Source organism: Daphnia pulicaria, chromosome 8, assembly GCF_021234035.1.
Source record: "Daphnia pulicaria isolate SC F1-1A chromosome 8, SC_F0-13Bv2, whole genome shotgun sequence".
Taxonomy (NCBI): Eukaryota; Metazoa; Arthropoda; class Branchiopoda; order Diplostraca; family Daphniidae; genus Daphnia; species Daphnia pulicaria.
The window spans coordinates 2,093,944-2,664,496 of NC_060920.1; the positions used below are offsets into that span (position 1 = coordinate 2,093,944).

General features: G+C 41.3%; 32 protein-coding genes, 11 long non-coding RNA genes, 1 other non-coding gene and 1 pseudogene across 71 annotated transcripts in view; 24 read left to right on the forward strand and 21 right to left on the reverse strand.

Annotated features, from left to right (window-relative positions):
* Window positions 1-9,665: 9,665 nt before the first annotated feature.
* On the reverse strand, window positions 9,666-11,087 carry LOC124312572. Its single transcript, XR_006910565.1, has 4 exons — window positions 10,898-11,087; window positions 10,614-10,712; window positions 10,276-10,497; window positions 9,666-9,795 (listed from the first exon to the last, which is right to left on the reverse strand). It is a non-coding gene; the product is annotated as an uncharacterized LOC124312572 (long non-coding RNA).
* A 34,884-nt stretch (window positions 11,088-45,971) lies between these two features.
* LOC124310738 (cingulin-like protein 1) lies at window positions 45,972-47,678 on the reverse strand. The gene has a single exon (XM_046774694.1). The coding sequence runs from the start codon at window positions 47,676-47,678 to the stop codon at window positions 45,972-45,974; it is 1,707 nt and encodes a 568-aa protein (XP_046630650.1).
* On the forward strand, window positions 47,022-84,107 carry LOC124312403 (coiled-coil domain-containing protein 141-like). The gene is made up of 6 exons (XM_046776910.1): window positions 47,022-47,037; window positions 79,124-80,068; window positions 81,517-81,639; window positions 81,718-81,896; window positions 82,792-83,042; window positions 83,112-84,107. The coding sequence occupies exons 2-6, from the start codon at window positions 79,895-79,897 to the stop codon at window positions 83,510-83,512; spliced, it is 1,128 nt and encodes a 375-aa protein (XP_046632866.1). The 5' UTR covers window positions 47,022-47,037; window positions 79,124-79,894; the 3' UTR covers window positions 83,513-84,107.
* On the forward strand, window positions 48,198-48,874 carry LOC124310739. The gene is made up of 4 exons (XM_046774695.1): window positions 48,198-48,271; window positions 48,356-48,576; window positions 48,646-48,787; window positions 48,846-48,874. The coding sequence occupies exons 1-4, from the start codon at window positions 48,214-48,216 to the stop codon at window positions 48,872-48,874; spliced, it is 450 nt and encodes a 149-aa protein (XP_046630651.1). The 5' UTR covers window positions 48,198-48,213.
* Window positions 48,859-51,836, forward strand: LOC124312396 (glutamate receptor-like). The gene is made up of 10 exons (XM_046776902.1): window positions 48,859-48,994; window positions 49,078-49,727; window positions 49,812-49,976; window positions 50,048-50,135; window positions 50,235-50,396; window positions 50,481-50,652; window positions 50,721-50,938; window positions 51,021-51,152; window positions 51,223-51,374; window positions 51,533-51,836. Exons 3-10 carry the CDS (start codon window positions 49,942-49,944, stop codon window positions 51,780-51,782), a joined length of 1,209 nt encoding a protein of 402 aa, XP_046632858.1. The 5' UTR covers window positions 48,859-48,994; window positions 49,078-49,727; window positions 49,812-49,941; the 3' UTR covers window positions 51,783-51,836.
* Window positions 84,108-84,143: 36 nt separating the features above from the next.
* Window positions 84,144-88,530, forward strand: LOC124312310. Of its 2 annotated transcripts, XM_046776791.1 has the most exons (7): window positions 84,144-84,323; window positions 84,429-84,737; window positions 84,821-84,874; window positions 84,972-85,272; window positions 85,348-85,467; window positions 85,534-86,359; window positions 86,425-88,530. In XM_046776791.1, exons 6-7 carry the CDS (start codon window positions 86,047-86,049, stop codon window positions 88,152-88,154), a joined length of 2,043 nt encoding a protein of 680 aa, XP_046632747.1. In that variant the 5' UTR covers window positions 84,144-84,323; window positions 84,429-84,737; window positions 84,821-84,874; window positions 84,972-85,272; window positions 85,348-85,467; window positions 85,534-86,046; the 3' UTR covers window positions 88,155-88,530. The 2 variants fall into 2 exon arrangements, with proteins under 2 accessions (XP_046632747.1, XP_046632746.1); XM_046776790.1 differs by lacking the exons at window positions 84,144-84,323; window positions 84,429-84,737 and having other exon boundaries at window positions 84,821-85,272.
* Window positions 88,531-91,750: 3,220 nt separating this feature from the next.
* Window positions 91,751-92,646, forward strand: LOC124312483. Its single transcript, XM_046777010.1, has 4 exons — window positions 91,751-91,866; window positions 91,948-92,182; window positions 92,242-92,466; window positions 92,526-92,646. Exons 2-4 carry the CDS (start codon window positions 91,970-91,972, stop codon window positions 92,610-92,612), a joined length of 525 nt encoding a protein of 174 aa, XP_046632966.1. The 5' UTR covers window positions 91,751-91,866; window positions 91,948-91,969; the 3' UTR covers window positions 92,613-92,646.
* A 3,623-nt stretch (window positions 92,647-96,269) lies between these two features.
* Window positions 96,270-99,915, reverse strand: LOC124312314. Its single transcript, XM_046776794.1, has 4 exons — window positions 99,528-99,915; window positions 99,333-99,452; window positions 98,441-99,266; window positions 96,270-98,375 (listed from the first exon to the last, which is right to left on the reverse strand). Exons 3-4 carry the CDS (start codon window positions 98,751-98,753, stop codon window positions 96,646-96,648), a joined length of 2,043 nt encoding a protein of 680 aa, XP_046632750.1. The 5' UTR covers window positions 98,754-99,266; window positions 99,333-99,452; window positions 99,528-99,915; the 3' UTR covers window positions 96,270-96,645.
* Window positions 99,916-103,214: 3,299 nt separating this feature from the next.
* On the reverse strand, window positions 103,215-103,539 carry LOC124312567. Its single transcript, XR_006910560.1, has 2 exons — window positions 103,395-103,539; window positions 103,215-103,335 (listed from the first exon to the last, which is right to left on the reverse strand). It is a non-coding gene; the product is annotated as an uncharacterized LOC124312567 (long non-coding RNA).
* A 3,721-nt stretch (window positions 103,540-107,260) lies between these two features.
* Window positions 107,261-116,651, forward strand: LOC124312313 (coiled-coil domain-containing protein 141-like). Of its 2 annotated transcripts, none has more exons than XM_046776793.1 (7): window positions 107,261-108,189; window positions 109,638-109,760; window positions 109,839-110,017; window positions 110,913-111,163; window positions 111,233-111,685; window positions 112,275-112,444; window positions 112,550-112,826. In XM_046776793.1, exons 1-5 carry the CDS (start codon window positions 108,016-108,018, stop codon window positions 111,631-111,633), a joined length of 1,128 nt encoding a protein of 375 aa, XP_046632749.1. In that variant the 5' UTR covers window positions 107,261-108,015; the 3' UTR covers window positions 111,634-111,685; window positions 112,275-112,444; window positions 112,550-112,826. The 2 variants fall into 2 exon arrangements, with proteins under 2 accessions (XP_046632749.1, XP_046632748.1); XM_046776792.1 differs by lacking the exons at window positions 107,261-108,189; window positions 109,638-109,760; window positions 109,839-110,017; window positions 110,913-111,163; window positions 111,233-111,685 and adding exons at window positions 112,942-112,995; window positions 113,093-113,393; window positions 113,469-113,588; window positions 113,655-114,480; window positions 114,546-116,651 and having other exon boundaries at window positions 112,276-112,444; window positions 112,550-112,858.
* Window positions 116,652-120,273: 3,622 nt separating this feature from the next.
* Window positions 120,274-121,169, reverse strand: LOC124312482. The gene is made up of 4 exons (XM_046777009.1): window positions 121,054-121,169; window positions 120,738-120,972; window positions 120,454-120,678; window positions 120,274-120,394 (listed from the first exon to the last, which is right to left on the reverse strand). The coding sequence occupies exons 2-4, from the start codon at window positions 120,948-120,950 to the stop codon at window positions 120,308-120,310; spliced, it is 525 nt and encodes a 174-aa protein (XP_046632965.1). The 5' UTR covers window positions 120,951-120,972; window positions 121,054-121,169; the 3' UTR covers window positions 120,274-120,307.
* A 5,598-nt stretch (window positions 121,170-126,767) lies between these two features.
* LOC124312309 lies at window positions 126,768-131,388 on the reverse strand. 2 transcript variants are annotated; one of them, XM_046776789.1, is made up of 8 exons: window positions 131,239-131,388; window positions 130,975-131,144; window positions 130,561-130,869; window positions 130,424-130,477; window positions 130,026-130,326; window positions 129,831-129,950; window positions 128,939-129,764; window positions 126,768-128,873 (listed from the first exon to the last, which is right to left on the reverse strand). In XM_046776789.1, exons 7-8 carry the CDS (start codon window positions 129,249-129,251, stop codon window positions 127,144-127,146), a joined length of 2,043 nt encoding a protein of 680 aa, XP_046632745.1. In that variant the 5' UTR covers window positions 129,252-129,764; window positions 129,831-129,950; window positions 130,026-130,326; window positions 130,424-130,477; window positions 130,561-130,869; window positions 130,975-131,144; window positions 131,239-131,388; the 3' UTR covers window positions 126,768-127,143. The 2 variants fall into 2 exon arrangements, with proteins under 2 accessions (XP_046632745.1, XP_046632744.1); XM_046776788.1 differs by lacking the exons at window positions 130,561-130,869; window positions 130,975-131,144; window positions 131,239-131,388 and having other exon boundaries at window positions 130,026-130,477.
* Window positions 131,389-133,712: 2,324 nt separating this feature from the next.
* Window positions 133,713-134,036, reverse strand: LOC124312568. Its single transcript, XR_006910561.1, has 2 exons — window positions 133,893-134,036; window positions 133,713-133,833 (listed from the first exon to the last, which is right to left on the reverse strand). It is a non-coding gene; the product is annotated as an uncharacterized LOC124312568 (long non-coding RNA).
* A 4,159-nt stretch (window positions 134,037-138,195) lies between these two features.
* LOC124312266 (titin-like) lies at window positions 138,196-154,526 on the forward strand. Of its 3 annotated transcripts, none has more exons than XM_046776730.1 (29): window positions 138,196-138,684; window positions 140,133-140,255; window positions 140,334-140,512; window positions 141,410-141,660; window positions 141,731-142,371; window positions 142,435-142,563; window positions 142,632-142,754; window positions 142,820-143,179; window positions 143,249-143,425; window positions 143,502-143,700; window positions 143,773-144,071; window positions 144,131-144,403; window positions 144,472-144,853; window positions 144,915-145,057; window positions 145,124-145,455; window positions 145,530-145,741; window positions 145,814-146,113; window positions 146,178-146,347; window positions 146,434-146,562; window positions 146,653-146,808; window positions 146,909-147,089; window positions 147,174-147,355; window positions 147,443-148,245; window positions 148,319-149,957; window positions 151,870-152,395; window positions 152,478-153,119; window positions 153,199-153,441; window positions 153,524-154,003; window positions 154,099-154,526. In XM_046776730.1, the coding sequence occupies exons 1-29, from the start codon at window positions 138,511-138,513 to the stop codon at window positions 154,101-154,103; spliced, it is 9,453 nt and encodes a 3,150-aa protein (XP_046632686.1). In that variant the 5' UTR covers window positions 138,196-138,510; the 3' UTR covers window positions 154,104-154,526. The 3 variants fall into 3 exon arrangements, with proteins under 3 accessions (XP_046632686.1, XP_046632685.1, XP_046632687.1); XM_046776729.1 differs by having other exon boundaries at window positions 154,104-154,526; XM_046776731.1 differs by lacking the exons at window positions 138,196-138,684; window positions 140,133-140,255; window positions 140,334-140,512 and adding an exon at window positions 141,043-141,303 and having other exon boundaries at window positions 154,104-154,526.
* Window positions 149,996-151,450, reverse strand: LOC124312445. The gene is made up of 2 exons (XM_046776959.1): window positions 151,297-151,450; window positions 149,996-151,218 (listed from the first exon to the last, which is right to left on the reverse strand). Exons 1-2 carry the CDS (start codon window positions 151,306-151,308, stop codon window positions 150,406-150,408), a joined length of 825 nt encoding a protein of 274 aa, XP_046632915.1. The 5' UTR covers window positions 151,309-151,450; the 3' UTR covers window positions 149,996-150,405.
* Window positions 154,527-158,937: 4,411 nt separating the features above from the next.
* LOC124312263 (titin-like) lies at window positions 158,938-225,475 on the forward strand. 3 transcript variants are annotated; one of them, XM_046776719.1, is made up of 33 exons: window positions 158,938-159,634; window positions 162,814-162,880; window positions 163,011-163,183; window positions 163,266-164,915; window positions 165,012-165,558; window positions 165,628-165,992; window positions 166,150-166,571; window positions 166,639-166,863; window positions 166,928-168,169; window positions 168,392-168,790; window positions 168,858-173,107; window positions 173,177-173,351; window positions 173,439-174,239; window positions 174,317-175,721; window positions 175,835-176,354; window positions 176,434-176,605; window positions 176,677-176,863; window positions 192,092-192,166; window positions 193,131-193,235; window positions 193,329-193,511; window positions 193,597-193,756; window positions 193,823-193,880; window positions 193,949-194,335; window positions 194,416-195,105; window positions 195,167-195,599; window positions 207,469-221,091; window positions 221,159-221,569; window positions 221,650-222,531; window positions 222,597-222,803; window positions 222,870-223,271; window positions 223,345-223,850; window positions 223,930-224,029; window positions 224,394-225,475. In XM_046776719.1, exons 1-33 carry the CDS (start codon window positions 159,445-159,447, stop codon window positions 224,591-224,593), a joined length of 31,212 nt encoding a protein of 10,403 aa, XP_046632675.1. In that variant the 5' UTR covers window positions 158,938-159,444; the 3' UTR covers window positions 224,594-225,475. The 3 variants fall into 3 exon arrangements, with proteins under 3 accessions (XP_046632675.1, XP_046632677.1, XP_046632676.1); XM_046776721.1 differs by having other exon boundaries at window positions 158,947-159,634; window positions 213,133-221,091; XM_046776720.1 differs by lacking the exon at window positions 158,938-159,634 and adding an exon at window positions 162,244-162,573.
* LOC124312555 lies at window positions 198,693-216,322 on the reverse strand. Its single transcript, XR_006910549.1, has 4 exons — window positions 216,235-216,322; window positions 216,028-216,114; window positions 198,907-199,059; window positions 198,693-198,818 (listed from the first exon to the last, which is right to left on the reverse strand). It is a non-coding gene; the product is annotated as an uncharacterized LOC124312555 (long non-coding RNA).
* A 488-nt stretch (window positions 225,476-225,963) lies between the features above and the next one.
* LOC124312265 (titin homolog) lies at window positions 225,964-286,247 on the forward strand. Of its 7 annotated transcripts, none has more exons than XM_046776724.1 (42): window positions 225,964-226,172; window positions 229,647-229,801; window positions 231,129-231,275; window positions 231,408-231,893; window positions 231,977-232,264; window positions 232,337-232,464; window positions 232,549-232,715; window positions 232,800-233,005; window positions 233,425-234,483; window positions 235,470-239,635; window positions 239,666-244,381; window positions 244,445-245,060; window positions 245,125-245,394; window positions 246,374-246,546; window positions 246,638-246,740; window positions 247,653-247,810; window positions 247,893-248,377; window positions 248,510-248,694; window positions 248,796-248,899; window positions 249,620-249,780; window positions 250,170-250,421; window positions 252,293-252,413; window positions 252,521-252,547; window positions 273,343-273,511; window positions 277,570-277,636; window positions 278,367-278,511; window positions 278,592-278,754; window positions 278,902-279,030; window positions 279,123-279,406; window positions 279,795-280,051; window positions 280,786-280,934; window positions 281,034-281,256; window positions 281,379-281,694; window positions 282,165-282,327; window positions 282,570-282,729; window positions 283,134-283,476; window positions 283,572-283,807; window positions 283,910-284,051; window positions 284,119-284,318; window positions 284,385-284,537; window positions 284,615-284,738; window positions 284,854-286,247. In XM_046776724.1, the coding sequence occupies exons 1-42, from the start codon at window positions 225,979-225,981 to the stop codon at window positions 285,523-285,525; spliced, it is 18,462 nt and encodes a 6,153-aa protein (XP_046632680.1). In that variant the 5' UTR covers window positions 225,964-225,978; the 3' UTR covers window positions 285,526-286,247. The 7 variants fall into 7 exon arrangements, with proteins under 7 accessions (XP_046632680.1, XP_046632681.1, XP_046632679.1 ...); XM_046776725.1 differs by having other exon boundaries at window positions 235,470-239,590; window positions 239,741-244,381; XM_046776723.1 differs by having other exon boundaries at window positions 235,470-239,278; window positions 239,309-244,381.
* A 33,565-nt stretch (window positions 286,248-319,812) lies between these two features.
* Window positions 319,813-345,321, forward strand: LOC124312587. The gene is made up of 3 exons (XR_006910581.1): window positions 319,813-319,824; window positions 328,871-328,875; window positions 344,860-345,321. It is a non-coding gene; the product is annotated as an uncharacterized LOC124312587 (long non-coding RNA).
* Window positions 345,322-345,345: 24 nt separating this feature from the next.
* Window positions 345,346-348,592, forward strand: LOC124312317 (annotated as a pseudogene).
* Window positions 346,267-346,739, reverse strand: LOC124312580. Its single transcript, XR_006910574.1, has 2 exons — window positions 346,512-346,739; window positions 346,267-346,436 (listed from the first exon to the last, which is right to left on the reverse strand). It is a non-coding gene; the product is annotated as an uncharacterized LOC124312580 (long non-coding RNA).
* Window positions 348,593-348,956: 364 nt separating the features above from the next.
* Window positions 348,957-350,225, forward strand: LOC124310740 (sericin-2-like). Its single transcript, XM_046774697.1, has 4 exons — window positions 348,957-349,009; window positions 349,081-349,233; window positions 349,311-349,434; window positions 349,554-350,225. The coding sequence occupies exons 1-4, from the start codon at window positions 348,957-348,959 to the stop codon at window positions 350,223-350,225; spliced, it is 1,002 nt and encodes a 333-aa protein (XP_046630653.1).
* A 26,970-nt stretch (window positions 350,226-377,195) lies between these two features.
* On the forward strand, window positions 377,196-379,848 carry LOC124312365 (cytochrome P450 4c3-like). Of its 2 annotated transcripts, none has more exons than XM_046776864.1 (12): window positions 377,196-377,500; window positions 377,594-377,703; window positions 377,770-377,860; window positions 377,931-378,125; window positions 378,192-378,258; window positions 378,344-378,470; window positions 378,533-378,620; window positions 378,683-378,786; window positions 378,887-378,955; window positions 379,044-379,212; window positions 379,281-379,460; window positions 379,540-379,848. In XM_046776864.1, exons 1-12 carry the CDS (start codon window positions 377,332-377,334, stop codon window positions 379,707-379,709), a joined length of 1,539 nt encoding a protein of 512 aa, XP_046632820.1. In that variant the 5' UTR covers window positions 377,196-377,331; the 3' UTR covers window positions 379,710-379,848. The 2 variants fall into 2 exon arrangements, with proteins under 2 accessions (XP_046632820.1, XP_046632821.1); XM_046776865.1 differs by having other exon boundaries at window positions 377,418-377,500; window positions 377,583-377,703.
* Window positions 379,849-383,556: 3,708 nt separating this feature from the next.
* On the reverse strand, window positions 383,557-386,490 carry LOC124312358 (cytochrome P450 4c3-like). The gene is made up of 12 exons (XM_046776856.1): window positions 386,244-386,490; window positions 385,998-386,107; window positions 385,805-385,895; window positions 385,529-385,723; window positions 385,393-385,459; window positions 385,175-385,301; window positions 384,972-385,077; window positions 384,778-384,881; window positions 384,637-384,705; window positions 384,403-384,571; window positions 384,150-384,329; window positions 383,557-384,071 (listed from the first exon to the last, which is right to left on the reverse strand). Exons 1-12 carry the CDS (start codon window positions 386,422-386,424, stop codon window positions 383,896-383,898), a joined length of 1,575 nt encoding a protein of 524 aa, XP_046632812.1. The 5' UTR covers window positions 386,425-386,490; the 3' UTR covers window positions 383,557-383,895.
* A 616-nt stretch (window positions 386,491-387,106) lies between these two features.
* Window positions 387,107-389,773, reverse strand: LOC124312364 (cytochrome P450 4c3-like). 2 transcript variants are annotated; one of them, XM_046776862.1, is made up of 12 exons: window positions 389,501-389,773; window positions 389,301-389,410; window positions 389,144-389,231; window positions 388,889-389,083; window positions 388,742-388,808; window positions 388,539-388,665; window positions 388,298-388,439; window positions 388,122-388,222; window positions 387,975-388,040; window positions 387,712-387,880; window positions 387,454-387,633; window positions 387,107-387,390 (listed from the first exon to the last, which is right to left on the reverse strand). In XM_046776862.1, exons 1-12 carry the CDS (start codon window positions 389,688-389,690, stop codon window positions 387,275-387,277), a joined length of 1,551 nt encoding a protein of 516 aa, XP_046632818.1. In that variant the 5' UTR covers window positions 389,691-389,773; the 3' UTR covers window positions 387,107-387,274. The 2 variants fall into 2 exon arrangements, with proteins under 2 accessions (XP_046632818.1, XP_046632819.1); XM_046776863.1 differs by lacking the exon at window positions 387,107-387,390 and having other exon boundaries at window positions 387,487-387,633; window positions 387,707-387,880.
* Window positions 389,774-399,689: 9,916 nt separating this feature from the next.
* LOC124310741 (secreted RxLR effector protein 161-like) lies at window positions 399,690-400,370 on the reverse strand. The gene has a single exon (XM_046774698.1). The coding sequence runs from the start codon at window positions 400,368-400,370 to the stop codon at window positions 399,690-399,692; it is 681 nt and encodes a 226-aa protein (XP_046630654.1).
* A 2,794-nt stretch (window positions 400,371-403,164) lies between these two features.
* Window positions 403,165-404,544, reverse strand: LOC124312506. The gene is made up of 2 exons (XM_046777038.1): window positions 404,354-404,544; window positions 403,165-403,960 (listed from the first exon to the last, which is right to left on the reverse strand). Exons 1-2 carry the CDS (start codon window positions 404,498-404,500, stop codon window positions 403,700-403,702), a joined length of 408 nt encoding a protein of 135 aa, XP_046632994.1. The 5' UTR covers window positions 404,501-404,544; the 3' UTR covers window positions 403,165-403,699.
* A 3,579-nt stretch (window positions 404,545-408,123) lies between these two features.
* LOC124312321 (ATP-binding cassette sub-family G member 1-like) lies at window positions 408,124-411,280 on the forward strand. The gene is made up of 10 exons (XM_046776800.1): window positions 408,124-408,335; window positions 408,526-408,649; window positions 408,714-408,903; window positions 408,971-409,116; window positions 409,455-409,524; window positions 409,606-409,774; window positions 409,851-409,970; window positions 410,036-410,199; window positions 410,274-410,442; window positions 410,515-411,280. Exons 1-10 carry the CDS (start codon window positions 408,224-408,226, stop codon window positions 411,114-411,116), a joined length of 1,866 nt encoding a protein of 621 aa, XP_046632756.1. The 5' UTR covers window positions 408,124-408,223; the 3' UTR covers window positions 411,117-411,280.
* On the reverse strand, window positions 408,986-409,429 carry LOC124312584. The gene is made up of 2 exons (XR_006910578.1): window positions 409,231-409,429; window positions 408,986-409,155 (listed from the first exon to the last, which is right to left on the reverse strand). It is a non-coding gene; the product is annotated as an uncharacterized LOC124312584 (long non-coding RNA).
* On the reverse strand, window positions 411,261-414,739 carry LOC124312318 (ATP-binding cassette sub-family G member 1-like). Its single transcript, XM_046776797.1, has 11 exons — window positions 414,274-414,739; window positions 414,061-414,209; window positions 413,756-413,879; window positions 413,508-413,697; window positions 413,299-413,444; window positions 413,161-413,230; window positions 412,921-413,089; window positions 412,714-412,848; window positions 412,463-412,620; window positions 412,214-412,382; window positions 411,261-412,136 (listed from the first exon to the last, which is right to left on the reverse strand). Exons 2-11 carry the CDS (start codon window positions 414,179-414,181, stop codon window positions 411,535-411,537), a joined length of 1,884 nt encoding a protein of 627 aa, XP_046632753.1. The 5' UTR covers window positions 414,182-414,209; window positions 414,274-414,739; the 3' UTR covers window positions 411,261-411,534.
* Window positions 414,740-417,388, reverse strand: LOC124312366 (cytochrome P450 3A2-like). The gene is made up of 13 exons (XM_046776866.1): window positions 417,141-417,388; window positions 416,971-417,067; window positions 416,757-416,906; window positions 416,546-416,662; window positions 416,395-416,483; window positions 416,146-416,297; window positions 415,965-416,080; window positions 415,760-415,879; window positions 415,562-415,693; window positions 415,403-415,491; window positions 415,168-415,317; window positions 414,925-415,087; window positions 414,740-414,854 (listed from the first exon to the last, which is right to left on the reverse strand). The coding sequence occupies exons 1-13, from the start codon at window positions 417,212-417,214 to the stop codon at window positions 414,768-414,770; spliced, it is 1,536 nt and encodes a 511-aa protein (XP_046632822.1). The 5' UTR covers window positions 417,215-417,388; the 3' UTR covers window positions 414,740-414,767.
* Window positions 417,389-418,133: 745 nt separating this feature from the next.
* Window positions 418,134-418,206, reverse strand: Trnar-acg. The gene has a single exon. It is a non-coding gene; the product is annotated as a tRNA-Arg (tRNA).
* A 462-nt stretch (window positions 418,207-418,668) lies between these two features.
* Window positions 418,669-420,668, forward strand: LOC124312379 (uridine 5'-monophosphate synthase-like). Its single transcript, XM_046776882.1, has 6 exons — window positions 418,669-418,826; window positions 418,885-419,015; window positions 419,085-419,465; window positions 419,529-419,905; window positions 419,967-420,190; window positions 420,258-420,668. The coding sequence occupies exons 2-6, from the start codon at window positions 418,887-418,889 to the stop codon at window positions 420,554-420,556; spliced, it is 1,410 nt and encodes a 469-aa protein (XP_046632838.1). The 5' UTR covers window positions 418,669-418,826; window positions 418,885-418,886; the 3' UTR covers window positions 420,557-420,668.
* A 5,685-nt stretch (window positions 420,669-426,353) lies between these two features.
* On the forward strand, window positions 426,354-427,526 carry LOC124310742 (cell wall protein DAN4-like). Its single transcript, XM_046774699.1, has 4 exons — window positions 426,354-426,498; window positions 426,609-426,941; window positions 427,116-427,279; window positions 427,380-427,526. The coding sequence occupies exons 1-4, from the start codon at window positions 426,354-426,356 to the stop codon at window positions 427,524-427,526; spliced, it is 789 nt and encodes a 262-aa protein (XP_046630655.1).
* Window positions 427,527-428,799: 1,273 nt separating this feature from the next.
* On the forward strand, window positions 428,800-430,575 carry LOC124310743 (cell wall integrity and stress response component 3-like). The gene is made up of 5 exons (XM_046774700.1): window positions 428,800-429,292; window positions 429,408-429,756; window positions 429,854-430,102; window positions 430,176-430,336; window positions 430,429-430,575. The coding sequence occupies exons 1-5, from the start codon at window positions 429,242-429,244 to the stop codon at window positions 430,573-430,575; spliced, it is 957 nt and encodes a 318-aa protein (XP_046630656.1). The 5' UTR covers window positions 428,800-429,241.
* A 7,087-nt stretch (window positions 430,576-437,662) lies between these two features.
* LOC124312429 (hatching enzyme 1.2-like) lies at window positions 437,663-440,134 on the reverse strand. 3 transcript variants are annotated; one of them, XM_046776935.1, is made up of 9 exons: window positions 440,093-440,134; window positions 439,865-440,000; window positions 439,726-439,798; window positions 439,465-439,614; window positions 439,268-439,388; window positions 439,013-439,200; window positions 438,878-438,946; window positions 437,851-437,963; window positions 437,663-437,790 (listed from the first exon to the last, which is right to left on the reverse strand). In XM_046776935.1, exons 1-9 carry the CDS (start codon window positions 440,101-440,103, stop codon window positions 437,743-437,745), a joined length of 909 nt encoding a protein of 302 aa, XP_046632891.1. In that variant the 5' UTR covers window positions 440,104-440,134; the 3' UTR covers window positions 437,663-437,742. The 3 variants fall into 3 exon arrangements, 2 of the variants coding, with proteins under 2 accessions (XP_046632891.1, XP_046632892.1); XR_006910497.1 differs by lacking the exon at window positions 437,663-437,790 and adding an exon at window positions 438,088-438,240 and having other exon boundaries at window positions 437,872-437,963; XM_046776936.1 differs by lacking the exons at window positions 437,663-437,790; window positions 437,851-437,963 and adding an exon at window positions 438,271-438,394.
* A 1,018-nt stretch (window positions 440,135-441,152) lies between these two features.
* Window positions 441,153-447,089, forward strand: LOC124312331 (mucin-2-like). Of its 4 annotated transcripts, none has more exons than XR_006910472.1 (8): window positions 441,153-441,252; window positions 441,330-441,381; window positions 441,456-441,529; window positions 443,151-443,236; window positions 443,694-443,826; window positions 444,804-445,872; window positions 445,942-446,074; window positions 446,155-446,246. XR_006910472.1 is itself a non-coding variant. In XM_046776815.1 (8 exons), exons 1-8 carry the CDS (start codon window positions 441,154-441,156, stop codon window positions 446,305-446,307), a joined length of 1,803 nt encoding a protein of 600 aa, XP_046632771.1. In that variant the 5' UTR covers window position 441,153; the 3' UTR covers window positions 446,308-447,089. The 4 variants fall into 4 exon arrangements, 3 of the variants coding, with proteins under 3 accessions (XP_046632771.1, XP_046632772.1, XP_046632773.1); XM_046776815.1 differs by having other exon boundaries at window positions 445,938-446,074; window positions 446,155-447,089; XM_046776816.1 differs by having other exon boundaries at window positions 441,330-441,375; window positions 445,938-446,074; window positions 446,155-447,089.
* Window positions 447,090-447,543: 454 nt separating this feature from the next.
* On the reverse strand, window positions 447,544-451,307 carry LOC124312438 (low choriolytic enzyme-like). Of its 4 annotated transcripts, none has more exons than XM_046776952.1 (9): window positions 450,800-451,307; window positions 450,586-450,714; window positions 449,937-450,009; window positions 449,701-449,850; window positions 449,445-449,565; window positions 449,183-449,370; window positions 449,046-449,126; window positions 448,716-448,828; window positions 447,544-448,655 (listed from the first exon to the last, which is right to left on the reverse strand). In XM_046776952.1, exons 2-9 carry the CDS (start codon window positions 450,676-450,678, stop codon window positions 448,590-448,592), a joined length of 885 nt encoding a protein of 294 aa, XP_046632908.1. In that variant the 5' UTR covers window positions 450,679-450,714; window positions 450,800-451,307; the 3' UTR covers window positions 447,544-448,589. The 4 variants fall into 4 exon arrangements, with proteins under 4 accessions (XP_046632908.1, XP_046632907.1, XP_046632906.1 ...); XM_046776951.1 differs by having other exon boundaries at window positions 450,792-451,307; XM_046776950.1 differs by having other exon boundaries at window positions 450,586-451,306.
* Window positions 451,308-451,513: 206 nt separating this feature from the next.
* On the forward strand, window positions 451,514-452,357 carry LOC124312539. The gene is made up of 2 exons (XR_006910530.1): window positions 451,514-451,950; window positions 452,024-452,357. It is a non-coding gene; the product is annotated as an uncharacterized LOC124312539 (long non-coding RNA).
* A 29,991-nt stretch (window positions 452,358-482,348) lies between these two features.
* On the forward strand, window positions 482,349-511,301 carry LOC124312548. Of its 2 annotated transcripts, XR_006910541.1 has the most exons (5): window positions 482,349-482,435; window positions 482,544-482,768; window positions 500,423-500,519; window positions 500,628-500,852; window positions 510,677-511,301. It is a non-coding gene; the product is annotated as an uncharacterized LOC124312548 (long non-coding RNA). The 2 variants fall into 2 exon arrangements; XR_006910542.1 differs by lacking the exons at window positions 500,423-500,519; window positions 500,628-500,852; window positions 510,677-511,301 and adding an exon at window positions 485,900-486,049.
* A 7,143-nt stretch (window positions 511,302-518,444) lies between these two features.
* Window positions 518,445-541,832, forward strand: LOC124312274 (protein sax-3-like). The gene is made up of 9 exons (XM_046776739.1): window positions 518,445-519,266; window positions 525,429-525,770; window positions 535,565-535,742; window positions 537,026-537,156; window positions 537,855-538,141; window positions 538,291-539,782; window positions 539,857-539,972; window positions 540,038-541,201; window positions 541,275-541,832. Exons 1-9 carry the CDS (start codon window positions 519,095-519,097, stop codon window positions 541,689-541,691), a joined length of 4,299 nt encoding a protein of 1,432 aa, XP_046632695.1. The 5' UTR covers window positions 518,445-519,094; the 3' UTR covers window positions 541,692-541,832.
* A 197-nt stretch (window positions 541,833-542,029) lies between these two features.
* Window positions 542,030-542,881, forward strand: LOC124312509 (NADH dehydrogenase [ubiquinone] iron-sulfur protein 2, mitochondrial-like). The gene is made up of 4 exons (XM_046777041.1): window positions 542,030-542,126; window positions 542,183-542,412; window positions 542,487-542,627; window positions 542,699-542,881. The coding sequence occupies exons 2-4, from the start codon at window positions 542,208-542,210 to the stop codon at window positions 542,734-542,736; spliced, it is 384 nt and encodes a 127-aa protein (XP_046632997.1). The 5' UTR covers window positions 542,030-542,126; window positions 542,183-542,207; the 3' UTR covers window positions 542,737-542,881.
* A 9,031-nt stretch (window positions 542,882-551,912) lies between these two features.
* On the forward strand, window positions 551,913-557,435 carry LOC124312301 (DNA (cytosine-5)-methyltransferase 3A-like). 3 transcript variants are annotated; one of them, XM_046776775.1, is made up of 16 exons: window positions 551,913-552,206; window positions 552,271-553,593; window positions 553,733-553,830; window positions 553,902-554,006; window positions 554,081-554,192; window positions 554,261-554,461; window positions 554,539-554,669; window positions 554,749-554,796; window positions 554,868-554,932; window positions 555,006-555,156; window positions 555,215-555,575; window positions 555,647-555,767; window positions 555,835-555,903; window positions 555,975-556,113; window positions 556,191-556,671; window positions 556,798-557,435. In XM_046776775.1, the coding sequence occupies exons 2-15, from the start codon at window positions 553,431-553,433 to the stop codon at window positions 556,635-556,637; spliced, it is 2,211 nt and encodes a 736-aa protein (XP_046632731.1). In that variant the 5' UTR covers window positions 551,913-552,206; window positions 552,271-553,430; the 3' UTR covers window positions 556,638-556,671; window positions 556,798-557,435. The 3 variants fall into 3 exon arrangements, with proteins under 3 accessions (XP_046632731.1, XP_046632732.1, XP_046632733.1); XM_046776776.1 differs by having other exon boundaries at window positions 556,801-557,435; XM_046776777.1 differs by lacking the exons at window positions 551,913-552,206; window positions 553,733-553,830; window positions 553,902-554,006; window positions 556,798-557,435 and having other exon boundaries at window positions 553,484-553,593; window positions 556,191-556,779.
* A 104-nt stretch (window positions 557,436-557,539) lies between these two features.
* LOC124312537 lies at window positions 557,540-561,919 on the forward strand. 2 transcript variants are annotated; one of them, XR_006910527.1, is made up of 7 exons: window positions 557,540-559,154; window positions 559,289-559,585; window positions 559,667-560,416; window positions 560,481-560,927; window positions 561,006-561,146; window positions 561,218-561,479; window positions 561,581-561,919. It is a non-coding gene; the product is annotated as an uncharacterized LOC124312537 (long non-coding RNA). The 2 variants fall into 2 exon arrangements; XR_006910528.1 differs by having other exon boundaries at window positions 561,602-561,919.
* LOC124312588 overlaps window positions 558,995-570,553 on the reverse strand; it is an 11,992-nt gene continuing 433 nt past the window's right edge. The window contains exons 1-3 of the long non-coding RNA XR_006910582.1: window positions 568,566-570,553; window positions 568,231-568,232; window positions 558,995-559,006 (exon numbers count right to left, since the gene is read on the reverse strand). The exon at window positions 568,566-570,553 is cut by the window's right edge and continues 433 nt beyond it. This is a non-coding gene — a long non-coding RNA (uncharacterized LOC124312588). The remainder of the gene's footprint in view (window positions 559,007-568,230; window positions 568,233-568,565) is intronic.

Below are 570,553 nucleotides of genomic sequence, written 5' to 3' on the forward strand. Positions count from 1 at the left end.
TAGAGAGAGACAAGAGTCTGTGTGCTACTACATTAGCATTCGATCCGGCCAACATCACGGGGGAAATAGACGCTGGCCAGCAGCAGCAGCAGCAGCTCTTCACAATCTCAAATGCGGATGAGGTAGGGGGTTGAGCGCGGGGATAATTGGATGTGATGGCCGCCCATTAATCGCGTCATGGATCCATCATCTGATCCCGTGTGCATATATCCTATCCTACCCCCCGACTGCTGTACCGAAACGAAATGCAATCCATTTCCTTATAAGCTCCTTTTGGGTCGATTCTTTGTTCCTTCTCGGAAATGATTTCGGAGCTGGACAATTCTCGTTTGTATAGATTTGGGCCAGCGGAGCTGCTGGCCAAAAAGAAACACACAAGGACATGACGAAGATATTTTGACAAATGACAGTTTTATCCATTCGCCATGAGGCCATAACGGTCAGCAGTCCCCGTCAGAAAAGTTCATCAGGGGGGCCGGGTGGGGGGACAAGAAAGGGTTGAAGAGGGTCAACTCCGCCAAACTGCTGGGATGACCCTATAGCACAGCACGTCTATTTGTTCTTGCCATCGATTTTCTGGCTCGAATTCACTTATTTTGACTGGGCAAACATCTTCTGGTCTTCTTGTGTATCTGCACAACAGGAGATGATAAGAGTCAAGTGTGACTAAACAACCAAAAATTAAAGGAGGAATTTTGTTTCTGTCCAGCAACATTTTAAATGGGGGAATTGGCGCACAAGTTCCAGCAGGAGCCGGGGCTCAAAAAGTTCCAGGGCGCCCTTTCGTATGTACCTGTCAAAAGGTCAGCTGATGAATGAACGGTCAGCTGCTAGTTTGTGCTGTGCTGTGTGTCTCTTTTTGCGCTTAGACTCTTTTGGTCGTCGGCGTTCTAGTGTCAAGTACTTTGCTCGCTTATAACTTTTCTTTTGGAGGGGCTGTGTGACTTTTTTGGAACTGAAATCGATTTAGAAGCCCCCATTTCCTCTTTCTCTCCCCAGCACTTTCACCCTCCCCACCAAGCCAAACAGCCACACCAAACGGCCGTTCCTCTACACAGGCTACATGGACTTGGGCTCAAAAGACCATTAACAAGCAATCCACCACTCAAGCGCACCAAATCCATGGACCCCCCTTTTTTTCCAAATCCGCTATGGGACCTAGAAATCTGAAATAATTCAGGCATATCCAGTTTTTTACTCCGGATTCACCTGTTTTTGCAGAATTTAAATATTCCCTGCCGTTCGGGAGATATTTAATGTTAAAGTTTGAGTTTTTTCAAATTTTAACAATTTTGGTGGGTCTTTGGCATCGCTTTTTGGGTAAATGCTAACCTTTAAAAAAAAACTAATTCAACCAAAAGTTTGCTCGGCCATCCCTTAATACCAATCCAAAAGGAATTTACATTCCGAATTAGATTGGCCGAGTTATTCCCAATCTAGTAAAGTGTATTTTTGACAAGTTTCCCACCCAGCCTAGTCGCCATTTTTTATCACTCTTCCTCGCGTTCCTGGCGGATGACAGCTGAAGCTATGCTTTCCTGGCCTTCGCTTTAGACCGGGAGACATACTGTAGGCCCTTTCATATAGTCTAGTGGCCGGCAATATGAAGCCCGAGGTGCAGAGAACTCGTATGCTTCGGCTGTCATCCGCCAGGAACGCGAGGGAGAGTGATAATAAATGGCGGCTAGGCTGGGTGGGAAACTTGTCAAAATTACACTTTACTAGATTGGGAATAACTCGGCCAATCTAATTCGGAATGTAAATTCCTTTTGGATTGGTATTAAGGGATGGCCGAGCAAACTTTTGGTTGAATTAGTTTTTTTTTAAAGGTTAGCATTTACCCAAAAAGCGATGCCAAAGACCCACCAAAATTGTTAAAATTTGAAAAAACTCAAACTTTAACATTAAATATCTCCCGAACGGCAGGGAATATTTAAATTCTGCAAAAACAGGTGAATCCGGAGTAAAAAACTGGATATGCCTGAATTATTTCAGATTTCTAGGTCCCATAGCGGATTTGGAAAAAAAAGGGGGGTCCATGGATTTGGTGCGCTTGAGTGGTGGATTGCTTGTTAAAAAACTAAAGTCCGGTGTTGCTGTAGTGTCTATGGTTTTTCCGCGTTTTCTTTTCTTTTTAGATGAAAATAGCCGGAAAAAGAAATAAAAGGAAAATAAAAAGGAAAATGCAACTGATACACGCGACTCGTTGGAGCGTGCGGAGGAAGAACCTCTTTCGCCCTTGGTCGCGCGAGAATATCAACGTGAATGTTGGACTGTCGGGGTTCTAGCGCACTTGTTTCTCGACATTGCCGTTTTAGGTGATGGCAGCGCCAGCCAAAATTTAAAAATAAAAACTATACAGAAAATGTAATGCAGCACAATTTATAGGAATATTTTCTGGTTGTAGTGCGACACTCGAGAAAAATTTAAAAAAAAAAACAGAGTCACTTTAAATTTCCAAGTGGAGCCATATACAATCCCGCAATAGGATGGCGAGACTCTTTTATCAAACATATTGCAACATTTTTGTACATTTCAACTCGCATTTCAAAAAGGATATAACGTGCTCTATTGGCGTAGTATAGTCTCCTTCTTCTCCTCGTCCACATAGACTGTTGTATTTATTTCTTTTTTGGCACAGTCAGTCTGGCTAGCCGTCTGGCTATTCCGTGACACTTGCGAATGCTTTTCATATATAACATCCAGCAAACGCCATAAAAAAGAATATGGCGACTTGTCAGCTCTATCCCTAAATAAGGCATTTCACATCTCGTCCGTCTTGTTCCCTTTTTTCTTTTCTCATCTCGATTAGGTCATGGCGCATAAATCGTACACACAGCACTGTCCAGCAATAATAACAACCGCAGTTTATAGTGTACACCACACTTCCCTGAGATGATGTCATCCATTCAATGGGAATGAACGGAGCCACCGTATATATATTCAATTGCGCTCGTTTCGCCAAAAATAAAAAGAAAGAAAATAATTTGAAACGCTGTTAATCGACGCTGTTTGCGCCGCTGTCTATTCTTTTTTCTTTGTCTTGATTGAAGGAAAAATCGCAAAGATTGCGGGTTTTCTCTTTTCTTTTTAGCGCTAGCTGGACAGGGTCACTTCCTTCCGGTTGTCGTTTGATGGCCGACGCACAGCCGCCTCTCAATTCGTCTGCTGGCCCTTTTTTTGGTTTGTCACTCGTTCCAGTACCTCGGCCTCCCATATCTCCCCAGTCAAAACAAGGAAAGGACTTACTTAAGAGAGAAAACTCTTGTGGATGATCAACTTTTTTATTTTTGAGAGGGTGGCTAAAAAGACCTCGGCTCTTCTTATTCTCCCCCCGTCTCAGGAGATTTGGCCTTTTTTCATGCTCATCTTCTCGACTGTGAGCTCTGCTGCTGCTGCTGTTGTCTGTATGTCATTTGTCTCACTCGGATGAATAAACAAGGAGGGGACGGACAAACCCGCGCACAGACCATCTCTAGTCCGCCAACGCCGCCAACGACAATAAGGACACAGCAACAACAAGTCCGTCCTTCCTACATCCACACACGACAGCTTGTTATTTTGTTTGCTTTTCTCTCTATTTCGCAGAGAGGGTAAGAAGAATAACAAGAGGAAGCCCACCGATAAGAATGTTGAGCCTGTAGTTAAAACAAAAAGGAGCTCCATCCAGCAGGAGCAGAGAAAAAGGCATTAATTTTATTTCCCGTTTTTAATGTTGCGCCCAGTTGTCGTGCCTGTAACATTTTCGACTCTTTTTTCTCTTTTGATCGGCATTCAGACGTGCTCGGGGTAGATCCACAACGAAATGCCCATAATACAGCAGATATACTCGGAAATACTTTCCTTTTGTTTTAGGAGCCTGTTTTTCTTCCTATTTATATACGATGTGTATTTAAATACCCGGACGGCGGTGGCTTATTCTACTTCTCCGGGAATGTGCATAGAAAAAGAAAGAAATAGAAAGAAAGAAAGGAAGATTTACGTATTGTTTGTCCATGGAGACGAGAGAGATTCCCATTTGGAAATTGTCTAAACTGTTATGTTTCGTGTTGTTACCTATTTGGTTTCAATTCGGGTTTGTCCATGTGCGTGTGCCTATCGAGTTAGTTGCATGGCATCTCTGGATATGGAAGAGATCTACAGACAACTCGTTACGCACAGGCAATCGTGATGGTGCGTGTCGATGACGTCACTGAATCTCTTAATCAAATTGTCCAAATTCGGTGCCAATCGTCTCCAAGCGCAAAGTCATTGTTATACAACCGGGTCCGAGAGGAGAGTCTCGTATCGAATCTGCATCATCTTCATGTGTGTCACTCTAATTAGACTATTGGGAGTTGAACGCATTGACTCGTGCGCAGTTGTCGGATGTGACGCAATGGACGCACATATTTGTGTGTGCCGTATCGGACTCGTGGATCTCAACTTCAATGGCGCAAGAAAAGAGAGAGAGAGAGAAGAGAGAGAAAAGAGAGAGAGTGAGTGTAAGGGGATATAGAAAATATACGTATAATAATAATGGATGGATCGCCCGTCGGTCAATCAGATTGCACCTGGCACACACCTGGAAAAAAGCAATGGAAAAATAGAAAAAAAGTGTGCCATTGTCGCCTATCCACCACATAGTGCTGCTGGCCGCCCTATACCCAAAAAATTACAACAGAAAGCCCATAGCCAAAAGTCCAGCGGTTTCCCATTTGGAATTTGACTCCAGCCGCTATACGGTTGCAATTGATTATATATGAAACTGTCAATGGCTAAATAGATATACCGTAGGCAGTGTCGATTCAACGAAATAATGGGGCAATCAAGTGTGGAAATTAACGCACCAATTTGGACTTGGACCATAAAAATAAAAACGACGACGGGCGCATTTGTTGGTTATTTCAGTCGTGAATGTCCGTCAAGTCCGTCCCATTTGTTTGTCTTCTTCTCCTGAAATGTTTGCGTCTCGGTTCTTATAATAATAAAAAAAGGAACGACCAAATTGACTCAAGGTGTTGCCCAGCCAAACACTCGACAGCTATTTGTTTTTTCCCCTCTCTTTGGCTGGCCATTCGTGATGTTTGATTCCATTTCATTCCGTGTTGATTGTTGGGAAATTAAAGCCCATAGCACAACAAGAGGGGAGTATACACCGCACATTCATATTTTGTAGAGCTAACTAAACAAAAGAACGGCGCTCCCCCCCCCCCTCGGAAAAACATCAGAGGCTCCCACACACACACACACAGCCAAAAACGCCAGCCAAAAGAATATTATAAGTGATAGACGCCACAGCAGAGTCAAAATCACTGGGCAAAGTGTGGCCAGAACGGGCCAGACAAAGACGTTTTGCTGCATCATCCATGGGCTGCTCCATACACAACAGCCGAGACTCTCTTGATCAATGTCTCCATTCAGCACAGCCCCGGGACTTGAAAAGCTTATTTTTTGGGTGTTGGTGCTGTGAGGTCCGACCTCTTGAACCCCGGCGAGTTCGACTGCTGGTAAGCCGATGCTGTGTGGCCTGACTGGCCTGTCATTAATCTAAACATGAGGCAGTGTAGAAGCGGGCAGCCGTAGCGGACGGACCGCAGCCACAACAGCCAGAATAAAAGAAAAGTAAAAGAAAGAAAGAAAAGAGAAAAAAGGGCTAGTTGTTTGTATGCTAACACGGTTCAACCCGATCGCATTATTCACAGCAGAAAGAGACAGCAGCAGCAGAGAAACAAAAGGGCCCAACCAACCGACCGACCAACAACGGCACACCAGAAAAACCCGCAACTTCGGTGCACGTAAAAGGAATCAAAAGAACAAAACGGAAAAAAACACACACAGACACGCCAACCAGCCGCGGCCAGCCAACGAATAATAATAACAAGTCTCTCTCTCTCTCTAATGCAATCGGAATTTCTCCCGAATCCCCTCGTCGTTGTTGCCTATTGGGCCGATTGGTGACACGCACATGCACCCGTTGCATGCGCGCCAGGAGCTGCTGCTGCCGTTGGATTTTTCTTTTAAAAAATAAATCTGGGGACCCCAAAAACCACTTGTCCAAATCTCTCGATCTATAAGACGACGGTAGCCAAGCAACAGGCATGGCATTTTCTCTCCATCGCATTCATTTTACAGGGGGTGGGCATTCACGTTTCGCTTCAATCTATGTACAAAACGTTGGCGGAGATTTCGGAAGGCCGAAATCCGGTCGTTCTATCCTTCCCTATTATATTATACCTGCGCCATATATTATCGTCTCCATCAAGTTATTAGAAGAATTTGGGGAAATATTCACTGATGCTTTTTGGGTGATGTGTACCTTCTTTATTACCCGTTGGGCATGAATCGCTTAGAGCGTGAAATTTCAAGAGACGGGTGAACTGTAAAATTTGGCGATAACCACCACCCACTCACTCGCCCGCCGGCCAGCCACTCCCGCGCGGTTATATAAATCGAAGTGCAAGTCCACTTTATATGGGATAGATCGGATATCAAAAGTCAACAAGTCATTCAGTCGTCAGATATAATAAACAAGTTGTTTATATAAAAGCAGCAGACAGGATATACGAAGGGCGACTTGCATATTGGCAAATTTCCCAATGCATTCATCATCCCATTACTTTAACATGTGTATAGCACTTTGTGAAAACACGCGTTGCCATCCATTCATCATGGTCGTCTGGTCTGGAATAGCTACAAAAAAGAGTATAGGCGCCAGACCTCTCTCTACTCAATTGCCAATTGTATTGATTCATCCTTATTTCTCACTTGCGCTAATTGATTGGCCTGAGTCGATTTCCCTGTGTCAACAATTTCTGTACAACATGCATCCCAAGGGCCAGTAGAAATCGATAGAAAAAAATTCTATAGAAAACAATCGGGTTGTTTGTCGTATCGCGTCCCCCATCAATAGAATAACCCGAGAGAGAACATTTCAAATATCCCCCCCATCTGATAGCGTCTTCAATCAGATTAAAATTTATTGATGAACGTCTTCGATCTCCTCACCCACCAACCCAAAAAAGGGGAGGGAAAAAATTGTCCCTGACCCGACAGATTAGATCGAGAACAATACGTGCCGGTTTGAGGGCGTGATGGAAACAAAAGATTGGCTGAACTGACAAAAGTCGGATGAGCGCAAGAGAGAGAGGCCACAAAAAGAAAAAGTTTGACACGCCGAAACTATTTGGGTTTTTTCCCCCTTGATAAAGAGACAGGGGATGAGAGACGTGAACATTTCGGTCCAACTTATACAAAGTTATGAGGAAAGACCACCGTAGACAGAAAATAAAAGTCAAAAGAACAATCCAGCAGGGCCATCCAGTCAAAGGAAACAATCCGCCAAATCGATCCATTATCGCTCGGTTGAGCTGCGCTTAATTGATTGAAAAACATACACAGCACACTCGGAAGTGTATAGTACTATACTAGACGGCGCGGATTATAAGCAAGACAGATTGACGGACGTGAGCGTGTCGTGTACAAACACACCAGACAACTTTCGAATGAAACGGAAAGACGATGAGAAATTCATTCGAAAAAGAGATTCCTGTTTTCTTTTTTACTTGCGGTGTACAACAACAACAGCGTATAGGAGATTAAATTATTTTCTTATTCCTCATCCCTCCTGGAATTATTCACACCTGGTTGCTTCACATTTTTCCGCCAGTAGATTTGATTACGCCTTCGTTTTTTTTTTCTTTTCCCGGGGCTCCGGGCCTATCAGCTTACCACCGGCGTCGTACAACCGGGGGACTCTCAAATGACCCACATTAGGGAAAAATACATCCCTACACACGCGGGGGATTAGACCTGAACTCTTTCAAGTATTACAGAAAGGTGTGAACATGTCAAAGATTCGAGTGTTTGTATATGTTCCTGGTCTAATCTGATGCAATTTGAAAAAGCTTTTTGTAAGATGTGGTAATACATTTCAATTGGGTTTTTCTTTTTGAACGGAAGTACTACATGGGAATTTACGACAAGAAGATTGAATTACTTGAAACATTGTCTCCTTTCACCTGTGTCTTTTTGCCTTTACATTTACACGCAGTAACAAATAGAAATGTGGAAATGGCGTCAGACGATTTACCATTTTCCATCGCGGTTTTCCTTTTTCTTTTTGTTATTTTTTATGTATTGGGTTGTTTCCGGTGGAAAAAAGAAAAACACAAAAGTGAAGAGAGATGCGGAGGGGGGAGAAAAGAAAAAGGTTCACACCGCGGTCTGACACTCTAGACGGGTCGTGAAACACCACTAAAAGAGAATCAAATGAGACTAGAGAAATAACCGAAAAAAGTAGAGAAAAAGGACCGCGGCCAACAGGTAAACTGTCAACGGTCAACCATAAAAAAACGTATACGACTAGAAATGTCAATAAATATTTTTGATATGTACAGTTTTTAACCCTCTACTCTGTTTCACGATCGTCCCTTTTAAAATAAAAACCTTTTGAATTTTATTTCGGGGTTAAAAAAATATTTAAAAAACACCCCCAAAAAATGTGGCGTGTCAATGGTCTCCTCACATCGGCATGTGATTATTTCCACAAGCTCCGGGAGATTTTTCTTTTCCCTGGCGTCATCGGAAACTGTTGAAAGACAAAGCGGAGGGTTTTTGACTTTGTATTTTTTCCAAACGAAACATTTATTTATTTGAAAGCGTTGCCCGTCGTCTTAAAGTTATTCAGATGCCCTTACAAGGCACCTACCTACAGGCCAAAAGTCATAGACCTTTGTGTGTGATTACCATCATCTTTTCTGACATGGATGTTAGACAGGAAGAATCGTACGGCGACTTGGAGATGCGGAAATTGTTCAACTTGAACGGAATCCCCCCCACGAATTTCTCGGGAAAATTCCTCAATCAATTCACTTGGGCTGCTGATTATCGTTGCACACAAGTTTGCTGGCCGATGTTATTCGCTTGCCCATCAACTTATGAGTGAATGCTCGCCCCAAATCTACAACATGCCCGGCCAAGACGACGACGATAGAGATCTATACTAGGGTGGGGTTGTGTAGATGAGTTGGGAGTTGGGGGTTATTGCAACCGGGAGGCTGGCTGGTCGGCTGCTTTAATGAGAACGGCATTTTCATATCACGCCATGGCCTTTCATGATTGCCGTTTCGTGGCAGACTGCTAGCTGCTGGTCAGCTCTATAGTAGGTACCGTATTCGTTGGGTGGTAAAAGGCAATCTATTCTCATTAAGTTATAAAAGGCAAAAGTGAAATATACAGGCCCCCCCCCCCACCCCGCCTAATACGTAATCCAATCAGAGCAACTGGCAGCAGCTAAAACAACAGATGCTATACCGTCAACATTTTATAAAAGCATATACTCTCCGTGCATATTGGTATATACACCGCCAGCGGGGTTTAAAAAAAATATAAGAAAAACAGCTGTTATTTCTCATATTTTTTGGGTCGGCCATCAAAAGTTCCGAGTTCCAGAAGCCGAACCGATGAGCTCGTGACCCTGTAATGCTTAGCCACTCGATCATCATTCATCAGTCGACAAGTCATCATCATCACATCCTTTGATGGAACAGCGAGAATGGAGGAGAGAAATGAAAGAAACGCAGGGAAAAACAGAACGCCACAAAAGCAACAGAACGCCGCCAAACTTAAAAACCGGTATTTCAGTACACACACACACACAGAGAGGGAAAAAAAAGAATCAAAAATTCACGAGGGACCCTTTTATTCTCTCCCGAAAGAAAAAGAAAGAAAAATTCTAGTGTAGATGATCCGTACCGTACCACAATGGCACCAAAAGTCCCATTGTGCTGTAGATATTTGTGTCTCATCTCTTTCCTGTTCAAACGAAAAAACTAACGACCGATCGATTGCGGATCATCAGTGCAGCGCAAACAATCAACGTGTGCGCAGTGCATTGTTCATTTGTTCTATTCTCCTTTCCCGGGAAGAAGAACCGAAAAAAAAAGTAACTGCAATCAAAACCGGTAAACCGACAATGACCGACCAGCATCTGTATACAAGGAGTTGCACGCAGTGTGGCGGAAGGTCCCCCTCAAGGTCGATAAAATCTCCTTGTTGCACTTTGATTGAATTCAAGTTTGAAATATTTTTGGGAAAAAACAAGCCTGATGGCCCTGATCTTAGTCATAATACGTATTCTGAGCTATTAAATGTCAACGAAAACGGCAAGAGAAAACAGTTCCAGTCAATAACCGCATATAGTTCAGGAGTAGGCCTAATCGCACTCGGTAACGATTTATAATCAACGCCCACTCAATAGTAAAAAAGGAAAGATAGAGTATAGATTTTTCCTACCTTTGAGCCTGGGAAATTCAGCCAGGCATCCATCCACAAGTGATCCATCCATCCGCTGAAAAGTTGAATCCAGCAGTCGGGATAGGGAGAAAAGGAGGTCCTCGTGAATACACCCACACTCACATGAAGTGTACACGAGGACATTAAAAAAAAGGGAGAGGAAGGAAGAGATACGTAGCTCGGCCATCAGTAGAATCTCCAATCAACAGGGATGCTGTTTATCTAAATCAAAAATAAAAATTGAGTCACGAAAAATATTTAGACAACAAGTAAGGCAAAGTTGAAAATGAAACATTAACTGGCAAGTCACAGGAATAAAAGTATTGAAAATTATTTACCCAAGCGGTGATGCTGAGATTGTTGCTATGATGACAGATGCAGCAGAAGCAAAACTGGAATATCTTGTTGTCACGATGGTTGTGGTTCAGGACTCAAATCTGCACAAAGAAAAAGGTTAGACAGTGCGAACAAACTGCCATGCATTGACAGAAGGCTTTCATTATTGCTGGTTAAATGCAGTAAAAGCTAGTAAGAAACTATTCATAACTTTGGAACAGGCTTAACTCTTTCACTTAAGCTCCCACCATAATCATTCTTTTTGTACACTTTATATCTTGTTTACCCGCCAAAATGCATGGAGTGTGATTTAGGCGATTCTTTTAGACAGCCACGACACCAGAGTTTACACGACGATCAAATTTCTGTAATTTGATTTGTACTGTTATTTTTCGTGCAACCACGTAACGTTTCACTTGCTTTGAAATCTTAAACTTTGTCTCTTAGTCTTTATTAGCCAAAACTGAAACCATGCTGAAACCACAGAAACCATAGCACGCCATGAATGAAACTTTTAACACAATGGAAGCAGACGACACTAATATTCTAATTAGCTTAAGATATCGATAGCAATTTAAAAAATCGACCCTTTTCCCAATTAAACAAACCAATAAAAAAAGATCAAACCTTTTTTCTCAGTTTAGCTCTCGACATCTTCGACAGCTGAATGGATTGGGATTATTTTAGTATTTAATAGTTTGAACAAGTTACACTGAGCCCCCCTACCATAGTCGAGATAAAAAATACAAATTTGCACGAAACCCGTGCAGAGATAATTACTTTAAGACCGGCTCAATATAATAAGACCCTTCATACGACTCTCAGGGCTTCCAAGAGGGAATAACCAGTATACCGGTTGAAATACGACAATATGATATGTTATAGGTACAGCAGCAGGAGATTTAAAATTTTAATTCTGCCTGTCGAAATGAAATTGTATAATTATTGACTGTGCTGTCGGATTTGTGTGTACTCACATACTATCTATAGAAGGAACGAACGTAAAATAGCACTATCAGTTGCCGCACTGTGTAATCAAATCCGTTGGTTCGGGAGCAATACAAAATGAGATGGGCGCCGCCGAGGAGGAGAGAACGAGAGGCTCAAGAATTGCGTATTTCTAGATGTATATGTAGCATTCTACAATATCCATCTTGTCGTCTAAAGTCTATATACGGGAGGGGGGGGGGGGGTCCCGCAACATACGCGATGCATGTATAAAGCACCGTGCGGTAATATATCTCTCATGGATGGAATATAAGGCAGCAGAAGCGGAGAAGGAAGATGGTATACACTTTATAGGGCGAAAGCTCGTTTCATTATTGCTTTTATTACTGGTTGCGACGGAATATTCGGCGGATGGAGGGGGGCGAATATAGACTCTCTGATGCGCTTTCCTGGCGGGCTCCGCATCTTCTTCTTCTTCTACTGCCTCACGTCGTCCTCACCGGCTTTTGTCATTCATTATTCAGTGGCCACTCAAGTTCCTTTTTTTTTCTCCCCTTTTCTCGACGTTCTCAGCGCACCTCCCGGCCGGCCTGCCCGTCCCGGCAACTTGGAGCTTTTTTTCTGTCTCTCATACACAGCGTATCATTAGATATGTGTAGTCCCCTTGAATGTCTATTGCGTGCTGCACATCGACAAAGGCGCCTTTAATATTGATCAGTTATATATCCACCTCTCTCTCTCGCTCTTCTTCTTTTTTCCTACTTTCTGCCGCACGCGCGTGTTGCCCGTGATGATGCTCATCCACCTGAATAGCTTCACGTCTAGATGTATAAACAACAGGCGCACTATGCTGCTGCTGGTGAAAAAAAAGGAAATGTACAGCGTCTATACTCCCCTCTTGCGGGATTTCACTGACGTCCCAACACGTAAAGACCATCGGCTGTATAGTATAGAGCTATGCTAGTAGTAGTAGACACTCTCACAAATGGGAATTCGTATAGATTCGTATAGCTTCTCCTTTTTTTTTCCCTGTGTGTTTGTTTATAATAGCTCATAGAGAGAGAGGCTATAGAGGCGGAGACAAGCTCTATTACGAAATGTCGGGCCGACTAATGCAATGCACTTCATGATTAGGCAGCAGGGCACACAGCAGCAGTTCGTTTTTTCCATTAGATAATCAAGGTAGACGCCAGCCATGCGCCGTGACGTTCAATGACATTTTACTTTTTTCGCTTCTATTATGGCGCGTAGGATAAACCGGTGAGAATTTGACCCGATTACCCAGCAGTCTATTTCTTATATGAGAGTGACATCTTGGCATTTATCAGCTGATGGCAATCTCATTTCCCTCCACGTCAGTCTCAGTTTTCCAACTTAGAGCCGACTGCCAGCAACTGCCAGCGTCTTCGTTACCTATTCAATTAAGCTTTCACGATTCTCTCGACTTTTTGATTTGAGAAAGAAAAATAAGAAAAAAATGATTGTCTAGGAAAGTCAAAAAAAGATGGTCCATGGCTCGCTCAGCACTCTAAAAACAAAAGCCATGAAAAGCTATAGTCATTAGCTATGCTAAAAGAGCTGGCCCGGCTGTATGTGTATAGTCGAGACTCGTTAGCGATCGCTGCTGGGCCATCAATATGCTGTTATTGTGCAATCTATAAGCCGTACCTGAATGTGTGTGTGTTTCTTTGTGATGTTGCGCCGGTGCAGCAGCACGCTTGTCTCTATAGTTATATGCTAAATCTTTTAACAGACACAGACACACAATGTTACATGGGTTTTTAGGCCGTTCAAGGCACAGACGTCGTGTAATAATCTGCAGCCGCTTGGGTCTTGTCTAGTCATAAAAATTGCCTTTTCTCGTTTCTCTCTCTAGTCTCGAGTCTCTGTGCTGTGGCTTCGGCGGCGTGTTCATTGAAGAGTGGCCGGAATATCAGATCGTCTCATCGTGTATTTCCTCGTCTTGTTAAAATAAGAAAAACCGCACACACAGGGAAAAGCGGCCCTTTTGCTACATTAGGGCTTCATTAAACTTACGGTCCCATACTTTGGACGGACCCAGTATATGTAGGCACAGGGGTAATCTGTTAAATCAGTATCCATTTCAAATAGCTGAGAAAACATGTGACTTATTGTGAGAGTGTAAAAATAATTCAGTCCAAGGGTAAGGAAGGTCTCAGCTTAAACTGAACGCCAATCTTACGTCTAGTTTAAGAAGAATTAAAAAAGGTCGAGCCGACCTCAACCTTCCTGTAATTCAAACGTTGGTATGATGTTGCTGTCAAAACGAAAAAAGAAGAGAGCCCTTTTTCAGTCAGTTGTTTTTGGACTCTTCAAGAAACTTGTCCGGAGAACTATCTTGGCTGATTTGGAGCGCGTCTTTGTGTGATCCTTTTCTATTGTTAAATCTAACCGTTGGTGTTGTGTAAACCTTTTGACTAGTTCGTTCCCTTTGGGGCCCGTGGGTGACAAGGTGCGACGTGTGAGCGTTCACCCGCGGGACTGGTACTGGGAGTTTGGCTGACTTAATTAATTAAGCAACCTTCAAGCCTCAGTTCTGTTGGTGACCAAATCATCTTGTAAGAGCAAGAAGACCGCCCAGCAGGGCCATCGTTCCGGTGATCTCTGTATTCCCGTCTTCCTCTTCTGCCAAGTTTTTATATGGTCCGTCGAACCGGAATATCGGTCAGTATACGGTATTGGCAGGAAGAGCACGGGGGGAGGTAAGAGAGGCAGAGCAGTTGGTTCAATTGGTCGGTCCATAGAGTGGCGCGATGCCCAGAGAAAAGCTCTATTGGAAATCTGGTCGGTCCATAGAGTGGCGCGATGCCCAGAGAAAAGCTCTATTGGAAATCTAGTCGGTCCTAGAGCGGCGCGATGCCCATAGACAAGCTCTACGGAATAGTCGGTCCTAGAGCGGCGCGATGCCCATAGACAAGCTCTACGGAATAGTCGGTCCTAGAGCGGCGCGATGCCCATAGACAAGCTCTACGGAATAGTCGGTCCATAGAGTGGCGCGATGCCCCAAGACAAGCTCTATTGGAAGTTCTGTTTGCTCCTTGTATGAAGCGAGACTGGGAAAAATTTCACGGAAAGGATTGGCTACGTTTATCCTTGTTGTGTCAATCTTGCATAGCAAGAATAATAGAAAGTTGTGTTGATATTGGATCTACTGATTTCATTTTAATTTTTTCCTTTAGACCACAAAATGGAAAGAGAGCTACGTCTTATTGAACTTTATAGAAAATTTCGGATATCTTCACAATTGGCCGATGGTCTCGCCAGGGAATCATTCCGCTCTGAAGCAGTTCCTGTTTAATATGGATCGGCTACCGAAAAATGTTCGAACTGCATGGTACAGGTCCATCGCGGAGAAGGAGGAAGCTTCTGAAGTGGGGAATGTTCTAGCCTTCCTCCGAAAAGAAGTAATCAGCCAGGAAAGAAGCCAAACTTCCGAAGGTACGAGCCGAAAGAGGGGAGCTAATGAGGAGTCGCTTGATCATCCGGCATCCAAAAGAGCAAGACTGTTTCCGTCCGCCTCGGGCCTTACAACCTTAACGAAGTCGGAGAATAAGAGGAATTATAAAAATGAATGCTGCTTTTGCCGAGCAGCTCATTCGGCCATCAAATGTGAACTTCCTCTACAAAGCAAATTCGATGTGGTCCGAAGGGAAAGACTTTGTTTTATCTGCCTACGGAGAGGCCATCGGGCAGCCAATTGCGACAATTCAAATCCACATTGCCGAAAATGTAATCGTCGCCATCACACCGCTCTGTGCAGCAAGACTAACCATACCGAGAATCAAACACAGGAAGGTACTTCATCTGAGTGACGATGGGAGTCGCAGTCGCCGCTCAGTCATAATGGTTGTAAGTGGTAAAGTAATCCTGAATTGTCAGAAAAATGTTTCGTGTAAAATCAAATCAAGGAGTATTGTTGTAAACAAAGAAAATGTTTCGAATTACTCTCGTTTGTAATTCGAGAGGGGAGTGTAAAAATAATTCAGTCCAAGGGTAAGGAAGGTCTCAGCTTAAACTGAACGCCAATCTTACGTCTAGTTTAAGAAGAATTAAAAAAGGTCGAGCCGACCTCAACCTTCCTGTAATTCAAACGTTGGTATGATGTTGCTGTCAAAACGAAAAAAGAAGAGAGCCCTTTTTCAGTCAGTTGTTTTTGGACTCTTCAAGAAACTTGTCCGGAGAACTATCTTGGCTGATTTGGAGCGCGTCTTTGTGTGATCCTTTTCTATTGTTAAATCTAACCGTTGGTGTTGTGTAAACCTTTTGACTAGTTCGTTCCCTTTGGGGCCCGTGGGTGACAAGGTGCGACGTGTGAGCGTTCACCCGCGGGACTGGTACTGGGAGTTTGGCTGACTTAATTAATTAAGCAACCTTCAAGCCTCAGTTCTGTTGGTGACCAAATCATCTTGTAAGAGCAAGAAGACCGCCCAGCAGGGCCATCGTTCCGGTGATCTCTGTATTCCCGTCTTCCTCTTCTGCCAAGTTTTTATAGAGAGGGTATTAGACTCGGATGAAATCTACTGAACTGGCAACAAACACAATAATAATAACCCAAACAGCCCCGCTATACACAACAGGAAATGCAATCGGTTGGGAGAGGCAATTGAATTCGTCGATATTACATCCAGCAGCAACAGCACAGTCGAAAAAAAAGTACGACTGTTGGATGAATCCCGCGTGCACTTTTGATTTCATTTCGTGATAGTGTATACAATCATCTATATACCCGTCCTATACCGTATATACCCGTCCCGTTTCTTTCTTTTGATTTCTCCCACGCGACGACGACGACCGTGACGCCATGGCTACAGATGGCTGTACATACAATCATCTCAGCATCAGAATCCGCTGCCGTAGACGAAACGATGTTATTCCCTGTTGATTTGAACAAAAGAACCCCAAGAAAACTCCCGCAGTCGGCAGAAAAAAACAGCGTCGACTCTTTTTATTTTATTTTATTTTATTTCTCATTTTACCGAAATGTTTCTTTCATTCTTTTCGTTGCGCCTTTTCCCAGCACATTCTCAAACTCGCAATAAAGCCACAACGTGTTGTGTGCTGTAGTTCTTATGATTTCTTATTCCTATCGTCGGCTCTGATATGCTGAATGCAGCCGAGCGTTTTAACATAAACACGCCGTTTCTATGGGGCCATTGGGGCCCTGTTGCTGCGGAGAGATCTTCCACCTTTTTTCCTAATCGAACATTTTCCTCCATCGTGCTGGCACAAAAGAGCCATCCAACTATTTAAATAGGTTAAAATTTTGGGGGCGCAGACAACAGCACAAATAACCACAACAACCACAGCCCCAAAAAAGATATGAATATAATAACAACAGCACTGGTCGTAAATTTCTTCTCTCGTGCACGTATGAGGCGGAAAAAGGGCTCGGCAGGAACAACATATCGCTAAACTGTTTGCATATCAAAAGGAGGGGATATGCCTAAACCTCGTCGTATAATAAACATGAAAAACACGAAATGTTGGACGGCAATTTCTTTTTCGATACTTGAGTCTTTCTTCGCAACTATCAACTTTTTTTTAAGTTTTGGGTGGGAGAATATTTTGAATTTTATTTCTACATGTTTTGGAAGAGAAACATGTTCCCCCCTCCGTTTGTATTAGGCCTATTATACAACCCCGGCCCAAAGATTTTTCTGCAGCACACGCGTAAAACAGGTGAAATACGTTGAGCGTCCCTGAGTCAATATGCCCATAAATGAACGTTTAGAATGACTGCGGCGGCGGCGGGAATAACGCAATAATAACCGCCGCAGTAGTCGGGAGTTTTTACCGAATGAAGTGTATGCACTCAATTTTGTCGAAGAAAGAAAGAAAAGGGGAAAAAAAGGGCCCATCAATGGTAATGGCGTCAGCACAAACATCGCTAAAGATGAGGAGGAGCTGACTCGATCATAGTCGAAAAAGAAAATATTATTTACGATCGAATAAAAATAATTTTGCCGCTCGTTTTGTGGCCAGCGGTAAATTGCGCTTGACAAGAGAGAAGCGGAAATGCGCTGTGTTATCAGTGACGCAATAACCCAATCTGGACAGGCGAGTCTAAATGTGTTGATCGATCATTTTTTATTTCAAATCAAAACGTCAAACGCTGTCCCATCATCATTTCATCGTGTCTATCGATCAATAACAGTGTACAGAGTGTGTGTAACGAAGTGTGTAGTTTCATTGATTAGTCTCTCACAGAAATAAAATAAATCCCGGCGCACACTCTGTCGGAGGTCCGTAACTTTTTCCCCAACAGCAGCCACAGGCCGGCGGGGTCTGGAAATCAGATCGTGATATCGGGGTTCTCTCTCGGTCGCATATTTATCCATACATTTCCATATCCTCTTTTTATCTAGTTCTTCTTATTTTTCCTTCCTTTTGGACTCGAGCGCGTTCCTCCATTTGTATAAAGCAAGAGCCTCAATATTGATCTTTTACCCTCCTGCACATCCTTGTTATTTTGTTTTATTTTATTTTTCGTCGGTTTTTCGTCAGCTCATTCTCTATCTTGGAATATAAATATATCAAGTCTTTTTTTATTTTTTGTATGCGCTAGAGTTCCGCACCTCTACTTTCTTTCTTTCTACTTTTTCTTTTGTTTTCTTCTTCTTTTTCTGTTGGATAGACTTGCTCCTTACTGCCTTGCCGCTTCGTGTTCCGCCGAGGAAACTTGACATTCTCCGAGCCCATAATTGTACGAGTGGATGTTGGTCGTTTCGGCAGACAGTCACGTTCTCACCAATCACATGAAGAAAAAGAAGACAAAAGTTGGTTTCTCCCGCGCCCTTAAGGAATAAAGAGCCATGCAAGTATATAGAAGAGAGAGAGAGTTCCCGGTAGATAGAATGTAGACGAAATCGGTCGTCGGAATAATTTGGAGCGTTTTCTATAACTGCGGAGCAGCAGCTAGCTAGCAGCAACTACTTGCAATATACCACGAGACATGAGTGGCTTTTCCAGGTAGCTTTTCCTGATTCAAAGAGACAAACTGATGGGAACAGTTTGCCAGCGCTCCTCCTTTACATGGTCTCTAAAAACCCTTCAAATGTAGACGTGGGGGGGGGCGGGGGGCCTTGCGAAGAATTATGATTGAAGGAGATGGCGGGGAACTATACTGATTGTATTAACGAACTCACCAAACTACTAAATATAATGCGCGTCAAATATCTCAGCCGCAATATAACCGCCATCATCGCAGCGAAAGAATCAGCAAACGATCATTATTTGTTGATCATTCACGGCCAACGGTTTTTCATTTCTTCTTTTCTTTTCAAATAAACTCTGGTTGGAGATTTTTTTTTCGTTTTCAATCGATTGGGATGTGGTGGTGGATCTGCACAGCCCCGCCCTTCTTGTAAATGTTTGTAGGCATAACAGCAGCTGCCGATTGTATTTGGCTGTCGCTTCACCTCACAGGGGAATTTTCTGTCAATAATTCAGTTCCGTCAATCACGTCATCTTCCCCCCCCCCCCCCAACTATTGAATATTGCAATCTCATTCAATTGATTCGAAAAATAAACTATAGGAAAAGAAAAGTTGCATCGCCCTTAATTGGCGATGTAATGTTTTCATTTAAAAATAAAAAGAAAATAAAAAGAAGTCAAACAAGTTGAAATGATGTCGAGAGTCAAAGCGAATGGCTGACAAACAGACTGACGTTGTTTATGCACTAAGCTCGTGTTGATTCTACGCTTCCTTTTTTTAAATAGAGACACGCACCGCACATTTACGCACGCACTCCCCTCCATTCTCTCTCTCTGCTGAGACTCTCGTCGTGTCTACTTGTTGATTCAAACAGCTCGAATTTTTCCCCCGATTAGATATTGATGTGGCTGCAACACAATGCTGTTCAATATCTATCCTCCGCTTTTCTTTTTTTTTAAATATAAAAATATCCAACTCTCATTTTCCACATGTAATAATGACACACAAAAAGGCTTTGGCATTTAACTTGGCAATTAGCAACGCATCGGCATCGACTTTACAACTATGCAGAAATAGTTGGTAAGGATCTAAAATAGGAGAACTGCTGTAGCTGTCATTCATTCTTTTGCCAGATAACTAACCAGATTGGTTTCCTCAAACTGGATGAATGTCAATTTGTCAATGAGTCGTGTGGCTCCCCCCTATTTGACATTTCGGTTTCCAATTTCATGTGCTGGAAGATTGCAGAGTGCACAGAGCATTTAAGCCAGAAACAAGAGAGAGAAGGTGGGGTCATATAAGAGGAAGAAAAAAGGCCCATGTAGAATAAATGTCAGCTCTATACCGTAAGTCAAGCCAAGAGGGTTCTAACCTCTCCATCTCTCTCTTAAAAAGAGCTCGGCTGCTGTGAGAGAGAGAGTCTTGCTGGGTCCTGATGGTTTGGACAGCAACGTCAGACACGCCAACAAGAAGGGGCCTCGACACTCTCAACCCAAAACCATCTCCTTCGGCCGCCACCGCCGTCGTTGAGTTCTGCTCAACTCGTTTTCTTCTTTCTCGGTAAAGGGACGACCCAACAATTTATGACACACAATCAAGTTGCAACAAGCGCAGCAGCAGCAGAAGCTAACTCTTTTTTGGGTCCCCTTGGCTTTTGTTGACGCTGTTGGTGGAAAAACCGGGAGAGATGCGCTCGTCGGCGCACAAGTTGAACGGCAGCGGCGGCGGCTTCATTTGCGCTCGCGGATCCAGCAGCAGCAACAATGGCCGTGGATATAAAAACCCATGGCGCAGCTGTTGCGAGGCCTTTTTTGCGGCCCAGCCACAGCAGAGAATATTGCACCGCATCTCTTCTATACGTACGTATGGAGGGGGGAGGAAAAAGCAAATGCCAATGTCATTTTTCGACGGTAAATAACGCAGCTGTTTTTGAACGGTCCCCCCTTCCTATTTTCATCTCTTCTTCCCATTCGAGTTTCTTTCCCTTAACTCTTGAAATTCTGACGTCAACGACATTTTTCATCATTATAATGGGCTTTTGGCACATTCGAGTTGATTGAATAGTGATTTATTCCACCACTTTTCCATCACGTCGGCGTTAAGTTATTTGCTTCGTCGCCCGCGCATCATAGAGAGAAATATAGAAGAAATATACGACAACAGGAAATGGAAAATGATGTTACAGTAGTAAACAGTTCCATATTCACGCTGACCGCAGAAATTTTTTTAAAAAAGAGTCGAGGATGTTTTGAGGGGCTTCAGGCGATCAGCAGGCGGCGAAATGTTGCGACTCTCCAAGGATTTATTTTGTTTTCCCCTATAGCTCCGTCTAAAATCGACAACGCCTTTATCTGCTGCCTATATATACACCTTTCAATCAATTGCCCAATACGGGAGGAGGCCACACGGAACATTTTCGTGGGAGAAAATATCTAACGTCGAGAGAGAGAGAGTTCACCACATCACAAGGTTTATATAGATTGGCGCCAGCAACCGCTTCTTTTTTTATTTTCTAAATAAAGTTGCGTGAATGACGAGAAAAGCCGATCTTATAATGCACACACGCGGTGCGCCAGCTCTAGCGCATTAACAAACCGGTGGCCCTTGGGTTATTTTCTTGTTGGGCTTCTTGTTTTGGTTATTCGCTTCCGAAATGGTGGGCGTGTGATTTGTCCTGATGGAAAGACTCAGATAATACGACCGCGTCATCAACAGGTCCATAGAGTCTTCACCCGGTTGAAAGGCGTTGACGCATACATTTTTATAGAGAAATTCCCATAGAGCCGGACGATCGCGAGCGTCTCCTTGCGCGATATCGCGACGACATGCAGTTGGGCGGGGTCGCCTTATTGCTGCGTATGAGAACATCTCAGCAGTTGACGTGAAACTGCTGAAAGACACTAAATCGAAAAGAATAGGGACGTATTTAAAAAACCCCAATCTAAAAAAAGAATTATTATTTTTTTGAAAAAGAAGGAAGGTGACTATAGTTCTTATTTCTGTTCTTGTCAAAAGCGTCGAGAATTATAGAGAGAGTCAACACGGGGGCGAAAAGGAGAAAGCGAACGCGTTCATCATTTGTCTTGCGACTTGTTAATTAGATACCAGCCAGAGGCCGTGTGTGTGTGTCCTCAACGCTCTCCTCCAGTTCATTATATCGATGCGACACAAAAGACCAGTAGCATAAATCTCGTCGAAAATGCATTTCTATTTGCTGTCCAATTTTTCTGCCAGGGTTAAAATGTACATTTTAAAGTTATTTTCTTTGACTCGTCAACTATAGCACAGGGCCGCACAGGGCGAAAGATGGATCGGTGTGGAGGTAAAAATACGTCGTCGATTTGATATATAATACGACTGGGGCTTATTTAAAAGAAAGTTGGAGAGAGTAGACCTATACAACTTTCAGCGACGGCCAGAGCACTTGGGAGGACCTTTGATTTCTCAAGTCTTGGCCGAGCCAATATCGTTGGGTTGTTTGTTTCTCCGTAATGTTTTTCTTCTTCTTTTTCTTTTCTTCTCCGACGACGACGACGACGACCGTTTTCGTTTTGATGAACTCGTGAAAAAGTCAACAAGACAAAACCAGATCGGATTGCACCAACCCTGACCGCCTTCAACTGTGGCATCACTTTTTAGTTTTTTCTGGTGGCTCTGATGCTGTGGACGCGGGGGAGTGAGCACAGGCTCACGGACCGGCCTATAGCTCATCATTTGGGTCGGGCGCGTCCGGCTTTTACCAAATATTGAAGAGGGGAAAAAGAAAGAAAGAAAAGAGTCAACAGAAGAGGCGAGCGACAGCTCCAGTCGCACCTTTTCCTATATGCCAAGTCGACGCAGCAGAAAATGGGAGCAGAAATGCTCTGTGCATAGTTCACGTCACACACAGAGGAAAGAAAACAAAAAAGAAAGAAGAAGAAGAGATTGAAAAAGAGACTTCTGCACACACACAGCACAGAGTCCAGCTCACTGTGTCATCAATGACCAAGCAAAAAGGGAAAATGAGAAAACCCTCTAGCAGCAGCCGCAGCCCTGGCCACACAGCTCGTCTCACAAGAACAGCACCTGGAAGTTCCATTTTTCCCCCTTCAGTCGAACCCACAGTCGAACCAGGCCTTTATTTGTCCCCCTTGATCTCTTATTCCCCTCCATCCTCCTGCGCAATTCTCTCCGTTGTGTGTACATAATAGCCGACAGCATCTCTTTCAATAGGCCTAGGATATAATAATCAACCGCGATGTTGTACACAAGGTTTTCTATTGTCTGCTATATTATTGCCATCATCGAACTGATCTCTGCCCAGCAGAGTACAACTGCGCGCTGCCTATCGCTATACACGTCCAATAATAAATATAATAACCCCTCGACCTTGTTTTATGGAATCTCCCTTCAACCCCCACAGCGAAAGTCAGGCGTTCCAAATTTCTTACTTTAAAATCTATGGCCATCAGAGACATAGATGTTAAAGCTTATTCTCTCCACGGTTATGATTTCGACCCTCTTCAACTTTTATTTGTTGGGTCTATGAAGTATACCCTCCCTTCGTTATATTATAGACGAGACCCTTTGAGGCGCTGGCATGAACCAATTTGTATATGGCAGGCGGGTAGAAAAAGAATTGTAAAAGAGCCTAAAATATAACACAGATATAGTATAACTTCAAGGGGTGTTATTATATTATATGATATGTACGGTAGCCGGCATCATGACAAGATTCGGCAGCTAATCTCGTCAAAACATCACACAGGGAAATTCGGTGTTTTTTCGAAAGAGAGAAATAGATCGCCGAGGAATAAAATGTATCAAATCGGACCCTTGAGGGTGAATGAGGGGAAGAACAATTATACATTTCATATAATATAAGAAACAAGCCGCCGAATCACAAAAGAATATATAAACAAGTCAAGCATCCTACTGGAAGTCGTATCACAGGCAAACTCGGTAAGCTCCGACATCCTCTGAATTTCATTGAAAATGCATTGATGTTTTGTGTCTCAAGATTCACTCTGCCATATCAAATCAAACAGAGATTGGCTGTATAACAAATGTAATCGCTTATATTGGTTGTTCCGACTGATGCTGCTGGATGACGACATCCATCTCATTGGGGAATCAAAAGAAATATTTGAAAAACAACCAAAGAGAGAACAGCGTCGTTTTCTTTTGTTTTTTTTTACTCTCACGAAATATTAAAATGAATACTTTAGGGGGAAGATGATGATCGTCAAAAGATTAAGGATCACTATATATAACCGGTTATTACGAGTCGTTCATTTTTCTTTTTCAATTTCGTCCACGAATACTTAAAATACACCAACTTTATTTTCATGTTGTTGAATAATCGTCTCTCTATGCGATATGACACAACCATCAAATAAAATACCCTATAACGCTATTATATCCTGGGCGATCCATACCTATATCCGATCGATAGACACAGCGCAGTTTTGGATGTTTTTGCTACGGTGATGATGAAGGTATCGTCTCTCTCTTTTTAATTAAAAACGAGCGGCGCTATCATATAGACGAGAAGGGGGGATATAACATTCTCCGAAAGACTCTTGTCTCCATCACGATGGGAAATATAAACACAAACACACGTAAGAAGTGGACGTCAAAGTAGATGTTTGACCCATACATCAACTGATTGCCATCTGATCTCTCTCGCACCGTCACAGCGTGCGCAGCAGTTGTTAGCCTATTGTCAAGCTCATCTTGTTATTACGCGCAAGTTCTTCACCAGCCATCAATTCGAAGGCATACAAGAAGAACCCAGAATAAAAATAACACGAAATGAGAGGAGAGAGAGGAAAAAAGTGAGAGGGGAATGAAAAGAAATCGACAAACCCAATTAGGAATTGAAATGGTGTTTGATGCTGTCGTCGTTTGGGGTGGGCTATAGTCACTCGATTCCATCCGGAGTAGCAATCATAATTTTTTTCTTACCTAACAGATCTCTCCCCCCAGCAGCAATGGGGAAAAGAGTGAGGGGGGTGAGTCAATCTAATTTTTTGAAAAATCAAGAGACTGGAAGCGAAACGGAGCGGGGGAGAGAGAGAGAAACTGGGAGGGATCTCAGAGAACTAGTTGGGAGTATAGAGAGGGGAATCGGAGAATTAACATAATTGATAGCAACGGACGGCACACATATACTGGAGCCGTCGCCACTGGTAGTGTATATAAAACTCTCAAATTCTGAAGAGGAAAAATCAAGCAAATAGAAAAGAAAAAAAAATCAGAAAACTAGAAAATGAAAGAAGAAACTATAAAAGTTATAGACCAGATCAAACAGTGAACTCACGTTCATCTAGTACTTGTGTCTCCACAGCAATTGGTTCAAGGAAAGGAAAAAGAAGAAAAATCCCGAGTTCGAGATGTTCGTGAGCGTCTTATACGATCAGAGAGTACTAACAAGGTTGGGGGGGGGGGAAATAAAAGTGACAATCTCTCCTAACAAGAGGGACTGGTTTAGATCGACCATTATTTTATCAGAGTCGTCACATCACGATTTTTCACTTTCTTTTTCTCAACCGAAAAGTTCCTTTTGTTTTGTTTCTTCACTGCTGCTGTCTGTATATAACAAGTTTTGTCTACAATCAGCAACCACCATCTATTTTTCGCCTTTTTCTCTTTCGTGTTCGATAATGGACCAAGTGATGGCTACTTGGCGCTGACGGGAAAAAAATGAGTTGCCTTGATTTTGATTTTGTTTTATTTTCCCAGACTTTTTGGGTGATCGATCAAACTGGCTGGTCTACCACATGTCAGCAGTGTCCAGCGCAACTCGGTCAGTCGTCCCTAAATTCTAGACTAATCAAACCACTGTCTATAGAAATCTATTCGTTATATATTTCATCTTATATAATAATCAGACAAATTTCCTTTTCCAGCAGACAGGAGACCCAATCTATAGACACACACACACGGGGGATGATTATATTTATAGACTTGTGAACTAAACGTTAACAAAAATTCGACGACTCCCAACTCTAATCACGTCATTTCAAATCAATGTTTCGGGAAAGCTGAAGCGCAGGAATCTTGGCTCGGGAAATAGGCAGCAACAGTAGTGAATGTATTATAGTCGAGACTTCTCGTTAGCCACAGCGCAGTAACAAGTAGGCTTGCGACTCATTCAATTAGGCTAGCAACTCGTCTAAGCTTCTAGTTCTCATCCCGTGCGGTTGTTTCCTTCTATATACCGACGAGAATATAAGAGGCGACGATAGTTCTTCATCCATCTTTTTGTTTTCTTGTTTAACCCCCTTATACGTAATAGAAATTGGTATATAAGAGATGAACTCTTGAGAGAGAAACCGGATCAAAAGAGAGTTGCCATTATTTTTGACGCCTTGATTGAATCCTCTTAGCCTTGTCCCATTATATTTCTTCCTTTAACAACATTACTTTTTCCCGTAGCGACGAGGGGTATATAGTACGTCTTGAACGTCGGAAGATGTATTTAAAGAATCTCTAGAATTTGTTTCACGACGACGACGACAAGAAATATACTCGCGCGCGTCAGTGAATTTCCCTTCGCTTAGATTTTCGATCCCTTAGCTGCAACCTAAAATATATAAGAGATAACGAGCTCTTCTTTTTTCCCCCTTCCACCTCCATTCCTTCCGCCATCGCCCAGTTCCTTTTTCTTTTACTTTTTCGTCTTCTTGGTGTTCTCTCATCCATCGAGCTGTACACACACACCCGTCGTCCCCTTTTCTACATGGTAGTAGTACCGGCAAACTTGGAAATTAGCCAGGAACGCGCACTCCCATCGTCTAGTACACACTCAAGATTGCCGTTTTCATTAGAGAGAAAAATATCCTGGGCTCCATTATCAACTTTAGCTTCCATTGAATCACTGTCTATCTATCTCTCTCTCCAAGGCAACTTAATTGACATTCTTCTTATTTTTCCAAAAATGTATCTATAGATACAAGCTTCCCAAAAATATTAAATCACCATCACAATGTCTAAGCTGGATGTTATAGCGCATTGATCTATTTAGGACGACGCCGAAAATATGAAAAATTGACGTTGACCAATTTTTGAAAATTTCAAGCGAAAAAAGGGAAATGATTCGCATCGAGCATCTTATATTCCAGACTGAATAAACCTCAATTCTCCTAGCTGAGTAACGATTCCAGTCACATCTATTTGGTGATTCGTTGGCGTATGCGCTGCGCTGTGTGTGCCGAGTGCTGCATGAATGTTTCATGCCGTCCAAATCAGAATGTATGTGTAGATATATTATGCCAGCGCTGGCGCGCTGTATTATATTCTCGGCTGCTGCGACGACGACGACGACGACGACGTATCCTGTCGATCCCTTTGAAGAAGAAAAGAGCAGAGGGAGAAAGAAAAAAGAAAGGGATATCCGAAAAGCTTTGTAGACTCTTTTTCTTTCTCTATAGAAACAAGCTGGCGCACAGGCGAGATTCGGATAAATGTAAGGCGGAGAATCTAAGGCGTGAGGTGCGGCCAAGAGCATCAAGGTATAGAGAGAAATGTAGTGCATGATAGTACACATACAGACGCCGAAGAGCATATACATAGAGAGATAGAGGGGGGTCATGTAATCCAGTTCATTGTCTATTCCGGCCCAGTCCTCCTACGCTCAAATTGGAAGGACAGTAAGAATCAGGGGAGAGAGATAGACACACACACGTATGGCTAAACAAGGAAAGAGAGAGGCTTTTCAAATGGAAGCTATATAGGGAAATCCCTAACGCTGTTGCAGTCAGCAGCAGCCTTAGCTTTGCACATCAAGCGCTCCAGAACCAGCACCAGAGAGTTTCCCTCTGCTTTCACGCATCTCTCTCGTCGCCCGGAATCAAATGCTCATCCAATCCTCGTTGTCTTACCTTGTCTGTTTTTTTTTCTATCGAGAATCTCCGCGCGCACAATCTAACTGGAATATTAGAGTGCTCAGAGAGGTTTGATGGAACCCAATTCAACAGGGAATAAATAGAGATCGCACACCCTTATATTCTTAAATGGAATCAAGCGTCGAGTGGTTAGACTTTCGGTGTAAAATATAAGCTTTGATGAATCATTCTGTGAGCGCTATCGACTTTTTGGACCGAAAACATACGTGGATATTATATAGCGTAACATTTTTAGACTTTACCCCCGGCAAGTGTGCTGCTGTTGTATATCTATATCCTTTCATACTCCCCGCGTTGTATATATAATAGCTCTCCTCACCCTCTATAATACTACTACACCAGACTCTTATATTTTTATGATTTTTCTCTCCTCTTTCGTTTCTTTTTATCTTTCCTGATGGTTTGGCCAACTGGAAGCTCTTTCACATACGAGAAAAAAGCTATATTGGTTTTTCCCCTCTCCACCCTCACTGGTTGTGTCCCCTCATCAACGACAGGGTCCCCCCCCCCCTACCCTCTTATCACGCACCGAATCGCCATACGAAAAAGAGAGGAGCGGATTATTCGGTGACTGCAGAGAGCCCAGAGTCGAAACAAACGGCTCTTCTTCTTCTTCTTCCTTCCTTCTCTGTATTAGATCCCCGCCCGTCTAGAAATCACCTCATCATGAATAATGGTCCCATTTATACTGAGCGTACAGCATTTCCTCTCCTCCTCCCCCCAAAAGCTTTTTTCGATTATATAAGACTTAGATATATACAGCGCTAGAGAAACGCAGGTATCAAGAGACCCAACGCAGTGTCGTTCAATGCCAAAAGACATGTGCGGATGTGTATGGATCGATCGCGGCTGACAGATGCTTGTCGATCTCCTTCCAGATTATCGAGATCAGCATGTTGAAACCTGTTTTGGCTATAAATCAGGATTTGGCTTTGATACTTTCACGTTTAAAAACAAAAACCCCGTCATGGTTTATGATACACTGAAATCGCGTATCTTTAAGAGCGTTTGGGGGGCGATATTATAAACGAAAGAGCTCAGGAATTTAGCAATTCGTGTTTAGTGTGAAATCAAAGTATAGACAGTTTTATACCGCTTTTAGACAAAACATGTTACGAGGGTGGACATGGATTACCGGTGATAGTGATTCCTCTGCGTCATTATTGACAACTCTATCATTTTTATGTTTGCCAAAAAAGAACGAAAAGGGGAATAAAACATTCTTCTCTCTATAGAAAAAGGGGATTTTGTTTTATTTCTAGCTGGAGAGTTTGATAAATCTCCTATACAAGTCCCGTGTCATTCTTTCCTCCTCCTTTTTGTTTTGTTTTGTGGCTATTCATATTTTTCTCTCCCCATCATAAAATGTTCAAAGTCAACTCTCTACCCATCTGTAATGCATATCCCGCAGTCAAAAAGGTTGTTTTCAAAAAGGTTAAAGGTGTTTTTTCTATATGGCTGATTGTTGTGGGTGAAGGGGCCAAGGGGGGAGGGGGGATGACGTCAAATGTTCATATCGGAAATGATGTGGAAATATGATTCGCCATAGGGCGGGTGATTCATAATGATACACACAGCACAAGGACTCGGCGACGTGATTTGTGACTGGGCGCAATCTCTCGGTGGCTGAGACTTTCTCCAAGAAAAGAAGAAATAGAAAATCAGTCCTCCTCCTCCCACATCACGCACGTCTATACATAATAGACGATATAGCTGATGTCTTCCCAAAAGTTCGTAAGTGCGTAGGTATATCTAATACCAGGGCATAGTACATATGTATATTAATACATACGTGTGGGGGTGTCTGTATAGCAAGCAAATATCTACACGTTTTTCTTTGTCTTTTTGGCTTTGTATCATTCATCGTCGACAACTGCCAAGATCGAAAAAAGGCAGAGAGGACCGAGTGAGAGAGAGAGAGGAGAAAGCGCGTTTTGTTTTGGTCACGGATATAACGTTCCAGGCATTCCCAGTAATCCCCAGGCCCCAGCGTTTGTCCCCTTGTCAACGAATTGAAGGCACAAAATTGTAAGATATGTCACAGTGGATCGATGAATCTTTGAGAGAGGACCCCAAAAAAGAAGAAAAAGAAGAAAACCTGTTTTCTCTACCCACACACACACATAGCAGCCTATTGTTTCTTACGTAAATACACGGGACTGAAACATGCGTGATGGACGACGATGAGTCTCGCGAGAGAGCTGGAAAACTGATGCTGTGGCCAACAGGGGAAATACTTGGCGTGCTATCTCCATCATTGACGAATGTCTAATGTCTATTCCAATGCAACTGTGACATTTTCTTCGCTTTTGAGTTGGGGACCATCTTTTAAAAGGAATTAAAGTATTGGACGAGGAGGTGCGCCCGTGTGGCGGCAGGATACTATTGGCCATCAAATTTCCACTCTGCTCAAAGTGTTCAAGTTCAAATAATTTGAAATTTGATTTTTTACAAGCAGACAAAGTTGTAAGGTAAAAAACAAAACAAGCCTGATCTGCAGTCGTCCTATGAGCTATTTAATGAACCCTGACCGAGTCAACGGCAAGAGAAAAAAGTTCCAATCAATAACTACCTATAGTTCAGGAATAATCGTACTCCGTAACAATTTGCAATCAACGCCCACTCAATAGTAAAAAAGGAAAAATAGAGATAAATGTTTTTCCTACCTTTGAGCCTGGGAAATTCAGCCAGGCATCCATCCACAATAAGTGATCCATCCATCCATCCGCTGAAAAGTTGAGTCCACCAGGCGGGATAGGGAGAAAAGGAGGTCCTCGTGAATACACCCACACTCACATGAAGTGTACACGAGGACATTTAAAGAAAGGGGAAGGAAGGAAGAGATACGTAGCTCGGCCATGGGTAGAATCTCCAATCAACAGGGATGCTGTTTATCTACATGAAAAATATAAATTAAGTCACGAAAAATAATGAGACAACAACAAGTTAGGCAAAGTTGAAAATCTATCAGGTCACAGGAATGAAAGTATTGAAAATTATTACCCAAGTGATGATGATGACATTGTTGCTGTGATGACAGGTCCAGCAGAAGCAAAACTGGAATATCTTGTTGTTACGTTGGCTGGTTCAAAGACTCAAATCTGCACAAAGAAAAAGGTTAGACAATGCGAAAAAACTGCCACATGCATTGACAGAAGGCTTACATCATGAATGCTAGTTAAATGTAGTAAAAGTTAAAAGCTAGTCAGAAACTTAACTATTCAAAAATTTGGAACAGGCTTAACTCTTTTACTTAAGCTCCCATCCCATCAGCATCATTCTTTTTGTAAACTTAATTTTATTTACCCGCCCAAAAGCATGGAGTGTGCTTTAGGCGATTCTTTTACAGAGCCACGACACCAAAGTTTACACGACGATCAAATTTTTGTAATTTGATTTGTACGGCTTTTTTCGTGCAGCCACGTTTCATTTGTTTTGAAATCTTAAACTTCGTCTCTTTTAGTCTTTTTCGAAACTGGTAAACTTGCAACTTGGAACTTTTAACAAAATGGTAGCAGACGACACTAATATACGAATTAGCTTAAGATATCGATAGCAATTAATTATTAGAAATCGACCCTCTCCTAATCAAACCAACCAATCAAAAACGATCACAGCTTTTTTCTCACCCGCTCTCGACATCCGCTGAACGGATTGGGATTATTTTAGTTTTTAATAGTTTTTCTTAACAAGTTGCTGCACTGAGCTAAAAGTAAAAATGTCCACGAAATCCGTAGATAACTACTTTTTAGAAAACCGGCCCAAAAATAAGACCCCCCAGGACCCTCTTGTGAATCCAAGAGGGAACAAATAATATTTGTGGCTGTGCAAGCAGGTGATATTGGGTTACATCAATAAACAAAAATATACGAGCGGTGTATAACACGAATAACAGATAATAACTTCATATGCATACTATAATTAATCCCGCATTCACCGTACGTGTAATTGAAAATGTCAAATAAATAGGCAATTAACCGAATACAAGAGAAGGAGGATTTCCCGGCTAAATTTTCAAGCTGATTTACAATTTCCAGGAACAAATATAACGAATGCGCTTGCCTTTATTATAATTTCCGGATTCTGGGTTCAATAGGCTTTCCTATACACAGCAGCGACGACGACAACTGCCAACTTTATTTGAACAGTTCTCTTTCCAATTAAGAAAGTGATGGAGCCCCAATCTGCTGGCAAACGGTTAACTTATTGGAATTACACGGCGCAGCAACAGCATCCATAGTGACGGAGTTCCAAGTCGAGGCCATTCGCTGATCTCATTCGTAACAGATTCTTCATCATTGAACAAATCAAATAGACGTGCCGTGCAGTCCAAGTTCATTAAAATACATCAGCAAGAGTCGGATCAATACTTGTGTATACCTACTCACCTTATTTACATAAAAATGGAATATGTTCTTCATACCCTTTTGATTTCATTTCTTTCAGCTAAATCATTACGCAAGTTCTAGACTATAAATACACATAGAAATTTCTTATATATATTTCCGCCATTATAATTTCGAGTTCAACCACCCGATATGCCGAGCAACTATCAACCAATCAAACGAGAGTCACTGGGGTTTCTCCACTCGAGTACTTGTAAAACTGGTTGGTGTTGGGCGCGCAATTTAATCAGATTTTTCAAATGACGGAAATAGCTTTGTATTGGTATAAGGTTTATTTATATAGGGTTCAAAGGAGGGGGAGGATATAATATGCTCGCACTCAAAGAGTCGTGTATATTACGAATGGTTGCATAGAAAAGAGGGTCATTAAAAAATGTCCTTTTGATATTGCAACGAGACAAAATAAAAGTCTAAAAATAAATTTGAATTTGAACAAATGAAAGGGCTTGTTAAGGGTATCTTGATTTCTACATATAGCGCATTCTATCAAAGTTATATTTTTCGAGTTGAATAATGCGCCACTAGGTCTAGTCGAGGAGATGCTTGGTATAATAGACGCCGCATTCTGGAACGCTCACGTCTGCCCATCACGCAATGGCAGAAAGCCCGTCTCATTCTTTATATACAAAAGAGTCTGATGGAGTCGAAGAATGTGTAGGTGTACACTCACAAGAGTCTGTGACTGTCGAACAAGACAACATGTCTATTTAAAAACGGTGACAAAGATCCTACAAAGATTCAAAAACTGGCGAGGCATTTACGCGCTCAGCAACAGGAAAATAGAAGAAATAGTCAAATAACGCATGCAGAGAGAGAGAAAAGAAAAGGGAAAATAGACGAGGGCCTTCGACGTATATCGCCTAGTCAGCATCGACGTGGATGTAGGAAATATGCATGAGCTGTGCATGGCTCTATCGTGAAAGAGCAGCGGGAGTATCTTTGGGGGATATCGAAGAAAACGCCTCGTCACAACAGCATCCAACAGCACATAGGGAGACGATCTATCGCGAGTCATGGAGCCAGCACGTCGATTTCTCTTACACACCCCTGCTAATTCTATATACCGGTGACCTGGCCCTCTCTATATCTCTTAATATTACACAAGAGAGAAAATTGAACGACTCTTGTATACACATCGCCCGATAATGTTATCTATTTGCTCCCAACTAGTAACTCTATATCGCACAAAAGTACATAGTACAAATATCAGCCTCTATAATAAATGTGCTATACTTGCTTGTGCTATTTGAGCACACAGTCTATATAGCTATAGAGACGAAAGAGAAACATATATCAGCAGTTGAACACACACACACACAACGACCCGGGGCATTCAAACATGCTGTGCCGGGGCAAACAAAAACATTGTTTCCGTGACTTATGGACAATGAACATCGTAGGTTATATTGTATAGCTAATATACAGCAGGATTGGATCCTGAAATTCCTCTTGTTGACGAAACTGTTCATTACGAAAACGCCTTTATAGATGTCCTGACATCCAATTAGCATACGCGGATTGCGCGTACAATATATCTATAGTCTATATACATATTCGAGTTGGGGAAGGAGTCGCCGATGTTATTATTATATACATCGACCCCTGCGCTCCGAGGCCTGTTCATCTTCAAGCAACTAATACTACTAAATACTATTCAAAGCAGCAAGTCATCCAAGTCTGTGCTGTGCTGTGTGTTTGCGTCACTTGACTGGGCGACACATCGCCCCCCTTGTATTATAGTCCTCCCAGCAGCACGGCACGGCACGGGCGCCCTTGTATGTGTAGTTTATAGACGCAGCACAGCACAGCAGTTTGATGGCAACTCATTAAAGGAGCGTCGTCGTTGGATTGTAAACCCACAAGTTTATACAATGCTATTCCCCCCCTCCGGCTCGTGTCTGTGGACAAATGAGTTACGCATATATAGGCAACTACTATATTTACGTCCTAAATCTGTGCAGTGAACTCTATACATCTAGTTATGGAGCGGGAACACATTTTTATATGTATGCCAAGTGTATATCGATTAAGCCGATAGTATTAGTGTATTGTAGTTGGCGACATTTTCAAAAGGTCGACACAGTCGATGCTTTTCTTCTTTTTATATTAGGTACGTGTTGTATAATCTATATCAGATATATATATCCCGGTAGAGATGTTGTTGTGCGTGTATTAGAGTGCCTGGAGCTGCTGTAGGTGGAGCTCAATTTATATATATTTACCGAAAGCATCAGCTATAGCGCCAGGGATTGTGGGGGGAATGTCGGGAGAAACTCGTCGTTCTCTTCTCGTACATATTTCATTTGCCGGGGCGAATGAAGAACTTGTCGGCGAGAAACTTTCCAATCAAGCATCTGTTTCCCAAAAAGTTAGATATCTGTGCTATAGTAAAAGTAGACTATATATACTCTGCTCGACTTGCAGCTATAGTACACTTGCTACTCTTTCTTGCGCTGATGAATGAGTCTATACAAGACGAATCACTTGCAGTTTTATATTCGAGAGAGCCTGTTGCTTTCGTTTGTGTGTCTATTCCCTCTGCGTTGGCAACGAGCCAGGCCAACTGACGGCAGCGATTCGGGATACAAATTTTTAAAACTCATCTATTTCTATACAGTTGCGATTTGTTGGCGAAAAATGGGACAACTCGCTGATATGTATTAGTTTTTCCCGGTCAGCCGTCGCGACAAATAACCTTCAAAGCCAAGCAGCAGCGTGATGATGGCTGTAATATAAAATAGGAATTCATATGAAACATAGCTATATAGTCAAATAGATATTATTAGAGGGTGTGTTACTCGTCTTAAGGCGAGTGTTACCCGTATATTACAGTCAAAAGTATAAAAAATAACGAATACAACACTGGACTGGAGATGGGAAAGGGAATATGAAATAAACGCACGAAATGGACGGGTGGTAATGTATGGCGATTTATGAAGATAAAGGAAGAGAGAGAAGATAGAATGCTATGAAAGGGGGTAAAAAGATGTAGAAAGGCCTCGAGCGACTAAAAAACATCTGACTGGTACCTCTCGTCCTGAGGCTGAGTACTGTAACGTACGTCTAGCCCCGGTCGAGGTACCAGAGATTATGTGGAGTAGACACGGCCGAAAAAAAGAAAACGAATTAGCAAAAAGTGGAGAAAAAAAAAAGGCCTCAAACGACTAAGAAACTGTAACATCTTACTGGTACCTCTCGTCCTGAGGCTGGGTACTGCAAAGTAGCAAGCCCCGGTCGAGGTACCAGAGATTGTGACGAGTAGACACGGCCGAAAAGAATTTGCAAATGGGATAAAAAGAACTGAGTTTTTTTTTTTTTTTTTTTTATCTGGATGGCTTGACCAATCTTTTAGTTTGGGTGATAAAGGTCACGAAGGCCTTCCAAAGTATGGTGTTGCATACAAATTCATTTAGATTGGGTGGCCAGTGTAAGGAAGTTATGTTGACGGCCTTGATCAGAGCAGCGCGCTGCTGTGAAAATTTAATGCATGAGAAAAGGAAATGTTGAGTTGTTTCATCGTCCTGGTTACAAGAGCAGAGTGGAGAAGATTGAACTTTGATCTGGTGTAGAAATTTATAAAGAAAGGAGTGTCCAGATAGCACTTGCATAACTTCAAAAGAGGGGTTGAGTTTGTTCAACGTAAGAGCGGATTGGATAGAGGGGAAGAATTCTCTAGTGAGACAGCCGGAAGTACATATGGACCATTCGTCGTTCCATTGATTTAAGATTAATCTTCTTGTGGTGGCTTTTATTGTTGAAAGGGAGGGAGGATCTGGACGACTAGCGATGACCATTGCCGATCTCGCTTTTTCCACTAGGATTGCGATCACCGACGATGAAGAGACTGGAATTGGAGCACTCGCCAAGAACCTATTACAAGTGATTTCAATAAGTTTAAGCTCTAATGGAGTTGTCGAAGCCAGAACGAAGCCCGCCTGACCAGACGTGCTTTTGAAGGCTCGACAGATGCTCGTAGCAATTGGTCGCTGAAAACTGCGCAACTTCTTCCTGCACCAGGAGAATTTGGTTGCGGAAACCCAACACGGACAGCAATACGAGATTTTTGGAATGATTACCGCATTGTAGAGGAGGAGAAGTTTGGAGCGTGAGAGGCCCCAGGATAGCCGGAAGCATCTTTTGATAGTATTGAAGGTTTTGGTAGCCTCCGTACAAATTTTAGCAATGTGTCAAATACACAGCGGCGGTAGAGTACTTAATTCGGGTGTTTTAAGTACTCTTTTTGCACTGAACATTTTTAGTACGTGTTTTAGGGTACTGAAAAGGAGAATTTTTGCACTTAATGTAAACATTTTACACTTAATATGGAGAACATACTTAAATAATCTTAAAATAAGTGTCTTTTAAAACAATTAAGTACGTTAAAAAATTTAAGTACTCTTTGGCAATGTACTTAATTTAATTTGTATACTTAATAAGTTTTTAAAATAAGTGCCCAATGGATTTAAGTACCTTTTCCTCCTTAACGTACTAGGTAAAGTACTTAAATCCATTGGGCACTTATTTAAAAAACTTATTAAGTATGTAAATTAAATTAAGTATGCTGCCAAAGAGTACTTAAATTTGTGTAAGTACTTAATTGTTTTAAAGGACACTTATTTTCGCTTATTTTAAGATTGTTTAAGTATGTTCTCCATATAAGGTGTAAAATTTTCACATTAGGCTAAGTGCAAAAATTCTCCTTTTCAGTACCCTAAAACACGTACTAAAAATGTTCAGTTTAAAAAGAGGGTGGTAGGAAGCGAATTGGAATAGAACTTTGGACATTCGGAAAAATTTCTAAGTCCCAAGGCCCGTCGTGTAAACCCATAGAATCGTGAAGTGATATTTATAGCTGTTATTTTGAAAATAAGTATTTTAAGTAGGAAAAAATGTAAGTATAAACATTAGTTTAAGTACGTTGATACTATTCAGTAGGCAAATATTACTCACAAAACAACGTACTTAAATTTCTGAAATTTCAAAATTTAAGTACCCAAAAAATTAAGTACTTCCTGGCCCCCGTTTTAGTACCCCAATTAAGTACTTTACCGCCGCTGTGTAGATATGATCCTGCAACCCTGTATAGCCAGTTCTAGCTTTATTCTTTTGATGATGAAAAGAAAAGAAAAATAAGCGAAGCAAAAAGAAGAAGAAGAAGAAAGAAGAACATCACCACCACCACCACCCAAAGAGATTTTTTTCCGGTGCATATACTTTGTGATTCTTATTATAGAAGCGCAGCTATAGCGCCGACTATACACAGACACGTCTCTCATCTCTTGTATATTACAACAACAAACTGGAATGAGACGAATGGGTTATGCCGGTTATGTGTATAGTCGTTCTCGATTCCCTTATTTAGATGAGCGCACGCGGCCGTTTAGATTCTTTTTCTTTTATTTTCCTTTGGCTGGTGGCGCCAAGCTCTCGCAGGTATCCAGCTGGCGCGGACGTGATCCGCGATACGGAAACTTATTCTTATTCGAAAACCCAATGCGCTGCTGCTGTGTATAGCGACGGTGCTGGGATGGTTAGGCTATTTGTTGGCCGTCGCAGCAGTGATTGATTCAATGTGTCTATGCTTGTGCGATTCGAGCCATACACGGCGTGACCCCGACGAATATATATCTCGTTTCATCTTTTTCTTTCTTGATTTTCTTCTTCTTTTGGGTTATATTCACGATGAAATAGCCAAATGACGAGGCGGCGGCTGGACCCGTGCCAAGTCATACTCCGCTGCTGTGATTGCCGCCGCCGTGTATCATTGTATAGTAGATTATTGCCTGGCTAGCTTCATTCCCTTCTCGTTAGTCTTCAACCTTCGACGAAAAAAGAATAACCAAAACTCTTTAAAAAAAAAAAATCTTTGGTTATTCTAGCGAAAGAAATAACGAAGAGAAAAGGGGGGGAAACATGGGAAAATGATGAAACAACAACAACAACACAAACTACAGACAGCACAAACACAGACGAACCCAAATTGAAAAATAATATACATAGTGAAAGGGAAAGGGATTTTTCTTTTTCGACGTGTGCGGTCCGAGAACCACACACATGGCGCAGCCCAGCAGCCCAGCCCCAGCCCTAAAAAAGTAAAAAAACAAAAGAAGAAAAACAGGAAAAACAAAATGTCTAAAAAGGGTCGAAAAAAGGTGGAGCGATTGACACCCAGAAACAAAACGCACATCGGCGGCATCGCTCCCACTGTGCCGAGAGCCCACCAACCTGTTTTCCCCCCCGCCATTGTAGCTATATAGAAGCAAACAAGTACTTGTAAGCCTTTCTTTTACTGTCAAATATTTGTACACAACACAACAAAACAACCGAATAAGGAATATACACAAGAAAAAACCAAGCAATTTCGGAATGAGAATATAAAAAGCATCACGACTGCGCTGCGCCGTGAGTATTCGGTCCGATATGATTGATACCGTAGAAAGAAAAATAAATGCTAGACGAGCCATTTGTTTCACATCGTGTAATCACATAGCCAAAGCCATTTATTTCCCGCTGCTGTGCTCTTTTTGAATGATTTCTTTCACGAATATAAACAACTCGAGCTGTGTTGTTGTTGTTGTGATACCGCCCATGTCTATGGAATACAAGTCTATATAGAGCGACCCACAGCGGAGCTATATTAATGATTGGCTGATGCCTTTATATAATATTCCTCATCCAGCATCCGCAGCCTCACATATAGAGAGCAGAGAAAAGAGTAGGTGCAATGAAGACGTCCTATACGCCCATGTTGGTATATCTCCGTCAATCCTATCGCGTTTGCTTGTTTGGAAAGTCATGAATATCCCCAGCCATGATGAAATCATGACGTGAATAGCTGAAAAGCTCCTCGCTCGTCGGAAATCTAACCTTTCACTTTGAGCTTAGTAGGTACACAGTTTGGCTGAGAGCTCGTCGTCTATATAAAGTTTTGCCAGCGTCGATGCATTTTTGAAGTATAAAGTTTATACATCAACTCGCTTCGGCTATACACAGCATAGCAGGAACTGAACTATATTTATACGCAATAGAAGCCAGTAGCTAGTTCTCTAGCATTTCTCATTATGGTTTGTTATTTAGTAGACTTTGAAATCATTGCTCATTTATATAGCGCTCCAACAGGCACACATTTATATTTTGGTTAAAAGTGAATATAAGTTCGACGAGTTGCAAGTTTCAAAATGAAAAGTGCTGCGCTGCGCTGTTGGAGAGAGATTGACTAATAATATATTCCATCCAGCAATCGACTTGTTTTTACTCTTTTTATAGGTCTATTTATTTCACGTAAGTTCTATACAGTCACATCAAGTTTATACCTATATAGTATAGGCCTACCCAAATAACTGTTCAACTTTTATACTACAGAAATCTTGATATGGACATATGTAACTCTTCACTTAACGGTCGAGTTTCATTTTTCATAAGGTAATATACTAGCGTATCCTCTTTGGTATTGTCTATTGCGAGTTGTGCTCAGTTCCGTCCATCGTCGGAGGGGGGGGAGAGGAACGCCTACGAGCAGCAGCACAACATATCCGATCGGCGGAGAGCTGCAACGCTCTCGACAGTTCCTCTCGAGGGAGTTGATATCCCCAGCACATCGCTGGGCTTTTTTTTGCGTTCGAACAGCAACACGACGACGTCCGTGTGATGCACAGCCTCCCCAGGTCTCTCAACGTCTTACGATTGTCGACAGCAGCAGGGCGTATCAGATATGGAACTTGTCCGGTGACTGTTGGACTTTTGCAGGCGCGGGATGTTGATTTTTACGCGCATCTCCAGCAAACGCGCGATGTGATGAGCGCCTAATAATATCAGACAACTTTTTCTTTTAAATATTTTCTCTGATATATTTCTGCCTATACTGTCATCAGCCAACTCGTTTAGCAGATCTCAAAACCCGAAAAAGAAATATTATAACTTGGCACCTTCACAGCATACAGGAGCGGTGGGAGCATATAGCAGTGTCGTCGGCGGCGGCCCCTTGAGCTCGTTTGCCAACCTCGTTTTCTAGCTCCCAGCCATCAGCAGCAAACGACGTCAAAGCCCCTGCTATATAGACTCTCCGACATATACCAACAGCCATCGAGGCGAATAGCTTTCAACGTTTCTTTTAATTAGCTGATTGGCACAGTCGTCGGTCGACGAGAGGTGCGGCTGTGAGCGCAGCACTATACAGCGCGCTCAAATTCAATTCCAGCGCAGCAGCAACTTTCTCCGATAAAGTTTCTGGGAACAAGTGGCGAGGACTGAATGAGAAGACGCCGCTGGCACCAGTCCGGCCACATCAAAATCTCAATCGAGCTGTTGATATCTACTCCTCTCGGAAATAGATATGAAATAAATCGATGAAATTCGTGGTGGAAATGCATTGGTTTTCCTTTTTTCTTTCGCCGGGAGTTTTGCTGCTGTGCTGGAATTGAATTCCAAACAACCCACACGTCCGTCAACGATGAACATCTGCTGGCCGCGCTAAAAACGTGTACGCACGTCTCCACTGCGCTCCAATGAATAAGTCTTTTATAGCAAATCGGCTTTGACGTCCAGCACATACACACTAGTTCTGTGAGAGAAGGTCCAGCGCATCCAGCAGGGAAAGGAATAAGTAAAAAAGGACTGTGCTGCACATTCGTCTCTGCGTTTGATGGAGTCTCTTCCGCCCCTCATAATATTATAGAGGAGTGTACGAGAGTGCATGTTGTATATAGACGGGGTGATGAGAGAGAAAAAAGAGACACACAGCAGTGCGGCCGGCCGGGGCTAAAGAAGAGTCTATTGATGGTCACTCTCGGCGGCCCTTGATGGCCGTCCATTCAGTCTAGAGAGAGAGAGAGAGGTCCGTCGTCTATTTTCTATCTATATATATAAGCATTCGCCCTTCTTATTCAATATAGATCCATAAAAAAGAAGAAAAAAACAAACTTGTAGGCCTATGTCCGGCTGGCCGTCTCCTAATACATGTTGTTGGTCTCCCTCCTGGCCAGCAGTTTCTGAGAGATGCATTTTTTCAATTCGCTCCAGCGTTATTTTCTAGATCCCTTTTTCTTGCTTTATAGTATATAGTATAGATCTGCTTCTATATATATATCGGACGCGCTTTGTGCATTTATTTCCCACATGCGCTCCCACCCAAGACGATGCGACGACCCCCATTCCAATCTGCTCTCAGCGGGAGTAATTCTACCAGGAAATATGATCGCATCGCTGCTGTCCGCGCCTTATACATTTATAATAAACTCTCTGCTGCTCTGCTCTTGTGCACAGTCTACATAAGAAAAGAAGCAAGAGAGGGGGAGACATATACCGGTTGTACCCAGCAGCAGCATTGCTGCTGGGCCGCGCGGATCAGAGTGACAAAAACATGATCCACCACGAACAGAGAATGTTGGATGATTATTATTCCGGGTATTATTCCTCGTAAATATATAAACCCCTTGTTGCTGTAGTGGAAGATGTTTTTGATGTAATAGATTTGATATTAAAGAAACCAAAGCGTTCGGTCAGCCGCAAACAATTCATCCGCGTCCGCGTAGTTGGTAGCCTCTATTACTGCTGGCCAGCCAAATGAGAGAAGCCCGCCATGTTGCTACTGCTACTGGTCCGTCTGTAATTTCACCTCTCCTGGATGTTCTCGTCGTCTCAGTTGCGCCACAACACAACCAACAACGAAAAAGAGAGAAAGAAGAAAAATCGAATGCTTTTGGTTGGATTTATTATTCATTTTATTATTATGTCTCATCATTTTGAATTTATACATAGGAGGTCTGTTTTTTGTTGTGTTTGTGCAGGATTTTGGCTGAGCGAGTCCAAATCCAATTAAACACGCAGCAAGGAGACGAGATGAAACATTTCAGAGCGCGGGCCCGCGCGCTCATTTCAAAAGTGGAATAAGAACCGTGCGCATCCGATTATTATTCGGCCCCGGCTCGTTGCATCTACATTCGGTAAAGACGCAGTTCAACATCAGCCGGGACGAGTGTAGAGAAAATAGCGCAAACAGAGTAGACTCTGTCCAATAATTACAGACATTTCAAATGTTGGCTGAGGCTGTTGTAATTGAAATTCACGTGTTATTGCTCTTGTCCAGAATTAATATAATAGTACTAGTCAACTATAAATACAAATTCGACGTAAATAGAAAATGATATGGAGAGCAGCACCAGTCGAAACCGATGACGTCAATGTATTTCCGGAAGGGCGTCTCCTTACATGCTGCATAGCTAGTTATTAGCACTTTGTTGACGGTCACGTGCCCATCATGTTCAGTGTCAATTCCTCCGTTCTTTTTCTTCATCTGGTTTTTCTTATCTTTCTCGTTTTGTTATCCATCAATGGGCCCATTACCGACAATGAGACGTCTCTTGCATCAGCACGCGGTCCCCAGACCCGCGGCTCCATGACTGTTCTACTCTTGTGAAACTTCTAAGTTCTATCCAATACTACACATATTGTAGGCCTCGTAGAGTATATCGTCCCTGTTCATGCACTAGCTGCTGGAAATAGAGAGAGACGCGTCCTTGTACATGCTATGGCCCATTAAAACCCACACGCCATATACAACATGGCCGGAACTGGGCTAAAAGAGAAGAAGAGGGTCTAACTTCCTCATTCCTGCACGTCAACCCAAAGACCGCGTCGTGCGCGCAAGTTGATGAATCTATCAACCTCCCATCCATCACAGATTTTTCTTTTTCTCTCTCGCTCATCCAGCAGCAGCTCAAAAGCCCCTTCTTATAGTCCTATACCAGCAACCCCCACCCCCCCCCCCCCCCCAAACCCCCAAAATTTATCTATATAACACAATGGGGAATATATAGAGCACAGCTAGAAAGAAATAATAAAAGAAAAAACAGAGATATAAATCAAAATTAAATTGATCTAGATCCGCTCGACAAAAAATCAAGGAGCCAGAGAGATGAAATCCAAACCTGCTGAAGGAAATAAGTGATGACGACGATGGTGCGGGAGGGTCGTATTTCGTTTCATTAATTGGACGGCGGCGCTATAGGTCCTCCCTCCCTCCCTTGGCTGATCTCTCGACAGCTGTGCTGTGCTGGGTCATACATGTAGGATCGCGCGCCGGATATATACGTTTCACGTATATATAAAAGAAAAATATAGGAGCTGGACTATATAGACTTGATATATAAGTTGATAGTACAGTTCACTTTTTTTCCTGTTCTCTCTGCTGGCCGTGTTCTTCTACCGCAGTGTGTATAGGCGGAGGGTGACCTCCGTTATAGTCGATTCAATTACGCAGCCCATTCTGGCCAGCTACCATCTCTTCTGCTGGCCGTTGCTGTACAAATCCATATGGTGAGAAGAAGGAATATATAGCCCCTTTATCTTTTATAGAGCTAGAAAAGCTGGTGCCATTCATTCTGCGACTTTTGGAGCGTTCAGAGTCTTTGTTGGGAAATTGTAATCAAAGTATAACGTCGCTGCTGCTGCCACCCTCCTCTTCCATCCACACCCCACTGAATTCTTGTTCTTGTTGGTGGTGCGATTGTCATCATCCAGCAGCTCCTCCTTTCACGCGTTTCTAATCAAAGAATCTTTTAGATTTTTGGTCTCCTGCTTTTCACACTTCCCCCTTTCTCATTCCTATGTACAACCCCTTTCTCTCACCCGCGATATATCCCTTCAATCTATACACACGTTCACTATTGCTGTGTGTGAATCAATGAATGATATTCTTCCCTCCCTACAATCTTTATTCCTCCACCTCATCCGACACATCCGGCGGCCGATTGTCTCCCGACACCCAGCACGCTCCATTGTGTCAACCCCCCGACATTCATCACCAATCGTCGCATCTATACACAACGCCAGTGTACTATAGCACCCGACGAATTTCTCATCACACCATATCAAAGGCCTACATCAGTAAACTATTTCCGTTTTTTCCACCGTTGATTTCAAATCTACAAGAATTAAAAAAAATTTTCCATCGTTTACAACTCTCCATATAATCCATAAAAATTCCAACCTCTTACTTTTCTCTCCGCAGCATGTGGTCTGTGTGTGTTTGCTATGCCATTTAGCGTGTCGTCTAAACAAAAAAATCTTTTTTGTTTAGACAAGAACAGGAGCGCCACCAGCACTTTGAATGGATGGTGCAGACGCTGATGTGGGCCCTGGCGTTTTTTTAATAAACTTTGACAATTCCCATATTCTCTGCTCCCAATAACAAGCATCTGATAATGCTTTCAGAGGCGACCGCACGTCAGCAGTTGGAAAAGAAAATAGACTTTTGAGGACGCTGATGGCATAACGCCTTAAAACAGCAAAAGGGAAAACAGCTCTTTTGCTTTTCCTAGCTGCTGGCCGGCTCCTCATTCCATAGGCCTATACAGTGGCAGCAGCACATATACTATACTCGTCCGGCATGAGCCCCTCTGTCGTGCTGTGGTTTTTGACATACAATTTGTCTTATTCAAAACTATGGAGGGTTTCGTTTTCATGGGATAGGGAGGAAAAAATCCCCACCGAGAGTGGCTTAGACGGTCAAAACAGGAAGTCAACAATATTGACATTGAGGTATACCTTGTCAGCGGTTCAAATCCTCATACACACTCCATTCTATTTTAAACGTAGATTTCATTTTATAACCAATTTTATTTCAATTTCTGACACGTTTATAGTCGGAAAATGACACATTGAAATTTTTCTTTAAAAAAAAATTAAATAAGCTGAATCAGACTATTGCAACAGTGATTATTCATTCCCCATTGATGATACGAATAATACGACCAATAAATATTTTTTTAAATTTCAGACTATGTTATTATTTTAAATTTATTTGTCTTTAAAAAAATTTGTAATTCAATCAATCTCTTAGCTCTTACGATAGTTGATGTGCATTTTTTAGTTTTAATTTGAAAAATCCGACTCACAAAATTGGGGTGCTATAAAACGCTCGTTTGTCGGTATTTATAGGTAAAGAAAAAAGAGTGTGGAGAGTGTGGAGCATTTGGAGCAATCTAGTTCGGTTCTTCTATACGAAACGGTGTGAGTGTGTGTGTGTGAGCGACAATATTTAGGCCTACTGACTGAGAAATCGAACCGGAGCTGAGAGTATCCATAACTTCCTCGTTTTTATTTTTGTAAAACAATTCGCAGACAATTCGTAAAATAGATAAAAGATTTGATACTTTGGACATATTGCTATTTCCCGAAAGGGATTTTCCTCATTAATATGAACAAAGTTCACGTCAAACATCATTCATTTCTTCGCCCAATTAGATTGAGATTGACTTAGTAACCCCGTTTTCTTTTTTTTTCTTACAACTAGTCAATGTTATTTTTTATGTCTATCTTCAAACGCCATCTAGCGATAGTCTTACAAAGCCTTTAACAAAAATGCGTAAACAAGGAGAAAATGGTGAAGTGACTGCGTGACCACGGCGTATGACTAATAAAATAACTGACTACTGAAGTGGACTGCCCGAGTCAGTTATTCAGTCAGTTAAAATATTGTCTGAGTCGGGAATCGAACATCGTACATCCTATCATATGGTAAGCCAGTCGCTTAACCAAGCTATACCACATCACACATATTTAATCTAGTTATAAATTAATGATAAATTAAACTAACCGCTAGATTTCCCGACCAATTTTTTCACAAGTCTGGACAAGCCCAGACGAGCCCAGACAAGCTTAATTCAGTCAAGGGCAACCCTCGGCCTCAACCGTCATCCACTAATAGAGGCCTACTACCGTGATAATATTACGTCACGATTGCGTACTATTACGGAATACCCTTCGTACGCGTACCTTCGTATCGCTTCGTATGGAAATGGAGGGGTACGAAATTTCTTTTGGGACACCCCTACGAAGAAGGTACTAGGCCTACTTACTACGAAGCACTCATGTCAACACCCAGAACAACGAGTCATTCAAATGACATTTTTTAGATGCCATTGAGAACTCGAATCGCCTAGATGTGTTCCATTACCTTCGATACTATAGCCAACACTTTCCTTATTCTCGAAAAACATGGCAGAGCACTAACTGGGATGCCTGACTCTCTCTCGGCAACAGCAGCTAACGTAACGGGTGGAAAATGGTCATTTCCGGATTCCGGCTAGAAGGTAATAATAAGCAGATAGCAAAAAAAAAAAAAATTATAATAACAATAAAATAACAAATAAGAAAAGTTAAAATTTATTTCTGAATGGTTTTAGCTTTCTTTTTCAGGGCTTTGCCTTCTGCTTTTAAATTAATTGCATGAACTTGCAGATTTTTGGCTCTTTCCACCATATTGAGCCCTGTTGTTAACAGCAAATTTACGTATCCAGTATCATCTTTGTTCTGATTTGCCTTTTGGGTCTTTCGCTTGCCCAGCAGTTTTTTAATCCAGGTAACTTTTTTCCGGTCCGGTGCTTCGGTCGCGCCATCAGAGTTCATCGATTGGCGTTCGGTTTCCGTCGCTTTAGCTGAGTCTTGGGTAACTTTAACTGCTTCTTGCAGTGCAGCCAGAGCTTCCGATAGCGCCTTCACTTGCGCTTCAGCCAATTTTTCCGATCTCGTCGCTGATTCCAAAACTGCATCATGATTTTCCCATACATCTTGAATCTCTTTTTCTAGTCGCTGGAGTTTTTCTTGGAAATCTTTAGCCTCCTTCATCAGGGTCTCATTTTTCTCTTCTAGCAAAGAGTTTTTGCCTACCAGTTCCAAATTACGAGAACTTAATTGGTTGTTCTTAGTCGTCTTCTCTGCCAGACTCTCTCTGACCGATTCCAAACTGGCGTTTAGGAGTTTCAGCTCCTCCGATAGAGTATCATTTTCAGTTTGCGTTGGATTAGCTTTCAAATTTATGATTTCATTCCGCAGCTGTGATTCGGTGTCTGCCCACGTCGAGGCATTGCTAAGCTGAACACCTTTCTCCTTCTTGAGCTCGTCGATTTGAGAATCGGATGCAGTTAACTCTGTTTTTAATTGAGTTATATTCGACTGAAGGAGATCGATTGCAACTTGTCGTTCTTCGGCTAATATTCTGGATTCTTCCGCGGACAGGATAGCAGCATCGCGTGCCTCGGAAATGCGTTGATTTTCCGCCTTCATTTCCGTCAACTCAGTTAAAAAAAAGTTAAGTTCCTGTTTGTGGTTCTCCTCGAGCATGTGATCAGTAATTTTTTTTTCCTGTAACATTAACTCCAGAGTCACTTCCTTTTCTTCCAGCAGTTTCTGCTGGATAATCAACTGAACTTTCAACTCTGTCAACTCTTTGGTTAGTTTTGATTCTGTCTCGTTGAAGTCGGATTGACTGGTCGAAGCCATATTTCTCGTAGTAGCCAACTTCAGAATCAGCTCGTCGTTTTTCAACGAGGTTTTCTGTAATTTCTGGTTCAGTTCGTTTGTCACAGCCGTCAGTCGCTGTATTTCCACACATTTTAAACTCAACTCAGTAGCTGACGTCTCCAAATCGATTTTCAGTTTCGAATTGTCATCTTTGATTTTCTTAATTGTTTCATCTGATGAATCCGGTTTCTCTTCATTTTGTGGCTGGAATTTCCGGCCATCTGATTCGCACTCGGGTAAGGCAGTTAGGCCTTCTTCAGAAAAAGACTCAGGTATTAAGACAGTGTCAGGTAAGGTAGTGTCAGGTAAAACAGTGTCGGGTAAGGCAGAGACTTGGTCAGGTTTCCACATAATATTAGGTAGGGGTAATATTATGCGGGTCTGGCCAGTTTGCTCTTGCATCAGGTTTGTTGCCGGAACCCGATTTTGGGAAGGTTCCTCATTAGATTCTGGTTCAATTTCTGTTTCGGTAACAGATTCAAAATATTCGACCATTTCAAACCAGATCCAATCAAGAATGGCGTGAATGCATGCGATGAATGCAAGAACGACATTTAAGACTTGAACCATTTTTGTAGATATTTCAACAGCACGAATATAGTCAGTAGTAATAGTCAGTGGTCAGACTTTACTTATTATAGACTCAATAACCATGTAGCCTTTGTCCCTTCCTTATATAGACTCCGACTAATAAAAAAACTTATGCAACAGGACAATCGTCGTATTTTTTGCGAATATTTCTATTTTCAATGTAATTATCTCAAACTTTTTAATCGTTAATGAAATCAGCGGAATTAATCAAATAATATTCAAGAGAATTTATGACGATAAAGTTAATTTTGAAGTTTATATCGACGATTTGAAATCATGGATTTAGGTATTCGAAGAGCGACTAGTGCGCACCCTAGTGGTTGTCAAGCAAAACTTGCAGCAGCAGTCCCACCAACGACCACTACTGTGCGCACTAGTCGACAAAAAGTTGCACAATTTACATTTCGCCATCTGCTAAAGTGGGGGCAGATAAGTCGTAACGATGGCAACCAAACGCCACGATTTTTAAAAAAATTCGTGTCGCGATCAAGCTTATAAGCTTGATAATGGATACATGCAAATGTCTTTATCGGATCATATTTTCGCTGTGTTTTCTATTATCTGCCTCCAACGTAAGAAATTTAAATTTTATCTTTTTATGATGTCAGAGGATTTGATTCTCCAATCCCACGTAAACCCATGTTTTACCATCGCAGCCAAAGAAAGTTCTACACGATCGCCAAATTCAAGTCCGCTCGTTGGCTTGGTGTGGTGTTTGTCTACTGTCGTTCTGGATTATTTATATACAGGTGTCCTCATCTCTTATTTGACCATTCCAAAGATGCAACCCATCGTTGAGACGACTGAAGAATTAGCCGCATCCACCAGACTTCATGTGGTTGCCATTAAAAATTCTATTTTTGAATCTACTCTTCTGGTACCGTAATAACATTCCACCTGGAAACGATGAATATTCTTTTACAGAACATTTTCAATTTATATTTAGCAAAGCACTTCGGGGCCATTGCATTCTTTGGGAAATCAGCTTCGTCAGCACCCCGAAAACAGTTTGCCCGGTGACTATTATAACCTAAACAAACTTTTGGAAACAGCCTTGCTAGGAAAATTCGGGATCATTCTGCATGCTGGTAAGCGTAATAACATTTTCTATTAGCGTGCTTTAAAATCTCGTTTGTTGGGTTTCAGAGCAAATCTCAGGCGGAGTCGTTGATTAACATGAGTTGGAAAAAAGAGAATCGATGTCGTCTAAGCATCATGCGAGAAAAAATCCAATCAACTAGATTTTGTTTTGCGCTGCCCAAAAAATCTCCTTATTCGAAACTAATCAGTGAAGGGTATGCGTGCTTAAGCACTAATCAGGTAGTCATGACCAAAGTTTGAATTTTCCATTCTATTTCTTTTCCGCTATCCCCGAAAGCCTCTACGCAATGTACGATATGGGGCTGATTGATTATTGGAAGAATCGTTCTCCTAGAACAGTAACTCATAACTGCGAACCAACCAACATAAAAATGGGCATGTCAAATCAGAAGAAAAAACCAATCTCATTGGACAATCTGTCCGGAGCATTCGTTGTTCTTGCCGTTGGAATTGCAGCTGCCTCTTTCGCATTTGTCATCGAAATTTGGATCGCTATCGTTCAGCGGATGAAGTCTCGTCATTGAATTTGTCAAATACGATATATCTAATTATCTAGTATATGTTTTTTTTGCGCTTAGTGAATTGTAGTTATTAAGAAGTAGTCACTGAATGTCCGCTTAATTATTCCATTATCCTCGATTTTTTAAAAATCGAAATTATCTATTTATTCATTTTTATTCCCCTTTCATTAATCTCATTAAATCATAAAATTCAAATTTAAAGCATATCCCCTTAAGTTATATATAGGCCCTTAGATCTACTAAAATGCAATTATTTAAATCCATTTCGGCCACTTTTATCCTGATTAGTACCTGCCCGCTATTGCTTTTGAAAACACCCATTGTTGAGTGTACAAGCACCCCTTTTACAGGAAAGCCTGGAGTTAGTATTTTAAACGGGCAGCACTTAACCATCGCTTCATTGGATGTAAGATTTTATTAAAGTTTGTTTTTATATTGCGGCTTTCGTATGACTTAATAACGATTAACGGTGCACTGAACTGTTCTTTAGATAAGGCCTTATATGCACATTGAGCACGATCACAAAGGACAGATATATAAGGTAAGATTATTCATTTTGAATCCTAAAATATTTCATTAATTGACAAACGAATTTATAGCTGCATGGCTTCGTCTATCAGATGGTTCTGTGGCTATCAGTTCGGTTTAATTTTACGTAAGTAAAACTTTTGAAAAGATTTGATAATTAACACGACGGGGTCGACGGCACACTCTTTTTTTGCTTAGATTTACTGTGGTTGAACCCAAGGATGGTGCTGTCGGAGCTTTAGTTAATAACACATGGAATGGTATGATTCACATGGCCATAATCCGAGTACGTATCCATTTTTATTTTATTTTTACTTTTTTCTTACCTTTATTTATTTACTTACTTATTGAATCATGCGGTGTTTCCTGACGGTTACACTTGAAGGAAGTAGATCTCGTTGCAGCACCAGTCGTGCCGTCTTCAGACCGAATTCGAGTGGTAGACTTTAGCATTAGATATTTAGACGAGCAAGCGGCCTGTCTTATCCCAGCTCCCACCTTTGATAGAAATAAATGGACTGCAGTTTTCAGGCCTTTTGATTATACGGTATTTCATCATCATTATTTTATAAATAACCTTTCTGTCGGAATTAAGTATCGATAAACTAATCCGAATTTATGAATCCATTAGGTTTGGTTGATGATAATCTTTTCTCTAGTTAGCATTGCTACAATCACTTGGACGACTACGAATGCTTATTGGAAATGGTGTTTGGACAGATCTCACATTCACGCTACTCTTCGCTTTCAATTGCCGTTTTCTCAAAATTTTCTTTTCGCATTTGGAGCCCTTTGTAGTCAGTGTAATTATACCACCCTCTTCCTCCAAATTTATAACTGTTTCATTTTGCCATTGTGACATGGTGCACAGCCAAATGGATTCCGAGTAGTTCTTATTCCACTCGAATCGCAACATCATCATGGTGTCTGATGTCGGCCGTCCTAGTCTACGCTTTTTCCAGCTGCATAATCGCATACTTGACGATCCCTAAATCGTATCTTCTTGTGAACTCTATCGAGGAATTGGCCAATAGCGAAATCCTTCAAGTGGCCACTCTCAAGAACTCCATCTTTGAAACAACCTTATTGGTAACAGAGTTCTCTGGTGGTCACATATTTTTTTTTTAACTGTGAATATTTGCCTTATGAAATTTGTCATTCTCTATTACAGCAATCTAATTTTGGTCCGTTGAAGAATCTAGGAGACAGCTTGCGAAAAAATCCTGAGAATAGATTAACCGGTCAGTATTACAACCAAGAAAAATTGTTAGATAAAGTTTTCGGTCGGCTTGCCCTTATAACGGTAAGTACAAAATAAATTTTTTTTTTTTTACCATTAAATAATTTTGAGCATCGAATCTAAATATGTGCAGGGAAAATTAAAACTGGATATGCTAATGGAGTTGGACTACAGAAAAAGTAGGCGATGCGATTTGACTCTTTTGCCCCAACAGTTCATGCCAATTTTGAAAACGTGCTTAGCTCTACCAAAGGGATCGACCTACACTCATCTAATCAATCTGGGGTGAATTTCCTGTTTACGGAGTTTTAGTGATTGGCAATTTGTTTGCATGGAGTGCGAATCTGTATTCTTTCGCCGTAGCCTTCCAACTTTCGAATCAGTTGCCAACCCCTCTTAAAATGCTTTCTAAATTATTCCATTTTTACATTTTTCTAATGTAGGATCATAGAGATGAACGAATTGGGACTGGTGGATCAATGGATCAAACGCTATGTCAATCAAACAAATCAATGTAGCAATGGAATACGAAACTTTCATCGTTCGGAAACTCAAACGAAACACCCACTTACACTTTCTGTATTGGCAAGCGCTTTCGCTCTCCTTCTGCTGGGCATTATTGTATCGTTTTTTACATTCTTCTTGGAGCTGTATTTCTCTAAAAAATCGAAGAATAGTCTATTTATAATCTAATGACATCACGCAAGCATGGCAAATACAACTGCCTTATTCGGCAATTGGCATTCACGTAGAATTCTTCTATTATTGATTTCGAATGAAATTGGTTTAGAAGATCAATGGAAAAGTATACATTTTTTACAGCACCTATTCTCTTTGGTGGTACTGGTCTAAATATTAGTTGGGATGAATTTTCCAAATGGTTTTAAAACCATATCCATTCATTCAATTAGCCTACACGTTATTGTAACCCTTATAGAAAAATGGTTTTAAAGTAATAAGAGAAAGATTTATGAAAGTATTCTTTTTTAAAAAATAAGATTGTTTAACAATTTTTTAAAGACAATCATTTATTCTGTCTGATCAAGAGACATGTCGCGAAGTTGATTCAAACAAAGAATATTGAAGCGAGTTTAATTTCAGTGGATAGATCGCGCTTTGGGAAGAGAAAATCATCTGTCGATTTTAGCGGGAAAGGATAGTAGGTTCCCTCTTTTCCGGTGGAATGGAAGTCGTTTGAAGATATATGTCGGAAGTTTCTGTGCGAGTTTCTGGTTGCGATGGAGATTTACCTTCAGGTGCGGCACTGATCAAGGATTCATCTGCTTTCATTTGAGCAGACTGGGGATTCAGGGACGACGAACAGTCGATGCGTTTGTTGCATTCTTCTATCGAGGCTCGATTAACTTGATCAACGCATATCATGCCAATTGCAGAGGCCACAATTAAAACAACAACTGTTATGATTATCCAACCCTCGAATGAAATTCTCGTTTTAGTCGAAGACATGTTGAAGGAATCGAATCGTGGTGTAGGATGCATTCGAACAGTCGCTCTTATATAACTTACTTTGAGCACGACTCTATTGGCAGGTGCATTTTGGCACTTTAAATCTTGATTTTCTTGGGAACTAATTAATTTGATGTAATTTTAGTTATAAATTTAGTTAAAGCGGAATTTTAAAATTATTATTCAAATATTAACTGGATTTACTAAATAGTATTGAAAATATATTTTGCAAAATTGTAAAGTCGCCGGTGACGAAGAGTAATCATTTCTGTAATTTTGCTAATTGCCGCTAGGCTCTGGATGTCAATATTATTATTTTTTTGTTCTATTTTGGCCGTTACGAATAACGATAGGATTTGCAAAAAAGATAAGTTCTAAAATAAATCACATGTTTTGTTTCATAAAAATTTTTGGCAATGCAGCATCTCAAGTAAGAGGAATGGAAATTGGAAATCCTTATCTCATTCGACACTCGGCAGTCTTTCCAGTTTGAGCGCCGAATGTGCACGTTGTCCATAATATTCAAATTTTTCAGATAAGCGACCGTCAGAATTCGGTTAACGAAAGTGTTAAATTCATCATGAACTTGAAAGAAAAACTTTTGTGATATTTCCGTTAAATTGCTAGTGATCAAGAGTCAATCCACGTGGTTGGTGCAGGTAATTTTCTTTTTGTTTGATGACCCTTCCCCTTTTTTAAAACTGACTATACAAAAGTAACTGAAAGGGTGAGTCAGAAAAAATGATTCAGTTTGTGAATACTGAACAATTATGAACCTTAAATCACCTAGAAAAATCTCGAGGGGTAGTCAACTCATGATTTGGGTGTACGAATATTTAAATAAAAATATATTTTTCCGTATTTTTTATATTTTTCCGTATTTTTTATATTTTTTCGTATTTTTTATATTTTTTGTATTTCTTATATTTTTTTATATGTATGTTGTTTTCTGAGTAATATTTGTCTACTGAATAGTATCAACGTACTTAAACTATTTTATACACTAAAAATATTGAAATACTACCGTGCCACTTATTTTTCTATAGTACTTAAATTTATTTCCTACTTCACATACTTATTTTAAAATAATAGATATGGCTGTGGCCGGAATTGAACACGAGGCTACCGGGTTACAGTCGGTTGCTCATCCACTGTGCCAATGTAAACATTAAAATTAATCACAATCCTATGGTATGATACGACGGGAGTTGGGACTTAGAAACTTTTCCGAATGTTCAAACTTCACTTCCAATTTACTAAGGAGGAAAAGGTACTTAAATCCATTGGGCACTTATTTAAAAAACTTATTAAGAATGCAAATTAAAATTAAGTATGTTGCCCCAGAATAAGAATAAGAATGCTGAAAAAGTGCAAAGTTATATTAAGGAGGAAAAGGTACCATTGGGCACTTATTTAAAAAATTTATTAAGTATGCAAATTAAATTAAGTACATTGCCAAAGAGTACTTAATTTTTTAAAGTACTTAATTGTTTTTAAAAAGACACTTATTTTAAGATTATTTAAGTATGTTCTCCATATTAAGTGTAAAATTTTTACATTAAGTGCAAAAATTCTCCTTTTCAGTACCCTAAAACACACTAAACATGTTCAGTGCAACCTTTTAGTGTAAGGCAAAAAAAAATTTTCGTGTTAAAACTTTTTATATTTTTTATATTTTTTATATTTTTTCATATTTTTTCATATTTTTTCATTAAAAATACGGGGGTGTACGGATATTTTTTCGAGTTGACTACCCCTCGAACTACCCCTCGAAAAATCTTGCACGTGTATGATGGTGTTGAAATTTAGAAATTTGTTTTAGAAATTTAATTTGCGTATTAGTTACCTAGCTGGTTGCCGAATCCTAGTTAGTGAATTCGCTTTTTTTGCGTAACCTTCCAACTGTCAGTGCATGCTCAGAAGTGTAAACAAAAAGAAAAAAAAAGTTTGAATCTTCCCTAGCAAGACAAGTTTTCTGCTATGGGAGTGGAGAATATTAATTATTTGATTTGGTTTTTATGTTCGATTTCGTCTTTATTCTTCTTTTTACTTTGTATTTTCCCACTCTTATTTTTTTAACCCTTTTTGTTTTATTATTTGTTTACTATTTTTTATCTTGATTTTAATAAATTTGGTTGTCCAAGTAAAATTTCTATGCCTCCTTTTTTAACAGTTTGTCATCAACCAAGAAGTTGAGGAACATTTTAAAAATGTTAGATTATATTCATTTTGAAGCTCTGGGTCATCTCTCCATTCTTCCTCTGTCCTCTCCTAGGTCATCAAGATCTTCTTGCGGTCGTGAAGAGTTACCAGAAGAGTTCCACTTCCATTTACCTCCGAAAGCTTATGAAGAGGAATTTTTCAAAAATTTCAAACCTAGTTTTCCTTTCCGACATGTTCGAGATTCGAACCGCGAACCATGCGAATGTCAGCCTGGGTTGATGACCATTAGACCATCATTGTTATATCAATGGAAGGGAAAAAATGGGTATGATGGTAGCTCGCTATCTATTAGCCAAGACTCATGTAATGCAACATGTGACCGCATGATATAATTGTATTGTTACTATAGTAATAAGTGTTACTTAAACTTAATCTAAACATGAAGTGCGACGTGGGGTGGCGGGGCGAAGCCTCCGCCACAGCTAAGTCGCACCACTCATAATATTGACAGATTATTAGTCAATTAGTTAACAAGAATCAAATCATTTAAGATAAATAAGGGAAACAGAATTTTCCAAACGTAATAGTATGTATACTATTTACTTTCTACTATTTAACCTTGATTTTCTGTCTCTTTAACGTTTAAAAAAAATCCCGAAGGACATTACCGAAGGAATCTTGTTTAGTGACACATGGTTTTAATTGTAACGAAGCTTAAAGAGATACGCAGCGTGTTCATCTTTTTAAAAGGAAAGAACAAGCTTTTGGGGGAGGAGCTTATTCATGTCACGCACAATGTCACGGATAATATCACGAACATTTTGGGGGAGGAGCTTATCCATTCTCAAGGGGGAGGAGCTTATCCTGCCCAAACATGCCCAAACAAATCACCACCAGATGTCGTCGCCGTGATGACGCAATCTTTGATGACGCAACAACCAGCATCACCACCAGATGTCTATAGCATCGCAGTGATAACGAAATCTTCAAGTAAGATAGTCACTAACTGGGCAGATTTTCCACGAAAAAAATCTTTAACGGGCAGATGATTATGCTACAGGAAAGCGAATAGCAAAACAGTCCGACTTTACGCTAGACCAAAGTTCCCCGGATTTGAACGGGGCTCAGATTACTCCTCTATATAATAAAAGAACAAGCTTTTGGGGGAGGAGTTTATTCATGTCAGCAATATGTGTCAACACAGGCTCCTTCCCCAAAATGGAACATGCACAAACATGGCCAAAAAAATCACCACCAGATGTCGTCGCCGTGATGACGCAATCTTTTATGACGCAACAACCAGCATCACCACTAAATGTCTATAGCATCGCCGTGATGACGAAATCTTCAAGTAAGGTACTGGGCAGATTTCCCACGATAAAATCTATTACGGAAGATGATTAAGCTACAGAAAAGCGAATAGCAAAGCAGTCCGACTTTACGCTAGACAACAGTTCCCCGGATTTGACCGGGGCTCAGGTTACTCGTACTTATTATGAAATTATGAATGTTGAGCTTATTTTAAATGGAATAAAATGTTGGTAAAATGAAATATAATAGCAACGTTTGGGTGTAATGGTTAGCGATTCGGATAGACATAGATAGGCGTGGCTTGTACTGCGCTCCTGGCTTAGGCTGGAGATCACCAATGTGCTAAATTGCATTACTGAGGGTTGTTTTTTGTTGTTTTTACTTAGATATAATTAAAAAAAGTGTATTTAAAAAGTAATATGAAACAATTTTGTTCAAAATCACACGAAAACTTAAGCAGATCCCATCACATCTATGCTAGTGGTTCAAATCTTTGCCACATGATCACCAATGTGCTAAATTGCATTACTGAGGGTTGTTTTTTGTTGTTTTTACTTAGATATAATTAAAAAAAGTGTATTTAAAAAGTAATATGAAACAATTTTGTTCAAAATCACACGAAAACTTAAGCAGATCCCATCACATCTATGCTAGTGGTTCAAATCTTTGCGAAGGCAAATCTTTTTTATTTCTTTTTTTAAAACCTATGTACTTTTATTTTATTTTGGATATTTATTGCTATTCTAGCAGATAGTTTGAACAATTGTGTAATTAAGAGAAGAACTTTTATCGAAGAGAAAAAAGAATAAAGTTTATAAAATATGGTTCAACTAGTAACTTCAGCCCGGTCGAAACCGGGGAATTTGGGTGTAGCAAAGTTTGAATCATTGTTTTCACTTTTTTTAAAGGAAATGAACGTAAGTGAATGTCAGTTTCAAATGTAAAGAACAAAAATGATAGATGATAATATATTGAATATATTCCCATACTAAGATAGGAAAATGCGCGCTAATTACTGCATGGTAACCTATCCTATCCTAACCTAACCTATTTTTTTAGCAACATTTGTTGTACGAAACTAATTATTTCACAGTTTAGCGCACTTGGGAACTGCCCCCAAGGCCATGCCCGTGCTCCTTTTTGGTCCGTAGACCGAGGCGGAAGTTAGTTCCTCTTTTTTCTCCGTTTTTCCTATCACTTGGGCAGTGATTTATTTAATTTGATGAAAGAACTTCTTTATACACAATATTATGTGTGAAAACCTTTTCCCGGTCTTGTACTGTTGTAGATTTGTTGAGCATTTTGCCTTGTTTTGCACCTTCTATGCAAACGACTTTGACTCCTTCTCTTGAAGTCACTCTGGAAAACGCGACGTACAATTGTCCATGGCTGAAAACAGGTTCTTGAAGAAGAATGCCAACCCGATCGAACGTCTGACCTTGTGATTTGTTTATGGTTTAGGCAAAGGCGAGAAGCACTGGGAATTGCAGTCTATTTAAGGTGAACGGCAGATTTGAATCTGTTGGAGACATGTTCATTCTTGGAATGAACACACAAAGTCCTTTATTTTTTCCAGAAGAAATTGCTGCAACGATAACGTTTTGACGGAGCTGTTTGATGACTAATCTTGTTCCGTTGCATAGTCCTCGTCTTGAGTCTATACTTTTCAGAAGCATTATTATGGCACAAACTTTGAGTTTTAACGTATGAGGTGGAATTCCAGATATTTTCAGCGTGTTGAGGAATTCTGTTGGGAAATTAGCAACTTCTTCCTCATCACCTGTGATTGTGTCTATGCTCTTATAAACACACTGCTCACCAGGCATGTTTTTGATTATTGCATTGTTTATCTTCAAACATTCATCATTCTTGGGGCATAAAATCGCACGTGAATTAATTTCTTCAGAGATATCTTGATCCAATAGACGCTTCGGATCACCGAACACGTGATGAATTGAAGCATTGATTCTTGGATCTTGGTCATCTCCGGTGATATTCAAAGACTTAGCATTTTCTTCGGTAATCAGGAAGTCAGGAGGGATTTCAACGACATCTGAACTCAAATTTGCTGTTGTTGGTAACGTCCCATTTCCCAGTTCAATCAGCCAATTTGCGTACTCTTGACTTCCCGCCGTGGTGCGCAGGTTTTCTGTTAACCGAAGGTGACGAAAGGTGGACCAACTCTCACAGTTTTTAATGGTAGCTTCGACTACCTTAACTCGATTTCCATGTTTGAGTACTGGCAAACATTGTCTAAAGTCTCCCCCGAGGAGAAGGACTTTATTTCCATAAGGCTTGTTATTCTTAGTCACTTTTTCAGTGACGTGCTTAATCGCATTGAGAGCGTGGTTGGTCATCACAGTAGCTTCGTCCTCGATGATTAGTGTGGCATCCCTTATCAATTTCGCCGAGAAGTGGTGTTCTTCTATTTTCGATCTGGTTGTTTCTGTGATGGGCGGATAAATTTTAAACTGAGAGTGATAATCGGCTCCATCAATCAACAGTGTTGAAGCGATTCCAGTTGAAGCGACAGCAATGATCTTTTTTCCTTCACCCTGAAGAACGTTGATTAGAGTATTGTAGAGAAATGTTTTCCCTGTTCCACCAGGACCATCTAAGAAGAATTGAAGTGATTAAGGAGAGTTTTCATCATTGATTGCGGCCATTATTTGATCCAATGCCGCTCGTTGACCAACATTTAATTTAGCCATCATCATTTCCCCTCTCAATTTATTTTGTCTTTGGACATTCTCATCATTTTCTTCAATTTCAGCGGAAATAAGTCTATCAATCAGTTGGAAATCAGGTATGGGTAGTTCAAAATCTTCATATTTTTCACCATTCTGCACTATCTTATCTGAATCCATTTTAACGCTAGATTTTTGGCCACTTCTTCTCCATGCCCGTTTCTTTGGTAGTCTTCAGTGAGATGCTGTAGGTTGTTATTAAAAAGAAGTTGTGCGTTCGTCGGACGACAGTGGCAACATATGTCGACAAAAAGTTGTCTAAACTGGACTGGCATTTCAAATGCAGCGGCTTCTTCCATAACTTTTTCCCATGCACTGTCATCAGCGAGAAGATTTCTTGCTATGGCCGCTTGCTTGAATCTGGGATACAAAATGTAGTCGACTGTTCGAAGATATTCAAAACTTGTTGCTCCTTTTACCTCAAGCAAAAGCAAGCGAAAACTGTGTCTTTCTACTTGTTTCACCCCAACAGAATAAATTCTGCCGATAACATTTATTCTCTTCTTTCTTGGCTTCCATTTACGTTGGTTGTTATGGAAGTAGAAATGATTCAGAATTTCTCGATAGTAGTACTGTCTTGCCGATTCGTGATCCTGGTTTAATTTAAACCAAGCTGTCAAAGTAGTTAATTTTGAAGCTGCATTTAACACTGCTCGATCTTCAAATCCTGCTTGGAAGTAAACAGGTTGTTCTTGAGGGAGATGAACAGCCAATCGACTTATGGCGTGAGATCGGTAACAAAGTGGGTACTTAAAAAATCGCCAGCATGCTTCTGGAGCGCTCACGTATCTTGTGTCCAAAAACTGCTTGGTTTCATCCCACACTATTTCCTGTTGACCTTGTTGATTTTCAGCTCTGCTAATTTGAATATTTGCGCAATCATGTCCTTTGTATGTATATTTAAATATATACTTGACACTTGTAATAGACGCGCAAAACTCTAAATTGATGTGAGAATTGTATTTCAGAAAGAGATAAGCATTAAAAGGAACAACCCAGCTGTTATCAACTCGAGGATAGTTATGGGCTTGTCGTTTAGAGGATGACTGTAGATGGTGAAAAAGGTTTTGGAAACGATTGCGTGCATTTACTACCGTCCATGCAGGGTGAGTTTGGATTAATGGTACCACACGGACCATGAATCATGTTGCTCATGATTATTTTGTGAAGTTCTGGGTGTGTTTCTGGATCCAGAATTTCAGCTGAAATTGTCTTGTCGATTTCAGATTCAGTTGTAGGAACGTCATGTTGATCAATCCGTATCAACATATGGCAATGGGGTAGGCCTCGCTTTTGAAATTCAATTACGTGAATTCTTGCAACAACAACCCCTAAAATTTGTTTTTCTTGAATATCTGGGATGAGTTCTTTTAATTTCAGTTGATAGACTCTTGCGACAACGTCAGGTCTGTTGGCTGCTACTTGATAGCTCTCGATGCTCTCCGTAATCTCTTGTCACTTTGGATTATAGGTAAATGTGAGGAAATAAGTCGGCTTTCAAAATCTACTGCAAATAGCCATTGCATCTTGATATCCTTGTTTCATCGCTCTTGGACTACCTATGAAAGACGAAGGTAAAATCACAGGTGTCCCTACAATAATGTTGTCTTTTTCAGCCCGCGTCGTAATATAGTCCATAAGACCATTACACTGTGTGACGTGCAGATCCTTTTGATGCGTTTGAATATAATGGATCCTGTTCGCCTCCTGTTCGCCGCACTTTCACGTACGCATCAACAACATATTGTTGAAACAGCGATCCTCCGTATAAAACCGCATTAAAAATCCCTTTACGTATCGAAATTTGACTACTATAAAACTCACACTGAGTTATTCTGGAACGCGGTCCTCTTTGGTTGACGTCATAGATTGGTACTGGAACATCAGGATCAATGTCGACTTCTGGGTCAAATTCTGGTTCCGGTACAATTTCAGTTCGCATCTGGTCTTCTTCATCGTTTAAGTCTGCGATTCTAGATTCTTCAGCCAATAATTCTTGCTCTTCATCATGATCATGGGAAACATTATCTTGGTCTTCATTTAGATTTCTTCGTTTTAAATTTTGATTCCATCCATTGTCACCATTCGGAAAAAGCAATGGGTACGTCATGGGATCGCACATGGGTTTTTGAGTATCAATCCTAATGAAAACTTTTCCTCTCCGTGGAATCAATGGATGCCGTCGGATATCCCTGTTTTCAGGGGGTGCTCCATCAATGCTTTTAAACACAACCGCAATTTCTTCTCCTGCAGGGCTATTGTATCTTCTTTCATCCTGTGTTCTTCGGTCGTTATTGTAACAGAACGCTCGGCCGACTCCCGTTTTTCTGTTACTTTCCCTTTCTACATGACAATCTCTAACGTCGACTACTAGATGTCGCTTCCCCTATACTCCATCTCATACCAGAGGAGGCTGCTACCATTTGAATCTGCCGCCAACTCGCCCCATCTCTGCCGCCAACTTGCCCCACCCCTTTCCCTTGTTACTTTCCCTTTCTACAAGACAATCTCTAACGTCGACTACTAGATGTCGCTTCCGCTATTCTCCATATCATACCAGAGGAGGCTGCTACCATTTGAATCTGCCGCCAACTCGCCCCATCTCTACCGCCAACCTGCCCCATCTGCCGCCAACTCGCCCCATCTCTGCCGCCAACTCGCCCCATCCCTTTCCCTTTTTACTATTCCCTTTCCCTTTTTGCTATATTAACTTTAGGCGTACTTTTATCTTTCATGACACTATATAAATATATTTTCCTTTTTCCTTCAACGCTTTTCAATAACAAACCCCCTTTTCGTCCGTCTCCGCTCTGACCATGTTTTAAGGTGTCTGCTCACGTTTCCCTATACTATCCTCTCTAGGCCTAAACATGTCTGCTCCCTATACTTCCTCTCTAGGCCTATGCTAATCGTGCAGCCCGAATTAGTATAAAACCTGTATGTAAATGTTATTCTGGACTGCATTCTCCCACGGCATTCACACTACCATTGTGTTCCAGTCGCACTCTCCTTTTGGTATTGTATTAGTTATATTTTTCCCTTGTGCTCAGTGCCTGTTATTTAAGCTAAGTGCCATTTCCAACTGTACCTCGAAACTTGCCGTTTCTCGACAAGCCTAACCGCTCAGCCCGCTACCACATTTTCTCCATACAAGTAGTATTCTCTCACTTATTTATCGTCCCCCTATTTAATATTATTAGTTCACCTTATTGTATGATCTGTCCGTTATCAATACATTGTTTAGCCTTAATTATTCCCGTTGGTCTTGGACACTTCACTTTGACATTGTGATTAAAGTCGCCTCATAGTATTTAAGTTCTTCGTATTGGTGACCTTCGTATTCCGTTGTGTCGACCTTTACATTATGAATAACCATCGAAATCACTAACGGAGCCCTACCTTCAACTGCTGCTTGACGGTCCTCTTCCATAGCCACTTGACGCATGTTTTTGTACATGACAGCATATGGATTAACACGGCAAATAACGGATGTTTCTTCATCATACTATTGAACAGCAGTTGTATTGTGGTACAGTTGCCCATGAATCTTGTAACAATATGGTCCTCTTCCACGTGGAACGTCAATGGATGCTCCCAGTGTACTTTCGGGCATCTTTGATGAAACTTGCAGATTTAGGGTGGCAGTTGGTAAATAACATTTGAAGCAATTCTGTGCATTCCTTAGGAGGAGGGAGAATCACCTTTTCTTTAGAACAACAAAGATTAAATTTCTTGCCACTTGCCATTTCGCCTTTGAAATGAATTGCTCCGCAGAATTCACAACTCACGTCCATTTTCCCACATGAATAAATCTTAATTTTACTTTCATCTAAGATTGGCTTCTGAGCTAGTTGATGAGTCTTCTTCACCTTTGTTAGCCGATTTTTCTCCAAAAATGCTTGTCGGTGACGTTGCTCTTCTTCTGTTTCGACTGGAACAATATCTGCGTGATCTTGAGCATACTTTGCTCTTCGTAAATCTTCAGTTTCTTGGTCAAATTGTGTCCAATCAACGCTTTCCAAACCATCCAAGAAAATTTCTGCTCCATCAATTTCAGGTCCTGTGGTTTGCTCTGCAATTGCTTCACTCGTTAATTCCGTCACCTCTTGTGTTTCTTCAATAAGACAAATTCCGTCTTGCATTTCTTCTAGGCTTCTTCTTGCGTGATCAGCTTCAACTTCATTTGCACGTCGAATCTGATAGAAGTCTCCAATATTTCTGCGTCTTTCTTCTCTCTTTTCGGGCAATTCCTAACGGTTAAACAAAGTGTCCTTACATGACCTTTGCTGAGCTGCTTCATTTATTGTTCGCAGTCAAAATTACCAAAATTGGAAGTGAACTTCATCTTCGCAGTACTTTGAAAAAAAATTGTAAGTGAAGGACTGCGAAGAGGAAGTAGCTTCATCTTCGCAGTCCTTCCACTTACAATTTTGGTAAGTTGGATTGCGTACAAAAAATGAAACAGCTTATCAAAGGTCATGTAAGGACACTTTGTTTAACCGTTCTCTACTATCCTAAGAAAGAAATGAAGAAACAAACAAAAATTTAGACTAATCATTATTTATTTTTTTTTAGCATTACCCAGCATGAAAAAAAATTATCTTCAGTTGCTTCTGAGCTGAAAAAGGAGTGGAGTCTTCGCAAATCAGAGTGGGTGAGAAAGGAGAATGCAAAAAAGAATCTGGCCTCAAAACTCGCAAATGAAGAAAAAAATCTGGCCTCAAAAATCGGAAATGAAGAAAAGAAATAATTTCTTTGAATAATGTATGGCACTTAGTTGTCTGCTGGCTAAATAAATTATTTTCTTCAGTATTTGGAGACAGAATTTGAAATTTGAACTTCGTGCAATTTTAATTGGTATATTTAACTGATTTTTCTTCAGTAATTATTACAGACAGAATTCGAAATTTGAACTTGATGCAATTATAATTAGTATATTTGACTGATAGATGGCATAACTTTTGTTGATAATTTGGTTGGTAGATGGCATTCAGAATAATGTGCGTTGAAAAATTCCCCCTTTTTTTGGTGATGAAAATGTAGCCGCTGGAGGTTTTCACCCCTTTCCAGAGCGACGACTAGACTGACCAATCACAGCGTGCTCTCGATGTGACATGAATAAGCTCCTCCCAAAAAAGCTTTTTCTTTTATTATAGATGGATTAATTTTGCAATTGTTTAAATATGCGTTCAACCAGAAAAAGGTATTTTTGACATTTATTAATGTATACTTATTATGAATGTTGAGCTTATTTTAAAGGGAATAAAATGTTGGTAAAATGAAATATAATAACAACGTTTGGGTGTAATGGTTAGCGATTCGGATATACATAGATAGGCATGACTTGTACTGCGCTCCTGGCTTAGGCTGGAGATCACCAATGTGCTAAATTCATTGCATTACTGAGGGTTGTTTTTTGTTGTTTTTACTTAGATGTAATTAAAAAAAGTATATTTAAAAAGTAATATGAAACAATTTTGTTAAAAATCACACGAAAACTTAAGCAGCACCCATCACATCTATGCTAGTGGTTCAAATCTTTGCAAAGGCAAATCTTTTTTATTTCTTTTTTTAAATCTATGTACTTTTATTTTATTTTGGATATTTATTGCTATTCTAGCAGATAGTTTTGTTCAATTGTGTAATTCAGAGAAGAACTTTTATCGAAAAGAAAAAAGAATAAAGTTTATAAAATATGGTTTAATTAATTTAGCAATTGTTTAAATATGCGTTCAACCAGAAAAAGGTATTTTGACATTTATTAATGTATACTTATTATGAATGTTGATCTTATTTTAAAAGGAATAAAATGATGGTAAAATGAAATATAATAACAACGTTTGGGTGTAATGGTTAGCGATTCGGATAGACATAGATAGGCGTGGCTTGTACTGCGCTCCTGGCTTAGGCTGGAGATCACCAATGTGCTAAATTGCATTACTGAGGGTTGTTTTTTTGTTGTTTTTACTTAGATATAATTAAAAAAAGTATATTTAAAAAGTAATATGAAACAATTTTGTTAAAAATCACACGAAAACTTAAGCAGCACCCATCTCATTTATGCTAGTGGTTCAAATCTTTGCAAAGGCAAATCTTTTTTATTTCTTTTTTTTAAACATATGTTCTTTATTTTATTTTGGATATTTATTGCTATTCTAGCAGATAGTTTTGTTCAATTGTGTAATTCAGAGAAGAACTTTTATCGAAGAGAAAAAAGAATAAAGTTTATAAAATATGGTTTAATTAATTTTGCAATTGTTTAAATATGCGTTCAACCAGAAAAAGGTATTTTTGACATTTATTAATGTATACTTACAGTACCCACCAAACTATTAGGTACACCCCCCTATTTTCAATGCATTCTTATGGCACTACGTGTCCTAGAAAAAATGCAATAACTCTTGAACCGCTTGGGCCAGATTTTTTTCCTTTTGGCCCTGAGTAGATCTAATGATGATCTACATTTTTTCTACACATGAAGTTGTCGTAGGATTAACCCCCACGGCGCTACGGTATCGTTCAGTTTATTAGGTACACCCGTTTTCCCCCCATATGCGCCGTGTTAAATACGGCGTTTTCCAAAATTTACAAAAAATACTAAAAATCAAGCTAAAATCTTTTTCTTTGTGCCAAAAGATGCAGAATTCTTCACTCTATACGAATTTAAAGAATAATTTACAATCAAATCAACTCAGAGAACCCTTCCCTATACCTCAAAGTTTTCCACTTCAAAATTTGTACTTTTTTCAACAAACTTGCACTTTCGCCAGCAGAGGGCGCCTAATTTCGCCAAATTTTGAAGTGGAAAACTTTGAGGTATAGGGAAGGGTTCTCTGAGTTGGTTTGATTGTAAATTATTCTTTATATTCGCATAGAGTGAAGAATTCTGCATCTTTTGGCACAAAGAAAAAGATTTTAGCTTGATTTTTAGTATTTTTTGGAAATTTTGGAAAATGCCGTATTTAACACGGCGCATATGGGGGGAAAACGGGTGTACCTAATAAACTGAACGATACCGTAGCGCCGTGGGGGTTAATCCTACGACAACTTCATGTGTAGAAAAAATGTAGATCATCATTAGATCTACTCAGGGCCAAAAGGAAAAAAATCTAGCCCAAGCGGTTCAAGAGTTATTGCATTTTTCTAGGACACGTAGTGCCATAAGAATGCATTGAAAATAGGGGGGTGTACCTAATAGTTTGGTGGGTACTGTATTATGAATGTTGAGCTTATTTTAAATGGAATAAAATGTTGGTAAAATGAAATATAATAACAACGTTTGGGTGTACCCTTACGGAAAAATCTCATTAAAACTCATAAAGAAATACATGAGAATAACCTTAATTCTCATTCATTTTGTCGTGATATTTTGGTGAGATTAACAGCAAAATATCATTTATTTGATGACTTTTGATGAGAATTTGGGACATTTTCAAGTTTAAAATCAGCCGTTAATCATTAATTTCATGTGAACAAAGTGAGAATTATGTTATTTCTCATCTAAATATAAATGATTAGTCGCGTAAATATAATGATATCTGACTGAGGGTTCACTGTAATCTCGCTTAATTTCTCTTTTCACCACTGAAATGTTAATGATTTTCTCACTAAAATTTGAATGAGAATTTGAGCGCTTTTAAATGAGATTGTAATTATATAAATTGAAAAAAGAATTGCCCTGACCAGGAATCGAACCTCGACTTCCAGGGTGGCTTGCCAATCTGCTAACCACTACACCACCTATTGATGTTAAATTTAAAGCTTTTTAACGTAGAAGTTAATAAATTCGTCAGTTTAGTTAGATAACAACAGGGTTGTGGGACTTAGAATAATTTACACAAAAAACACATACCAGAGTCAAATAGAAATTTCACTCAAATTTACTTAGCGCGTGAAAAAAACTTAGTAAAAATTTCTATGATGCGTTTTGACATACCATATAATCAATTGGTTTGTTTAGTTAGATAAAAGCCAGATTTCGGGACTTAGAATAATTCACACACAAAAAAACACACCAGAGTAAAATAGAACTTTCACTCAAATTTACTTAGCGCGTTAAAAAAAATAGTTATCCCAGCCTATCTTGTGATTATAAAAACATCGTGTAATTTTTGTGAGAATTAGATAGCTACCATATATTTACGAAAGGTATAAAATAAAAAATGTTAAAGTTCAAAAAGAATTTAAAGTCAGAATATTTCATTCCAGGTAGGCCTATATACTTATTTGCTGATTTTAACTGATATTTTTAGGATTGTATTAAAAGAATACAAGAAAATATTTATGTCATATATGTAGAAATAACTTTCCCTTGATTTTTCACACAAACATCATTACAAAACATAAGAAAATATTGACGATTAAATAGTTATAATTTCACATCTGATCTGTTGAATTGTAGCTGATTATTACTGACTTTTTGTTATGAATTTGAAGATTTTAAAGCCCAAAATTGGGTAAAAATAATACCAAAAAATCTTTTGATTCCTTAGTGGGAACTGATTTTCACATGATTTTAATGAAAAATCGCGCTATAAAGCATTAGAGAAATGATTCATAAAAAGCTCTTAATAAATGATAATATACAAAATAATTATAATTAAATATCATGATCTCACACCTAAATCTACCTGATTTCTGATAGACATTTAATAATAAATTTCATGATTTTAAAGCCAAAAAACTGTATAAAAGAAAACCAAAAAAATCTTATAATGTCATAGGTAAAATTGATTTTCACATGATTTTATACAAGTATCTCAATACAAAACATCAATAGAAATTAATGATTGATAACTCAGAATATATGATAAAATATTTATTTATTATAAGAATATATCATGATATTCCCGCTTATTAATCACTGTTTTTTTGCAGATTTTTCATGCGAAAAAACTGCGGAAAAATCATGAGATTTTATTGATTTTCACATGAATTTATACAAGAATCTCTTGACAAAACATCAATAGAAATTAATGATTAATAACTCAGAATTTATGACAAATTACTTATTGATTATAAGAATATATCATGATATTCCCGCTTAATAATCGCTGTTTTTTTGCAGATTTTTCATGCGAAAAAACTTTATTTTTCTAGATAAAGTTAAAAAAAGTGTATTTAAAAAGTAATAAGAAACAATTTTGTTAAAAATCACACGAAAACTTAAGCAGCACCCATCTCATCTATGCTAGTGGTTCAAATCTTTGCAAAGGCAAATCTTTTTTATTTCTTTTTTTTTAAACCATATGTACTTTTATTTTATTTTGGATATTTATTGCTATTCTAGCAGATAGTTTTGTTCAATTGTGTAATTCAGAGAAGAACTTTTATCGAAGAGAAAAAAGAATAAAGTTTATAAAATATGGTTTAATTAATTTTGCAATTGTTTAAATATGCGTTCAACCAGAAAAAAGTATTTTTGACATTTATTAATGTATACTTATTATGAATGTTGAGCTTATTTTAAATGGAATAAAATGTTGGTAAAATGAAATATAATAACAACGTTTGGGTGTAATGGTTAGCGATTCGGATAGACATAGATAGGCGTGGCTTGTACTGCGCTCCTGGCTTTGGCTGGAGATCACCAATGTGCTAAATTGCATTACTGGGGGTTGTTTTTTTGTTGTTTTTACTTAGATATAATTAAAAAAAGTATATTTAACAAGTAATATGAAACAATTTTGTTAAAAATCACACGAAAACTTAAGCAGCACCCATCTCATCTATGCTAGTGGTTCGAATCTTTGCAAAAGCAAATCTTTTTTATTTCTTTTTTTTAAACATATGTTCTTTTATTTTATTTTGGATATTTATTGCTATTCTAGCAGATAGTTTTGTTCAATTGTGTAATTCAGAGAAGAACTTTTATCGAAGAGAAAAAAGAATAAAGTTTATAAAATATGGTTTAATTAATTTTGCAATTGTTTAAATATGCGTTCAACCAGAAAAAGGTATTTTTGACATTTATTAATGTATACTTATTATGAATGTTGAGCTTATTTTAAATGGAATAAAATGTTGGTAAAATGAAATATAATAACAACGTTTGGGTGTAATGGTTAGCGATTCGGATAGACATAGATAGGCGTGGCTTGTACTGCGCTCCTAGCTTAGGCTGGAGATCACCAATGTGCTAAATTGCATTACTGAGGGTTGTTTTTTGTTGTTTTTACTTAGATATAATTTTAAAAAGTATATTTAAAAAGTAATATGAAACAATTTTGTTAAAAATCACACGAAAACTTAAGCAGCACCCATCACATCTATACTAGTGGTTCAAATCTTTGCAAAGGCAAATCTTTTTTATTTCTTTTTATTAAACCTATGTACTTTTATTTCATTTTGGATATTTATTGCTATTCTAGCAGATAGTTGGGTTCAATTGTGTAATTCAGAGAAGAACTTTTATCGAAGAGAAAAAAGAATAAAGTTTATAAAATATGGTTTAATTAATTTAGCAATTGTTTAAATATGCGTTCAACCAGAATAAGTTATTTTTGACATTTATTAATGTACTAGAGACTGAGCCCCGTTCAAATCCGGGGAACTCACGGTTAGACCATTCCAGGTGACTAGCGACACAATTGCTTAAGCTTAGGACGGCTACTGGTAATCGGTCGGTGGTAATCGGTCGGCCCTACAAGGTAATCGAAATGAGTCCTTCAGTTGTTATTTAAAAAAAAGGACATTATAGAGACGTTGGATGAGTATAGTTTCGGTGGTTAATGAGTTTCCGTGTGTTGACAGGCGACATGCAGGGTAGGATCGCGCGGATGTAGAATAGGGAGGATGAATCTTTAGCGGTTAACGGGTTAAGGTCAAAATGTCAAGATTCATTGAGAATATTCTATTCCGTCACAGCTGGATTTGATTCGACAATATTTACCGAGAAATTGAACCGGAGAGCATCCATAACTTCCTCGTTTTTATTTTTGTCAAACAATTCGTAAAATAGTTAAAAGATTTGATACTTTTGAAATATTGCTATTTCCCGAATGTTATTTTCCTCATTAATATGAACAAAGTTCACGCCAAACATCATTGCTTCGCCCAATTAGATTGAAATTGACTTGGCTACTCTATTTTAATGTCTATTTTGGATGTCTTATCTTCAAACGCCATCTAGCGATAGCCTTACAAAGCCTTTAAAATGCGTAAACAAGGAGAAAACGTTGAACTGATTAACAAAGTTCAAACTCACTTCAACGGTTGAAGTGACTGCGTGACTGATAAAATAACCGACAACTGGACTCTTGGACTGCCTCCCAAGATAAGAAAACACAGCAGAACTCAGAAACGTTTCGCCAATGCAACTCGTGCGTATAACTTTAAAGAACGAAGGCGGGAAAAGTCTTGGAAATTTCGGATAAACTATACTTTTACCCCTTTTCTAGTAGTGGTTTGCCGAATGCCCCTAAGAGGGTACTACTGCATGTATATAGGCCTACGAGGTACGAAGGGCCTAGTACAGTACCCTACCTACGAATCCATTTTTGCTATTTTTAAAAAAGATTGTCTGAGTTTGGTCTCGATCTTTCATCCCATCGCACGTTTAGTCAGTCGCTCAACTATACTACATCACACATACTTAATCTAGTTATTGCGAGCCCGAAGGGCGAAGCTAATAATCGCATACGCAGAAAAAAAAAACCATGTCACTTTGTCTGTATGTATGTATGTAACGCTCCATAGCTCGGGCTTTTTACGACACATTTCAGACTTTTTGGTCTTAAAAATTAGAGAAAAATTATGCGGTGCGACCAGAACAAAAATAATTTCATTTACTTGATTAGTTCTCCCGTAATTAATGAAAAACTGTTAAAATAATTTATTACCGACTAGTGACATCTTGCGGTGGCGACTACAACTTTTTCACTTTCACATCAAATCACCACCTGATGTTATTTATGTTTTGTAGTTATTTGACTAAATTATGGTTATTTTTAAATTCAATTATTGAACTTTATGTGTAAAAATTGGAAAATATGAGTTGATCAAACCAAACGTAAATAACTTGCAACGATATTGAACTGCGTCAGAAAAATCCCGTTATAAGACCTAAAACTCTGTGAAAAAAAGCGTGAATTGTGAACAAGTCCGACTTAACAATAGGCCCTGAATTTGTCATTTAAGACAGTTTTCAACTGGCTTACGACTATCCCTTCGCGGCGAGCTGATAAGCTTGCTTTTCTATCTACAAGTTGACAAGGTCTTTGCTCCATCACCAACCTTAAAGCTAGACCCAAGGTCCCTGGTCTTGACCGGGCTTAAGTTAGAAGTTAAAAGTTAAGTTATAGTTAAATCTATTCCCCGATTATCGAACGTTAAAATGTCTTCTAAAAGAAAACGAAAGGATGAACTTGCAGCTAGGCAAGCCAAACGTAGAGCAACGGAATCTGAAGTACAGCGGTTTGCTCGACTTGAAGAAAATGCTGTCAGGAATGCTGCAGCACGATCAGCCGAGTCTGAAGTACAGCGGTGTGCTCGACTTGAAGCAAAAGCTGTCAGGACAGCTGCAGCACGATCAGCCGAGTCTGAACAACAGACCGTCAATCGCCGTGCTATAGATGCTCTGAAACATGTATCCGCCAGAGAAGCCGAGTCTGAAGAACAGCGGTGTGCTCGACTTGAAACAAATGCTGTAAGGAATGCAATCGCCAGAGAAGCCGAGTGTCCTCAACAAACTGCTGCTAGACTTGCTGCTTCCGCTGCTCGATTTGCCGCCAGTATATCCAACGAAACCCAAGATGAAGCTAACGATAGGCGACAAAATAATGCAAGTGTTCAGCGACGATCTAGGGAAACCCGTCAAACCTCCAAAGCAGAATATTTAGATGCTTTTGATGCTTCCGTCAATGGACCTCTTCATTCCCAACCTTTCGTCAACAAGCAAATGAAGAAATTCCACTCTGAATTGCATCAATTAAATCAGCAGCATTGCCTCCACTGTCGAGAATTGTGGCCTACAAGAGATGCAATTGTCGATCCCTACATTTGCTGCCGTTGCAAGAAACTTACGGAATTCAACCCTTTTGGCATTCAAAATGATATGGTGCGTGATTTGTCATCTATTCCAATAGCAATTCAGAAGCACATTCGGGAACTTACTCCTACTGAAGAAATGCTTCTCTCGCCAGTAACTTCCATCATGTCTGTCTTCCGGCTACCTTCTGGTGGACATGTTTCTCGTGGCTTCGTGGCAAATTTCAAACAAGACGTAGCCGGATTCATCAGAGAGATTCCTCTCACAGCAGAGCAACTTCCGTGCCTTGTCATAAGAAGGAGAGGTGTGGACAACACCTGTGCCGAATTCAAAGTTTGCCGTAAACGTGTTGAAGCAGTTGGCCGATTTCTCATTCAGAACCATCCCGGCTTTGTTTCACATCGCATCACTTTTAGCCAGACCAACTGTGATTTGCTGCCCGAAGATGGAGTTTTGTTAAATATACCGACGATGGACAGCGACAACGATGAATTGAATGTCACTGACGAAGGAGCCATGACAAGGGATGTTCCACCAGAAGACATTCTTGATCAGCCACAACCTCCTGATGTCGCTTTCGTCATTTCAAACAACATCAGGCCTCCTCAACAAAATGAAATATTAAATGCGCTCGATCCGATTAATTGGCCAACAATTTCAACTGAGCCTATCAACGAATTTGAGGTCATGTCTGGTCTTGCATCTCTGGCTTTCATCAAGTTGTTTCCTCTTGGGCAAGCTGACCCAACAAAGAAAGGTCGCAGACAAGACCTATCCGAACTCGTTGCTTCTAACCACTTGATGAAATATGCCGAGATTGATTGTACAAAGGAACCTGACGAATCTCATCCAAACGGGTATTTGTATTATCCATTTGCTGAACATGAGCGCTTTTGTTTTTGGTCGGTTGATCGCATACGACGCCATCGAGCCCTTGGGCAGTGTTCCGTTTTTCTGAGACAAAATCCCGAAGAAGCTGCATTGTCTATGGAGGAACTTAAGGCCATGGCTGCCAACGGTCAACTTGACTCGGTCATCAGCAAAATGTACTCCTATACAGCCAATGTCACTGGCAGTGACGCCTACTGGAGCAAGCGGCGGAGAGAATTAGAGGCTATAATGCAACAGAAAGGTCTTGGCACGGCTTTTTTTACTGTTAGCTTTGCTGACAATCACTGGTACGACCTCCATCGTCTCATGCCCAACGGTGCAGCTGAACCAAAACTTCGCTACCAGAGTACAAATGCAAATTTACATCTAGCAGACTGGTACTTTTCCGAAAAATTACGTCTTTTTATGAAGCATTTTTTCGGTGGTGTCTTGGATCACGAATGGTTTTGGTATCGTTTCGAGTGGCAATCAAGAACAGCCATTCATGCCCACGGTGTTGTAAAGCTCAAAAACGACCCGGGGATTGCCGACCTAGTGATTAAAGTCTATGCTGGCCGACTTATGGCGCAAAAACTAGCTGATCCACAGTACACAGCAAACCTTAGCGAACAAGACGTCCTAGAAAAGCAAGATCTGGTTGAAGCCGGCATTCTTGCAGAACTCAAGGTTCTAAAGTATGCCGATACTCTGTTGTGTGCCTGTAATACTCGGTCTGATCCAGTCAACCCGTTCAATGCTGAAGTACCAGTTCCCCATCCGTGTTCAAGCAATGTCTCGTCAATTTTGAACGATGGAGCAGCCATGGACTACTTCTACGAAAGATTGGCAAACTGTGTTCAACGTCACGTCTGTCGACCAGACGGTTACTGCAAATCGAAGGATGGCAAATGTCGTTTTCACTTTCCTTTTGATCTAGTTAGTGAATCGAGAATAGTTTTTGAAAAAATCGGAAACACAGACTCTGTTCGTGCTAAAATTGTTCTCAAAAGAAACGACAAGTTCATGAATGTCCACAACAGATCAATGTTGGAACATTGGTGTGCCAATGTAGATCTTCAGCTCATTCTTGATCATCACGCTGCAATGAACTACATGGTCAAATATGCCAGCAAACAAGAGCGATCTGGCAACACTTTACAGCAAGTGATCAAAACGATTATCAACAAGGCTGATGTCACCGACAATGCTGGCTCCGCATTTCGCTCCTCAATAATTCGTTCCATTGGCCATCGTGACATCGGGAAAGGTGAAGCGTCGCGCATTTTGTTTTCCGGCCACCACTGTGAATCATCCTTCAATTACGTCAACGTTTCAATAATTGAATTTAAAAAATAACCATCGTTTAGTTAATAATTTTAGTTAATAATCGCATACGCAGAAAAAAAAAACCCATGTCACTTTGTATGTCTGTGTGTATGTAACGCTCCATAGCTCGGGTGTTTCACGACAGATTTCAGACTTTTTGGTCTTAAAAATTACACAAAAAATATGCGGTGCGACCAGAAAAAAAATTATTTCATCTACTTAATTAGTTTTCCCGTAAATAATGAAAAACTGATAAAATAATGGTTTTACGACTAGTGACATCTGGCGGTAGCGACTACAACTTTTTCAATTTAGGTCCAAATTAATCACCACCAGATGTCCATAGCATCGCCGTGATGACGCAATCTGTAATGTCCCAACCATGACGCAACAATCAGAATTGCATTTATGTTTTACAGTTATTAAACTAAAGGGTGGTTATTTTTAAATTTCAATCATTGAACTTTATGTGTAAAAATAGGAAAATTTGAGTTGAGCAAATTAAACGTAAATAACTTGCAAGGATATTGAACTGTGAATGAAAAATCTCACAGGATTTTAGTTGCGAAAGGGAAGTGTTTATACGAGGTTATATAAGGGCACTTAGACTCGATGTGATTTTAAAGGGTGCCAAACACACACCGTTTCTGTAGATTGACTTGGCTACTCTATTTTAATGTCTATTTTGGATGTCTTATCTTCAAACGCCATCTAGCGATAGCCTTACAAAGCCTTTAAAATGCGTAAACAAGGAGAAAACGTTGAACTGATTAACAAAGTTCAAACTCACTTCAACGGTTGAAGTGACTGCGTGACTGATAAAATAACCGACAACTGGACTCTTGGACTGCCTCCCAAGATAAGAAAACACAGCAGAACTCAGAAACGTTTCGCCAATGCAACTCGTGCGTATAACTTTAAAGAACGAAGGCGGGAAAAGTCTTGGAAATTTCGGATAAACTATACTTTTACCCCTTTTCTAGTAGTGGTTTGCCGAATGCCCCTAAGAGGGTACTACTGCATGTATATAGGCCTACGAGGTACGAAGGGCCTAGTACAGTACCCTACCTACGAATCCATTTTTGCTATTTTTAAAAAAGATTGTCTGAGTTTGGTCTCGATCTTTCATCCCATCGCACGTTTAGTCAGTCGCTCAACTATACTACATCACACATACTTAATCTAGTTATAAATAATGATTAATTAAAATAACCGCTAGATTTCCCGATCAATTTTTTCACAAGTCTGGCCAAGCCCAGACGAGCCCAGACAAGATTAATTCAGTCAAGGGCGTCAAGGGCAACCCTCGGCCTCAATCGTCATCCACTAATTGCGAGCCCGAAGGGCGAAGCTAATAACTGCATACGCAGAAAAAAAAAAGCCTTGTCACTTTGTATGTATGTGTGTATGTAACGCTCCATAACTCGTTTGTTTTACGACAGATTTCGGACTTTTTGGTCTTAAAAATTACACAAAAAATATGCGGTGCGACCAGAAAAAAAATAATTTCATTTACTTAATTAGTTTTCCCGTAATTAATGAAAAACTGTTAAAATAATTGCTTAATGACTGGTGACATCTTGCGGTGGCGACTACAACTTTTTCACTTAATGACTGGTGACATCTTGCGGTGGCGACTCCAACTTTTTCACCTTAGGTTTAAATTCCATTTTTCATTCTTAACGTGCTTGTCATTTACTTGACGTGTTAAGTTAAAAAAACGTGTTAAGTTTAAAATTAATTCTTTCTTGTCGAATATTTTTTATTGAAATATATACGTTATGGATGGTTAAACATGATTAAAAACCACCAGATGTTCATAGCATCGCCGTGTTGAAATATCTACAAAAATGGTTCAAGTCTTAAATGTCGTTCTTGCATTCATCGCATGCATTCACGCCATTCTTGATTGGATCTGGTTTGAAATGGTCGAATATTTTGAATCTGTTACCGAAACAGAAATTGAACCAGAATCTAATGAGGAACCTTCCCAAAATCGGGTTCCGGCAACAAACCTGATGCAAGAGCAAACTGGCCAGACCCGCATAATATTACCCCTACCTAATATTATGTGGAAACCTGACCAAGTCTCTGCCTTACCCGACACTGTTTTACCTGACACTACCTTACCTGACACTGTCTTAATACCTGAGTCTTTTTCTGAAGAAGGCCTAACTGCCTTACCCGAGTGCGAATCAGATGGCCGGAAATTCCAGCCACAAAATGAAGAGAAACCGGATTCATCAGATGAAACAATTAAGAAAATCAAAGATGACAATTCGAAACTGAAAATCGATTTGGAGACGTCAGCTACTGAGTTGAGTTTAAAATGTGTGGAAATACAGCGACTGACGGCTGTGACAAACGAACTGAACCAGAAATTACAGAAAACCTCGTTGAAAAACGACGAGCTAATTCTGAAGTTGGCTACTACGAGAAATATGGCTTCGACCAGTCAATCCGACTTCAACGAGACAGAATCAAAACTAACCAAAGAGTTAACAGAGTTGAAAGTTCAGTTGATTATCCAGCAGAAACTGCTGGAAGAAAAGGAAATGAATTTAGAGTCCATCACACAGGACAAAAAGATGGCAGATCAGAGAGTCGAGGATATCCACAAACAGGATTTTAACCTTTTTTTAACTGATTTGACTGAAATGAAGAGAACAACAGAACAGCTGAAGGGGGAAAATCAACGAATTTCCGAGGCACGCGATGCTGCTATCCTGTCCGCGGAAGAATCCAGAATATTAGCCGAAGAACGACAAGTTGCAATCGATCTCCTTCAGTCGAATATAACTCAATTAAAAACAGAGTTAACTGCATCCGATTCTCAAATCGACGAGCTCAAGAAGGAGAAAGCAGTTCAGCTTAGCAATGTCTCGACGTGGGCAGACACCGAATTACAGCTTCAAAATGAAGTGGCCAATTTGAAAGCTGATACAACGCAACCTCAGAATGAGACCCTATCGGAGGAGACTAAAGATTTTCTCTTTGACCCGATTTCAACGCTGATTCCAAAACTGCATAATGATTTTCCCATACATCTTGAATCACTTTTTCTAGTCGCTCGAGTTTTGCTCGGAAATCTTTAGCCACCTTCACCAGGGTCTCATTTTTATCTTCTAGCAAAGAGTTTTTGCCTACCAGTTCCAAATTACGGATACTTAATTGGCTGTTTAGGTCTTTGAAGCGTTTCAGCTCCTCCGATAGGGTCTCATTCTGAGGTTGCGTTGAATTAGCTTTCAAATTAGCCACTTCATTTCGATACCGAAGACTCGGCTAATAAAGCGACGGAAACCGAACGGGAATTGATGAACTCTGATGGCGCGACCGAAGCACCGGACCGGAAAAAACGTACATGGATGGCAAACTGCTTGCCAAGCGCAAGACTCAAAAGTCAGAGTACGAAGATGGGTTCGCCAATCTACTGAAAACTACAGGGCTCAAGATGGTGGCAAGGGCCAAAAATCTGCAAGATCATGCAATTAATTTAAACGAATTTAAAAGCAAAAGGCAAAGCCCTGAAAAAGAAAGCTAAAACCCTTCAGAAATAAACTAGTTAACTTTTCTTATTTGTTATTATTTTCTTTTTTTTTTTTTTTTTTTTTGCTATCTGCTTATTATAACCTTCCAGCCGGAATCCGGAAATGACCATTTTCCACCCGTTATACCTTAGCTGCTGTTGCCGAGAGAGAGTCAGGCATCCCAGTTAGTGCTCTGCCATGTTTTCCGAGCAGGAAAGTGTTGGCTATAGTATCGAGATGAGGAAGCTGGATCCCCATGATTGTCAGTTTCGACTCTTCTACTAGCGCGGCACTGGACTGTAAGGTAACGGAACACATCTAGGCGATTCGATTTCTCAATGGCACCTAAAAAATGTCATTTGAATTTGAACTCGTTGTTCTGGGTGTTGACATGAGTGCTGCGTAGTAAGTAGTACCGTCTTCGTAGGGGTGTCCACAAAGAAATTTCCTACCCCTCCATTTCCATACGAAGCGATACGAAGATACTCGTACGAAGGGAATTCGGTAATAGTACGCAATCGTGACGTACTATTACCACGGTAGTAGGCCTTATTTATTAGTGGATGACGATTGAGGCCGAGGGTTGCCCTTGACGCCCTTGACTGAATTAATCTTGTCTGGGCTCGTCTGGGCTTGGCCAGACTTGTGAAAAAATTGATCGGGAAATCTAGCGGTTATTTTAATTAATCATTATTTATAACTAGATTAAGTATGTGTGATGTAGTATAGTTGAGCGACTGACTAAACGTGCGATGGGATGAAAGATCGAGACCAAACTCAGACAATCTTTTTTAAAAATAGCAAAAATGGATTCGTAGGTAGGGTACTGTACTAGGCCCTTCGTACCTCGTAGGCCTATATACATGCAGTAGTACCCTCTTAGGGGCATTCGGCAAACCACTACTAGAAAAGGGGTAAAAGTATAGTTTATCCGAAATTTCCAAGACTTTTCCCGCCTTCGTTCTTTAAAGTTATACGCACGAGTTGCATTGGCGAAACGTTTCTGAGTTCTGCTGTGTTTTCTTATCTTGGGAGGCAGTCCAAGAGTCCAGTTGTCGGTTATTTTATCAGTCACGCAGTCACTTCAACCGTTGAAGTGAGTTTGAACTTTGTTAATCAGTTCAACGTTTTCTCCTTGTTTACGCATTTTAAAGGCTTTGTAAGGCTATCGCTAGATGGCGTTTGAAGATAAGACATCCAAAATAGACATTAAAATAGAGTAGCCAAGTCAATTTCAATCTAATTGGGCGAAGCAATGATGTTTGGCGTGAACTTTGTTCATATTAATGAGGAAAATAACATTCGGGAAATAGCAATATTTCAAAAGTATCAAATCTTTTAACTATTTTACGAATTGTTTGACAAAAATAAAAACGAGGAAGTTATGGATGCTCTCCGGTTCAATTTCTCGGTAAATATTGTCGAATCAAATCCAGCTGTGACGGAATAGAATATTCTCAATGAATCTTGACATTTTGACCTTAACCCGTTAACCGCTAAAGATTCATCCTCCCTATTCTACATCCGCGCGATCCTACCCTGCATGTCGCCTGTCAACACACGGAAACTCATTAACCACCGAAACTATACTCGTCCAACGTCTCTATAATGTCCTTTTTAAAACAACAACTGGAGGACTCATTTCGATTACCTTGTACAACCTTAAGCCGACCTAAGCTTAAGCAATTGGGTCGCCGATCACCTGGAATGGTCTAACCAAACTAAATCATCATTAGGTAGTAATACGTATTTGGGCCTGGTATGAGCGGCATTCATTAATCTCGTTTAAGAGTTCCAACAGTTGAGATTTCGACAAAGCCACCAGCCAGTGCTATTGTTTTCCCTCCGCGTGAAACCCCAACGGACGCATCGTGACAGCCCAACCCAATCAAAAGAGTCTGCCAACAACATGCGCACAGGCCGAGTCTGAAATCTATACAAAAGAAGATAGTCTAGTTGTTAATGTCTACGTGTTGTGTACAGTGCGTCTCTCTCGGCGCTTCGTCTATTAATAGAACGTGTCAAGCTTTTTATTTTTCCTTCTTCCTTTCCTTGTGGTCGCGCGCGCGGGCATCAGGGGCGGCCAGAAGCGGTGCCGGCCCGAGAGAGGCGGCCAGTTCCTCCCCGACTGGCACGGAGTCTGGACGCGGGGAGATTTTTATTGTTGGTTTTTTTTTTCTCTTTCCTCTCGCCTCCCCCTCAATCCACATTTCCCCCCTCCCGGCCTCCCCCGTGACTCTCTCGACTTTGGCCCAGCAGTTGCGTGAGTGCCGGGCCGTACGGAAATATCACGCTGGGTGTGGTTGGTTCCCAATTTTTTTCTTTTCAACTGGCGGATAAATTATCATCCGCAAAAAACCCACGACGAAGTGTTGAAGAAAATAAAAACGAAAATAAATTTGTGACATGGCGGAAGCCGGTGTTCCCCAAGCGTCGTCGGCGGCCCAGCATTCGCTCCAGCGGCAGCAGCAGCAGCGATCGTCCGGCTCGACCTTGTCGTCCCATCCGCCAGCGACGACGACCATTTCGACCATCGCCGTCCAAAGCGGCGCCACTCGCATTGTCGTCGCCCTCCTCCAGGTGACAAAATTCAAATCATTTTGCTATCCAGCAGGCATGTTGCCCAGCATCCAGCAGCAGCCTCGCTGCATACATGTGAACTCAGTTCAAATTTAGGACGTTTGTTGGATATTACATATCAAGTGGATGCTGGCGTCAAAGTCATCCGTCTTCGAGTGTATAGAGGCGCAGAGATTTTTCTTCTTCTTCTTCTTCTTGTGTTCCAGTGGCGCATAACTTTCTCCGGCTCTTGTGGGGGCTCTCCTCCTCCTAGGGGCGCCCCCAATCCCGAAATAGAAATCAAAATAAACTCCAACTAAAACACAAGAGGAGCGAGGGGGGAATGTTGAGTAGAACGGAAACGGGTGGGGTGGGAGAACACGTAATAACAAGGAAATATATCTAACATGTAAGCACAACACACGGACCCCGGTGTATATATGTAGTACCACGCGAAAATGCTTGTGATTCTTCCAGAATAGAAAATCATTCGAGGTCTCGTGTCTCTGATGTTGATGATGCCACTGTGTAACTATGCGAATTTTCTGATGTTTGGCCGTCGCTCCAGAATTTGTCGGAGGACATTCCAGACGTTTGCCGAGCGATGCGTTTGGGTTATCTGGTCGAGTGGACGTGGAATGATTACCCATTGGAGCAATTCAAAATGTCCTCCAACTACAGTTTCGCTTTATTTTAATTTTCAAAAATTGAAATTTAAGCGCATGAAAAAAAAAACCTTTTTTTTTCTTTTCTTAAAAAAAATAAAAATGTTTTGACTGTTCCAGTGCTGGGCATTTTAACACCGACCCCAAATAGTTAGACTGTAATAACTGTTGAAAAAAAAAAGAACTTAGCTCGGAGAGATTATATACCAGTTGCGCGTTCCAGAATTGCTTCTGCTGCTGGGGAGTGAGTGGGGGTGGGGGGGAATGTTGACGATAATGATGCTAAGCAGATGAAGCAGTCAAGCGCTTGCACAACAGTCCCCTGCTTTTCTGAACGTTTGTTATTCTCGTTACGCCGATGCGCACACAGTCGCACGCGCAAACGAGGATTTATTATCGTCTCTGCTGTGCTGCGATGTCACTTTAATGGAATAACTCTCGCGTGCAGCCAGCCCAGCCCCAGCAGCACCATCTCGCCTAGCTGTGTGTAATGGGCGTCAACATTCGTGTCTATTCTTCACGTTTCGGATGGATGGACGGAACCGTTTATCGCGTTCCGAGTCGATCCCCAAAACTGATGATCCCGATTCCGTCCTATATGGGTATGGCATTCCCATCTGTTGAAGAGATAGCGCCTGTTCGTCTTGTATTTTTCTTTCTTGAGGATAAGACCGTCGTGCTCATGTCGGTACCTCCTTCTGGTTTTTTCTGTATACATCGATCGTGTTTGTTGATTCACGCTTGGCTACATTCTGTCTCTCTTGAACTTATGTTCTACTTTCTGGGTTGTCTTTCCTTTTCCAGAGCAAAGAATGGCTGGAATTGCAGGTGCTGGAAATGAGCCCGGACATGACGAGGATGGGCGATTGCTTCGTGACGTCATCCGATCTTCTCATGGCCCACCAGGACGTTCTCAAGAAGCTTCAGGTACATCAAAAGTCGATAGTCGATAATAATTGAGACATCAAATTCAAATGGCGTTTTGATATATGGTGATGTTTAAAGAGCAAGCAGAGTCCGGTGGAAGAATTATTGAAACAGGCCGACCAGCTGATTGCCAGTCAACGACCCAGGGCCGAGGTCTACGCGGCCATGGCCGAATCTTTGGGCCAGGCCTGGAAGGATTTGAATTCTTTCCTGGAACAACGCAGGGTCATCCTCGAGTACAACGTCGCCTTTCACAGGTATATATAATTGAATCAAATTTATGGCCTCAATTACGTCATCAGTCAACTCTCTCTCAGCGCGTGAGACATCATAAAAGAGACTTATGACCCCTCCTCCCGTAAACAGTAAACGAGACGACTGATTTATTAGCTAACATAAAATTTTATTATTTTATTTGCATTTTTGCGGGTGATTCAAATCGATTGTAATTTTTTCAAATTCGTTGATTAAAAAAACAATTAACTCAAGTGGATAAATTAAATGTGGCCGAATTCTTGTGGGAGTTATACAGGTCCCCGAATGTTGTTTTCGTTATTCTCTTCCGGGCACCGGTCCAAGACTGTGCGGGTCCTTTTGAAAAAAATAAAATAAAATAAAATTTGCTTTCCGAGTTTTTAAGGATTTTCTATTTTTAAACCGGGACGAGTTATTTTTTCTTTCCCGTCTCAAAACGACCAGTTTGCTGTTCTATAGCGTCGCAAAAATTGAGAGCTGCTGCTGGAACTGCAGCAGTCGGGACCCATTGAAATGAGTCAGTCACCAGAAATCCTATGACCTAGGAGTAGGAGCATCACATTTTTTGAAGTGCGTGGGGGCTGTGCAAAATTGTCTTTCAACCAAATTATTTCCCCTCCAAACGTTTTCAAGTTGTAGCCTATAGACACCATCTAATTAACATATGGTCTATATATATACCGGGCTCATTTCAAGCTTGACGACGGGTTCAAGTGCAGCAGCAGGGTGGGGTACTGGTGCTGAACATGAGCGGCAACAAAAGCCTGTCCGTCCGAAATTCCGCTTGGTTCATGTACGGGAACTTTCCTCTTGAAACTCTCCAAAATCCCTCACGAATTTTTGTATATTTTACATAACGAGTGAGCCCCATTTTTTATTATTTCGTATTTCCCATAGTCACGCTGAGGATGTCATCGACAAGCTGGCCAGCTTGGACCGGGAGTCGGCCGCCACGTCCACCTTGCCGTCGGACGTCGACAGCATCAAGCGGCTACGCACTAGAATAGAAGAGAGTCGCAAATCGGCGCTCGAGAGCCTCCGGCTGGCCCTACAAGATGGCGAAGTCCTACTGGAGAAACTGACGGCCCTGAAAAATCTGGGCACCCTAGACTCACGGCCCGGCCACATTTTGACGGCCGTCAACGCAGGTAATAATCAAATTCCAGCTGTCGTTTAAAGGAATTGAAATTTTTTTGTATTCCGGCCGGAATAAATAGCTTTGAACCAAGTGCGGAGGTGGTTGGAAGCCCTTCATGATCGTCGGCGTCGATCAGAGACGGCCTTCCAGCAGAGACGGGCAGCTCTGGATCAATGGTCGGAGGTGTGTTCGCTGCGGCGCGATCTGGCGGCCACGGAGAAGCGGCTGGAAGCGCTGGGCCGGAACGGCAGCACGGCACTGGGCGACTCTTCGGCCACGGCCGAGCTTGTTTTTAATTGTTTGTCTTTTTTTTTTCTTTCCGACTTTGAGTCGCAAGAGCAGCAGCAGCAGCTCATTGGCTCTGCCATCAAAAGAAGAAGAAGATTCCAATCGTCGTCTTTTCTTTTGAAAGTTAAACCCGTCGCCTCGTTAAGAATAAGAGGGGAGAGAGAGAAAAAAGAGCCGAGTCTTGTGGCATGACAAGCACCTCGGAGAACGGGCGCGGATTCGAGGATCTGCGTGTCACGCCAAGGTTCTTCTTCTTCTTTTTTTTGTCTTGTAGATTTTTATTTTTATTTTTATGCTTTTTTAAAAACCCCGTCACGGAGAGAAGGAGAAAAAAAAGGAGCAATAGACAACGCCTCCTACCATCGGAACCGGCTTTTTAATTCCATTTAGTTATTTTTCTTTTTTTGATTTTTCCCGGGAAAGAGAGAAGCCGATGGCTCTCATTAGGATGGAACAGCAAAACGAGATGATTATCGCCAAAAAACTTGTATGGTCAACTCCTGGGTTGGCTATACTCCCCCCACCAAAGAAAAGATCTTAGAGAAAGAAAGAAAGAAAAAGAAAACGAACGAACCGAAAAGTTCAAAGTTTGGCATCCGCGTGTAACGGAACTATAGCGATGGCACAATAAGCGATGGCCCGTATCGCACCGGGCGGGCCCTTTTTTTCTTCTTCTTTCCTCTTGTCTGAAAGAGACAGATTTTTTTGTGGTCTCTCTCTCTTATTCTTATTTTAAAAATATTTTTTGACTGATGCATTTCCAACTCTGGAGAATCCCCCAGAAACTTTTTATTAACTATATTTTTTAACCTAGATTCAATTTTTTGTCGCAGTAATCAGTTGTAACATGGTCGACCGAAACCGTCTCATCACGGCATTGCAGCTGAAAAATCAAGATTCAGATTTTGGTAAATTCGCATGGGGACAGCAATTGAATGGAGAAGTTTTACATGCCCTCGAAACTCAAGGATTAGGAAATCTCCAAGTGCCTTTTTCTGTGGAGGTTAGTTATTGTATTTTGTATCATAATTATTACATCTCATGAATGTATGCAGTTGCACAGATAACGTACTAATCTATTTTTTATTTTTAATAATGTTATTCAAAGGATGTTGAAAAACTTAAGAGTATCTCTGAGCCTGCACCTCATGGCAAGGGACTGAATGTTGTTGTGGACTCGAATGTAAAAAATGCATGGCAAATTGATGGTTCTAAAATATCAGCAGTCCTACACCCGACAAACTTTATCCACACAACTCTTGCTGACATTTCTGTGCAAGCATTGTACCACCTGCAACTTGGCTGGCTTGTTGAGAATCTTGACAGTGACAATGTGGAAGTCTGCATTGACAAATTAATGCTGTATATGATTCAGGGGGGCACTACAAATGTCTTTGTGAATTAGGATTAGAGCAAGGTAATAAATAGACTCACACTAATTAAATATAGAATAACCAAATTTGATAAACAATTTCTGTAACTTTTTTTGTTTTTATTCAGGAATATGTGCTGCTGTAACGATTCTTCAACTTCCCGTTCAAAATGGATACCTTGGTGAGCGACTAAAGATCGATCATGGTTCAACTGCCAAATATTTTGAATTTGAAAAAGGTAGTAACCACTGTCACTTTTTGACGGCTTTCCGTTCCAGTTGTGAACACGAATTAGAACCCATCACATCTGGATGGAGAGCGACTTTGGTGATATCAACTTTGTCTGGAAAAATGCGTTTTATGTTACAAAAATACCGCAGACGTTATCAACGCTCGTCATCCCAGACGTTCTTCAATTGTTAACTGAAATTCGAGCTTCGATCAACCCCTGGTTCACACATTTTAGTCAAGTTACGCAAAGGCCAAACTCTGACTGTCCGGAAATACCTACCGTTTCAGAGACTGGAACTGAAGTTAACCAGCCAATCAGTTGTAACACGGATGCGCTCAACTTGCAAGGTAGGAGGTATCTGCGGGTATCTGTTACTGTACACTGGCGATTATATCATATTTAATACTAATTTATTATTCTAGTTGAAGCAGTTTTGCAACCTTCGCCTATGGTTTTGACCCACGATGTCTCCCGCCAGTTACATTTCGACTTGAAAGTAGCCAATATTGATCGTTATCAGACGTTCCTGGAATATTCATCAAGTACTATAACAAAATTTGGATTATAAGTAATGTGGCTTTAGACCAAAATTATTATTTTTCCCCCAGGCACTGATGTTCGTGACTGCGTAGAAAATCCAATAAATACCAACAAGTTGCACCAGAAAGTATCAGTGGATATGCTCGCATTTCTATTAGAGAACGAGTATCCATTGACGGACCTCAGCTTTTTTGGTTTGAGAGGGCACGATGCATGTTTTTCTTTCCCGGCTCTTGTTGAGCGGTAACTTGCTTGACGTTCACTTGGCCATCATGAGTCAGCCGGAGATGTCGACCGACTCATCAAGAGAAGAAACGTGTATCGGCGCAGTCCAGATGGAGCATTGGATCAGTTCTAGCAATACGTTATTGCCGTTTAAAAGAATTCTAGTCGACACTAACCAGATCGTAAGCGATTTCCAGCTGAAATCGAGATGTCACATCGCTAACCAAGAAGAAAGAAATGAAAATGGCGACCGTGATCCGCATTGTTATCAGAAGCAACCAGTTCTTGTGATATGGCCGAGACATTAGTCATTTCGCATCAAATGCCTCTATGCGTTTGACGACTTATTGGACCAAATGGAACGCCAGCTGCATACCGCGAGTCGCGAAAAGACGATAGAAACTCTACGTCGAATTATTTCCTTTTGCTGCGAGGATCCGCTGGCGGTATTTATGGATTCTACCTGCGCTCCAGGAGAGCGCACCTATCGTCTTTTGCATCTTTGCATCTTTCTTCGAGCCCGACAAGAAGGACTTCAGTTACTGGAACTTATGAGTACGGATTTCCGAAATGCAGAGCTATGCGGAGAATCCCAAAGCCTTTGTTACGAAGGGATTCGCAGCAATGGGGTGGCTCAATTAATAGCCGAATTTGAGTGTCGAGTCAGCGGTACGAGTAAACATTTTCATATTCTAATTCAAACAGCCTCTGATGATAATTTTCATGTTCTTTAGGATGGGCCGCTTGTTCACGTTTGGTGTTGAAAATGATATCTCCGATTCGACTGTCGAATCAGATGGAATTTATCGTTAACCTTGCTGGCTACCTCAGGGATCGCCGCTGTTCAGACGGTGCATTCCAAATTATGGACCGTGTTGCCTTCGTCCTTCCTAAACTCGAGGCGTCCTTTATTGCTAGCCTCGGACAAAAGGATATTGATTCGTACTCCAATTTTGTTGTCGACTGTGAAGCAGATCCGAAAACTGCCAGTGCTCAACGAATCGCTGGTTTCACCACACTTTTCCCTCATCTGGATCCTTACGAACAGTGCCGTTTGGTTGTCGACCTCCGGAGGCGGATCAGATTTGGAGGAATACCTTCTTGCATGCACCTCTACCAGGAATTGTTCCGTGCTTTACCTTCGTGCAATCTGCACGCACCTGGGCCCATCAAGCATGTCATCGTAGCGGTTGTGAGCAGCTTCTTTCAACTCGGCGATCCGGAATTGATCCAAATTCTCATGAACAAAATATGCAGCCTTGGTCCAAACACTTCAGAGCGACCAGCTCAAGAAAACAGATTGATTGATGTGCTCTTGTTGTCTGGCGATTTTTGGGATTTGGCCACTTCATCCGATTTAGGAAAGTCGATGCTCACCAGCCTGATTGAGGCTCAGATTTTATCAGTGATGTGTATGTTCGATCAACTCATTATTCCCAGTGAAGAAAGTCTTGCGATTCAGCAAATCCGACAAACAGGCGAACTCGAGAAATTGGATTTTACGAAGAGCATCGATTTTCTGGAAAATCTGTCACAGCTAGAGCTGCATAATCAACATTGCGAACTAATCCGTGAAGCACGCACTGCTTTTATCACCACCTGGATTAATGGATTCTGCCTACTACTGGATCGGGAGAGGTCTTTTGCTACGCCTAGTTCTAGTACTGACCCGCTTCAAGTTAACATCACTGTTTTCTTGAAAACATTTATCAAGATGGAAAAGAATCTTTACGATAACAACCGGCAAAATGTTTCCATTGGTTTTTCCCACTTGTTTTCAAAAATGTCTATAAAGAAATTATGTCAACTAATACTCGATCTTTACAAGATAGATTCAGTGACCCAGCCCTGTTTGAAAATTGTTTCTTCGTGCTTTACTGTGTACAGGGACCTAAACCGTCAATTTGTTGGAGAAGATGTAATTTCACTACTGGCGCCTACTATAAAACTTGTCGTGAAAATTGCCAAATGTCTTTTCTGGCTCGGGGACGACGTGTCGTTGGAAACATTTTGCCAGAAGATATGCACCAGCGTCCCATTGAACAAAGAAAATCTATTGGTGAAAAAAATCGTCTCCTGTAGCAGCGTTTGGCCGCTAGCCTGCACATCTCCTCCCAGTCTGGCCACCTTTTATGTTTTCTTGGATCGGCATATCGACTACTTGAAAACTATCGAAGAGCCCGTTTTCTCGTTTGGGCAACCTTGCGCCCAGTTGCCGCAGTATCCCGAGGTGGAAGTTTTTCTCCGCTCTTCGAAGGAGAGAATGACTTATCACAGTTTGGCCAGTATTTTTCACGCGCGTAGTTTTGCTGATGAATTAACTAAAGTGTGCTTGAAGAACGGGTGGTGTAGCTTAAAAGTCCAGGCGATGGGGTCAGCCAGGAGTGCCTTCTGCGAGATCGTGAAAACACAAGACATGTATCAGATGAAGATGAAGCGATTTCAAATTGTGCAACAAGAATGATCTGAAATGCTTTCTCTACGCCATAATTTTGAAAGTAAAGCCACAGAGAGCGATCTGTCAAAAAGGTTGTCGGACATGCATCATAAGGTGGAGAATGTTTTATGCTCGGCCATGAAGTGTGATGGAAACGAACCAGAAATCATCGTTATTTCTGATTAATCTGTAACAAAGAAACTGGAGCCGCCAATAAGATTTCTTCCCCCCTCTGTACTTAGCTGATTGTTCTTTGCTAATGTTTCGAATAATTTTTAGAACCTTTTCTGTTGCTGAGCAACAAATCCAAAAGTGCAATTGTCGAGAACTGGAAATCTAATTTGGCTGTGAACTGTGATCTCTTTAAATGTTTTAAATCTGAAATAAATCTATGATATATCTATCCATACCGATAAAAGCCATATACACATGCATGTTTCTCATATTCCTTGATTCCATCGAACCGTTTTAGGCCATTTGTGAATAGTAGTAGATATGACTATAGCTCCCAGTGCTCCCACTTTGGTAAGTTTTGAGGTTTGAGCCAATTGACACCATGACATAGACAAAAGAGACCAATACCATACATAATAAGGCGATGTCAGTAATGCTAGCGCTTTTATATATAGCCTCATTTAGAGAGCATTTATATTTTTCTATTATCAAAACGCCAGCAGTTGAGACTGGAGTAAACTATCACTATTTACTTGCGCTCTGTGTTGAAATAACACGTGTTAAAACTTCATTAGCAAATAAACCTCAAGTTATCTTTTCGATTCGGTGGATATTTCAACAGAGGTGTAAGAAGGGAGGAAGAAAATGTTGACAGCAACAAACGCAATCAAAGATCATTTGGATAAAAATGAATGAACTCTCATCGATTATTTCCCAACTGTATTTTATTAGCTAGATTATACTCAAGGATGCACGGCAAACAGTGAATTGTTACGAATCAGATTATGAACACCAGGTAGACACGTATATTATTGTCAGTGGAATTAGTAGCGCTCATTAATAAACGAAGCATTTCAAGTTCCAATTGTTTTTAACAATCAACTTAGACCATTTGCAATTGTTTGCGGACCCCAAATTTTTACAACCAAAAAAACTGATAATTTCTATTGGATTGCTATCCACCAGTAAAGCTTCAATACCACGTCCCGACACCGAATTGCAGTGAGATAGCTGCAGCTTCTGGAGGTTCTGAAACCCGTAATAATTGATGGCGGCCTTCTGTAAAACCTCATCACTGAGCGTATCACAATCAGAAATGGATATGTGTTGAAGTGAAGGCGAAGATAACAGTAGAAGAAGAATGTCGGGTTGGATATCGTCATGACAAAAGAGAAACTTAAGATCCTTAAACATAGGCACTTTCTCTTTGATACACCCAAGATCTCTTTCGTTGTCAAGCGAGCCCGTTACGTTGTTAATGTGCAGCCAAGTCAAATTAGGACAAAACTCGGCTATGGTTGAAATAGGGGCTGAATCGAAATACTCCAAGCTAAGAGTCTCCAACGATTTTCCAAATGCTTCAAGTAGTGGGGCCACGCCACCATCAAAAGTGATTTCAGTTTCATTTGGAAAAAATGGGAGGCACTTCAACATTTTTAATCCTTGTAGATTAATACACTCTTGGAAGCATAAGAGATCACTATCTTTCAATCCTTTGATCACGTGAATTCCGACACGGGTTACTGAATGGCACAAAGAGAGTGCAAGTCGAAGCCTATCACTTCTAAACAAGTTATAACGTGGGGTATACAGTACTGATGTACAGAACCTATCGTTGTAATAGCCGGGTCGCTTTGAATCTATGGCCCTTTGAGCCAATTCCACCAATGCTTCAATAGTAAAATAATTTGGAAGGACTCTCAAGGACAACAAATGTCTGAGAGCAATTTGAATTCCTCTTTGTGTAACACTAGTGTATAAAACACTTAATCTCTGTAGGGTCTTGCATAGTCTAGGGCTTTCTTTTCGCATCTCTGGATATTCGGTGCCACGACACAGCCATTGAATTCCAGTATCGGTCACGTCTATACAATTTTCTAAATTCAGCGACCTGCAATTGTCAAACATAAATGATAATCACTTCCTTTTCTAAAAAAAGAAATAATTAATAAAAATAATTAAGATAAGCTGCTGACGTACCTTAAATTGAAACAATAAGCCCCAATGTATTTTAACCAATTGTTTCCCACTCTAGAGTTTTGTAGGTCCAATATAAGCAGATTTCCAAGCTTAGGGAAAAAAACTAAGTAATCATCAGAGTAAACAGGAAAATATAACTTTTGGATGCGCGGAGAGATGAGATGTTCGAGGATTTTTGCATCGGTTAGTTTTCGGCTTCTGGTGAAAAGCGCAACGATTTCTTCCGAGAGCGTAACGGCTGAACACATTTTTTAAATATGAATAGAAAAACATCACAATTAGAGAAAATAAATGTTCTAAATAAAATTCTCTAAAATTGCGTGATTGACATACGTAGTAATTGATGAAGTGGGTTGCTCGTTTCTAAGCTGACAAAAATCTCCTTGTCATCCTTCTGAATTGTTGGTAAATTAACGGCCAACTTACTATTTTCAATAGTTTCTTTAATGCAGCCTAAACACAGTTTAACAAGGGATTCAATTTCACACTTTCTAGGCATTGTTTTAAACAGCACGGAAAAACAAGGGAAAAGTGAAGTTTACAGCAGCTGTATAGTCCGATAAATGCAGTTCGAAGGTTGCTAACATACTACGTTGAAAAGGGAAGAGTTGTCCACTTTAATAGGGACTAGGCTACTTATCAGAATAAGGAGAAAGGTGGAGAATTGTCGTCTCAATATCAGGTGTCGAAAGCCGAAGGGAATTCATCCCTCTCAGGACGGTACTTATATCCGTTAAAACTCAGTAGCATTATAATGCGACCTTGAATGGTAATAAACTAATAATATTCTCAAAGTGGCCACTTTCATGAATAATGTATAAATAGTACTACTCTTATCTTTTGTTTTATATAACGGACATTTTGGAATGGCAATCAGATAATGAGTCTATAGGTTAATCGTTGCATTTTTTAAAAGAGACTTAGACTATAATATTTGATCTTATAATATACTTGTTAAGCATCTATGCTGTGTAATATAATACATAGCACTTTAATTATATAACTTACAGATGCATTCAAACTGGGAATGCCAATGTTGATCCATATATTAGAAATTTTATCTGGTGGGAGAACAGACACAGTATCTATAGATACCCATTCCCGAAACAGATCCGAATATTAAGCCTCACAACAATTTAAACATACAATTAATAATGAATGGGGAGGGCTTGTGATTTGAATATAATATTCAAATATTCATTATTAATTGTATGATGGATATAAATAATATGGTGCGCAGTTTCCAGCACCGAAGAATAAAATATTAATTGAAAAATTGAAAAAAAAAAAAAACGTCACCGTCATTAGCGGTCAAATTGGGCAACTATGGCTGGTGTCAAATTTGACCGGGTGTGAAATGTGAATGAAAATGCCGAAAGGTACCGCTATTATCGCAAAATCAGGGGCAGGGTTAGAAAAAAAAATAAGCCAGATCTCGATTGAACTACACGAAGCCATTATTTCTCAGTCTCATTCTGATTTCTGACTGCTGTGTCACGTTTTCAGTCTCTCTCCGGCTTTATGTTCAAAATAAAGTGGTTGAAGGTTTTATATAACCTCTTTATAGCTGTTGGGTGCACTCAAGGTAAATTTTTCAAAGTTATTCGCGTTCACATTTTAACAACATAAACTGATAGTTACCATATTCAATTTTTGTGTCATTCAGATCTGTCTTAAAATTAACCAGAATGTCTGATTCGCCGAGACCAACATCAACCGAAGATTCAGCTCCTGGGTCATCATCGCTTCAGTCGTCCTCATCGTCATCATTATCATCGCTTGAGCAACAAGGTCCGCCAAGCACTCCCGAAACACCGATCACGGTTGGGCTTTCGGACATTTTGAAATGGAAGGAGGAGCTGTCTGCAGTAAGGGTTTCGTGGATTACATCGTCAGACAGGGTATAGAAACCATAAATTTATAAAAGAAATTTCTAATTGATTGTATTTTTAAATTGTAGATGAGGTGGCTAGAGGATCAATTTAATCATCTTATTCCAAATAACAATAGTAATGTAGTTTCATCATCGCTTCAGTCGTCCTCATCGTCATCATTATCATCGCTTGAGCAACAAGGTCCGCCAAGCACTCCCAAAACACCGATCACGGTTGGGCTTTCGGACATTTTGAAATGGAAGGAGGAGCTGTCTGCAGTAAGGGTTTCGTGGATTACATCGTCAGACAGGGTATAGAAACCATAAATTTATAAAAGAAATTTCTAATTGATTGTATTTTTAAATTGTAGATGAGGTGGCTAGAGGATCAATTTAATCATCTTATTCCAAATAACAATAGTAATGTAGTTGCTGAATTTGGGAAGGGAGGTCATTGAGATTGGTTGTTTGGATAATAAAATGTTAGGCTCATTTGCTTTCGTTATTATTTTATTATTTTATTCGTTAAATTCCTTGGGAACGTGTCTAAAGGGGTCTTGTCGAACAACTTCAGTCCAGGATTACTGTTAAATCTCTCCAACTAGTACCTTCTCACTGCTCAGTATTATATTATTGAAAAATCCTACAAATATCTCAACTAATCATTGTTGTTTGTTAAAAGATGATGATGATGAATTGCATAACAGGTCACATATGATGAGCCACATGACGATGATGTAGAACATGAAACAAATAAAAATGTTCTTTCCATTAATGATGTGAACACTGCCTAGATACATCATATTCAAATATTTAAGAAAAGGCCTTAGAATTATAAAATTTTCAGAACACGACTTGAAGACTAAAGAGTAAAGACAAGTGCATTTTCGTACATGCATAGGCCTATGTTTATTTTTAACATCTTCATTTTGTTTTAACCTAATTGTGTCCTCTTATGTAAACATTAGAAATAACCTCGTTTATTTGCTTTAATTTTTCAACGCAAATCATCAGGGAGTCCGGATTAATTAGTAAATGTCGTTAACTTCTTGGTATAATGTATAGTATATTGTATAATGAATGTATTTTGATTATAAGCCGAATATTTTTTTTTTTATATATATTTTCTCCGTGTTTGAGTGTTTTACAGCTTTTTACGAACCAAATTCCGCCAAATTCTATCATAAATTGATATGTAAGCAAGTCTGCCGTTGTAAACTGATCTCCATAGTTTATTACTAGACCCATCTCTATATATTCTTCTATTGTTAGATACTGTGTCATGTGTCTGTTCTCCCACCAGATAAAATTTCTAATTTATGGATCAACATTGGCATTCCCAGTTTGAATGCATCTGTAAGTTATATAATTAAAGTGCTATGTATTATATTACACAGCATAGATGCTTAACAAGTATATTATAAGATCAAATATTATAGTCTAAGTCTCTTTTAAAAAATGCAACGATTAACCTATAGACTCATTATCTGATTGCCATTCCAAAATGTCCGTTATATAAAACAAAAGATAAGAGTAGTACTATTTATACATTATTCATGAAAGTGGCCACTTTGAGAATATTATTAGTTTATTACCATTCAAGGTCGCATTATAATGCTACTGAGTTTTAACGGATATAAGTACCGTCCTGAGAGGGATGAATTCCCTTCGGCTTTCGACACCTGATATTGAGACGACAATTCTCCACCTTTCTCCTTATTCTGATAAGTAGCCTAGTCCCTATTAAAGTGGACAACTCTTCCCTTTTCAACGTAGTATGTTAGCAACCTTCGAACTGCATTTATCGGACTATACAGCTGCTGTAAACTTCACTTTTCCCTTGTTTTTCCGTGCTGTTTAAAACAATGCCTAGAAAGTGTGAAATTGAATCCCTTGTTAAACTGTGTTTAGGCTGCATTAAAGAAACTATTGAAAATAGTAAGTTGGCCGTTAATTTACCAACAATTCAGAAGGATGACAAGGAGATTTTTGTCAGCTTAGAAACGAGCAACCCACTTCATCAATTACTACGTATGTCAATCACGCAATTTTAGAGAATTTTATTTAGAACATTTATTTTCTCTAATTGTGATGTTTTTCTATTCATATTTAAAAAATGTGTTCAGCCGTTACGCTCTCGGAAGAAATCGTTGCGCTTTTCACCAGAAGCCGAAAACTAACCGATGCAAAAATCCTCGAACATCTCATCTCTCCGCGCATCCAAAAGTTATATTTTCCTGTTTACTCTGATGATTACTTAGTTTTTTTCCCTAAGCTTGGAAATCTGCTTATATTGGACCTACAAAACTCTAGAGTGGGAAACAATTGGTTAAAATACATTGGGGCTTATTGTTTCAATTTAAGGTACGTCAGCAGCTTATCTTAATTATTTTTATTAATTATTTCTTTTTTTAGAAAAGGAAGTGATTATCATTTATGTTTGACAATTGCAGGTCGCTGAATTTAGAAAATTGTATAGACGTGACCGATACTGGAATTCAATGGCTGTGTCGTGGCACCGAATATCCAGAGATGCGAAAAGAAAGCCCTAGACTATGCAAGACCCTACAGAGATTAAGTGTTTTATACACTAGTGTTACACAAAGAGGAATTCAAATTGCTCTCAGACATTTGTTGTCCTTGAGAGTCCTTCCAAATTATTTTACTATTGAAGCATTGGTGGAATTGGCTCAAAGGGCCATAGATTCAAAGCGACCCGGCTATTACAACGATAGGTTCTGTACATCAGTACTGTATACCCCACGTTATAACTTGTTTAGAAGTGATAGGCTTCGACTTGCACTCTCTTTGTGCCATTCAGTAACCCGTGTCGGAATTCACGTGATCAAAGGATTGAAAGATAGTGATCTCTTATGCTTCCAAGAGTGTATTAATCTACAAGGATTAAAAATGTTGAAGTGCCTCCCATTTTTTCCAAATGAAACTGAAATCACTTTTGATGGTGGCGTGGCCCCACTACTTGAAGCATTTGGAAAATCGTTGGAGACTCTTAGCTTGGAGTATTTCGATTCAGCCCCTATTTCAACCATAGCCGAGTTTTGTCCTAATTTGACTTGGCTGCACATTAACAACGTAACGGGCTCGCTTGACAACGAAAGAGATCTTGGGTGTATCAAAGAGAAAGTGCCTATGTTTAAGGATCTTAAGTTTCTCTTTTGTCATGACGATATCCAACCCGACATTCTTCTTCTACTGTTATCTTCGCCTTCACTTCAACACATATCCATTTCTGATTGTGATACGCTCAGTGATGAGGTTTTACAGAAGGCCGCCATCAATTATTACGGGTTTCAGAACCTCCAGAAGCTGCAGCTATCTCACTGCAATTCGGTGTCGGGACGTGGTATTGAAGCTTTACTGGTGGATAGCAATCCAATAGAAATTATCAGTTTTTTTGGTTGTAAAAATTTGGGGTCCGCAAACAATTGCAAATGGTCTAAGTTGATTGTTAAAAACAATTGGAACTTGAAATGCTTCGTTTATTAATGAGCGCTACTAATTCCACTGACAATAATATACGTGTCTACCTGGTGTTCATAATCTGATTCGTAACAATTCACTGTTTGCCGTGCATCCTTGAGTATAATCTAGCTAATAAAATACAGTTGGGAAATAATCGATGAGAGTTCATTCATTTTTATCCAAATGATCTTTGATTGCGTTTGTTGCTGTCAACATTTTCTTCCTCCCTTCTTACACCTCTGTTGAAATATCCACCGAATCGAAAAGATAACTTGAGGTTTATTTGCTAATGAAGTTTTAACACGTGTTATTTCAACACAGAGCGCAAGTAAATAGTGATAGTTTACTCCAGTCTCAACTGCTGGCGTTTTGATAATAGAAAAATATAAATGCTCTCTAAATGAGGCTATATATAAAAGCGCTAGCATTACTGACATCGCCTTATTATGTATGGTATTGGTCTCTTTTGTCTATGTCATGGTGTCAATTGGCTCAAACCTCAAAACTTACCAAAGTGGGAGCACTGGGAGCTATAGTCATATCTACTACTATTCACAAATGGCCTAAAACGGTTCGATGGAATCAAGGAATATGAGAAACATGCATGTGTATATGGCTTTTATCGGTATGGATAGATATATCATAGATTTATTTCAGATTTAAAACATTTAAAGAGATCACAGTTCACAGCCAAATTAGATTTCCAGTTCTCGACAATTGCACTTTTGGATTTGTTGCTCAGCAACAGAAAAGGTTCTAAAAATTATTCGAAACATTAGCAAAGAACAATCAGCTAAGTACAGAGGGGGGAAGAAATCTTATTGGCGGCTCCAGTTTCTTTGTTACAGATTAATCAGAAATAACGATGATTTCTGGTTCGTTTCCATCACACTTCATGGCCGAGCATAAAACATTCTCCACCTTATGATGCATGTCCGACAACCTTTTTGACAGATCGCTCTCTGTGGCTTTACTTTCAAAATTATGGCGTAGAGAAAGCATTTCAGATCATTCTTGTTGCACAATTTGAAATCGCTTCATCTTCATCTGATACATGTCTTGTGTTTTCACGATCTCGCAGAAGGCACTCCTGGCTGACCCCATCGCCTGGACTTTTAAGCTACACCACCCGTTCTTCAAGCACACTTTAGTTAATTCATCAGCAAAACTACGCGCGTGAAAAATACTGGCCAAACTGTGATAAGTCATTCTCTCCTTCGAAGAGCGGAGAAAAACTTCCACCTCGGGATACTGCGGCAACTGGGCGCAAGGTTGCCCAAACGAGAAAACGGGCTCTTCGATAGTTTTCAAGTAGTCGATATGCCGATCCAAGAAAACATAAAAGGTGGCCAGACTGGGAGGAGATGTGCAGGCTAGCGGCCAAACGCTGCTACAGGAGACGATTTTTTTCACCAATAGATTTTCTTTGTTCAATGGGACGCTGGTGCATATCTTCTGGCAAAATGTTTCCAACGACACGTCGTCCCCGAGCCAGAAAAGACATTTGGCAATTTTCACGACAAGTTTTATAGTAGGCGCCAGTAGTGAAATTACATCTTCTCCAACAAATTGACGGTTTAGGTCCCTGTACACAGTAAAGCACGAAGAAACAATTTTCAAACAGGGCTGGGTCACTGAATCTATCTTGTAAAGATCGAGTATTAGTTGACATAATTTCTTTATAGACATTTTTGAAAACAAGTGGGAAAAACCAATGGAAACATTTTGCCGGTTGTTATCGTAAAGATTCTTTTCCATCTTGATAAATGTTTTCAAGAAAACAGTGATGTTAACTTGAAGCGGGTCAGTACTAGAACTAGGCGTAGCAAAAGACCTCTCCCGATCCAGTAGTAGGCAGAATCCATTAATCCAGGTGGTGATAAAAGCAGTGCGTGCTTCACGGATTAGTTCGCAATGTTGATTATGCAGCTCTAGCTGTGACAGATTTTCCAGAAAATCGATGCTCTTCGTAAAATCCAATTTCTCGAGTTCGCCTGTTTGTCGGATTTGCTGAATCGCAAGACTTTCTTCACTGGGAATAATGAGTTGATCGAACATACACATCACTGATAAAATCTGAGCCTCAATCAGGCTGGTGAGCATCGACTTTCCTAAATCGGATGAAGTGGCCAAATCCCAAAAATCGCCAGACAACAAGAGCACATCAATCAATCTGTTTTCTTGAGCTGGTCGCTCTGAAGTGTTTGGACCAAGGCTGCATATTTTGTTCATGAGAATTTGGATCAATTCCGGATCGCCGAGTTGAAAGAAGCTGCTCACAACCGCTACGATGACATGCTTGATGGGCCTAGGTGCGTGCAGATTGCACGAAGGTAGAGCACGGAACAATTCCTGGTAGAGGTGCATGCAAGAAGGTATTCCTCCAAATCTGATCCGCCTCCGGAGGTCGACAACCAAACGGCACTGTTCGTAAGGATCCAGATGAGGGAAAAGTGTGGTGAAACCAGCGATTCGTTGAGCACTGGCAGTTTTCGGATCTGCTTCACAGTCGACAACAAAATTGGAGTACGAATCAATATCCTTTTGTCCGAGGCTAGCAATAAAGGACGCCTCGAGTTTAGGAAGGACGAAGGCAACACGGTCCATAATTTGGAATGCACCGTCTGAACAGCGGCGATCCCTGAGGTAGCCAGCAAGGTTAACGATAAATTCCATCTGATTCGACAGTCGAATCGGAGATATCATTTTCAACACCAAACGTGAACAAGCGGCCCATCCTAAAGAACATGAAAATTATCATCAGAGGCTGTTTGAATTAGAATATGAAAATGTTTACTCGTACCGCTGACTCGACACTCAAATTCGGCTATTAATTGAGCCACCCCATTGCTGCGAATCCCTTCGTAACAAAGGCTTTGGGATTCTCCGCATAGCTCTGCATTTCGGAAATCCGTACTCATAAGTTCCAGTAACTGAAGTCCTTCTTGTCGGGCTCGAAGAAAGATGCAAAGATGCAAAAGACGATAGGTGCGCTCTCCTGGAGCGCAGGTAGAATCCATAAATACCGCCAGCGGATCCTCGCAGCAAAAGGAAATAATTCGACGTAGAGTTTCTATCGTCTTTTCGCGACTCGCGGTATGCAGCTGGCGTTCCATTTGGTCCAATAAGTCGTCAAACGCATAGAGGCATTTGATGCGAAATGACTAATGTCTCGGCCATATCACAAGAACTGGTTGCTTCTGATAACAATGCGGATCACGGTCGCCATTTTCATTTCTTTCTTCTTGGTTAGCGATGTGACATCTCGATTTCAGCTGGAAATCGCTTACGATCTGGTTAGTGTCGACTAGAATTCTTTTAAACGGCAATAACGTATTGCTAGAACTGATCCAATGCTCCATCTGGACTGCGCCGATACACGTTTCTTCTCTTGATGAGTCGGTCGACATCTCCGGCTGACTCATGATGGCCAAGTGAACGTCAAGCAAGTTACCGCTCAACAAGAGCCGGGAAAGAAAAACATGCATCGTGCCCTCTCAAACCAAAAAAGCTGAGGTCCGTCAATGGATACTCGTTCTCTAATAGAAATGCGAGCATATCCACTGATACTTTCTGGTGCAACTTGTTGGTATTTATTGGATTTTCTACGCAGTCACGAACATCAGTGCCTGGGGGAAAAATAATAATTTTGGTCTAAAGCCACATTACTTATAATCCAAATTTTGTTATAGTACTTGATGAATATTCCAGGAACGTCTGATAACGATCAATATTGGCTACTTTCAAGTCGAAATGTAACTGGCGGGAGACATCGTGGGTCAAAACCATAGGCGAAGGTTGCAAAACTGCTTCAACTAGAATAATAAATTAGTATTAAATATGATATAATCGCCAGTGTACAGTAACAGATACCCGCAGATACCTCCTACCTTGCAAGTTGAGCGCATCCGTGTTACAACTGATTGGCTGGTTAACTTCAGTTCCAGTCTCTGAAACGGTAGGTATTTCCGGACAGTCAGAGTTTGGCCTTTGCGTAACTTGACTAAAATGTGTGAACCAGGGGTTGATCGAAGCTCGAATTTCAGTTAACAATTGAAGAACGTCTGGGATGACGAGCGTTGATAACGTCTGCGGTATTTTTGTAACATAAAACGCATTTTTCCAGACAAAGTTGATATCACCAAAGTCGCTCTCCATCCAGATGTGATGGGTTCTAATTCGTGTTCACAACTGGAACGGAAAGCCGTCAAAAAGTGACAGTGGTTACTACCTTTTTCAAATTCAAAATATTTGGCAGTTGAACCATGATCGATCTTTAGTCGCTCCCCAAGGTATCCATTTTGAACGGGAAGTTGAAGAATCGTTACAGCAGCACATATTCCTGAATAAAAACAAAAAAAGTTACAGAAATTGTTTATCAAATTTGGTTATTCTATATTTAATTAGTGTGAGTCTATTTATTACCTTGCTCTAATCCTAATTCACAAAGACATTTGTAGTGCCCCCCTGAATCATATACAGCATTAATTTGTCAATGCAGACTTCCACATTGTCACTGTCAAGATTCTCAACAAGCCAGCCAAGTTGCAGGTGGTACAATGCTTGCACAGAAATGTCAGCAAGAGTTGTGTGGATAAAGTTTGTCGGGTGTAGGACTGCTGATATTTTAGAACCATCAATTTGCCATGCATTTTTTACATTCGAGTCCACAACAACATTCAGTCCCTTGCCATGAGGTGCAGGCTCAGAGATACTCTTAAGTTTTTCAACATCCTTTGAATAACATTATTAAAAATTAAAAATAGATTAGTACGTTATCTGTGCAACTGCATACATTCATGAGATGTAATAATTATGATACAAAATACAATAACTAACCTCCACAGAAAAAGGCACTTGGAGATTTCCTAATCCTTGAGTTCCGAGGGCATGTAAAACTTCTCCATTCAATTGCTGTCCCCATGCGAATTTACCAAAATCTGAATCTTGATTTTTCAGCTGCAATGCCGTGATGAGACGGTTTCGGTCGACCATGTTACAACTGATTACTGCGACAAAAAATTGAATCTAGGTTAAAAAAAATAGTTAATAAAAATCATAGACAATTAGCTCATAAAACGAATAAATATAATATCACTATACCTACGTGTATATCCAAACGAAGTGGCAAGAATGTAGACTAAATTACTGGAAGATTTTTGTGCATTTGTTTCTTCGGTTTCTCATTAATTCGTGAAAATAATTTCCAATTACAGATAATTATTACTGAAAAAGAAACATAGACTACAGACCTACAGAGTACAGCTCCCACTGTGTTGTGTCTACTGTCTATTCAAATCAGACAGTTCAGACGGGGTATAACCGGGAGTCCCTAAATTGCGATTGTGCCAAAGCGCAAATGCGCGCGCACACTCTCAATAAATAGCGTGCGCGTCTTAATACACTCATTTGCGCGCACAATTCAAAAATGCGCGATACAGAAAGGCTCGCAGTTTTCTAAAATCGTAAATTTTAAAAGTAATTCTTCTCTAATAGCCCAGGCTTGCGCAGGTTATTTTATAGCGCATCGTTGGATTAAGAAATCTCTACCGGAGCATGATGTTTTGTTCGTGGACAGTTTCAGTGTGTCGTCCGTTTTTTATTGCAGTTAGTTGCTTTTCCGTTTCTAATGAGCTGATGAGACTGTTCTTATCTCATCTAGACACTCGCTCACTCTTTTCTCCATTAGCGTCTCCTTCTTTTGAACCAGAAAAGCATATCAATCTTTTCCAATGTTTCTCATCAGGGAAAGTATAGCATTGCTGTTACCTTCATGACAAGATTCACTGCAGACCTCAGGTTGTTCTAAGTGAATACAATATATATAATACGATAAGCGCGCGCTTTGAACATGTGACATTTGAGTTTAAGCTATTTAGTATCATAGAATATCTACAAAAAGAAATTGAATATTGATGGCACGAACTACGCTGGCGACTAATCAGATGAACAACACACACATCACAATTCTTTTGATTATTACCTTACGAGTAACCTGAGCCCCGGTCAAATCTGGGGAACTTTGGTCTAGCGTAAATTCGAACTCTTTTGCTATTCGCTTTTCTGTAGCTTAATCATCTACCCGTAATAGATTTTATCGTGGGAAATCTGCCCAGTGACTATCTTACTTGAAGATTTCGTTATCACTGCGATGCTATAGACATCTGGTGGTGATGCTGGTTGTTGCGTCATGGTTGGGACATCAAAGATTGCGTCATCACGGCGACGACATCTGGTGGTGATTTGTTTGGGCATGTTTGGGCAGGATAAGCTCCTCCCCCTTGTGACATGAATAAGCTCCTCCCCCAAAAGCTTGTTCTTTTATTATATATGGATTTTTTCTCATTTATTATTTCTCTCTTGGCGTTTCAATGTCGGGTAAAAAGTCCTTGGACGTCTTCCCCCATTCTTTTGTAAAACCAGCAGCTTATTATATCCGTTAAAACTCAGCAGCATTATAATGCGACCTTGAATGGTAATAAACTAATAATATTCTCAAAGTGGCCACTTTCATGAATAATGTATAAATAGTACTACTCTTATCTTTTGTATTATATAACGGACATTTTGGAATGGCAAGCAGATAATGAGTCTATAGGTTAATCGTTGCATTTTTTAAAAGAGACTTAGACTATAATATTTGATCTTATAATATACTTGTTAAGCATCTATGCTGTGTAATATAATACATAGCACTTTAATTATATAACTTACAGATGCATTCAAACTGGGAATGCCAATGTTGATCCATAAATTAGAAATTTTATCTGGTGGGAGAACAGACACATGACACAGTATCTAACAATAGAAGAATATATAGAGATGGGTCTAGTAATAAACTATGGAGATCAGTTTACAACGGCAGACTTGCTTACATATCAATTTATGATAGAATTTGGCGGAATTTGGTTCGTAAAAAGCTGTAAAACACTCAAACACGGAGAAAATATATATAAAAAAAAAATATTCGGCTTATAATCAAAATACATTCATTATACAATATACTATACATTATACCAAGAAGTTAACGACATTTACTAATTAATCCGGACTCCCTGATGATTTGCGTTGAAAAATTAAAGCAAATAAACGAGGTTATTTCTAATGTTTACATAAGAGGACACAATTAGGTTAAAACAAAATGAAGATGTTAAAAATAAACATAGGCCTATGCATGTACGAAAATGCACTTGTCTTTACTCTTTAGTCTTCAAGTCGTGTTCTGAAAATTTTATAATTCTAAGGCCTTTTCTTAAATATTTGAATATGAAGTATCTAGGCAGTGTTCACATCATTAATGGAAAGAACATTTTTATTTGTTTCATGTTCTACATCATCGTCATGTGGCTCATCATATGTGACCTGTTATGCAATTCATCATCATCATCTTTTAACAAACAACAATGATTAGTTGAGATATTTGTAGGATTTTTCAATAATATAATACTGAGCAGTGAGAAGGTACTAGTTGGAGAGATTTAACAGTAATCCTGGACTGAAGTTGTTCGACAAGACCCCTTTAGACACGTTCCCAAGGAATTTAACGAATAAAATAATAAAATAATAACGAAAGCAAATGAGCCTAACATTTTATTATCCAAACAACCAATCTCAATGACCTCCCTTCCCAAATTCAGCAACTACATTACTATTGTTATTTGGAATAAGATGATTAAATTGATCCTCTAGCCACCTCATCTACAATTTAAAAATACAATCAATTAGAAATTTCTTTTATAAATTTATGGTTTCTATACCCTGTCTGACGATGTAATCCACGAAACCCTTACTGCAGACAGCTCCTCCTTCCATTTCAAAATGTCCGAAAGCCCAACCGTGATCGGTGTTTCGGGAGTGCTTGGCGGACCTTGTTGCTCAAGCGATGATAATGATGACGATGAGGACGACTTCAGGACGACAACCACTAGGGTGCGCACTAGTCGCTCTTCGAATACCTAAATCCATGATTTCAAATCGTCGATATAAACTTCAAAATTAACTTTATCGTCATAAATTCTCTTGAATATTATTTGATTAATTCCGCTGATTTCATTAACGATTAAAAAGTTTGAGATAATTACATTGAAAATAGAAATATTCGCAAAAAAATAGGCCGATTGTGCTGTTGCGTAAGTTCTTTATTAGTCGGAGTCTATATAAGGAAGGGACAAAGGCTACATGGTTATTGAGTCTATAATAAGTAAAGTCTGACCACTGACTATTACTACTGACTATATTCGTGCTGTTGAAATATTTACAAAAATGGTTCAAGTCTTAAATGTCGTTCTTGCATTCATCGCATGCATTCACGCCATTCTTGATTGGATCTGGTTTGAAATGGTCGAATATTTTGAATCTGTTACCGAAACAGAAATTGAACCAGAATCTAATGAGGAACCTTCCCAAAATCGGGTTTCGGCAACAAACCTGATGCAAGAGCAAACTGGCCAGACCCGCATAATATTACCCCTACCTAATATTATGTGGAAACCTGACCAAGTCTCTGCCTTACCCGACACTGTTTTACCTGACACTACCTTACCTGACATTGTTTTACCTGACACTACCTTACCTGACACTGTCTTAATACCTGAGTCTTTTTCTGAAGAAGGCCTAACTGCCTTACCCGAGTGCGAATCAGATGGCCGGAAATTCCAGCCACAAAATGAAGAGAAACCGGATTCATCAGATGAAACAATTAAGAAAATCAAAGATGACAATTCGAAACTGAAAATCGATTTGGAGACGTCAGCTACTGAGTTGAGTTTAAAATGTGTGGAAATACAGCGACTGACGGCTGTGACAAACGAACTGAACCAGAAATTACAGAAAACCTCGTTGAAAAACGACGAGCTAATTCTGAAGTTGGCTACTACGAGAAATATGGCTTCGACCAGTCAATCCGACTTCAACGAGACAGAATCAAAACTAACCAAAGAGTTAACAGAGTTGAAAGTTCAGTTGATTATCCAGCAGAAACTGCTGGAAGAAAAGGAAATGAATTTAGAGTCCATCACACAGGACAAAAAGATGGCAGATCAGAGAGTCGAGGATATCCACAAACAGGATTTTAACCTTTTTTTAACTGATTTGACTGAAATGAAGAGAACAACAGAACAGCTGAAGGGGGAAAATCAACGAATTTCCGAGGCACGCGATGCTGCTATCCTGTCCGCGGAAGAATCCAGAATATTAGCCGAAGAACGACAAGTTGCAATCGATCTCCTTCAGTCGAATATAACTCAATTAAAAACAGAGTTAACTGCATCCGATTCTCAAATCGACGAGCTCAAGAAGGAGAAAGCAGTTCAGCTTAGCAATGTCTCGACGTGGGCAGACACCGAATTACAGCTTCAAAATGAAGTGGCCAATTTGAAAGCTGATACAACGCAACCTCAGAATGAGACCCTATCGGAGGAGACTAAAGATTTTCTCTTTGACCCGATTTCAACGCTGATTCCAAAACTGCATAATGATTTTCCCATACATCTTGAATCACTTTTTCTAGTCGCTCGAGTTTTGCTCGGAAATCTTTAGCCACCTTCACCAGGGTCTCATTTTTATCTTCTAGCAAAGAGTTTTTGCCTACCAGTTCCAAATTACGGATACTTAATTGGCTGTTTAGGTCTTTGAAGCGTTTCAGCTCCTCCGATAGGGTCTCATTCTGAGGTTGCGTTGAATTAGCTTTCAAATTAGCCACTTCATTTCGATACCGAAGACTCGGCTAATAAAGCGACGGAAACCGAACGGGAATTGATGAACTCTGATGGCGCGACCGAAGCACCGGACCGGAAAAAACGTACATGGATGGCAAACTGCTTGCCAAGCGCAAGACTCAAAAGTCAGAGTACGAAGATGGGTTCGCCAATCTACTGAAAACTACAGGGCTCAAGATGGTGGCAAGGGCCAAAAATCTGCAAGATCATGCAATTAATTTAAACGAATTTAAAAGCAAAAGGCAAAGCCCTGAAAAAGAAAGCTAAAACCCTTCAGAAATAAACTAGTTAACTTTTCTTATTTGTTATTATTTTCTTTTTTTTTTTTTTTTTTTTTGCTATCTGCTTATTATAACCTTCCAGCCGGAATCCGGAAATGACCATTTTCCACCCGTTATACCTTAGCTGCTGTTGCCGAGAGAGAGTCAGGCATCCCAGTTAGTGCTCTGCCATGTTTTCCGAGCAGGAAAGTGTTGGCTATAGTATCGAGATGAGGAAGCTGGATCCCCATGATTGTCAGTTTCGACTCTTCTACTAGCGCGGCACTGGACTGTAAGGTAACGGAACACATCTAGGCGATTCGATTTCTCAATGGCACCTAAAAAATGTCATTTGAATTTGAACTCGTTGTTCTGGGTGTTGACATGAGTGCTGCGTAGTAAGTAGTACCGTCTTCGTAGGGGTGTCCACAAAGAAATTTCCTACCCCTCCATTTCCATACGAAGCGATACGAAGATACTCGTACGAAGGGAATTCGGTAATAGTACGCAATCGTGACGTACTATTACCACGGTAGTAGGCCTTATTTATTAGTGGATGACGATTGAGGCCGAGGGTTGCCCTTGACGCCCTTGACTGAATTAATCTTGTCTGGGCTCGTCTGGGCTTGGCCAGACTTGTGAAAAAATTGATCGGGAAATCTAGCGGTTATTTTAATTAATCATTATTTATAACTAGATTAAGTATGTGTGATGTAGTATAGTTGAGCGACTGACTAAACGTGCGATGGGATGAAAGATCGAGACCAAACTCAGACAATCTTTTTTAAAAATAGCAAAAATGGATTCGTAGGTAGGGTACTGTACTAGGCCCTTCGTACCTCGTAGGCCTATATACATGCAGTAGTACCCTCTTAGGGGCATTCGGCAAACCACTACTAGAAAAGGGGTAAAAGTATAGTTTATCCGAAATTTCCAAGACTTTTCCCGCCTTCGTTCTTTAAAGTTATACGCACGAGTTGCATTGGCGAAACGTTTCTGAGTTCTGCTGTGTTTTCTTATCTTGGGAGGCAGTCCAAGAGTCCAGTTGTCGGTTATTTTATCAGTCACGCAGTCACTTCAACCGTTGAAGTGAGTTTGAACTTTGTTAATCAGTTCAACGTTTTCTCCTTGTTTACGCATTTTAAAGGCTTTGTAAGGCTATCGCTAGATGGCGTTTGAAGATAAGACATCCAAAATAGACATTAAAATAGAGTAGCCAAGTCAATTTCAATCTAATTGGGCGAAGCAATGATGTTTGGCGTGAACTTTGTTCATATTAATGAGGAAAATAACATTCGGGAAATAGCAATATTTCAAAAGTATCAAATCTTTTAACTATTTTACGAATTGTTTGACAAAAATAAAAACGAGGAAGTTATGGATGCTCTCCGGTTCAATTTCTCGGTAAATATTGTCGAATCAAATCCAGCTGTGACGGAATAGAATATTCTCAATGAATCTTGACATTTTGACCTTAACCCGTTAACCGCTAAAGATTCATCCTCCCTATTCTACATCCGCGCGATCCTACCCTGCATGTCGCCTGTCAACACACGGAAACTCATTAACCACCGAAACTATACTCGTCCAACGTCTCTATAATGTCCTTTTTTTTAAAACAACAACTGGAGGACTCATTTCGATTACCTTGTACAACCTTAAGCCGACCTAAGCTTAAGCAATTGGGTCGCCGATCACCTGGAATGGTCTAACCAAACTAAATCATCATTAGGTAGTAATACGTATTTGGGCCTGGTATGAGCGGCATTCATTAATCTCGTTTAAGAGTTCCAACAGTTGAGATTTCGACAAAGCCACCAGCCAGTGCTATTGTTTTCCCTCCGCGTGAAACCCCAACGGACGCATCGTGACAGCCCAACCCAATCAAAAGAGTCTGCCAACAACATGCGCACAGGCCGAGTCTGAAATCTATACAAAAGAAGATAGTCTAGTTGTTAATGTCTACGTGTTGTGTACAGTGCGTCTCTCTCGGCGCTTCGTCTATTAATAGAACGTGTCAAGCTTTTTATTTTTCCTTCTTCCTTTCCTTGTGGTCGCGCGCGCGGGCATCAGGGGCGGCCAGAAGCGGTGCCGGCCCGAGAGAGGCGGCCAGTTCCTCCCCGACTGGCACGGAGTCTGGACGCGGGGAGATTTTTATTGTTGGTTTTTTTTTTCTCTTTCCTCTCGCCTCCCCCTCAATCCACATTTCCCCCCTCCCGGCCTCCCCCGTGACTCTCTCGACTTTGGCCCAGCAGTTGCGTGAGTGCCGGGCCGTACGGAAATATCACGCTGGGTGTGGTTGGTTCCCAATTTTTTTCTTTTCAACTGGCGGATAAATTATCATCCGCAAAAAACCCACGACGAAGTGTTGAAGAAAATAAAAACGAAAATAAATTTGTGACATGGCGGAAGCCGGTGTTCCCCAAGCGTCGTCGGCGGCCCAGCATTCGCTCCAGCGGCAGCAGCAGCAGCGATCGTCCGGCTCGACCTTGTCGTCCCATCCGCCAGCGACGACGACCATTTCGACCATCGCCGTCCAAAGCGGCGCCACTCGCATTGTCGTCGCCCTCCTCCAGGTGACAAAATTCAAATCATTTTGCTATCCAGCAGGCATGTTGCCCAGCATCCAGCAGCAGCCTCGCTGCATACATGTGAACTCAGTTCAAATTTAGGACGTTTGTTGGATATTACATATCAAGTGGATGCTGGCGTCAAAGTCATCCGTCTTCGAGTGTATAGAGGCGCAGAGATTTTTCTTCTTCTTCTTCTTCTTGTGTTCCAGTGGCGCATAACTTTCTCCGGCTCTTGTGGGGGCTCTCCTCCTCCTAGGGGCGCCCCCAATCCCGAAATAGAAATCAAAATAAACTCCAACTAAAACACAAGAGGAGCGAGGGGGGAATGTTGAGTAGAACGGAAACGGGTGGGGTGGGAGAACACGTAATAACAAGGAAATATATCTAACATGTAAGCACAACACACGGACCCCGGTGTATATATGTAGTACCACGCGAAAATGCTTGTGATTCTTCCAGAATAGAAAATCATTCGAGGTCTCGTGTCTCTGATGTTGATGATGCCACTGTGTAACTATGCGAATTTTCTGATGTTTGGCCGTCGCTCCAGAATTTGTCGGAGGACATTCCAGACGTTTGCCGAGCGATGCGTTTGGGTTATCTGGTCGAGTGGACGTGGAATGATTACCCATTGGAGCAATTCAAAATGTCCTCCAACTACAGTTTCGCTTTATTTTAATTTTCAAAAATTGAAATTTAAGCGCATGAAAAAAAAAACCTTTTTTTTTCTTTTCTTAAAAAAAATAAAAATGTTTTGACTGTTCCAGTGCTGGGCATTTTAACACCGACCCCAAATAGTTAGACTGTAATAACTGTTGAAAAAAAAAAGAACTTAGCTCGGAGAGATTATATACCAGTTGCGCGTTCCAGAATTGCTTCTGCTGCTGGGGAGTGAGTGGGGGTGGGGGGGAATGTTGACGATAATGATGCTAAGCAGATGAAGCAGTCAAGCGCTTGCACAACAGTCCCCTGCTTTTCTGAACGTTTGTTATTCTCGTTACGCCGATGCGCACACAGTCGCACGCGCAAACGAGGATTTATTATCGTCTCTGCTGTGCTGCGATGTCACTTTAATGGAATAACTCTCGCGTGCAGCCAGCCCAGCCCCAGCAGCACCATCTCGCCTAGCTGTGTGTAATGGGCGTCAACATTCGTGTCTATTCTTCACGTTTCGGATGGATGGACGGAACCGTTTATCGCGTTCCGAGTCGATCCCCAAAACTGATGATCCCGATTCCGTCCTATATGGGTATGGCATTCCCATCTGTTGAAGAGATAGCGCCTGTTCGTCTTGTATTTTTCTTTCTTGAGGATAAGACCGTCGTGCTCATGTCGGTACCTCCTTCTGGTTTTTTCTGTATACATCGATCGTGTTTGTTGATTCACGCTTGGCTACATTCTGTCTCTCTTGAACTTATGTTCTACTTTCTGGGTTGTCTTTCCTTTTCCAGAGCAAAGAATGGCTGGAATTGCAGGTGCTGGAAATGAGCCCGGACATGACGAGGATGGGCGATTGCTTCGTGACGTCATCCGATCTTCTCATGGCCCACCAGGACGTTCTCAAGAAGCTTCAGGTACATCAAAAGTCGATAGTCGATAATAATTGAGACATCAAATTCAAATGGCGTTTTGATATATGGTGATGTTTAAAGAGCAAGCAGAGTCCGGTGGAAGAATTATTGAAACAGGCCGACCAGCTGATTGCCAGTCAACGACCCAGGGCCGAGGTCTACGCGGCCATGGCCGAATCTTTGGGCCAGGCCTGGAAGGATTTGAATTCTTTCCTGGAACAACGCAGGGTCATCCTCGAGTACAACGTCGCCTTTCACAGGTATATATAATTGAATCAAATTTATGGCCTCAATTACGTCATCAGTCAACTCTCTCTCAGCGCGTGAGACATCATAAAAGAGACTTATGACCCCTCCTCCCGTAAACAGTAAACGAGACGACTGATTTATTAGCTAACATAAAATTTTATTATTTTATTTGCATTTTTGCGGGTGATTCAAATCGATTGTAATTTTTTCAAATTCGTTGATTAAAAAAACAATTAACTCAAGTGGATAAATTAAATGTGGCCGAATTCTTGTGGGAGTTATACAGGTCCCCGAATGTTGTTTTCGTTATTCTCTTCCGGGCACCGGTCCAAGACTGTGCGGGTCCTTTTGAAAAAAATAAAATAAAATAAAATTTGCTTTCCGAGTTTTTAAGGATTTTCTATTTTTAAACCGGGACGAGTTATTTTTTCTTTCCCGTCTCAAAACGACCAGTTTGCTGTTCTATAGCGTCGCAAAAATTGAGAGCTGCTGCTGGAACTGCAGCAGTCGGGACCCATTGAAATGAGTCAGTCACCAGAAATCCTATGACCTAGGAGTAGGAGCATCACATTTTTTGAAGTGCGTGGGGGCTGTGCAAAATTGTCTTTCAACCAAATTATTTCCCCTCCAAACGTTTTCAAGTTGTAGCCTATAGACACCATCTAATTAACATATGGTCTATATATATACCGGGCTCATTTCAAGCTTGACGACGGGTTCAAGTGCAGCAGCAGGGTGGGGTACTGGTGCTGAACATGAGCGGCAACAAAAGCCTGTCCGTCCGAAATTCCGCTTGGTTCATGTACGGGAACTTTCCTCTTGAAACTCTCCAAAATCCCTCACGAATTTTTGTATATTTTACATAACGAGTGAGCCCCATTTTTTATTATTTCGTATTTCCCATAGTCACGCTGAGGATGTCATCGACAAGCTGGCCAGCTTGGACCGGGAGTCGGCCGCCACGTCCACCTTGCCGTCGGACGTCGACAGCATCAAGCGGCTACGCACTAGAATAGAAGAGAGTCGCAAATCGGCGCTCGAGAGCCTCCGGCTGGCCCTACAAGATGGCGAAGTCCTACTGGAGAAACTGACGGCCCTGAAAAATCTGGGCACCCTAGACTCACGGCCCGGCCACATTTTGACGGCCGTCAACGCAGGTAATAATCAAATTCCAGCTGTCGTTTAAAGGAATTGAAATTTTTTTGTATTCCGGCCGGAATAAATAGCTTTGAACCAAGTGCGGAGGTGGTTGGAAGCCCTTCATGATCGTCGGCGTCGATCAGAGACGGCCTTCCAGCAGAGACGGGCAGCTCTGGATCAATGGTCGGAGGTGTGTTCGCTGCGGCGCGATCTGGCGGCCACGGAGAAGCGGCTGGAAGCGCTGGGCCGGAACGGCAGCACGGCACTGGGCGACTCTTCGGCCACGGCCGAGCTTGTTTTTAATTGTTTGTCTTTTTTTTTTCTTTCCGACTTTGAGTCGCAAGAGCAGCAGCAGCAGCTCATTGGCTCTGCCATCAAAAGAAGAAGAAGATTCCAATCGTCGTCTTTTCTTTTGAAAGTTAAACCCGTCGCCTCGTTAAGAATAAGAGGGGAGAGAGAGAAAAAAGAGCCGAGTCTTGTGGCATGACAAGCACCTCGGAGAACGGGCGCGGATTCGAGGATCTGCGTGTCACGCCAAGGTTCTTCTTCTTCTTTTTTTTGTCTTGTAGATTTTTATTTTTATTTTTATGCTTTTTTAAAAACCCCGTCACGGAGAGAAGGAGAAAAAAAAGGAGCAATAGACAACGCCTCCTACCATCGGAACCGGCTTTTTAATTCCATTTAGTTATTTTTCTTTTTTTGATTTTTCCCGGGAAAGAGAGAAGCCGATGGCTCTCATTAGGATGGAACAGCAAAACGAGATGATTATCGCCAAAAAACTTGTATGGTCAACTCCTGGGTTGGCTATACTCCCCCCACCAAAGAAAAGATCTTAGAGAAAGAAAGAAAGAAAAAGAAAACGAACGAACCGAAAAGTTCAAAGTTTGGCATCCGCGTGTAACGGAACTATAGCGATGGCACAATAAGCGATGGCCCGTATCGCACCGGGCGGGCCCTTTTTTTCTTCTTCTTTCCTCTTGTCTGAAAGAGACAGATTTTTTTGTGGTCTCTCTCTCTTATTCTTATTTTAAAAATATTTTTTGACTGATGCATTTCCAACTCTGGAGAATCCCCCAGAAACTTTTTATTAACTATATTTTTTAACCTAGATTCAATTTTTTGTCGCAGTAATCAGTTGTAACATGGTCGACCGAAACCGTCTCATCACGGCATTGCAGCTGAAAAATCAAGATTCAGATTTTGGTAAATTCGCATGGGGACAGCAATTGAATGGAGAAGTTTTACATGCCCTCGAAACTCAAGGATTAGGAAATCTCCAAGTGCCTTTTTCTGTGGAGGTTAGTTATTGTATTTTGTATCATAATTATTACATCTCATGAATGTATGCAGTTGCACAGATAACGTACTAATCTATTTTTTATTTTTAATAATGTTATTCAAAGGATGTTGAAAAACTTAAGAGTATCTCTGAGCCTGCACCTCATGGCAAGGGACTGAATGTTGTTGTGGACTCGAATGTAAAAAATGCATGGCAAATTGATGGTTCTAAAATATCAGCAGTCCTACACCCGACAAACTTTATCCACACAACTCTTGCTGACATTTCTGTGCAAGCATTGTACCACCTGCAACTTGGCTGGCTTGTTGAGAATCTTGACAGTGACAATGTGGAAGTCTGCATTGACAAATTAATGCTGTATATGATTCAGGGGGGCACTACAAATGTCTTTGTGAATTAGGATTAGAGCAAGGTAATAAATAGACTCACACTAATTAAATATAGAATAACCAAATTTGATAAACAATTTCTGTAACTTTTTTTGTTTTTATTCAGGAATATGTGCTGCTGTAACGATTCTTCAACTTCCCGTTCAAAATGGATACCTTGGTGAGCGACTAAAGATCGATCATGGTTCAACTGCCAAATATTTTGAATTTGAAAAAGGTAGTAACCACTGTCACTTTTTGACGGCTTTCCGTTCCAGTTGTGAACACGAATTAGAACCCATCACATCTGGATGGAGAGCGACTTTGGTGATATCAACTTTGTCTGGAAAAATGCGTTTTATGTTACAAAAATACCGCAGACGTTATCAACGCTCGTCATCCCAGACGTTCTTCAATTGTTAACTGAAATTCGAGCTTCGATCAACCCCTGGTTCACACATTTTAGTCAAGTTACGCAAAGGCCAAACTCTGACTGTCCGGAAATACCTACCGTTTCAGAGACTGGAACTGAAGTTAACCAGCCAATCAGTTGTAACACGGATGCGCTCAACTTGCAAGGTAGGAGGTATCTGCGGGTATCTGTTACTGTACACTGGCGATTATATCATATTTAATACTAATTTATTATTCTAGTTGAAGCAGTTTTGCAACCTTCGCCTATGGTTTTGACCCACGATGTCTCCCGCCAGTTACATTTCGACTTGAAAGTAGCCAATATTGATCGTTATCAGACGTTCCTGGAATATTCATCAAGTACTATAACAAAATTTGGATTATAAGTAATGTGGCTTTAGACCAAAATTATTATTTTTCCCCCAGGCACTGATGTTCGTGACTGCGTAGAAAATCCAATAAATACCAACAAGTTGCACCAGAAAGTATCAGTGGATATGCTCGCATTTCTATTAGAGAACGAGTATCCATTGACGGACCTCAGCTTTTTTGGTTTGAGAGGGCACGATGCATGTTTTTCTTTCCCGGCTCTTGTTGAGCGGTAACTTGCTTGACGTTCACTTGGCCATCATGAGTCAGCCGGAGATGTCGACCGACTCATCAAGAGAAGAAACGTGTATCGGCGCAGTCCAGATGGAGCATTGGATCAGTTCTAGCAATACGTTATTGCCGTTTAAAAGAATTCTAGTCGACACTAACCAGATCGTAAGCGATTTCCAGCTGAAATCGAGATGTCACATCGCTAACCAAGAAGAAAGAAATGAAAATGGCGACCGTGATCCGCATTGTTATCAGAAGCAACCAGTTCTTGTGATATGGCCGAGACATTAGTCATTTCGCATCAAATGCCTCTATGCGTTTGACGACTTATTGGACCAAATGGAACGCCAGCTGCATACCGCGAGTCGCGAAAAGACGATAGAAACTCTACGTCGAATTATTTCCTTTTGCTGCGAGGATCCGCTGGCGGTATTTATGGATTCTACCTGCGCTCCAGGAGAGCGCACCTATCGTCTTTTGCATCTTTGCATCTTTCTTCGAGCCCGACAAGAAGGACTTCAGTTACTGGAACTTATGAGTACGGATTTCCGAAATGCAGAGCTATGCGGAGAATCCCAAAGCCTTTGTTACGAAGGGATTCGCAGCAATGGGGTGGCTCAATTAATAGCCGAATTTGAGTGTCGAGTCAGCGGTACGAGTAAACATTTTCATATTCTAATTCAAACAGCCTCTGATGATAATTTTCATGTTCTTTAGGATGGGCCGCTTGTTCACGTTTGGTGTTGAAAATGATATCTCCGATTCGACTGTCGAATCAGATGGAATTTATCGTTAACCTTGCTGGCTACCTCAGGGATCGCCGCTGTTCAGACGGTGCATTCCAAATTATGGACCGTGTTGCCTTCGTCCTTCCTAAACTCGAGGCGTCCTTTATTGCTAGCCTCGGACAAAAGGATATTGATTCGTACTCCAATTTTGTTGTCGACTGTGAAGCAGATCCGAAAACTGCCAGTGCTCAACGAATCGCTGGTTTCACCACACTTTTCCCTCATCTGGATCCTTACGAACAGTGCCGTTTGGTTGTCGACCTCCGGAGGCGGATCAGATTTGGAGGAATACCTTCTTGCATGCACCTCTACCAGGAATTGTTCCGTGCTTTACCTTCGTGCAATCTGCACGCACCTGGGCCCATCAAGCATGTCATCGTAGCGGTTGTGAGCAGCTTCTTTCAACTCGGCGATCCGGAATTGATCCAAATTCTCATGAACAAAATATGCAGCCTTGGTCCAAACACTTCAGAGCGACCAGCTCAAGAAAACAGATTGATTGATGTGCTCTTGTTGTCTGGCGATTTTTGGGATTTGGCCACTTCATCCGATTTAGGAAAGTCGATGCTCACCAGCCTGATTGAGGCTCAGATTTTATCAGTGATGTGTATGTTCGATCAACTCATTATTCCCAGTGAAGAAAGTCTTGCGATTCAGCAAATCCGACAAACAGGCGAACTCGAGAAATTGGATTTTACGAAGAGCATCGATTTTCTGGAAAATCTGTCACAGCTAGAGCTGCATAATCAACATTGCGAACTAATCCGTGAAGCACGCACTGCTTTTATCACCACCTGGATTAATGGATTCTGCCTACTACTGGATCGGGAGAGGTCTTTTGCTACGCCTAGTTCTAGTACTGACCCGCTTCAAGTTAACATCACTGTTTTCTTGAAAACATTTATCAAGATGGAAAAGAATCTTTACGATAACAACCGGCAAAATGTTTCCATTGGTTTTTCCCACTTGTTTTCAAAAATGTCTATAAAGAAATTATGTCAACTAATACTCGATCTTTACAAGATAGATTCAGTGACCCAGCCCTGTTTGAAAATTGTTTCTTCGTGCTTTACTGTGTACAGGGACCTAAACCGTCAATTTGTTGGAGAAGATGTAATTTCACTACTGGCGCCTACTATAAAACTTGTCGTGAAAATTGCCAAATGTCTTTTCTGGCTCGGGGACGACGTGTCGTTGGAAACATTTTGCCAGAAGATATGCACCAGCGTCCCATTGAACAAAGAAAATCTATTGGTGAAAAAAATCGTCTCCTGTAGCAGCGTTTGGCCGCTAGCCTGCACATCTCCTCCCAGTCTGGCCACCTTTTATGTTTTCTTGGATCGGCATATCGACTACTTGAAAACTATCGAAGAGCCCGTTTTCTCGTTTGGGCAACCTTGCGCCCAGTTGCCGCAGTATCCCGAGGTGGAAGTTTTTCTCCGCTCTTCGAAGGAGAGAATGACTTATCACAGTTTGGCCAGTATTTTTCACGCGCGTAGTTTTGCTGATGAATTAACTAAAGTGTGCTTGAAGAACGGGTGGTGTAGCTTAAAAGTCCAGGCGATGGGGTCAGCCAGGAGTGCCTTCTGCGAGATCGTGAAAACACAAGACATGTATCAGATGAAGATGAAGCGATTTCAAATTGTGCAACAAGAATGATCTGAAATGCTTTCTCTACGCCATAATTTTGAAAGTAAAGCCACAGAGAGCGATCTGTCAAAAAGGTTGTCGGACATGCATCATAAGGTGGAGAATGTTTTATGCTCGGCCATGAAGTGTGATGGAAACGAACCAGAAATCATCGTTATTTCTGATTAATCTGTAACAAAGAAACTGGAGCCGCCAATAAGATTTCTTCCCCCCTCTGTACTTAGCTGATTGTTCTTTGCTAATGTTTCGAATAATTTTTAGAACCTTTTCTGTTGCTGAGCAACAAATCCAAAAGTGCAATTGTCGAGAACTGGAAATCTAATTTGGCTGTGAACTGTGATCTCTTTAAATGTTTTAAATCTGAAATAAATCTATGATATATCTATCCATACCGATAAAAGCCATATACACATGCATGTTTCTCATATTCCTTGATTCCATCGAACCGTTTTAGGCCATTTGTGAATAGTAGTAGATATGACTATAGCTCCCAGTGCTCCCACTTTGGTAAGTTTTGAGGTTTGAGCCAATTGACACCATGACATAGACAAAAGAGACCAATACCATACATAATAAGGCGATGTCAGTAATGCTAGCGCTTTTATATATAGCCTCATTTAGAGAGCATTTATATTTTTCTATTATCAAAACGCCAGCAGTTGAGACTGGAGTAAACTATCACTATTTACTTGCGCTCTGTGTTGAAATAACACGTGTTAAAACTTCATTAGCAAATAAACCTCAAGTTATCTTTTCGATTCGGTGGATATTTCAACAGAGGTGTAAGAAGGGAGGAAGAAAATGTTGACAGCAACAAACGCAATCAAAGATCATTTGGATAAAAATGAATGAACTCTCATCGATTATTTCCCAACTGTATTTTATTAGCTAGATTATACTCAAGGATGCACGGCAAACAGTGAATTGTTACGAATCAGATTATGAACACCAGGTAGACACGTATATTATTGTCAGTGGAATTAGTAGCGCTCATTAATAAACGAAGCATTTCAAGTTCCAATTGTTTTTAACAATCAACTTAGACCATTTGCAATTGTTTGCGGACCCCAAATTTTTACAACCAAAAAAACTGATAATTTCTATTGGATTGCTATCCACCAGTAAAGCTTCAATACCACGTCCCGACACCGAATTGCAGTGAGATAGCTGCAGCTTCTGGAGGTTCTGAAACCCGTAATAATTGATGGCGGCCTTCTGTAAAACCTCATCACTGAGCGTATCACAATCAGAAATGGATATGTGTTGAAGTGAAGGCGAAGATAACAGTAGAAGAAGAATGTCGGGTTGGATATCGTCATGACAAAAGAGAAACTTAAGATCCTTAAACATAGGCACTTTCTCTTTGATACACCCAAGATCTCTTTCGTTGTCAAGCGAGCCCGTTACGTTGTTAATGTGCAGCCAAGTCAAATTAGGACAAAACTCGGCTATGGTTGAAATAGGGGCTGAATCGAAATACTCCAAGCTAAGAGTCTCCAACGATTTTCCAAATGCTTCAAGTAGTGGGGCCACGCCACCATCAAAAGTGATTTCAGTTTCATTTGGAAAAAATGGGAGGCACTTCAACATTTTTAATCCTTGTAGATTAATACACTCTTGGAAGCATAAGAGATCACTATCTTTCAATCCTTTGATCACGTGAATTCCGACACGGGTTACTGAATGGCACAAAGAGAGTGCAAGTCGAAGCCTATCACTTCTAAACAAGTTATAACGTGGGGTATACAGTACTGATGTACAGAACCTATCGTTGTAATAGCCGGGTCGCTTTGAATCTATGGCCCTTTGAGCCAATTCCACCAATGCTTCAATAGTAAAATAATTTGGAAGGACTCTCAAGGACAACAAATGTCTGAGAGCAATTTGAATTCCTCTTTGTGTAACACTAGTGTATAAAACACTTAATCTCTGTAGGGTCTTGCATAGTCTAGGGCTTTCTTTTCGCATCTCTGGATATTCGGTGCCACGACACAGCCATTGAATTCCAGTATCGGTCACGTCTATACAATTTTCTAAATTCAGCGACCTGCAATTGTCAAACATAAATGATAATCACTTCCTTTTCTAAAAAAATAAATAATTAATAAAAATAATTAAGATAAGCTGCTGACGTACCTTAAATTGAAACAATAAGCCCCAATGTATTTTAACCAATTGTTTCCCACTCTAGAGTTTTGTAGGTCCAATATAAGCAGATTTCCAAGCTTAGGGAAAAAAACTAAGTAATCATCAGAGTAAACAGGAAAATATAACTTTTGGATGCGCGGAGAGATGAGATGTTCGAGGATTTTTGCATCGGTTAGTTTTCGGCTTCTGGTGAAAAGCGCAACGATTTCTTCCGAGAGCGTAACGGCTGAACACATTTTTTAAATATGAATAGAAAAACATCACAATTAGAGAAAATAAATGTTCTAAATAAAATTCTCTAAAATTGCGTGATTGACATACGTAGTAATTGATGAAGTGGGTTGCTCGTTTCTAAGCTGACAAAAATCTCCTTGTCATCCTTCTGAATTGTTGGTAAATTAACGGCCAACTTACTATTTTCAATAGTTTCTTTAATGCAGCCTAAACACAGTTTAACAAGGGATTCAATTTCACACTTTCTAGGCATTGTTTTAAACAGCACGGAAAAACAAGGGAAAAGTGAAGTTTACAGCAGCTGTATAGTCCGATAAATGCAGTTCGAAGGTTGCTAACATACTACGTTGAAAAGGGAAGAGTTGTCCACTTTAATAGGGACTAGGCTACTTATCAGAATAAGGAGAAAGGTGGAGAATTGTCGTCTCAATATCAGGTGTCGAAAGCCGAAGGGAATTCATCCCTCTCAGGACGGTACTTATATCCGTTAAAACTCAGTAGCATTATAATGCGACCTTGAATGGTAATAAACTAATAATATTCTCAAAGTGGCCACTTTCATGAATAATGTATAAATAGTACTACTCTTATCTTTTGTATTATATAACGGACATTATGGAATGGCAAGCAGATAATGAGTCTATAGGTTAATCGTTGCATTTTTTAAAAGAGACTTAGACTATAATATTTGATCTTATAATATACTTGTTAAGCATCTATGCTGTGTAATATAATACATAGCACTTTAATTATATAACTTACAGATGCATTCAAACTGGGAATGCCAATGTTGATCCATAAATTAGAAATTTTATCTGGTGGGAGAACAGACACATGACACAGTATCTAACAATAGAAGAATATATAGAGATGGGTCTAGTAATAAACTATGGAGATCAGTTTACAACGGCAGACTTGCTTACATATCAATTTATGATAGAATTTGGCGGAATTTGGTTCGTAAAAAGCTGTAAAACACTCAAACACGGAGAAAATATATATAAAAAAAAAATATTCGGCTTATAATCAAAATACATTCATTATACAATATACTATACATTATACCAAGAAGTTAACGACATTTACTAATTAATCCGGACTCCCTGATGATTTGCGTTGAAAAATTAAAGCAAATAAACGAGGTTATTTCTAATGTTTACATAAGAGGACACAATTAGGTTAAAACAAAATGAAGATGTTAAAAATAAACATAGGCCTATGCATGTACGAAAATGCACTTGTCTTTACTCTTTAGTCTTCAAGTCGTGTTCTGAAAATTTTATAATTCTAAGGCCTTTTCTTAAATATTTGAATATGATGTATCTAGGCAGTGTTCACATCATTAATGGAAAGAACATTTTTATTTGTTTCATGTTCTACATCATCGTCATGTGGCTCATCATATGTGACCTGTTATGCAATTCATCATCATCATCTTTTAACAAACAACAATGATTAGTTGAGATATTTGTAGGATTTTTCAATAATATAATACTGAGCAGTGAGAAGGTACTAGTTGGAGAGATTTAACAGTAATCCTGGACTGAAGTTGTTCGACAAGACCCCTTTAGACACGTTCCCAAGGAATTTAACGAATAAAATAATAAAATAATAACGAAAGCAAATGAGCCTAACATTTTATTATCCAAACAACCAATCTCAATGACCTCCCTTCCCAAATTCAGCAACTACATTACTATTGTTATTTGGAATAAGATGATTAAATTGATCCTCTAGCCACCTCATCTACAATTTAAAAATACAATCAATTAGAAATTTCTTTTATAAATTTATGGTTTCTATACCCTGTCTGACGATGTAATCCACGAAACCCTTACTGCAGACAGCTCCTCCTTCCATTTCAAAATGTCCGAAAGCCCAACCGTGATCGGTGTTTTGGGAGTGCTTGGCGGACCTTGTTGCTCAAGCGATGATAATGATGACGATGAGGACGACTGAAGCGATGATGAAACTACATTACTATTGTTATTTGGAATAAGATGATTAAATTGATCCTCTAGCCACCTCATCTACAATTTAAAAATACAATCAATTAGAAATTTCTTTTATAAATTTATGGTTTCTATACCCTGTCTGACGATGTAATCCACGAAACCCTTACTGCAGACAGCTCCTCCTTCCATTTCAAAATGTCCGAAAGCCCAACCGTGATCGGTGTTTCGGGAGTGCTTGGCGGACCTTGTTGCTCAAGCGATGATAATGATGACGATGAGGACGACTGAAGCGATGATGACCCAGGAGCTGAATCTTCGGTTGATGTTGGTCTCGGCGAATCAGACATTCTGGTTAATTTTAAGACAGATCTGAATGACACAAAAATTGAATATGGTAACTATCAGTTTATGTTGTTAAAATGTGAACGCGAATAACTTTGAAAAATTTACCTTGAGTGCACCCAACAGCTATAAAGAGGTTATATAAAACCTTCAACCACTTTATTTTGAACATAAAGCCGGAGAGAGACTGAAAACGTGACACAGCAGTCAGAAATCAGAATGAGACTGAGAAATAATGGCTTCGTGTAGTTCAATCGAGATCTGGCTTATTTTTTTTTCTAACCCTGCCCCTGATTTTGCGATAATAGCGGTATACCTTTCGGCATTTTCATTCACATTTCACACCCGGTCAAATTTGACACCAGCCATAGTTGCCCAATTTGACCGCTAATGACGGTGACGTTTTTTTTTTTTTTCAATTTTTCAATTAATATTTTATTCTTCGGTGCTGGAAACTGCGCACCATATTATTTATATCCATCATACAATTAATAATGAATATTTGAATATTATATTCAAATCACAAGCCCTCCCCATTCATTATTAATTGTATGTTTAAATTGTTGTGAGGCTTAATATTCGGATCTGTTTCGGGAATGGGTATCTATAGATACTGTGTCTGTTCTCCCACCAGATAAAATTTCTAATATATGGATCAACATTGGCATTCCCAGTTTGAATGCATCTGTAAGTTATATAATTAAAGTGCTATGTATTATATTACACAGCATAGATGCTTAACAAGTATATTATAAGATCAAATATTATAGTCTAAGTCTCTTTTAAAAAATGCAACGATTAACCTATAGACTCATTATCTGCTTGCCATTCCATAATGTCCGTTATATAATACAAAAGATAAGAGTAGTACTATTTATACATTATTCATGAAAGTGGCCACTTTGAGAATATTATTAGTTTATTACCATTCAAGGTCGCATTATAATGCTACTGAGTTTTAACGGATATAAGTACCGTCCTGAGAGGGATGAATTCCCTTCGGCTTTCGACACCTGATATTGAGACGACAATTCTCCACCTTTCTCCTTATTCTGATAAGTAGCCTAGTCCCTATTAAAGTGGACAACTCTTCCCTTTTCAACGTAGTATGTTAGCAACCTTCGAACTGCATTTATCGGACTATACAGCTGCTGTAAACTTCACTTTTCCCTTGTTTTTCCGTGCTGTTTAAAACAATGCCTAGAAAGTGTGAAATTGAATCCCTTGTTAAACTGTGTTTAGGCTGCATTAAAGAAACTATTGAAAATAGTAAGTTGGCCGTTAATTTACCAACAATTCAGAAGGATGACAAGGAGATTTTTGTCAGCTTAGAAACGAGCAACCCACTTCATCAATTACTACGTATGTCAATCACGCAATTTTAGAGAATTTTATTTAGAACATTTATTTTCTCTAATTGTGATGTTTTTCTATTCATATTTAAAAAATGTGTTCAGCCGTTACGCTCTCGGAAGAAATCGTTGCGCTTTTCACCAGAAGCCGAAAACTAACCGATGCAAAAATCCTCGAACATCTCATCTCTCCGCGCATCCAAAAGTTATATTTTCCTGTTTACTCTGATGATTACTTAGTTTTTTTCCCTAAGCTTGGAAATCTGCTTATATTGGACCTACAAAACTCTAGAGTGGGAAACAATTGGTTAAAATACATTGGGGCTTATTGTTTCAATTTAAGGTACGTCAGCAGCTTATCTTAATTATTTTTATTAATTATTTCTTTTTTTAGAAAAGGAAGTGATTATCATTTATGTTTGACAATTGCAGGTCGCTGAATTTAGAAAATTGTATAGACGTGACCGATACTGGAATTCAATGGCTGTGTCGTGGCACCGAATATCCAGAGATGCGAAAAGAAAGCCCTAGACTATGCAAGACCCTACAGAGATTAAGTGTTTTATACACTAGTGTTACACAAAGAGGAATTCAAATTGCTCTCAGACATTTGTTGTCCTTGAGAGTCCTTCCAAATTATTTTACTATTGAAGCATTGGTGGAATTGGCTCAAAGGGCCATAGATTCAAAGCGACCCGGCTATTACAACGATAGGTTCTGTACATCAGTACTGTATACCCCACGTTATAACTTGTTTAGAAGTGATAGGCTTCGACTTGCACTCTCTTTGTGCCATTCAGTAACCCGTGTCGGAATTCACGTGATCAAAGGATTGAAAGATAGTGATCTCTTATGCTTCCAAGAGTGTATTAATCTACAAGGATTAAAAATGTTGAAGTGCCTCCCATTTTTTCCAAATGAAACTGAAATCACTTTTGATGGTGGCGTGGCCCCACTACTTGAAGCATTTGGAAAATCGTTGGAGACTCTTAGCTTGGAGTATTTCGATTCAGCCCCTATTTCAACCATAGCCGAGTTTTGTCCTAATTTGACTTGGCTGCACATTAACAACGTAACGGGCTCGCTTGACAACGAAAGAGATCTTGGGTGTATCAAAGAGAAAGTGCCTATGTTTAAGGATCTTAAGTTTCTCTTTTGTCATGACGATATCCAACCCGACATTCTTCTTCTACTGTTATCTTCGCCTTCACTTCAACACATATCCATTTCTGATTGTGATACGCTCAGTGATGAGGTTTTACAGAAGGCCGCTATAAAAACTTGGCAGAAGAGGAAGACGGGAATACAGAGATCACCGGAACGATGGCCCTGCTGGGCGGTCTTCTTGCTCTTACAAGATGATTTGGTCACCAACAGAACTGAGGCTTGAAGGTTGCTTAATTAATTAAGTCAGCCAAACTCCCAGTACCAGTCCCGCGGGTGAACGCTCACACGTCGCACCTTGTCACCCACGGGCCCCAAAGGGAACGAACTAGTCAAAAGGTTTACACAACACCAACGGTTAGATTTAACAATAGAAAAGGATCACACAAAGACGCGCTCCAAATCAGCCAAGATAGTTCTCCGGACAAGTTTCTTGAAGAGTCCAAAAACAACTGACTGAAAAAGGGCTCTCTTCTTTTTTCGTTTTGACAGCAACATCATACCAACGTTTGAATTACAGGAAGGTTGAGGTCGGCTCGACCTTTTTTAATTCTTCTTAAACTAGACGTAAGATTGGCGTTCAGTTTAAGCTGAGACCTTCCTTACCCTTGGACTGAATTATTTTTACACTCCCCTCTCGAATTACAAACGAGAGTAATTCGAAACATTTTCTTTGTTTACAACAATACTCCTTGATTTGATTTTACACGAAACATTTTTCTGACAATTCAGGATTACTTTACCACTTACAACCATTATGACTGAGCGGCGACTGCGACTCCCATCGTCACTCAGATGAAGTACCTTCCTGTGTTTGATTCTCGGTATGGTTAGTCTTGCTGCACAGAGCGGTGTGATGGCGACGATTACATTTTCGGCAATGTGGATTTGAATTGTCGCAATTGGCTGCCCGATGGCCTCTCCGTAGGCAGATAAAACAAAGTCTTTCCCTTCGGACCACATCGAATTTGCTTTGTAGAGGAAGTTCACATTTGATGGCCGAATGAGCTGCTCGGCAAAAGCAGCATTCATTTTTATAATTCCTCTTATTCTCCGACTTCGTTAAGGTTGTAAGGCCCGAGGCGGACGGAAACAGTCTTGCTCTTTTGGATGCCGGATGATCAAGCGACTCCTCATTAGCTCCCCTCTTTCGGCTCGTACCTTCGGAAGTTTGGCTTCTTTCCTGGCTGATTACTTCTTTTCGGAGGAAGGCTAGAACATTCCCCACTTCAGAAGCTTCCTCCTTCTCCGCGATGGACCTGTACCATGCAGTTCGAACATTTTTCGGTAGCCGATCCATATTAAACAGGAACTGCTTCAGAGCGGAATGATTCCCTGGCGAGACCATCGGCCAATTGTGAAGATATCCGAAATTTTCTATAAAGTTCAATAAGACGTAGCTCTCTTTCCATTTTGTGGTCTAAAGGAAAAAATTAAAATGAAATCAGTAGATCCAATATCAACACAACTTTCTATTATTCTTGCTATGCAAGATTGACACAACAAGGATAAACGTAGCCAATCCTTTCCGTGAAATTTTTCCCAGTCTCGCTTCATACAAGGAGCAAACAGAACTTCCAATAGAGCTTGTCTTGGGGCATCGCGCCACTCTATGGACCGACTATTCCGTAGAGCTTGTCTATGGGCATCGCGCCGCTCTAGGACCGACTATTCCGTAGAGCTTGTCTATGGGCATCGCGCCGCTCTAGGACCGACTATTCCGTAGAGCTTGTCTATGGGCATCGCGCCGCTCTAGGACCGACTAGATTTCCAATAGAGCTTTTCTCTGGGCATCGCGCCACTCTATGGACCGACCAGATTTCCAATAGAGCTTTTCTCTGGGCATCGCGCCACTCTATGGACCGACCAATTGAACCAACTGCTCTGCCTCTCTTACCTCCCCCCGTGCTCTTCCTGCCAATACCGTATACTGACCGATATTCCGGTTCGACGGACCATATAAAAACTTGGCAGAAGAGGAAGACGGGAATACAGAGATCACCGGAACGATGGCCCTGCTGGGCGGTCTTCTTGCTCTTACAAGATGATTTGGTCACCAACAGAACTGAGGCTTGAAGGTTGCTTAATTAATTAAGTCAGCCAAACTCCCAGTACCAGTCCCGCGGGTGAACGCTCACACGTCGCACCTTGTCACCCACGGGCCCCAAAGGGAACGAACTAGTCAAAAGGTTTACACAACACCAACGGTTAGATTTAACAATAGAAAAGGATCACACAAAGACGCGCTCCAAATCAGCCAAGATAGTTCTCCGGACAAGTTTCTTGAAGAGTCCAAAAACAACTGACTGAAAAAGGGCTCTCTTCTTTTTTCGTTTTGACAGCAACATCATACCAACGTTTGAATTACAGGAAGGTTGAGGTCGGCTCGACCTTTTTTAATTCTTCTTAAACTAGACGTAAGATTGGCGTTCAGTTTAAGCTGAGACCTTCCTTACCCTTGGACTGAATTATTTTTACAGCCGCCATCAATTATTACGGGTTTCAGAACCTCCAGAAGCTGCAGCTATCTCACTGCAATTCGGTGTCGGGACGTGGTATTGAAGCTTTACTGGTGGATAGCAATCCAATAGAAATTATCAGTTTTTTTGGTTGTAAAAATTTGGGGTCCGCAAACAATTGCAAATGGTCTAAGTTGATTGTTAAAAACAATTGGAACTTGAAATGCTTCGTTTATTAATGAGCGCTACTAATTCCACTGACAATAATATACGTGTCTACCTGGTGTTCATAATCTGATTCGTAACAATTCACTGTTTGCCGTGCATCCTTGAGTATAATCTAGCTAATAAAATACAGTTGGGAAATAATCGATGAGAGTTCATTCATTTTTATCCAAATGATCTTTGATTGCGTTTGTTGCTGTCAACATTTTCTTCCTCCCTTCTTACACCTCTGTTGAAATATCCACCGAATCGAAAAGATAACTTGAGGTTTATTTGCTAATGAAGTTTTAACACGTGTTATTTCAACACAGAGCGCAAGTAAATAGTGATAGTTTACTCCAGTCTCAACTGCTGGCGTTTTGATAATAGAAAAATATAAATGCTCTCTAAATGAGGCTATATATAAAAGCGCTAGCATTACTGACATCGCCTTATTATGTATGGTATTGGTCTCTTTTGTCTATGTCATGGTGTCAATTGGCTCAAACCTCAAAACTTACCAAAGTGGGAGCACTGGGAGCTATAGTCATATCTACTACTATTCACAAATGGCCTAAAACGGTTCGATGGAATCAAGGAATATGAGAAACATGCATGTGTATATGGCTTTTATCGGTATGGATAGATATATCATAGATTTATTTCAGATTTAAAACATTTAAAGAGATCACAGTTCACAGCCAAATTAGATTTCCAGTTCTCGACAATTGCACTTTTGGATTTGTTGCTCAGCAACAGAAAAGGTTCTAAAAATTATTCGAAACATTAGCAAAGAACAATCAGCTAAGTACAGAGGGGGGAAGAAATCTTATTGGCGGCTCCAGTTTCTTTGTTACAGATTAATCAGAAATAACGATGATTTCTGGTTCGTTTCCATCACACTTCATGGCCGAGCATAAAACATTCTCCACCTTATGATGCATGTCCGACAACCTTTTTGACAGATCGCTCTCTGTGGCTTTACTTTCAAAATTATGGCGTAGAGAAAGCATTTCAGATCATTCTTGTTGCACAATTTGAAATCGCTTCATCTTCATCTGATACATGTCTTGTGTTTTCACGATCTCGCAGAAGGCACTCCTGGCTGACCCCATCGCCTGGACTTTTAAGCTACACCACCCGTTCTTCAAGCACACTTTAGTTAATTCATCAGCAAAACTACGCGCGTGAAAAATACTGGCCAAACTGTGATAAGTCATTCTCTCCTTCGAAGAGCGGAGAAAAACTTCCACCTCGGGATACTGCGGCAACTGGGCGCAAGGTTGCCCAAACGAGAAAACGGGCTCTTCGATAGTTTTCAAGTAGTCGATATGCCGATCCAAGAAAACATAAAAGGTGGCCAGACTGGGAGGAGATGTGCAGGCTAGCGGCCAAACGCTGCTACAGGAGACGATTTTTTTCACCAATAGATTTTCTTTGTTCAATGGGACGCTGGTGCATATCTTCTGGCAAAATGTTTCCAACGACACGTCGTCCCCGAGCCAGAAAAGACATTTGGCAATTTTCACGACAAGTTTTATAGTAGGCGCCAGTAGTGAAATTACATCTTCTCCAACAAATTGACGGTTTAGGTCCCTGTACACAGTAAAGCACGAAGAAACAATTTTCAAACAGGGCTGGGTCACTGAATCTATCTTGTAAAGATCGAGTATTAGTTGACATAATTTCTTTATAGACATTTTTGAAAACAAGTGGGAAAAACCAATGGAAACATTTTGCCGGTTGTTATCGTAAAGATTCTTTTCCATCTTGATAAATGTTTTCAAGAAAACAGTGATGTTAACTTGAAGCGGGTCAGTACTAGAACTAGGCGTAGCAAAAGACCTCTCCCGATCCAGTAGTAGGCAGAATCCATTAATCCAGGTGGTGATAAAAGCAGTGCGTGCTTCACGGATTAGTTCGCAATGTTGATTATGCAGCTCTAGCTGTGACAGATTTTCCAGAAAATCGATGCTCTTCGTAAAATCCAATTTCTCGAGTTCGCCTGTTTGTCGGATTTGCTGAATCGCAAGACTTTCTTCACTGGGAATAATGAGTTGATCGAACATACACATCACTGATAAAATCTGAGCCTCAATCAGGCTGGTGAGCATCGACTTTCCTAAATCGGATGAAGTGGCCAAATCCCAAAAATCGCCAGACAACAAGAGCACATCAATCAATCTGTTTTCTTGAGCTGGTCGCTCTGAAGTGTTTGGACCAAGGCTGCATATTTTGTTCATGAGAATTTGGATCAATTCCGGATCGCCGAGTTGAAAGAAGCTGCTCACAACCGCTACGATGACATGCTTGATGGGCCTAGGTGCGTGCAGATTGCACGAAGGTAGAGCACGGAACAATTCCTGGTAGAGGTGCATGCAAGAAGGTATTCCTCCAAATCTGATCCGCCTCCGGAGGTCGACAACCAAACGGCACTGTTCGTAAGGATCCAGATGAGGGAAAAGTGTGGTGAAACCAGCGATTCGTTGAGCACTGGCAGTTTTCGGATCTGCTTCACAGTCGACAACAAAATTGGAGTACGAATCAATATCCTTTTGTCCGAGGCTAGCAATAAAGGACGCCTCGAGTTTAGGAAGGACGAAGGCAACACGGTCCATAATTTGGAATGCACCGTCTGAACAGCGGCGATCCCTGAGGTAGCCAGCAAGGTTAACGATAAATTCCATCTGATTCGACAGTCGAATCGGAGATATCATTTTCAACACCAAACGTGAACAAGCGGCCCATCCTAAAGAACATGAAAATTATCATCAGAGGCTGTTTGAATTAGAATATGAAAATGTTTACTCGTACCGCTGACTCGACACTCAAATTCGGCTATTAATTGAGCCACCCCATTGCTGCGAATCCCTTCGTAACAAAGGCTTTGGGATTCTCCGCATAGCTCTGCATTTCGGAAATCCGTACTCATAAGTTCCAGTAACTGAAGTCCTTCTTGTCGGGCTCGAAGAAAGATGCAAAGATGCAAAAGACGATAGGTGCGCTCTCCTGGAGCGCAGGTAGAATCCATAAATACCGCCAGCGGATCCTCGCAGCAAAAGGAAATAATTCGACGTAGAGTTTCTATCGTCTTTTCGCGACTCGCGGTATGCAGCTGGCGTTCCATTTGGTCCAATAAGTCGTCAAACGCATAGAGGCATTTGATGCGAAATGACTAATGTCTCGGCCATATCACAAGAACTGGTTGCTTCTGATAACAATGCGGATCACGGTCGCCATTTTCATTTCTTTCTTCTTGGTTAGCGATGTGACATCTCGATTTCAGCTGGAAATCGCTTACGATCTGGTTAGTGTCGACTAGAATTCTTTTAAACGGCAATAACGTATTGCTAGAACTGATCCAATGCTCCATCTGGACTGCGCCGATACACGTTTCTTCTCTTGATGAGTCGGTCGACATCTCCGGCTGACTCATGATGGCCAAGTGAACGTCAAGCAAGTTACCGCTCAACAAGAGCCGGGAAAGAAAAACATGCATCGTGCCCTCTCAAACCAAAAAAGCTGAGGTCCGTCAATGGATACTCGTTCTCTAATAGAAATGCGAGCATATCCACTGATACTTTCTGGTGCAACTTGTTGGTATTTATTGGATTTTCTACGCAGTCACGAACATCAGTGCCTGGGGGAAAAATAATAATTTTGGTCTAAAGCCACATTACTTATAATCCAAATTTTGTTATAGTACTTGATGAATATTCCAGGAACGTCTGATAACGATCAATATTGGCTACTTTCAAGTCGAAATGTAACTGGCGGGAGACATCGTGGGTCAAAACCATAGGCGAAGGTTGCAAAACTGCTTCAACTAGAATAATAAATTAGTATTAAATATGATATAATCGCCAGTGTACAGTAACAGATACCCGCAGATACCTCCTACCTTGCAAGTTGAGCGCATCCGTGTTACAACTGATTGGCTGGTTAACTTCAGTTCCAGTCTCTGAAACGGTAGGTATTTCCGGACAGTCAGAGTTTGGCCTTTGCGTAACTTGACTAAAATGTGTGAACCAGGGGTTGATCGAAGCTCGAATTTCAGTTAACAATTGAAGAACGTCTGGGATGACGAGCGTTGATAACGTCTGCGGTATTTTTGTAACATAAAACGCATTTTTCCAGACAAAGTTGATATCACCAAAGTCGCTCTCCATCCAGATGTGATGGGTTCTAATTCGTGTTCACAACTGGAACGGAAAGCCGTCAAAAAGTGACAGTGGTTACTACCTTTTTCAAATTCAAAATATTTGGCAGTTGAACCATGATCGATCTTTAGTCGCTCACCAAGGTATCCATTTTGAACGGGAAGTTGAAGAATCGTTACAGCAGCACATATTCCTGAATAAAAACAAAAAAAGTTACAGAAATTGTTTATCAAATTTGGTTATTCTATATTTAATTAGTGTGAGTCTATTTATTACCTTGCTCTAATCCTAATTCACAAAGACATTTGTAGTGCCCCCCTGAATCATATACAGCATTAATTTGTCAATGCAGACTTCCACATTGTCACTGTCAAGATTCTCAACAAGCCAGCCAAGTTGCAGGTGGTACAATGCTTGCACAGAAATGTCAGCAAGAGTTGTGTGGATAAAGTTTGTCGGGTGTAGGACTGCTGATATTTTAGAACCATCAATTTGCCATGCATTTTTTACATTCGAGTCCACAACAACATTCAGTCCCTTGCCATGAGGTGCAGGCTCAGAGATACTCTTAAGTTTTTCAACATCCTTTGAATAACATTATTAAAAATAAAAAATAGATTAGTACGTTATCTGTGCAACTGCATACATTCATGAGATGTAATAATTATGATACAAAATACAATAACTAACCTCCACAGAAAAAGGCACTTGGAGATTTCCTAATCCTTGAGTTTCGAGGGCATGTAAAACTTCTCCATTCAATTGCTGTCCCCATGCGAATTTACCAAAATCTGAATCTTGATTTTTCAGCTGCAATGCCGTGATGAGACGGTTTCGGTCGACCATGTTACAACTGATTACTGCGACAAAAAATTGAATCTAGGTTAAAAAAAATAGTTAATAAAAATCATAGACAATTAGCTCATAAAACGAATAAATATAATATCACTATACCTACGTGTATATCCAAACGAAGTGGCAAGAATGTAGACTAAATTACTGGAAGATTTTTGTGCATTTGTTTCTTCGGTTTCTCATTAATTCGTGAAAATAATTTCCAATTACAGATAATTATTACTGAAAAAGAAACATAGACTACAGACCTACAGAGTACAGCTCCCACTGTGTTGTGTCTACTGTCTATTCAAATCAGACAGTTCAGACGGGGTATAACCGGGAGTCCCTAAATTGCGATTGTGCCAAAGCGCAAATGCGCGCGCACACTCTCAATAAATAGCGTGCGCGTCTTAATACACTCATTTGCGCGCACAATTCAAAAATGCGCGATACAGAAAGGCTCGCAGTTTTCTAAAATCGTAAATTTTAAAAGTAATTCTTCTCTAATAGCCCAGGCTTGCGCAGGTTATTTTATAGCGCATCGTTGGATTAAGAAATCTCTACCGGAGCATGATGTTTTGTTCGTGGACAGTTTCAGTGTGTCGTCCGTTTTTTATTGCAGTTAGTTGCTTTTCCGTTTCTAATGAGCTGATGAGACTGTTCTTATCTCATCTAGACACTCGCTCACTCTTTTCTCCATTAGCGTCTCCTTCTTTTGAACCAGAAAAGCATATCAATCTTTTCCAATGTTTCTCATCAGGGAAAGTATAGCATTGCTGTTACCTTCATGACAAGATTCACTGCAGACCTCAGGTTGTTCTAAGTGAATACAATATATATAATACGATAAGCGCGCGCTTTGAACATGTGACATTTGAGTTTAAGCTATTTAGTATCATAGAATATCTACAAAAAGAAATTGAATATTGATGGCACGAACTACGCTGGCGACTAATCAGATGAACAACACACACATCACAATTCTTTTGATTATTACCTTACGAGTAACCTGAGCCCCGGTCAAATCTGGGGAACTTTGGTCTAGCGTAAATTCGAACTCTTTTGCTATTCGCTTTTCTGTAGCTTAATCATCTACCCGTAATAGATTTTATCGTGGGAAATCTGCCCAGTGACTATCTTACTTGAAGATTTCGTTATCACTGCGATGCTATAGACATCTGGTGGTGATGCTGGTTGTTGCGTCATGGTTGGGACATCAAAGATTGCGTCATCACGGCGACGACATCTGGTGGTGATTTGTTTGGGCATGTTTGGGCAGGATAAGCTCCTCCCCCTTGTGACATGAATAAGCTCCTCCCCCAAAAGCTTGTTCTTTTATTATATATGGATTTTTTCTCATTTATTATTTCTCTCTTGGCGTTTCAATGTCGGGTAAAAAGTCCTTGGACGTCTTCCCCCATTCTTTTGTAAAACCAGCAGCTTATTATATCCGTTAAAACTCAGCAGCATTATAATGCGACCTTGAATGGTAATAAACTAATAATATTCTCAAAGTGGCCACTTTCATGAATAATGTATAAATAGTACTACTCTTATCTTTTGTATTATATAACGGACATTTTGGAATGGCAAGCAGATAATGAGTCTATAGGTTAATCGTTGCATTTTTTAAAAGAGACTTAGACTATAATATTTGATCTTATAATATACTTGTTAAGCATCTATGCTGTGTAATATAATACATAGCACTTTAATTATATAACTTACAGATGCATTCAAACTGGGAATGCCAATGTTGATCCATAAATTAGAAATTTTATCTGGTGGGAGAACAGACACATGACACAGTATCTAACAATAGAAGAATATATAGAGATGGGTCTAGTAATAAACTATGGAGATCAGTTTACAACGGCAGACTTGCTTACATATCAATTTATGATAGAATTTGGCGGAATTTGGTTCGTAAAAAGCTGTAAAACACTCAAACACGGAGAAAATATATATAAAAAAAAAATATTCGGCTTATAATCAAAATACATTCATTATACAATATACTATACATTATACCAAGAAGTTAACGACATTTACTAATTAATCCGGACTCCCTGATGATTTGCGTTGAAAAATTAAAGCAAATAAACGAGGTTATTTCTAATGTTTACATAAGAGGACACAATTAGGTTAAAACAAAATGAAGATGTTAAAAATAAACATAGGCCTATGCATGTACGAAAATGCACTTGTCTTTACTCTTTAGTCTTCAAGTCGTGTTCTGAAAATTTTATAATTCTAAGGCCTTTTCTTAAATATTTGAATATGATGTATCTAGGCAGTGTTCACATCATTAATGGAAAGAACATTTTTATTTGTTTCATGTTCTACATCATCGTCATGTGGCTCATCATATGTGACCTGTTATGCAATTCATCATCATCATCTTTTAACAAACAACAATGATTAGTTGAGATATTTGTAGGATTTTTCAATAATATAATACTGAGCAGTGAGAAGGTACTAGTTGGAGAGATTTAACAGTAATCCTGGACTGAAGTTGTTCGACAAGACCCCTTTAGACACGTTCCCAAGGAATTTAACGAATAAAATAATAAAATAATAACGAAAGCAAATGAGCCTAACATTTTATTATCCAAACAACCAATCTCAATGACCTCCCTTCCCAAATTCAGCAACTACATTACTATTGTTATTTGGAATAAGATGATTAAATTGATCCTCTAGCCACCTCATCTACAATTTAAAAATACAATCAATTAGAAATTTCTTTTATAAATTTATGGTTTCTATACCCTGTCTGACGATGTAATCCACGAAACCCTTACTGCAGACAGCTCCTCCTTCCATTTCAAAATGTCCGAAAGCCCAACCGTGATCGGTGTTTCGGGAGTGCTTGGCGGACCTTGTTGCTCAAGCGATGATAATGATGACGATGAGGACGACTTCAGGACGACAACCACTAGGGTGCGCACTAGTCGCTCTTCGAATACCTAAATCCATGATTTCAAATCGTCGATATAAACTTCAAAATTAACTTTATCGTCATAAATTCTCTTGAATATTATTTGATTAATTCCGCTGATTTCATTAACGATTAAAAAGTTTGAGATAATTACATTGAAAATAGAAATATTCGCAAAAAAATAGGCCGATTGTGCTGTTGCGTAAGTTCTTTATTAGTCGGAGTCTATATAAGGAAGGGACAAAGGCTACATGGTTATTGAGTCTATAATAAGTAAAGTCTGACCACTGACTATTACTACTGACTATATTCGTGCTGTTGAAATATTTACAAAAATGGTTCAAGTCTTAAATGTCGTTCTTGCATTCATCGCATGCATTCACGCCATTCTTGATTGGATCTGGTTTGAAATGGTCGAATATTTTGAATCTGTTACCGAAACAGAAATTGAACCAGAATCTAATGAGGAACCTTCCCAAAATCGGGTTTCGGCAACAAACCTGATGCAAGAGCAAACTGGCCAGACCCGCATAATATTACCCCTACCTAATATTATGTGGAAACCTGACCAAGTCTCTGCCTTACCCGACACTGTTTTACCTGACACTACCTTACCTGACATTGTTTTACCTGACACTACCTTACCTGACACTGTCTTAATACCTGAGTCTTTTTCTGAAGAAGGCCTAACTGCCTTACCCGAGTGCGAATCAGATGGCCGGAAATTCCAGCCACAAAATGAAGAGAAACCGGATTCATCAGATGAAACAATTAAGAAAATCAAAGATGACAATTCGAAACTGAAAATCGATTTGGAGACGTCAGCTACTGAGTTGAGTTTAAAATGTGTGGAAATACAGCGACTGACGGCTGTGACAAACGAACTGAACCAGAAATTACAGAAAACCTCGTTGAAAAACGACGAGCTAATTCTGAAGTTGGCTACTACGAGAAATATGGCTTCGACCAGTCAATCCGACTTCAACGAGACAGAATCAAAACTAACCAAAGAGTTAACAGAGTTGAAAGTTCAGTTGATTATCCAGCAGAAACTGCTGGAAGAAAAGGAAATGAATTTAGAGTCCATCACACAGGACAAAAAGATGGCAGATCAGAGAGTCGAGGATATCCACAAACAGGATTTTAACCTTTTTTTAACTGATTTGACTGAAATGAAGAGAACAACAGAACAGCTGAAGGGGGAAAATCAACGAATTTCCGAGGCACGCGATGCTGCTATCCTGTCCGCGGAAGAATCCAGAATATTAGCCGAAGAACGACAAGTTGCAATCGATCTCCTTCAGTCGAATATAACTCAATTAAAAACAGAGTTAACTGCATCCGATTCTCAAATCGACGAGCTCAAGAAGGAGAAAGCAGTTCAGCTTAGCAATGTCTCGACGTGGGCAGACACCGAATTACAGCTTCAAAATGAAGTGGCCAATTTGAAAGCTGATACAACGCAACCTCAGAATGAGACCCTATCGGAGGAGACTAAAGATTTTCTCTTTGACCCGATTTCAACGCTGATTCCAAAACTGCATAATGATTTTCCCATACATCTTGAATCACTTTTTCTAGTCGCTCGAGTTTTGCTCGGAAATCTTTAGCCACCTTCACCAGGGTCTCATTTTTATCTTCTAGCAAAGAGTTTTTGCCTACCAGTTCCAAATTACGGATACTTAATTGGCTGTTTAGGTCTTTGAAGCGTTTCAGCTCCTCCGATAGGGTCTCATTCTGAGGTTGCGTTGAATTAGCTTTCAAATTAGCCACTTCATTTCGATACCGAAGACTCGGCTAATAAAGCGACGGAAACCGAACGGGAATTGATGAACTCTGATGGCGCGACCGAAGCACCGGACCGGAAAAAACGTACATGGATGGCAAACTGCTTGCCAAGCGCAAGACTCAAAAGTCAGAGTACGAAGATGGGTTCGCCAATCTACTGAAAACTACAGGGCTCAAGATGGTGGCAAGGGCCAAAAATCTGCAAGATCATGCAATTAATTTAAACGAATTTAAAAGCAAAAGGCAAAGCCCTGAAAAAGAAAGCTAAAACCCTTCAGAAATAAACTAGTTAACTTTTCTTATTTGTTATTATTTTCTTTTTTTTTTTTTTTTTTTTTGCTATCTGCTTATTATAACCTTCCAGCCGGAATCCGGAAATGACCATTTTCCACCCGTTATACCTTAGCTGCTGTTGCCGAGAGAGAGTCAGGCATCCCAGTTAGTGCTCTGCCATGTTTTCCGAGCAGGAAAGTGTTGGCTATAGTATCGAGATGAGGAAGCTGGATCCCCATGATTGTCAGTTTCGACTCTTCTACTAGCGCGGCACTGGACTGTAAGGTAACGGAACACATCTAGGCGATTCGATTTCTCAATGGCACCTAAAAAATGTCATTTGAATTTGAACTCGTTGTTCTGGGTGTTGACATGAGTGCTGCGTAGTAAGTAGTACCGTCTTCGTAGGGGTGTCCACAAAGAAATTTCCTACCCCTCCATTTCCATACGAAGCGATACGAAGATACTCGTACGAAGGGAATTCGGTAATAGTACGCAATCGTGACGTACTATTACCACGGTAGTAGGCCTTATTTATTAGTGGATGACGATTGAGGCCGAGGGTTGCCCTTGACGCCCTTGACTGAATTAATCTTGTCTGGGCTCGTCTGGGCTTGGCCAGACTTGTGAAAAAATTGATCGGGAAATCTAGCGGTTATTTTAATTAATCATTATTTATAACTAGATTAAGTATGTGTGATGTAGTATAGTTGAGCGACTGACTAAACGTGCGATGGGATGAAAGATCGAGACCAAACTCAGACAATCTTTTTTAAAAATAGCAAAAATGGATTCGTAGGTAGGGTACTGTACTAGGCCCTTCGTACCTCGTAGGCCTATATACATGCAGTAGTACCCTCTTAGGGGCATTCGGCAAACCACTACTAGAAAAGGGGTAAAAGTATAGTTTATCCGAAATTTCCAAGACTTTTCCCGCCTTCGTTCTTTAAAGTTATACGCACGAGTTGCATTGGCGAAACGTTTCTGAGTTCTGCTGTGTTTTCTTATCTTGGGAGGCAGTCCAAGAGTCCAGTTGTCGGTTATTTTATCAGTCACGCAGTCACTTCAACCGTTGAAGTGAGTTTGAACTTTGTTAATCAGTTCAACGTTTTCTCCTTGTTTACGCATTTTAAAGGCTTTGTAAGGCTATCGCTAGATGGCGTTTGAAGATAAGACATCCAAAATAGACATTAAAATAGAGTAGCCAAGTCAATTTCAATCTAATTGGGCGAAGCAATGATGTTTGGCGTGAACTTTGTTCATATTAATGAGGAAAATAACATTCGGGAAATAGCAATATTTCAAAAGTATCAAATCTTTTAACTATTTTACGAATTGTTTGACAAAAATAAAAACGAGGAAGTTATGGATGCTCTCCGGTTCAATTTCTCGGTAAATATTGTCGAATCAAATCCAGCTGTGACGGAATAGAATATTCTCAATGAATCTTGACATTTTGACCTTAACCCGTTAACCGCTAAAGATTCATCCTCCCTATTCTACATCCGCGCGATCCTACCCTGCATGTCGCCTGTCAACACACGGAAACTCATTAACCACCGAAACTATACTCGTCCAACGTCTCTATAATGTCCTTTTTAAAACAACAACTGGAGGACTCATTTCGATTACCTTGTACAACCTTAAGCCGACCTAAGCTTAAGCAATTGGGTCGCCGATCACCTGGAATGGTCTAACCAAACTAAATCATCATTAGGTAGTAATACGTATTTGGGCCTGGTATGAGCGGCATTCATTAATCTCGTTTAAGAGTTCCAACAGTTGAGATTTCGACAAAGCCACCAGCCAGTGCTATTGTTTTCCCTCCGCGTGAAACCCCAACGGACGCATCGTGACAGCCCAACCCAATCAAAAGAGTCTGCCAACAACATGCGCACAGGCCGAGTCTGAAATCTATACAAAAGAAGATAGTCTAGTTGTTAATGTCTACGTGTTGTGTACAGTGCGTCTCTCTCGGCGCTTCGTCTATTAATAGAACGTGTCAAGCTTTTTATTTTTCCTTCTTCCTTTCCTTGTGGTCGCGCGCGCGGGCATCAGGGGCGGCCAGAAGCGGTGCCGGCCCGAGAGAGGCGGCCAGTTCCTCCCCGACTGGCACGGAGTCTGGACGCGGGGAGATTTTTATTGTTGGTTTTTTTTTTCTCTTTCCTCTCGCCTCCCCCTCAATCCACATTTCCCCCCTCCCGGCCTCCCCCGTGACTCTCTCGACTTTGGCCCAGCAGTTGCGTGAGTGCCGGGCCGTACGGAAATATCACGCTGGGTGTGGTTGGTTCCCAATTTTTTTCTTTTCAACTGGCGGATAAATTATCATCCGCAAAAAACCCACGACGAAGTGTTGAAGAAAATAAAAACGAAAATAAATTTGTGACATGGCGGAAGCCGGTGTTCCCCAAGCGTCGTCGGCGGCCCAGCATTCGCTCCAGCGGCAGCAGCAGCAGCGATCGTCCGGCTCGACCTTGTCGTCCCATCCGCCAGCGACGACGACCATTTCGACCATCGCCGTCCAAAGCGGCGCCACTCGCATTGTCGTCGCCCTCCTCCAGGTGACAAAATTCAAATCATTTTGCTATCCAGCAGGCATGTTGCCCAGCATCCAGCAGCAGCCTCGCTGCATACATGTGAACTCAGTTCAAATTTAGGACGTTTGTTGGATATTACATATCAAGTGGATGCTGGCGTCAAAGTCATCCGTCTTCGAGTGTATAGAGGCGCAGAGATTTTTCTTCTTCTTCTTCTTCTTGTGTTCCAGTGGCGCATAACTTTCTCCGGCTCTTGTGGGGGCTCTCCTCCTCCTAGGGGCGCCCCCAATCCCGAAATAGAAATCAAAATAAACTCCAACTAAAACACAAGAGGAGCGAGGGGGGAATGTTGAGTAGAACGGAAACGGGTGGGGTGGGAGAACACGTAATAACAAGGAAATATATCTAACATGTAAGCACAACACACGGACCCCGGTGTATATATGTAGTACCACGCGAAAATGCTTGTGATTCTTCCAGAATAGAAAATCATTCGAGGTCTCGTGTCTCTGATGTTGATGATGCCACTGTGTAACTATGCGAATTTTCTGATGTTTGGCCGTCGCTCCAGAATTTGTCGGAGGACATTCCAGACGTTTGCCGAGCGATGCGTTTGGGTTATCTGGTCGAGTGGACGTGGAATGATTACCCATTGGAGCAATTCAAAATGTCCTCCAACTACAGTTTCGCTTTATTTTAATTTTCAAAAATTGAAATTTAAGCGCATGAAAAAAAAAACCTTTTTTTTTCTTTTCTTAAAAAAAATAAAAATGTTTTGACTGTTCCAGTGCTGGGCATTTTAACACCGACCCCAAATAGTTAGACTGTAATAACTGTTGAAAAAAAAAAGAACTTAGCTCGGAGAGATTATATACCAGTTGCGCGTTCCAGAATTGCTTCTGCTGCTGGGGAGTGAGTGGGGGTGGGGGGGAATGTTGACGATAATGATGCTAAGCAGATGAAGCAGTCAAGCGCTTGCACAACAGTCCCCTGCTTTTCTGAACGTTTGTTATTCTCGTTACGCCGATGCGCACACAGTCGCACGCGCAAACGAGGATTTATTATCGTCTCTGCTGTGCTGCGATGTCACTTTAATGGAATAACTCTCGCGTGCAGCCAGCCCAGCCCCAGCAGCACCATCTCGCCTAGCTGTGTGTAATGGGCGTCAACATTCGTGTCTATTCTTCACGTTTCGGATGGATGGACGGAACCGTTTATCGCGTTCCGAGTCGATCCCCAAAACTGATGATCCCGATTCCGTCCTATATGGGTATGGCATTCCCATCTGTTGAAGAGATAGCGCCTGTTCGTCTTGTATTTTTCTTTCTTGAGGATAAGACCGTCGTGCTCATGTCGGTACCTCCTTCTGGTTTTTTCTGTATACATCGATCGTGTTTGTTGATTCACGCTTGGCTACATTCTGTCTCTCTTGAACTTATGTTCTACTTTCTGGGTTGTCTTTCCTTTTCCAGAGCAAAGAATGGCTGGAATTGCAGGTGCTGGAAATGAGCCCGGACATGACGAGGATGGGCGATTGCTTCGTGACGTCATCCGATCTTCTCATGGCCCACCAGGACGTTCTCAAGAAGCTTCAGGTACATCAAAAGTCGATAGTCGATAATAATTGAGACATCAAATTCAAATGGCGTTTTGATATATGGTGATGTTTAAAGAGCAAGCAGAGTCCGGTGGAAGAATTATTGAAACAGGCCGACCAGCTGATTGCCAGTCAACGACCCAGGGCCGAGGTCTACGCGGCCATGGCCGAATCTTTGGGCCAGGCCTGGAAGGATTTGAATTCTTTCCTGGAACAACGCAGGGTCATCCTCGAGTACAACGTCGCCTTTCACAGGTATATATAATTGAATCAAATTTATGGCCTCAATTACGTCATCAGTCAACTCTCTCTCAGCGCGTGAGACCTCATAAAAGAGACTTATGATCCCCCCTCCCGTAAACAGTAAACGAGACGACTGATTTATTAGCCAACATAAAATTTTATTATTTTATTTGTATTTTGGCGGGTGATTCAAATCGATTGTAATTTTTTCAAACTCTTTCGTTGATTAAAAAAACAAATTAACTCAAGTGGATAAATTAAATGTGGCCGAATTCTTGTGGGAGTTATACAGGTCCCCGAATGTTGTTTTCGTTATTCTCTTCCGGGCACCGGTCCAAGACTGTGCGGGTCCGTTTGAAAAAAATAAAAAAAAATAAAATTTGCTTTCCGAGTTTTTAAGGATTTTCTATTTTTAAACCGGGGCGAGTTATTTTTTCTTTCCCGTCTCAAAACGACCAGTTTGCTGTTCTATAGCGTCGCAAAAATTGAGAGCTGCTGCTGGAACTGCTGCTGCTCTGCAGTCGGGACCCATTGAAATGAGTCAGTCACCAGAAATCCTATGACCTAGGAGCATCACATTTTTTGAAGTGCGTGGGGGCTGTGCAAAATTGTCTTTCAACCAAATTATTTCCCCTCCAAACGTTTTCAAGTTGTATAGACACCATCTAATTAACATATGGTCTATATATACCGGACCCATTTCCAGCTTGACGACGGGTTCAAGTGCAGCAGCAGGGTGGGGTACTGGTGCTGAACATGAGCGGCAACAAAAGCCTGTCCGTCCGCAATTCCGCTTGGTTCATGTACGGGAACTTTCCTCTTGAAACTCTCCAAAATCCCTCACGAATTTTTCTATATTTTACATTACGAGTGAGGCCCTTTTTATTATTATTTTGTGTTATCCCATAGTCACGCTGAGGATGTCATCGACAAGCTGGCCAGCTTGGATCGGGAGTCGGCCGCCACGTCCACCTTGCCGTCGGACGTCGACAGCATCAAGCGGCTACGCACCAGAATAGAAGAGAGTCGCAAATCGGCGCTTGAGAGCCTCCGGCTGGCCCTACAAGATGGCGAAGTCCTACTGGAGAAACTGACGGCCCTGAAAAATCTGGGCACCCTAGACTCACGGCCCGGCCACATTTTGACGGCCGTCAACGCAGGTAATAATCTAATTGCAGCTGTCGTTTAAAGGAATTGAAATTTTGTTTGTATTCCGGCCGGAATAAATAGCTTTGAACCAAGTGCGGAGGTGGTTGGAAGCCCTTCATGATCGTCGGCGTCGATCCGAGACGGCCTTCCAGCAGCGACGGGCAGCTCTGGATCAATGGTCGGAGGTGTGTTCGTTGCGGCGCGATCTGGCGGCCACGGAGAAGCGGCTGGAAGCGCTGGGCCGGAACGGCAGCACGGCGCTGGGCGACTCTTCGGCCACGGCCGAGCTGCTCCTGTTTGAGCACAACAAGATCACGCCCGAGTGCAAGGAGCTGCAGGAGCGGACGCTGAAGCTGACGCACCGGGCCGAGGAGCTGCAGGGTCGCTGGCGCAACGAGCTGGGCGGGGCTAACGGGGCGGAACAGGTGCGCAATGAAGCGTACGCTTTGCTGGACAAGACCAGCGAATTCCTGGAGACGGTCGAGCAGAGGGAGCAGCTCCTGGCCCAGTCGATCCACTTCTTCAGAGTCGCCGCTACGGCCCTGACCAAATTGGACCAGCTGGAAGTCCAGCTGACGGCCCATCAAGTCCCACCCGGTTCGGCCCAGTTGGCCCAGCTTCACGCCCAAGTCTCCCGGGCGCTGGAAGACGCCACTGCACCCGCCCTCCATCACGGATATTCCCTGCTGGACATTGTCGGCCGATCCCATCCAGGCGCTGAGGTGCGGAATTTAAATTTAAACAAATTAACCTGCCATTTTTTAATTCAATTGTAATTCAATTAGGGTATCCGGAAAACGGTGGAACTGATTGAAAATCGAGGCATCCAGCTGGGCAGTCTGTGCACAGCCCACAAGGAGGAGAGCCTCCGCATCTCGCAGGCCGTCCGCAACTTTATTGAACAATACGAAAGCGTAAATCTAAACAAAAATCTAATAAAATTATTTAATTGTAATGAAATTAAAATTAATTCTTTTAATAGTTGCAATCGTGGCTGCTGGACGTGATTGAAGGATTCCTGAGGACTCACACCGACATGCGGGGTACTCTGCCGGAAGCCAGGGATGTGCTGGACTTGCACATTCAACTCTACAACGACTTGAACGTAATCTAAATTAAATAATACTCAAAGCTAATGAAATTAATTTGATTTATTTATTTAAAAATTAGATGAGGGGAAGTGAAATTGAATCTTTGCTGAGGTCCGTCAATCCGCTGTGCGAAATGGCGGAAGAGGCCCAGGCTCACGAGGTCCAGATGAAGGGCGACGTCCTGCATGACACGTGGAAGCGGCTGGGCCGGGCCATGGCCGACCGGGTCGAATTGATGCAGGCCTACGTCCGGCTCCACGGACTGGCCATGGCTGTCCAGGAGGCCTGGGACGACGTCGAGACCAGGTGTCAGCAGCTGGACGTGGACGAAGAACCTTCGGCCGCCATCCGCCAAGTCGAAGAAATTTGGCTGGACGGCCAACAGAAATACTTGCAGCTCAGCCAACTGGGCCGCAATTTCATGGCCGATGCCCTCAAGGTATTTTACCCTCAAATCCATTTTCCGGCCATATTTCAATTACATGAGAGCGGACAAACATTTTTCCAGATTTCCGACCGATACCTGGACGTGAGGAAAGCCTGTCTCTGCGTCGAAAGTCTCCTGGAATACCTGGGCGGCCGGCAATTGACTGTCCACCGCATCCAGGAGACCTGGATCGAAACGGTGACGACCATCCAGCACACCCGTCACGAATGGAATCATTTTGTTAGCATCATCCAATCGGTAATTCATTAATTTGATTGATTTGATTTCCATTTTATAAAATTGAAAATTTGAAATTGCCGGGCAAATAAAAAAGGTGATGGAAATTCACGAAGAAAAGGAACAGAGTCTCTACCCGATGCTCCCAAGGCCAGCTGCCCATCAGCCGGCTTGTTCGGCCATGGTAGAATTGCTGGACGAGAGTTGCCAACGCGTCGTGGCCGAGTGGTCCGCCACTATCGACCAGCTGGAATCGAAAAAACTGGAAGCCGAACAAGTCCCTCTGCCTCCGGCCGGTTAATTCTTGACATTTTTCTTTAAATTGAATTTTGAAAATTTTAAAAAGCCCGCGTCTGCGTCTGATCTAGGTGGGAATCAGGAAGACCGGTCCAAGATGCTGGGCGACGTTTCGCTCCTCCAGCAGCGGATGCAGTTCCGGCTGAAAGAGTACAAGACTCTGGTACAGATGGGCCTGGCGCTGTTTAAGAATCTGGCCGAGGTGGAGTCCATGATCGAAATGATCGACCGGAAACAAATGGTTTACAAGACGACGGCCGAAGTGGACCAGGCCGTCAAGGACCATCAAGTCACCGTCAACACCGTCAACGAATTGATTAAAATCACCCGACAAGAGGCGGACCAGCTCATCCATCTACTTCAGGATCAGGTAATTTCTAAATTTGATCTGGTGGGAATTTAATTATAGTAAAATTTGATTGGCTAAAGGAACCGCCGGGAATCACTCAGTCGGACGTCCACCTGATCGAGTCCTATTTGAAAAGGACGGAAGAATATTGGGAGAAGAGCTGGAACGCCCAGGAGAATCGACTGGCCCGGCAGAGGCAGCGCTGTCAGTTCAACAGCGATTTGCATACCATCAACGCCCAGCTGGACGACCTCAGCCACCAGCTGGCCGCCATGAGAGGCCAGTACGGCTCTTCGCTGGCCGCCGCCAAAGTCACTTCCCAGGCCTTTTTCCAATTCGAAAAGACCATCGAGGTAAATAATAATTCATTCAACTTTAATTCGATTAAACCAAATTTGAATTATTTTATCATTTTCCCCAGTTGCTGGAAGTTCGAATCGGGACGTTTTCCAGCACGGCCAAGAAGATCATCGACGAAGAGGAGGAAAAAGAGGACCGGGCCAGTTTGGAGCTGGAAGTGTCTCAGATGAACCGGAAGTGGAGCAGCTTCCACCGGGAGGTGGGCGAGACCCGTCAGCTCATCGACCTCTCCATCGATTATTTCACGCTGGTCGAGGAGGTGGAGCAATCCTTCCGGACGGGCAGTCAGGTCCTGGTGACAGTCGCCAGGAAATCCACCCAGGTCAAAACGCCGGAAGAGGCCCACACCCTGTTGAGGGAAGTGGACGGTTTCATCAAGCCGCAAGAGGTCCAGCTGGAACACAAAATCACCAAAATATCCCAGCTGGCCATCCAACTTTACGGTTTCTCAAAATTGATTTTCAATTACAATTTCCAGTTTAATTTAATATTTGAATTGAGCAGGCCAAGAAAGTTCCAATCGCATCCAGCCGGTTTTAAAGGAGAACCGGAGCATGCTGGACTCGTTTTCCGTTATGAATTCAGAGCTGGCCACTTTGGCCATCAATTTGAAGGCGGCCGAAGACGATCGTTTCAAACAGGCAGAGGTTTGAATTAACTCAAATGATTTCGAATTTAAAAAAATGAAATTGAATTGACTTTGATTGAATTAGACGCAAGCAGCTGTGCAGGAATCGCTGGATGCAGCCAGGGCCGAAGCGGCCTCGGCTCGAGCGGCCGCCTCCGCTGCGGAAGAGGCCCGTAGGGCGGCCGAAGCGGCCGCTTTGGCCATGAAGGAAACGGCGGCCGTTCCGCCCCGACCTCCTCTACCGGCCAGCATACCCGAACTGCCCAGACCCTCGGCTGCGGCCCTGGCCGCCGGAAGAGCTCCGACTCCTCCGAAACGGTCCAAACAGACGGACTCGCCCGTCGAAGGGCCGGCCTTCACCACTTTGCTGGAAAACGCCACAGTCGAGGAGAGCAAATCGGTCCAGCTCAGTTGCAGGTCCGTCGATTTCATTTCAATTTTTTTGTGTTTTCTGCTGGCCCGTTAAATTTAATCATTTCTTGATTTTATAGGGTGACGGGCCAACCGACTCCATCCATTTCTTGGCTGAAAGACGGGATGGCCATCACGAACAATCCCGACTACCAGACGACGTTTGACGAACGAGATGGCACCTGTTGTCTGACGATCGAGGAAACCTTTGCCGATGACTCGGCCCGTTTTACCTGTCAGGCCAGCAATTTGGCCGGCTTTGCCCAGACAACGGCCGTTCTCCGCGTTCAAGGTGATTCATGTTTTCTCATTTTTTTCCCACTGATGATTTCATGATTTTTTTGTTTTTTGTTGGGCCGTTTAGAATGCCCGGAGGATGTTTTACTACCCCCGGAGTTCGTGGAGCCTTTGATGGATTCGACGGCCAGGGAAGGCCAGCCTCATCAACTGAGTTGCCGGGTGGTGGGCGTGCCGGCCCCGTTGATTTCGTGGTACAAGAACGGCGTCTGCGTCGATCACTCGCGCGATTACATCATCACCTACGACGACGGCCTGTGCCAGCTGGGCTTCTCTCAGGTCTTTGTCGAAGACGGCGCCATCTTTGAATGCCGGGCAGTCAACGAGGCCGGCGACGCCGACACGGCCGCCACTCTCATCGTCGAACGTATAAAAATTCATTTTAAGAAAATGAAATGAAAATGAAATTTGATTTGATTTAAAAAATTCAGCGCTGGAACCGACGGAAATTCCGGCTTTCAAACCCGGTTTGAGCAGCAACGTGATGGCCCGAACCGGACAGAAAGTCCGGCTAGAATGCGTCGTCTCGGCCGGCCTTCCCAGGCCGTCGATTCTCTGGTTGCACAACCACAAACCGGTCAAAGAAACCCGAGACATTAAAGTGAGAAAATTAAAAAAAATTCAAATTCAATCAAATTAAACGGACCAATTAAAATTTAATTTTACAATTTTTTTTTTCCAACCCAGACATTGGTGGAAGGTAATAAACATTTACTGACTATCACCGAGGCGTTTCCCAAAGATGCTGGAACGTACACGGTGGTGGCCAGAAACGTGGCGGGCGAAGCCACGACGACATGCAATTTGGCCGTCAAGGTACGTCTATATAATTAAATTCCAGTGAAATCGCGAGAAGGAGGAGGGGAACTCGTTTGACGTGTTTTTTTTTTCTGATATGCAAATCAGGGCCGGGTCCCGACAGAGACGTCTGACTCTGAGTTGGCGTCTGATATGGAACCGATCAAACCGGGCATCCAGCAAAGTCTGCCGGCCAGAATGACGGTGAACGAGGGCGACAAAGTGCGAATGGATTGCGTCATTGTGGCTCAACCCGAGCCCGAAGTAAGTCCAGGAGACGACGCCCAGTCATTAACATTCAACAGTTTTTAAATGATGGATTGATTTTGGCACATTTTTAATTCATTTTGAAATGATTATTTAGGTCATTTGGTATCACAAGGAGCGCCCAGTCAAAGAGTCGAGCGATTTCCAGCTCATCTTCCAGGGCGATCGCTGCTCTCTCATCATACGGGAAGCTTTCCAGGAAGATTCCGGTCTCTACAGAGTTGTGGCCGTCAATTCGGCCGGCGAAGCGTCCAGCCAGTGTCAACTCGTCGTCTCTCGTAATAATTCATTCAGCTCCGCCCATTTAACGCCATAAAAATTAGGACAGCATTTATTTCATTAATTTATTTTTGGCCCAGCAGCCATGGAAGAGAAACGGGCCGACGGGCGGGAATCAGCGGTGGCGCTGGTTTCGCTGACTGCCCAGCCGGACCCGACGACAACCGAGCCGCCCGTTTTCAAAAAGGTTTTCGGCAACGCTACCGTCGAAGAAGGCGGGCCGTTAGTCTTTGATTGCACCATCACTGGCCGTCCCACGCCTCAAGTCCGTTTTATTTTTTTTACCTGATTGCCTGAGAGTTTCGTGCGTAATTAAAAATCTTGGCCGTTTCTGGTTGTTGTTGCCCAACAGGTCCAGTGGCATTTTAATGACCAGCTAATCAGGCCGTCCAGTTTCGGACCCAAAATGACTCAAATCGGGGAGAACCAGTACCGGTTGTCCATCGGGATGGCCCGTCCTGAGCACGCCGGACGCTACAAATGCGTGGCGGAGAGCGAGTCCGGAGTGGCCACTTGCATGGCGGACGCCACGGTCCAGCCGAGGAAGCAGGACGACTCGTTTGTCAGTAGGAGGGCCGTCTTCAGTCAGTCCAGCACCGTCGTCAGCAGCAGCCAAGAGAGTAACTACCGTTCGGTGACGAGACAGGTCCAGCAATCCATCACTCAAGTGTCTGGGCAAATGGCCCAGCAGACGGCCACTGAGCGGACGGAGGTGGTCGAGAAAGCCGAAGGAGATGACGAGCCCGTTTTGTCCGTCAAACAGAGGGCCAGTCTCTTTGCTGGACAGGTCGATCCGGCAGCCGCTAAAGCCGGCCCTGTCCAGCAGCCGGCCAAGAAAACTCAACGAAAAGACGTCGGCCCGAGATTCGTGACGGCCTTGACGGGCGTCATGGTCGAGCCGGGCGCCAACATCCAACTGGAGGGCATACTGGACGGCCATCCGGTGCCGGACATCAAATGGTACAAGAACGGCGTGGAAATCATCCCGTCAGACGATCAAGATCGGCTGGACATTTCATCGGGCGGCCAAAAAGTCCGTCTGTCCATCCAACAGATGGAAGAATCCGATGCCGGAAGATACACCTGCACGGCTAGGAACTCGGCCGGAACGGCCAGCAGCACGGCCGATGTCGTCGTCCGTCGAACTCAATTCCCGTAATTTTCAAATTCTTTTCAAACTTTTAATTGAAATCCAATTTTAATCAAATGATTTGCGGATTGATTCCAGGCCGGTTTTCGGTAGGCGATTGCAAGCCCAGACGGTCCGTCCTGGATCGCGGATCACGATGGAAGTCGAAGTGACCGGAACTCCTCCGCCGGAAGTCTCTTGGTCTAGAGACGATCGTCAGTTGACATCCAGCGACGACGGCCGAGTGTCCACCAAAGTGGAAGGGACTCGCCACTGGATCGTTATCGCCAAAGTTACGGAACTGGACGCCGGAAGGTACACGGTCAGGGCCCTCAACCGAGCCGGAGAGGCCATCAGCACGGCGGAATTGTTCGTCTCGCCGCCGGCCGTCGTCCTTGTCGAAGAGCAGCTGGTCAGCCGGAAGCATCCGCCGCTCAAAGTGGACGTGAGCGTCAAACCGGCCGATTTGCTGCCGGAACCGCCGCCGGAGGTCCTTTACGCCCCCAAATCGGAAACGCCCAAAAGCGGAAGCTTTTCCGGCGCCCGGGTTGACTTTGCGGAGAAGACCCGCCTGCTGGAAGAGGCCAGCAAAATCGTCAGCCCCACCGAAGTGCCGGGCCGGATTCGACTTTTGCCCATGCCGTCGTCCGATTCGGAATCTCCTCCGCGAAACATCCGCCCAACTCCGCCGCCGGAATTGCCACCCCGTCAGCCCAGCCTGGAATTATCCAAGTTCGAGCCTTTCCCGGAATTGGAACCCTTCCCCTTCAAACCGGATCCTCCGCGTCCGGAAAAGAAGAAATCTTCCGGCGGTCCGGCCGTCCGGAAGCCGGGCAAATTCGTCCGCGGGGAATCGCGTGAGAGCGACTACGAAAGCGACTTGGAAGGTGCCCGCATCACGCCCAGGTGGGTCCCGCCGGGCAGCGACACCGACACGGACACGGCCAGCTACAAGAAAGTCAAACCGAAATTGGCGTCGGAGGGCGAGCGGACCAGCCGGGCCGTCTCCAAGGAACCGACTCCTCCCACCGAATTTGAAATCCCGCCCGAAATGGAAGGGCCTCCGCGGCCGAAAGTTCTGCCGCTGGATCCGGAATTCATCGCCTCCGTCGCCAAAGCGGAAGAGATCCAGCAAGTGGTCGTTCCTTTCCTGGCCGCCGCCCAGCAAACTTTGCCCAGAGTCAAGTCGCCCAAACCTCCGTCGGCCGAAGGACTGGCCATGGAGAAAGCCTGGGTGCCAAAACGGGTGGAGACGGACTCGCCCAGCAAGCAGATGTCTACCCCGAAATTGTCCAGCAGTCCGGTCGGTGCTGGCCATGTCAAACCTTCGCCGAAAGCGCTGGAAATGGAGAAACAGTGGAGCCACCGGTTTACCAGCCACAATTCCAAGATCTGGCCGCCGCCACCGCCGGACAACGAGCCGCCGTCCATCCCGATTTGGAATGCCGGCCAGCCATCTTCTTCTTCCTTATCGAGCAGCGTGACGATGGAAACCACATTGATGACTGCCCAGCATCTGGTGGAAACGGTGAGCAAGAAAAGCATTTTGAAATCGTCGACTGGTCCAGCAGCTGCTGCTGGACCGGAGCGACGCGTCAAAATCCAAGGCGACGGGAATGACGAAGTGGCCGTCGACGTGGCGAAGGCTGTCCCAGCCGTCATCTCTTCTTCGGAGCCGGCCTTGAAGTTGGAACCACCACAGGCCAGCAGCCGGAGCAATAGCAGCAGCGCTAAGGAGGTTGGTTCACACATGATAATAAGACGGGCAAGACAAGATTGAAAACTCCCATTTTTATTCTCCTTTTTGGTGTGTGGTGGGTGGGTGGGTGGATCTTGATTTATTTGCCAAGGACGGACGCGTCCTTCAAATGGAATGATTCCACGAATCCGCATCTCGTTAGTAACCGGGCGCCAAGCACCTGCTCTTATTGCTCTGCTACTTTTGATTGATTTTCTTTAATTCCCCATTTTCTTATATTGCGCATTGAAATAATCGGATGATGGAAACAAAAAGGGAAAGTGGAAAACTGGTTTTTTTTTATCTTTCCTTTTTTAGTGAAAAAGTTTTTTGTATTTTGGAATTTCGAAAAAAAATGCGGTGGTGCAATCATCATTGGAAGAAAAAGAAATAATGTCACAAAATAGAAAAGAGCACAACACCTGAGATGAGATTTGAAACCGAAAGTTTAGTCGACGCGGTAAGCGGTGGCGTGGCCGGGGTTCAGGATGGTCTTGGTCAAAGTGGCCTCACGGACGGGCACGGCCGGGGCGGCGTAGACGGCCGGAGCGGCAACCGAGTAGGCGTAAGGGGAAACGGCGTAGCCGGGGTAGGCGAATGGAGCAGCTCCGTAGTTCAAAATTTGGCGTTTAGCACGGACGGCCGGGGTAGCGGCGGCCTTGGCAGCGGCCACAGCAGCGGCGTGATCGGCTTTGGCAGCGACAACCTCGGGGGTGTCCTGGACTGGGGCCGGAAGGGCGACAACAGGGGCGACTCCGGACTTGGCAGCGGCGACAGCGGCGGCGTGATCGGCCTTGGCAGCGGCAACTTCGGGAGTGTCCTGGACCGGGACCGAATTGTCAACGGGACCGACGGGCAAGTTGTTGGACAGGACGCGGAAGCCACGGGAGTCGGCGGTGTAGGAGACACGGACTTCTTTGCCTTCCGGGTTGATGTAAGCATAGCTGCCGATCTGGTTGCCGAAACCGTCACGGAGGTTAGTGGCGGCCTGTCCGGGGTGAGCGTAGCCGAAGCTGGCCTGGCCGAGCTCGTCCTGGGCGTGGTACTGGGTGGCCGTGTATGAGGGGTAGCCGTAAGCGACGGGATAGGCGGCGGGGACGGCGGCAGTTGCGGGGATTCCAGTGTAGGCCGTGGTGGCACGAACTCCGGCGTAGGGATAGTATCCACCGTAGTTTCCGTAGAATCCAGCATATCCAGCATATCCGTATCCATTCCAGTATTGAGCTTGGGCGGCAACAGCCAACACCAACAGACAGGCAATCTGCGTATGCATAGGAAAACCATCAAAGTAAATTTTCAAATAATTGAGATGAAATAGAAATTTGAATTGAGTTATTACCGTGGACTTCATTGTGATTCTCGTGAAGATTGAAGAGCTCGAGGAGGATGCTGTTGATGGACTGTGACTTGACTCTTTTATAGTCGCCCACCTGACTGGTTCGTTTAGCAATCAAGCAATAGGGGCGGGGTAGTATAGTATTCCTTTGTCCCCCCCATGACCACACCCTGAATTAGGGAAGATGGGAAAGAAAAGGAGAGTGGCTGTGCATGTGCAGCTGAAGATTCGACATTCGGACGGCCTTGCTCCGGGCGAAGGCGTTGCACCGACTACGCGCTGACTTATTCCTCCGCTGTTGAATACGTCGTCCCCCCCGCCGCCGGCCAGAGACTTTGCCCAGTCGATTCACCTTGAAAATTCCCAAACAAGGGCCACCCCCATCACTCACGATCTTTTTATTGATCCATTTCCGGGTTGGCTCCGTGACCAATTTGCATGTCCGCGTCCATCGAATTAATTTTTTTTTTGGCCCGTCGCAGACAATTGAATTCAACTGATGATCCGTTTAACACACGCCATCGATCAAATATTTTGTAATTTTTTAACGTTTTTATCCGCTTGGAAAAAAAACAGTTTGAACCTTTCCGCCAATTGGAGCCGTTCCCGTTCGAGCCGGACGCCCCCCGCCCAGCCGAGGGCATCAAGACATCGTCGGGAGGGCCTCCGCCCGTCGTTCGCAGGCCGGCCAAGTTCGTTCAAGGGCAGTTTGTGGAGAGTGACTACGAGAGCGAACTGGAAGGCTCCCGCATTCCGTCCAGATGGCAACCGCCGGGCAGCGACACGGAGGAAACGTCCGGTGGCTACAAGAAAATCCAGTTGCCCATCAAATTACCCGCCGACGACGTCAAGCCGGGCGAGTCGAAACAGCAGCAGCCGGACAAATCGCCGTCACCTCCGTCCAAGTTCGACGCCAATCCGCCGCAATTCGATGGACCTCCTCGGCCGGAATTCAAGAAGCCGTCGCCGCCCATCCAGTCGGAACCTAAGATTCAACCTCAGCCGGAAGTGTTTCAAAGAAAACCGTCCATCACGGGCACGGAAACCGTCCAGCGGATGCAGATGGAAGAGTCGACCCGCTTCAGCAAACGATTCGTCACAGGTAAAATTTCATTTTTTCGTCTCATCCGGAATTTTGCGGATGTCTAAATTTCTATTGCCGGAATTTTGTTTTTGGTTTTCAGTTGAACAAACGACGAGAACTGTCCAGCTGCATCCTGCTGATCTGGTCCGTCCGCCCACCCAGCCGGTAGTTGCTATTCCGCCGGTGGTTATTCCACGACCCGTTGATCCAGCACAGCCGCTGGAACCGTTTCCGTTCGTACCGGATCCTCCGCAGCCGCGCAAAGTCCATTCGCCCATGTCGTTCGCCAGCAAGCCCAGCAAGTTCATTCCGGCCGGATACAGTCGGGAGAGCGACTACGAAAGCGATTACGACGGGGCCAAAATCCGGCCCAGGTGGACGCCGGCCGGCAGCGACGCCGAATACGAGCCGGCCTACCGTAAAGTCCGGCCGCCGTCATCGACGCCCGGCGGCAACGGGAGCAAAAGGGCCGCCAGTGGGGCAAGGTCTCCAACGCCGCCTTCCGTCTTCGATCAGCCGCCCAGTTTCCAAGGCCCACCTCGCCCAGTCATCAGTCCGACGGATGTGATTAAAATCAAATCCGCGCTTCAACAGTCAGAGGAGAGGCCCGTCTTACTAGTCAAACCCAAAGCCATACGGCCACCACCGCCGGCTCCGGCCGTCTCACAGCCGGCCTTGCAACCGGCCGAGGAGCCCATTTATTCTTACGCCGAACCGCCGCCACCCACGGCCGCCGCCGCCCGTAAATGATTTGACCTCCTGAAAAAAAAAAAAAAAATTTTATTCATTAAATTAATGGCGTTGATTTTTAATTGGAACAGAGGAGAAAGCGGCCTCCCATTTCAGTCAAATGTCGGACGCTTTCCGGACAAAGGCCCAGCATTTCGCCCAGCAAGTCATTTCGGATGTCAAAGCCAATTCGAGTCTCGTTACCAGCCCTACCGAGCCGACGGCGGCGGACCAGCCACCGACCGTTGAGGCCGTTCCTGCCGTTGTCGTCCAGCCGGAAGTGACGGGCAAAGAGCCTCAAGCCTATCACGAAGAAAGTCGCCAGTCCGAGTTTGGTAGGGAAAATGACTTGTATTATTTATTTAATTCAGACTACAAGATTGTGTTGGCTAAAAATATTTCTGGAACAATTTATAGGTACTAAACATATCGATCCAGATACCGGCCTGATTTACTTCAAGTACGATTTCGGCTACGAGTTTGGGCTGGTGCTGCCCGGCGAGCCCCAAAAAGTGGACAAGATTGAGACCAGCATTGGCAAGGAAGGTACCATTGAGCTGCCAGTCCTTCACGAACAATCGGTGACTCCAACTCCTCCAGCCAATCCTCCAGCAGCAGCAACGGTCCCAGCAGCAGCTGCTGCAGAAGCACAGAGTCCCACGAAAAAAGAGATACCCAATTTCAAGCCAAAGAAGTTCACTCAATTCAAAGCCGCCAAGTGGGAGCCTACAGACAGTGAGCTGTCTGACACAGAGGGCAGCAAGGGGCCTTCACGTTACTATGAAGAGAGGAAGCAGAGCTACAGCAAATTCCAGCCTCCAGAGCACAGCCCCAGCCCGCAGTCCCTGGCCTCCACATCACCCCGGAGCAGCATCACAGGACCTACAAAGCTGCCAGGTATATTATATCTCTCTCAAACCTCCACATGTATGAGTCATGGCTGTTGAAGTTACTCACCAGAGTTTGTTTACTTTCACCCATTTTTGAACCAGAATAGAACTGTGACCAATCACATCTTTAACGGTTGGAGGGGAGGTACACCCAAACTGCCAGTCCCAGGTGAGACATGAAGAATGGAGAATGTTCTAATGTGACGAAACAGCAGAGCAGAAATACCTTTTAATTTAAGAAAAAAAGAATAACAATTACGATTCTAGAATCAGCTTTTATACGTATAAACAATTGACTTGATTCATTTACTCTTCTTCTGTATTGGAATTCGGCCCTATTTCTCTTGACATTGTTTATCATCGACTCGCACAGAATTTGTTTGTGTTTCTCCCAATTTTGTTTCTTTCTTCTTTCTCCCGTTTGATCCGAAATTCTTGTTTATTTTGGCTTCGGGTCTACATCTAGTGGACATTGGTAGAACTAAACCCTTTCTCACCTGGAGACGATTAAATAAATACACGAAAAAAATGAAAAAAATTTACTCTAATGAATAAAAGACAAATTCTAAAATTAAAAAAATATTTAGTTCTTGATGTTGATAGATTAATTTTGCTCGAACGGAGAAAATGAAATACTGCAAAAAAAGAAAACAAAAACTGTCGTCTGCTAGTTTTAAGAATCGATTTTTAAAAAATGTTTTGTCGATCGAGGTTTCAAATATTTATTTTTTTTTTTTCTATGTAGAACTTAATTTAATTTGCTTTGGACTCTATTAATATCGCATTAGACTTTTGTTTTGAATTCCCAGACAAAAAATAAAGAGGCAAAAGACAAATACAAATAGATCTAAAACCCTATATCATGGTCTAGTGGTTAGGGCGTCGGCATAGTATGATACTAGTTCAATGATTCAATGAAATGATGGAATTGTGATACTAGTTCAATGATTCAATGAAATGATGGAATTGTGATACTAGTTCAATGATTCAATGAAATGATGGAATTGTGATAAAGTGATCATACCCTTCCATGACCAGGGGGCGTCGGTGGGTAAAATAATTGATGAGTTATATAACCCGCGGACGTCAGCTGTGATAAAGGGACCGTTGGGAGTGAAACGGTTGTAGAAGAGGCCTTCATTGAGTGGAAGACTCCGACGAATCGAAGGAGCGAAAGCTTGTCTTCGAATCTATCATTTTGGCATTATTTATTTAAAAACTGCTATTCTCATCTCAAAAGATTAGATTGTTTTTGTTATGTTAATTGAATATTTTCCTAAATTATTAAAATTTCATTTTCCCTAACAATACGTGGGGAATTAACGAACATGTTGACATCGAGGTATTGTCAGCGGGTTCAAAACCTCAAACATACTAAAAAATTTTATGGTAATAGATTTCATTCTAACTGATTTTATTTCGATTTCTGACACGTTTATAGTTTAAAAATGAAACATTTAAATTTTTCGTAAAAAAAATTAGATAAGCTTAATCAGATTATCGGATTGCAACACGATACACATTCCCTATTGTTGGTACGGGAAATACGGCCAATAAATTATTTTCAAATTTCAGATTATATTATTACTTTTAATTTAATTGTCTTAGAACTTAGATTAAATTCCCAAAGGTACAGCAAATAGAGAGGCAAAAGACAAATATAAATAGATCCGAAAACTATTAATAGTTGTGCGCCCGTGGTCTAGTGGTTAGGGCGTCGGCATAGTTATGATACTGGTTCAATGAAGTTCAATGATGGAATTGTGACAAAGTAATCATACCCTTCCATGATCTGTGAGCGCCTGGGTATATAATAGATAAGTTATAACCCGGACGTAAGCTGTTGATAAAGTGACCCGTTGGGAGTGAAACGGTTGTAGAAGAGGCCCATTGAGTGGAAGACTCCGGCGGAATCGAAGGAGCAAGAAGCTTGTCTTCGAATCTATCATTTTGGCATTATTTAAAAAAAAACTGCAATTCTCATCTCAAAAGATTAGATTGTTTTTATGTTAATTGTTCCTGTTATTTAATAAAATAAAATAATAAAATTTAATTAATTTCCTCCAACGATACGGACAACAATATTGACATCGAGGACATCCTGTCAGCAGTTCAAATCCTCGAACACGCTACATTCTATTTTAAACGTAGATTTCATTTTATAACCGATTTTATTTCTATTTCTGACACGTTTATAGTCGGAAAATAAAACATTTAAATTTTTCGTGAAAAAATAAATGTAGATGAGCTGAATCAGACTATTGCAACAGTGATTATTCATTCCCCATTGATGATACGAATAATACGGCCAATAACTATTTTTTTTTAAATTTCAGACTATGTTATTATTTGTAATTAATTTTTATTTAAAAAAATGTGTAATTCAATCAATCTCTTACGATAGTTGATGTGCATTTTTTAGTTTTACTTTGAAAAATCCGACTCACAAAATTGGGGTGCTATAAAACACTCGTTTGTCGGTATTTATAGGTAAAGAAAAAAAGTTCATTATTTCGAAATGGGGCAGGCAGCAGCTGGCGGGAGTTGCCAATGTTTTTGCGACATTTTCGCCCCCTCCTCCTCCTCATTTTCCTCCGGGGGGCTGCTGGGCTGCTGCTGAGAGCGGCGCTCGGTTGCGGCGGATGAATCACTGAGATCGCAATAATAGACGGCGGTCAGGGCGAAGGATCGAGAAGAAGTTAAGAAGATGAGAGTGTGGTGGCCTAGCTCTCTTTCGGTTCTTTCTTCATACGAAACGGTGTGAGTGTGTGTGTGTGTGAGTGTGTGTGTGTGTGTGTGTGTGTGAGCCACCGTTTTAAATTTAGAACTCTCACTCACGCCGGAGGAGCAAATGGCAAGCGGTCGTGACAGCCGCCTCTACCCACACGTGTGTGTCGTCGTCGACGAGAGAAGTTTAAGAGTTTGTTTAGTTTGGATGCAAGGGAGGAGGAGAAAACGACGACGACGTCGTCGGGAGAGTCGATGTGCGGAATTCCAAAACGGCGCGTCTCACTAACCTTTCTGGCCTTTTTTGTTTTATTTAAAAAAGAAAAAAAAAATGAAAAATTCCTTTTTTTTTTATTTTGTTCAAAAATGGCGCCCAATTAACACACAAACGGCCTTTTTTTGAAACATAAAAAACATATTATATTCCAGTTCAACTGGATTATATATACGTACGGCTAGACTGCTGCTGCTGGATGGATCGTGTTCGTTGGTCTGGGCGTTCAAATCCCGACGTTGTACTACACACGACCCAGTAAAAAAGTAACTCGTAGACGACCCCACCTTTTCTTTTAAAAAAAGATGGAAGAGATTTTCGAGAAATCTAATAAAAACTCTTTTTTTTTGTTTTTCTACCCGACTTGATTCATCCGAGTCACGTGATCTTGACGTCACTGGAGGAATTTTCTATCTTAGCTCTCACAACACACACACGGGTCAATTAAACATACTATGCACGATTAGGAGCTCTAAAGAATATACAGTATAAGGACCCCAAAACATTTTGACATATTTACCTGCCGGCCCGGAATATCAGATCAAAATTATTTAAAATCAAATCAAAAATTGTGGGGGAAAAACCAACAAATGAAAATCCCCAAAAAGAGATCCGATGGATGGATTATTGTGTATAGCTTTTATTTTATTTTTTCTCGGGGGGGTCTATCTGGTTACCTTTTATGGTCTTTTGAAAGGGGAGGTGTACACATGTCCTTCTTCTTCTCTTCTCAATTCCTCTCTCTTTTTTTCTTTCTTTTTCTTTCTTTCTCTATACCATCCGGCGTGGTTGTTTTATTTGCCCGCGTGCGTGTGCGTGTTCGCTTGGATATATCCTCCGTCTGGTTCACATGTTCAAATATGGTCACACATTTTCGGGGTTCGTTTTTTCTTCTTTCCTTTTGCATTTTTTTTTTTCACCTACAAAAGAAAAAGAAAAAAACGAATTTGGTTTTTCTGTAGAAGAAGAGGTTAGAACTGGTGGTGGTGGTGTGTAGTGGTGTATATAGTATATACACACAACTATAACCAGTTGTGTTGTTGTTGTGTTGTTCGCCCGGAGCCATTTTGATATGCCGGGACACACTATACATGTATATATAAAGTGACGTCATTCATTTCTTTTCTTCTCTCTCTCTCTCTCCTATTTTTCCTTTACCTTTTCAGAATATCAAAATGGGAAATATCTCGAATGAGAAGAAGAGAGTCTGGAGAGGTTCTCCATAATCCCACGCGCGTCTTCTATCTCTTCTTCTTCTTCTTCTCCCGCACCAAAACACAAATCGCCCAGCAGAGAAGAAACAACAACAACCAAATCTCTGTCCAGTCATTTGTTTTGTCTTTGATTTTTGATTTGTTTGGCTGGACAAACAAATCTAATTTTTTATTTTTAAAAAAAGAAAAATTGGAATGTCGTTCAAATTCAAAGTGAAGAATATAAAAGTCATTGTGTCGATTGTTTTTTAAATGTTTTCTTCTTCTTCTGCCTGACTCTGAGCCTGGGTAGAATGGGGAGGGGGGGTCATCACCGGCCGGCCCTGCACTTACTGGTCCAGTCTCCCTAGGCTTCTTCTTCTTCTTCTTAGATGCATTTAAGCGTCTACACGAAGGAAAACGTCGGAACGGGTTCGGGCGTGAGTCAGCTGTGAAGAGAAAAGAAAATGGCCCAAACGGCTGGAAAAGAAGAAAAAAGAAGTGGGGAGCTAAGAGAGAATAAGAGAAAAACGGACAAAATAAAAAGAAACCAAACGAAACGAATGCCAGGAGAATGAGAGAGAAGAGAGAAAAACGAATAAGAAGGTGGAGGGAACTATTTTTTTTTTTTTGGGTAAGAAAAAAAAAGAGGGAGGAACACAAAAACTGACGAGGAGGGAGAGAATGAGGAGGCCAGGCCAGCCACCACCACCACTACAGCCCTCCCATCTCTCCCGGTTGTATAAGTTTACCGTGTGGGAGCGGGACCGGCTCCAGTGGCCCCCCAGAGCTGGAACCGTGAGCAACACGTCGACAACAGACAAAACAGACACACACAAACGCTAAGAGAGGAGAACGTCCAACAAAGTCAAGAAAAAGAGAAGTCGAGATTTGGTCGATTTTGAAGGAGCTTCAAAATCTACTACCCCGACCACATCACCCCAATCAGAAAAGAGGAGAAAGCTCAACAACAACAACAACAACCGACATTTTTTTTTTTCGTCCAGTTTCTACGTCCGTTGTGGCCGGGAAAAATTGAGAGGTTCTCCCCAACCACCACTACTGGCAACTGGAAAAAAAAATTTGATTTTGCGGGTGAAACAGAAAGAAGAAAATCCAGCAGCTCCGAGTTTCATTGGAAAACAAAAAAAAAGAAGAAAATTTTTTTGTCATTTTTTGTGTGTTCCGGTTTGACGACAACAACAACAACAACAACAACATCAACAGCAGCAGCAAGCAAAAAAATTGGAGGAAATGTCTCAGCGGTCAATAGTGCCGGCCGAGAAGCAGCAGCAGGTCCTGCTGTCCCAGCAGCGGACGATGGAGCAGCGCTCGTCGGCCTCGACCACGACCGTCCGTGAATCGCACACCCGCGGCCAGGAGACCCGCGTCGCTCAACAGACGTTCACGTCCCAACAGCAAAGCTCCAACACGACTCACAGAGGTTAGCCAATTTTAATTTCAATTTCCATTTTTTCAATTTTAATTCCGGACGGATACGAAAAATTCCCAATTCAAAAAGACCGAGAGAGAGAAAAATAAAAAAGAGAGCCGTGAGCTGGAATATTTTTGGGTGTGTGTGTGTGTGCGTCTAGGGGGTGGGGAGAGACACCCAAAATAGATGCTGAGCTGGGCCAGTACAGGAAAGAAAAAAAGGAATTTTTTAAAATTTTTATTTTATTTTCCCATTGAAAGAAAAAGGCGCAAAGTTTAAAAAAAGGGTCTTCACTCCGGGAGAGAGAGAGAAAAAAAGAGATATGATTTCAGTATTTTTCGCCACTAATTGTTTCCCCAAAAGAAGAAAAGGGAAACAGGACAAAAAAGTAGCAGCAGCAAACAGCTCGTGGTGGGTCCGTCACCCGATACTCTGGCGGAGAGGTGGTGTAAAGTCAAAAAAGTTCTTCTTCTTCTTCGTTCTTCTTCTTCTTCTTCTGGGTTCCTCACTCCAACACAACCCGAAATGTGTGTGTGTGTGTGTCTATTGCTATGCTATAGACATGTTTGGGAAGGGGAAACGAGCCGAGCCAAAGACGGGCAGAAATCCCTGGAGCGGTTTGTTTCCTTCTCGACTTTCTCTCTACTCCCCGTGTGCGTTCGTTCGTCTTAGCTTTTTCTTCTTCTTTTTCTTCTACTTCGGAATAGTCGACAAAAGAAGAAGATGGCGGATAAAAAGACGGGTGGGATGGAAGACAATCCGCCCGTCGCTGCGTTCGTGCATGTTTTTTTCTTTCCCTCCACCGTACATGTCTAACCCTCAATGACTGACTGGGCTCAAGAAAGAAGAAGAGAGAAGAAGAGAATGGTGTCAAATCTGTGCATGGAAGAAAGAAAGAAAAAATACACCTGGGACGGGCCAGCAGAACGATCTATGCTAATGACACGCACACGCCGCTGTGTGTGTGTGTGTGTGTGGAGAGACTCTCTTCTCTTTTAAGGAGATTTTGTTTTTGTGTGTGGCTGCTGCTGTTGCATCCAGCCGAGAGAGAGAGAAGGGGGTATACACACACAGAGTCAGACGGACGGACGGACGGGAGAGAGAAAACCGGCGCAGCTCTCTCAGGTGAGTCATGGGCTTTGACTTTAAAAGGTCACAAAAACGTTTCGCCAGGCGAGGAGAGTAGGAGGAGGGCCAGCAGCAGCAGCAGCAGCAGTTACTAACTTGCAGCGAAAAAATATGTTTATGCTGTACACATAGACACACGGGGCCCGTCAGGTGCTATTGCGCTCGCCCGTCATACTTTGGAGGTCTATCCCTGCTGTCCATTCTGACGGATAACTTCCAACTGTGAAAAGACATTTGATCTTCATTTTGGGCCCTTCGTTTGGAAAGAAAAAAAAAAAACAAAAAAAGACGAGAAGCTGAAAAGGAACTTTCGGTCATTGTCATTCATTGAAATCTCAGCTGACGCCGGGCCGGGCCGGGCAGAGAGAAAGTTGGCCAGCCGAATCCGATCCAGGTCGCTTAAATGTATACAAAGGAGAGAGAGAATGAGAAGGCCATCATCTGCACAATCGAACTCGAAAAGTTGGATGACCGTTTCATTCCGATCGCGCGCTGATTTCTTTTAATAATCCTCATCAAAAAAGAACAAACGCAACTACTCAAATAAAAACCCCACTAAAAACCCTCGGAAGAAAGTTCTCAGCTACGAGCAAGGCTACGAGATGGCGAATTGGAAAATTGATGATTTGGCCGGGCAACGGGGCCCAGTTGCAGCAGCAATCAACAACAAACTCTATATAACAGTGTGTGCGAGTCTCAAATCCCCCTGCTGGGCTCTGTGTACTCCTACTACACGGAGTCTGAGGAGGAGAGTTGCGCTGGCTCAGAGCTAAATTTATATATCACATCTCTTTAGAGCAAAAGGAAACTTTTCAACTAACACAACCAACCAAGAGAGAGAGAGAACGGCCAGCCCAGCACACACACACACGGGAGAGTCTCCGACAAAAACCCCAGCGCGCCCGAGTGTGTTCCAAAAATGGACACGAGAAAGGCGAGATGGGGGGGGGGGGGTCTCGGTTCTTCTCTTTCTCTTCCCCAAATCACCAGCGGCTTTTGCACCAACTTCGACTCTCTCTCACTCTCTGGATTTATATTTTTAACTCCGTCGAGGACTCTTGCGCGTGTATTATACACATCCGGGCCGTCTTCGCCAAATAACCAACAACCTTTTTTACTTCGCTTTTATTTTTTTTTATTTTTCTTATTTTTTAACGCCGCGTCAGTACAACCCACAAGAACGACAACCAACTACATATTATTACCCAATTATTTACGTAATATGATGTGAGAGAGACCCCCAGCTCTATTCTTTTCGGATGGGAGGGTTGCCGGACGGATGAAAATGGAACGCGGATGTTGGAGGTTCGGATGCCCGATGATTATTGGAACTCGTCAGAAATATTAAAAAAGAAAAGAAAAAAAAAAGAAATAAAAGTTTTTTTTGGGGAAAAGAAATTTGTTGTTGAAGAATGTGACGTGTGTTGTGGAATGCAGACGGCGCGATGGCGCTGCGATCTAGCGGTCGAAAATAAAACTACCCAAAACTCTCATTTGGAGAGAATAATAAATGGTGGTGTAATATTATTTTGGGGAAAGAAAGAAAAGAAATGGAAAAGGATTTTTTCTATCTCTCTCCCCCCCACACACACATACACTCTGAGCAAGAACACACAAGTCGCCGTAGGCGCTTTCAGTTTGATCAGATGGCAGCTAAAACTAATAAACAGAGCAGGGTCGAAAAGGGGAGCCAGGCTAGTTGTGGTAGACAACCAAGATTCGATGGTCTGGCAGTGAATTATTATCGATGGCAGCTGACAGATGTTGTCGTGGGGACACCACTCTGCAGCGGCAAACTGTTGCACAGCCAATCGGGAGAGGTATATACATCTTCCATTTGTTTTTTTTGTTGTTGCAACTGAAGTCACATCAATCATTCTCGGTTACTTGAAAATTCCTCCCCCACAGAGCTAGCCTGCAATGTCTCAATCACTTTCACCTCTCGTTGCCAGCCAAAAGTGTCTCTGTGATTTGTGTGCGTCCCACTTTAGTTCCAACGTTACTTTGTTTCTCTTGGCTTTGATCACCTGATGCTCATCATTTCCTTTTTCGTTTCACAGTCCAAGGTGCCATGCTGCAGCAGGGCCATCAGATCCAGCAGCAGGGACATCAACAACAGCAGATGATGCAAGTCCAACTCCTTTTTTGTTGAATTCAATAGAAGATAGAGCATTCACAGTCTGTGTGTCACATGACGACTAATGGCTTTTCTCTTTTTCTTTTCTCTTCCACTTGCCAACAAAAAACACACAAACAGAATGAGCAGTGGCAGACCGTCGATGGTCATGGACGGCTCGCCACCAGTCTTTGAGCAAATCTTTCGTAATGCCCGTTTCGCTCAGGGGGGCGATGCCTTTTTCGAAGGCAAAGTGACCGGCAATCCCCGGCCAGAACTCTCGTGGACCCGCGAAGGCCAGCCACTCTCTTCGGGTAAAGATAAACATTTCGTTGTCACACACATCCGGACGCATCTTTTTAAAATTCCAAATTGGCTCTCCAAATATTCCAACAGGTGGCAAATATCAGATGCAATACGAGGCGACATCGGGCAAAGTCTCTCTACTCATCACTCACATCGGGCCGGGTGACGAAGGCGAGTACACTTGCACGGCCGTCAACAAATTCGGCGAGGCCATCTGCACCGTCTACATCCAGCCGGAAGGGCTCAACTTCCCGCAGCATTTGCCCGACATCCACGAGCGCAGCGCCCACACGGAGCTGCTCTCCTACCAGACGAATGGCAATCAAGTCCAGCAGCAGGAGCTCTACGACGTGGACTTTAAGGTGGACACGTTCGAGTACCGGTTACTGCGCGAGGTGGAATTCCGCGAGTCGCTCACCCGCCGCTCCCAGCTGGACCTGCAGACGGAGACGGAGACGGAAACGGAGACGGACTTTGAGCAGCTGACGACGCCGCTGGCCCCGCCCCAGCTGGTCCAGCAGCCGCGCAACACCAAGCTGCTTCAGGGCTCGGACGCCACGTTCCAGGCCAAGCTCCAGGGCAACCCCAAGCCCAAATTGACGTGGTTCATGAACGGCGCCCGGCTCAACCCGTCGCCCCGCCACCAGCTGACCCACAGCAACCACCTGGCCACGCTCAAGATCCGCTCGGTCCAGCCGCAAGATGCTGGCCACTACACGCTCTTCGCCGAGAACGCGGCCGGATGCATCGTCTCGACCGCCTTCTTGGCCGTCGAGCCGTCCGGCGCTAGCAACGGATTCTCGCCCGTCGCTGATAAGCGGGCACAGTCCCGTCCGGCCGCCGCCCCGGCCTTCAGCGAACCCACCGCCGCCAAAGTGGCCCGCACCGTTTCCCAGCAGCAGGAGCGCCCGGCCAACATCAACAACGACGCCGTCGTCATGGAAACGGGAGAGCCCAGCGGTAAGGCCCTGCCGCCCCAATTCGTCCGCGTACCGGCCGATCAAGAAGTGGGCGAGGGCAAGATGGTCCGCTTCGACTGCCGCATCACCGGCCGCCCTTACCCGGACGTTTTGTGGTACCTCAACGGCCGCCAGATCCTGGACGACGCCACCCACAAGATTTTGGTCAACGAGTCCGGCAACCACGCCCTGATGATCACCGGGGCCGGCCTCGGCGACTCTGGAGTCATCCAGTGCGTGGCCCGCAACAAGGGAGGCGAGGCCAGCTTCCAAGTCCGGCTGTCCGTCATCGAGCGGGAACAAGTGGTCGCCCCCAAATTCGTCGAGAGATTCACGACGATCCACGTCAAGGAGGGCGAGCCCGTCAGCCTCCACGCCCGGGCCATCGGCACGCCCATCCCCAAGCTCACCTGGCAAAAGGATAGCGTCCCAGTCAGCTCGGCCGGACCTGAATTGTCCATCACCAACGAGGGAGGATACAGCGCCCTGGAAATTCCCTGCGTCCGTCTCATGGACGCCGGATGGTACCAGTGCACGGCCCAGAATGCGGCCGGCTCGACGGCCACACGAGCCCGTCTCTTTGTCGACCAGCAGAAGCTCTCATCTGGCCAGCCCAAAGCCATGAGATTCCCCAAGCCGACTAAAGTCATCCAGCCGCAGGCTGAGCCGGAGCCCGAAGTCATTTATTTGCGCCATGTTGAGCGCGCCCGGCCTCAGGCACCCCGTCGTGAAGAAGAAGAACGCGTTTACGAGGCGCCCATTTTTATCCTGCCATTGAAAGGTAAAAAATTGAAATTTACGAGATAAAGAAAAAAATTCCGGAATTCCGGAATGCGGATTAAATTTTTTTTTCTTTTTTTTTCTTGTCTAAAAATAGATGTGAATTTAGCCGAAGGGCAACGAGCCTATTTCGAGGCCAAAGTGAACCCGGCCGGCGACCCCAACATGCGCGTTGATTGGTTCATTGATGGCAAGCCATTGGCGGCCAGCTCGCGCGTTACCGTCACTTACCGTTTCGGCTACATTTCTTTGCTGCTGATTGGAGTCATCCGCGAGGACAGCGGAGTCTACACTTGCCGCGTCAGCAACGAGGCCGGCTACGCCGACTCTAGCGCCACCATGATTGTCGGCCCGCGGGCCACCATCGAGTCGACTTCCCAGCATCCCGAATCGCTGGAGCAGATCCAAATGTTGGAGGATTATTCGCGCTACCAGCGCAACACCTCGGTCGAGGAGACCCTGTCCGGCTCCCGGCCCGTCTTTGTCAAGCCGCTGCACGATCTCGGCCTGATGAACGAGGGCGCCTATGCCCATTTCGAGGCCCAGATCCAGCCCGTCAGCGACCCCTACATGAGGATCGAGTGGTACAAGGACGGCCGATCCATTACAGCCAGCTCTCGCATCACCACCATCTACAACTTTGGGTATAAACTTCAAAGAGACGGGCAAATAATTTTCTTTCAAATTTAACTTGTGAATTATTTTCAATTTAGTTATGTGGCATTAAACATAATGCATCTGCGTTCCGAAGACGCTGGAATGTACACGGTGAAGGCCATCAATCGCCAGGGAGAGGCCGTCAGTCAGGCGGCCATCCAAGTGGCCAGCCGCGGCACTGTCACCGGTGACCTGGGCATCCCAGAACAGCAGCGCTACATCGAGCGCATTGAGGAATTGGAAGCCTATCAACTGTCGCTGGCCCAGCGCGGCCAGCCGGAGCCCATCGAGGCCACGTCGCCGCCCGAGTTCAAGTCGCCCATCAAAGATCAACTGGAAATTCGTGAGGGAGGCTTTGCTCACTTTGAAGCTCGTCTTGAACCCATCGGCGATCCAAAACTGACAGTTCACTGGTTTAAAGGTAAAAAAAACATAAAATTTGTTTTAATTTAATTAAAGTTAATTGTTTCATAATTAATTATGATTGCATTAAAAAAAATTTTTCATTCAATTTTATTTCTTTATTATTTTTCAATTGCGGTTTTTTAATTCGAATTTGACACAAATATTGAAATTAGATGGCAAACCGCTGGAGGCCAGTTCGCGCATCACCAACTTTTTTAATTTCGGCTACGTGGCGCTGACGATCAAATTCATCACGATCCACGACCGCGGTGTGTACACGTGCGTGGCCCGCAACGCCCTGGGCGAGGCCACCACGGCCGCCAAGCTGAGCGTCATCTCCAAGCAGGACATTCTGCTGGATTCGCAGCACCCCGAGGGCCTGGAGAAGATCCGCTACCTGGAGGATGACTCGCGCTACGCCCGCAAGGAGGAGACCACCACCTCGGTCACCATCAAGCCGCGCTTCCTCGGACCGCTCAAGGGCACCAACAAGATCGTCGAGGGCCAGAAGGCCCACTTTGAGATCCGCCTGGAACCGCAAAACGACTCGACCCTGCGCGTCGAGTGGTACTTTAACGGCAAAGTCCTCATGCAGGTAATCAAACAATTGATCTGAATTGACTTTTATAATTTTTGAATCTTGAATTTTTAAATTTGCCCAGGCGAGTCGCATCCATTTGTTCCACGACTTTGGATATGTGGCACTGGACATTTTGGACGTGCGCTCCGAGGACGCTGGAACCTACACGGTGGTTGCCCGCAACGCCCTGGGTGAGGCCCAGTCGGAAACTACCATGATTGTGGAGACCCGCAGCAGCATCGACACCACCTCGATGCATCGTGTTGCCTATGACAAGGCCCAGCGCCTGGAAGAATCCAAGTTCCAGGTTTGAAACATTCCAAAATTCAAATTTTGGCGCCAATTTCTCAAAATTCAAATTTTCTCATTAGGAGCCGCAATATGACATTGAAGAAATCTCTAAATCGCGTCCCATCTTCGTGATCCCGCTGAGCGATCCGCATCCAGTCAACGAAGGCAACAACGTCCACCTGGAGTGCCGACTGGAACCGATGGGCGACCCGACGATGCGTGTCGAGTGGCACTTTAACGGCAAGCCCATCACGGTGGGCTCCCGCTTCAAGTCGTACTTTGATTTCGGCTTCGTGGCCCTGGACGTGATTGGCGTGACGGCCCTGGACTCTGGCGAGTACACGGTCCGCGCCACCAACCACCTGGGCACGGCCCACACGTCGGCCTGCGTCCGCGTCATCAACCGCTCGGACATCCTGACGGAAACGCAGCACGAAGGCGCCTGGGAGCAGATCCAGATGCTGGAGGACTCCTCGCGCTACAGCCGGAAGCAGGTGGAGGAGATGTCGGTCGAGCAGATTCCGCTCTTCACCAAGCCGCTGCACAACATTGAGACGGTCGAGGGCACCAACATCCACCTGGAATGCCGTCTGATTCCGGTCGGAGACTCTTCCATGCGCATCGACTGGCTGGTCAACGGACAGCCCATCCGCACTGGGCACCGCTTCCGCCCGGCTTTCGATTTCGACTACGTGGCCCTGGACATCCTCAGCGTCTACCCGGAAGACTCCGGCGTCTACACCTGCCGCGCTTACAACAAGCTGGGAGAGGCCGTCACCTCGTCGAGCGTCCGCGTCGTCGCCAAGTCGCAGCTCATCCTCGAGTCTCAGCACCCCGGAGGGCTGGAAAAGATCCAGTACCTGGAAGACGCTTCGCGCTACAAGCGTCGCGAGGACATTGACGAGATCGTGGCCATCCGCCCACGCTTCCTGTCCAAGCCCAAACCGCTGGAGGGGCTCCGCGAGGGCCAGAACGCCCATTTCGAATGCAAACTGGAGCCCGTCCAGGATCCCAACCTGAAAGTCGAGTGGTTCAAGAACAACTGCCCCGTGACGATTGGCAGCCGCTTCCGGCCCATCCACGATTTTGGCTATGTCGCCCTGGACATCATCGGCCTCATCGCCGAGGACTCGGGCGTCTACACTTGCCGGGCTCAGAACGCCGTTGGTGTCGACGAGACGTCGGCCAACTTGTCGTGCAAGTCGTCGAAGCAGATCGTGACGGACGCCCAGCGCGACAACATGGGCATGGACAAGCTGCAGTACCTGGAGGACAAGTCGAAATACCACCGGGTCGAAGAATCTGAAGAAATCTGCACTCAGGTAACGATGAAAAGCTTGAAGAAGACGGTCCGCTTCCGGCTGCTCAATCCGTCCGTCTGGCCGGACTAGAATGATCTCATTAACAAAACAGAAAATTATTTAAAATTATCAAATAAAATCAAATAACAAAATTAACAATTTTTGTGAATTTTCTTTTTTTATTGGTCCGTCCGTCCATCACATCCGCACATCCCTGGAACACGACACGCTGATTCAATACAGGCGCCGGTCTTTACGACGTCGCTGAAAACGATCGAGATCAAGGAAGGCCAGCGGGCCCATTTCGAGTGCCGTTTGATTCCCGTCTCGGATCCCACCATGAGGATCGAGTGGTTCCAGAACAACATGCCGCTCAAGTCCGGCTCCCGCTTCATGGAGACCAACAGCTTCGGCTTTGTCGCCCTGGACATTATGTACTCGTACCCGGAAGACGCCGGCACTTACACCTGCCGGGCCTCCAACGCCCTGGGCCAGGCCGTCACTTCGTGCCAGTTGAGCGTCCACTCTAAGAAATCCATCGTCCGCGAGACCCAGAATCAGACGGCCTTGAGCCAGATTCAGTACCTGGAAGACGCTTCCCGCCAACAGCGCCCGTCCGACGTGGAGGATTCCACCACCCAGGTGAGAATTAAAAAAAAAAAAATCCTTCTGGGCGGATGGAATTCAAATTTTTCTTTGTTCAATTTAGGCCCCGATGTTCACCCAGCCGATGAAGAATTTGACTTTGAAGGAGAACCAATCGGCCCATTTCGAGGCCCGTCTCATCCCAGTCGGCGACTCTCGCCTCCGGGTGGAATGGTTCAAGAACGGCGTGCCGCTCCAGGACGCCAACCGGATTTCGACTTTGAACGATTTTGGATTCGTCGCCTTGGACTTGAAGTACGTCCGCCCGGATGATTCGGGTACCTACTCTTGCCGGGCCACCAACGAGCTGGGCCAGGCCGTCACTTCGGCCACCCTGATTGTCCAGTCGAGAGACACGATGGTCGTCACGGAAACCCAACACCAGACGGCCCTGGACAAGCTCCAGTACCTGGAAGATTCTTCGCGCTACCAGCGCCAGGTGGAAGAGGATTCGGTCGTGACGGACAAGCCCAGGTTTGTGGCTCCGCTCAACGGGCCGACCAAACTGGTCGAGGGCCAGAACACGCACTTCGAGTGCCGGATCGAACCTTACCCCGATCCCAGCATGAAGGTGGAATGGTTCCACAACGGCAAGGCCTTGTCGACTGGCCATCGCTTCCGCACCGTTCACGACTTTGGGTTCGCCGCCCTGGACATCCTCAGCGTCTACCCGGAAGATTCCGGCGAGTACACGATCAAGGCCACCAACAAGCTGGGCACGTGCACCTCGACGCTCAACATCGAAGTCTCGTCCAGGTCCGGCCTGGTGACGGAATCTCAGCACCAGGCGGCCCTGGAGAAGATCCTCTACCTGGAAGACGGTTCCCGCCACCGACGCGTCGACGAAGTCGATTCGGCCATGACGGACAAGCCGTCGTTCGGCCGTCCGCTGCGCAATTTGAACCTGGCCGAGGGCCAGTCTGCCCACCTGGAAGCCACTCTGGTGCCCGTCAACGACCCGACCATGCGAGTTGAGTGGTACCACAACGGCCGGCCCATCTCGCAGGGCCATCGCTTCCGCACCACCTACGATTTTGGCTTTGTCGCCCTGGACATCCTGTACGCCTACGCCGAGGATTCCGGCACTTACATGTGCAAGGCCATCAACGCCAATGGCGAAACGGTCACCACTTGCTCGGTGACGGTCGAAGGAAAGGCCGGCCTCGTCCTGGACACCCTGGACCAGCAGCGCTTGACCAAGATCAACGAGCTGGAGGCCTACACCCGCCCAGCCAAGGAGGACGTTGAGCAGGAGATGCAGCGGCCCATTTTCACGACTCCGCTCCAGAACCTGGAGAACATGAAGGAGGGAGACCACGCCCACCTCGAGTGCCGCCTGGAACCCATCAACGACCCCAAGATGCGGGTCGAGTGGTACGTCAACGGCATGGCCATCCGCACCGGCCATCGCTTCCGGGCCACTCACGACTTTGGCTACGTGGCCCTGGACGTCCTCTACACCTACCCGGAGGACACTGGAACTTACATGTGCAAGGCCATTAACGCCCTGGGCGAGGCCGTCAACACCTGCACCATCCAGGTGGCGTCGCGCAAGTCCATCTACCTGGACTCTCAACACCCCGAAGGCTGGGAGAAGATCCGAGCCCTGGAATCGCACACGACCAGCCGCCCGGAAGAGGTGGAAGAGCCGGCCGGCCCTCCCCGCTTCATCACGGAGCTCCAGGGCACCACCAAACTCCAGGAGGGTCAGACGGCCCATTTGGAGTGCCGAGTCGAGCCCGTCCGCGACCCCAAGCTCCGGGTGGAAGTGTTCCACAACGGCAAGCCGCTCCAGTCGGCCTCTCGCTACCACGTCACCTGCGACTTTGGCTACATCGCACTGGACATTAAGCACGTCCTGCCGGAAGACGGAGGCAAGTACACGGTCAAGGTGGTCAACGATTTCGGCGAGTGCAGCTCGTCGATCGACATCCAGGTGGAGGGCCGCAGCGGCCTCATCCTGGAATCTCAACACCCGCAGGGCCTGGACAAGATCCGCGAGCTGGAAGACGCCAACCGCTTCCGCAAGGAGATCAACCTGGAACCGGTGCCCTTCCAGCGCCCGGTCTTCACCGCCCCGCTCCAGAACCTGGAGGGACTCCTGGAAAGCGCCAACGCCCACCTGGAGTGCCGTCTGATCCCCGTCGGCGATCCGTCGCTCAAGGTGGAATGGTTCCGCAACAACCTGCCCCTGGAGGACTCGTCCAGGATCCAAAAGACCCACGACTTTGGCTACGTCGCCCTGGACATTTCCCACATCCGCGACGAGGACCAGGGCATTTACATGTGCCGGGCCACCAATTCGCTGGGCGAGGCCGTCACCACGGCTTCGGTCAAGATCCTCTCCAAGGCCAGCATCATGCTGGAGAGCCAACATCCGGAAGGCATGCGCAAGATCCGCGAGCTGGAGGAAGGCAAAGCCCCGCAGCGCGGGCCGGAGCTGGACAACGTTTTCGAGAAGCCCGTCTTCACCACCTGCCTGACTGGGCCGGCCGAGCTCCTGGAGGGTCAGAACGCCCATTTCGAGTGCCGAGTCGTGCCCGTCGGCGATCCTTCGCTCCACTTTGAGTGGTACGTCAACGGCGTCGAGCTCAAGATGGGCAGCCGCTTCCGGGTCACTCACGACTTTGGCTACGTCACCCTGGACGTCAGCTCGGTCATTCCGGAAGATTCCGGCGTCTACATGTGCAAGGCCATCAACAAGGCCGGCGAGGCCGTTTCCACCACGGCCATGAAAGTCCGACCCAGGGGCAGCATCCTGGGCGACGCCGTCCAGCCGCAAGCCTGGCAGAAGATCCAGCTGAAGGAGACGGAATTGAATCGGGCACCGACCACCTACGACGACGCCCCCATGTCGGAAGCTCCTCGTTTCATCAAGAACTTGGTCAACCAGGAGCTGCTGGCCGAGGGCCAGAACCTTCACCTGGAAGCCCAGGTGGAGCCCAGGAGCGATCCCAACTTGCGAGTGGAATGGTACCACAACGGAGTCCAGCTGATGACCGGCTCGCGCATCCGCAGCACTTTCGACTTTGGTCTTGTCTCCCTGGACATGCACGGACTCCGGGCCGACGATTCGGGCATTTACGTCTGCAAGGCCGTCAACAAACTTGGCGAGGCCGTTTCGACCTGCACCATCCGAGTGGAAGCCCACGGCTGGCTGCTGGGCCAGGCTTTGCGCCCAGAGGCCCTGGCCAAGATTGCCGCCCTGGAAGAGCAGCAGGTCCGCGAGATGGTGGAGCAGGAGGCGGACTTTGAGTCGCCCGTCTTCATCACCCATTTGAACAACGTCGAGTGCCGCGAAGGCGAGACGGCCCACTTTGAGTGCCGAGTGCAGCCCAGCAAGGACCCGACCATGAAGATCGAGTGGTTCGTCAACGGCAAACTCTTGCCCGTCGCTTCCCGCTTCAACGCCACCTACGACTTTGGCTACGTCTCCCTGGACATCACCCACGTCTACGCCGAAGATTCTGGCGTCTACACCTGCCGGGCCCAGAACGCCAAGGGCCAGGCCGTCTCGACCGGCACCCTGCGCTGCACTAGCAAGGAGAATATCTACCTGGACACTCAGCACCCGCAGGGCAAGGCCGGTCTGGAGGCCGTCCACGAAGCCGAGCAGGCCTACTACAACAAGTACCAGCGGCAGTCGTCCGCTCCGGAGGCCAGCTTCCCCAAGCCGCTGTTCATCATCCCGCTGCCTGAGAAGTTCTCGCCGGCCGAGGGCCAGCCGCTGCACATGGAGTGTCACGTTGAGCCGAAACAGGACCCCAAACTGCGCGTCGAGTGGTTCTTCAATGGCAAACTGCTGGACCACGGCTCCCGCTTCAAGATGACCAACGACTTTGGCTTCATCTCGCTGGACCTGTCGGACGTCTACTCGAGAGACCAGGGCGTCTACACTTGCCGGGCCACCAACGCGGCCGGCGAGGCCTTCACCACCACCACCGTCTACTGCCAGGGCAAGGAGGGCCTCATCGAGGACACCCAACATCCCAAAGGAGAGGCCGGCCTGGAGCAGATCCAGCGCTTGGAGGACTCCCTCCTGCCGTCCAGGGGACTCGGCGAGGCCGACGAGGACGGCAAGGCGCCCGTCTTCACTTCCCAGTTCCAGAACGTCACCAACTTGCTGGAGGGCGACATTGCCCACTTCGAGGCCACCCTGACGCCCATCGGCGACCAGACCATGACCGTCGAGTGGTTCTACAACGGACAATCGCTCAAGCTGGGCCACCGGGAACGCACCGTCCACGCCTTTGGCATGGTCGTCCTGGAAATCATCGGCACCAAGGTCGAAGATTCCGGCATCTACACCTGCAGGTACAAATTAATAATGTTTTTTATTCCGGATGGACCACATTTGATTGATTGATTTTTTTTGCTGGACAGAGCTACCAACAAATGGGGTGTGGCCGAGATCAGCGTGACTCTGGAATGCGTCGACATGTCCAGCGGCCAGAAACCGGAATTTACATCGCAAATCCAGAGCCTGGAAGGATTAAAGGACGGCCAATCTGCCCATTTCGAATGCACTTTGGTGCCCGTCGGAGATCCTAACCTCAAGGTATTCGCCCGTCACTAGATGGAAATGGACAATTTCCATTTAAAACATTTAAATTAACCGGCCCGTTTTCTTTTTAAATGTTTCCAGGTTGAATGGTTCGTTAACGGCCAGCCGCTGCGCCATTCTTCGCGCATCAAGACGGTGTCGGACTTTGGTTTCGTCGTGCTGGACATCGCCTACGTACAGTCCCACGATTCCGGCGAGTACATTTGCAAGGCCAGCAACAAGTTTGGCGAAGATTTCACCCGGGCCACTTTGCGCTGCGTCGGCAAGGGAGGCGTCTACTCGGACTCTCTCCAGCCGGACTCGCTGGCCAAGATCAGGGCCCTGGAAGACCAATCGATCCACGAACAAGCCCCGATGGCCGCCGCCTCTGAGGCCCCCAAATTCGTCACCCAACTGACGGACGTTGCCCGTCTGGTGGAGGGACAAAGCGCCCACTTCGAGGCCCGTCTGACGCCCGTCAACGACCCGCTCCTGATGGTCGAGTGGTACTGCAACGGCACCAAACTGCCGACGGGCCACCGATTCCGCACCTTCCACGACTTTGGCATCGTCATCCTGGACATCCTCTACTGTTACGAGGAGGATTGCGGCGTCTACGAGTGCCGGGCCGTCAACCAGATGGGCCAGGACAGCACCCGGGCTACCCTCAAGTGCCTGTCCAAGGCCAGCCTCATCCTCGACTCGCAGTTGCCCAAGGGAATGGACTCGCTGCAGAAGATCCAGTCGCTGGAGGACAAGGAGCGCTACGACGGGGCTGTCGAAGAGGTCCGCCGCCAGGCGCCCGTCTTCACCGTCCCACTCAACAACGTGGCCGGACTTCGGGAAGGAGAGAATTCCCACTTCGAGGGCCGTTTGACTCCCACGGACGATCCAAAACTCAAGGTGAGAAAAAACAAACAAAAAACCAAAATTGCTGGGCAACCAGAAATGATCATTTGCCCGTCTTGTCTTTATTTCAGGTCGAATGGTTCTTCAACGGCAAACCTCTGAAGACGGGCTCTCGCATCCGCACGTTCAGCGATTTCGGCTTCGTCATCTTGGAGATCTCGCCCGTCTACCCAGAGGATTCCGGCGAGTACTCTTGCCGGGCCACCAACGACTACGGCGAGGCCGTCACTTCGGCCTCGCTCAAATGCCAAGGCAAGCGTAACGTCATTTTCGAGTCCCAGCTGCCCAAGGGCATGGAACGGACCATCGAGCGCATCGCCGAATTGGAAGGACTGGGCGGACGTCCGGCCGACCAAGCGGCCGAAACTGACACCGGCAAACCGCCCGAGTTTTTGAGCCAGCCGGGCGATCTCCTCCTACCGGAGAACGGGCTGGCCCACTTTGAAACGAAATTGACTCCGGTGGGCGATCCCAGCCTGCGGGTCGAGTGGTTCCACAACGGCAAGGCACTGCTGGCCGGCTCCCGTGTCAAGACCATTTCCGACTTTGGCTTCGTCATCCTGGAGGTGACGGGCGTCTACTCCCGCGACGCCGGCCTCTACACGTGCAAGGCCAGCAACAAGCACGGCGAGGCCTCTGTCTCGTGCACTCTGCAGGTCAAGGGCCGTCAGGGCATCGTCCTGGAGCCGCAACTGCCGCAGAGCTTCAAGAGCGGCACCCAGGCCATCCAGAAGTTGGAGGAGAACCTCTACAAGAGGGACGAGCCAGCCGCGGCGGCCGACGAGCAGCCCAACCCGCCCAAGTTCGTCAGCGAGATCAAGGACCTGGACCTGGTCGAGGGCCAGGCGGCCCATTTCGACTGCCGGGTCGAGCCAGTCGGCGACGCTTCGATGCGGATCGAGTGGTTCCACAACGGGCGCCCGCTTGGCTCTGGCTCGCGCATCCGCATGCTGGACGATTTCGGCTTCGTGGTCCTGGACATTGACTGGACCTTCCCGCGCGACGCCGGCGAGTACGTCTGCCGGGCCACCAACCGCTGGGGCTCGGCCACCACCAAGGCCAAACTGGTCACCAAGGGCAAGCGAGGCGTCAACACGGACTCGCAGCTGCCGCAGGGCATGACGGGCGAGAAGCTCCGAGACTTGGAGCGCGGCCCGGTCGTCGAGCGCTTCCAGGAGGACACGCCAGAAGTGGCGCCTCATTTCACCCAGCAGGTGACGGAAGTGTCGATGGAAGAAGGTGACAATGCCCATTTCGAGTGCCGGGTGGAGCCCAAGACGGACGCCAACCTGCGGGTCGAGTGGTACCACAACGGTAAGCTCCTGCAGAGCGGCCATCGTTTCCGCACCGTTTTTGAGCTGGGCTTCGTCTCCCTGGACATTCTGTACGCCTATCCGGAAGACGCCGGCGAGTACATGTGCCGAGCCTTTAACCGCAAAGGCGAGGCCACCACCAAGGCCAGCCTCACCTGCAAAAGTAAGACATTTGATTTTCATCTTCAATAATTCGGCCGGAAGAAAAAAAAATTATGATCCGGCCGGAAGAAATATCGGAAGAAAAAAATTCATTTTCAAATTTTTAAATTCCAGGTGTTCCGGCCATCATCATGCAGAACCAGATGCCCCGCGGCATGAAGAAATCTGAGACGCTGCTCCAGATGGAAGCGGCCTTGAAGAAATACACGTCCGAGATCTTCCTGACGGAGGACGACATCTACGACGCCGACAAGCGCCAGCCGCCGCGCTTCGTGACTCAGATCAAGGACATGCTGGAGCTCAAGGAGATGGAGATGACCAAGTTCGAGTGCCAGCTGGCCCCGGTTGGCGACCCCAACATGCGGGTTGAATGGTTCTTCAACGGCAAGCCGCTGGCCTACAAGACCCGCTTCACGCCCATCTACGACTTTGGCTACGTGGCCATGAATTTCGGCTGGGTCTACCCGGAGGATTCCGGCGAGTACGTCTGCCGGGCCACCAACAAGTACGGCATGGACGAGACCAGGGCCTTCATCAAGACGACGGGCAGCAAGGGCATCATTTACGATTCTCAGTTGCCCAAGGGCATGCAGAGCGTGGAAATGATCCGCGAAATGGAGGCTTCCTGGCAGAGGTCCGTCTCCCATCAATTGAATTCATTTCTTTTCCCCCCTCTGCCTGGACTTAATTCCATTTTTGGTTGAATGATTTAGAATGCCGGACGAGAGGGCTGAAGCCGAGGTGCTAAAGGAGAAGCCCGTCTTCGTCCTCCAGCCCAAGAACGTCCAGGTGATGGAAGGCGAATGGGCCCGTTTCTGCTGCCGAGTCACCGGCTACCCTCGCCCCAGGGTGATGTGGATCCTGAACGGACACACTGTCATCAATGTAAGGACAACATTTAAAAATAGAAAGTAGACGGGCAAATCAATTTAATTTTTTTGTTTCTGTCTATCCAGGGCACTCGAAACAAGTTGACGTACGACGGCATGTGGCACCTGGACATCCCCAAGACGCGCCAATACGACGACGGCAAACTGGAAGTGGTGGCCCGCAACTCGCAGGGATCGGCCAGCTGCGTCGTGGAGCTCAAAGTCACGGCCCGCAACGACGACCACCGCGGCGTCCTCAAGAATTCACCCAAACGTGAGTCTTGCCCGCCTCCTCCCCACCGACTTGATCCGCTCTCTTGCCCCCTCTTCTAGGGCCGTCGTCCAACTCCGGATGATTTTGTGACTAATTCAAAATTGAGTTAAGAAATTTCCAGGTTTTCGCTCGTCCCAGGAGCTTTTTTTTCGATTTTTCTTTCTTCTTCTTAAAACACGACACACTTTTCACATGAACATGACACACTCAAAAAAACATTTCGCCCCTCCCCATTTTCCCTCCCCCTCTCTCTCCTCCATGGCCCGACATCCGCCGAAGGTCCCCGTTGGTTCGAATCCGGCAAGGGTAAGGTATTTGTGATGAGAGCTGCTTCCCCAGAAATTTTTTCTCTTTCCTTTCTTTATTTATTTTTATTTTAGTCCAGCTGTGTCTTTGTTGTCTGTTCCGTCTTCTAGATTACTTTTTCCCACCTTTTCTTTTTCTGTCCAGCTCCTTTTTTTTTTCAATCATCTCTGAGAGCTCAGGGATTTTTTGAATGGACTCTCTTCTCCAACCCCCGTCCGTCCGTGTCCAGTTTGTTGGTTTTATTTTTCTTCTGAATTAGTCGACGCAACCCCCGAACAAAAAAGAAATGAAAAATCTTTAGCGGCCCTTTGTCCTATTCTTTGTCTGTCCAGCATGGTATGATAGCGACCTGAAAACTTACCAGAAGGATCGACAGGACGGCGGCGAGCTCCAGCGCCGCTTCGAGGACCCGTCCCGCCAGGCCCAGAGCGATTCTGCGGCCGAGTTCTTCACCAAGAAGTCGGTCCAGGAGACGGAAACGGAGTGGCAGCGACAAGTCAAGAGCAAGAAGAACGACGACTATTACAAGAGCCTCAAACAGGTCCGTCCGATCGCCCCCGACATTTTCAGCGGGAAATTTAAAAAAAAACTTACAATTTTAATTTTTTAATTTGTTTGTCCAGCTGGAGGATAATGTCGTCCACAAGGAGGTGAAATTGCGAGAAGCTTCGCACCAGTTTGCCATACCGGGCGAGAAGATTGTCAAGAGTTCCATGGCCAAGGGCATGGCCCAGAGCTACGAAACCAAATTGTAAATTTGTTTTTTTCAAAATTTTCAAATTTTCCCACCAAATCATTTTGAGAATTTGAATTTTTCCAAATAGGGATCACTCGTCGGAGCAGACGGAACAGAGACACGACCAGATGACGACCGTCATCAGCCGCCAGTCGGTGGAGCGCCAAACGGCGACCAGCCGCAAGACGAGCGAGGCCCACCGATCGGAGGTGCACATCGACTCTGATCGCGGCGGAGTACCACCCGACCCGTTTGAGTCGTCGGTTCATGGCCGTGAGGTTCACGTGGCCAAGCAGAAGCAGGTCCAGAAGGAGACCAAGGGCCAGATGGAGATCACCCGCAAGATCACGGCCACCGAGACCACCGAAGTCGAGCACAAGGGCCGCACCCACGAACGCGTCGTTCAGGGCCAAGTGGTAATCAAATCAAACCAAAAATTATATTTTTCCGGAATTTTTTTTTCTTCCGGAATTCTGGAAGAAAAATTCCGGAATTAGAAAATAATATTTTTAACGAAATTAATTTTTAACCCGTTTTTTTCTGATGAAAATAGAAACCGGCCGTGCCGCCATTCTTCACCAAAAAGATCCAGCCGTGCCGAGTGTTTGAGCACGAGAGCGCCCGCTTCGAGGTGGAATTCGAGGGCGATCCGACGCCGACCGTCACCTGGTTCCGCGAGGATTTCCCCATCAAGAACTCGTCCGAGTTCCAGATCCACAACTTCGGATCCAAGTCGGTGCTGACGATCCGCCAGGTCTTTATGGAGGATTCCGGAATCTTCGCCGCCGTGGCCGAGAACCGCGGAGGCGGGGCCAAGTGCAGCGCCAACTTGGTGGTGGAGGAGCGGCCCGTCGGCCGCGGCGGACTCGTCCCGCCTTCCTTCCTTAGCACCATCCAGGACACGAGCGTCAAGGCCGGCCAGCTGATCCGCTTCGACGCCAAAGTGACGGGCACCAAGCCCATGGACATTTACTGGCTCAAGAACGGCCGGAAGATCGCCTCCGACATCCGCTACAAGATCCTGGAGGAGGACGACGTCTACACGCTCATCATCATCGAAACGCTGCCGGAAGACTCTGGCATCTACGAGTGCGTGGCCATCAACTCGGCCGGCGAGGGCCGCTGCGAGGCCCAGTGCTACGTCGAGATAGCCCAGGTGGTCAAGTCGGGTGGATCTTCGCCGGAAGCTAAAGGATCGTCGAAATCCTCGACCTCGTCGCCTCGCTTCTCGCTGGCTATGAAGGAGCAGAACGTTCCGGAAGGCCAAGCGGCCGTCTTCCGCTGCCGTGTGGCCGGCAATCCGGCCCCGCAGATCAACTGGGAGAAGGACGGCCAGCAGATCAAACCTTCGCGCTATTTCATCATGTCGCAGGAAGGTAGCGACACCCACGTCCTCCGCATCTCGGAAGCTTTCCCGGAAGACGAAGGCACTTATCGATGCGTGGCCAGCAACGCCACCGGCCAGGCCGAGTGCTCCGCCAGCCTCCACGTCATCGGTAAATCTCCTTACATTTCAATTTAAGGATTTCAATTTCAATTTTAACTTTTTTTTTTGCTTTAACAGCTCCCGATTCCGGCGACGTTCCGCCGTCGTTGACCAACCTGGAAGACGTCAACGTCGTTGAGGGCAGCCCCGTCCAGTTCCGCACTTTGGTCAGCGGCACTCCGCTGCCGACCATCCAGTGGATGAGGGAGGGCCAGATCATCCCGCCGTCCAGCGACTTTCAGGTATTAACTTGAATTTCAATTTTTTTCTCTTTGGGGGCTATTCTAATTTCTTCTATTCTTTCCATTTCTTTTCTTTTTCTGTGAATTTGTTGTTGTGCCCGTCTCTATTTTTCCGTTTTGTCCGTCTTGTCCGTCTTGAAGCAGATGATCCAGGAAGGTAACCACGCGGTCTTATTGATCAAAACCACCTACCCGGAGGATTCGGGCGTCTACACGTGTCGCGCCACCAACCCGGCCAGTCAAGTGGAGTCGTCTGCGTACCTGACCGTGCACAGTAAGCCCTAAAACAAAACAAAACAAACAAACAAATACCCCCAAAAATTTACGAAAGAAAATACTCCATGACACACACAAACGCACACACTCTCTCGTAGAGATCAAAATCATAATAATAATATGCCGGCCCGTCCGTCCCGTCGAGACGACGGGCGCTGAGCTATTTATATATATCAAGTGTGTCATTTTTACATAGATGGGGTGTTGAACGAAATTGTGCCACAAGATTTAGACTTTTTTTTTCTGAAAACAAAAAAAAAATTATTTTCCCGCTACTACGCTGAACCGGCCCCAAAGTTATTATGACAAAAAAAAAACATTTCAAAAATCAAAAAAAAAAAAAAAAATTGCAGCTTATTTTTATGATATATAAACCCAGAAGACAAAGAGTTTTGTGTCAAAATTTCTACCAAATTAACCCAAAATTTGCAAAAAATTTAGTTAGAAATTTTTTTATCATTTTAATTATTAACTCGTTATAATATTATTTTTTAATTTTCACCCCCCTGCCCCCTTTCGTTGAATTGATCCCCGCCTCATGATATACGACGTGTGTTATGACAAACTCTTTTTTACCTTCCTTTTTTTTCTTTTCTATCTCTCTCGTCGTGATTTTTTTATTATTTTTGCATTGTCGGCCCGAAAAAAGCTAACAAAAAAGTAAAAATAACTTCCTTTTTTTTTAATTCAATTTAAAAAAAAATTTAAGCCGGACGGAGAGTTTTGGAATGTTAACAAGAAAAAAAAAGGGAGGGCGGAGAGTTGAACAAAAAAAAATTTGCAAACAAAAAGTGAGCCTTGATCGCTGCATAATTTCTGTGTGTGTTTGTGTTGTTGTTGTTGTTGTTCCAGTCAAAAAAAAAAAGAAAAATAATTTTGGAGAGAAAAAGGCCACACTCTCTCGCCCATACTTCTTGTTTTCATTTGCTCCTCTCTCCTTTTGTCCAGTTGAATTTTTTGATTATTTTCTTCTCTCCTCTCTCTCTCGCCTCTCCCTTTCATTGTGTTTTTTCGATTTTATATTTCATTGGCCAAACCAAAACTTGTTAATTAACACTAACTTTCGGCTTTGATTTGATTCCACACAATTGGAAAAAATTAAAAATTGTAGCGAGAGATTCTCTATACTCCCTCCTCCTCTTTTCCTTTTTTTCCTGATTCATTCGAAAGTGCCTTTTGAATTATTTTTGAACGCCATTTTTTTCAAAGGTGATCGCCAAGCTTTTTTTGATATTTGGATCATTATTATTCGCGCCATACTATATTTGAATTGTAGAGCATTAAAACAAAAGACAAATGAGAAAAAGGGCTTTGATCATCTTTTTTCGAATGATTTTATTATTACTATTATTATATCACATGTCGGCCTTTTTTATTTTTGGAATTTAAATGGCTCTTCCGTACCCCCCCCTTGCCCTCCCCCTCCCCCCCAAAACCACGCCCTTTTTTTGCGCGCTGTCTCGCTCTTTCCTTGTCCGTTCTGCCTTCCTTCTATTTTTTTTCCCTCTCAAAAAAAAATACAAGCAAGTTTCAAAACGAAACGAACGAGAACAAAAAAAAATACCAAATCGAGTAGTTTTGACTTTTTTTTATTATTTAATTAATGGACAAAAATTCTGAAAAAAAATCACACACACACACACACACATGACATCATCGTCGAAATACACGAGCACAAAGCATGTTTTTCTGTTGGTTGGTCGGGTAAAAATTGACGACAAAAAAGAAATTAAAGTAAATAATAAAAAAGTAAATTGAAAATTCGAAATATTTGGATTTCAATTTTCGTGGCTGCAATTTTTTTTTCACAATGACCTTGATTTTGCATGGTAACTCAAATCGAAACGTTTCAAATCAAAAAGGAAAAAAGAGAGTGGAAAATTAAGACCACGCCTTTTTTTTTGTTTAAGACATCGATCACATTAACCAACGACAACATCGCCATCACCAAATCAAACAAAAACTTTTCGATGAGAAAACGACACAAAACTCTTCTTTCGATATTAGAAATTACAATATTTAGTCAATCGATAATTTTAAAATTAAAGTTTTCGATTAGATAATTTCACTGGGTGCAAACTAGGAGGCCGGTTCAGACGTGTTTCTCAAAAGAATGGGAGGAGTTGCCAGTGTCGATTGTCCCGTTTCAACGACCGACTCCGACCGAGTCGAGCCGGTAACTGCCTGGCCAGATTAGTTACACCTTCAATGTAACTACACAACTCTCTGCCCGTCTCTCTAGCTATCCTCCTCCTCCTTCTTTTCCGTTTGTTTGAAGTTTTTGGGCGGGTTTGTGTTCCGCAACTCTAGATACTATCTCCCCGTTCCCAATAGCGTGAGTCATTTGGACAAGAAAAAGATGACTCACGACCGATCTCTCCCGACTCGACTCGACTCGGTGCCCACCAGTCATTAGCCTCAAATAAGGGCCGTTCCGTCGTTCCGTGGCGACAGGGGCGTGTCGAAATGTGTGCTGGGAACCTTTCCAGCTGGCCATTTTCCCTATCAAAAAAACCTTTTCCCAATGATAACAAGTCGCAATAGAAAGAAACGGGTTGTTGTATATAAATTTGTAATCAACTCTCTCTCTCTCCAACCGGCCGGCCTCCTACGGTTTCTTTTTCATTCCTTCATATAAACACGAGCGAAAGTGGGCGGGCATGTAATCTTGAATCAACAATCAAACGCCTTGGCTTTGGATGGTGTGCCGAGATGGGCGCAGCTGGAATCCGTCCAGGGGAAGGAGATTGTTATTTGGTTTCTATTCGGGGAACTCTCTTTTTTGATTATAAATAATGGGCAAAGAGAAGAGAGAGAGAGATGAGACGGGCAAGACATTCCGGCCGTTTCGAGACGAGTCAGCGCGTAGGCCGGCGATGAAAGAGGCAACCAGTCTGACGGGCCAATGTTTCTGTAACAGGGAAACAGGCCAGGTTCCAGCGAGTCGGTCACCACAAAGGACCCAAGACGCCCAGCAATGACGCCCAGCAGACGGGCCAGCCTCAAGTCCAGCAAACGTCTACTACTACCACCAGCACCAACGTCGTATCGGTTCAGAAGGCGTCGGATGAGCAGAGACGGACCGGAGCAAGGGCGGACGGGGTTCATCAGAGCGCTCCCTGGAGGAGGCGAGAGTCCAGCTCTCCGCCGACGGAACGGATCCCGATGGTCGAGGAGGCTCCTTGGCGCAAAAGGAGCCGGTCGGAGGACAGACGGCCCGGTCAATTATCCATCGGCAAGAAAGAGGAGCCAGCCTGGAAGACGGGCCTCCAGCTCCTGAAGAAACCTCAGCCGAAATCCGGCGAGTCGGTCAAAGTGGCGCCGGCCTGGAAGAGCGGAGCCGAGATGCTCAGGAAATCGTCGCCAAACCGACGGACGTCACTGGTGGACACGGTACCGCCGCTGGCCTCCAAGGCGTCCTCGGCCGACGTTCCGTGGAAGACGGGAGCCCAGCTCTTGAAAAAAACGTCCAGGGAGAACTCGCCTTCCAAGACGGACCTACCGGAAACGTCCCAGGAGGCCAGCGTTCCGTGGAAGATTGGCGTTCAGATGCTGAAAAAGACGTCGAGGGACAGCTCGCCGGCCACGACGCCCAGTCATCCGGAAGCTCCGGCCCAGCAGCTGGGCGTTCCCTGGAAGTCGGTCAAACTGCGCAAGACGTCCGGTAGTCGAGAATCTTCGCCAGAAAAACGAGAGTCCAGCAGCTCCCAGTTGCTGGAGGTTGTCGAATGGAAGGCCGGCAAGGAGATGCTCCGCAAACGATCGCCGACGCCCAGCCGGCCGGACTCGATCGACTTGACCCAGGTCGAGAAAAAAGAAACGGCCAAAGCTTTTCTGACTCAGAAGCTGGCCGCTTTGGCCGGCGATGGAGCCACAACGACCCACAAGCCCAGAGATAAGATCAAAATCATTCCGGTCAGCCGGAAGGCCGTCAAAGACGAATCCATTCTCAAACCGACACCTCAGAAACCCAAGCCAATGGAAAAGGAATCCAGTCCGGCTCTTTTACGGAAAGTTCCGGTCCAACCGAAGGAGATTATTCCGGTTAGTCCTGGAACAATTGCCAAGCCGACAGTCGGCGACGGACAACCGGCCGAGAAGAAAGCGGACATAAAGCCCGCGGCGAAGAAAGCTGCTGGACAGGTGGAAACGTTCGGCGGAGTCGAGTTGAAGAAAACTCCGCAAAAGGAAGCGATGAAGGATGTGGTCAAACCGGATCACAAAGTCGAACTGAAACCGATTCCGGCCAAGCCTCAAAAAGCGGATGAGCAACCGGAGAAAGTGCTGGGTCCGAAAACCACAATGGGAATTCAATCTGTCCCAGCAGTCGAGTCGCCGGAAACGTCAGCGGTTGATGAATTGGTGAAGGAAAAAATCAAGCCGGAATTGCCACCGAAACCGAAAGAATCCGTTGGGGAAAGAGCCGTGCCAGTCAGGCCAGCCATTCCAGAGAAACCGAAGGCGGAATCTCTGGAACGCCAGAAAGTACAAGCCAAAACAACCGAGAACATTGACGGATCTCCGTTAGAGACGGAACAAGTTATTCCGGCCATCCAGCTGAAAGAAACACTGGAGATTGAGCTTGAAAATAGGAAGAAGCCGGAATTGCCGGCCAAACCCACCACCTTCAAGGAAGACGTTTCTGAACCGCATCCGCAAATGCAATTGAAACGGACGATCCAACAAAAACCGGACAAGACGGCCGAGACGGGCAAAGTGTCCGCCGAGTTGAAAAAAGATCTGAAACCGATTCCGGCGGTGAGAAAAGAGGAAGTACACGAGCAGAGATCCGAGGTGAAACTCAAACCTGTTCCAGTCAAGGTCTCTGGGCAGTTACTGTCATCCGGCGAGCCGTTAAAGCCTCAGCCGGACCAGTTAGTCGAAAGAGCAACGACTGCGGAAGTTGGCGAAGCTTTGGAACGGGCGCCAGTTGGGATCCAGCCAGAAATCAAGACGGCGACTCCGTGGAGGAAACCGGCGCTTCCAGCCAACGCGGAGCCCAGCACAACGTTCCAGCCGGAATCTTTTACGATCCAGCCAAGCAATTTGCCATCAGAGAAATCCGGAGACAAACTCATCAAACAGGAGACGGAAATAGTTCCAGAAGTCGTTTTGAAAAGGACGCCGCAGAAAAAGAAGCCGGAAGAAAGCGAGCCGGAAAGCGTCCAGCTGAAAAAGATTCCGCTGAAATCGCCGGTTGAAGGTCAAGACCAAACGGTTTACTTGAAACCGATCCCCCGGCCAAAAGAAGACGAGAAACCGGTGGAAGTCGTTCTGAAACGAACTCCGCAGAAAGCCAAGCCGGAAGAGGCGGAAGCGGCGGAAATTAAATTGAAAAAAGTGCCGGTGAAACCGACGGAATTGCCGGAGAAACCGGAAATTCGATTGAAACCCGTCGCGCTTCGTAAAGGCGACGGGGAAGCGCCGGTTGAGGCTAAACAACTGGATGCCGGAAGCATCCAGCGCGACATCATACCTCAACAAACCAAAGAGTCGATCACGCTTGCCAAAATGAGTCCGGACAGAACCGGTCCGGTTGCGCAACTTGCCACGCCGACACAAGTCGATCCAGTCAAGACTCTTCCGGAAAGTGTCCATCCGGAAATCTCTGTAAGTAACAAAGAAGTGCCCTGGAGGAAGAAAGTCATTCCTCAAGTTCCTGATGAAATGAAAGAAAAGATCGACGCCGTTCCAGTCATCGCTCCCTCCAAACCGGATGAAACTCCAGAAACAAGCATTCCGACTTCCGCTCCGGCTGACGTGAAAATTCCGCAGAAGGGGAAGGACGTTCCTCTAGTCGAAGCCAAAATCAATTTGAAACCTGTCATTCCGGCGCGGAAAATCGAGCCGGAATCGGTTCCAGAAGTTGCAGTCCCCATACCTCAAATTCTTCCGGTTCCGGAACCGGAAGAAACAAAATTAACTGGAATCGTTCTTGCCAAGCCTCAAGAGGTTCCAAAGATTCTCGACGGAGGCAAAACGGTGAAACGCTCTCCGAGAGAACCGGAATCCGCACCGATTCCGCAGCAAGTTGTAGTGCTGAAACGTACGCCGCAAAAGCCAAAAGCGGAAGAGCCGGAACCAGAAATCGTAAAATTGAAGAAAATACCTCAGCCGGAAGCTGCCAGCTCCCAGATCGCGACGCCACCGGAATCGCAATCAATCAACATTCCGACTTCCGTCCCAGTCAAAGTTCCTCCGGCGGGAAAAGATGTTCCGGTGGTCACCAAAATGATTTTAAAGCCGGTCGTTCCGGCGGCACGCGAGATGCCGGAGCCCGTAGTGGCCACACAAGTCTCACTAAAGCCAACACCTCAAATACGTAAGCCGGAAGAGGTCCAGTTGACGGAAACATTAACAGTTATTCCGGCAGAGATACCAAAGATTCCCGAGGGAAGCAAATCGGTTAGACGCTCTCCGAGAGAACCGGAAACCGTACCGATCCAGCAGCAAGTCGTCCTGAAGCGGACTCCCCAAAAGCCCAAAGCGGAAGAACCGGAGCCGGAAATGATTAAATTAAAGAAGATACCTCAGCCGGAAGTGCCGGAAGTTGCAGCAGTGGTCAGATCAGAAATTCCGATATCCTTTTCTTCCGACCGTACGGAAGTGTCGATCGAATCGATTCCGGAATCGAAAATCGACGTGTCGCCTTCGTGGAGGAAGCCTCGAACTCCTTCCGTCACACCTTCAGCGACGCCGATGGAAGAGAAGCCGCTCCAGCCGGAAGTAGTCCAGGATGTGTCACTGATTTCGGAGCAATTTCCGCCGGACGATCAAACGTCCATCACGTCCGTCACTCGGCTGAAACGCACGCAGCGGCAGTACATTCCGGACATTTCCGAGGCTACGACATCCGCACCAATCCAGCCGGTTGAACTGAAGCCAATTCCGGCCGTTCTTGACGAACCCGCCAGTCCCGTCACCTTGACGGCGTCCGTCAAAAGTGTCCAACTGAAGCGGCCAGACGTTCCAGCCGTTCAGGACGTCACTGCTGAGAGCCGAACGGAAATTTTGAAAGTCTTGCCGGACCAGCAGACGGTCAGCATCACGACGACTAAAATTTCCCAAACGTCGACGACTCACAGGACGGAAATGGTCCAGCCGCCGTCGCCGGAAGAGAAATCAACAACTCGACTGCCCAAAATGAAAGCGTCGATCGCGATGGCCCCGAAATTCCAGGCGCCCGTCTTCACCAAGAAACTGCAGCCGCTGAGCAGCCGGACGGGCAAGAAAGTCCGTCTGCACTGCCAGTTCCAGGGCGAGCCGCTGCCCACCATCACCTGGTACCGCAACGAGAGTGTCCTCTTACCGACGGCTGATCGATTGGACATCACCACCGAGCCGGCCAGTTCCGTCTTGGAAATCAGCCAAATCGTTCTCGAAGACACCGGCATCTACACCTGCCGGGCCGTCAACGAGGCCGGCAGCGCCATCACCTCGGCCAACTTTATCGTACAAGGTTAGTTTCATTTATTTAATTTAAAAAGATTATTAAAATTAGATTTAAAGCTGGCCCAACATTCTTCTCGAGTTTCTCTAATTTTCAACGGATCAACTCGCGGGCTGATGGCGGGCCGTTTGAAAATTTAGAAAAAAAGGCCCTTAAAAGCCGACTAGCTGGAATTCCAGCCGGCCAGGATATTTTAGAATGTTAATGATCTTTTTCTCTCAAATGGAGAAAAATTCATTTCCAATTGCGTTTAAGTGGGCCATTACGGCTCCCGATGGTTTCGGTTAACACAAAAAGAAAGAAAACAACAACAAAAATATCTGACGGAAGGATCGCAATTGGCAGCGACAATTCCTGTTGTTGGGCGACAGTGTAGTGACAGGAGAAACTAGTAAGGGGTGGGGGGGAGGACGGCCTATCCGCCGAGAGCTGGTGTCGTCCGGTCTAAATTTAAAAAACGGGATTTCGACGGTGGGTACGACGACGACGACGGGCGGTGCGTGTTGCATTCCGGATGCAAAGTCACATGACCCGACGCTGATGTGGTCCCGTGCCAACTTTTGCATCTGCGACCAGCGGAGGCATTTCGGGCCGTCCGAATGGAAATCGACTTCAGTCGAAGTCTGGGTTCCCTTTGCACTGGGTGGACACACGATAACCGACGACCCCCTTTTCTTTTTATTCTAATTTTTTTCCGTGTTTAATTATCAACTCAATCAAATCTCCAATTCAATTCAATTTTCGAATCGATCCCCCTTTGTGAGTTCCGGATAAAGGGAAATGTTTCCGCAGTAGAAATTCCGTGACGAAACATGTTCTCTTGGTTCTTTAACTCATGTAAGTTACATCATCACTTTTATACTGTTATTGTATATATTCATAGCGTAGTAGTAGGTGAATAGTTTAGACTGTATCGGGTCTTTAAATTCCCATTTCTCCGTGCGTGGGCTGTTGTGGAAAATGGGCCAGTCAAGAAGGCAAAGGGTGACATACAAAAATAGACGGATAATTCTGAAAAAGTAGCCGAGAGATTAGATGGAAGCGATGCTGCTGGGCTATGCTGCGCTTGCGCCTAGCCACAGCCGCCGCCATTTGGCAACGCGTCCAGCACTCTCTGCTCTACGCCGAATATATGCGACGGTATGCGGCCGATTCGGCCCGTCACACCGAATTAAAGGAATGTAGGTCTCAAGCCAACACTTTCGGATTGATCATTTCTGTTGACTTTGCGATATTTCGCTGTCGTCGTTTTATTTTATTATTTTTTATTTGTTTGGAAAATCTTTTTCTATTCGACTTTGGAAATGTTTCAACAATTTCTGCTCTCGTCGATAAGGTTCGATAGTTTATTGAAGCTTATTTTCTTTACAATGCCCTGTCCGGCAGCCGCTGGCATTTCATCCGCCGAAGCTTGGCCGAAAACATTCCAAAGAAACAAAAAAAAAAAATCTAAATTTAACTCTGAAGAAAATTGAAATTTAATGACTTGAAAATGACTAGCTATCAAAAAGTAGATCATAAAAATCTGGGAAACAATCGGTTGTAACAGCCTAATTTATTGAAGGCCTCGGGTCAAATAACTGTTATAAAGAACCTCCATCTTAAAAAAAAAAAAACTTTCCCTGGTAGGTGGCCTGATGCTGGCCAGCAGTCATTTGTTATAATTATATTCCAGTGAGTTAAAATGCGCTCTCTATTCCCAGCCGACTATATATATACTGTACATATATTTCAAAAGGCAATGAACACGTCCAACTACCTCTAACTAGCTGGCCATTTCTCCCGACTCCCGTATAAGTCCATCTCTCATTCCGGCTCTCAAATAATTACGCCACAAAGGTGCATAATTTACGACCGGACATTTTTTTCCCCCAAAAAGTTATTTACGGCCATCCATCCTTGTTAAACACAGACCGTTATTCATGTAGCTGCCAGTCGTTAAATCATTATGAATTGCTTTTCACGAAAATGCTGTCATTTATCAAAGTATAACCTAAATAACCTAAATAACCTAAATGTTATTTATTTCAAATCAATTTGAATGTCTATTTTCTTATTTTTCCAACAGCCAAAGGTGAGGGAGGCGAAGCGCCGCGCTTCGTTCTGCCGTTGAGTCCCATCCGGGCGTCGGATGGCGAGCCCACCAAGTTAATCTGCACGCTGACGGGCAAGCCCATCCCGCAAATCACGTGGTATTGCGGGCAGCGCGAGATCCGTCCGTCGAGAGATTTCCAGCCGGCCTTCGAACCGGCGACCGGAGCCGCCAGTTTGACCATCACCGAAGTCTTCCCCGACGACGAGGGCGTCTACCGATGCCGGGCCACCAACACCCACGGAACGGCCGAGTGCGAAGCCCCTCTCACCGTTGGTAAGTTAATCCGCCTCCGCCTGCCTAGCAGCTGGAAACCGGAAAGAAAGTAATTTGATGAATCTTATATCCAACAGGTGACATGATAGTGGTGAGCCATCAAGAACTGGTTCGAGCTCCGGTTATCGCCCAGCCGCTGGAACCCGATCGGGTCGAGACGGGCAGCCGTAAAGTCATGACGATCCGCTTCGACGGCTACCCGACGCCGGAAGTCAAATGGTACCACAACGGGCGTGAAATCCAGCAGACCGAGAACCGACTGGTCACAACCTTCAAAACCGAGTCGACGCTGGTCGTCGTCCGCTGCGACGCCGACAGCGCCGGCAAATACGAGGCCCGGGCCATGAACGAGGGCGGAGAGGCTCGGACGTCTGCGTCCATCCAGCTGGCCGACGGCAAAGCGACGGCCCAGCAGCCACCGAAATTCCGCAAAGCCCTCCGGCCTCAAATCGTTCCGGAGAGCGAAGCCATCGTCATGGAAGTCGAAGTGGACTCGGCGCCGGAATGCGTTTTCAGCTGGAAGCAGCACGGGCAAGTCGTCCGGAACACGGAGGCCATGCAGATCGTCACTCAGAACAACCGATCGACGCTGTTCATTCCGGAATCCTTCGTCGAGAACAGCGGCATCTACACGGTCAAGGCGGAGAACGCCGCCGGATCGGTGGCCTCCACCGCCACGTTGACGGTCGAGCGCCAGCTGCTGGCCGAGGAATTCACTCCGCCGTTCATTGTCAAAGAACTTCCGCAAACCAAAGTCATGGACGGAGAAGAAGTCCGACTCATTTGCCAAGTATAAAAATTTGATTTCTATTTTCATTTCCAGCCCAGGCTCATTCTTTTGTTGAATTGAATACAGGTGAATGGTACACCTATGCCGCGGATTAAATGGTACCACAACGGCCAGCCCGTCCGCGAGCACAATGGCGTGATGATGTCGCTATCGCCCCAAGGAGAAGCCGTTCTTCGATTGGCCGAAGCCTTCCCGGAAGATGCCGGAGTGTACGAATGCAAGGCCGTCAACCGTGCCGGCCAGATCACCACCTCGACAACTCTTCAAGTCGAAAGTATGTCACCTGGAACACAATTCATTTCATCAATTTGATTGACAATTATTTTTAAAAATAGGATACGAGTACATCCCGGATTCGGAGAGCGCTTCCATCACTGCCGGACCGTCGGTCGGCACTTGGGAGGACTTGACGGGCCCTAGCGGCTCCGAGGACGACTTGCTCAGCGACAAACCGGTGGTGAATAAAAAGTCGGTCAAAACCAAAACGGAGAAGAAATCGGCAAAGTTCCAGCCGCAAGAGTCCAAGGAAGAAGAGCTGGTCCAAGATTCCGGATCGGCTCCGCGCTTTGTGGTGGCCTTGCCTCGCCAAGTCGACGTCAAAGACGGCCAGCAAGCCAGGTAATACAACCCTATAAACTTATATACAAGGGGAAAATAGTACTTAACAATAATAATTCAATTTCGAAATTTCGAATTGGACAGATTCGAGGTGAAAGTGGAGAGTTATCCAAGGCCGTCGGTGTTCTGGTATTTGAACGGCAAAGAGATCCAGCCGTCCAAGGATTTCGGCATCGATCACCTGGAAGACGGGACTTCCATTTTGACGCTGGGCGAAGTCTTCCCGGACGACGCCGGCGAGCTCATGTGCGAAGCTCACAACGACAAGGGCGTCGTCACCTCCATCACTCACCTCAATGTCACTGGTCAGTTTTGCCTGTTTCTTCTCTTTACGCAATTTTTTCGCTGTAAAAAAAAAGAAAATAATTTTTATTTTAGTTCCGGCTGATTTGTATAATAAAAAAATTCAATTGCAAATAATTTAATTAAGACGCTAATCAACTTTGGTTTCTTTTTTGTTCCCAATTTGTTTCTTTTGCAGCTTCACGTAAATCTTCCCTTTTACATTCCTTTATCCACCTATTACACCCCGCAACACACAAACACACAAACATTCATCTTCTTTTTATATATATTTTTTTAAACACGCGCTTATTCTTCAAAAAACCAAACTCATGTTGTTTCATATTATCGCGCTTATTTTTCTGTTTGTCCGGGACTAATGCATAAAAGAGCCTTTCCGTTTCTTTTCTTTTTCCAAGTTTGCAGGTTGTTTCTTGTGTTTGTATCGCGGAGAAACACAGACACACAACGGCTTTATATATAATTTAATCATTTTTCTCTATTCATTGATTCCTCATGTGATATGAATGACTAACCCCATTATTTGCTTCTATCTCCAAATTGGCGCATATTCTAATCACACACGCCCACAACATTTTGACATGTTTTTTTTAAATCTATTCTAATCCGAATTTTTTAATTTCTTTTTTGTTGTTGAAATTACCGCCCGACAGAATACAAGGACACGCCCACGTACCGCAAGCCGGAATGGGTGACCAAGATGGAGATCGTCCGCGCCCAAATGCTAGGTAATATTAGTAATCCGTCGCTTCCGGTGATGGTGGTGCCGAGGATCCGGCTGAACCACATCGGCTCCGACTCGGAGCGCAGCATGTCCATAGATAGCGCCACCATGCATGAACTGATTAGCAAGTGCCACTCGATGGGCGACGTGTCGACGGGCAGCGACTCGGTCTTCATCTCCGACTGCGGCTCCAGTCGCCGGCCCAGCTTGAGCAATTTGAAAGCCTCCAGCACCGAGTACGACACCCTCATCCCGCATGTCCCTTCTCCCATGTACAAATCCGACCTGAGCGTCTCTTCGGCCTCCATCTTCGCCCAGTCCGTCCTGTCCGGTTACCTGCACTCTCACAGGCAATCGATCACGGCGGCCATCGAGGCCATCGGCGGCCCGACCGACGACGACGACGATAACAAAACGCCAACTCCTTCTTCCGGCGAGGAGGAGGAGGAGGAGGATGAATCCGACACCAGCACCTACCCCGACGAAAGCGAAGATGACGAGGATGAAGAAGAAGATGAACCGGAACAAACCATCCGGCCGGAAGAGGACATGCCTCGGTTGGAGGTGCCCCGCACGTTGAATTTCTCCACCATGTTGTCGCCGATCCAGGAGAACGGGGAAACGCCCACCTCCGAGTCGGCCCAAGCCCTCGACCCCGCCCACAAAACCCAAAGTCTGAAAACCTCCATGACCGACCTCATCTCCGCCTCCAGCATGGAAGATTTGAAGGAATTCCTCATGCTCGAAACCATGTACGACATATCCTAATATAAAATGCACGCCGCTAATCATTTTCCTATGTGTCTGATGTACATAGTGTGAATACAAAGAAAATTTTTTAACTTTTTATGTTTGGCATGATTGCACGTTCATTTTTTCTTTTCCTTTTTTCTTTTTTTTTGAAATTCCCGCCGCATGGAAAATGTTTTAATTTTGGTTTTTCGGGTGGTTTGAAACATCGTTTGCAGAGTCGATCCAGCCTCCGCAATTCACGACGGAGATTGTCGACGCTCGAGTTCAAGAAGGCGAAGAGGCCAAATTTGAGTGCCACTACGCCGGAAATCCTAAACCAGGTGAATAACCAAATAAGAAAAAAAACTTTTAATTTTAAACGATCGATTTTTCATCGAAATGGAAACGGGAATTTTGTTTTTTTCCCCACTCAGATATCTGTTGGTATTTCAACAACAAACTGCTCAACCCCAACCCGAACATCAAGATCCGCATCACGGACAGCACGACTTCGTGCACTTTCCTCGAAGTCGACCAAGACCTGGAGGGCGAGTACATGTGCAAAGCCACCAGCAATTCCGGAAGTCACGTGACTAAAGCTCGTCTTCACGTTCACGGTATAGCCGATTTTTGATCGCGGCAACATCCCGGCAGATTTGTTTTGTTTGTTTTTTTACTGGTAATATTTTGTTGATTGTAAAGAATTGACTGGCGAGGCCAAGAAGATTTGGATGGCCAAAAAGGCTAAAGTGGAGGAGGAAAAGGTTCGCGTCAAGAAAGAGAAGGAGGATAAAAAGCACAAGAAAGATAAGGGCGCTAAGCTCACCAAGGAGGAATACCTGAAACAGGCCATGCACGAAAAGTTAGTCGCCAATTCATTTCTTCCTTCCAGGCTCATCGCATTCTAATCTTTTTTACAAAATAACAGAGAATTGGCCAAGGCGGAAGAAGCTAAGAAGTTGGCAGCTGTCGAAGAGGCCAAATTGGTACATTACAAATCAAAAAAATCAAATCAACTCTAATTAATTAATTATTATCTTTAAAATATAAAAAGGCCAAAGAGGAAGCCGAGAAGCAACCGAAACCTGAAGTGAAAATCAACAAAGCCAAAGCTCAACGGGAAGCCATGATCGAGGAAGGACTCAGCAAATTCGTGGAGTCTCAAGCCCTGGGTCTCAAAGCCCTGCTGGAGATGACCGAAAGGAAATCGCTCAACGTCACCGAAGTGGTGGCCCAGGACAAGGCCAAAGAATTCGTTCCCGACGAGGCTCCATTCAAGGAATTCGTCCAGATTGAAACGATGCTCAAATCGGGCGTGACCGTCGATCAGATCGTCACGCTCGGCGCCCTGGGCAATCTACCCACTCTGACGGCCCCCGAAACCCAGAAGGCTCTTGTCCGTCTGGTGGAGGATCAAGGATTCCGGGCCGTTGTCCTTCAGGTCTGAATTTTTTAAATTGAATAATTATTTGATACGAAACGTGAATGATTCGAACGAATTTGGACGTTTTGGATGGATAGGGCATCGTTAAAGAGGTGGCCCGACTGGCTCCTGAGGAGCCCATCGGCATGAAGGCCGTCCTGAAAGCCATCGAGACCAAGAGCGCCAACATGGAGGACATTGTGGTGATGGCGACGCATCCGGAAGAGTTCAACTTGGAAGCCCATCCGGTGCCGGAGATGGCGACAGTCTCGACTTTGTTGAACGAGGGCATCTCCTGCGAGGAGATGTTGACCATCGTCAAAGCCGGAGAGCTGCCGGCCTTGAACCTACCGGAAAATCAATGGGCCTTGGTCCAGATTATGGACAAGCTCGGCCAGACGGCCATCATCTCACAAGTAATCGTCGAGGAGCCGGCCCTCAACCTGCCCGCCGAAATCAACGAAATCCCGCAGACGGTGGAGGAGAGGCTCGACAAATTCGTGACCAATCAATCCATCGGATTGAGGGCCCTGATCGACCTCTCCATTCAGGAGTCGATCAACGTCAGCGAAATGGCCACTCTCGACAGGGTCCAGGAGTTCCCGCCGGACCAAGCGCCTTTCCAGGAATTCGTCAACATCGACACCATGCTCAAATCTGGCGTCAAAGTCGACCAGATTGTGGCCCTGGGCTCAACCGGAAATCTCCCCGTTTTGACCGCGCCAGAGACCCAAAAGGCCCTGGTTCGAATCGTCGAAGATCACGGCTCTAGGGCCATCGTTCGCGAGGTAAAAATGATAATAAGTCGCATAGAATGTTCGATTGATAACAAATTTCGATATTGTTTAGATTACCGTGAAAGAAGCCGCTAAACTGTTGCCGGAAGAGGCGATCGGCCTAAAGGCAGTGCTCAAGGCGGTCAAGACCAAAAAGGCCGACATCAAAAACATCGTCGAAATGGCCATCCACCCGGAGGAATTCGGTTTGGAGGCCACTCCGGTGCCCGAAATGGCCAGCGTGTCGACTCTGCTTCACGAGGGCATCTCCTGCGAGGAGATGTTGACCATCGTCAAAGCGGGCGAACTGCCGGCCTTGAAACTGCCCGAGACCCAGTGGCCACTGATCCAAATCATGGACCGGCTAGGCCAGACGGCCATGGTCTCGCAAACCATCATCGAGGAGCCCATGCTGGGACTGAAGATCGAAATTCCCGAGCTGGCCACGTCCATCGAGTCGACCGTCGAGCCGCTCTCCACGGCCGTCGTCGAGGTTCTACCGGACGGTAAGTGCACCGATTCGCCTGTTTCTTAGAAGTTCATTTTCGGGTATTATCTATACTTTAAGTTGTGTAAATTATAAGGCGTTGCATGTCGGGTTTTTATGTATATTAATTCACTTTGAGCTGAGCCAATTATTGTTGTTTTTTTGTGTTGGATTGTTTTTTCTTCTTCTTTAAGTTCTTATATTTTACTCTTAAGTTTTTCACGTATAATTCGTTAACACGGCAATGAATGATCTTCGGCATCGACTTCTACAACAAATTGAAACATATATCTGCCTCAAAAGCTATTCAAATAACCAAGCAAGTGTGTGTGAAGTGATAACCACCAAAACAACAAATCTAGTTTTTCTTCTTCTCAAGGAGTCTTCTCTACTCTAAACAAAAACAAAAATCGCTTTCAGCTATAAAAACAAAAACAACAAACAAATTAAAGTCTTCTGCTTGGCATGACCTATAATTCTCCGAGGAGTTGGTCTTCAATTGATATTTTGATTGCTAAATTTTGCCTCTCACCTGTTTCATTTATTATGCAAAAAAAAAGTGCGGGTTGTTTAACCAACAAGACTGGACCCGTTCACTGGAAATGCTTTTTCACAACTATTCTCTCTCTCTCTTTTAACTTTGATAATATTCTCTGCTATAATTTCTAATGCTGCAACAACAAGCGCTCGAAAAAAACAAACAAAATAACGCTGATGCAGCAAACATCTTAACTTTCGACGCTTCCTCTTTATCTGCTTCTTCTTCTTCTGGGTTGTGTCGACAACATCAACATGGTATGTGTCAAGGAATCGATGTAATCACTCAATTTACCAGAGAAGTTCCACGATACTGTTTCCAAGCGCATAAAGCAAAAAAAAAATTCCATTTTATAAAAAAAGTTCCATTATTTTTCACGATTTGCTCAAATGATTTTAAAAAATTAACTGCAGTGTGCAAACAGATCAGGAATTTAACTTCTCTTGTAAAAAAAAATTCACGATTCCTATCTCATGTAAAAAAAAAAATTTAATGGTATGCGGTCTAACTATCACACAAATGTCTCGTAACGTTTTCGCTGGTGATCTCAATGATGAACACTGTGCTAATTAACTTCACTCTGCGACACTTTTTCTTCACACGAATCATAAAAATTATCATTTTTTAAACATGCCACTCTGTTCACTCACAAACACGCACAAAATATGGCTTTCACGGAAGTGTGACTTACAATTGTGTCGGCCTCTCTCTTTAAAAAAATCATCACGCGGCGCGTGCCAGCAACTTCACCGTTCATCGTGTGGTTCTTCGCATATAACAACCACCATTTTCGGTTATTTTCTTTTCTATCATTTGGTTCATTTTTGGTTATATTTTTATTATCACTCACTGGCTTCTTTTTTCACCTTTAACACTCGGGGGTAAGTTTAGATCTCAGTTACTGTAAGTTAATTAATTAGTTTATTTCTGTTTTATTATTTCTTAAACCAAAGCCAAGACATATCATCCTTTAAACAATTTTTAAGTTTCCCTAAAAATTGAATGACATTTCAAATTATTTTTTTTTCCAATTTTGTTCATCGTTCTTCCGCCTCAACCAAGAATCCAACATCTTTTTGTTTCTGCTTCATTTTGGCAAGAAACAACCAATTTTCTTAACCAAACGATTCGCCAAAACCAGCATTTAAAAATTACTCAAGGTCATACTACACCGAATTGCACATATTTATCACGTAACACAGGCATGACACGAACAAAAAAAAATCATCAAACATGTTACAATCTATTCAAACATATAACACGTTACACCAACAGCAAGGGTTATTATCAGCCTAAAAAAACAAATGCATTCCAATTGATCACGGGCTTGTTCGAATACTTTTGATTTATTTCTTGTACATTAGTATGCGCTTTTTATTTCTTTCAGTTTGAGCACACATTATTTTCGAACTTTTTATTTGAGCAAATCGAAAAATTGTTTTTTTTACACTTTTTGAAATAGCGACAATCCGATTTTTATAATCGGAGCGAATTAGAAGCGTTTTGATCGTTGATGTAGTATTCGACGTGTTAATTTCTCTAGAATCTGCAGCACCGGACACGTACAACACGACACTCCACATGACACCGTCACCAACACAACTCAGTGCGACCACAACACACGATATTCGACTTCATCCAGCGGATACAGACGATCAAACCTCACAGCCAACCTTTCATCCTACCCCTTGTCCCGAATTGGCAGTTGTTAATAGACCCGAATCACCACAACAATCAGACAAAATTGCTTCTCTAGTCTTAGGAAATTTGCGTTTAACATCTCAAGTCGATCAGACTAGCAGGCCTCTTGTCGATACCACCGTTCGAATAGAACAAACACCTGATATTGTAGTAGAGTTACCAACTCCGTCAGCGAGCGCAACTAAAGAAAAACCGATTTTGTTCGAAATTCGCAGCAGTCAGGTCAGCGTTAAATCGAAAGGGCATGTTTCATCCGTCGAGAAAACGATCACCATAGTAACAGAATCCGGGAATAAAAAACAGGTTGTCCAAGAAATTAAAACGGACGTCTCAAAGACGCCCCAACCGCTGATCAAACAGTTGTCTGATTTGAGAATCTGCGAAATGTTTGAGAGCGAATCTTCGTCACCGTCTGCGAGTGGAGTGGAAGAAAGTGTTCCCATCATTTCCCTTCCGGACGAGGAATCGGTAGCGGCTGAGGTGCCGAAAGAGCGATTCATTCCGATCCAGCTAGAGGATCAGCCGGGCGTGTTTGTGATCTCGCAGGAAGCGCCAAGTGAGACGAGCGTTAGCATAGAAGAAATGGAGACAACGTACCCGGACGACAGCCCGGTGATGGCCGTTTCTTCTAATAAGGTGAACGACGACCAGGTAGCCGATGATGGTCAATCCAGCACAGCTAAAGTGGAGCAGTTCAGCTGGATCGTTCAACCTCTGGCGGGGCAAGAAGCGCAGGATATTGTGGGCGAATACGACGTCAGTAGCGTGGAGGTCGTTCCTCCTGATGAAGCTCACCGACGTACCTCAATTATCGTTTGCACGGGCAGCAGTCCAGTCTTGGTGTCGGAAGAAACGTCGCCCATCCGGGAAGTTCAGACGTCACAGGCCACCATTCGCTTGACTCCCAAATTGAAAAGAGTTAGCGAATCATCAGAATCGATCAAATATCCAACCGATGCACCCCAACCGACTAGCTCAATATCAATTGAGTCAAGTGCGCTAGAAATTTCCCCACAGGAAACGGAAATAGGCAGAGAAGAAATAATTACTAAACCAGAGGAAGGTCGTGATATTGAATTAGTTTTACCTCAAGAAATCGAGAAATCCTTTTATGAAAGAGAGACCTTTAAAAAAGAACCTTCGCCTATGATTTCGGATTCTTTGACAAGTTCTCCGGTTCCCGAATGTAAAGAAACACTTGATGTTCCAAACCCTACTGAAGCAACAGTGGCTGAGATTCCTGTGCAAACCAGACCAACAGAAAAAGAAAAATCAAAAATCGATTTGAAACGGTCGCATCGGAAGAAAGGAACCGGAATCGTCAAAATCGATGTTGAAGTACCAAGAGACGAACTTTCACCAAACGAAATTCCTGACGAAGCAGAAAAATATAGGTATGAAATGAGTCAACTTCTTCCTGCCAAATCCACAGTACAAGAAGTCTCACCGGAAGAGGAAATTATTCGAAAAGAAATCGTGAAATTAAATTTAAAAAAACCTACACGGCCGAAACAACGTTCAAAGGACGCCAAGACTAAATGTGAAGAAGAAATAGATGGCCAATCTAGCTCTTCCTCGGAAAAAGAAAGCTCTTTCCATGAGGATGACACCACCGAAATGACTTTGACGACCGCTGTGGAACCAAGTCCAGTGCCAGATGACCTCAAACCATCTAATAAGCAAATTACAACAGAAAGGGAAAACACAGGTGTTCACTTGAAAAGGACAACACGTCGTAAAATACGGACTAGTTCCAGTAAGTTGGCAGATATCAAAATTAATTTGGATTCAGTCTCCTCATCGGATAGGGAAGGCTCCAACGACGCAAACATGTCAAGAGAGCATTCAGTGTTATTTATGAAAAAGGTTCCAGATTCTACTGTTCAACAAACATTTGTGACCGAATTTCATGGACCAGAACAAACAGAATTGACTTTGACAACCCGTTCAGAAAGAGTGGAAAAAAGTGTTTCAACGAAACGACCGAAGCATCGCAAATTACGTGTTGAGGCTGACAAGCGGACTACTGAAAAATCCTGCGATATTGAATCCGGTTCATCTCCGGAAACAGAAGAAGAGGCAACAGGGCCTCTATTAAAATCGGAAGAAAAGCTTGAGATTAAAAAGAGTAGCAAAAAAATAGTGTCAACCTTCGTTCAACAAGATTCTAAGCTTTCCATTCCGGTCAGTGAAAAGACTGCCCATGTAACTAGTGAAGGAGAATTGGAAAAGACTTCAAAAGATGATGATAACTTCAATTCATCAACTAATACGGCACTTGTAGATCAACATCTTGACTCGATGAAGCATAGAGCAGACACCAATATCAATTTGATAAATCCTCGCCCTATCGTGATTCAACCGCCAGAAAAGGAAGAACCACTCGATCTGGCGTTGCCCTCGGATATTTTCCAAGGGCCTAGTGAAGCGATAATAATATCACCGACTGAAAGCGTCGAAATCACATTTGCGTCAACTGCCGAGCCAACCGAATACAAACAGGAAATTAAGACTGAACAATCGCCTGCCACCACTACTGTTTTAATCCCAAATCCGATGCCACAAGAAACACCGTCAAGGAGTCAGGAAACCATTCAACTAGAACCGACTAAAAAAACGGAAGAGGAAATTACACCAGAAGCTGCCAAGCCACTGAAGAAAGCCAAGTCCGTTCCAAAACGTGAATTGGCCACATTTGAAGTGGAAAAAGTGACACTAAAGCCAGTCAAGAAGCAGCCTGTTACAACAGAAGAGAAAGATGAAAAAGACAGCCCGAAAGAGATAACAGCAGCCAAGGTAAAGGCGATAACACGAGAAGAGTTTCCTGAAGAGCAGATGGAAAGAGTTGATGCAGAAATCGAACTAAAGAAAAAAGCAATTGCTACCGAACCGTTCAGCAAGGAATTAATACAACAATGTCCGGAAGCAACTCATCCGCAGCAGCAGGAGCATCAAATCGAAAGCATTCGGAAAGTTAAACCAGAATCGCCAACACCAACTCAAAATGTTTTGCATAACATTGCAGCAGAAGTTACCGGACAGAAAGAGCCAAAAGCCACTGAATCAAAAATTAATTTTAAATCTGAAACAGCAAAAGATGAGCCGACTGAAATTGTTCAACCTCTGGATTTAAAATCGGAATTGACACTTCCCTTCAATTTCCAGTCAGAAAAACATACTTCAGCATCGAAAGATTCCCCTCAGGTAGTGGACGACGAAGTTAACAAGGTCGAAATAGATAGGAAACCAAAGCTTAGAAAAACCGAAATAAATTTAGTTCCTGGATCTGTAGTCGTTGAGAAACCTGAAGAGACTGCGCAATTGGAATTAAAGACTGAAATTACTTTGCCAGTCGATATGCGGCTAGAAGAACCTAAATCGGTGAAAATAGAACCACTTTCGGTTGAAGAAGATGTAATCCCAGCTAAAGACGTCGAAATAAAAAAGAAATCAAGAATTCGAAAGACCAAAATCGGTTTAATTTCAGATTCTACACTAGTTGAACAACTGAAAGTCGCTGGGCCGGCGTTTGAAATTAAATCTGAAGTTACGTTGCCGACAGATATCAAGTCGGAATCATCAACATCTACGCCAGTAACGACGGAACCACTTAATGTTCAAGAACCGTCTGTTAAACCCATGATTATAAAAAAGAAGCCCCAGATAAAATCAAAACCGCAATCGGCACCTGAATCTTTCACCGCACAGCAACCAGCAGAAACAGGGCAGTTGGAATTTGAAACAAAAACTTCCAGCGACGAGGAAACGGAAACTACTGAACCCCTGGATTTTAAATCTGTACAGTCAATAGAACCTTCTAAAAAAACAGAAGTGGAAATTACATACGAAGCTGCCAAACCACTAAAGAAAGGCAAGGCAGTTCCAAAACGAGAATTGGCAATATTTGAAGTGGAAAAAGTTACACTTAAGCCCATCAAGAGGCAAACTGTTGCAGCAGAGGAGAAAGATGAAAAAGAAACCACCAAAGATCTATCAGTAGTCAAGGTAAAGCCGGTACCACGAGAAGAATTTCCTGACGTGCAGATGGAACGAGTTGATTCAGGCATTGAACTCAAGAAGAAATCCGTTGCTACTAAACCATTTGACAAGGAATCGATACAACAATATCCGGAGGCAACTCCGTTCCCACAAGAGTATGAAATCGAAAGCATTCGAAAAGTTCTACCTGAAGCTCCAACACATACCTCAGAAATTTTTCTGAAGAATGTTGAAACTGCTGAACGAGAAAAAAAAGAAGCGCTTATAACGAAAATAAATGTTCAACCAGAAACTGCTAGAGAAGAGCAAACGGAAACTGTTGAATCTCTTGATTTAAAATCTCTGCTGTCGATAGAACCTATATTAGTAACGAAAGAGTCACCTCAGGTGGACGAAGATGTAGTTGAAGTATCCAAGATCGAAATCAAGAAGAAGCCAAGAAAGACCGTCATAAGTTTAGCTTCAGAATCTGTCGTCGTTGAGCAACCTGGTGCAAATGAGCAATTAGAATTTAAGGCTGAAATGACGTTGCCAGTCGATATCCAGCTTGAAGAACCTAAATCGAAAATGGAAACGCTTCTCTTGGTGGAAGATTTTGTTCCAGCCGAAGATGTTGAAATAAACAAAAAATCACGAATTCGAAAGACCGAAATCAGTTTAGCCTCAGACTCTGCGCCAACTGAACAAGTGGAAACCGTTGAGCCATTGGAAATTAAATCTGAAATTACGCTGCCTACAAATATCAAGCCGGAAGTATCTGCACCAGTAACAACAGAACCACTTTCTAGTCAAGAATCTCCTGTTAAACAAAGGATTGTGAAAAAGAAACCCCAGATAAAAGCAAAACAGCAATTGGCACCGGAATCTCTCACCGCACAGCAACCAGAAGAAACAGAGCAGTTGGAATTGAAAACAGAAATAATGGTATCGTCTCATGCAAAACCGGAAGAATTTAAACAAAAAATGGCAAAACCCCAACAAGAGGTTATCACGATCGTTGAGAAGAAGAAGATTCCAAGAGTTAAAAAATCGGAAATCAGTTTAGCGCCCGAATCAGTCTCTGTCGAGGAACCTGAAACCACGGAACTTTTAACTCTAAAATCTGAGCTCGCATTACCTTTAGATATCCAACCTGAAAAAACGGAGTTGCTTCAACCAATTACTGTTTCCACGGTGGTTGAAACCAAGAAAAAGCCAAGAACTAAAAAGTCTGAAATCTCTGTTATGCCCGAGTCTGTAGCTGTCCAGCCGCCGGAAACAGCACAACCTGAAACACTCATATCCGAGTTCACGTTACCTTCTGATATCCAACCAGAAATACATGTGACGACTGAATCTAATCAGGTTACTCAAGAAGTCGCAAAGGAAGTTGACGTGAAAAATAAACCACAAACTACAAAGACCGAAATTAGTTTAGCACCAGAATTCGTCCTTAGTGGGAAGTCTGAGAACGCTGAAACGTTGGAATTGAAATCGGAAATAACATTGCCGTTTACTACTATCACTGCTGAGCCATCTACAGTGGACATGGAATTAAATGAAACATGTGTCGTTCCTGGGGTTGATGTCAAGATAGATTCAAAGGGAAAAGGAGCGAAAACCGTTAAGGCTCATGTTCGTAAAGAAATTGTAAAGCTTACTGAAACACCTCAAGAGACTACGTCATTACATGTTGAATGCGTAGAATCATCTGATTTGCAAATTGAAGCCTCCGACGCTTCTCATCAAAAGACGGCTACTAAGACTTTGGATATCCAGCAAGATGAGACTCATCAGTCTGAAATGACAATGAAATTGCCGTCGAAATCAAAAGGCCCAAAGAAGTTTCCCGAGAAAGTCTCTACTACAGAATCCTTGGAGCTAAAACCGTTGGATACCGAAACTATTTCTGTTGAAATCAAGTCCGCAAAACGAGAAATTCCTGGAGAGGTTCAAGCAGTCGATCAAGTTCAAACGGAAGGTTCTTTTTCATTGCAACCCAAAAAAGAAAAAGAACATTCAGAAGCGTTTAATTTGACATTAGAACGACCACTGCAGCATTCGTATGATGGAACAAACACCAAATTAGAACCAAAGGAGTCAGATACAAGGGTTGAAGGGGATATTCAGCAAGGAATTTCTATTCAATCTACGATAAGGATTAAAAGGCCTGAAGTTTTCAGCACTGAAATGTCTAAATCAGTAGAACAGGAATTAAAATCTGAACTGACGTTGCCATTGGATAGCGACCTGGAGAAATTTAGGATAACAACGTTGATGCCTCAAGAAGTACCGGAAGTTGCCAGGAATATCGAAAGTAAGACCACAACCGTTGAAACGGCAAGCAGTTTGAAACCCCAAAACGTTGATCTGGCTTTGGAAAGGAAATCAAATTTTTCCCTTCAACTAGATCATCAGTCGGATGTATCTTTACCGGAAGTATCAACGACAGAATTTCCAACACGTATTCCTACTACAAAAGACATTATTAAAAAGAAACCCCAAACAAGCGACGCAACTAATTTAATAACCAAATTGGCTGTTGCTGTTGAAGAGCCTGATACAACAGATAAACTTAGATTTAAATCGGAAATTATTTTACCTTCAGATTCTCAGTCAGAAGTGCTTACACCAGATACCCAGCAAGGGTGCGTTGTTCAAGTGACTGACGTTAACGTAGACGTGAAAAAGAAAAAGGCAGGGTCCGTAAAATCTGTAGTTCAAATCGAAGACGATAAAACTGCAAAGGAAACGTTCACAGAAAATCAATTCATGCCGATGAAGCCAACGGAAACTTCCGGAAAAGAAGAAACGTCGGTCTTTGTTCAACCAAAGAAAAGGAATGACTTAGATGACCTTATGGTTCCACTTGTTCTCAGTTCTCCTAAGAGACCGAAGAAGAAGAAAAGCCTGACTAAAAATGAGTCAACTTTACTAGCTGAACTAGCGCGACAAAATAAAGAAACAGAAGAGAAGGGGGTCAAGCCTCATGAAGAAACAATCGTCAATCTGCAACCGAGTGAGTGCCCGTTAGAGCTGACAGATAAAGAAAAAACAACCGGACAGACAACGGCAGTAGAAATACTAATCACTAAACAAAAAACTCCACACGCTGAAAGTACCGCGAAATTTGAAAAAGGGGAATCACCGGATTCAGAAACCACTATTACTTTTTCGTTGCCACCCGCTGTAGAAACACATCAAAGTTCAATTGATTTGAAGCCGAATGAACCAGAAAATATTTCCAAATCAGAAATAACATTTTCAAGCGGAAGTAGTAAAGATAACTTGGATCTTGACGAGACAAAATTTAGTACCTTTACTATCAAATCAACTCCAAAGAAAAAACATAACGTAAATGAAAAAACTGAACTAAACAAAACAATTGAACCAAAAGACGACCATCCAACGGTGACGGAAGCTGCTATTGATGTTAAGCTTCGCCTTGCGCCAAAAATAATTGCTCAACGAAAGGTATCGATCGAGGAGAAGCCATCAGTCGAGGAGACAGTTTTCCTAAGAACCAGTTCAGCAAATTTACCCATAGAGTTATCTACAGAGTTACCTACAGAGTTACCTACAGAATTATCTAGAGAACTACCCAAAGAGTTAGCTACAGAGTTAGCTAGAAAATTACCAACAGAGTTACCACAGGAGATTGAAGAGCTACTCGATTCTATTGAAAAAGAGGTTATTGGGTTTGAAGAGTCAACAGCACCTACAGGGGAAAATATTTTCGAAGAGCAACCAAGTCAGGTATTTGTCAATATGTCATCAAAAACTGCGCCCAAGCGAAAGAAACCCATTAAAGGGAAATCAGTGGAGGATAAATCTCAAGTAAAAGCACCATCAACAGATTTAATCGGTCAAAAAGAAATCGCAAATCCGAATGAAGACGAAGGGTCACCAGTTCACGAAGATTTTTTCGAATCGACTAAAGCTTGGACTGTGGGCGAAGATGAAGACGAAGACAAGACTTCTGAATTGGATTGCTTATTAGTACTACCTGAACGGCATAACGTTTTGGAAAGCACCAATGTAGAGATCTTTGCAGAACCTCTTGCTAAAAAAACTCTGAAATTCAAAGAATGTGACCCGTTGGAAACAATTTTTGATGAGAAAGTGCAAGAACCAGCAATCTCTTCTGGTGAGAAAGAAGCGACAGCTAGTTTTTTCTTTAAACCGTTTGATGCATCTAGTAACTTGTTTCATTCACCTGAAGAGACGATTCCCGATTCAAAAGAAACAGAAGTGTCTCTTCAGTTTACTGTGCCAGATTCAAATAATGGAAATATCAGGATTAGCGAGCGTACATTACCCAGAGGAAGTACTGCAACTGAGAGTCCGCCATTATCCATTAAGCACGAAGATTTATCTGAAGTTCAAGCTGAATTTCAAATTAAATTACCTGATATGGAAACCTCACTTTATGCACCTCAAAATCCATCAGAAGTGACTGAAGTCATAGTTGACCTTATGTTTAAAGCAGTGAAACATGCCCCAATAAAATTGAACGAAGGACCAACTTTGGCTTCGTTAATCGAACCCGTAGTCACTGGTGACGAAATTTTAGTAGTTACCGAGAAAGTGAGTCCTTCTTTAACGACAGACAGCGATAAAATTGTACACCGTAAGAAAAAAGTTAAAGGTGAAATAGTAACTTCCAATCTAAATGTTGAACCCGTTACTTCTCCTGAAATAAAACCCGAACAAGAACAAAATCCTTCAGCTGAGCTAGAAGTTAACACTACTAATTTAGTGAAACGAAAGATATCCCCTCCACCAGAAAAGGAGTTCCAATCAAATGATACATTAATAAGCAAAGAACCGAAGGGTAGACAGGAAAATATTTATCCTCTAGATCTTCCATCCAGTTTGAAAACAGCTACAACATTCGAATCATCCAGCGTTATTCCACTTCAAGAAGAAGAAACAAAGGACTTCCTAAAACAACTTCAGACATGTCAGGATGTAGAAAAGGGATATCCTCTTCAGAAATCGGATATTTCCAAAGATAAAGACCAATCTCTATGCGTTACCTCGGTTCCTATTATTCCTATAGAGACTTTGTCTGTCAGCTCTGTCGATTCATGCGTAGTCCAACAGGTTCTTCCTGAACAAAGCACTGAAACAGTTGAGGTACCTAGCACTCCTATTATTTCGGATGTTCCCTGGAGACGTAAAGCAAAGCCTATCACGGAAAAGAAAACCCAAGTAGTCAGTCCTGAGAGACCAATTGTTGCGGTGGAATCAGTTGTTTCACCAAATGAAAAAATTATAAAGAAGCCAATTGATCGACTTCCTAGTTCAATCGAAATCTCTTCTATAGGTTCTTTAGAGGTGCTCTCTGATAAGATTGATTTAGTAGAAAACCCAGCTACTTACGAGTCAGCGACTTGTGTTGAGAGTGATGAGGGTCATGTTAAATCTACTGCCAATCCGCCCGTAAAACTCATTTACCCAAACACAAACGAAGACACAGCTACGGTAGAAAACAAAATCATCCGTCAAGATGAAGCAGACATTGGTAGTTGGATTCCAGTGGCGGAAGACACGATCGAGATGGAAGTCAAGGCTTTGGAAAGAGATGGTGTAGAAATTCCTGTCCTTCAACCTGTTGTACCTAAATATGTAGAAAAAACAATGCCTGAAGTAGATGTCCCTCATGTAGAACCGAGCGCAATTGCCACTCTGGAAACCAACGAGGAAACCGTCCCTGAATGGAGAAAAGCCAAGAAGAAGAAGAATCTCCAATTTATCGAAACCCCCCTGACCCAAGAATCCCAACCTTTGAACCGTGAGCCATCAAAAGGTCTTGTCGCGAGCGTCAAACAATTGGCAGAAGAAGAAAAAGTAACGACTAAAACATCGACCGAGGCTGTATCACTGAAAATGAGTAAAGTGAAAAAATCAGTTAAAGTCGATGCTGAAATCCATTCTAGCAAAAAAGAAATGATTCCGAAAGATGAAGTACCAGTGGTTATCCAATCAAGCAAACGCCAGGAAGAATTAATCAATTTACCATCTGAAGTCGTCAAAATGACTGTTGAGCCGAAGATTGTAACACGGGCGAACATCGAAACAACTGATTTAACTCCTTCCATTACTGATTTGACCACAAAAACAACTCAGAAAGAATCATCGCCAATTAAGACTCAAGAAACCATTCAACTAGAACCAACTAAAAAAACGGAAGTGGAAATTACATCCGAAGCTGCTAAGCCGCTGAAAAAAGCCAAGTCAGTTCCGAAACGAGAATTGGCAACATTTGAAGTGGAAAAAGTTACACTTAAACCCGTCAAGAGACAATCTGTTTCAGCAGAAGAGAAAGATGAAAAAGAAATCACAAAGGAATTATCGGTAGTCAAGGTAAAGTCAATATCGCGCGAAGAGTTACCTGACGTGCAGATGGAACGAGTTAATGCAGGTATCGAACTAAAGAAGAAATCCATTGCTACTAAACCATTCGACAAGGAATCGATACAACAACGTCCGGAGGCAACTCCGTTTCAACAAGAGTATCAGATCGAAAGCATTCGAAAAGATCAACCTGAAGCGCCAACACATACCTCCGAAATGTTGCTCAAGAACGTTGCAGTGGTCGAACAGAAAAAACAAACTATTGAACCACTGAATTTGAAATCTGTCCACTCAATAGAACCTGCTTTAGTAACGAGGCCGTCACCTCAGTTGGTTGAAGATGTAGTGGAAGTATCCAATATTGAAATCAAGAAGAAACCAAAAGTTAGAAAGGCTGAAATAAGTTTAGCGTCAGAATCTGTCGTCGCAGAGCAACCTGGCACAACTGCGCAATTGGAACTAAAGGCTGAAATGACTTTACCATTTGATATCCAGCCAGAAGAAACTAAATCGGTGAAAATTGAGCCGGTTCAGGTGTCAGAAGATGTCATTCCAGCCAAAGATATTGAAATCAAGAAAAAATCAAGAATCCGAAAGACCGAAATCAGTTTAGCCTCAGACTCTGCGCCAACTGAACAAGTGGAAACCGTTGAGCCGTTGAAAATTAAATCTGAAATCACGCTGCACACAGATATCAAACATCTTGAACCTGTGCCAGTGATGGCAGAATCCGTTACTGGCCAAGAAACTTCTGTTAAACATACAGTTATAAAAAAGAAACCTCAGATAAAAGCAAAACAGCAATTGGCACATGAAATTTTCACCGCACAGCAACCAGAGGAAACGGAGCAGTTGGAATTGAAAACAGAAATAATGGTGCCGTCTGATGCAAAACCGGAAGAATTCAAACAAGAAATGGCAGAGCCCGAACAAGAGATTGTCACGATCGTTGAGAAGAAGAAGATACCAAGAGTTAAAAAATCTGAAATCAGTTTTGCGCCCGAATTAGGCTCCATTGAGCAACCTGAAATCACGCAACTTTTAACTCTAAAATCTGATCTTACTTTAACTTCTGATATCCAACCTGAACCAAGAGAGTCGGCTCAAGCGATCACAGAAATTTCCACGGTGGTCGAAATCAAGAAAAAACCAAGAACTAAAAAGTCTGAGATATCAGTAGTGCCTGAGTCTGTTGTTCATCAGCCGGAAACAGAGCACCCTTTGACACTTAAATCCGAGTTTACATTGGCTTCCAATAGCCAGCCAGATGAGATTAAACCTTTGATGACTGAATCGATTAAGGTTATTCAAGATATCACCAAAGAAGTTGAAGTGAAAAAGAAACAAAGAAGTCAAAAGTCCGAAATCAGTTTAGCACCTGAATCCTTCCTTGTCGAAAAGTCTGAGAAAGTCGAACCTTTGGAAAAGAAGAAGATCAAACCCTTAAAGGTTGAATTCTTGGAAGAAGAACTTCCTGGAAAACCCCAAGAGACAAAACCACTGCTCATTAAGCGCAAAGACTCCTCTGATTTCCAGACTGAAAAACGGCTTGTTGCGCAGCAAACGACGACAGATACAACTTTAGAGAGCCAAGAAGATAAGACCCACCAGTCTGAAATGACGCTGGAATCATTGTCAAAGCCAAAAGTTTCAAAATCTATTCTTAAAAAAGTGTCGATTACAGCTGAAGCACTACCACAGCAAACCAGCACAGATATTGTTATTGAAACAAAGTCATTAAAACGTGCGACTGCTGAAATGGTTTCTGCAGTCGATCAACCTCAAATGGTAACTTTGATTCCACAAGAACCTACAAGGCAGATCGAACACTCAGAAACATCGAAGTTTACTTTGGTGCGCCAAAAACAGCCTGAAGTGGCAACCACCAAAATTGAACCCATTGAATCGCTTGTCACGAATAAACAAGATATCCCACAAGATATTTCCGTTCAAACTAAGCTGAGGAAAACAAAAACAACGGTTATAGACGACAGCACGAAAATGCAAACCATCAACATAACTCAAGCCCAAATGAACATTGGTGAAACGACATCGTCTTCGGTAACCGTAATGGATTTGAAGCGGCCAGAAGAGCCTCAAGAAAGTGTAGTACCAAATACTAAGATAGAAGAGGTTCCAGCGCAAATTAAATTAAAGAAGAAAAGCATAACAACGGTTGTTCAATCAACGAGCCAAAAAGAAGTATCGGAATTGCCACTTCAGCGCTGTGATTTACCCGAAAAACCAGCAGAACCAATCACGCAGATCGAAACGACTAAGATAGAATTGAAGCGACCCAAAGAATCAACTAAAAAAGAAGTTCCTGAAGTTAAAGAAATTTCAGCACCCGTTCTCCCAGGAATGTCAATTGCGACAATATCAAAGAAGCGAGATGCTCCCACAGAAGTGACTGTGGTTACCTTCGAACACCCAAAAGAAACTTCTGCCATCGTCCCAGACGTAGAAGTCGAAACAGCTACTCAAGAATTCACGATTCAAGCCAAGTCTGAACAGACGATCCAGCCAGTGGAAGTTGAAACTTTCAACATTTCTTTGAGTTCGAAAGTGATGGACACTGAACCGTTAGAAACTGCACAGATGGAAGAATCTGCAGTTATCAAGAAGAGTAAAGAGACGACAGTCAAGAGGAAATCCAAAAAAGTGTCTCGAGAACATCGAGAAGCTACACCGGTTGCACCGCTGGTTCCAGCCGAATTCAGCGAGGTGGTGAATCCGACTTTAGAACAGGTCGTGGTGGACGAGTGTCGGCCGTTGAACGAAGAATATGCCGAACTCCGATTTCCAGAAACTCAGAAGGCGACCGTCGTGCAACAGGCAATGCCTCTTGATTCCAGCGGTGATTTTTCAGCCATTAAATTGCCTAGTTTTGTGTCAGCAAAGCCTAAACTAGACGTCCAAGAGGGCTTGCAGTGTGAAGAGATCCAGGTTATTCCTTTCCAGTCAGCTATGATATCCAAAAAAGCAGAAGCTGTTTCAGCATGCGTCGAGATGGTATCATCATTTCCGTTAGAAGTGGGAGAAATTCAGACCTTCAACAAACCGGAAAAGTACGTCCCGGCCTTGTTCGTCGCCACTGAAAAAGCTCGACCTCGCCTTACTACTGAGAGCGCTCTAATTACCACGGAAACTAGGGCCCCAGAGAGAGAAGGATCCTACACTGCCGGCCGATTACCACCAACCCAGCAAGCCAACGTTGCCTTGTCTCTTCGAGAATCGGCATCCATCGGTTTGGATCGTCTCCACGAATCAGAATGCGCCCTTGCAATCGACCGGACACGAGAGACAGCCACCACTGCCATAGAACCTATTCATTCAATCGTGGCTGTTGTAAATAGACCCGAGTCCCAATTGACCGCCGAAGAATTGCTTCGGCAACCAGAGTCAATCAAACAGGTGGGCAAAATGTCCATCATTCCCCACGAATCGGTAGTTCGCGACGAAACACACACGACCGAAAGAGAAGTCAGCGGAGTCGTCAAGCTCCCGATTTCTGCCATGGAACGAGCCGAACCCGTCATGGTGACTTCGAAGAGCTTGTCCGTTCACACGCAACAACCTTACCAGTCTGGAGAGGTTTTAGAATTGTCGTCTGTTATTCCTTCGTCAAAGACGGCCAAGAAAGTCCAGGAAGTCAAAGAAACAGTTTCATCTTACCAGGTGGTGGTTGACGAAGCGACGGGCAGTGTAGAAGAGACTAAGACACCAGCCGGCCAGGAGGCAACAACTGGTTGTGTCGCACTGGAATCGGCGGCGACCACACAAAAAATCACCTACGAATCGGAAGGAGATTGGACTGAAGCGGACCGTCTTCCATCACTTCCAGCTCCAAAATCAACGATGGAAGCATTTTCAGTCGCCCAGACTGATTCTACCGTATCTGTCGATAAAGAATCTGCATTAACGCTGCCCGTTCTGCCGGAAACGAACCAAGCCAGTTCTAAGCTGGATTCGTTCATGATGTTACCCCGGGTATCCGCGGTTGACACATTCCAGGGAACAGAACCATTCGCCCAACCAGTAGTCGCTTTAGAAATGCCCAAGGTGGTTGGGTCAGCAGGCCAATCTCTTCCATCCATCCAGCAAGTTTACGTCGAAGAAGCGACTGCTAAATTCAAGCCAAAGTCTAGTCCGGATGCCAAACAAGCAACTCAAATCCACGACGAAAACGGCCAATCTTCAGCTCAGACGGGCGAGACGTGGACTCACGAGAGTGTAATTGACACTTTACCTGTTTTGGCAACTAGCGACCAAGCTCAAGTATCCCTTCAGCCTCATTTGGCCGTAGTCCAACTGTCCGTTGTCCCTTCTTCGGCGGGAGACATTTTCAAAGAAGAAACACCCCTGTTACAATCCGCCAAGACTGATTTGGTTCCCCTTCAAAGTATTGCATCTTCCCATCAGACCCCATCGCATGAGAGAGAAGGCCAGATCCTTAGCCATCCAACCATCCCAGCCCTCACGGCCTCCCTGTCCGTCCAAAATCCAATGGAGAGTTCGGTAACCCAAGAGATTCAAACAGGTTTCAAGGAGCAGTTTCTTCCTCAATTCAGCCGACCAGAGCTGGACATGGCCAGCTTCACTGTTACGGGTGACAATCGATCACTGTTGCCTGTCACGGCCGAGGTAGGTAGCGATGAGTGTCTAGCTACTTACGTAGTCGTTCCGGTTCCTACAGCGGAGTCCCGCCTGATCCACGATGTCCAGCAGTCCATCCGGGTGATGGCCAACGAGCCGGTGGAGAGAGAGGTCGAATTTGTAAGTGACACGATACCCAAACAACAGACACTCACACAGACGGCACATTTGGTCACCAGCGGAAGCGTCGTGACCAGTGAAGTTAGACCGGAACAGATGCCAAGCACGTTTCAGCAACCCATCAGTGATATAATTCCGCAGGCTTCCCAAGCCTGCCGCGTTCTTGCCCAGCCTACAATCCAACCTATTACTCTTACAGAGACGGCCACGAGCGAGAGCCTGGCCCCCATGCAGACTCAGCGGCCGGTTGAATCCAAAGCGGCACTTGAACTGCCGGAACAGCTGTCGTTGTTAGTTTCTCTGCATCAGCTGGTCGAGCAGGAGACGGTGCACCCTGATCAGCTGACTCCACAAAAGCAGCAAGGCAAAGTGAAATTGGCTACTAGAGAAGCCCTCGTCACGGATCAGCAACAGCAAGTCCAGCATGGTTCCGATTATCAAGTGGTAAAACCTACTGCAGTCTCACTTGAGGCAAAGATTGTCCCCAGTAACCAAGGTAAAGCTGCTCAAGTCACTGAAACTCAAACGGGTTCTTTTGCCGGCCAACTGCAAACGGCCGAACGAGTCGAAGAAACAGCACAACTTTTACTGGCCTCTATGGAAACCGCTACTGTCAGCCATGTGTGGGACTACCGAAAAGAAGCCGATTGGGTTCCCGCTTCCGTTCAGCCGGCCAAAAAGACGGCTCAAGCCGTCACAATGTCCGATCTACGCTCCGTTCAAGTAGAACAGACACAAACCGTTGAAGCTGAAGGCCAGCTTAATGTTGCCAAAGCCGTGATGGCGGATTCAACATCTTCCGTGACATCGATGCTGGAAACGCCATCTCTTTACTCGACGCAAGTCTTCCAAAAAGAGGAACCCCTTGAAGAATTCGTAGCTGGCCAGAGCCAGTCTGCCCGTCCCGTTTCCCCAACCAAGAAACAAACTGTCCAAATCTCTGAAGTCCAAACTAGCATCCACGAAAGTCCCCTAGATCTAAAGCGCCCCGTAGAGCAGACGGCCAAGGCCAGTATCCCTCAATCGGAGGTAGTAGTTAAAAGAGAAGATATTGTCATGGATTACGTCCTTCCCCAGAAAGAATTGCCCATCGAATCAGCTACACCTAGTGTCAGTTTTACCGAACAACGCGCAGTATCTGTTGGTCACGTCGTCGAATCCGGAATTCAGTCCGGTCTAGCGGCCGATTTGAAACCGGAAGAGAAAACGGCCATCAGACTCATTCCTGAACACGTTCAGACGGCTGTGGCCAGCGTCCAAGTGGCTTACAAAGAAGGGTTAATGGACGACTTCGTCACCGCCCAAAGCCAGACGGCCACCACCAAGATGGACAAAAAGCGAACGGTGGTCGTTTCTGAAGTTCAATCGGAGCTCAGCGAAATCCCATTAGAAAATCAAACGAGGACGGCCAAATTTGCCGTGCCTAGCCAACCTATTCAGGAGGCACCTGTCACCCAAGAAGTAACCATTATGGATTTCACTACACCTAAAACAATGGACAATGTTATTCAAGAAAGATCCACCGTCAACGTTACCGAGCAGCGAGCCGTCTCCGTTCAGCAAGTCGTTGAAGGATCGACCACTACCGAGCTTGTTCCAGAAGTCACTAAAAAAACCAAAAAGGCGACCAGAGCTCAGCTGGAAAGGACGGAAATTAGTGTGGGAGACGTTCAGGTGGCATTCAAAGAAGCCCCGCTTGAAGAGTTCAGTGCTGGACAAACGCAGTCAGCCCGTCTGGTGAAGGAAGAACAGCGAACAGTCCAAATCAGTCAAGTTCAAACTGAAATGAAGGAAGAGCCATTAGAAATTGCGGCACCTGTCAGCAAAACGGCGGTTTCCAGCGTTCCAGAAAAGCAAACGGTGGTCATCAGTCAGGACGTTCTGATGGACTTCACTGTCCCACAGACGGCCAAAGCTGTTGAAAGTGAAACTTCTGTCGTCGGAATTACAGAACACCGGGCCGTCAATGTTGCCCAAGTGGTTGAGGCGTCGAGCGAGACTCAATTGATTCCGGAGACGAAGCGGAAGAGCAAAAAAGCCAGTCGGATCTTACCGGAGAAGACTGAGACTAGCGTGCTGCAGGTTGAAACGGAAGATAAGGAAGCGCCAATGGAAGCTTTTGTTCCAGTTCCCAGTCAACTTGCAAACGTATCAACCGACGAGCAGAAAATGGTCCAAGTTACTCAAGTCGTTTCTGAACAACGAGCGACACCTTTGGAATCTCAACTTCCGGTTGGAAGAAAAGCCAAAATGGACGTCCAAGAAGCAGTAGCACGGACAACGCAAGAACAAGTAACGTTCGATATGTCTGTTCCTCAAAAACCGACAACGACGGAAACTGAGACGGCCTTTGTGGTCCTTCCGGAAAAGAAAGCCTTGTCCGTCGGAACTGTCGTAGAGTCTTCCGCCGAATTCGAATTGACTCCACGCGCCAGACCCGAGAAAAAGACGGCCAAGGCCAGCTTCTCGCCGTCGGAAGCTATTGTGAGCAGCCAAGACCTGTTGATGGACACCATTGAACACCAGGCCGAACAGAAGGTAGAGCTTGAAAAGCCGGTGGTGAAAGTAACTGAACAATTAGCGGTTAACGTGGGCCAGGTCATTGATGGATTGAATGAAACCGAACTAGTACCGGAAGTCAAGAAAAAGACCAAAAAGGCAACTCGAGTGTTGTCAGAAAAGAACGAAACTTCCGTCCACGATGTTCAAGTTGCTTTCAAAGAAACTCCGATGGACGAATTTGTTCAAGCACCAGCTCAATTGGCCAGCAAATCTGCGCCAGAGGAAAAACGTACCGTCCAGGTGACTGAAGTTCAAACTGGAGTCAGTACAGTACCTCTTCCAGCTGCTAGACGCCCGTCTACTGAAACCATTAAGGCAAAACTGCCTGAAAACCAAGCTGCTGTCCAGCACGAAACGGTCGCCATGGATTTCACGGTACCGAAATCAGTGGCTACTGTAATAGAAGAAACACCTACTGTGAGTGTCACAGAGCAAAGGGCCGTCTCAGTCGGTCAAGTCATTGAAGGACTGACTGGAACCGAACTTGTTCCGGAAGTCAAGAAAAAGACCAAAAAGGCGACCAGAGTTTTACCCGAGAAAATGGAAACTAGTGTCAGTGGCGTTCAGCTGGCCTTCAAAGAAGCTCCGATGGAAGATTTCACTGCTGGACAGAGCCAAACTGCCGTTCCAGTTGCCGATGAGCGAAAAACAATCGAAATCAGTCAAGTGCGATCGGAAATCAAGGAGCAAATTTTGGACATTAAAAAGCCAATCAGCGAAAGGGCAAAAACCAACTTACCCGAAGTAGAAACGGCCGTCGTCACTCAAAACATTGTGATGGACTACACTGTACCTCAGACGGCCAAGGTTGTCGAGACCGAGAAACCTGTCGTCACCGTTACGGAGCAGAGAGCCGTCACTGTTTCGCACGTTGTGGAAGGCTCCAGCGAAGCGGAACTCCTTCCGGAAGCGAAACCAAAAACAAGGAAGGCCAGTCGTACTTTACCTCAGCCGAGTGAACAGATCAGCGTGGCTCAGGTGCAGTTTACGGAAAAGGTTGACGATTTAGATCGGTTGCCGGTCGCAGTTCAAGCTTCCGCTCAGGATGTTCCAGTCGTCAAAGAGGTGGTCGATGTTGCTGAACAGATATTTACCATTGCACCAGAGGAAGAGATCAGTTTCAGTGACGATAGCTTCCAGAGTTTGTCTTCCTCAACGTCGACATTGATTGAAGACACCATGATGACGGCCGCTAGTAGCCTGGAAGATTTGGTGGTGGATGTAGCCCAACTACCTGAAGTCATCCAAGAAGAGGAAGTTGAGGCTTCTTTCGTTTTGCCAACAAGTCACGAAGAAACAGTCTCTGAAGAGTTCAGTATCGGATTAAAACCCAAACCAGAGCCCAAAGTTGAATCGGAGGAATTCCAGGCAACTCTTAAATTAGCAAAAGAAGTGGTAGATGTCACAGCAACGAAAAAGATTGTAAAGAAGAAGAAGAAACCTGTTACAGAGGATACTGAAGAGTCTGTTACCATTCAAGCGACTAAGACTGTGGAACAAGTGGAGGAAAGTGCTGCCACTTTCAAATTGAAACCCCAAATTTCTCCCGAGATCCCAGTGGAAGACGTCGAAGAGGAGTACGTCATTAAGAAACCCAAAGAAACGGTTGCAACGGTGGAGGAATCTACCCTTTTAACATTGAAGAAATCGGTTAAACCTTACCAAGTAGAAGAGATCGAAGATTCAGTTAATGTAGCTTCCATCCGCAAAGTAGAACCTGTCGCGGTTGAAGATGTTGAACAGGGTGCCACATTGAAACTCAAACCGGTCAAGGTAATCGAGAGAGAGAATGTGGAGGAGCAATTCCAGATCGGGTTGAAACCAGTTAAACCCAAGAAACAGGTAGAAGATGTTGAAGAGAAGTTGACCATCAAACCCAAACGCAAAACATCGCAGTCGGTCGAAGAAGCTTCGGCGTCTCTAAAAGCGGTCGTACAAGCAGAAGACGTCACCTTAAAAATGGTTCAAAAAGAAGAAGTTCCATATCAGGTTGAAGAGATCGAAGAAGAGATTCAAGTGAAACCGATCATTAAAAAGAAAAAGACAAAAGTCGTCACCGAAAATGTGGAAAGTGGAGCGACGTTCAAATTGAAAGAAACTGTCGTTGTTGCTGACGACGTGGAAGACGTCGAAGAACAATTCCAAATAGGTTTGAAACCCTTTAAGCCCAAGGAACAGGTGGATGATGTCGAAGAGAAGTTGACCATCAAACCTAAGCGCAAAACTTCACAAGCGGTTGAAGAAGCTTCAGCGTCCCTAAAAACGAGCGTACAATCAGAAGACGTACCTCAAGATGTCACTTTGAAAATGGTTCAAAAGGAAGAAGTTCCATATCGCGTAGAAGAGATCGAAGACGAGTTCCAAGTTAAACCGATCCTTAAGAAGAAAAAGAAAGTGGTCGACCAAGATGTCGAAAGTGGCGCAACATTGAAGTTGAAAGAGCAAGTCGTCACTGTCGATGAGGCGGAAGATGTCGAAGAGCAGTTCCAGATTGGGTTGAAACCCAAGAGGAAGCCCAAAGTTCAAATTCAAACTGACGACGTCGAAGGCGAGGCGGCCGTTACTTTGAAGCGCCCTGCCAAAACGGTGGTCATCCAAGAAACCACCGAGGCCGCCAGTTTAGTCATTCAGCAGAAACAGCCTGTCGATGACGATAGTTTGTTGACAACGACGGACCAATCCAGCGAGTCCATGACACAACAATTTTCAGACAGTGGTGTCGTTTCCATTACAGATGTTATCATCCAGCCGAAGAAGACGAAAAAATCCTACAGAGTCGAGGACGTCGAGGACGCTTTCGCCGTTCAGGCCCGCAACATGAAGGATAGCCTCGAAGGGGACGACGTCGAAGGTGGCGCTACTTTCAAACTGAAAACTGACTCTGAAATGGCCGAAGACGTCCAAGAAGAATTCAGTTTAGGATTGAAACCTCGTCGACTTGTCAAGCCCAGCATCTCCGTGGAAGCCGACGAAAGTCTACGATTCAAAATCCCAGCAAGGCCCAAGGTGTCGGCGCCGACTTTAACAGAGGACGGTAACACCCTGACCGTCGCCCGAGCGGCCACTTCAATCCTGGCTGATGCCGAAGAAGAGACCACAATGCCTTTGGAGCCGCAAGAGGGCGACGAGTTCTTCTCCCTGTGCTCTTACGTTGCTGACACGGAGGAGGCCATGAACTTGGTAGAGGGCGAAAGAGTTTACGTTCTGGAATGGCACAACTCTGACTGGTGGTTCGTACGCAAACACCTGACGGAAGAGACGGGCTGGGTTCCAGCTCAGTACCTCAAAGACGACACCAGTTACACCCACTACGTCAAGAAGAAGCTGGACGAGAAAATCAACAAGTTACCCGTTTTCGATTTCCCGACGGCCGACGAAACCAAAATCCAGGCTCCGAGATTCTTGACCAAGTTGCAGCCCGTTCGAGCACCAGACGGAAGCAGCATCACCTTCGAATGCCAAGTGGAAGGCTCTCCGCGTCCGGTGATCACCTGGTTCCGGCAGACGGCCGTCATCAAACCGTCGCTGGACTTCCAGATGGTCTACGACGAGGAAGGTAACATGGCCAGCCTGACCATCGCAGAAGTGTTCCCGGAAGATGCCGGAACGTTCACTTGCGTGGCTAAAAATTCGGCCGGCTTTGCTTCCAGCTCTGCGGAATTAATTGTCGAAGCTCCGCTGTCTGACCACGGCTCCGACACGACCATAACATCCCGTCGGTCGCTGTCCAGAGAATCATCGTTGATGGACATCTTGGAAGGCATCCCTCCGACCTTCTCACAACGACCCAAGACCAAAACAGTCGACGAAGGTACGGACGTTGAATTGGAATGCCGTTTGGTGGCCGTTCCGGAACCCGACGTGGCCTGGTTCCACAACGGCAAACGGATCAAGCCCAGTGATCGGATCGCCCTGTTGGGGCAGTCTGACGTCCACATGTACTGCAGCATCATCCAGATCAAGGACGTCCAGATGGCCGACGAGGGCACATACGACATTATCGCCCGCAACCGGGAAGGTGAAGCCGTCAGTCACGTCGTCCTCAACGTCAAAGTCAAAGGCGCTAAAAAAGCTCCACCGCAAGTGGAACAGCCGCTGAAAAATGCCACCGTCCAGATCGGAAATCCAGTCACATTGACAGCCAAAGTCACCGGAATTCCTACTCCGGTCGTCAAGTGGTATCGCAATGGCGTCGAGATCCAGACCAACGTGAAGACGGACGAAAGGGGCATCTCCACATTAACCATCGCTGCTGCCCAGCCAGAAGATGACGGCGATTACATGCTGAACGCTGAAAATGAACACGGGCAGGTCCAAACGTCCGCTACTTTAACAGTCCAGTTACCATCGAAGCTCCAGTTCGTCGAAAAATTCAAAGACATGTCCGTCGAGGAGGGAGAACCTTTCGAAATGAAAGCGACCTTTACGGTGGTTCCGGCCGAAGTGGCCTGGTACCGCAACGGCAAGCGTTTGAAGGCGACCAAATCGCTGAAAATCACGTCGGACGGATTGATCCACACGCTCCAGTTGTCCAGCGCCAGCGTCGAAAAAGAGACGGGCGAATACAAATGCGTGGCCAGCAACTCCAGCGGAATCAAAGTCTCCCACACGGCCAATGTCAAAGTCGAGTGCAATATTTTCGTCCAGCCACTGGAAGACGTTGAAGTCGATGCCGGATCGGATGTCGTTTTACTTTGCCGCACCAAAGAGCCCACCGAGGTGATTTGGTACCGCAACGACGTCCAGCTGCCTCCGCTTTTGCCGGGCGGCGACGGTCCGGTCCAGGAGAGTAGAGATAGAGAACATAAGTTGACGATGCGAAGGGTGGGAAAGAAGGAGACGGGTCGTTACAGCTGCACGTTCGAGAATCAATCGACCGCTTGTGTTTTCACAGTCAGGGCCGAGCCGGCGCATGAGTTCACCGCCAAGATCAAGGATCTGGAGATCAAGGAGCGCCAGCCGGCCGTCTTCACGGCCGAGGTCTCGGACGAGAAGGCCCAAGTCACTTGGCACAAGGACGGAGAGCCTCTCGACCAGACCAACACGGAGCGCTACGAATTCGTCTCAGAGGCTCTCAAGAGGAGCTTCACCATCCGCAGCGTCACCCTGCAGGACGAAGGCGAGTATACTTGCTCGCTGGCCGAACAGGAATGCACGGCCGAGCTGGTTGTCATCGAGCTGCCACCCGAGATCACCCTGCGCCTCAAAGACGTGACGGTCCGTCGCGGCGAAGAGGCCAGCTTCGAGATCGAGTTGACCAAAGGCGACGCCAAGATCCAGTGGTTCCGCAACAGTGAAGAAATCCAGCTCTCCGAGCATATCCAGCTGGCCATCGACGGTAAGCGCCAACGGCTAGTCATCTACGACTCCGGACCGGAAGATGCTTGTGAGTACTCTTGCGTCATTGGGGATCAGAAATCCGCCGCCCAGCTCACCGTCTTGGCGCCCAGAGTGAATTTTGTGGCCAAACTGCCAGAGGTGGTGGCCGCTCCCATGGGCCAGGACGTGACGTTCACCGTCCAGCTGACTGGCGAGGAAGCCGACGTCACCTGGATGAAGAACGGAGAAGTCGTGGTCGAGTCCGACCGAATCAAACGTAAGTCATTTCTTTCTCTGATTGAGCGTGTTGTCTTATTATTTGATGTCTAATCAATGATTGGCAGTCATCCGAGACGGCTGTGCCCGGTCTCTGACCATCACCAAAGCCACCATCGGGGACAGTGCCGAGTACACTTGCGTCCTGGAGGCCATGAAGACGGTGACCGTGCTGACGGTCGAGGTGCCCAAAGTGCCGCCCAGTATCCCCATCGACCAGGTGCACGCCGAAGTGTGGGTCCGTCGCGGAGAGGACGCCGTCATCGAGATCCCATTCAACGGGTTCCCGACGCCAAAGGCCGAATGGACTTTCAAGGGCAAAGCCATCAGGAAGACCAAGAAATCCGTGTACACCATCAGTGAAACTTCCGCCACGCTCACTCTCAAGTTGGTCGATGAAAACGAGGCCGGCGTCTATACCTGCAAGCTGTCCAACGAGTGTGGCGACGTCAGCGTGTCCGTCACTATCAAACTGATGGGTAAAACAGAAGTCGTTCATTTAAAAAAAATTTGAATTTGAATAACAAATTAACTGAATCATTCCTTTTTAAACAAATAGAAAAACCGTGCAGTCCCAGCGTGCCAGAATGTCTGGAGACGGCCGACGATTCCATCACCATCATGTGGAAACCTCCCGGCTACAACGGTGGCTCTACGATCATCAACTACATCGTCGAGTACCAGGAGAAACAGACCAAGAAATGGATTACGGCCAACAAAGATGTCGTCATCACCGAGACCACTTACATGGTCACCAAACTGACGCACAACACCGAGTACAGGTTCCGCGTGACGGCCGTCAACACCGTAGGACCCGGAACACCGTCCAGCGAGTCGCTGCTGTACAAAGCGGCCAAAGCGGCCATCCCAGAAGCTCCAGTCATCCGAGAGCCTCTGAAGGACCTGACAGCCGGCCTGAAAGAAACTGCAACGCTATCTTGCATCATCGTTGGTGTACCACAACCAACTCTGAGGTGGTTCAAAGACGACGACGAATTCGTACCCAAATCTTCGTCGTACGAAAGCGGATTGGCCCGTCTGATCTTGAACAACACCAACGAAGAATCAGCCGGCCAGTACAGCTGCCGAGCATCCAACGACAGCGGTTCCTGTGAGTGTAGCTGCACCTTGATAATCCAGGAGGCTCCCAAAATCGTTCCGGAGAAGAAGACTAAAGTCTACCGCTTGCAAATCGAAAAGCAATGGTCCATTACGGCCAAAATAACGGGCTTGCCACGACCCGATGTCACCTGGACCAAAAACGGGGCCAGCATCGAAGGAAACACGCACTACATCGCCGACGTCGAAACCCAGTCCTCGACGGCCTGCTCCACCACTCTGACCATCATCAACACCGAAAGGACGGACACGGCCAAATACACTCTGACTGCCACTAATGTGGCTGGAACAGTCACTCACGACGTCACTTTGAAGATCAGCGGTAAATTTTTTAAAATTTATTTTCGCGGTTCATTTAATTTAAAGCTTTGTTTGACGCGCTATTAGACAAACCGAGCAAGCCTCAAGGACCACTAGTGGCCAAGGAGGTGGATAAGACGTCGGCTACGATGGAATGGAAGCCTCCGATGGATGACGGTGGCATAGAACTCAAGGGCTACATCGTCGAGTACAGCGAAATCTTCACAGAGCAATGGAAACGGGTGGAGGAGCTCTCTGCCAACACCATCTGCCACGTACAGAATTTGACTGAAGGTATAAGCTCAATCGACGAATTACTGATTAACCAAAAGATTAACCTGTGTCGAAACTTTTGTCCAGGATTGGAATACGTATTCCGCGTGAGTGCCGTTAACGACGTCGGCACCAGCGAGCCGTTGGATACCGGAGCCCCGGTGTTGATCAAGTGTCAATTCGACACGCCGTCGGCACCTCGCGGCCCACTGGAATTCTCGGGCATGACGGATACATCGTTGGTGCTCCACTGGTTCCCACCGGCCAGCGACGGAGGCTCTCCGCTGACGGAGTATCTCGTTGAGCGTCGCGAAGTGTCCAAAAAGGCCTGGCAGAAGGTGGGCACCACCGACGGCAAGACGACACACATCGAGGCCCTCGGTCTCAAGCAGGGAACATCCTACAATTTCAGAATGACGGCCCAGAACCAGCTGGGATACGGGCCGGCCTTCACGCCCGAGGATGTCATCGTTGCTGGAAAACGAATCAGTACGTGACGACAAGTTAGAGCTACTTAATTAACAAAAGAAATAATTTCATTCGATATTTTTTGATCCGGCAGCTCCTCCGTCACCACCGAGCAATTTGCAAGTGGCGGACATCACCAGCCGATCGGTGACGCTGCAGTGGGCCCCTCCCATATCAACGGGCGGTGCTGAGTTGACCGGCTACATCATCGAGAAGATGTTGAGTGGAACGGACAAGTGGGAAAAGGTTGTGACACTCGACCCATCCGTCACTGTCCACTGCATTCAAAATCTCAAGGAGCGATCAGAGTTCTTCTTCCGCGTCCTCACCGAAAACCCGATGGGCCTTTCGGCTCCGGCCGAGACCGGGAAGGTTGCCCTCAAGACCCACGCCACCGTCCCGTCGCCACCCACGTCTCCGCTGGAAGTGCGGCCGGTTGGACCCAACTCGATCATCGTCGAGTGGGGCATTCCAGAGAGCGACGGCGGAGCTGCTATCGATGGCTACATCGTCGCCGTACGCGACAGCCGCAAAACCATGTGGATGGAAGTCGGCCAAGTTGGAGCCGACACCACCCGCCTCATCGTCAAAGACATGCAGGTTCGTTCGATACAATGATATCTAAATAAAAGATTAAAGAATATGTGAATTTAATAAAAATATCGGTGTCTTATTACAGGAGGGTCACAAGTACTACGTCCGAGTTTTCGCCCGAAACGAAGTGGGTCTCAGCGAACCACTAGAAACCGAAGAACCGGTGAAAGTCATTCGACCACCAGGTAATGTTCATTTTCGAATTATTCAAACCCTTATTAGAGCAGAAGGCCTATTTTATTTGATACGCCCAATTTTTTAAAAAAGATTCAACCGAATTGAGCTGCTTTTTCTTAGTTGACTTCAATTATTATTGGGCAATGTCCCAATAATTATTGATGTTCAGATATATCCTATATGTTCCCGGCATGTTGGTGATTTGCATGATTACACGTATCAAATATCCTATCCGTCTTAGTACAGAGAGATAGGCCTACTTTTGACTTGTCCAGTTGTCGTTACATCCAGCAATGATTGGAAAAAAACAAACGAAAGAGTTTCAATGGTGACGACTGTGTGACATGTGTGTGACTGTGACTGTGTGTACAGATTACCTCGAACCGGGCATAGCCGGCCCGGCTCACAAGGACCCAACAGCGTCGCTGAGTCTCAGCACGGAAACGCTCTCGTCGTGGATGCGCGACGCAAACATGGATGCCGATATCCGCATCTACTCGCGCTCGTCCCTCCTCCGCCGGGACGAATACTTCTTCCGTGTCTGGTACTACTCCCGACAACTCTTCAAATAAAAAATAAAAACACCAGAGTCAATGCCACACGTTCAACGAGCTGACACCATCTGGTGGTCGATAGAGAATTGGTGTACATATTAAGAAAAGAATATTGAAAAAAGAACACAACCGTTAAGCTTGAATAATCTTTCTTCTTGTCTGAAATTAGCTAATCTAACCCTCACTGCCAATCTCAAGCAACAACACTATCATTGAAAACATTAAAAAATTTAACCTTGAAGTCATTTAGACGTTGTTATATGTGTAAAAAAAACAAAAGCCGCGTTCAATCACTCAAAACAAAATCAAGTAAATCAAATAATACCTGTAAATGGCGAGTTGGAAAGGGGGAAAGAAGAAGAGATTTGACGTTTCTCTCTCTTCTGGTCGATATCGTGTGTCCACCCAGTGCAAAGCCTCCCAGTGGAGGGCGACGGTCACTCTCTCCATCTTTCTCTCTCTTGCTCTCATAAATACGGGTCCATTTGTAAAAACAACGCTGTGATTTTGACGCGCCTTCTATATACTAGCTTGTTATTAGCCAATCAACGAAAAAGAAATATGAAAAAAACATTGAAAAAACCCATCTGTGATGTTATCTCCCACCACCTTACATAATAATAATTAAAAAATATCGACAACAGAAACCAAAGAAAAGGAAAATCGGCAAAAAAAATGTGGAATATGCTTCGCTGTTTTTAGTTTTCGTTTTGATTCTTCTTCTTATTTCTGATTTGCTTTCATGCTTTGACATTTTTAGACGTATATGTAAACATATATCGAGTTATTGACCCTATATACAGTATATTATTATTACCCGCCTCCCCCAAATAATTGTGGACAATATAAGGAAAGCTGGGGTTCTTTGCCTTTAAATAAACGTTTCGTTTGCCACTTCAACAAAACACTATTGATTCTTTCTTTAAAAAATAAATTCTTCTCAATTAATCTTTTCTGCTGCTGGTTATCGATTCAAATGGATAGCAGATGCTGGGCAAGCCAAAAGTGTGTGAATAGAGACTGTATACACATATATACTTAACCAAATTTTGTCGTATAATCTAACCTTCTCCTGAACGAGTTCCGAACTCGCGGACACCTCAAATAGATTGATCATTATTTTTTTCTGCCTTTTATAACATAGAAAAAAAAAATTAACCAAGTCTCTGAGACACACTTTTGAGTTTGCCCGTCATGAGCACACACACACATGTGATTGTATAAATGATGAGAATACTGAATGATAAAAATTTTCCGCTGCTGGATGGATTACTTAGCGCCTATTATATAGTGGACATGGCTTCAGCAAATTCGCATCCATTGAGGTCACTTCGTGACGACATTTCGGCAAAAGGATTGTTATTTTTGTTTTTTCCTAACGTTGTGTTGCTTCATCGACATCAATGTGGTTGTCTATAAACACAGAAATAATAGAAGTGCTGGAAGTCCCGGAACGTCCGGAAGGGCCGCTGGAAATATTCGACGTGGCGGAAACAAGGGCCACGCTACAATGGTACCCACCAAGAGATGCGGGAGGAGGACCCATCATCGGTTACATAATCGACGCCCGAGAGTTAGACAAAATAGACATCATCAGGTGATCTTTAAAACCACTTTCTAACATCATATACAAAATAACTAATTCTATAAGGCCAACTGCATTGCTCAAGCGCCAAATTAAGAAGTCAACTTAATATCTTTCTTAAAAATATAACAGAAAAACAAAGCAAAAATCCTTTTTGTATAATAGTTAGAGCACACATACTGCGTCGTTTACGTCAAACTTCTGCAATAACATTTAGGCTATACGCTTCGGGTCTCTAGGTCGTAAATCTAAATAGCCGTGAAAATAGTCAACAAAACGACGTGGCGTAAAATGTAGGTTGGTGCATACCAAGACAAGAAAAGGCACTCAGAAGGCGCCATTAATTTTCCCCAAGAGATTTTGTCTCGCAATCCTCCACCCTTTTTGTTTAAAAAGAAAAAGCGATAAAAAAGAGTGGCTTATTTGGGTAAACAACGCCGAACCGCCCTATAACCATTATTTGACTACTTTTGTTGTGCTCACTCAATTTGGCTTGGAAATCAGATTAGTTTACATAACAACGTCATCAGCTGAACGAACGAAATAAAGAAAGAAAAATGACGAAAGGAACTTTCTACTCACCCATTCAGCGGAGATTAGATTAGCATTGCGGTCGAAATTGATTATGCCAAGAGTTTCGAGAGATTGAAGTAACTAATCGTTCTTCCGAACGTTTTTATCCCTGGAGCAGTGCAGATCGCGCAGGTTAGATTGCAAGAATATCAGGATCGTCAATGCTGCCGTTCTCCAGTATGGACTGCTGTTGAGATGAACGTTGACAAAAACGTGAGATAAGAGCTGAGATTGCTGAGACCCAAAAGGGACGAGCATGTAGCTTTGACGACTCCAGACAACTAGACGACAAAATATTCATTAGTTCGAAAGAAAACTTGTCGGGCGGAAATTACACGGGTTTCACTCAACACTTTGATGACTTGAATACGCATGAGTCACTCACATTTACTGTGCCTCTAAGACGAGCAGGGATGCATTCCAGCTCAGACGCTTCCTACCCAGAAAAATTTAATTTGGGTTGTCGGGCTTCAGAGTGTACAGTAATAGAATTATGCGCTGCATCGTACGAGGATGCGCTTCAAAAGAACAAGAGCCAAGCGGCAACGCATTAGACACAAAATAATTTGTGTGTCTGTCTTTTACTTGATTTTGAAGTTTGAACGGGAAGCAAAGATTTGTTTATTGCCGCGTAATCTATAAGATCCAGTAATGGAGCGCCAGCACATAGCACAATAAATCAGATTGCGATCGACTATCGACTGCGCTTTTTTCTAAAATTTTTCTGGTCAAAACGACTAAAACGGCGACTCTGTCAAATAATTTTTTCTACCCTCTTGTTAGACGCATCTATTCATTCTCTAATTTTCTAAAATTATTATTTGGCTTAAAAATTAATCTGTAGCGTATATTTTTGGATCATTAGCTCCTAGATGTTCCTCCTTTAATATAGTATCATGTAATAATAATTTGGATCATTTATGGCTACAAATAAGAAAAAACCAAGGAAATGCAATCGCTGATTGCAGAAATTTGATTTTAAATAACCTTTAAAAGAACTTTAAAAACGTAAAAAACTCATTTGGCATTACTTCAATTTCGATTAAAATTAGATTATATTAATATTCCCATAATAATTTTTGCATACACATTGCATTAAATCACCGTTTGATTAATTACTAGTTCAAATTCTTCTTATTCTTTTACTATCTTTTCCCATTTGATTTTGTGAGGACAAGGTATCTGGGTTTAAATAGTGTATTCAGCACAGGCACATACACAAGCGATGAGAATTGAGAGGGAGAGTAGAGTGGGAGAACTGAGAGGGAGAATAGAGAGGGAGGATGGAGAGGGAGAATAGGGAGGATGGAGAGGGAGAATAGGGAGTCGGCTGACTGCTACTGGCGAAGGCAGAGGAAGCGAACAGAGGCGAATGACGACTGGCGGCTGCTGACTGCTGGCTGACCGCTGACTGCTTCTGCTGTGCGACTGACTACAGAAGATGTCCTGTAGGTAATGAATTATAATGTCCTGTTAATGTCGTGAAACAAAGGGCCATGATTATTAAATCTTTGAGGATATTCCGTAATTGTGTCCCGAACTGGATCCTTCAATTCTTTTTTCTTGCAACAAAAACAAAATACGCCAAAAGTTGTTGTTGCGTCACTTCCCGTTCAAAGTAAAGTTAATGACATAAACATTTCTTTTAATGTGCTAATTGAAATTGCACCTCGGCTTATTGACAAAATGCGCCGAAACTATCCGATTCTATTTCCTCCTTTTGGGGGTTTTTGGGGACAAATGGAAAACTTATGGTGGACATGAAGTTACATAAAGAAATAAATGTAGACTCACCGAAAAGGAAACTGATCCAGGCATTGAGGTATCTATGTCCGCGAAATATGAAACTGCTTTACAGTTTACACAGGCTGTCTACACGCAACTTTCATACGGTCCGTTCATCAGATACTGCGCCGCCTTAAAACAAAATCTGCTGCTGCTGTAAAACAGAACTAATACACATCATATAGCATAATAATTCAAATTCATATAAAAGTACGCAAGCCGCAAAGAAATGGACCTGATCACTGTCGAAAAGGGTATAATGCCTTTTACTAAAATTGTGATGGGCGTTGGTTGTTGCAAATCGCAGTAAATAGAAGAAGAGTAGGGAAAAGTAAAAAAAAATTAAATAAGGGAAAAGGATCGGAAAAGTATTTAGAACGGACCAAAACAGGAAGCGCTCGAACCACCCCTTTCCAAAAGTGCAACAATAACGTTCCAACCCCTACCTCCTACCCATCTAAACGGGTAAACCCCGCCGCCCACAAACAAAACAGAATATTGAATTCATTTCTGTGACTCTCGTGGCTGTCAGTAGCATTTTGAAGTCTTATGACTTCGATCTAAAAAGGGAAATTGTGAGTTGTGACGGCGATTTGAATTTAGGTCAATCGTAAAGTCTTCAAGTGATGCCGATTTAAGAGTTGTGATAAGATGCGAGTAACGTTTTCACGATATATTTGCAATCTGCAGCTACTTGGTGCTGAACGTAAAAATTCAAATCATCCTTGCATGGAATAGCGTAAGTCATGTTATTAGCCAAATTAAATAAGCGTGCATTCAGGTGCAGGTAGCCCTAGACAAACATAGTGAAATACAATCTTTATATGACTGTTGTAAATAAAGAGCGTGCGCTTTCTTGCTACCACAGCTGAGGCAACAAAATGACTAGACATTTTCTTCACTATTGTTTACGTCGTATGTGAAATTTCTCACGCCAGTTGTCGTGTTATCTATGCACTTGCTTCTTTTGAATGAAATAGTTAATTTACAAAAGATCCTTTTGTAAATTACTTCTGAAAAGAAACCTCTGCTTGTGTGAATTTAAACTAGAAATTACTTAGAATTCATCATTAATGCCGGATTTTATTTTATTTTCTATAATACATTGAACACCGATCGAGACACCAGTCATTTAGAATTAGTGCCACCCACCTGTACGTCAGCTATAATGGAAGGACTGGAACCGGGACGACTCTACCAGTTCCGTGTTTATTCTGAAAATGCCGCCGGAATGAGTGAAGCCTTAATTGGACCCCGATGTGTACGAATACAACCCGGAATCGGTAATTACTCATCTTCATTTATTTGACCAACACAGTCAACACACACTTCCCTGCTTGTTCAAATGCATCAATTTTCCCAAACAAGCCCAACAGGTCGGTGATTTATTTTGTGAGCCTAGCGCTTAGTTATTATTAGATCAGCCGTATGTTTTTTTTACTTCAGAAATCGTGAAAACCTTGCCGAGTTTCGTCAAATGATCCGTTACTTCCAACTTTTCGGATGACGACTGTGTCATTTGAAAAACCCCAAGAAGAAATTCGAAGCGGAGCCCCTTTTTTTAAAAATAGACGATCCAGCGCGCCGTACAGTGTCCGGTGCCAACAGAATTCTTGCGGATATTTTCCCACCGTCTTGTTGTCTTCGACGACCTCTTTTTTTCTCTCCCTCTCTCTCTCTATCTCTTTCTTGGCCTCCTTGTTGACAATCCGGCCTATAGGTCTAATCGTATTTCCTTATCTCGGCTTTTTATTTATAAACATCAGACGAGAGATTTACTGTGTATGATTCCGCTTTTGGCGCGCTATACGATCGTTAAACATTTGAGCGCGTTCAATGACTCCCGTGGTATTTTAATGATTACTACGCGGGAATTTCACTATACACTCTTTGTTGATAGGACATAAGAAGCTGTCAAAGTGTACCCCCCTTTTTTGTAATTTTTTCCTACTGACTTTAGACTTTTTGACAAGAAAAAAGACAGCACTGGCGGGCTGATTTGTGCTAGACCACATGAGTCGGGATCTGGCAGACGGCCACTAGCGCTGGGGCGGGATTATATTCGCGGCTCCTCATCTGTGCTGCTCCCGCTCCTAGTCACATTTGTGTTAGTCGTTTGCCAGCCAAAAAAGAGAGAACACAGAAAAGCAAGAGTAGAGTAGTAGTATCATTCGCCGTTGTGCCGCGTCCAGTTCAAGACGTCCTTATTTTTTCCTTTGCCCAGAGCGCCATTAGCAGCAGCAAGTTCATATCCACAACATTTCAGTGCCGCGGATTACCCCCACGCTTCACTGTGCCATGGACTTATTTGTCCGTCTGCTGTTGTAGATCACCTTTTCTCTTTGCCTGTGCCTGTGCGTTGTGTGAGTGAAAATGGGCAACAACAACGGGAAAGAGTCGGGCGGCGCTGCAACAGCGCCGTCTTCTTCTTCTTCTTCTTCTAAACGGCGCGGTATTTATATATTAACCGAGGAGTGAACAGCTATTAATAGTCTGATGCCCGTCTCCCCGCAACACGGCAGACCAGCAGACCCATTTCTTCCGGTATACTTATATTGCTTGTTTATTTTTTTGTCCCTTTTTTTTCTCTTTTTCTCTCGGTTGCTGCAGCCCGGCCGAGTTGTCCTGGCGTGCCGACCGTCGTTCCACGTCAAGGTGGCGATGCTTTCCAACAGCTGGCGTACAGTAACAAACCGGACGACGCAGTCATTATTCAGTGGGCTGCACCCTACACCGACGGTGGAACGCCCGTCAATGGTTAGATAGAACCTGCCATGTCCTACACAATCCACTAAAGATTCCATCCTTGTCATTCCATTGCCGAGCGCTCAACAAATTTCTCTCTTTCATCCCCCCCAATTTCGACATTTTTTCGTTGTTTTCCATCAGGATACGCCGTCGAGAGGAAGGCGGGACCGAACGGCCAATGGGTGCGAGCCCATCCGCTGGATGTCCGAGAAAGCGAGGTGACGTTGACGGGTCTTATTCCTGGGCAGGATTACAAATTCCGCGTGAAAGCCGTCAACGCTATCGGATGGTCGGAGCCGGGAAGTGAGTCGGAGTCGTACCGAGTTCCCTACGATCCCAACAACGTTGTCAGCCCGTCGTTCAGCGTCGGCCTGCGTGATGCCGTCGTCATGGAGCACGAGAAGGTCGAGTTCAGGGTGGAGGTCCAGGGCATTCCGCCGCCTGATGTCCAGTGGATCGTCAACGCATCGTCCGATGCCAAAGTGATCGTGACGGAACGAGATCCCGATTCAGGAGTCTCCACCTTGGTCGTCAACGACGTCCTGGCCGGCGACGAAGGTGAAGTCAAATGCGTTGCGGTCAACGATGCCGGTCAGTCTACCTCATCCGCAATTTTGACTGTGGAAGGTATAAATCTATTTAGTCCGGAAAAAAGATTTTGATCGCATTAATTGATTCATCATTGGATCGATTTCGGAAATTGATCGCAGCTCCACCCAGGGCCGTCTTGACCAAAAAATACGAAGACGGATTAATTTTCGAAGATGGCGACATCATCCGATTGAAAGTGGAATTTACCGGCCGCCCGAAACCTGCCGTCACTTGGTACCATGAAAACCAACTTCTCACGTCCGGCGGACGTCTTGAAATCGAAAATCTGGCCGACTGTACCATCCTGAAAGTCGCCGAGGCTAAGCGCTCTGATCGAGGCGAATATTCCGTCAAATTGCAGAGCGGACTGGGCGAGGATAGCGCATCTTTTCTCGTCACAGTGGCAAGTACGCGCATCATTCCGATAAATGTGCCTATGAAGACAAATTTCCTATCAATTTCTTGCTGATTGATTACAGATCGGCCGTCAATGCCGGGCAAACCGCTGACTGCAGACGTTTCGGAATCGGTCGTCTCTTTACACTGGGATCCATCCGAGGATGACGGTGGTTGTGAAATTACTTGTTACATCGTCGAATACAACCGGGTAAGGATTCTGTTCCATTTCTATACAATTTGGCTAAACTACTAGAATATAAAAGAAAATTTCCTTTTGACATTCGCGGTCCAGCTCGGTTGGGACATGTGGCTTAAAGCGACCACTTCGAAGCAGCCGCACATTCGTCTGGGAGATTTAATCCCTGGATCGACTTACGTCTTCCGGGTGAAGGCGGAAAATCCTTTCGGCGTCAGCGAGCCGAGCGCCCAGAGCGATCTGGTTTGCCTGCCCGCTCGAAGGTATTAACACAGAATGAACGAAAAGATCAAACAAAAGCTGCATGAATGAAACTGGCTGTAACTAATCAAAATAAAACTCGACAGTAACGAAACGTCATGGGTTCCGGATGTGACGTCATCCGAGCTGGTCGATCCTGACGACACGACCATTTCCAGTTCTAATTTAGGTCCGCGCGACAGCGACCGGCAGGTCAGCAGATCCGGCGATCTTGATTATCTGCCTCTAGACGCTTCGGAACTGGAACTTAGTCGGTTGACCGATCCTTCGGTGTTGGGAGCGCCTAACGGAGGTAACTATGGCCGCCAGCCACGTAACACTAACGCATCCGTATGGCTACTATAAAAAAACATAAAACGAAAAAAGCAAAATTTAATACATAAACACAACAAGCCAACACTTATTAGAAATAAAAAACATACCAAAATGGGTTGAAACACGCACGCGCAACCAGCACACACGAAACACGTACGCCAATTTGCACTGATGATGTAACCCCAGATGAATCGGTTTTAATACAATTAAACAACACTTATCAAAAACCCATCAAAATATGAAAAAACAAAAAAACAGCACTTACAATACAAAAACAAAAAATACGAGTCCATAACCGGGCATTTATTAATAAAAATATCTAGCTCCGGATGAGGACGATCAAATATATATATGCGAGTTTGTGATTTTTTTGTTGTTGTTGTTGCTTTTGTACAGCCATGGGCGGGGCCGTGTTGATGTCGGAACCGCCAAACCGACCCGGCGAAATAGAACTGGACCCTCGTTACGCGTTCAGTGCTTCGGCCGTCTTGGAGAAAAGGGCCGTGACTCTATCGTCCCAGCCGGGATTCACGTCCAATGACGTCCTGTCTGGCATAGGTTCCAGCACTTCGAGGAACTCTTCTTCGTCACCTTCCGTCTCGCCGGAACGTCCCTCGCTGGAGGACGCCCTTTCCTTGGACGACGACAGCAGTGAAGGCAGCAGCCATGACATTGTTAAGCAGCCGACTGAAACGGTGGAACAGCTGCCGTTGCCGATCCAGCAACGCGGGTTCCTCCTACCTCGATCCCCTGCCAGACTTTTTGTGCACAACGCTATCGTGCAATCGGCTCTCAGCAGCGTGGCCTCGTCGTCGGCGCTAGTGACGTTATCGGATGTTATGGAACAAGTGGTGGTCGAGGATCAAGTGCTGGCGCCCGATGCTGAGAGTGAGACTCGCCAGGAAGTGCTGGAGCAGATCGAACAAGACCTGCAGGACCAACTGGAAGTGCTGGATCGAATCGAACTGGACATTGGGGAGAAGCAGGAAGCTGATGTAGACGGAAATGAGGTGGAATTTATTGCTCAAGCTGATCAATCGTCGGTCCAACTGGAACAAAGTGATGCTGAGCCAGCCCGGCTAGACGAGGAGACAGTGATTGAAGAAATTAAGCGTCAAGATCAATTTGATTTGATGAATCCGAATTCTCAGCCGTCGGACGAGATGACTCGAGTGAAACCGTCGGAGCCTGACGAGATCGAGCTGGCCTTGGCCGACCAGCAAATGGAAGTGCCAACAATTCTACTCCAGGACAATAACGACATTCAGCATCAGCAGGACGTTATTCCGGCGATGCAGTCGCATCTCGCCGCCATCGACTCTGGCGTCTGCGAGCTAATGGCTCAGCGAGGCAGCGACGGCGAGGGCCAGCACAGCACGGACCAGTACAGCGACGCCTACATGACGGCCGTGGACTCGATGAGCAGTTGCGACTTTGGAGACTCGCCAGAACCAGGTATAATTTGAAGAGGTGTCACTGGAGCGGAATGTCCACTCCAACGTATATATTAACCTAACCTTAGCTTTTGAAAAACAAGAACACGACGGGAGATATAACAAGCAAACAAACAAATAACATACATGTGTAAAGGGATATTTTTAAAAAATTCATTGATGACGGACACACCTGCGCTTTCGCCGAGCTTTCGCAAATGATGATTTAACAGTTTCATTAGTGCTGGGTTTAAAGAAGAAGAAAAAAAAAGTGAGAGAGGGAAATAGTCGCATTTTTTGTTTTGGCAGGGCACAACCGCGCGTGGCTATAGGTGTTTGCACTTGTTACGTTTTCAGACATATATACCCCCTCTATTTCTATCTATGCGTTTGTGTGTGTGTGTGTGTGCGTTCTGTGTACGGTGGCGTGCGTGTACATGGTTGGGGGCGGATGAAACAACACGAAAGCTGTGATGTATTTTTAGCCTAGCTTGTTTGGGCGTCTCCCGGCCAAAGAGAACCAAAGTCCGTTCCTTGAATCCTTTTTTCTTTCTTCCTTCTCTTTTTTCCTATTTTCTCGTTTTCCCCCGAGGAACAGCAAAAAAATGTTAAACTTGTCGCTTTTAATGAACAAATATAGGCCTTCGTCAAGGAAAATCAACAAAAGCCACAAAACAAAAAAGAAATATCTCGAGAAAAGAACAAAACCAAATGAAAATAGCGACCAAAAAATTTTCAGTTCCTTTCTTGCCCGCGTGTGTTTAGAGAAAAATAAAGAACGTCAAGCATCCAGCCTTTTTTCTTCCAGGGTCTGGATTATTCTCTGCCGGTCTGATTTTAGAACTCAGCCCAGTGTATAACATATACCCCGTTGTTGCCCGGTCGCTGAGTTAGGGGGCGAGAGGGTTCTCTATTGCCAGTCGCTCACGAAGCTCCGTCTCGTTAGGCCGGACTTTGATTTCTTATATACTGGTGAATGATTTCAATTTGGTGTGTTTGCATTGGCAGACGGTTTGGTGCTGGACCGACCCCTGAGAGGTGAATGCCCTTCTCCGACTACTAGTGTCAAGCGAACCATGGATATGGACGACGAGGCCGATCTCGTCCCCGATGCGAGCGCATTCATGGGCTCGGACGGCAAACCCATCTTCTTGCGCTGCGTCACAGATCAGACGGTCAAAGTGGGATCGAGAGCCCGTTTCCTGGCCGAAATCATCAGCTCTTCGGGCCTGGTTGTCACTTGGCATTTCAATGGATTGCCCGTCTTTCAGCCGGGCGAGACGGCTCACGGACGTTTCAAGATCCTGCAGGAGGGAAATTTTTACTGCCTCGAAATTTCACCGGTGGCCATAGAGGATGAAGGAGCCTGGACCTGTCGGGCTTCTTTGGCTGACAACGCCGGTTCGGAGGAAGGTGTATCTGCCACCGCGCAGCTTCGCGTGATGGTGCCAAAGAGCTACAAACGCCCCGAATTCGTCGAAGATCTGCAGGCCATTTTGACGGAAGAAGGTACAGTATCTCTCGAGTGTAAAGTGGTCGGCATCCCGACGCCAGTCCTCCACTGGTTCAAAGACGGGAAAGAAATCAAGGCCGGCGATGTTTTCGCATTCCGCGCCCCTCAGACGGACTCGACGGCCGAAGAGACGGCCACTTCGCTGGGAATTTACTCTTGCGAGGCCATCAATTGCATCGGCAAAGCCATTTCAACTTCGCAAGTGCGAGTCAGAAATGCTGTCCAGCAGCAGCCGCCGACTCCGTCGCGAACGAATAGCCAATCCGAATCGACCGGACCGCCCGTCATCATCGAGGAGCCGTTCAATCAAAAGGTCCGAGTCGGCGAGGACGTCCGCTTCACAGTGCGAGTGATGGTACCGCCCTTGCCCTCTCAAGTTAAATGGTACAACAAAGATGTGCCCAAGGAGGCCAGCTCCAAATACGTGGTGGGCGAAGACGGCCACGGTGGCTACTCGCTCGATATCACGCCGACGGATATCGACGACGACGGCGAGTGGAAAGTGGCCATCAAAAACGAAGGCGTCGACGCAGAGTCCAACGCTTCGGCCGTTTTGACTCTTGTCGTGCCCAAGAACTATCGACCCCCTCGGTTCCTCGAAAGCCTCAAAGCCATTCTGACGGAAGAAGGACTCGTCAGTTTCGAGTGCAAAGTTGTCGGCTTCCCGACACCGCAGCTCCAGTGGTTCAAAGATGGCCAGGAGTTGAAACCGGGCGACGTCTACCAACTGAGCGGCACCAACTCTCTGGGATCTTACTCTTGCGTCGCCCGCAACTGCATGGGCCAGGCTGTCAGTGCCGCCGAATTGACCGTCGACGACATTCAGAACCAGCTCAACGACGAGGAGCGTCGCCAACTGATGGACTCTCACCGACCGCCCATCTTCACGCAAGGATTGCGTTCTAGTGAGTCCCGGGTGGGCGATCCTCTTCGACTCACTGTCCAAGTGTCCAGCACGACCGAGAGCTTCTTGGTTACTTGGTTTCACAATGACGAGCCGATCGATCTGGATGAAACGCACAAATTCCGCAGTTTGAAAGAAGAGGCCGGCCTCTGCCATCTGGACGTGGAGCCGCTGGAATTCAGCGACGAAGGCGACTGGAAATGCATCGTCATCAACGATTTCGGTCACGCAGTCACCAGCTGCTCAGTCAAGTTATCCGTTCCGCGATTTTTCCGCAAACCGCATTTCCTGGAACCGCTCAGGGCCGTCCTGTCGGACGAAGGGACTGTCAATTTGGAATGCAAAGTCATCGGCGTTCCGCAGCCGTCTTTAAAATGGTACAAGGACGGCGTTGAGCTCAAGCCGGGTGATATTCACCGCATCATGTCCGGCCAAGACGGAACTTGCTGCCTTGGCACGTACACCTGCGAGGCGCACAACTGCATGGGCACGTCGTCCAGCTCAGCTGCTCTTCTCGGATTCGAAGATCGACTCGAAACCGAACAAAATGTCTCTTTGGCTAAGGAGGAAACTTTATTGGACACTGAACCTCGGAGTTACATGACGGAGCACCCGCGTATCGCTCGTAATCCATCGCTGTCAACGATTCAGGAGGAGCGCTCCTCGCAAATTTCCCTGTACGAGACGGCCAATGCTGAGGACACGCTTACGGGCGAAGAGCGGGCTGAAATTAGCGTGTCTCTGGACGGACGAGAAGTCTCGGTTTCCTTGTACGAAACGCCTGATCTGACTGAAGAGGAAGCTCAACAGATTGTAGAACTCTTCGCTGAGGAATTATCTGAGCGAATTTCGTACAAGAACACAACCGAATTGCCACCCTTGCGATTTACTCGCGAGACAGCCACGTCTGGCTCTCTATTAATGGAAGCTGTCGTCATTGACGTACCCATGGAAATAAATGGAAACTCTTCTTACGAGAGGACTCTAAGCGATTTATCGTTTGAGGAGGCGCCAACTGAGGCGGACATTGAAGAACTGTCTGCCATGGAAGCCTTGATCATAGAAGAAGCAGACATGCGCAATGATCCTTATTTCTTGGACGATTTGACCATTCCTGATCTACCCTATGAGGTCAACGATGTCCGTCAATCCATCACTGGTTTGCAAGAAGCCTTCCTCATTCAGGAAGCCAGTCCGACAGAGGAAGAACGACAACTTCATTTGGAATCACACAGTGGAGGGGCCACTCCGGTGGTCATGTCGCCACGGCGGTTGAGCATTGAACGTGATGCAGCTAAGGTCGAGGAAGATTTTCAGGCCATGTTAGCTGATGGTATTCAGTCACCCGTCGACGTTGACTATTATTCTCCGCTAGAATATTCGGATAGTTGCAGCGTTCCATCTTCTTCCCCGCAGCCAGATTGGCTTGTCGAAGAACCCATCGCTGTAGCAACGCCGGTGGCCGCCCAACAGCCCGAAATAATTGAAAGACCGGTTGAAAAAACTGCGACGCCTACGGATGCAGTTGAACCCTTGCCAGCTGAAGTGGCGACTGTTGACCCAGCGCTAGCTCCCCAAGTACTCGAATCAGCATTAGTGTCAGAGAGAATACAGAACTTAATGATGTCCAATAAAAGCTCGCTGGACATACGAGAATCAGCAAGCGAGACGGAAACATCGGCGGACGAGAATTCCCAGCGGTTGATGAGCGATTATCTGGGATTGGGAAGAACGGATTCGTTATCTTCGGCGAAAAGCGAATTGCAAAAAGCGAGCGAGATATCACAAGCTGAGACAAGCCAGTCTAGCAGCACTCTCATTCAATCAAAATTGTCAACCATTCGTCTAGGGTCGGATCAGACTATAACTTCCGGTGCCGATACGCCGGAATCTGGCGACCAGTCTGGGCTACTTATTGAGGGAATTCAGGTCACAAGGCGGGAAGATGTGATATGTGCACAGGAATCCTGGAATGAGGCCAGCCATCTGGCAAAGACGATGGACACGTTAATGGATGAGCCTCCTGTAGAAGATCATTCGGATGGATTGAAAGAATATCCATCCACGTCACCTACTCGCAATCTTGCATCTGAGCTGGGAATAGGCCAAGAAGAAAAAACATCTGATTTTGTCAGTGAAGAAACAAGAGCTATGGTTGCTTCGATCTCCTCAAGTGACGCTACACGTAGACTCCAAACTGAAAAAGACGCTGAACAAGAAAAACATCTTACCCAAATATCAACGGAAGCAAGTCAAGCAACTGAAACAACAACAGAAGAGTCCAAAGCTACGTCGATAGATTTCGCAGATGATATCAAACCTATCGAAAATATTTCAGGAGACAGAGATAAAGCTGAGAGAAGAAAAACAGAAGGTGAAGAAAAGAAAAGTTTCCAGAAGGAAGCCGATGAAGCAGAACAAAAGAAGAAGGAAGCCGATGAAGCAGAACAAAAGAAGAAGGAAGGCGAAGAAAACGATGGCCTCTTAGAAGCATCAGAGGAGAAACAAGGTCTCCAGAAAGAATCCGAAGAGAAAGACCGTCTCCAAAAAGAAGCCGAAGAAAAGGATCAGTTCTTAAGGGAAGAAGTGAATAGGCAACGCCTCCAGGAAGAAGCAGAAGGTAAAGATCGTATCCAAAAGGAAGCTGAAGAAAATGAACGGCTTCTAAGGGAATCAGAGGAGAAGCAACACCTCAAGATGGAAGCAGAAAAGGATCGACTCCAAAAAGAAACAGAAGAAAAGGATCGGCTCCTGAAGGAAGCTGAAGAAAAGGATGGACCCCTGAAGGAAGAAGAAGAGAAGCAACGTATCCAGAAGGAATCAGAGGTAAAGGATCGTCTCCAGAAAGAAGCTGAAGAAAAGGATCGACTCCTGAAAGAAGAAGAAGAGAAGCAACGTATCCAGAAAGAATCTGAGGAGAAGGATCGTCTCCAGAAGGAAGCTGAAGAAAAAGATCGGCTCCTGAAGGAAGAAGAGGAGAAGCAACGTATCCAGAAGGAATTAGAGGAGAAGGATCGTCTCCAAAAAGAAGCTGAAGAAAAGGATCGGCTCCTAAAGGAAGAAGAGGAGAAGCAACGTATCCAGAAAGAATCAGAGGAGAAGGATCGTCTCCATAAAGAAGCTGAAGAAAAGGATCGACTCCTGAAGGAAGAAGAAGAGAAACAACGTATCCAGAAAGAATCTGAAGAGAAGAATCGTCTCCAGAAAGAAGCTGAAGAAAAGGATCGTCTCATGAAGGAAGAAGAGGAGAAGCAAAGTATCCAGAAGGAATTGGAGGAGAAGGATCGTCTCCAAAAAGAAGCGGAAGAAAAGGATCGACTCCTGAAGGAAGAAGAAGAGAAGCAACGTATCCAGAAAGAATCAGAGGAGAAGGATCGTCTCCAGAAAGAAGCTGAAGAAAAGGATCGACTCCTGAAGGAAGAAGAAGAGAAACAACGTATCCAGAAAGAAACTGAAGAGAAGAATCGTCTCCAGAAAGAAGCTAAAGAAAAGGATCGGCTCCTGAAGCAAGAAGAGGAGAAGCAAATTATCCAGAAGGAATTGGAGGAGAAGGATCGTCTCCAAAAAGAAGCGGAAGAAAAGGATCGACTCCTGAAGGAAGAAGAAGAGAAGCAACGTATCCAGAAAGAATCAGAGGAGAAGGATCGTCTCCAAAAAGAAGCGGAAGAAAAGGATCGACTCCTGAAGGAAGAAGAAGAGAAGAAACGTATCCAAAAAGAATCAGAGGAGAAGTATCGTCTCCAGAAGGAAGCTGAAGAAAAGGATCGTCTCCTGAAGGAAGAAGAGGAGAAGCAATGTATCCAGAAGGAATTAGAGGAGAAGGATCGTCTCCAAAAAGAAGCTGAAGAAAAGGATCGGCTTCTGAAGGAAGAAGAAGAGAAGCAACGTATCCAGAAAGAATCAGAGGAGAAGGATCGTCTCCAGAAAGAAGCTGAAGAAAATGATCGGCTCCTGAAGGAAGAAGAAGAGAAGCAACGTATCCAGAAAGAAACAGAGGAGAAGGATCGTCTCCAGAAAGAATTAGAAGAGAAAGAACGAATTCAGAAAGAAGCTCAGGAAAAAGATCTACTCTTAAAGGAAGCTGAAGAGAAGCAACTTTTCCAGGCGAAAACAGATGAAACCGAGGAAACGAAGAAAGATATAGAAGCAGAAGAAAAGGATTTCATTCAGAATGAAACTCAAAAGGAAGTGGATGTAACGGAACGACTCTTAAAAGAAGAAGAAATTGTCCTACTTCCAAAAGAATCGAAAGAAAATGAGAGCAAACAAGATTTACAAAAGAAAGAAGTCGAAGGAAGTCAAATCAAAAACGAAGATAAATCTCGCATAAACGAAGTTGAAGAACGAGCAGTTTCTGACAAACAATTAGACAGCTGTAATACACGATTAAGCGATAGGCCTAATAAATTACCATCGGGAGCAGGAGTTACCGAACTTATGGAATTAGAGAAGCATTCAGTAGGTCTTCTAAGAAATGTGGATCGTTCCCGTTTGGAAAAAGTAGAATTCGAATCTAGTAATTCTGCTGAAAAGGAAGTTGTTGGACAGTTGGGTTTCAAAGAAAGATCCAAACCGTCAACTGAACGACCGCTAACTGAAGACGAACTTATTGAGAAGCAAATTGAAGAAGAAAAACGAAATCGTCGAAGAGAGGCCGCAGAAAGACTTTTACGAGAACAAGAACAAAAATGGGCGTCTGAACAATCTGGGAATGAAGGTGTCAAAGAACATAGACATGATGAGAAAATTCGACTTGAACAAGCAGAAATGCAACAGGCTGTGGATGAACATATCAGAAAACATAAACAAGAAGAAGAAATCATTCAACGAGAAGCAGACGAAGAAAGGGTACAACAACAAAGACAAAAAGAAGAAGAAAGGCGAATCCGTTTAGAAGAAGCAGAGAAAATTCGGAAGGAAGTGGAAATACAGGAGCGACTCCGAAGGGAAGAAAAGGAACGAAAGCAGCTAGAAGCTGAACGAATTCGTCGCGAAGAAGAAGCAGAAGAATGGGCATTGAAAGAAAAAGAGAGAATCCGGTTAGAAGAAGAAATTCAACGACTTGAATCGGAGCGCATTCGCATGAAAGAAGAACGGCGATTACGACAAGCCAAAGAAGAGGAAGAAGAACGACTCCGATTGAAGAAGGAGAGAGAAGAACGTTTACGTCGCGAACAAGAAGAAGAGGAGAGACTTCGCCAAGAAGAGGAAGAGCAGCTAAAATTGATGAAGGAAGAGAGGGAACGCAATCGAAAACTGAAGGAAGAGGAAGAAGAACGGATGTTGAGGGAAATAGAAGAACGTTCTCAAAAGAAGAAGGACGAAAATGAACGAATCAGAAAAGAAAAAGAAGAGGAAGAGCGAAAGAAAAAAGAGGAGGAGAAACTTCGGCGAGAGGAAGAAGAGAAAAAGCGTATGGAGGAAGCTGAAAAACTGAGAAAAGAAACAGAAGAGAAAAGTAAAGAGAAAGAAGAAAAACGAATGAAACAGGAAGAAGAAAAGCGAAAGCGAGACGAAGAAGAAAAGAAAATCAAAGACGAATTGAAAAGACAGAAAGAAGAAGAAACCAGAAAAATTTTGGAAGAGTTAGAGACGAATCGAAACAAAAGAGCTCTTGAAGAACCAATTCAGCCTGAAGACGAACGTATTGAGGCCGAAGTTTCTTTAGATAAAAACAAAAAGGATTTGACAGAAAATGTTAAACTAGACAAAGCCCAGAAAAAAGACGACGAAGAACTTAATCTTTCAGACAAAAACATTCGCCAAAAAGGAGACGAAAAGACCACAATGAACCAAAGGGAAGAGAACATCGAAGAACAGAATTTAAAAGGAGACGATGATAAAATCGTGAAACAAACGAAGGGAAACAATGAGGCAGTTGATTCCCTAATCAAATCGAAGGAGCAACAACAGGAAGTCGTTGAAGAAAACCAGTTGAAGGGGCAGCACAAGGAAACCGAGCATGAAAAGCAGAAGGATCAACAAGAAAAGGAGCCCAAGAGAGCTGAAGTTAAAAATCTGAAGGAAACAGAACAAGCGATCAAGGAAACCGAAGATAAGAAACTCAAGGAGCAACAAGAAAAAGAGCGCAAGGAGGCAGAAGAAAAGAAATTGAAGGAACAACAAGAGAAGGAGCGCATAGAGGCTGAAGCTAAGAAAATAAAAGAGCAACAAGAAAAAGAACGTAAGGAGGCAGAAGAAAGAAAATTGAAGGAGCAACAAGAAAAGGAGCGCAAGGAGGCCGAGGAAAAGAAGCTTAAGGAAAAGCAAGAAAAGGAGCGCAAGGAGGCAGAAGATAAGAAGTTGAAGGAACAACAGGAAAAAGAGCGCAAGGAGGCAGAAGATAAAAAGTTGAAGGAACTACAAGAAAAAGAGCGCAAGGAGGCAGAAGATAAGAAGCTGAAGGAACAACAGGAAAAAGTGCGCAAGGAGGCAGAAGATAAAAAGTTGAAGGAACAACAAGAAAAAGAGCGCAAGGAGGCAGAAGATAAGAAGCTGAAGGAACAACAGGAAAAAGAGCGCAAGGAGGCCGAGGAAAAGAAGTTGAAGGAACAACAAGAAAAAGAGCGTAAGGAGGCTGAAGCTCAGAAATTAAAGAATCAAAAAGAAGAGAAGGAGCGCAAGGAGACCGAGGAAAAGAACAGGAGAGATCAACAAGAGAAAGAACGCAAGGAGGCAGAGGAAAAGAAATTGAAGGAGCAGAAAGAAAAAGAACGTAAGGAGGCAGAAGCAAAGGAAGAGAACGAACGTATAGAGGCCGAAAAGAAGAAAAAGAAACAAGACAAGGAGCGAAAAGAGGTAGAAGAAGCAAAAATAGAACAGAAAGAAAGAGAACGCAAAGAAAGAAAGAAGAAAGAAAAGCAAGAGAAAGAACGTAAAGAAGCCGAAGAAAGAAGCATCAAGGATGAAAAAGATAATGATTTGAAGAAAGGAGAAGAAAAGAAACTGAAAACTGCAAGAGAAAAAGTTGGTACTGGCGCGGAAGAAAAGAGTATTCAGGAGCATCAAGAACAGAAATACGTCAAAGTTGAGGAAAAAGATATGAAGAGGCGATCAGAATATGAAGAACGACAAGGTGATGACGCACACCCTCGGTCGGGTGACGAATCTCCTACGCCCAATAAGGATCGTAGGAGAAGAACAGTCTTACAATCAGACGAGGAGTCAACTGCCGAAAATTCTTCCGATTACTCGACCAGGAGACGTACCAGAGTTTGTCCCCCTGAAGAATCAAGATATGACACTGGAATTCATACAGGAATTCGACGTCGACCTGTGCCAACTGTTATGGAAGAAACTGATTCACTTAGTCCGCTATCCTCTGGCTTTGATAGCTCTCACAGACAACCGACTTCAGGTGACTTTGATGTACGTTCGAGAGCAAGATTGATCAGGGAAGATATGCGACATGGAATTCGATCTTGTTCTGCCGGTGTCGTTCTTAGCTCAATGCGATCTCGTACTAGTCAAATGGAATGGGACTCTTCGTCGAGATCACACGAGGTATCACAATATTTGTACATGGTTACATAGTTGTAGACGATTTATCTTTTTTTTTTCTCGCAGGACAACCGAAGAGATCCTTCAAAGAAGCCCAAATTCAGTTCAAAATTACGAGACATGGAAGTGGCAAAGGGTTCCAGGGTCAAGCTGAGTTGCAGTTTGCTCTGCAGTCCCGAACCCGAAATCGAATGGTTCCGTAATGGCTTGTCGATTTTGAAGAACGTGGACAGTCATAAATACGTGATTAATTGGAACCCAATCGGCATCGCAAGTCTAGAGATACGCGACCTCTGCCGCTCCGACACTGGAGAATACATGTGCGTTGCTCGCAACCACCACGGGCAGGCCAGCACTTCGGCCGATCTTCGAGTCAGAGGTGATTACGAACCCAAAACGAGTTCGCCGTCTTTCACCTCGGCCATACGTGATGTCTACTATGACACAACCGACGAGTTGGTCCTGGAGTCTATCGTCAATGGCTTCCCGACACCCAAGATCACTTGGATGAAGGACGGAATCAAGTTGCATTTGAGTAGCCGTTACAAGCAAAGCGTGGACTTGGACGGGCGTTGCCGCCTGGTTGTTCACTCGCCTTGTGCAGGCGATTCGGGTCAATACACCTGCGTCGCTCAAAATGCTTCCAGGAAGGATGAGATTTCTACCTATGTCGTCGTTCCAGGTACGTAAACCGGTTGGACCCCGATCCATCATACCATAATGACCTCACTTTTCGTTTTGTTTAGAACACGTTTGGGACACGGAAAAACGCGCGATGAAGACTCTCCCAAGTCATGCCGGATATTCTGGGGGTGGGGAATTCCATCGTCGAACAGCTGCTGATAAGCTGGCTTCTTCGGGAGACACCCACAGTTTTGATGGAGGACGTTACGATGGAATAGGTGCCCAAGATGACTCGGCTCATTTTGTTCAGCTGCCAGAAAGTACCGTGACTGTGGGTAGAGATCGCGATCTCGTCATCCAATGCCGTGTCCGAGGACATCCACGTCCCAAAGGTAAAATCAAATTACTCTTCGTATCCCGCCCATTAAAATGCCATCTAGCGGTCAGAATCTAAACTTTGAACAGTGGCCATTTTTGCAACCTAATCTAACACTAGAGTTTGTGTAGTGTTTACCATTACTTACGTAAATAATAAGATCCTTATTAAATAATGATGTAGTAACGTTTCTTTAACTTTTAATCCCACTACACAAAAAATAGTGCGTGGAAAACCCTCTAAGAAATACTTACGCAATAATTTACTTAAGCTTAAAAATATTGAAAACGTCGGAAAACGTCTTGAAAAATAATTTTTTAAATGTTTTCAATTTGTAAAAGAAAGTTTAAGCCTTTTTTAAGCTTATAAAAAGCTCTAGAGTAGAATTAGCTTCAGACACACGGCCTATTACCTAATATTTTACGCAGTGTTCAACTGTCCATCGATTGCCACCGTAAAAGTTAATTTTTCGTATTAAATACTTCAAAATTAAGTCAATTAAAAGAGGGTCTTATTTGTTCTTTCGGTAAAAAATTTCAGTGTTTCCAGTCACAAAAGCAGCCAGGGATGTGTAAGTTTTGAAACTCCGACAGATTTATGGTTCAAGAATTGTGAGGTTGCGTATTAGTTGCGTATATACTCTTTGAATGCCATTTCGTTGGTTCATCGAAGCAGAGTAGACTTTCTTTTGTAAGCGACTGAAAAGATTTTATTTTTCTATTCAAGTTTCATTTTCTCTCTTTTGGAATGAGTCACTCGCAAAAATCTTCAATAGAACAGAAAAACTTTTTTTTTCTCTTGGGATAGGATTTTGATTTACGGGTTTGATGTATCAGAATCCACTTGAAGTCGAGACAAATGGCCGTGTTTTTTTTTTCTTAGTAATAATGACTGTTATTCTTTGGCGTTCCCCGCAATTAATGCATCTTCTTCTTCTTCTTCTGCCGACCACCAAACGCTTTTCAATGGTTGCGTGTGTCTTCCACGTCCAACAGTGACATGGTTGAAGGGCATACGGGACGTGGTCGAATCTGGACGGTCATGCGTGGAGATGGACGGCGACTCGTACCGTTTCATCCTGAAGAAAGCCAATTACGGCGATGGTGGGACGTACATCGTCAAAGCCAGCAACTGCCACGGCAGCCAGAAAGCCTACTGCACCGTGCGCGTAAGTTATCGAGTCGATCACGAGCGCCTTATCTCCCGGCCGCAAGCCTGTCATCCTTTGCTGTATATATCCTTTTGGGCTTTTGTAACAGGTCAAGGAAACGGCCAACTCTTCCGACTGGGATTTCAAGGACTCGCCGGCCATGCAGCAGCCCGCCGATTTGGCCGAGTGTCGAGTCAGACGATTCAACAAAGGTAACAAATAAAAATAAAAGACCATTTTGTCACGCCCGTGGGGGGAGAGCAGCTATATAGCTAGAAAGACGGGGACCGGCCAAAAAAGGGCCGTACGCCACGCGTATTGTGTCGTTTTATTGCAAACAGTGCGCGAGCAAATTGCTGCTGATGGGGCCGGACGGCCCCAGCCATTCGTCATCTTTCAAATGGAAACTTATTATAACACAAACACAGCACTATGTCCTTTTCATGGGTGTCCTCTCTTTGCTTGGGCGATGCGCAATTGTATTACGTTTGGGGCTTCTCCCGCTCGACGGCCGGCAGCAGGTGGGCAAAAGATCAAGATAGAGAGAGGGGGAGAGAGAGAGAGCTGGCCCACGTCAATATATCCTATATAGCGGGAGAGCGTTTCTTGCCTTTGATAATGGCTTTTCGGAAGCTAAGAGTAATTATAGACAGGCCGCGCTCAACTTTTTTTTTCTTTTTGGTGGTGTTGGATATGTATAGCTCCTAGCGCACCGCCTAAGGCTCTTATTCCTTTTTAAATATTTCCAGTTAAAGAAAGAAAGAAAGAAAGAAAGAAAAAACAAGAAAAAGAACTATTTTTTTTTCGCTCCTGCTTACAAGTGTACCATTACAAAACGTAGGAGCATATCAGCATATATCCAAGTCTTTGGGGGTGTTATAAGTCATTGCCGAGTATGGGTATCCATCCGAATTCGATAGCCCACAGCACCTTCATTTCACGCCTCTCTCTCTCTCTCTCTCTCGTTCCTTTTTGCTGCCCCGGCTGTTCAAGGAATGCCGATTTGAAAGAGATCAGCGGTGTAGACAAATGAGCCCAACAATGACTCGCTCATTTTGGGTTTTTTTTTTTCTTTGACTTAAAATATACGTTGCCCCAACCATTTTGGGTTGGTGTTTGAACAGATGTGCCGGGTCCGGTTCCAGCTCCTCCGACGGCCACCGTCAGCGGGAAAAACGTTGTGTCCCTCAGCTGGGCCAAACCGAATTACATTGGCGGAGCGCCTATTTTGGCGTACAAAGTCGAAGCCTGGCTCCTGGGCGAAGGAGCCATCTGGATAGAGGTAAGAACTTGATTCAACTCAATGCAAATCCAATTTTACAAATAGAAATTAAAATTGAAAATAATCAACTATTTACGCACAGGTGGCTACGACGGTTATTACCAGCTCGGACGTGTACAACCTGAAGCCGGACCGTGAGTATCTGTTCCGGATCACGCCGAAGAACAAGTACGGGTGGGGCGAGTCGCTGGTGTCGTCGACGCCCATCCGGACGGTGAGCAAGACAGGCCTTCCGCACTTCCACCGCCAGTTGCACCCGCAGATCAAGGCCATGGAGCACACGGACATCGAGCTGCTGACGGAGGTGACGGGCGAGCCGACGCCGCAGGTCGAGTGGTACCGCGACGGCAGCAAAGTGGACGGCGTCAAGAATCCGCGCTACGAGCTACGCTCCATCCGGGCCGACTGCCGCCACGCCCTCACCATCCACGATGTCCAGATGGAGACGGACGACGACAGCAAGTTCTCCTGCGAGGCCGTCAATCCGGCCGGACGAGTCGCCACTTTCAGTCGCGTCCTCGTCGTGACGGACGAACGCGTAGCCGAGGCCGACGCCCAATTCAGACAGTAAAATAAAAAGAATATCAAAAGAATTTCATTTCATTCAATTTTATTTTTATTTCAAATTCGTCTCGGAATTTGCATTTTTCACGGACATCATTTTGATTTTATATTTTATTTTTTCGGGAAATCTTTCAGGCAGTTGGATTGCCTGAGTTGCGGCAATGACAAGACGCCGATGGCGCCTCAATTCACGATGAGGCCGCGCGACCGTCGGGTCCAAGTCGCTTTCCCCGTCCGGCTGACTTGCCAAGTGATTGGTTTCCCCAAGCCGGACGTCACCTGGTACCACAATCACAATCCCATCATCATCGGTGACGACGGTAAAATTCAATTTTCTTCTTTTGAAAATATAAGAAAACCCAAAAAACCAATTTTGATTTATCCTTTTTTTTGTTGTTGTGTATTTTGGGTTCCGTCGCAGATCGTCACAGCTACAGCGTGGACGGCAATTTCTACACGCTGGAGATCGCCACTACCAAATTCGACGACGCCGGCGTCTACAGCGTCCAAGGCCGTAATTCTTCGGTATACACAAGTCGTCCATTATATTATCTCTCCCAGAGATTTTTGTTCTGAGATGATGGGGGGGCCGGTCTCTCTCTCTCTCTCTCTATGTTCATCGTTTGATTTAAAGACGGGCATAACTCTGCCAATGATCCAAAATGATGATATTGAAAGCAGCGCTATTACGCCGGCCCGGATTACCCCTGTCCGACTTTAACGGTTGATTTTGACCATATCGGTTCGGTAAATACGTTGGGACTATCGTCGGCGGGTTTTTTGCTTCAGAGCCGTTGAGAGCCTGGCCGATGCTGGTATTCCCGTCATTACGATCACGAATTTGTTTAGGAGGGCCATTGATGATTTGGTTATGCTAATTAGAAGTTAGTCATCGACGGTTCGCTTTTTTCTTCTTCTTATTATTTTTTTGTTGAAATCTTTTCGGGACCGTTCGGGACAGACGGACATTGGATAGAAGGGAGAGATAGCGCCCGAACGGGTCGTGAAGAATTTCACTTTACGATCTATCCTTCTTCTTCTTCTTCTTCTTCTTCTTTTTCGCTCTTTCGATATCATTTTCTTGGATCTCTATAAACATTTGTATTTTGTGTGATGCCGTGCGTCTGATTTTTTCTTCTTCTTCTTATTCTTTCTATCTTTTTTTGTTTATTATATATTTTTCGCTGCTGCTGCGATTGCAACTCTCTCGTCGGTGGAAAAACAAAAAATCTAAAAAATCAAAAGGGCGCGGTGGGCTGCCAGTGCTGCCTGGTGGTGGACGGAGGCATTCGGGCGTACGTCATGCCCTTTTTCACGCACGAACTGGAGGAGCGCAACGTGTCGGAGGGCGGCACCGTCTCGCTGATCGCCCGCGTCGAAGCCTATCCGGCCGTCGGGGTCCTCTGGTATGGACACACACAAAAACATCATGCATGCAGACTACCTTACCTACCTACTTTACCTACCTACCTACCTATCTACCTTACTTATATAATCTCCAGCCAACCAGCCAGCCAGCCAAACAAACAAACAAACACGGGCCATTGTTTACGACATTTGAATGAGAGGAGGAGGAGCGGGAATTTGAATGGGACAAATCCTTTTTCTTCAATTGTGATCCCCACCCAAAAATGAAAAGAAAAGAAAAGAAAACAAGACTCTGCATCAGCAATGCTAGATGATAACCATCTCCACCATTTTTCCCTTTTTTCCATTTGTTTTTCCCTTTTTCCTTTTTTATACATTTTTAAAATAATAAAAACTGATTGATTGATTAAATTGTACCCCCCTAAAGGCACCGGGACGGGATCCGCCTACGTCCTTGCCGCCAGTACGACATGCGACTGGAGTCTGACGGCTCGGTGGCGTTGGTCGTGTCGGGCGTGCTGGCCAGGCGCCACGCTGGCGTCTACACCTGCACCGTCACCAACGAGATGGGCCAGGTTTCGTCCAGCGCCCGCGTCACCGTCAAACCGCAGCGGCCGTCAGCATCTTCGTCGGCCGACGGGGCCGGCGTCGCCACCGATCACGACGCCATCGCTCTCGGGTAAATTATACAATTTACACATCCAGCAGCCATTTGAATTTTTTCCCACTTTTCGTAATTGGCGCCATTAGCAGACAGCAATCTATCAACGTTCCGACGGAACTGCGCGGCGGGGAAATTTGAAGATTTTTGAATTTTTTGATGGGGAGTTGTTTATTTTTTCAAAAACCGGTGCAGGTTCACGGCTGGCGGGTCACTCACGACCAACGCAAATGCCGCCGGGCTTGCCGGCCTGATGGGATGCGCGCGCATTGGCTATCACGAAAGAAAAAAATCGACACAATACGGCACAAAGCGTTATTTTTTCTTTCTTTCTTTTTGATTTATTTATTCGCTTTCGGGAGAGAATAGAAGAAAAAAGACAAAATTCATTTCACACTCGTTGAAGCGCCGCGTCACGACTTCACGAGTTGGGTCCATCACGCGGGAACGTGTACAACAGCCACAACAACAACGGCGTAGTTGGTTTGCACCTATTATCGGGATGGATGACTTGATCTTTAGGGTCCTGCGCTATCCAACATGACGGGAAAGAAAGAAAAAAAAACCCCAAAATTTTCAAACCCCAAAAAAAGGAGGGAAATTTGAAAAAAATATAAATAAATAAATTGCTCGGAGGCTTTTACCTTGACAAATGGGATGTCGTCTTTTTGATTGTATTACGCGGTGGTGCTGGATGCGCAACAACACCACTCCCGAACGGCGCGGGTGTTTCTTTTATTGGATGGGATTAAAACGGGTGGATGGGGGGAAAGGACGTCTCTCTCTCTCTCTCACTCTCTCTACCTCGTAGATGTTGACACGACCTCCTTTTTTACGACCCAACCGAGAGACACGATCCCTTTATGTACTCACGAGCCTTGACAACAATAACAACAAACGCGCCAAACTTCGTGCCGTTTGGATTATTTTTTCTTCTTCTTCTTCTTCTTCTTGGGGAATGAAAAAAAAAAAACGAAAAAAAAAAACCAACCGAAGATTTCGCTTTTGGCTATTTATCGTTTATGCGCATGTAGATATCTCTATATAAATAAATAGCCCTTTGCTGCCAGCCAACTGGCGCGCGGTGCTCTATGGCGCTCGCCCGGTGCGCTGGCCCCGCCATCATCTATTCAGCGCAAAGATTTGCACAACAAACGGAACAGCAACAACAAAAAACCGCCTCCTCAGACAGTCCCGCCGACGTTTTTTCTTAAATTGCATTTTCTATTATTCACGAAAAAAATTTTGTTTTTCTTGAAAATCAACAGAAAGGTCGTAAGAATAATTGCCGTCGGCGTATCGTTCCATAAATCCATCGAATTCATTTTTATTTGTTAAAAAAATAAAGTATGAAGTACATTTTTTTCAAAGAAATAAATTACGATCGAGAAGTCAATATTTACCGCGAAAGAGAAAAAAAAGTTCCTTTTCTTTTCTAATTGATTTTTTATTGGATCCATCATTTTGAAAATTTCTCTCTTTTTCTTTTTTAAACGAAAATAAAATAAAATAAAAACCCCTTTTTCCATAAAGATCTCCTAGTTAAAGTTGCGTAGTTAGCGACGGACACTGTGTCTAAATTTCCGTTCCACTTTTAACGAGCTCTAAACCGCTAAAACGTTGCTCATTGGCGTTTCACACGTTCGACTCGAAAAGTTTTCCCCCCTTTTTTTCAAGTTTTCAAATAAAAATAAAGCTAAACAAAACAAAACCCGTCCAATTATGCGATAGCGTGTGATTTAAGGAGGCCAAAGTCATCATCGTCGTCGGTCGTGAGAGTGGGAAACAATGTACCTTATGCTCAATTCCTTCTCTCTAGTCTCTAGTCTCTCTTCTCTATTATATTTATTATTTCTCAACTGATGTTGTGGCGATGCTTATCTGTGCAGGGAGACGACGTCGTCGCCGGCCATGGCGCCCAAGTTCGTCCGAAAGCCGAGATCGACCGAAGTTGTTGAAGGCGATTCTCTGGTCGTTGTCTGCGAGGTCATTGGCGATCCGAAACCCGAGGTAAGAAAAAAGAAAAGAAACAATAAAAATAGACAATATCCTCCTCCTCTTTTTGAAATATAACTAATGCATTTTTGGGTTCTTTTTTGTTTTTCACGAACGTGCAGGTCATCTGGCTGCGTGACTGGCTAAATGTGAGTCTCTTTTGTCTTTCCTGGCTCTTTCGTGTCAGTTTTTTTTTTTTTTTACAATTTATTTTCGCGTGAGAAAATGAGATGATGAACATATTTTTTTTAAATTAAGAAAAAAGAAGCGGGAAGGCATATGGGCGCTCACGCCGGACCTGCCGGCTATAAAAACCGCCCACCTCACACACACAGAGAAAAATTTTATTTTCCGATCGAGCGAAAAAATAAAATACTAGTTAAAGTCCGCCTTCATTTTTTTGAACGCAAGGCGCTCTTCGCGCGGTATCGTTCCATCGTCGTTGCGTTCATCTATATTTAGATATGCCCGCGATGAATACGTAATGATGAAGCGGAATATTACGTATATATATATATTCCATGACTTGGCACTTGAAACAACTTGAGAAAAAAATATCCACAGCAGATGATATTTTTTTTTTCCGTCTTGCCTCTCTCTCTCTCGTCCGATATCAACGGCCCTATTGCTGTCCGTCTGCTGGCCAGTCGCAAATCTAGGAGTGAAAGCGGGCGGCCAACACACAGCATAGTCGCCTCTTCTCCTACATAGAAAAAGCAAATGGCTTTCTGATTGTCCGAAAATCCGCTTAGACAAGAAGAAGAAGAAGAGAGGACCGTGTTGTGCGTTGAGCTGCTGCCGGCCAGGGCCCGATGATGATGGTAATGATGATTGACTGCGTAACGCACTATCAGTTCCTTCCATCTTTCTTTTTTTCCCCCTCTGCGTCCGGCCCGCAAACAGCAGACGCGTGAGCTAGCCGGTCGTAAATTTTCACAATTCGCCCGTGTCTTACAGATATATAGAAAATACTAGAGAGAAATACCGAAAATCTTCTCTCTCTCTCCACTAAAGTTTGATTCTTTTGGCCGAGTGCGTAGTACGTATACTGAGACCTGAATTATTATTATTAGTTGCCTTCACTGCACATTATTACGCAATTTTTTACTTCAATGGGATTAGTTTTGTTGAGCTCTTTCTGGTGGGCTGGCCGGCCGGGAAATCCTTTTTTTTTTTATAAGTGCAGTCGTCCAGGTCATTTGTCATCATAGCGGACTCAAAAATAAAATTAAAAAAAAATGAAAATAAAATAAACTTTTGATCGTTATTGCGCAATGGGGCACACGCCGACGTTTCAGTTTGTTGGGTCCGAAAGGTTTTTTTTTTTCTCTTCGAAATATACAAGATGGACAAGCCGGGCCAGATGGTTTTACATGATGTGACGTGATTCGTTCTCATGTTTATTACTTTAGACTCTCTGAGCTGAACTAACGCTGTGGCTGCTCGCATGGGCGTCGTGTCTATGTAAATGTGAAAATTCCAGCGGGAAATTTGATATCAAGGCCCGTCAGTCGGCATTCGACTTTTCTATTTCTCTGCTGGGCAGGATCTGCGCAGTTTTTCTTCTTTCCATCGTCCAACGCCGTGGTGGGTATAATTCCCCGCTGCGGCGATCGGGTTACCACCGAAAACTAAATCTAGACAAATCTAATAAGAAAGAGAATCTCCCATTTTCCCGAAAATGAAAATGGCGCTCGTGTAATAATACATGTCTCGGATGTATAGACAGCGTCGTGCGTCTGTTGTTCAAAGGAAAAATAGAGCCGGGACGACAGAGCCGATCAAGTTTCTATCTAATTTTTCCTCCTGTCCAGTCGAGCAGGAGCTCGTCGGACGTTGGTTAATGACGTTCGGCGTTAACTTTAAACCCAAAATAAAAAGTTCAAGTTACGCAAAAAATAAATAAATAAATAAATAAATAACGCATGGAATTTATTTTTTATTTTGAAAAATTCCATAATCAAATCATTTGATTAACGACGTTTCCAAAAAAAAATGTGGAAATACATAGACCGTGTTAGTTCAAACTAACACGGTCCCCCCAACTTTTTCTCTCTTATCGCCCAGTTTTTTCCCGGCTGCTCTAGCTGCTGCTGCTGGCGCCCTTTGCGTGTTCGATTTGGCCGTCTTGTATATATCATTTAATTATTCATCTCGTTCTGTCAGGATCGACGAAAAAGAAAAGGAAAAAAAAATGAAAAACTGGTTGGCTTTTTATTCAAGCGTCTATGGAGGCGGATGACGGAATTCATTTTCCAAACGATGATCGGCGCGCCGGTTTTTTTTTCTTTTTCGAATTTTAGTTGATAATCGCACGACAATGACGGGCCAACGCCGCACTATCATCATCTCTTCAATTTTTTATTTTATTTTTTTATCTCTCCAAATTTAAAAAAAAAATTTCTTTTGATTCGCGGTTTTTTTTTTTCTTCTTTTACTTCTCTCACCGTCGGATCCATGACCAAAGATGGCCAGCGTTTGTTGACGCTGTGTGCTGGCCCGTGTGGTATATACACACACACAGTGTCACACGAAATGTTTGTGTGTAACACAGAAAAAAGAAAAAAAAAAGACCCTGAAGAGTTGTTAGAAAGTGTCCGGGTGGTTTGTCTGCGTAGAAAAACTAACTCCCATGTCCGCTTTGGAAAAAGAAACAGAAGAAGAACGCAATTTCGCGGGGCTAAATAGTATTATTTTTTTTCTTTCTTTCCCATGATAGCGATTGCTGCACCGTTTTGTTTATTTATTTGAAATTGTTGAAGGCAAATGACTGCACGAGACTTGTAGCGAGAGAGAGGAGTTGTTTCTCAAAGCAAAGTTCAATCTAAGCGAAAATCAGTAAAAGGAGAGAAGCAGAAAAAAAGAGAAAAAATTAGAAAACACTTTTGGTCCTTATACGGGCGGGACGATTCAAAATGTCTCTTCTTTTTTAAAGACGAGAGTCTCTATCTTTTTTTTCTTTTTCTTCTTCTTCTCTCTGGCCCCCGACTTCATTTGATTTTTTGTGTGTCAAGTGAAGACGGGAATAACGCGCAGTTCAAATATTGGCAACGATGGAAAAAGGCCTGTACACTTTTGAAATGGAATTTTATTTGACTTGAAGAAAAAAAGAACGAAATTTATTTTGTTGAAATGCCATCGGTGCTGGGCTATTACGATTATTGTCGTTGCTATTTCTAGAATGAAATAAAAATATTTCTTCTTCTTTTTTTCTCGACTTGGGTGGGTTGGTCGGTTTAATGACAAATCGTCAAAATAAAATTTGTTTTTTTTTTGCCTTACTCTGTCGTGTGTGTGTGTGCATAGTAGTCGTTGTAGTAGTCCCGTAATAATGGCGTCCGTGCAGAGACATGTTCATCATCCGCCGCGCTCGGGCCACGAAAGTTTGGATGAAAAAAAAAAAAGATTCAAACCCCCCGCCGAGAACGGCGGCAAGCGACGCCGACGGTAAAGCGAAAAAAAAAAATATTTTATGGTAAAAAAAAAAAATACTTTTTTTTTCCTAGCGGAAAAATTAAGATAAGAACTTAAAAATAATTATATATTCATTGGATGATGAACTTGTCTCGACGAAATATTTTTTTTTTCCCACATTTTTTTATTTTTTGTTGTTGGTTGGTTGGTCCGGCGAGTGAAAGAAGAGAGAGAACGGGCACACGCCTGACCATACGAGCGTGCGTAACGAACGCCCCGACACTGTAGACGATGCGTAACGATGCTATTGTTTTCGCGCATGAAGAATTGCAGCAGCTCCGTCCACAGCAAGGAGAAGAAGATTCTTAAAAAGACTCTTTTTTTTCCTGGCCGGTAACGAATCTACCGCCCTCAATCTACCGAAAAAGGGAAAAGAAATAATAAAAAAAATAACGAAAATATAGTCACGAGCCCCTCTCTATATTTTATCCCTATAGCAACAGCGCGTAATTTATTGCGCAATCAGGTTTTACTTCGATCAAACTCAAGAGTCTTTAATCAGGGAGAGATTGATTCACTCTCTGAGATTTTGGGTAGGTAAATTTAGTTGATTCAACTAAACAAATATTTTCTTTATTTTAAATATTCAAATATTCAAAAAAGAGAAAAAAAAATCTTGTAATATATTTTTTTAATAAAAAGACGGGAGAATAAAAAAAGTGGCGGAATTTATTTATTTATTTTTTTGTTCCGATTCAATCAACGCCCGTGTCCAATCCAGTCAAATCATCCATCTTGCTCCTTTTTGTGTTTCATTTTTTCCCCTCGTGTGCCCCCCTTGCTTGTTACTACGTGTGGCGCCAGTGGGGGGGTTGATGGGGGCCAGGCCAGCAGCAGCAGGATCCAAGAAAAAAGATGTGACTCGTCATATTTTTTGACTGGCAAAGCTTTCACTAAGTGTCTTCTCGCTGCACTACTGGAATAAAATGATAAACAAATAAAAATCAGAGATAGAAAAAACAAAACAAAACAGAAAAATTGATTCAAATCAAAAGAAAAAGAAAAAAAAAACCGGGAGCGCCCGGTTTGTGTCCGTCATCCGGGCCGTCCGACCCAAATCACGCTCATCTTTTCTCTCTCTTTTTTTGTTTCTCTCGTGATGTTTTGTTTTTCTTCTTTAATTCGTTGTCATTTTTAATCTCTCGCGCGGTATGAACCAGCAGAAAAAGAAAAAAACGAAAAAAAGAAATGAATAAAATAATATTTAAATTGTTAATAGCAAACAAATAAATAAACAAATATCATTTCCTCATTTGGAATTCAATGCTGCGCGTTTGCTGCCCGCGTGTATAATATTTGAAGAGCTTTTTATTTTTTTACTTGTTTGCCGACCGAAAACACACATCCATCATCCAACTGCTACGTATATACTTAGATTCGTGTGTGTGTGTGTGTGTGTGTGTGTTCGCAGTGAGCAGCAGCAGAGGCCAGTCATTATTTATTCAAACCTTTAATGATTGGCCTGTTTGAGTGTTTTTGAATATCTGCGCCTTTTGATTTCGTTCCAGGAATTTTTTTCATTCGCCGTGTGTCAGCTCCAGTTCTCTTATTATTACCGCCGTGATTATTATTATTTAGATGTGTGTGTGTGTACTCTACACACTCTCATATAACTCGCCAAAAAAAAATGGCTCCAGTCCCTTTTGTCTATCCATCTTTCATTCTTTTCTTTTTCTTTTTTTGATATAATTTAAAAATGTCCATAAGGAGAGAGACAAATCAATCAGACTCTTGTGTGTATATTCCCCTTTTGTGTATTATTATCACGGCGACGGGATCTCTCTCTCTCTCTAACTCTCTATAGCTCTCCGCTTTCTGATTATTTTCCACGAACAGAAAAAAACAAAATTCTTTGCGTTTCTTTTTTTTCTTTTTTCTTTTTTAAATCTAAAAGGTAAAACGCCAATCAATTTCATCCGTTTGCGCTCGACCGTGTTAATCTGTGTAGACATTTCCACGTGTTTCTCTTGCTTCGTATCTATTCGCGAATTGATCAAACGCGAAACCTTTTTGTTTCTTTTGTTGTTTTTTTGGGGGGGGTTATTTAAGTCGCCGCTCCCGCGCGTCCCGTTTTGTATTTCTTTTTATTTGTTTATTTGATTTTTCGACTTGGCAAAAAGAAAAATCCCGCGTAGGTGAGAGAAAAATTTGTTTGGCTTGTATCAACAAAAATCAGAGACTTGTTTTGTTTGTTTGTTTTTTTGCAAGCAATTTTTTTATTTTTCCTCATGGTCGATTAGATTAATCGAATGAAAAAAATTTAATCCGTGGATGAAAAAAAAAATCCTCCTTTTCATTCATTTGAATGAAATTCTTTTTGTCTTTTGTTGGAATTTTTTTGTAAATTTTTTTTTTTAAGGGAAGAAAAAGAAGACGGGGGTTAATAGGGCGAGTCTGATATTTTTTTTTCTTATTTCTTTTCTTCAATGGCAAATTCAGCTGGGCTCCTCTCTTCTGCTCCTATCAAAGAAAAATATGTGTGAATGAAAATTTTATTTTTCCTCTTTTATTTCTCGACTTTTTATGGTAATTGATCACGATCTCGGCCGTGTTCAGTTGAGCGGAATGCCATTATGAAACGCTTCTTGACTCGTTCCCCGCCTGCAAAGGTTACGTATTTGGTGGCCAACACAAACGGTTATTCACCAGGAATTTTTGTTCATAAGGTCACATTTATTTGACGTCAGATTTTATCATTTGAAGGAAATCGGAACGAAATTTGGTTGGCCGAAAAATAAACAAAAATATGGCCAGGCTTTTCTTCTGGCTATCAGTTTCCTCATTTTCGGTGGTTGCGCAATAAGGAAAATATAGCGGCCGTGCTGTCTTCAAAACGATTACCCCACCAACTTTTCTTTTTTTTAAAGAAAAAAAAATCATCTTGATATAATCATACGTTTCATTCATTCCCTTATTTTTCCTGGGTCGTAATAAATGAAAAAAAAGAGCGGGACTGCCGCTGATGACGGCCGGCCAGCTCACATCACGCCGGGTTTACGTTATTCGTGCCCCTAGAGGCGCATTAACTCCAAAAACATAATAAGAGAAGACGGACGTCGAGAAATTCAAACGAAAAAAAAAAACTCAAATAAAAATTCGTTGTTGGCAATCAATCAGCTGGCCTTTTGTGTATAGGATATATATAAGAGAGAGAAGCCTGTTTAGTTGTTGTTTTTCCCCCTGCTGGCCCTGATTGCGATTCAAAAAAAAAAGGAAGGAAAAAAAACAACAACAACAACTCGGGACTGCCCTTTTGATATTCTAATTTTTAATGTTTGTGGTTCGCTCGGGATTTTTGAATTGTTGCCCCCGTTGTTTGCATATTGCTGGCCGCCGCCGGGCCAGCAGCAGCAGCAGCGTCCCAATGTATATAAACATAACACTCTGCTGGTTCACAGAGAGAGAGAAAAACTAATGGCTGCCAGTGAGATAGATCAAGCGAATTTTTTACAAAAAGCTGTCCAGACGTCGATAAATATAATAAATAAACATTTCCAGATCGCGCCGAGATGCGTGCGTGTCGACACCTCCTCCTCCAAACTCTCAGATTTTTTTTTTGTCCGATGGAAAACTTAAAAAACAGAACAAAAAAAAATCACCAGACGTGAAATCAAAACAAGAAATCAGTGGGACACATTCCTCTTTTATACACAACCCGCCCGGTCGAATTTTTGAATAATTTCAAAATTATTAATACAAAAATGTTCATTTTTTTCGGGGTCTAAAATTTCTTGCGAGAAAGAAAGAATAAAAGAAAAAAAAGTTCAAATTGATTAGCCAAGAAGAAGAGGATGAAGATGTTTTTTTCCACCTTAAATTTCACGCGTGTCAAATGATGAGATGGGATCGGGAGAAAAAAAAAGAACAACAAAAAATCTATTTTTTTTTTCTTCTTCCTTTTTTTTGCGGGAGTCCCGCCACGAATATTTTGGCGCTGCGGAGAGATGAACGAAGAATTTATATTTTTTCTTTTTTTTCCCGAAGAAGAAGAAGAAGCGTGACCGTGGAGGAATGAGAATAGAATGAGAAAAAAAAAAGCGGAGGAGAGAGAAACTTGAGAGACTTGAGTAGGGCGACCCGAGTGAAACTTGTTTCAGTCGACGTCGCACCGTCAACCGGCGAACAACACGTTCGGCACCTGCGCGTTTTTTTTCCCCCCTTCTTATCTGGACAACAACAAATTTATTATTATTATTTTTTTTTGGTTGTTGGTTGACTATATCCTTTCCCTTCTGTTCGGCTTATTAGTTTGCAACAAGCGAAAGAAAAAAACAGGGAGGAGGACGCCAGGGAGGAAAAGAAAAAAGATAACTGAGATTCGATCAAAGTGTTTTTAATTGAAAGAAAAAGTTTGTCGTTTTTTTTCTTAAATTGTCATTTGAATTTGCCGCCAGTGCGTGTTTCAGTGATTCGACAAAAATAACAAATTGACAACAATTTTCACGACCAGCAAAGAGGTAAGACGCAATCTAAAACTTGTATTTATTTTTTCGTGTCGTTCCAGAATGTTTGTTTCGGCCCAGTGGGGAAAAAAAAATATCAAATCATAAAAAAAAAGATTGTCGTGTGTGTGGAGAGTGTCAGGTACGAGGTGGTAGCCCGTTGTGTTTTAGGTTAAGGCAGGCCAGCAGCAGCAGCAGCAGCAGCAGCTAGCACACACAATTTTTATGACAACTGGATTCTTCTCTCTCTCTGTATAGCTCTGCTCTCTGTCTTTCTCTTTTCTCTTTTTTTTTTTTTGTCTTGTTGTAAATCTTTTGGCGTCCCTTAAAAAAACTTCCACCGTCCCTTTTTTGACAACTGGTTCTATCTCGTTCTCTTTCGATTATTCTTTTTGGCGTTTGAAATCTCACTCTTTTTTCCATCTCTCTCTCGGGAGAGAGAGAAAAAAATTAAATTTTCAAATATATTTATTTTTTCGTCTTGTGCCTGTGCTGGTCTGACTCCCACGTCCAGCAGTGTTGGAATGTCCAATAGGCGCGTTTTGTTGTTTCTTCTTTCCAAAGAATTTTGCTGCCTGGTTCGTTTTTTGTTGTTTTTTTGTTTTGTTTCTTATATTCGTTGCGTTGGCGACGATTGATAGAAACGCGGTTCTCGGCTGCTATATAGTAGAGGGGAGGCCATCAACGAGAAAGAATCAAAATGGGCATAGAAGACAAGAAGAGAAAGGAAAAAAGGAACGAAGAAAAACAAAAAAGATATTGGCCATCAAATAAGAGGGCGACCGGTTTCTATGCACAATCTATCCTCCGGGTCTGAGCAATAATATACCAGATAGATATATACCTAGTATATGTTATATGTATAATGTCCAGCGGGCGAAGATATTTAATTATTTCTTTTTTTTGAAAAATCACCGCCATTTTAGGATTTAAGATTTTTCAAAAAAATAAAATAAAATAAAATCATTTTGTGTTTTTTAGCGACAGCAGCGCGGACGGAATAACAAAATTTCGGTCGGCCCATATTCTGCAGGTTGCCTTTTGTTTTGTCCTCTCTTGGAAGGAATATAATATAGTAGTATATATAAGAACTCGCGGCGCTCGCAGTGATACCTCGGCGGGTTTTATCTGGAAAAACCGACAACAATTTTTCAAGTCGTGATGAGCGCGGCGATTGTCGAACGCCGGCGATTCGTAGAAAAGAAAAAAGAAAAAAGGAAAAAAAAAATCAGAAGGGCAGCATTAGATAATAATAAGAACATCGTCAAGAGGAAAAAACTTTCTAACGCGCTTTTTTCTTCTTCCTTAATGAGCTCCCCGTAAAAAGATCACGACCGATGCTAGGGAAAAGAGAAGAAAAAAAACTCGCGAAATGAGCTATTGCGTAACACAGAAATCATTTTTGTTTTTTCAAACGAAGAAGAAGAAGTTAAGAATTTTTCCGACATTTTTTTTTCTATTTCAACTTTCAAATTTTGTTCATTGACGTCATACTCGAAATGTTTCTGTGACGTCCGACACACATTTATTTTATTTTTGAATCAAATGAAAAATTTATTTTTTTCTTTAAAAAAATTTAAAAAAAAATGGCCGGACGTTTTGGTCACACTTGAGTCTGATAACAAATGCGTGGCAATTTTTCAATGAATGTGTGATGCCACCGTGGTGTGTATGTAGTATATACAACAGTACACACACATACTATCGACGAGAGAATCAAGTCAAGTGTGTGTGTGCTGGCCCGGCAAATGCGCCTATTCACGCAGCCGGAGGGCATTTCTGCGCTCTTCTATGTAACATTTTTCAAAAAAAAAAAGATACAATCTCTCTGGCGTTTCTTCTTCTGCCTTTTCATTTCTAATCACTTCTTCTTCTTTTGAAAGAATAAAGGGGAGCCCGTGTGTGTGTGTGTGTGGGGCTGACAACCGGAGTGTGTGTGTGTGTGAAGAAAAGACGAAGGGGGGAATTGGGTGGGACAAAAAGGCCGTCCCGCAGCGTCTATTTATTTAATTGTTCAATTAGGCCATTCATCATCAGCGGCCGAGGCAGTTTGCGACGAGGCACTTGTGTTACTATTATTATGATTATATTACAACACGCATTCCTAGCCGATTTGTTTATTTATTTATTTTTTTGAAAAATAAAATATTAAAATAGATTCAAAAATTCTGAAACTGATGGAATGACTTATTCGCTCTCTCTGGTATATTTATTTATATACTATTGAGAAAAACAAAATAGTTTGCGTGTTTGTTTTTAAGAAAATAATTCCGTCGTCTAATGCGCAAAGGAATACATAAATGCAGAAATAAATATAAAGTCTGCGTGGAGAAATGTTTGACCAATTTCACCTTGGCAACGCCATTTAGCGAAAATTTGCTCTACACACACAGCAGCAGAGCCAGTGACCGAATAACGGGCGGGCCAAATGACAGAGTCAATCAATCTGCATATGTATCTATATCGCGGAATGAAATTCAAATTTCTTGACTCGTAGTAGTACCCGGTTTATACACACACAGCCAGTTCTTATATATTTAGATACACACAGTTGTTGGAAATGAACTTCTTGTCGTCCTCTGCGCACACATAAAAGACTATCACCTTTCTGTGTTTAGTTGATGTTTCCAAGCAGCAGCCCGGGATAGTCAAGTGGGAAACCCGATCGAAATAATAAAGCAACAAGTTTTCTGATTATGTATGTTGTTTTTCTTTTATCTATCCCTTTTTATGGGTAATTCTTTTGCGTCGATTCCATAAACGGCCATGTTGCGTTGGAAGGAAAAGCTGTCCATCATCCACAGCTCAGAAAACTGACCGACCGGCCGTCCGATTTCTATTCCGCGTAATAATAGACACCACAATATAACAAGAGGCCGGCCATTCTCTCTCTCTCTCTCGTTCTCGCTCTCGCAGTTTTCTGAGCTGTGGACTGACTGACTTACTTACTGTGTGTTTGTTGCTGGGCGTGTTGTATTTGGTTTGATAATATCCCTCACGTCAAACCTCTGGACAAACAGTCAAACAGCAATACACACAACGTTTCTTTTTTTTCCCATTCATTTTTCGAAGCGCCCAGGGCGGGAATATCAAATGAATTTAAATGAATTTAAATGAATTGGACACATTCGTCCTTGCAAGGACGTCCCAAATTTTAAATGTCATTTTTTTTTTGCAACCGGTTTTCTTTATAAATTTTATTTCATTTTAGGAATGTATTTATACCAAAGTTATGTTTGCGGTTTTTTTTTGTGCGGGTTACTTTGGAGATCCGTTTCGCAGTGACACACTCGCAGATATGAAGAGTTGAGATATTATCCATGTCCCGTTATGGCCGGAATTTTATTTTTATTTTTTTTTCTCCATTTTATACGATCAAGTTTTTTTCTTTTCTTTCTTGTCGGGAGAGATGGATGAAAAATTTCAAGGGAATAATGACAAGCGAATTACAAAATCAAAAAAAAAATTCCCCGAAAAAAAAAAAAAAAATGGAAATATTTTGACTCTTTTTTTGGGAGAATGTATCGATTTGACCTTTTGCGGTTCCCTCCGGTGCCAAAGTTAATCTTCGGCCGTCTCGGTGGTGTGTGTGTGTTAGAGATTTCTTCGCTTCTTCTTTGTTGGCCAACGGGAGATTAAACGCTCGAGTCGAATCGAAAAGAAATTGACTCTAGAGAGAAATGGAGAATAATTTAATTCGCAGCTGTCGGGGGGGTTAATGGGATCGGATAAAAGGAGAAATGATGACACGCGTCAAAGTCGAGAGAAAAGAAACGAGCTTCATCATCGCGCGCAAGAGACCATCGTCATTGCGAAATAAATATGTTCTCGATTATTTTTTTTTTTTTTAAATAATAATAAAAATGAAAATTCTTTTCAAGTCCGTTGAAATGTTGTTGTTGTCATTCGGCCCCGGCCATTTCATTAGAAAACGTCAAACATTTTTTTTTTCTCTTCTTTCCTTTTGATCCAAATTTCAATTGAATTCTTACCATCCACATTTCAAACGAGAAAAGATATTTTTCAGCAGCTCGTTATTTAGCGATTGAAATGTCGCTATTCTGGAAGAGAAGGCGGTGACGTGGCAATCTCTTCTAAAAGACATTCGAGCACAATTAACAGTCAGAAAAAGAATAAAATACAAAAAAAAATTCTCGAGTTACTGGGAAAAAAAGAAAAAAACCTCTCGGCGTTCGATGCGCGTGATACTTTTTTTTTCTTATTTTTATTTTTTGTGTGCCCGAGACGACGATAGGCTTTGATGACTTCATTGTGACATGTTTTCATTGTCGTGTATTGTGCGTTTAGATTTCCCGGTGACATTGCACAACATTCGTACTCACAGGAGAGAGATGGTAATAGACAGAGAGAGTTCATCACATGTTTAAAAAAAACGAACAATGAAGATGAAGGTTTCACTCCCGTCTCCGCCCATTTCTTCTTTTTTTCTTTTTCTTAGGAGTAGATTTGAATACAATCCACGAAAGAAAAAGGTCATATATATGTTACGTAATCTTTTTTCATTTTATTTTTTTTTTTGAAACGACGATAGCTAGTCTCTCTCGTTCTCGAGTGTTTTCTGGCAGTCGTAAAAAAATAAATGTAGAACCAGATCAGTTTCGGCGCTAGCTGCATTATCTATTTTTGTCTTGTCGGCGCGCCGATATCATTCCACATGTCTATATACTATACAGCAGCCCGGCCCGCTTGAAAGTTGTAAAAAAAAAGAAATGAACTGAAAAAAATATATATAATAAGAGATCGTCTAAATGCATTGGAAAAAATAAACAGAAACGACAATGAATATCGATGGCTACACAAAACAGAGACGGACAACACAGACAGAAAGTTCTTTTTTCTTCTTCTTCTTCTTTGTGTGTTGTTGTGTGAGTGTGTGATGCGGATACCCAATCAGCCGCCCATCATTTGGAAATGGGAGTTGGCAGGTTATATCATATCCTCCCTGGTATATTGTAGAAGAGTGGAGTTTTTTGGGGCCGGCGCGGGATGGATCGACGGGGATTTTCGATCGGAATAAATAGGATGCAAATGGTGATGGGAAAACTTTTTCTCTTAAACGGATAGAAATTTTTCCGTTTCACCTCCAAAACGATTTTTTTCTTCTTTCACGTTATTCATTTGTCTTATCTCGAGGTGTTATTGAACATAACGCAATTTGGCAGATGGAACAAAAATGTATTTTTTTTTTTTTTTCATTTCGGAATTGCCGATTTTTCTTGAAAAAAGGGGCGGAGTTGCAAATGTACAAACTCAAATTTTCTTCTCGCTTCTTTTCCGAAGAAAAAATAAAAATAACGTTGAAATAATGATAATAAAAAAACAAACGAAAAAAGCGAAGCTCGCGCGCCAACAACGCTGTTGCGGGTAACTAGATACCCATCTAGGCAGGCGCCTCCATCTCTCCTCCCCTTCTTCTTCGCAGCAAACAGTCATTTGCATATTGTGTTGCGCGTTGGAAGAAAAAAGTGACGCCGCGCTATACACAACCTAGCTACACGAACAGCCAAAAAACCCGAAAAACACCGAAAAACATGAGCGGAAGGTTTCTCTCTCGAATTACAATTAATCACATTTCATTTATATTTTTGATTTTCCCGCAAAAAAAAAATGTTTTCTGGAAATTATTTAATTTTTTCCGCGATGAAGGAAAATATTTTTCTGACCGAGATATTTTTTTTTTCCACGACCAGAATCATGTGTGCTGCTGCTGTGTGTACATGTGTTTTGTGGACATACCTTAAAAGGTTGTCTGGCGCCACACGGTTTAGATTTCTCGTCAAACCGGATCGTTTTTTTCTTCTTATTATTTTTCTGTTATTCAAAAAAAGATAAATTTATTTATTTTTTTGGAAATATTAAAATCATTCTTTTTTAAAAATTTCATTCGAGCGCGGGCGAAAAAAGGGAAATTTTGAAAAAAAGAAATAGACACACACACACACACACAAAGGAGGCGGGTAGATGTGACGAGAAGAGAACCACTGGAGCGAATTTGTAACACATAAAATGCACCGCCAAAAAACATGGGCAACGCAACCGCACACAAAAAACAGATTGAGACTCAAAATTGAAAGCATTTCAAAAGTATGTGTGTAGATTATATGTATATATATATACTACCCGCGCCAGGTAACCCAGCAGTGACTCACACGCTTCTCTTATACGCAGATACATATAAAAATAATAAGATCCAAACGCCCTTGTGTTACTATTTGCGCGTGAATAACTGAATGCCTAATCCGACAAACATGCCCGTCTGTTATTGACACGATTTTTGATGAGAATTGAAAAACGCTGACAACAAAATAATTGGGTCCCAATTTGATCTGGACCCTATACTAGGTATATTAACTAGCTCAGCCATTTTCTTAAACTGGTTTGATTATTTCCATCTGTCTGGCTATTAAATAGATTTTGTCTACTTTTTGATTTGAAATTTCCGACCAAAAATAATTCAACGGTTTGCCCATTCACGGGCATTATTGGCCATGGCCAAAGTGTTGGAAAAGTCTTTCGGGGAAAGAAAAAAGCCATTAGACTAAATAACATGCAACCACGTACTAGACGGCGGTGGGGTGTGGCCACCTACTATACCACCTATATAATATACCCACGATGATTATACGACCGGATTTGTTAATTGGAACCCGATTACGGTCTCTTATAGACATACTTCAACTCTTATCGAAAAATAAAACGCATTCAACGAATTGATTGACTGACTTATCTATCTAGCTCCCAGACAGACTCTCTCGGCAATCCCACAAGAATGCACTCAACAATTTGATTTGATTTTTTCTGTCTGTGATTCATTCACTGTATCAACTTGTGTATAATGTATGCCGCCGTATAGCTCATTTATCTCGTAGACATATTTTGAGAGAATAGCATATTATCTACGTTGACGGGTTCACTGGAGACTTTTTCAGGGGGGGTTTGTGTACGGGACTGGGACTGGGTATAGACCCGTCATCATCATCGATAACCGCGTCTGACAAGTATATACGTTAGTCGGACGCGTGAGCAATTTTATTTTATTTTTTGAAAGTTGTTATTCTCTTTCTTTTTCTCTCTGCTGCTGCTGCGTGAAAAAAACCCTTTGGAATAATGATGATGATGGTTCTTTTTGGCCGAAGCTGGGCGCCCGCGTCCGGGTCAATATTGACCCTGTGGGGAGGAAGACCTAAAGAGGGAGGAGTCTTTAGAGAGAGAGAAAAAAAATATCAAAATGATAGGCCTTTTTTTTCTTACTTCAGCTGCTAAGAAGAAGCTGCCAAACTGACAAACGACCGATGCAAATAGATCGATTAGTCTCTTATGATAATTCTCCCCCCCCCCTTTACCTGGCACCGCCTCTCGCCGTCCAGCATTTTTTCTTTTACGTTAAAAAAAATGTGTTTTTTTTTTGTTACGAAGAACCAAACAGGTTGAATTGATTTATCTTTGGATTTCGTGATGTCATTTCTCCAAAATATCGAAATCGATTCGATTAAAAAAATATACTGATTTTTTTTTATTCGAATGGCCAGCACATATACACACAAGTCCAGCTGAAAAAAAAAAGAGAAAGACAAACTAGTGGACGACTGATTCCATATTGGTCGATAGGAAAAACGGACGAGAGAAAGAGAGAGCCTTTTATTTTATTTTATTTTTTTGCGCTATAGGTTTCCCCTTTTTTTCTTTTCTTTCTACTTTTTCCCGTTTTGATGGTCATTTCCATAGACCCCCGCGCGCCGGACCATTTAAGGTGCCGAGTTGGCTTTTTGGCTGTAGCAGCCAGAGCGGCCGGGGCCGCTAGTCGCTCCACTGGTCCCAAGGTCCGTCGTCCCCACAGCCACACAGCCAAAACCAAGCAAAGGCAAAGCGGCCAAGGCGTCTCTTTTTTTTTTTTTTGATTTCTTCGGGATTTCGCCGGGATCCATTGAGAGCCACTAGGGGCAGAAAGAAGAAGAAGATTCAGGCCGCGTGCATAAATCAGCGGGTAGCAAATTGCCCGCCGCCGTCGCCGCCGCCGCCACTATATTTTTTCAAAAACTTTAAATTTTTTTCAAAAGGGTCACGAACCGAGCGTGCGCGCTCTTTTGATTTATTTAAAAATATATAAGCTACTGTCGCTGATTGTGTAACTCGTTTGAGTTTCAGACTTTCCCTCCGACACAATAACGAAAATAAAGAAGGGAATTCGGCGTTCAAAAAATTGTGTTTGCGGGGCCCCGTTCTGCTGAGATATTCCCAACTTCCTGTCGTGTGCCACGCCCTGTAACATCCTCCTTCTAGTGCGCACACACACAACCCCGAATATGCTAGAGTATGTAATCATCATCTTGCGCTGGAGGCGTTTTGACACAGAGTCACCTCCGACGACCTCACCTATTTGATTTCTTTTCTCTCTCTTTTACTAGCGAGTGGGGGAGTATGAAAAGTAAAACAAATTCAGATCCCCCGCTTTTTTTTTTAAACAAAAAAGGCGGGAATCAAATATTTTTTTCAAATCGAATTATCTATCGACAAATCAACCCGCCCTTTTGGCATCATTCCTTCGACTTTCAGACAGACAGAAGACAGACAGACAGACAGACAGATGTTAAGTAAATAGGAACAGGAGACCATGAGACATGAGCAGATCTCATTTGAGACTTTGGAAAGAAAAAAAGTCCTTCTCCCTTTTCTTTTCTTATTTTTTTTTTCCTTAAAAAATAAAATTACAAACAGAAAAGGAAAGACGTTTTTAGGAAAGAATCCCATATAAGTGATGCCGGTGTCGAGTCCCCCACAAGGTCGTCCAATATAAAAAAGGCAAATTCGTTTTGAACGTTCGTTCGTTTCGTTCCTTTTGGTTTTTGTTTTCTTCTTCTTCTTCAGCAGTTAAGTTTCTGATTTAGGTCAGCCCGTTAGACAATCTACACTCAAAGGAAATAAATAAATCAAAAGGGAATTATAGAGAGAGATGAGATGTCTACCACCATGGATTCAAATTAATTTATAGGCTTCCCGCGCGTGAAATTTTCAATCGACCAACCGGTTATTGGATGAAAATGTAATTCATACAAGTATATATTCCAGATCTGTTATTGGCCAATCATTCATTATGCCACGACACGCAGTGAAAGGCAAGGCTGTATTTATATATTTCAAATGGATGTATGTGAAATAACAATTTTTGTACACTCGGCGACGACTGAAATGGACGTCGAACTTGGTGGGGAAAATCGGTTGAAAATCGCTCGAGGGATAGTTGAGAGCAAGGATCTTTTTCTGAACATGTTCGACTCTCCATGTGGTCCCGCAGGCGGCCCTGTCAATGCCGCACACAACAACAACGTGTTGCATAATTGAACGAAAGAAGAAAGAAAAAAACACAAAAAATTTCAACCTTCGAAATTTGAATGTTTGGCGCCATTTTCTTTCCTATTTGCCATCGAAGAGAGAAATGCTCGTTGAACGGCGCCGAGGATGTGATAACTGGCAGATGATGACGTTCTGTCGGTGCTGTTCCTCGCCCGCTGTTACGCTAACGCTCTCTTCTCCCCCCCTCAAACGTGATCCGTTCATCACGACTCACGAACCTGCCATTTATCCGTCCATCTGTAATACACCCAAGCGCGTTACATAATGTCGACGATTCCCATTCGCCCGCCCCGACCGCCGCAGAGAGAGAGAAAGAGAGAGATAACCCGACGTGATAAAGTCACTCTGAAAAAATGGTTCAATACTATTAAATGCCTTCTTCTGGGTTTCTCGAGTCAATCAGTTTATTTATTTTTTCCAAATAGGGCGTGGCCCTTCCAAACAAAATCAAAAAATTTCGTGAAAAATTGGCCGTGAAAATAAGAAAACAAGACCAAAAATTAGAGATGATGTCCGATATCATCAGATGCGTCTTATTACAACCTGATGCGGCTAAGAAGAAGAAGAATAAATTAAACAAAATAAAATAAAAATGAAGGCAACGCCCCGGCAGTTCTCGTCACCTCCCCAAAACGAGGTCTGCGCTCATATGCGTGTGCTGCTGCTGGGAATCGAACGAGAAGAAGGACGGGCCACTGTTGTTGTTGTTCGTGATCGAATCGATTCGACCAGCATCCAGTAGCTAAATTCCCTTTTTTTTCTTTTTTCTTTTCATTGTGAAGTTTAGTTATCAATTTTTATATGATTGGTGAAAAAATTCAGGTGTTTTTCTCCTCTCGTTGTTCCGCCACGTCTCGAGAGAATATAATGACGGGCACACGCTGGGCAGATTGCAGTGCGTGATCGCTCACATTTCCCGACCGGATCGGCCCATTTCTTTTCTTCATTCGATACGGATGTGCACAGTTGCACTGGAGGGCTCAAAAAGGCTCTATCAGCTGCGCTGGGTCGATTATAAATCTATTTTCCAAACCGAAAAATTCCCTTTTTTTTTCTTTTGGGATTTTTGGTTGTTTCTTTTGTTTTATCTCCGGGGCGAAAGTGCGTGCGTTTATATGCGCAATTCATCACGGCGCCGTCAACCATTCATCAACTCCCGCTGTATTATTTCTTCGACTTTAATTCTTTTTCTGTCTGATGTATATAGAAATATTTTATAGTTAGATATTAGACTTCTTCTATACGTTGTTATTATTATTATTATTATTTTTTCCTTGGCGCCGCTATTTTTTTATTATCATTTAAAATCACGGGGCGCGAACGAATTGAAATGGACCGCGGTCGCCATTTTCGTCTGGTTGTTGTTACATCACAGCCACCAGCAGAAATTTATAACAACATTTTTTTGATCAATTCGTGTTTTCTTTTCTCTACCCACTTTGATTTCGTCACCTGCTACCGCGACATTTTTTGTTTTATTTAACGACAACCAGCATCTTTTTTGGCGGTTCATTTGAATCTGTTTTTATTTATTTTTCGCGGGGTCACTTTAAAAAGGGAATTTGTGTGAGCGCAGTTATCGTCTCTCTCTCTCTCCAGCAGCTCCTTTTGATGATACAAATGGTTATTTGGCCTCTTTGCCAACGTGCGCTTTCTCCTTTCCAAAGTTCTTCTTCTTCTTTGCCTTTGCCTTTTCGCCTTTTGATTTAATGCCCGGCCAGGTGGAACAGGCCGCCAAACCATTTTCACTCGTAAATTCAAAACTCTTCTCTTTATTTGCTGCTGCTGCTCCCGCTGATGCCATAAATGTCGAGCGCTAGCACACACAACACACAACACATTCCCAACACAGAGCACCGCTAGCAGCAGACTCTCGTCTACTTCTTCTTCTTCTTCTTTCGGTTGGACTGTGGTGCGGATGATTTAATGACGAAGAAAAGAAAAAGAAAAAAGAAAAAGGAGCGATTTCAATTGGCGCGGGCGACAACAGGTGCGACGATCTAGTCGTCGCTGTGGCCGCCAGGAAAGATTTTTGTATTTTTATTTATTTTTTTGTTATATGCGCAATAGAATCATTTGAATAGAAAGGTTGGTGGGTGGGTTGGTTGGTTGGGGGGAAGATACGGGACATTTGCGTGAGAGTTATGCGCTTCAAAAAAAAAGTTATTTCTTTTTTTCTTTTCTTCTTCATCACTTTCATGTCGTGCGCTGCCACGAACTCACGCACGCTTCCACCTCCCCCCCCCCCCTTCTTCTTCTTCTTCTTCTTCTTCTTCTTCTTCTTCTTCTTTTCTTGTTGCGTCGCGCGTTTGGGGCAGTCGGCAAAAATGGTGATGCCATCGCCGTTTTACAAGAATACAAGAAGAAGAGGAAAGTTGCCAATCACGATCTATTGTTTCCTGCCGTCGTCATGGAGTCGGAGAGAGAGGTACAACTGGGAGGTGGTGGGACGGGACGGGTATACTATACAACATAACCAACACCACACCGAGACCAGAAGATTGGCTCTCTTCGATGGACTCACGACACGAGAGAGATATAGACGCGCGCACTTGTGCCACATCATCATCATCTTCTCTCCAATGCAGATGGGGGGGAATTGTGTAGAGAGAAATAATGCCCGGCGGGGGCCAACTGCCGAAAGTTTAAAAAAAAGAAAAAATCTATTATTATTATTTTTTTTTTTTTAAATCCCGCTCGTCCTACTTTTGATTGACGAAACGACGGCGCATATTCCCGCCGCTCAAATCAATGCGTTCGACTCATACAGAAAATATAAAAAAAAAAAAATTTGATTTATTTCTATCCACTTGAAAACGGGCGGTCGACAAAAAAAAGAGATTGGAAATAACATTCCCGACATTCTTCCCGACAACTAAATCAATTTCTATCCGATTTTTCAAGTGAAACCACTTTTTTTTTTAGGAAAAAGTTTTTTTTTGGGTGTTGTTGTTGTTTGGGCGCCCCCGTTCTCTTTTTTTTTATTCGGCGGGAATTTTGAAAAGGAAAAAAAAAAAATTCCAACGTGTCGATTCTTTTGGTTGTTTTGTTATTTTTTTTGAAGGGTGGGCTTTTGAGATGCAAATAAGCCCACCGACGTCGTTGTCATGTCGTAGACGGATGACGGAAAAATCAAGTCGGGACGAGAGAGAGGATCCGCCGCGGTGGTCGTTTTAATGAAAACGATGGGAAATGGAAAATGGGAAGAGATGCAAATATTATCTCCCTCTTCTCGCTATAGCTCCTCTCGGTGGATCCCAACACAATAGCCGAGCCACCGTCAGAGAGCGAGAGATAGTCAAAAGAGAGAGAGAGAGAACAATAGAACATGTTAAAAACAACAACCCCAAAAACAAAACAAAAAAGATATGCATATAAGAAAAACGGCGTCGGGAGTTGCTGGAGAGTTGGAAAAGAAACCAAAAACCAAAATATATAAAGTGACGACGACGGTTTCTCTCCTTCCCCCACAGCACGACCGAGCTCCAGGGCTCCCGGGGTCCCCGTACGTGCACAATTACAACATGTAACGGGGCCCCCTTTTTCTTTATTAAATAATTTCTGAGCAGCAGAATTTAAATTTCGAAATTCAATTGAAAAATCAAAATTCGATGAATTAATCATTTTTGTTTTTTGTTTTGTTTTATTTTCACCAGCCGGATTATTACGACGACGCCGATCACTTTGTCCGGGAAGGAGACGGACCCGTTTACAAGTTGACGATCCCCTGCGTGAAATTGGATTTCACCGGCGCCTATTCCGTCATCGCACGCAACGTTCACGGCGAAGCCAAAGCCGTCATCTCTCTCCAGGTCTACGTTCACGGTAAGAATAATATGAGAGACTCTCCTCCATCCATCCATTCATCCATCCATGCATCCATCCGCCAATTTTGTATTGGCCGTCTCCAATGCGGTTGCGTCACAAACAAGCGCGGGGCGGGTGGAACCCGGAAAATCCGCGACTTTCAAAATCGATCAATCGTCCAACGATTGTGGGAGTTGAAAACAAATTTCTCAAACGACGGCGGGAAGGAACGCCAACTGTGAATATTTCACGGTCGATTATTATCATATCTTCCATAGTGACGGCGATATATAAGATTCCATCCGGTTGAAAATACATACATAACATTTGAAAGAATTCAACAAACGAAAAGTCGAAATGTAATAACATCCTTGAGCGAATATAATCAATCGGTTTATATCGGTGATTTATCGAAACGGGCCCGGCATCCCCTGCGGTCTCTATATCCCTCCCCAAAATAATCATTTCAATTTGGGATTCAATATGTAATAACGGCTGCCAAATATTCGGTCGAGCGCCCACCGGCGCTTTTTTGAGCTGTTGCGTTCAATTAGATGATTCATTTCTTGGCGTTTTCATTTGTGCTGTGACCGATGAAGCGCTGCATCTACTGGCCGGCCAGATGGTGTGGCTGATGCTCTTCTCTGTTCCTCAATGACCCGCTGCTGGCGGGCACACACAGCACACGTAGTGATGAAAATGGGATGAAAGACTCATTATAATCTAACAGCCAGCCCCACAACGAAATGAGGATTCAATTGGGGGGGGCCTCGCTCTTCTCTTTTTCTCGACTCTTATTCAAATAAGATGAAATGAATTAACGAGTTAGAAAGCAGATGTAGAGCTTATATTCTTTTCCCTCTCATTTTTTAATCGCCTCCAGGTAATGTTCTTCTCTCGTCTTATATATATTTTCTATCTGTCGTGTTGTTGTTTTTTTGGTTTCTTTCATGTGTGTGACTTTGTGCGTGCGTGAAACATCGCGTGGGGTCCCTGGGGGGGCCCCAACAACCACCGAAACAACAACAACACGATGAAATGAGCCGTTACGGTCCACTTTTTTTTTCTTTTCATCTTCTTTTTGAAAGATCATCATCGTGAGAATCGGTCACGGACGATTTTCTTGTTCCTTCTATCCTGTCCCTTTCGGCTATCTTGTCACACACAAAAAAAACCGCGGGGAAACCATTCCGCGTCATCTATATAACACCCGCCGCAATGGCGTGCTGCGAGCAATAGATCTCAGATTGTGATCGACTAGCTGCGCTTTTTATTTTGAAATTTTTTATTTGAAATTTTCCCGGGCAAAACGCCCACAAAATGGCGACTGCGTATTTGAGACGGCGTCTGGCGTCGTCAAGGCGGACGGCGACGACGACGCCAAGATCCAGGATAGACAAATTTCAAAGGAATTTTGAAAAGAAAGTTGTTTAGATTTTTTGGGGTGTCGAGGTGAAGGTGAAACGAGAGCCAGAGATATGCGCGGAATAATGTCGCATAAAAAGATGGGGGGGTTCAGCGTATAGCTCGAGTGTGTATGCAATTTTTTCGCGATCCTCCCGGGCTGCTGCGACGAGGAGTTAACGTGAAAGAGGTACGCAGGCGAGCGGGTGTGTGACTCATAGGTACTGCTGGGCTATCTGTCGGACCTTGATGGCTGGACGAGAGAGTCAAAGAGCGGAATGCGGACAGCGCAATCCAATTCGGAAAATACAAAAAGCTCGGGCGACGTGCGTATACTCGTATACAAAAGTCCGGCGGATGAATCACAGACATACACACGGTGCGGGAGTCCTTGACACGATGATAGAGGAGACTCTCTGATTTCTCTTGTCCGTCTCCTTATACCAATGATGATGATGGCCTCCCCCTTTTCAGCAGGAGGAAGAACGAATTGATATAACGAGCCAGTCCACATTTCTATTATCCTCTTGTTATCTGTACATGTATCTATTCATTCTCTCATTTTCTAAAATTTTTATTTGGATGGCTTTTTTTTTTAATCTGCCGCGGATATTTTCGGTTCATTAGCTTCTGTTCCCCATCGTAGGTGATAATAATGTGGATGAAATCTGGCTACAAAACAAAATATAAAAGCAAAAATTCATCGCTGATTGTAGAAATTTTATAAAATGATTTTTTTAAACAAAAATTTTTAAAACGCGAAAAACTCATTTGGCATTAGCACTTCAGTCTCGATGAAAATTAGATTATTTAATATTTCCATAATAATTATTGCATTAAATCCCCGTTTGATCAATTACAATTCGTCTTAAGACAAAACACTCGCGAGCGTTGTGTTCAAAAAAGTTGTTGCCGACATCAGCTGCTAGGAGTTCTTGGGTAGGCAATGATAACAGATAGGGTAATCCCTGGTTATTTTAATTAACTGAATTTCGTAATAAAATAATCAGTAAACTTTAATTCTGTTAAATGAGCTTTACGTCTATTAAAATAAAATTTAAAATTAGTTGAAAAAAAGTTGAATGATCAACCATAACCGTGATTAAAACCTAGCCATTTTTATTTTGTAATTTTTCAAATAAAATTTCCAGTAAAATTTAATTCTATTAAATAAGCTTTACGTCTATTAAAATAAACTTTGAAATTAAAGTTGAAAAAAATGATTGAACAGCAAAATAATAACTGCGATTAAAGATCCCCCTAAACATCATCGTCGATTACGGAAGTAAAGAATAGCATAAATAGCTACCGTAACAAAAATACCTAATCGGTGGTGTCTTTTGTCAACTGTATATCCATTTTGGGTACACAGTTAGTCAGTTACCGGCGAACAAATATATTGTCGTTTTGTTTGAATGTCTCCTTTCTAGTCAAGTCTAACATATAAGTCTATTCTATTTTGTAATTCGAATTTCAAAATTAAAAAAATAACGTGAAAATGGCCAAGATGATTAACCTTTGCGGATATTCTGTATATCCGTAACTGTGTCCCAAAATGACTCCTTCAATTCTTTTTTCCTTGCACCAAAAAGAAAAACCAAAATTTTCATATGACCACAGTTTCGCAGGAGTCGTAGCTCGATGATAAAATTTTTATGTGCATAATCCAGTGAACGTTTGGCTCGGTTTGGCTGGCCTCCGCTTCAGTAGGAGGAAGCGAACGAATTGATAATGAGCCAGTCTAACAACCATCTTGTTACATATCTATTCATTCTAATTTTCTAAAATTGTTATTTTTCTTTGGGGGTTTTCAAATCTACCACGTATATTTTTGGTTCATTAGCTGCTGTCCCCCCTCGTATGTAATAATGTGAATCATTTCTGGCTAGGCAAAAAAAAAGAAAAAAAAATTCCATCGCTGATTGTAGACATTTGACAAATGACGACCTACTTGATAATTAGCCAGGGCTCACTATACAGTCTATTTTTTTTTTTTTTTTTTTCATTTTTTACTTTCCCTGTTTAATATACATATATCCGCCTAATGACGCAATGCAGGTATAGCTAGATGCGTCTCGCTGATGTTCATTATCGCGCCCAGTGTTTTAAATCACTTCTCGATGCTGCGCGCAACCCCCCGCCGCGTAGCATAATGATTAGCCGAGCCACATTTCTTTTCTGTGTCATCATCTTAATTGACGTTCGAACGCAATCTAGACTGTGTAGACCTCCTCGTCCAAAATAGCCCAGATGAGGTCATAGCAGTATATTCGGGGCTCTTGTTTTTCTAACTCACAAAAAAAAAGAAGGAAAAGAAGAACAATGGGTTCTGTTGTTGTTGTTAACCGAAAAAAAGGAACAACAACAACAACAAAAACCCCCTGACGTCTTTTGGGGGCTTGTTTAGCAACGGACCACCGATTCATCACTGTCTTCTTTTTAAGATTTTTTCGTTTCAATTCGATTTCAAATTTCCCGCCGAATTTGAAATTGTTTTTCTCCCTCCGATCCACTGGAAGGAGATGCAAATTTGTTTCAAAAATTCCGTTTATATTTGACCGATATAAATAAGAAGGATGGGCTGGCAAAATGAGACGTACAAGGAGGAGTCGAACATTTCCCTAAAAAAATGTGCATTGATTCTTATATTATTTCTGTATTTTTTTTTCCAGGACAAGGCCGCCAAGGTAGACAACAAGAAACCGCTGGATCTTCGACTGGACACTCGACGACACTCGGGTACGTGTTGGTCTATACAGGCGACAGCTCCTATCATTGCCTCATTTGAAACTGTGGGAGAAAAAGAAAACCTTGGAAGTGTCTCTCGTGTTTCGTTCTCGGAAAAAATAAATCCAGCGAAAAGAGTCTCACAAAACAGCCGGGGCCAATTGTGGAGATGCCGAGAAAAAAAGAAAAAAAAATGTGGCCAACTCTAGCTAAAACTCTCTACGAAACATTGTTGTGTGTTTCTGAGAGAGAGAGATAGTTCTCTATATAACAGGCTCTAGTCAATTTATACTCCAGAAAAGGGAAAGTTGAAGAAAAAAAACAACCTTTCTCTCGCGTCTCTTTCATTCTCTTGGCATTCGCAGCGGCGAAGGGAAATAGAAACTCGGCTCTGTGGCCCGTTAACTATATGTATACACGCGTGAGTCGCGCTCTCATTTGCATAGACAGTGTGTCAGAGAGAGAGAGAAAATATAGACTATGGCCATATTCGCGGGATATCTGTTACGTCCGCGCAAAGGGTCGTGAATGTGTTGTCATTAAAGAAAAGAAAAAGAAAAAAAAAAGAGATGGTCTTATTCATCGATCTAATTGGCTCTCTGCGCTCTCTGAATCACGCGGCAGCTCAACCCCTAAAGGCTTGTACCTGTCGTCTATGGGGGGTTAATGAGGACGACGGGTTTTCCCAGCCGATCCAATTTTGGGCATTTTTTAAATTTTGATTTTGATTTGTTTTAACTAGTGGCGTCCTAACGGCGCCTAAGGTCGTCCAGCCGTTGAGACACTTGCGCTGCTGTGACGGCGACACGGTCACCTTCGAATGTCGCTTCAACGGCCAGCCTGAAGCGGCCGGTACACTCCAAGTCCACTGGCAAAGAGGCGGCAAGGTATTTTAATCGAATCCCATTTATATTAATTCAATTGGAAATTGAATTCCGGGTACTATATGTTGATTATTATTTCGCAGCTCCTGCGGTTGTGCAAAGACTTTTCGACGGAGGTGAACGCCAACGAGGGCGTGGCCCGGCTCTCCATCGGCCGAGTCTACCCGGAAGACGAAGGCGAGTACACCTGCGTGGCCTACAACGAGCTGGGCAGCGACTCCACATCCGCCTGCCTCATCGTCGATGGTAATCTTATTTTTACGCCGGCCGTCAATAAAAATAAAAAAACTGGACAAAAACGGCCTTTTGTTTTATTTTCCCTTCAATCTGTTCAATTGTTTCAACATTTTTATTATTATTGTTGCAACCCCCCCCCTTTGGAAATAACAACAGTGGCTGACGATAAGGAGAACGACCTGATGGTTCAGCTGGACTCGAGACCGGCCGGCACTGTGTCGGCACGCGCCACTCCGCGCACCACGCCCTCACGCACGATCCGCTCCCTCTCGCCCATCAATTCCAGTAAGAAAAATTTGATTTTGATTTCAAACCAATTTGAAACAAAGGCAATCGTTTCATTCCTCGGTTGAATTGATTTGTTATTTATTTCCCAGAAACTGCGACGCAGCAACAACAGCAGCAACAACAACAACAGACGAAGAGCGGGCGCGTGCGCAAAGTGCCGCCGAAATTCTATTCGGTGCCGCACAATAAAATCGCCGAGACGGGCGAGACGGTGCGATTCCAGTGCAACGTCGGCGGCAACCCGTCGCCCCGCGTCACCTGGGACCGCGACAACATCGCCATCAAACCCGAGTCCATCACGCCGGCCGGACGGGTCCGCATCGAGGAGCGAGATGACGTCCGCGTCCTCGAGATCCGCAACGTGACCAGCGAGGTAGAATTTCTTTTTTAATTTTTTCATTTTTTTCTATTTCAAATTTCCCGCAGCTTTTCCAAAAACAAACAAATACATTTCGTGATTTATTTTTAATTGGCCTTTTAACCTTGTCCTACTTTATCGTCGTTTTTTGTTTGTGATTTGTAATGATGACGTCACATTATTGCGTGATTACTACACCGAGAGAGAAAGCCACGAGCTTTTTCTACAAGTTGTTAAAAAAGGATTTTTTTTTCTATGGCGGAATTTCCGGACTCAATTGATCAATGTTGCGGTTGAAATGAAATTCAATGTGACACTCGGTTTCCGTTCTGGATTTCTCATTCACGCGTGTGTTCTCTTTTTTCATTTTTTTTCTTTTTTCTTTGAATTTGAATTTGCGAAGGATGCCGGTTTGTACAGGATCACGGTGGAGAACGAATTAGGAAGGATCCAGGCCAACGCCCGTCTGGATATCCTGAGTCGATCCAGCGGCAGTCGCTCGGCCGGATTCATCCGCTCCGGATCGGCAGCCACCGCCGGCAGAGGCACTTACTACTCGGCTCTGAGCGGATCCAGCGCTTCCAGATTGGCCGGCCGCACTTTGGGTCTCTCGGGAGCCAGTTACCTCCGCGGCACGTCCACTCCGCGTTCGGGTGGCCGGTAATAAAAAAAATCAATAAATTTTTTTATTTCAATTCAATTTTTTCGCCATTTTTCGAAATCGTAAAAAAAACCTCCAAAAAATAATTATTTCAAAAATTACAATCAATTCCCAATCAAATAAAAACGTAATCATCCCAGAACGACGACTTCTATTTTCGTCTCTCTCTCTTCGTTTGTGGTCGCAGGTTGCAATTAGAAAAAAAAAAACTCAAACTCGTCAATTATCTTCCAACTGGAAATCGTAAAAAAATCCTATTCAGCTTCTTCTCTCTTCTCTCACTCGTGGGTGAAATGTTAACGCCATTTTCTTTTATTCGTTTCTGCGCGGATAATTTGGGCTCCGGTGTATATAGGAAAAGGTTAGAGAGAGAGACGAGACGAGACTCTCTTTGGTTATACGAGCGCTCGCTACGGGCGAGGTCATTTACCTTGCGCAATTAAAAACCAAAGACAAAAAAACAAAATCCTTTTTTTTTCTTTTAATCACTTTGCCAATGATTACCAAACTGAAAAGAAGAAAACAAAAATTTCTCTCTGTTTCTCTTAGTTTTCATCATCCATTTCTGATTTCTTCCCAAGTGCTATTGAGTTACGTAGTCCCACCCCCACTCAACGATAATTGGGGTCTCTTTTGTCGTCATCGATGGCGGGAATGAAACAATTGACGTACGAATTAACACCCGACACTTTTTGGGTTCTTTTTGTTCTCTTTGTCGTCTGGTGCGTCCCAGATATCACGCCACGTCGGACATGGACGGATCGGGTGCCAGTGACGCCGCCGCCGCCGCTACCGATCGACCGGTGTCGTTCGTCACCAAATTGCCCAGTCGCATGCGAGTCAACGAGGGAGACGCAGTCGAATTGCAGGTCCTTCTCACAGGTGAGCCAATCGAATCTGACAGACCAACAAAGTGCAAAGTGGCTGAGTGTGAGTGAGTGAGTGATTGGCCATTTTGTTGTGGATTGTTTGTGTGATCAGGAACGCCGCCATTGAAAGTCGTCTGGGTCCACAACGACTCGCCTCTGGTGGACTGCCCGGAATTCCGGCACTTGGACTACGGCGACGGCCGCTACGCCCTCCGTCTGGCCGACCCGTTCACTCACGACAGCGGCGTCTACTTTTGCGAGGCTTACAACCTCTACGGCGACGCCGAGTCGTGGTGTCGGCTCATCGTCACCGATCCCGCCGACAAACATTTCAAGTGAGTCTCGCCCGCCATTTTTAAATTAACAAAAAAACCCGCCAAAATTCAAAAACAATGGGCACCACTTTTATCTCAACAAATTTTTAACTCTTTTGTTCTCTTCTCATTTGATCAATTAGCGAGACGTCGGCAGAGGCGTCGGTGACCTTGGCCTACTCGAGCGCCAACACGGCCTCGATTCGAACGCGCAACGATGACGAAACCGAAGAAGAAGAAGAAGAAAATAAGACCGGAGAGGAGGAGGACTTCAGCTGCAGCAAAGAGGATCTGACGTACGAGTCTGACAAGTTGAACGACGAGCTGGACAACCCGTTCCAAGTGGCGGCCCAGATCGTCAAGGGACCCGTCAGCGTCTCCACCCTGATCGGCTCGACCGTTTTACTCGAAGCGCTCATCATCGGCCGGCCAGAACCCACCGTTCGCTGGCTAAAAGGGGTAACACAACAACAACAGCCAACAACTCTCGCTAATTCTTAAATAATAGACTCTCTGTGTGTAGCCTGCTGGCCCTTTTATTTTCTTGGCCTCTGTGCACATGTAATTACCATCGTTCACTCTCTCCTCCTTGCCTTTTTTTTTTTTTTTAATTTTTGTTTTTCTTCGTTTGGTTGGCGCCGCCGCCGGCGCACACGCCATATAACGTCGTCGGCTTTTGTTTTCTTTGATTTTTTTTCTCACGCTCGTCATCAAGATGAGCCCCCCCCCCCCTCTCTTCTCTTCTCTCTCGTTGTGTTTATTTGCTGGGGTTATTATATTAGAGACACGCAAGGAGAAAGTCGACCTGGATAATTTCATTCAATTCATCAACAGACCAGAAAACATTTTTTTTTTCTATTTTCGCTTGGAATTCTGATTGATTTTAACATTTTTTTGTTTGTTTATTTATTTGATTTTGATTGTGTCAGGGCAAGGAACTGGTGGAAAGCGACCGAGTGGAGATGAGACAGGCGGACGGGATGGCGTCACTCAGTTTGCACGGCATCACGGCCGACGACAGCGGCAAGTACATCGTCATGGCTGAAAACACGTTCGGCATGGACTGCCACTACGCCTCGCTGGCCGTCGAAGGTATGAGACCCCCCCCCCCCTCCAAAAAAAAAATTCATCAAATATCCGGCTATACATTGTGTGTGGCCGTCCGTGGGTGGCTGGAACAAATAATAAAAAAATAATGTTGACTCATGTCCGAAATATTTTTTTATTATTTGAAAAGCTTTTTTGTCTGCTGTGTTGTATAATATCCAAAACGGAATTTCATTTTGTGTTTCGTTACATTTGTGTGTTTTTTGTTAATTTTTGTTGTTGTTTAGGGCCGCCGGATCCTGGTGGTAAGCCGACGATCTGCGAAGTGAAAGCCGACAGCCTGACGCTGACCTGGTACGGGTCCGTCTACGACGGCGGCTCGGTCATCACCGGCTACCTGGTGGAAATCTGCGAAACGGGCCAGTCGTGGAGGGTCCTCACCTCCGAGTAATTAAAAAAAACCCATCACTTTTTTTTCAATCGTAAAAGAAGAAGAAGAACATTGTTTCCATAAATGAATATGTAAAATCGAGTCTGCACACGGACATGCACCTACACAAAAAAACAAAAATAACCAATCCCATCTAACTTGACGTAATAGACACAAAAAAAAGGCGCCAAAATCGAATTGCCTTCGACTCTCTGCCCGTTTGGGGCGCGTTGATGGCGCCCCGACGGCCGGTGCTGCTGTCGAAGAGCATCGCGTGTCTGAAAGATTTGCATAGTTGTAATGTAATGTCGTCGCGTCCTTTTTTGTTCTCTGAAAATGAAAGAAAAGAAAAGAAACGACGAGAAAATCCAATTTGTAGTTGATGTTTTTTTTTTCTGATTTTTCTGTTTCTCTTGTCAAGGTGCAACTCGACCTCGTACGTGATTCACGGGCTGGCGCCTCTGAGGACTTACCAGTTTCGCGTCCGGGCCAAGAACATTCACGGCAGCAGCGAGCCGAGCTGCCCGTCTGACCCGCTCTTCTACCAGCCGCCGCTGGTGGCTGAGAGGCGAGACAAGGCCGTCGTCGTCGACCATCACCATCACCGCGAGGAGAAGGACCTCCACCGGCAGGTCAGCAGCCGAGACGGGCGGCCAGAGGACGAGCTCGACTACGACCAAGACAACGATGATTCTGACGAGTCTCAAGCCCCCCAATTCGAACACTGTCACGTCACCGTTCAACCGGGTGAACCCCACTTTCTGGTAATTTTCTAAAACAAACCAATTTACGTTAAACAATTAAATCTGCATTCTAAATTTCATTTTTGAACGAAATTAAACAATTCAAACCAATTCAGGAAAAGTACTCGGTTCACGAAGAGTTGGGTAAAGGCCGTTTCGGAGTCGTTTACCGGCTGGTGGACCGGGCCAGTGGCGCTCTAAGGGCCGCTAAATACGTGAGATGCATCAAGGCGGCCGACCGCGAGAAAGTCTACCAGGAGGTGGCCATCATGAACAAGTTGCAACACCCAAAACTCTTGCAGCTGGCGGCCGCTTACGACTGTCCCAAAGAAATCGTCCTCGTCACCGAATAGTAAATAATTCTACGCTAATATAATCTATAAATATTTAGACACATATCCGGTTTGTTACATCACTTCCGGTTCTAATTAAAAAAAACAACAAACCATTACAGCATTTCCGGCGGGGAACTGTTCGAGCGCGTCGTGGCCGATGATTTCACCCTGACGGAACGCGATTGCATCCTCTTCATGCGACAAATCTGCCAGGGAGTCGGTTACATGCACTCGAAGAGTATCGTCCACCTGGATCTGAAGGTATTTCCGCTTTCACTTCCGATAATTTAATATCTTTTTAAAATTTATTTCTTGCTGATTGATTTAGCCGGAAAATATCCTTTGTCAAAGCCCGAATTCGCATCGCATCAAGTTGATCGATTTCGGTCTGGCCCGGCAGTTGGACCCGGACACTCCGGTGCGAGTCCTTTTCGGCACTCCCGAATTTATCGCCCCCGAAATCGTTAGCTATGAGCCCATTGGTTGCGCAACCGACATGTGGTCGCTCGGAGTCGTCTGTTACGTCTTGTAAGAATATTTGAAAACAATTATTTTTCATCGCTTAATTTATATTAAAATTTTTGATTTATTCAGATTATCGGGATTATCTCCGTTTATGGGCGACAACGACGCCGACACGTTTGCCAACATCACTTCGAGCGATTACGATTTCGACGACGACGCCTTCGCCGCCATCTCGTCCGACGCCAAGGATTTCATTTCGTCGCTGCTCGTCAAACGGCCAGAGTAAAAATTTAAAAAAATTTTCAATTCTTTTTCCTTCATTTGAAATTTGAAAATTTCCCGCCCGAATTTTAAAACAGACTGCGGTTGTCGGCTGAGACTTGCCTCCAGCACAAGTGGCTGGCCCAGGCCAAACAGACCATGAATTCCGTCAAACTGCCCACGGACCGGCTCAAGAAATTCATCATCCGTCGCAAGTGGCAGGTACGATTGGCAATTTTCCTTTTTACGTGTGTCCAGTGTGTTGGAAGCATGAAACAATTTGCATGTTAAACCTCCATTTGCATCCGGCATGCGTTTGATTTCTTAAAAAAATTAGAAAACGGGAACGGCTATCCGAGCCCTGGGTCGAATGGCCAGCCTGTCGTCCGCCTCTCGACGCAACTCGTCGTCGTCGTCGACCGGCCGCCGTTCGTCGCGAATGGACTCGCTGTGCGAGGAGGAACACGGCTCGGTCTTTAGCGGCTCGTCCGGCGGCAGCGGCTCGCGGCTGGCGACTTCGTCGCTGACGGCGCCGACCAACGGAGCCGACCCGGCCACTAGCCCCCGCATCCGTAGTCCAAGTCTGCCCGTCGTGACCCACCCCTGCCAGTCGTCTGGCTCGTCGACTCCCGGCATCGCTCGCAGCCGGAGTCCCAGTCTGCCCGTTACGGACTTGATGTCGGACAGGAGCAGCGGCCCGGTCAGCGCCAGCTCGTCTCGGCGGGTCTACTACGCCGACCGCAGCGACAGTGGCATCAGCGATTGCTCCAACCACTCGTCGACGCTCCTGTCCGGCACCCACATGCCCACCCTGATCCAGGAGGAGGAGGACGACGAGTTCTATAACAGCCCCGCCCTAATAACCAACGGCTGTTCTTCTTCTTCTTCTCCCGCAGGTGGAACCTCCTTGGCGCCGAAGAGCGGCGGCCGTAGCAGCCAGTGCGCTCCTAAGAGCAAGAGCGTAGTCACCAGCCGCTACTCGGTCGATTCGGCCATTGATGGAGAATGAACGTAACAATAAAAAAAAAAAGATTTAAAGGATCCTGGCCTTTTTTTCAAATAAAATGAGGAGCCCCAAATCGCTACATCAACTATTGAACAACTTCAAAAAAATTCAAAACAAAAAACAAAATTTCGTCTCGGTGGGATTTTCGCTTCGTTTCTTGCTGTAGATTATTTGACCGTATGTAGCTAAGCAGCAGCAAATTATGTACAATGTGTCATAGGTGTGTTTTGTTCAATTCTTTTTTTTCCCTTGTTTTTTTTTAAATTAGCTCTCTCTCTCCCCCAGCTCTATATAAGGTTACATGTTTATTATTATTATTATTCAAAATATTTTCTCCCTTTGAGTATCCTCCGTGTACGCCGCCGCTTTCAATTTGCACTGATTTCTTGATTAGACACCGATGCTCTACAACAACCACCACCTTCTTTCATTCAATTTATTATTACCTCTCTCTTCAATTGTGATTGAGCCGTGAGTCGCTTCGTGTCAAAGATGGAAGCTCTCGTATTCAATCCGATGCACAGATTTTAAAAAATCCGCATGTCATATAATCCCCCCTCCTCTTCATTATACCAAACTCTCCTCCTCCCTCCAAAAAACAAAAGACTCCTGGCAACCCTCCCCCCCCCCATTATATCTTATATAAGAATGCTGTTATGATATGATTGAAAAACATTTGTATGATGGAAAAGCACGTCTATTATAATACAAATATGATTATCGCCGCCTTGTCCAATTGTCGATCGATATTTAAACACATCAATTGATTGGCGCAAGATTTCAACGACTTTTGTCGGTATCATAAAAGAATTAGCGAGTTACAAGCCACAAGAACGTTTTTTTTTTTAATTTCATTATTTTATATATTTAAATATTTCAAATTAATGCAGTTATTTGTTGCATAAATCACCGTTTGATTCATGTTAAGACAAACAAAACATGGTAAGCGCTGGGTAAGCGTTGTGTTAAAAAAAGTTGTCGCCATTAGCCGCTAGGAGTTTCTGTGTAACAATTGGGTAATCCTTAGTCATTTTTATTTACTGAATTTCGAAATAAAAGAATAAATAAACTTCAATTCTTTTAAATGAGCCTTACGTCTATTACAATAAAATAAAAAATTTAAGTTGAAAAACAATCTAATCAATTTATCCACATGTTTATAAACGCGATTAAAGAATCCCCAAACACCATCGTTAATACCGGAAGTAAAGAACAGTATATATAGCATCTATCCCTAATATAAAGTAGTCGGTTGTGTCTTTTGGCAACTGTATCCATTATGTGTTGGTGCAGTTACTGGCGAATGAATATGTAGTCGTGACACGTCAAGCTCTAGTGAATCCAGGCATTAAATACCCATGACCCATTTCGCGAGGTATTCATTGAACCGAGATTCCCAGTTGGTAATTAGGCGCTTCAGAAATTGAGTACCTGAAGAGATGCTTGATCTAAAGTCAAGCTAGAGTGATATTCGTTTTGGCTAAAAATGTTAGCATTTCTTCCTCAAATTCTACTTACTCTTTTATGATCTTTGCGACCTTTGATTGGAAATTACCTCTTTCCTTCTAATTTGAAGTTTCCACTATTCTTAGTCAACATTTAAGTACGTTTAAGTTCTAAGTTAACATTTCGTAGTTAGAATTTAAAAATAAAAAATCATATCGCGAAAACGGCCATGAAGTTTAACCTTTGTGGGTATGCCGTAATTGTGTCCTAAAATTCTTCTCCTGTCCCTTTCGGCTCTGGCGCAAAAGCAGGGCGAAACAATTCATCTATAACCCCACCATGGCCTGCCGTCATATACCGCTATAGATGTTATTCCAACCAAAAAGTAGTAGTCGAGTAAAAAGTCGTGCGCAGTTTACGCCGATGCGCACCACTGCAACCGATAGCAGAGCGAAAATTTTTATAACGCTTGACACTTAACGTAGGTACAATCCTTTGTTCGAGAACCGTCTGCTTTTATATTTTAAAAACTAAACTTTCCTTCCGATTGATTAAAATTGATAACAGTCGGTGAGACTAAATTTTTGTCACCCATTGATTTTCTGGCTTTTCCCTGATACATAACACATGATACATAATAACATATTCTGGCTATGAGATACATACATGAATATTTTTTAAAATTTTATGATGACCAATGTTTTCATTGTTGTTCCTCTTCCATGGTATTGGGATTTATTTGCTTTAATGTACTTGCTAATTTTCTGCATTTAGCTAATCTATAAACATTTCTCACACAAAAAAAGAATTATATATATTTCTTATTAAATACTGTTCAAATAATCGCAAAAATTTAAATAATAGAGATTAAGATTTAAAGAAGATTTACATATTGCTAGATTAGATCCACTTCCGTTCGATGATGGTCTGATGAAATGTCCATGGTACAAGTTAGTGATTCACTTCTGTCTTGTTCCGATGCGTTATCCATTCTGCCATTGAGTTCCTAGTGAATACCAATTTCAAAAACATAACTTTCCTTCCGATTGATTAAAATTTATAACAGTCAGAGACACTAAATTTTTTTCACCCTTGGCTTTTCCCTGATACATCACAGAAGAGAGCGGGGTTGGATGGGACAGGGGTTGGCTGGCACAGAGGGCTTTTATGTAAGTTCCTCTAATGACACGAAAAATTCCTTTTAGCCCCGTATTAATATGTGTGTGATGCATAAGCTCACAATTTGTTTCAAATTTGCAACTATTACTTCTATGGGATAACCCCTCTGTCCCATCCAACCCCTGTCCCATCCAACCCCTGTCCCATCCAACCCCGCTTTCCCCTACATGATACATAATAACATATTCTGCCTATGAGATACTTACATGATTATTTTTTTAAAATTTCTGTTGACCGATGTTTTCATTGTTGTTCCTCTTTTAACTTATAATAAGACTATAAGAAACTAAAAAGAAAAAACAAACAAAATTAGTAAAAAAAGAGTGTTGATTTATTTGCTTTAATGTACTTGCTAATTTTCTACATTTAGCTAATCTATAAACATTTCTCACGCAAAAAAAACGAATTATATGTATTTTTCTTATTAAATACTGTTGAAATAATCGCAAAAATTTATATAATAGAGATAAAGACTTAAAGAAGATATACATATTAAGAAGATATACATATTCCTAGATTAGATCCACTTCCGTTCGATGATGGTCTGATGAAATGTCCATGGTACAAGTTAGTGATTCACTTCTGTCTTGTTCCGATGCGTTATCCATTCTGCCATTGAGTTCCTAGTGAATACCAATTTCAAAAACTTAACTTTCCTTCCGATTGATTAAAATTTATAACAGTCAGGGACACTAAATTTTTTTCACCCATTTATTTTCTGGCTTTTCCCTGATACATCACAGGGGAGAGCGGGGTTGGATGGGACAGGGGTTGGCTGGCACAGAGGGCTTTTATGTAAGTTCCTCTAATGACACGAAAAATTCCTTTTAGCCCCGTATTAATATGTGTGTGATGCATAAGCTCACAATTTGTTTTAAATTTGCAACTATTACTTCTATGGGATAACCCCTCTGTCCCATCCAACCCCTGTCACATCCAACCCCGCTTTCCCCTACATGATACATAATAACATATTCTGCCTATGAGATACTTACATGATTATTTTTTTTAAATTTCTGTTGACCGATGTTTTCATTGTTGTTCCTCTTTTAACTTATAATAAGACTATAAGAAACTAAAAAGAAAAAACAAACAAAATTAGTAAGAAAAGAGTGTTGATTTATTTGCTTTAATGTACTTGCTAATTTTCTGCATTTAGCTAATCTATAAACATTTCTCACGCAAAAAAAACGAATTATATATATTTTTCTAATTAAATACTGTTCAAATAATCGCAAAATTTATATAATAGATATAAAGACTTAAAGAAGATATACATATTAAGAAGATATACATATTCCTAGATTAGATCCACTTCCGTTCGATGATGGTCTGATGAAATGTCCATGGTACAAGTTAGTGATTCACTTCTGTCTTGTTCCGATGCGTTATTCATTCTGCCATTGAGTTCCTAGTGAATACCAATTTCAAAAACTTAACTTTCCTTCCGATTGATTAAATTTATAACAGTCAGGGACACTAAATTATTTTCACCCATTGATTTTATGGCTTTTCCCTGATACATCACAGGGGAGAGCGGGGTTGGATGGGACAGGGGTTGGATGGCACAGAGGGGTTTTATGTAAGTTCCTCTAATGACAAGAAAAATTCCTTTTAGCCCCGTATTAATATGTGTATGATGCATACACTCACAATTTTTTTAAAATTTCCAACTATTACTTCTATGGGATAACCCCTCTGTCCCATCCAACCCCTGTCCCATCCAACCCCTGTCCCATCCAACCCCGCTTTCCCCTACATGATACATAATTGCGAGCCCGAAGGGCGAAGCTAATAATCGCATACGCAGAAAAAAAAAAGCCATGTCACTTTGTCTGTATGTATGTATGTATGTATGTAACGCTCCATAGCTCGGGCGTTTTACGACACATTTCAGACTTTTTGGTCTTAAAAACTAGACAAATAATATGCGGTGCGACCAGAACAAAAATAATTTTATTTACTTAATTAGTTCTCCTGTAATTAATGAAAAACTGCTAAAATAATTGTTTTACGACTAGTTACATCTGGCGGTTGCGACTACAATTTTTTCACTTTCCTATAAAATCACCACCAGATGTTATTTATGTTTTGTAGTTATTTGACTAAATGATGGTTATTTTTAAATTCAATTATTGAACTTTATGTGTAAAAATTGGAAAATATGAGTTGATCAAACCAAACGTAAATAACTTGCAAGGATATTGAACTGTGTCAGAAAAATCCCGTTTTAAGACCAAAAAGTCTGTGAAAAAAAGCGTGAATTGTGAATAAGTCCGACTTAATCATAGGCCCTGAATTTTTCATTTAAGACAGTTTTCAACTGGCTTACGATTATCCCTTCGCGGCGAGCTGATAAGCTTGCTTTTCTATCTTAACATATTCTGCCTATGAGATACTTACATGATTATTTTTTTTAAATTTATGTTGACCGATGTTTTCATTGTTGTTCCTCTTTTAACTTATAATAAGAATATAAGAAACTAAAAAGAAAAAAACAAACAAAATTTGTAAAAAAAAGAGTGTTGATTTATTTGCTTTAATGTACTTGTTAATTTTCTGCATTTAGCTAATCTATAAACATTTCTCACGCAAAAAAAACGAATTATATATATTTTTCTTATTAAATACTGTTCAAATAATAGCAAAAATTTAAATAATAGAGGTTAAGACTAACATATTCTGCCTATGAGATACTTACATGATTATTTTTTTTAAATTTATGTTGACCGATGTTTTCATTGTTGTTCCTCTTTTAACTTATAATAAGAATATATGAAACTAAAAAGAAAAAACAAACAAAATTAGTAAAAAAAGAGTGTTGATTTATTTGCTTTAATGTACTTGTTAATTTTCTGCATTTAACTAATCTATAAACATTTCTCACGCAAAAAAACGAATTATATATATTTTTATTATTTAATACTGTTCAAATAATCACAAATATTTAAATAATAGAGATTAAGATTTAAAGAAGATATACATATTGCTAGATTAGATCCACTTCCGTTCGATGATGGTCTGATGAAATGTCCATGGTACAAGTTAGTGATTCACTTCTGTCTTGTTCCGATGCGTTATCCATTCTGCCATTGAGTTCCTAGTGAATACCAATTTCAAAAACTTAACTTTCCTTCCGATTGATTAAAATTTATAACAGTCGGGGACACTAAATTATTTCCACCCATTGATTTTCTGGCTTTTCCCTGATACATCACAGGGGAGAGCGGGGTTGGATGGGACAGGGGTTGGATGGCACAGAGGGGTTTTATGTTAGTTCCTCTAATGACAGGAAAATTCTTTTTAGCCCCGTATTAATACGTGTGTGATGCATAAGCTCACCATTTTTTTTAAATTTGCAACTATTACTTCTATGGGATAACCCCTCTGTCCCATCCAACCCCTGTCCCATCCAACCCCGCTTTCCCCTACATGATACATAATAACATATTCTGCCGATGAGATACTTACATGATTATTTTTTTTAAATTTCTGTTGACCGATGTTTTCATTGTTGTTCCTCTTTTAACTTATAATAAGACTATAAGAAACTAAAAAGAAAAAACAAACAAAATTAGTAAGAAAAGAGTGTTGATTTATTTGCTTTAATCTACTTGCTAATTTTCTGCATTTAGCTAATCTATAAACATTTCTCACGCAAAAAAAACGAATTATATATATTTTTCTTATTAAATACTGTTCAAATAATCGCAAAATTTATATAATAGATATAAAGACTTAAAGAAGATATACATATTAAGAAGATATACATATTCCTAGATTAGATCCACTTCCGTTCGATGATGGTCTGATGAAATGTCCATGGTACAAGTTAGTGATTCACTTCTGTCTTGTTCCGATGCGTTATCCATTCTGCCATTGAGTTCCTAGCGAATACCAATTTCAAAAACTTAACTTTCCTTCCGATTGATTAAAATTTATAACAGTCAGGGACACTAAATTATTTTCACCCATTGATTTTATGGCTTTTCCCTGATACATCACAGGGGAGAGCGGGGTTGGATGGGACAGGGGTTGGATGGCACAGAGGGGTTTTATGTAAGTTCCTCTAATGACAAGAAAAATTCCTTTTAGCCCCGTATTAATATGTGTATGATGCATACACTCACAATTTTTTTAAAATTTCCAACTATTACTTCTATGGGATAACCCCTCTGTCCCATCCAACCCCTGTCCCATCCAACCCCTGTCCCATCCAACCCCGCTTTCCCCTACATGATACATAATTGCGAGCCCGAAGGGCGAAGCTAATAATCGCATACGCAGAAAAAAAAGCCATGTCACTTTGTCTGTATGTATGTATGTATGTATGTAACGCTCCATAGCTCGGGCGTTTTACGACACATTTCAGACTTTTTGGTCTTAAAAACTAGACAAATAATATGCGGTGCGACCAGAACAAAAATAATTTTATTTACTTAATTAGTTCTCCTGTAATTAATGAAAAACTGCTAAAATAATTGTTTTACGACTAGTTACATCTGGCGGTTGCGACTACAATTTTTTCACTTTCCTATAAAATCACCACCAGATGTTATTTATGTTTTGTAGTTATTTGACTAAATGATGGTTATTTTTAAATTCAATTATTGAACTTTATGTGTAAAAATTGGAAAATATGAGTTGATCAAACCAAACGTAAATAACTTGCAAAGATATTGAACTGTGTCAGAAAAATCCCGTTTTAAGACCAAAAAGTCTGTGAAAAAAAGCGTGAATTGTGAATAAGTCCGACTTAATCATAGGCCCTGAATTTTTCATTTAAGACAGTTTTCAACTGGCTTACGATTATCCCTTCGCGGCGAGCTGATAAGCTTGCTTTTCTATCTTAACATATTCTGCCTATGAGATACTTACATGATTATTTTTTTTAAATTTATGTTGACCGATGTTTTCATTGTTGTTCCTCTTTTAACTTATAATAAGAATATAAGAAACTAAAAAGAAAAAAACAAACAAAATTTGTAAAAAAAAGAGTGTTGATTTATTTGCTTTAATGTACTTGTTAATTTTCTGCATTTAGCTAATCTATAAACATTTCTCACGCAAAAAAAAACGAATTATATATATTTTTCTTATTAAATACTGTTCAAATAATAGCAAAAATTTAAATAATAGAGGTTAAGATTTAAAGAAGATATACATATTGCTAGATTAGATCCACTTCCGTTCGATGATGGTCTGATGAAATGTCCATGGTACAAGTTAGTGATTCACTTCTGTCTTGTTCCGATGCGTTATCCATTCTGCCATTGAGTTCCTAGTGAATACTAATTTCAAAAACTTAACTTTCCTTCCGATTGATTAAAATTTATAACACTTCTTGACACTAAATTTTTTTCACCCATTGATGTTCTGGCTTTTCCCTGATACATCACAGAAGAGAGCGGGGTTGGATGGGCCAGGGGTTGGATGGCACAGAGGGGTTTTATGTAAGTTCCTCTAATGACAGGGAAAATTCATTTTAGCCCCGTATTAATATGTGTGTGATGCATAAGCTCACAATTTGTTTTAAATTTGCAACTATTACTTCTATGGGATAACCCCTCTGTCCCATCCAACCCCTGTCCCATCCAACCCCTGTCACATCCAACCACGCTTTCCCCTACATGATACATAATAACATATTCTGCCTATGAGATACTTACATGATTATTTTTTTTAAATTTCTTTTGACCGATGTTTTCATTGTTTTTCCTCTTTTAACTTATAATAAGACTATAAGAAACTAAAAAGAAAAAACAAACAAAATTAGTAAAAAAAGAGTGTTGATTTATTTGCTTTAATGTACTTGCTAATTTTCTGCATTTAGCTAATCTATAAACATTTCTCACGCAAAACAAACGAATTATATATATTTTTCTTATTAAATACTGTTCAAATAATCGCAAAAATTTATATAATAGAGATAAAAACTTAAAGAAGATATACATATTAAGAAGATATACATATTCCTAGATTAGATCCACTTCCGTTCGATGATGGTCTGATGAAATGTCCATGGTACAAGTTAGTGATTCATTTTGTCTTGTTCCGATGCGTTATCCATTCTGCCATTGAGTTCCTAGTGAATACCAATTTCAAAAACTTAACTTTCCTTCCGATTGATTAAAATTTATAACAGTCGGGGACACTAAATTATTTCCACCCATTGATTTTCTGGCTTTTCCCTGATACATCACAGGGGAGAGCGGGGTTGGATGGGACAGGGGTTGGATAGGACAGAGGGGTTTTATGTAAGTTCCTCTAATGACAGGAAAAATTCCTTTTAGCCCCGTATTAATAATATGTGTGTGATACATAAGTTCAATTTTTTTTTAAATTTCCAACTATTACTTCTATGGGATAACCCCTCTGTCCCATCCAACCCCTGTCCCATCCAACCCCGCTTTCCCCTACATGATACATAATAACATATTCTGCCTATGAGATACTTACATGATTATTTTTTTAAAATTTATGTTGACCGATGTTTTCATTGTTGTTCCTCTTTTAACTTATAATAAGAATATATGAAACTAAAAAGAAAAAACAAACAAAATTAGTAAAAAAAGAGTGTTGATTTATTTGCTTTAATGTACTTGTTAATTTTCTGCATTTAACTAATCTATAAACATTTCTCACGCAAAAAAACGAATTACATATATTTTTATTATTTAATACTCTTCAAATAATCACAAATATTTAAATAATAGAGATTAAGATTTAAAGAAGATATACATATTGCTAGATTAGATCCACTTCCGTTCGATGATGGTCTGATGAAATGTCCATGGTACAAGTTAGTGATTCATTTTGTCTTGTTCCGATGCGTTATCCATTCTGCCATTGAGTTCCTAGTGAATACCAATTTCAAAAACTTAACTTTCCTTCCGATTGATTAAAATTTATAACAGTCGGGGACACTAAATTATTTCCACCCATTGATTTTCTGGCTTTTCCCTGATACATCACAGGGGAGAGCGGGGTTGGATGGGACAGGGGTTGGATAGGACAGAGGGGTTTTATGTAAGTTCCTCTAATGACAGGAAAAATTCCTTTTAGCCCCGTATTAATAATATGTGTGTGATACATAAGTTCAATTTTTTTTTTAAATTTCCAACTATTACTTCTATGGGATAACCCCTCTGTCCCATCCAACCCCTGTCCCATCCAACCCCGCTTTCCCCTACATGATACATAATAACATATTCTGCCTATGAGATACTTACATGATTATTTTTTTAAAATTTATGTTGACCGATGTTTTCATTGTTGTTCCTCTTTTAACTTATAATAAGAATATATGAAACTAAAAAGAAAAAACAAACAAAATTAGTAAAAAAAGAGTGTTGATTTATTTGCTTTAATGTACTTGTTAATTTTCTGCATTTAACTAATCTATAAACATTTCTCACGCAAAAAAACGAATTACATATATTTTTATTATTTAATACTCTTCAAATAATCACAAATATTTAAATAATAGAGATTAAGATTTAAAGAAGATATACATATTGCTAGATTAGATCCACTTCCGTTCGATGATGGTCTGATGAAATGTCCATGGTACAAGTTAGTGATTCACTTCTGTCTTGTTCCGATGCGTTATCCATTCTGCCATTGAGTTCCTAGTGAATACCAATTTCAAAAACTTAACTTTCCTTCCGATTGATTAAAATTTATAACAGTCGGGGACACTAAATTATTTCCACCCATTGATTTTCTGGCTTTTCCCTGATACATCACAGGGGAGAGCGGGGTTGGATGGGACAGGGGTTGGATGGCACAGAGGGGTTTTATGTTAGTTCCTCTAATGACAGGAAAATTCTTTTTAGCCCCGTATTAATACGTGTGTGATGCATAAGCTCACCATTTTTTTTAAATTTGCAACTATTACTTCTATGGGATAACCCCTCTGTCCCATCCAACCCCTGTCCCATCCAACCCCGCTTTCCCCTACATGATACATAATAACATATTCTGCCGATGAGATACTTACATGATTATTTTTTAAAAATTTATGTTGACCGATGTTTTCATTGTTGTTCCTCTTTTAACTTATAATAAGAATAAAAGAAACTAAAAAGAAAAAACAAACAAAATTATTAAAAAAAGAGTGTTGATTTATTTGCTTTTATATACTTGCTAATTTTCTGCATTTAGCTAATCTATAAACATTTCTCACGCAAAAAAACGAATTATATATATTTTTCTTATTTAATACTCTTCAAATAATCACAAATATTTAAATAATAGAGATTAAGATTTAAAGAAGATATACATATTGCTAGATTAGATCCACTTCCGTTCGATGATGGTCTGATGAAATGTCCATGGTACAAGTTAGTGATTCATTTTGTCTTGTTCCGATGCGTTATCCATTCTGCCATTGAGTTCCTAGTGAATACCAATTTCAAAAACTTAACTTTCCTTCCGATTGATTAAAATTTATAACAGTCGGGGACACTAAATTATTTCCACCCATTGATTTTCTGGCTTTTCCCTGATACATCACAGGGGAGAGCGGGGTTGGATGGGACAGGGGTTGGATAGGACAGAGGGGTTTTATGTAAGTTCCTCTAATGACAGGAAAAATTCCTTTTAGCCCCGTATTAATAATATGTGTGTGATACATAAGTTCAATTTTTTTTTTAAATTTCCAACTATTACTTCTATGGGATAACCCCTCTGTCCCATCCAACCCCTGTCCCATCCAACCCCGCTTTCCCCTACATGATACATAATAACATATTCTGCCTATGAGATACTTACATGATTATTTTTTTAAAATTTATGTTGACCGATGTTTTCATTGTTGTTCCTCTTTTAACTTATTTTTTTTTAAATGAGGTGTGTATTCGCCGAAGGCGAATGTTACCAATTTATTGTCATAGGCATGGTAAAATACAAGAGTCACATTATTATGAGGTAGAGATAAAATAAGGATAAGAGAGGAGGATGGGAGAAGAGAGAGGGAACCGAGAGGAAAGATTAGGCAGAAGATCGAAAGTAGAACTGGAATTCTGGAAAGTGAAGCGGAGCGGCACGCGATTGAAAAACTGAGTAAAAAAGAATAAGAAGACTAAAAAGAATAAAAAGACGCCGCTGCCGACCCCCCAGATAGACCGGTGCGACGAGATGCTGATTTGGATGTCACCAGCACCGCGAAGCAACGGACGACTCTTACGGCCACGGTCCGGTTAAGGCGCCCGCTAGAGCCTGAGGATGAGAGCAGGGTTAAAAGCGCCAGAAATTAGGGCACGAGGGACTCATGCGAAACAAAAGAGCGGCCAAAATGCATCAACTAAGAGCACGAGTAAAGAGAATAGGAAGACTAAAAAGAATAAAAAGACGCCGCTGCCGACCCCCCAGATAGTCCGGAGCGACGAGATGCTGATTTGGATGTCACCAGCACCGCGAAGCACCGGACGACTCTTACGGCCACGGTCCGGTTAAGGCGCCCGCTAGAGCCTGAGGATGGAAGCAGGGTTAAAGCGCCAGAAATTAGGGCACGATGGACCCATGCAAAAATGTACAGAGTACCAAGACGCAACTAAGAGAAGAAGTAAAATATAAAGAACTGGGAAAAGGTGGTGGTGGTTAAAGTCTTTTGATAGAACATAGGAATTTAACAAGCGAAGACCAAAGAATTTTGGATTGGGAGAAAGCGTCTAATGGGACTGGCCACGACAGCTTTAACTCAACCGCAGAATTAATAAGGCTGACTCTGTGTACGGCGTGGCTGGTACAGACAAACAAAATATGAGCCACATCTTCCACTTCCCCTGAAAGGCAGGGACAGAGCGGTGACGGAGACTTTTTGATTTTAAAGAGAAAGTTGTTTAAGCCGCAGTGGCCCGAGAGAAAGCTGCAGAGAAAGAAGGGTAATTTAGAGGAGGACAAAATCGAGGCGGATTCCACTGAGGGAAAGAACAAGCGGGTCTGGGCACCAGTATTTGCATTTTGCCAGGCTTCATTCCAAAGGGAAAGCATTTCTGACCGCAACAGTCTTTTCCTGTGCAGACCAAGGGGTATGCCTGCTGGAGCTTCAGACGCCAGAATTTTGGCAGAGATAACGCCAGCAACTTGTAACGACGAGGGTGGCAGAAGCGCAGCTAGGGTAGAGATGGATCTCTTTAGCACCGTTTCGATTATTTTGAGGTGCAGAGGGAGGGTGTTGGCGAGAATGAGGGCCGCGTCAGTAGACGTGGATTTGAACAGACGGCCAATGGTCAGCGCAAAAGGGCGTTGGGCGGATTTCAGGGCTGCAATTACACGCTTCCTGCGGATGGCCGAGGCCCAAACAGAGCAGTTGTATAGTATAGTGGGAATCACGGTTGTTTTATATAGAAGAGAAATTGCATTACGCGAGAGGCCCCACGAAAGCCGACAGCATTTTAGAATAAGAAACAAAAGTTTTTTTACCGCAGCGCATTTGTTAGATATGTGGGTGTTCCAGCTGAGTTTGTCATCGATGGTTAGACCAAGGTACAGGCATGAGTGGGAACGAGCAACACATACGTTGTCAACCTTCAAGGGCAAAGACGGCAGGGTTCGTTTCGAGGAGAAGACCATGAAGACGGATTTTAAACCGTTGAAAGTAAGTTTGACCGAACGACCCCATGCTACAGAGGAATCGCACATTGCTTGAAGGTTGGCAAAAGCAGTATCATAGTTTTTGTCCATTGCACAGAGAACAATGTCATCTGCATACGCCAAAATAAGGAAGGGGAAGGGGAAACTAAGGCTTAGCAGTTCCTCTATAAGAATGTTCCAAAGAAACGGCGAGAGGGCACTGCCTTGAGGACAACCGAGCTCAGTGTTGGCAGTGAAGGTGTCCGAAGCGTTTTTCAAAATGCTTGAGCGAGAGCTGAGGAAGTCACCCAGAATTTTTACTAAAAACTGGGGGCAGCCTTTTTTGATCAGGCTGTTCAGAATGGCTGGGTGCCAGGTCGCGTCAAAAGCTGACTTAATGTCTAAAAAAGCACAACAAGTGACCATCTTCTTTTTTTTGTTGCCTTCGATTAACTTAATAAGAGAGAGGGAGGCCGTTTCTGTGGATAAACCTGCCCTGAAACCATGCTGACTGGGGCTGAACCAAGAGTGCGTAGCAGCCAAAGCTTTGAGTTTAGCAAGAATGATTTTCTCAAACAGTTTAGAGAGGCTGTTGATAATACTGATTGGTCTGAAACAGTTTGGGTGAAGGTAATTCGGTTTATTGTTTTTTTTAAGGATGACGATAGAGGCGGTTTTCCAGCAATTAGGAAAGTAGCCGAGGTTAAAGCAAACCGAGAAGAGGGCCGCTAAATGGGATTTTATTAAATCGAAGGAATGGCTTAGCCAGATGGACGAGATTCCGTCCGAGCCGGCGGACTTAGAGAGGCGTACACTATCGAAGGCCTGCTTAACTTCGGAAGGGAGGACAAGAAATTCCGTAGAGGAGAGAGGTGCTTCGCAGAAGGTAGTTGAGGAGAGCAGAGCGGATTTGTGAAATGAGTCATCTGGAGGGTTAGTCGGGAAGAAGTGCGAGCTGAAGGCAGAAAGGATGTCCTTTGGGTCGGTAATGGAAACTCCATCAATTAGTAGTTCTGAAGGATGATTGTTTACTGGGGTGGATAACGTCAACTTTTTTAACTCTCCAAAAATATCTCCGTTTAGATTATTGGAGCAGAAGGATTTCCAGCTTTCTTTTTTACCTGCTCTTAGGGTCCTTTGGTATTCGGCTTTGAGGTGACTGTACGCGTCTCTATTCCCTTGAGAGGGAGACTCACGGCTGAGTTTGTAGGCGACTTTCAGCTTTTTACGCAGAGACCACATCATATCGGACCACCAGGGCATCCTAGCAGGAGCTCGGGAGGGATGAAATGGGAGTTTACTTTTCAGAGCAGCCGACTTGATAGAGTCAGTCAAATTTGCAATGAATGCTTCGATATCCTGAGGAGAAGTAAACGTCTGTACAGTACTGGGGCTGGCCATGGAACCGAGGGAGGCTTCAAGGTTTGAGAGAAAAAGAGGCATGTTGCAGTTGGGAGGAGACGGAAGTCGGAACTCAGTACGTGCAGGCAGGGCAACACGACAACCAAAGGGCACACGGAAAGAGATAAAAGGGTGGTCCGAAAGAGACGGATAGGCCGGGTACTGCCAACCATTGAGGGAGACGGAGTCCCCAGCCAGGGTGACGTCAACAAAGGACGTGTTGGACGGCTTGTGTGAGAGTAGTTTGAGATTCACATTTGAAACAGAGAGAGCGTTATTTAGGAAGCAGAGCTCTAGGTCAACGCCGATGTGGTCAGTGCGAACGCTGTTCCAGGCCTGACTTTTGGCGTTGCAATCAATGCCGAAAAAGGCGTGTTTTTTTACGGCCGGCGGAATAGAATTAAAAATTGACTCGAGGTGTAGAGGAATCGATACCAGAGATGGTCTGCAGTAAATAGAAAAGCAGAACAGATCGTTGGACAGCTTGATGCCACAACAATTATTTGATAGACCAAAAATGCAGAGCGAAGCGTTCAAAGAACTTTTGGCAATAATCAGGGCGCCGAAAGCATGCTCGGAAGATAGATTGTGGAAATAAGAGTAGCCAAGAGGAACGAATTTAGGCTCAAACGAAGAAGACAGGGGGGACATAGCTGCATACGGCTCTTGAATTAAAATTACATCAATGTCAAGATCGAGTATCAATTGAGAGAGATTAAGCGCAGCGCAGCGCGAGTGCCTTAGATTGATCTGAAAGCACTTGAGTGGGGCAGACGCTTTACTGATGTTGTGATGGGCGACTGGCATATTCACTCGGTGGAAATGTAGTCGAGGTATTGAGCTACGGCTTTGGCCAGAGCAGGACAAGCGATAGATCCAACTTGGTGGTTTTGCTGACAATTCGCACATTTGAAGTCTTTAGGGAATGATGTACAGGAATGAGTCGCGTGGTTCTGTGAGCATTTCCCACAGACTAAGATAGGGGAATTACAAAAATGATGGATATGTCCATACTTTTGGCACTTTGAGCAGTGCCGCACCTCTTTTCTTGGGTCAGACTCGACAACCGCATGAGTAACGCCATCCAGGAGGATTCTACCACTTTTGATCAGATGCTCACAGAAGGGCTTGGAGGAGAAAGCAATTCGGACAAGGAAAGAGTTACTGTTTGGGCGTTGGTGTAGAACTCGCACAGACTGTAAGTGACCCCTTAGGCCAGGATTTTGTTCAACAAGCCTACGATTAAGAGCGTTCTCTTGCGCAACTCGAGCAGCCTTATTTTCAGTGCCTTTTAGATGGGAGATTCCCTGTAACTCTCGAAACCTGACCAGAGCAGGAAACTGTTTTTGAGGGACCGATACAGAACGAAACACATTTTGGGCTGAGTTATTGTTGAAGAGATCTTGGGCTTTGTCACGAGAGGCCACGTCTAAAAAAGACAAAATTACTCGTCCATCGATTTTCTTTATGTTTTGGACAACTGGACCGTCACCATCAAGGTCAAATAACTTGTCGATTTTGTCGTTCGAAATTTCGCTCATCGGCAGGCGGTCGCTACCTCCTACATGAGCGATCAAAACGGGTTTTTTAGGTACCTCCGCATACAGGCGGGTATTTTTCGGAGCCGAGGGATTGCTAGTTGGAGGGTTTGAAGCTGGATGGGGTTTGATCAAAGACGGAGTCCTAGCTGATTTGACAGACGATTGCAGCTCAAAAAGCCGGATGTCTTTGTCAGCAAGAGATAGTTTGGCCGTTAAAAGATCTTTTTTTGCTAGGTTAAGTTCGCTTTGGAGGGTGGCTCTATTTTCGATTGCTTTCTCCAGCTTCTCGATTTTTTTTGTCATTAGAGACTTTTCTGATTTGACACCGACTGCTTCTTCTTCCAATTTGGCAAACAAGGATTTCAATTTTAGCGTCTGCTCTGCTGAGTCGAGATCAAGGAATGAATCGACGTCCATTCCGAACGCTTTATCAAATAGGAAAGGAAAATTATCATCCTTATCATCTTTCTGCTGTTTGGACAAATTTGTCTCTTGGAGGGAAAACTGAGCTGCAGAGCTATCCCTCTTTGTCCCGGCCGCTTTCGGTTTTAACAACATTGCGGCTTTACAATCCACGCAATATTTGTATCTCGAATCAATCGGGGCAAACGGAAGAGCGCAAGATTTGCAAGAGATAGTTTGACTTTGAGACGGGGTGTTGATACTGAGAGCAAGGGAAGTATGGCCCCAGACGGAGGTATCTCCGCCTGGATCATCATCGTCATCTCCCATCACTCTTAGGGAAGTGGATAAAGTTAGTGGCTAGCAATTAAGATCAGGGCCCTTATAAAAAAAAAAAGGGAAACAAAAAACGAGAAAGAAGAGAACGAAAGAGATGGACGATCCTCTTCGACACTGGGAGGGACAGGCAAGACGAGTACGGCGTCGAAGAGAATTAAAACTACCCCCAGTTCCCTCACCCCTCAAACCAAGCGTGAGCAGAGTGACCAGTACTCAATCCCCCCAAGGTCTCCACCAGAAGGTTTCCGGCGCTCCCTCAGAAGCCCACGACACGAGAACGGATTGAGAAGCTGGCCTTGCCACTCGCTCAGGGAGGAGGAGCAAGATCACCGGGGATCTTAGCTCTATAGAGCAATAAACTAGGGGACCAAGCCTTTTCCAGTTATGCTTAGAACCAGACCGGACGGGGTGGAATTTCACCACACACTTCCTGTTTTAAAAAATTTGAAAATAGAACTTCGCAACTTACGATTGACACAGGGTTATAACCCTGTTTGATTTCCTTTATAACTGATGAACGAGCACAAGAGAGTCTACTAATTGGGAGAGAAAAAAAAAAAACACAATTAAGCCAACTGATATAAGTAGAAGAAATAATAAGACGTAGAAAAAAATATGAAGGCAGCAGAAAGGTGTGATACAAAGAGAGAAGAAAAGAAAAGAAAACAAAAACTGAAAAGAGAAACTGATCCGTCAGGCCACTGACAGATCAGCTGGAAGGGGGGGGGGAATTTTATACACAGACAGTAGATCGAAGAAACAAACGCGAAAAGGATAGAAAAAGAAGTTGAGAAATATAGAAAAAAGATAATCTGCAGAGTCCAGATTCACTCGCAAACGAGATAAATCCAAAACTACTGTTGAAAACAAACCAGAAAAAGCACAAATATCCAAAAAATCGGGAGCACAAAATCACAACACGTCGAGGCTGTAGCAGACGAACTTTTTTTTTAACTTATAATAAGAATATATGAAACTAAAAAGAAAAAACAAACAAAATTAGTAAAAAAAGAGTGTTGATTTATTTGCTTTAATGTACTTGTTAATTTTCTGCATTTAACTAATCTATAAACATTTCTCACGCAAAAAAACGAATTACATATATTTTTATTATTTAATACTCTTCAAATAATCACAAATATTTAAATAATAGAGATTAAGATTTAAAGAAGATATACATATTGCTAGATTAGATCCACTTCCGTTCGATGATGGTCTGATGAAATGTCCATGGTACAAGTTAGTGATTCACTTCTGTCTTGTTCCGATGCGTTATCCATTCTGCCATTGAGTTCCTAGTGAATACCAATTTCAAAAACTTAACTTTCCTTCCGATTGATTAAAATTTATAACAGTCGGGGACACTAAATTATTTCCACCCATTGATTTTCTGGCTTTTCCCTGATACATCACAGGGGAGAGCGGGGTTGGATGGGACAGGGGTTGGATGGCACAGAGGGGTTTTATGTTAGTTCCTCTAATGACAGGAAAATTCTTTTTAGCCCCGTATTAATACGTGTGTGATGCATAAGCTCACCATTTTTTTTAAATTTGCAACTATTACTTCTATGGGATAACCCCTCTGTCCCATCCAACCCCTGTCCCATCCAACCCCGCTTTCCCCTACATGATACATAATAACATATTCTGCCGATGAGATACTTACATGATTATTTTTTAAAAATTTATGTTGACCGATGTTTTCATTGTTGTTCCTCTTTTAACTTATAATAAGAATAAAAGAAACTAAAAAGAAAAAACAAACAAAATTATTAAAAAAAGAGTGTTGATTTATTTGCTTTTATATACTTGCTAATTTTCTGCATTTAGCTAATCTATAAACATTTCTCACGCAAAAAAACGAATTATATATATTTTTCTTATTTAATACTGTTCAAATAATCACAAAAATTTAAATAATAGAGATTAAGATTTAAAGAAGATATTGCTAGATAAGATCCACTTCCGTTCGATGATGGTCTGATGAAATGTCCATGGTACAAGTTAGTGATTCACTTCTGTCTTGTTCCGATGCGTTATCCATTCTGCCATTGAGTTCCTAGCGAATACCAATTTCAAAAACTTAACTTTCCTTCCGATTGATTAAAATTTATAACAGTCAGGGACACTAAATTATTTTCACCCATTGATTTTATGGCTTTTCCCTGATACATCACAGAGGAGAGCGGGGTTGGATGGGACAGGGGTTGGATGGCACAGAGGGGTTTTATGTAAGTTCCTCTAATGACAAGAAAAATTCCTTTTAGCCCCGTATTAATATGTGTATGATGCATACACTCACAATTTTTTTAAAATTTCCAACTATTACTTCTATGGGATAACCCCTCTGTCCCATCCAACCCCTGTCCCATCCAACCCCTGTCCCATCCAACCCCGCTTTCCCCTACATGATACATAATTGCGAGCCCGAAGGGCGAAGTTAATAATCGCATACGCAGAAAAAAAAGCCATGTCACTTTGTCTGTATGTATGTATGTATGTATGTAACGCTCCATAGCTCGGGCGTTTTACGACACATTTCAGACTTTTTGGTCTTAAAAACTAGACAAATAATATGCGGTGCGACCAGAACAAAAATAATTTTATTTACTTAATTAGTTCTCCTGTAATTAATGAAAAACTGCTAAAATAATTGTTTTACGACTAGTTACATCTGGCGGTTGCGACTACAATTTTTTCACTTTCCTATAAAATCACCACCAGATGTTATTTATGTTTTGTAGTTATTTGACTAAATGATGGTTATTTTTAAATTCAATTATTGAACTTTATGTGTAAAAATTGGAAAATATGAGTTGATCAAACCAAACGTAAATAACTTGCAAAGATATTGAACTGTGTCAGAAAAATCCCGTTTTAAGACCAAAAAGTCTGTGAAAAAAAGCGTGAATTGTGAATAAGTCCGACTTAATCATAGGCCCTGAATTTTTCATTTAAGACAGTTTTCAACTGGCTTACGATTATCCCTTCGCGGCGAGCTGATAAGCTTGCTTTTCTATCTTAACATATTCTGCCTATGAGATACTTACATGATTATTTTTTTTAAATTTATGTTGACCGATGTTTTCATTGTTGTTCCTCTTTTAACTTATAATAAGAATATATGAAACTAAAAAGAAAAAACAAACAAAATTAGTAAAAAAAGAGTGTTGATTTATTTGCTTTAATGTACTTGTTAATTTTCTGCATTTAACTAATCTATAAACATTTCTCACGCAAAAAAACGAATTATATATATTTTTATTATTTAATACTGTTCAAATAATCACAAATATTTAAATAATAGAGATTAAGATTTAAAGAAGATATACATATTGCTAGATTAGATCCACTTCCGTTCGATGATGGTCTGATGAAATGTCCATGGTACAAGTTAGTGATTCACTTCTGTCTTGTTCCGATGCGTTATCCATTCTGCCATTGAGTTCCTAGTGAATACCAATTTCAAAAACTTAACTTTCCTTCCGATTGATTAAAATTTATAACAGTCGGGGACACTAAATTATTTCCACCCATTGATTTTCTGGCTTTTCCCTGATACATCACAGGGGAGAGCGGGGTTGGATGGGACAGGGGTTGGATGGCACAGAGGGGTTTTATGTTAGTTCCTCTAATGACAGGAAAATTCTTTTTAGCCCCGTATTAATACGTGTGTGATGCATAAGCTCACCATTTTTTTTAAATTTGCAACTATTACTTCTATGGGATAACCCCTCTGTCCCATCCAACCCCTGTCCCATCCAACCCCGCTTTCCCCTACATGATACATAATAACATATTCTGCCGATGAGATACTTACATGATTATTTTTTTTAAATTTCTGTTGACCGATGTTTTCATTGTTGTTCCTCTTTTAACTTATAATAAGACTATAAGAAACTAAAAAGAAAAAACAAACAAAATTAGTAAGAAAAGAGTGTTGATTTATTTGCTTTAATCTACTTGCTAATTTTCTGCATTTAGCTAATCTATAAACATTTCTCACGCAAAAAAAACGAATTATATATATTTTTCTTATTAAATACTGTTCAAATAATCGCAAAATTTATATAATAGATATAAAGACTTAAAGAAGATATACATATTAAGAAGATATACATATTCCTAGATTAGATCCACTTCCGTTCGATGATGGTCTGATGAAATGTCCATGGTACAAGTTAGTGATTCACTTCTGTCTTGTTCCGATGCGTTATCCATTCTGCCATTGAGTTCCTAGCGAATACCAATTTCAAAAACTTAACTTTCCTTCCGATTGATTAAAATTTATAACAGTCAGGGACACTAAATTATTTTCACCCATTGATTTTATGGCTTTTCCCTGATACATCACAGGGGAGAGCGGGGTTGGATGGGACAGGGGTTGGATGGCACAGAGGGGTTTTATGTAAGTTCCTCTAATGACAAGAAAAATTCCTTTTAGCCCCGTATTAATATGTGTATGATGCATACACTCACAATTTTTTTAAAATTTCCAACTATTACTTCTATGGGATAACCCCTCTGTCCCATCCAACCCCTGTCCCATCCAACCCCTGTCCCATCCAACCCCGCTTTCCCCTACATGATACATAATTGCGAGCCCGAAGGGCGAAGCTAATAATCGCATACGCAGAAAAAAAAGCCATGTCACTTTGTCTGTATGTATGTATGTATGTATGTAACGCTCCATAGCTCGGGCGTTTTACGACACATTTCAGACTTTTTGGTCTTAAAAACTAGACAAATAATATGCGGTGCGACCAGAACAAAAATAATTTTATTTACTTAATTAGTTCTCCTGTAATTAATGAAAAACTGCTAAAATAATTGTTTTACGACTAGTTACATCTGGCGGTTGCGACTACAATTTTTTCACTTTCCTATAAAATCACCACCAGATGTTATTTATGTTTTGTAGTTATTTGACTAAATGATGGTTATTTTTAAATTCAATTATTGAACTTTATGTGTAAAAATTGGAAAATATGAGTTGATCAAACCAAACGTAAATAACTTGCAAAGATATTGAACTGTGTCAGAAAAATCCCGTTTTAAGACCAAAAAGTCTGTGAAAAAAAGCGTGAATTGTGAATAAGTCCGACTTAATCATAGGCCCTGAATTTTTCATTTAAGACAGTTTTCAACTGGCTTACGATTATCCCTTCGCGGCGAGCTGATAAGCTTGCTTTTCTATCTTAACATATTCTGCCTATGAGATACTTACATGATTATTTTTTTTAAATTTATGTTGACCGATGTTTTCATTGTTGTTCCTCTTTTAACTTATAATAAGAATATAAGAAACTAAAAAGAAAAAAACAAACAAAATTTGTAAAAAAAAGAGTGTTGATTTATTTGCTTTAATGTACTTGTTAATTTTCTGCATTTAGCTAATCTATAAACATTTCTCACGCAAAAAAAAACGAATTATATATATTTTTCTTATTAAATACTGTTCAAATAATAGCAAAAATTTAAATAATAGAGGTTAAGATTTAAAGAAGATATACATATTGCTAGATTAGATCCACTTCCGTTCGATGATGGTCTGATGAAATGTCCATGGTACAAGTTAGTGATTCACTTCTGTCTTGTTCCGATGCGTTATCCATTCTGCCATTGAGTTCCTAGTGAATACTAATTTCAAAAACTTAACTTTCCTTCCGATTGATTAAAATTTATAACACTTCTTGACACTAAATTTTTTTCACCCATTGATGTTCTGGCTTTTCCCTGATACATCACAGAAGAGAGCGGGGTTGGATGGGCCAGGGGTTGGATGGCACAGAGGGGTTTTATGTAAGTTCCTCTAATGACAGGGAAAATTCATTTTAGCCCCGTATTAATATGTGTGTGATGCATAAGCTCACAATTTGTTTTAAATTTGCAACTATTACTTCTATGGGATAACCCCTCTGTCCCATCCAACCCCTGTCCCATCCAACCCCTGTCACATCCAACCACGCTTTCCCCTACATGATACATAATAACATATTCTGCCTATGAGATACTTACATGATTATTTTTTTTAAATTTCTTTTGACCGATGTTTTCATTGTTTTTCCTCTTTTAACTTATAATAAGACTATAAGAAACTAAAAAGAAAAAACAAACAAAATTAGTAAAAAAAGAGTGTTGATTTATTTGCTTTAATGTACTTGCTAATTTTCTGCATTTAGCTAATCTATAAACATTTCTCACGCAAAACAAACGAATTATATATATTTTTCTTATTAAATACTGTTCAAATAATCGCAAAAATTTATATAATAGAGATAAAAACTTAAAGAAGATATACATATTAAGAAGATATACATATTCCTAGATTAGATCCACTTCCGTTCGATGATGGTCTGATGAAATGTCCATGGTACAAGTTAGTGATTCATTTTGTCTTGTTCCGATGCGTTATCCATTCTGCCATTGAGTTCCTAGTGAATACCAATTTCAAAAACTTAACTTTCCTTCCGATTGATTAAAATTTATAACAGTCGGGGACACTAAATTATTTCCACCCATTGATTTTCTGGCTTTTCCCTGATACATCACAGGGGAGAGCGGGGTTGGATGGGACAGGGGTTGGATAGGACAGAGGGGTTTTATGTAAGTTCCTCTAATGACAGGAAAAATTCCTTTTAGCCCCGTATTAATAATATGTGTGTGATACATAAGTTCAATTTTTTTTTAAATTTCCAACTATTACTTCTATGGGATAACCCCTCTGTCCCATCCAACCCCTGTCCCATCCAACCCCGCTTTCCCCTACATGATACATAATAACATATTCTGCCTATGAGATACTTACATGATTATTTTTTTAAAATTTATGTTGACCGATGTTTTCATTGTTGTTCCTCTTTTAACTTATAATAAGAATATATGAAACTAAAAAGAAAAAACAAACAAAATTAGTAAAAAAAGAGTGTTGATTTATTTGCTTTAATGTACTTGTTAATTTTCTGCATTTAACTAATCTATAAACATTTCTCACGCAAAAAAACGAATTACATATATTTTTATTATTTAATACTCTTCAAATAATCACAAATATTTAAATAATAGAGATTAAGATTTAAAGAAGATATACATATTGCTAGATTAGATCCACTTCCGTTCGATGATGGTCTGATGAAATGTCCATGGTACAAGTTAGTGATTCATTTTGTCTTGTTCCGATGCGTTATCCATTCTGCCATTGAGTTCCTAGTGAATACCAATTTCAAAAACTTAACTTTCCTTCCGATTGATTAAAATTTATAACAGTCGGGGACACTAAATTATTTCCACCCATTGATTTTCTGGCTTTTCCCTGATACATCACAGGGGAGAGCGGGGTTGGATGGGACAGGGGTTGGATAGGACAGAGGGGTTTTATGTAAGTTCCTCTAATGACAGGAAAAATTCCTTTTAGCCCCGTATTAATAATATGTGTGTGATACATAAGTTCAATTTTTTTTTTAAATTTCCAACTATTACTTCTATGGGATAACCCCTCTGTCCCATCCAACCCCTGTCCCATCCAACCCCGCTTTCCCCTACATGATACATAATAACATATTCTGCCTATGAGATACTTACATGATTATTTTTTTAAAATTTATGTTGACCGATGTTTTCATTGTTGTTCCTCTTTTAACTTATAATAAGAATATATGAAACTAAAAAGAAAAAACAAACAAAATTAGTAAAAAAAGAGTGTTGATTTATTTGCTTTAATGTACTTGTTAATTTTCTGCATTTAACTAATCTATAAACATTTCTCACGCAAAAAAACGAATTACATATATTTTTATTATTTAATACTCTTCAAATAATCACAAATATTTAAATAATAGAGATTAAGATTTAAAGAAGATATACATATTGCTAGATTAGATCCACTTCCGTTCGATGATGGTCTGATGAAATGTCCATGGTACAAGTTAGTGATTCACTTCTGTCTTGTTCCGATGCGTTATCCATTCTGCCATTGAGTTCCTAGTGAATACCAATTTCAAAAACTTAACTTTCCTTCCGATTGATTAAAATTTATAACAGTCGGGGACACTAAATTATTTCCACCCATTGATTTTCTGGCTTTTCCCTGATACATCACAGGGGAGAGCGGGGTTGGATGGGACAGGGGTTGGATGGCACAGAGGGGTTTTATGTTAGTTCCTCTAATGACAGGAAAATTCTTTTTAGCCCCGTATTAATACGTGTGTGATGCATAAGCTCACCATTTTTTTTAAATTTGCAACTATTACTTCTATGGGATAACCCCTCTGTCCCATCCAACCCCTGTCCCATCCAACCCCGCTTTCCCCTACATGATACATAATAACATATTCTGCCGATGAGATACTTACATGATTATTTTTTAAAAATTTATGTTGACCGATGTTTTCATTGTTGTTCCTCTTTTAACTTATAATAAGAATAAAAGAAACTAAAAAGAAAAAACAAACAAAATTATTAAAAAAAGAGTGTTGATTTATTTGCTTTTATATACTTGCTAATTTTCTGCATTTAGCTAATCTATAAACATTTCTCACGCAAAAAAACGAATTATATATATTTTTCTTATTTAATACTCTTCAAATAATCACAAATATTTAAATAATAGAGATTAAGATTTAAAGAAGATATACATATTGCTAGATTAGATCCACTTCCGTTCGATGATGGTCTGATGAAATGTCCATGGTACAAGTTAGTGATTCATTTTGTCTTGTTCCGATGCGTTATCCATTCTGCCATTGAGTTCCTAGTGAATACCAATTTCAAAAACTTAACTTTCCTTCCGATTGATTAAAATTTATAACAGTCGGGGACACTAAATTATTTCCACCCATTGATTTTCTGGCTTTTCCCTGATACATCACAGGGGAGAGCGGGGTTGGATGGGACAGGGGTTGGATAGGACAGAGGGGTTTTATGTAAGTTCCTCTAATGACAGGAAAAATTCCTTTTAGCCCCGTATTAATAATATGTGTGTGATACATAAGTTCAATTTTTTTTTTAAATTTCCAACTATTACTTCTATGGGATAACCCCTCTGTCCCATCCAACCCCTGTCCCATCCAACCCCGCTTTCCCCTACATGATACATAATAACATATTCTGCCTATGAGATACTTACATGATTATTTTTTTAAAATTTATGTTGACCGATGTTTTCATTGTTGTTCCTCTTTTAACTTATAATAAGAATATATGAAACTAAAAAGAAAAAACAAACAAAATTAGTAAAAAAAGAGTGTTGATTTATTTGCTTTAATGTACTTGTTAATTTTCTGCATTTAACTAATCTATAAACATTTCTCACGCAAAAAAACGAATTACATATATTTTTATTATTTAATACTCTTCAAATAATCACAAATATTTAAATAATAGAGATTAAGATTTAAAGAAGATATACATATTGCTAGATTAGATCCACTTCCGTTCGATTATGGTCTGATGAAATGTCCATGGTACAAGTTAGTGATTCACTTCTGTCTTGTTCCGATGCGTTATCCATTCTGCCATTGAGTTCCTAGTGAATACCAATTTCAAAAACTTAACTTTCCTTCCGATTGATTAAAATTTATAACAGTCGGGGACACTAAATTATTTCCACCCATTGATTTTCTGGCTTTTCCCTGATACATCACAGGGGAGAGCGGGGTTGGATGGGACAGGGGTTGGATGGCACAGAGGGGTTTTATGTTAGTTCCTCTAATGACAGGAAAATTCTTTTTAGCCCCGTATTAATACGTGTGTGATGCATAAGCTCACCATTTTTTTTAAATTTGCAACTATTACTTCTATGGGATAACCCCTCTGTCCCATCCAACCCCTGTCCCATCCAACCCCGCTTTCCCCTACATGATACATAATAACATATTCTGCCGATGAGATACTTACATGATTATTTTTTAAAAATTTATGTTGACCGATGTTTTCATTGTTGTTCCTCTTTTAACTTATAATAAGAATAAAAGAAACTAAAAAGAAAAAACAAACAAAATTATTAAAAAAAGAGTGTTGATTTATTTGCTTTTATATACTTGCTAATTTTCTGCATTTAGCTAATCTATAAACATTTCTCACGCAAAAAAACGAATTATATATATTTTTCTTATTTAATACTGTTCAAATAATCACAAAAATTTAAATAATAGAGATTAAGATTTAAAGAAGATATTGCTAGATAAGATCCACTTCCGTTCGATGATGGTCTGATGAAATGTCCATGGTACAAGTTAGTGATTCACTTCTGTCTTGTTCCGATGCGTTATCCATTCTGCCATTGAGTTCCTAGCGAATACCAATTTCAAAAACTTAACTTTCCTTCCGATTGATTAAAATTTATAACAGTCAGGGACACTAAATTATTTTCACCCATTGATTTTATGGCTTTTCCCTGATACATCACAGAGGAGAGCGGGGTTGGATGGGACAGGGGTTGGATGGCACAGAGGGGTTTTATGTAAGTTCCTCTAATGACAAGAAAAATTCCTTTTAGCCCCGTATTAATATGTGTATGATGCATACACTCACAATTTTTTTAAAATTTCCAACTATTACTTCTATGGGATAACCCCTCTGTCCCATCCAACCCCTGTCCCATCCAACCCCTGTCCCATCCAACCCCGCTTTCCCCTACATGATACATAATTGCGAGCCCGAAGGGCGAAGTTAATAATCGCATACGCAGAAAAAAAAGCCATGTCACTTTGTCTGTATGTATGTATGTATGTATGTAACGCTCCATAGCTCGGGCGTTTTACGACACATTTCAGACTTTTTGGTCTTAAAAACTAGACAAATAATATGCGGTGCGACCAGAACAAAAATAATTTTATTTACTTAATTAGTTCTCCTGTAATTAATGAAAAACTGCTAAAATAATTGTTTTACGACTAGTTACATCTGGCGGTTGCGACTACAATTTTTTCACTTTCCTATAAAATCACCACCAGATGTTATTTATGTTTTGTAGTTATTTGACTAAATGATGGTTATTTTTAAATTCAATTATTGAACTTTATGTGTAAAAATTGGAAAATATGAGTTGATCAAACCAAACGTAAATAACTTGCAAAGATATTGAACTGTGTCAGAAAAATCCCGTTTTAAGACCAAAAAGTCTGTGAAAAAAAGCGTGAATTGTGAATAAGTCCGACTTAATCATAGGCCCTGAATTTTTCATTTAAGACAGTTTTCAACTGGCTTACGATTATCCCTTCGCGGCGAGCTGATAAGCTTGCTTTTCTATCTTAACATATTCTGCCTATGAGATACTTACATGATTATTTTTTTTAAATTTATGTTGACCGATGTTTTCATTGTTGTTCCTCTTTTAACTTATAATAAGAATATAAGAAACTAAAAAGAAAAAAACAAACAAAATTTGTAAAAAAAAGAGTGTTGATTTATTTGCTTTAATGTACTTGTTAATTTTCTGCATTTAGCTAATCTATAAACATTTCTCACGCAAAAAAAACGAATTATATATATTTTTCTTATTAAATACTGTTCAAATAATAGCAAAAATTTAAATAATAGAGGTTAAGATTTAAAGAAGATATACATATTGCTAGATTAGATCCACTTCCGTTCGATGATGGTCTGATGAAATGTCCATGGTACAAGTTAGTGATTCACTTCTGTCTTGTTCCGATGCGTTATCCATTCTGCCATTGAGTTCCTAGTGAATACTAATTTCAAAAACTTAACTTTCCTTCCGATTGATTAAAATTTATAACACTTCTTGACACTAAATTTTTTTCACCCATTGATGTTCTGGCTTTTCCCTGATACATCACAGGGGAGAGCGGGGTTGGATGGGACAGGGGTTGGATGGTACAGAGGGGTTTTATGTAAGTTCCTCTAATGACAGGAAAAATTCCTTTTAGCCCCGTATTAATATGTGTATGATGCATATGCTCACATTTTTTTCCCCAACTATTACTTCTATGGGATAACCCCTCTGTCCCATCCAACCCCCGTCCCATCCAACCCCTGTCCCATCCAACCCCGCTTTCCCCTACATGATACATAATAACATATTCTGCCGATGAGATACTTACATGATTATTTTTTTAAAATTTATGTTGACCGATGTTTTCATTGTTGTTCCTCTTTTAACTTATAATAAGAATAAAAGAAACTAAAAAGAAAAAACAAACAAAATTATTAAAAAAAGAGTGTTGATTTATTTGCTTTTATGTACTTGCTAATTTTCTGCATTTAGCTAATCTATAAACATTTCTCACGCAAAAAAACGAATTATATATATTTTTCTTATTTAATACTGTTCAAATAATCACAAAAATTTAAATAATAGAGATTAAGATTTAAAGAAGATATTGCTAGATAAGATCCACTTCCGTTCGATGATGGTCTGATGAAATGTCCATGGTACAAGTTAGTGATTCACTTCTGTCTTGTTCCGATGCGTTATCCATTCTGCCATTGAGTTCCTAGTGAATACCAATTTCAAAAACTTAACTTTCCTTCCGATTGATTAAAATTTATAACAGTCAGGGACACTAAATTTTTTTCACCCATTTATTTTCTGGCTTTTCCCTTATACATCACAGGGGAGAGCGGGGTTGGATGGGACAGGGGTTGGCTGGCACAGAGGGCTTTTATGTAAGTTCCTCTAATGACACGAAAAATTCCTTTTAGCCCCGTATTAATATGTGTGTGATGCATAAGCTCACAATTTGTTTTAAATTTGCAACTATTACTTCTATGGGATAACCCCTCTGTCCCATCCAACCCCTGTCCCATCCAATCCCGCTTTCCCCTACATGATACATAATAACATATTCTGCCTATGAGATACTTACATGATTATTTTTTTTAAATTTCTGTTGACCGATGTTTTCATTGTTTTTCCTCTTTTAACTTATAATAAGAATAAAAGAAACTAAAAAGAAAAAACAAACAAAATTAGTAAAAAAAGAGTGTTGATTTATTTGCTTAAATGTACTTGCTAATTTTCTGCATTTAGCTAATCTATAAACATTTCTCACGCAAAAAAACGAATTATATATATTTTTCTTATTTAATACTGTTCAAATAATCACAAAAATTTAAATAATAGAGATTAAGATTTAAAGAAGATATTGCTAGATAAGATCCACTTCCGTTCGATGATGGTCTGATGAAATGTCCATGGTACAAGTTAGTGATTCACTTCTGTCTTGTTCCGATGCGTTATCCATTCTGCCATTGAGTTCCTAGTGAATACCAATTTCAAAAACTTAACTTTCCTTCCGATTGATTAAAATTTATAACAGTCAGGGACACTAAATTTTTTTCACCCATTTATTTTCTGGCTTTTCCCTGATACATCACAGGGGAGAGCGGGGTTGGATGGGACAGGGGTTGGCTGGCACAGAGGGCTTTTATGTAAGTTCCTCTAATGACACGAAAAATTCCTTTTAGCCCCGTATTAATATGTGTGTGATGCATAAGCTCACAATTTGTTTTAAATTTGCAACTATTACTTCTATGGGATAACCCCTCTGTCCCATCCAACCCCTGTCCCATCCAACCCCGCTTTCCCCTACATGATACATAATAACATATTCTGCCTATGAGATACTTACATGATTATTTTTTTTTAAATTTATGTTGACCGATGTTTTCATTGTTGTTCCTCTTTTAACTTATAATAAGAATATAAGAAACTAAAAAGAAAAAACAAACAAAATTAGTAAAAAAAAGAGTGTTGATTTATTTGCTTTAATGTACTTGTTAATTTTCTGCATTTAGCTAATCTATAAACATTTCTCACGCAATAAAAACGAATTATACATATTTTTCTTATTAAATACTGTTCAAATAATAGCAAAAATTTAAATAATAGAGGTTAAGATTTAAAGAAGATATACATATTGCTAGATTAGATCCACTTGCGTTCGATGATGGTCTGATGAAATGTCCATGGTACAAGTTAGTAATTCACTTCTGTCTTGTTCCGATGTGTTATCCATTCTGCCATTGAGTTCCTAGTGAATACCAATTTCAAAAACTTAACTTTCCTTCCGATTGATTAAAATTTATAACAGTCGGGGACACTAAATTTTTTCCACCCATTGATTTTCTGGCTTTTCCCTGATACATCACAGGGGAGAGCGGGGTTGGATGGGACAGGGGTTGGATAGGACAGAGGGGTTATATGTAAGTTCCTCTAATGACAGGAAAAATTCCTTTTAGCCCCGTATTAATAATATGTGTGTGATACATAAGCTCAATTTTTTTTTAAATTTCCAACTCTTACTTCTATGGGATAACCCCTCTGTCCCATCCAACCCCTGTCCCATCCAACCCCTGTCCCATCCAACCCCGCTTTCCCCTACATGATACATAATAACATATTCTGCCTATGAGATACTTACATGATTATTTTTTTTAAATTTATGTTGACCGATGTTTTCATTGTTGTTCCTTTTTTAACTTTTAATAAGAATATAAGAAACTAAAAAGAAAAAACAAACAAAATTAGTAAAAAAAGAGTGTTGATTTATTTGCTTTAATGTACTTGTTAATTTTCTGCATTTAGCTAATCTATAAACATTTCTCACACAAAAAAAGAATTATATATATTTCTTATTAAATACTGTTCAAATAATCGCAAAAATTTAAATAATAGAGATTAAGATTTAAAGAAGATATACATATTGCTAGATTAGATCCACTTCCGTTCGATGATGGTCTGATGAAATGTCCATGGTACAAGTTAGTGATTCACTTCTGTCTTGTTCCGATGCGTTATCCATTCTGCCATTGAGTTCCTAGGGAATACCAATTTCAAAAACTTAACTTTTTCTTCCGATTGATTAAAATTTATAACAGTCGGGGACACTAAATTATTTCCACCCATTGATTTTCTGGCTTTTCCCTGATACATCACAGGGGAGAGCGGGGTTGGATGGGACAGGGGTTGGATGGCACAGAGGGGTTTTATGTAAGTTCCTCTAATGACAGGAAAAATTCCTTTTAGCCCCGTATTAATATGTGTATGATGCATACGCTCACATTTTTTTTTCCCAACTATTACTTCTATGGGATAACCCCTCTGTCCCATCCAACCCCCGTCCCATCCAACCCCTGTCCTATCCAACCCCGCTTTCCCCTACATGATACATAATAACATATTCTGCCGATGAGATACTTACATGATTATTTTTTTTAAATTTATGTTGACCGATGTTTTCATTGTTGTTCCTCTTTTAACTTATAATAAGAATATAAGAAACTAAAAAGAAAAAACAAACAAAATTATTAAAAAAAGAGTGTTGATTTATTTGCTTTTATGTACTTCCTAATTTTCTGCATTTAGCTAATCTATAAACATTTCTCACACAAAAAAAGAATTATATATATTTCTTATTAAATACTGTTCAAATAATAGCAAAAATTTAAATAATAGAGATTAAGATTTAAAGAAGATATACATATTGCTAGATTAGATCCACTTCCGTTCGATTATGGTCTGATGAAATGTCCATGGTACAAGTTAGTGATTCACTTCTGTCTTGTTCCGATGCGTTATCCATTCTGCCATTGAGTTCCTAGTGAATACCAATTTCAAAAACTTAACTTTCCTTCCGATTGATTAAAATTTATAACACTTCTTGACACTAAATTTTTGTCACCCATTGATTTTCTGGCTTTTCCCTGATACATCACAGAAGAGAGCAGGGTTGGATGGGACAGGGGTTGGCTGGCACAGAGGGCTTTTATGTAAGTTCCTCTAATGACACGAAAAATTCCTTTTAGCCCCGTATTAATATGTGTGTGATGCATAAGCTCACAATTTGTTTTAAATTTGCAACTATTACTTCTATGGGATAACCCCTCTGTCCCATCCAACCCCTGTCCCATCCAACCCCTGTCACATCCAACCCCGCTTTCCCCTACATGATACATAATAACATATTCTGCCTATGAGATACTTACATGATTATTTTTTTAAAATTTATGTTGACCGATGTTTTCATTGTTGTTCCTCTTTTAACTTATAATAAGACTATAAGAAACTAAAAAGAAAAAACAAACAAAATTAGTAAAAAAGAGTGTTGATTTATTTGCTTTAATGTACTTGCTAATTTTCTGCATTTAGCTAATCTATAAACATTTCTCACGCAAAAAAAACGAATTATATGTATTTTTCTTATTAAATACTGTTCAAATAATCGCAAAAATTTATATAATAGAGATAAAGACTTAAAGAAGATATACATATTACGAAGATATACATATTCCTAGATTAGATCCACTTCCGTTCGATGATGGTCTGATGAAATGTCCATGGTACAAGTTAGTGATTCACTTCTGTCTTGTTCCGATGCGTTATGCATTCTGCCATTGAGTTCCTAGTGAATACCAATTTCAAAAACTTAACTTTCCTTCCGATTGATTAAAATTTATAACAGTCGGGGACACTAAATTTTTTCCACCCATTGATTTTCTGGCTTTTCCCTGATACATGACAGGGGAGAGCGGGGTTGGATGGGACAGGGGTTAGATAGGACAGAGGGGTTATATGTAAGTTCCTCTAATGACAGGAAAAATTCCTTTTAGCCCCGTATTAATAATATGTATGTGATACAAAAGTTCAATTTTTTTTAAAATTTCCAACTATTACTTCTATGGGATAACCCCTCTGTCCCATCCAACCCCTGTCCCATCCAACCCCTGTCCCATCCAACCCCTGTCACATCCAACAAGGCTTTCCCCTACATGATACATAATAACATATTCTGCCTATGAGATACTTACATGATTATTTTTTTAAAATTTATGTTGACCGATGTTTTCATTGTTGTTCCTCTTTTAACTTATAATAAGACTATAAGAAACTAAAAAGAAAAAACAAACAAAATTAGTAAAAAAAGAGTGTTGATTTATTTGCTTTAATGTACTTGCTAATTTTCTGCATTTAGCTAATCTATAAACATTTCTCACGCAAAAAAAACGAATTATATGTATTTTTCTTATTAAATACTGTTCAAATAATCGCAAAAATTTATATAATAGAGATAAAGACTTAAAGAAGATATACATATTACGAAGATATACATATTCCTAGATTAGATCCACTTCCGTTCGATGATGGTCTGATGAAATGTCCATGGTACAAGTTAGTGATTCACTTCTGTCTTGTTCCGATGCGTTATCCATTCTGCCATTGAGTTCCTAGTGAATACCAATTTCAAAAACTTAACTTTCCTTCCGATTGATTAAAATTTATAACAGTCGGGGAAACTAAATTTTTTCCACCCATTGATTTTCTGGCTTTTCCCTGATACATCACAGGGGAGAGCGGGGTTGGATGGGAAAGGGGTTGGATAGGACAGAGGGGTTATATGTAAGTTCCTCTAATGAAAGGAAAAATTCCTTTTAGCCCCGTATTAATAATATGTGTGTGATACATAAGCTCAATTTTTTTTTAAATTTCCAACTATTACTTCTATGGGATAACCCCTCTGTCCCATCCAACCCCTGTCCCATCCAACCCCTGTCCCATCCAATCCCGCTTTCCCCTACATGATACATAATAACATATTCTGCCTATGAGATACTTACATGATTATTTTTTTTAAAATTTATGTTGACCGATGTTTTCATTGTTGTTCCTCTTTTAACTTATAATAAGAATAAAAGAAACTAAAAAGAAAAAACAAACAAAATTATTAAAAAAAGAGTGTTGATTTATTTGCTTTTATGTACTTGCTAATTTTCTGCAATTAGCTAATCTATAAACATTTCTCAGGCAAAAAAACGAATTATATATATTTTTCTTATTTAATACTGTTCAAATAATCACAAAAATTTAAATAATAGAGATTAAGATTTAAAGAAGATATTGCTAGATAAGATCCACTTCCGTTCGATGATGGTCTGATGAAATGTCCATGGTACAAGTTAGTGATTCACTTCTGTCTTGTTCCGATGCGTTATCCATTCTGCCATTGAGTTCCTAGTGAATACCAATTTCAAAAACTTAACTTTCCTTCCGATTGATTAAAATTTATAACAGTCAGGGACACTAAATTTTTTTCACCCATTGATTTTATGGCTTTTCCCTGATACATCACAGGGGAGAGCGGGGTTGGATGGGACAGGGGTTGGATGGCACAGAGGGGTTTTATGTAAGTTCCTCTAATGACAGGAAAAATTCCTTTTAGCCCCGTATTAATATGTGTATGATGCATACGCTCACAATTTTTTTTAAATTTCCAACTATTACTTCTATGGGATAACCCCTCTGTCCCATCCAACCCCTGTCCCATCCAACCCCTGTCCCATCCAACCCCGCTTTCCCCTACATGATACATAATAACATATTCTGCCTATGAGATACTTACATGATTATTTTTTTAAAATTTATGTTAACCGATGTTTTCATTGTTGTTCCACTTTTAACTTATAATAAGAATATAAGAAACTAAAAAGAAAAAACAAACAAAATTAGTAAAAAAAGAGTGTTGATTTATTTGCTTTTTTTGTACTTGCTAATTTTCTGCATTTAGCTAATCTATAAACATTTCTCACTCAAGAAAAGAATTATATATATTTTTCTTATTAAATACTGTTCAAATAATAGCAAAAATTTAAATAATAGAGGTTAAGATTTAAAGAAGATATACATATTGCTAGATTAGATCCACTTGCGTTCGATGATGGTCTGATGAAATGTCCATGGTACAAGTTAGTGATTCACTTCTGTCTTGTTCCGATGCGTTATCCATTCTGCCATTGAGTTCCTAGTGAATACCAATTTCAAAAACTTAACTTTCCTTCCGATTGATTAAAATTTATAACACTTCTTGACACTAAATTTTTGTCACCCATTGATTTTCTGGCTTTTCCCTGATACATCACAGAAGAGAGCAGGGTTGGATGGGACAGGGGTTGGCTGGCACAGAGGGCTTTTATGTAAGTTCCTCTAATGACACGAAAAATTCCTTTTAGCCCCGTATTAATATGTGTGTGATGCATAAGCTCACAATTTGTTTTAAATTTGCAACTATTACTTCTATGGGATAACCCCTCTGTCCCATCCAACCCCTGTCCCATCCAACCCCTGTCACATCCAACCCCGCTTTCCCCTACATGATACATAATAACATATTCTGCCTATGAGATACTTACATGATTATTTTTTTTTAAATTTATGTTGACCGATGTTTTCATTGTTGTTCCTCTTTTAACTTATAATAAGAATAAAAGAAACTAAAAAGAAAAAAAAAACAAAATTATTAAAAAAAGAGTGTTGATTTATTTGCTTTTATGTACACTCACTTCCATAAATAACTTTACAGGCAAAAGCGCGAAACAACGCACCAATGTTGGCTTTAACCAAAATTCTCTTTTCTTACATTGAGAAAAATCTAACCCTTCCCTCTCGATTACAAACAACAAAGGCTGTACACCACTGTAGCCAACACAGGTGCGTTGTTTTGCGCTTTCGCCTGTAAAGTTATTTATGGAAGTGAGTGTACTTGCTAATTTTCTGCATTTAGCTAATCTATAAACATTTCTCACGCAAAAAAACGAATTATATATATTTTTCTTATTTAATACTGTTCAAATAATAGCAAAAATTTAAATAATAGAGATTAAGATTTAAAGAAGATATTGCTAGATAAGATCCACTTCTGTTCGATGATGGTCTGATGAAATGTCCATGGTACAAGTTAGTGATTCACTTCTGTCTTGTTCCGATGCGTTATCCATTCTGCCATTGAGTTCCTAGTGAATACCAATTTCAAAAACTTAACCTTCCTTCCGATTGATTAAAATTTATAACAGTCAGGGACACTAAATTTTTTTCACCCATTTATTTTCTGGCTTTTCCCTGATACATCACAGGGGAGAGCGGGGTTGGATGGGACAGGGGTTGGCTGGCACAGAGGGCTTTTATGTAAGTTCCTCTAATGACACGAAAAATTCCTTTTAGCCCCGTATTAATATGTGTGTGATGCATAAGCTCACAATTTGTTTTAAATTTGCAACTATTACTTCTATGGGATAACCCCTCTGTCCCATCCAACCCCTGTCCCATCCAACCCCGCTTTCCCCTACATGATACATAATAACATATTCTGCCTATGAGATACTTACATGATTATTTTTTTTAAATTTATGTTGACCGATGTTTTCATTGTTGTTCCTCTTTTAACTTATAATAAGAATATAAGAAACTAAAAAGAAAAACAAACAAAATTAGTAAAAAAAGAGTGTTGATTTATTTGCTTTTTTTGTACTTGCTAATTTTCTGCATTTAGCTAATCTATAAACATTTCTCACTCAAAAAAAGAATTATAAATATTTTTCTTATTAAATACTGTTCAAATAATAGCAAAAATTTAAATAATAGAGGTTAAGATTTAAAGAAGATATACATATTGCTAGATTAGATCCACTTGCGTTCGATGATGGTCTGATGAAATGTCCATGGTACAAGTTAGTGATTCACTTCTGTCTTGTTCCGATGCGTTATCCATTCTGCCATTGAGTTCCTAGTGAATACCAATTTCAAAAACTTAACTTTCCTTCCGATTGATTAAAATTTATAACAGTCAGGGACACTAAATTTTTTTCACCCATTTATTTTCTGGCTTTTCCCTGATACATCACAGGGGAGAGCGGGGTTGGATGGGACAGGGGTTGGCTGGCACAGAGGGCTTTTATGTAAGTTCCTCTAATGACACGAAAAATTCCTTTTAGCCCCGTATTAATATGTGTGTGATGCATAAGCTCACAATTTGTTTTAAATTTGCAACTATTACTTCTATGGGATAACCCCTCTGTCCCATCCAACCCCTGTCCCATCCAACCCCGCTTTCCCCTACATGATACATAATAACATATTCTGCCTATGAGATACTTACATGATTATTTTTTTTAAATTTCTGTTGACCGATGTTTTCATTGTTGTTCCTCTTTTAACTTATAATAAGAATATAAGAAACTAAAAAGAAAAAACAAACAAAATTAGTAAAAAAAGAGTGTTGATTTATTTGCTTTTTTTGTACTTGCTAATTTTCTGCATTTAGCTAATCTATAAACATTTCTCACTCAAAAAAAGAATTATAAATATTTTTCTTATTAAATACTGTTCAAATAATCGCAAAAATTTAAATAATAGAGATTAAGATTTAAAGAAGATATACATATTGCTAGATTAGATACACTTCCATTCGATGATGGTCTGATGAAATGTCCATGGTACAATTTAGTAATTCACTTCTGTCTTGTTCCGATGTGTTATCCATTCTGCCATTGAGTTCCTAGTGAATACCAATTTCAAAAACTTAACTTTCCTTCCGATTGATTAAAATTTATAACAGTCAGGGACACTAAATTTTTTTCACCCATTGATTTTATGGCTTTTCTCTGATACATCACAGGGGAAAGCGGGGTTGGATGGGACAGGGGTTGGATGGCACAGAGGGGTTTTATGTAAGTTTCTCTAATGACAGGAAAAATTCCTTTTAGCCCCGTATTAATATGTGTATGATGCATACGCTCACAATTTTTTTAAAATTTCCAACTATTACTTCTATGGGATATGCTTTAATGTACTTGTTAATTTTCTGCATTTAGCTAATCTATAAACATTTCTCACGCAAAAAAAGAATTATATATATTTTTCTTTTTAAATACTGTTCCAATAATCGAAAAAATTTAAATAATAGAGATAAGGATTTAAAGAAGATATACCTATTCCTAGATTAGATCCACTTCCGTTCGATGATGGTCTGATGAAATGTCCATGGTACAAGTTAGTTATTCATTTCTGTCTTGTTCCGATGCGTTATCCATTCTGCCATTGAGGTCCTAGTAATACCAATTTTAAAAACTAAAATTTCCTTCCGATTCATTAAAATTTATAACAGTCGGTTAGAATAAATTTTTGTCACCCATTGATTTTCTGGGTTTTCCCTGAAACATAATAGGGGAGAGCGGGGTTGGATGGGACAGGGGTTGGATGGGACAGAGGGGTTTTATGTAAGTTCTCTAATGACAGAAAAAATTCCTTTCAGCCCCGTATTAATATATGTGTGATGCATATTGTAGTAATTGAGTCTTAACACTTAAGATGCTCAGTCCAGTAACTTAAGTCTGCTTATCACCAAGAGTACCAGTGAGCCCTCTAGTGATGCCTATAGTTACTATGCAACATCTTCCTTTCTTTAAAGGATCGAACAACAATTAAGATAACGAACAACCACACTGTTGACAATTAAGACAATACACGAACATATCGGTTACCGATGACTCTCATGAATCAACAACACAATATCAGTGACAATTTCCATAAACAATTATTTGAGACAAGACAGTGTTGATTATTCGAACAGTACAATCTGTGATAAACAATCATAGAGAATATACACCATAAGATCGACCCGAACGAGTTACCAGCCGATGAGGACGACCGGCCGATAGCGAGCGATATTCAAGAGGACGAGCACTAGATTTACGGGAGTGATGAGTCGACCAAGTTTTAGGACGACCCCTTCGACGCTCCGGTTGATGATTCAGCTCCAATTCTTCAAAGCCATGGAATGCCTCCATAAAATCTTCCGGGTCATCAGTCTCCGCAACGCCAATTGCCACCGCTGCAGGATGCGATGGGGGTGGTTGAGAAAGAATCCGCAGAGCCGATTGCCACTCCTCTAAAAAGTTGAGTGACTTCCGTATAGGAACGGGATTTGCAGCCTCAGCAGGAGTTGAGCGTAGACAGACGACTGGTTCCTGCTGCAACAGCTGACGACAACGAAACTTGTCCACGTTGATTGCCTGTCTGTTTCTTCGAAACAGGCGACCACAGTCAGTAAGGACCACATAAGAATTAGGTTCAGGGCAAACTGACTTAACGATGCCAGGAATCCACTTGTGTGACATTCGAACACGAACCGGAACTCCCACAAATAAGGGAGCGAGACATGTTTTCCGACCAGCCGAATTGAAGAACTGAGTTGCTTGGCGACTTTGTAATTTTTCTTTCACAAATGAGTCACTAATGTGTTTGGTTTGCAACTTTTGTGACGTGAATAATAGTCCACCACGAAGATTTCTTCTTTGTTATATCACAGCTGGAGTAGGCAAACCATTCCCAAGGGGAGTTGAACGTAAGACTTGTATGGTATCCAACAAGGTTTTTCCGTCACTTTGCGATTTGATGACGGACTCTTTTACAGTCTGAACCGTAAGCTCCACCAGGCCATTCGACCGCGGATATTCAGGACTGGACGTTGTTTGACGAATATTGAAGCGATGACAAAATTGACGAAACTGTGCAGACTCAAATTGTTTTCCATTGTCTGATACAAGTTGTTCAGGAATCCCAAAATCAATAAAGAATCTCGTTAGTTCCGCAATAACTGACGCACTAGTGATGATCTTTAGAACCACTGCACAAGGCCACTTGCTGAAATAATCCAATGCCAGGAGATAATGAACTCCGGCGATTTCATACAAATCAGCGGATACCTTTTGAAACGGATAATCCGGAATCGGGACCGGAAAGGACGGCTTCGCTGGATTTTGATGCCTGTGTAGTTGACAAACATCACAACCTTCTACCATATTGGTGATATGATCAACATAACTGGGCCAATAAACAGTTCATTTGGCTCTTTCAATGCACTTAGAGATACCAATGTGTCCGGCATGAATTTGACGAAGGACATCTGACTGCAACGACACAGGAACGACAATTTGCTCCCCTTTTAGGAGAAGACCGTTCGCACTCCCTAAAGTCACTTCGATGTTGCCAGAACAGTTTTGTTGCCGGGCTACAAGTCTAGCGATGTTCGGGCCAGCCATAACGAACGTACGCCAACACTGCTTGTAATGTCAGATCCTGTAAGGTTGCTGCAATGAACTTCTCGTGCGATGTTGGCACTAAAACTGTTGAAAAACCAACATGTTGACATTTTCGTCACTAAACTGTGAACTATCGTCTACAAACTGTCGCTCTTCCGGTGCTCTACTGAGGGCATCTGCAATGTGCAATTATTTTTCAGGTTTGTATACAAGGTTGAATTCATACGTTTGCAATAACAGTCGCATTCGCTGTATTCTCGGACTGCACAGCGCGATTGCTTTATTCACTGTACCTAACAAAGGCTTGTGATCTGTCTTCACTATCACAGTTTGTCCATAGACCAAGTTGTTGTTGTCCCACTACACTCACTGGCTGACGATTGTAAGCTGTGACTCTAGGACCAGCTTGCAAGTTTAGAGTTTTTACAACTTTGTCAAAAATTTGTTTCGGCAACACGTTACATTGAGCCCCTGTGTCCACTTTGAATTTCACTGGGGAGTCATCTATATGTATAATCACATACCTGGAATCATCTCTTGCAATGCCAATTGACGAAATAATAAATTCTTCCGTATTTAACTCAGAATCCGTATGCAGTGATGAACAATTTTTTGTCTGATTAGTGTGGTGCTGATCGTTCTGGGGGGGGGGGGGGGGGGTTGTCAAATCATTTATACGATCCCTGCTGAGACTGCTGCTGTGCTGACTTCTCACAGACTTTGGCAAAATGATAAGAAGCTCCACATTTTGCACACGTCTTTCCATATGCACTTTCCAAGAGGGTGTTGTCCACCACAAAAACGACAAGATGTTATGAAACCACTATCCTTGCCATTGTTCCACTTCGATGAACTCGACGAACCTTTGGAAGCACTCAACGAGGTTTATAAACATTTGTCTTTGGCCGGCTTCCGACACAGACTGCATTTGAGCAGCATGCTTGTGTGCTGACTTACGGGCATGACAAATTTCTACGGTTTTTTTCGGGTCCAATGTCGCCTGAGACAGCAATTGTTCGCGAGCATCGTTATCAAAGATGCCAAAAACTATCTGATCTCTCAACAAAGAGTCACGTTGAGTATCGTAGTTGCACGTTGAAATCAATCCCTTGAGGGCTAGCAAATATTTGTCAAAAGTTTCATCCAGAGCCTGTTTCCTCGACACAAACTTAAATCTCTCAAAGGTTTCACTTTTTTGTGGTATGAAATGGCCATCAAATTGACCCAACAGTCATATTGCCTATAGCTACTATACAAAAAATATGCTCACAATTTTTTTTAAATTTCCAACCATTACTTCTATGGGTTAACCCCTCTGCCCCATCCAACCCCTGTCCCATCCAATCCCGCTCTCCCCTACATGATACATAATAACATATTCTGCCTATGAGATACTTACATGTTTATTTTTTTAAATTTATGTAGACCGATGTTTTCATTGTTGTTCCTTTTATAACTTATAATAAGAATATAAGAAACTAAAGAGAAAAACCAACAAAATTAGTAGAAAACGAGTGTTGATTTATTTGATTTAATGTACTTGCTAATTTTTTGCATTTAGCTAATCTATAAACATTTCTCACTCAAAAAAACGAATTATATAGATTTTTTTCAAATTTAATACTGTTGATACACATATTGATAGATTTGATCCACTTCCGCTCGATAATGGTCTGATGAAATGTCCATGGTACAAGTTAGTGATTCACTTCTGTCTTGCTCCGATGCGTTATCCATTCTGCCATTGAGGTCCTAGTGAATAACAATTTTAAAAAATAAACTTTCCTTCCGATTGGTTAGAATTTATAACAGTCGGTGAGACTAAATTTTTGTCACCCATTGATTTTCTGCCTTTTCCCTGATACATAATACATGATATACAATAACATATTCTGCCTATGAGATCAACTATAGTTGATCTATTTTTAAGTTTATCCACGATGAGGAGTCGTGACGGCTTTTCATGGATATTTTGGGTGAAACGAGATTTTAAAATATTCAGATATGATAATCGCCTACACTACTGACACCCTTTTCGACAACCCTTATGGATTACACAATTAGACTAAGCGATAAAGAGAAAGTATGTTCAACATATTAAGTACTAGGAACACTTCACCTTCATATATTTAGCTTCCGTAAAACAACTCAGTTTGTAGACTGAGAGAATGCCGACATAGGCCTACCTATACAACAGAATAGAATAGGTATAGAATTAGAACTGGCTTTGAAAAATAAAATAAAATAATTTTAAAATATTCGATTATTGTGTCAAAGATATGTTTGATAGAATATTGCTACAACCTGGGATTCGAAGCTTTAAAAATGAAGAGTACTGAGCTGTATCCCAGATTTCATCTTGTTGCTGGATATGCATCGACAAAAAAATAATAAATGTTCTTACCACTGTTACAATCTTTTTTCTGTATAATTAAATTTACTTTTATAAAAATACAAAGGGGTAGCGGTAGCCATAGTTGGTTTGTTAGAGATGGCAGATGGCAACCCCAATAGAAAAATTTACCACAGTTCTTTAACATACAGTGAACAATAACTCTCCGTTCATGAACAATGTTTACTCACAGAGAGTGTATATGTCCTCCCTATTGCTGCCCTCAGTGCGTGAAGAGTTCACGTACAAGAGTGAACATAAAATTCCTTTCCAGTTTGTGAAAGGGGTCAATTTATTTCATTTGTAGTGAACTAAATCAATATTTAAAAAATTAAAATGCAGTATTGTCCTTTGCTGCTTACCGTTACAATTTTCGAATAAATAATCCGTAAAGTGCATAAATTTTTCATGATTATATTGTTCCACTAAAACATATCGCATATTAATTTTTTTAAGATTACACAAAGGCAGAAGTTAACATCACAGCGGCTTATTGAGATAACAATTTCTTGGTTTCACGAAGGGGAATGAAATATGTTTAATGAGTAACCTTCACACTAAAGCAGTAATGTCGACGTTCTACTGTTGAAAAACCTACCAGTAGTGGAAGCAATTCTAGTAAAGGTAATTTTTAAAGCTACGACCGTCGTCAATTCTAATCCACATGCTCCAAGTGAACGATTGTCTGCAGGTTAAAAGTTAAAAGTTTCTAGCAACACTAGAAAAGTTTACGTCAATCCAGCCCTACCTCGTTGCAATCCTGGTGTTCTTATTACTGTCAAACAACCTAATTCAAGAGGAAGCTGAGCTAAGGAAAGTGGAAGAAATAAGCTCTACTGGTTGGCAAATCTCTGCGACGTCCTTCTGTTGAACAAACTATTGCTAGTGGTAGTCGACGTACTTCAGTTGCACACACCATTACGGACTTATTCTTACGACTTAGAACTTATTATTCTTAGGACTTATTCTTTAAAAAAAAGCGAACACCGCTATTGCTGTCATACACACACCACATACGAATCCAATAGTACAGATTTTTATTTCAAACATTCTGTAGTTTTTCTGAAATTATAATCCTGATTGTTTGCTGCCATGTGGTTTTGCTGTGGCTTATCGATGTGGGCCAATGTAAAGAACAAACTATCCCAAAAAGTAGCGTTTTCTTATCTAAAAAGAGAATCTTAAATATCTTTAGATTCCTTACAACAGCTCAAATATTTCTTGTAAATGAAAAAACAAACTTTTTAAAATGATTTTTAAATAAAAGCTTTGGATTTACAAGCTTAGATTGCAAAGTGGAAATTCCCGTAGGTCTCGTATAGGGAATAAAACCGATTGAGAAAAAAACTTCTAGGACCCAGTTTCCAAACGCCAAATTATTTGAAAAACATTTGCAAAAGTTTAAAATGTTTAATTAAAATGAAATATTTGAATTAGTTATAAGAAATCCTCCCAAACTATTTACAGAAAAAGCTTCTTATGGCGTGTCGTGGGTATACGCGGAACGCAGCACACAATTTTTTTGACAAGCAGACTACTGCAAAGGGGAAGATGGTACGCTTACTCAACATTTATGGGAACATCACTGGGACAAGGTTCAAGGTAGAATTATCTATAGAATCAAATGCACTTCAGCTATTTGACATTTATTTTTATCAGGAAAAGGGATGAAACTTTGTAAAAAAAAAGGGAGTGTGGCTCGCAAGGAAAAGTAAAAAGAACAAAATAATTACATGACAATAATTTATTTCTTTTGATTCTGTCTTCGGTTCCAACACTAAATATTTCAACTGTTTTGTTTAGAAAATATGTGAAAAAGAAATACGGACAAAGTTTTGAGAAAAAAAGACCTACAGGTGAAACAAAAGAATACTGGAATCTAGAAGAGAATGACGGGCGATCATACGAAAACGATGTTGATAAAAAAGTATTCAAATTATTTTTCTCTCGCTGACGATGATACCGAAACTAACGATTGGTTTTAATTCATAGAAATCAAAAGGAAGAAAGAAAAAAAAAGTTATCTCGAGAAAGACAAGGAAAGGAAAAGAAAAAAAGGTGAAAGAAAAGAGACAGGAAATATAGAGAGGCTAGAGAGGAAGGCTCCTTAGTAAATCATCCAGGATCCCCTTCTGCTCGTTCTCCGCCATTGTCTCCGCCCCCATTCAATCATCCCTTATCTCTCATGGCCAAACCGTCTACTTCGTTAATAATAATAATGTAATAATGTATTGAATTTAATATAGCGCCCTTTACAAAAATTGTTCAAAGGCGCTGTGCCCTACTAACACGGCCCATCCTCTTTATGTAAGATGTAGATAAATATGGGATGGATAGATCCAGGTCGCAATTGTGGGGCGGTAGTATAGCGTAGGTATAAATTTATTCGGATCCAGGATGGGATCAAATAAAGAATATTCATCGTAGATCCACCAGCGTATATTCATTAACATACTGATTGTACATCAAAGTAATATACTCGGGGGTATGATTTTGTTGTGATACCATTTGGTATATACACAGAATGTGCATCACAGTATAACCATATTAGGTACACAGTGGACGAAAAAGGTAAAAAATATCTCAATTTCCATTACTCCCAAACGTTTGTTCACAAATTGTACGAACAGTTGGTCAAATGGTTAGAGAGGTGAGCTACGGAATTGAAGGTCAGTAGTTCAAGTCTCAGGGTAGACTTTTATCTTAAAATTTCTGACAGAAATCATATCCAAAGATGGATGTTATTTAAGGATACTGTGTATACACAAACCGGTATATTCAAGGGACATACAAATGGTACGTGCGGGGAAGGGGAAATAAGGATAAACATGAAGCATTCCATGGATATGCTGTTTGTATCTCCCTTATCCTTGGGAGTACGCTTCAGTCATATCCATGGTACATCGCTGTGTTAGTAGGGTGGGCTCAAGACTAGATATAGAAGAGTTCAATTTGAAAATGCAGTACTGAACAAGTGGGTTTTTAAAAGTGACCAAAATTGTCCAAGGGACTGAGCAGAGCGGATAGAGAGAGGGAGGGAATTCCATAGTCGAGGAGCAAACACCGAGAACGCACGGTTACCATATGATTTTAAGCGAGAAGCTGGAACAGACAGTTGGTAGAGGAAGGCAGACCTAAGAGCACGAGGCGGCAATATGGAATTATCAGTTCAGCCAGATAAGAAGGAGCAGAACCATGTAAACAACGATGAACCAGAACTGCGATCTTGAAATCGATGCGCTGACGAATCGGCAGCCAGTGAAGAGAGCGTAAGTGGAGGGTGATGCTCTCGAACTTCCTTGCCCCGGTGATCAGTCGCGCAGCAGAGTTCTGTAGACGGCGTAGCCCGTCAAGATGAACGTCAGGAAGACCAGCAAGCAGTTGCCATAGTCAAGCTGAGAGATTACGAAAGCATGGACGAGCTGCTTGACTGCTAGGCGTGGCAAGAATTTCCTAATTCGAGCGATTCTGCGGAGATGGAAGTACGCCTTCTTACATGATGAACGAATGTGTGGGGCCATCGTAAGATGAGGATCAAAGATAACTCCCAGGTCACGAACACAATCGGAGATTGGGACGAGGGCGCCGCCAAAGTCAAGTGAGGTGCCCTCAGGTGGATGTTTGGAGCTTGCCGAGGAAAGAAGAATATTATCCGACTTCTCCTCGTTTAGTTTAAGAAAATTTTGCGATAGCCAACACTTAATCTCAGAAATGGCAGCAGATAGCGTTGAGTAGACCACGTTTTGTTCATTTGCTCGAAATGACTGGTAGAGCTGGACATCATCAGCATAGTAGTGATCAGACAGGTTGAAACTATTTGCGATCTCGTGTAAATGACTGATGTACAGTGTGAAGAGAACCGGTCCAAGAACGGATCCCTGTGGTACACCGTATTGAAGAGGGACAGGTGAAGAACACACACCTTTAATGCAAACAGACTGCAACCTGCCTGAAAGGTACGATTCAAACCAACACAGCGAAACACCAGTTACTCCAAATTGAGTGGAGAGGCGATTCAAGAGGATCTCGTGATCAATGAGGTCGAAGGCGGCACTTTGGTCGAGAAGCGCCAAGATGACGGAATCGCCATGATCAATAGATGAAAGAATGTCGTTGAGAACCTTGAGAAGGGCAGTCTCGGTCGAGTGAAATGAGCGATAGGCAGACTGCACTGGCACATAGAGAGACTGAGTCTCCAGGTGTTCAATGAGCTGCTTGGCCACCACACGCTCGAGAAGCTTCGAAATAAACGAAAGGGCAGAAACTGGGCGATAATTGCCCAGAACATCAGGATCAAGCCCAAGTTTCTTCAGCAGAGGAGAGATGAAAGCCAGTTTCATCTCAGCAGGGAAGATGCCCAGCTCAAGGGAACGATTGATTAGGGCAGCAATTGGAGGAGCAAGCAAATCAGCCGCGGCCTTGACGAGAAATGATGGCATGGGGTCACGCAATGAAGATTTACATGGGCACGACTTGATGAGAACCAGGATCTCACTGACACTCACAGGCTTAAACACCGAGAAAGAGTTGCCCCGATAAGGTGCAAAGTCACGTACCACATTGCAGGTCAAAACTTCCAGCGCGACGCGAATGTTGTTCACCTTTTCGGTGAAGAACGCACTGAAACGTTCCGCCAGTTCTGGAAGTGAGTCATGGTTGGGCAGGGCCAACTGGGGCTTCTTGATCAGAAAAGAATCAACGACTTTGAAGAGGGACTTCTTCTCTAGATTTTCATTGATTCTAGAGACCAAAAAGGTAGATTTAGCCTCATGAAACAACTTGTTTCGCGACAGACAGGCATCGTTGAACATTTCATAATGCACGTGGAGACCTGTCCTACGCCATAGTCTCTCCAAGCGCCTCAGTCTCCTCCGAGCAGCCAAAATCTCCTCCGAGCACCAAGGATTATCAGGACGAACGGCGAAAGATCTGTAGACCATCGGGGCGTGTGCATCAAGGACAGTAGCAAGACCAGTATTATACTGCAGAAGTAAGCCCTCAAGATCGTCAGATGGTGCTTGAAACAGTGGAAGATCGAGAATGTCAGCGGTGAAGCTATCCATGTCAATCGACTTCAGCTTCCTGAATGACACAGGTTTAAACGGGCGAAATGGTCGGTGGGCTCTCACCACCCAATGGACCACAGAGTGGTCACTCAGCGGGTCAGACGTGTAGCAGTCTGCAACAGAATCATCTGACGAAAGAGAGAGCACCAGGTCAAGAGTGTGGCCGCTGGCGTGAGTAGAGCCGGAAACGTGCTGAAGCAGGTCGAACGACTCGATGAGGCACTAGAATTTAGCAGCCGCAGGATTTAATGGATCATCAACGTGAATATTGAAGTCACCCACGATCAGGATACGCCCTGGGTAGGTGGACAGGATTTCAAGAAGGGTGGAGAATTCTTCAATAAATAATCCAAAGTTGGAGGCAGGAGGGCGGTATACAACCACAAGCGTAATAAGAGACGAGTTAACAGTAAGAGCTACTGCCAGGTACTCGAAGGATACAGGAACATGGACGAGCGTGATCTTCTTTAGCACAATAGAGCTGCAGTAGATGAGCGCGACTCCACCACCTCTCCTTCCAATCCTGGGGATGTGAAGAGCAGAATAGCCAGCTGGACAGGCAGCACGAAGGATATCATCGCCGTCCACACTCGTCAACCAGGTTTCAGTTATGACAAATACGTCAAGATTGTTGTAAACAATGTGATCCTCGACGAGAGCACAGCTGTTGCCTAGTGAACGAGTATTGGCTAGACCACAATTTAAATAACACTTAGCAGCCCGGGAACGCATGGCGGCCCTACCACCTCTATAGCTGCGTCTTGATCTAGGAGAAGAAGCAATCCCAAGCATTCGTAGACGATGGAAGTATATCGGTGGAAGTCTGGCAGGGATGTGGGAACAGACCGAGATGATGGCATGGCGTAATAATGCCTGAGGCAGTGTGAATAGCTCCATGTGAAATGTAAACAAAACACAGGTAGAGGCCAAAAACATAGACACAAGCACAGAATGTGGCCAAAACTAGATGAACTGCACAGATTCGTGATCACGAATAACTCACGGACACAATGGTGGTAAAGATGTTGGTCATAGATTCAGCAAACCCAACAAAAATTGAACAAAATCAACAGCCGATAATCGGTGCTGCCGTGAAGGCGCGACTCGAGCAGACGCAGTTATCACCTGCTGCTTCGACAAATTTTCAGCTTGTCTTTCCATATGACAGTGAATCATCTGGCTATTTTAGATTCAACCTGCATCATCATCAAAAGACAAAAAACTATCAATGGAATGCAAAGTAATGCTTAAAAAGTTGCCACCTACAAATGCAACAGTATTCAAAATACAGGAGTATGAATTATTTGACATATCATCATCATCCACATCATCCAAATACGGGAGACAAACAAAAATGTTCCATTTCGCCCAGGTCTCCCCTATTTTTTCAATTGATTTTTTTTAGTATCAGTGCTCATAGAAAATTTTAATTGACTTAATTTTGAAATTCTAGAAAAAGGAGCTCATTGCAAATTGTTATCGGCCGTTTGATCTGAGTGACGCCAACATTTGGAAAATGATACTGAATACTACCTGATACTACTATTTCTTCCAGATATCTCAACTTATGTGATGCGATAATAGGTAAGTTTAATTTAACTCAATTATATATTTCTATTACGCTAAAAATTAAACATTTTTCTTTACAGTACAAAAGTGGAAAATGTCTTAAAAAAGTGGCTGGCTAAGAAATCCAAATAAGAACTGTATCGACAATTATTAGCATCTCCCGTGATATGATTAAAATGAGTAATATTTTTCAACAGAATCTCCAATACAAAAAGTAAATAAAAGAGGGCAATATAACATAAACAAAACAATTTTGCTAGATTTTACGTACTGATTTATGTCTTATTTATGAGCTACGTTATAACGACTTATAATGAATATCTGATACTTAAGCGTGGAGGTGGGAAAATATTATGAAAACAAAGTAACAAACAAATGATGAAAATAAAAAAATGATGGAAACAGCTGGGCAACCCAATTTCTTGGATTTTTTGGGTATTTATTCATTTTAAACTGTAGTAGCGATTATCATTTATGCACGTCGCACTACTTTATTAATGTGTTTTTATGAATACGGCCAAATTCAAACTATCGATGCAACGTTATGATATAAAATAAAATTTATTTTTTATTTTGAATGAAGAATGCGATCGAAATAGAAATAAAAAACTGAAGCAAGACGACAGAAATTCTTAAGCTTTACAATAAAAATTCATCGCAATTTGTCAAATAACTCTGTGGGTCAGAAATTGTTTCTATTTGATTCAAATGTTCAAGTTTCATATTGCTATCTTCAACTTAGTCTGCTGTTTACAAACTGTTTAAAATATATAGTTAACAAGTTGCTGGACAACAAATAAGTTTGAGAAGCAAATTTCGTAACATTACTCTCAGAAATGTTTTGTAATAGCAGATCAATTAATCTCCACCTTTCTTAAGGATGCACATTTTGGACAACTTTTGTTTCCTTTGATACATCAGATTCATCAAAATAGATGTCACAGCCTAAATATTTCCTAGAGTTCCGGTATAATCAATTTACAGATAGGAAATAAAATTTTTGACTGTGTGGTTTTCGTCTTATTCAGAACTGTAAACGAAAACATCAAATTGTTCACTGATTTTGATTTCACAGGACTGAAATGGGACTTTCCAACCAATCTTGGGAAATTACCAACAAAACCACCAGTAAACAAATTAACGGTAATGAAATCCAAAACGCCTCTTCTTCTTGCCTAGTTCTGGGACGATACGTTTTGTGATGGCAGCGGCAGCACCATAATTGTCCGTAATTGTTCAAAAATAACTGTGTTTCGACTTTTGTATTTCAGCTGTTTTTAAGCAAAAAAAAATGGGGAGCAGACACTTGTTGTGAACGTCCTTTTTATATAATCAGATTCTTTTATCTATCGTATGTATCCATCCTCTAATGCTCTTTTTATATCCGAGATCTCCTGAGTATTGAGCGTGTCTGTCCATAAAAATCACAAAAGGGAAAATTAGACAAAATACAATTCATTGCTAATTGGGCGGATGGGATATAAGGTAATACATTTATTTTGTGTCAGTTAATTTAGTTTCTCTGCTATTAGCATCTTTCATATCTGACGAATGCGGATTTTTCTATCGTCGTAACAGAAGTTGTTTCGAAGAAAAAAGTTCAAGACCGAAGTGGGAGAAAAATTGTCCCTGTTTGGGCATGGATTGCTGCCAGCGGTACCACTGATTTCGTCCGTATTAAAGGAAAGCTGAACGCTGATAAATATATCAAATTTCGCATTAAATTTATACAGGATAAATCCTCCATCCACGAAGCCAATGTTATTAAACATTGGTTTGTGTAATAAGGAGCAATTGAGTTACTTCCCTGGCCAGCAAAAGGGGCGGATTGGAATCCGATAGAGAATGTATTGGGGATATATTTATTAATATTATTATTAAAATCCGAATCTTTAATAATTTATTAAAGATTTTGATTTTTTTTCGACCTCCAACTTCGGAAGAGGTTTTCGAAAGGGCGCATTCAATTTAGAATGGGTATAGCGGCAATCCAAATTCCTGGAGAAAACTGGCCCATTCTATGGTTACTAGACTTCGATATGTTATAGATAGTAACGGAGGGTGGACTAAATATCAATACACATTTATTCCAGTCTTTATTCTAAAATTCGTTTCTTCGAGACAGCTTTTTATAGTTGACTGGGTAGTAACTAGGACTCCCACTCGATTGCCTGATAATCGATTCAATATAATCGATAATTAATCAATCTATTGTAATAAGAGGAAAAATTATCCAATCGACGCATAATCGATTAGCTTTTTTAATATTATCCATTCGATTGGAAGAAATAAAAATCGATTAATCGACCAATTTTCTATAAAAAAATTTCAGATATCCTCCAGTTCAGATTCAAAAATCATCAGGTACCAAAAGCAAGATTGCTGAATGAAACTTTGAATGTAAAGGAAATTTATGATGAAGAAGTAGAAAGGTATCCGATACAGCAGAAGAACCTTTTCTCTCTTAATTTTGTCTATAAATGTGATTATTTCCTATGATGAATATAAGAGATGTCCCATATATGAAAATTCGTTCATGCCTACAGTTCATTCGCAGATCTCGTAAACCTCCAAACCCCTTTTAGTGGCTGACGCGGGGTACTTGATTATCGAATTCCCTCAAAACAGGTAATTAATATAGTCTTTTCTTTATTTTCAGGATTAATTTTTTTATTCGGGCATTGGTTGTCAGGAAACGCGTTGTTTTTTCCGAGGCACAGTATCAACTAGAGAATAAAAGTGCGCTAATATTCATCAGCTCGGGTATTTTACCTTCTTTGATGACTTAGAGGAATTGGCATTGATGCCACTTTTCAAATAACTCCAGATTTATTTTATAAACTCATGACCCTCCACGTTATTGCTTTTGACAACTTATAAGTCTTATTGCTTATAACTCATTAGTCATTAACCTTTTGATGCTATAATAATTTTTTATTTTAGACCCCAAGTGTTTCCATGTTGGATATGCACTAATCAATGCAAAGACCACCGCCCTTTATGAACAAGTCCCTGTGCAAATTAATATTGTGGATCTAGAAATCAATAATCCCTTTGAGCCAGAAATTATGATTTCCAACTATGATGTAGCCTTTCTGAATGCCGTGGCCGAGAGGTTGCTCACTTTTTTTGCAAGTGCAATTTTCGAAAAATGGTAAAATTCAGAAACAAATTTTCCTGACATTTCCGGTGTTTCCTCATGTTCGCTAATTTTCTTTGATTTCTTTTTTTTGCTGGTGTTTCTTAAGATTTAAACAATATCAACAAATCATATAATTGGAATTATTTTCACTTTTGACAAAAAGGAGACAGGAAAAGGAAAAAAGGATCACACACAACATTGTCTGGATATGAAATCATTTGACAGGACGGGATGATTGGCAGAGGTAAACTGCAATTATAAGTTTTCAGGGATGAAATCCATGAAAAAACTGCCAATTTTTATCTCCAATCGTAGAAATGTTATTATTAGATCCTTTTACTTGTCCCTCAAATGTGTTATGTATGCAGTTCACTCCTATTTCGTCATTTTTTTCTCATTTGAGCTTCGCCATTCGTAAATTGACTATTTTTTGCTATCCATACAAGAATGGAACTGACGAACGCATCCTAGAAGGAATAAATATTCCTGTTTGGGAACCAGGAAGAGTTTTAAATAGACCCCAATCTCCGATTCGCACAATCGGTCTTTTTTTAACTGATTCCACTATCAGTTATTTTCGAGAGTCAGGAAATTACATCAATTGACAGACTCGCAAATTACGGTGACTACTAATCTTTGGTTTGCTCCTCTAAAAACCAACAGAATGTTCTTTTTTTAACAACGTGCATTTACCTTCATCATCTACTAATTGTACAACGGAAAATAAATTTTAAAATGGATCTTTAAAATGGTTAGTGAAATCATGAAGATTAGCTTGTTGAAGGGACTTAAGCATCACAGAGATCTTGGTCAGATGTAGTTTCTTCAAAAGAATGGTCGATGTCAGGCTGTCCGTCTTCCTCATTGTCGTCTTGATCATCACCGTGTCCACTTAGTTTTGTTTCCCATATTTAGAACTAAAAGAAAAGTTTTCAATATCTCCCCTAGTTAACTTAATGCCAAGAGAGTTCATCTTCTTTTTCGCTATCTGCCTGAACTTTTGTAACTTATTTGCGAGTTAAAAAAGAGTTACAGATACTAATCGTCGGATAGGATCTCCACTTATTTAAGAGAATCGAGTGATCCACTACATCGGTTTCTCTTTTGTTCAAACCGGCAGTAAATTAAGACAGCACCATAGTTGACAAACTGTGCCTCTCTAGAATAACATGTTGAAATTTAAAAATCCACGACAAAAAGTGTGAATTTTGAGGAAAATAACAACAGCAAGCCTTATCGTAAATTTATATATAAGGCGACATCTGCCAATTTGAATGGTAACAATTTATTTTGGGTGCTTTAAAATTTTAAAAGGAATTTTAAAAAGCGAAAGAATTGAACAAAATTCTGTTCACGATTAAGTTATTAGCGAAAAATATCTCGGTGGCTTAATAATGATTTATTGACACATCAGCTACCCCTGATTTTGTTTTCAAAAGTCTTGCAAATTGCATTCTTTTCCTGAGCACGAAAAACAGCTTGTTCCATGTCTATTCTTCCATTATGTACAGAGTTCTTAACTACTTGAATTTTATTTTCAAACGGATACGCACTTGTTTCTTCAAGAATTTCGGTTACAGCTCTTGCCAAATGACATAGACTGTGTACATTAAAAGAAACAAATTGCGGGACAAAAATAATTCTAGTGGAGTATTAGTTGGCCTTTACTTTGACAAGAATCATTCTCTAATAAAAGTGGCATAGCAACATGTAGCAACATCATGTTTTGATAACTAGTTCTACTTAAAAAACTCTTAAATATTTAAAAAGAGAAGGTCAAAACGAAGTTCGTTTGCTTTCCAACCATCAGTTACACTCAGTTAGGTGCTGAACTTCTCTATAGGAATCCTAGCAAAGTCACAAGGAATATCCTTTTGCAAAGCAACAAAAAAATCAAATTGCAACCAAACTTGCAGGACTTAGTCTAATGTTATCGAAAGGACAGTAGAAGTAGCAAATCAATAATTTTTTGTATGTTCCAATAAACACTAAATGCATGTAATCAATATGAACGTTATCAACTGAGTCTTAAAAAACGTCCTCTACAATAGATCTTACGCCTTTTTGTGATTATGATTACAATTACGTCGTTGACGAAAAAAAAATCACTTTGAAGCATTTAAATCGAGAAATGTTACTCGCCCCCAAGAGCACCTTTGTTGTCATATTAACGGTATCCATAGAATGTATTATGGTTCTTTATGTTCAAAATAAATGAATTCGTCATTCTCATAACTAAAACAATTATTTCGTTACCCTCAACAGAGGGATTGCTCTGCGTCTGCGATCCCGAAAGGTAATTTGAAATATAGTAGAAATAACGGATTGAGACCCTCAATCCCACCCAACCCGCCCGTATTGTCCGTTTGTTACTATTTATTTCATTTACGTATTTAGACGAGGAAAGAGCAATGTTCCAGAATAAAGCAGCTCTCGCCACAACGCCATTAACATAGTCCGTGTTCGGAACCTCTTTGCCGGAATGCCAGTCCCGTTTTTTGTTTCCTTTACCAAGCAGAACATTGTTTATTTGCAAAACTTTGTTATATTCGTGTTTGGAGCCGTTTTTTCGGAATACCGTTTTTTTTCCAAACAGCAGCTATCATAATCCTATGTTGTGTCTAATTTTTTCGTTTCTACTGTTGGTATTTATCACAAATTTCTATATTTTTTGGGGGGTTGGGCTCTTTCGCTTCAGTTGTTGTATTTGGCGCGTTATCTTATGTTCTTAAATCACCTTGGCAAAAGTCCGAGGATATTTTGGGCGTTATATGTAGCGACAAAAAAGAGCTTCAAAGAGCTTATTATATTGCCCACACCCTTATTAGGGTCTTGATCGCAGAGTGATCCCTCTGTTAATTTTCAATTTTCCTTGAAATACAATACCCTTTTTCTTTCTTACATACGTGCATCCTGCACTAAAGTGACCTCGGTATTCTGAAAGTTAAATAACTGACACTTCAAAATTTTTTCCTACTGAAACTTCAATAATGAATTACTTATCAACTAAACAGCCATTAGCTCCATGAGCCATGAAGCTAAGAACATGTTGACAATTTTTTATTTAAGTCTCTTGAGAATCTCATGACCTGAGCTCTAATAGACGTTCTACTATTGAAAAATCTACCAATAGTGGAAGCAAGTCTAGTATAGGTCATCAAGCTACATTCGTCGTCATTTCTAATCGACATGCTCCGAGTGAACAATCTACTAGCCGAACTATAGCCACACTAGAAAGGGTTACGTCAATCAAGTCCTACCTCGTTGCATTCCTGTTGTTCTTTCTCCTGTGTCAAAAAACCTGTTTCAAGTGGTAGCTGTGCTAAGGAAGGCGGAAGAAAGGAAGCTCTACCGGTTGGCAAATCTCTTCGACGGCCTTCTGTTGAACAACTTATTGCTAGCGGTAGTCAACGTGGTTCAATTGCAAATGTCATTACTACTGTACGACGTGTCCCCGAAGGATTAATTAATCAACGCCCGTCTGGTGTAAAAAATTGTCGCTGTGAGGTACCTGCTGACACTGTACTATGGGTTGTTTAGGAAATAAATGAGAACGTTGACAATATTCAACGACAAGTTTCTCGAATTTCTTGCCGGATTTATCCATATCACCCTGAAGCAAGAGAGGAATTGGATCCTTTGAAAGAGTTGCCTCTTAGCACCTTAGAAGATTTAGTGGCATTCGAAAATGCGCTCTTTGTCGAAAAAAAAAGTGTGAAGCGTTGGTAAACAGCCATAATTATCCATTTTGTCGTCCGAATTATCCGTTTGTCAAAGTCTACTTCTGCGTTTTATTGTTTATTTCATTTAGGCTCGTTTCGTTCGAAACGTTGGTGGAGTACAGAGGCTGATAGCGTAAAAGAGCATGGAAAGAAATTCTTGCGTGAATTTTAGAGTGCTCTGCAACTGGAGCGAGGTAAAGAAAGGCATTTAAAAAACACAAACTAAAAAAATGCAAAATTTAAAAAAAACCATTGTCCTGGCTGCATGGGATAAAGTGTTCGATTCATAACTTTATTCTTTGATTCACTTATTTTCATTTTTGTTATGAATTTCAGATGGACTACAAAGATACTTCTGGATTTTTTTTTTCTTAAATACCAGAAATTTTTTTTGTATCTGTAGGTCTACCAATTTGTACACGTTTTTAATGTAATATGTATAAACTTAACAGGACATACAGATGATCTACTCTATGCGACGTCATTAGGAAGGTAATTACGATGTGCCGTATACATCCTATGTATGTACATAGGAAAAAATATATATATTTTTTTTTGCGTGTGAAATGTTTATAGATTAGCTAAATGCAAAAAATTAGCAAGAGTATCCTGCGAAAAAATCCAAACAGCGTTGCCGATTGCCGTATATGTGACTTTGCCCCCACTCCTTCGCTTTTTCCATTGTTTCCTATGTATCAAGTCCCATCCGTATCGATATACAAGGCCTTGATACATAGGAAACAGGGAAAAAGTGAAGGAGTGGACAGAAAAGGGGGCGAAAAGCACATATACGGCAATCGGCAACGCCGAATAAAATGACTGAAAAATGTGTCGAAATGGGGGTATCACAAAAATCGTGATATCTCGGACATCTTAAGGAATTATTAAAAATCCTTTTGGATTCTGAAAGAGGGATGAAAGGGCTACATTCTGAATCAATTAGTTATTTTGTAGAAGCCGAATATACGGCTAAAAGCGATGTAGTCGGAGGGGGAGACTTTGGGTTTTCGTGATATTTCACGATTTTCAATCCCGATTATCTCTGTAACGAACAAGATAAAAAATCCGGACTTTATTCCGTTCTCTGAGCAGAATAGACCTAGTCCGGATTTTTAGAGTCCTTTTCCGGATTACAATACGAAAACGACCTCCGGAAAAAGGGGTATTTCGGTGCGGTTGAATGGGAGATTGCTTGTTAAATCTTAATCGCTATTATTTAAATTTTTGCGATTATTTGAACAGTATTTAATTTGAAAAAAATATATATTTCGTTTTTTTGTGTGAGAAATATTTATAGATTAGCTAAATTCAAAAAATTAGCAAGTTACATTAAAGCAAATAAAGCAACACACGTTTTTTTACTAAATTTTGTTTTTTCTTTTTAGTTTCTTTTATTCTTATTTTCAAATTAAATACTGTTCAAATAATCGCAAAAAATTTAAATAATAGAGATTAAGATTTTAAAGATAAAGAATTTATAGAAAACAATTTTTTTACCGAGGAGAAGTTGGTTTTCCCATAAGACGCTGTAGGCGACAGCATAGATAAAGAAGACTGGTTTCGCATGTGCTATCCTTTTAGCCCTATCCCTACTGACCCCGAGTTCTTGGAGTGCTTGTAGTGCCTCTAGCGGACAAAGTACTGTACTGCACCGAGGCTACGAAGGGTTTTGCAGACGAAGATTGTTTTCCTTCTGTCTTGGTAAAATTCTTTGCTGGCGTTTAATGGTTTTAGGTAATTTTGCCTTAAAAATTTTTATTAAGAAGTCAAATTGTATTTAATTTTGACATTTGCTAATTACAAAAGCAGAGAAATCAATTGAATCATTGCAATTGAATAGAAGTAAGCAGAGTGTAGAGATGAAAACGTACACTAGAGGGCAGGACAAGTAGTCCAAGATTGGAAAAATCGGAGGAAGGGTAGCAAGAATGTTGGCGACAGTTGGCCATGTTAATTTTCTTATGAAGAGCATAAACCAGTGGTCTTTGTCTATGGCGACAGAGACCAACTTGGACACAAATGAAATTTGCGGATTTGCGGAGAATGCGCAACGCAGGATGTATAACTGCTCCATTAGTCCATTATAATACAAATATGATTATCGCCGCTGTGCCCAAACTGTCGATCGCTTTTATACAAACAATAATAAATTTTGGGTTTGATTGATGAATGACTTTTGATACCGAAAACAATCGAATATAAATTAGTAACAATCGATTACAAATTAGGTCCTTGAGTAGAACCTGTGTATTTCTCTCCATTTTTCCCAATTTTGGGAGATGTTGGTTTTTAGGGTGAATTCCGGAATCAGTGAAATCAAACCGGTCCCTAATATGTAATTTAAGAAAACTGGTCTAGTTCTATTTCTCAAGAAATTTTCATTTCATGAGATTTTTATTCTTGGTTTTTTTAACAGGGGACAAAAAGTTCAGAGGTAGTCATATTTAAATTTCTGTATCTCAATAGCAAATGAGATACAAAGCAACCGCATCGTGCGTTGACGGCCTTTTTTTTAAGTTGTCGCAAACTGAATCCCTTCAAACTGGGCCACCTCCAAATTCCAGCATTTCATTTCAATATGTCTTGTGAATATAACTCCTCTATAAAAATACAAGCCTCTAGATTGTGTAGTTTTGTTTGAAGATTGAAGAGTCTATTCGACTCTTTTAAAATTGGCGCTTGCGTTGCTACGCGTTTATCTGGCAACGCTGTTTAATCCTAACAACAGCATAGCCTACTCTATATAGGAAGCCGAAAGGATTGGCCTTTTTTTGGAAGCCAATTTGGGTTCCCTTCCTCTTATTTGGCTCCGCCCTAAGTGGACCCACGGGAGCCAATTTATCGTCTAGTGGCGATATTTGAAAACACGGATTTGTTTACGTTTCTATCGATATGATTGTTAAATGGCTACGAAGGGCCATTCACTAAACAATAATGTCCACCGTTCCAATGTAACATTGTCATGAAATCCCTCACGGCAACATATTAATGGTGCGTTCATAAATTACAGGGTAATCCCCCCAAACCATAACATTCGAAATTTCGGAGGGCGTGTCATTATTTCGCTCACCAGATGGCCCCCCTGGGTCCACTTGGAAGATGCGAAATCGGAGGAAAGGTGAGCAAAGTAGGCTTCACTTTTCCAACACGCGAGAGATATCCTTCCTTTCGGCTTCCTATATAGAGTAGGCTATGACAACAGACACCTGTTTATTCGTTATTCTGACTATTTTTGTTTTGTTGAAATGAAAAGTCACTTGACAGCTGGTCGGGATAGAAAGAAGGAAGCATATTTATTCAAGCTGTGTTTGTTATTTTTTTTCGTGTCATTCGAAATTTCAGTTTTCCAATTATCCAAATACAAAAGAATTGAATGGAATTCGAAATGCAGGTGGCAAGTTCGGACCTAAAAACAGCAGCGAAAATCCACGACGACGAGTCCTTGGATCTCACCTTTCGTGATTTATCTTTCACGACGGGCAAAGGTAAGCCATTTTCTTGTGCTTCTTTGTGCTATTCAATCTTGAATGCGGCTAATAGTACACCGTTACTGACGATGCAAAGGAAGTGCATTTTACCGTTAGGTTTTTGCTACGTATATGCAGCGGCAACCCCCAATCGAATCAGATTCTTTGTTATGTAATTCAACCATGTAATAACGATACCTGTTTGTAGGGAAAAACGCCAAAAGAATCTTAAATCAAATGAGCGGCGCCTTCAAATCCGGCCAGTTGACTGTCATATTGGGGCCGTCCGGAGCTGGAAAGTCTTCCCTAATGAACATTCTAGCCGGTTTGAAGTGAGTTGATGTCCAAATTTGAGTTGACAGTTACGCTAGAGTGAAAATCGTGGCATGTTTACAGGACGAGCGGAGTTGAAGGTCAGGTCTACGTGAATGGCGTCGATCGAGAGCTGAAATCTTTCCGGAAACATTCCGTCTACATCAGCCAACAGGATCACCTTTTGACGAATCTAACCGTTGACGAGTACATGATCTCCGCTGCTCATCTTAAACTGGGCAACCGTGTTCCTATCAATGACAAATTATCGATGGTATATGCCTCTCATCTTCATTTCGTCAGGAACTTGACAGTGAAATTGGATTATTATTTTTTTCTAGATTGAACATGTAATGAAAACGCTGGGGTTAACGGAAAGCAGACGTACGCAAATCGGCTGCTTGTCGGGTGGCGAATGCAAAAGGCTTTCGATCGGACTGGAGTTGCTGGACAATCCAGACATCCTCTTTCTTGACGAACCAACCAGGTAAACATGCAACTTTATCTCATGACCGATGATAAAAATCTGTGACTGGAGAACACACAAGATAGAGTTTATTTACTTTTTCGGTATCTTTCGACCGATATCAACCAGTATAACCTTTAATTTACGTATACGAGTTACCAGCACTCTGCTGGTATAGTACAAGATCTAAAAAAAAAGAATGGTGATAGGCTATATGTTGTGTTAGACCGTGTTAGACTTTGATACTATTTGTTTACCTTTCTGGCCTACTCTAACCTTAAAAATAGTGTGCGTCAGTCAAATGTTGACTTATTAGTGGGTAAAGTCAATAAGACCCGGACGAATGTTGAGGTCTAATTTTAACAACTGAATTTTCCTGATAGCGGATTGGACAGTTCGGCGAGTTTACAATGCGTTGGATTATTGAGGGAAATTGCCAGGAGCGGCCGAACGGTAATGAGAATTATAAATATAAATATCGAAATTAAATTTTTTATTTTAAATTGTTTCCTTATTTGTTTTGTGATTGAAAAAGGTGGTTGCGACCATTCATCAGCCGAGCTCTCGATTGCTGGATTACTTTGACCACCTATACATTGCAGCTTGTGGTTCGTGCATCTACCAAGGGCCGATCGGGTCGTTAGTGCCTTATTTACAGAGAGCCAATTTGAATTGTCCCAGTTACCACAATCCGGCCGATTTCGGTGACTATTTCCCTTGACAGCCCCTTTCATTTACCTCGAAATGACTAATTTATTAAAAATAATAATTCTTGCGTAGTAATGGACGTGGCTTGTGGAGAATACGGCGACGTACTACCCGGCTTGGTGTCCGGTATCGAGAATGGCCGTCTCGTTTACCAGGAAAATTCCGCGTTAGAGATGGAGATGCAATCTCCTGCTCCTGGTATAATAATCGAAGAATTAATTTGTCAATTCTCAGTTCTGACACTTCAGAGAATGTTCTTTCGCACAGCTCCCATATTTGAAAGTCAAATGGATGACACCAAGGATGTCACCGTCACTTTGATGGGCGGTGGTGGCTCGAGGAAGAAAGAGAAACCAACTTACTCTGCGCCATTCCACACGCAAGTTGCCGTTCTACTCGAACGAACCTGGAGAATTATTTGGAGAGACAAGGTATACTTAATATCTGCTACTTTGAATTCAATTTTCATATTTTACCGATATTTTATTACCTTATTAAAAAACAGATGCTGACCAAAGTCCGTTTCTTCACTCACGTTTTTCTGGGGCTCCTGGTGGGAACGATGTACTGGCTGGGCGGAAACGACGCGGCAGTGATCCTTAACAATGCCTCGATGCTTTTTTTCAATCTCCTCGTCATTTTATTCGCCTCGACGATGCCCACTGTCGTCACCTGTAAGTTTAGCCAAAACAATCAACATTTGCCCAGTTCTAAAAATCTCTTTTGTTCTCCTTTCGACAAAACAGTTCCGCTGGAGAGAAAAGTGCTGGTTCGAGAGCACTTGAATCACTGGTACAGTCTTATTATATCGCAAAAACGATCGCCGACATTCCGTTTCAAGTCCTCTTCCCGGGCATTTACGTTTCGATCGTCTACTTGATGTCCAGTCAACCGATGAGCGCCGACCGTTTCGCTATGCTCATGGGCATCACCATCTCCCTGGCGCTGTGCGGCCAGGGAATCGGACTGCTGCTGGGCGCTTGTTTCGACATTCAAGTCGCCGTTTTCCTCGCTCCGACGGGCTGCATTCCGTTCGTTTTATTCGCCGGCTTCCTGGTCAATCTCAACTCGGTCCCTTACTACATGTCGTGGATGACTTATTTCAGTTTTATGCGCTACGCTTTCGAAGGGTCCATGTTGTCCATTTACAGTTTCGACCGGCCGCTTCTCACCTGCTCGAAAATGTACTGCCATTTACGCTATCCCCACAAGCTGCTGGAGCAGTTCGACATGGCGGAGAGCTCCTACTTTTTGTCCGTCGTTGGTATGCTGAGGTTTTTCCTTGTCGTACGCGTTATCGGTTATTTCGCCTTGAGTTTCAAGCTGAAATATATGCGTTGAATGTGTTTTTTTTTTTTTTTTTTTTTAACAGGGCGAATCCCTGGTTTGTTAGAGATTTAAAGAACTATAAATATTCAATGTTGACATAACAGTATTAAGTATTTATCTAATTATTCCGTACCCATAGTTACGACTTGTGATCAAATATACGCAATTTCCACATTTTATTTTATTGTTATAAAATAGTAGTTACAAAACTGAATCAAAATCTGATATAATATTAACCAAAAAAGATCCCTTAATAGCTACCGGTATTATTGCTTGCTGTTTGGCAGGACAAATATTGAACAGCACTCCAATGGGCACTTTTTGAAGTCATGGAAGGCACGAATGATTTAAGTCCGTTAACTTAATATCTTTTTAAAATTAATTCTTGCTGATTGATTTAGCCGGAAAATATCCTTTGTCAAAGCCCGAACTCGCATCGCATCAAGTTGATCGATTTCGGTCTGGCCCGGCAGTTGGACCCGGACACTCCGGTGCGGGTCCTTTTCGGCACTCCCGAATTTATCGCCCCCGAAATCGTCAGCTATGAGCCCATTGGTTGCGCAACCGACATGTGGTCGCTCGGAGTCGTCTGTTACGTCTTATAAGAATATTTGAAAACAATTATTTTTCATCGCTTAATTTATATTAAAAATTTTAATTTATTCAGATTATCGGGATTATCTCCGTTTATGGGCGACAACGACGCCGACACGTTTGCCAACATCACTTCGAGCGATTACGATTTCGACGACGACGCCTTCGCCGCCATCTCGTCCGACGCCAAGGATTTCATTTCGTCGCTGCTCGTCAAACGGCCAGAGTAAAAATTTAAAAAAAATTTCAATTCTTTTTCCTTAATTTGAAATTTGAAAATTTTCCGCCCGAATTTTTAAACAGACTGCGGTTGTCGGCCGAGACTTGCCTCCAGCACAAGTGGCTGGCCCAGGCCAAACAGACCATGAATTCCGTCAAACTGCCCACGGACCGGCTCAAGAAATTCATCATCCGTCGCAAGTGGCAGGTACGATTGGCAATTTTCCTTTTTTTTTACGTGTGTCCAGTGTGTTGGAAGCATGAAACAATTTGCATGTTAAACCTCCATTTGCATCCGGCATGCGTTTGATTTCTTAAAAAAATTAGAAAACGGGAACGGCTATCCGAGCCCTGGGTCGAATGGCCAGCCTGTCATCCGCCTCTCGACGCAACTCGTCGTCGTCGTCGACCGGCCGCCGTTCGTCGCGAATGGACTCGCTGTGCGAGGAGGAACACGGCTCGGTCTTTAGCGGCTCGTCCGGCGGCAGCGGATCGCGGCTGGCGACTTCGTCGCTGACGGCGCCGACCAACGGAGCCCACCCGGCCACTAGCCCCCGCATCCGTAGTCCAAGTCTGCCCGTCGTGACCCACCCCTGCCAGTCGTCTGGCTCGTCGACTCCCGGCATCGCTCGCAGCCGGAGTCCCAGTCTGCCCGTTACGGACTTGATGTCGGACAGGAGCAGCGGCCCGGTCAGCGCCAGCTCGTCTCGGCGGGTCTACTACGCCGACCGCAGCGACAGTGGCATCAGCGATTGCTCCAACCACTCGTCGACGCTCCTGTCCGGCACCCACATGCCCACCCTGATCCAGGAGGAGGAGGACGACGAGTTCTATAACAGCCCCGCCCTAATAACCAACGGCTGTTCTTCTTCTTCTTCTCCCGCAGGTGGAACCTCCTTGGCGCCGAAGAGCGGCGGCCGTAGCAGCCAGTGCGCTCCTAAGAGCAAGAGCGTAGTCACCAGCCGCTACTCGGTCGATTCGGCCATTGATGGAGAATGAACGTAACAATAAAAAAAAAAAGATTTAAAGGATCCTGGCCTTTTTTTCAAATAAAATGAGGAGCCCCAAATCGCTACATCAACTATTGAACAACTTCAAAAAAATTCAAAACAAAAAACAAAATTTCGTCTCGGTGGGATTTTCGCTTCGTTTCTTGCTGTAGATTATTTGACCGTATGTAGCTAAGCAGCAGCAAATTATGTACAATGTGTCATAGGTGTGTTTTGTTCAATTCTTTTTTTTCCCTTGTTTTTTTTTAAATTAGCTCTCTCTCTCCCCCAGCTCTATATAAGGTTACATGTTTATTATTATTATTATTCAAAATATTTTCTCCCTTTGAGTATCCTCCGTGTACGCCGCCGCTTTCAATTTGCACTGATTTCTTGATTACACACCGATGCTCTACAACAACCACCACCTTCTTTCATTCAATTTATTATTACCTCTCTCTTCAATTGTGATTGAGCCGTGAGTCGCTTCGTGTCAAAGATGGAAACTCTCGTATGCAATCCGATGCACAGATTTAAAAAAATCCGCATGTCATATAATCCCCCCTCCTCTTCATTATACCAAACTCTCCTCCTCCCTCCAAAAAACAAAAGACTCCTGGCAACCCTCCCCCCCCCATTATATCTTATATAAGAATGCTGTTATGATATGATTGAAAAACATTTGTATGATGGAAAAGCACGTCTATTATAATACAAATATGATTATCGCCGCCTTGTCCAACTGTCGATCGATATTTAAACACATCAATTGATTGGCGCAAGATTTCAACGACTTTTGTCGGTATCATAAAAGAATTAGCGAGTTACAAGCCACAAGAACGTTTTTTTTTTTAAATTTCATTATTCTATATATTTTTATATTTCAAATTAATGCAGTTATTTGTTGCATAAAATCACCGTTTGATTCATGTTAAGACAAACAAAACATGGTAAGCGCTGGGTAAGCGTTGTGTTAAAAAAAGTTGTCGCCATTAGCCGCTAGGAGTTTCTGTGTAACAATTGGGTAATCCTTAGTCATTTTTATTTACTGAATTTCGAAATAAAAGAATAAATAAACTTTAATTCTTTTAAATGAGCCTTACGTCTATTACAATAAAATAAAAAATTTAAGTTGAAAAACAATCTAATCAATTTATCCACATGTTTATAAACGCGATTAAAGAATCCCCCAAACACCATCGTTAATACCGGAAGTAAAGAATAGTATATATAGCATCTATCCCTATTATATTGTAGTCGGTTGTGGCTTTTGGCAACTGTATCCATTATGTATTGGTGCAGTTACTGGTGAATGAATATGTAGTCGTGACACGTCAAGCTCTAGTGAATCCAGGCATTAACTACCCATGACCCATTTCGCGAGGTATTCATTGAACCGAGATTCCCAGTTGGTAATTAGGCGCTTCAGAAATTGAGTACCTGAAGAGATGCTTGATCTAAAGTCAAGCTAGAGTGATATTCGTTTTGGCTAAAAATGTTAGCATTTCTTCCTCAAATTCTACTTACTCTTTTATGATCTTTACGACCTTTGATTGGAAATTACCTCTTTCCTTCTAATTTGAAGTTTCCACTATTCTTAGTCAACATTTAAGTACGTTTAAGTAAGTTCTAAGTTAACATTTCGTAGTTAGAATTTAGAAATAAAAAATCATATCGCGAAAACGGCCATGATTATTAACCTTTGTGGGTATGCCGTAATTGTGTCCTAAAATTCTTCTCCTGTCCCTTTCGGCTCTGGCGCAAAAACAGGGCGAAACAATTCATCTATAACCCAACCATGGCCTGCCGTCATATACCGCTATAGATGTTATTCCAACCAAAAAGTAGTAGTCGAGTAAAAAGTCGTGCGCAGTTTACGCCGATGCGCACCACTGCAACCGATAGCACAACGAAAATTTTTATAACGCTTGACACTTAACGTAGGTACAATCCTTTGTTCGAGAAAGTTCTGCTTTTATATTTTAAAAACTAAACTTTCCTTCCGATTGATTAAAATTTAAAATAGTCGGTGAGACTAAATTTTTGTCACCCATTGATTTTCTGGCTTTTTCCTGATACATGACACATGATACATAATAACATATTCTGGCTATGAGATACTTACATGATTATTTTTTTTTAAATTTATGTTGATCGATGTTTTCATTGTTGTTCCTCTTTTAACTTATAATAATAATATAAGAAACTAAAAAGAAAAAACAAACATAATTAGTAAAAAAAGAGTGTTGATTTATTTGCTTTAATGTACTTGATAATTTTCTACATTTAGCTAATCTATAAACATTTCTCACGCAAAAAAACGAATTATATATATTTTTCTTATTAAATACTGTTCAAATAATCGCAAAAATTTAAATAATAGAGATTAAGATTTAAAGAAGATATACATATTGCTAGATTAGATCCACTTCCTTTCGATGATGGTCTGATGAAATGTCCATGGTACAAGTTAGTGATTCACTTCTGTCTTGTTCCGATGCGTTATCCATTCTGCCATTGAGGTCCTAGTGAATACCAATTTCAAAAACTTAACTTTCCTTCCGATTGATTAAAATTTATAACAGTCGGGGACACTAAATTTTTTTCACCCATTGAGTTTCTGGCTTTTCCCTGATACATCATACGGAAGAGCGGGGTTGGATGGGACAGGGGTTGGATGACACAGAGGGGTTTTATGTAAGTTCCTCTAATGAAAGGGAAAATTCCTTTTAGCCCCGTATTAATATGTGTGTGATGCATAAGCTCACAATTTGTTTTTAAATTTCAAACTATTACTTCTATGGGATAAACCCTCTGTCCCATCCAACCCCTGTCCCATCCAACCCCGCTTTCCCCTACATGATACATAATAACATATTCTGCCTATGAGATACTTACATGATTATTTTTTTTTTAAATTTATGTTGACCGATGTTTTCATTGTTGTTCCTCTTTTAACTTATAATAAGAATATATGAAACTAAAAAGAAAAAACAAACAAAATTAGTAAAAAAAGAGTGTTGATTTATTTGCTTTAATGTACTTGTTAATTTTCTGCATTTTGCTAATCTATAAACATTTCTCACGCAAAAAAATAATTATAAAATTTAGAGAATTGAAATTTAAATAATAGAGATTAAGATTTAAAGAAGATATATATATTGCTAGATTAGATCCACTTCCGTTCGATGATGGTCTGATGATATGTTCATGGTACAAGTTAGTGATTCACTACTGTCTTGTTCCGATGCGTTATCCATTCTGCCATTGAGTTCCTAGTGAATACCAATTTCAAAAACTTAACTTTCCTTCCGATTGATTAAAATTTATAACAGTCGGTGACACTAAATTTTTTTCACCCATTGATTTTCTGGCTTTTCCCTGATACATCACAGGGGAGAGCGGGGTTGGATGGGACAGGGGTTGGATGGCACAGAGGGGTTTTATGTAAGTTCCTCTAATGACATGAAAAATTCCTTTTAGCCCCGTATTAATATGTGTGTGATGCATAAGCTTACAATTTTTTTTTTAATTTCCAACTATTACTTCTATGGGATAACCTCTCTGTCCCATCCAACCCCGCTTTCCCTGATACATCACAGGGGAGAGCGGGGTTGGATGGGACAGGGGTTGGATGGCACAGAGGAGTTTTATGTAAGTTCCTCTAATGACACGAACAATTTATTTTAGCCCCGTATTAATATGTGTGTGATGCATAAGCTCACAATTTTTTTTAAATTTCCAACTATTACTTCTATGGGATAACCCCTCTGTCCCGTCCAACCCCTGTCCCATCCAACCCCGCTTTCCCCTACATGATACATAATAACATATTCTGCCTATGAGATACTTACATGATTATTTTTTTTTTTAAATTTATGTTGACCGATGTTTTCATTGTTTTTCCACTTTTAACTTATAATAAGAATTTAAGAAACTAAAAAGAAAAAACAAACAAAATTAGTAAAAAAAGAGTGTTGATTTATTTGCTTTAATGTACTTGTTAATTTTCTGCATTTTGCTAATCTATAAACATTTCTCACGCAAAAAAACGAATTATATATATTTTTCTTATTAAATACTGTTCAAATAATCGCAAAAATTTAAATAATAGAGATTAAGATTTAAAGAAGATATACATATTGCTAGATTAGATCCACTTCCTTTCGATGATGGTCTGATGAAATGTCCATGGTACAAGTTAGTGATTCACTTCTGTCTTGTTCCGATGCGTTATCCATTCTGCCATTGAGGTCCTAGTGAATACCAATTTCAAAAACTTAACTTTCCTTCCGATTGATTAAAATTTATAACAGTCGGGGACACTAAATTTTTTTCACCCATTGAGTTTCTGGCTTTTCCCTGATACATCATACGGAAGAGCGGGGTTGGATGGGACAGGGGTTGGATGACACAGAGGGGTTTTATGTAAGTTCCTCTAATGAAAGGGAAAATTCCTTTTAGCCCCGTATTAATATGTGTGTGATGCATAAGCTCACAATTTGTTTTTAAATTTCAAACTATTACTTCTATGGGATAAACCCTCTGTCCCATCCAACCCCTGTCCCATCCAACCCCGCTTTCCCCTACATGATACATAATAACATATTCTGCCTATGAGATACTTACATGATTATTTTTTTTTTTAAATTTATGTTGACCGATGTTTTCATTGTTGTTCCTCTTTTAACTTATAATAAGAATATATGAAACTAAAAAGAAAAAACAAACAAAATTAGTAAAAAAAGAGTGTTGATTTATTTGCTTTAATGTACTTGTTAATTTTCTGCATTTTGCTAATCTATAAACATTTCTCACGCAAAAAAATAATTATAAAATTTAGAGAATTGAAATTTAAATAATAGAGATTAAGATTTAAAGAAGATATATATATTGCTAGATTAGATCCACTTCCGTTCGATGATGGTCTGATGATATGTTCATGGTACAAGTTAGTGATTCACTACTGTCTTGTTCCGATGCGTTATCCATTCTGCCATTGAGTTCCTAGTGAATACCAATTTCAAAAACTTAACTTTCCTTCCGATTGATTAAAATTTATAACAGTCGGTGACACTAAATTTTTTTCACCCATTGATTTTCTGGCTTTTCCCTGATACATCACAGGGGAGAGCGGGGTTGGATGGGACAGGGGTTGGATGGCACAGAGGGGTTTTATGTAAGTTCCTCTAATGACATGAAAAATTCCTTTTAGCCCCGTATTAATATGTGTGTGATGCATAAGCTTACAATTTTTTTTTAAATTTCCAACTATTACTTCTATGGGATAACCTCTCTGTCCCATCCAACCCCGCTTTCCCTGATACATCACAGGGGAGAGCGGGGTTGGATGGGACAGGGGTTGGATGGCACAGAGGAGTTTTATGTAAGTTCCTCTAATGACACGAACAATTTATTTTAGCCCCGTATTAATATGTGTGTGATGCATAAGCTCACAATTTTTTTTAAATTTCCAACTATTACTTCTATGGGATAACCCCTCTGTCCCGTCCAACCCCTGTCCCATCCAACCCCGCTTTCCCCTACATGATACATAATAACATATTCTGCCTATGAGATACTTACATGATTATTTTTTTTTTTAATTTATGTTGACCGATGTTTTCATTGTTTTTCCACTTTTAACTTATAATTAGAATTTAAGAAACTAAAAAGAAAAAACAAACAAAATTAGTAAAAAAAGAGTGTTGATTTATTTGCTTTAATGTACTTGCTAATTTTCTGCATTTAACTAATCTATAAACATTTCTCACGCAAAAAAACGAATTATATATATTTTTCTTATTAAATACTGTTCAAATAATCGCAAAAATTTAAATAATAGAGATTAAGATTTAAAGAAGATATACATATTCCTAGATTAGATCCACTTCCGTTCGATGATGGTCTGATGAAATGTCCATGGTACAAGTTAGTGATTCACTTCTGTCTTGTTCCCATGCGTTATCCATTCTGCCATTGAGTTCCTAGTGAATACCAATTTCAAAAACTTAACTTTCCTTCCGATTGATTAAAATTTATAACAGTCGGGGACACTAAATTTTTTTCACCCATTGATTTTCTGGCTTTCCCCTGATACATCACAGGGGAGAGCGGGGTTGGATGGGACAGGGGTGGGATGGCACAGAGGGGTTTTATGTAAGTTCCTCTAATGACACGAACAATTCCTTTTAGCCCCGTATTAATATGTGTGTGATGCATAAGCTCACAATTTTTTTTAAATTTCCAACTATTACTTCTATGGGATAACCCCTCTGTCCCATCCAACCCCGCTTTCCCCTACATGATACATAATAACATATTCTGCCTATGAGATATTTACATGATAATTTTTTTAAAATATATGTTGACCGATGTTTTCATTGTTGTTTCTCTTTTAGCTTATAATTAGAATATAAGAAATTAAAAAGGAAAAACAAACAAAATTAGTAAAAAAAAGTGTTGACTTATTTGCTTTAATGTACTTGTTAATTTTCTGCATTTAGCTAATCTATAAACATTTCTCACGCAAAAAAAAATTATATATATTTTTCTTATTAAATACTGTTCAAATAATCGCAAAAATTTAAATAATAGAGATTAAGATTTAAAGAAGATACATATCTATTGCTAGATTAGATCCACTTCCGTTCGATGATGGTCTGATGAAATGTCCATGGTACAAGTGAGTGATTCACATCTTTCTTGTTCCGATGCGTTATCCATTCTGCCGTTGAGTTCCTAGTGAAAACCAATTTCAAAAACTTATTTGCAGCCTCAGCAGGAGGTGAGCGTAGACAGACGACTGGTTCCTGCTGCAACAGCTGACGACAACGAAACTTGTCCACGTTGATTGCCTGTCTGTTTCTTCGAAACAGGCGACCACAGTCAGTAAGGACTACATAAGAATTAGGTTCAGGGCAAACTGACTGAACGATGCCAAGAATCCACTTGTGTGACACTCGAACACGAACCGGAACTCTCACAGATAAGGGAGCGAGACATGTTTTCCGACCAGCCGAATTGAAGAACTGAGTTGCTTGGCGACTTTGTAATTTTTCTTTCACAAATGAGTCACTAATGTGTTTGGTTTGCAACTTTTGTGACGTGAATAATAGTCCACCACGAAGATTTCTTCTTTGTTATATCACAGCTGGAGTAGGCAAACCATTCCCAAGGGGAGTTGAACGTAAGACTTGTATGGTACCCAACAAGGTTTTTCCGTCACTTTGCGATTTGATGACGGACTCTTTTACAGTCTGAACCGTAAGCTCCACCAGGCCATTCGACCGCGGATATTCAAGACTGGACGTTGTTTGACGAATATTGAAGCGATGACAAAATTGACGAAACTCTGCAGAGTCAAATTGTTTTCCATTGTCTGATACAAGTTGTTCAGGAATCCCAAAATCAATAAAGAATCTCGTTAGTTCCGCAATCACTGACGCACTAGTGATGATCTTTAGAACCACTGCGCAAGGCCACTTGCTGAAATAATCCAATGCCAGGAGATAATGAACTCCGTCGATTTCATACAAATCAGCGGATACCTTTTGAAACGGATAATCCGGAATCGGGACCGGAAAGGACGGCTGCGCTGTATTTTGATGCCTGTGTAGTTGACAAACATCACAACCTTCTACCATATTGGTGATATGATCAACATAACTGGGCCAAGAAACAGTTCATTTGGCTCTTTCAATGCACTTAGAGATACCAATGTGTCCGGCATGAATTTGACGAAGGACATCTGACTGCAACGACACAGGAACGACAATTTGCTCCCCTTTTAGAAGAAGACCGTTCGCACTCCCTAAAGTCACTTCGATGTTGCCAGAACAGTTTAGTTGCTGGGCTACAAGTCTTGCGATGTTCGGGCCAACCATAACGAACGTACGCCAACACTGCTTGTAATGTCGGATCCTGTAAGGTTGCTGCAATGAACTTCTCGTGCGATGTTGGCACTAAAACTGTTGAAAAAACCAACATGTTAACATTTTCGTTTCACTAAACTGTGAACTATCGTCTACAAACTGTTGCACTTCCGGAGCTCTGCTGAGGGCATCTGCAATGTGCAATTCTTTTCCAGGTTTGTATACAATTTGGAATGCATACGTTTGCAATAACAGTCGCATTCGCTGTATTCTCGGACTGCACAGCGCGATTGCTTTATTCACTGTACCTAACAGAGGCTTGTGATCTGTCTTCACTGTCACAGTTTGTCCATAGACATATTGATGAAACCGCTGCAACCCAAATAAAACTGTCAATACTTCTTTCTCAATTTGGACGTATCGCTGTTGAGTATCCGTTAGAGTTCGTAATTCAAATTCAAGAGGCTGTCCGTTTTGCAATAAAACGGCTCCTACCCCCAAGGGAGATGCGTCCACTGATAGAAAAACTGGAAGTGATGGATAAAATAAGCATAGGACTGGAAGATTAGCTATGCTGTGTTTCACTTTGTCAAATACTTGATCGGTATTTGCATCCCACTGCCACTCAACACCAGACTTTAATAATGAACGTAGAGGGGACGCCAATTCAGATAAACTGTTGCAAAACTTGGCCAAATAATTTACCATACCAAGAAAACGTTGAAGATCTTGCTTACACTCTGGACGTTGAAATGAGGTAATCGCCGATATTTTCTCAGGATCCGGTTTAAGCGTTTGATTGCCGATTACATGTCTTCCGGTTGAAGAAATTTACACTTGTTTTTGTTCAGCTTGAGGTTAACTTTCACACATTGCTGAAACACGGCTTCCAATCTAGAATTATGGTCTTCCACTTTTTCACCCCACACAAAAAAGTCGTCGAGATAGATTTCAACACTGGGTAGATCGCCAAATAATTCAACCATCATTGCTGATACGCCTCAGGACTGGAAGACAAGCCAAGAGGAAGACGAAGAAACTGTACCTACCAAACGGCGTAGCCATTGTGGCCAGAGAGATAGAATCTTCAGCTAAAGGCACCTGGAGGAATCCCGATGTTGCGTCCAAAGTTGAGAAATATTTAGCCTTCCCAATTCTTGAAAAAATTTCTTGCGCCGAGGGCATTTGATAGTGCTGACGCTTGATAGCCATGTTGAGGTCCGCTGGATCAAGACAGATCCGAATATCACCATTTGATTTTCTGGCCACAACCATTGTGCTCACCCAATCCGTAGGATGACTCACTTTTGCAATCAAACCCATTTGCTCCATTTCGTTTAACTTGTTGAGAACTGGATCACTCAGTTTGAATGGAATTCGACGCGCTGGCGAACTACCGGCACAGCAGATTCTTGAATTGATATACGATGCTCAACCGGAAGTCACCTAATTCCGGTGAACACTGACTCATACTTGCCAACTAGATTAGCCACTGATGTTTCTGTCAAAGGGCTGGTCAATGCCCTTATGTTTAGCGAATCAACTAGTTTGACCATGTTGATGAGAGCTTTACACGACGGCAATCCCAAAACTGGAATATCAACATTTTCAGCTACGACACAACTGAGATCGACACGAATGTTGTTAAATAAAACACCAAGTTGTTGTTGTCCCACTACACTCACTGGCTGACGATTGTAAGCTGTGACTCTAGGACCAGCTTGCAAGTTTGGAGTTTTTACCAACATGTCCTCTCCGACTTAAGACAAGGCTTTGTCTGAAACTTTTTCATGTAACAGACAAAGACATGTCTTAAGTTTTCCTTATTTTTATTACATTGCCTCCTTATATTTGTTATACATTTATTTTATCCCTTTTCAATTCACAGCATAAACGTCCAAACGTTTATATTCCCTTTCATAATTTTATAAAAAAATTTCTGTTTCAATGGTATGGGTGACATAAAAAATTTCAGAAAAAGACATGTCTTAAGTTTTCCTTATTTTTTTACATTGCCTCCTTATATTTGTTATACATTTATTTTATCCCTTTTCAATTCACAGCATAAACGTCCAAACGTTTATATTCCCTTTCATAATTTTCAAAAAAATTTCTGTTTTAATAGTATGGGTGACATAAAAAATTTCAGACAAAGCCATGTCTTAAGTTTTCCTTATTTTTATTACATTGCCTCCTTATATTTGTTATACATTTATTTTATCCCTTTTCAATTCACAGCATAAACGTCCAAACGTTTATATTTCCTTTCATAATTTTCTAAAAAATTTTCTGTTTTAATGGTATGGGCGACATAAAAATTTCAGACACAGCCTTATCTTAAGTCGCAGAGCATATGTTGAGGGTTGCACATTTTGAGAATTTTTTTTCTTTTTATCTTAGCATTTCTTTAAAAAACTTAAACCTTAGCGTAAAGCAATTATCAAGTTTACTTCAAGATTTGAAAAAAAACATTTTTTGAAAATTCTTCCCAATTTCATTGTTGGAGCTTGGATACGCTGCTTAAAAAGTCGGTAAATTTTTAATGTGTAGATATTCACACATGGCCTCTGGCGGTAAATTTGCAGGGTAGAGGTTGTGTTATATTGACTCCGGCGGTAAATTTGCAGGATAGAGGATATTAACGTTTTGCCTCCGGCGGTAAATTAGTAGGGTAGAATTGTTCACGCATTGCTTCCGGCTGTTTTTTTTTTCAATATGTTTATTCTTTAATTTTACTGTTTAGTTTTGTGTAAAAATTTTTTTTTTCGCCAAATTTTGACTTGTCTGAGTCATGGCTAACAAAAGCATCCGTAAAAAAAAATTTATCCTTATAAAAAAAAGGCTATCATATCAATCGAACCATGAATCTCTTCATTACCACGCCAGTTCTATGATCATTATGCTATCTCAGATTAAATTTAACTATTTAAAAAATATATATATTGTTTTGCGTCAACGCCGTGTTTTTTGCGTGAAAAATTTTCTATCACGATATATCGTCGGGACCGCACCTTGGCTGCACGTATCCATCCCCTGACACGCCGTTATTCACGATAAACGATGTAAACGGGAGTGGGCTTGAACCACCATACTTGACATCTTAAAGCCAGAGCCATAGCCATTACACCGTCAGCTGCTAAAATTGTGTACCTTTGCTAGATTCAATTGGCCTCCGGCGGTAAATTTGTAGGGTAGAGATGTTCACGCATTGCCTGACATAGGATATTCACGCTTGGCCTCCGGCGGTAAATTTGTAGGGTAGAGAAATCCCGCACGACCTCCGGCGGTAAATTCGCAGTGTAGAGCGACATAGCCTCCGGCGGTATCCTTGTAAGATAGATGTGATGACGTATTGCCTCCGGTGGTAAGCTCGACCAATCACAGCGTGCGCTCACACCTACAGACAAACAAACAGACAGAAACACAAACAAACTCCTCCCCATTTTAGCCCTTTGCGCTTTATAGACAAGGGACTATTATATATAGCGCTACTAAGCGAAAGGTAAACGCGAAGATTACATATGTGCGATATATTTTATATCCAGCCTGATTTATTTTAGATATATTTTATTTATGAGAAAATTTATGAATGCTGAAAGTTGTTTTAGATATATATATTCGTTTTAGATCTAGCGCTATATATTAAGCGCGCATGGCGCTAAAAAATAAATTGAAATTATCTTTCGCGCGATGATCTAAATTACGCGCAATTAATTCCATCATATTATAAAAGAGCGATATAAGCGATAAAATAAATATTTAGCGCTACATATCATACAAACATAACGCGCATCGCAATCAAGTCAATTGCTCTAATAATTTATTTGTACTTAACTTGCGAACGAAGCGCTAAATTCGTAAATTTACGAAACGCACAAGCGCTGAAATAAATAGTTTGCGCTAATAAACGCGCATTGTATCAAATATTATTATGGGCGCGACAAGAAAAACGATTGCGGTGACTTGTCGGACGAGTACCGAACGCTTGTCCGTTATTTTAGTGCTTATCACGGATCCGGCCATCCATTATTTTAGCGCTAAGTGCCGCCCGTCTGCTCAGTGAACAAAAAAAAACAAAGTCAAATATTTCGCGCTAGATCTATATTGCTATCTAAGCGAGCATGGCGCTAATAACGATTAATTTTTCCTTAACTTTTGAGGGATGCGATAAATTAATCGCAATCAAGTTTAATATAGTATAATTTATGAAACGAAGATAAACCGCTATAATAAATCTTTAGCTCGAAAAATTACGAAGTCAAATAGGCTAATTCATGCTAGATCTAGTGCTATGTAAGCGCGAATTGTGCTAATGTTTTTTTGATTAACTTGCGCACGTTGCGCTAAATTTATTCTAATTTATTTCATCCTATTATTTATGAAACGCGCAAGCACTGAAATAAATATTTAACGCTGCTTACCGCGCATCATAATCAAGTAAGCTAAATTTAACTATCGCACTTCTGGCAAATTTCCGGCTGAAATAAATTGCGCCAAATTTTGAGCATCACACGTTACTTTATCGCTAAGCGTCGCCTGTCCACTGTTTCAGAAGCTCGCTCCATGAAAATAATTACGTTAAATATTTCGCGCTAGATTTCTCGCTAATAAGCGTGCATGACGCTTATGATTTAATTAAGATTAACTTACGCACAATTTGCTATTTATTGTTATTTATTATTCTTCGCCATGAATTTTATCATAATATTAAAGAAAAAATTCAATTCTATTAAAAAAATTTAATTCATATAGCTACTTAACGCGCATCAAATTAAAGTAAATACAACGGAAGCACATCCCGCAAAGTTTGGGCTGAAATTTATTGCGGTAATATTTCGCCGTTTAATTCCGGGCTTGCAGTACTGCCCCTTTGCGACTGCATGAACCACATGTGTGTCGTTGCAAGCAAGCGGTAGTCTCACTAGTCTGGCCAGCACGGAATTTAAGGGTAAAATATTATTTTTAGCACTTGCTCGTTTCTTAAATTTTATGATGATATTTATCGTGCGCTATTTAGCTTATCACAAGCAAGTTATCCAGATCATTAGTGCAATGCGCGCTTATGAGCTAGATCTAGCACGATATTTTTGAATTAATTATTTGCGCGGAGTGAGCCGCCTAAAACAGTATAGACAGGTGGTTCTTCGCTCAGAAACGGACATTAGAGCTAAAAAAGTCAAATAATTCGTGCTAGATCTAGCGCTATGTCGCTTGTCCGCTATTTCAGGCTGCTGGCAAAGCGGAAATAACAGCATACACTTTTAAACGCGTAGTAGGCTTCTAATAATTTACTTGCGCTTCACTATAGCACGCGATGCCGGATGCGCTATACTTTATCGAAAATCCATTTCGTCAGATTTATTACGAAACGCGAAAGCGATTAAATAAATATGTTATTGCGCTACCTAACGCGCATCGCACTAAAATTTATTAAACAGGCGAGACAAGGAAAACGATTGTGGCGACAGCGGTCAGACGAGTAGCACACGCACCCGTCCGTTATTTAAGCGTAATCGTCGCCCATCCCGTTCTTGGCGGCTCACTGCACGAAAAATAACGAAGTCAATTATTTCGAGCAAGAATTAGGGCTATCTTTCTTAGCGCTCATGGCGCTAATGATTTATTTGTGCTTAACTTTTGCGGGATGCGCTAGACGTAGCGCTATCAAGTTCATTATATAATTTACGAAACCCGGATATCCAGGTAAAAAAATATTTAGCGCGAAATATAGATTAGTCAAATATTTCGCTAGATCTAGACTGGATCTTGCGCGATGTAAGCTCGCATTGCGCTTGTCATTTACTTGTGATAAACTTGTGCACGATAAGCGAAATTTAGCGCGGTTATTTTCATTATTTTATTAGCGAAACGCGCAAGCACTAAATTAAATATTCTGCGCTACTTAAGGCTAACGCACATCGCATTTAAGTAAATTCAACAAGCGCACTTCTCGCAAATTTTGGATTTAAATTATAATTTGTTTTATTTATTGAGTAGCGAGGTCTCTCGGCCGTAAAGAAAAGCCGTCAACGACGGGTAGCCGATCAACCGGGACAGATCGACCGTCGTGAAACCCATAATTGGACTAATCTGTGTACGTGTCGTCACCAGCAAGTGAATTTTATGGTTAAAATATTAGCGGGATAAATTTCATATGAAAATTGATGAGAGAGCTCGTTTAGTGTGATGCGCGTTAAGTAGCGCACAAAATTTTTTTAATCGCGCGTAAGTTATTAAGAAGAAAAAAATTAGCGCAATGCGCGCTTAGTAGCACTATAGATCTAGCGCGATATTATTAAATTAATTATTTGTTTAGAGCGAGCCGCCCAAAACAGTAGACAGGCGGTACTTAGCGCTAAAATGGCGAACCGGCCCGCAATAATCGCTAAAAATAGACATGCGCGTGACTGTACATTTCTATACAGGCCAATAGATCAAATTACAGGCGCTCTTTTAGCCTATGTGTATGCGTCTGCAAGATCCGCAAAATTTAGCGCCATTAATTTCAAGCCAAAATTTACGAGAAGTGCGCCCGTTCATTTTACTTAAATGCGATGTGCGTTAAGTGGCGCTAAGCGTTTCGTAAATTATATGTGAAATGTATTGCACAGAATTTAGCGCATCGCGCGTGCGTTAATCTCAATTCAATCATTTTCGACAAGCGCGCTTACATAGCGCTAGATCTAGCACGAAATATTTGACTTATCGATTTTTCGCTGAAAATATTTATTTTAGCTGGTTCTCCTCGTTTCGTAAATGCTATCAATGAACTTAATTGCGCTACGTTTAGCGCAATTCACAAAAGTTAAACAAAATTCAATAATTATCGCCACGCACGCTTAGATTACTGCTAGATCTAGCACAAAATATTCAACGAAACTGTTTATTGCTGTGCGAGCCGCTTAAAACAGATGACGGATTTCGCTTAGCGCTAAAATAACGGACGGACCCGCAATAAGCACTAAAATAATGAACGATCGTGCGCTACTCGTCTGCCCCGTGACCGCAATCGTATTCGTTGTCGCGTCCGTTTAATTCAATCGTGCGTGAATATCCTATGTCAGGCAATGCGTGAACATCTCTACCCTACAAATTTACCGCCGGAGGCAAATTGAATCTAGCAAAGGTTACACAATCACAGCAGCTGACGGTGTAGTGGTTATGGCTCTGGTTTTAAGATGTCAAGTATGGTGGTTCAAGCCCACTCCCGCCTACATAGTTTATCGTGAATAACGGCGTTTCAGGGGATGGATACGCGCAGCCAAGATGTGGTACCGACGATATATCGTAATAGAAAATTTTTCACGTAAAAAACACGGCGTTGACGCAAAACAATATATATATTTTTTAAATGATAAAATTTGTAATCTGTAATAGCATAATGGTTATAGCACTGGTTTAGTTATGAAGAGATTCATGGTTCAATTTCAGTTATAGTCTTACTTTTTATAAGGATAAATTTTTTTTTACGGATGCTTTTGTTAGCCATGACTCAGACAAGTCAAAATTTCGCGAAAAAAAAAATTTTTACACAAAACTAAACAGTAAAATTAAAGAATATACATATTGAAAAAAAAAACAGCCGGAAGCAATGCGTGAAAAATTCTACACTACTAATTTACCGCCGGAGGCAAAACGTTAATATCCTCTATCCTGCAAATTTACCGCCGGAGTCAATATAACAAAACCTCTACCCTGCAAATTTACCGCCGGAGGCCATTTGTGAATATCTACACATTAAGAATTTACTGACTTTTTAAGCAACGTATCCAAGCTCCAACAATGAAAATGGGAAGAATTTTCAAAAAATGTTTTTTTCAAATCTTGAAGTAAACTTGATAATTGCTTTACGCTAAGGTTTAAGTTTTTTAAAGAAATGCTAAGATAAAAAGAAAAAAAATTCTCAAAATGTGCAACCCTCAACATGCTCTGCGACTTAAGATAAGGCTGTGTCTGAAATTTTTGATGTAACCCATACCATTGAAACAGAATTTTTTTATAAAATTATGAAAGGGAATATAAACGTTTGAACGTTTATGCTGTGAATTGAAAAGGGATAAAATAAATGTATAACAAATATAAGGAGGCAATGTAATAAAAATAAGGAAAACTTAAGACATGGCTTTGTCTGAAATTTTTTATGTCACCCATACCATTAAAACAGAATTTTTTTTATAAAATTATGAAAGGGAATATAAACGTTTGGACGTTTATGCTGTGAATTGAAAAGGGATCAAATAAATGTATAACAAATATAAGGAGGCAATGTAATAAAAATAAGGAAAACTTAAGACATGTCTTTGTCTGTTACATGAAAAAGTTTCAGACAAAGCCTTGTCTTAAGTCGGAGAGGACATGTTGGTTTTTACAACTTTGTCAAAAATTTGTTTCGGCAACACGTTACATTGAGCCCCTGTGTCCACCTTGAATTTCACTGGGGAGTCATCTATATGTATAATCACATACCTGGAATCATCTCTTGCAATGCCAATTGACGAAATAATAAATTCTTCCGTATTTAACTCAGAATCCGTATGCAGTGATGAACAATTTTTTGTCTGATTAGTGTGGTGCTGATTGTTCTGGGGGGGGGGGGGGGGTTGTCAAATCGTTTATACGATCCCTGCTGAGACTGCTGCTGTGCTGACTTCTCACAGACTTTGGCAAAATGATAAGAAGCTCCACATTTTGCACACGTCTTTCCATATGCACTTTCCAAGGGGGTGTTGTCCACCACAAAAACGACAAGATGTTATGAAACCACTATCCTTGCCATTGTTCCACTTCGATTAACTCGACGAACCTTTGGAAGCACTCAACAGGTTTATAAACATTTGTCTTTGGCCGGCTTCCGACACAGACTGCATTTGAGCAGCATGCTTGTGTGCTGACTCACGGGCATGACAAATTTCTACGGTTTTTTTCGGGTCCAATGTCGCCTGAGACAGCAATTGTTCGCGAGCATCGTTATCAAAGATGCCAAAAACTATCTGACTCTCAACAAACAGTCGGTGAGACTAAATTTTTGTCACCCATTGATTTTCTGGCTTTTCCCTGATACATAACACATGATATACAATAACATATTCTGCCTATTAGATCAACTATAGTTGATTTATTTTTAAGTTTATCCACGATGAGGATTCGTGACGGCTTTTCACGGATATTTTGGGTGAAACGAGATTTTAAAATATTCAGATATGATAATCGCCTACACTACTGACACCCTTTTCGACAACACATATGGATTACACAATTAGACTAAGCGATAAAGAGACAGTATGTTCAACATATTAAGTACTAGGAACACTTCACCTTCATATATTTAGCTGCCGTAAAACAACTCAGTTTGTAGACTGAGAGAATGCCGACATAGGCCTACCTATACAACAGAATAGAATAGGTATAGAATTAGAACTGGCTCTGAAAAATAAAATAAAATTATTTTAAAATATTCGGTTATTGTGTCAAAGATATGTTTGATAGACTATTGCTACAACCTGGGATATTGCTATAACCCAAAAAGTAGCGTTTTATTATCTAAAAAGAGAATCTTAAATATCTTTAGATTCCTTACAACAGCTCAAATATTTCTTGTAAATGAAAAAACAGACTTTTTAAAATGATTTTGAAATAAAAGCTTTGGATTTACAAGCTTAGATTGCAAAGTGAAATTCCCGTAGGTCTCGTATAGGGAATAACACCGATTGAGAAAAAAACTTCTATGACCCAGTTTCCAAACGCCAAATTATTTGAAAAACATTTGCATAAGTTTTAAATTCTTAATTAAAATGAAATATTTGAGTTAGTTATAAGAAATCCTCCCAAACTATTTACAGAAAAAGCTTCTTATGGCGTGTCGTGGGTATACGCGGAACGCAGCACACAATTTTTTTGACAAGCAGACTACTGCAAAGGGGAAGATGGTACGCTTACTCAACATTTATGGGAACATCACTGGGACAAGGTTCAAGGTAGAATTATCTATAGAATCAAATGCACTTCAGCTATTTGACATTTATTTTTATCAGGAAAAAGGATGAAACTTTGTAAAAAAAAAGGGAGTGTGGCTCGCAAGGAAAAGTAAAAAGAACAAAATAATTACATGACAATAATTTATTTCTTTTGATTCTGTCTTCGGTTCCAACACCAAATATTTAAACTGTTTTGTTCAGAAAATATGTGAAAAAGTAATACGGACAAAGTTTTGAGAAAAAAAAGACCTACAAGTGAAACAGAAGAATACTGGAATCTAGAAGAGAATGACGGGCGATCATACGAAAGCGATGTTGATAAAAAAGTATTCAAATTATTTTTCTCTCGCTGACGATGATACCGAAACTAACGATTGGTTTTAATTCATAGAAATCAAAAGGAAGGAAGAAAAAAAAGTTATCTCGAGAAAGGCAAGGAAAGGAAAAGAAAAAAAGGTGAAAGAAAAGGGACAGGAAATAAAGAGAGGCAAGAGAGGAAGGCTCCTTAGTAGATCATCCAGGATCCCCTTCTGCTCGTTCTCCGCCATTGTCTCCGCCCCCATTCAATCATCCCTTATCTCTCATGGCCAAACCGTCTACTTCGTTATCACCTGCTGCTTCGACAAATTTTCAGCTTGTCTTTCCATATGACAGTGAATCATCTGGCTATTTTAGATTCAAACCTGCATCATCATCAAAAGACAAAAAACTATCAATGGAATGCAAAGTAATGCTTAAAAAGTTGCCACCTACAAATGCAACAGTATTCAAAATACAGGAGTATGAATTATTTGACAAACCATCATCATCCACATCATCCAAATACGGGAGACAAACAAAAATGTTCCATTTCGCCCAGGTCTCCCCTATTTTTTTAATTGATTTTTTTAGTATCAGTGCTCATAAAAATTTTTAATTGACTTGATTTTGAAATTCTAGAAAAAGGAGCTCATTGCAAATTGTTATCGGCCGTTTGATCTGAGTAACGCCAACATTTGGAAAATGATACTGAATACTACCTGATACTGCTATTTCTTCCAGATATCTCAACTTAAGTGATGCGATAATAGGTAAGTCTAATTTAACTCAATTATATATTTCTATTACGCTAAAAATTAAACATTTTTCTTTATCCAAAAACTATAAATTTTTGTTTTAAAGTCCGTGGAAAGTACAAAAAAGGAAAATGTCTTAAAAAAGTGGCTGGCCAAGAAATCCAAATAAGAACTGTATCAACAATTATTAGCATCTCCCGTGATATGATTAAAATGAGTAATATTTTTCAACAGAATCTCCAATACAAAAAGTAAAAAAAGAGGGCAATATAACATAAACAAAACAATTTTGCTAGATTTTACGTACTGATTTATGTCTTATTTATGAGCTACGTTATAACGACTTATAATGAGAATCTGATACTTAAGCGTGGAGGTGGGAAAATATTATGAAAACAAAGTAACAAACAAATGATGAAACTAAAAAAAAATGATGAAAACAGCTGGGCAAAACAATTTCTTGGATTTTTTGGGTATTTATTCATTTTAAACTGTATTAGCGATTATCATTTATGCACGTCGCACTACTTTACGAATATGTTTTTATGAATACGGCCAAATTCAAAATACCGATGCAACGTTATGATATAAAAACAAATTATTTGTTATTTTGTATGAAGAATGCGATTTAAATAGAAATAAAAAACTGAAGCAAGACAACAGAAGTTATTAAGCTTTACAATACAAATTCATCACAATTTGTCAAATAACTCTGTGGATCAGAAATTGTATCTATTTGATTCAAATGTTGAAGTTTCATATTGCTATCTTCAACTTAGTCTGTAACAGTTGCTTGACTGTTAAAAATATGGTATATAGTTAAAAAGTTGCTGAACAACAAATAAGTTTAAGAAGAAAATTTCGTAACATTACTCTTAGAAATTTTTTGTAATAGCAGATGAATTAATCTCCACCTTTCTTGGGAATGCACATTTTGGACAACTTTTGTTCCCTTTAATACATCAGATTCATCAAAATAGATTTCACAGCCTAAATATTTTCTAGAGTTCCGTTATAATCAATTTCCTGATAGAAAATAAAATTTTCGACTCTGTGGTTTTCGTCTTATACAGAACTGTAAACGAAAAAATCAAATTTTTCACTGATTTTGATTTCACACGGCTGAAATGGGACTTTCCAACCAATCTTGGGAAATTCTCAACAAAACCACCAGTAAACAAATAAACGGTAATGAAATCCAAAACGCCTTTTCTTCTAGCCTAATTCTGGGACGATACGTGTGGTGATGGCAGCGGCAGCACCATAGTTGTCCGTAATTGTTCGACAATAACTGTGTTTTGACTTTTGTATTTCCGCTGTTTTTGCTGCTGCTGTTTTTAAGCAAACAAAAGATGGGGAGCAGACACTTGTTGTGAACATCCCTTTTATATAATCAGATTCTTTTACCTATCGTATGTATTCATCCTCTATTGCTCTTTCTAGATCCGAGATTTCCTGAGTATTGAGCGTGTCGGTCCACAAAAATCACAAAAAGGAAAATTAGACAAAATACAATTCATTGCTAATTGGGCGGATGGGATATAAGGTAATACATTTATTTCGTGTCGGTTAATTTAGTTTCTCTGCTATTTTCATCTTTCATATCTGACGAATGAGGATTTTTCTATCGTTGTAACAGAAGTCGTTTCGAAGAAAAAAGTTCAAGACCGAAGTGGGAGAAAAATTGTCCATGTTTGGGCATGGATTTCTGCCAGCGGTATCGCTGATTTCGTCCGTATTAAAGGAAACCGAACGCTGATAAATATATCAAATTTCGTATTAAATTTATACAGGATAAATCCTCCATCCACGGAGCCAATGTTATTCAACATAGGTTTGTGTAATAACGAGAAATTGAGTTACTTCCCTGGCCAGCAAAAGGGGCGGATTGGAATCCGATAGAGAATGTATTGGGGATATATTTATTAATATTATTATTAAAATCCGAATCTTTAATAATTTATTAAAGATTTTGATTTTTTTTCGACCTCCAACTTCGGAAGAGGTTTTCGAAAGGGCGCATTCAATTTAGAATGGGTATAGCGGCAATCCAAATTCCTGGAGAAAACTGGCCCATTCTATGGTTACTAGACTTCGATATGCTATAGATAGTAACGGAGGGTGGACTAAATATCAATACACATTTATTCCAGTCTTTATTCTAAAATTTGTTTCTTCGAGAAAAAAATTCAGATATCCTCCAGTTCAGATTCAAAAATCATCAGGTAACAAAAGTAAGATTGCTGAATGAAACTTTGAATATAAAGGAAATTTATGATGAAGAAGTAGAAAGGTATCCGATACAGCAGAAGAACCTTTTCTCTCTTAATTTCGTCTATAAATGTGATTATTTCCTATGATGAATAGTAGAGATGTCCCATATATGAAAATTCGTTCATGCCTACAGTTCATTCGCAGATCTCGTCAACCTCCAAACCCCTTTTAGTGGCTGACGCGGGGTACTTGATTATCGAATTCCCTCAAAACTAGCGATCCCACCCGAATTGCATTTGATTCGAATCGATTCGAATTGATTTGAATCGATTCAACTTGAATTGCGTTTTTTGAGATTTTTCGAATATTCAGTTCAACTCGAATTGGAAAAATCAAAATTCATATTCATTTGAATTGTGATATTTTTGGGTAAATATTCATGAAAATTTACCTGAATATCATTTCCCGATTCATGAATATTCATTGTGAATATTCACGAATATTTGGGTCAATTCGTGTCAAATTTGAATTTTTTTTTGCAAAGTTGGAATATTTTTAGTTTCAATTTCGACCGCTAGATGTGCCACCTCTTGGTTTCGATAAACGAAGGGGATGGATATTGTTTGGGTACTTTCAAATGGACAAATATTCTATTATTATTGAATTATCACTAAATCCAGTCGATTTAAGTGATATTCTACGGCAATTATTTAAAACAGTAAATATTATGGATGTTTTAGTGTAATATTTTTTGCCTAATAAAAAAGAAATTTTTTTAAATTTTTCTTGATTTAATTTATTTTTTGTCAATTCAAATCAATTCAAATTCAACTCGAATTGTATTTTGAAAAAAATTATTCAACTCAGATTGCGTGAAATACCTCGAATTGATTCGAGTGGGATCGCTACTCAAAACAGGTAATTTTATATAGTCTTTTCTTTATTTTCAGGGTAAATTTTTTTATTTGGGCATTAGTTGTCAGGAAACGCGTTTTTTTTTCCGAGGCACAGTATCAGCTAGAAAATAAAAGTGCGCTAATATTCATTAGTCCGGGTATTTTACCTTCTTTGATGACTTAGAGGAATTGGCATTGATGCCACCTTTCAAATAACTCCAGATTTATTTTATTAACTCATGACCCTCCACTAGTGATGGGCCGTTAGTGCTTTTCCATGTCGTTATCGTTACCGTTAAGTTAACGAGAGAACTCAACTAACGATCGTTCGTTAACGCGTTAATAACGATAACGATAACGCGTCGTTAACGTGCGTTAATGAGATTCGTTACCGTTATTATTCTTGACAAAAAATGGCTGTAGTTTAACTTAAACATTATCTTGAATGTCTGTATTGTTGAAATCAAATCAAATATCAAACAAAAGCTGAAACAAAATGACAATTTAAGAAAACATAACATATCTGCATTTTTTATTTGACATTTGACTGATTGGAGAGATTTTGAATGTCGTAACGTGTGGGACGATTGAATGTGCAATGAGGCAATTGGGATTGAGCGAAATCACGGAATGGGTTGGGACTTGGAAGTGTTTCTTCAGAAAAGGAGTGGCCTAAGAAGATCCTTATTAAAGGATAAGAAAACTTTTGCCGCAAGATTTTCCCTCGTAGTCCTATTTTTTCGTCCAACAGTTTGCCACCCGGCAACTGAAAAGGCCCGTTCCGACGAGCCTTATGACGCCGGAATAGCCAACAGACTCAGTGAGAGTCTTTGAAGAAAGGGAAATCTAAGTTGTTGTTCTTCTTTAGTCCAAAACAAAATTGAATTGATCTGAATATGATCAGTCGGAGAGGCAATTTCAGAGTGGGAAGAAAAGTTTAAGAAATCAATTAATTCCATTTCAATAGCGCAGCGGCCTTGGACGTCGTTGTCAAATCCAAATCCGTCCCCCTCTGAAATGTTGGAAAGTGAAGATGATGATCGACTACCAGCATTCTGAGCATTGGCACTAATAGTCTTCTGGATCAGTCGTCGAAAAGAATTTTGAAATAAATTTGTTGGTACATCATCTTCCGTTGTTCTTCTTTCTTCCATCGCCGTGTCTGTCATTTCATTCGCGGAAACTGGTTTCGAAGAGTAGGGGATTCCCATTTGTTTTGCAAGTTTAACAACATTCGTAATTGCCACGTTACGCAAAGCAGAATCTTTGATTACAAAAAAATTTTAGTTTGGATCTAAGATGGTAGCTACCAAGTATGTTGGATCGAAATTTGACGACGAAGGGACGGTTAAAAAATCAAATCTTCTTTTCAGGTCAGCTAGCATAGCCTCAGATACTAGTTTCAAACCCACGACTTCAGCAGAGGCTTCTAAATGAAGCTTCAATTCTTCAATTGTTGGGATTGCTGCTGAAAATGTCACATATTTGCTCCCACTAACCAGCTGGGTGTAGAGTGCAAATGGGGCCAATAGATCCACTATGGACTTCAACATCGCCCAGTCAGAATTAGACAATCCATCCCAGCCTAGCTCTTCACAGACTTCGTTCACATACTTTCGCACTTGAATGAGGCGATCGAATTGGACGACCACCTTGTGGAGCATTCACCAATGAGTTTCTTGTTGCATTTTTCGATCAACATTTGGGTGGCTTTTGAGGAGGTGTTAAATTTACTCACAAGCTTTTTTGCGCTTGAAATGACTTTAACAAAGGCGGGAACGGATCCTGTTGAATTGGACAATGAGTTTCACTTAAATTTGTCAAATATTGCCATGACCAGTTGCAGCATATGGCTTAGGCATGGTTTCCTTGAGAGTTCTTCTTCTAGGTCTTCGGCTGATGAACTCGAGCTTCTCTGATTTGTGAATGTTTGCAGTGAATCAGTAAGTTGATTTTCAAATTGCTGATATTCAACCTCCTCATTTTCCATGTTAATCTGAAGGCTATGTTGACTATCTTCATTAAAGAGCTCGACAGAAATGTTTGAACAATCGTCGGAATCAGAGTCAGTGTTAGAATCTGAGAGTGAAAAAAATTCATGAAATACTTTCCAGAGGTATAAATGTAAACAAAATAGGGAAAATACCTCGTCTGTTCTGATCATCATCTGAAAATAAGCTATCGTCTTCTGATTCCTTGTTGCTTTCGTTGACCACAGACTCAATAATCTCTTCCATGTGGTTAGATCGAACTAGTTTGAACGCCTTTACCATGTTGCTCCCATTATCAGTAACGATAATTGGAACTTTTAACTTTCATTCCTGAAACGTCTCTATCACAAGTTTGCCAATTGCATCCCCGGTGTGGGGAGGTGGGAAAGGAATCAATTCAATAACAGCTTCCTCGAGTTTCTTATCAGCTGAGACGTAGTAAACAGTAATGTCTATTAAACGAGAGGTATTACGTAAGTGAGGATGGCCTCCACGTTATTGCTTTTGACAACTTATAAGTCTTATTGCTTATAACTCATTAGTCATTAACCTTTTGATACTATAATAATTTTTTATTTTACACCCCAAGTTTTTCCATGTTGGATATGCAATAATAAATGCAAAGACCCTGTGCAAATTAATATGGTGGATCTTGAAATCGATCGTACCCTTGAGCTAGAAATGATGATTTCCGACTATGAGGTAGCCTTTCTGAGTGCCGTGGCCGAGAGGTTGCCCACTTTTTTGGCAAGTTCAATTTTCGAAAAATGGGAAAATTGAGAAACAAATTTTCCTGACATTTCCGGTGTTTTCTCGTGTTCGCTAATTTTCTTGATTTCTTTGTTTTGATGGTGTTTCTTAAGATTTAAACAATATCAACAAATCATATAATTGGAATTATTTTCACTTTTGACAAAAAAGGAGACAGGAAAAGGAAAAAAAGGATCACACACAACATTGTCTGGATATGAAATCATTTGACAGGACGAGATGATTGGCAGAGGTAAACCGCAAATATAAGTTTTACAGGGATGAAATCCATGAAAAAAACTGCGATTTTTTTCTCCAATCGTAGAAATTTTATTATTAGATCCTTTTACTTGTCCCTCAAATGTGTACTGTATGCAGTTCACTTCTATTTCGTCATTTTTTTTTAATTTTAGCTTTGCCTTTCGTAAATTGACTATTGTTTGCTATCCATAAAAGAATGGAACTGACGAACGCATCCTAGAAGAAATAAATATTCCTGTTTGGGAATCAGGAAGAGTTTTAAATAGACCCCAATCTCCGATTCGCACAATCGGTCTTTTTTCAACTGATTCCACTATCAGTTATTTTCGAGAGTCAGGAAATTACATCAATTGACGGACTCGCAAATTACGGTGACTACTAATCTTTGGTTTGCTCCTCTAAAAACCAACAGAATATTCTTTTTTTAACAACGTGCATTTACCTTCATCATCTACTAATTGTACAAAGGAAAATAAATTTTAAGATGGATCTTTAAAATGGTTAGTGAAATCATGAAGATTAGCTTGTTGAAGGGACTTAAGCATCACAGGGTTCTTGGTCAGATGTAGTTTCTTCAAAAGAATAGTCGATGTCAGGCTGTCCGTCTTCCTCATTGTCGTCTTGATCATCACAGTCCGAGATTAAGTTTCCCCTTAGTTTTTTTTCCCATAAAAGAAAAGTTTTTAATATCACCTCTAGTTAACTTAATAATCTGATGTATTAAAGGGAACAAAGTTGTCCAAAATGTGCATCCTCAAGAAAGGTGGAGATTAATTCATCTGCTATTACAAAAAATTTCTAAGAGTAATGTTACGAAATTTTCTTCTTAAACTTATTGCATCTTTTGGCACAAAGCGAAAAATTTTAGCTTTATTTTTAATATTTTTTGTAAATTTTTGAGAACGCCGTATTTAACACGGCGCATATGGGGGAAAACGGGGTGTACCTAATAAAGTGAACGATACCGGTGTGCTGTGGGGGTTAATCCTAAGACAACTTCATGTGTATAAAAAATGTAGATCATCATTAGATGAGTGTTAACTCAAATTTTATGAAATCACCAAAAGGTGTTTACAAGGGACCTTATGGCGGATAATCCCTTCGTAAACTCATTATATCTAGTCATGTATTTGTCCTAAAATTTTGATCTTTTGTACTACATTAGTTAAGATATAAATTTTTCTAAATTTAAAAGTCGTTTTGGAAAATATTTAATAGCTCTTTAGTTATTTATTGAGAAAGTTCGCAGAAAAAAATTATTTGCCGCTATGGTTCATAAAAAAAGCCGCCGCATACAGGTGGCGTTTGGTTGTTGAAAATTTAAGAAAACAAACAACCAAACGCTTTTTCTAAAAACCAGGAGGTCTTTAGTCTAGCGGCTATTTTTTGTGATTTTTTAAAAAAAGGGCCCAGCGCCATAAGAAAAGCAAGGCAACTGCCAAGTTTCGCTCGGCGAAATGTGTACACATGACGCCAGTTCCAGGGGATAGGGAAATGTACATAAAGGGGTGGCGTATTTTTTGTCTTGTTCCCAGTTTTGTTTCGAACCCCCCTCCAAAAATCTTAAGATTACAGCAACTAGGTTGCTAATTTAAAAAATAAAAACTAAAGACCCATATCGCCATAAGACGCCGTGTTAAAAGCGGCCGAAATTGGTACAGTAGGTACTGTATATTATAGCTTCTTTCTTTCTTTAAACTTATTTTATTTTAATAAAGCTGCCATTTCGGACCCAGTTTGGAACATTTTAGGCCCCGGGCCGAAATGGCTAAAAAAGGCCGAAAGGTATGGGGCCGAAATGGTAGGGTCCGAAACGTCGGAATACAAAGTGAAACAACCAGTTAATTTCACAATAGAGAAAGTATTGGGTTGAGCCCTAACCTGCATATCTATATTTGATTAAATCAGAAAGTCACTGCTTATTGTGGCTTTCAACCGACCCTTTCACAAGTAAAGTAGACCCGATAAAGAAGAGACCTCCAAATAGTCACTCCTTCATTCCCAAGGAAAAGTAGTAATTTAAAAGAAATTTAAGCCGTCAAAAATCTGTAACTTTTGAATTTCAGCTATAAAGTGTTGAGAGCAAGGTGGATTACAGAAGATGGAAGCCAGCATATTTTTTGTCATAGGCTCGTTATTTGCTCTTATGATAGTCGTCTATTATGTAGTGTGGAGTCGATCGCGATTTGTGCGTCTAATCAATGCTATCCCAGGTCCCGATGCTATGCCAATACTGGGCAATATTCTTGAACTCAACGTGACTCACGATGGTATGTGATAATGTCATTTTTTTCTGTGGATGTTGATGATTGGTAAAATTCAGCCGAAAAGCTGCTTTTCCATTTTATATAGTTTTCTTTCAGAGTTATTGCAGAAGGTGAGCTTCGACTGGATAAGAAAGTACGGTGGTATCTATCGTCTTTGGTTCATGGTCCGCCCCATGGTTGTCATTGCCACCCCTGAGATGATGCAGGTATAAGCGAACAGCTCCTTTTTTCTTCGACAGATTATTATATAGAAACTTCTCTCCAAAAACAAGCCAATATACGGAAATCCGAAAAATATCTCGAAAGGAGATGTGTACGACGGCTTTACTCCTATCCTCGGAAACAGTTTGTCTCTGGCAACAGGTAAGATTTGAATTATTTGACCGCGCTAGCTGCATTAGCTATTCCCTTTTCATGAAATCAATTTCCACAGATGATCAGTGGAAGAAATCTAGACGTCTTCTCAATCCAGCTTTTCATATTCAAGTTCTCAACAGCTATATGTACGCCATTAACGAAACGAGCGTCACCTGCAGTCGTGAATTGGAAGAAGCTATTGAGGAAAATGGTGGAGGTGAATTCGACATCTTGCCTATCATGACGCGATGTGTCCTGGATTTACTGTGCGGTAATTTTATCGAATTCTAACATTTTAAGCTTTCCAACTTCAACATTTAAAGCATTTATTTTTCAGAAACTGCCATGGGACGGAAAACATTGACAATTGAAGACAATGAAAATTTAATTCGAAATTGCGAAGGGTAAATTTACCAAGCAATCAATTCATTATGTTTTGACGACGAAGAATAGTATACTGTGTATATAATTTTTAAATTGTACTAACAGTTACCAAAAGATTTTCCAACAACGCCTCATTCAGCCGTGGCTTAGAATCAATTGGCTTTTCAAATTAACTGAGAGGGGCCGGGTGTTTAAAAATCTTTCCAAAGGAATTAAAGGATTTAGCCAAATGGTATAAGATTTTCGATTAATTCATTCATTTGTTTCATTACGATTGTTATTTCAATTAAATAGTTAGTCAAACATCGACGCGCTTTGCTGGAACGAAAATCATCGGATAAAAAACTCGAGACGAACGATAACGTGGACGATGAGCCCTTAAGTAGGTGGTCAAACCCTTTGTATTATCAGTGTGCTAAAACTGGTTAAAAAAATGTATTACAGAAAAGAAATTAGGTTTCATGGATCTTATTATAAAGGAATGTGACGTCAATGGCAATTATAGTGAAGATGAAATGATAAACGAAGTCACGAGCATGGTTACTGGGGTAATATTAACAAATTTATGGTTATAAATTGTAATCCCGTGTATTAAGCCCTATATACTGACACAACAAACTTGCTTTTAAAATTGAATCATTCAAACAGGGACATGATACAACAGCTTTGGCTTTTACTTGGTTTCTTTACACTATTGCTAGACATCCCGAGCATCAGGTAAAAAAAATCGTTGAGCGACTTTTTATGAAATCATTTTTCAAATTGTAAACTTTTTAAAAATGCTAATCCCACTATTGACGTGAAGCAACTGATAGTGGATGAATTGAATGCGGTTTTTGATGACGCGGACCGCCCTTGTACTACGCAAGACTTGACTGAACTCAAGTACTTGGAATGTTGCATTAAGGAATCTTTGAGATTGTATCCGAGCATCCCTTTTATCTTGCGATATCTGCCAGAAGACCTTGAAATAGGTCAGAGCAAAAATAGGGTACTAATTTCCATTCATTACATACAATTTATCTGGTGAATATGTTGAAAGGGGACTACACCTTGCCAAAGGGCCTGACGATTGGACTTTCAATCTTCGCCATGCACCACAACCCTCAAGTCTTCCCTGATCCAGAAACTTTTAAGCCGCAACGTTTTCTTCCAGAAAATAGTGTCGGTCGACATCCGTTCGCCTTCAGTCCATTTAGCGCCGGTCCCCGAAATTGCATCGGTAAATTATTTCTACAAGCCTACATACTTATATTGGCTTCTCTTACATAAACCCCATATTCTTAATGGAATTTTTGCAGGTCAAAAGTTCGCCATGCTTGAGCTCAAAGTAATTTTAGCAAACTTGATCCGGCAGTTCCATTTTTTTGTGGATCCTTCTGCCCCAGAGGTCATACCTCTCCAAGAAACTACGTTGAACCCGAAGACTCCCGTTAATCTCATCGTTTCAAAAAGGCTCTCCGCTTATTAAAAAGTTGGGTAGAATAGAGGTCTTTAAACGTCTAAGACCATTTCATATCAAACAGACACACCTCCATTCAAGGTTACTTAATATCGTTTCTAACCATAGATTATATCTGGGGAAAAAAAGAAAATAATATAAACGATTTATTTCCTTAAAATTTTTGTATTATTTTTATTAAAGCATTATTTTTGAAATAATTGTAAAAAGCGTCTTCTTTTAGTAGGAGATATAATATTTTCCTCTATTTTTAAGAGGAATTGGATACGCTCTATGGTGCGTACAGCTATAGCTGTGGATATCTTGCAACTAACCTACTGTGTTCCCGAGGAGAATTTTCCCGTCGTGTTATGCGTTGCGTTAAATGGGATGGTTAAACAACGTGTTTTGGGGGGATTTGGGGGTTGGAATCAAAATTTTTGAAGGAGGAAAGGTAAGATAAAAAGGGAAAAGCCAGCCCAACCCCATCGGTCGCCGCCGATCGATGGCCAACCGATTTGACAACAGTTATAAATTGGGGTTCTGATGTATCGTGATCAGGGGAATATTTAACATAAAAAAATAGAATTTAAATGCAAAAGAAATACAGTATTTAATGCATTGTTTCATTTCCTACTTTACCTGCGAGCACTGGGGGCATTCGCATCGGTAGAGGGGGTAGACGCGTTCAAGGCTGAGCCGCTGAAGGGGGGGGGGGGGGGTCGAACTACGGAAGAAAAAATGGCGAAGCAAGCACGGAACATTTGTAACAAATGCAATTTATAGTTAAGATCAAAGGGAATATGTTCATGAAAAATTGAGACGGAAATCGGCTACTTAAAATATGAATAACGAGACGGCAATGTGTAAATTTACTCATCATGGTTTGAGCTACGGTCAAGTATATAAAGGGTTACCATAGTCTCACTCATTAACCCGCTTATTCTGTCATAGAGATAACGCTGAGAACTAATTTGAAATTATTTCAGAGTTCTTTTGGAAAACTTAAAAATAATTAGCCCGAGCAGAATCTTTCCTATGAATTTTGTAAAAAAAATGAATTTTTAAAATGGATTTACTGTTAGAAATCAATTTTTAAAATATAAAAGAGACACGTTCATTCTGTTTACACCTGCACCTGCACCTGCACTTGTTTACACCTTTCAACAATAAAATAACAAAATAAATGTTCATTCAAAATACTTTACAAAATCCCATCAATATTAGCAAGTAATATGTGGAAGTTGTAGCAAATATTGAATTCACGTACATCCAATAATCCAATAGCTCCTTTTACTACACTAACAGACTGATGCTGCACAGAGATGACCTCTTATCCGACGCGGAGACGGTTCATCAAGTGGTAACGGCTTTTATAGATTCACGCGTTTATCTAAGTGTTCATCTAAGTCCTTGTCGATTTTAAAACATCGTCTAAGTAAATTTTTACTAGTTAACGAGCATTTTACTGGCAAATCCATCGTGGAATAATAAACGGTAATTCTAGTTTGCAGTATTGGTCGAATTTCGATTGATTAAAGAATTAGCTAAGTGTAGCCTATAGCGTCCATAAAGTAAAAAAAATCAATCCGCCCATCCTATACTATAAAACAAGTCGTCGCTTGGGCGGAGCAAAAAAAATTGTGCTCACGCGGTGATTGGTTCCCAGAGTTTCTACCTGTTTTGGGTTCTTTACCCTTAAGGGAAAATCCTCGAGTTGCAGCAGGGGAGGCTGAGTCGCTGAAGGGGGGATCGAGCTAGGGAAATGTGGCGAAAGGAACACGGAAATTCGTTCGTTTTTTTTACTTACGATAGCTGTAAAGCGAAAATAACGTTTGTAAAATATGAACTTCATATTTAACACTAAGAAAAATGTGTTCACGAAAAAATAATGACTAAAATCGGCTTACTAACTTATAAATAACGAGACGGCAGTATGTGAATTTCACTCACCACGGTCGGAGCTACTGCAAAGTATTTAAAGGGTGGGAGAAGAGATTCGAGCTTTCTTACAAGAAGAAATGTTTTTATTGAATCAGTGTTTAATTTATAGATTCTTATGGAACTTAAAATTTCTAATGGAATTAAAAGGGAGAATAGGCCCGTTTACAAGGAGAAAGAAACATTTAGTTACCTAAAATGAATAATAAATATCCGAGAATTAACGGATAAAAAATAATAGACAGTGAGTGACGGGTAACTAATCAAAAGACAAAACATTATCAGTCTTAAACTGAAATATAAAAACACGAGAATTAACTTATAAGAAGAAAAAAAAAGAAAACGAATTTGATTCACGGTCTAACCCAATGCAATTGACTAAATTGCTACTCGGAAAAACGTGAGTGACGGGGGTAACTTATCAAAAGACAACAATACCAGTCTTATTAAATTTAACTGTTTGAAAACGCATTCGCGACTAAAACAGACCAAGCTTTCAGGGAAAAGATGAATAGTTCAAACAAAATTAAGCGAGGGACAGAATATCAGGCGACGAATCGACGGGCAGGTAACGAATATTAGGTAATAAATAAACTACGGACAAGAAATGAACAGGCTAATCAAGATATCACGCAATTCAAATAAATTGCAAATTAAAAAAACTTTACAACTTAAAAAGAAAAAAAGTGATAAAAAACGAAAATTTTCTAGCAAGAAGAAAATTAACTGGCAACAAGGCGACAATGAGTTTGACAGGCAAGATGTCAACAGGGGGGGGGATTTAAATCACTCTGAATCAAAATAAAACATCAATCAAATCAATTGCAAATAAAAAAATCTTGGCAAATTAAAATAAATAAATGAAAAAAGTGATCAAAAAACGAAAAAGGTCTAGCAAGAAGAAAATTAACAAGGCATCAATTAGATTGACGGGCCAGATGTCAACAGGGGAGAAAAATTTGCGAAGCAAGTACGGAAATTTGTTAATTTTTCAAATTTACGACAGCTCTGAAGTGAAAACGACATTTTTAAAAATGAACTTTGTGGCTAACAACAAGAGGAATATGTTCACGAAATAATAAAAACGGGAATCGGCCAACTAACTTATAAATAACAAGCAGGCAATGTGTGAATTTCACTCATCTTTGTTTGAGCTAGGCAAAGTATATGAAGGGTGACGGTGTTTGTCTTAACTAACCCCTATTCTCTGTAACTGTGACTGAGAAATAGCAAATAGGGTCGCTTTGAATTTTTATATACAATTAGCTTATGTTGGGTCCTCCCTTTAGCAAAAAGAAAATTAACTGGCAAAAGGAGAACGACAAGGAGACAATGAGATTGACTGGCAATTCAACTGAAGGGCGGGGGGAATTCAATCATTCTGAATCAAAACGAAAAAACTAAGCTCCTAAATTGCAACATCGTCCAATCTGTAAAAAATAACTGCCACTGACTTTGCCGATGCAACCGGCAGCTGAGCGGATGTTGAGAGGATACCGGAGAATACCTCATCCGGGACTCGAGCCCGCGGGGAGGCCCCGGCGAGAGGAGTGCTGGAGGTATCCTCGCGGCTAAATAGCGGAGCCCGCGCCCAAAGTTGCAACATTGACCACTCTGTAAATAAAAACAAATAACTGCCACTAACTTTGGTTAGGTTAGGTAAGATTAGGTTAGGTTAGGTTAGTTCAGTTTAGGTTACCAAGTATAGTAGCTCCCGAACAACCATCACGGCGAAGCCGTAAAATTCACATTCGATATCATCACGGCGAAGCCGTGAAATTCACGTTCGGGATCATCACGGCGGAGCCGTGAAATTCAAATTCAGGATCAGCACGGCGAAGCCGTGAAATTCACGTTCGGGATCATCACGGTGGAGCCGTGAAATTCAAATTCAGGATCAGCACGGCGAAGCCGTGAAAATCGGTAAAAGATTAGGCTAGGATAAGTTGTAGGTTTATTTTCGAAGTAATTTGGAACGACGGGAAAAGTAAAAGTCCAAATTGCATACGAAAAACACGAATCCACGTTGCCTTGGGGAATGATTCATGCACCAAATTCTTATGTTTCCGTTACGTTAGCTTACAACTGGCACAAGATTACTAGTTTTTTTATAAATGAAAACCCCTTTATTCTTCAAATTTCGCAGAGTAATGTTTTCGATATAACCTTACAAATCCATCCAACTGTTTTGCTGCTCTCATTTCAAATGAATGAAGGAGCAGTTGAATAAAATATTCATGGCGAATTTTTCGAATCCAAAATTCTAAAGTACTTTTCAAAGTACCTCAATGGATCGCTTTGAAACCACCAGATTGACGTTTTTCTTTGGCTTGAGCGTAGTCTGGAGGAGGCAATCGATCATTGGTTCCGCGGGATCCCGAACCGAAAACTGGAATCGACGTAACAAGTTGGCTGAAACTACTTTCAGTTCGAGCATAGCGAATTTTTGCCCTGGTAAATTTCAAATTGAGCCATTTAATTAACTATTATAGAAAAATGAAGAGACTACAACAATGTGGTTTAACTGACCGATGCAATTACGAGGACCGGCGCTAAATGGAATAAAAGCGTACGGATGACGGCCAACTCTGTTCTCCGGAAGAAAGCGTTCCGGTTTGAAAGCTTCCGGGTCGGGGTAAACTTTGGGATTGTGGTGCATTCCATGAACCATCATTCCTATTGTGACGCCCTTAGGTAAGATATACCCACCTTGACAGAAAATTCAACTCAAAAAAATATTACAAGCTAAATAATATTTAATTCAATGGTTGCAAATTTGCACCTATTTCAACATCTTCAGGAAGGCGCCGTAACATAAAAGGAATACTGGGGTACAGCCTCATCGTTTCTTTAATACAACATTCCAGATACTTGAGCTCAGTCAAGTCCTGCGTTGTACACGGTCGATCAGTTCCTCCAAAAACTAAATTTAGTTCGTCCATTACAAGTTCCTATAAATTCATCAATTAGCGAGTTAAAGAAAATAATTTCTTAAAATTGCCATGTAGGCCTATACCTGTTTTTCGGGGTTCTTGGCCATCATGTAAAGGAACCAAGTAAAAGCCAATGCTGTTGTGTCGTGGCCCTTTTTAGATGCGATTAGATTATTACATCACAACTTTCAATTTTCGGATTTGAAAGAAAATTGGATTATTACCCCAGCCATCATAGAACTGACTTCATCTCTCATTTCATCATGCGTAAAATTACCATTGTCTTCCGATTCTTCAATCAGCAGATCCATGAAGACCTTTTTTCTCTCTGAAATTCAGCACAGGTCCAAAATATTTTGTGGTGCATTATTCTTATAGTTTAAATTCATTGGAGTTTTCACTTTCGATATCAACTCACCTTCAATGTTTCTGTCAACTTCACAATCGTTATTGTTATTTTCAATTTTCTGATCAACTGCTGTCTTTGACGTTCGTTTGAGCAATTCACGGCGATGTCCGATTAACTGATTGGAGAGGGAAAAAAAGGAAAATTGCCTTATAAGCAAATGTATAATTGTTTGTCAATTTGAAATGCTATAGGCTAATGTTTCTAATAATAACCATGTTGCTGAAATCACGAAGTCCTTGGCAAAAGCGCTCGTTTCTACGTCCCGGACCGCTTAATTTGAATAGGCAATCCAATCGAAGCCACGGTTGATTGAGACGTTGCTGGAAAATGTTTTCAAAACTATTCCAATAAAAACATTAAAGTTTCAGTCTAATAGGTCATATACTGCGCTATACGTTACGATTTTTTATCTAATAAAATAATAACTTACCCATGAAAATTTTTTATGTAGTTCGCCTTATCTTCATCGGTTAACGTTTTCCCTCCCATTGTGGTTTCTTTTTCGAGTAATTTTGTATGTCATTATTTCCAGAACGTTATATAATCAAAGTCACGTATAGAATTACCACAAATAATATCCATAGTGCACCGCGTCATGATTGGGAAAACGTTGATTTCACCTCCATTAAGAGACTGGATGGCTTCCTCGATTTCTCGAGCGCACACAAGGCTTTTGTCGTTAAACGCGTTCATAAAGCTGTTGAGAATTTTAACTTTGAATGCTGGATTGAAGAGACGCCGATTTTTCTTCCACGGCTCAGCTGTGTGATAACGGAATTGAGAATAAATTTTATTGAATTAAAATCGAGTGTCTTCGGCTAAAATTCAGTCAAATGTGTCACCTTTTGCAACGGCCAAGCTTTTTCCGAGAAGGGGAATGAAGCAATCGTACTCAACCGCTTTGGTGATTAATCTATCGCTTTTCAAAATTGGCTGTGTGGTGGTACGTAACAGGGAATTTTGGTCAATTTTTAAAAATTATTTTTTTATAGGATCATTTACATCAGTAAAAGGAATATAATACAATAATAATACCTCCAGTAATTCGGGTGCAGCAAGGAGGACCATTGGACGGATGGTGAACCACACTCGATAAATGCTTCCGTGCTCTTTCGTCCATTTGAAGCTTGCCCTTCTCAGCAATTCTTTGACAATTAGAAAATAAAAACGGAAACGATAAATGGTAATAAAAGCGAAAGGACAACCGCATATATACCACAATACTGTACATGTACAGTACTTTTATTAATTATTTGAAATATTCGCATCGGAGAGTATTACCATCGTGATCAACATTCAATTCGAGAATGTTTCCTAAAAGTGGCAGGGTTTTCGGTCCGGGAATAGTATCGACGAGCCGAACAAATCGCGATTTACTCCAGGTCCAGTAGTAGATGGCCAGAAAACCAGCCAGTAAAGACCCAATCAATGGAGTCAATCCAATCCAAGTAAAACCTAGCATGTTTTAAACAAACGCCACTGTATAAATTAGGCACTATAGGATTCCAATCTAACTTCTTTAAAGAACGAAAAATGACTGGCTCTTTTCGGCATTCTTCGATCGTCATATTGCTTGAATTGTCCTTATATTAGACACGAAAAACACCTTTCACATTTTCCAATTTGAATGACTCGAAATCCCTTGCGATCTTTGCAATTCTGACCAAGAGAGAGCTCTTTGGAACTATAGTTCCGTTTTATGAAACTGCGTATATCAGCAGGTGCTTTTCTTTATGGGCATCTTTCTATTCGAAGTCAAACGCGGTCAAACATGATCATTTTGGTCCCTTTTCAGCAGCAGGTTATTGGGGCAAACTTTCAAATATTGTAGCACATTACTGCCCATTCCTTTATAAACCGGTATTATATTACTTTCTTCAAGTTTATTCGTCCGGTATATAATACAATTTTTGTTCGTCTCCTTCAATATTAATCGACAAAAAAATGCGGAATAAATAAACTTGCGCACTTTAGGTTTTTCTTTCAAAAACAATTCTATTTTAATAGGCCTTATATGTTTTACAAATGGTTGGACAATTCAGATGAATAAAAAAGACGATAAGAGACTTGGTATATTATACTTTATCTTTTTCTAAACTAACACCTTCCACAATTATTTGCTGGGTGCCAAATGTAGACATCACCCACGTAATGTTTTATGGATATAATAGAAATAATTTCCCCATTTAGGTGAAAACTTCGAATCGAAGCAAAATGATAACTATATAGAAACATCTTGCAAAAAAATGCATTTTCTCATCCGACGACCTTTATCCTTTTAGATACAAGAAGATGAACACCGTCTTTCGGTGTTAACAGAAGTTCAAGGGCGGCCTTGATCGGCACAGAGGATGTCGGACAGAAAACTGAAACCGGCGTAATAAATCTGCTAAAACAATTTTAATTTCAAGCATGGCGAACTTGAGACCTATACAAAAATTTAAATAAATCAAGTCGGTCACATAAAAAACCCAACCTCGTCTTCACTAACCGATGCAATTTCGGGGACCGGCGCTGAATGGAATAAAAGCGTACGGATGACGGCCAACGCTGTTCTCCGGAAGAAAGCGTTCCGGTTTGAAAGCTTCCGGGTCGGGATAAATCTCAGGATTGTAATGTAAGCTATGAATCATTACTGCAACCGTGACTCCTTTTGGTAAGACGTAGCCACCTACGTAGAAGTAAAAGGAAATCAAATAATTATTATTTAAAATAATGTCTATGATTTAGTATAGTTTCTTGACGTTGCCTATGTTGCAATCCTCTGTAAGGCAGCGCAATACAATAGGAAGACTAGGGTAGATCCTCAAAGTTTCCTTGATGCAGCATTCCAGGTATTTTAGCTCAGTCATGTCCTGAGCGGTACACGGCCGATCAGAATCCCCAAAAATGGCATCCACCTCTTCTTGTAACAGTTGCTGTTGTACGGATAAATCAGATCGTCAAGAAGCGGAAATGATTAGAATTTCACACTTGTAAATGAATTCCAAATTGTTTCAAACGTAGGCCTACTTGGTGATCACGATTCTTTGCAATCATATAGAGGAACCAGGTAAAAGCCAATGCTGTTGTTTGACTCTGAATTGTCGAGGGTAATATAAATAGTTTGATCAGAACGTTAGAGATATTATAAACACATTGAGTAGTATATAATTATACCGCGCCTAAGAATGCATTGACTTCGTCTTTTATGTCACTGTCACTAAAATGATCTTTCCCCAAGTCTTTAATGAGCATATCCAGGAAGGGCAATTTCTTTTCTAATGAGATTAAAAGGAAGGAATAACAGAATAATATAGGAACCATGTATGAATTAATATATTATAAATGCTTACTTGGTTCGTCATCGTTTCCCTGCATTTCAACATCTTCAGCTTCTATTGAATTGTTGTTATTTACCTTTTCGATATCACGTGTTGATTTATCTGCTAATAACTCCTCGTCTCGTTTCAATAATTCACGACGATCGTTGATAATCTTTTTCGACATAAATAAAAAAATTTCAAGAGTGTTTCATTTGTACAAGTCCAAGTATAGGCGCTAATAAAGGCATTTGAATTTTTAATTTAAAATAACCGTATTGCTGAACTCGTGAAGTCCTTTAACGCAACGCGCATTTTCGCGACCCGGTGAGGTTAATTTGAAAAACCAATTCATTCTAAGCCAGGGTTTGTTAATGCGTTGTTGGAAAATTCTTTCAAATCTGAGACCGGTATTTTAGTTTAATAGATGAATCAAAGTAAAAAAAACAAAAAAAAAACTAAAAAATGAAACTTTACTCGGCAAGGTTGTCAAGAAAAAGTGACTTTTCTTCGTTTTTCAATGTTTTTCTTCCCATAAATGTAGCTGATAATGGTAACCAAAATGCTTGAATATTACTATTATGAAAAATGAATTGAATATAGAATTACATAGCTAATAATTACCACATATAATATCGAGAGTGCATCGTGACATTATAGGGAAGACGTCAATCTCCCCACCTTTGTTGGTCTCAAGAGCATCTTCAAATTCTTTTACACACTCTTTACTTTTGTCGTTAATGGCTCCCATGAATGTGTTGAGAATCTGAAAGTGAAATGCTGGATTGAGGAGTCGACGATTTTTCTTCCAACGCTCATCTGTACATAAAAAGATGCCACATGAAAGTCATTTATGAAATATGATATTTCAGTTCTTACTTGCCACAGGCAATCCTTTTCCAAAAAAAGGAGTGAAGATATCATACTCGCCCGGTTTCATAATGAATTTGTATGTTCCCAAAATGGGCTTCAGAATTCAAAAATTCTTTTAATTATGCGCAGGAAAGAATTAAGACATTGTTGGTAGCTTATATACTTCTAATAACTCGGGTGCGGTAAGGAGTATCACAGGGCGTAGGGTGAACCATATCCGGTATATGCTTCCATACTTCTTCAACCAGTGGCCACTAACAATGTCCATAATCTCTGATTTAAGCAAGAAACATTTTTAATTAATATACAACTTTACAGATTAAGATTATATTTCGTTTTTAAATAGCCTAATTAGATAAGCACCGTCGTTTGGAACGTTCAAGGCAAGAACATTTCCAAGAATCGGGAGACAATCAGGCCCAGGCACAGCATTTATGAGCCGAACGAAGCGCGAACGACTCCAAATCCAGTAATAGACGACCAGCAAACTGGCTAGTAATGACCCGATGAATGGACTCCATCCAATCCACGTAATATTAGGCATACTCGGCATCTTAGAACAAACAATAGGTCGAGCACAGTTATTCAAACCTCACTTACTTTAGCTGGCGCACGAAATGTGACTGGTGCAGCACAGTGCAGCTTGCCTATGATAAAGTTGTGCTCTATTTTAGCAGTCTAACAGAAAACGACTTTCATATTTCTATTTTGAATTTAATCCAAGAGAAAGGATTGTTTTTTTTTTTTTTTAGTAGGAACCGGATTTTTTGGCAACTTTAATTTTCAGTCTCAAGGGCGAATCCGGACGAATCAGCCATACGTGTTGTGTGAGAGACAAAACATTTGTTTACTATTCCCATTTGTTGTTACTAAAACTTTTACATGAGACCCAGATCACACGCGGAAAAATATAGGATTTTGCTAATTGGAAAATCATGACGATGAGCGCTCAGCAGGACGTCGATTGCAGCATTTCAGCATTGAGGCCTGTTAGCCTTCTACCCGATATTCGGGTTCCAAATAGACCCCACACACCAGGGGAGAGGACCTCCGTTCAACCATGGGCTACGTACTGCAATTCAATCAAGAGTATGATGTTCGTTGGATGTGATCGTTATTACAAAATCTGATATTTTTTACATTAACAATAAGCAGTTAAAACGCTCGCAAACCTTTTTTTTCGAAGGTTATTATTGTAAATGCAAAACTATAACATGCCTGTAGGTAAAGGCCAATGTCCGATCCCCATTTATAAAAAAATAAATAAATATTTGTTTCATTTGTTTAAAAGTGGGTGTTAATGTGTTATCTATATGAATATAAAAACGGCCCAGAACTACAGATGTTGTATGTTGTTTGGTTGCTGCTAAATTAATAGGGTGCTTACTTTTTAAATTTTAAGTTGTATAATTTGACCTGCTGGAATGGAGGGAAAATCACCGTCCCTTATCCTGAATTTTTTTCGTGGCACACTTTTCTACAACCGACGCCGTTTGTCATGTTGAAAACTTTTGTTGTATAGGGCTTTTTTACATCGCGAAAAGCCGACTTCCAGAAATCTGGCAACGCATGCTTTTGGACGTTTTTTCCGTTTACATGGCAAAGGCCATAAGAAATCTAAGTGTCTTAAATAAAAAAAATCTAGTGTTTTTAATTCGGAATATTTCTTCAAAAGAATTACACAGTGCTCTAGGTAAGATATCGGTCGTTAATTTGATGTATAATTTACTAGGACTAAAAAATTGTTTTGGGCTAAAAATTTAAATGTAAAACTTTGTTTTGGTTTTTTTGAGGGAAGAACGGGGAGAAGAGGGAGAATGGGAGGGAGGAGGGCGTACGAAAAAAAAGGGGACCCACGTTTCCTCTTCACCCCCATTCGTTACTTGCGTCTTGTTGAAAGTTTTATTTGGAAGGATGCCAATCTGCCACGTCGCTCAGGAAATTTTTATCTTTTTTCGTCGATAAAATGGTTAATTTTGCATTTACTACGGGGTTTCCCATCACATTGCAAATGCTAAAATCTCTGATTCCACATTGCGTGCGAAAAATCATTTCGTAAAGTGGGTGTCATTAAACTGATGCATTCTGAACGAGAACGTCGCGTATCATTTCACATACTTGAAATGGCAATTGAAGTCGGGAAAAACAATGTGTCAATTTCTGCCTAATTGACGTTTGGCATCGACTTGCTTCTTTCTCCATTCTTGCCCCGCATTTGCCGACTATAACTGAATAATTAGTATCGTGTCATTTATCACGTGATAGTAAAATTGTCGATAACCATGATTCAAGCTTAAACTTTCATATGACAGTCGTTTAGGTATTGCTGATTGAAGGCCAATTTTTTTAATGACGTTAGAGTCCACTTGAAACATTTTTCCCACTATAGATTCCATACCTAATGACTCAAAATGGCTGCATTGTAGTGTTTAAGCGGGAATGATACGCTGCTCACCTTGACCGGGGGTTGGCAACTCAAAATTTGGGTGTACGAGGATTCAGAATCTCAAAGATTCCGAAAGATTCTAAGGATTCTGAGAGATTCTGAGAGATTCTACGAGATTTTTAATCAAGTTTTCCCCCAATTTCCGATAGGGGCGCTACTAGTCCTTGGCCCGGTTTCTGTACAGAAATTTGCACTATCTTACCTAGTGGGCGTAGCACCGTTTCGGCATGCTCTTTACAGCTTATAGGCATGCAGATCTTATTATCCATATATAATAAAACAACAAGCTTTTGGGGGAGGAGCTTTTTCATGTCACGGACATTTTTGGGGGAGGAGCCTGTGTCTGTGTCAACAATGTGTCAACAGAAGCTCCTCCCCCAAAAGCTTTTATTATATATGGAACATGCCCAAACATGCCACCAGATGTCGTCGCCGTGATGACGCAATCTTTGATGACGCAACAATCAGCATCACCACCAGATGTCTATAGCATCGCCGTGATGACGAAATCTTCAAGTACTGGGCAGATTTCCCACGAAAAATCTATTAAGGGCAGATGATTAAGCTACAGGAAAGCGAATAGCAAAAGAGTCCAACTTTACGCTAGACCAAAGTTCCCCGGATTTGAACGGGGCTCAGGTTACTCGTCCATATATAATAAAAGAACAAGCTTTTGGGGGAGGAGCTTATTCATGTCACGGATTATGTCACGCATAATGTGTCAACATTTTGGGGGAGGAGCTTATTCATGTAACAAGGGGGAGGAGCTTATCCTGCCCAAACTTGCCCAAACAAATCACCACCAGATGTCGTCGCCGAGATGACGCAATCTTTGATGACGCAACAACCAGCATCACCACCAGACGTCTATAGCATCCATCCATATATAATAAAAGAACAAGCTTTTGGGGAAGGGGCTTATTCATGTCACGGACATTTTGGGGGGAGGGGCCTGTGTCTGTGTCAACACAGGCTCCTCCCCAAAAAGCTTTTATGGAACATGCCCAAAGATGCCCAAACAAATCACTACCAGATGTCGTCGCCGTGATGACGCAATCTTTGATGACGCAACAACCAGCATCACCACCAGATGTCTATAGCATCGCCGTGATGACGAAATCTTCAAGTAAGGTACTGGGCAAATTTCCCACGATAAAATCTATTACGGGCAAATGATTAAGCTACAGAAAAGCGAATAGCAAAACAGTCCGACTTTACGCTAGAAAAAAGTACTCTGGATTTAACCGGGGCTCAGGTTGCTCGTAAGAATATAAGATACTAAAATGAAAAAAAAGAAAATAGTAGAAAACGCGTGTTGATTTATTTGCTTTAATGTACTTGCTAATTTTTTGCATTTAGCTAATCTATAAAAATTTCTCCGATTGATAAAAATTTATAACAGTCGGTGACACTAATTTTTTTTTCACCCATTGATTTTCTGGCTTTTCCCTGATACATCACAGGGGAGAGCGGGGTTGGATGGCACAGGGGTTGGATGGCAAAGAGGGGTTTTATGTAAGTTCCTATAATGACAGGAAAAATTCCTTTTAGCCCCGTACTAATATGTGTGTGATGCATAAGCTCAAAATTTTTTTAAATTTCCAACTATTACTTCTATGGGATAACCCCTCTGTCCCATCCAACCCCTGTCCCATCCAACCCCTGTCCCATCCAACCCCGCTTTCCCCTACATGATACATAATAACATATTCTGCCTATGAGATACTTACATGATTATTTTTTTTAAATTTATGTTGACCGATGTTTTCATTGTTGTTCCTCTTTTAACTTATAATAAGAATATAAGAAACTAAAAAGAAAAAAACAAACAAAATTAGTAAAAAAAGAGTGTTGATTTATTTGCTTTAATGTGCTTGCTAATTTTCTGCATTTAGCTAATCTATAAACATTTCTCACGCAAAAAAAATGAATTATATATATTTTTCTTATAAAATACTGTTCAAATAATCGCAAAAATTTAAATAATAGAAATTAAGATTTAAAGAAGATATACATATTTCTAGATTAGATCCACTTCCGTTCGATGATGGTCTGTCTTGTTCCGATGCGTTATCCATTCTGCCATTGAGTTCCTAGTGAATAACAATTTTAAAAAATAAACTTTCCTTCCGATTGATTAAAATTTATAACAGTCGGTGAGACTAAATTTTTGTCACCCATTGATTTTCTGGCTTTTCCCTGATACATAATACATGATATACAATAACATATTCTGCCTATGAGATCAACTATAGTTGATCTATTTTTAAGTTTATCCACGATGAGGAGTCGTGACGGCTTTTCACGGATATTTTGGGTGAAACGAGATTTTAAAATATTCAGATATGATAATCGCCTACACTACTGACACCCTTTTCGACAACACATATGGATTACACAATTAGACTACGCGATAAAGAGACAGTATGTTCAACATATTAAGTACTAGGAACACTTCACCTTCATATATTTAGCTGCCGTAAAACAACTCAGTTTGTAGACTGAGAGAATGCCGACATAGGCCTACCTATACAACAGAATAGAATAGGTATAGAATTAGAACTGGCTCTGAAAAATAAAATAAAATTATTTTAAAATATTCGGTTATTGTGTCAAAGATATGTTTGATAGACTATTGCTACAACCTGGGATATTGCTATAACCCAAAAAGTAGCGTTTTCTTATCTAAATAGAGAATCTTAAATATCTTTAGATTCCTTACAACAGCTCAAATATTTCTTGTAAATGAAAAAACAGACATTTAAAATGATTTTTAAATAAAAGCTTTGGATTTACAAGCTTAGATTGCAAAGTGAAATTCCCGTAGGTCTCGTATAGGGAATAAAACCGATTGAGAAAAAAACTTCTATGACCCAGTTTCCAAACGCCAAATTATTTGAAAAACATTTGCATAAGTTTTAAATTCTTAATTAAAATGAAATATTTGAGTTAGTTATAAGAAATCCTCCCAAACTATTTACAGAAAAAGCTTCTTATGGCGTGTCGTGGGTATACGCGGAACGCAGCACACAATTTTTTTGACAAGCAGACTACTGCAAAGGGGAAGATGGTACGCTTACTCAACATTTATGGGAACATCACTGGGACAAGGTTCAAGGTAGAATTATCTATAGAATCAAATGCACTTCAGCTATTTGACATTTATTTTTATCAGGAAAAAGGATGAAACTTTGTAAAAAAAAAGGGAGTGTGGCTCGCAAGGAAAAGTAAAAAGAACAAAATAATTACATGACAATAATTTATTTCTTTTGATTCTGTCTTCGGTTCCAACACCAAATATTTAAACTGTTTTGTTCAGAAAATATGTGAAAAAGTAATACGGACAAAGTTTTGAGAGAAAAAAGACCTACAAGTGAAACAGAAGAATACTGGAATCTAGAAGAGAATGACGGGCGATCATACGAAAGCGATGTTGATAAAAAAGTATTCAAATTATTTTTCTCTCGCTGACGATGATACCGAAACTAACGATTGGTTTTAATTCATAGAAATCAAAAGGAAGGAAGAAAAAAAAGTTATCTCGAGAAAGGCAAGGAAAGGAAAAGAAAAAAAGGTGAAAGAAAAGGGACAGGAAATATAGAGAGGCAAGAGAGGAAGGCTCCTTAGTAGATCATCCAGGATCCCCTTCTGCTCGTTCTCCGCAATTGTCTCCACCCCCATTCAATCATCCCTTATCTCTCATGGCCAAACCGTCTACTTCGTTATCACCTGCTGCTTCGACAAATTTTCAGCTTGTCTTTCCATATGACAGTGAATCATCTGGCTATTTTAGATTCAAACCTGCATCATCATCACAAGACAAAAAACTATCAATGGAATGCAAAGTAATGCTTAAAAAGTTGCCACCTACAAATGCAACAGTATTCAAAATACAGGAGTATGAATTATTTGACAAACCATCATCATCCACATCATCCAAATACGGGAGACAAACAAAAATGTTCCATTTCGCCCAAGTCTCCCCTATTTTTTAAATTGATTTTTTTTAGTATCAGTGCTCATAAAAAATTTTAATTGACTTGATTTTGAAATTCTAGAAAAAGGAGCTCATTGCAAATTGTTATCGGCCGATTGATCTGAGTAACGCCAACATTTGGAAAATGATACTGAATACTACCTGATACTGCTATTTCTTCCAGATATCTCAACTTAAGTGATGCGATAATAGGTAAGTCTAATTTAACTCAATTATATATTTCTATTACGCTAAAAATTAAACATTTTTCTTTATCCAAAAACCATAAATTTTTGTTTTAAAGTCCGTGGAAAGTACAAAAAAGGAAAATGTCTTAAAAAAGTGGCTGGCCAAGAAATCCAAATAAGAACTGTATCAACAATTATTAGCATCTCCCGTGATATGATTAAAATGAGTAATATTTTTCAACAGAATCTCCAATACAAAAAGTAAAAAAAGAGGGCAATATAACATAAACAATACAATTTTGCTAGATTTTACGTACTGATTTATGTCTTATTTATGAGCTACGTTATAACGACTTATAATGAGAATCTGATACTTAAGCGTGGAGGTGGGAAAATATTATGAAAACAAAGTAACAAACAAATGATGAAACTAAAAAAAAATGATGAAAACAGCTGGGCAAAACAATTTCTTGGATTTTTTGGGTATTTATTCATTTTAAACTGTATTAGCGATTATCATTTATGCACGTCGCACTACTTTACGAATATGTTTTTATGAATACGGCCAAATTCAAAATACCGATGCAACGTTATGATATAAAAACAAATTATTTGTTATTTTGTATGAAGAATGCGATTTAAATAGAAATAAAAAACTGAAGCAAGACAACAGAAGTTATTAAGCTTTACAATACAAATTCATCACAATTTGTCAAATAACTCTGTGGATCAGAAATTGTATCTATTTGATTCAAATGTTGAAGTTTCATATTGCTATCTTCAACTTAGTCTGTAACAGTTGCTTGACTGTTAAAAATATGGTATATAGTTAAAAAGTTGCTGAACAACAAATAAGTTTAAGAAGAAAATTTCGTAACATTACTCTTAGAAATTTTTTGTAATAGCAGATGAATTAATCTCCACCTTTCTTGGGAATGCACATTTTGGACAACTTTTGTTCCCTTTAATACATCAGATTCATCAAAATAGATTTCACAGCCTAAATATTTTCTAGAGTTCCGTTATAATCAATTTCCTGATAGAAAATAAAATTTTCGACTCTGTGGTTTTCGTCTTATACAGAACTGTAAACGAAAAAATCAAATTTTTCACTGATTTTGATTTCACACGGCTGAAATGGGACTTTCCAACCAATCTTGGGAAATTCTCAACAAAACCACCAGTAAACAAATAAACGGTAATGAAATCCAAAACGCCTTTTCTTCTAGCCTAATTCTGGGACGATACGTGTGGTGATGGCAGCGGCAGCACCATAGTTGACCGTAATTGTTCAACAATAACTGTGTTTTGACTTTTGTATTTCCGCTGTTTTTGCTGCTGCTGTTTTTAAGCAAACAAAAGATGGGGAGCAGACACTTGTTGTGAACATCCCTTTTATATAATCAGATTCTTTTACCTATCGTATGTATTCATCCTCTATTGCTCTTTCTAGATCCGAGATTTCCTGAGTATTGAGCGTGTCGGTCCACAAAAATCACAAAAAGGAAAATTAGACAAAATACAATTCATTGCTAATTGGGCGGATGGGATATAAGGTAATACATTTATTTCGTGTCGGTTAATTTAGTTTCTCTGCTATTTTCATCTTTCATATCTGACGAATGAGGATTTTTCTATCGTTGTAACAGAAGTCGTTTCGAAGAAAAAAGTTCAAGACCGAAGTGGGAGAAAAATTGTCCATGTTTGGGCATGGATTTCTGCCAGCGGTATCGCTGATTTCGTCCGTATTAAAGGAAACCGAACGCTGATAAATATATCAAATTTCGTATTAAATTTATACAGGATAAATCCTCCATCCACGGAGCCAATGTTATTCAACATAGGTTTGTGTAATAACGAGAAATTGAGTTACTTCCCTGGCCAGCAAAAGGGGCGGATTGGAATCCGATAGAGAATGTATTGGGGATATATTTATTAATATTATTATTAAAATCCGAATCTTTAATAATTTATTAAAGATTTTGATTTTTTTTCGACCTCCAACTTCGGAAGAGGTTTTCGAAAGGGCGCATTCAATTTAGAATGGGTATAGCGGCAATCCAAATTCCTGGAGAAAACTGGCCCATTCTATGGTTACTAGACTTCGATATGCTATAGATAGTAACGGAGGGTGGACTAAATATCAATACACATTTATTCCAGTCTTTATTCTAAAATTTGTTTCTTCGAGAAAAAAATTCAGATATCCTCCAGTTCAGATTCAAAAATCATCAGGTAACAAAAGTAAGATTGCTGAATGAAACTTTGAATATAAAGAAAATTTATGATGAAGAAGTAGAAAGGTATCCGATACAGCAGAAGAACCTTTTCTCTCTTAATTTCGTCTATAAATGTGATTATTTCCTATGATGAATAGTAGAGATGTCCCATATATGAAAATTCGTTCATGCCTACAGTTCATTCGCAGATCGTCAACCTCCAAACCCCTTTTAGTGGCTGACGCGGGGTACTTGATTATCGAATTCCCTCAAAACAGGTAATTTTATACAGTCTTTTCTTTATTTTCAGGGTAAATTTTTTTATTCGGGCATTCGTTGTCAGGAAATGCGTTGTTTTTTCCGAGGAAAAGTATCAGCTAGAAAATAAAAGTGCGCTAATATTCATCAGTCTGGGTATTTTACCTTCTTTGATGACTTAGAGGAATTGGCATTGATGCCACCTTTCAAATAACTCCAGATTTATTTTATTAACTCATGACCCTCCACGTTATTGCTTTTGACAACTTATAAGTCTTATTGCTTATAACTCATTAGTCATCAACCTTTTGATACTATAATAATTATTTATTTTAGACCCCAAGTTTTTCCATGTTTGGATATGCAATAATAAATGCAAAGACCACCGCCCTTTATGAATAAGTCCCTGTGCAAATTAATTTGATGGATCTTGAAATCGATAGTCCCCTTGAGCTAGAAATTATGATTTCCGACTATGAGGTAGCCTTTCTGAATACCATGGCCAAGTGGTTGCCCACTTTTTTGGCAAGTTCAATTTTCGAAAAATGGGAAAATTGAGAAACAAATTTTCCTGACATTTCCATAGTGTTTTCTCGTGTTTGCTAATTTTCTTGATTTCTTTGTTTTGATGGTGTTTCTTAAGATTTAAACAATATCAACAAATCATATAATTGGAATTATTTTCACTTTTGACAAAAAAGGAGACAGGAAAAGGAAAAAAAGGATCACACACAACATTGTCTGGATATGAAATCATTTGACAGGACGGGATGATTGGCAGAGGTAAACCGCAAATATAAGTTCTACAGGGATGAACTCCATGAAAAAAACTACGATTTGGTTAGGTGTCCAATATCTTTCAGTGTTGGTGTTTCCATTCTTCTTTACAGATTCTCTATGTGAGGTCTGTGCGACAACTGGGCCCATAACCTGATGAATTTTATAATAAATTAAGATAAATATACTTTGCTAACTGACTTTTATTTTAACTTAGAGCACCTTGGATATGACACAGAATCCAAGGATATGTATAGATTATACTAAGTAAAGCACCACAGTCTTCAGGAGAACAGATAAAGAAGAAGTGAGGCTCTTGTGAAATCTCTAGTGTCATTAACTTGGGGGAGTTAACAGGAGGGAGAGGGAGAAGGGTGTTGCTAAAGCGCAACCTCCAGAGTGTGGGTTTCAGCAACTCCTTTTGGATTTCTTGGGTTGTTCACTAACTTCAACATCTCCTCTCAAGCCAAGGAATCTTCAACAGACATAGTGATATCACATAAGCCCAACTGTTGACACATTCTTTTGAACTCTGGTTTCGAAGGGGTTTTGTTAGTATGTCGGCTTTCTGTTCTTTTGATGGGACATAAGACACATCAATAATACCATTTTCTTTCAAGGATCTGATGAAGTGATAACGGATGTCTATGTGTTTAGTTCTCTGATGAAATGCTGGATTGCGGATGGACTAAATTGCACTTTGATTGTCGCAGTACATCGGTACTGATTTTTCTTCTGTTTCTCCTAACTCTGTGAGTAGACTGGAGAGCCAGACTGCTTCTTTACACGCATCTGAGGCCGCTACGTATTCAGCTTCGGTAGTTGACTGAGATATACATTTTTGTCTCTTACTGCTCCACGAGACAAGATTCCCGTATACAAAGAAAACTGAGCCGGATGTGGAGCACCTGTTGTCGAGATCATCACCGTAATCAGCATCGGTGTAGCCGGAAATTGGACTTGTTTCATTCTTTTCAAACATAATTCCGAGTTCAGTTGTTCCGGAGAGGTAGGCTAGGATCTTCTTTACTCCGCTCCAATGTGCTCGACCTGGGTTTTGACAGAACTTGGCTACTTGACTTACAGCGTACGATATATCTGGTCTGCACGTGATTGAGATGTAGAGCAGACATCCGACCGCCTCTCTGTACGGTACTTTTGCCATATGGAAAATCTCCTCTTCGGATGTTGGCGTCATCGAAGCCGTCAGACGAGTCGCAGGGTCCATAGGTATAGAAGTAGGTTTGCACGATCCCATATTGAATTTGTTTAGCACTTTCTTGATAAACTCGGGTTGATTAATTAGAATCTTGTGACTTCTTAGGTGAAGATCTAAGCCTAGAAACCTTGTAGCTGGTAGAGATATCATGTCGAATTCTTCGGAAAGGGAGTCAATTACACTTTTGGCAAGTTGAATATTTGATGCACACACAAGTCCGTCGTCTACAAAGATAGCTATGATGAGTAGGTCAGTTCCATTTTGACGGAAGTATACACACGAGTCCAATTTACTTCTTTTTAGTCCAAATCTGATCAGAAATTGATTGAATTTTATATTCCACATTCTCGGAGCCTGTTTCAGTCCGTAGAGACTTTTCTTGAGTAGGCAGACTTGGTCTTCTTTTCCTGATTCGACAAATCCTTCGGGTGTTCAATGAAGACTTCTTCGTTTAACTCACCGTTTAGGAAGGCAGTTTTCACATCTAAGAGAGAGATGTTTAGATTGTGAAGACCACCGTGCTACGAAGTTTTTTAAAGTGGTGGAAGACTTCGGACTTTTTTTTCATGAACTGAACTTCGCACCAACCGCTGAAGTCATCCTTGAATAGAACGTTGTAGCGTGACTTGCCAGGTGACATGGTTTGCATCGGACCGCATACGTTTGAGTGAATTAGATCGCCGACGTGGTTCTTTCTTGTTCTTTCGTTTGGAAATGATGACCTATGCATCTTCCCTAAAACGCATCCGTGGCATAGTGTTGGTGGTTTACTGGTTGCTTCTATTTTGAGGAATACAGTACGATTCGGCCAAAAACAATTTTGAACTTTAGGCCGAATGATCTTTTGACGATATACGATTCGGCCTGTTGAAAAAATTGAATGATTCGGCCTGTTGAAAAATTGAATGATTCGGCCAATTATTAAAAAAAAAATTTTTCGGCCATAGGCCTTAAATTTATGAGACGATTCGGCCAAAAAATTATTCGCCAAGTTTTTTGGCCGAATCGTATTAAGGTTATCAGACCATTCAGGGCTGTTCAGGGCTATTCAGATTCAGATAATAGGGCTGTCAGTCATTTTACCTTTTAGGTTTATTTGAGCACCTAATTTTTTACACTTAATTTTCTTAATGGAGCAGTCTAACATCCTGTGTTGCCATCAAATTTGTGTCCAAAATTGTAGTGATGGGACGTTTAACTTAACGGATAACGTAAAACATGCGTTAACGGACCATTTTGAGGGTCCGTTAACTTAACTTAACAACGGAAACGTAGTATTATTTTTAGACGTTAAATTTTCACGTTATTTATTAATAAGTTCATAGTCGAACTTTTTTAATTTTCTGTGAGCTGAAACCAAAAACCAAGTTGCTTTTTCTTTTGAAAATTTTTTTTTCCTTAGGCATATGGTTTGAGAAAACTGAAATGAAAAAAATTTGTTTTTCTTTTGCAAAATTTTTTTTTGCCTTAAGGGATATTATTTGTAAAAAAAACGCAAATTTTTTTTAACGTAACGTAAAAAATAACGTTAAATTTGCGTTAACGTATTGTTTCAAACAACGCGTTAATTAACTTAACGTATAAATTTCAAAGCTCCGTTAATTTAACGGATAACGTAAACGTAGTCGAAATACTATAACGTCACATCACTACAAAATCGCCAATCAGCGTACAGCAGCTTTAAAACGCTGTACGCTGATTGGGCCATTTTGGACACAAATTTGATGGAAACGTGGATGTTTGACTACTCCATTGTACAACGTCGACCCTCAGCACCAACAAATTCTAACTTGCAAATGAAGCACGGAGACATTATAAAGTAGGCTATGGATAGACGTTAAGAGTGTTCCGAGTGTTCCGAGTGTTCATCCAAGGCAATTAGTAAAATTCAAACTAGATTGTTGACTATTATAGACCAAATTATTGGCGGCAATCCTCCGGCCTTCTCCCTCCTTTAATATAATGGTTGCCAAATTAAATTTTTTTTGGCCGAATCGCACAAAGTCAATAATTTCTCATTCGGCCACCAGTCAATTCAAGAATAGAAAGAAGTCTGATCAATTGGCGGAACAGTATATTTTTTAATTAATTACTTGCCATTTTTGGCCGAATAAAAAACATAAAAACAAGGCATTGGCCGAATTGTATATTTCAATGTATTTTTCCACTCATACGATTCGGCCTTGGCCGAATAAAAAACTCAGAAAAGCGGCCACAATTCTTTGTTTTTTATTCGGCCAGGCCGAATCGTATTTTTTTGGCCGAATCGTACGGTTACCATTTTGAGTCCATTCGCAGCGTTTTCTTTTGACATTTTCAGGATCGTTTTGTTGTTGACATGACCTAATCTTTGATGCCAGATTGAGATTGGTAGTGGACGACTAGTGGCATTGAGACAGGATTCCTGGACCTTTACTATAATATCAAGATAGTAAAGCTTCTCACTTGCTCTTTGACCAGTCATTTCTAGTTGTCCATCTCTGTATATATTGACCTATGACAAAAAAAAAATTTTTATCTTTTTATGAAAGATGAGAAAAATGTTTTTTTTAAATAGGTTTGTTGTACCATATCTTTGAAGAATATTGCTTCTTCTCCTTTTGATGTGGTTGCACTAATCGAAAATAAGTTTATTCCCAGGCCAGGGACAAATAGGACATCTTTAAGTAGTAGAGTTGTTCCTGCGGCATATCCACTTCAACATCACCTCTTCCTTTTGCTTCTAAACACGTGTTTCCAATGCCATGGACAGAGTGAGTTCCTGTTTGAATCGGTCTGAAGTTGATGAGAATCGATCTTTTATCCGTCATGTGTTCAGACGCTCCAGAGTCTGCTACTAAACCAAATGTCTCAAAGTCTTGAATATTCTGCGAGGTGTAGCCAAATTCAAAATTTTTGTTCTACATGTGAGACATTTGCATTTGACTGTTGCTGTTGGAGGGCTTCAGTTTCATCTCTCATTCTATTTCTACAGTTTGTGGCTTTGTGAGGACCTAATCCACAGTAGGAGCAGAGTTCTCCTTGAACTTGCGGGCCACTTCTGAATCAACGATAGCCTCCACGAAAACCGCCACGATATCCTCCTCTGACACCTGGATAGCCTGCTCTTCCTGACTGGAATCCTCCTCTTCCTCCTTGGTGACCTCCTCTAGACATTGAGTAAGGATGAGGCCTGCTGTAAGGTTGTTGTAGAGATTGATTTTGATTTCGTTGAGCGGGAATTTGGAAGTGGTTGGGTGCAACATAGGCTCCTTCCGTTGGAGGGTTGTTTCTGTTAAATGCCTGTGTAATCGCCTCTTCTTCTTGTAGTTTAGTGAGCAGAAGTTTGACAGTTCTTCCTGCTTCTGGTGAATTGTTCCAGGTGGTGTAGAAGTGACAATAGGTTGATGGAAGTGTGGAGAGAATTATAGCTATAACTTGACTTTCAAGAATATGTTCTCCAATTTCCGTTAATCTTGACCACAGAAGTTCGAGAGCTGTTACATGGCTTGTGACGTTATGGCCTTGTTGAAATAGTACTCGGTGAATTGTTGAAGAAGGATAAGTCGATTATCAGCTGCAGTGCGAGCGTGTTGGTTTCTTATTCTCTCATACATATCGGCTGCTGTTGTTGCTGTGCAGAGGGTATCTCGTAGATCATCTTCAGTAGTGGCAAATAGATAATTTCGAGCTGCAACATCTCTTTCTTTCCATCTTTGAATTTGTGCAGCATTTGTGACGACGTTGTCATTGTTTCTTACCTATTTAATAGGTGCATGAGATAGAAAATGTCATTATCTCGAAAAATAAGTGTATAAGGATTTTGTTTCATGAGATAGAAAATGTCATTATCTCGAATTAAAATAAGTGTATAAAGATTTTGTTTCATGAGATCTAAATGGTTGGTCTCGAATGACAGAATAAGATTTTAGTTTTTAAAAGTCTCTTAGTCGACTGTATTGCAAATAATTTTACTTGTTTGACTGGTTTCTAGTTTTTACTCGTGTACATAATTTCAATTGTTTCTAGAGTTAAACAAAAAAAGATTCTATGACTAATCTCTATTTTTACTCGTATTCAAAGTAGTAATTTTTAAAGAGGTGACTAGATTGATTTTACTGTTTTTGGTTTTCAGTGATTGTCATAGGAATTACCTCAGTTGGTTTAGTTTCTGTTCCATCAATGATGTCGATAAGTTGATGGTGTTCAAGGGTGAGTCTTAAACCACATTTCCAGCGTTGGAAGTTGCTGCCATTAAACTTGGTTAGGTGTCCAATATCTTTCAGTGTTGGTGTTTCCATTCTTCTATACAGATTCTCTATGTGAGGTCTGTGCGACAACTGGGCCCATAAACTGATGAATTTTATAATAAATTAAGATAAATATACTTTGCTAACTGACTTTTATTTTAACTTAGAGCACCTTGGATATGACACAGAATACAAGGATATGTATAGATTATACTTAGTAAAGCACCGCAGTCTTCAGGAGAACAGATAAAGAAGAAGTGAGGCTCTTGTCAAATCTCTAGCGTCATTAACTTGGGGGAGTTAACAGGAGGGAGAGGGAGAAGGGTGTTGCTAAAGTGCAACCTCCAGAGTGTGGGTTTCAGCAACTCCTTTTGGATTTCTTGGGTTGTTCACTAACTTCAACACGATTTTTTCTCCAATCGTAGAAATTTTATTATTAGACCCTTTTACTTGTCCCTCAAATGTGTACCGTATGCAGTTCACTCCTATTTCGTCATTTTTTTCTCATTTGAGCTTTGCCATTCGTAAATTGACTATTGTTTGCTATCCATAAAAGAATGGAACTGACGAACGCATCCTAGAAGGAATAAATATTCCTGTTTGGGAACCAGGAAGAGTTTTAAATAGACCCCAATCTCCGATTCGCACAATCGGTCTTTTTTCAACTGATTCCACTATCAGTTATTTTCGAGAGTCAGAAAATTTACGAAATTACATCAATTGACGGACTTGCAAATTACGGTGACTACTAATCTTTGGTTTGCTCCTCTAAAAACTGTAACAGATGGTTACGGGGGGTTAAAGATGATTAACTAAGATGACGATTGTAGGAAGAATGCACTTTGTATTTAGAGTACTAGCAATAACATGCTTACACAATAATACAAGGGATACAGAATGTGTACAATGCGTATGCGAACTCTGATGGAGTCGCGCTTATATACCTACGAATGTTGGCAGGTTATAACTGGCAGCTTTCTATGATATTAGAAAGTCTAAGATCTTATAGCCTAGACACGCGATTATGTCGTTAAAGATGAATTAGTTATCAGTCCCAAGGCTGAGCTCGTTCTTGACACTAATCGCCTTATGGCGATTGCTCCCATTACAAAACCAACAGAATGTTCTTTTTTTAACAACGTGCATTTACCTTCATCATCTACTAATTGTACAAAGGAAAATAAATTTTAAGATGGATCTTTAAAATGGTTAGTGAAATCATGAAGATTAGCTTGTTGAAGGGACTTAAGCATCACAGGGTTCTTGGTCAGATGTAGTTTCTTCAAAAGAATAGTCGATGTCAGGCTGTCCGTCTTCCTCATTGTCGTCTTGATCATCACAGTCCGAGATTAAGTTTCCCCTTAGTTTTTTTCCCATAAAAGAAAAGTTTTCAATATCTCCCCTGGTTAACTTAATAATCTGATATATTAAAGGGAACAAAGTTGTCCAAAATGTGCATCCTCAAGAAAGGTGGAGATTAATTCATCTGCAATTACAAAAATTTCTAAGAGTAATGTTACGAAATTTTCTTCTTAAACTTATTGCATCTTTTGGCACAAAGAAAAAGATTTTAGCTTTATTTTTAATATTTTTTGTAAATTTTTGAGAACGCCGTATTTAACACGGCGCATATGGGGGGAAACGGGGTGTACCTAATAAAGTGAACAATACCGTAGCGCCCGGGGGGGGGGTTAAAATCCGACGACGACTTCATGTGTATAAAAAATGTAGATCATCATTAGATCTATTCAGGGAAAAAGGAAAAAATCTATCCCAACTGGTTCAAGAGTTATTGCATTTTTTCTAAGACACGTAGTTTCATAAGAATGCACTGAAAAAAGGGGGGTTTACCTAATAGTTTGGTAGGTACTGTATGTAGCGACAAAAAAGAGCTTTAAAGAGCATATTATATTGTCTACACCCTTATTAGGGTCTCAATCCGTTATTTCTTCTATAATTCAGATTACTTTTCGGGATCGCAGAGTGATCCCTCTGTTAATTTACAATTTTTCCTTGAAATACAATACCCTTTTTCTTTCTTACATACGTGCATCCTGCACTGAAGTGACCTCGGTAATCTGAAAGTTAAATAACTGACACTTCAAAAAATTTTCCTACTGAAACTTCAATAATGAATGACTTATCAATTAAAAGGGATATCATTGAACAGCAGCCATTAGCTCCATGAGCCATGAAACTGAGAACATGTTGACAATTTTTTGTTGAAGTCTCCTGAGAATCTCATGACCTGAGCTCTAATAGACGTTCTACTATTGAAAAATCTACCAATAGTGAAAGCAAGTCTAGTAAAGGTCATCAAGCTACACTCGTCGTCAATTCTAATTGACATGCTCCGAGTGAAAAACCTACTAGCCGGACTATAGCCACACTAGAAAGGGTTACGTCAATCAAGTCCTACCTCGTTGCATTCCTGGTGTTCTTTCTCCTGTGTCAAAAAACCTGTTTCAAGTGGTAGCTGTGCTAAGGAAGGCGGAAGAAAGGAAGCTCTACCGGTTGGCAAATCTCTTTGACGGCCTTCTGTTGAACAACTTATTGCTAGTGGTAGTCAACGTGGTTCAATTGCAAACGTCATTATTACTGTACAACGTGTCCCCCAAGGATTAATTAATCAACGCCCGTCTGTTGCAAAAAAATTTCGCCGTGAGGTACCTGCTGACGCTGTACTATGGGTTGTTTACGAAATAAATGAGAACGTTGACAATATTCAACGAAAAATTTCTCGAATTTCTTGCCAGATTTATCCATATCACCCTGAAGCAAGAGAGGAATTGGATCCTTTGAAAGAGTTGCCTCTTAGCACCTTAGAAGATTTACTGGCATTCGAAAATGCGCTCTTTGTCGAAAAAAAAAGTGTGAAGCGTTGGTAAACAGCCATAATTGTCCATTTTGTCGTCCGAATTATCCGTTTTTCAAAGTCTACTTCTGCGTTTTATTGTTTATTTCATTTAGGCTCGTTTCGTTCGAAACATTGGTAGAGTTACAGAGGCTGATAGCGTAAAAGAGCATGGAAAGAAATTATTGCGTGAATTTTAGAGTATATTATATTAATATATCAATTATTGCTTGAAACTTGCATCAACGGTAGACGACATAGTCGTGTACATTTGGACAAAGTTTCAAATTTTTCTAATGATATGCTGATTTTTGCCGATTTTTTATTAAATGTTGATTTTTCTTCTCACGTCGCGTGGAGCGTATCCTGCCACGGGGGAAGAATAGAAGAGGGAATTCGCCGGACTTCTTTGTTCTCCCCTATTCTCTTCCCTCTATTCTTCCCCTGGGCTAGGATTTCGTCCCTGCGCCACCAAAATGAATCGGCATGTTTTCTTTAAAAAATCGGAAAATTGACGCATCGTCGCAAACTGAATCCCTTCAAACTGGGCCACCTCCGAATTCCAGCATTTCATTTCAATATGTCTGTGAATATAACTCCTCTATAAAAATACAAGCCTAAATAACCTAATTACAAGCAAGTTATTGTGTAGTTTTGTTTGAAGATTGAAGAGTCTATTCGACTCTTTTAAAATTGGCGCTTGCGTCGCTACGCATTTATCAGGCAACGCTGTTCAATCCTAACAACAGACACCTGTTTATTCGTTACTATTTTTGTTTGGTTGAAATGAAAAGTCACTTGACAGCTGGTCGGGATAGAAAGAAGGAAGCATATTTTATTCAAGCTGTGTTTGTTATTTTTTTCGTGTCATTCGAAATTTCAGTTTTCCAATTATCTGGTAACATACACAAAAGAATTGAATGGAATTCGAAATGCAGGTGGAAAGTTCGGACCTAAAAACAGAAGCGAAAATCCACGATGACGAGTCCTTGGATCTCACCTTTCGTGATTTATCTTTCACGACGGGCAAAGGTAAGCCATTTTCTTGTGCTTCTTTGTGCTATTCAATCTTGAATGCGGCTAATAGTACACCGTTACTGACGATGCAAAGGAAGTGCATTTTACCGTTAGGTTTTTGCTACGTATGTGCAGCGGCAACCCCCAATCGAATCAGATTCTTTGTTATGTAATTCAACCATGTAATAACGATACCTGTTTGTAGGGAAAAACGCCAAAAGAATCTTAAATCAAATGAGCGGCGCCTTCAAGTCCGGCCAGTTGACTGTCATATTGGGGCCGTCCGGAGCTGGAAAGTCTTCCCTAATGAACATTCTAGCCGGTTTGAAGTGAGTTGATGTCCAAATTTGAGTTGACAGTTACGCTAGAGTGAAAATCGTGGCATGTTAACAGGACGAGTGGAGTTGAAGGTCAGGTCTACGTGAATGGCGTCGATCGAGAGCTGAAATCCTTCCGAAAACATTCCGTCTACATCAGCCAACAGGATCACCTTTTGACGAATCTAACCGTCGACGAGTACATGGTCTCCGCAGCTCATCTTAAACTGGGCAACCGTGTTCCTATCAATGACAAATTATTGATGGTATATACCTCTCATCTTCATTTCGTCAGGAACTTGACAGTGAAATTGGATTTTTTTTTTTTTCTAGATTGAACATGTTATGAAAACGCTGGGGTTAACGGAAAGCAGACGTACGCAAATCGGCTGCTTGTCGGGTGGCGAATGCAAAAGGCTTTCGATCGGACTGGAGTTGCTGGACAATCCAGACATCCTCTTTCTTGACGAACCAACCAGGTAAACATGCAACTTTATCTCATGACCGATGATAAAAATCTGTGACTGGAGAACACACAAGATAGAGTTTATTTACTTTTTCGGTATCTTTCGACCGATATCAACCAGTATAACCTTTAATTTACGTATACGAGTTACCAGCACTCTGCTGAAGATCTAAAAAAAGAATGGTGATATGTGTGCTGTGTTAGACTTTGATACTATTTGTTTACCTTTCTGGCCTACTCTAACCTAAAAAGTAGGGTGCGTCAGTCAAATGTTGACTTATTAGTGGGTAAAGTCAATAAGACCCTGACGAATGTTGAGGTCTAATTTTAACAACTGAATTTTCCTGATAGCGGATTGGACAGTTCGGCGAGTTTACAATGCGTTGGATTATTGAGGGAAATTGCCAGGAGCGGCCGAACGGTAATGAGAATTCTAAAAATAAATCTCGAAATTAAACTTCTTTTTTTAAATTGTTCTTTTTTTGTTTTGTGATTGAAAAAGGTGGTTGCGACCATTCATCAGCCGAGCTCTCGATTGCTGGATTACTTTGACCACCTATACATTGTAGCTTGCGGTTCGTGCATCTACCAAGGGCCGATCGGGTCGTTAGTGCCTTATTTACAGAGAGCCAATTTGAATTGTCCCAGTTACCACAATCCGGCCGATTTCGGTGACTATTTCCCCTGACAGCCCCTTTCATTTACCTTGAAATGACTAATTTATTAAAAATAATAATTCTTGCGTAGTAATGGACGTGGCTTGTGGAGAATACGGCGACGTGCTACCCAGGTTGGTGTCTGGTATCGAGAACGGGCGTCTCATTTACCAGGAAAATTCCGCGTCAGCGATGGCGATGCAATCTCCTGGTATAATCTTCAAAATAATTACTTTGTTCATTCAGTTCTAACACTTCAAATGTTCTTTCGCACAGCCCCCGTAGTTGAAAGTCAAATGGATGACACCAAGGATGTCACCGTCACTTTGATGGGCGGTGGTGGCTCGAGGAAGAAAGAGAAACCAACTTACTCTGCGCCATTCCACACGCAAGTTGCCGTTCTACTCGAACGAACCTGGAGAATTATTTGGAGAGACAAGGTATACTTAATATCTGCTACTTTGAATTCAATTTTCATATTTTACCGATATTTTATTACCTTATTAAAAAACAGATGCTGACCAAAGTCCGTTTCTTCACTCACGTTTTTCTGGGGCTCCTGGTGGGAACGATGTACTGGCTGGGCGGAAACGACGCGGCAGTGATCCTTAACAATGCCTCGATGCTTTTTTTCAATCTCCTCGTCATTTTATTCGCCTCGACGATGCCCACTGTCGTCACCTGTAAGTTTAGCCAAAACAATCAACATTTGCCCAGTTCTAAAAATCTCTTTTGTTCTCCGTTCGACAAAACAGTTCCGCTGGAGAGAAAAGTGCTGGTTCGAGAGCACTTGAATCACTGGTATAGTCTCAAGGCGTATTATATCGCAAAAACGATCGCCGACATTCCGTTTCAAGTCCTCTTCCCGGGCATTTACGTTTCGATCGTCTACTTGATGTCCAGTCAACCGATGAGCGCCGACCGTTTCGCTATGCTCATGGGCATCACCATCTCCCTGGCGCTGTGCGGCCAGGGAATCGGACTGCTGCTGGGCGCTTGTTTCGACATTCAAGTCGCCGTTTTCCTCGCTCCGACGGGCTGCATTCCGTTCGTTTTATTCGCCGGCTTCCTGGTCAATCTCAACTCGGTCCCTTACTACATGTCGTGGATGACTTATTTCAGTTTTATGCGCTACGCTTTCGAAGGGTCCATGTTGTCCATTTACAGTTTCGACCGGCCGCTTCTCGCCTGCTCGAAAATGTACTGCCATTTACGCTATCCCCACAAGCTGCTGGAGCAGTTCGACATGGCGGAGAGCTCCTACTTTTTGTCCGTCGTTGGTATGCTGACGTTTTTCCTTGTCGTGCGCGTTATCGGTTATTTCGCCTTGAGTTTCAAGCTGAAATATATGCGTTGAATGTGTTTTTTTTTTTTTTTGTTAACAGGGCGAATCCCTGGTTTGTTAGAGATTCAATGAACTATAAATACTCAATGTTGACATAACAGTATTAAGTATTTATCTAATTATTCCGTACCCATAGTTACGACTTGTGATCAAATATACGCAATTTCCACATTTTATTTTATTGTTATAAAATAGTAGTTACAAAACTGAATCAAAATCTGATATAATATTAACCAAAATAGATCCCTTAATAGCTACCGGTATTATTGCTTGCTGTTTGGCAGGACAAATATTGAACAGCACTCCAATGGGCACTTTTTGAAGTCATGGAAGGCACGAATGATTTAAGTCATGGAACATCTCTCTTGGGATCAAACTGGGAATGTGAGTTGCAATTTAAATGCTCAGAGAACAAAAATGTGAAAGCGATTCAACGGACGTGCCTCAGTTTGAAACGCAAGGCCAAGTAACCAGCCGTTCTGATCAGAATGTAATTAACAAACAAACCAACCACGGACCAACTGTAGGAGCTCCGGGTGAGGTCGAATTGCTCTAGAAACTTTTCGGGGAAGCGGAAATGGCAGTAAGATTCCGAACAGCTGAGAGGCGACCGGTCGTAGCCGTAAACGGATAGCATGGATCCTTCGAACCCGTAGCGGGCAAAACTGAAATAAGTCAACCAGCTGATGTACCTCGGGATGGAATCGAAAGTGACGAAGAATCCCGACAGGAGGAAGATGGGGACGATGCTAGTCGGGGCGAAGAACGAAGCCACCTGGATGTCGAAGGCGGCGCCGAAAAAGAGACCGAAACCTTGTCCCACCAGCGACAGCCAGATCATCATGGCCAGCAGGAGGCCGAAGCGTTCAAGGCTCATCGGTTGGTCGGTCATCAGGTAAACGGGGACTAAATAAACAACCGGGTAGAAAATCTGGAACGGAATGTCGGCCAACGTCCTGGCCAGGTAGTAGGCTTTGAGACTGTACCATTGATTCAAATGCTCTCGAATCAGTACCTCCGTGTCCAGGGCAACTGTAATAAAGAAAAGATTTGATTAGGAAATTTTTTTCTGGTTTAATTTTATGTGGATTTTGTATTTTTTTACTAACAAGTGAGGACGGTTGGCATCATGGCGGCGGCCATGATGAAGAGCATGTTGAAGAAGATCATACCGACGTTGTTGAAGATGGAGGCGGCGTCATCTCCGATCTGCCAGTAAAGAAATCCCACCAGGATGGCCACGACCACATGAACACCCAGACGCATCGTCGTCAGGATCTGATTACTCGAAATAATACAATTAAAAACGGTTTAAAATAATAAATGAGAGAAATATACTTTAATAATGAGGTATATACTTTGTCTCTCCATATCGTTCGCCATGTCCGCCCAAGTAAAACAGCCACTTGCGTATGAAATGGCGCGGCGTACATCAGTCGATTTCCAGTCGCCAACTTCTTCTTGGGAAGGCCGCTCAACATGGAAACTTCTTCGTCAGCGTCAATATCTCCGGTATCTGTCGCAATTACAAATTTCCATCGATATTGCATGTGATGTTCCAGACTGAATCAAATCATAGATGAAATAAATAAACCAAAGTGACACTTACTATTCTGGCTATTGCTTTCCACAGCTGATGTCGTCGTTTCCATTGAAGTATCTTGGTAAACCTTACGCCCGTTTTCCACACCGGATACCAGCCTTTCCAGCACGTCGCCATATTCTCCAGAGGCAACATCCAGTGCTGAAAAAGAGATGACAAAAGTTACATTCAACATTTTTTTTAAATTGAATAACACTGTTCTTAAATAAATACCAAAATCGGCTGGATTGTGAAAACTCGGACAATTCAAATTCATGGATTTGAAGTAAGAAATCAGAGACCCGACAGGTCCTTGGTAGATGCACGATCCACTGGCTACGATGTAGAGATGATCAAAGTGGTTCAGCATTCGAAAGCTTGGCTGATGGATAGTAGCGATCACCTAACGAAACAAAATATTAATTTCCTGCAATCAACAAGATTATTTTAGGCTCGTAAAAAAAAAATGTTTACCGTTCTACCACTCCTGGCGATTTCACGTAACAGGGCAACGCACTGCAAACTAGACGAGCTGTCTAATCCACTAGCCAGATATAAAAATGAATGATTAACATCACTTACGTAAAACTAAATTTTAGTATAATATTTCACCTGGTTGGCTCGTCCAAAAACAAGACGGATGGATTGTCAATTAGTTCGAGTGCGATAGACAGCCGCTTGCATTCACCGCCGGATAAGCGCGAAATTCGTGTGTGTTGGCTATTTGTCAATCCCAGCGTCTTCATAACGAGTTCTATCTACAAACAAAAAAAATTCACCCTTAATTACGGTGGGCTTTATACGACACGTTTAGCACCTACTGTCGAAATCTTTTCTTTGTTGGAAACGGCGTTGCCCAGTTTGAGATGGGCGGCGGAGATCATGTACTCGTCAACAGTTAGGTTCCTCAAAAGGTGATCCTTTTGAGTGATGTAGGCAGATTTTTTGCGGAAGGTTTTAAAATTTCGTTCCGCCCCATTCACGTAAACTTTGCCCTGTGTTCCACTTTTCCTATTTCAAAAAATTTGTTTAATTAATTTTAATAATTTTAAAAAACTATAAAACTCACTTCAAGCCGGCTAGAATGTTCATTAGCGATGTTTTCCCTGCTCCAGACGGCCCTAAAATAGCGGTGAGCTGGCCAGACTTGAAAGAGCCGCTGATTTGGTGTAAAATTTTTTTTAATTTCTTGCCTAAACAAACAAAAATTTGGGTCAGTTTTTTATGACCAATGATAAAGATTAAACACAGGGATATGCATTTGACACTGTCATTTAGCATAACAACTTGAGTGAGTTTCCAGTTATAAAAAATATAAAATGCTTTTTTTATTTATTGCTGGACAATTTATTATTATGAAGTGACAAAATTTACCTTTTCCCACACAATAGCTCAGATCACAGAATGTGAGATCCAGTGAACCTCCCTCTTGGAGTTTTGTTTTGCCTGCCATCAGTGCTGGGCTCCATCCACTTAGTTTAATTTCAGTGTCCATTTTCTTATTTGACACGGAATTATCGACCCTATTGGCGTTACAAAACATTTTCTTTAAACGAAAGCAATCAGAAGTGTTTAATTGTTGCTTACCTTTTTTAAAAATTATTACAGGTAATAAAAAACGATAATTTTACAACGACGCTAATTGCACAGAAGTCAGAAAGAAATTTCAAAAAGGACCAAAACAAACAGTAGGTCTAGTTCGAAAACCAAAACACTGGGGCACCTGTTGCTTTGTTTTACAATGTTAATATTGCATGTATTAGACCAAGCTATTGAGTCTCAGGCTCTCAGCTGACAACTGTCAACCACTGAGCGGACACAAACGGTATATTCCACTTCCACCCCAATCTAATCCAACTGGAAATGACTACTCAAGTGGCGCTTGTAGCGGGAAAAAACGATAACGACCTGTTGAAGGTCGTATAATAGATAAACATAGAGAGTACAGGCTACAGGAAAAGGAAAGCGCAGGTTATTTTTCAAAGAAAAAAATTAATCGGCTATTTATTCATAAATTATCGTGGCAAATGCCACGATAATTTTATTATTATTATTTTTTATTATTTATTAATTTTTTTGCTTTAATTGGGTTGACGGAGTTCAATGCCCAATATGGCGTTCATAGGCTGTAAAGCTGGCTGGAATCCGACATCAAAACGGAGTTTTTCCTGCCGAGTGAAAAATAACGTCATCAGTCTTCATTTATTTCACAGCGCTAAAATATTTGAAAATTCGTACCGGAGTTTCTTCAACTGGAAAGAAACGAAATTGTTTGACCAGTGTGGTGATAGCAAATTTGAGCTCTTCCATGGCGAAGCGCATCCCAATGCAGTTGCGCGGACCCGCTCCGAACGCCATGAAACTGTACGGGTTGCGCTTGACTTTGTTCTCGGGATTCCACCTGGAAATTCGCGTACAAACATTTTGTCATTATTTTTACGGTGCCATTATAAAAATTTGTTGCATATTCAATTGAATTACCTTTCGGGATCAAACGTTTCTGGGTCAGGGTAGTATTCCTCCGAGTGGTGAACGGCATAGATTGGAACGGTAACTAAAACTCCTTTTTTGATGTGAATACGACCACCGCCATGATCGTAAGAGATATCTTTCGTACACATCCGCTCCGTTCTAAATAGGACAGGCGAGAAACGGAAATTATTATTGAAAGATGAATATACGTATTGTTTTTATTAAATGCTATTAAATAACGCACCGTAGAGATGCAGGATAAAAGCGCAAAACCTCTTGGATAATCTGTTCGAGATAGGGCATATCTTGGACCATTTCGTGGCATACATCTTCCTGAAAAGGGGAAATATACTCCATTAACGAAAGCGAAATGATAAGTGAACCTTACAAATAGACGACAGACATAATCTTCCAGTTTCTGCAAGATGGTTTCGTGCAGCTTTTCCTGAATATCCGGATTCCTGGCCAGTTGGAAGCAGGTGTTGGTCAAGGTGGTGGCCGTCTGATCGAACCCGGCTAACAAGAACAGCGTCGACTTTTGAAACGTAACAACATTTATTGCAGGCAACGCAAAGATATAGAATTAATTATTCATTATTACCTGGCCTATCACAATTTCTTTTATCTCCTCGGGTGACCACATCGGCACCGTTTTGCCATCGACTACCTTCGTGAATTCGGAAATGGCCTCATGTGCCATTTCAATAAAGTCGTGATATTTCTATGGGCGTGCCAAAAAACGAAAACAAAATGGGACTAAAACCGATGAAAGAGAGTTAATATATGAAAACCTAATTATGTAATACCTGTTTCGATTGCGCTCGTTCTCGGAGAATATTCTGCAATAGTTCGAAAAAGAATTTCAACTGTTTGGTGACAAACATACTTTCGCCAACCAAGGAAAATAACTTGGGGTACATGACTGTCGGAAAATAAATAGGAATGAGTAAATTATATGGTATAAACTAGCACTTTTTTTTTACTTACAGGGTAGTAAGATGAGTGGTGTTTTACTAGTTGGAGGGTTAAAAATGAACTGAGCATTTTTTATGAACGGGTCGTCTTTGTTACCAAGACTGTCAATTTTGAGGCCAAAAGCGCACCTAGCAATTACGTCCATCGTGAAAGCGCCATAAATCCTGCCATAAATCAATAAAGGAAAAAGGACCGTAAAAGCCCAGGAAGTTAAACGAGTTATAAAATGAACATGTGTGTTTTTTGTTTTTTTTAATTTACAGTTTGGCGTTCATCTTTCCTTCACTTTGGGCGACGGCGCTAATTCTATTACTCAATATTTCGACGCATTCTTTAATCAGCAGCGACATCTGTTAAAAATTAATTTTGCAATCTTCAAATAGCATTTTGGTTGTAAATGTTTTAAATTTACGCGCTTGATTTTCCCAGTAGTGAACGCTGGAGTAACTGACGACCTGATATCCTTCCACTCTTTGCCCTTTACGACTGTCAACCATTTCCGGACAATTTTCGTTTTGAAGTTAAATGTCTAATCAAAAAGATTGAAAAAAAAAATAAAATTTCTCCTTTACAGCTGTGGGGCAACAATAACTTATTATCCAAACAGTAATAAAAAAATTTACTCTGCGGTCAACAAAATGATCAAAATCTTTGACAAAGATGGCCTTGATCAATTCCAAGTCTGTTATCCACAGGTTCGGTTGCGGTCCGTCATAATAACCGAACACTTTGCCATGCTTTTTCACCAATGACATGTCGTACTCTGGAAGATTCTGTAATCATAATAATAATTGTAATGTGAAAAGAGTTGATAATATTCCACGGGGGTCACCTTACCGATTTCCAGATGCCCCACATATTGCCAAAAAAGGGCATTGGTTTGGGGCCAGGAATTCCTTGATCAGAAAAGTAATTGAAGGTAGACGTGACATACCTGTGAATTAGTACGAACATACATGTCAGTGTAATGAAAATTAAACGATGAAATTAACGGGAAAAAAACATGCCTGTAAAAGATGTACAGAGTGCCGACTGTTACCGCCCAAGTGATGGGCGAAGAGAGAATTTCCAACGCATCCATTCAAGGACGAAAGGCAAACTAAACTGAAAGGATGGTGAGGGGAAATAATTTTGTTGCAAACGTGACGGCCATCTGTTGCGTGGATCAAGGACGGACGACACACAACTTTACTAAATTTGCTCGTTTTCGTTCCAAAAATCGTTGTTTCTGTATTATTTTAAATAAATATACAGTTTCTGTATTTTAAAAAGATAAAAACTTAAAGATTTGAGCGATAGCTGTTGGCCTGTTGCCGCTTTGAGAACTTTTTATCTAAAATCTGATAGTTACTAGGCTATATGAGATACGATAAGAAAAATAAATGAATCCAGCCAGAAATGTGGAAAAAGCAAAAATCAAATAGATTTTATTTTCCTGAATTAAAATAAATTATTGCCCTCTAGATTTTTTACCAGGTCAGATGCACAGTCATATCCTTGAGACCGAGCCTTTAAAAAATACCTTAACGCATTACAATACTGTACAACAAAAATGTGAAGACTGCTGTGCCATCCACCACAGTGTAGAATAGATATAGTCACAACACATTCGCTAGATCTCTGCTGCGATGAAAAACTCGGAGAGAAAGTGGGACACAGCGGAGGAACGACGCAGCTTCAAACGGATGTATCAAGTGGGATCATGATTCATGACATCGAGCCTTTTAAAGGAAGGAAGCACTCGGAATTGAAGGACAAGTTGATGATTTGTAAATTGTGTGAAGGCGGCATGGCTACCATGGTTTATCATATAGTGATGGTAAAATAATTTTCATTGCATAGAAGACAGTCCTAAACAGTATGAAAAGAGAACTCAACAGATGATCACGTGTGATATTAACGGGTGATCAGTATATGAGCCATCTGTTTTGATTGAATAAAATCCTACTCTTTAAACTTTACCATAACCATAAACGAAAGTATTTATTTACCAGTTTCATCGATCCTGCCAGGGATCGAACCTGGAATCTCTTGCTCCGTAGGCAAGCCCCTTATCCATTGGGCCACAGGACCATATTATTTTAAGTACAATTAAATTTTATAAAATTTCAGGAAATTTGTTGGGGTGGGGTTGATTAAAAACCACGCCTCTTCTTTCTAGTTTATTTAGATAAGAAAAACTTTACTTATAACTGGGATATGAGTTCATTAATTTTAGAAAAAGAAACCTAGAGAAAATTACACAACAATTATTAATCACAACTATTCCTTAATCCAAAGTCATCCTGAATTTTAAAAACGCAACCCCTCAAAATCTGGTTTTCATATGTAAGCAACTAGGCATTCATTTTCATTACGCTATAGCATAAAATAATATTTTAACTAACAACTTCTATTTCTTATTTGAAAATTTTGCTGCGACTAATAAGTTATTTTTTATTTCAAGTGTTTGAAAAAACCGCGTTTACAACTTGTCACCCTAGAGGCGCCATTCGTTGGTAATGAATGAAATCTTGCAGACGAATTCCGCAGTTTTATTCGTAGCTGGTTGTCCCGCTAGTTGTATCTTGTGTAGTGTAACTCGGCACATTTACGTTTGTCTTTCGAGTCGCTATTCAAACGCCAAGAAGATTAATAGCTTTAAACCTCCTTTTTTATTTATTCATTGAGTAATTGTCGTTAAAAAACCGAGGGTAATTATTGTTTATAATTTATTATTCCTTTCCCTTCTCATATCCATTTTTCTAGTAGAAATGGATGAATTAGCTACCAAGCTGTTTGACATCCAGGCCGTCAAATTTGGTTCCTTCACATTGAAAGGTGGACAAGTATCACCTATCTATTTCGACTTTCGACTGATTATTTCTTATCCCGCTATTTTGGTAGGCAACAATTTCAAGTTAAAAAACTATAACTTACTAATCTGTTTTTGCATGTGTCAATTTGATTAGGAAAAAGTGGCAGGGTTACTGTGGAAAAAATGTGCATACAATGCAAATGTTGATCTTATATGTGGTGTTCCATATACTGCTCTGCCGATAGCCACTCTCATCTCGGTTACCAATCGAGTACCAATGCTTCTGAGGCGAAAAGAAGCCAAAGATTACGGCACAAAGAAATTGATTGAAGGTGATTTCAGACCGGGAATGAATTGCATCATTGTGGAAGACGTTGTTACTACAGGAACCAGTGTCCTTGAAACAGCAGTCGAGTTGAGAAAACTTGGCATTTTAGTTACACATGCAATTGTGTTGCTTGACCGTAGACAAGGTGGGAAGGAAAATTTGGCAAAGCATGGAATTGAATTGAGTGCTGTGTTTCATGTAGAAGAGGTAACATCATGTTATTGATCATTAGGCTAAGAATTCATGTGACGTTCTCTCTTTTTGTTTCAGATCATGGCATCCTTGGAAAAACAAAGCAAAGTGGATCACAAAGTTGCTGAAGAAGTTATGGACTTCATTAGAGGCCACCAGCAGTCTATAGTGTCTCGAAATCCTCGCCTGCATGAGTCGCTTGAGGAACGTAGATCCAGTTCTAAACATCCTGTAGCAACGCGTCTGTTCGAATTGATGATGGCAAAGAAGTCAAATCTATGCGTTGCTGCTGATTTGACAAGTTTGGATGAAGTCATCAAGTTGGCAGAATCCATTGGCTCAAAGATTGTTGTTCTCAAGATTCATGTCGACATTCTAGAAGATTTCTCTTTGGCTAAAATGAAGCAACTAAGAAAGGTCGCCAAAGCTCACGAATTTCTCATCATGGAAGATCGGTAGATGAAATTGTTGTAACTTACTTTGTTCACGTTAACTGATTTATCGTTTTCATTTCAGAAAATTTGCTGATATTGCTAACACAGTGCAGCAGCAGTTTCACGGAGGCGTTTACAAAATTAGTGAATGGGCCGATCTGATTACTGCTCATCCACTTGCAGGACCAGAGATGATTACTCACTTGTTCGGTGATTCTTCATCCGATAGCCGTCGAACTTGTGGTTGTGTTCTCATTCTAGAAATGAGCACCAAAAATGCTCTCACCAGCCAAGACTACTCGAAAGGTTTAGACAATAACCTCCATTTCATTTATTTTTATACCATTTATCAATCTTAATGTGTCAATTACAGAAGCCGCTAAGTGGGGCTTGATTGCTTCCGATATTGTTGCTGGTTTCGTCGGACAGTCTCCACCAGATGCTGACTTCTCTGGCTGGATCCAATTTACACCCGGTGTCAATTCCGCATCCAAGTCTGGCGATTCCAAAGGGCAGCAGTATTGTTCACCGGCTGAAGCGGTGCTGGAACGTGGCGCCGATATCATCATCGTCGGCAGGGGGCTGATCAAGAGCTCCGACGTGGTGGCTACCGCGGAGAACTACCGCTCTGAAGGTTGGACCGCTCTCACTAAACGAATCACTAATCCTTAATAGATCTACTTATTTGCCACTTTTGAATGAGTGATGGGAACACAAAACTGTGATTGCTGATGGCCGTACAAGGCGTTATCTGCTTTAATACAATATTTTGTTTGTTTTCAAATCATCGTTTGTAGTTTTGGCAACAACTTATGCTCTTCCCACGCATTGTTCTCCGCTATTACCCGTTACCCGAGAGATTAGTATTTAATTATTTTATGTTTAGAATTTTAGACAAAGATTTCTTAGATGTCAAACCAAGATTTTCTTTCTATTAAGTCTACCTCCATGTCGTTAAAGGCGAGCAAGACATCATAATTGCCGTGTATTTTCGATCGAATTTACCCTGCTGCTGGTTGTGGACTTGTGGTTATAGTCTTTCATTAAGCACAAATTTCCCGCGCTTACGCCTGTGATGTCTTTATTGAAACGCTGGCACAACTTTCCAAGTACTCCATTGCTCCATTTATACCCGCCTCGAACGAAGACATCTTTTCTTTTGCGGTTTACAGATGAAGGTATTTCCCTATCGTAAATTTACTCAACTGATAGTTTACAAATTTCACACATTTTGGTTTTGCTCATAGTTATAAGAAGGTGAACAAATAGTCGGGAGTTGTTATGGTATACCACATTTATTTGTTCGTACTGTTAATAGCTGATGGCTGTTACGATTGCTACGCTTCTACCCCTGATACTTGTAAAAATTGTTCTAGAAAAAACAGTACACAGTAGGAGAGGTGGTGTCCTACATAAAATGTCGTCGATACCCTACCAACTGAAACTTTGTTACGGCCGAGCACCGACATGTGCGCACAATAAATTGAGTGTTGTCCAACAGCCAAATGGCTCCAAAATCAAGTGATGCTTGTTACTGGCTTTTAAAAAAGGTTTTAACAAACCAAAAGAAAAAGAATAACCGTCACCGCATTAACCACGCGTACTCAATTATGGCTCGTTTGGCAGTATTTGAGTAACTCGAAACTAGCCAAAAGCTGACTGGACCAGGGCGGGGAGTGAGAGAGAGTGAGGGAGGCCAAAAATAAAATGGAACATTTAGAATACGGACGTTTGATTGATAGTGGAAGGTGTGTTGAGAAATGATCGCATTTTTGCTCACTTTTACGAGATCGGCTTCTTTCTTTAAAAACCACACGTTCCGCATGAAACGATTTTATACGTAACCGAGAAGGATCACAATTTGAGTGTCTAAATGTGGTCGAATTAATTGTTACCGCAAACACTGATTTTCTTTTTCCTACGAAAAACAAAAAGAAGAAAAACGATTTCCCGTGTCGCTTTGCGGTTTTCCAGGGCACAGATTGCTTGTTGATTTGTCGATTCACACTTCTTTTTCTTTGCCCGCCCCAAAACAAACGAGGATAACACGACGGAAGGAAGCAACTGAAATTATGCGCTTGAAAGGATGAACTATTAACGAAAACGACTGCACTAATGTTCATAGGCTTTCTCCTACAGCAGAAACTATTCGTTAATTCACGTATCAGTTACGAAAGACGCCAACAGGCAACAGTCATTCAACTAACAACAGCAGATGCATGGGAATCGTATTTTTTTTTTGTTTAACGGATATCAAACGGATATCATTTCTCGTCGCAGGAAGGAGGAGGTGATGGACTCTCGAGAGGTAGAAGTAGAGATATGCCCAAATCCATCATGAAGAAAAGGAATCGGAAAGGCGATCAGAAGAAATGCGACTCGGCGGGGAAACCAGTCTCGGAGATTTGAAAAGAAGCTGCTGCCGTGTAGCAATTGATTTAAAAACGAGCATGACGTTGGATTAACAATGATTTGCAAAGGGATGTCGGTTGCTATGGAAAGGGAAAACAAACAGTTCTGGGGGAGCCGGTTGACTGTTACGGTTTCTGCGCGAAGAGCGGGGAAATTTGCTGGAGAGTGAAGAGTATAGGTTACAGCACAATCACCAAACGAGACGAAGCTCTGACCACAATCGAAGAAGCAACTCAACGAGGCAAAAAAGCGAATGCCGAGACGAAAGCTAGACGATCGAAGAATACAGCATCGTTTTCAGTGAAGAACCAGATGACGCATCCTCCTTACATCATCGGGACTAATACCTCGAAAAGTGTGGCTCATTAAAGAGATAAAAATCGCAAACCATGATGTCCCCACCGACCTCTTGGAAAGCGTAAAATTCTTGATGGAGGAAAGCGTCAACGAGTTGGAAAACACAAAGTGCAAATTTGAAAGCCATCAAGTATAAAGGTTTGCAAAAGAAGTTCTAACAAACCATCTGCTGTCATCTGCGCTGTTCCATGCAAATATTTCTTTTTGGAAGTGAATCTTTTCTAATGGAATTAATCAAAAATCTCGTCGTCAAAAATCACAAATAATGAACGATTATTGCTGCCGGATGCATGTGCTGTTGTCACTCTGAGCCGTTACTTTTTTGAAATAAATTGTGTTTGTTATCCAATTAAGATTGGATTTGGTTTTCGCTCTATCTGATTTCAAGTTGATTTTCAAAAATTTACTACTCGCGGGTGCTTTGTTTGCGAATTTGTTCAGGGTATTGTTTCAAATTTGTATTCAGCATATTTTTCCGTACAGAGGCCGTACATTGCACATGTTACCCAAAGGCGGAAACGGGCAATTGAATTTCAGCTTACACCAATCGGTCAAAGAGTCCACAGTGGAGGAGCCGTTAGTCTCCGGAACATGTTCAAATCAAACGGTAAAATCTAATATCGCAACGTCACTTAAATACAAAACGCTGTAATATCGAATTGACGCAAGAAGTTTTTATTTGGGGCCAATGTTCCAAATAGAGAAATGGAGAACTTAAAGGTGACTTATATGAGGAGAAATGGAGACTTCAATTCATCCAGTGCTGTGGATGACACTCCCCGTTCCGCTTGTGCCTTAATAGCAAGTCCTTTTTCCTATTCTTGGGTTTGCAGGCAAACGGACGCCAGCATCAACCGTTCGGCTGGAAAGATTCCGCCACCAAGAAGGCTACAACATTTTTGACTTGACTTGAGCCTATTATCCATAAAAGTCTGACGAGATAACAAGAGCCTCCTGTGCTAAAAACGAATTAGATTAACAATAGCGGCATTTGTATCTAACGTATCGACTTTGTATAGCGAAACGAGAGCCAAAAGTGGTTAAAGAAATCAAAGGAAAGTGTCGTAGTTTTAAGCGTTGCGGTTTGAGCTTCAGTTGCATTGTAATCCATTTCCTTCAAGAATAAGTTGGTGCAATAAATAGCACGATTGCGCTGTTACATCGCAGAATTGAATAACGCAAAATCACGATTTTTTATCGTCTTATTTTGAGGACCGCTGTGGAATTGCGAGTGTGTTTACCACGTAGATCAAAGAATATAGCATGATACCGTTTGCGTTTCTACAATTGTGTGATTACTTATCGGTATATTTACCCGTGAAAACGTCATTGAATAATTATCAGATTCCCTGGTGAATCTTTTATTCCTTTTTTTTAATTGTATAGTATGAGAAGCTCCCACCTACTGATTTGTACAACTCGCACTACTACGATGGAATTATACAACCCGATTCCAGGAAATGAAGCATTTGGGAATTTCAGCAAAGAATTTACTGAACCGTACCCGTTTGACCCTAATTTACAAGGGACTGTTAAGGGCGGGGAAAGAGTGGCCGGGACTGAAAATAAGTATTTTACTGTCCTTCTTACCAAATCCTTACGAAAATGAAATCAGAAGAATAATTCAATTATTTTTAAAGTGCTCCGGTGTTTGTTTACTGTTAAGTGAAATGAGAAAGTTATTGCAAAAATAAAGAAAAATTGAAAGAAAATACTATTGTCCCTGTTAAACGACGACAGACAGTAATTGCCTTCACAAAAGTGTTCCAAATTATTTTGTCGACCACAGTGTCCCATGCTGACTGCAAATTCCGACCAAATAACAGCCAATGTAGGGGAGACCGGGGCTATGTGGGACATGGGGCTACATGGGACATCGCAGTTTTGAGCATGTTCCCGTAATTTTTTTTAAATAATTTTTTTACCCAACATGGGGCATGGTAAATGCTCAAATATAGTAAAAAAATTATTTAAAAAAAATTACGGGAACATGCTCAAAACTGCGATGTCCCATGTAGCCCCATGTCCCACATAGCCCCGGTCTCCCCTACACAACGAACTTCTGGTGTCCCTTTTACGATACACAAGGATGTGGTAAGTGGTCCAAATTCACGGAAGAGCAGCAGTAGCAATTCAACACAGCTTTCGGCACCAACAAATGAATTGTACAAGGCAGTTTAATTGTCGGAGGTAAAAACAACGGCCACCAACAATGACCAAGTTGGTTTTTTTTTTTGTTCCATATTTCGTCAATCAGCAGTTTGCCAAAAATAAAAATACAAAATTACAAATTATTTTGTTGCTGTACATAAAACTAACTTGCTAAGTCAATTAAAATTTTTAGTAGCATAATTAAACCATGTTTGAATGGTAACGAAGCTTCCGGTACTACTATTTAGACGGCGCGCGTATATAGCTATCGAGCAGAACGTTCACACATTAAGACACTAAATAACTTGCCAAATATAATGTACAATAAAGCCGACTAATATAATTTCACTGGTCTGTTCAACTGTTAGGTAATTCATGAATTAATTAAATTGCATTAGACATCTAGGCTTTACAGTATCATCGTGATCACCGAGGAAAAAAGTAGAAATTGCGAATGGAAATAAGAAAGAAATAGTAGACTGCACTGGAATGGAAAAAAAAAGGATCAATAAAATACATAGATTGGAAAGTATTTAACCAGATATATACGCAACAGCAGGTGTCAGCTAAAGGACGGAGCACTGTGCTATGGGCTATACACATACTATACACCGCTAGTCGGTTATTGTCGTAACTCGTAAATCCAAAATTAAGGTGGTGCTACACAGTACGTACTCGACTACCTCAGCGATACGATCAGGTGCCGCCCTTACCTTCTGCTATAAACGTATTGTGTGGGATATACTAGAAATAGTAAGAGAACATATTTGCACGTATAAACTACAAAGTCTACAACTGGCACTACATATAGTGATGGAGGATATAGCGATAGAGATAAATGTGCGTTATTGAACATATGCTCCAGACAAAAAAAAGTGCGGCTTACATCCCCGTGACCGTCGCAGCATTTAGTTTCGTCTCATTACACTCTTACCCTTCCATAAGGAGCGCGATTTTGGTCCATACATAAGCGGTCTGGTGAGATGGCGAGGTCGCATTTGAATCAGTCTCTTTCCTCCACTTCGTCAGTCAACAAGCCTATAGAGATAAGAGTAGACTACCCCAAGACTTCTGTCACTTTAGCTTGTGACAAGTAAATTATATAAGAGTTTGTGCGCCTGTTTTTTTTTCAATCATTAATCACAAGTAGACCTATAGCGCAGTGCTCAAAGTTGGATAATATAAGTATACGTAAACTTCATTAGGTCGGCCTCTCTGATCATCATCATGCCAAACTTCATCATAGAGAACCGTGTTTTATTTGCCATCACTTCATTGGTATTTGATTTTTCCTTCTGGTTTCAGAATTTTGTTTGAAAAAAAAAATCACAATCATTAATGATTGGAATTGTAATTGCCATTAAAGTTTATCCTGCCCACTCTTCTCTGCGCGTGGATGCCAATTAAAGAGCCAGCAGAGAAAAATGTCCAGAAAATAAAAAAAAACGTCTTCAGCTTGACGGACGCCTACGAGCTGGGAGAGCAGCAGGTTGTTTACCTTGATAGTTTTGCAAACAAACTGAGTCGAGAGGAAACTAAAGTTTCGAACATGAGACCCAGTCGATACGGAACGGCATACTCGGATCAGCAAGTCGACAAACCGGCGGCCAATTCCGAATATTCGTACGACGTCGAATTGTCGTACAACGAGAACGATGTTGATTCGTACTACCCGGAGGAGTCGCCAGTTGACTGTATGAATAACTTCATTTCAAATTGCTGATATATTTTCAATATAATAGGCGCGAAATATTTTCACATTTGTGGTTTTTAATGTTTCCCTCTCATTTTGTCTTGAATGAAGGTAATAAGAAGCCGACAAGGTGGAAGGATTTCTCGAAGAAGACCAAGGCTAGTATTATTTTGGGATCGATCGGCCTGGCTCTGGGCAAGTTAAACCTACTTTCGTCTTTGACATCTCTCCTGATTGCGGAAGACACGACCACGACATCGACTACATCCTCGACGTCGACATCGACATCGACCAGCACTTCTACGACATCGACGACATCGACAACCTCGACGACATCAACGACATCGACGACATCGACGACAACGACTCCGAGTACGACGACAACGTCGACAACGACTCCGAGTACGACGACAATGTCGACAACCACAACGACAATAAAGCCAGGTAATGAACTCGCTGTTTGTATTTGACGGCGTCAGTTGATTGGCTGTTTAGGTGACAGGTTACTACGCTGTTTCAAAATAATTAAAACAAAAGAATATCGATAATTAATATTTTACATTTTAATACTATGGTACTTTAATCAAGTTTAATTTTGTTTTGTATTGATCGCCACAGTGGCGTGCACTACTGACACATCGACATCGCTAACTGGAACGTTCAAAACAATCCGGAATCCTGGCACTCAGGTGGAACAGTGTCTGGCCATTACCGTACCTACCGGTAGCAAAATCCAAATTACTTGCACGTCCGTCTATTCCACAGCCGGAACTTACGCTATGGTAATTAACGCGATTTAATATTTTAGCAATAATTTAGAAATATTTAACGCATTGAAAAATATAGGCCTAGCTAATTGCTATGTTGATATATCTATCGCAGTTTTACAGTTTAAGTGGAACTGCGTTAATCGTGGACGGGCCGGCCGCAGCCGTAACGTACACTTCCATTGACAATACGCTGACTATCATATCCCTGGCTAGTAGTGCTAATGCTGATCAACTTTGCTGCAATTGGGTTACAATTTAGATTAGCCTACAAACTATTTTTTTCGCCTTTTGGTGTATAGAAAAATTGATAATTAAAAGGAAATAAAAAATCTATATTATCGCCATATCAAACCACATGAATACATATAAAGTCCTCATCTAAAACACAGAAAAAGAAGGAAAACTATTTAAAAGTGTACATATAGCGATGCGGTTTTACCGCTGGCAATCAATGCAATGGCCGCCTCTTCGTGCTGCGGTCAGTTTCTAATACGGAGGATGATAGATCAGCAATAGCAGGCTAATATAGATCGCTTTATTTCGTTTTCCTATTCCCAAGTTGATTTCTCCCGTTTACGACACAGCAGGGAAATCTATTTCCAACACTAAACCATGAGAGTTCAGATAAACCGCACGGTAAATACGATAAACACCATTCAAGACTAGCGATCACATCTCACGGACTAAACTAGTTGTAATAAACCATTACATAATGGAATATACAGACTTATTGTATCAAAAGAATTATTTAAGGATCTCGTTCGCCCAGCCACAGCATTGATCAGCCGCCTCAATCTTGAAGTTGGCACTTTTTGCGACTTTTTGGCAATTTCTTGATAACAGCAGGCTAAACAAAATGTTTTTCTGTTATATTGTTATGGCTATCGTTCACCTTGTGCTCAATGCTATAGTACGGTTCAACTGGGCACCTTGTGTACAGTACTTAAGATGCGGATTTTGATCGCGTGGGCCGAGACTGGGGCGCTGGAGTGCGGCGACGCCGTATAAAAACAAGGGAGCGAATGAATAGCCGAATAACCACCGCAAAAAGGGGAGGAAACGTTTCATTTCATTAAGAAACGCATTATACCCAACGTACCCTATGTTTGCCAGCTGTGTTTGCCGGACCTGGAGGCTTCGTCGAAAAGAAGTTTCTTCCCATCAGCCAGACGGACATCACGGAATGCCCAGCCCAGCATGGAATTTACGATAATATTGACACACACGTTATGTGTGTGTGTTCTATTTACCCCATGGGCTTTTTATAAAGTATTTGACGTTGATTGTTTGATTCTAAAATATCTCTGCGCTATTGAGTTGAGAAACGAAACATTTCCCATGCTGATATGGCTTTCTCCATTTTCAACACAGTTGGACATCAGCACGCACTGTGGGACTCTACCATCCTACGCGTTGTTAAATGTGTATTAGTCCTATGTATAGATACAGGAGTGAGCGAGTTGGTTGTTTACCACAGCAGACGTTCACGAATGCATAATAATCATACATGCGGCCTTATTTTACTTATCACGTCTATATCATTAATTATGAAGGGACATAGGATAATGTTGGGAATATACACATGCCCGTTACGCTGCACGAAAGTGGGAATTTCGTAATATTCCATATGGCAATGATGCGAGGATACAAAGAGTTCCGTCTCATAACGTCCTCTTTTCTTACATAATACATACCGAAAGAAACATCTGCCGTTCTGTTTCCCGGAACTGCTGATCTCCTCTGATGTAAGGCGACGCAACCATATTTGGATTCAGTCACGTTCCTCGACGTCGCCGGTAAGCAACCCGAAAGGGGCAGGCAACAACAACAATAAGAGCCCGGTTATACTGCGTTGTTTTATAATACGCCGTGCTGATTTAACAATCGACATTTTGCAAGGCGGCATATTATACATCGCTATTCCATTCAACACTACGTACGGACGTGTTTATTTATTTCACGTGAAAAGTGGCGATGGGAAATTTCATGAACAGGAACCGTCGCATTCTTGTCCTCACTGCCATGGTACGAATCAATTCCCTCTCCTTGTTATTCCGTCTCATTTATGTCATATTTCAGATCGTCATTTGCGGAATAGGCCTACCACTGTGACGTTAATTTGTTGATTCGTAATTAAAAGGTTCTGTTGCCTAGTTTACTGGTGTCGTCGCTGTGGATGACCAGCAATAAGCGACAGAAAAATGTTCAGAGGATAAATGATGTCAACAGAGTGGCAGACGACAAAAGAAAGCCTGAAAAACAAATCGCGAGACAAATCGTTTACTTAAATCGCCTACGTGAAAAGGCAGCAAATATCCGCGTCCCCAGCCAAAAGAGTCGATACGGAAGCTCCTCATATTCGCAGCTGCAAGTCATTAAAGACCCATCAGTTTACCAAGTCGGTTCTTACGAGGCCGATTACTATTCCAATCAAGCCGATCCTCATCTCTTATACCCTGAGGATATGCCTTATCTGGAATGCAATAAAGGTTCGATTTAATAAATAGTCTGTAGGATCGAAAGGCAACAATTTGTTTCATTCGGGCCTTATTTTCTCTGTTTTTGTGATGGGTCTCCGTCTTGAAGGCAAGAAGAAGAAGGTTTTGAAGGCCAGTCTCATTTTGGGGTCGGTCGGGTTAGTTCTCGGCAAATTAGGCCTCATCTCTATATCATCCCTTCTGGTTGTCGAGAACACGACTACAACCTCAACATCGACATCCACGTCGACGTCAACAACGTCAACAACAACTTCAATGACATCTACCACTTCTACCACTTCAACAACGTCGACGACATCGACGACGACATCAACGACAACGACGACAATGATGGCTAGTAATAGCCTAAAAACAACAAAATAAACCAGGATTTTAGAGTGTATTTTTTCCTTTGTTTTTGATCGCCACAGTGACTTGTAGTACTAACACAACGGCTCCAACGGGAAGCTACAAAACAGTCCGCAATCCTGGCATCCAGGTGGAACAGTGTCTGTCCATCACTGTACCTGCCGGTAGCCGAGTCAAAATGATTTGCACGTCCGTCTACACGGTAGGTGGAACTTACGTTACGGTAAGAGAGTAAGAGACATAAGTTACTTTTAGCCTTCACGCTAAATAGTTTACAGGATCAAATTCAACTGTAATTACAACTTTGACTCGCAGATCCTCGATCAGAGCGGAACTTCAATCATTGCGAACCCGCCCACCGTCAATGTGGCGTACACTTCGGCGGACAACACGATGCTGATCAAATCCCTTGCCAGTAGCGCTAATTCTGACACACTTTGCTGCACTTGGTCTACAACGTAGAAATGCTAAACATATTTTTACAGACGCGACAGTTCTATTTTTTTACGAAGAATTAAAAAAAGTACTGTAAGTAACTTTCGTAATAATAATTGAAAATTTTTGGTTGATTTGTTATGAAATGTAACGGTTATATGTTATAATAATTATTCTCAACTGCCATATATACGTATAATGAGTTTATATAGTACAACGGAAATATTTAAAAAACCTTGCATTCGTGCTTAAAAATAAAATCTTATCTTATGTATAGCTTATCTACTAGTATATGTTTTAAACCCCCCACCCCATAAAAAAAGCTGGAATTAATCATTTGTGAATATATAAATAGCTTATCTTGCATTCACATTTGCTGGAAGTTTGGAACAATAAATTACACAAAACGAAATTTTTATTACAGCAGCAGCCGTATATCTGTTTCTTTTGGCAACACAAAAAGGGCTATAATTCCAACAAATGTCGTTGCAACATTCAAGATGATGATTACAATAACACGCACGTCTTTTTTTTCAATAAATCATGGTTTCTATCAAGCCGTCTTTATTCCTTTTGTGTATTACACTGGACAGCAGCAAATAACGGTTGCTGTGCATTTTGTTACTTAAGATGCGCCTAAAAAATAGTCTGGTGCGTGTACTATATACCAGACATTACTGGAATTTACGACATCGGTTGGGTTGCTTGGGTACGACGACGTAATATAAAAAGCGAAATAACGACTGAATAATAGACGAAAAACCAGTAGTGTGAAACGTTACATTTCATTAAGAAAACCTATTATGTGTGTGAGTAATACCCTGCTGAGTTTGTTTTTCCTATATTGCATGCTGCTTCTCTTTTGTTGCATGGCGGACGCTATGCTGGACACGGGCTATATTGAATAGTATAATAGAAATTTCGACGAACGGAATAACCGCATAGGAAACATTTCATTCTATTAAGAAAGCCAGTGATGTGTTTACTAACATTGAACGTCCACGCCCCCCCCCCGTCCCTCCCTCACACCTTGCCAAATGTTTTCAATTGAGTTGGTGCAAATGATTATACATTTGTGTCGTTACATCCAACGCCATATACATAAATACGCCACAACATATTAAGTATTTACATATAGAGGTTTCTTCGTGTAAGATTAATAGCAAAAATAATATCCAAATCGTAAACGGTTTATTTGTTATAGATTTCATTACATTCGCCGCATCGTTATTCTATTAGTGAGCGGGAAGATGTAAAAGCCACGGCATGCCGTCCGGTATTTTATATGAGGCACGGATTCAAATGGTGGCGGGAGGAGATCTTGATTAGGCCTACCAATCCCGTTCGAGAAATTTGATTTACCGAGGTTCATGAAGCCACAGCAAAATCTTCGGGCACAAAGTCCACAGTTCAAAAATAGCAGATTTCAAATTTACTAAAGAAAATGATTCTCTGGGCGGGAAATAATACTAACAACGAACGGTATTATAAAAGGATGGATAACCGGATCGCAACGGAATTTTTTTTTCCAAAGGTGCAAAGCCAAAGGGCGTCCAACAAAAACTCACTCAACAACACGAAACGCTTATTCTTGCAGTAAAAGCTAGCAATTTCCGATTTTCTTCAGTTGTCATGGCATATGTGGTCCTTATTTCAAATAAGGACCAATACATATAATCCGACATATTCTTCTTTTCTTTTTTCTTTTATATCTAATTCTATCTGTTACCGATAATGTTATGTGATGCTATCATTGTTATAGTATGCGATTCATATAGATTTGACTGATTTTTTCCTATCGTATTTTGAATAACGACACGGGAATTTCGAAAAAAAAAAAAATGGCAAACAAAAAGGACAAACGAGGCGGCGCATAATTCCAGGGCGTAGTACTTGAAATGCGTTTCGCTTTCTGAATGTAAGAGTTTGGCGACGATCGGGTGATGAAGACTGTAGTCCGGTCGGGCTAGGTTTTAACCCCAAACAAATTGTCATATCTTGTTTTTTCATGAGCTTTGATTATATGCCCTTTTTGTATGCCCTGTTAAAAAGCTCCCAAAAAATATTAATATTTAGTGTATTTATATTAATTTTGAAAATATGCGTGTTTTTGTGATTCGATTAAAGGTATTACAATAAAAGAAAATATTAATTTTGAAAAATGAACTTTGTTATTTATTCCCTCATTTATATTCAGAATAAATTTTGTTTACATAACTTTAAAAGTTCAAAATTCACAGCCACTTTAAGCTGGTCACCTCTTTTTTTCCCCCTTAAAAACGCGTCCGTGTTTTACTCGGCTTTTTCTCTCGGAAAAATCATGAAAACGAAAATCGTTGCCGATAGTAAACTATTAGAGTTCGCTTCTCATCCGTTTAGGTCTCATTCTAATCGGCGGTTTATCCTTTACCACCCCAATAAATGATTCCCGGGAGCTAGTTTTACTTTTCAAGTTATTTCATGAAATATAAACCCAATTTTGGTCCAAATTTTCTTACTACACGTTCTATTTTACGCCACACCCGCAGTGAGCGCTGTGGCATTATGTTTTGTTTACATTCTTGGAAAAGCCTTTTGCTAAAAGTCACAGCGCTCTCGCGCGGGTGTGGCGGAAAATAGAACGTGTAGTAAGAAAATTTGGACCAAAATTGGGTTTAGTCTTTCTATCTGCATTTTGTGTGACCTCACTTCCACCTTCTCTTGCTTTGAAGAGGGGCGTTTTTCGTTCTTTTCCTTAACTTTCGTTGGCAAAAAAGAAGAACAAAGGCCAACATCATCCCCCGTACTCTTACTCCCCCTTGGAAGGCGGCATGCTTCTGATCCCCTGTTCACCCCCCCTTTCGTCCTCTCCTACCCCATTCTCTATTTTTAATAGCAGGTGTTCACCCACCACCCACTTGACTATCAGTGGGAGAAACATGGCCGCTATCCGTTGCATTCATTGCCCTTTGCAATGAACGGCAAAGTCTACATTCAAGAATTAGGGAATAATGAAATGTCATGCTGCATAGTCAACACATAATTTGAATATAGAAATATATGGGCTATAAAGCATTTGATGTCTATGCTTCTTGCTGGTTATAAAAGCGGCTTAGCTATACATTCGCGTATCATTCATTTTCAGAAAAATTTCTAAGTTCCAATTTTCGAATTTTCGATTCATACAAGAAGTTTGTTTTGAGTTGAGAAAGCAATAACCAAGTTCCAAGAAGCTAAGTTTATAGCTTTTGAAGCTACGAATCCATTGTTTCGAGCTCGTGGGATCGATCACAGTATAGACGGAAAAATGTAATGAGTAGAAAACGACTATCTTTAAATATTTTTGAAACTGAAATATTGAAGTGGGTGGGGTGGGGTTGATTAAGGTTGATGGTGGGTGGGGTTGATGGGTTGTTTTCACACCCCAGCAAAAAAACTGTTTCCTTTTCCCTCTGAAGGGGATTAGTTGATAAGAATGGACGTAAAATGTATAGGGAAAATTACCCCGCGTTTTTGCTTGTGTGCCGATGAAAAAGTCGCGTATTTTCACGACAATTAAACGTCGTGTGATATTTACGGACTCATCTGTCGTGTAAAAACACGACAATTGTCGTCTTTTTCACGACTTGTTATTTGAGAGAGCTGGCGGCCACTATTGGGCAATCGAAAGTACAAACTGGTCCGACGAGTTTAATAAAAAAGGCATTGAAATTGTAATAAAAGCCCAAGCGTGTTTGGGCCTAGTGGGAAATTCCTTTTCAGTATTTAAAAAAAAGCTGCTCTGCGACTCTGCTTTAACAGCATTGCCCGAAAAAACAATGACTCAACCGTAGAAAGAGGTAAAGCATCCGCAATTATATAAGCAATGATAGATTGGTGTAAACAGTCTTGTACAGTTTTTGGTAATTTGGTTGATTTTCGTGCGAAGAATTCTTGTTTTTTTTAAATCTTAAGAGCTTGTTTCTGCTTATCAGACAATCGCGTCTTGGATGGTGTCTCAACTCTCTTTCTCTTCTGAGCTTTGGCTTGATTTAAGATTGCTAGTTCTTCTAAATCCTTATTATATTCCTTTTTATGGATCTAATTGAATGGCAGATGTAACATTAATGCGTGACTTACAGTACCTACCGGCGAAGTTGGTACTGGGTACCCACTTCGTCCGTTTTTACATGGCGTCTTATGGCACTACGCGACTTTAGTTTTTATTTTTTTGGTTTTGGGTCACTACATAGCTGTTAACATGAAAAAAATACGCCCCCCTTTATGTACATTTCCCTACCCCCTGGAACTGGCGCCATGTGTAACGGCTTCGCCGAGCGAAAGTTTTGGCAGTTTCCGTGCTTTTCTTATGGCGCTACGAAAAAAAGGGCCCTGTTTTAAAAAAATCTTGAAAAATAACCGCTATACTTACGCACTTCTAGCTTTTACTAAAAGATGAAGAATAAGCCAATCTTCATTATAAGTAATTCAATTAATTTTTTTGTTTAAGTTTAGGAGTGTACAAAAAAATAAAAAATAAACGGCAAAATTTCTCGTCTATGAACAAGAAGTTGCCTACCACTAGAGAGACTCATCATTTGGGGAAAATTTTGCCGTTTTTTTCTTTATTTATTTAATTTTTTTCACTCCTTAAAATTTGTACTGTTGCTACTGTAAATATTAAAAAGTTTATTTTTATAACGATAAACCTTAAAGTGGCGCTGCCAATTTGAAGTAACTGCTTGTAGCAGCTTGCTTAAAATCCCTATCTGAAACCACTGAACAACCGTAGCCTGATTAACAGTAGCATCTCTATCTGAATCTGACACATCACTTGATATATTTTCGCTTCCTGACATGGTTGAATCAATGATATGACGGATATGACAGAATTGACCAGACAGTAACAGAAGTGACCGGATTTATAAGTAGCCGATGTTTAATATGGAAAACAAATTATCGTGCAATATTGCCAATTTGACAAAATCTTTATTATCTGTAACCTGTCGCAGAGTTATAGATGTACAGTACCTACCTAAAGTTTGGAAACGTGCGCGCGCGAGAGAGAGAACCTTATGACGTTTAGCTTTTGTTCTCGGCCATCCGAAAAATCCAATTTTCGTCGGATCGCGATAAATTTTTTTTTGGCCGTAGCCATTGAAAACAGAATTTATTTGTTTGCCCGTGTTTGACCCTTTTTTTCCACGTTTTCCTAGCTCTACCCGTTCATTAGTTATTCCCCTTTAAATTACCCTAATTTTTATGGAGCACTATAGCGTTTATAAATTGTAAAAGCCTAAAAATAATATTGATGTTACGGTCTCTAGTGCACTCCAAGTGCAGTCACCTTGGTCACCTGTTTTGCATCATTTTTGTCGACGTCAAGTTTTTTGTACTATTTTTTATACAGTAGGCACCAAAAGTGTCCCGAGAGAACCTTATAGGAAACCACTGTTTTCGCAAGGCGAAAAAGTGGTCAAATTTTCATTCGATTTGAATGAAAATCTTTTCGTAGGTTCTCTCGGGTGCCTTCAACAACCATAATTTTTTGTTGAATTTTAAAATAATGCAAAAAATAGGTTTTTGCTCGAGGCAAAAGTGTCCGGACAGTAAAGAGGCCCATATGTAAATAGGCTTACTTTAGGTTCAAATTGTGACTCACTGGGAAATGCTAGAGAAACGCAAACGGTCTTAAAAAAAGATCTGCGTTTCTTCTATGGCACCAACGAGTCACGTTTTTTTAAAACAATTAGTATTCTTTCCCTACCCACCCTCAATTCCTAGTTTGCTAGTTATGGAGGCCAAGAAATGATTGGTCTGCTAGATTTGGAGGCCGATTCGCGCTAGACGTTGCTCAGTGTTTCAATTTTACCAACTACTAGTTCGCATGAAGAATTTTTAAAGAAATCTGGCAAAAAGCGTTAGTTCTGAGCACGCCCGAAGGACTGCGACTGTCGTCCATTGAGTCTACCTGGCTCCCCCTATCTGAGTCCAAACTCTGTTTATCTCTGCACAAACCCTTTAAATGTTTTGAGAATAAATTGAAGATACATAAAGGATACATTGAAAAAAAATATATAATACACAAGTTAAAAATATATAGCTTGTATTATTCGGTGTCCTTCACTGAATATATATAGGGGAGAGTGGGGCGGAATGGCTGTGGGGAAAAATGTACAAATCGATTTTTTGTGTAACTCAATTGCACTAGCAACTTGAAAAAAATTAAGGACATTAAGAGTAAAAAGCCACATCTAAAAAAAAATTGTCGAAATACGTCAATTGGTTCTTGAATGTAAAATAAATAAATTTTCGATCCAAAAATGGTGTAGTCCGTACTCGAGTAAAGAATGAATTATTGACTATATTAATCAATTTAAAAAGATTAAATGCTATCTTGTCTTTTTAAACCTTATTTTTTTTTTAATTATTCTATAAATAAAAAGTATAGATATTTCATGATTTTTATCGACAATTTTGTTCGGAGCGAGATGACGTTGCAACGTAGGGGCAATTTGCCTTATTAAAAGTGGTACAGGCACTCAAAAAATTTGGTTTTTTATATTTTCAAAACAACTTTTACTAAGACACTATTTATTGTATTTATGTCTATCTGGTCATTTTTTTATCAATATCACATTAAAAATTTGAGTTTACTAATAGGTTTAGTTAAGCTAAGAAGTGTATTTCCCATAAGAAATGCAGGGGCCAAAATACCCCACTAGTATGGGCAATCCGCCCCACGCTTGGGGCGATTTCCCCACTTTTTTATTTTCTAAATCTTAAATAACTTTTTCCTGTAATGTTGCATTAGTCTGAAAAAAAAACAAGACAGTTTAATTTTTGCTTTTTTTTATGAGACCAGAACGAACGAATTCGGTTAAAAAATACGGGAATGCCAGCCGTTTAAAAAAAAAAGAGTGCCATTCGCCCTACTCCCCCTACATGCGTCAATGTTTCATCCTGGCACTGTAGCCAAGGCGCAAATCGGCTTCTAGACATTTCTTTGAATTTTAAATTTCTTTTGATTTATCAAAAAAGGAATACAATGTTTCTTAGTGCTAAAATAATGCTGTATTATAACTTTTTATGAAAACAAATAAAATGTTTTTCTACTGAAAGATGTTAAGTTTATATCTAAAAATGCATTACGCTGTATGCTGTCAAAGCACACTGAAAAAAATAATGGATCGAAAGTAATGCACAGTGAAATGTGACTTTGCCGATCTGTCAGATTTAGCCGATCTGGGAACAATACAGTGTGTTCAGTTTGAGAAGATCCAGCTATACATAAAAGATTTAAATAATTTTCTTTGTTTTTATTCGTTTCATTTACATACGTACCCAAGTAAACTTTACATCACTCCCTAGGTTTATGTTTTCATTAGGGATAGGAATAATTGTTGGTCTGGTTGTGTCAATTGCAAAAGCATTCTTTCCGTAATGCATTACAGAATCTGTCATACAAATTTAAATAATAATTTAGTTTGTCATCCTTACATTAATTATTTTAGCGTATTAGTAAAAAATGTGATTTGTGATTAGTAAAAAGAGTGTATTTGTAAAAAAAACTATACCAACCATTTATTTGTTGAATTTTCGCAAAACTTTTGTTTAATACAGATTTTTCGATAGAAATCCATTACTATTGTGTATTTCCGAGGGAGTATAATACCCAAAATACAATATAACCTTTGCGGCCACTATACCACGTTTAGGAGAGAACCAGGTTATCTTGGACAAAAATTTGAATTTTTAAAATATTTCTTGTCTTTTTTATTATTTAGTTTTATCCTAACCTTTTTTTAAAATTTATTTTCCATTTAACTGTAACTAAGGCAACTAAGCTTCTTTCGTCATTTCATAGTTAGTGTGGTCGAAATACACCCTGGGAAACAATTACCAGTTTTACCCAACCCTATGTCTTTTTGTATTTTACACATAACTTTTAGTGTTCTTGACATTAAAATCCTAAAATAATATATTTACGTTTAACATTCAAAGGATGAATATTCTAAATATATCTGAAACTATTTTTAATAAAAAATGCAAAATTTAACGGTAATGGAAACAACAGAAAATCTTTAAATTTTTAAATTTATTAGTTATACGCTCAATAATGGTGAACGATAAACATAAATTTACTTTATAATGTTAAAGTTTCATCTCCATATAAAAAATAAAAATAATTTTCACCCCCTAAATTTAAGAACCTAAGCATTCGTCAAATATTACCCATGTCCAGTATAACCCATTAACCCCGTTCTCCCCTACTTCAACATCCTTTTTAGGTCTTTATCACCTTGGCAGTTCACGTCTGTGGTACTGTCATATTCTATTTAAATATTTAAAATGCAATCCTAACTCTTACCGTAATCATAGGGGAGACCAAGAGTAGTCACTTCCGAAGCAGTGGTTTTGTTGAAGTTAAATCGATGTTCTATTTTAAATTTTTCACCATTTAAGAAAATGGAAAGTGGAATGATAAATGATAGCCTATACTTACTTAAAATAATATTGTTAAAATCTATTCTCACGAACGAGTCACGATCTGGGCGAGTGTGTTCATGGAAGAATCCAGCAGCGTGCATCAGTTCGTGGAGGACGATGCCTGGATAATTTCTTGAGACGCATCCATCATCGAGACTTAAATCTTGAGCGCCTCTATTGATCATACCAATCCAGCTATTACATCTTTTTTTTAAATTACAAAGTAGACTTTTAGGAAATAAATCATTATTATGTAATTGAATTTTCATACCCAGTTCCACTTTTAAGAATTCTTATATAATTTGTTTCACTAGTTCGAGGAACTAACTGGATGCACGTATATTTGTGGTATTCGTTCATAGCAAAAGCGATAACTGTTCGCTGATCGGGAGCTTTTTAATGAAAAATAAATTGTCATGATTAAACGACGACCAACCAAATTGGGAAAAATCAGGAAAATGCTCTTACTGTAGGCATTTGAAATTTCATATGGGATCTTTGCATTCGGCCAGCGATAGCTATTGCTCAAGATAGCATTTTTGTCCCCAAAATGCTTAATGTCACCTTCGTACAGTGTAGGATCTTGTTTATCCCATGGGAAAGACTGTATAATCAATGCTACATAAAAATATTACATGAAATCCATTCATATAATAAAAAATAGTTTAAAATCTAATAAGTGTACTCAAATGAAGTGTGCAAATACCATTTATATATGTTTTTTAATACCTTTTCCTATTTCGCTAAAATTTCCTTTCATTTCTTCAGTCAATGGCATTCCAGTTATAAAATTTGTGCTGGACTGTATTATTTAAAAAAGAAAACGGATGTTGAAAAATTATGTATTTAAATTTTCAACTTCTTTTACCTGTATGTGAAAATCATTGTCAAAATTTTTTGGGACGGGCGTTGCTGTTACCGATAGGAACCATAAACTCGAAAAGGCCACAATCATCGACAAGGGGCTTCTCATTCTTTTATTATTTTTTAAATAGAATTGTTGCCTGTATCAAATAAATTAGGATTTTTAAAATATTTAAGCTGTATTTCTTATCTACTTTATTACTATCGAACACTCTTGCTCTCATTTTCATACCTTGTGACCATCTATCTTTTAACAAAGAAAGACTCAAAAGACTTCACAATAATGTGTAGCTAGCTTTACAGCTCCCTTTTATAGGAAAAGTTTTTAGCTGAGGGCTAAAGGGAAAAAAAACTAAAATGTGAAACATCGAAAGGGATACATTTACAAATAGCCTTGAAACATTCTTTTTTCAGAATGTTAAAAGTGAAGCAATCTATTGGTCACTTAATTTTTAAGATTCTGTTTTCAAAAAGATTAGCAAAGAAACCTTCAAATTTAGATTTAATATCTGAGACCTTTCGCAACTTAAATACATTATATTAGCTAATGAACGTATTTCGCCGATGAACTTTGACTTGCGAAACGTTTCGTTAACGTGTAGTTGTTGTTTATGTAACGAAATCGTTCACGAAGGAAATTTAAAATGATGTTACGGAAATAAAATTTTTAATTCTCTAGTGGCAAATTTTTTTACCCTCAGTCTGCATTGATTCAAGCTATAAAATGGCGGCTTGTAATCGATGCAGTCATCAGTTGATTCCCAATACTTCCAGAAAACATTTTCGCTTTAAGTCGGCTCTCTCGATTTCTTGCTTCTATCGATGGGACTGTCTTCTTTGGTTGGTTACGACAATGCATATTGTAGGACAAATTTTTAACTGAGGGCTAAAGTGAAAAAAAACTAAATGTGAAACATCGAAACATCGATACATTTGCAAATAGCCTTGAAACATTCTTTCTTTCAGAATGTTTAGAATGAAGCAATCTATTGGTCACTTAATTTTTAAGATTCTGTTTTCGAAAGGATTAGCAAATAAACCTTCAAATTTAGATTTTATATCTGAGACCTTTTGCAACTTAAATACATTATATTAGCTAATGAACCTATTTCGCTGATTAACTTTGACTTACGAAACGTTTCTTTAACATGCAGTTGTTGTTTATGTAACGAAATCGTTCGCGAAGGAAATCTAAAATGATGTTATGCAAATAAAATTTGTAATTCTCTAGTGGCAAAATTTTTTACCCTCATTCTGCATTGATTCAAGCTATAAAATGGCGGCTTGTAATCGATGCAGTCATCAGTTGATTCCCAATACTGCCAGAAAACATTTTCGCTTTCAGTCGGCTCTCTTGATTTCTTGCTTCTATCGATGGGACTGTCTTCTTGGGTTAGTTACGAAAATGCATACTGTAGCGCTGCATTCATATATTTAAATGTGATCATTCCTATTTTTCATTTGTTTAGGCTGTAGCCCTTTGCTTTCTTGTCGGTTTGCATTCCCATCCACTAAGTATTCGTAAGAAAAATAGTTTTCCTTCAATAGCAAACAATTTTTAAAAAATCTACAAATTTTTATCTTAAATATTATAGTGGCCAAATTCGTGGGTAATCATGAAAATTTTTTAAATTATATTCCCGCTGCATCTGGAGATTTTCCGTATTTGGTAACAAAATGATTATTTACAAATTAATTATGCAACGAAATATCTTTCGTTAGCTATATTTTTAGTTTAACACCGTCATTTTTCTCCAAATTTCTTTTTTGTAATCAGCGACAATCGAACCAATCATTTGATGAACGTTTTTTTCGAATTGAAAATAATTTTATTTGTTAGCTGACAAAATCCTAATATAATCGACTATTTGATCAATTTGATTAACGAGTTATTCCTAAGTAACAATAGATGTTTTTGCTAAAACCCAAAAATGGTCTAGTTTATCATCTTAGTTCCCTAACCCAACCTGATTAAGACCTCGTTCTCTATTTTCGTAAAGTTAAAATTCTTGTCGAAAACGAGAAAATTACTTTTTGTGGCAACCTCTGTGATTTTTTGCCAATAACTCATAAACTATATTAGCAAGGCAGCCATGGACAGCACCATTTGATTTTCTAATAAATTCTGAGTAACAAACGTCTACATGGTAATTTTGCAAAAAAAAAATCCATATATTTGAACCAATGGATCCTATCTTGCGTAAAAGATATGGTAAGATTAGACAAGATAAGATATTTCTGGTTTCTTTTCGGTATCTTTCTTGTGTCAAATTTAGTTAGAATGAAGTATTTCTAACTCTAGGGGTATGAAAATAATGGTAACTTTTGTCCTAAAAGATACGATACTTAAGATCCCATCTAGTGGTAGAAAAATGAATTACTTGGAAGGATGAAATTATAAATTCATAAGACCAAGGCTGTTTAGACTGAGAGCTGACTCATCAGCACGTTGCGGACTTTCAGCAAATTAGTCGTGCTTTTTTTCGTCTGAGACTCTGAGTCTCTATTACACTCTGAGATTTCAATTTTCTGATAGCAAAATCTCCTTAATTTTTATTTTTCATCGCATTACGCGTGAATTAGTGATCATATGTCGTGCAACACAATGGGTTCGTCCAGGCGGTATTCGGTCAAATTGGTTTTTAGATACTTGATCATCAAACATCAACGGTATTGCTTGAAGTCAATCTAAAAGTAGAACCACTATTGCTGTTTGGTGATCACGTGTCAAAAACCAATCTAATTGAATACCGCCTGGACGCACCCAATGCAGAAATTCAACAATTTATCGACTCAAATTTTCTTTTTCAATTTTTTTTTTGCTAAAAAACAACTTATACCTTAACTTATCTTATCTTTAGCCCATCATAACAATTCCGAAAATATCTTATTTTATCTTATCTTGACTGTTTTTTCTAGATAAAATCTTGTATCGGAGCATTTTTTCGATATTACGGATATCTGTTAACTAAACTTTCATTTTTGGCTATTTTTTTAAATATCTCAACTATAGGGGGAAAAAATTATTTACTGATTTTAACTCTTCTAGTCAGATAAGCGTTGTTAATATATAATATTTGTAAGTTGAGTTAATGAAAAATAAAATATTACATTTATTTTGGAATAACACGTAAACCAATTGAGCAAATAACAAATACTTTTCATGGTAATTTAAGCAAGATCATATTCATTCTCTTTAAATTGGGGTTTTGATTCCAATAATTGATTCATGAATTTGTGCCAACGATTTGTTGATGTGACATGAATTGACCCCTTTTTTTCTCCATCAGTGCATTTTGAACTTGAATGGCTATTTGTGTGGAGGAACCCTAATTGGACCTTCCCATATCTTGACTGCAGCTCATTGTTTACACGGGTAACAACACAGCTTTAATCTTTTTTAAGATTAACCATTTTTAACAAGCAATCCGCCATCACCCATAAGAATATCATGTATCATAATTTTTGAAAATTTTGAATGATCCTTAACCAATGCATTATTAAAAAATGATTCCTAAGATGTTATTAGCCGACAAATAACCGATTTAATGATATAGAGATTTAGACCATTTCCCAATCATAAATAGCAACCATTATCTACCAATCCCTCTCACAATCCTTGCGGAGGATAGCCGAAGCTGATCAGCCGAGAATGAACAAGGTGGTATTTTTAAAATTTTAGGTATCATAGTAAAAAAAATAGAAAATAGGGGTTTTCGCTACTTCTGTCTGGTTTGGTGGCGGATTTATTGTTTAAAATGTAATCGATTCCTACTTAGAATATGATATAAATTTTAGTAAACAACATTTTTATATATTTACTTTGTGATTAGTCACGCAATCACAGAAATCAGCAAATTCAGTGCTGTGTTAAATTCACTTGCGATTGACGGAAGCAGTACAGGAGCTGTTATAAGAGGAGTAAAGGACTTTATCGTTCACGAACAATACAATCCCAGCTACAAGGTAAGAAGATTAAACTAAAATGAATTGAATCAATCATAGATGTACTAAATATGGTTTTTTTATAAGCTACTCCTATGCTTTAAAAGGGTTGTCATTATATTACACGCTTTAATTAAAATGGTTAACAGTTTTGGAGGTTTGTCTTGCAAGAAAGAGTATGACCTAAAATTGGTCTGAATTGGATTCTTTTATTTTTACCAACTGAAAACCCATAAAAAACACCCCCTCTTCTTAACTCCTCCAAAAAACAGTAGGCTACCTTGTCACCTAACTACTAGGCTAATAAAGCCTTTTTGGCGCCTTAGGGACTGAAAGAAAATTTAAGTAAAAACTGACGATTAGTAATAAATAGACAAAGAAATTATGGATACTTAGTTTTTAGAGGTTAATGTTGAAAACAAATCCGGAAATTACCGTAGAAATTCCTGGACATATTTTTCTTGTTTGGAATTTCGGTTAAAGTGTAGGTGAACTACCCATTTTACTATACTTTTACCTCTCTTTACTATTCTTTACTGCTATTTTAGTTTATTTTACTACTCTCTTACTATTCTTTTACTTAACTATTCTTTTACGATTTCCAACTCATTTAATTCGGCGTTGCCGTTAGGTTTATTTACGTCTTTCGCTCCCCCTCCCGTATTTTTATCTATTCGCTTTCTCCGTTTTTTGTTCTTTCTATGTATCAGACGGAAGGGGGGAGAAGGTTTTTAATACCCGAATATATCACGAACAGTAAAAGGAAAAAAACTCTAATTTTTTATCCGTTGAAACCGCCGTGAAATACTGAACAAGAAAATCCGTTCCCGAATTTCTACGACGATTCCCGGATTTAGTTTCAAAATCGACCTCCCCAAAAAAAGTAGATTTTTGGACTACTTGAGTGGGAGTTAGCTTGTTAAAAGTAATCGAAATTATGTTAAATATCATTAATTAATGTTATTTTCTTGATCTGTTTAACACAATATTATAAACAGGATAACGACATTGCCATATTGATCCTAAGTTCGCCAGTTACTAATCTATCGTTCGCTACTCTTCCTACTGATTCCATAAAAAAAGCAACAATCTTAAAAGCATCTACCACGAAAACCCCTACGACAACACCTAAACCAACATCGGCAAAAGAAAAACAGACAATAACAGAAAATTTCAAATCCACTATTAATCAACAAAACATAACGACTCAAAAAGCCCATCAAGAAGTATTTTTTACTTCAACATCGATACCTAAACCAAATGCATCAACGACAGCAGAAAATACGACTTCAGGCTCTGATTTAGTTCCGCTTAGTAATATTTTCAGTAGCTTACTAGCAATCAAGTCGACAACAACACAACTTCCGACCACTAAAACAACTATTACGACTACACCACATACCTCAACAAATGCCATTTCCACAATTGCAACGGCGGCAGCAGAAAATACGACGTCAGGCTCTGATTTAGTGCCCCTTATTAATATTTTTAGTAGCTTGCTAGCAATTAAATCAACAACAACACAACTTCCGACAACTAAAACAACTATTACGACTACAATGCATACCACAACAAATGCGATTTTAACAATTGCAACAACATTAGAAAATACGACGACAGGCTCTGATTTAGTGCCCCTTAGCCATATTTTCAGTAGCTTACAAGCAATTAAATCGACAACAACACAACGTCCCACAACTAAAACAGCTATTACGACTTCAACGCATACCACAACAAATGCAAATTCAACAATTACAATGACATCAGAAAATACGACCCCAGGCTCTGATTTAGTGCCCCTTAGCAATATTTTCAGTAGCTTACAAGAAAGTAAAATGACAACAACACAAACCCCCTCAACAGCTAATAAAACTACGGCGAAACCCAACACCAACAAAACATCAAAAACTAAAACAACAATTGCAACGACGACAGAAGGAAAACCAACTTCAGACTACGAGTTGGTGCCCCTCAGCCATTTTTTCAGTAGCACATCTGCTAAAAGTGCTTTTAGTACTTTTGCGAATATCCCGGCCGTTATAACTGGATGGAGAACAATTTCTCTAGGTTAAAATTTATAAAATTGTACGACTTGAAAATATTATTAACAAATTTATAATTAATTTTGAAAGGAAGAAGCTTTTCAAAGGTATTACTGAAAGCGGACGTCATAATAAGAGACAACTCCTTCTGCAAAAGTCGACATGATAGTTTTTTTATCGGCGCTGATATGTTATGTGCATCCGCTTCCAGCGCACACACTTGTCAGGTACTCAAGTCAAACCTTTATTATAGGATATGTGTGGTCGTTTTTGAAACATATAAAAACAATTTTATTATTAAATATAGGATATGAGTGGTGGTCCCCTGTTCGTTAATGGTGTTCAAGTTGGTATCTTCAGCTGGGGAAATGGCTGTGTTGATTCTAATTTTGCTGGCATATACACCAGAGTCACCAATTACCTTGGGTGGATTGCAACAACAAAAGCCCAAAATCCATAAATAGAAAAAAACAATGGTACGATGTTTTTGAACCGGATCACATCAGCACGGTCTAACAAGGGAGGTAGAGAAACGCGCCATCCTTGGCATCAGTCAGAATGTAAAAGGCAGCTCAGAGGGTCCCACGGCATTCCACTAGAACACCCCAAGTAACGTGGAACCCTCTAAGTTACCTCGTACAATCCTCTCTTATGACGTTTGTCTACCTTATTCTGTTAGACCGTGACATTAGTATGCAAATTATTTTAATAGAATTGGCTTTTTAAAAATATGTCGCTCACCTATATGAGTTTATCATAACTTCGTTACATACTTTTGTACTTAATTCAAAACAAGGGACAAAAATATTATTTATTTGGAAATTTAAAAAAATATTCCCCCAAAGTAATCTAGAGTTTGTCGTTTTTCTGCCCTTTTCATATATCCTGTCATGGCTCTACGTTTCATTGTTTTTTAGTTTGCGGAATAGCGTTATTAAGGTTTACTAACGTTTTAAAAAGCAACACACTTATTTAAAAAATATCTTCCGTGTGATGGCTGGCACATCTATGTAATTTCTCAGACTGGGGAATTGTTACATACTTCCCGAAGCTAAATTCTATTCTTTATCGAATAGCTATCTTAACAAAAAAATTTAACATAATGGGATGAAAAAACAGTTTTAGTGAAATGTCCCAAGTAATCCCGTGATGTTTTCGTGTTTCACGAAAAAAGGTCTTTCATTAGAAATGTTTCTAGTTATTTGTGTATTTTACAAAACCTTATTTAAAAAATAGCTTTAATGTTAATTAATTAGTGTTAATTAACACGAATACAACAAGTTTTGTGAAAATTTATTTGTTCAACGAGTAAAAATACTAAAAGCGAGTTTTCATTTTTTTTTTGTCCCATACAGCCCCGGTCTTCCCTAATAGAAAAAAAATATATCATTAGAAAAAATGGCGTAATTTAATATTTTAGATTGTTTCAATAAATTTCAATAACTTTAAATTTAATTTACTATCATGTTGAATTGTTAAATCGCAAAAAGCAATTTATTAATTTAAATTTCATAGTCCCTCATTTTTTTCATGTTCTAGCCAACTGCGGATTCCAGATTAGTATGACATGTGTATGTGAAATCGAAGCGCAATAATAACGGTTTTAGCAGAAATAAACAGAGATTGGACTCAGATAGGGGAAGCCAGGGAGACTCAATGGACGACAGTTGCAGTCCTACGGGCATGCTCAGAACTAACGCTTTTTGCAGATTTTTCTTAACAACCCGTCCGCCACTCAAAGAGATAATTTTGGGGGTTTTGATTTTTCGAAAATCTTCGCTTGGGGTCTTAAAAATTAAATGATGAATGGGTTTTGTGTGGAATTTTTCGCGTCGATTGGTGGAACCGAAATCGCCTATATTTTGCAGTTTGGGAGATATATGAAAAAAGTGAGAGGCGGTAGCCGAAATTTTGACTTTTTTCGGTTTTTGTGCAGCAGTTTTCTCGTCAACTGCTGCATAGAAAACTAGCAATGAGCTTTACTAAAAAAGATGGACAATTTTTACTGACCAGACAGTTTAGAATGGCCGGTTTCATAAAATGAAAAATATATGTAGTAAAACATGAAAAATACTACATTTATAAAGTATAGTTTTTATTGCAAGGGCTAATATATTTTTTCAGAAAACTTCAGAAAACTTACATTTTTAAAAGCCGCCTATTTCAAGATGTACGGATTATTAAAAGGTTAATTTTTTTATCTATAAATTTATTTTTCCTATATATTTCCGACAGAAAAAAAGGAAAAGAAAAACAGCACAAAGATGGTGAAATGAACTGGTAGATAACTGAGTAAAAATGGTGATTAAAACTTGATCTTATATTTTTAAAGAGATTAGGTAAATCTCTTATTACGCTCAACAAAATCAAAGTTTTGAAAACGATGAAAACAAGCAGAATGAAATATTTACTGAAACATGGAGAGGGACCTATTGGATGCTTTATACTAAAACATGATTTTAAAATGACTGCTCTAAACAATTTGCGCATGTAATTTCTTCGTAATAGGATGTAGAAAAGGTTGAAATAAGAATAAGAAAGAACAAAAAAAGACGAATTGAAAAAGAACACATATTTAAAAAAGACACTATATTTAAAAACATTAAGATTTATAGAAAAGAGGAATGCAATCTATTTCGATGATTGATAGTAAGAATTGCTATATTTAAACTTTTTATGAAAAACAATGTGGTTTATGTCTTGTACAGAAATATGTAAAAGGTATTGTTATACATAAAAGTTTCATATTGACGTAAAACGACGATTTACTTCGGAACAATACAGTGCGTTCAGTTTTAGAAGATCCAGCTTCAAAAAAAATTTCGAAATAAAAATTTCTTGTTTTAATCGTTTCTATTCTATACTTACAGAACTAAATTTTCTTCTATTCCCTATTTCCACGTTTTCATTTGGGACAGGAGTAATGGTTGGTCTGGTCCTGTCAACGGCAAAAGCATACCTTGAATAATGCATCACAGAATCTGTCATAAAATAAAATAATAGATTGGTTGGTTACACTTAGGTTCCTTATGTATTAATTTTATAACCAAAAAACTGTTAAAATGGGAGATTCTCACTGTAGTGTTAATGCTTATAGACGTCATTTAGACTCTTTATCACTTTTGAGCCTTTATTACTATAGTGGTGTACCACTGTAATATTCCATAAAAAATTTTACAATACAAACCTTTTTCTTACCGTAATCGTAGGGGAGTCCAAGAGTAGTCACCTTCGATGCATCGTTTGTGTTGAAGTTAAAGACATGTTCTATTTTAATTTCTTGTCAGTTAATAAAGTGAAAATTTAAATATTTAAAAATGAAAGCCTACACTTACTTTCCAAAATATTTTCAAAATTAATTCTAACAAATGTGTCACGATCTGGGCGAGTGTGTTCATGAAAAAATCCAGCCGCGTGCATAAGTTCGTGCAGGACGATGCCTGGACGAATTCTTGAGACACATCCGTCATCAAGACTTACATCTTGAGAACCAATATTGATCATACCAACGTAACTAGAACAGCTTTTCAGTTCCCAAATATCAAATTAGATTTAAAAAAAAGAAAAAAAAACGCAATATATTTGAATTTTTCATACCCTGATCCTTTTTTGTAGATTCTTATGTAGTTTTTTTCGCTAGTTCGAGGAACAAATTTTATGCACGTATTTTCGTGGTACTCGTTCATACCAAATGCGATCACTTTACGCTGATCGGACGCTTTTTATTAGAAAATTAGTTGTTAAGATTAAGTGACGATCACCAAAATTCGATAGAAGTCAAATTATATAAAAAGTACGATTGGTAGTAAAAGAATATTCTTCATCAACGTCATATTAACGAAAATGCTCTTACTGTAGACGTTTGAAATTTCATAAGGGATCGTTGCGTTCGGCCAACGATAGCTGCTGCTCAAGATAGCATTTTTGTCCCCCAAAAACATAATGTCACCTTCATAAAGTGCGGGATCCTGTTTTTCCCATTGAAAAAAATCCTCGAAAAATTCTACGTTTAAAAAAATTGCATAAAACCCATTAACGGAAATCAAATAAGGTTAATAAAAAAGTGAACAAACATATTTTTTTTAATACCATCTTTTATATCTGAAAAATTTCCCTTCATTTCCTCTGTCAACGGCGTTCCAGACACAAAATCTTTGCTGGACTATAAAATTCTTTGAAATATTAATATAAGCATGTGCAGTACTCACCAGACGATAAAGAACATCCCCCTTCACTCTCTTTCACAAATTAAATGAACACCCCTTAAAACCTTCTTTCCCTAGCATAAGCGCTTAGTTATAACCCGTTTTTTTAAATCGAAAACAAAATATATTGAATTGAATATATTGAATTCTAAATACATAAACATTTATTTAATAATATTCAGGAATTTCTATAATTTTTAAAATTTTTAAATCCCTCTCCCTTTTAACCCTCTGTTTGAGGTAAGAAAGAGGGAAGGTGTTCTAAATTTGTTAACAAGGGGTTAGTCATGCAACAATATCAATAAGTGTGTATGATTTGTTGATCAAGTCTTCTTCTGATCGGGGAAAAAAATAAAGAAATCTATTCATAGCCTTTAAGAAGTTATGCGAGTTGCAATGAGACATATGGCACCAAAAAATACACGCACAACAAGAGGGTGTTCTTAATCGTTTTGTGGGTAAGGTGCATAGTAGTAAACTGAGGGTAAAAATAATTTAAAAAATTTTTAATTTCAATAAATACTAGTTTTTACCTGTATCTGGTCTAAGCTATTGAAGACGGGCGTTGCTATCGATACAAGCCATAAATTTGAAAAGACAAAAATCATGGAGAAAATGGTCATCATTCTTCTCTTAATATTTTAATAGAATAAATTTTGCCTCTATTACAAATATATTTTGATTTTTTGTGTGTTAAAAAGGGCTGTGTTTTTTATCTAATTTACTATCAAATATCTACCTTTATACCTTGTGACTCTTGAGGATAACTTTTTTAACACTGTGAAGACTCGATAGACCTCGTGACAGAGTTGTTTGCTTTCAAGCTGCTGTTTTATAGGGAAAATCCATGCCTGAAGGCTAAAGTGAAAAAAAAAACGAACAAAAGAAACATAAGGGGGGGGCAAAGATACAAATAACTTAGAGCAGCTATTTGCATCAGAATTTTTAAGTATATAGCATGGAATAGATTCCTACTATTTTAAAGATTCTGTTTGTGAAATAAACCATTAATTTTGATTCTGGTTCAATAAACTTCTGCAACTAAAATCTTTTTATTAGCTAATGAACTTATTTCACCAATGACCTTTGTCTTGAAAAACGTTTCGTTATTATGTAGTTTTTGTTCATTTGGGAAACCTGTGGCAAACCAAATCCGTCTTTATTACGTTACGCAAATAAAATTTTTAAATCTCTTGTGGTGAAATTAGGCAACTGCATATATTCAACCAATAAAAAGACAGCATACCAAGGTAAGCTATTTCAATTAAAATAGATCAAATAAATACTAGACACGAAGAAACATGGTCGTTTATAATTTCTTTCTTGGTCTTTTAAAGAATATACATTTATACACTTCCACTAAACTTAGATTTTGTTTTAAAATTATTTGTTTTTAAGTTATCGTTTTGTTTGTTTGTTTTTATTTTTTTGGGGGGGGGGGGCGGGGGGCGGGAAATACAATTGCCTGATTATAGTGACATTGCCTAATCTAAAGTGTTTTTCCTGTTGAAACCACAGAAGTTTTCATTACCACAAATGGATAGAAAGTTGGATGTAACAAATGTTACGCATTCCTTACAAATCAACATAAATCCTAGTCAAGAAAGTACAACCTTTCTTCATTATTACAAAATCTATTGAGGCACCACAACTAAAAAGCTGAGAAATAATAATAATAATTGAAAAAACAAACATTTAACATCAATCACCTAGATTTAAAAAAAAGATATATTACCTTTGAACTATATGCTGAGGGTAAAACACCACACTTGCACTTCAAATTTTCGTAATCTCATTGCCCTTCAGTTATTCAAGTCTGTATGAGTACGACAGTATAAAGAGTCACCGTATTAATAGAAGTTAATCCACAGCACTCTGGTCACTTCTCAACTACAAAGGTGCTGATTTTCAATAAATAAAGTTTAGTATAGTTGTAATATACAATTTGACTCCGTTTTTTACGCGTTACAGGATGACGATCTGTTCATTTTTTATTTTCCTTATCTTGTTGACATCCGTGTTCGCTCGATCATGGAAGATTGGTGACAACGGTCTGGTACGCTGGGACAACAATTGTCATTTTCCTGGCTACGTGATGACCCAAAGAGACGTTCTTAGCGAGGATTGTGGAAAAACCTGCATTTCACTGCCCTTTTGTACTCACTTTACTCATGCAGGTAGAACCTGTTACCTCAAGAGAAATACGGACGGATGGAGGGAAATCGATGAGGATAACAACACTTGTGGTTTTATCCCTGGTCGTAGCTTACAGCCTCTACGCAAAAAAACATTTCATTTATCTGACACCTTTTTGTGGTGCTGTGCACTAAAATATCAATGATAATTTGTTTTAATGCAAGAAAAAAGGATTAGGGCTTTTTTGGTTAAGTCAGTAAGTAAGAAATTCTATTTTGTTTCGACCCTGCATTCGTTTTTATGCAGATTTGCAATCAGTTTGATTATTTATAGCATACTAATAATAATAATGCAAAACAAACACGTAAACATGTACACTTGAAAGCATTCTCTATAAACAAATGTTTGACAGTTAAGTTAGAACATTCCTCTTGAAAAAAATTGATTCATCTATATATTTCGTGAAAAGTAAATATAAAAATTTGAAAATGATAATTCCAAACATTAGAAACACTAATATTTTTGTCTAAAAGTTGGTATCAAGTCCATGAAGTGGGCGAGGACCCATAGTTCTCGCTTCTTCGAGGAGGGCGTTGATTTTTCCTCCCTGTGAAAGTATAAGGTTAATGAAGTGGATTCATTTTTATTTTTTCCCCTTTACATTATACTTATATTTCTTTTTTATTGTTGAGGCCTACTCAGACTTGAGTGTTGCCTTCGCTCATTTAAGATACATGCATCTTATTGAGACTGAGATTGGACAAAGAAAAAATCGCAGAGGGAGAAAATAGTTGAGAAATGCACTAAAATTATTTTTCATTTTGTTTACATTTTGGTAAAATATGTTGCAATAGCAGAAGAGCCTGTGGGAAAATATATATAGGAGCGAGTGGGGGAAATAGTAACTGGTATAGTTAAGGTCGAAAAATTGATAAGATGAAAAGTTGATATGACCGAGGGAAAATAAAGAAAGAAACTCGTCGTAGTTGATAGAGAGGAGATAATACATCAGATGAAAGAAAAAGAAAAATTTGTCGATGGGAAGAGGGAGCTATCGGGCAGAATCCTGAAATTTTAGTCTTTTCGTGTTGAATATATATCTCTTCGTTGCGTTCCAAAAACCATTTTGCCTTGGGATATCTTCTAATTTTGGTGGAAACACTCTATTGTTTTGTTTGCAGAAATTTTCTAACTCAATTCTGTTGTCAGCAACACGCGGGCATTTGAAGAGAAAGTGGATGACTGTTTCTTCTTCCTCTCCGCATTCGCAAAGTGGGGAGGCAGATTTTCCGATTTTATGGAGATGCTGCTTCAGTTGAAAATGGCCCGTAAGAACTTGTGTGACTTCATGCTGAATGAATTTATTTTTTAGGTATGCTGCATTTTTGTGGTGTGGAAAGAATTGACGCGTGAAAGAGCCAGTAGTGCATATGCTCCAATCTTTCTGCAATAATTACAGGAAGTTGGATCTAACATTTGCTTTAAGTAGTGTAGGTGACCAGGCGATTTCGGTTGGTGTGTTATTGAAGTTTTGAATTGCTTCTTTGGCTAATTGTTTGGCTGTTGTGGATCCTTCTGGGTCAATCCACGCCGATCCGTCAGATCTTGGGCACGATCAAGTCACGGATTTTGTTTAAATTTGGACAGTGGATTCATATACTTATGAAACACTGATTTCCAAAATTTTATTGTATTTTGCCCAGTAGTGTCTGAGATATCGCAAAATGAAAAACGTGTTTTTTTTTATTTTGCCGTAGAGCATTTTATAGCTGTGTTTTTTTATTTTGCATTTTTTGTCCCTGTTATTTAATTTTCTTAGAAATTTAAATACAAGTGTCTTATCTAGTTTTTTACTAGCTTTCTTTTGGTTACATTTTAAGAAAAAATTAATTCTAAGTATAGTAATTTAACTATTAAATTTTTAAACCCTTCCTTATTGAAAAATCTGTAGCCAAAATCTGCGACTTCGTAGAGTAGCGGGATTTTTTTAAATGATTTATTAAATATCAATTAACCATATCTATTAAAATCAAAGGACTTAAATTTATACTTTGGCCGCAACAAATCGGCAAAAATCATGAATTTTTTGGATTTTCAACTTCATTTTATGCCTAACGGGCATTCATGTAAAGTCAGAAAGGGTTTGCTTAGCGGGACCTAGATGGCGCTGACACTTATTAGTAACTCTTAAGAGGAAAGGAAATTCAAAACAGACAATCAATGATCAACCATTAAAACGTTTATTTTAGTATCTGTATTATCTGGATCATTCAAAATATAATTAATTTCCACCATTTTGCATTAACATTGAAAATCTTGATTCTATTGCGTCTCGTTCTTCTTGTTTAATTTTAAAAGTCCGGCTGCGACGAGTAGTTTGTTCCTGCGTTGTAACTATTTGGATGACGGTTTTTTACTTGCATTCTTGTATCGTTATTTTTAGATTTCTTGAATCCTTGTATTTCTGATTGTGGGCCAGATGGTTTACGTTCAAATCCATAGTTTCTCCGTTTTTTCAATCACAGTTGCTAAAAACCACTCTCCGCTCTCTTCGTTGAAACACGCAACAACAGATTTCACCATTATTAAGTTGAAATCGACAACATTGTATTGCACTTTCTCTTTTATGATGACAAATTTTTTCGCACCGTCACTAGATGATAATTCATAGGCTTCAATTGTTGTTGAATCACAAGGTTTGAACTTGTGAAAGGATTGCGTACCTGGTAGCGTTCTTGCGTTATCAAATCTCAATTGAAGTTGTTCTCCATTTTCACTGATTGCATCAGCGGAAATGTAAAGAAAAATTATGTTTTCTATATTAGAATTCGCGAAGTTAAATAGCGAAAAGACTTTTTCGTCACGCCAACCTTTTAATGGTTCCACCAATCCCGTCACATGGACCCTTTCCAAGAGACGTAGCGAAAAAGTGCCATTCTTCATGCAAATTAAAGTCTTCGAAATGATGAATGAGGTTGGCAAAATTTTTGTAATTTTTGTACTGCGATGCAGCACCGTCCGTGAAGTATAAAACTTTTTGCACAGTTGGACATAACTCTTTCACGTGATTTAAAACTGGTCGCAAAAAAGAATGCACTGCGACGGTGTTGTGACTGTTGCAATTACTAATAACTGCGATGCTATGAGGGGATATTTTTCCAGAGACATTTAAATAAGCAATAAATGGATGAATTGTAGCTCGTTGTACTGGATTAAAAAAAGAGGACTGTGTAGAATCTTGAACAAACATCGAGTAATTCTGCGAAAAATCACCTTGAATTAAGCATTCTTCCGGTGTAATTTTTTCTTTTAATTCCCGACAAAATTTGGATTGCTCTATAGATATGAAGTGATGCTTCGTAAGTTTGTTAATCTTGTCAAGCAATGTGTCAATAAACGTACTAGCAGTACACTCCTTTTCTTCAAGCATAGTTCGATCGGTTGAGATCCACATTTTATATTTTATAGTTGCCCGATTGTCTAATAGTTCAACTAATTTTGGTTTCAAAAAATTTATTCCTGGACAGAGGGTACACTTATTCATCATGCAATCTTCTGATTTAATGTCACACACTATGGAATCCATAAACATGTACTTTTCGATTTTCCATTGCATAATGCATCGACCATTTTGGTGATTTTTACATTTTGGTGATTTCACACACACATACATTGTGATTTCCTCCTGATTCCACTTCCACAACATGTTCCGGTCGGAGCATAAAAAATTTTGTTCTTCCGCATGCTTTCATACTTAATGTATTCACGCAATACTCCTTGTATTGGGAATATAGTTCATCGATATTCAATAGTAGTAGTCTTTTTTGAAATTTCACTTTTTTGGTAATTCCCGGTTGACGAACGCTAACAGTATCTTTCATACCTAGCTGCATTCTGCTATATTCGTCACTTTTGTAAAACGATGAAACAATTTGCAGTTCATCTTCTGATAATGGTCTTCCCTTGTTCTTATTTGGTATCGCCATGACTCCTTTCTCGTTTTTCAGAATTCGTGCCCTTCTTACTAAACATTCAGAAACGGAGAAGAAATCTGCAGTATTTGGAATTGTCCACGATCTTGGAGCTAACGTCAGTAGCGATATAAGAGAACAATAATCTTTTTTCTCTTTTAACGAAACACAACGTTCTTTAAGATTTTCCATTAAATGAACAAAATCACTTTCCAAATACTTCAAAGTAGATGAGGACGGAATGAATTTAACAAAGTATCTTCTAAAACTTCTTTCACTTTACATCGCACTTATTCACTTTTTCTGGCAATTTTTAAGGCTCTTTTTGCTTTTGATTCTTTTGTTTCGATTTTGATTGGAGTAAGTCCTAAAATCTGAGCAGCTTCATTAGCTATTTTTAATCCATGTAATGGAGAAACAAAAACTTCGTCATCGTCGTTCAACATGGTTTCAAAATCTTTTAAACTAGTGGTAGAAGATGATGGTATTGGCTTCGGATTTTTCATCAAACTAGTTAATCTGGAATTGCAGAAAACACACACTTTTTGCCCTGGGAAAATGGACAACGAAACATTTTGCTTTTTGAGGGAGTCACACATGTTAAGTGAAACTTTGTTCGTTCCTTTGGGACATTTAGCATTAGGTTTTTCATCAGTTTGATGAATTTTTAAAGGGTCACTACACAAGTTTGACTTAACTTTGTCCATATGAACGTGGTAATAGTTATGAAAAGCAGCAAAGTTATGATCACAAATCGTCGGTATTTCATCCATATTCACTCTATATTTAATCGTTCTCACTATATGGATATTTCAATCACAATTCATATCGCAACGTCTTCTGAGGCTTCTATGGCCTTGATAACCAAATTCTCTTTCACATAAGTTGTCTGAAACCAAATTTCGTTGAGTTTTCTCCCACCGAACAAGGCACTACGTGTGAATCCATTATTATGCACTGGAAGAATGAAACTTAACTATAACATCGACAACATACCAGTAACGTTGCGAGCACAAATTTAAACTTCATTTCCTCTTAAGAGTTACTAATGAGTGTCAGCGCCATCTAGGTCCCGCTAAGCAAACCCTTTCTGACTTTACATGAATGCCCGTTAGGCATAAAATGAAGTTGAAAATCCCAAAAATTCATGAATTTTGCCGATTTGTTGCGGCCAAAGTATAAATTTAAGTCCTTTGATTTTAATAGATATGGTTAATTGATATTTAATAAATCATTTTAAAAAATCCCGCTACTCTATGAAGGTGCCGATTTTGGCTACAGATTTTTCAATAAGGAAGGGTTTAAAAATTTAATAGTTAAATTACTATACTTAGAATTAATTTTTTCTTAAAATAAATGTAACCAAAAGAAAGCTAGTAAAAAACTGGATAAGACACTTGTATTTAAATTTCTAAGAAAATTAAATAACAGGGAAAATAACAAAAAATGCAAAATAAAAAAACACAGCTATAAAATGCTCTACGGCAAAATAAAAAAAAAAAACGTTTTTCATTTTGCGATATCTCAGACACTACTGGGCAAAATACAATAAAATTTTGGAAATCAGTGTTTCATAAGTATATGAATCCACTGTCCAAATTTAAACAAAATCCGTGACTTGACCGTGCCCAAGATCTGACGGATCGGCGTGGATTGACCCTTCTGATGAACCTGTGACACTAGATTCAGGATTACGTCGCCGTAAAGTTCGTGAAGTAAGTCGTGACAGAGTTTGGCTGTATTGCTGATTTTACTGTCTCTAGTGCAGATTTTGAATGCTGTGTTGGAGGCAGTGAAGAGATAAAATTTTTTGTGACGTGCTCTATTTGATTAGCAGTATTTTAGAGCTAGATGTAGGCCATGCAGTTCGTCTTGAATAGTCGTGGTGTTGCAAGATAGAGACTCTGTTTGTGTATATACACCTTCCTTTTGCAAGCAGAATACAATTGCTACCCCAGTGACTGCTTCTGTTTTAGAGACGCCTATATGAATATAGAGCGTTTCACTGTCGCTGGGTAATAAGGGTAGAGGACTGGGAGCGTTGACGAAGTCTAGTTTCGATGTTGACCATGATGGATGATTTGGTGAGAAGTATTTTCTTGGGTAGTCTTGTGGAGTCTGTATTTTGGTTTCCGGGAGAACTTTCCCGATAGCTTTAAGAGAAGACGGAGTAAAAGCGAGATTTGTAAAATATAGTTTTCTTGTGTACGAAAGTTCCAAGGCTGTGAGGTTGATAGGTAAAAGAATTGCTAATATTAACATAGAGGTAGTTGGGACCGATTTGAAGGAACGTGTTATGAGTTTTAGCATTGTTCTTTGTACTGCCATGAGAGTTTTTGTGACATATTTTTTCAGAGTAGAGTGGCACCAGACGGAAACGCCATAGAGTATTTTGGGGATAATTATAGCTTTGTATAGGGTAAGAAGTTTGACTGTGTCTATGCCCCAGGTAAGTGGCAAACATTTTCCAAGTGCATGGATCAGTCTTTGAGTTGCCTGGCACTTAGATGTTATATGGGACTTACAGTTTAGTTTTGAGTCTAATTCAAAACCCACAAACCGAGTAGTGTTTACTGGTTTGATTTGGTTATCTTTAATTTTGATTGTGCTGTTGTCTATTACGTTCTTTTTAGAAAAAATCATGAAAATAGACTTGAGTGGATTGATTTCTAGGAGGAAATTTTCACACTTCGTCACAATTTCGCTACACATTATTTCTAGATTTTGGATTGCTATTTCAAGAAACCTGTGCATACTTATTATGGCTATGTCATCTGCATAACCTATGATTATGAACGGAAAGGAGAACGTCGAATTTATTTTTTTTTCCGCTAGAATTATCCAAAGGAAAGGGGATAGCACACCCCCTTGAGGGTAACCTATTGGTACCTTGCAAGTGTAGGAGCTTCTCTCTGTTTCCAAGATGGCCGTTCTGTTGTAAAAAAGACTTTCAATTATTTTTAAGAGGTAAAGTGGACATTTTTTCTTGCCTAAGGCTGCTAGAACTGCTATTGGCCAGGTATAGTCGAAGGCACCACTTACATCAAGAAAAGCTACTGTTGTGAATATTTTTTTATTAACATTACCTTCTACTGTATTTTTGAGTTCATGCATTGCAATTTCAGTTGATAGTCCTGGTCTAAAACCGTGCTGATTTTTCCCGAACCAATTGTATTCTTCGGATAGCCATGACAAGCGACCATAGAGTATTTTTTCCAGTATTTTGGCTAGTGAGTTAAGAACACTGATTAGTCTGAAACTTTTAACATTTTTGTATGAATCTTTGTTTGGATTTTTCAGAACTGTGACTTTAGCTACTTTCCATTTTGTTGGATAGTATCTCAGACTAATACACTTATTATAAAGTGACGATAGATTTGCATTTAAGATTTTATAAGAACACTGAATTAAATCGATACCGATACCGTCCGTTCCACAGGCAGAGCTCGAATTTAAAGTGAAAACGGCATGCTGAAGTTCTTCTTCTGTGACTGGCGTGGTATTCTGTCTTCTGAGTTAGATTTCTGATTTAACTAATTATTGATTATTTCTTCTTGGACTGGACCAATCTTTCTCTGATCGGGAAAGAAACTTTTACTAAGTTCTTTAAGAATTTTTACTTCATCTGTAATAGTTTTATTGCCTACTAGGAGCTCGGAAGGAAGTTCACCACCCACCTGCCTTTTTGTTAGTGTTTTTAGGCTGTTGAACAGGTCTTTGTTCATATTTGTCGAGCAGAAAGTCTTGAAAGACTTGTCTTTACTGAATCTTAGGGGTTTTTGGTACTTAGCTTTGGATTTGATGTAGTTTGTTTCTTCTATTGACATCTCACTGTGCGGACGCTTACCATTATTACCTCTATTCTCACACGCCTTTCTTAGGTTATCTCTGATATTCTTGTCTTTACGCATCTGCGTTTTTAATGTTGTTAGCTCCGGGGTCCAGAAGTCAAGGTTATTGTTGCGCTTCTTTTCTTTCTGTGGTAACAGGCTCTGCACAGCGGTTTCAGCTATAATGTGAGTAATATCGGTTATAATGGGATCTAAGTCTCTGATTGTTACAACTGCGGACCAGTTTACATTATTTTTTTTTATTTTTTTACCTCGTTTTTTAGTCTTTCTTTGAAAATGTTTTTATCTAGTTTTGTTAGTTTAGGAACCCGTTTCCGGGAGGGTGCTTTGGTGAGGTTATTTTCTAGTACTAATTGGAATTGTATGTAGGGATGGTCCGACAAAGATTCTACTATGAGATATTACCAGTTTTCCACTTTTACCTTATCTTCTCCAATCGTCACATCTACCATAGCTTTATATCTGGGTATATAGTGCATGTTTTCTTTGGGGGTGTTCAAAATATTGAGATTCTGGTGAAGGATAAAATCCTCTAGTTCTTTACCCTTTTTGTCTGTTATTTTACTACCCCATAGTTTGTTTCTGGCGTTTGAGTCCATGCTGATAAGGGTATGTTTTCGAATCCTGAAATTTTGCCATCGGGTCAATAATTGAGCCGAGATTTTGTGTGATGGACGACATACACCGAAAACAAATGTACGGGGTTTTTACTCATGGAACTTAATTGAATTCCAATTCCATCATTGCTGGACATGCACGCTACGGTCCTGACCACGAGCACTTTTCTTACTTGTATGGCAGCACCATACGCATGGTCCTCATTAAGGCTATGATGAACTACGTACACATCAGGCACCGAAGGAATCTGGATTTCATCATTACAAATGTTACGTTTAGCATAGGGTTCTTGGATTAACGCTATATTTATCTTTATTTCAACTAGTAACTTACATAGGTGAAGGTGGCGGATTTTGAATGTTGTAAGTTTATTTGTATACAATTAAGCTTATTAAAATTATTTTTACCAGCCTCTACCATTAGGATAGGAGTTTCTTAAGCCGTTCTACTGCTTTAACTCTCTCCGGGTATTTCGGGTCGTCTGATTTGTGCTTACCGTTTTTGCAGTTAACACACTTAAACTTGCTATCCAAATGAACACACTCACTCGTCCTGTGTGTCTTTTCGGCACACTTACCACAGACTTCAGATGCTGAGTTGCAATTGGAGGAGATATGTCCCAAAGTATGACACCTGTTACATGTTCTTATTTCTCGGTTTAAATCCATAGCTCTGACACTGTGTCTCTTAAAACCGTTGATGTTTGTGTGTATTATACCCACTTTTAAAATGGCCGTTTGTGCTTCCTTAGAGGTCACATTTGACGTGTCCTTTCTCTCTTGACAGTATTTTTATGCTACTTATATTACTTTTTAACGCCTCATTACGGTATTCAATCTCCGCTTGAAGTTCTTCGAGCTTATCGGTTCTGGTAGCTAGTGCTACAACCGGGTAATTAAGTTTATGTTCAGAGATTGATTTTACCGTTCCAGTTAACTTCGGATCCTCTTTCAAAATCTTTTCGGCCTTTTTAGCGTCTGCTTCGTTGTTACAGACTAGTCTGGCTTGATTGTTTTTCTTTGAGAAGTGTTGTAGTGTTGGCCAATGGTTGTTGCTTTTGAACAGCGTATTCATTGATTTCTCATCGAAGACAGTAGTGTCACCTTCTGGGTCCAGTTTTTCAATTAGTGTTACTGGTTTAGCAACCCTGGCGTATGTTGGTTTTGACGATGCCTCAAAAAGCACTGTTTCCCGCTTCTTCCTTTTTAATAATCCAGTCAAGAGTACCTTTACCGATCTCGAATAGTATTTTATCCCTCTCTGCTTGCAATTGGATATTTTTATCTGTTAGTTCAATATTTTCTGCTTCTAATACCTTAATTATGTTAATAAAATCCTCAGTTGACATTTGGCTGTACTCTACACTTTCTATACGTTGACGTTTTTGAGATGAGATACTATTGGACCTGTCTCTATCACGCAATACAGCACATATGTCTTTGCATTACGTAGAGCAGTACTTGTAGTTACCTGGACCTGATTTTGTAATTGCTTTTAGACACTTACTGTTAGAACCTTTTTTACCTCCACTACTGCTGGCCTCTCCTGCAGTCCCATCTAGCTCCATAATATCGTTCTCTGGCATGCCAGAGAGCGGATATCCACTAGGGGAACAACGAGACTCAGGTCTTACCATAACAATATTTTGCCATAGGCAAGATATGTGTAGGCCTGACCGTCGCTGGCTTAAGTAGGTATTGAGAGGTTACCGATTTTGCACGTTTTCAAGAATAAAACACACTATTCGATGCACTATTCTTCGGTCTTTAAATTGAGCCAATGCGCAATTTAATAATATCTAAATTCAGCTTAAAATTTAAATTAAGCTAAAATTACGTCTAAGTGCTATCACAGCAGACGACGACACCCCTGTGTACTATTACTACGCTACACTACACTACACAATATCACGGGGGAGGACAAATTTGTAGAAAGACCCGTTTTCACTATACTATACTATACTACACTACACCATACACTACACTATATCAGGAGTCAGAAAATTGCATACAAATTGCTCCACCTATACCATACAGTGTTGACACTTTGTATTCAGCCGCTCTAACGCAAAACAAAACAAAAGAAAGACGATCGAGGCCTCTTCGGCGTTACCACCCCCTCCATACTTCAGACTCTTTTCGGCTCTAACGCATCGCAGTCATGTCGAGCCCTAGCTCAAGCTCTAGCAGTTCAAGTTCTAGTTCTAGTAGTGCGGATTCCAGGCAAAGTCGTGTTCGGGAGAATCGTCGTACATCATCGTCATCCGGCTATCGTCAGCAGGTAAATCGTGACAGTGGGCAGAGACAGGTTGCCGGCGATGCCCAGGCAGCTTTAGGCAATGGTCGGCGAAGTGAAACACCACGTGCCAGCCCGGCTCGTGAAGAAATGGCTCTGCAGCGTGAGGCTCAGCCCAGAGAACGTCGTAGCTAGGCACGTGAAGAAGAAGCTCGGCAACGTGATGAGGAGGCTCGACAGCTTGAAGAAGAGGTTCGCCATCGTGATGAAGAGGCTCGGCAACGCGATGAAGAAGCTCGACAACGTGATCAAGACCAGCGTCCAGCCGAACGTCGGAGCCGGGAACGAGACCAGAACCACGATCGCAGCCGTACTCCGCATGCTCGAAGCCCTTCTCCTACGCCACTAACAAATTTCTTGGTGTGCCGCAAGAACATGAGCGGAATTCAGAAGCTGGATGACTTCGTCGCTGAAATCAACGGAAGTGAAGCAGCTTCGGGAAAGTTTCAATCCTAATTTCATTAATTCTTCTTTTGAATTGAAATGTCCCCAGCTCGATAGCTCAATGGCCCGTCGCTTCAAGGATCCTAACAGCAAAGGCCCAGAACTGTCCAAGGCGGAAGCGAACGAGAAATCTCTCAAAGCAGAGCAGTACAAAGTTCTGGGTATGGCCCGTCCACTCCTCTTTTTACGGGAGAAGATGTCCGAGAGGGAAGAATTCAGAGGGTCGCCTATGGCCAATGTGGTTGATACTGCGTTGTGCTTATGGAGCCATACTATCCACGGCATCACGGCTAGCCGACGGGAGAATCTTTTGAAGATTTCGGACCCAAAATTTGTGTCGCTTCTGTCTGAACCAAGCCGTTTTCAAGACTCGCCAATGCGGGTCGCTATTTGGGAGGACCTTCATCAAAGGAATAGTGAAAGAAGCCAGGGACGACCAACAACTCAGAATCGTCAACCGTGGCAGTGCCCCTTCATCGTCTCGAGGACACGGAAGCGGCAGCGGCGCTAGAGGAGCGCCAAATGGTTTTCAACGGAACGGTAGCAGCCGTGGCGGGCATTACGGTGGAAGTTTCAACAACGGCGGTTTCAACAGAGGTGGAGCAGCTAGAAACAACAGCTTCAACAACAATCGGTATGTGTCTTACTTATCTGTTCCTTTAGTTATTTTGGATTCTGTCATAGTGGGCGCCAGGCATCATTATGTTGAATTTTTGAAATCGCTATCTAAAGACCCCTGGATCTTATCGAGCGTAAAGGAAGGGGTAAAAATTGATTTTATTAGCCCGCCTTTTCAAACAGTCGCAGGCCGTAATATGAAGATGGGAAAAATTCAGTCAGAGATTTGTGACAGGGAAGTAAAAAGTTTATTAGAGAAGGGCGCTATTGAACAAATCGCAACGTCTACAGAGGGGTTCATAAGCGGTCTTTTTGTTATACCTAAACGTTCGGGTGGATTTCGCCCTATTGTAAACTTGAAATCCTTAAATAAATTTGTTAGACCGGAACATTTCAAAATGGAGGGCATTAGCTCGCTTCAAGAATTGATCCGCCAAAATGCCTTTTTTGTTAAAACCGATTTGAAGGACGCCTATCTCACCGTTCCCGCCCACCCGGAGGATAGGAAATTCTATAGGATACTTTGGGGGGGGGGGGGCGTTTTCTATCAATTCCGATGCTTAGGTTTCGGTCTTTCCTCTGCCCCTTGGATTTTTACCAAAATTTTGAAACCAATCGTAAATTTTTTAAGGAGACAAGGCCTTCGTTTAATAATTTATCTTGACGATATTCTCATATTAAACTCAAACGCGGAAGGAGCAGGGAGAGATTATTTATTCGCGGTGTCCATTTTCGAAAAGTGTGGTTTTCTCATAAATTTAGAAAAATCAGTGGAAACACCTGAGCAAGTCATTGAGTACCTAGGATTGATTATAGACTCGAAGTCTCTTTCTCTTTCTCTCCGTCCCGAAAAAATTGTAGAGATTATTGATCTTTGTGGGAAAGCCTTAGAACGGGTTTCAGTTTCCTTAAGAGAGATTGCCAAAATTTTGGGAAATCTTGCCTGGGTGATCAAAGCAATTCTATTCGCCCAATCACACTATAGGGACCTCCAGGCGCAATACATTGAAGGTTGTAAACAATTAGGGGGCTCGCTTAATTCGACTATCATTTTGGACAAGAAATCGAAACAGAATCTGACTTGGTGGATAGCCAACGTGAGAGAGTCTAACGGCAGACCGATGTCGGCAACAGACCCCAATCTCAAAATATTTTTGGACGCGTCGCTTTCAGGTTGGGGGGCAGTATTGAATGAGGTTTCATCAAGAGGTCCGTGGACTCTTGGTGATAAAGACAGGCACATTAATAAGTTGGAACTTTTGGCGGCTCTTAATGGTTTAAAATACTTTACCAGTCAAGTCTCTAACCTATCAGTCCGTCTTATGTTAGACAATTTTACGGCGGTGCATTATATTATTAAGTCAGGTGGAACTAGATCTCCAGCTCTCAGCGCCATCTCGGCGGACATTGTCGATTGGTGCGAGAAGCGCAAACTTTCGAACGAAGCAATACAACTAATACACCTACCCGGGGTTCTGAATGTTCTTGCAGATCAGCAATCGAGAATGCGGAACGAATCCAGCGATTGGAAACTCCAGGAATCGACGTTCCAGCGGATTCGAGCCCTCTGGGAGCCAGAGATAGACTTATTTGCCTCGACATGGAATCGACAATTGGACCGGTTTGTCAGCTGGAAGCCTTAGCCGGAAGCAATGGCAGTCGACGCTTTTTCCCTGATCTGGACCAATCGGAGGGGATACGCATTTCCCCCGTTCAATATGATCGCCAGATTTCTGACAAAGATCATGAAATAGGGGGCCGAATAAATTCTGGTGCCACCGGTTTGGCAAGCGCAACCGTGGTGGCCGACCATCATGGAGCTAGCCTTGCAGCCCCCCCCCCCCCCGAATAATTTGTCCGGAGAAAGCATTGCTCTCGGACCCATTGGGCAACCCTCACCCTCTTCTGGAACGGGGATCCCTCCTGTTAGCCGTTTGGATATTGTCCGGAGACGCTTCAAAGACAGTGGCTTTTCGGAACGAGTGGTCCAGCTGCTCGTGAAAAGTAACCGTGAGGCCACATCAGCTTGCTACCAGAGCTCATGGAACGGTTGGCTCGGTTGGTGCGCTCAACGGAATCAAAATCCCGTGTCTGCTTCTCTAACCGTCGTCCTCGATTTTCTTTCTGAAATCCACGAAGAGGGTAAGGCTTATAGGTCGATTAATGTTTCTCGATCTATGCTCTCGGCTACGCTTGACAAGATCGAAGGTTATGACGTGGGTAAACATCCTTTGGTTATTAAACTTATGCTAGGCATTTTTAATTCTAACCCTCCGAAACCCAAATATAACTCTTTCTGGGATATAGGCTCGGAGCTATCTTATCTGGAAGGTCTCGGTCCAGACACCTCCCTATCGTTCAAAAACCTATCATCTAAATTGGTAATGCTTCTCGCCTTGACTTCTCTTTTCAGAGTGTCGGAGATCGCGGCCATCGATTTTAAATCGATCGTCTTTTCCTGGCCGGTTGTGAAATTCGCTCTGAGTCGACTAAGGAAGTCACAGCGTAAAGGCTCCCTGCAGGTTTTTTCCTTAAATAACCTTGGTTCGTCGCTTCTAAATTGTCCGGTCTCATGTTTGGAACGTTACATTTTCGTAACGAGCGAATTAAGAAAAGAATCAGAAAATTCCAGCTTGATTTTAGGTCTTAGGTCTCCCCATCCGCCTATCGGTGCATCTACGATTGGGCGCTGGATTAAGCTCTTACTTTCAGAGGCGGGGGTCGACACAACTACTTATTCTGCCCACTCTACGCGTGGGGCATCGGCTTCGAAAGCCGTGAGCGCCGGCCTTTCGATTGATTCAATTTTGAAGACTGGTAGTTGGGCATCCGAGAGTGTATTTTCTAAACACTACAACCGTCCAAGAAATAAGGATGCATTTGGAGAGGCCATTCTCGCTGGAGAAGCTAATGGAAATGTGATTTAAAATCACTGTATGGTTAAGGTCGAGCAATTTGTATGCAATTGAGATTGCTTTCAAAGAAGTGAGACCTTAACCATAGTTAAGGTTTCCCACCCTCCCACTCCGAACTAAATTGTTTTCTTTTTCTTTTCTTTTCAGAGGACGTGGTCACCACGGTTCCCGCAACAATTAATCGGCCGGTCGCGGATGCCCATTTTTTCAAGAAGAAGAATCTATTTTATTTTTGGCCGAAAAGGTCTAAAGTATCGAGGGAGCGGTAGCGCCGAAGGGGCCTCGATCGTCTTTCTTTTGTTTTGTTTTGCGTTAGAGCGGCTGAATACAAAGTGTCAACACTGCATGGTTAAGGTCTCACTTCTTTGAAAGCAATCTCAATTGCTCTTCGGTCGCTACGCGACCTCGAGCAATTTTCCAATAAAAAAAACCGGTTTTATTACACTATGCTACACTACACTACGCCATACACTACACTATATCAGGGGACGAACACATTTTTAGAAAAACCTGGTTTCACTATACTATGCTACACTACACTACGCCATACACTACACTATATGTATGGCACGCCGAAAGGGTCACAAATAAATTGTTAAAAAAAAAAAAAAAAAAAAAAAAAAAAAAATCGCTGCAACGCCATCTAGCAGTCAAATATGGAACTTCATGCAAAAATTCCCTTTTCTTGCCCGAAAACGAGGAAATTTTCTTCGCTTATTCGTCGGTAGGCTACAAGCCTCAGAGCTCAGAACTTCCGAGCGTCCTAGTTTCTACTAAAAACATGAATCATTTCATCGTAAGTTTTAAAGATGAAATTGGAAATAAATAGAAATAAATTTTCTGAATAACAATATTAACACCATAGTTAATAATCGGTAGGCTGCTTGCCTCAGAGCTCAGTGCCTTCTACTAAAACATCTGAATCATGTCATTGTAATTTTTAAAGGAGATGAAATTTTCCATAGAAATAAATAACGCATAATTACCTATAGCATTTCAGTTGTCAAAGCAGAGAAGAACCAAAATTTTCCTGTGTCATCGTACTGTTTGATCTCTGTAGCTATACTTTCAATAATTTTTTTTAAGTCCTCAGGATTATTTGATTGGACCTTTAATATAGGAAATAGCAAGATGGTGCAAATGCTTGTAAGCTTCAGCTTTATGTCGTAGCTAGGTCTAGGTAGAACTATTAATGATATAGTATACATAGAGGCACAGGGCTATACAGCACGCGTCTGTTACGGTCTGTTAATAGTACGCTATAGTATATTCAATACACACACACCATAAACATGTGTTAAATATAGTAACGTAGCCCTATAGACTCCGAACTTTAACAATGTTACAAATTGTTCCCCATTGACTCTTTTCTAGCTCATTTTCATTTTAAAGACTGTAAAAATGAAGGATTTATGAAAAATGTATGCGTAGTCTAATTAGCTAATTAAAAAATTATTCGATGGACCCAACATTATTTTGAAGTAAAAAACAAAATATTGCAACTATCGGCGGATCGTTTTTAGCGTACGGGATTTAACCTATAGAAATACGCACTTTTTCTCCCTATTTTAACCTGTCGGCCTATCATATTAAGCATGGTACTAGCAAGTAGTACGGCGGTAGCAGTTATATGAACCTTAAGCTTAAAATTAAAAATTACAAGTGTAGTCTACATACTGAAATAAGTTGTTATTCGCTCCTCTCTGCTTCGACAACCAAAATTCTATAGGTAATCATGCGATATTGATTTCTATTGATTTCCAATTTCATCTCCTTTAAAAATTAAGATGAAATGATTCAGGTTTTTAAGTAGAAGGCTCTGAGCTTTAGCCTACCGACGAATAAGCGAAGAAAATTTCCGCGTTTTGGGGCAAGAAAAAGGAATTTTCGCATGAAGTTCCATATTTGACAGCTAGATGGCGTTATGGCGAAACTTTTTTTATTTTACATTTTTTTGTGTCCCTTTCAGCGTGCCATACAAAAAGTCTGAAAAGTCCTAAAAGTCCTAAATCTGTCGTAAAACGCTCGAGCTATATGGTGCGGGAGCGGGACATACATACATATATATACATACATACATACAGACAAAGTCACATGGTTTCTATTTTTCTGCATATGCGATAATTACACAATGCTATATTATCGATATTATTGACTTTGGTGGGGGGCGAAAGGTAAAATGCGAAAATTGCAGAATTGCGCAATTGGGGTGGTGAAATTACGAACTTCGTTGCATTCGTTTACATATTTTCGCATAGCAACAGGAATAACTCGCCAATTTTTCTCAAGTTAATGACATTCAAGATGGAAATTTCCGGCCATCGATATATAATAAAAGAACAAGCTTTTGTGGGAGGAGCTTATTCATGTCACGGAAAATGTCACGCATAATGTGTCAACATTTTGGGGGAGGAGCTTATTCATGTCACAAGGAGGAGGAGCTTATCCTGCCCAAACATGCCCAAACAAATCACCACCAGATGTCGCCGTAATGACGCAATCTTTGATGACGCAACAACCAGCATCACCACCAGATGTCTATAGCATCGCAGTGATAACGAAATCTTCAAGTAAGATAGTCACTGGGCAGATTTCCCACGAAAAAATCTTTAACGGGCAGAGAAAAGCGAATAGCAAAAGAGTCCGACTTTACGCTAGACCAAAGTTCCCCGGATTTGAAGGGCTCAGGTTACTCGTCATTAAATAAATCCGTAATAAAATAAACATTTTTATTGCTAACTTTACTAACAAAAAACCAAATTTTAAACCATAAAAAAATTAATTCTACCAAATGCTTATTTTAATGCTTTTAAGGGTGGTAAATTTTCCGTAGGCCTATTCTATAGTTCACGAAACATATTTATTGCAGTTATTAATACACAGTTCAAGTTTCACCAATGCAACCGTTGTTAATTAACAATTGAGTTATTTCCAAAACGTTGGCACCTTTGTACCAGCGTCGCACGTATCTGACCGCATTGCCCCCATCACTGTCCTTGCAATGGGCGTCAATTGATCGGTTTGATCAATTTCGATTCAATTGATCGGCTTGCAATGTCGACGTCGACAACGACGCCGACTACGACGACAATGTCGACAACCACCACCAAATGGCCATCAGACTATAGCTATACCATATGCCTATAAACTAGGCGAGTTGCGTTATTGGTTTTTTCTTTGGCGTAGTAGAGAAATGTTGTCGTCCCTTTTATTTTTGTTCTCTTCATTATTCCGCGCTGGATACCCTATCAACTTGGGGTTTAGGGTTACACACGGATGGAGTTACGGGTCTTGTCGACCGAGTTATCCGAGATTCGGTACCTACACCAGACCCCGCTCGAGTGCTCCTCCTATTTTGCGCTGGATTAGGCAAGCGCAGCACGTGACCAGTTGGATATCTCTCGAACGTATGTCGAGAAAGCGACTGACTTGATGATATTCTATAGGAGAGAAGAAGAAGAAGATGTTTTGATGGATCGACCGGAGCATCAACTAAATAATATACGGAATCATCATCGCTCACGCCGCTCATCCAGGCATATAAAGCAGCACTCTCGAGTATGTGATGGCACATATATAAGCACTAAGTATACGAGTCGACTGTCAATTCAATCGAATCAATCATAGATAGACTACTTTTTCATTGGAATAACATCTATACCGCAGTCTTGCACGTTTTCGGTGATTTCAAATTAATATTATTTGCGGCGAATATTGCTGCACCGTTTGAAAAGTAAACATTTCAATGTCGACAATAGTACATAGTCAAGAATGTGCATTATTATTAAACAGTTGAATATAAAATATTGGAAATGTCGACACTCGAAATTTTATTTTATTCCCCCCCCCCTATACCCCCCATAGTTTGTATGGGGAAGGATATGAATATAAGAAGAAGAAGAAGAGTGCTAGAGGAGACGGCCAGCTTCCTGTTTTGGCCGTCTAAGCCACTCTCGGCGGGGATTTTTCCCTCCATCCCCGCCATGAAAACGATGGGGTCCCTCCACAGTTTTGACTAAGACGAGTTGTATGTCAAACCACAGCACGACGGAGGGGCTCATGCCGGACGAGTATAGTAGGTAGTGCTTCCACTGTATATGGATTGAGGAGCCGGCCAGCAGCAGGAAAAGCAAAAGAGCTTTTTCCCTTTTGCTGTTTTAAGGCGTTATGCCATCAGCGCTCCTCAAAAAGTCTATTTTTTTCCAAACTGCTGGCGTGCGCGGTCGCCTCTGAAAGCATTATCAGATGCTTGTTATTGGGAGCAGAGACTATGAGAATTGTCAAAGTTTATTCAAAAGATGCCAGGGCAACATCAGTGTCTGCACCATCCATTCAAAGTGCTGGTGGCGCTCCTGTTATTCTCTTCTCTGAACACAAAAAAAAAAAGATTTTTTTGTTTAGACGACACGCTAAATGGCATGGCAAACACACACAGACCACATGCGGAGAGAAAAGTAAGAGGGCGAAATTTTTATGGATTATACGGAGAATTGTAAACGCGGTGGTAATTTTTTTTTATTCTTGTAGATTTGAAATCAACGGTGGAAAAAACGGAAATAGTTTACTGATGTAGGACTTTGATATGGTGTGATGAGAAATTCGTCGGGTGCTATAGTACACTGGCGTTGTGTATAGATGCGACGATTGGTGATGACAGTCAGGGGGTTGACACAATGGAGCGGGCTGGGTGTCGGAAGACAATCGGCCGCCGGATGTGTCGGATGAGGTGGGGGAATAAAGATTGCAGGGAGGGAAGGAAATTATCCATTGATTCACACACAGCAGTGAACGTGTGTATAGATTGAAGGGATATATCGCGGGAGAATGGGGTTGTACATAGGAATATAAGAAAGGGGGAAGTGTGAAAAGCAGGAGACCAAAAATCTGGATTATGACAACCGCACCAACAAGAACAAGTCAGTGGGGTGTGGATGGAAGAGGTTGGCAGCAGCAGCGACGTTATACTTTGATCACAATTTCCCAACAAAGACTCTGAACGCTCCAAAAGTCGCAGAATGAATGGCACCAGCTTTTCTAGCTCTCTATAAAAGATAAAGGGACTATATATTCCTTCTTCTCATCATATATGGATTTGTACAGCAACGGCCAGCAGGAAAGAGGGTAGCTGGCCAGAATGGGCCGCGTAATTGAGTCGACTCGGAATCGACTAATGGTGGTCACCCTAGAAGAACACGGCCAGCAGGAGAGAACAGGAAAAAAAGTGAACTGTACTATCAACTTATATATCAGGTCTATATACGTAGCTCCTATATACTCTTTTATATACTATACTATAGTGAAACGTATATATCTGGCGCGCTGTCCTACATGTATTATAAGACCCAGCACAGCACAGCTGTCGAGAGATCAGCCAAGGGAGGGAGGGAGGACCTATAGCGCCGCCGTCCAATTAATGAAACGAAATACGACCTTCCTGCACCATCATCGTCGCTTATTTCCTGCAGCAGGTTTGGATTTTATCTCTGGCTCCTTGATTTCTTGTCGAGAGGATCTAGATCAATTTAATTTTGATTAATATCTCTGTTTTTTCTTTTATTATTTATTTCTAGCTGTGCTGTATATATTCCCCATTGTGTTATATAGATTAATTTTTTGGGGGGTTGGGGAGGGGGAGGGGGTTGCTGGTATAGGACTATAAGAAGGGGCTTTTGTGCTGCTGGATGAGCGAGAGAGAGAAAAAGAAAAATCTGTGATGGGTGGGAGGTTGATAGATTCATCACCCGGCGCGCACGACGCGGTCTTTGGGTTGACGTGCAAGAATGAGGAAGTTAGACCCTCTTCTTCTCTTTTAGCCCAGTTCCTGCCATGTTGTATATGGCGTGTGGGTTTTAATGGGCCATAGCATGTACAAGGACGCGTCTCTCTCTATTTTCCAGCAGCTATAGTGCATGAACAGGGACGATATACTCTACTACAACATGCTGTATTGGATACAAGTTGCACAAGAGCAGAACCGTCATGGAGCCGCGGGTCTGAGGACCGGGTGCTGATGCAAGAGACGTCTCATTGTCGGTAATGGGCCCATTGATGGATAACAAAACGAGAAAGAAGAAGAAGAACCAGAAGAAGAAAAAGAAGGGAGGAAAAGAAAAAAGGAATTGACACTGAACATGTATAGGCCTACACGTGACCGTCAACAAAGTGCTAATAACTATAGCTATGCAGCATGTAGAGACGCCCTTCCGGAAATACATTGACGTCATCAGTGCTCTCCATATATATCATTTGCTATTTACGCTGAATTTGTAATTATAGTTGACTTTTGTACTATTATATTAATTCTGGACAAGAGCAATAACACGTGAATTTCAATTACAACAGCCTCAGCCAACATTTGAAATGTCTGTAATTATTGGACAGAGTCTACTCTGTTTGCGCTGTTTTCTCTACACTCGTCCCGGCTGATGTTGCGTAACACGAACCAAATTTAGACGCAACGAGCCGGGCCTAATATTAATCGGATGCGCACGATTCTTATTCCACTTTTGAAATGAGCGCGTGGGCCCTCTGCTGAAATGTTTCATCTCCTCTCCTTGCGTGTTTAATTGGATTTGGACTCACTCAGCCGATATCCTGCACAGCAAACACAACAAAAAACAACCTCCTATGTATAAATTCAAAACGATGAGACATAATAATAAAATGAATCCAAAGATAATAAAATCCAACCAAGGGCATTAGTTTTTCTTCTTTCTTTCTTTTCGTTGCTGGTTGTGGCGCAACTGAGACGTGAACACGCAGGAAAGGTGAAATTACAGACGGACCAGTTGCAGCAACATGGTGGGCTTCTCTCTTTTGGCTGGCCAGCAGCAATAGGGGCTATATCAACTATACGCGGACGCGTATGAATTGTTTGCGGCTGACCGAACGCTTTGGTTTCTTTTAATATCAAATCTACATCAAAAACATCTTCCACTACAGCAGCAGCAACACAATCCAAAGGGGTTTATATATATTTACGAGGAATAATAATCATCCAATATTCTCTCTTCGTGGTGCATGGATCATGATTTTGTCGCCCTGATCCGCGCGGCCCAGCAGCAATGCTATATATGTCTCCCCCTCTCTTGCTTCTTTTTTTATGTAGACTGTGCACAAGAGCAGAGCAGCAGAGAGTCTATTATAAATGTATAAGGCGCGGACAGCAGCGATGCGATCATATTTCCTGGTAGAATTACTGCTGCTGCCCGCTGAGAGCAGATTGGATTGGGGGTCGTCGCATCGTCTTGGGTGGGAGCGCATGTTGGAAATAAATAGACACAAAGCAGCACAACATCTACAAAGCGTCCGATATAGAAGCAGATCTATACTATATACTATAAAGCATCAGAAAAGGATATAGAAAATAACGCTGGAGCGATTTGAAAAAAAAAATGCATCTCTCAGAAACTGCTGGCCAGGAGGGAGACCAACAACATGTATTAGGAGACGGCCAGCCGGACATAGGCCTACAAGTTTGTTTTTTTCTTCTTTTTTATGGATCTATATTGAATAAGAAGGGCGAATGCTTATATATATAGATAGAAAATAGACGACGGACCTCTCTCTCTCTCTCTATACTGAATGGACGGCCATCAAGGGCCGCCGAGAGTGACCATCAATAGACTCTTCTTTAGCCCCGGCCGGCCGCACTGCTGTGTGTCTCTTTTTTCCCTCCCATCCTAGTCTATATACAACATGCACTCTCGTACACTCCTCTATAATATTATGAGGGGCGGAAGAGACTCCATCAAAGGCAGAGACGAATATGCAGCACAGTCCCTTTTTTACTTATTTCTTTCCCTCCTGGATGCACTGGACCTTCTCTCACAGGACTAGTGTGTGTGTGCTGGACGTCAAAGCCGATTTGCTATAAAAGACTTATTCATTGGAGCGCAGTGGAGACGTGCGTACACGTTTTTAGCGCGGCCAGCAGATGTTCATCGTTGACGGACGTGTGGGCTGTTTGGAATTCAATTCCATCCAGCACAGCAGCAAAACTCCCGGCGAAAGAAAAAAAGGAAAACCGATGCATTTCCACCACGAATTTCATCAATTTATTACATATCTAATATTTCCGAGAGGAGTAGATATCAACAGCTCGATTGAGATTTTGATGTGGTCGGCCTGATGCCAGCGGCGGCGGCTTCTTCAGTCGCCGGCACTTGTTCCCGCAGAAACTTTATCGGAGAAAGTTGCTGCGCTGGAATCGAATTTGAGCGCTGATGTGCTGCGCTCACCTGCGCTCAAAGCCGCACCGCTCGTCGACCGACGACTGTGCCAATCAGCTAATTAAAAGAAACGTTGAAAGTATTCGCCTCGATGGCTGTTGGTATATGTCGGAAAGTCTATCGAGCAGGGGCTTGACGTCGTTTGCTGCTGATGGCTGGGAGCTAGAAAACGAGGTTGGCAAAAGAGCTCAAGGGGCCGCCGCCATCACCGCGCCGACACTGCTATATGCTCCCACCGGCTCCTGTGCTGTGAAGGTGCCAAGTTATAATATTTCTTTTTCGGGTTTTGAGATTTCCCCCCTAGACGAGTTGGCTGACAGCAAAGTGTAGGCAGAAATATAAAAGAGAAAATGTTGTCTGATAATATTGGGCGCTCATCATCACGCGTTTGCTGGAGTGCGCGTAAATCAACATCCCGCGCCAAAGTCCAGCAACACAGTCGCCGGACAAGTTTTCATCTGATATATGCCCTGCTGTCGACAACCGTAAGACGTTGAGAGACCTGGATGCTGTGCACACGGACGTCATCGTGTTGTTGCTGTTCGAACGCAAAACCGATACTGTGGAAATATCAACTCCCTCAAGAGGAACTGTCAAGATCATAACGTTGCAGCTCTCCACCGATCGTCGGAAATGTTGTGCTGCTCGTCGGCGGACCTCTCCCCCCTCCAACGATGGACGGAACTGAGCACAACTCGCAATAGACAATACCAAAGAGGATACGCTATAGTACCTTATGAAAAATGAAACTCGACCGTTAAGTGAAGAGTTACATATGTCCAAATCAAGATTTCTAGTATAGAGAAGTTATTTGGTAGTATGTAGGTCATAACTTGATGTGCCTGTATAGAACTTACGTGAAATAAATAGGCCTACATGGCTGCTTCTATATAGTAATAGGAGCCAAAACAAGTCGATCTCTCTCCAGCAGCACTTTTCATTTTAAAACTTTAGCTCGTCGTCCTTATATTCCCTTTTAACATATATAAATGCGTCTGTTGGAGCTATACATAAATAAGCAATGATTTCAAAGTACTAAATAACAAATCAGGATGAGAATAGAAATGCTACTAGAGAGAACTGTTGGCTTCTATTGCGTATAAAAATATTTCATATAGTTCCTGCGCTATTTCCCGGTTGCTGCTGTTGCTGTGTATAGCCGAAGCGAGTGGATGTATATAAACTTTGCTTCAAAAATGCATCGACGCTGGCAAAACTTTATATAGACGACGCGCTCTCAGCCAAACTGTGTACCTACTAAGCTCAAAGTGAAAGGTTAGATATCCGACGACGAGCTTTTCAGCTATTCACGTCATGATTTCATCATGGCTGGGGATATTCATGACTTTCCAAACAAGCAAACGCGATAGGATTGACGGAGATATACCAACATGGGCGTAGGCCGCCTTCATTGTACCGACTCTTTTCTCTCTCTCTCTATGTGAGGCTGCGGATGCTGAGGAATATTATATAAAGGCATCAGCCAATCATTAATAGAGCTCTGCTGCTTCGCTGTGGGTCGCGCTATATATTCCATAGACATGGGCGGATCACAACAAGAACAACACTGCTCGAGTTGTTTATATTCGTGAAAGAAATCATTCAAAAAGAGCACAGCGGAAAATAAATGGCTTTGTGGCTTTGGCTGTGATTACACGATGTGAAACAAATGGCTCGTCCATTTATTTTTCTTTCTACGGGATCAATCCTATCAGACCGAATACTCACGGCGCAGCATTCGTCATGCTTTTTATATTCTCATTCCAAAATTGCCTTGTTTTTTCTTATGTATATTCCTTATTCGGTTGTTTTGTTGTGTTGTGTACAAATATTTGACAGTAAAAGAAAGGCTTACAAGTACTTGTTTGCTTCTATATAGCTACAATGGCGGGGGGAAAAACAGGTTGGTGGGCTCTCGGCACAGCGGGAGCGATGCCGCCGATGTGCGTTTTGTTTCTGGGTGTCAATCGCTCCACCTTTTTTCGACCCTTTTTAGACATTTTGTTTTTCCTGTTTTTCTTCTTTTGTTTTTTTACTTTTTTAGGGTTCGGGCTGGGCTGCTGGGCTGCGCCATGTGTGTGGTTCTCGGACCGCACACGTCGAAAACAAATCCCTTTCCCTTTCACTATGTATATTATTTTTCAATTTGGGTTCGTCTGTGTTTGTGCTGTCTGTAGTTTGTGTTGTTGTTGTTGTTTCATCATTTCCCCATGTTTTTCCCCCCTTTTCTCTTCGTTTTTCCTTCTTTCGCTAGAATAACCAAAGATTTTTTAAAAATAGAGTTAACTGGTTCTTTTTTCGTTGAAGGGAAATGAAGACTAACGAGAAGGGAATGAAGCTAGCCAGGCAATAATAATACTATACAATGATACACGGCGGCGGCAATCACAGCAGCGGAGTATGACTTGGCACGGGTCCAGCCGCCGCCTCGTCATTTGGCTATTTCATCGTGAATATAACCCAAAAGAAGAAGAAAATCAAGAAAGAAAAAGATGAAACGAGATATATATTCGTCGGGGTCACGCCGTGTATGGCTCGAATCGCACAAGCATAGACACATTGAATCAATCACTGCTGCGACGGCCAACAAATAGCCTAACCATCCCAGCACCGTCGCTATACACAGCAGCAGCGCATTGGGTTTTCGAATAAGAATAAGTTTCCGTATCGCGGATCACGTCCGCGCCAGCTGGATACCTGCGAGAGCTTGGCGCCACCAGCCAAAGGGGAAAAAGAAATAGAGTCAAAACGGCCGCGTGCGCTCATCTAAATAAGGGAATCAGAACGACTGTACACATAACCGGCATAACCCATTCGTAAAATTCCAGTTTGTTGTTGTAATACAAGAGATGAGAGACGTGTCTGTCTGTATATAGTCGGCGCTATAGCTGCGCTTCTATAATAAGAATCACAAAGTATATGCACCGAAAAAAATCTCTTTGGGTGGTGGTGGTGGTGATGTTCTTCTTTCTTCTTCTTCTTCTTTTTGCTTCGCTAAGTTTTCTTTTCTTTTCATCATCAAAAGAATACAATTAGAACTGGCTACAGGGTTGCAGGATCATTTGACTATATAGCTATGTTTCATATGAATTCCTCTATTTTATATTACAGCCATCATCACGCTGCTGCTTGGCTCTGAAGGTTATTTGTCGCGACGGCAGACCGGGGGAAACTAATAAATATCAGCGAGTTGTTTTTCCCCATTTTTCGCCAACAAATCGCAACTGTAGAAATAGATGAGTTTCAATTTGTAACGTTCAGAAAAATAATCCCGAATTGCTGCCGTCAGTTTGTCTGGCTCGTTGCCAACGCAAAGGGGATAGACACACAAACATCAAAAGCAACAGGCTCTCTCGAATACAACTGCAAGTGATTCGTCTTGTCTCTTGTGTCTCGTTCATCATGCAGTCTCAGCGCAAGAAAGACTAGCAAGTGTATTATAGAGCTACAAGTCGCGTCTAGAGTATATACAGTAGTCTAGACTATACTACAGCACAGCAGATATCTAACTTTTCGGGATACAGATGCTTGATTGGAAAGTTTCTCGCCGACAAGTTCTTCATTCGCCCCGGCAAATGAAATATGTACGAGAGAAGAGAACGACGAGTTTCTCCCGACATTTCCCCCCACAATCCCTGGCGCTAGCTAGCTGATGCTTTCAGTATAAATATATATAAATTGAGCTCCACCTACTGCAGCTCGAGGCACTCTAATACACAACAACATCTCTACCGGGATGTATATATCTGATATAGATTATACAACACGTACCTAATATAAAAAGAAGAAAAGCAACGACTATATGTCGACCTTTTGAAAATGTCGCCAACTACAATACACTAATACTATCGGCTTAATCGATATACACTTGGCATACGTATAAAAATGTGTTCCCGCTCCATAACTAGATGTATAGAGTTCACTGCACAGATTTAGGACGTAGATATAGTAGTTGCCTATATATGCGTAACTCATTTGTCCACAGACACGAGCCGGAGGGGGGGAATAGCATTGTATAAACTTGTGGGTTTACAATCCAACGACGACGCTCCTTTAATGAGTTGCCATCAAACTGTGTGCTGTGCTGCTGCGTCTTTAAACTACACACAAGGGCACCCGTGCCGTGCCGTGCTGCTGGGAGGACTATAATACAAGGGGGGTGATGTGTCGCCCAGTCAAGTGACGCAAACACACAGCACTAGCTTTTGAGCAGACTTGCTGGATGACTTGCTGTGCGCTGCTGTGAATAGTATTTAGCGCTGCTTATTAGTTGCTTGAAGATGAACATCAGGCCTCGGAGCGCAGGGGTCGATGCATATAATAATAACATCGGCGACTCCTTCCCCAACTCGAATATGTATATAGACTATAGATATATTGTACGCGCAATCCGCGTATGCTAATTGGATGTCAGGACATCTATAAAGGCGTTTTCCTAATGAACAATTTCGTCAACAAGAGGAATTTCAGGATCCAATCCTGCTGTCTAGCTATACAATATAACCTACGATGTTCATTGTCCATAAGTCACGGAGACAATGTTTTTGTTTGCCCCGGCACAGCATGTTTGAATGCCCCGGGTCGTTGTGTGTGTGTGTGTTCAACTGCTGATATGTGTTTCTCTTTCGTCTCTATAGCTATATAGACTGTGTGCTCAAATAGCACAAGCAAGTATAGCGCATTTATTAGAGGCTGATATTTGTACTACCTTATATACTTTTGTGCGATATAGAGTTACTAGTTGGGAGCAAATAGACAACATTATCGGGCGATGTGTATACAAGAGTCGTTCAATTTTCTCTCTTGTATAATATAAAGAGATATAGAGAGGGGCCAGGTCACCGGTACATAGAATTAGCAGGGGTGTGTAAGAGAAATCGACGTGCTGGCTCCATGACTCGAGCGATAGATCGTCTCCCAATGTGCTGTTGGATGCTGTTGTGACGAGGCGTTTTCTTCGATATCACCCAAAGATACTCCCGCTGCTCTTTCACGATAGAGCCATGCACAGCTCATGCATATTTCCTACATCCACGTCGATGCTGACTAGGCGATATACGTCGAAGGCCCTCGTCTATTTTCCCTTTTCTTTTCTCTCTCTCTGCATGCGTTATTTGACTATTTCTTCTATTTTCCTGTTGCTGAGCGCGTAAATGCCTCGCCAGTTTTTGAATCTTTGTAGGATCTTTGTCACCGTTTTTAAATAGACATGTTGTCTTGTTCGACAGTCACAGACTCTTGTGAGTGTACACCTACACATTCTTCGACTCCATCAGACTCTTTTGTATATAAAGAATGAGACGGGCTTTCTGCCATTGCGTGATGGGCAGACGTGAGCGTTCCAGAATGCGGCGTCTATTATACCAAGCATCTCCTCGACTAGACCTAGTGGCGCATTATTCAACTCGAAAAATATAACTTTGATAGAATGCGCTATATGTAGAAATCAAGATACCCTTTAATTTGTTCAAATTCAAATTTATGTTCACAGTTTTATTTTGTCTCGTTGCAATATCAAAAGGACATTTTTTAATGACCCTCTTTTCTATGCAACCATTCGTAATATACACGACTCTTTGAGTGCGAGCATATTATATCCTCCCCCTCCTCTGAACCCTATAAATATACCTTATACCAATACGGAGCTATTTCTGTCATTTGAAAAATCTGATTAAATTGCGCGCTCAACACCAACCAGTTTTACAAGTACTCGAGTGGAGAAACCCCAGTGACTCTCGTTTGATTGGTTGATAGTTGCTCGGCATATCGGGTGGTTGAACTCGAAATTATAATGGCGAAAATATATCTAAGAAATGTCTGCGTCTATTTATAGTCTAGAACTTGCGTAATGATTTAGCCGAAAGAAATGAAATCAAAAGGGTATGAAGAACATATTCCATTTTTATGTAAATAAGGTGAGTAGGTGTATACAAGTATTGATCCGACTCTTGCTGATGTATTTTAATGAACTTGGACTTCACGGCACGTCTATTTGATTTGTTCAATGATGAAGAATCTGTTACGAATGAGATCAGTGAATGGCCTCGACTTGGAACTCCGTCACTATGGATGCTGTTGCTGCGCCGTGTAATTCCAATTAGTTAACCGTTTGCCAGCAGATTGGGGCTCCACCACTTTCTTAATTGGAAAGAGAACTGTTCAAATAAAGTTGGCAGTTGTCGTCGTCGCTGCTGTGTATAGGAAAGCCTATTGAACCCAGAATCCGGAAATTAAAATGAAGGAAGGCAAGCGCATTTGTTATATTTGTTCGAGGAAATTGTAAATCAGCTTGAAAATTTAGCCGGGAAATCCTCCTTCTTTTGTATTCGGTTAATTGCCTATTTATTTGACATTTTCAATTACATGTACGGTGAATGCGGGATTAATTATAGTATGCATATGAAGTTATTATCTGTTATTCGTGTTATACGTCGCTCGTATTTTTGTTTACCGATGTAACCCAATATCACCTGCTTGCCGATGCACAGCCACAAATATTATTTGTTCCCTCTTGGATTCACAAGAGGGTCCTAGGGGGTCTTATTTTTGGGCCGGATTTCTAAAAAGTAGTTATCTACGGATTTCGTGGACATTTTTACTTTTAGCTCAGTGCAGCAACTTGTTAAGAAAAACTGTTAAAAACTAAAATAATCCCAATTCGTTCAGCGGATGTCGAGAGCGGGTGAGAAAAAAGCTATGATCGTTTTTGATTGGTTGGTTTAATTAGGAGAGGGTCGATTTCTAATAATTAATTGCTATCGATATCTTAAGCTAATTAGTATATTAGTGTCGTCTGCTCTCATTTCAGTTGCAAGTTTACCAGTTCCAGTTTCGGTTTCGAAAAAGACTACAAGAGACAAAGTTTAAGATTTCAAAGCAAATGAAACGTGGCTGCACGAAAAAAAGCCGTACAAATCAAATTACAAAAATTTGATCGTCGTGTAAACTCTGGTGTCGTGGCTCTGTAAAAGAATCGCCTAAAGCACACTCCATGCTTTTGGGCGGGTAAATAAAATTAAGTTTAGCCTACAAAAAGAATGATGATGGGATGGGAGCTTAAGTAAAAGAGTTATGCCTGTTCCAAATTTTTGAATAGTTAGTTTCTGACTACAGCTTTTACTGCATTTAACTAGCATTCATGATGTAAGCCTTCTGTCAATGCATGTGGCAGTTTTTTCGCATTGTCTAACCTTTTTCTTTGTGCAGATTTGAGTCTTTGAACCAGCCAACGTAACAACAAGATATTCCAGTTTTGCTTCTGCTGGACCTGTCATCACAGCAACAATGTCATCATCATCACTTGGGTAATAATTTTCAATACTTTCATTCCTGTGACCTGATAGATTTTCAACTTTGCCTAACTTGTTGTTGTCTCATTATTTTTCGTGACTTAATTTATATTTTTCATGTAGATAAACAGCATCCCTGTTGATTGGAGATTCTACCCATGGCCGAGCTACGTATCTCTTCCTCCCCCCTTTCTTTAAAATGTCCTCGTGTACACTTCATGTGAGTGTGGGTGTATTCACGAGGACCCCCTTTTCTCCCTATCCCGCCTGGTGGACTCAACTTTTCGGCGGATGGATGGAGTTTCACTTAAGTGGATGGATGCCTGGCTGAATTTCCCAGGCTCAAAGGTAGGAAAAACATTTATCTCTATTCTTCCTTTTTGATTATTGAGCGGGCGTTGATTTTAAATCGTTACCGAGTACGATTATTCCTGAACTATATGCGGTTATTGACTGGAACTTTTTTCTCTTGCCTTTTTCGTTGACTCGGTCAGGGTTCATGAAATAGCTCATAGGACGACTGCAGATCAGGCTTGTTTTGTTTTTTATCTTACAACTTTGTCTGCTTGTAACAAGTCAAATTTCAAATTATTTGAACTTGAACACTTTGAGCAGAGTGGAAATTTGATGGCCAATAGTATCCTGCCGTTACACGGGCGCACCTCCTCGTCCAATACTTTAATTCCTTTTAAAAGATGGTCCCCAACTCAAAAGCGAAGAAAATGTCACAGCTGCATTGGAATAGACATTAGACATTCGTCAATGATGGAGATAGCACGCCAAGTATTTCCCCTGTTGGCCACAGCATCAGTTTTCCAGCTCGTCGTCGTCCATCACGCATGTTTTTTCAGTCCCGTGTATTTACGTAAGAAACAATAGGCTGTTATGTGTGTGTGTAGAGAAAGGCAAGAGGAACCAAACAGGTTTTTTCTTCTTTTTTGGGGTCCTTTCTCAAAGATTCATCGATCCACTGTGACCTATCTTACAACTTTGTGCCTTCAATTCGTTGACAAGGGGACAAACGCTGGGGCTTGGGGATTACTGGGAATGCCTGGAACGTTATATCCGTGACCAAAACAAAACGCGCTTTCTCTCAGTCCTCTCTGCCTTTTTTCGATCTTGGCAGTTGTCGACGATGAATGATACAAAGCCAAAAGACGAAGAAAAACGTGTAGATATTTGCTTGCTATACAGACACCCCCACACGTATGTATTAATATACATATGCACTATATGCCTGGTATTAGATATACCTACGCGCTTACGAACTTTTGGGAAGACATCAGCTATATCGTCTATTATGTATAGACGTACGTGATGTGGGAGGAGGAGGACTGATTTTCTATTTCTTGGAGAAAGTCTCAGCCACCGAGAGATTGCGCCCAGTCACAAATCACGTCGCCGAGTCCTTCATATGCTGTGTGTGTGCGTTGGAAATCATTATGAATCACCCGCCCTATGGCGAATCATATTTCCACATCATTTTCGATATAAACATTTGACGTCATCCCTCCCCCCTCCCTCCATTCACCCACAATAATCAGCCATAGAAACCTTTAACCTAAAACCTTTTTTGAAAAACAACCTTTTTGACTGCGGGATGCATTAAAGATGGGTAGAGAGTTGACTTTGAACATTTTATGATGGGGAGAGAAAAATAAGAATAGCCACAAAACAAAACAAAAAGGAGGAAGAAAGAATGACACGGGACTTGTATAGGAGATTTATCAAACTCTCCAGCTAGAAATAAAACAATATCCCCTTTTTCTATAGAGAGAAGAATGTTTTATTCCCTTTTTCGTTCTTTTTTGACAAACATAAAAATGATAGAGTTGTCAATAATGACGCAGAGGAATCACCATCACCGGTAATCCATGTCCACCCTCGTAACATCTTTCGTCTAAAAGCTGTTTACACTTTGATTTCACACTAAAAAACCAATCGCTAAATTCCTGAGCTTTTTTGTTTATAATATCGCCCCCCAAACGCTCTTGTCGATACGCGATTTCAGTGTATCATAAACCTTGACGGGGTTTTTATTTTTAAACGTTAAAGTATCAAAGCCAAATCCTGATTTATAGCCAAAAAAGGTTTCAACATGCTGATCTCGATAATCTGGAAGGAGATCGACAAGCATCTCTCGGCCGCGATCGATTCATACACATCCGCACGGTACATGTCTTTTGGCATTGAACGACACTGCGTTGGGTCTCTTGATACCTGCGTTTCTCTCTTCTTTAGCGCTGTATATCTAAGTCTTATATAATCGAAAAAAGCTTTTGGGGGGGAGGAGGAGAGGAAATGCTGTACGCTCGGTATAAATGGGACCATTATTCATGATGAGGTGATTTCTAGACGGGCGGGGATCTAATACAGCGAAGGCAGGAAGAAGAAGAAGAAGAGTCGTTTGTTTCGACTCTGGGCTCTGCAGTCACCGAATAATCCGCTCCTCTCTTTTTCGTATGGCGATTCGGTGCGTGATAAGAGGGTAGGGGGGGGGGGAACCCTGTCGTTGATGAGGGGACACAACCAGTGAGGGTGGAGAGGGGAAAAACAAATATAGCTTTTTTCTCGTATGTGAAAGAGCTTCCAGTTGGCAAAACCATCAGGAAAGATAAAAAGAAACGAAAGAGGAGAGAAAATCATAAAAATATAAGAGTCTGGTGTAGTATTATTAGTGTTTCACCGTTGTGCTTTTTTGGATTCGTTATCGTTATCGTTAATCGTTATTTTTTCAATTTGTCATTCGTTTCGTTCTTCGTTTCGTTAATTTAAACGTGTCGCATTTTTTTCTTTTTGCGACCGTTATCGTTTACCTTACAATTTTTTTTTAGAACCTAGTTTTCTAAGGCCAGTTAGACCAAATGATGTAGCGAAAATAATGACCTAATTCCTCGCTAGGGGATCGCTAAGTTGCTAGTAGGTGGTCATCCCAAATTTGAAAATACCAAAATTTTGAGGGAAAAAAAAGTTCCCCCTGGTGGTCAAAAAATTTGAAATCTCTACGGTTTTGATACGAAAAATTTAGCAAGAAATTAACGAAAACAACGAAAAAAACAGGCATTTCGTTATCGTTAACGAAAAAAACGAGCATTTTCCAAAAAAGTCGATAACGAGGCTCGTTAATACGTTATCTTCGTTGTCGTTATTTAAACGAGTGAAACACTAAGTATTATAGAGGGTGACGAGAGCTATTATATATACAACGCGGGGAGTATGAAAGGATATAGATATACAGCAGTAACACACTTGCCGGGGGTAAAGTCTAAAAATGTTACGCTATATAATATCCACGTATGTTTTCGGTCCAAAAAGTCGATAGCGCTCACAGAATGATTCATCAAAGCTTATATTTTACACCGAAAGTCTAACCACTCGACGCTTGATTCCATTTAAGAATATGAGGGTGTGCGATCTTTATACATAGTATTCCCTGTTGAATTGGGTTCCATCAAAACCTCTATGCTCTAATATTCCAGTTAGATTGTGCGCGCGGAGATTCTCGATAGGAAAAAAACAGACAAGATAAGACAACGAGGATTGGATGAGTATTTGATTCCGGCCCAAGACGACGAGAGATGCGTGAAAGCAAAGGGAAACTCTCTGGTGCTGGTTCTGGGGCGCTTGATGTGCAAAGCTGAGGCTGCTGCTGGGGATTTCCCTATATAGCTTCCATTTGAAAATCCTCTCTCTCTTTCCTTCTTTAGCCATACGTGTGTGTGTGTGTGTCTATCTCTCTCTCTCCCCATTCTTACTGTCCTTCCAATTTGAGCGTAGGAGGACTGGGCCGGAATAGACAATGAACTGGATTACATATGACCCCCCTCTATCTCTCTATGTATGCTCTTCGGCTGCTCTTCGGCGTCTGTATGTGTACTATCATGCACTACATCTCTCTCTATACCTTGATGCTCTTGGCCGCACCTCACGCCTTAGATTCTCCGCCTTACATTTATCCGAATCTCGCCTGTGCGCCAGCTTGTTTCTATAGAGAAAGAAAAAGAGTCTACAAAGCTTTTCGGATATCTCTTTTTTCTTTCTCCCTCTGCTCTTTTCTTCTTCAAAGGGATCGACAGGATACGTCGTCGTCGTCGCAGCCGAAAATATAATACAGCGCGCCAGCGCTGGCATAATATATCTACACATACATTCTGATTTGGACGGCATGAAACATTCATGCAACACTCTGGACACACAGCGCAGCGCATGCGCCGACGAATCACCAAATAGATGTGACTGGAATCGTTACAGATTTTTCCAAGGATTTTTCAGTGGCTCAGCTAGGAGAATTGAGGTTTATTCAGTCTGGAATATAAGATGCTCGATGCGAATCATTTCCCTTTTTTCGCTAGAAATTGCCAAAAATTGGTCAACGTCAAGTTTTCATCTTTTCGGCGTCGTCCTAAATAGATCAATGCGCTATAACATCCAGCTTAGACATTGTGATGGTGATTTAATATTTTTGGGAAGCTTGTAGCTATGGATACATTTTTGGAAAAAAAAGAAGAATGTCAATTAAGTTGCCTTGGAGAGAGAGATAGATAGACAATGATTCAATGGAAGCTAAAGTTGATAATGGAGCCCAGGATATTTTTCTCTCTAATGAAAACGGCAATCTTGAGTGTGTACTAGACGATGGGAGCGCGCGTTCCTGGCTAATTTCCAATTTTGCCGGTACTACTACCATGTAGAAAAGGGGGGACGACGGGTGTGTGTGTACAGCTCGATGGATGAGAGAACACCAAGAAGACGAAAAAGTAAAAGAAAAAGGAACTGGGCGATGGCGGAAGGAATGGAGGTGGAAGGGGGAAAAAAGAAGAGCTCGTTATCTTTTATACATTTTAGGTTGCAGCTAAGGGATCGAAAATCTAAACGAAGGGAAATTCACTGGCGCGCGCGAGTATATTTCGTCGTCGTCGTCGTCGTGAAACAAATTCTAGAGATTCTTTAAATACATCTCCCAACGTTCAAGACGTACTATATACCACTCGTCGCTACGGGAAAAAGTAGTAATGTTGTTAAAGAGAGAAATATAATGGGACATGGATAAGAGGATTCAATCAAGGCGTCAAAAATAATGGCAATTCTCTTTTGATCCGGTTTCTCTCAAGAGTTCATCTCTTATATATCAATTTCTATTACGTATAAGGGGGTTAAACAAGAAAAGGGATGAAGAATTATCGTCGCCTCTTATATTCTCGTCGGTATATAGAAGGAAACAACCGCACGGAATTAGAACTAGAAGTAGAAGCTTAGACGAGCTGCTAGTCTAATTGAATGAGTCGCAAGCCTACTTGTTACTGCGCTGTGGCTAACGAGAAGACAACTCTTATATAGACTACTGCTGCCTATTTCACGAGCCAAGATTCCTGCGCTTCAGCTTTCCCGAAACATTGATTCGAAATGACGTGATTAGTTGGGAGTCGTCAAATTTTTGTTAGCGTTTAGTTCACAAGTCTATAAATATAATCATCACCCGTGTGTGTCTATAGATTGGGTCTCCTGTCTGCTGGAAAAGGGAATTTGTCTGATTATATAAGACGAAATATACATAACGAATAGATTTCTATAGACAGTGGTTTGATTAGTCTAGAATTTAGGGACGACTGACCGAATTGCGTTGGACCACTGCTGACATGTGGTAGACCAGCCAGTTTGATCGATCACCCAAAAAGTCTGGGAAAAAATAAAACAAAAAATCAAGGGAACTCATTTTTTTTTCCGTCAGCGCCAAGTAGCCATCACTTGGTCCATTATCGAACACGAAAGAGAAAAAGGCGAAAAATAGATGGTGGTTGCTGATTATAGACAAAACTTGTTATATACAGACAGCAGCAGTGAAGAAACAAAACAAAAGGAACTTTTCGGTTGAGAAAAAGAAAGTGAAAAATCGTGATGTGACGACTCTGATAAAATAATGGTCGATCTAAACCAGTCCCTCTTGTTGGGAGATTGTCACTTTTATTTTCCCCCCTCAACCTTGTTAGTACTCTGATCGTATAAGACGCTCACGAACATCTCAAACTCGGGATTTCTTCTTCTTTTTCCTTGAGCCAATTGCTGTGGAGACACAAGTACTAGATGAACGTGAGTTCACTGTTTGATCTGGTATCTAACTTTGATAGTTTCTTCTTTCATTTTCTAGTTTTCTGATTTTTTCCTTTTCTATTTGCATATATTTTTTTTTTAGTTTTATATACACTACCAGTGGCGACGGCACCAGTATATGTGTGCCGTCCGTTGCTATCAATTATGTTAATTCTCCGATTCCCCTCTCTATACTCCCAACTAGTTCTCTGAGACTGAGTGATCCATCCTCTCTCAACTCCCTCCCAGTTTCTCTCTTTCTCCCCCGCTCCGTTTCGCTTCCAGTCTCTTGATTTAAAAAAAAATTAGATTGACTCACCCCTCTCTACTGATCCGGATGGAATCGAGTGACTATAGCCCACCCCAAACGACGACAGCATCAAACACCATTTCAATTCCTAATTGGGTTTGTCGATTTCTTTTCATTCCCCCTCACTTTTTTCCTCTCTCTCCTCTCATTTCGTGTTATTTTTATTCTGGGTTCTTCTTGTATGCCTTCGAATTGATGGCTGAAGAACTTGCGCGTCATAATAAGTTGAGCTCGACAATAGAGCAACAACTGCGCACGCTGTGACGATGCGGAGAGATCAGATGGCAATCAGTTGATGTACGGGTCAAACATCTACTTTGACGTCCACTTCTTACGTGTGTTTATGTTTATATTCCCCATCGTGATGGAGACAAGAGTCTTTCGGAGAATGTTATATCCCCCCGCTCTTCTCGTCTATATGATAGCGCCGCACTCGTTTTTAATTAAAAAGAGAGAGACGATACCTTCATCATCACCGTAGCAAAAACATCCAAAACTGCGCTGTGTCTATCGATCGGATATAGGTATGGATCGCCCAGGATATAATAGCGTTATAGGGTATTTTATTTGATGGTTGTGTCATATCGCATAGAGAGACGATTATTCAACAACATGAAAATAAAGTTGGTGTATTTTAAATATTCGTGGACGAAATTGAAAAAGAAAATGAACGACTCGTAATAACCGGTTATATATAGTGATCCTTAATCTTTTGACGATCATCATCTTCCCCCTAAAGTATTCATTTTAATATTTCGTGAGAGTAAAAAAAAACAAAAGAAAACGACGCTGTTCTCTTTTTGGTTGTTTTTCAAATATTTCTTTTGATTCCCCAATGAGATGGATGTCGTCATCCAGCAGCATCAGTCGGAACAACCAATATAAGCGATTAAATTTTTTATATAGCGAATCTCTGTTTGATTTGATATGGCAGAGTGACTCTTGAGACACAAAACATCAATGCATTTTCAATGAAATTAAGAGGATGTCGGAGCTTATCGAGTTTGCCTGTGATACGACTTCCAGTAGGATGCTTGACTTGTCTATATCATCTTTTGTGATTCGGCGGCTTGTTTCTTATATTATATGAAATGTATTATTGTTCTTCCCCTCGTTCACCCTCAAGGGTCCGATTTGATACATTTTATTCCTCGGCGATCTATTTCTCTCTCTCGAAAAAACACCGAATTTCCCTGTGTGATGTTTTGACGAGATTAGCTGCCGAATCTTGTCGTGAGGCCGGCTACCGTACATATCATATAATATAATAACACCCCTTGAAGTTATACTACATCTGTGTTATATTTAAGGCTCTTTTTTACAATTCTTTTTCTACCCGCCTGCCATATACAAATTGTTTCATGCCAGCGCCTCAAAGGGTCTCGTCTATATCATATACGAAGGGAGGGTATACTTCATAGACCCAACAGAAAAAAGTTGAAGAGGGTCGAAATCATAACCGTGGAAAGAATAAGCTTTACAATCTCATTCTCTTATTCTCTGATGGCCATAGATTTTAAAGTAAGAAATTTGGAACGCCCGACTTTCGCTGTGGGGGTTGAAGGGAGATTACATAAAACAAGGTCGAGGGGGTTATTATATTTATTATTGGACGTATGTAGCGATAGGCATCGCGCAGTTGTACTCTGCTGGGCAGAGAGCAGTTCGATGATGGCAATAATAGCAGACAATAGAAAACCTTGTGTACAACAGCGCGGTTGATTATTATATCCTAGGCCTATTGAAAGAGATGCTGTCGGCTATTATGTACACACACACACACACACAAACGGAGAGAATTGCGTAGAGGGATAATATGGAGGAGAATAAGAGATCAAGGGGGAAAATAAAGGCCTGGTTCGACCTGGGTTCGTGGGCTGTGGGTTCGATTGAAGGGGGAAAAATGGAACTACCAGGTGCTGCTCTTGTGAGACGAGCTGTGTGGCCAGGGCTGCTGCTGCTGCTTCTGCTGGAGGGTTTTCTCATTTTCCCTTTTTGCTTGGTCATTGATGACACAGTGAGCTGGACTGTGCTGTGTGTGTGCAGGAGTCTCTTTTTCAATCTCTTCTTCTTCTTTCTTTTTTTGTTTTCTTTCCTCTGTGTGTGACGTGAACTATACAGAGAGCATTTCTGCTTCCATTTTCTGCTGCGTCGACTTGGCATATAGGAAAAGGGGCGACTGGAGCTGTCGCTCGCCTCTTCTGTTGACTCTTTCCTTTTTTTCTTTTTCCCCTCTCCAATATTTGGTAAAAGCCGGACGCGCCCGAGCCAAATGATGAGCTATAGGCCGGTCCGTGCTGTGCTCACTCTCCCCCCGTGTCCACAGCATCTGAGCCACCGGGAAAAAACTAAAAAAGTGATGCCACAGTTGAAGGCGGTCAGGGTTGGTGCAATCCGATCTGGTTTTGTCTTGTTGACTTTTTCACGAGTTCATCAAAACGAAAACGGTCGTCGTCGTCGTCGGAGAAGAAGAGAAAAAGAAGAAGAAAAACATTACGGAGAAACAAACAACCCAACGATATTGATTCGGCCATAGACTTGAGAAATCAAAGGTCCTTCCAAGTGCTCTGGCCGTCGCTGAAAGTTGTATAGGTCTACTCTCTCCAACTTTCTTTTGAATAAGGCCCGGTCGTATTATATATTAAATCGACGACGTATTTTTACCTCCACACCGATCCATCTTTCGCCCTGTTGACGAGTCAAACTTGAACTTGAAAGTGTGTACATTTTAACCCCAGAAAAATTGGACAGCAAATAGAAATGCATTTTCGACGAGATTTATGCTACTGGTCTTTTGTGTCGCATCGATATAATGAACTGGGGAAGATCGTCGATGAGACACACACACACGGCCTCTGGCTGGTATATAATTAACAAGTCGCAAGACAAATGATGAACGCGTTCGCTTTCTCCTTTTTCGCCCCTGTGTTGACTCTCTCTGAAATACAAGGAGCTTCTCTATAATTCTCGACGCTTTTGACAAGAACATAAATAAGAACTATAGTCACCTTCTTTAAAAAAAAAATTCTTTTTTTAGATTGAGGTTTCTTTTTTTAAATACGTCCCCATTCTTTTCGATTTAGTATCTCTCAGCAGTCTCACGTCAACTTCTGAGATGTTCCTATACGCCAATAAGGCGACCCCGCCCAATTGCATGTCGACGCTCGCGCTCGTCCGGCTCTATGGGAATTTCGGTATAAAAATCTATGCGTCAACGCCTTTCAACCGGGTGAAGACTCTATCGGACTCTATGGACCTGTTGATGACGCGGTCGTATTATCTGAGGCTTTCCATCAGGACAAATCACACGCCCACCATTTCGGAAGCGAATAACCAAAACAAGAAGCCCAACAAGAAAATAACCCAAGGGCCACCACCGGTTTGTTAATGCGCTAGAGCTGGCGCACCGCGTGTGTGCATTATAAGATCGGCTTTTCTCATCATTCACGCAACTTTATTTAGAAAATAAAAAAAGAAGCGGTTGCTGGCGCCAATCTATATAAACCTTGTGATGTGGTGAACTCTCTCTCTAGTAGACGTTAGATATTTTCTCCCACGAATATGTTCCGTGTGGCCTCCTCCTCCCGTATTGGGCAATTGATTGAAAGGTGTATATAGGCAGCAGATAAAGGCGTTGTCGATTCTAGACGGAGCTATAGGGGAAAACAAAATAAATCCTTGAAGAGTAACAACATTTCGCCGCCTGCTGATCGCCTGAAGCCCCAAAAACATCCTCGACTCTTTTTTAAAAAATTTTCTGCGGTCAGCGTGAATATGGAACTGTTTACTACTATGTAACATCATTTTCCATTTCCTGTTGTCGTATATTTCTTCTATATTTCTCTCTATGATGCGCCGGGTGAAGAAGCAAATAACTTAACGCCGACGTGATGGAAAAGTGGGGGAATAAATCACTATTCAATCAACTCGAATGTGCCAAAAGCCCATTATAATGATGAAAAATGTCGTTGACGTCAGAATTTCAAGAGTTAAGCGAAGGAAGAAAAATCCAAATGGGAAGAAGAAGAGATGAAAATAGGAAGGGGGACCGTTCAAAAACAGCTGCGTTATTTACCGTCGAAAAATGACATTGGCATTTGCTTTTTCCTCCCCCCTCCATACGTACACATAGAAGAGATGCGGTGCAATATTCTCTGCTGTGGCTGGGCCGCAAAAACGGCCTCGCAACAGCTGCGCCATGGGTTTTTATATCCACGGCCATTGTTGCTGCTGCTGGATCCGCGGGCAAATGAAGCCGCCGCCGCTGCCGTTCAACTTGTGCGCCAGCGAGCGCATCTCTCCCGGTTTATCCACCGACAGCGTCAACAAAAGCGAAGGGGACCCAAAAAAGAGTTAGCTTCTGCTGCTGCTGTGCTTGTTGCAACTTGATTGTGTGTCATAAATTGTTGGGTCGTCCCTTTACCGAGAAAGAAGAAAACGAGTTGAGCAGAACTCGACGGCGGTGGCGGCCGAAGGAGATGGTTTTGGGTTGAGAGTGTCGAGGCCCCTTCTTGTTGGCGTGTCTGGCGTTGCTGTCCAAACCATCAGGACCCCAGCAAGACTCTATCTCTCACAGCAGCCGAGCTCTTTTTAAGAGAGAGATGGAGAGGTTAGAACCCTCTTGGCTTGACTTACGGTATAGAGCTGACATTTATTCTACATGGGCCTTTTTTCTTCCCCTTATGTGACACCCCACCTTCTTTCTTGTTTCTGGCTTAAATGCTCTATCACTCTGCAATCTTCCAGCACATGAAATTGGAAACCGAAATGTAAAATAGGGGGGAGCCACACGACTCATTGACAAATTGACATTCATCCAGTTTGAGGAAACCAATCTGGTTAGTTATCTGGCAAAAGAATGAATGACAGCTACAGCAGCTCTCCTTTTAGATCCTTACCAACTATTTCTGCATAGTTGTAAAGTCGATGCCGATGCGTTGCTAATTGACAAGTTAAATGCCAAAGCCTTTTTGTGTGTCATTATTACATGTAGAAAATGAAAGTTGGATATATTTATATTAAAAAAAAAAAGAGAAAAGCGGAGGATAGATATTAAACAGCATTGTATTGCAGCCACATCAATATCTAATCGGGGGAAAAAGTCGAGCTGTTTTGAATCAACAAGTAGACACGACGAGAGTCTCAGCAGAGAGAGAGAATGGAGGGGGTGCGTGCGTAAATGTGCGTTGCGTGTCTCTATTTAAAAAAGGGAAGCGTAGAATCAACACGAGCTTAGTGCATAAACAACGTCAGTCTGTTTGTCAGCCATTCGCTTCGACTCTCGACATCATTTCAACTTTTTCAACTGTTTGACTTCTTTTTATTTTATTTTGTTTTTTTTTTTAATTTAAACATTACATCGCCAATTAAGGGCGATGCAGCTTTTCTTTTCCTATAGTTTATTTTTCGAATCAATTGAATCAGATTGCAATATTCAATGGTTGGGGGGGGGGGGGAAGATGACGTGATTGACGGAACTGAATTATTGACGGGAAATTCCCCTGTGAGCAGAAGCGACGTATATAGTACCAAGCAACAGCCAAATAAAATCGGCAGCTGCTGCTACTGCCTCCAATTATTATAACAGTTAGTTAATAACGTTTATTTTGTATTTATTTTAGATAATCTATTCTCGAATCTATTAAAGTATAATTTCCGACTTTTTTGAAACGCGCGCTAAAGAAAATGTGCGATTTTTAATGTTACAATTCGCCACTAGACAGGATTGCAGGCTACTCTTATTTTTAGCAATTTGCTGCCAGCTGTCAAAATTAGTACAGTAATGAGTCGTACTTGAGCCATGCTTGAGCCGTCAATTGAACTTAAACTTTTTTTGGTTGCCTACAAACATTTACAAGAAGAGCGGGGCTGTGCAGATACACCACACATCCCAATCGATTGAAAACGAAAAAAAAACATCTCCTAACCAGAGTTTATTTGACAAAAAGGAAAAAAAGAAATGAAAAACCGTTGGCCGTGAATGATCAACAAATAATGATCGTTTGGATTCTTATTTGCTGCGATGATGGCGGTTATATTGCGGCTGAGATATTTGACGCACATTATATTTTGTAGTTTGGTGAGTTCGTTAATACAATCACTAGTTCCCCGCATCTCCTTCAATCATAATTCTTCGCAAGGCCCCCCCCCCCCCCCCCACGTCTACATTTGAAGGGTTTTTAGAGACAATGTAAAGGAGGAGCGCTGGCAAATTGTTCCCAGTTTGTCTCTTTGAACCGGGAAAAGCTACCTGGAAAAGCCACTCATGTCTCGTGGTTATATTGCAAGTAGTTGCTGCTAGCAGCTAGCTGGCTGCTCCGCTGTTAAAGAAAACGCTCCAAATTATTCCGACGACCGATTTCGTCTATATTCTATCTACTGGGAACTCTCTCTCTCTTCTATATACTTGCATGGCTCTTTATTCCTTAAGGGCCCGGGAGAAACAAACTTTTTTCCTTCTTTTTTCTCTTTTTCTTCTTCGTCTGATTGGTGAGAACGTGACTGTCTGCCGAAACGACCAACATCCACTCGTACAATTATGGGCTCGGAGAATGTCAAGTTTCCTCGGCGGAACACGAAGCGGCAAGGCAGCAAGGAGGAAGTCTATCCAACAGAAGAAGAACAAGAAAACAAAAGAAAAAGTAGAAAGAAAGAAGAATTGCGGAGTTCTGACGCATACAAAAAAAAGACTTAATATTCCAAGATAGAGTGAATGAGCTGACGAAAAATAAAATAAAAATAAAAAGGATGTGCTGGGGGTAAAAGATCAATATTGAGGCTCTTGCTTTATACATATGGAGGAACGCGCTCGAGTCCAAAAGGAAGGAAAAATAAGAAGAACTAGATAAAAAGAGGATATGGAAATGTATGCATAAATATGCGACCGAGAGAGAACCCCGATATCACGATCTGATTTCCAGACCCCGCCGGCCTGTGGCTGCTGTTGGGGAAAAAGTTACGGACCTCCGACAGAGTGTGCGGCGGGATTTTTTTTTTATTCTGTGAGAGACTAATCAATGAAACTACACACGTCGTTATACACACACACTCTGTACACTGTTATTTATCGATAGACACGATGAAATGATGATGGGACAGCGTTTGACGTTTTGATTTGAAATCGAAATGATTGATCAACACATTTAGACTCGCCTGTCCAGATTGGGTTATTGCGTCACTGATAACACGGCGCATTTCCGCTTCTCTCTTGTCAAGCGCAATTTACCGCTGGCCACAAAAAGAGCGGCAAAATTATTTTTATTCGATCGTAAATAATATTCTTTTTCGACTATGATCGAGTCAGCTCCTCCTCATCTCCGGCCATGTTTGTGCTGACGCCATTACCATTGATGAGCCCTTTTTTCCCCCCTTCTTTCTTCGACAAAATTGAGTGCATACACTTCATTCGGTAAAACTCCCGACTGCTGCGGCGGATATTATTGCGTCATTCCCGCCGCCGCCGTCGTCATTGTAAACGTTCATTTATGGGCATATTGACTCAGAGATGCTCAACGACTTTCACCTGATTTACGCGTGTGCTGCAGAAAAATCTTTGGGCCGGGGTTTGTATAATAAACAGGGAATGTGTTCTCTTCAAAAAATGGAGAAATAAAATTCAAAATATTCTCCCACCCAAAAATAAAAAAAAGTTGATAGTTGCGAAGAAAGACTCAAGTATCGAAAAAGAAATTGCCGTCCAACATTTCGTGTTTTTCATGTTCATTATATTATACGATGGGACGACGGTTTAGTCAGCATACCCCCCCCCCCCTTTTGATATGCAAACAGTTTAGCGATATGTTGTTCCTGCCGAGCCCTTTTTCCGCCTCATACGTGCACGAGAGAAGAAATTTACGACCAGTGCTGCTGTTATCATATTCATATCTTTTTTGGGGCTGTTGTTGTTGTGGTTATTTGTGCTGTTGTCTGCGCCCCCAAAATTTTAACCTATTTAAATAGTTGGATGGCTCTTTTGTGCCAGCACGAGGAAAATGTTCGATTGGGAAAAAAAAGGTGGAAGATCTCTCCGCAGCAACAGGCCCCAATGGCCCCATAGAAACGGCGTGTTTATGTTAAAACGCTCGACTGCAGTCAGCATCTCAGAGAGCCGATAGGAATAAGAAATCATAAGAACTACACACAACACGTTGTGGCTCTATTGCTGGGAAAGGAGCAACGAAGAAAATGAAAGAAACATTTCGGTAAAATGAGAAATAAAATAAAATAAAAAAAAGAGTCGACGCTGTTTTTTTCTGCCGACTGCGGGAGTTTTCTTGGGGTTCTTTTGTTCAAATCAACAGGGAATAACATCGCTTCGTCTACGGCAGCGGATTCTGATGCTGAGATGATTGTATGTACAGCCATCTGTAGCCATGGCGTCACGGTCGTCGTCGTCGCGTGGGAGAAATCAAAAGAAAGAAACGGGACGGTTATACCTATATACTATCACGAAATGAAATCAAAAGTGCACGCGGGAAAATCATCCAGCAGTCGCACTTTTTTTTTCGACTGTGCTGTTGCTGCTGGATGTAATATCGACGAATTCAATTGCCTCTCCGATTGCATTTCCTGTTGTGTATGTATAGCGGCTCCAGGTTATATTATTGTGTTTGTTGCTGCCAGTTCAGTAGATTTAATCCGAGTCTAATACCCTCTCACAATAAGTCACATGTTTTCTCAGCTATTTGAAATGGATACTGATTTAATAGATTACCCCTGCGCCTATATAATAGGGATCCCGTCCGTCCAAAATTCAACGAAGCCCTAATAGTGTAGCAAAAGGGCCGCGCTTTTCCCTCTGTGTGTGTGTGTGCGGTTTTTTTATTTTAACAAGACGAGGAAATACACGACGATCTGATATTCTGGCTACTCTTCAATGAACACGTTGCCGAAGCCACAACACAGAGAGTCGGAGTCGAGACTTGAGAGAAACGAGAAAAGGCAATGTTTGATGACTAGACAAGACTCAAGCGGCTGCAGATTATTACAGGACGTCTGTGCCTTGAACGGCCTAAAAACCCATGTACAATGTGTGTGTCTGTTAAAAGATTTAGCATAGGCCTACCTACAGAGACAAGCATGCTGCTGCTGCTGCCCCGGCGCAACATCACAAAGAAACACACACACATCAGGTACGGCTTATAGATTGCGCAATAACAGCATATTGATGGCCCAGCAGCGATCGCTAACGAGTCTCGACTCGGCCAGCTCTTTTAGCATAGCTAATGACTATAGCTTTTCATGGCTTTTGTTTTTAGAGTGCCGAACCATGGACCATCTTTTTTAGTCTCCTAGACAATCATTTTTTCTTATTTTTCTTTCTCAAATCAAAAAGTCGAGAGAATCGTGAAAGCTTAATTGAATAGGTAACGAAGACGCTGGCAGTTTCTGATGGCAGTCGGCTCTAAGTTGGAAAACTGAGACTGACGTGGAAGGAAATGAGATTGCCATCAGCTGATAAATGCCAACATGTCACTCTCATAAGAAATAGACTGGGTAATCGGGTCAAATTCTCACCGGTTTATCCTGCGCGCCATAATAGAAGCGAAAAAAGTAAAATGTCATTGAATGTCACGGCGCATGGCTGCTGGCATCAACCTTGATTATCTAATGGAAACGAACGCTGAACTGCCGCTGTTGTACCCTGCTGCCTAATCATGAAGTGCATTGCATTAGTCGGCCCGACATTTCCTAATAGAGCTTGTCTCCGCCGTGTCTATAGCCTGTCTCTCTATGAGCTATTATAAAAAACACACCAGGAAAAAAAGAGAAAAAAAAGAAGGAGAAGCTATATACGAATCTATACGAATTCCCATTTGTGAGAGTGTCTACTACTAGCATAGCTCTATACTATACAGCCGGTGTTCTTTACGTGTTGGGACGTCAGTGAAATCCCGCAAGAGGGGGTATAGACGCTAGTATATTTCTTTTTTTTTCCCTTTTTTCACCAGCAGCAGCAGTGCATGCGCCTGTTGTTTATACATCTAGACGTGAAACTATTCAGGTGGATGAGCATCATCACGGGCAACACGCGCGTGCGGAAGAAACTAAAAAAAGAGCGAGAAAGAGAGGTGGATATATAACTGATCAATATTAAAGGCGCCTTTGTCGATGTACAGCACGCAATAGACGTTCAAGGGGACTACACATATCTAATACGGATATATACGATGTGTATGAGAAAGACAGAAGAAAAGCTCCAAGTTGCTGGGACGGGCAGTCCGGCTGGGAGGTGCGCTGAGAACGTCGAGAAAAGGGGAGAAAAAAAGGAACTTGAGTGGCCACTGAATAATGAATGACAAAAGCCGGTGAGGACGACGTGAGGCAGTAGAAGAAGAAGAAGATGCGGAGCCCGCCATCAAAGCGCATCAGAGAGTCTATATTCCCCTCCGCCGAATATTCCGTCGCAACCAGTAATAAAAGCAATAATGAAACGAGCTTTCGCCCTATATAGTGTGTTCCATCTTCCTTCTCCGCTTCTGCTGCCTTATTATATTCCATCCATGAGAGATATATTACCGCACGGTGCTTTATACATGCATCGCGTATGTTGCGGGACCCCCCTCCTGTATATAGACTTTAGACGACAAGATGGATATTGTAGAATGCTACATATACATCTAGAAACGCAATTCTTGAGCCTCTCGTTCTCTCCTCCTCGGCGCCCATCTCATTTTGTATTGCTACAGAACCAACGAATTTGATTACACAGTACGGCAACTTATGCTGCTTATGTGAGTACACACAAATCCGGCAGCACAGTCAATAATTACACAATTTCATTTCGACAGACAGAATTCGAATTTTAAAGCTCCTGCTGCTGTACATATCATACTGTCGTATTTCAACCGGTATACTGGTTATTCCCTCTTGGAAGCCCTGAGAGTCGTATGAAAAGTCTTATTATATTGGGCCGGTCTTAAAGTAATTATCTTTGCACGGGTTTCGTGCCAATTTGTATTTGTATTTTTATCTGGACTATGATAGGGGGGCTCAGTGAAACTTGTTCACGAACTATTAGATACTAAAAATATCCCAATCCATTCAGCTGTCGAGGATGTCGAGAGCTAAACTGAGAAAAAAGTTTTTATCGTTTTTGATTGGTTGGTTAATTAAAAGAGGGTCGATTTCTAATAATTGCTATCGATATCTTAAGCTAATTAGAATATTAGTGTCGTCTGCTACCATTTTGTTAAAAGTTCCAAGTTGCAAGTTTACCAGTTTCGAAAAAGACTAATAAAGAGACAAAGTTTATGATTTCAAAGCAAATGAAACGTTACGTGGCTGGTGGCTGTACGAAAAATAGCAGTACAAATCAAATTACAGAAATGTGATCGTCGTGTAAACTCTGGTGTCGTGGCTCTTAGAAATACAATCGCCTAAATCACACTCCAATGATTTCATGCTGTTCGGCGGGAAAATAAAATGAAGTTGACAAAAAGAATGATGATGGGAGAAAAGGTAAAAGAGTTAAGCCTGTTCCAAATTTTTGAATAGTTAGTTTCTGACTAGCCTTTTACTGCATTTAACTAGCATTCATGATGTAAGCCTTCTGTCAATGCATGTGGCAGTTTTTTCGCATTGTCTAACCTTTTTCTTTGTGCAGATTTGAGTCCTGAATCAGCCAACGTAACAACAAGATATTCCAGTTTTGCTTCTGCTGGACCTGTCCTCACAGCAACAACCTCAGCATCTCCACTTGGGTGAATAATTTTTAATATTTTTATTCCTGTGACCTGATAATTTTCAACTTTGCCTTACTTGTTGTTGTCTCAATATTTTTCGTGACTTAATTTATATTTTGCATGTAGATAAACAGCATCCCTGTTGATTGGAGATTCTACCCATGGCCGAGCTACGTATCTCTTCCTCCCCCCTTTCTTTAAAATGTCCTCGTGTACACTTCATGTGAGTGTGGGTGTATTCACGAGGACCCCCTTTTCTCCCTATCCCGCCTGGTGGACTCAACTTTTCGGCGGATGGATGGAGTTTCACTTAAGTGGATGGATGCCTGGCTGAATTTCCCAGGCTCAAAGGTAGGAAAAACATTTATCTCTATTCTTCCTTTTTGATTATTGAGCGGGCGTTGATTTTAAATCGTTACCGAGTACGATTATTCCTGAACTATATGCGGTTATTGACTGGAACTGTTTTCTCTTGCCTTTTTCGTTGACTCGGTCAGGGTTGAGGGTTCATTAAATAACTCATATAGGACGACTACAGATCAGGCTTGTTTTTTTTCCCAACATATTTCAACTTGAATTGTTCAATCAAAGTGCAATTAGGAGATTTGATTGACCGATAGGGACCTGCCGCAGTCCTCTTGGCTTGATGCTGTTGGTCGGTCATTGTCGGTTTACCGTTTTTGATTGCAGTTACTTTTTTTCGGTTCTTCTTTCCGGGAAAGGAGAATAGAACAAATGAACAATGCACTGCGCACACGTTGATTGTTTGCGCTGCAATCGATCGGTCGTTAGTTTTTTCGTTTGAACAGGAAAGAGATGAGACACAAATATCTACAGCACAATGGGACTTTTGGTGCCATTGTGGTACGGTACGGATCATCCATACTAGACTTTTTCTTTCTTTTTCTTTCGAGAGAGAATAAAAGGGTCCCTCGTGAATTTTTGATTCTTTTTTTTCCTCTCTGTTTGTACTGAAATACCGGTTTATTTTAGCGGCGTGTTTTGTTGCTTTTGTGGCGTCCTGTTTTTCCCTGCGTTTCTTTCATTTCTCTCCTCCATTCTCGCTGTTCCATCAAAGGATATGATGATGATGACTTGTCGACTGATGAATGATGATCGAGTGGCTAAGCATTACAGGGTCACGAGCTCATCGGTTCCGCTTCTGGAACTCGGAACTTGATGGCCGACCCAAAAAAATGAGAAATAACAGCTGTTTTCTTATATTTTTAAAAAACCCCGTTGGTGGTGTATATACCAATATGTTCGGCATGTGTATATGCTTTTATAAAATGTTGACGGTATGGCATCTGTTGTTTTAGCTCCTGCCAGTTGCTCTGATTGGATTACGTATTAGGCGGGGGTCCCTGTATATTTCACTTTTGCCTTGTATAACTTAATGAGAATCGATTGCCTTTTACCACCCAACGAATACGGTACCTACTACAGAGCTGACCAGACTGATGCCACGAAATGGCAATCATGAAAGGCCATGGCGTGATATGAAGATGCCGTTTTCATTAAAGCAGCCGGCCAGCCAGCCTCCCGGTTGCAATAACCCCCAACTCCCAACTCATCTACACAACCCCACCCTAGTATAGATCTCTATCGTCGTCATCTTGGCCGGGCATGATGTGGATTTGGGGCGAGCATTCACGCATAAGTTGATGGGCAAGCGAATAACATCGGCCAGCAAACTTGTGCGCAACGATAATCAGAAGCCCGCAAGGGAATTGATTGAGGAATTTTCCCGAGAAATTCGTGGGGGGGGGGGGGGGGATTCCGTTCAAGTTGAACAATTTCCGCATCTCTCAATTCGCCGTACGAATCTTCCTGTCTAACATCCATGTCAGAAAAGATGATGGCAATCACACACAAAGCTCTATGACTTTAGCCTGTAGGTAGGTGCCTTGTAAGGGCATCTGAATAACTTGAAGACGACGGGCAACGCTTTCAAATAAATAAATGTTTCGTTTGGAAAAAATACAAAGTAAAAAACCCTCCGCTTTGTCTTTCAACAGTTTCCGATGACGCCGGGGAAAAGAAAAAATCTCCCGGAGCTTGTGAAAATAATCACATGCCGATGTGAGGAGACCCATTGACACGCCACATTTTTTGGAGGTGTTTTTAAATATTTTTTCACCCCGGAAAAATTCAAAATGTTTTTATTTTAAAAGGGACGATCGTGAAACAGAGTAGAGGGTTAAAAACTGTACAAAGAAAATATTTATTGACATCTTTGGCCGTATTCGTTTTATTTCTATGGTTGACCGTTGACAGTTTACCTGTTGGCCGCGGTCCTTTTTCTCTACTTTTTTTCGGTTGTTTTCTCTAGTCTCATTTGATTCTCTTTTAGTGGCGTTTCACGACCCGTTTAGAGTGTCAGACCGCGGTGTGAACCTTTTTTCTTCTCTCCCCTCCGCATCTCTCTTCACTTATTTTGTGTTTTTATTTTTCTTTTTCTTTCCACCGGAAACAACCTAATACATAAAAATAACAAAAAGAAAAAGAAAAATCGCGATGGAAAATGGTAAATCGTCTGACGCCATGCATTTCCACATTTCTATTTGTTACTGCGTGTAAATGTAAAGGCAAAAAGACACAGGAGAAAGGAGACAATGTTTCAAGTAATTCAATCGTCTTGTCGTAAATTCCCATGTAGTACTTCCGTTCAAAAAAACCCAATTGAAATGTACATTACCACATCTTACAAAAAGCTTTTTCAAATTGCATCAGATTAGACCAGGTACACAAACAAACACTCGAATCTTTGACATGTTCACTCCCTTTCTTTAATATTTGAAAGAGTTTAGGTCTAATCCCCCGCGTGTCTGTATTTTTCCCGAATGTGGGTCATTCGAGAGTCCCCCCGGTTGTACGACGCCGGTGGTAAGGCGATACGCCCGGAGCCCCGGGAAAAAGAAAAAAAAAACGAACGAACGCGTAATCAAATCTACTGGCGGAAAAATATGAAGCAACCAGGTGTGAATAATTCCAGGAGGGATGAGGAATAAGAAAATAATTTAATCTCCTATACGCTGTTGTTGTTGTACACCGCAAGTAAAAAAGAAAACAGGAATCTCTTTTTCCTATTTCGAATGAATTTCTCATCGTCTTTCCGTTTCGTTCGAAAGTTGTCTGGTGTGTGTGTACACGACACGCTCACGTCCGTCAATCTGTCTTGCTTATAATCCGCGCCGTCTAGTATAGTACTAGACACATCCGAGTGTGCTGTGTATGTTTTTTCAATCAATTAAGCGCAGCTCAACCGTGCGATAATGGATCGATTTGGTGGATTGTTATTTCCTTTGGCTGGATGGCCCTGCTTTATTGTTCTTTTGACTTTTTGTTCTGTCTACGGTGGCCTTTCTTCATAACTTTGATGTATAAGTTGGACCGAAATGTTCACGTCTCTCATCCCCTGTCTCTTTATCAAAGGGGAAAAACCCAAATAGTTTCGGCGTGTCAAACTTTTTCTGTGGCCTCTCTCTCTTGCGCTCATCCGACTTTTCTCAGTTCAGCCAATCTTTTGTTTCCATCACGCCCGCAAACCGGCCCGTATTGTTCTTGATCTAATCTGTCGGGTCAGGGACAATTTTTCCCTTCCATTTTTTGGGTGGATGGGTGAGGAGATCGAAGACGTTCATCAATAAATTTTATTCTGATTGAAGACGCTATCAGATCGGGGGGATATTTGAAATGTTCTCTCTCGGGTTATTCGATTGATGGGGGACGCGATACGACAGACAACCCGATTGTTTTCTATGGAATTTTTATCTATCGATTTCTACTGGCCCTTGGGATGAATGTTGTACAGAAATTGTTGACACAGGGAAATCGACTCAAGCCAATCAATTAGCGCAAGTGAGAAATATGGATGAATCGATAAAATTGGCATTGGAATATAGAGAGGTCTGGCGTCTATACTCTTTTTTGTATATAACTATTCCAGACCAGACGACCATGATGAATGGATGGCAACGCGTGTTTTCACAAAGTGCTATACATATGTTAAAGTAATGGGATGATGAATGCATCGGGAAATTTGCCAATATGCAAGTCGCCCCCCGTATATCGTGTCTGCTGCTTTTATATAAACAACTTGTTTATTATATCTGACGACTGAATGACTTGTTGACTTTTGATATCCGATCTATCCCGTAAAGTGGACTTGCACTTCGATTTATATAACCGCGCGGGAGTGGCTGGCTGGCGGGCGAGTGGGTGGGTGGTGGTTATCGTCAAATTTTACAGTTCACCCGTCTCTTGAAATTTCACGCCCTAAGCGATTCATGCCCAACGGGTAATAAAGAAGGTACACATCACCCAAAAAGCATCAGTGAATATTTCCCCAAATTCTTCTAAAAACTTGATGGAGACGATAATATATGGCGCAGGTATAATATAATAGGGAAGGATAGAACGACCTGATTTCGGCCTTCCAAAATCTCCGCCAAAGTTTTGTACATAGATAAAAGCAAAACGTGAATGCCTATCTCCCTGTAAAATGAATGCGGTGGAGAGAAAATGCCATCTGTTGCTTGGCTACTGTCGTCTTATAGATCGAGCGATTTGGACAAGTGGTTTTTGAGATTGATTGAGATTGATTTTTGAGATTGAGACCCCAGATTTCTTTTTTAAAAGAATATTCCAACGGCAGCAGCAGCTCCTGGCGCGCATGCAACGGGTGCATGTGCGTGTCACCAATCGGCCCAATAGGCAACAACGACGAGGGGACTCGGGAGAAATTCCGATTGCATTAGAGAGAGAGAGAGAGAGAGAGACTTGTTATTATCATTCGTTGGCTGGCCGCGGCTTGTTGGCGTGTCTGTGTGTGTTTTTTTTTCCGTTTTGTTCTTTTGATTCCTTTTACGTGCACCAGAGTTGCGGGTTTTTCTGGTGTTCCGTTGTTGGTCGGTCGGTTGGTTGGGCCCTTTTGTTTCTCTGCTGCTGTCTCTTTCTGCTGTGAATAATGCGATCGGGTTGAACAATGTTAGCATACAAACAACTAGCCCTTTTTGTCTTTTCTTTTCTTTTATACTTTCTTGCTGTTGTGGCTGCGGTCCGTCCGCTACGGCTGCCCGCTTCTACACTGCCTCATGTTTAGATTAATGACAGGCCAGTCAGACCACACAGCATCGGCTTGCCAGCAGTCGAACTCGCAAGGGGTTCAAGAGGTCGGACCTCACAGCCCACACAACACCCAAAAAAGAAGCTTTTTAAGTCCCGGGGCTGTGCTGAATGGAGACATTGATCAAGAGAGTCTCGGCTGTTGTGTATGGAGCAGCCCATGGATGATGCAGCAAAACGTCTTTGTCTGGCCACACATTGCCCAGTGATTTTGACTCTGCTGTGGCGTCTATCACTTATAATATTCTTTTGGCTGGCGTTGTTGGCTGTGGGTGTGTGTGTTGGAGCCTCTGATGTTTTTCTGAGGGGGGGGGGGGGAGCGCCGTTCTTATATTTAGTTAGCTCTACAAAATAGGAATGTGCGGTGTATACTCCCCTCTTGTTGTGCTATGGGCTTTAATTTCCCAACAATCAACACGGAATCAAATGGAATCAAACATCAGGAATGGCCAGCAAAAGAGAGGGAAAAAAACAAATAGCTGTCGAGAGTTTGGCAACACCTTGAGTCAATTTGGTCGTTCCTGTTTTTTTTATTTTATTATAAGAACCAAGAGGCAAACATTTCAGGAGAAGAAGACAAACAAATGGGACGGACTTGACGTACATTCACAACTGACATAACCAACAAATGCGCCCGTCGTCGTTTTTATTTTTTTATTTTTATGGTCCAAGTCCAAATTGGCGCATTAATTTCCACACACTTGATTACCCCATTATTTCGTTGAATCGACACTGCCTACGGTATATCTATTTAGCCATTGACAGTTTCATATATAATCAATTGCAACCGTATAGCGGCTGGAGTCAAATTCCAAATGGGAAATCGCTGGATTTTGGCTATGGGCTTTCTGTTGGAATGTTTTTGGGTATAGGGCGGCCAGCAGCACTATGTGGTGGATAGGCGACGATGGCACACTCTTTTTTTTATTTTTTTCCGTTGCTTTTTTCCAGGTGTGTGCCCGGTGCAATCTGATTGACCGACGGGCGATCCATCCATTATTATTTGATATTTTCTATATCCCCCCACTCACTTTCTCTCTTTTCTCTTTCTTGCGCCAATAAAATTGAGATCCACGAGTCCAATACGGCACACACAAATATGTGCGTCCATTGCGTCACATCTGACAACTGCGCACGAGTCGATGCGTTCAACTTCCGAGGGTCTAATTAGAGTGACACACATGAAGATGTTGCAGATTCGATAAGAGACTCTCCACTCGAACCCAGTTGTATAACCAATGGCTTTGGGCTTGGAGACGATTGGCACCGAATTTGGACAATTTGATTAAGAGATTCGGTGACGTCATCGACACGCACCATCACGGTTGTCTGTGCGTAACGAGTTGTCTGTAGATCTCTTCCATATCCAGAGATGCCATGCAACTAACTCGATAGGTACACACGACACGCACATGGGAAAACCCGAATTGAGACCAAATAGGCAAAACACAAAATCTAACAGTTTAGACAATTTCCAAATGGGAATCTCTCTCGTCTCCATGGACAAACAATACGTAAATCTTTTTCTTTCTTTCTATTTCTTTCTTTTCCTATGCACATTCCCGGAGAAGTAGAATAAGCCACCGCCGTCCGGGTATTTAAATACACATCGTATATAAATAGAAAGAAAAAAGGCTCCTAAAACAAAAGGAAAGTATTTCCGAGTATATCTGCTGTATTATGGGCATTCCGTTGTGGATCTACCCCGAGCACGTCTGAATGCCGATCAAAAGAGAGAAAAGAATCGAAAATGTTTCAGGCACGACAACTGGGCGCAACATAAAAAACGAGAAATAAAATTAATGAGTTTTTCTCTGCTCCTGCTGGATGGAGCTCCTTTTTGTTTTAACTACAGGCTCAACAGTCTTATCGGTGGGCTTCCTCTTGTTCTTCTTCTTCTTCTTATCCTCTGCGAAATAGAGAGAAAAGCAAACAAAATAACAAGCTGTCGCGTGTGTGGATGTGGAAGGACGGACTTGTTGTTGCTGCGTCCTTATGATCGTTGGCGGCGTTGGCGGACTATAGAGATGGTCTGTGCGCGGGTTTGTCTGTTTCGGGTCTCCTTGTTTATTCATCCGAGTGAGACTAATGACATACAGACAGCAGCAGCAGCAGCAGCAGCAGCAGAGCTCACAGTCGAGAAGATGAGTATGAAAAAAGGCCCTCCTGAGACGGGGGGAGAATAAGAAGAGCCGAGGCCTTCTTAGCCAACCTCCCAAAAAAAAGAAGTTGATCATCCACAAGAGTGACAAACCAAAAAAGGGCCAGCAGACGAATTGAGAGGCGTCTGTGCGTCGGCCATCAAACGACAACCGGAAGGAAGTGACCCTGTCCAGTTAGCGCTCAAAAAGAAAAGAGAAAACTCACAATCTTTGCGATTTTTCCCTCAATCAAGTCAAAGAAAAAAGAATAGACAGCGGCGCAAACAGCGTCGAAATGTCTCGCGGGAGACATACTAAAGCGCGGATGTCTTGTAGCTTCCGAAAATGGACTTAACAGTCACGTCAGTTGTTCTACTTTTTTTTGTGTGTGTATAGGGTACGGTACCTACTCTTTTTTCAGATTTTTTCTCTTGTGGGGGTCAAACAAAGGCAGGATATATCATCTGGCTGCTGCTGCCGCTGCTGCTGTGCATAACCCAAAAGAAAGAAAAAAGAAAGAATAAAAGACGAAGAGTATACAGTAATATAGAGGGGAAAAACGTGACGCATTTCGGTGGCGGTGGCATTTCATTCTTCTCTCTCCCCTCTCTCTTCTTGTGTTCCTTGTGCCGAGACGCCGACCGTCGCTACCGCCGATCTGAAAACGGAGGAGCACAGACGCCATCAAGTTCGCCGAGGTTATCTTCTTTTCTTTCAACGCCATAGACTCCTCACCCCACCCCACCGCCGTGTATATACCTCATCACACTACTACACCCTATACTTCTCTTAAGTTGTTTTATCAGCTGCGATCCACTTGGCTGTCGTCGTCGCCACCGCCGCCGCCAACGTATCGATCAGCGTCTTGTTTCTTTTTTCGCATTGGGTTTTATCTTCAACTAATTTTGAATTGACCGCCACCGTCGAATTACAAGGAGTTAAGGAAGGAAAGGAAAAATGAAGGAATTTTTTTTTCTATTCTTTTTTCTTGATTGAATTTATAAACGGAATAAAAAAGGATGGTCATTTTTGAAGCGCTTCAATTTAAATTTTTTTTTTCGCCATCAGTTTATTCCACTCGTATGTTGACAACAACAAAATCTGTTTTTCATTTAATTGAGAAACACGAATAATTAATTAAAAAGCTATTAAATACAATATCTGTCAACTATGACTAGGTTGATTATTCAACCAATAAATTATTTTTCGAAAATATTACACATAAAGATTTCTACCAGAAATTCGAAACGTAAAATAGACCGCGTATTACAGCAAATTTTTATTGTCGTGGCGTTAATTTTTTGATTTTTGTTAATGCGCAATATATATTCAGAAGAGGTAAAATGCCGAATTCTGTTATCATTATGACGTGATCTGAAAAAAGAAACCAAGATTATATTCAGGAAGGTGATCTACTGTTATTTGAGGAGTTGCCACTTCTGGAAAGGATCACAGGGATATTCTGTGGAAATCATGATATCATCAATTCCTCATGCACGATTTCAAATTTCTAGTTCTCTGACGCACATATCCCCCACATAGCCCATGCTTTTATCCCCAATAGAGGTGGTAAATTTGTTGAGCCAATTACAGAGCAACACGTTGATAAAAAACTCTGCTACCTGATCTTTTGACTCACCCCACACTTGTGCAATGACGCAATCTGTACATGAATCGAATCGAATTGGGCTACAACTCACATTATAAATTAATAGTATACTGTTGGCTTCGGTCTTGAAAGGTAAGCATCTCAATGCTATTAAAATACTGTTTGCGTGTTGGGGGTTACAAAACACTGTTGAAAAATGGTTTTCCATTTAAAAAAAATTTACATGCTAAAACCTTTCGTTTTAATTTTTAAGTTTTATAGCCTTTCTTCTTTTTCTTTGTACAATCAAACCTTCTATTTTTGAATGTTTTTATTTCTGAATAAAAAGAAGAGATATGTTTTTGCAGATGAAGTAGAAATAGGCTTTTATATCAAAGTAGTGTAACTACTCTTAACCTGAAATTTAGTCCATGATTTGCCATTCATTTTTGGCTAGTTGAAAAATATGCATAAAATATTGTGAAAATAGGACTATTATAGTAATAGCCAAAACGGGAAAATAAATTTTATTTTTCAAATAACATTTCAGAACATTTTAACAATAGAAGAAACATGATTGGCAAATTCATTTAGGCCTAACTGCAGCATTAGTACAACTGCTGTCGGCCAGCGTTTCATCTCCACGTAACCTCGGGTGCCCAAAAAGCAAAAAAAAACAATGAAATCAACAAAATGAACTATCAATCAACTCCTAAGAGTTATCGAGACCTTCAAAAGAACCCGGCCAAAAATACTGATGCTGTAATAGAAAATGCTCTTCACAGAAATGGGAAAAAGTCAAGAGCTCAAAAAAGTAATTTTCGAACATGTAAAAAAGAATATGAACTTGAACAAATTGGGGAAAAAAATAAAAAAAAACTTAACCAAATTGAGGAAATTGACAATCATCAAGTCTGCTGCCTTGTCTCTGTCTTGTGTATTACAGACTAAGTGAACTAAAAGACAACGGGGGCGCTAAAGTCGAATGTTTTTTTGGTTACGTTCAACTTCGGTGACGACGTCGCAAAACATTGTGTACCTGTACAAAAAAGTTGAAACACATTAGGCAAATTTACCAAATGTCTAAATCAAGAACTTTTGTGACACAAAGAAACTCTTAAATTAAAATCGTGTGAAACTGAGAGGGAGACAGAAAAAACGATTTGCAGATCATCAAGGATCATCAAGTACAGCAGCTAAAGTCACATGTTGAGAGGTTTTCATTTTATTTTATAGACATCAATCCCCAAAATGTCTATTCAATTTCTTTCTTGTATACATTATTTATTATTTGCTCAAGTGTCTTTTATTATCAGCAGGTGCCAACCGTTCCGAGACCGTGTGATTTGCGAAGTTTCGTCGGGTGGCCGACCGACAATCAATTCGTCACCCACTCGGCCGTTGACGATTTTTATCGGAAGAAGACCCAGTGCGTCGTCACCGAAGTGAAACGCGAAACCAAAAAAAACATTCGACTTTAGCGCCCTCGTTGTCTTTTAGTTCACTTAGTCTGTTATACACAAGACAGAGACAAGGCAGCAGACTTGATGATTGAAGATTTCCTCAATTTGGATAAGTTTTTTTTTATTTTTTTCCCCAATTTGTTCAAGTTCATATTCTTTTTTTACATGTTCGAGAATTGCTTTTTTGAGCTCTTGACTTTTTCCCATTTCTCTGAAGAGCATTTTCTATTACAGCATCAGTATTTTTGACCGGGTTCTTTTAAGGTCTCGATAACTCCAAGGAGTTGATTTAAAGTTCATTTTGTTGATTTCATTGTTTGTTTTTTTTTTCGCTTTTTGGCACCCGAGCCCATGTGGAGTTGAAATATGTGAAATATACATATTTCAAATTATTTTCTTTCTTTTTATTTTTGGCGAAACGAGCGCAATTGAATATATATACGGTGGCTCCGTTCATTCCCATTGAATGGATGACATCATCTCAGGGAAGTGTGGTGTACACTATAAACTGCGGTTGTTATTATTGCTGGACAGTGCTGTGTGTACGATTTATGCGCCATGACCTAATCGAGATGAGAAAAGAAAAAAGGGAACAAGACGGACGAGATGTGAAATGCCTTATTTAGGGATAGAGCTGACAAGTCGCCATATTCTTTTTTATGGCGTTTGCTGGATGTTATATATGAAAAGCATTCGCAAGTGTCACGGAATAGCCAGACGGACTGTGCCAAAAAAGAAATAAATACAAGTCTATATTTCTATAATGTGGACGAGGAAAAGAAGGGAAAGGATAGACTATACGCCAATAGAGCACGTTATATCCTTTTTGAAATGCGAGTTGAAATGTACAAAAATGTTGCAATATGTTTGATAAAAGAGTCTCGCCATCCTATTGCGGGATTGTATATGGCTCCACTTGGAAATTTAAAGTGACTCTGTTTTTTTTTTAAATTTTTCTCGAGTGTCGCACTACAACCAGAAAATATTCCTATAAATTGTGCTGCATTACATTTTCTGTATAGTTTTTATTTTTAAATTTTGGCTGGCGCTGCCATCACCTAAAACGGCAATGTCGAGAAACAAGTGCGCTAGAACCCCGACAGTCCAACATTCACGTTGATATTCTCGCGCGACCAAGGGCGAAAGAGGTTCTTCCTCCGCACGCTCCAACGAGTCGCGTAGTATCAGTTGCATTTTCCTTTTTATTTTCCTTTTATTTCTTTTTCCGGCTATTTTCATCTAAAAAGAAAAGAAAACGCGGAAAAACCATAGACACTACAGCAACACCGGACTTTAGTTTTTTAATGGTCTTTTGAGCCCAAGTCCATTCTCTTGTGGTGGGGTTATAGAACGCGCGGGTGGTTTGAAACCAACTCAAGAGCTCCAAAAAAATAATACAGGTTGTTTTTTTTTCTTTTGGCCCCCCCTTGGTTGTTTTTCTCTATGTGCGTCTGGTATTTGGATCAATTTGCGCACAGCTCTCAAAAGCCTGTGTAGAGGAACGGCCGTTTGGTGATGTGGCTGTTTGGCTTGGTGGGGAGGGTGAAAGTGCTGGGGAGAGAAAGAGGAAATGGGGGCTTCTAAATCGATTTCAGTTCCAAAAAGTCACACAGCCCCTCCAAAAGAAAAGTTATAAGCGAGCAAAGTACTTGACACTAGAACGCCGACGACCAAAAGAATCTAAGCGCAAAAAGAGACACACAGCACAGCTAGCAACTAGAGCAGCTGACCGTTCATTCATCAGCTGACCTTTTGACAGGTATATACGAAAGGGCACCCTGGAACTTTTTGAGCACCGGCTCCTGCTGGAACTTGTGCGCCAAAACACCCGTTCCCCCATTTAAAATGTTGCTGGACAGAAACAAAATTCCTCCTTTGATTTTTGGTTGTTTAGTCACACTTGACTCTTATCATCTCCTGTTGTGCTCAGACACACAAGAAGACCAGAAGATGTTTGCCCAGTCAGAATAAGTGAAATCGAGCCAGAAAATCGATGGCAAGAACAAATAGACGTGCTGTGCTATAGGGTCATCCCAGCAGTTTGGCGGAGTTGACCCTCTTCAACCCTTTCTTGTCCCCCCATCACCCGGCCCCCCTGATGAACTTTTCTGACGCGGGCTGCTGACCGTTATGGCCTCATGATGAATGGATATAAAACTGTCGTTTGTCAAAATATCTTCGTCATGTCCTTGTGTTTTTCTTTTTGGCCAGCAGCTCCGCTGGGCCAAATCTATACAAACGAGAATAGTCCAGCGCAGAGATAATTTCTGAGAAGGAAAAAAGAATCGACCCAAAAGGAGCTTATAAGGAAATGGATTGCATTTCGTTTCGGTACAGCAGTCGGGGGGTAGGATAGGATATATGCACACGGGATCAGATGATGGATCCATGACGCGATTAATGGGCGGCCATCACATCCAATTATCCGCGCTCAACCCCCTACCTCATCCGCATCTGAGATTGTGAAGAGCTGCTGCTGGCCGGCGTCTGTTTCTCCGTCTGTTTCCCCCATGATGTTGGCCGGATCGAATGCTGGTGTAGTAGTACACAGACTCTTGTCTCTCTCTAGCGAGTCAGACACGCGCCGTACGCATTGCACACACACGCATAGGAGCCAAAAGCCAAAACAATTAGGTATCCGAATTCAAAAGCCTCGGCGTGTTCGTCCGCCCAGCAGCAGAGACCAGCAGAAAGAGGGGGAAGAAGAAAAGAAGAAGACGGAAAAAAGGGGGAAAGCTGCTGGTTTTTACAAAAGAATGGAAGGAAGACGTCCAAGGACTTTTTTACCCCGACATTGAAACGCCAAGAGAGAAATAAGAAATGAGAGAAACAGAAAAAAGAGAAAAGAAAAGAAGAAGAAGGTAATAATCAAAAGTCCAAAAGAAGTGTGTGTGTGTGTGTTGTTCATCTCGTTAGTCGCCAGCGTAGTTCGTGCCATCAATATTCAATTCCTTTTCGTAGATATTTTCTATGATGTACACTTTTGGGCTTTTTTTTCATTCTTTCTTTCTCCCAACCGGAATATATACGAAACAATGGATCACGTCAACAATGCAGCAAGGAGGAGTAGAGAGAGAGAGAAGGTGGAAGGGTGGAAGCTCGGCATTCAGCTCTCGCACAAGATGGATGGGCATTGTGGGAAAAAGGAAGCCGACCGACCAAGAAGAAGAAGAAGACGACGACTGGACGAACGAATAACCAGCAACCGATTCGTATATTTATGCATCTTCTTTTTGTTTTGCATTTCTTTCCCGTCGACAACCGGAGAAATCAAAAGAAAAAGACTCGACGGCTAGCAAAAGACAAAAAGAGAAAAAAAGAAAAAACGATAGAAATATTTGGCTGGATGAGCAGCAGCACGCGACTCTCTCTCCGAAAATAACACACGGCAGCTACTACACAACAATGGATGACCTGTTCATTTATCTCCCGCGCAAGTGTTGACTGTGTAGAGCTAGACTCTTGCGGGACAAACTTCCCGCCAGCATAGCACATCCCGCCCGTCCGTCCGTCCGCACGAAAGGAAAAATACAGAAGGAATCAAAGAAAAGAAAAGAAAAGAAAAGAAAAGAAATATTTGAATGGAATTTTATTATTCGTATTTTTTCTTTTTTCTTTTCTTTTTCATTTTTGGCCGTACAGAGACGACCCAGGGGTTTACCCATAAGCTGACGGTCAGCATCTGCTTTGAATTTCTATCCAACAATGTGCGCCTATATATACGAGAGACTGAATGAGAGAAACGCTCCCTCTCCATCATTGACCATAATAGGTCGGAGCTCTTCCTTTTGCCAATTCGATTCCAGCTGACTAGTCACGTATGTGCCGGCATGGTTCGGCAACAAGTTTTTACTTAAAAAATTATCCCAAGTTATTTTTATACTTTTTAAATACTTTTACCCACTTTTCCATTTGACTGAACTGCCACAGCTCAAAGGGGAAAAAATATTTTTGAAATAAAAGACGAGTTACAGTTAAACACGGGCCATCTGCTTTAATGGCAAACATAATGATAAAGAACGATCCCCTTTTACAGTCTGACCTGGAACACCCACACGCTCTAGCTGCTCGTCTAAGCGACAAACGAATCGTGACCAAATGATCACAACCATTTCATCGCCGCGTTCATATAATAAGAACAATCGTTTTAAAAGCCCAGAGGATATTTCACAGTCCTAGAAATAGATAGAAAATAGTTTCCCCTTATTTTTGATTTGTCTTGGATTTAACGACGTTTTAGCACAGGACAGACTGTTTTTATTTTACTGCGGGTATTATTATTACACACGGCCCCTTGCGCCTATTTCATTCCATTGGCTGGTGCGATCTAGTTTTTTCGGGGGCTGCCTGGTGGGTATGGTCGGTGGGTGAGGGGGTGGCTTTAAAGAAGTTTGGACGAGTCGGAAGTAACTCTTATGTCTGCACACGAACGATAAGTCTCTTTTCTCTCTCTCTTTTTTCGTCTACAGCATTGATCTTGGGCGCTTTCAAGTTTTTCTCTCTCTCTCTGTTCAATGTTTCCTGATAGTTAGTTTTGCGCGCCGTATAGAGAAAACTTTTTTTTGGGGGGGGGGGGGGGGGGGGGGGGAGGGAAGGGCTGCTTGCCCGGCCCAGCAAAATGTTTACGATGGCCGCTTGCTGCCCTTTTGATTCGCCCGCCGGCCTTTTTTTTCCAGCTGAGTCCATCCACATATGGCCACAGCCGGATTTTTTTTTTCGATTTTCATTTTTATTTCGGGGGAGGCCAAAACTTTTATTCCCAAGTTATTCGCCTTTACAAAATTCTTTGCTGAGCAGAAAACCTATCCCCTGTGAAATGGCGGTGCGCACCCCCCATCAATAAAAATGTAAAAAATGGCTAGAAATTCCAGTTTTGTTAGTGTCAAAAAGAAATAACTAAACATGGCGGGCAACTTTTATTTATTTTTATTTTTGTGTGGGTCCGGTCGCCGAGGAATTTCCTCTCGGATGTTGCGGTTGTGGCCGCAAGAATCGTCGGTCCACGTATACGTATGTACACGTATGTACACTGTACGTGTCGACTGGCCAGGAGAACTCCTCTCCCACATCCTTGTAAGGGTCCTAATCAAATATTCCGACATCTCTCGGTTGGAACATTCTTGTTGGATATGGCGTCCGTCCTATGACTACGTTCCAGCAACACACAAACCGGGCGGCGATTATTATTCATGGACCTTATGGTTTTCTCTCTCTTTCCTTTTACCCTTTTTCTTTTTTTTTCTTTTTACGACGAGTTCTAGACGTGCACACTGGTAGAGAGTATAAAAGGGTCATATGCGAGAGTCAGAAGAGAGAGAGAGAGCAGCCAGGAGCCGAAATGAGCGAGTCAGTTGACGTACCGCCGCGCTCGACCCACAAAACATCACAGGTCGAATTGAGATGCTTTTTCCGATCGGCTCTTACTCGTACCTCTCCATCCAGTCTAGAGCTCTTTCAAACGGCGAGGGGGGTTATATTCCAGGCTCCCAGTAAAAAAAAAAAAGGTTTTCTCTGTACCGTACTATACTAACCCCCCTATACATATTATACGGAAACTTTTATTTTTTTAATTATTATTATCCGTGGATGGATGTGGGGTCGGCAGCAGCAGCACAAGCGAAAAAATAAAAAGAAGCGAGGGAGAAAAACTGTCAGTCAGGAATCTTTTATATTTCTGCTGCATGTTGTGTATAAATAACCCCGTCAGTCTGTTACTTTTTTTTACTTGCTAATGGTCTCTCGCTATCCTCTATCCTATCCAGTGTATATTTACTATATAGTAGCTCTCTCCGATTACAATCTTCGCCCCCCATCTCTCTATTCCACCTCCCACTCTGTCCTTTTCATCTCTCCTTTTTTTACAGTTGAGTTTGGTGGGGAGACTCACAAAAGTTGTTGGGTAAATGACTTGTTAGATACGAGCACAATGTTACACCTGGTACACTATGTGTGTGCAGTTTGGTGTATTATTATATAGAGGGGGCAAATAAAAAAGAAAATCTTTTGGAAAAAGTTTAAGACACTGACAACAATCTAACCTTTACCGGCTATTATCATCCATATCCGCTTTTTATATTATAAGTGTACGTGCTAATAGAAGGAGGCCCCATTAAGAGCAGCGCACCTATAGAAATAGAGTAACTAATAGGCCATGTCTATTAGTTTCGATTCGCTGTGCAGTCGTAGAGTTTCATGTACAGCGATATAAAAGCCGTAGATAATGATCTGTGTGTGCTGTACTACACTCAGAGTGCGCGGTCTGCTGGCACATGGGAATCCGAGATGGTTCATATAATAAAGCTTTTCTTCTTCTTCTTTTTCTTCTTACTCCCATTCTTTTATATCCTTTTCCTGGACGGGTCTCTCTTGTAGGATAGGCCAGAGAAGCAGTTCCGGTGTGTAGAGATGCTGCAAGGCAAGATTGTTGTTACTAAGGTAACGAGCCGGCTCAGAGCTTCACAGTTCTAGAATCTAGATATATTCGCCGCTGCTGCTGTGTAGTATACTGCATTGTTTGGATTCATCGAGTACTATATGCGCCATATAAGACTTATATAGTACAGAGGGGCTAGTATAGATATTTATACATACGCCGCTGCTGTATGGAGAGAGTTTGAGACCCATTACGTATAGTGGGTTGCTGCCGCCGTATTGTATCGTTATTCCACTGTGGCATCTCTATGGCAAGCCAGCCGGCCATGGGTCGGTGTAGAAGAAAAAGGGGCCAGCTGATTGCATTGAGATTCCGGCGGACATCAATCCTCACATATTGCTTTACGTCTCTGTGTGTACGGCAGAGAATGCGGAGGGAGAGAGAGAGAGCTTGACCCAATACGAACGTGTGTGTCTATAGCCCCACAATATATACCAGGCAGTCGGACGGGCGGGGGGGGATGTATGAAATCAAACCAAAAGGCTCACATGTTGGAGAAAAGGAAAGAGAAAAATACACAAGTGGAGGGGAAATTGGATGTGAGAAAGAGTCGCCAAAAGACGACGAATCGATAAGAAGGACCTACCCACTAAAAAAAATAGAAAAATAAATAATAAAAAAAAGGAGTCGATAAATTTATTCCCAGGATGTTTCGTCTTGTGGTGTGCACAAACACAGTCAGTCTTGTTAGCGGCGGCTTTAAAAATAAAAATAAATAAAAAAACACCGAAAAGATTTCTATAGAGTATAGACGAATGCTATGTATAACTTCATTACTCATCGGCGCGTATTACGCCCACGGGGCCAGCCAGCAGGGTAGAGTTTTCGGTGCCTTTTGTCTTGGACATGTATAGTAGTGATGAATCCAAATCAAGGACTATTTAGTAATTTAATCCGAGCGAGAGAGAGTTGTTCGATTCAATTACATCAGTGTCGTCTTCATTTCCTGCGAAAATTTATTTCTTCTTTTTTTCTGATTTTTAAAAGATCAATAGTGATTGACTTATTGATTAGATCATAATGTATGTGTGTTGTAGGCGGGCGCTGGCCGGAGAGACGGTTGCTCATTCTTACCACACCGGTAGAGTGGCGCTAGCGTCTTGACTGGGAGGAGCCAATCGTTTTGAGAGGGAGAAGAAGAACTGTCGGACGGACCTCAGTACCTCACTCCTTCAGACTTCAGTGTTCAGTCGGCCGTCAGCCCCAGCCAAGGACAGACGTCGTGTGTCGAGTTTAATCCAATCAACTAAGAAGAAGAAGAAGAAGAAGCAGTAGAAAGAAAAAGGCAACCAGTGACATAACAACAATTCTTCTTATTGTAATCTGCTGGGCGATTTGGAAGAGAGAAAAAAACATTATCGTTCGATTGTGCCAGGGGATTTGCCAAATAAAAGTGTTGCGTGAGTGAGTGAGAGAACGAGTCCAAAAAGTATGGCTACCTAGTAATAGTTTCTGTTTGGACACGGATTTGTTGTTTTTCTCTGTTTGTCCACACACGCGGGGGCTTCTTCCATTTTCCCCTTATTTTGGGCTGTGTCTCTTTCGTTGAGCCGTTTTGTTTGAGCGGCTCATCAGTATTGTCGATTGAAAAACAACAACAAGAACTTGTCAGTTGTGTGTCTGTCGTGTGTGTGTCTGTGTGTTGCGTGTGCCGAGTGCCGAGTGTTGAGACCTGTGCCGAGTGAAACAGGTAGTGTGTGTGTGCAGTTTATACCAACTAGTTGGCCATTTTCACCACTTGCGATTGTAACTTTGAACTGGAGATTGGAATCGGCGTTCACCTGGGCTCTCGTTCATACATGACGCAACGGAGGATTTGGCACTAGACTTGAGCAGGTGATATGCATCGGACTGACGTTTTTGCTGCCAACAATCGTCCAAACATCGCCATCGATAGGTCGAAAATGTCGCATGCACCATCATCATCCTGCCGACTCACGCCCGCCGGATTACTTAACCGTTTCGTCATCTTGCTCCTCCTCCTCCATCAAATCCCGTCATCTGACGCCAACGGTAAGGTCACGTCTCGTCTCGTCTTGTCTTATTTTTTCTTTTTCATTTGTCTGGGCGCGTTCGGGCAAGAGAATATTTTCGATCTGTCCCGACATGTCCAAAGCAGATGCTCTCCCTCCCTTCTATCTAATTTTAGTTAATGAGAAACACGAGAGAAATTTCGAATAAAAAAATGAAGAAAAGATTCAGAAATTAGGCCGCTCCAATGATGGGCATCTGATGTGGTGATGGGCCGGTCCCTCCAATCTGACGCGAGACACATGTTCACAATAATGATGGATCGATGGCCGCTAGTCTGTTGTTGTTGTTGTGGCTGTTGTGGCCATCTCCTTCTTTCTTACCTCACCACCACCACCCAGGTGTGCTGCTCGGCCCCTTGGAACTTTTTAAAGTTCATCTTCTCTCAGGGTTGTTGGTAATTCCAACGTTTCCTCCGCTCGGCTCGTTCAGATGGTTGCATAATCAATAGGTAATTACACACAGGCGCAGGTAGTTTTCTTTTTTCAGATTCCGTGAGACACGTCAGCCAGTCACACCGTAGAGATGAGTTTCTGACGGAACCTATCTAAGAAAATCCAATTTCATTTCCCAGCTCGACGTCGTATTATAGAAAAGAGCGTCTCTTTATTTTTTAAAGCGACGGCTCTTGTATGTACCTCATGCTCTTCATTAACAGTTAATTTAGGCTGATCAGTTTGTTTGTTTTTTTTCCTCGTTGGATCGCCCACGTTTTTTCACGAGCAGTTTATTCACACGGTCTCGTGAAAAATTGTTGACTCATTTTTAGTTTTTCCCGTCCAATCGCCTCGATTGTTTGCCTATAAGAAACAAACGGTGTTTACATTTTGTCGACGTGCCGGGACGAGAAATGGCCGTTGGTTACCTCAGCAACGGATCCTCCTCCCCCACTAACTCCGCCGCCGTGTAGAGACTTAAAGCCCCGGCTCCTCTTAAATGCCTCATCACGATGTCTCGTCTGCATTCACGTGATTCTTTCCCTCCACCAACCAGAAAGGAAAGAAAAAGAAAAAAATCAAAAATCAAAACAAAAGCCATCCGCATGTTTTGTGCTCCGAGGGATTTTTCTTTTTCTTCGTGAAGGAACGTTTCCGGTCACGTCTTTTTCTTTTTTCGGGACTGGGTTTCGGGGATCAGATGAGAGAAGCAACCAACAAATCAGTCCGTTTCTTCTTCTTCTTCTACTTTAGCCACTTTTGTGTGTTGAGCCTCGTGTGTGCGAGCAGAGAGTCTCTCTGCCCAACGCAAGTCGTTAGCTGACACGCGACATGCTCTTCTGCATCCGAGCCAAAGTGAAGAAGTCATTAAGAACCAAACAACCTCGAAAGAAGGGTGGCGGGACCAAAAGAAAAACGTGGACGGACTAGGAGCTCGTGACCGATTTTGGGCGGCCAGCCCAGCTAAAAAAATTCCTTTTTTTCCAATTTTTCCTGTTTGTTTTATTTTCTCTTGTCTCTTTGACGTTCTTTCGCTCTTTGTCTAGTCTCCCCTCTCCATCTTTCCTCATTTCCACACTTCGTATATTAGTCGGTCGTCCGTTTGCACGATAGTAGGGGAGAAGGTCTACGCTGGCCGTGAGCTGCTAAGCGAGTTGGGAATACAAATATGCCCAGCAGCAGTTATATAACTCTTGTGCTATTGATATATACATCGGCGGTGGTGGAGCCGTGCCCAGCCTCTTCTCTGCTGTCGCTGCTGCTGCCACCCTGGAAATGTGTCGTGACGCTCTGACGGGGAGACTCGAGGTGACAAGCGCAGAGAAACGGTCATCACTCCGTCAAACCAACTGCGACGGGTCCCCTTCTTCTTCTTCCAACTCTTTTTCCTTTTTGGCACGGGACTATAGCAACAGCAGAACTCGACTCGATTTGGCTTCACCGATAAACTACCGAAACAATTGGCACGCGGATATGCCTTCTGTCTACTTCTTCTCTATAGGCCCAAATCAAGACGTTTGACTCTTGCTCGTACCTCACCCTTGGATATCTTTCTTCGTGAGCTGTCTGCCCTCGTCTGATTGGGAACGAGCCGTGATTCTACGAACCTCCTCTTCTGTTGCTGTTGTTGTTGCTGCTCCTGATTTATTGCAATTGAGAGTTGGTGGGGGGTGCCTTGGCGTGAAGGAAACGGGCGGGTCTCTATCTATGCATATCCCCCCTATAGACAAGGCTAACTCTCTACAGTCGTTTCATTTCCAATGCAAATACTCGACACTCACTCTAACCTCATCTATATGGCCGAGTCTCTTTTTGTTTTTCTGCAATTTTCCTATACGAAATTGTCAAGTGTTTTTTTGGGCTGGATGAATTTTGTTGGAAGGTTGCGCTGGGCCAACGTCTATTGTAGATATGAATCATGTGCCGACCGGATGGGCAGCAGCAGCAGCCCGGCGTGAGTTGAACGCAACTGAATAATTCATCTGCATACGGATCACACACACACACCAGAGTGAGAGTATGTGTGAGAGAGGGAGGGAAAGAGAGAATCTACATGTCTAGTCGATACATCCATAAATAACTCTTGTGAATAAATGTGAGCGACAGCGGTCGTCTGCTGTAAAAAAGCAGCCAGCTGTTGGTTACGGAGGCATAGCTAATCAAAGGCACACACACACACATCGACATGGGCGCGTGTCTAATGGCAACAAAAAATGCATTTGATGTTGGAACGACGAGCTGCGTTTTTCTTTCTTTCTCTCTTTTGTGTGGTCGTGTAAAAGGTTAGACTCTGATTGCCGTATAGCTTTTTGTATACACATCGAACGACGTGCTTGTGTGGCACACGCAATAATTGCCGTGCTGTGCTACAACACAAGGGGCGTGTGTGTGCTTGTGGGTTGCCTTGGAATATCAATAGCTCCGTCGTCGCGATGGTGACCGGTGGCGTTGACTTTCTGTCTCACATGAAATGGGGTATAGTGGGTGGGGTTGGGATATTTTATATGAGCTCACGACTTGGCCCCCTCGTCTCAATAAAATCTTATTTTTAAAAAATAAAAGAAACGTGGGTCGTATAATTTGTAAGTCAAGTCTTCCTGTTGTCGTTACGTCGCCCGAACAATAGACCACCGATTGTGAAATTGTTTCATTTAGAAAAAAAAAGAAAATTGGCTAATATAAATGGCAGTGGCTCATTCCTCCAATTGTAATGACGCCATCAAATTGTCGTCTGATTTTTTGTTTTTTTATTTATTTATTATTTTTTATTTATCTGGGCGATATCGAGGAGAGTGAGGCCATTGGGTCGCACTTGGTCTAATGTACCGTGTACCGATTTTTGTCGTCCCGGATTCTTTCTCTCGAGGGAAAATTCGGCTATAAAGCACGACATGCGCATTGGTCGCATTCATCCGTCTACTACACATTCAAAGTGCATTACCGGAAATGTGTACATGCACCGATCAACTGTCGACTGTGACTAACACGACGTGAATTGAATTGATTCCATTCTCAGCTCACGATTTCTTCGGTACATCTTCCGGTGTCTTCCAAGACCCCCTGTAACATTCTTTTCCGCCAAAAGTAAAAAAAGATACAGTATCTCTCCCTGCCTATTGATATAAATATTTGATTGTTGAAACCGACTAGATGGGTGGGTGGGTGTTGAGCGTAAGTGAGTCGAAGGAAATCGATTGCATCGGTGGGGGTTGTGGGTGGGGACAGACACACAAAGACAAAAGTGCCAAGTCGAATGGGAGAGACGAGACGAGAGAGAAACGGAGCGTCTAATTGCGCTGTCGTCGTCTCTGTCGTCTGTGTCTAGTCTCTCATGTCTCTGTTCATCGATTCATTTACGTGTATAGGAGCTACTGGAGCGTGTTGGCATCGCCACTCGATATTATCGATCTGCTGCTCCTACTCGCTCTCTTCTTCCCCAGAAAAAAAGTGGAAAAATTCGATGCAGATAATATTAGATACTGTACCGGTACTTGTATGTCGTCTGCCTCTCTCGGCCGCCTGAGTGTCACGCCGGCCAGCTCTTCTCCTTCTACTTTTTGAATTTTATATTTTGACATGAAAATGCAGCTGTCGGGAGGGGCGATGATGGGTGAGATCATGGCCGTCGTCTTGTAAATGTTTCGGATCAGATCGATACATAGTAGAGCGACTGCTGGTACTGCATACAGTGCGCATTTCTTATAAAAGCCCATCCAAGACTCTCACGATACCGTCCACAACACTGTGCAACTGCAGATGTCTCTGCCGGAGGAGCTCTGCATGTGACACGTCGAAAGATAGAGGCTATTTCTATTATTATTTCCCAGGTGGCCGTGATCGTTTAACACCCTCGTTTACGGTTCAATGCGTTACACACATTTCGGTGTGTGTGTGTTTGGATTATACCTGGTCCTATATACTGTACAGCAATGAATTGCTTCATTAAAAAATGGGAACTGGTACTTCTTTTATTGTTAGCGAGCGCACAACCACCTTTTTAGAGAAAAAAAAGGTGTCTGGAAGTGAATGGGGACCATTTTCAGGTCGGAAGGAGACGGGGGGCGAAAAATTAAACGAGGGAGAGAAAGAACAACCACACGACGTAAAGAAGAAGAGACGAGTTATATAACGTGGTGGAAGCCATATAGCGGTCGGTATAGACTAGAAGAGCAAATGACGATGGCAACTGACAATCCAGCCAGCCAGCACCCCTTTCAATGGAATGCCATTCTCCAGTGCCAAGGAAAAAAGGAAAAATCTGGAGAGTTTTTCTTTCTTTTTTGATCTTTCCTCGTGTTGAACAAGAACCGGGCGCTGACAAAAGTAAAAAAAAAGGTTCGAAAATGCGCAAGTTGTTCACTTCCAGGTATAAAGGGGCCAGCAGCAGCAGCTCATTCATTCTCTTTCTCCCCATTTCTCGTCCAGGAGTATTTTTCTTTCCCCTGGAACATATCGGACACGCACACGCACATAAAAGAAGATAATATAAGAGAGAGTCGCGACTCTCCCGCTGGCCAAATAAATACACACACACGCATATCTCCCAGAGTTGTCTGAGGTGACGGCCCTCAAACGACTTTTTTCTTCTATTCTTCCTATAAGATCCCCCTTCGATATATTTTACCTCTTGTCGAGTACCTCACCTGGAAGGAATAATAACCCACACACTCTATATTGAACTGTTATTACTAGACATTGTTATAATTACGATTTTTCTTCTTTTATTGGGAAAAAAGTTGAAGAGGTGATGGGGTAGGAGGGAGAGAAAGTGTGTGGGGTGGAACGAACTGGGGATGAATCGGTTGGTCGGAGAAGAGAGAAAGAAAAACCGTCGTCGTCGTGCATTTTTACAGCTGAGAGGTTGAGGAGTGGAGGGTCTCGTGAAATCGATGACGACAAGGGAGGAGGAGGAGGAGGGCAGCGCAACAAGAAGAAATAGGCGCCGGTGTATATTTATACACACGGACACACACGCAACATCATCGTGTATAGCCTTGGCTGGGTCCCCCCCCCCCTGTCATCGTGATGAATGAAGTCAGTTGGGACTGTTTGAGAGAAGAGAACTGGGCGACTTCTCTTGTGTGTTTGGGGTGGAGTCGACGACGACGAGGAGGGGTTCATCATCCGAGTGTATAGAGTGGGGCACAGCAGATGTTTTCAACTTGGTAATATATCAATCTCTGTACAACTACACTCGACAGAGGCCCCCTCCTTACAGTTCCAAACATGTTTCGACTATTGAGTATTAAGTCACTGGATATTCCCGACTCTCTTTTGTCCGAATCTATACGAAATAAAAAGAACTCGTACATGTAGTAACTTGTAGCTTTCTTTCAATTCGATTATTGATTCAATGCCGACTAATGAAAAGTGCAGAGTATACTAGAAAGAGAAGTACACATCCAATCCATCGTCGTCGTCGTATTTTTTTTCAATCAAGTTGATTCCGGGCTGTTGGTCCAAATAAAAAGGGGGAAAATGCGGGAAAATGGCCATTTTAATCATTTTGATGGATATGAAAAAAAGGAGTTTTTTGTCATTTGAAGATGTCAGCAATCCATCTCCATTTTGGCCGTTTCATGCGCCAGCGCGTTCGTGTTTGAATTTTTATTTTTTCTTGGGGGTTTTGTGATTCAATAGTGGCATAACGGATAAAACCCTAATCAACTTTTTTATTTTTACTTTTTCTTATTGTAATGGCATATAGGCGTGATGCGATCACCGCGCATCACCGAACACCCGACGGACATGACGGTGGCGCGCAACGATCCCGTGACGCTCAAGTGCTCGGCCGACGGCAGTCCGGCGCCGACCATCGAATGGTACCGCGACGGCGAGCTCATCATCAGCTCCAACGGGCAGCAGCAGCAGCACAGCAAAAGCGGAGGAGGTGGAGGCAATAGCCACCGGGTGATGCTGCCGGGCGGCGATCTCTTTTTCTTCCGTGTCGTTCACGGACGCAAGGAAAGCGACGCCGGCCTCTACTGGTGTTTGGCTCGCAACCCGCAAGGCTCGTCCCGATCACGCAACGCCACTCTCACCGTCGCATGTAAGTGCCGTCCAATCTCATTTTCAATTTATCCTTTGTTGGTTTTTCCCTTCCTTCTTTCTTGACTTTATTCCCGCGTGCTACGATCGTGAGAAATGGGCGATTGCCCATCTGCTGCTGGATAAGATTTTCATTGTGAAAAAGTAGATAGAAAGGGATGTCGGGATTCGTTAGATCAAATTTTAATTTTTTCGGCTCCCGAATCAAACGCAACGGGCTGCTGACCAGTTGGGTGAACTCTGTTGGTCAATTGTTGAGCACGAGTGGAGAGTGGGACGTCATTTAATGGCTGGCCAATGAGGAAGAGAGAGAAACGTTTGCGTGAGTAGAGATGAAGAGAAAAGATCCGGGAGCCTGATGTGAAATTCGAATGAATAAATAAATGTGTTTCGAGAGACAAGATGGAAGGCAAAAGAATGTCGATGGGGGGAAATCAAAAAACGCTTCTGTGCTGCTGCATGTTGCATAGTCGCTTCCATTCTTCCATTTAAGGACATTGACGCCATCCGGCGGCTGCCTGGCCGGTTTAGAAGGGAATCCCTGGGCAGCGACGAATAACCAACTTTAATGAGACGCGATAGCAATCAACTTTTTTAGACCCATTACCTCCCCTCAGCCATTTTTTCAAACGTAAAAGAACCGCCGCCGATCAAGAGATTTCCCCATCTTGTTTGTTCGTCTGACGTTGGTTTGTGTTGCGGATGGTCTGGCGAGAAAAGTGCCGGTATTGTTCACGTTCGAGCCGGTGGCCATAATATATTTCATTGCTGGCATCTCAACCGTTAATGCAACGCTAGCAGTCAAATTTCGGTATATAGGAGAAAGTCCGGTCCGGTGATGTTCTTTTTTATATTTATTTTTTTGCACGCGCCCAGGGTTGCCGCTTGATTTCGTCCGTAAGGAGAGAGAGGGAGAATGAGAGTCGACGGCCCATTAAGATCAGTGACCGCAGGGGACAGGTGCGTGTGTGCAACGTGTGAAATAGCCTAGCGATTTATGGGCCCAGCTCTAGCAGTGGGCAGTCGGTTAGCAATGAGAGTTCTTGATCATCCCGGCCAGCAATTAGATTTCCACGTAACATCTGAAAAGGAAAAATAAATAAAATAAAATAAAATAGTCGACTGAAGAAGAAGATAAGAAGTGAGAGGGAAAAAGAGATGCGCTCGGCCGGGTCCAGGTGAGAGAATTTTCGGGGTCGGTTCCACTACGCGGACTCGGTCGTCACGCCTCTTAAATCTTCTTCTTGTACACACGCCGGCCACATCCCCCCACCACCACCACCACCATTTCATTTCAAAGTGGGGGATAGACGTAGGTTCTCCACATTTTTCGGCGAGTCCATTCAGACATGGCGGTGTGGGCTCTGTGAGAAAAAAGAACTCGATTGGCTTTCCTTGACTTGAGCAGTTAAAACAGGGAAACAATCAAAAAATCTTTTAATAAAATCAACACTATCGTCTCCGGCGTGTTTTTCTCTCTCTCTTCTCATTTCCCTGTCCCATTTCAGTGTTATTTCAAAAAAAAGACAATCAAAAAGGAGGACATGTAACGATCGTTATCGGCCCCCTAAACGGTAAACTCAAAGAGAAAAAATCGGAAAAAATATCTTGAAGAGAAACTATGGGTCTAAATAATAGGCGGAGGAGGGTATAGAAAGAAATTTCTGTAAGGCTCAGCTGTTGATGATGACCCCGGTGCCCGTTTCGGTTGCAAATCATCGGGATCTTTTTTTCTTTCTTTTCTTTTCCCCCTTCACCAAAAGGGGCAGCAACCGAGAGAGAGGTAGAGAGATAAGTTGTTATTTCCTATCTAGCTCTTTTCTCTCTTTTGTGTCAGCGCCCCCTGGCCGCCCTTGTATATTGTGCCGTGTCCGCGTCTAATTTGAATGAGAGAGTTATGCAAGGGCCGGCCTATCGTTTCGACAACTGGGCGCGCGCGCCTCTATTCTTTCCCCTTTTTCTTCATTGGATTCGTGACCTCATCTCGCCTTTTGATCACGACCGATCACGACCAAAATAAAAAGAGGGGAATAGACGTGGCGACGCGGTCGACAGACAAGACATTCATCATTTGGCCCAGAGGAAAATATGTGAGGGGTCGGGAATGATTGGAACGGCTGGACCGCCAGCCCAGCCGGCCAGGGCCCTCGCCAAAAAATGAAACTAACGGCCCCGCACAATCTCTCGTCTCTATCATCGCCCGTTTTTCCCCGTCGCGTCATCTATTATTAGAGAATATATTGACCGCGCGCGTTTGCTGTGCCGACATTCATCAAACTACCGACCTGTCCGACCCTCTGATTACTCTTCTCTTTCCCAACTTTCCTATTTACCAATAAAACAAAACAGAAAAAGGTTGAAAGGCATTTCGTTAGTCTAAAGATAATGCGATTAGACCAGTACCAACTTTTATGAGAGATTCGGCAATTGCAGTGCGCGCAACTCTCGACTCTTTATTTACCCCCAACTTGTGCGTGTGCCGATGGCGTCCAAAATTAAATACAAACTTTTTGTATTTTCCGCTGAAGCCAAACTCAATCGAGACCAAGTTTTTTCCTGGCCGTTTAAATATGAAGGATCCTTTTGGGCAGCTGTTAGACGGGACTGTGATGTAGTTTGTTGCGCCAGAGGGATTGGGCTTGTCGTGCAGCGCTGCCCCCTATTCCAGCCAAACAGCAATCATCTCGTCAAGGCAAAAGAAGGAAAGAAGACGAGGTGTCTGCCGAAACGTGATCATCCCCAAACACAAGAAAGAAAAAAAGGGAACCGAACGAAGTGAACGGGGGGCTGTCAGCCGCTTGTGTCACACGACCGCCCTCCTTTTATTTTTATTTTTCTATCCCGCGCGTGCGCTTGTTTTCTTCTTTTATTTTGCCGCTCCCGTCTCTTACTATACAAGGTGAATACACCTGGGAAAGTGTATGTCGCTGATGGGCGCACACGATATGTACATGTACACCCTTAACGAGTTTGATTTCGTCCGCCCTAATTGCCCGCCCATCTCTTATTCCCGCCCATCCAGCAGCGCCTTCCTCGGTCGAGATCAAAGGTTTTACAGGTTCTTCTCTCGACACAAACCAATTTACACTTTGAAAAGACGACGGTGTCGGGTTGTCAATCACACAAGTTTCGGGATTGACGGAATAGCTAAAGTTTGCTTCCCCGCCGCCAACTTTCAAACGTTTCAAATTACATCGCGGGCCTCTCTTTGATATTACGTCACTGTCAAAGTGCGCCCAGTGTCATTATTTATACCGTCAATCGATTATTATCAACAAGTTTGGATGCGCAATCATCTCAAAAGTTTGGCGAATGTCAGAGGTGTGTCTGTGTGTGTGTCTGTATTTCCTGGCTGGCAATTTATATGACCGTCTGGGCACCAGAATGTGACACGCGCACGCCAAACAAACAGCTGGCCGCTGCTGCTGCTGTTGTTTGGTTGCACCCGTGCACAGCGGCAGTCCAGCAACATGCCCAGCCGGGATTTTCATTTGAAAGAAAAATATAGGGAAACACAGAGAGAGAGAGAGAATTATTTGGTGTGTGGGGCTCCTCGGCTCCTCCAAGTCCAGCCAAGTTGTGTCACTGGGCTTCCTTCCCTCTCTCGACTTTTACCCCCCTTTTGGGTGTCCCCCCTCACCCGGATGAATAATTGATATGACCAAGCTGGCGCTGCTGCTGTGATTGTTTGGGGTTTGCAGATTGCAATGACACTCGCTCTCTGTGTGTACACACAAGTCTATATTTTCTGAATGCAACTAATAGACATGGCCAGCAGCACACACAAAAGGCGCTTTCTCCTCTTATGTACTCTCTGTGGATGATATAAGGGGAGCAGCTCGATGATGACGATCAAGATGATATGTGTACATATAATCCATGGTATTATAATAGAAATAAGTTTGTCGTATTGGTTCAGATGGTCTCTCGTTTCTGATGTTATCGGGGGTCCATCGATTTGGACAACTGTCCACGACGAATCGATTCCGCACAGTTCGACACAATGAATGACAATAATAAATATTAAGGCCCCCCTTTATATCTATTATCATTTAATGTAATTTAACCAACTTGCCATTTTATTGATTGAATTTTTCCTTACTACTTTTGCTATTCTCTTATACGCTCGAAAGAGGAAGAGAATAGAAAAGTTCTGGCGCCAAGTGACGCCTCGTAAAATCCATTTGAAATGGCGCAATCGTAAATCCTGTGTGTAAACAATTTAAAACATAAATAGCGCCAAGCAGCAAGTAGAATTGAATTCCCTCCCTCCCCTCATCAGCAACGCGTTTGCGGTTGCATGTAGTCAAATAGCCAGCCGAAATATCTATCAGATCACAGCGCCCAGACGCATCTACTACACGCGGACGCAAATCCCCCCACCAATTTTATCGCGGACTTTCATGTGGCATGGCGTGGCGGATACATATTTCAACGTGTGCCGGCTCTCTTCTATACAAAAAAAAAACAACCAAATAGTATAACTTGTGGATGGGCCGTATAATATATAAAGCTGTAATGTATATTATGGTGGGGGGATTTCTTTTATTTTATCGCTGTTGCTCTCCTCTATATTCTTTCTAATCTTTCATCCTCGGTTGTGTTTCATTGCCGCCAGACGCTTAAGGACGTGTATCCCGAATCACATTTCCCCGATATATAAATGCTGGGCTATAGGCCGCTTTGTCCTCCTCCTCTTATCCTCTATCCGGCGTGCTGTGTGTGTGTAATATAGTGTACATTTATTTCTTTCTTCCCCCCACGATTTTATTTCGTTTTGGGTTTTTAATGGCCCTCACATCGAATGGGCCTTTTTTACTTTTTTTCTGCTGGGAACGAATGACTTTTAAAGGGCCGGCTGTGCTGTCCAGTCAAGACAAAAAAATAGACCCGTTTTGCAGATGGGAAAGAAACGACAAGATGCCGATCGACTCGGGTGATCGGAATCGCTCAAAATTTATTGGCTCGATTCGAGAGTCTCTCCGTTTTGCCTTTTTCTAAACGACTTTGTTATCCGCCCGTAGAGACTAGAGAAACTTTTTTCCGGCCGTTTGTGGATTTTCTTCTTTTCCCAAATGAGGAGGAAATAAAACAAAAACAGCTGTACGCCTAAATAGACAGGTGCATGTCCGTCAGCGGTTAAAAGAGTAAATAGAGTCAGACTTTTTCAAATAAGTCGCCAGTTTTATTTTTTCGACCCTGTTTGTTAAACTGTGCGCAAAGGGGAAAAGGGAATAGCCCAGTCGGCGATATTGTTCCAGTGGAGAAAATAACCAAGCTGGCGATGGCCTATTAACTCTTACCTCCTACAGAGAGGAAGGAAGGAAGGAAGGAAGGAAGGAAGGAAGGAAGGAAGGAAGGAAGGAAGGAAGGAAGGAAGGAAGGAAGGAAGGAAGGAAGGAAGGAAGGAAGGAAGGAAGGAAGGAAGGAAGGAAGGAAGGAAGGAAGGAAGGAAGGAAGGAAGGAAGGAAGGAGGGAGGGAAAAGGCAATAAGAAAAGAAAAATTAGTCAGAAAGATAAGGAAGAAGAAAAAAGTACCAGCCAAGTCGTAGAGTACAAGTCAATATAACGGCTGTTAATTGTCTACTAGCCAGAGAGAATGAGAGGAGGCCCCATTTTCTTCTTGGAATATCATCACAACTTTTTTCTTCTTCTTCTTCGAAAAAAGACCCACTCGTCTATTTACCCCTCAAAACCAACGTACTCGGCCCATTAACACCCGTCATTTGTCGGGAGAAAACGAGCGAAAATGACGGCCAGAAACATCTTGGCTAGGGGAAAACTGTGGAAACCATCGACCGATCGCGAGCCCATGCCAAACGATCACCAGTTCCCCATTTCTTTTTAAATTATATCCGTGTGTATTATTATAGTCCAGCAATGCGCATGCGCCCATCACAGGACTAAATTATATGACGTTGGCACTAATGGTCCTCTACATCAACTCATCAGCCGCTCCTATTTCCGTCTATAGCATTTTTTTCTTCAAAACTGGATTAGAGAGACTTAGAGAGTCCCACCGTCGTCGTTAGCGGACGTTTGACGATCAAAGGCCCAAGATCTTTAACCGAAAATGTTGTTGTCGTTTTATTTGTTTATTATGTTTATCTTTTTCGCGCTCTCTTGTTAATTGCCAGTCGTGTGTGTTTCAGGAAATCTCCGATTCTCTCACGTCCAGTTTCTCTCCCCAGCCGCAAAACCCAATAATAGGAAAGATATTTAAGGTCCATTTGGTTTTTATTTAAAAGTCATTCCCCCCTTCTTAGATATTTCGTGCGTGTCGGGCGTCGGAATGAAAAGCTCTCGCCGGCCCATCTCCGCACGTACACACATAAACATAAATACTATACGTAGATATACAAATAGACGTCGAGAGAGTAGGGACGACACAAGTATGTACACACACGCACACACACACACACACACACACAGAGCTAGTGCTGGAATGGGGGCCCAGATAATGAAGGTAATCATCTCTCTAGTCCACCCTATATATTTCTTTTCTTTTCTTTGTTTCGCCCGTCCGTCCGTCCGTCCGTCTTCTAGACTGTATAGCCAAAGTTGCCAGGCACACGATGTCACGACCGACACACAATGGCACTCGAGTTGAATGTATATAGCAGACGGATCGATATACTTTCATGCTGTCCGGCAGAGTCCTTCTCTCTCTCCCTCGCTTTTTTGTTTCGTTTTTCATTTCATTCACTATTGCGTAATGGATGTGAAATTCGACGGATTTAAATGACTGCTGGGGCGCCAGGTAAAAAAGAGCGCGCACGATGGATATGTGTTATTTCTTTCTTTTTTAAATGAAAATGAAAATGAAAACGCGCTTTGATGTCGTTCCAAGTCTGGTCGTCCGGCGGCTGCGGCGGCGGCCAGTTGTGACGAGCGGCGGCAGCAGCGGCGGATGCGATGGATGGCGCTGGCCGAGAGAGAGAGAGAGAACCTTGAAACGATGGATGACGACGCTTCTGCTGCTCACATGTATATAAGCCGCCGGAATATGTGTGTGTGTGTGTGTCTATACATCTTATAATATGGACAACCTCATTTGTCATTGTCTGGATGTGAGCCAGACGCGCTGACAGACGCGTCGCCGTATCCCCCCGGCGACGTCGCCCAGCGTCGCCCCCACCCAAATCTACCGGCACGGCGCCGTTTCTCCCAACTTGGGTGACTCAATCTCCCGAGACGGACAGAAGAAAATGAGCTAATCGGATTAAACGGCAACTGCTGTGTGATGGATGGGTCGTCTGCTGCTGAGCTCTTCATTTATTCCCGCGTTGATTGTGAAACCTTGTTCTTTGCCAAAATAACGCGCGCTGGCATATCGCTCATTGGAGAAGCGTGTTAGGTGTTTATCTCGTCACACCGACCATCACACCGTTCAATTCCCTTGCAACTGTTGATGGCCTCGTCGTCTGGCGCTCAAGCGACGCCAGGAGAATTGCGCTCATCTCTCCCACGTGCCCACATGGATGACGATTATTACTAGTTGACAAATCCTCATGAATAATCATCTCAAGGTGCCTATACATGTTTAGAGAGTCATGAAACGTGGGTGTGTCTGTCGGATGATCCGCCAGCAGACGAAATGAGAGCGACGAGATGCTGCGTCGTTTAGAATTGTCACAGGAAATTCCTATTCTATTTTGAATTTCTATTTTTTGCGCAATAAGCGCGTCCCATTTTTAATAGATTTGTATGCCCATTAGGGGAGTGTACATTTCAGATACAACCAGCTGGGGGAAATTTGGTTTCAATTTCTGCAATTTCATTTTTTTCCCCCGCTCCTGAATCTCTGGCGTCCAGCTGGTCGGGTTGGACCAGCAGCTGGAGATCGGCATTTCTGTTTTTCGCAGTTTCCATATCTTATCTTTTGCCGGTCAGACTCTAATGAACAGAAGCGCATTGATGGGATGAGGCGGCAATGGCTGGTGACAAACCTTTCCGTCAACGACATTTTCTTGATTTATTTTAGAGTTGAATTTTTGTCAAATTCCTTTTTTTCTTTTTCTTTTTGGGTTGGTTGTGTGAGCTGTCGAATGTTTTGCCCCTTTTTGTTGGTTGTTATCTCTCCTGGTTGGCCATTGAAGAGACACACCGAGTCTTTTTGGGGTTTTATCTTTTCATTCCTCTGCTCTGTTGGCTGTTATCATTCTTCCTATTTTGGGCTTCTTCTTCTTCTTCCTCGTCCCTTTGGGTTGTTGCTGCAGGTATGAAGATTCGATAAGATGGGCCATGATTTATTACCACCTCATTTGGGGTGATGGAAATAGGAAAAAACCTGGGCTCAGAGATTAGCATCCGTCCACCTTCATTAAATTTTCGACTTGAGGAAAAAGCAGAGCAGAGCAGTGCTGTTGTGTGACAAGAGGCTGTGAGATGTTGGCTCAACATGGCAACTAACTAATCCATGTTTCATTTTTGGTTTATTTCAATCCTTTTTTTTTCTTTTTTGGTGAGCCCGTCCGTTTTTAGACCGAAGGCAGTGCCAGCAAAAGTTTGGGCTGCAGCTGCAACTGTCATATTATATAATGATGAGCAGCAAGGGCCCCCACACAGCAGAAAGAGAAGAAGAGAAAAGGTTGTTGCCTCGATAATAGCCAATTGACAAATTTGACTGGCGCTCGACTCTTGTCGCATTTGCTATGCGGCCGTTTTTCTTTTTCTTCTTTTTCTTCTTTCTTTACGATCGGCAGTCATCGCCGCAGAGTCGTTACCGTTGACGATAAGTGCAGCAGGGAGCTGAGCAACGACACAGTGTAGAGTTTCGCCAGTCGATGGGGGACAAAACGGTTCATCGGATGGCTAATGCAGCGAACCGCGAACGGGTTGGCCGTGCCGTGCCGGGCTGCTGTGCTCCCCGGATGGCTGAACTTGACTCTTCTCCCCGCCAAGAGAAGAGAAAACAACCGGGCGCGACCCATTACTGATGTGGGGATCAAGTACACAGTCACATCCCACGTATAGACTATATACGGAGATATATCGCGCACACACACACACACACACATAGCACTCGACGCTGTCGAAACAGCTGCCATGTTTCGATAAATATGAGACGGACCCCACAGCAGCAGCCAGCAGAAGATCCGACGTCGTCGTCGTAAATATCCTTCCCCCCAGCAGCCAACTGGCTGCGCTGTGCTGGCCCATCTCTCAATCCCTTTTTCTCTCTCTCTTCTCTTCTTTATTGCTCTGCCTTTATTTTAATGGATCGCCGGAGCAGACGGGCAGCATGGCGAGTGTCGTCCCCCCGTGAGTGTGTGTGCCCGTCTACATATCAAATGCTTGTATACGTATATATATGTGACGGCTGCTGATGATGATGACGACCATCAGGGGCTGCTGGCTGGCTTAGCTTAGTACACGATGCCTTCAGCTGTGTGTGTGTATCGCTGCACAGGATCAAAAAACACGCACACAAGACAAACAGAACAAACAAAAGAGGATCGTTAAGTCACTTTTCTTCGGCAACAGAACCTTCGTTGGGGACATCTTTTTCTTCCTGCCCTAGTGCACAACATATCAGAGATCCTCTCACTCAATTTTGCGTCTTTCTCTTTTGCTTCCATCGCTCCCGGCCTATTTACCCCCCACTGGCTGCTCTCTCTCTCCTTCCGGATTGACGGCGCTACTCTTTCGTATCTTTTAATGAGACTCTTATTGTCATGTTGGTTTCATCTGTTTTCTTTTTGGCTTTAGTTAACCGAATTTATTTGACTTTTTTTTATTTTAGTTTGAAACAATAAATTAACCGCGCCCATTTTATTTTGTCTTGATCATTAGATTTGCATCCGGAATTCCGAACGGTTCCTTTGGCGACGCGCGGGATTCTTGGCGAGCCGGCGACGTTGGAGTGCGAGCCGCCTCGCGGACATCCCGAGCCGCAGGTGCGCTGGAAAAAGAACGGCCAGCCGCTGGACAACCTCGCAGTTGGACAACCTCAGCGCGATCATTCTTCCAGGTACTATATTCAAGGTTTACGGGCAGCTTCTTAAACTACTTTACATAACTTTTAAAAAATGACTGGCCAAAAGGATTTTTCTTTTTCCCCAGTCTGATGGGCACCAAACTGCTTCCATTAATATTTCTTTCTTTCGATATACTTTGGTTCTTAGTACCTCGATATCTTTCAAATGTTTTATCTTTTTCTTTAAAAAAAAAAAGATGAAGGAAAAATGTTGTTGTTATGGTTTAGCCCGTCTAGTAACTGAACACCGTGCGCCGTGCTGGGTTTGGCTCGAAAGTTTTGATCCGCATAGCTTTGCACCGGATGTGGTCCGCGTTTGGTTATTCATTTTCTTTTTTCTCTTCTCTTTATATATGTTGGATCAGAAACGGGCCGGCTGAGCCTTTCTCGCATGTTTTAAAAAATAGTAAAATAAAATAAAAAAGGGTTCCCACCATATTCAGAAAAAAGAATAGGAAATTCTCTTCTCTCTATAGTGTTGCACCTATATACGCCGTCCATTGGAGTTTCCCCATTTCTCATTTTATTATTTTTTCTCAGCGGAAATTGATATGCGGTCATCCGCAAACTGTCTACGATTTCTTATTTCATGCGTTGCAGCCGACACGAGACTTTTGAGAATAGAGTGAATCCCCTCGTTTGCGCTGGCCATGTCCGAGCATGAAATCGAGTTGGATCGGGGGGAAAGCAATCGAAAAAATAAGTTTTTTTCAATTAACCCAAAGACAAGTCGTTGAGAAAACTGGCGATCGTCGGCAAACCTTTTTGACAACAAATTGGTTACGTTATTTTCTAAACAGGAAAGAAAAACCCAGATGTCAATGCCAGTTCTATTTTAGGGTGTGTGTACGGCCCAGCGATTTCCCCCTACTCCCTTTAGTATTAGTCTAGTACAGCACATCGAAATGACCCAGCGATCAAAAGCGACCGACCGGAATTTCTATTTCAAACGGGAAAGAAACGGGCCCCCAAATTCTTTATTTATAGAAAAAAGGCCCAACGACTAGCTTTGGCGTTGACTGCATGTGTAGGGTCTACAGGTCTAGAAAAACAAAACGACATATATCGAGCTTCCAGTTTCTCATTCCGGCTTGAACAACACACACACATCTCGCTAAATAAACAAATAGAACGCAGGCCTGCGTGTTGAATCTCTACGATGAAACTAAATGATATTTATTTCGTGTTTGTTTGTTGTTTGTGACTTTGTTACCTATAGATGTGTTTTAACTTGTTTTAACTGTTTGGTTGTTGTTGTTGTCTCTGCTCTATCTTAGAATCCGGATGGACGAAAATGGAAACCTGATCTTTGCCAAACTCATGTCGTCGGACGAGGGCCGTTACCAGTGCTCGGCTCAGAACGTCGTGGCCACCAGAGAAACGGCCGCCGTTCTCCTATCGGTTCACGGTAGGTTTAAGCTGAGACTTTGCTTTTGTTCTACTGCCAACACCGCCAGGGATGACACAAACCAGCGTTTTGATTTGATTCATCCCGGCAACATTCTATCGATTCCTCTATTGATCTTCTATCTATATCCACATACGTAGAAGAACCCAGCAACTCTTGTGTCTCCTACATGTCTGCCACCCACTGCGGATCAAGGGGAATAAAAGAAGGGTGGGGTGGGTGACTTTCAGCGTTCCAGGGGGGACGGCCCTATAGTGGAGAAAAAAAAGATGTAGAAGAATATTGAATGATTTGAGATGAGTCAAATTGGATTTCTCATATTTCAATAATAATAGCAGCTCTCTCTCTCTCTCTCTTTGTGTGTACATACTTTGATGGCGGGAGGGGGAGATACTACGACTAGATACTACGACTAATGCATCCGAGCGGATTGATGCAGCACAAGAGTCCACACCAATTCATATCTTTTGAACTATACTCTCTCTCCAGTTCAAAATCCATTGCGCCATCCAGGCGCAGCAATGGAATGATATTGAATCTATAGGCCCCTGTATCCCCCAATAGAAAAATGTCTGGCAGTCTCATCCAAATTGGACTTGGAGAATATTGCCCAGTTTTCCTTTTGTTAGATGAATCAGCCCGTCATTCAACAGTTGCGTCATGTTATCAAATTATTTTTCTGAAACCCAATTTTACAGTTCGGCCGTTCATAGTTCGCCCGCCTCAAGATACGACGGCCCTGCTGGGCGGTGAAGTGAGTCTCGAGTGCGGCGTCACGGGCGATCCGCCGCCGCACGTCGAGTGGCGTCGACAGGACGGCGCCAAAATTCCCATCAACCGGATCCGGCCGGCCTCCAACGATCAAACGCGAACCAGTTTGAGGCTGGAGCGACTGGTAGCCTCCGACGCCGGCCGTTACGTTTGCGAGGTCGAGAATTCGGTCGGCTCCAGCTCGGCCTCGGCCCAGCTGGCCATCTTAATCCCGGTATGTACACATGAATATTTCATTCCACCGGCGGAATTCACGAATGTTTCGCCCGCTTAATTTTTATTAAAACAAAAAATTATGCATTTGGTTTTATGTTTAAAATCATTCGAATGTTTTAAAATGATTTTTCTTTATATAATTTAAAGCCCACGTGGAACAGCAGCGCCGGAATCAGCAGCAGCGGGCAGGCTTTTTTGCCGCGGGAGGTGCGCGGATTCCTGGAGCAGAGCGTCTTTTTAGATTGCCCAGTTCACGGGTCGCCGGCCCCGCTGGTCTTTTGGCAGCGGGAAGGACAAGGCCGCGACGGCGCTGGCTCGAACGTGGAGCTCCTGACATCCGACTCTTCCGGCCCCAGCGCCAGGTGGAACGTGTTCCGCAACGGAACGCTGGTCATCAACCGACTCCGGCGCGAGGATTCCGGCGGCCTGTGGTGCGGAGCCGTCAGCGAGGCCGGCGGACTGGTGGCCCGCACTCGGCTGGAGATTGTCACCATCTCGGCTCCGCCGCCGCCCGTCATCGAAGTCGGCCCGGCCAATCAGACCCTACCGCTGGGCTCACCTGCCTCGCTGGCCTGCAGCACCACTGAGCCCAGCAGCCAAAATCTGCCGCTGCGATGGTGGAAGGACGGCGCCCCGCTGGCCCTGTCCGTCCGCATGACCCAATCCGGCGAGACGGGCATGCTGCGCATCGAAGATTTACAGCCTTCCGACGCCGGAATTTACACCTGCTGGATCGGATCCGGAGATCAGTCGGCGGCTTGGACGGCCTCCCTGACTGTGGCCAGCCAGAGCAACTCGAACGTTGCCTTCTCGCGCAGCCCCAGCGATCCAATGGCTCTTCCCGGCTCTCCGTCCCAGCCACGGCTCCTCCACAAGACGGCCAACTCTTTGACGGTCGGCTGGCAGAGCGGATTGAGAATGGGCGCCTCGCCTCTGCTGGGCTACACGGTCGAAATCTTCAGCAGCGGTGACCCCGATTCGAATCAAGAAAACAGCTGGACGTGGGCTGGACCGACGATACCGAACCAACGGAGCTGGCGGATCATCACCCGTCGTCTCAAAGCGGATCAGCTGGTCTTGACGGACTTGCAACCCACCACGTCCTACGCGGTGCTCGTTAGAGCCGAGAACTCGCACGGCCTGTCCCTGCCCAGTCCGGTGTCTCCTTGGTTCACGACTCTGCCGTCGGGTGGATCCGTCGGCAGCGGCAGCAGTGGTGGCGGCATCCAGGAATTGGAGGAAGGCCGACAGCGGCTCTCTTCTTCTCTGGCGTGGCTCCGGCTGGAGCCCGTCCGCCCGCTCAATGCCACAACGGTCCGGTTGAGTTGGCGCTGGTTAGATGGCGCTGATGGCAGCGAACCCACCGAGTCGGCCTTCGAGGGACTTCACATTTGGTACCGGCCCATCCGCAGCTCCCGCTCCGGCTCAGAGGAGGATCAAATCCATCAAGAAAGATCCTCAGCCTCGACGTTGGCTTCCTTCCGGGTGGTCACAGTGTCCCAGCCGGCCGTGTCCAGCTTGACTTACACGTTGGCCAATTTGCTGCCCTCGACGCGCTATCTTTTCTTCTTGGTCCCGTTCTACCGGAATATCGACGGCCGGCCGTCCAACAGTCAAACGCTGACGACCTTGGAAGCCGGTAAGTTCCGCATTCCTTCCAGCAATTTAAATTGAATTGATTTCATTTTCAATTTCTTGTTTGATTTTGTGCAGCTCCTGAAGGACCTCCGCGGGATCTGATTGTGCGCCAATTAAATTCGAGCAGCTGTTTGGTGAAATGGAGCGAGCCGTCGCATAACCAACGCAACGGAATCATCACCGGATATCAAGTAAATCAAATCAATAAAATCCTTTTTGTCCTTTGCCATTAATAATTAATTCATTTTTATGTTAGATTTACGTGTTTATGGACGATTCGGAAACATTATTGGCCAACATGACGTTGCCGCCGACTCCGACTTCGGTCATTATCGGCAATCTCGTAGCCGGATCGTCCTACTCCATCCGGGCAGCAGCGTGGACTCTGGCAGGAGTGGGCCCGGCTTCTGAGCCCGCCTCATTCAGCATGGAGGTGTTGAGCTTCCAGCAGAATCCGCAGGTTCCGGCCCTTCACGACGATTTGGACTCTGACCTGGACGATCCGTTCACTCGTTTCGACAGCGACAATCGTCCGCCCAGTGGCGAAGTCACCACGCAGATGGTCAAGGAGACGTGGTTCATTCTTGCCATCGGCGGAGTTCTTTTGGCCACGCTGTGTCTTCTGGTGGCCGCCCTGATTGTCCGTCGCCGATGGGTCCGCAACAAGGCCATGTCCTCTGTGCAGAAAGTAGAGCTGGGCAGCGGAACGGACGGCAATTTACTCCACAGCGTCTGCAGTGGCAGCGGCGGCGCCAGAGATTTGCTCTGGTCAAGCGGATGGCATTCCGGCAGCACTGGCAACCACCACCAGCATCCGTCGCGAACGGGCACGGTTTCGGCTTCACAGAAAGAGGCGGAACTGGAAGCCCAGGCCTCGCTGCTACCCCAACAGCCGCAGCAGTACGGCAGCAGCGGGATCACTCCGCCGGAATACGCCGAACTGCTCAACCAGCACGGCTCCCAGCAGCAACAGCACCAGTCGGATCAGAGCCAACTGAGTCTCAGCTCGTTCCTGCCGCGTCGCAACAACACCAACAACATGATGCTGATGCAGGCCCAGATGCAGGCGCCTCCGTCCGCCTACGCCACCACAACTTTGGTCAATCCGTCGATGCGAGGGCAGCAGCAGATCCACGGCCCTTATTCCAGCAAGTCGTCGGGCGACTCGAGCAGTGGCAGCTACGTGGTCGAGCATCAAGATCGAATAGGCTGCGGGAGCAACAGCCGCAACAGCAACAACAACAGTCACCACAGTCGGAAGAACAGCAGCGGATTCTTGTCTAATGGCCATGGCAACGGCCATCAGCAGCAGCAGCAGAGAATTCCCAACTGGGCCGAACTTTTGCCTCCGCCACCAAGACATCCGCCGCCACCTAGTCCAGCACCTAATTGCGATCGATCCACTTCCGCTTCCAAAGACGTAAGGACATTTTTAAAATCAACATCTATTAGCGCGCGAATTTTAAATTTTTAAATCTGAACGATATTTTTAGGGATCGCTTCCGCTGCCAAATTCCGTCAAACCGTCGCTGAAATTCAGTTCGGCCAATCCTAGTCCGGCCTTGTCGAAGCGTAGTGCTCCTGCAGGATCGACTGGCGTCTCCAGCACGTTCAAACCTCCATCGCCTCGGTACAATGCCAGTCTCGGAGGAGAAGAGACGGCACCGAACGGCAATCGGAATGCAATCCGAACTGGGCGGACGAAAGCCATGAGGTCGACACGGTCCCAGAGATCCGGCACTTCCGGATCGCACACGGAACTCGATCAACCGGCTCTCAAGGGGTATTCGGATTCGGGATCAGAGCGAAGTTTCCCGCCGGGCAGCTGCTACACGACGGCGCCCATGAATTACCAATTGAATCCCCTGGACAACATCACAACCCACTGGGACGACGACGTCGACGACTAAAGCCGCAGCATCAGCGGCGGCCACGGAGTCGATTACAGCCATGGCGGCGGCGACGACAGCCATTCAGACGGCGACGAATTTGCCTCCTCCCAAAAATATTTCTCAATTATTTAGTGCTCTTTGCCGAACTTACGAACATTCTAAATCACTTGATGCAAATCGGTACTCACGCCTTGGATATCGGTGCTTTGACGCCCTTCTTTTGGCTGTTTGAAGAGCGCGAGAAGATAATTGGAATTCTCCGAATGCATTTGAAACAGCGAACCGTTGATATTGGTATCGTTTCCGCCGAAGACGCACTTCATTACGGTTTCAGTGGTGTCATGTTGCGCGGATCTGGAATCAAGTGGGACCTGAGGAAAACTCCACCTTACGACGCCTATGATTTGGTTGAATTTGACGTTCCCGTGGGACTAAAAGGCGACTGCTATGACAGGTAAAGTCACATCACCTCGTCGTCGCACCACAAGACAATAGTTTCATTATTTTCTTAGATACCTGTGTCGTGTTGAAGAGATGCGGGAATCTCTCCACATCATCGATCAATGCCTGAATAAAATGCCGGCGGCTGAGGTCCGTGTGGACGATGCCAAGATCATGGCGCCCAAGCGATTCGAAATGAAAACATCGATGGAAGCTCTCATTCATCATTTCAAGTTGTTCACACAGGGCTATAACGTTCCGCCAGGAGCCACTTATACGGCTGTAGAGAATCCCAAAGGTATCTTTTTATTAAGAAAATGGTGGTCTATGGGCTTGAACCAAATTTCAATCTAATTTGTTGTTGATTTCCAGGTGAATTTGGCGTGTATCTCGTTTCTGACGGTTCTTCACGCCCATATCGCTGCAAAATCAAGGCGCCAGGTTTCGCCCATCTTGCCGCGTTGGAGAAAGTCGGCCGCAACCACATGCTCGCCGATATTGTTGCCGTCATTGGTTCGTTTTTAATTATATGCAGATTTCGTCCTGAAATATATATGACCGTCTAATTTCATTCAATTTCGCAGGCACACTGGATGTGATTTTTGGAAAAATTTATCGCTGAATGTGTTCCACGCCCTCTTTATCTCCACACCGGTGACTTGAAAACTGGAAATGGAGTTGTATATGTAAAGCCAAGTTGAATTAGGTGATTATATAATACACATACAGTGGATGAAATATGTATGGAAAATTTCATTCAACCTCTACCATTAAACTCTTGACTTTTGTTGACGTAAAATGCTATTCATGTTCAAGTTTTAAGCAGAAATGATTCGAAAATGTATTCATTTTCCTCCTGGAAACGTGTTGTTATGACTTAGAAACACGATCATTGGATATTAGAGAACCCGAGTCAAAGTAATTCGTGGGCGGATAGGTATATTCAGCCTTTTTATTTCTTCAAGGAAATAAAAGTAGATTTTCTGTTTTCTTTTAAAATTATTTTTCTTATTCACAAAATCTTTGGGTTTTCCTCCTTTTGGCGCTTTCTTTAAGAGGGTCGACGCGTAATCTCGGTAATGGTGCCTTTTAGCTTTTTCGTGCACGCGAGAGTCATGTGTATTTGAGCTTCATTACTTGGTTGCATGACACCATCAATGCAGTTGGCTACTGCTTATTCCATTGCAACGACGACGACGACGACGCTGTCACTGGAACGAATGTAATCTTGACATTGAGGTGTAAGCTCTTTTCTTAGATATATATTTTTCCTCCTTCCTTTTATCTGAACCGGAGGAGGAGGAAAAGGGTGGGCTGCGCTGGTTCTTCTTTAGCTCGGCACTGTTCAACTAGCATTCAGGAATCGATTCACAATGTTAGGATCGCTGCTGCTGTAGTAGACTCGATGGCGTGGTTCGGTGGACTCGGGAAAAAAAAGTGCTGGGATCACCAGTGTAGGCAGTAGGAGTATCAAGGAGGATCCTGTGATCTATCCGTAGGGGGGAAAGACGAGCGTCAGTGCCCGAGGGAACGCGCTCGTGTTCACGAGATCAATACTCGACGGCCGGGCCGCCGCCAGCCCACGCCAAGCCCCACTCCTGATCATTCCACCCACACCGTCTTTTGATTTAAATGCATCGAATCGCATGGAATTTGGCCTAATCTAATGCAATATCATTCATTTCTTTTGATTCGAATCAACAAATGGAACAGCCCAAGAAAAATAAGATTTTTTTTTTAAGAATTTGTTTTGACATGTCCAATAATTACAGCGTCTATTATAATATAGAAGGTATAGGAAACCAATTGGGATTTAGGTTGTTGGCTTTTGATAAAACTGCTGGCAGTCGAGTAATATATGTCGACCGTTGCCATACGTCGTCGGTGTAGTTCTATTCAGTTGGTTTGTCTTGAAAAGGACGTGGTAGAGTATCGATTTTTCGGCAGCAATGAAGGGGGCGGACAACACTGTACGTGGTGTATAGGTGGGAGGTTTTCGGACGTGAAGCTGCACCACCGTCTTTGATGAGATATAGTCGCATGTAACCGCATGTAACCCATGCATGCCCATACACAGCAGCCGAATAGACGCGGGGGGACCTTATGGCGGGGGGGGGGGGGGAGGTGGGCGAGAGTAACTGTAATGACTATTGCCGGGCATATGTAGAAGAGATGGGGAACGGACATGTCAGACCCGATATCACCGCGCACACAAGAAAGATGGTTAAAGCATATCGTCCTTCTTTCTTTCTTCTTTTGTTGTGGCGCCCACACGCAAGAGATAATATACCAAGCCCCTCCTGTGAGCTTGTAAATTGTGGTGACTCTTTTCATTATCGTATCTTCTGAGACGTAAGCGGTTGGACGTTTGATGGGTCGGTCAGGCGGCGGTGGCGGGGGGTTGTTTTATTTCTGGGCCCGGTTATCGCGAGGAGAAGACGGCCTGGCCGCCGCTTCTGCGTCGTGATTTAACGATATGGGGCCGCGTGCGTGGCATCTAATAGTACCCGCAACACCAATTTATGCAACGACCATATAGTCTGCCAAGCATGAAATTTTCCCTTCTTCTTCTTCTTTTCATCACTTTTTCTTTTGGGTGGTGGTTGTTGTTGTTGTTGTTATCGTACACGCACTTGAACGTCTGCTGCACCGCGTTCTATAGACAATCTATCCGCCACGTCTGTCGGCCATATTTTTATTTTTTGTCCAACAAAAGAAAAAACTGGGAACGTTTTTCTGGTGATTTTTCATGAAAAATTCCCGAATGTACGTACAATAAGCCAGCGGACAGAAACAATAAAAAAGTAGACATTGTCGTGAGATGGTTCTGATAAAAATTTGGCCAGTCGCATTTCCTTTTAAGGTCTGGTTCCACAAATGTTTTTTTTTTTAATATTTATTCACGTCTGCCAACAAGGGTTTGCCAACTTGACGCCCAGAGCGCCAAATTCGTAATATTTAAAAAACCTTTTTTGATTATACATCCAACTCTTTGCTCGATTTATGTACCTCAGACACACAGATAGGAGAAACATCCAACACCTTCATACAATAAATTCGGCGGTGCGGACGAGATAAAAGATTGTCTGTTGTAATAATGTGGCGTCTGTGCTCTGCCTCTGCGGATCGAATAATAAAACCGAATAAAACTGTCGAGGCTTGACGATGGAATTGTGCTTAAGGTATAATAGTTTAACTATAGAGGTCTCTCAACAGCCACCATATCTTCCGTCTGTGCTCCTCTTCTTCTTCTTCGGCGAAACAAATAAAGAAGAAGGGGAGCATATCCAATAATATTAGATACATAACTCTATATTCTATCCCGCTGTAGACGTGTACACGTCTATGTTCTCTCTCCCTCCCATCTTGCGCCGAGTTGATTCGATTGCCCTGGCATCTCTCCGTCTTGTCTCTTGTATTCCCGTTTCTAAATAATAATAAAAGGACAGCGACACGGACGTTCCTGTAATTGTTTATCGCCCCGATTGTATCAAACGAAGCGTTGCGTTTATTGTGGAAGTGTGCTCCGTTTTCATTCATCCGATGGTTGTTTGGTCGTCAATTGTTTTCCCGTTGAAAGCCAGCAACAGCAGTTGATGCCATTGGATGACTGGATCGGATTTTCCGTTTTGATACCTCATAAATATGAACAAAGTTCACGTCAAATATCATTGCTTCGCCCAATTAGGTTGAAATTGACTTACCTACTAACCCCATTGTTTTCTTCTTTTTTTTTTACAACTAGTCAATGCTATTTTTGATCGTCTTATCTTCAAACGCCACCTAGCGACAGCCTTACAAAGCCTTTAACAAAAATGCGTAAACAAGGAGAAAACAGTGAAGTGACTGCGTGACCACGGCGTGACTAATAAAATAACTGACTACTGAAGTGGACTGCCTGAGTCAGTTATTCAGTCAGTCAAAAAAATTTCTGAGTCGGGACTAGTACTTTACATCCTATCATATGGTAAGCCAGTCGCTTAACCACTATAACACATCACACATATTTAATCTATTTATAAATAAATCATGGTGTATTAGTATGGTGGGGGAACTTTTGTTGGAATCGGCTATCTCGGCTGAAGCCAGTGGTCGCACCTGATCAGCGCTGCCTGGTGGACAATTGGGTGAACTATGAGCTATAAACGGTCTGAAAATTTTCTAAGTCCGATTGCACATTGCTTGTGTACTTATAAAGCTATAAAATCGTAAAAAAAGAGTCAAAAACAGCAATTAAGTATTATTTTTCAAGCTTTAATTATTTTAAAATTAATATAAAAAAATATGAAAAAAAAAAATAAGTGAACGATTTGGGACTCTAGCCACTGTGGCAACCAATTGATGTCAATAGTCGTAAATTTTTAAAATATATACTATTTTTCAGACGAATTTACAAAAGAAATTAGTATCTTGGTTCATAGAGGGCACCAAAGAAGTGCGACCAGCCCTGCAATTGGCTGTTAAGAATTTCGACTTTTGCACTAAGCTCCGCCTCTTGTCCGGGAACTGGCTTCATTCGAGATAGCCGATTCCAACGAAAGTTCCCCCACCATACTAATACACCATGAATAAATTCATGATAAATTAAAATAACCGCTAGATTTCCCGATCAATTTTTTCACAAGTCTGGACAAGCCCAGACGAGCCCAGGCAAGCTTAATTCAGTCAAGGGCAACCCTCGGCCTCAACCGTCATTATCCACTAAAGGCCTAAAACCGTGGTAATATTACGTCATGATTGCGTACTATTACGGAATACCCTTCGTACGCGTACCTTCGTATCGCTTCGTACGGAGGGGTGCGACATTTCTTTTTGGACACCCCTACGAAGACGGTACTACTTACTACGCAGCACTCATGTCAACACTCAGAACAACGAGTTCGAATTCAAATGACATTTTTAAGGTGCCATTGAGAACTCGAATCGCCTATAGATGTGTTCCGTTACCTTACAGTCCAGTGCCGCGCTAGTAGGCCTAGAAGAGTCGAAACTGACAATCACGAGGATGTCCAGCTTCCTCTCGATACTATAGCCAACACTTTCCTTCTCGGAAAACATGGCAGAGCACTAACTGGGATGCCTGACTCTCTTTCGGCAACAGCAGCTAAACGTAACGGGTGGAAAATGATCATTTCCGGATTCCGGCTGGAAGGTAATAATAAGCAGATAGCAAAAACAAAAAAAAATAAGAAAAAAAAAATAAGAAAAGTTAAAATTTATTTCTGAATGGTTTTAGCTTTCTTTTTCAGGGCTTTGCCTTCTGCTTTTAAATTAATTGCATGAACTTGCAGATTTTTGGCCCTTGCCACCATCTTGAGCCCTGTAGTTTTCAGTAGATTGGCGAACCCATCTTCGTACTCTGACTTTTGAGTCTTGCGCTTGGCAAGCAGTTTGCCAATCCATGTACGTTTTTTCCGGTCCAGTGCTTCGGTCGCGCCATCAGAGTTCATCAATTCCCGTTCGGTTTCCGTCGCTTTATTAGCCGAGTCTTCGGTATCGAAATGAAGTGGCTAATTTGAAAGCTAATTCAACGCAACCTCAGAATGAGACCCTATCGGAGGAGCTGAAACGCTTCAAAGACCTAAACAGCCAATTAAGTATCCGTAATTTGGAACTGGTAGGCAAAAACTCTTTGCTAGAAGAGAAAAATGAGACCCTGGTGAAGGAGGCTAAAGATTTCCGAGCAAAACTCGAGCGACTAGAAAAAGAGATTCAAGATGTATGGGAAAATCATGATGCAATTTTGGAACCAGCGTTGAAATCGGGTCAAAGAGAAAATCTTTAGTCTCCTCCGATAGGGTCTGGGTCTCATTCTGAGGTTGCGTTGTATCAGCTTTCAAATTGGCCACTTCATTTTGAAGCTGTAATTCGGTGTCTGCCCACGTCGAGGCATTGCTCAGCTGAACCGCTTTGTCCTTCTTGAGCTCGTCGATTTGAGAATCGGATGCAGTTAACTCTGTTTTTAATTGAGTTATATTCGACTGAAGGAGATCGATTGCAACTTGTCGTTCTTCGGCTAATATTCTGGATTCTTCCGCGGACAGGATAGCAGCATCGCGTGCCTCGGAAATGCGTTGATTTTCCGCTTTCATTTCCGTCAACTCAGTTAAAAAAAAGTTAAGTTCCTGTTTGTGGTTCTCCTCGAGCATGTGATCGGTAATTTTTTTTTCCTGTAACATTAACTCCAGAGTCACTTCCTTTTCTTCCAGCAGTTTCTGCTGGATAATCAACTGAACTTTCAACTCTGTTAACTCTTTGGTTAGTTTTGATTCTGTCTCGTTGAAATCGGATTGACTGTTCGAAGCCATATTTCTCGTAGTAGCCAACTTCAGAATTAGCTCGTCGTTTTTCAACGAGGTTTTCTGTAATTTCTGGTTCAGTTCGTTTGTCACAGCCGTCAGTCGCTGTATTTCCACACATTTTAAACTCAACTCAGTAGCTGACGTCTCCAAATCGATTTTCAGTTTCGAATTTTCATCTTTGATTTTCTTTATTGTTTCATCTGATGAATCCGGTTTCTTTTCATTTTGTGGCTGGAATTTCCGGCCATCTGATTCGCACTCGGGTAAGGCAGTTAGGCCTTCTTCAGAAAAAGACTCAGGTATTAAGACAGTGTCAGGTAAGGTAGTGTCAGGTAAAACAATGTCAGGTAAGGTAGTGTCAGGTAAAACAGTGTCGGGTAAGGCAGAGACTTGGTCAGGTTTCCACAAAATATTAGGTAGGGGTAATATTATGCGGGTCTGGCCAGTTTGCTCTTGCATCAGGTTTGTTGCCGAAACCCGATTTTGGGAAGGTTCCTCATTAGATTCTGGTTCAATTTCTGTTTCGGTAACAGATTCAAAATATTCGACCATTTCAAACCAGATCCAATCAAGAATGGCGTGAATGCATGCGATGAATGCAAGAACGACATTTAAGACTTGAACCATTTTTGTAAATATTTCAACAGCACGAATATAGTCAGTAGTAATAGTCAGTGGTCAGACTTTACTTATTAGACTCAATAAGCATGTAACCTTTGTCCCTTCCTTATATAGACTCCGACTTAATAAAGAACTTACGCAACAGCACAATCGGCCTATTTTTTTGCGAATATTTCTATTTTCAATGTAATTATCTCAAACTTTTTAATCGTTAATGAAATCAGCGGAATTAATCAAATATTATTCAACAGAATTTATGACGATAAAGTTAATTTTAAAGTTTATGTCGACGATTTGAAATCATGGATTTAGGTACTCGAAGAGCGACTAGTGCGCATCCTAGTGGTTGTCAAGCAAAACTTGCAGCAGCACTAGTCGACAAAAAGTTGCACAATTTTTGAAATGTAGCCAGGGGGCTACATTTCGCCATCTGCTAAAGTGGGGGCATGCAGATACCAGTCGTAACGATGGCAACCATACGCCACGATTTTTTAAATAATTCGTGTCGCGGATGGCCGCGCAAAATGGTTCTACACTTCCGACTCATCCATGCATTCGGACAGTTGCCCTATGTAGAAGAATGTCTTAAAAATCAGCCCCTCTACATGCTTTCTTTTCTTCTGAAAGATTAGGATCATGTAATAGCTACGTACTACTTGTGATGTAAAGTTATTATCAGCAAGCAGACCGGACCCCGTTTACCGCTTGTTTAGCAGATGGCGAAATGTAAGAGAGCGTCAAAATTCAGCTTAAGCTTTGCTTATGCGGCGTTGCCTGTCACACGAAATCGTTAATTGCGGAGTTTCAACTAATTTTTAAGTTGACACTTGACGAACTGCAAGTGTTGTTGGCCAGCTGTCTAGATGTGAAAAAAGAAAGGAATAGCGATGGAGGAATGACATGGTCTAAAGAGAAATTACAACGAACCCATTCCATCCGAACGACAGAGAAAGCAGCAATACACAGACTTTCGTATAACAGGCAACGTCGCATAAGCAAAGCTTAAGCTGAAATTTGACGCGCTCTAAATTGTACAACTTTTTGTCGACTAGTGCGCACCGTAGTGGTGGTTGGTGGGACTGCTGCTGCAAGTTTTGCTTGACAACCACTAGGATGCGCACTAAAATAAGAAAATTCAAAACTGAAAATCGATTTGGAGACGTCAGCTACTGAGTTGAGTTTAAAATGTGTGGAAATACAGCGACTGACGGCTGTGACAAACGAACTGAACCAGAAATTACAGAAAACCTCGTTGAAAAATGACGAACTAATTCTGAAGTTGGCTAGTTCGAGAAACATGGCTTGATTAATGAATGCCGCTCATACTAGGCCCGAGTATAGTTTCGGTGGTTATTGAGCTTCCGTGTGTTGACAGGCGACATGCAGGGTAGGATCGCGCGGATGTAGACTAGGGCGGATGAATCTTTAGCGGTCGGGGTCAAAATGTCAGGATTCATTGAGAATTTTCTATTCCGTCCACATCACAGCTGGATTTGATTCGACAATATTTACCGAGAAATTGAACCGAAGAATATGCATTCGTTTTAATTTTTGTAAAACAATCCGTAAAATAGATAAGAGATTTGATACTTTTGAAAAATAGCTATTTCCCGAAAATGTTTTGGACAGTAATTTTCCTCATTAATATGAACAAAGTTCGCGTTAAACATCATTGCTTCGCCCAATTAGATTGAAACTGACTTAACTACTAACCCCATTGTTTTCTTTTTTACAACTAGTCAATGCTAATTTTGATGTCTTATCTTCCTACGCCATGTAGAGATAGCCTTACAAAGCCTTTAACTAAAAATGCGTAAACAAGGGGAAAACGGTGAAGTGAGTCACGCGTCTAATAAAATAACTGACTACTGGTTTGTCTGTATGTACCATTTTATTTAATATCTACGTGACGAAAAGGATTGAATCTATTTTACGAATTATTTTACTAAAATAAAAACGAGCGAGTTATGGATACTCTTCGGTTCAATTTCTCGGTAAATATTGTCGAATTAAATCCAGCTGTGACGGAATAGAAAATTCTCAATGAATCCTGACATTTTGACCTTGACCGCTAAAGATTCATCCGCCCTATTTTACATCCGCGCGATCCTACCCTGCATGTCACTTGTCAACACACGGAAGCTCAATAACCACCGAAACTACTCGTCCAACGTCTCTATAATGTCTTTTTTTAAATAACAACTGGAGAACTCATTTCGATTACCTTGTACAACCTTAAGCCGACCTAAGCTTAAGCAATTGGGTCGCCGATCACCTGGAATGGTCTAACCAAACTAAATCATCATTAGGTAGTAATACGTATTTGGGCCTGGTATGAGCGGCATTCATTAATCTCGTTTAAGAGTTCCAACAATGACAAAGCCAAACCAGCCAGTGCTATTGTTTTCCCTCCGTGTGAAACCTCAACGGCCGTATCGCAGCCCAACCCAATCAAAAGAGTCTGCCAACAACATGCGCACAGGCCGAGTCTGAAATCTATACAAAAGAAGATAGTCTAGTTGTTAATGAAATGTATAATAAACAGTATAAACGAGACGACTGATTAATTAGCCATTTTGCATTTAGGCGGGTGATTCAAATCGATTGTAATTTTTTCAAACTCTTTCGCTGATTAGAACAGAATGGCAATGTCAAGTGGATCAACATTAAATGTGGCCGAATTCTTGTGGGAGTTATACAGGTCCCCGAATGTTGTTTTCGTTATTCTCTTCCGGGGACCGGTCCAAGACTATGCAGGTCCGTTTGAAAAAAAAAAAAAAAAAAAAAAAATTGCTTTCCGAGTTTTTAAGGATTTTCTATTTTTAAACCGGGGCGAGTTATTTTTTCTTTCCCGTCTCAAAACGACCAGTTTGCTGTTCTATAGCGTCGCAAAAATTGAGAGCTGCTGCTGCTGGAAACTGCTGCTGCAGTGCAGTCGGGACCCATTGAAATGAGTCAGTCACCAGAAATCCTATGACCTAGGAGCATCACATTTTTTGAAGTGCGTGGGGCCTGTGCAATTGTGAAATCTCCACCACCAGGTCGAAGTGGAGACATCATCCAATATGTCCAACAAATCAGACCAACATGGCCACGGCCACTACCTCGGCTATGACTCGCCCCGCTTCGCTCGGTCTCATCTACGGTCATTATTACAATTGAATATTAGGTAAATATCAAACTACTACCCCGCGTTATATACTAACGCTATTCTCCACGTTTCCATCAAATAGACACATCAAGTCAGAAGAAAATGTGATGCGGCGGGAAGAAAAAAATAGCCGGCGCGACATCATTGAACCTTATGGCCTTATGGGCTTGGGTCTTATTTTTGTTTTCTGCCTCTTGCGCGTTTGCATCCCTGACAGAATTTGAGTATGTGTGTGCTGTCTCAGCACAGATTGGTCTATTAAAGTCAATCGCCGCTCTCTGCTGATGGTCTTGGCGTCGGTAATCCCCAATGGAACTCATCATCACACTCGAGGGTATAGGCTATACATCGGGAGCGGGGATTGCGAGAGGAGGGTTATCAGTTATCACTGGGTTTTCCCACCAATATACCTCATTGCTGGACAAAATGTCTCAATTTCCTTGTTTTTTTCATGTTGTCGACGGCTTGATGCTATTGTTGCACACATCTGATTTTGATTTTGCTTTTTCTGTGAGTGTTTTTGCTGGGGAGCTTTTATAGGGGCAAGAGTGGAAAAAGGCGCACAGCTATTGCGTTTAACATAGACGTGATGGTCGACCGATCATAGTGGATAAAGGTTGACTCGAAAATATATCAGAATATCAGGTTAGCGGAATTTAACAATTGGTGTTCAAAGAATTAATCACGTTACAGTTAATTTCAATTTTTATTCTTAAAATGGACGACTTGAAATCATGGAATGCTAAGTTTCAGTACATCTTTTGATCGATTGCACTTTGCACCCAATTGCACCTCAACTTCTGACATGTGATGACATCCTCTGATTTGTCTACGAGATCGGAGATTTTTTACTGAAATTTCCGTTTAAACTCTCAAAATAAATGGTCTCTGATTAAGCCATCTAGGTAACATATTTAATTGAAAATGGCAGAAAGAAAACAGAGGCAGAAACGCAAATTTTATCTCTGAAACAACGCAATGGCGAAAGGTCATCGTCGTTGAAAAAAAAAAAGTTTCCCAGGCTCATCTCGCATAGCATAGCCTCCCCCCCCCCCCGCCCCCCCCCCCCCACCACTCACCCTCTATCCTCATTGTCTCCTCATTTGACGTCTTTCAAACAGGAGGTTAGGGAAGGAGAAATTAACTGCGCAATTTCCTCAAGTGCAGTTTACGGTTCGTTACTGGGCAGTGAAGTCATGCAGAAGGAGTTTTGGTTTAGATTCAATTGAATTTCCGCCAAAGATGGCTAATAACAAAATCGGTAGCAACAGCAGCAGCAAAAGTGAAGGAAAATCAGCTGGAAATGGTGAAGTCGCCGAACCAAAAAAGACGTTAGCCTCCCGTAAATCTATTCGACTGGGGACAATCGTCTGGGCTAAGCTAGATGGCTGGCCTTGGTGGCCCGGTAAGTCACGCCTTTATATTAAATTTTATTTTTTTACTTATTAGTTTTTATTTAAGAAATTCTGATCTTAATTGTTGCCAAATCGTTATTCGTGTTATTTTATATATTTGCTTGTCGATAATCTCGATATACGACAAAGGAATCGTTGTAACTCACAATGACTGTGGGCTGCCACCTCCGAGAAAACCGACTAGTTACTGGATATTTTGGTTCGGCGGCCATCAAACCGTGTCAGAGGTTCACATATCCCAACACTTTTTCGACTTTGGTGCAAGTTTTTAATTGTAATTATTGTGAGTTAAAAATAGATGCCGGCGGAAAAACTGGGCAGTTTTCTAGATGACCGGTTGGCCAGCCTGTTAAATCAAGCTTGCAACAGCCTCTATGAAAGAGGAGTCTTAGAAGCCCTGCGGGTTAAATACAACTATAAATTTTTAATATTGCCAATTCTTGACATCAAACATATAATTTTTTTATAAATCCACAGGCACTCGCCTTTAACAGAGATCAAACGAAATTAGTTAAAGGCACGGCTGACAAATTGAAGGCGTGGGCCATCAAACTCTTGGCGTCGTCAAAGAGCACCAAAAGTCGAGATGGTAATGATTTTTCTATTATTACGTCAACCTTTATTATCAACACCCATTTCTGAAAAAAATAATTCCAGTGGTCTTGGACGAGTTCCCGAAATGGCTGCAACGTTCCATGGACCGGATCAAAGACACCAACACCAAGTTGAAGAGGATCGCCAACGAGAAAAAGGAGTATCGCCTGTCACTGTTCCAGGGCAGCAACAACATGAAGTTAAAGAAGAAAAAAAATTCCGGAGCAGATGATTTCACTTACGGCCCGCGGGATTGCGACATTGGTAAATCTTCGTCTGCAATATTGCATCTTTTAAATTGTTATGTCAAATCTCAACACGCCAAGATCTTGTTACAATAGCCGTGGTGGACAGGATCAAGGCCGGAACTTTGGACATGGATTACTTCTGTCTCGGTTGTCATGTGGAAATTATGGGCCCGTGTATGGAACATCCGCTCTTCTTTGGAAGTTTATGTAATCGCGAATGCAAGGTGATATAGTCTATTCTCTTTTTCCTAATTAATTATGAGCGCTGAATAATTGTTTTTTTTTTTAATGTTATTTATGCAGAATGAACTTCTCGCAACGAGTTACAGCATTGGAGAGGACGATATTCACGTAAGTGCTTTATTTAATTTGAATTATAAAATTGAATTGCTTAGAATAATTTCTTGATTCATTTTAATCAGGTGAGTTGCGCCATCTGTGGTTCCACGGGAAATTGTCTGGTATGCGAAAATAGTTCATGTTCCAGGTAAAACTTTATTATTTTCTAAAAACTTTTTGATTCACGAACTCAAAGTTATTTTTTGTTAATGAATTAAAAGAGTATTTTGCTCGTATTGTGTTGAGCTGCTGGTTGGTGAGGGATCAATGTCCGTTATCATGCAGAAGACGCCATGGTTTTGCTTCCTCTGCGCCAGTTTCACGGCAGAATCCCACGGCCTCCTTCACCCCCGCTCCGACTGGGCCATGAAAGTACTTACCTTTTTCTCTAGCGATTTTACAGAATATTCTTGAACAGTTTCTCCGACAGCTGAGAAGTTTCCTTCACCAAGATTTACCCGTCCAACTGAACCGGCATTTGTCCAAGAAAGGGCAACCTGCTCTTCGTGTCGTCGTACTTCACGACAATCTCGGAGCCGTCAACTACGCCCTTAATTCACTGAGACTTGAATTGGATCAGTATTGGGCCTACGACCGATGGAACGAAGTGTACGAACTCAACGGCGTTGAATTCGCAGTCCTGAAAAACGCCAATCGAATGAAGGACGAAGAATGGGCCAAATTGTGTCCCGTTCATTTACTCGTTTCTTGCCTCCCTGCCAAGAAATTCGATCCCAAGCGTCACCAACCCGCCGGCCGAGAAGTGGGTAGAAGACAATTTTCTGAAGGAGGTACGTTTACGAGTATCTGTAATATTTGATTATTAATCACAATGAAACTGAGTTTCTTCTAATTTCTGTAGAGTATGGAGAGGCTTTTTTCGATTTCTACCACGTCAAGAATTGCATCGAACGCAACAACGAGGAAACGCCACTCTTGTGGGCCGTGGAGAATGTCGCCTGTTACCACATAATCATTTCGAGGTTTGAAATGCTGTATTGGAAAATATCTGCTTAGAGAGCTATAATACATTTTCTTTCTTTTTTTCAGATTTCTCCAGATGGAACCGATCACATTTGACATGAAGGATGCCCAAGGCTCCACCAAACATCGTCTGGTGTCCGTATTTTAAAAAATTGTAAAAATAATTTCAAACGTAAAGCTATAAAGCGGAATTTTGATTTTATTAGATGGACTAATATTCCTGAACAGAATTTTAATCCGCAATTGGAGCAAGTCATCAACAACGACCATTCGTCCATTTCCTGTCTTCCGCTCAGCCGAGAGCCTTTTTTCATCAAATACCCTTGGATTCTTGAAGATATCGTGGTATAAACATATTTGAAGGCTCCTGAGTCTTTTTAAAATAAAAGGTCTTACTGTACATTGTAATGCGATGCCCACAGGCCATAAACCAACCTCTGCCAGCCAACTGGCAGGAGAAACACGACCGGATGCTTTTCCAGCGCGATACCAGAAGCAAGATGAAAACAATTAAAGCTCCAGCCTATTTGGAGCATTACTCGGTCGTCCAGCTGACCCAGAAAACGGCCAAGAAGAAAAGGAAATTGAGCAGCGATCTCCGCCCGTGTTGGAAACTTCGCCAAGCCGTCGGCAGTGCTGACGAGAACAGCGACGGAATAAGTGACGAAACGGGCCATTTCATCGCTGCTCTTACAGATCACGCCACTTACGCCCGATCGCTGGGTTTCCCCGAGCCGTTTCCGCAGTACGTGTCTCATTTGGAAGAAGCTGAAGTGCAAGAAAGATTGAATCGCAGTTTACCAGTGTCGTTGTGGATTCACATTTTTCAACCGCTGTTGAAGTTGGCCCGTGTCGTTGGCCCGAAATAAGCCGTGGATTTTTATTTACACTTCGCTCCATTCAGTACCGTTTCTCACCTTATTTTGTTTTGTAATCAAGAATTAAAACTTTAATCGTGACTGTTCCTGAACAAAGAATACAATTTGTTGGCGGAAAATTTGAAATTTATTTTTACAATTATCTTCTCAGCAGATGGAAATGCCATAATATAGGATGGAATCGGGATCATCAGTTTGGGGGATCGACTCGGAACGCGAGCGATAAACGGTTCCATGCATCCATCCGAAACGTGAAGAATAGAACTGGAACAGTCAAACAAATTTTTTTTTTGTTTTAAAGAAAACGAAAATGGTTTTTTTTTATGTGCTTGAATTTCAATCGTATTTTCTTTTTTAAATTTAATTTTAAAATAAAGCGAAACTGGCCGGAGGACATTTTGAATTGCTCCAATGGGTAATCATTCCACGTCCACTCGACCAGATAACCCAAACGCATCGCTCGGCAAACGTCTGGGATGTCCCACGACAAATTCTGGAGCGACGGCCAAACATCAGAAAATTCGCATAGTTATTATTACTCGGTGGCATCATCAGAGACACGAGACCTCGAATTTGTTCTATTCTACAAAATTTGTTTCCCCCCTCCTCTGTTGTTTTCTCGAGTTTATTTTGATTTCTATTTCGGGATTCGGGGCTCGACAATATTTATCGAGAAATTGAACCGAAGAATGTGCATTCGCTTTAATTTTTTTTATAACAATTCGTAAAATTTATAAGAGATTTGATACTTTTGAAAAATGGATATTTCCCGAAGTTGTTTGGACAGTAATATAATATGAACAAAGATCACATTCTTTTTTAAAACTAGTTTGCTATTTTTTATGTCGGTCAAACGCCACCTAGTGATAGCCTTAAAAATCCTTTAACTTTAACCAAAAGCGTAAACAAGGGGAAAGCGTTGGTTAGCCTATAGGAAAACACAACTGTCTGTCAGAACTCAGAAACGTTTTGCAAAGAACTCATTCGATTAAAATGGTACGAGAAAAGCAAACTGCTCGCAAATCGACCCGTGCTGCTGGCCAACTTACTGCCCTTGCCGCACAGAAGAAAATCAAAGGAAGGCACTCCCAACGTATCGCCAATCAAAGTGGCTTGAAAACTGAACTTTTGAAGAAGAAGAAGCATCTACATCACTATCGTCCTGGTGCCCTGGCTCTCAAGGAGATTCGTCGCTACCAAAACTCGACCAATCTTCTCATCCCGAGAGTTCGTTTCCAACGACTTGTTCGCGAAATCTCGAAGGACTTCAAACTGAACTTGAGATTCCAGAGTGGAGCCATTGGCACCTTGCAGGAGGCCAGCGAGGCATTTTTGGTGGGCCTATTTGAAGACACCAATCTGTGTGCTCTTCATGCCAGTCGTGTCACCATCATGCCCAAGGATATTCAGCTAGCACGTCGGATACGAGGATAGAAATTCAAAAGCTTGTCCAACTTTAAATTCAAGAAAACTATTAAAGAAAAACAGAACATCCCCAGCACATTTTATTAACCAAGAAGTAAATTCATCCTATTTTGTATTATATAATTTTAAGTCCCATTTTTGTATATCAATGGCAGCACATTTCTATCATTAGAAAGCACTGTTTGGCTATTTAATACCAGACAAAACTTGTATTTTGTTGAACTTGTTCCTCAAATTTGTATGCGACTAAAACAAATGAATTGAGCAATCCAATGTTTGGGCAGTCAATAAATAAGTTCAGTAAAATAATATGTAGTCACAATCTAATCTGAATTATAACTAACATTTATAATAATTCATTTTCTTCTTTTCTCAAACATTCTTGCCTTGCACTCATCAGAGTGTATTATTAAATCACAAAAACATGTTGAAGCGTCCACAAAAACCTCATACCCAAACCCATATGATATTCAATCCCCCAACTCCTGTTTGTCAATTAATAATTAAGTTTGATAATTTTTTCTCATATATAACGTATTTAACGATGGTTTCTCCACGTTGGCTGCGTCGTCTTTGACCGTTTATAGTATTGCCACCTTCACGTTACATATATCACCGTCAACATATTAGATTGAAAAAAGTGTTGTAGATGTCGTGACTGCTGACGACGTCAAAATTTTCTAATCAAATCACTTATTTATAATAAGTAGTTCAGTCATTCCCTTTCTTTAGTGTTGCCGGAGCTCTTGAACCGCACATATTCACACCAAATTGTTTTTTTCTTTCTTATCTCGTGAACTCGACTGATGCAGATATAACAGCCGGTCGACAAGAAATTTAATATTTCATGGTTCAATGGACAAATTGGACATTTATCGAGATAGTGGTTCTGATATCGTTTGATTTTTCAAAAATTTATTGCGTCATTCTCTTCCCTCCTTCTGTTGGCCGAACGCCGAACTACACATTGAACTAGTTCTAGTCATCATAAGTTAAGTTTCTTTTTCAGCGCTCCTTAAACAGCTATCAAACGAAACTAAATGGCCGAGGAAACTGAGAATGAACGAAGGCAACCACCAGCAGGTATAACAATTACAAATGTTCTAATCTAATCTAAACTCGTGGCATATTCAAATGTGTCGAATTTGATTCCACACACACACACAAGTGCGCATTTCCCCAGTTGTTTCTTAATCTGATTTTCCGTTCTGTTTCAGGATGTACGGACAGTACGCTGAACAAAATCAAACCGAGTGATCGAGCAAACTTCAATATTGCTCAAAACACGAGAAAAGTAATAAAAACGGCGAAAATGATTCGACAAAATTTAGTAGCATTTCACATGGCACTTTTGAAAGTGAGACGCTGAAGGTCTTTATCCGAAAATTTGAAAGATCAAGGATGAGGGATGGAGATCTTGAAGTCATTCGGGATCTCGCGGCTCTTCGACAGCGACCGAATTTGCACGGAAATTTCATCCGCTACTTCGCAATGGAAGAAGACAGAGACTTTATGTAATATGTCGCGATACGTCACATTATTTAATATATTCAAAGAGTAATCTAAAATTCAAATTCTTTTTCAATGCTATACAGTTACGTCATCACAAAGTGGTGCATTTGTTCCGTGGAAGATCTGTACGGTACCAGAAGTAATGAGGGAACCAATTGGATTGGAGAACAGATTTTTGTGGAAAAAATCAAGAAATCACTAGGACCAAAACAGATCTTATGGCAAGCCACAAAAGGACTGGAATATCTGCACCATTTGAAATATGTCCACCGAAACCTGAAGCCGAGTAACTTTTTGATCGCTAAAATTAGCGACATGGATCAGCCCGACGAGTACAAGGTGAAGCTGTCAGATTTCTCTTATAGTAAACAACCAAAGGAGAGTCCAATAGTTTCTGGCCCGAGAGGATCGAACGGATGGATCGCTCCCATTTCGGAAACGGGAACAATAAAAGCGCCAGAGGATTATGTTGCAGATGACGTGTTTGTCCTCGGAAGTTTTTTTCACTACGTTTTGACCAACGGACTTCATCCTTTCGGTATTTAACAACTCGCAAAGAATCAACAGTAATTCTGATCCGGTGTATTGTGCTGCGTGGAATCCGAGGTTGAATCCATCTCTGCCAAATCAAAACGAACAAGCAGACCTTCTTTTGAAATTTGAAGCAAATGATCAAGTTCGTTCCCAAGGAAAGGTGCAGCCTCATCCAAGTCTTGGATTCCCATTATTTTCTGCCGGATAATTATTACCATGATTATTAAAAACTTTACGACATAACCGACGGAGTCAAACCGGGACTCTCCGTCATCTTTAACCAAGAAATTTTTGATGATGTAAATAATTTGAGTGTTTACACTTTAAGTAAAATTTATAATAATAAATTTTTTTTTATTTCAGTCAAGAAGCAATCGAGACGGAACTGAACGTGATCAAACAAAATTGACAGGGGTATTCAAGGCTTTGGGATTTGACGTGGAAATTTTCGAAAACTTGAAGAAGAAAGATCTTTTATATTATATTGAAGGTTTAAGATCACGGGATTTCTCCACATACGCCAGTCTCATTGTTTGCATTCTCTCCCATGGAGATGAGAATGTCGTGGAAGGAACCGATGGAAAAAGTTTGAATATCAACGAACTTAAATATAAGTTCAACAGTAACGATTGTCCTTCATTGAACGGAAATCCAAAATTTGGATCATACAAGCTTGCCAGGGCACTGAAAATCAACCACCTTTTAGACAGTCTTCTGACAGAAGGTCCGAATCGCGATCGAATTTTAATACCGACGGTAATCACCCATCAGGACAGATTTTAAGATTTCAGATTAGCTACGAGCCAAAAAGTATTTGATTCATGACTACATTTTAAACTTGATTGCTCAAGATTTCACTCGATAACTTCTAAAATCCTTATTACATAGTAACCTTTGAAAGAACATCCACAACAAAGACAGAGGGAAATGGATCAGCACAAGAGAATTTGAACAATCGAGCGCCTTTTATGGATTTCCTTGACATCAGAGCCTCTATTCCTGGTTTCCATGCTTACCGATCTGAAGATGGTTGGTCTGAATATCTTATTTTATTTTTTTTTATCGAAAATTATCAGTTATTTATGGATATGATGTAATAGGATCTATTCTGATTCAATGCCTTTGCGAGGAAATGGGGAAGGAATATTTAAGCGGGAAAACGTCGCCGAATAAAGAATCCAAGGACTTAGAAGCATCCTCAATAGCGTGCAAGATATAATATGTAATAAAACCATGGCTTTATCCGAGACTTTGTAACGAATTTGTAAAACAAACTTTTGTGAGAAATGTTTCTCTTAATGGCCGGATGAAATTTAAAAAGGGCCATTCACCGGGAAAAGTCACTTTACGACAAAATGAAAGGTAATGCCGATTCGTCGACAACTTCAAATAATATAATTTTAAGCGCTATTGACATTTTTACAATATTTATTTCGTTTTTCCTTTTTTCTGTCTCCATGTAGCTTTTTTTTTTGGTTATGCAGATTTATATTCTTCGTGACGGCTTCTCTACATCGTTGCTTTTACCAGAGTTGAGACGAAGTATACGACAGAGAAATCCATCAATACCATACGCCAAACTTTTTGATTTACTTACTACTATTTGGTGGGATTACGTTGCCCGCATTGTCTCGCTTCTTTTACCAATAACTATATTTTATCTGTTTATAACCGTATGCCCTAATTCAATTTCTTTTATTAATTTTTTTCGTTTTATTTCACTTCAGTTTAATTGTAAATAATTTAAAAAATGTGTGCGCTTTACTCGATGATAGATGGCTCGAGAAAATAAATTCCTTAGCATTACATTATGTTAAAGTAGCTAATGCTATTGCCCAAGGATAAATTGAGCTAGCACGTCGCTATGGTATGGGGTGCCGTTTTTCCCTTCTATCAGCATACACAGGAATAGAAAAATATTTAAACAAAAATCAATCATTGATCAAATGGATCAAACATGAATCAAACCAAATCAAACACGGATTAAACAAAAATCAATGTTTTTAACAGCGATCAAACCACATCTAACAGAGATCAAACACAATTAATCGATTAACAATTAATGAAATAGAGATGACGTCAATGGTAAGGTTATACTAAATAGCAGTTGCTGATATAAATTTGTAAAAACATAAGAAATCATTTCAAAAAGAGGAAATTGATCAGAAATGCTGGAATCAAACGGGAAATCCAAGAAAAATAATTGAATAAAGATGCGAATAAAATTATTTGTTATTATTAAACTACAATGATGTGGGTTATGTTCCATGAAAGAACGAATGACATTTAAAATTTTTAATCAAACAAAAATATATTTTGAAATTATAAAAGGAAAAATAAATGAAATAAATAGTACGAGTAACTATAAAACCATTAAATCAAATGGACAATGTTTATTATAAGAAATTTTTGTACACTAAATCTCATAAGAATCGAATATTCAAGTAATCAATTAATAAATAGCGTACAATAATGCAGTGACCTATAAGCCTGAAATCTCTCTCAGTTTGTCGGAAAATGAAATATGATCGCCAAATTTGGCACGGCTCGCCTTTCTCGTACAATCACCGTCTGTCTAGGCGCTACAACTATATTTGAAAAAAGCTGTCGACATCCAAACCGGTCTTCAGTAAGGTAGCCAGTGTAATTACGTAATATCAATATGAATACCAACTAATAAAACCCTCACAAGGAAATTCCCGAAGCCTTGCCCGGCTGATAAGATTTTAATTAGCCAGCCACTTATCTAGCAATTTTGGGACTAGAACGGGACTATAGAATATGACACGATGAAATTTAGCATGAGGGTTGTCGACAAAAGTCTCCAGCACCAACGAATGACCGTTTCAGTTTCTCGATAATTGGATGAAAGGTGGAGGGGATCGAAATTTGTTGCTTGGTGATTTTATTTACCCGGTATTTACCCATGCAATTTATGTTTTTCATCTAATTCGTTGACAGCACCACAGAGCACTGCATTTTTTACGGATTGTTTGTATTGTTTCGTTCGTTCGTTTGTGTGTTTCTTTAAAAAAAAATTTCATATAAGCAGCAAGCATTGACATCAAGGCAGTGACATCGTAGGCTCGAACTAGATGTCCATTTTCGAAGCACCGATCCGTCTTCCTCTTGCGAAAAAAAGTAACCGTCTAAAAGCGGAGAAAAAAAAAACACAAGCTCATTCAAAACCATCGAATGGTTGTTTATATGAACATAAAAAAGGGGACAGATTTCGGTCGTTTATACATATATATACATTTCCCGTACGTAAATTTTTTATTATTATGCTGCTTCTGTTCGTTTATCGTCGACTCGACGAGCATCAAATCGGTGTCCTACTTCTTGACTAAGCCCCTATCCTTTCCGTTCTGTTGAAATCCGTGCCGAACGTTTCGGTCCATGTTTTGGCAGTAAATGCATAGAGAAAGTGTCGCTGTGTATCTCGCCCACTGAGCTGACGCTGCGGGACAAGTTCCAGTTGGCCGTGTTGCAGGAGAGAAAATATTTAGCGCATTTGCATCGCACTAAATTTAACTAAAGGGGAACACTTCTTGCAAATTTTAGGCTGAAATTAATTGCTCTAATATATCGGGAAAATCAGTGTATACAGGCCTATGTGGGCGGATGGATATCGGACGGAAGGAAAAAGGCGGACAAGCTTCTATTGAGCTGTGTATAATCGGCATGATACTGTATTAGCCGCAAAAAGGTGACATGATCTAGCGCTAAATATTTACAATGCGTGTTTTATAAATTATATGATAAAATGAATTGCACTAAATTTAGCGCATCGTGTGAATTTTAAAGTAAATGATAAGCGACATGCGCGCTTACATAGCGCTAGATCTATAGCGCGAAAAATTTGACTTAATAATTTTTCGCGCAGTGAGCGGCCTAAAAAAAGCAAATGGGCGACGCTTAGCACTAAAATCGCGAACGGACGCGCGGTAAGCGCTAAAATAACGGACGGGCAAGCGCTACTCTTCCGACCAGTCACCGCAATCGTTTTCATTGTTACGCCTGTTAATAAAATTTGATGCGATGCGTGTTAAGTAGGCCTAACTTTAAATATATTTTAGCGCTTGCACGTTTCGTAAATAATACGATAAAATGAATTGCTTATTCCAAGATGATGGCGCTATCGCACCGCTCGCTCTCCGCTCCCGTTCCCTGGCTATAAAGGGGGTGAGCGAATGAAGCATTTATAAACCGCTAGGTTGCTGTCTTTTTTAACAACTTGAATTCGAAGTTAAATTATTAATTTTATGGAATCGGTAGAATCATTTAATATTATTCCTTTTTCCACTTAAATAATAAATGTTTCCCATTTTCACGTTAATGATTCTTTCCCTCGATTATTTTGTTAAATTGATTTGATTCATGTTTGATATGAATTTTATTGATTTATTAATGTTTGATTCATGTTTGAAATGTATTTAATTAATTAATTAATGTTTAATCAATTTATACAAATAGTATGGTTGATTTCTTGATATCAAAGTATGAATTGGTAGGTTTAATAATATATCAATGCAAATTTATATGTTTAATGATGACACGGAGTTGAAATAAATTAAACGATAGATATGTTGTATAAAGGGAAAAACGGCACCCCATAGGGTGCCGTTGTACCTTTTTAACAACAAACCTATCATTTAACATCAATCTATAATTAAACAAACAACATTATATAAAACACTTATCTAAACAAACATCAAAGGGTAACATAGCGTCAAACCAGGGATATTAGATTTATCAAATCTAACTTGCAATCAAACCTAACCTTCAAATCAAATGTAAAATAATAGCTCCGTAAACCTGCATCAAACCTTTTATCTATTATTGAATCGGGCAAATTAAAAATAAAACAAAAATTCAGAAATAATGTAGCCTATACTAACCCCGGAGCATTAACAACTCATATGGGATATGGCGAATGGTTTTGCCTCCATTCTTTTCTCCCCGCCCCTTTTTTAAACTTTGTCATCTAGCGGTTAGAATCACGCAACACAAAACACCAATTATGATGCTGTTGCACTTCTAATTTTGTAATTTGATTTCTGTACTTGATTTTCATTATATTTCATGCCATTTCGTTATGTCTAGAATGGCGATCTACCATCATCCCCATTCGCCCCCATCATTTTTACGAAAAATTATTTCAGATCGTATACATGTACCAGAAATAAGGAATCGGGAAATTGACTGGCTTCACGCAGAGATCAGGGACAACTTTTAAAGTAGCAAACAAGGTGCGTCAGTCATCAATCAATTTTTTTTTTATTTTTGAAAATGCACTGGTGGAACGTGTCCCTGGATTCGCGCGTGTTGGTTCACATTCGTTTTAATATGAAAATTATTTTCTGATAACGAATACAAATTTTAAATCCACGTTCCCAAATATATTTTGTATCAGAAAATGAGCGTGATATAAAAACGAATAAATGCAACCAATATGCGCAACTGTGATGGGACAATTTCTCCAGATTTCCGGTGATAGCTTTCGATATCGGCACGGCAAAAAATGCATGAATGCATTTTCCTACAATTTTGCGGAACTATCTAGAAATTCTGCCATGTTCGTTCGTTTTTTTTTGTTGTTGTTGGAGTCCTCTCGCTGAGTTTCCACGTTTATTTTAATTCGCCCTATATATGAGCGGGCCAAATTTTGCTTGTTGCGGACGGTTGCGTATATATAATATGAGTAGGCTACTACGTGCGTATGAGTACTTCTGCGGACTTGTGTTATTTTATGATGCCTCTAGTGGCCTGACAGAGAAGTATTCCACAAAGCCAATGAGTCTATTACCCAACAAAAAAATGCTTTGCTGATTCCTTAATTGTTTTTCAAACTTCAATTACATTACAATTTTAATGATTCTTTATTTCTAATTTTTAGGTTAGCCTCTACACTTCATTTGTTAATTGATTGATTCAAGGAATAGAATTAAATATTCATTTTCAAAATTTTAACCATATCTATTTCCTTTAAATTGTTATTAAAATAAACTGTTTGATTACATGATTGATTAATTTATCGCAATCAATTTATCTGTTAGATTGCGAATGACGTTTGATTTAATGTTAGGTTTGCCAATACATGGTTTATTAAATAATAGCTTACCCGAAAGATTGATTGTTTTCTCCAATGTTAATCGATAGATGGTTTGATTAATTTTACATTTCATTTTGTATGTTTTATTTGAATTAAAAGAGTGTTACCTCGGCGTTATTGGTATTTAATTAATGTTAAATGAATGTTAGAATTGTGTAATGAATGTTAGATTTCTGTTAGAATACAAGATCACGATTGATTTAAGTTATTGTAATGTTTAATTTATTGCTTAATATTTCTTTGTTGGTAAAAAGGTACAACGGCATCCCATACATTCGAGGATAGAAATTCAAAAGCTTTTCCAACTTCAAATTCAAGAAAACTATTCAAGAAAAACAGAACATCCCCACATTTTATTAACCAAGAAGTATATTCATCCTATTTTGTATTAGATATAATTTCAAGCACAGATAAAGACCACTGGTTGATTCTCTCAATAAGAGAATTAACATGGCCAACTGTCGCCAACATTCTTGCTACCCTTCCTCCGATTTCTCCAATCTTGGACTACTTGTCCTGCCCTCTAGTGTACGTTTTCATCTCTACACTCTGCTTAATTCTATTCAATTGCAATGATTCAATTGATTTCTCTGCTTTTTCAATTGGCAAACGTCAAAATTAAATACAATATGAATTCTTAATAAAAATGTTTATGAAAAAATTACCTAGGACTTTTAAACGCCGGCAAAGAATTTTACCAAAACAGAGGGAAAATAATCTTCGTCTGCAAAACCCTTCGTAGCCTCAGTGCAGTACAGTACTTTATCCGCTAGAGGCACTACAAGCAATCCAAGAACTCGGGGTCAGTAGGGATAGGGCTAAAAGGATAGCACATAATCAACCAGTCGTCTTTATCTATGTTTCAACTTTCAAGTCCCATTTTTGTTTATCAATGGCAGCACATTTCTATCATTAGAAAGCACTGTTTAGCTGTTTAATACCAGACAAAACTTGTATTTTGTTGAACTTGTTTCTCAATTTTGTATGCGACTAAAACAAATGAATTGAACAATTCAATGTTTTGGCAGGCAACAAATAATTTCAGTTAAACAACATTTAGTAACACATTCTAATCTATAGGTTCGAGGTTGCCATCTTGGATAGGTTTTATACCAGTTTGGTGCAACCTCAACCCAAAAGCATTGACATCGTCCATAAGAAAAGGGTACGAATGGAAGGAAAGTCAAGGAAGGGAAGAATAGAGTGGGGAAGAAAGGGGTCGGTCCCCTTTTTTTCACTCTGCCTTTGTCTTTCCATTCGGACACGAACTCTTGCATGGCGGCTTATGGAGTTTCGCCCGTGTCATTTTTAGTTAAATTAATGTTTCCAATTTCAGTCGTCTTCAGTTGCTATTCTTAATTAGATAACTACATTCCTTAGTTATCAGGTAATATTTTAAGATTTACTTCCCCTCCATAGTCATTGTAGTTTATTTATTATTTTTATTTTTTAAACATCCCTACCGCGGTTAAAAAAAAATGTCGCCATTTCCAGCCCCAAGGGAAGAATGGAAAGAAGAGACGAAGGAAGAACCTAAGAGGAGACAAAGGGGTGCGCGGGGTTCTCTTTCCTCTGGGCAGGATATAGTCTTCGAAAACAAAATGCATTTTACTTTAAAGGCGTTTTCTTCGTTGTCACGGAAGCTTGCGTCAGTACTGAGCCGTGCATTTAATGATTTAAATACACGACGTCTCATTTTTGTTTTACCCACAACATCGCATCTTTCACAGTCATGAAAACTTGTGTGTGACCAACTGTTCCTCTAACAAAGGCTCTAGCAGGTTCATCACAAATGAATGCTAATGATTGCAGCAATACAGTTTCCCATTAATTTCAATTCCATTAATTTCAATGTGTTAAAGTTCCTCGATTAATGGCTCGAGATACAAATTCAAATCAGGTGGTTTCTCGCCATTTCCAGAACCATAGAAACTGGAAATGGGCTGCTATCATTTGCGTTCTTAACCCTACAAAGAATTGGCCAGAAAACCGTCGGACGACTTTTACACAGCGGGAGTCCGCCAATACTTATTTGTAATTCAGCACCAGCTGAACCAAGAAGGCCAGATTTCAATTTACGACCAAGCCCTTTGATTAACCCAAAATGTTTAAAATATGAGGAACCAAGTTTTGTCCGAGGAGTCTTTAAAATAGTTCGTCGATCCTTATAATTCTTATGACCTAAACTGATAAGTAAATTAGTAATTGATCTTACAGCAGCTCCTGATAGATGATGTTTGATAGCAATTGCAGCTACTCTGTTTTCCAAAATCTCTTCTTCTTCTGTGAACTCGCCATCTTCCTCTGCTTTCCATTTCCATTTCACTTAATACTTTGTCTTCATTCTCTCCCAAATCGTCTTCATTCTCTCCCTTCATTCACCATAATCTTGCTCATTATCAACAAAAGGTTTCACGAAATGTCTATGCTTTACAAACACTCACTAAATAAACTGCTATTCCACAAACAATTTCCCCCCTATTATATTACAGAGAAAGATAACCAATTTGTGCTATCTCTTACAGTTTACAATAGACTTACACGCTATTAAAATTTAAAAATCTGAACCCTTACCCTCAGGGACAATATGAAGAAAAATATTGAAAATCATTATACATTCTTTATTGGAGATGCAGAAAGAATGTAATTGAAAATGTAGTAAGTTAATTTAATAACACGGAATACATAATTTGTTAATTAAATTATCAATTTCAGATTCCTCGTTTACAACTTAAATTTTTTTCCTCGTATCCTTACTTCCATTCAGCCAATTTGAAATATGTTTTTTAAAACATTTCTCATCCAACTCGGATTTCAGAAAGTTTTCCCTAACAGATTTCTTCAATAATTAACAGCAAATATATGTAGTGCTAAACGCGAGTCTGTCACCCTCGCCGTCTTTAGTTTTTACTCAAAAATAAGTAAATTTCGTTGCTAATTCAAGAGAAACCACGGATTTTAATATATTAATCGTGAGTTTTTCTGCAGTCGAGCCTCCCTCAAGTTTGAGTGCATTTCTCTAGTTAAAAAAACAAACAAAACAAAAAACAATTCAAATAAGTCCATTAAATACCTTTAATTTTTACTTACTAAATACTCAATCGTAATGCTTTTATCAGCAATCGCATCATTGATTTCTCCTAGAAATTCAGTCATTTCATCTACTGAGTTTAAGGGTAGTTTTGACAGCAATCTGGCAACATGCTCCGATTCAGATGGTCCAGTGTTGTGTACGCCTACTAGTTTTCTTGTGATGCCTTCCATTTTTTGATCCAGTAATTTCAAATGTCTCATAGTATTTTCTTGGTGCCGTAATACCTCGTTTAATGTGGGGTGCATCATCGGCAACAGTTTGAATAATTTGAAAAGAGAGTCTTGGTTGACTTCTATTTGGATTTTTTCACCCTCAGCCTTACTTGACTCATGCTGGGGAGCAGCTTCACTCTGCTCTTCATGATGTCTGAACTCCAGTCGATATTTATATGTTATAGATTTATATAGATACGTTATATGTGAACTGATTGTATTATTCAATTTTTGAAGGAAAAAAAGGGCTACTGCTGCCTAAACCATTCGCTTCCCACCAGACCTGATTTAAATTTCTCCGTTTAAGTTGACTGCACTGGTTCGTTGGAATCAGGGAAATCGCAATACTTCGCTCATCATTGAGACAAAGGGAGTCGTTGAAATGACATGTTTAGGTGCCATTGAGAATTCGTATCGCCCAGATGTGTGTTTATTCCCTCATACAGTCCAGTGCAGCAAGTAGAAGTAAAAACTGACAATCACGAGGATCCAGCTTTCTCTCGACACTAGCCAACACTTTCTTGCTTGAAAACAACATGACAGGATGCATGGCTACAGCAGCAGCTTACTCAACGGGGAACCTGATTTCTGGATTTCGACAGAAGGTAGGTTCAGGCAGATAGCAACAAAAAAATAATGAAAAAAAGTTCATAAGCTTATTTCGGTGTTTTAGCTTTCTTCATCATCATCAAACATTTTTACAGAAAATGAAAGGTTACTTGATTTGATTGATTGTGATTCAAGCAGGAATTCTGTCAGATCAAAGCGAAACACGACACAGGTCGTAGAATTTTGAGAGGCTCTGATAATAGTTTGATTTTAACGGGGTCTTTGCTGGTACGTGCGGATTCCACCAAGTACGTCCCTCGGCCTTTTTCCACCGAATTTCTTTTTCTTCAGTTGCCAAACTTTATCATACACACTCCGCTGGGCAAGGAATTCATCCTGTCATCATTTCGTTTGATTTTTTCGTGCTTTTTCTTCATTTTTTCTTGACGTTCCACTGGTTCCAGGG

Bases quoted from the DNA above. Each gene is read 5' to 3' on its own strand.
- LOC124312266 (XM_046776729.1), top strand. From the start codon at position 138,511: ATGGCGGAAGCCGGTGTTCCCCAAGCGTCGTCGGCGGCCCAGCATTCG. The intron at 140,256-140,333 runs GTACATCAAAAG...TGATGTTTAAAG, and splicing joins ACGTTCTCAAGAAGCTTCAG to AGCAAGCAGAGTCCGGTGGA. The intron at 142,372-142,434 runs GTGCGGAATTTA...TAATTCAATTAG, and splicing joins GATCCCATCCAGGCGCTGAG to GGTATCCGGAAAACGGTGGA.
- LOC124312263 (XM_046776719.1), top strand. From the start codon at position 159,445: ATGTCTCAGCGGTCAATAGTGCCGGCCGAGAAGCAGCAGCAGGTCCTG. The intron at 163,184-163,265 runs GTAAAGATAAAC...ATATTCCAACAG, and splicing joins AGGCCAGCCACTCTCTTCGG to GTGGCAAATATCAGATGCAA. The intron at 193,757-193,822 runs GTTAGTCGCCAA...ACAAAATAACAG, and splicing joins AAACAGGCCATGCACGAAAA to AGAATTGGCCAAGGCGGAAG.
- LOC124312509 (XM_046777041.1), top strand. From the start codon at position 542,208: ATGCGGGAATCTCTCCACATCATCGATCAATGCCTGAATAAAATGCCG. The intron at 542,413-542,486 runs GTATCTTTTTAT...GTTGATTTCCAG, and splicing joins GGCTGTAGAGAATCCCAAAG to GTGAATTTGGCGTGTATCTC. The intron at 542,628-542,698 runs GTTCGTTTTTAA...TCAATTTCGCAG, and splicing joins CGATATTGTTGCCGTCATTG to GCACACTGGATGTGATTTTT.
- LOC124312365 (XM_046776864.1), top strand. From the start codon at position 377,332: ATGGAAGCCAGCATATTTTTTGTCATAGGCTCGTTATTTGCTCTTATG. The intron at 378,471-378,532 runs GTATAAGATTTT...TCAATTAAATAG, and splicing joins TTAAAGGATTTAGCCAAATG to TTAGTCAAACATCGACGCGC. The intron at 378,621-378,682 runs GTAGGTGGTCAA...AATGTATTACAG, and splicing joins CGTGGACGATGAGCCCTTAA to AAAAGAAATTAGGTTTCATG.
- LOC124312314 (XM_046776794.1), bottom strand. From the start codon at position 98,753: ATGGAACGCCAGCTGCATACCGCGAGTCGCGAAAAGACGATAGAAACT. The intron at 98,376-98,440 runs GTACGAGTAAAC...CATGTTCTTTAG, and splicing joins ATTTGAGTGTCGAGTCAGCG to GATGGGCCGCTTGTTCACGT.
- LOC124312313 (XM_046776792.1), top strand. From the start codon at position 114,168: ATGGAACGCCAGCTGCATACCGCGAGTCGCGAAAAGACGATAGAAACT. The intron at 114,481-114,545 runs GTACGAGTAAAC...CATGTTCTTTAG, and splicing joins ATTTGAGTGTCGAGTCAGCG to GATGGGCCGCTTGTTCACGT.
- LOC124312379 (XM_046776882.1), top strand. From the start codon at position 418,887: ATGGATGAATTAGCTACCAAGCTGTTTGACATCCAGGCCGTCAAATTT. The intron at 419,016-419,084 runs GTAGGCAACAAT...CAATTTGATTAG, and splicing joins TTTCTTATCCCGCTATTTTG to GAAAAAGTGGCAGGGTTACT. The intron at 419,466-419,528 runs GTAACATCATGT...TTTTTGTTTCAG, and splicing joins CTGTGTTTCATGTAGAAGAG to ATCATGGCATCCTTGGAAAA.
- LOC124312309 (XM_046776789.1), bottom strand. From the start codon at position 129,251: ATGGAACGCCAGCTGCATACCGCGAGTCGCGAAAAGACGATAGAAACT. The intron at 128,874-128,938 runs GTACGAGTAAAC...CATGTTCTTTAG, and splicing joins ATTTGAGTGTCGAGTCAGCG to GATGGGCCGCTTGTTCACGT.
- LOC124312483 (XM_046777010.1), top strand. From the start codon at position 91,970: ATGTCTGATTCGCCGAGACCAACATCAACCGAAGATTCAGCTCCTGGG. The intron at 92,183-92,241 runs GTATAGAAACCA...TTTAAATTGTAG, and splicing joins GGATTACATCGTCAGACAGG to ATGAGGTGGCTAGAGGATCA. The intron at 92,467-92,525 runs GTATAGAAACCA...TTTAAATTGTAG, and splicing joins GGATTACATCGTCAGACAGG to ATGAGGTGGCTAGAGGATCA.
- LOC124310742 (XM_046774699.1), top strand. From the start codon at position 426,354: ATGAGACCCAGTCGATACGGAACGGCATACTCGGATCAGCAAGTCGAC. The intron at 426,499-426,608 runs GTATGAATAACT...TCTTGAATGAAG, and splicing joins GGAGGAGTCGCCAGTTGACT to GTAATAAGAAGCCGACAAGG. The intron at 427,280-427,379 runs GTAATTAACGCG...TATCTATCGCAG, and splicing joins CAGCCGGAACTTACGCTATG to TTTTACAGTTTAAGTGGAAC.
- LOC124312321 (XM_046776800.1), top strand. From the start codon at position 408,224: ATGGAATTCGAAATGCAGGTGGAAAGTTCGGACCTAAAAACAGAAGCG. The intron at 408,904-408,970 runs GTATATACCTCT...TTTTTTTTCTAG, and splicing joins TCAATGACAAATTATTGATG to ATTGAACATGTTATGAAAAC. The intron at 409,525-409,605 runs GTAATGAGAATT...TGATTGAAAAAG, and splicing joins TTGCCAGGAGCGGCCGAACG to GTGGTTGCGACCATTCATCA.
- LOC124312482 (XM_046777009.1), bottom strand. From the start codon at position 120,950: ATGTCTGATTCGCCGAGACCAACATCAACCGAAGATTCAGCTCCTGGG. The intron at 120,679-120,737 runs GTATAGAAACCA...TTTAAATTGTAG, and splicing joins GGATTACATCGTCAGACAGG to ATGAGGTGGCTAGAGGATCA. The intron at 120,395-120,453 runs GTATAGAAACCA...TTTAAATTGTAG, and splicing joins GGATTACATCGTCAGACAGG to ATGAGGTGGCTAGAGGATCA.
- LOC124312438 (XM_046776952.1), bottom strand. From the start codon at position 450,678: ATGATGACCATTTTCTCCATGATTTTTGTCTTTTCAAATTTATGGCTT. The intron at 449,566-449,700 runs GTAAGAGCATTT...TCTAATAAAAAG, and splicing joins TGAAATTTCAAACGTCTACA to CGTCCGATCAGCGTAAAGTG. The intron at 449,371-449,444 runs GTATGAAAAATT...GGAACTGAAAAG, and splicing joins ATCTACAAAAAAGGATCAGG to CTGTTCTAGTTACGTTGGTA.
- LOC124312506 (XM_046777038.1), bottom strand. From the start codon at position 404,500: ATGGAAACACCAACACTGAAAGATATTGGACACCTAACCAAGTTTAAT. The intron at 403,961-404,353 runs GTAATTCCTATG...CCTATTAAATAG, and splicing joins CAGAAACTAAACCAACTGAG to GTAAGAAACAATGACAACGT.
- LOC124310738 (XM_046774694.1), bottom strand. From the start codon at position 47,678: ATGGTTCAAGTCTTAAATGTCGTTCTTGCATTCATCGCATGCATTCAC.
- LOC124312318 (XM_046776797.1), bottom strand. From the start codon at position 414,181: ATGGACACTGAAATTAAACTAAGTGGATGGAGCCCAGCACTGATGGCA. The intron at 413,090-413,160 runs GTAAACATTTTT...TTGTTTCGTTAG, and splicing joins TCGCCAGGAGTGGTAGAACG to GTGATCGCTACTATCCATCA. The intron at 412,137-412,213 runs GTTAGTAAAAAA...TCTTTATTACAG, and splicing joins GATGCCAACCGTCCTCACTT to TTGCCCTGGACACGGAGGTA.
- LOC124310741 (XM_046774698.1), bottom strand. From the start codon at position 400,370: ATGATATCTCTACCAGCTACAAGGTTTCTAGGCTTAGATCTTCACCTA.
- LOC124312310 (XM_046776791.1), top strand. From the start codon at position 86,047: ATGGAACGCCAGCTGCATACCGCGAGTCGCGAAAAGACGATAGAAACT. The intron at 86,360-86,424 runs GTACGAGTAAAC...CATGTTCTTTAG, and splicing joins ATTTGAGTGTCGAGTCAGCG to GATGGGCCGCTTGTTCACGT.
- LOC124312396 (XM_046776902.1), top strand. From the start codon at position 49,942: ATGGTTCTGTGGCTATCAGTTCGGTTTAATTTTAC. The intron at 49,977-50,047 runs GTAAGTAAAACT...TTTTTTGCTTAG, and splicing joins TCAGTTCGGTTTAATTTTAC to ATTTACTGTGGTTGAACCCA. The intron at 50,397-50,480 runs GTATTTCATCAT...TGAATCCATTAG, and splicing joins TCAGGCCTTTTGATTATACG to GTTTGGTTGATGATAATCTT.
- LOC124310743 (XM_046774700.1), top strand. From the start codon at position 429,242: ATGGGAAATTTCATGAACAGGAACCGTCGCATTCTTGTCCTCACTGCC. The intron at 429,757-429,853 runs GTTCGATTTAAT...TCCGTCTTGAAG, and splicing joins TTATCTGGAATGCAATAAAG to GCAAGAAGAAGAAGGTTTTG. The intron at 430,103-430,175 runs GTAATAGCCTAA...TGATCGCCACAG, and splicing joins AACGACGACAATGATGGCTA to TGACTTGTAGTACTAACACA.
- LOC124312274 (XM_046776739.1), top strand. From the start codon at position 519,095: ATGCATCGGACTGACGTTTTTGCTGCCAACAATCGTCCAAACATCGCC. The intron at 519,267-525,428 runs GTAAGGTCACGT...AATGGCATATAG, and splicing joins CCCGTCATCTGACGCCAACG to GCGTGATGCGATCACCGCGC. The intron at 537,157-537,854 runs GTAGGTTTAAGC...CCAATTTTACAG, and splicing joins CGTTCTCCTATCGGTTCACG to TTCGGCCGTTCATAGTTCGC.
- LOC124312403 (XM_046776910.1), top strand. From the start codon at position 79,895: ATGGCGGAAGCCGGTGTTCCCCAAGCGTCGTCGGCGGCCCAGCATTCG. The intron at 80,069-81,516 runs GTGACAAAATTC...TTCCTTTTCCAG, and splicing joins TTGTCGTCGCCCTCCTCCAG to AGCAAAGAATGGCTGGAATT. The intron at 81,640-81,717 runs GTACATCAAAAG...TGATGTTTAAAG, and splicing joins ACGTTCTCAAGAAGCTTCAG to AGCAAGCAGAGTCCGGTGGA.
- LOC124312364 (XM_046776862.1), bottom strand. From the start codon at position 389,690: ATGCCGAGTATGCCTAATATTACGTGGATTGGATGGAGTCCATTCATC. The intron at 389,411-389,500 runs GTGCTTATCTAA...TGCTTAAATCAG, and splicing joins CTTGAACGTTCCAAACGACG to AGATTATGGACATTGTTAGT. The intron at 389,232-389,300 runs GTATATAAGCTA...TGAATTCTGAAG, and splicing joins CCGCACCCGAGTTATTAGAA to CCCATTTTGGGAACATACAA.
- LOC124312265 (XM_046776722.1), top strand. From the start codon at position 225,979: ATGTGGTTGTCTATAAACACAGAAATAATAGAAGTGCTGGAAGTCCCG. The intron at 226,173-229,646 runs GTGATCTTTAAA...TCGAGACACCAG, and splicing joins GACAAAATAGACATCATCAG to TCATTTAGAATTAGTGCCAC. The intron at 229,802-231,128 runs GTAATTACTCAT...CGGTTGCTGCAG, and splicing joins ACGAATACAACCCGGAATCG to CCCGGCCGAGTTGTCCTGGC.
- LOC124310739 (XM_046774695.1), top strand. From the start codon at position 48,214: ATGCAAATGTCTTTATCGGATCATATTTTCGCTGTGTTTTCTATTATC. The intron at 48,272-48,355 runs GTAAGAAATTTA...TTACCATCGCAG, and splicing joins TTCTATTATCTGCCTCCAAC to CCAAAGAAAGTTCTACACGA. The intron at 48,577-48,645 runs GTACCGTAATAA...ATTTATATTTAG, and splicing joins TTTTTGAATCTACTCTTCTG to CAAAGCACTTCGGGGCCATT.
- LOC124312301 (XM_046776775.1), top strand. From the start codon at position 553,431: ATGGCTAATAACAAAATCGGTAGCAACAGCAGCAGCAAAAGTGAAGGA. The intron at 554,193-554,260 runs GTAATGATTTTT...AAATAATTCCAG, and splicing joins GAGCACCAAAAGTCGAGATG to TGGTCTTGGACGAGTTCCCG. The intron at 555,157-555,214 runs GTACTTACCTTT...TTTCTCCGACAG, and splicing joins GCTCCGACTGGGCCATGAAA to CTGAGAAGTTTCCTTCACCA.
- LOC124310740 (XM_046774697.1), top strand. From the start codon at position 348,957: ATGAGCCCATTGGTTGCGCAACCGACATGTGGTCGCTCGGAGTCGTCT. The intron at 349,234-349,310 runs GTAAAAATTTAA...ATTTTTAAACAG, and splicing joins CTGCTCGTCAAACGGCCAGA to ACTGCGGTTGTCGGCCGAGA. The intron at 349,435-349,553 runs GTACGATTGGCA...TAAAAAAATTAG, and splicing joins TCATCCGTCGCAAGTGGCAG to AAAACGGGAACGGCTATCCG.
- LOC124312366 (XM_046776866.1), bottom strand. From the start codon at position 417,214: ATGGATGCGTTGGAAATTCTCTCTTCGCCCATCACTTGGGCGGTAACA. The intron at 416,484-416,545 runs GTAAATTTAAAA...AATTTTTAACAG, and splicing joins CTACTGGGAAAATCAAGCGC to ATGTCGCTGCTGATTAAAGA. The intron at 415,880-415,964 runs GTATTACATAAT...GCACGCCCATAG, and splicing joins AACGAGCGCAATCGAAACAG to AAATATCACGACTTTATTGA.
- LOC124312358 (XM_046776856.1), bottom strand. From the start codon at position 386,424: ATGCTAGGTTTTACTTGGATTGGATTGACTCCATTGATTGGGTCTTTA. The intron at 386,108-386,243 runs GTAATACTCTCC...TAATTGTCAAAG, and splicing joins ATTGAATGTTGATCACGATG to AATTGCTGAGAAGGGCAAGC. The intron at 385,460-385,528 runs GTAATTCTATAC...TACTCGAAAAAG, and splicing joins CACTATGGATATTATTTGTG to AAACCACAATGGGAGGGAAA.
- LOC124312331 (XM_046776815.1), top strand. From the start codon at position 441,154: ATGCAGTCATCAGTTGATTCCCAATACTGCCAGAAAACATTTTCGCTT. The intron at 441,382-441,455 runs GTAAGAAAAATA...TAAATATTATAG, and splicing joins TTCCCATCCACTAAGTATTC to TGGCCAAATTCGTGGGTAAT. The intron at 441,530-443,150 runs GTAACAAAATGA...TTTCTCCATCAG, and splicing joins CTGGAGATTTTCCGTATTTG to TGCATTTTGAACTTGAATGG.
- LOC124312429 (XM_046776935.1), bottom strand. The intron at 439,615-439,725 runs GTATTAAAAAAC...ATTTTTATGTAG, and splicing joins TTTTAGCGAAATAGGAAAAG to CATTGATTATACAGTCTTTC. The intron at 437,791-437,850 runs GTACGTATGTAA...TTTTATGTATAG, and splicing joins GTGATGTAAAGTTTACTTGG to CTGGATCTTCTCAAACTGAA.